Source organism: Adelges cooleyi, unplaced genomic scaffold (assembly GCF_023614345.1).
Source record: "Adelges cooleyi isolate 19-005CV unplaced genomic scaffold, UGA_ACOO_1.1 ACOO_flye_CR_arks_rails_tigmint_CR_PRNA_9, whole genome shotgun sequence".
Classification (NCBI taxonomy): domain Eukaryota; kingdom Metazoa; phylum Arthropoda; class Insecta; order Hemiptera; family Adelgidae; genus Adelges; species Adelges cooleyi.
In genome coordinates, this window is record NW_026096579.1 from 3195413 (window position 1) to 3769106 (window position 573694).

General features: G+C 32.0%; 26 protein-coding genes and 2 long non-coding RNA genes across 44 annotated transcripts; 12 read left to right on the plus strand and 16 right to left on the minus strand.

Moving 5' to 3' along the window:
• Nucleotides 1-117182: 117182 nt before the first annotated feature.
• LOC126846670 (uncharacterized) lies at nucleotides 117183-120591 on the minus strand. 3 transcript variants are annotated; one of them, XM_050586383.1, is made up of 4 exons: nucleotides 120496-120591; nucleotides 119418-119679; nucleotides 118842-119013; nucleotides 117183-117518 (listed from the first exon to the last, which is right to left on the minus strand). In XM_050586383.1, the coding sequence occupies exons 1-4, from the start codon at nucleotides 120547-120549 to the stop codon at nucleotides 117509-117511; spliced, it is 498 nt and encodes a 165-aa protein (XP_050442340.1). In that variant the 5' UTR covers nucleotides 120550-120591; the 3' UTR covers nucleotides 117183-117508. The 3 variants fall into 3 exon arrangements, with proteins under 3 accessions (XP_050442340.1, XP_050442341.1, XP_050442342.1); XM_050586384.1 differs by having other exon boundaries at nucleotides 117184-117518; nucleotides 118832-119013; XM_050586385.1 differs by having other exon boundaries at nucleotides 117185-117518; nucleotides 120403-120523.
• Nucleotides 120592-122320: 1729 nt separating this feature from the next.
• Nucleotides 122321-124571, minus strand: LOC126846745 (uncharacterized). Its single transcript, XR_007686925.1, has 3 exons — nucleotides 123758-124571; nucleotides 123312-123359; nucleotides 122321-122576 (listed from the first exon to the last, which is right to left on the minus strand). It is a non-coding gene; the product is annotated as an uncharacterized LOC126846745 (long non-coding RNA).
• Nucleotides 124572-124640: 69 nt separating this feature from the next.
• On the minus strand, nucleotides 124641-125845 carry LOC126846744 (uncharacterized). Its single transcript, XM_050586529.1, has 3 exons — nucleotides 125658-125845; nucleotides 125155-125229; nucleotides 124641-125051 (listed from the first exon to the last, which is right to left on the minus strand). Exons 1-3 carry the CDS (start codon nucleotides 125709-125711, stop codon nucleotides 124821-124823), a joined length of 360 nt encoding a protein of 119 aa, XP_050442486.1. The 5' UTR covers nucleotides 125712-125845; the 3' UTR covers nucleotides 124641-124820.
• Nucleotides 125846-126894: 1049 nt separating this feature from the next.
• On the minus strand, nucleotides 126895-284113 carry LOC126846931 (neurobeachin). 6 transcript variants are annotated; one of them, XM_050586829.1, is made up of 54 exons: nucleotides 269636-269854; nucleotides 258839-259350; nucleotides 224499-224603; nucleotides 197870-197996; nucleotides 196465-196565; nucleotides 190521-190616; nucleotides 190329-190450; nucleotides 190125-190251; nucleotides 189928-190047; nucleotides 189670-189816; nucleotides 188957-189100; nucleotides 187318-187458; nucleotides 187010-187143; nucleotides 186414-186627; nucleotides 185682-185904; nucleotides 185452-185586; nucleotides 185164-185362; nucleotides 183967-184075; nucleotides 183589-183670; nucleotides 183366-183517; nucleotides 183122-183286; nucleotides 182876-183052; nucleotides 181532-182789; nucleotides 181090-181158; nucleotides 180827-181025; nucleotides 180612-180765; nucleotides 180236-180550; nucleotides 180058-180156; nucleotides 179835-179997; nucleotides 179183-179338; nucleotides 178326-178405; nucleotides 177450-177630; nucleotides 177097-177393; nucleotides 176539-176665; nucleotides 176367-176475; nucleotides 176119-176297; nucleotides 175774-176054; nucleotides 174992-175128; nucleotides 137797-137914; nucleotides 133655-133757; nucleotides 133371-133486; nucleotides 132022-132134; nucleotides 131663-131803; nucleotides 131457-131576; nucleotides 131218-131370; nucleotides 131084-131156; nucleotides 130822-131006; nucleotides 130554-130731; nucleotides 130398-130478; nucleotides 130127-130294; nucleotides 129622-129885; nucleotides 129148-129344; nucleotides 128870-129021; nucleotides 126895-128800 (listed from the first exon to the last, which is right to left on the minus strand). In XM_050586829.1, exons 2-54 carry the CDS (start codon nucleotides 259079-259081, stop codon nucleotides 128710-128712), a joined length of 9120 nt encoding a protein of 3039 aa, XP_050442786.1. In that variant the 5' UTR covers nucleotides 259082-259350; nucleotides 269636-269854; the 3' UTR covers nucleotides 126895-128709. The 6 variants fall into 6 exon arrangements, with proteins under 6 accessions (XP_050442786.1, XP_050442790.1, XP_050442787.1 ...); XM_050586833.1 differs by lacking the exons at nucleotides 258839-259350; nucleotides 269636-269854 and adding an exon at nucleotides 283709-284113 and having other exon boundaries at nucleotides 189044-189100; XM_050586830.1 differs by lacking the exons at nucleotides 258839-259350; nucleotides 269636-269854 and adding an exon at nucleotides 283709-284113.
• Nucleotides 144655-146279, plus strand: LOC126846934 (protein mab-21-like). The gene has a single exon (XM_050586837.1). It carries the CDS (start codon nucleotides 144800-144802, stop codon nucleotides 145895-145897), a length of 1098 nt encoding a protein of 365 aa, XP_050442794.1. The 5' UTR covers nucleotides 144655-144799; the 3' UTR covers nucleotides 145898-146279.
• LOC126846933 (protein mab-21-like) lies at nucleotides 148595-150536 on the plus strand. Its single transcript, XM_050586835.1, has one exon. It carries the CDS (start codon nucleotides 148836-148838, stop codon nucleotides 149952-149954), a length of 1119 nt encoding a protein of 372 aa, XP_050442792.1. The 5' UTR covers nucleotides 148595-148835; the 3' UTR covers nucleotides 149955-150536.
• LOC126846935 (troponin C, isoallergen Bla g 6.0101-like) lies at nucleotides 276423-280727 on the plus strand. 2 transcript variants are annotated; one of them, XM_050586838.1, is made up of 6 exons: nucleotides 276423-276568; nucleotides 276640-276667; nucleotides 276820-276960; nucleotides 277755-277883; nucleotides 277978-278109; nucleotides 280601-280727. In XM_050586838.1, the coding sequence occupies exons 1-6, from the start codon at nucleotides 276557-276559 to the stop codon at nucleotides 280633-280635; spliced, it is 477 nt and encodes a 158-aa protein (XP_050442795.1). In that variant the 5' UTR covers nucleotides 276423-276556; the 3' UTR covers nucleotides 280636-280727. The 2 variants fall into 2 exon arrangements, with proteins under 2 accessions (XP_050442795.1, XP_050442796.1); XM_050586839.1 differs by having other exon boundaries at nucleotides 276424-276559.
• Nucleotides 284114-285683: 1570 nt separating the features above from the next.
• On the minus strand, nucleotides 285684-287846 carry LOC126846464 (AP-1 complex subunit mu-1). The gene is made up of 2 exons (XM_050585879.1): nucleotides 286817-287846; nucleotides 285684-286373 (listed from the first exon to the last, which is right to left on the minus strand). Exons 1-2 carry the CDS (start codon nucleotides 287614-287616, stop codon nucleotides 285905-285907), a joined length of 1269 nt encoding a protein of 422 aa, XP_050441836.1. The 5' UTR covers nucleotides 287617-287846; the 3' UTR covers nucleotides 285684-285904.
• Nucleotides 287847-288052: 206 nt separating this feature from the next.
• Nucleotides 288053-291267, plus strand: LOC126847183 (protein MEMO1). The gene is made up of 8 exons (XM_050587288.1): nucleotides 288053-288120; nucleotides 288200-288313; nucleotides 288376-288457; nucleotides 289814-289882; nucleotides 289935-290047; nucleotides 290111-290222; nucleotides 290285-290609; nucleotides 290799-291267. The coding sequence occupies exons 2-8, from the start codon at nucleotides 288265-288267 to the stop codon at nucleotides 290937-290939; spliced, it is 891 nt and encodes a 296-aa protein (XP_050443245.1). The 5' UTR covers nucleotides 288053-288120; nucleotides 288200-288264; the 3' UTR covers nucleotides 290940-291267.
• LOC126847182 (DNA repair protein XRCC3) lies at nucleotides 291104-293545 on the minus strand. Of its 3 annotated transcripts, none has more exons than XM_050587286.1 (6): nucleotides 293179-293545; nucleotides 292308-292437; nucleotides 292038-292222; nucleotides 291817-291980; nucleotides 291519-291731; nucleotides 291104-291451 (listed from the first exon to the last, which is right to left on the minus strand). In XM_050587286.1, exons 1-6 carry the CDS (start codon nucleotides 293231-293233, stop codon nucleotides 291251-291253), a joined length of 948 nt encoding a protein of 315 aa, XP_050443243.1. In that variant the 5' UTR covers nucleotides 293234-293545; the 3' UTR covers nucleotides 291104-291250. The 3 variants fall into 3 exon arrangements, with proteins under 3 accessions (XP_050443243.1, XP_050443244.1, XP_050443241.1); XM_050587287.1 differs by lacking the exon at nucleotides 293179-293545 and adding an exon at nucleotides 292724-292843 and having other exon boundaries at nucleotides 291106-291451; nucleotides 292038-292225; XM_050587284.1 differs by having other exon boundaries at nucleotides 291107-291451; nucleotides 292038-292225; nucleotides 293179-293544.
• An 83-nt stretch (nucleotides 293546-293628) lies between these two features.
• Nucleotides 293629-300061, plus strand: LOC126847181 (apoptosis-inducing factor 3-like). 2 transcript variants are annotated; one of them, XM_050587282.1, is made up of 11 exons: nucleotides 293629-294197; nucleotides 296869-296976; nucleotides 297115-297172; nucleotides 297244-297422; nucleotides 297504-297677; nucleotides 297767-297933; nucleotides 298288-298412; nucleotides 298646-298776; nucleotides 298856-299187; nucleotides 299247-299460; nucleotides 299638-300061. In XM_050587282.1, the coding sequence occupies exons 2-11, from the start codon at nucleotides 296901-296903 to the stop codon at nucleotides 299874-299876; spliced, it is 1695 nt and encodes a 564-aa protein (XP_050443239.1). In that variant the 5' UTR covers nucleotides 293629-294197; nucleotides 296869-296900; the 3' UTR covers nucleotides 299877-300061. The 2 variants fall into 2 exon arrangements, with proteins under 2 accessions (XP_050443239.1, XP_050443240.1); XM_050587283.1 differs by lacking the exon at nucleotides 296869-296976 and having other exon boundaries at nucleotides 293630-294197.
• On the minus strand, nucleotides 299857-301364 carry LOC126847184 (uncharacterized). The gene is made up of 3 exons (XM_050587289.1): nucleotides 301155-301364; nucleotides 300291-300402; nucleotides 299857-300222 (listed from the first exon to the last, which is right to left on the minus strand). The coding sequence occupies exons 1-3, from the start codon at nucleotides 301208-301210 to the stop codon at nucleotides 300070-300072; spliced, it is 321 nt and encodes a 106-aa protein (XP_050443246.1). The 5' UTR covers nucleotides 301211-301364; the 3' UTR covers nucleotides 299857-300069.
• Nucleotides 301365-301381: 17 nt separating this feature from the next.
• LOC126847179 (dnaJ homolog subfamily C member 21) lies at nucleotides 301382-303808 on the plus strand. Of its 2 annotated transcripts, none has more exons than XM_050587281.1 (2): nucleotides 301382-301486; nucleotides 301948-303808. In XM_050587281.1, exon 2 carries the CDS (start codon nucleotides 301967-301969, stop codon nucleotides 303767-303769), a length of 1803 nt encoding a protein of 600 aa, XP_050443238.1. In that variant the 5' UTR covers nucleotides 301382-301486; nucleotides 301948-301966; the 3' UTR covers nucleotides 303770-303808. The 2 variants fall into 2 exon arrangements, with proteins under 2 accessions (XP_050443238.1, XP_050443237.1); XM_050587280.1 differs by lacking the exon at nucleotides 301382-301486 and adding an exon at nucleotides 301559-301817.
• A 1310-nt stretch (nucleotides 303809-305118) lies between these two features.
• On the plus strand, nucleotides 305119-313004 carry LOC126846885 (tubulin beta chain-like). Its single transcript, XM_050586730.1, has 8 exons — nucleotides 305119-305381; nucleotides 309905-310016; nucleotides 310100-310225; nucleotides 310364-310761; nucleotides 311076-311261; nucleotides 311326-311465; nucleotides 311569-311830; nucleotides 312735-313004. The coding sequence occupies exons 1-8, from the start codon at nucleotides 305325-305327 to the stop codon at nucleotides 312810-312812; spliced, it is 1359 nt and encodes a 452-aa protein (XP_050442687.1). The 5' UTR covers nucleotides 305119-305324; the 3' UTR covers nucleotides 312813-313004.
• Nucleotides 313005-313706: 702 nt separating this feature from the next.
• LOC126846861 (uncharacterized) lies at nucleotides 313707-316193 on the minus strand. Its single transcript, XR_007686941.1, has 3 exons — nucleotides 316162-316193; nucleotides 314719-314841; nucleotides 313707-314657 (listed from the first exon to the last, which is right to left on the minus strand). It is a non-coding gene; the product is annotated as an uncharacterized LOC126846861 (long non-coding RNA).
• A 2380-nt stretch (nucleotides 316194-318573) lies between these two features.
• On the minus strand, nucleotides 318574-322797 carry LOC126846357 (mitochondrial import receptor subunit TOM70-like). 2 transcript variants are annotated; one of them, XM_050585691.1, is made up of 11 exons: nucleotides 322633-322797; nucleotides 322246-322529; nucleotides 321996-322169; nucleotides 321527-321734; nucleotides 320766-320907; nucleotides 320384-320600; nucleotides 320085-320219; nucleotides 319344-319568; nucleotides 319175-319274; nucleotides 318973-319096; nucleotides 318574-318819 (listed from the first exon to the last, which is right to left on the minus strand). In XM_050585691.1, the coding sequence occupies exons 2-11, from the start codon at nucleotides 322459-322461 to the stop codon at nucleotides 318669-318671; spliced, it is 1692 nt and encodes a 563-aa protein (XP_050441648.1). In that variant the 5' UTR covers nucleotides 322462-322529; nucleotides 322633-322797; the 3' UTR covers nucleotides 318574-318668. The 2 variants fall into 2 exon arrangements, with proteins under 2 accessions (XP_050441648.1, XP_050441649.1); XM_050585692.1 differs by having other exon boundaries at nucleotides 322246-322556.
• Nucleotides 322798-323619: 822 nt separating this feature from the next.
• LOC126846771 (nocturnin-like) lies at nucleotides 323620-325795 on the minus strand. Its single transcript, XM_050586560.1, has 2 exons — nucleotides 325582-325795; nucleotides 323620-324935 (listed from the first exon to the last, which is right to left on the minus strand). The coding sequence occupies exons 1-2, from the start codon at nucleotides 325646-325648 to the stop codon at nucleotides 323923-323925; spliced, it is 1080 nt and encodes a 359-aa protein (XP_050442517.1). The 5' UTR covers nucleotides 325649-325795; the 3' UTR covers nucleotides 323620-323922.
• Nucleotides 325796-328145: 2350 nt separating this feature from the next.
• Nucleotides 328146-340072, minus strand: LOC126846752 (short-chain specific acyl-CoA dehydrogenase, mitochondrial-like). The gene is made up of 10 exons (XM_050586539.1): nucleotides 339976-340072; nucleotides 334889-335007; nucleotides 331035-331231; nucleotides 330858-330967; nucleotides 330514-330662; nucleotides 330250-330438; nucleotides 329360-329503; nucleotides 329115-329242; nucleotides 328946-329041; nucleotides 328146-328744 (listed from the first exon to the last, which is right to left on the minus strand). The coding sequence occupies exons 2-10, from the start codon at nucleotides 334902-334904 to the stop codon at nucleotides 328535-328537; spliced, it is 1239 nt and encodes a 412-aa protein (XP_050442496.1). The 5' UTR covers nucleotides 334905-335007; nucleotides 339976-340072; the 3' UTR covers nucleotides 328146-328534.
• Nucleotides 332123-340790, plus strand: LOC126846751 (coiled-coil domain-containing protein 63-like). The gene is made up of 7 exons (XM_050586538.1): nucleotides 332123-332304; nucleotides 332403-332721; nucleotides 332835-333016; nucleotides 333491-333627; nucleotides 333693-333913; nucleotides 334133-334391; nucleotides 340559-340790. The coding sequence occupies exons 1-7, from the start codon at nucleotides 332156-332158 to the stop codon at nucleotides 340654-340656; spliced, it is 1365 nt and encodes a 454-aa protein (XP_050442495.1). The 5' UTR covers nucleotides 332123-332155; the 3' UTR covers nucleotides 340657-340790.
• Nucleotides 340791-341724: 934 nt separating this feature from the next.
• On the minus strand, nucleotides 341725-344953 carry LOC126846641 (coiled-coil domain-containing protein 42 homolog). Its single transcript, XM_050586336.1, has 6 exons — nucleotides 344705-344953; nucleotides 343475-343685; nucleotides 342972-343136; nucleotides 342699-342866; nucleotides 342119-342268; nucleotides 341725-341948 (listed from the first exon to the last, which is right to left on the minus strand). Exons 1-6 carry the CDS (start codon nucleotides 344812-344814, stop codon nucleotides 341757-341759), a joined length of 996 nt encoding a protein of 331 aa, XP_050442293.1. The 5' UTR covers nucleotides 344815-344953; the 3' UTR covers nucleotides 341725-341756.
• Nucleotides 344954-345875: 922 nt separating this feature from the next.
• LOC126846474 (39S ribosomal protein L39, mitochondrial) lies at nucleotides 345876-348339 on the minus strand. Its single transcript, XM_050585895.1, has 8 exons — nucleotides 348162-348339; nucleotides 347873-348082; nucleotides 347490-347735; nucleotides 347201-347422; nucleotides 346948-347048; nucleotides 346794-346865; nucleotides 346593-346640; nucleotides 345876-346042 (listed from the first exon to the last, which is right to left on the minus strand). The coding sequence occupies exons 1-8, from the start codon at nucleotides 348208-348210 to the stop codon at nucleotides 345968-345970; spliced, it is 1023 nt and encodes a 340-aa protein (XP_050441852.1). The 5' UTR covers nucleotides 348211-348339; the 3' UTR covers nucleotides 345876-345967.
• A 9341-nt stretch (nucleotides 348340-357680) lies between these two features.
• On the minus strand, nucleotides 357681-360443 carry LOC126846981 (protein farnesyltransferase subunit beta). Its single transcript, XM_050586901.1, has 3 exons — nucleotides 360036-360443; nucleotides 359144-359477; nucleotides 357681-359081 (listed from the first exon to the last, which is right to left on the minus strand). The coding sequence occupies exons 2-3, from the start codon at nucleotides 359473-359475 to the stop codon at nucleotides 358223-358225; spliced, it is 1191 nt and encodes a 396-aa protein (XP_050442858.1). The 5' UTR covers nucleotides 359476-359477; nucleotides 360036-360443; the 3' UTR covers nucleotides 357681-358222.
• LOC126846980 (GPI transamidase component PIG-T) lies at nucleotides 360379-363126 on the plus strand. Its single transcript, XM_050586900.1, has one exon. It carries the CDS (start codon nucleotides 360925-360927, stop codon nucleotides 362653-362655), a length of 1731 nt encoding a protein of 576 aa, XP_050442857.1. The 5' UTR covers nucleotides 360379-360924; the 3' UTR covers nucleotides 362656-363126.
• A 905-nt stretch (nucleotides 363127-364031) lies between these two features.
• LOC126846979 (fat-like cadherin-related tumor suppressor homolog) lies at nucleotides 364032-521320 on the minus strand. 4 transcript variants are annotated; one of them, XM_050586898.1, is made up of 45 exons: nucleotides 520990-521320; nucleotides 498353-498386; nucleotides 478857-478905; nucleotides 460942-460995; nucleotides 433456-433624; nucleotides 416945-420373; nucleotides 386190-386296; nucleotides 384787-384991; nucleotides 381527-381588; nucleotides 380738-381007; nucleotides 380047-380202; nucleotides 378299-378512; nucleotides 377175-377553; nucleotides 376614-377045; nucleotides 376320-376548; nucleotides 375981-376233; nucleotides 375509-375923; nucleotides 375094-375361; nucleotides 374865-375020; nucleotides 374575-374758; nucleotides 374258-374482; nucleotides 374059-374079; nucleotides 373463-373699; nucleotides 373185-373385; nucleotides 372915-373109; nucleotides 372533-372838; nucleotides 372246-372454; nucleotides 372034-372178; nucleotides 371809-371970; nucleotides 371426-371743; nucleotides 371071-371346; nucleotides 370744-371004; nucleotides 370491-370661; nucleotides 369966-370205; nucleotides 369661-369892; nucleotides 369029-369536; nucleotides 368821-368964; nucleotides 368499-368750; nucleotides 368106-368437; nucleotides 367804-367954; nucleotides 367269-367744; nucleotides 367073-367178; nucleotides 366771-366957; nucleotides 366222-366443; nucleotides 364032-365364 (listed from the first exon to the last, which is right to left on the minus strand). In XM_050586898.1, exons 6-45 carry the CDS (start codon nucleotides 420297-420299, stop codon nucleotides 365192-365194), a joined length of 12435 nt encoding a protein of 4144 aa, XP_050442855.1. In that variant the 5' UTR covers nucleotides 420300-420373; nucleotides 433456-433624; nucleotides 460942-460995; nucleotides 478857-478905; nucleotides 498353-498386; nucleotides 520990-521320; the 3' UTR covers nucleotides 364032-365191. The 4 variants fall into 4 exon arrangements, with proteins under 4 accessions (XP_050442855.1, XP_050442853.1, XP_050442854.1 ...); XM_050586896.1 differs by having other exon boundaries at nucleotides 374059-374082; XM_050586897.1 differs by lacking the exon at nucleotides 478857-478905 and having other exon boundaries at nucleotides 374059-374082.
• Nucleotides 501475-506393, plus strand: LOC126846173 (uncharacterized). Its single transcript, XM_050585396.1, has 4 exons — nucleotides 501475-501546; nucleotides 503754-505110; nucleotides 505233-505882; nucleotides 506004-506393. Exons 1-4 carry the CDS (start codon nucleotides 501475-501477, stop codon nucleotides 506391-506393), a joined length of 2469 nt encoding a protein of 822 aa, XP_050441353.1.
• Nucleotides 521321-538435: 17115 nt separating the features above from the next.
• Nucleotides 538436-538956, minus strand: LOC126846174 (mitochondrial import inner membrane translocase subunit Tim17-B-like). The gene is made up of 2 exons (XM_050585397.1): nucleotides 538810-538956; nucleotides 538436-538741 (listed from the first exon to the last, which is right to left on the minus strand). Exons 1-2 carry the CDS (start codon nucleotides 538954-538956, stop codon nucleotides 538436-538438), a joined length of 453 nt encoding a protein of 150 aa, XP_050441354.1.
• Nucleotides 538957-556595: 17639 nt separating this feature from the next.
• On the plus strand, nucleotides 556596-557730 carry LOC126846741 (histidine-rich glycoprotein-like). Its single transcript, XM_050586527.1, has one exon. It carries the CDS (start codon nucleotides 556749-556751, stop codon nucleotides 557631-557633), a length of 885 nt encoding a protein of 294 aa, XP_050442484.1. The 5' UTR covers nucleotides 556596-556748; the 3' UTR covers nucleotides 557634-557730.
• A 3623-nt stretch (nucleotides 557731-561353) lies between these two features.
• On the plus strand, nucleotides 561354-562301 carry LOC126846175 (probable zinc transporter protein DDB_G0282067). Its single transcript, XM_050585398.1, has one exon. It carries the CDS (start codon nucleotides 561354-561356, stop codon nucleotides 562209-562211), a length of 858 nt encoding a protein of 285 aa, XP_050441355.1. The 3' UTR covers nucleotides 562212-562301.
• Nucleotides 562302-573694: the final 11393 nt, after the last annotated feature.

Genomic DNA, 573694 nt, shown 5'->3' on the forward strand with positions numbered 1-573694 from the left:
CAAGTCTCAACTGTTAAAAGAAATTAAAGACTAGTTTAAGAAGTAGTACATATAGTTTTAAAATTTACTAATGTACACTATATAGTGTACTTTTCCTAACCTGCAAACTTTTTTAGATTTAATTTTTTTACACCTAACAGCTTACATTGGAGATAAGTAACACAACGACCATAATAATTATAGAATTTTATATAGCATAAAATAATGAGGATTATTAATTTACCTAAAAAAACCCTAGTTAGGATTGTTAAAATTAACTTAAAACTACAATTATATAAATCTAGTTTACTATATTATGAAAATATGAGTTAAAACCTAATCGCTAATCATTCTATTACTCATCTAAATATTTTTTCTGCAGACTTCTAGTTTTTTATTTAAATTTTAGGATAAAAGTGTCTATTATTTAGTTACATTATTGTTTTAAATAAATAATTTGAAGTAAATATTATGGTTACACTTTTAGTTAATATTTGATAATTAAAGTACCTAAATTAAAAAATCCACCATCTATTTTTGGTTGTCAATTTACTATCTAGTTATCTATTCATTTAAATAGCAAAGTAATATAGTATTAAAATTATATATATAAAATTAAAAATATTTTATTACATCAAACTTTTAAACTACAAATAATTTACAGGAAATTTTGACTAGTCAATATGCAGTTTTAAATAATTATATTTAAAGTTTAAAATTTAAGACTGCAAGTGGAGTGGGGTTAATGAACGCGCACAGATAAAACAAATACTACAGTCCACCATTCCTCCCGTCATAAATTTTAGTTATTATACTAGTTACTGTTTTAAGTCATACATATGCTGATTCATTACACCATTGATTTTAAAATGTACTTATCTATTCTTCAGTATAGTTAAAATCAATGATACATCTACCACAGTGTATATTACCGAACTTTATTTAATCTGTAGTAAACTCGCTGTCTATATGATTTACGAATCATTGGTAACATAACAGTTCAATAGAATAGCAGTTGGTAATTTTTAATTATGCCTGATTTAACCCACGATATTAAAAAAAAAGAAAACAATTTTAGATGACTGACTCGAATGCTCTCTCCGTTCTAGTACGCTTTTTTATAGTGAGTTTTCATATTTTTTTTAAAAAAAAATCTATATTAGAAACAAAGATTTTTATAGTTTCTTGGCTTTTATACTTCGAATAAAGACTAAAGTACTAAAGGTACTCTGGATTTGACCAAATCTGACATTTAGCCACTTTTGGCAAAATAGCAAAGATATTTCATTTTTCATACAGGGGCGGGTTCGCGTGCACCGTTAACGAGCATTGCTCAAAACAAACTTTTAGAGAAAGAGATGTTTTTTTTCCTACGGGGTAAAAATCGTTATAACATAGCGCAAATAATACCAAATTTGTGATTTATTTTTGGGTGACACTCGTTTTCGATAAAACCGATAACAACGGATCCCTCATTTGGCCAAATACATTTAACATTTTTTTTTCTAATAATCACTTATAAAGTTATTGAAGTTTAAAGTCGAGGACAAGAGGAAGGCCATAAGGGTGAAGTGTAGTATTAGTTTATCAGTGCGCATTACTCAACTGTACTCCATCTCTTGTCGTAAATTATTATGAAGCGGTCCGACGCTTTTCTGACGGGAAATTATTGCTTTAAAAAAAATTACCGAAATAAATACAACGAAAGATCGCCGTTTAATTGAGTGTTTGCACAATAATTTCACGGCTGCAGAACTCGATATAATATTCTATTAAATTTCAAATTAAGTCGGCGAATATTGACATTGTGCCGACAGCCAATGTATACCTTATACTTTTGCCATGAAGATAACGCAATATTTGATTTTATACCAGTTTGTGCGAAAATTTATATCGGCCGTTATACATAATTCGACGGCCAAGTAAATACATAATTAAGTACTGTAATATAGACTAGCGATTATTAAATTATTATTATCGTTAACGTTAGTTCATTAGACATTAATGCATTCATAAATGCACCTGGTCAATGCTAAACTGTGTTCGTGACGGCCATAACAATGTTATAATACTATGTAAAAATATACTGGTACACTACTGAATATCGTTTCATCAATATAAAAACCGGTATTGATTGAATAATATTCAAGGGTAAGTACGTTATCTCATAGAAATTCGATGTTATAACAGTTTTTCAACTTGAACAAGTTTTTTTTTTCGTTTTTGTTGTTGTTCAAGAAGAGCTCCGTTAAAAACATTTTAGCTCGAATGAATGTGATATGGCCTGTCGCGGGCACGACCGACGACACAACATTAATTAAACTCGATTAATACGGTTCAGTTATCTTTCGTTTTAATTACTATTTCAATGGAGACATAGCAACGAAATATTGTGCCTAAATGGTTAAAAAAAGGAGAATAAAAAAAAAAGAAAAACACAGTGGAACAAAATCATTTAGAAGGAATACAAATCGGACGTCGGGCAACAATTTATTTAATTTGTATTAACGATTACGGGGGAAAAAACATAAAAGCCGTTTTACTTGATTGATAACGGCGCTACACACACGTGTGTGCATTATGTATTATCTAAATTGCCGTTGTGTGCCCTATATAAATCGTATTAGAGATAACTGCAGCTATTGAGAAGCTGGAGGAGTCCGCTGTGTTTGATTTATATATGAACAACACACAACGACAAACAAATCGATATATACATTATACTTGTATCCAGAGAAAAAACACGTACGAGCGAGAAAAAATAATATAATAGACCTATAAAAAATCACCTATCCGACTGAAGTCGGATCCGGGTCGTTTATAAAACTGAAACTAGACGAATTTGCAAAAAAATACCGATACAAATACAGTCTAAAAATACGGTAATTTTTTATAACAATGTATGCAATTTAATTCGTTATAAATTATAAAAATAATATTAGGTTTTAACTTTTAAATAGTAAAAAAACTGGAACGTTAATTTTTGGGAATCTGGTCCGGCCGACGTTATCAATAATGAAACTTCACCTGTGTATTATACTTTTTTAGCTTGCATGTCGCTTTCCGGTTCAGACGCGGTAAATAGGTAAACTCTATTTTATTTTATTTAGTAAATGGGTTTACCAGTTACAACATTTTTTTTTAACTTGCATCTAAATAGACGGATTGGCCTTGTTTTTGTTAATAAAAAATGACCATTAAACGTCAAATAGCCGACGGACACTCAATACATTTTATCAGCTAATTACGATGGTCTTTTATTTAACCGAGTAGATTAAATTAATGCGCATATTGTATCGGAAATGTAAGTACACAGCTTATTCTTTTTGGCGCAACACATCTAAAAATATACATCAACGCATGTACTTACATTAAAAATATGAAAAATTAAGAAATATCTTTGATCTGTAATGTAGATCAAGTTGTATCCTCTTATAAGTAAGTAATAGGTATTATCCTTAAGATTATTAATTATTAATTATTTCAATACAAGAACATACGCCATATTAACTTAATTTATATATATAAATATTTATATAAAAAAATAATAACAATGGTTTGTGAAGAATTACTTATACCAAACCTATGTATTAAATTGTACAGTCTAACGAGGCCCAGAGCTACCAAGTTTTATTATTTTTAAGTGTTGAAACGTCGATAACGTCATTCTAACGTTGTCTGTTGAAAATAATAACTTTTTTATTCCACAAAATATATAAACGCTAAAGTGTTTTTATAGTACATGATTAACCCTTGTGTGTAATAATTGTGTAAGTGAGTAATTATTTGTATGACGTTTTTACATGCGTAGTATAACTACGTTATATAATCTTTTAAAATACATACTTGATTATTCGTCAACATGTATACTTAACATGATATTATATGATGTTGATGTATAACTATTTAATTATACACAATATGTGCTGCAGATGTATACTACTAACCTTGTTTGGAGCTATTTTTGAGTTATAGGCAGTTCTGAAGATGTAGTCTGCAATTATTCTTACATAACACTATATGTGTTAAGTATTAATAGTAGCTTACCTCTATATCAGACAGCGTTTATGAAATGTTTTGCTGTATACAACAATTGTTGATATCAGTGATTTTTATAAAGAGAAAAAGTATAGCGGCATAGTGTACTTGTCTACCGAGTTTTGAAATGAATAAAAAAAAAAAATAAAGCCATGTCTGGTAGCTTAGACATTTTCAGATGGTAACAATAGACACAGACGCACAAGGCACAAAGCGTGGCGAGAACCGTGTAAGATGTGTATGAAGTCGTGACGACGGACGTAGCACACACCGATATATGAAAATATTATACGTAGTGTGAGTTAAGGGTCAGGATTTACCTGAGAAATTGTAGTGGAGGATCTATATTCTATAGCATTGGATGCGACAGCGTAGGAGGTATGCGTTTGAGACTTGTCTCGAGGATGAATTAGGAAAAAATGTGAATAATGTAGAAATATATATAGAAGACGGATATGTATAATAATATATTGTATAGGAATAAAAAGGTCTGACTGTTATATAGTGTCACCGGCCATCGTCAAAATCCTATATACATACCAAACGTGGGCTCGAAACAGGCGGAGGACTTATTGATCCGTCCTAAACTGTAATATTATTCTATCGATTTGCGTTTGAAAAGAATATTGAAAAACAAGTGGAAACGATAAACTATACACGTATATTACATTGAAAACGCTTAAATCGTGTACACATAATATGGAAATATATCTTTTGGATTTCGAATTTATTGCGTTCCATTCCGATTTGTGGTATTTTATTTAACCAAAATAGTCAGTTTTCTAAACTTTAAAACCACTGTTCTTCAATGATCTCGTATACTTCAATTAATTGTACTTCGATGCCTTAATTTACCTACACCGATCGAAACATGTTTTTAAAATTGTACAATCATTAGTTTTACACACATTTTAAATATGTAAATATAATATTTTTAGTTAAGTTCATTTGGTCTTTTTCACGTTGGACACGATGACATGACAAGGGTATAAAAAATATTTCTTGTTTATGACAAAAACTTACCCTTTACCATTCCCTTTAACGAGTCATTGACCATTTTGATTAATGGAGGCGCATGCCAATTGCCAAGGCTATCGTCGGGCTTATATAATATTTTATATTAATATTGATACAAAGTATATTTATGTAAATAGGTTTTTTATTCTGTTGTAACTTTTAATTATTGTAATAATTGGGTTATGGTTTAATCCTTTTTAAATACAAATGTTCAGTAAGAAAGTCAGAAAAAGAATAAGAAAAGTGCCTAATATGTTTTGATAAAATATTTATTTTTTGGTAACCGTTTTTTGGTACTTTTTTCAAAATCGGATTTAAACAAAACATCATTCATTTATTTTATTTGAACTCTTCAATCTTTTTTTTTAATGGTGAAAGAATTTTGGCTTTTTTGCAAAGGGTTTTATTAATATTATACTAACGCGTTATTAGATTTATTAAGTTTCAATTTTAGATCATATAACTTATGGCTTCTGCCGTCTTGCCTTTTTTTTTCTTTATTTAATTAACTTTTACACTGAGGAAATGTGTTTTCTATGTCAATTCATGAACTATTATATTTTTAAGGAATGTATGCTAGCGGATTTTTTGATAAATTGAAAGGGTTTCAAATATTTAATGAACAAAAACCATATCTATAAAAAATATTCTTAATTAAAAAAATGATTACAAAATTCATTTAACCAGTTTATAACTAAGGGATTCCAAACATATTCTGAAAAAATGTACTAATTGTATCCTATTCGCCAGGATCACTCTTGAAATACAAAATAACGACCACTATTGGTAAGTACATATTATAATAGGACATTAAGGTGAAATTAGGTTTTAAAACAATTGAAAATGTAACCTTTAGTGATAAATTAAATATTTTATTTAAATCGTCTGTATTATGTCATATGTGTTTATGTATTTGAGCGCCCTCGTTAATAGCGGTATCGTATAAACTTAGTCGATATGGAAATGGACCTAGCGTGGCAAGTGGTTAGTGGTGTGTACAGAATTAATTAATTTTCAAAAATTCTAATTAGAATTGATTAGTTACACCCCATGAGTATAATGTAGTATGATGCCGTTTCGTCCGCCAAACCCTTTGGGCTGTACGTGCATTTGTATGAAAGGGCCATAATAACAATACTAATAATAATAATAAAAAATAATAAAACTATTAATTTTCGTTGGTGAAACACATGAACGACAAACAACATGTTATGAGTATTGCGCGTTGTTCCGAACTGTTTCCCATAACCAATTGGACATAAGGGAAAAATATAAACGTCAACATTATGCAGTAGGTACGGCTCTGCATAATAAAAAATTGGCAGCAATGCAATGATTATTATCGCCTGTAATACTAAAGTATTTACAATATAGTTTAACTGTAAACATATGAAAAATAGGTATCACTAAAGAAACAAGAAAAACATTATTATTATAACAGTTTTGTTATACCTGAAACAATTTTCCATATTTATAGTTTGTCAAATATTAAATTCCATTGTGAATTTTAAACCGTCTTAATTTGTTCAACATCTCTATAGCCAAATTGTGTTAAATAGTTAAAAATAAGAATGTACAAAGACTTTTAAAAATATTAAACACTAGCAGACAAATATAATGGTAGAAATTTATTACAGATATTGTGAGTGTTTTGCACTTGGTAATTAACCATTATTTATTAGAAATACTAAACTTAACTTTGCAATATAATTCTTATAGTTGTATTGAAAAGCCTTTTTACACCCTAATATGTTTTCTAATATAATATTGTTTTATTTGGGCCTTATTGACATTTCCTAACCATATTTTGATTGAATTTGTCATTATTAAAGTTATTTAAAAGTAATCTTATTATTTTTATTTGTATTTTACCTATACCAAAAAAACCTAAAATAAAAATGTTGACTACTTAGGATGGCCCGATTTAAAATCTGTAAAGATATACGAGTTCTTTGATTACACTTTACTAAGTTCTGTTGGAAATGGACTTTTTTTATGTAAAAAAATTGCGTTTTAATATTAAATAATTTTTGCAATTACATAAAAAAAAACTGAATTTCTGAAATCGGTTTCCAATATAACCCAACAAAAAGTCAGACAAAATCTTGTCTTTTTACAGAATTGAAATTTGACTAGCCGAAGTCTCACAATTCTTTTAAAACTTCTCAAAACCGCCCGATTTCAATACCCGTAAGAAATATAACAGGTTTTTCCTTTCTCTCGTTCTCTCTCTTCTGCCATTTTTTCACTTGAGTTTTAGAGATCCTATTTACTTCACTTAGCTACCTTTTTTTATTAGAATGTTATGATATTTTCAAGACACGGTATTGTTTCGTTATTGCTGTCTTCGAACAGAATTCCACGTCGAAAACCCCAGCTGTGAAATATCCGCTATCAACTATATTATCTAAGCATATAATAACAAATAAAATAGCGAATACACGCTGCTATTCTAAAATAATGTATTTCCCTTGGAAAGCCCCATAACATTCTTTATTAAATTTAAAAATCTTCCATTTTTTAGGATTTATGTTAAGTGGTATACTTAGTATTATTCTTTATTTTAGTTGCATAATAATACTTAACAATAATTCACGATAATTTTGACGACTCGCATTTTACATATACATCTAATCCGAGCTAATGTATTTCAAAGAAATTTGGCAGCTTTGTCACTTTAGGACAGCGTTAGAATTCACAAAATCCTTATAGGTAAATCATCATTGATTATTCGTATTTGTTCAAACCGGTGCGACGTGGAATATATTCTAAGCGGAATACCGCTTAAAAGCTTTGTCCATGAATATTATTATTAGGTATTACAATAAAATGAAAAACGTCGACTATTACAATGAATATAAAATAAGAGGTTTTCATTTTTGTTATTGCTCCATAAGGCGGGGCAATAAAATTTTCATCGGACATAACTTTCCAGAAGTACCTACCGAGGGTAAAATTCATATATAATAGCAATAATAAACGTTTATTTCAATTAAATACCGAGTTTAAAGACAATAGCTAGGCGCTGGTCTATGCATGCGAAAGTTTTTCATCGACCATAGTAAAAAAATTTAATCGCATATTTTATTTAGTCGGGTCCTCTGTAGAGAACTTTGTGTGATCCTTTTAGCAACACACGTTGTCATCGAGTAGTGTAATTTGTCGGTTTCGGAATACCTTTAAAAGAGATGTTCAATACATTTGTGCCCGCCAAGCCTTGGTATTGCACTTGCGTTGTGTGTCTTAAGATTTCCTTATGTTCTCTACGGTTTTCTCGACGACCTCATAGACTCGAGAAAGCATATAAAACGTATAATAAATGCACGCGGGGTAGCTCATTTAATTAACTCGCATCGACGTAAAATCCGCGAAATGAGTGAAATTATAATACATTCTTTAGACATAAAATATAATGCGTTCAAGCGGAGCACATTCTCACTGTTAATTTAACTGCATTACCAGTCGGGACGCTTTGGATGATGGCATATCTGGAGTGGAATAGATTAGGTTTAAGTTTTTCTGACGTTACTTAAGTAATACCACGCAAAGAACCCGAATGCCAAGTAAATTATTTACACGTGATAAATAAATAACCATTTATAAGCCTCCGCAGTTGTTAAAAATATAATTTATAATTACTGTTAACTGAAATTTTATTATCTTTTCGTATTTCATATTATTTATTGTAAATTTATGGTCATATTTTTATATCCATTAAAAGGAAAATTAAATGATTGTTTTTAAAAATGTTCTTGAAGAAAACTAAAATTAAAAAGGAACGATAAGAGTAACTATGAAAATAAGTTTGTTCGGCTATTGTTGACTTTTCGTTATTCTACACGCATAAATAAACAAATATTTATAAAAAATAGTCCGCAAAAAGCCTTAAATTTGTATATTATAGTTAGATAACAATTAAAAGATAAAAGACAATTCCAGAAATAAAGAGAAAATGTATATTTTTCAGTCTTTAATTTTTGTATAATATATTATTGATATATAATTGATAAAATATTTTTCATTTAATAAATAAACCACGATAGCTTTTTATTATAATCTTTTGAAATTTAAGTAGTCCAACGACTAAACTGTGGTTTTAATTATAACCGTTTATTTTTATTCAATAAATTATGATTAATTTATCGAAGATAATAAAAAGCATCCGTTAAACATTAATTTAAAAGCAGTAAGTCAATTAATGTTTCCCAGTGGATTTCCTTAGTTCTCATTCAGTGTAATGCTAAGTTATTAATTATAAAATCCTATCAGTTCTTTTAGCAAGAGTTCTGTTGTAGATATTTTCGACGCTCAATTAGTTACAGTAGTTTATTACAATTTTAATTGACTTTTTGTAATGATTGTTTTACGCAAATTCTAAACTACCTACTTTCCACTTCCCAGTTATATTATTATTATTACCATTGGTTATTAAATGTATTGATAATCCAATGCTTAAATTTACAACTCAATAGGATGTATTTCTGTAAAATATGGCAACAGCTAGTGACCAATGACATTAAAAAGAGGTAAATGTAGCAAGTTATGTAGCAATACCTACATATTTTACCCATTTTTAACGACAGTGTTATTTGTTAATATTTGTTTTTATCTTTAAATCAATAATATACTAATGAACAACACTAATTTCGCTTTACTAATAACACAATACTACCACAATAGTATAGGGTAGTAAATGGAGACAAGGGCAAGTAATATGTCTTACAAATACAGGCACATCATGATTCAGTATATTTTAGTAAAAAAATAATACCAGTCTGTTACTTTAAATGTTACAGAGATCTGCTTATTGTCAATATATTTCTCTTCGACGGCTTTTTCTATTGTATTATTGTAGTATTATTCTTAATATTTCTGTGTATAGAACACCCTGTGTATTACCCTCTTAGTGTGTATCTTTTGTGATATACACTGATGACTGTAAACTGAAAACTTTAGTTCGATGTTGAACATTAGTCGCGTTTTTTCCGGCTGTGATTTATACCTTTATAACAAAAACTTCAATACGAAACTGTTGGATTTTTTCCCTTAGTGTGGATCCGCGGCAATTAAATTATTTTACGGTTAAAGTGCTTCTATTTAAACAGGTCACACGCAAATAGTAAAATATTTTAAACTCGTATTTGTAAAACCTTTTTGTTTCAATAAAAGCGTTTCCAACACGCCGAGATTAAGCGATAGGATAAGCATATTTATTACTACACGTTAATCCAACGGCGCATAGGTATACTATTGCTGTACTACGAATAATTTAATTTGTTCAATGTTTGTCTGTACGCTAGTTTAGCACCGAATGTTATTAAAAAATACATGTATGGGCTATGGCAAAAAGTCGCCTGGCGAAATGGACAGATAATTGAAATTGGATTAAAGCGTTATTATAATGCAATACACGATGAGCGTTGCGTGATAATGGCGCGCGAATGTGTTTCATAGTTTAGATTGATTTCAAATGCTTTATTTTTTTCGCCGCAATATTTTCGTGTCGTGTGACTTAACGCGATCCATTTCCCTATCCGCCGCCGTTCGCTATTAACGTTAATATGTACAACATACGTTTTAACACTATCGACCGACCTTTTGCAGATTGTTTAAACGGACAGCGGTTAAAAAAAAAAAAAAACCAGTACAGTGGGGTCGGGGCATAGTGGGGACGGAGCATAGTGGGGACGGGGAGGTCACAGGTTTATAGGAATTTTTAAATCTGAAAGTGATAAAATCACTTTCGAAAAAACGCTTCGATGCAAATCGGTAGTTAGTATTTTCAAGGCAGTACAATCTAAACCAAGCACAGTGTAAGCTAGCAAAGTTAGAAAGTATTAAATTGAATCGGCCATTTCAAAAACGACTTAGGTCACCGATTTTTCAAAACTGTCTTTTTATCAAATGTAATAATTATATACTTAGCTACGTATTCTGTGTGAAAACTCAATTTGTCAGACTCATATTTAATACAAATGTTGAGTACAAGAAATTTTAATCACTGCAAAATATATTTATGAAGTTTCTTGTGGCTAGTGTAATATTTCAAATTTGTGACTTGTGTCGTTTTTTAAATGACCGATAAAATTACAAAATAGAAGCATCAAAGCGTTTATTTGAAAGTGATTTTATTTAATTTTATCACTTTTATTTGTAATAATTTCTGTAGACCTGTGACCACTCCGTCGCCGCGTTGCTTTGATTCCATTATGCATAGTCATAATGGATAAAAAATATTAGAATAAAGATTCTACTGTACTAGGCCTCTTGGGTAAAATATGTTAATAAAATATATACGTTACCATTTAAGTTTCAAAAGTTGCTATCAAAAAAAAATAAGTTGGGAGAGGGGTAAAAACCAAAAAAAATGTGAAAAATTGAGATCACATTGTAAAAAAACAATATGAAAAAAAATATATTGTAATTTCTTATTAAACCCTATGAGATATGAGATATTGAGTGGCTCGTTATAAAAAAATCACCCTGTATTTTAATAATAATTAAAAGTCATGAATGATAATTCTTTATTTTATGACTGGATCAAATCTCGTGAACATTTTACTTTATGATACTGCTCCTATACTATTATTAAAAAAACACAATTTTTAAAATCTCCATAAAAGGTTTTCAACCCACATAAATATAAAGAACACAGCTAATAATGATGAATTTTGCTTTTGTGATTTTTTTTTTTTAACTCCTTACTATTAAAAATACTATATAGTTATATAGTAGCTATAGTTGCTCTTAAATGTGAGTTTCGGACCCTTAATAAACACATAACAGCGAAATAAAAATAACATTATTAAGATACATTTTTTATATGCATATTAATTGCATATTTTGGTCAACAAATATCTGATTTACTATCTGTCGAATGGCGAGTTAATGGAAAACAGAACCTGATCAATAAACGAAAAAGAGTAGTTCTTGTTAATCACCAGGATTTTATTGATGCACTAGGTGAATATTATATAAGCATATTACTTATTAATTTACATCATGATTCTTCATCATCTTCTGCCTCCCCTTCTCTTCACGAAGTTTCATTTTTTTTTTTTAGGCGGTATCCCACGGCACGTATTAGGCGCTTTATTTCTCTACGATTCAATGCACAAATAAGTCCGTATTTTTTTCCGTTCCGCCGGGTTTCCGGATTACATTTCTCGATTTGCTCAACAATAAAATTCAATGTTTGCCCTCGATCGTAAATGTTTGGGACAAACATGTGAACATTTTCTACAGTAATTACATTCCAATCTGCACTCATGGCCGGTTGAGGGGCGGTTCCAGAATCCGTTGCCGTAGTCTTATCCGGTTGAGAAGTTCCGGAATACGTGGCCGTACTCTTAGCCGGTTGAGGGGCGGTTCCAGAATCCGTTGCCGTAGTCTCATCCGGTTGAGAAGTCCCGGAATACGTGGCCGTACTCTTAGCCGGTTGAGGGGCGGTCCAGAATCCGTTGCCGTAGTCTTATCCGGTTGAGGGCGGTCCCAGAATCCGTTGCCGTAGTCTTATCCGGTTGAGAAGTCCCGGAATACGTGGCCGTACTCTTAGCCGGTTGAGGGGCGGTCCCAGAATCCGTTGCCGTAGTCTTATCCGGTTGAGGGGCGGTCCTAGAATGCATTGCCGGAGTCTTATCCGGTTGAGAAGTCCCGGAATACGTGGCCGTACTCTTAGCCGGTTTAGGGGCGGTTCCAGAATCCGTTGCCGTAGTCTCATCCGGTTGAGGGCGGTCCTAGAATGCATTGCCGTAGTCTTATCCGGTTGAGAAGTCCCGGAATACGTGGCCGTACTCTTAGCCGGTTGAGGGGCGGTTCCAGAATCCGTTGCCGTAGTCTCATCCGGTTGAGAAGTCCCGGAATACGTGGCCGTACTCTTAGCCGGTTGAGGGGCGGTCCTAGAATCCGTTGCCGTAGTCTTATCCGGTTTAGGGGCGGTTCCAGAATCCGTTGCCGTAGTCTCATCCGGTTGAGGGCGGTCCTAGAATGCATTGCCGTTCTCATGCCGGTTGAGGGGCGGTCCTAGAATCCGTGGCCGTAGTCTTATCCGGTTGAGGGGCGGTTCCAGAATCCGTTGCCGTAGTCTCATCCGGTTGAGAAGTCCCGGAATACGTGGCCGTACTCTTAGCCGGTTGAGGGGCGGTCCAGAATCCGTTGCCGTAGTCTTATCCGGTTTAGGGGCGGTTCCAGAATCCATTGCCGTAGTCTCATCCGGTTGAGGGTCGGTCCCAGAATGCATTGCCGTTCTCATGGCCGGTTGAGGGGCGGTCCCAGAATCCATGGCCGTAGTCTTATCCGGTTGAGGGGCGGTCCCAGAATCCGTTGCCGTAGTCTTATCCGGTTGAGAAGTCCCGAATACGTGGCCGTACTCTTAGCCGGTTGAGGGGCGGTTCCAGAATCCGTTGCCATAGTCTTATCCAGTTGAGAAGTCCCGGAATACGTGGCCGTACTCTTAGCCGGTTGAGGGGCGGTCCTAGAATCCGTTGCCGTAGTCTTATCCGGTTTAGGGGCGGTTCCAGAATCCATTGCCGTAGTCTCATCCGGTTGAGGGTCGGTCCTAGAATGCATTGCCGTTCTCATGGCCGGTTGAGGGGCGGTCTTAGAATCCGTGGCCGTAGTCTTATCCGGTTGAGGGGCGGTTCCAGAATCCGTTGCCGTAGTCTCATCCGGTTGAGAAGTTCCGGAATACGTGGCCGTACTCTTAGCCGGTTGAGGGGCGGTTCCAGAATCCGTTGCCATAGTCTTATCCAGTTGAGAAGTCCCGGAATACGTGGCCGTACTCTTAGCCGGTTGAGGGGCGGTCCTAGAATCCGTTGCCGTAGTCTTATCCGGTTTAGGGGCGGTTCCAGAATCCATTGCCGTAGTCTCATCCGGTTGAGGGTCGGTCCTAGAATGCATTGCCGTTCTCATGGCCGGTTGAGGGGCGGTCCCAGAATCCTTTGCCGTACTTATGGCCGGTTGAGGGGTGGTACCAGAATCCTTTGCCGTACTCATGGCCGGTTGAGGGGCGGTACCAGAACCCGTTGCCGTAGTCTTAGCTGGTTGAGAAGTCCCGGCATGCGTGGCCGTACTCTTGGCCGGTTGAGGGGCAGGTGCGGAGGTCGATGTCACTGCCGACTGTTTTGGAAAAAAAAACATTATTATACTTACATTTTTATGTCTTATTTCTGGCACATAACCGATAAGAGATTAGAGATAAATGATGAGGGATAGGGTAGGGGTGGGGGTGTGAATGGATTTGGGGTTAGGGGTAGGGGTTGGAATGGGAGTGGGGGTAGTATATTACTTTGGCAAATAAATCGAAAAAAACTGTCACAAAAACACATAGGTATTACATATTATATGTTAACAGCTTGCGTACTTTTCCGCAACACCACGTGATACATTTTTAATAACCAAACATATTCGTCTGCGAATCGTAAGGGAAGCATTTCATTTTATGATAATGGCCTAACAAATTATATTTTAAAACAAATTATTGACCACATAATAAATCTTTGGAACATATATTTAACTTATCAATTACTTCTGGAATTTTCCCACACGTGTTTTCCATGAAACCAAAACTCAAAACAAATTTATTTTTATTTTCTTAAGTAGTATTAAGTACATTTATAGCATATGGTTAAAAAAAAAAAGTATGCAGTGAAGGGTTAAGTTATATAAAAAATATGTCATCTATAAATTACGAGTGTCAACATTTTGAAAATGTATGCTTACACGCTAACTTACTTACTAACTATTACAATCTACTTCTTTTTGTTTTTTATTTGTTCTTATAATATTGGTATATTATACTGTTATTTTTCATTTGTAAATTATCTAAATATTGAAAACAGAAAAATGTATAAATTTAAGACATGAGATATGAACTCTTGTCTCCTCCACAAGCATCAGGCTTTTGGAGACAAACTTTTTCCTTTATTACTCATGTATTGTAAACTATGTATGTTCTGTTTGGAAATAATAAATAAATCATCATCAAATCTTAATTGCTAAAAAAAAAATAAAAAAGATAAATAACTGAAATTAACATATATAAAATTATAAATTATTAAATAGACATATAAATAGAAAAAAGTGCCTGCAACACACGTATCTAGCTCTAAAGGTGAGCTTCCAGGCTACTTAGCCAATCTTGGGCCTCACTGTTAGGGGGCATACCTCTGCAACGTGTTTGATGTTTTGTACCTGTCCACACTCGCAGAGTGGTGTATCTACAATTTTCGAATTATTGTAAACGAAATTACAATTTCCCTGTTCTGTTCTGATCCGGTTTTGAGCGGTCCACAACACGAGTTCAAATCCTGGGCCTCTCTGATTCGGACCATTGACGATGAGGCCATTAACCACGTTTTCATCTCTCCAAATTTTCTTCCACAAATCCTCCGGATTATCTGTTGTGCTGTCGATAGACCAAATAGTGCGAAAGTCATTTGTCCTACACTACCAGCTTGTTCCGGCTAGCTTACTGATTATATTGCTTCTTGTTTTTATTTTGTTTTTTACTCCTTCTAAATGTTGTTTGAAGGTCAAAGTCCTGTCTAACTTTAATTCCAGGTATTTCGGAGAGCCTTCTCATTGTATATTAACTCCCTGAGCCTCTAAGTTCAGTTTTCGTTAGGTCGAGGAAACCCGCCTCTGATTTTATTTTCTTCTGAAATCCGTTTTCTACATGCGTGACAAAACTTGCTCACAACAACTTTTTCCTGATCTGAAACCTGCTTGTTCCTTCGGTAGATTCTCTTCGGTTTGTGTTTTGAACTCTTGTTAACAGTACTCTTTCAAACAATTTATATACCACTGATAATAATGACATCGGTTTATAATTCTTTGGGTCATTAGTAACAATCTATATAATATATAAAATTCTCGTGTCACAGTGTTTGTAACAAAACTTCTCCGAAATGGCTTGACCGATTCTTATGAATTTTTGTGTGTATATTCAGTAGATCTGACAATAGGACGTTAACTATTTTTCATACCCCTAAGTGATAAGGGTGGTCCACCCCAATTTTTTTTTATTTAATATGATTATCGATAGTATCAATAGTTATGAAAAATTACACCGTAGATCTATCTACGGTGCCATTTTTCATACCACAGGGATACAGCTAATTGTTTGTCTAATACATGACCATGTCTAATACATATATACCCGGGAAACGCCGGGTCGGGACAGCTTGCATAATTTGCCACCCTCCATTAATTACGAATTTTTAAGCGGCATTCGTTTTGAGAAAATCGCAACTTTCAGAGACAGAGACAACTTTTTAATAGATCAAAATTGTATAAAGCCGGTGTCAGATGCTGTTTAATTTGTACTTACCGAATACCATCGGTGGTAATACCACCCGCCTATTGCGCCGGCTCCAAACACCGCCGCTCCTCCAGCCACCATCTTCCAGTTCACATATTTTAACATTGTACTGAAAAGTTATAGAATTATACTGACGTCAAATATTAGATAAAAATCAAAATCACACAAAATGATTAATCATAATCAATATTTACCTTAACGACAATTTGATGCCACAGTAACATCATACAAGTTTTTTCAGTCAGAAGTAAAAATTAAAGGGGATATCTTATGAAACTAAAAAAGAACCGTATACATTTAACTAGTTTTTCAAATTAAATATAATCCCATGTACGTCCAAATACGAAAATGAAAAAAGTTTATAGCACACATTAAATCCTTACAGACAAGATAGCTTACCATATGGAAAGAAAACGACGAAGCTACGCAGGGCCGTATTTAGGAGGGGACAACAGGGGGCTGTTGCCCCGGGCGCTGATTATTAGAGGGCGGCTAAATTTTATTATATTGCATTAAATTTGTATTATATTATAATAAAGCGTTTTTTTTTGTTGCCCCAGGGTGACAAATTCCTAAATACGGCCCTGAACCTACGACTGTACTTGAATATTGGTAAACACTATAGATGTAAAAATAAGTGAAAATTATGATTCAAAGGCTGGTTTCACAAAGACAAAATACCAACGACACAATATTACAACTAGAAAATTACCTAGAATCCTACCAATAGTATCAAGATTTGTCAAAAACATATCAAGACTCTCAAAAACTAACTTTGGGCTTAATTATCCACGCATACTGGTTAGGCATTAACCAAACATCATTAAAAGAAAATTACAAATTGGTACTTTTTATAACTATAGAGTAAATTGTCTGTTTTTAGATTACTTGCGTAACAAATAGATTTTAGAGATCCGTATGAAAAAAATCGATGCTATACAAAAATCGTTTGATGACAATAAATCAATTTTATTGGAAATGCGCTTAATTTCGTTGAAAGATCTAAGCAAAATATTCCACAGAAGGCTGTGGAAACCACGACAAGAGATCATGTAAATCTCAACGGTATAATAAATTCCAAGTAAGTTGAAACGTTACTGAACAGTGTACATTGCAAATTAAATGCATAATATTGTTGTACAAAATTTGTGTACATATTTAAACAGTTTTACAAATATTGTGTTGTAAAAAAATAGACTAAAGAGCAATTCAATTTTATCACTTTTTTTATAATAATTCCTCTAGACCTGTGACCTCTCCGTCCCCTCGTTGCTTTGATTCCATTATACCTATACTCTACTGTACTAGTCCTCTTGTATAAAATCACTTTCAAATAAACGCTTTGATGCTTATTTGTAAATACAGAACGTCAATTTAATACTTTCTAACTTTGCTGGTTTATACTGTGTTTGGTTTGGACTGTACTGGCTTGAAAATACTAACTATCGATTTGCATCGAAGCGTTTTTTCGAAAGTGATGTTATCACTTTCAGATTTAAAAATTCCTGTAAACCTGTGACCTCCCCGTCTCTACTATGCCCCGACCCCACTGTACTGTTTTTTTTGGGTCGGTGGTTATGAATTTAATATCAGTTCTCAATTTTAATCATCCGGAAAGAACTTAAGTAAAAAAAAAAAAAAAAGTTGAATTTGTGTAAACTTAAAGTCAAAAGTGGTAATTGGGCACAAAACTTAATAGTATCATTCTGCATAGATATACATAAAATTGTTTTAATGATTTGATAAATTTTTTTTAAAGATTTTAGGTGTTTTTGTTAAAATATACGCAATGTGCGAAAACACGGTTTTCCGGCAATTAAAAAAAATTGTAGTGCCGAATTTTTCACCCGCTTAATATGTTATGGATACATATGAGTTCCAACTACTGGCAAATTTTCAACCAAAAGTTTTAAAATTACGGCTAAAAACCCCCAAAAACACCCCTAGGGGGGTGGGAAATGGGTATAGTTTAAATTTGACACAACTGTCGTGTGCGGGCATACCAAATAATTTTTTCTTATACGTTTCAACTCGATCCGACTCTTTTTCTCGAAATTATAGCCAATAAAAGTTCTAACTTAAAAACTCGTACGGTTTTTTTTTTGTTTTTTCAAATTTCGTCTGTGAAGACTTAAACTTTTTCAACTTTTACCCCCCCCCCCCCAAAGTACAAACTAGATAAAATTTGTGATTTATAGAATTGCTATTCGAAGGAATTGGTCTAGTATTAAAAAAGTTACAGTGTATACAGCGAAAAAAAAAGCCCACATCAGAGTAAAACCAATACCTTCTCGCTTTGCATCGAAGCTAAAAGTACACGAAATTTACATGCCATAGATATATTATAACAAAATTAGTATTAATCTCAAGCAAATTATTTTGACAGATAATTATGTAAAACTTGAAATAAAACGCGCCAAAACGATTAACATACTTAGCGCCTTAGCGGTTTATTAATATATATACATATATGTTTGCTATATATGTCGCATTTAAAAAATAAAATTTCATTCCAGCCGACTCTTGTACTGGTAAGTATTTTTTACTTCTTAAAATGTCACGTGAATTGGTAGTTAACCTAATAAACGTATTTAATTAATGGATTTTAAAAATTAACGAATTTAGTTTAAACTAAACACTAGAGAAATTCACATAACTAGAGTTGCAGTCGAACATAAATTTAATTTAATTTTTTACCTAATCTAGGATTTGAAAAGTTTTGAATAATGTTAATTTGGTAAATTAATTTAAAATTGCATTGAATTATATACATATTTTTGAAATTAAACCAGTTACCAAAATTAAATAAGTTTTTACAAGTTTCATTTGTTGAAATAAAATGTATGCGATAATACAAAATAAATAACTAATAATAATAATTTTGCAAAATACGACTGTCAGGGAAATTATTTAAGTTTTTTTTTTGGTATATTAAAGTTATTATATTAATTTGCACAAGCACCTTCATTTATACATTTTGATTTATTTTATAGGTAGAACGTCGTCTATTTAATATAATAATCGCATGAATATTCAAGTTGAAAATTAGACGTTAAGACTTGTTATGCCCGAAGTGTTAAATAGTTCATACACTCTAATCTATCTAAGAGCCTGTAACTTCCCTTGTAAGTCTCTAGGGAATGACTTTTTTCTTAAAACTTTCTCACATGTTTACAACTTGTAGAACTAAACTGTATGACGTTGAGACCAAACTTAAACAAAAAACTAATATTTTCAGTAATTTCATGATAAGGCAACAATATAATATTAATGATAAATAAATAAAGATTTTACTAATTTACAAATTATAAACAAAATAGAATAAATTAAGAATTTTCAAAGTATACTCACATTGTTTTATTTATTTTTCTGTAATTAGATATTTTAGTCGATTATAAAATTTGCTCAAAATAATTATAATAATAACATACTATACTTTTGTGGAAAAATATATATTTAAGTTTTGTATATTATATGTATTGATATTTTAAATAAAGTTCCAAGTTTATGTTGAACATTCAGTTTTTTTTATAATTATTTTAAATTAAAACTTAAAACTAATAATGTAGAACAAGGTAAATTTGTATTCTCTGTGAACTCATCACAAAACTCTTCTTTCCATTATTTCTAACTGTTTTTTTTTTTTTATCAACGAGGTTCGCTGTGGTTCACATTTTAATCGAATTGTGTGCCAGTGCATACTCTGCGGTAAGGTATTAAGGACCACAGGGCCACCTATTGGGTAAAACACCGAAAAGTTTTTACTGTTTTAGTCTACAAAGACCGCCATGAAGGTTAGGTTGGTAATTAAGTGAAAAAGTTACAACACAACTACATTCGTTGTTTGTTATTAGAATTACTATATAATATACTATTGAATACAAATTGTATAATATATTTAAATTGTACTAATGTGGGTATTAGTATAACGGCACATCAAAAACTAAATTCACTATGTTGTTGTTGTATAGAAAAACTTTCAATTCCTTTAATCTTTGAATGACTACACAGCTCCACATCGGTGCTAAAAAATTGGAAGTCTTAATTATGAAGTGCTTCTTGACAGAATAACATAGTAATTACAAAGATATCATTTTTTTAGAATTCTACAGTATGTTTTTACCGAAATCCGATTTAAAAAATATGCATTGATAATATTTAAAACGAATAACATAATTTGTGATCTACATTACAAATTATGCTTAAGTACTTCTGCTTAAAAATAGCTTATAACTATTAAAATAGTTTGACTAAAAATAAAAGTTATAAATACATAATATATATTGTAGTTATAATGTATAATTTATTAATAGTTATATTTTTTGAGATGACTAATCTGAGTATTTTCTACACCTCAAACGGTGTTAAAATATTATATTTTTATTTGATTCGTACAAGTTTTAGTTAAAATGCAACGGTATTTCAGCAATACTGTTAAAGTTTCTTGTATTTTTTATAGAGTTATTACAACCGGCCGTCAAACGTACATACAAATTATTAATACGTATAGTCTTCAGAAAATATTAAAAGTCATTGATTTTATAAAACTCTTTTATAAAGCTAGGGTAAATGTAAAAGGACGCTATTACCTTATTATGCACACATTTTTCTTGGAAATACGTTAGTTTTCCAACAGCTGACTATTATGTCTATTGTATAATCTACTATTATGGGTAATCTGTGTATTATAAAATCAATGAATGGGCGTTTTTTTTCGTTTCGTTATGCTTTGTCGCCAGTAAACGGTATGATATGTAAGACTTCCATTTCCATGTATTTATTAAGGTTAACTTTATATTATTACATTTTCTGTGTTATTTATGGAACAATCTACTCAACGTTTAAACTTATAAGTTATTTAAACGCATTAAGCCTATATAATATATTATGTATATATGTATATAAAATTCATATTGTTTCAATATCGATAAATATTTGTCGTACGATTGCTTTTTGTATGAACACTGCGCTTAGATTTCTTACTATAAAAACTTTTTTATATGTATGAATGTTTTTTATTTTATATGCTTATGTTTTTTAATGCTGGTCAAAATATCCTTTGATGTAGTCTATAAATTTAATTATCCTTTAATTACTGTTGAGTATAACAAAGTGTCCACGAGTTTCTAAAACTAAATCTGAAATGTCACGTGTTGAACATTCTTACTCGAGTGGTGCAAAGAACGAGTGGAAAAAACAAATTAATATTTATAATTATTTTGAAATTGGGTTACGCCTTTGACGACGTCAACTTGAAAAAATGATTGAGATTTTCAAAAGTTACACTTAATATTGTTTAAAGGATATTTCAAAGCCTTTGCAAACACAATATCGTAGGCATAATCGAGAACGAGCAAAAATTAAAAAAACAAGTCTAAAGAAATTATTCATTTAAGTTGAACGACTTAACTATACTACCGTGTTACAACACTAAGGGCAGCTATTTTGACATTATTAAACAAAAATACAGTATGTATACTTAGGTTTCAAGTACCGCGATAATAATATTATTTTTTGGACTTATGCAAATGTAGTCGGTCAGTTAAAACTATCACACTTAATAAATCTCTATCCTACATATCTCCCGGTATTAATTTAAAACAACCATTCTTATCTAGAAGCGCTACATGACATCAACTTATACTATGTACACATAGGTATTATGTTTGAAATATTAACTTTGAAAACAACTTTCAGTGACACGCATTTTAAAAGCAATGTATTATATATGAAAATTTAATCTGTAAACTTTTGCCTTGTGTAATGGATGGCTTAGAAGCTCAAGCCTAAAATAAAAACAAAATCCACATGATACAAAATTAAAACGCGACAACAACTCTAATTTGCTTTCTCAAATAACACTGTATAATGAAATCCTGCAGCATGTTAATAAAGTATAAGCACAACTCTCTAGTAAATGAGATAGCAAATGACAGACGGATATGCATACGGTAAATAAATAATAAGCCCGACAAAATGCACTTTCAACAAAAAAGAAAAAAACTGTCTGCACAAAAAAAAACATTGGCGTCATAAACAAAAATATAATTGTTTACTGAAAAATTATGTCTGATGTTTTGTAAAAAAAAGAGACAGCTACTGATTAATATTACAACGGTGCATCAGTAATATTTAGGAAAAACTGTTTCTAATCGATAATATATATTACAATAATACTTTATTACGGTCAAAGTAAATTATTTTAATAAAAAAAATCAATTCTGTACAGTATACAGTTTTTATAGTTTTGTTATTTAGTCGTGCGTTCAGTTTCTACGTATAATTTAGTATATTATTAAATAGATTGTCTGCTTTCAGCGTTACACCGAAGCCGTGCCGTTTACTTAAGGTACTTTTCGGTATAGTCGTTTAGGAATAATGTTCATGAGCAATGTTCATTGGTCGTTACATAGCATATTATACTTGAGCGGTTTCGATTTTTATTGCTTATACCACGGCATTCAATTTCCCAGTAAGCACTCGTCGTTGTCACGTTCTCGGGCAGTACGTTGCTATGTTTAGATGATTGTATTGTTTAGCCGTGTGTGTATGCTTTTTTTTTTCTGAGTCTAGCCATTTAGCTCTAAGTGTGACTTGAGGTTTACGTGTGCATTGGGAAAATTTCATGACAATTTTACAAACTCCATTTGACCACGTCCTACTGAGATTGCGTCATAGCACCGGCCCAGTCGATACCGATAAAACATAACCATATAAATATTGTACAGGGCGTTTGCTTAACTATGGCCCAATCAAAAAAAAAATATTAGACTTTTGAAAACAATTCTTTTTTTCTATGCTTTTAATGATAGTTCGTCAAATTTTGATACATAATTTCAAAATACAATCTCATCCCTTATGTGTTTAAACGTTAAGAACTTAGTCCGGCAAAATAAAATTGTATTATATTTTTTATACCTCTCGAAGACAACAGTTTTATAGGTTTGCTAAAAAAAACCTGTAAGGATTAAGCTCTTTAAACGATAACATTTATATTTTATTATATTTTTTTAGTTAAGAAAAATTTGCTGAAAATGTTTACTGTTGGATAACCGCAGTTAAAATACTTACAAAGTTAAAAATTTAAGACGGGTGCAGCACTGCAGTATTATTTTTAACTGCAAGCGTTACTCAACTACACAGTCTCTCATGTCCTAAATTTTAAACTTTAATAACTTATAATAAGGAAAAAAACCTAAAGTTATTAACTAATATTGTTAAAAATTGTATCAAATTTTGGGACTAATAACTATGAAAGTATGAAAAAGATTATTAAAAAAAGGCCATATCTTTTAGGATAGCAATATCAGCCTGTACAATATAATGTACATTCATATATAATATTTCCATAGTAAATAAACAGGGCCACCTAAGTACCTACCTACCTCGTATTATTTATGCAAATATTGAACAGTTAATTTTTTTTTGCTCCGTCCGAATTTCTTTCGACTTAACGACTTCATACGTTGTTAAACATATTATTGTAACAACTCTGTTTTTAGTTTTGTAACACATATATTTATCAAAAAGATTTTTACGATTGCGCTTTCTTCGTTTTGTCCAATGCTAAAAAATATAAATACGTACACAAAGTGTCTGCGGCCGATTTTATCGTTATATTTTATTGCAAATGAGAAGGCGCATTAAAGCGTCTGTGGTTTTATGCTCTTCCTGTGCCATACTAAGGGCATGGCACATAAACCGAAATGGCATATACCCCAGTCGCGTTTAAAACGGAAGTCCACAATCTGCATATCGCTCGCCTTCAGACGGACGTAGATTATCTATTCAAAAACCTCAATTTAAAATAAAAAATAAAAAAATATTATATTTGGTGTAGAAAAACTTGTAATGTGTTAATGATCGGGTTTATTCAAAAACGTAGAACGCTATTTCAAACTAGAATATTTTATAATCAAGATTAACATAATTATTATACATTAACATTTATTACGGTAAATGATGTATTTTAATTAAATTTATTACATCGTAATAAAAAAACAAAATGCACTGTTGGAACGGAGCTTAGGGCAAGGACAAGGTGGCCAAAGGTTTTAAGGGATTGTTACATATTATGACCGAGAGAAAACTGAGATCTTAAGATAAAAAAACGTACTTACGCAGTATAGTTGATGATAAAATCATATAATACTTAAGAAATACATATATTGCAACGCTAAAATAACAGAACTAATGAATTCAGAGTCCTGATTATACAGAACAAGGTAAGAAGTTACAAACATTCGATAACTTGTGTTTTTTTTTCATACGTAACCAACGAGGGAGAACTGTTTGGTACATGACTTTCCCTCAGATACTGGTGTTAAGTTTTGGCGATTGTAATCTTAATCTCAAATTTCAAATTTTTATCTTAACTGAATATTACTTTGGTCAGGTCATAAACATAGGTAAATGACGGTTGGATTGTACATAAAAAAAAATCATATATCAATGAAAAATAAATTTATCTCTTTGTAAAAGAAAAATCTTTATAAAAAAGTATACATCGACGTGCGTCCATCGGGTATTAATTATGATGTTTTACAACATTTCTTTATTTGAGTCGCATATTTCTTAAAATTGAGCAGTGTGTATTTAAAAAAAAAATAAAATTGTATTTACTTAAAAGGTTTTTGGTCGCCGAAATTACAGTGACATTAATGTCATATTATCTGATCAATGTTGTCACTGGATATATATTATGAAATTTAGACTAATTTAAAACAATTATAATAATAACACTAATACTCACGTTTCGAAGGCGTGATGAAAACCAGAGGGTACCTACATTATTAAAAACGAGTAGTGTTGTCTTTTACTGTAAGGACTATTTTCGTCTGGAAATCCGAATCCATCCGTTAATTTTAGAACAACGGGTTAATGCTTATGCAATTTAAGCCTGTGCACGTAATGAGAAAAGTATCATGAGATGTCTAATCTATAACCGATTATTCAATATGGGATGTAAAGTAGGTAGACAATGCCATATTATTATTATTATGAACAAGTACTGGTATTATAGTTCACTATAATATACGGTTTACCTACTTAACATCCTATATTGAAAACTCGGGTATGTAATAAGCCCATTGGCTTATTCTTATTATTGTTCTTATTACTATATTATATATTATACAATGTTACATGTAGCATATGTAACATATGTATCACACATGTTTATACCCTAACCGGCGAACTACAGGTACAAAATATGTTACATTGTAGAAAACAATAATAGTTATGCAGAGTGGCTTAAGTCATTCGTATGATTTGAAATGAAAGCATACTACAACGCACAACGTTGTAGAAAAATATCATTTTTAAGCTCTTTGCGGTGTATTTCACTCTCTAGTGGTGTACAATTACAATATATAATATTTGCTAGTACCTACCGACCTTGTCATACGATCCTAAGCAATGAATGTACGTTGTGCGTGCATTGTCTTCATTCGTGTTTGTGTGTAGTCTAAACAGGATCGTAACACATTTTCGGTAAATCTCATTGAAAAAAAAAAAATCAATATCAAGTGATTCAGTCAGCGTGGCCGACCTGGCTCAGGGAAACCTGTGAACTCCGGTAAGTAACACAATAACTGTATACAGTGTCGTTGTCATACGATAACAAACCACAAAACAAATACAACACCATCGCATTTGTGTACCGACAACTTGAAACTTCAAATATTTTACTTTAGAAAATATACTGTGACAAACGCAGTAAAAAGATATAGCTACTATTATATTATTGCAGCATCGACATACGTCACACGATTTTATGAAAATCAAATAAACGAATGGAGTGTACTATAAAACGCATAATACGGTTATAGGTTAGTTTTGTGCTCCATACAGTGTGGAAGTATCGTTGAACTTACTGTCATATTTAAACAGTTTTCAAACCGGATTTCAATGAATTATGGAAAAACAAGAAAAATAATTGATATATTTTAGGAATCTTTAGATTAGCCATGCAGATGTGATGGAAAATGTAGATTTATTCCAAAATATATACTCATAGATAGATAGTAGGTGAAATATAACACACATAGTTCCAGTTGAATAACTAGAGAAATAGTCCAACGTACATAAACGTGGGCCACGCACTGACACGCAATACACTAAGTATACAAAGCATATTTCAAGGGAGTAAAGAAACTAACTATGGATTTAATCGGGTTTGGTCACGCGAACATTATGCAAATGGCACGATGCATCTTACACACACTGAAGAGTAATTAGATCTCACATGACAACGTCTACGCCGTTATTAAATATCTAATATATAAAATGTCAATTCAAATAGCCGACTCCCGCCAGTCGCCTAATCGTCTCTTCCATGGGATCCATGTAATACATCTCGCTCATAGACAAGCATCTGAGGCGGCTTAGGCAGCGCGTTTTTATCATGTCACAACGTTATCGTATCAAATAATAACGGTGACGGCGTGTGTTGTTTTTTTTGCCGAGTTTGTACTTTCCTTAAAGTAAACGTAAAATTATTATTATTATTAATTACACTGTTGTTCATTGTCATACGTGGTTTTTTATTCAATAGTGTTTCCCGGTGTGTCAAACGTTATCATATATATAATAATAAAAATTAAAAACGGCGAACGGCGTGTTTTGTTTATTTTGGTGAATTTTTGTCTTTGTAGTTTGTTATATTATATACATACAATTATATGCTAAACGTATAATAGTTATTATTAATTACATATTTTTCAACTCATAAAATTAAGCGGGATGACGCCGGCCTATATTGATGACGTGGTCTATAATATAACAACTTTTACCAAAGACAATTTCCATTGTACACTTTTTCCCAATGGCCAGCTTCTTATCAAGCCTCTTTAACTTTTTAAAATTTTAATTTAAACTTAATTTTAAACCTGTTACCTCCTCATAGACTGTAGCCTACAAACCTAGGATATTTTTAGTTGGCGGAGCGAGTGAATGCCAAAACACTCGGAGACCTGCCGTCCTTATCAGTTTTCAATACGAATTCCGCCCGCTGATAAGGAACTGGACATTGTTAGTTCATAAAAATTGGTAAAAGTGGTAGCAACCCAAGTAAGCAACAACGGACACTTGATATTTATTAAGCGTCTAACTTCTAGACTATTCTTTTCAATTTAAAATTTAAAAAAATTACAGATACATAGCTAGACTTACCCTACACTTAATCAGTACTTAGCTTGCAAATATTTGTCCATAACTAGGTATGAATTCTGATTACTAGATACAGCCTATAGGTACCATGAATTATAACGTCATTCCTTTAAGACGTATTGCGATGGCTCGACACCGTGGCCGGCGCAGCCGGGCACCCCCCTAGGAACCGCTGTGCACTGACTTCCACATACCGTGGCCGGCGCAGCCGGGCACCCCCCTCGGAATCTGTGACCTCCCTGAAAATAGTTTGCAGCGAGGGGACGTGAGCGTGCTCGGCGTAGCCGGGTACAGTACCAGGAATCTGTGACCTACCCGCCCGACTCGGGAGCCTGGGGGCGGAGCCCCCAGCTAGAGCGAAGCTCTAGTAAAATAGATAAAGTAGTAAAATAGCGACTTGGTTTTTAAAGCCCTTGTGTCGATAAACTTATTTCGAGTAAGTACATAATATTTTAGCTTAAGTGTTTCGACACCAGGGCAATTGCCCCGAGTTCCCTAACATATTAAACAACAACATCCGTATTAACACAGTACATATTTATTAGGTGATCATTAATTAAGTGTATTAGTATCACTAAGGTTTTCACGAGAAAGGGAATAAACAGGACTGCGACATAAACTTAAATAACTATTAAATTACAAAACTTAGTCGACGGCCAACCACATGAATGCGACCACAGGGATGACAGCTTGAATAGATAGAGAGAAAAAACCACGTGATGGGTTCAAACACGGCGGCCGTAGACAACTAATAATTGTAGTGGTCTCCAACAAGATAGAACGGCCGTTTTTCCACACCTGAAAGTCTGTAGATATGAGTTCAGTAGAGTCAAACAAGTTAAATATACCTGGGTTCAATATTAACAGAGAGAAAAAAAAAGGAGTCTGACAAAGAAATATTATCAACGCGTTGCAGTATGTTGCTTTTTGTGGAAACTAATGAATGTGTTACCTCAGTGTATGGCCCTAAAGCCACACGGGGCTCGGCAGTTCACCGCCTCCGGACCGAACCGTCGATGGTATATGCAGTATGGTACGGGCTCCCCTATGCCGTACTCCTGCACTCCTGCAAATCCACATGGCAGTATGCAGTTTACTGCATCCGCGCCGTATCGCCTGTGGTACACACACGGTGGCTCCGGCTGTCCTGCCTCAGTTGGCCTGTAGCCGCACGGAGGACGACATCTGTGCGCCGCCGACCCGTATCTGTCGTGGTAGTAACACGCAGGTACTACCGGTGCAAGTTCTACCGGAGCGGGCTCTACCGGTGCGGGTTCTACCGGTGCCGCGTCCCACCATTTCTTTTTGGCCTTGAACACGAGAACAATTTTTATTTAAACTAATAACTATTGTGCTGACACTGACAAAACAGCGAGCCCTGGTCGAAGGTGTGTCGTTGAACATGTCATCAAACAATATGTATGTTCATACGCGTACCTTATAGAGCAGGTAACCGCCGCCAGTTACCGTTAGAACGGCGCCGCCGGCCCACAAAATCTTCTCCATAGTAGAGCACATATTTCAGAATATTAGATATAATACTTGAAACGCAAAAACTGTATTTCCAACAAAAATGTCGTTTGCTCGTGAAAAGCTGAAAAACAACTGAAGTCTGAGACGGTTGTTATCGCAGCCGTTTCAGCATAGTAACACACATTTCAGCCAGCAACCAACGTACTCACGACTGGTAAGCACAGTAGTGGTAATTTATTCAATTCAATTGAATTCTAGTTATAATATAAAGCTCTTAATTCGAGACAGATTCTAGACTAGGTAGATTGGTCAAAGTACAAATCGGTTCAAGTATCCGACATTTGGAAAGGGCACATTTTTTTAATAACCATGAACCAAAAAACATATCTGGAACTCGGTCGAGATAATTAATTACAATTGAAATATACAACTATACAAATTTGATTTGTTGTATTTTTTTACACGAGTACAGAATAAAATTGTATTATACTTATAGACATTCCATTGTGGTTATTTCAATAAAATTATAGGTATACAATAAAATGTAATATAATAAAAACTAATAAAGTTTAGTGAAGATAAATAATAGTCTGTACTTCGTTACACATTACTATTATTATTTTGACCTACCTATTTATACATTTTGTGTAAACGTTATTCGAAATACTCGGAAACGTTTTACTTTTTGTTCCACTCTGAAAACTTCACCATTACAGGAAAGGTCAATAGTAGTAGTGTACGACGCGACGGTAGAAAACATTTTTTTAAAGCTCCTCATCAAAGAAGATTATATTTCACGTCTGTTTCAAGTTAAATATTAATATACCACCCCCCCCCCCACCCCCACCCGCTTCTCATCACTCTCTTGTTTTATTTTTTTTATTTTTAATTTCAAAAGTATCCTGGTAGTACCCAACGAGACAACGGCGGTGGACGGGAAAAATCGCATTTACCACCTGTCAAAATACAGTCAGAAAACAAAATACAATGGTAAGGCAAGCGCGTTCGCAGTAATTAGGCCAATAAATCCTTCGGGTACTTAGGACGCCCACGGGAATGTGAAAATGCCGAAACGGCCAACTAACTTATTTATTCTTGGTACACCCTTCCATCCTCTCCGTCTTTCCGTCGTACTGCACAATTCAGATGTGTAATATTGTTTATATAAATATATTTTTATGTTACAAAAATTGCAAAAGGACTTTTGTACCGTTTGTTTATCGAATAACTAGAACAATCGTTTGAGTAATTGTTAAATTCAGAATGATTACTGTATTAGGTTAGAACAATACATTTGTTTTATAGTATTTTAATTAAAAAAGGTTATCCTATTGTTAAAGAGAAATATTATTGTGTTATTTTAACACCATACACATGTAGGTGTATGTGTTGTGGTAATGTTTCAAAAAATCCATTTACAAATGAAATTTCATTTAAGAACTAATTGAATTTTTAGGTTGCCATGTGCACAATAGAAACGTTTTTCTGGTCGCCGTTTTTTGTTGTCATTTACATTGAACAAACAGAAAATGATTTTCTTTGTACGCTTTGATTTTCGTATGTCTCTCGGTCTCCTTTTCCATTCGCGGTTGTTAACCACGTTAATTATAGTGTAATCATGATATGATGTCTGATTCTATAGAACTCATTGTAAATCCCTTATTGTATAATACTCTGCACGCAGCACACAAAACGATCCAACTATAAAGAAAAAAATTATCGCCATTTCGAATCCCACTATTTTATTTTTGTGTATGTAGGTCCACTGTATTTTGAGAAATGGAATGTATTTTAAAAGAACAATACAACGGTTATAACCGGTTAAAAATAATCTATAGTTTCGAGCAATGTAACCAAATTAATTAGGTCAGCAAAATTATGTAAAATTTCAATTTTTTAAGAAGCGAGATAAGGTTTTAGATTAAAAATACACTTAGAGCCAAAATTACAAAACTACTTCGGAATCAATAAATATAATTTTTTTATATAATAAACAAAATGTAATTGTAAACAAATTAAATAAAAAAATATGAATAATACTAGGTAGATCTGTTTAAAATATATGTATAACATAATAATACTAAATGTACTTACTAATGATGTTTTAGTGTTTTAAGTATTTGAGATAATAACTAAGTAGGTATGAAGTAGGCTGTAGGTATTAACTATCAAATATTAATATTCGTTTGATTAGAATATGTTTTCTATTAATCGACCTTAGTCGTTTATCCCTTTATTATAATTATCTATTTGTTCGTTGTTATTCTGTTATATTTCATAAGACTAAAGAAGGTCCAGATAGTTTCTTACAAGCATACATTATTCCTTGGCTTCTATCTCGACAGAACTCGCGTAGTCGGTAAAATTAGATCACTTCAAATTAGGTAGAGACAATTTGCTTATGTACATAATACATATATTTTTTTTCTACAAAATAATGTTAAGGACTTGCTATTTTGTGAATGTTGCCGCCATTAGGATTCTAGCCGTTTACTTATGTACGCTAGGATTTTTTTTTTTTTAAATTACTATTTACTTTTTATATAAAAATCAAAAACCTGTAACTGTACAGTTTCAGTCGTTTGCACGTATTCGATTGACGTTGATTTTTTTATTTATGCCATCGGCGAAATCCAAAACCGATAAATGAATAATCTCCGAGCAAATATTAATAACACGCGTAATTCAATGTTTTCGAAAATTCCGAAAATTTACGAGCAAACAAAAATCGCGAACATTCAGAAATTATTATTATTATTAAAAAAACGAGTGCGGTGTCCCTTGATCAAATATTTCGCCCGGGAAAAATCGCTGGTTAAGCAATTATTGTTTTTTTTTTCGTCTGCTACCCCTCCCTCCTCCATTTCTTGTGTCCCGCCCGCCGTGCTTCGTTAACAGCGAAAATAAAAAAAGTTTGTTTTGTAAATTACTTGGCCAGAGAGGATTTCCGCGTTTACCTTTTGCTTCTCGGCTGCAAGTTTGTCTTTGCATAATCACGATGCACAAACGGTTGTTGTACAGCCGGAAATGGCTTCTTTAATGCGCCAATGCCGGCCTATTTCTCTCTGTATCTCTATGACCTACGTCACTATCTTGTCTGTCTGCAACGAACGTTTACCTTGTAATGTCTAAACCGAAATGTATTTCTCGGCCATTAGTCTGTAGCAACAACTCTGTTCCGCGGCAGCTATTAGACCGTGTGGTTTACAAAGCGAGAACAGTAACGTTGCAAAACGGTGAGAGTTAACGACAGCTAGCTTTACGGCGGCGTAACAACGGTCGAAAGCCATTTGGGGTGTAGGGCAAATGACATTTACCGGGTTTATGCGATGTAGAGACAGTTTTCACTGGTAAGTGCAACTCCAACATGACGGTAATATAAGTATATTACCTTATTGAGTATTCAGAATACCGTATTCTTCGTACACTGCTCAGACATGCTAATTGATACTTGTTTATATAGTATATATTATACGTATTATGAATTAATTATCATTATGTATTCAGAATTACACTGCGCACGTTATATTTTGGTTGGCAGCACTTAATCGAATTAAGCACTAAATAAGCGATTTTCATGTATGTATAATGTACATTGGAAATTAAACAAAAATGTAAGCTACTGATTACCAGAGCTAACAAAAATAATAATATAAAACCCTATTATAAATTTGTAATACTTCGTGAATTAAAGCAAAATCTTCATACTACACAACTTCATATGATCAAAGATAATTGCACCTAAGTTGTTTTTATTGCACGCGCTGTGTTAAAGCAGCTGTTAAAATGTCATAGGTTTTCTTTTATGGTCTGGAAAAAGACAATTTAATATTCTCACAAGATAAAGAAATTTCTCTACTAATAAAATATAAACGTAGCGCAAAGGTTTATTTTTCCGACTTCTCCGTGGGCTTAAAACCATTTGATATTCTCTTCGTACAGTTGAACTCGAGTGTGTTTCGAGCGTCGTTAATGCTCACAAGGGAAATTATCTGACAGACCTTTAAAAGCTCAATTTGTACTTAATTTGTTTATCCAAAGGGTTTTACGGGCATATAAACCGAATATTTTTTATTCTCCGTGGAAAGTTAAAATATGACCTATGTAGCCACTACAGTTATTATATTACAATAAGCTCAAAACATCATCTTTTATCTTGAAATTGCAAAAACATATTGTAATATGTAATTTTATTATTGTGTTAGTATGTTACATCATATTTAATTAATTTGAACGCTGAGTTGTTGAAATTGAATTTTGAAGATCTGTAACATCAATTATCTTCTTAAATTCTAAAGTCTATAGATATTGACAGTCTAATAATTAAGACTTATTTTTTAAACCGCATATTATAATATTTTCAATTCATGTAATTTACGAAGAAGTATTAGTTTAAAACAACCTTAGCTAATATTTCTACGGAGTCTATTAGATGAATGGAACGAGGTATCGCGTGAGTTGAAACTAATAAAACGTAGAGTTTAATGGTTTTTTTTTTATATAGATTTGTATGTGATTGTTTCCATGTGATTCGAGTTAGCGCGAAAACCATCGCGCTTCTCCTTGTACAACTTCTAGTATAAAATTAGAGTAGATCTACTTATACTTACTACTTACAATTAATAGTGTGTAGGTAATGAGCATTATTTAGCATTGCAATTTTCAAAATACTTCTTCTGAACTACACACCATTATAAAACGAATACCTTCGCATCGAAGCTAAAAATAAATACATATAAATCATATTATTGTGTAATTTGAAAAATGAAAATCCAAATTAACTCAAAATAATTTTGTTTTGTTTTTAATGAAATACCAATTACGTGAGTATTTTTAGAATAATAACTATACTATAAGACTTATGTGTAATGAAAATAAGCACGTGCTCATTTTGTTAACCTTGTTCTGTAACAGACGTTTCAATTTATTCACGTGGAGCCATAAAGAAAAATATATTTTATACTAAATGAAAAAAATAATATTATGTTGGATATAATTAATATATTAATATAATTAATAATAGATATAATGAGAAGTTCACAATTTATTTAATTTCTATTTATTTAATTACGTTAATTATTTATACATAATATATTACATTTTTTTTTAAAAAAAAATCAATTTGATCAACATATTCTATTGGTGTGTTCTCTTGCTGTATTATAAGAACATATTTTCTATAAATATTTGTATCAACATCCAAATGGATATAATTATTTGTAATTATATGTCAAATTATTATTATTTTTCTTTTTCTAAACAGACGTTTGTCCATTTACAGAGAGAGCTACGCATAGCCTAGTCGTGTCAAACCAGCAACAGTGAGCCTTAATTATTAATAGAAAAGTTAAAATATGATAAAGGTTTTACTTGTTACTAACATCTGCATTAATTAGCGAATTATTCAGTCAATAACAAAATCAAGTAAGTAATGTCATAATGTGTTTTATTTATTAAAGAAATTAAACAAAATCTAACCATTATGTCCCAAAGAGACAGTTATTGTATACTATTTAAATAGCTAAGCGTTTGATTTGTGAAAAAAAGTTATTTGATACTCTAAAATGTGATGGAGTTAAAGTGTACAAGATTGTAGTATTACAAGTTTTAGAAGAAATATTGTAGACTGTTGTTTAATGTTCGACTACAGAATTTGTTTTCAACTGTATTTTTTTTTAAATGTATAATACTGTAGGCTTATACATCTTGGCCCCGGTATAAATATTTTTTCAATTTGTATTTATTAATTTATTTTTTTGTTTGTCAAATTATTTTGTTAACCTGTATCGGGTTTAAACAAATGTGCCAAACAATGAATTACACAACGACAGGCCGGTGTGAATATCAAGTTACAATATCAATTAGACTTGTGCAGTTATCGAAATTTAAGTTACACGTTAAATTTATTTTATTGGCCGTCATTAGTTAAAATATATTATTTTCTACTCGAGTTATCTGAAACCGGCGTGGCGTTCATTCTGTGAATCTTTTGTTCAGCTTTCATACCCCTGTATAGGATGGCATTTAATAAATGTCTAGACTTTGAATATTAATTGAGATACATAATAGAATTACTCGAAGGTTAAAGGGATTATGTCCATTTCTGTCGAAAATGAGGTTATTGCACTATGAAAATAGTATTTAAATTCTATATAAACGGGTAAAATGGGTTAGCTCATATCATTATTTATGCGATATAATAATAATGATATTTATATATATATATTTTTTTTTTATCTCGACTGTTAAGTTTAAGTGTATTTTTTAGTTAAATAGAATATCATTTAAAAATAGTTTGTACTTATCTACGGTGTATAAACGTAGGTTTCTCAAGTACATGTCATATCTTTAGTATAGACAGAAAATCGTACTACTACGATACGACGTTTGAAGTACTAAAATGGTTTTAGCTAATATTTGTATGCTAAATAATGATTGGGGGCCCAAATATGAACATCACCGGGGCCGAAAATTGTATACGGGGGTCTACGTGGGAGTGCCTAACGATGCTCGATTATGTTCTGTGTGCTGTGAAGTTGCATTTAAAAGAATTAACGCATTAAAAATATCTGTAAAAATGGTGCACGAATTGCACCGTACTAACAGTTTTGTCGTTGTATGGCCTGTTCGACTGGAACGTTGACAAACGCAGATGTTATCAGTGTTATACAATGGCGCAGAAATGGCTTTGGTTGTTGTATACGCCTGAGAGTGTACGGGATAGCATATATTTCACGTCGAACAGCGACGAAGTCGTTGAAATATAATGTTTTACCGATTTTGTACTTCTATACTGTACACCGATATCAGGAATTCCATCGTAGTTTGTTCCACTATTTGCTCGGATCGTATAGTTAACTTGGACGTCACGGACTTATGTACTTGTAACATACATGTCGACCAAACAAGAGCTGCGCCTTTCCACAGTCATTTACTGTCGTGCAAACCATTTGGGACTAGAACAGAGAAGGACGTATGAAAAGAGTGATCACCGCAGGCTCGTCAACGTGTGTGCACAGACACGCCGTTCTACAATACAAAATGTACCACAGTCCGCATAAGTACGTCATGAAGAAGTTCAATTGTCGTCTATAGGCGGATATCGATGCTTCAAGCGATCAAGTGTTGAAAGGGTCAGATTTTTACATCTCCACGACGATGAGTACATTAAAGTGCTGAAAACAATGTTACGCGAAATCAACGAAGTCGGCTTATTGTCGTCGGTGTACCCGAAATGCCTCCCAAATTAAGTGAATTGTCAATTAAGTTGAAAACTATGTTTGAATTCAGCTAACTAATATTAACTTCAGTATACTCCACCTCGTTTATCTCGCAGTATGTATTGTGTATTATTATTTGCTAAAATTATATATAATCATAAAAGCGCAATTTGGGTCAACAAATTATAGAAGCACCTTGGGAAGAAATAGCTTTTATCTCGAAAAAAAAAAAAAATATTAACATTCGGATAATTACCCAGTAAATAGTTATATATTAATAGCTATTTATCATTAAACAAGTGGATATCTTATGTAAATACTAGTTAATAATAATTGTGTATAACGTATTATTTTATGAAAAATTGTTTAAACTGTATTATTGTATTTCTGTATTTGTACCAAAAAAAAAGCGTTTATTAGCTACCTGATTTTCATTAAAATGTTTTAGTAAACATACTATTTAGTGAATTCTATAACATGATCTGTCCAAAGTTGCCCATATAATTTATACAATTTTTTTTATAAATAATATTACATACCGTGATTTATTCAATGCGTTGAGAGATTTGCAACAAGTCGATTTTCTCTCACTATGGGGCGCTAGATTTTTAACAACCCCAAAGGCCATAGGTATTTATTTCAAATATTTTGTACAGATTTTATTACAATGAGAATTAGTTTTTCAAATTTCTGAACTCGCAGACCATTCACGTAGTCATGATTTAAAAAAAAGAAAAACGTTCGGTTCGGGTGCGACCGTCGCGTCGTTTTATAAGGATTTCAAAATTAAAGATGTAGAATTTCAAAAAAAGATTTTCTCTAACCATATACCGTTCAACAGTGTGGTAACAATAATAGTATGCACCGTGCAGCATATGCCGCGCCGTTTTAGGACATACCTACATGGGACTCACGCTGCTATAATATTAATTATCTACAATCGTAGAAGGGGAAACTCTCGGTGTTTATGGTCGTTTTCCCGGCGTCTAATTACGGCCAGTAAGTTTTAGTTTTATTGTTAACGTCCCTCGTATGGGCAGAAAGATGTGAGTACAGAATAGAGAGGAGGGGGTGACATCATACACGCACATACAGGGTGATCAATTTAACGTATGACACTCATTTTCTGGGAAAATAATTACAATTTCATTGTTTTTGCTCAAGCGTTATCAACTTTAAAAACTTAATCGAAAACGTCTATATTTACTATATCTTAAACTTTAAAAAATAATAATAACCAGAAGTAAATGTTAATTAAATATTGTACGTTACTATTTCAGTTTCAAAAGTCTATGGCGCTCTGGAAAATACTAAAAAAGGTAAATATTTGGTAATCTTATAATATTTTACAATAACATAGAAAATAAATAAAAAAGAAGAACTGTACAATTGTAATTTAATATTCCAGAAAAAGAGTCTTCTATTGGGGTCTATCGGCCATTAGGACCATTCCGTCACCATCCTCCAATTGTCCCTGTCAGCTGCTTTCTAGTTTGGTCCTCCAACAGGGATTTCATGTCTTTGTTAACTATGTCTTTCCATCTCAAACGGGGTCTCCCAAGAGGTTTTTATTCCATTACCATGCGTAAAAGTGGGTTTTGACTTCGCCACGCGTGCCTAACGCACTGCAATCTTCTGCTCCTGGTTGTGTCCAATATGTTTTGTTGTTGGAAGAGTCTCTCCAACCACGTCTCCGCACCGTAAGAAATTTACTGGACGTAACGGTGTATAATTGTTTCTACGTTCTTTCGCCAGAGAACGCGACCCGACAGAATTCTTGATGGTACTTCTTTGTCAATCTCATTTTTCCCACCTAAGTATTTTTTAAACTGTTTGGCTCTGCTGAGCTTGTAGTTGCCTGCTTTTGAGTGAGTAAAATAAGAAAACGAGTGTGTCACGTTGAACTGATCACCCTGTACACCGAACAGAGCCGGGTACGGTGCACGTGGTTTGGCGCGCGCTGACTAACGAGCATTTGCCGGCAGGGCGCATCATCATCAAATTAAGTGCGGCACGTCGGAAACGCGGTTAAAACCTCACAACACACACACACACATAATATATAAATGTGTGTGTATATATATATATTGTATAAACGACGACGAACCAAGGCGACATTCGACACCTGGTACCGCGGTCGTGTGTGTGTGTATAATAATAATATTTCAGAGTTCATCGTTAGAATAAATTAATTACTCGTCGTTGTTCCGCGCACAGCCCCTTCCGCGACTTCTTCAAAAACCTTAAAAATAGATATCGCCACCGCCAACGCCACCATTGTTGCCCACATTGTTGTTCAAATCAAGAATTAAAACAAGGTTAAAATACAACACAGTGGAAGTGCACGCGTTGCTTTGATTCAGCTCAGTTGCCGTTAGAGAATAGTTTTGCGCTGAACCAATTATCATATTAATGTAAAAATAATATGAATACATTTTTTAGTTTCGATGCAGAGCTGAGAAGCTATTGTTTTAACAATGAAGTGTTTTATTATTATTTTATTTTATGGCCCACGATAAATTTCACACCGCTAAACCGATTTTTTTATGTAGCAATAATTCTGTAGATCAGAAATCATATCTGGAAGGTACTTTGTTGGGCTATAAATGAAAAAAATTCACTCCTTCGAGAAAAACACCAAAAATATATATATATAAATAGATATGAATTAGTTCCAAATTTGAATAGCATTATCAATAAACGATGACAAACCAATAGAATATCAAAAACCATTTCTCCCAGAAAGAATGAAAGGTTTTCGCTTATTTAAGGTAGTTTTAGGGCTAAAGGTCTGAAAATTAGACTGAAGGTAGATCTAGGGTGGAACTATAAGATATATGAAATTCTAAAAAATCTGTTGTCAAACTTATTTCTTATTAAGTAAAACTAAAAAATGGGGGAAAATTACGCTTTGATCGTAGTAAATTTTTAGGTAGCTATGTGAAAGTCAATCTACAGGTATGTGCCAATCTGAGTAATAGTTGTATTATGTGTTTAACTACCATACACGGGAAACAATGGTAACAAATTATTATAGACAGATCCTAAGCGATACTTTAACCGTAAACGAACCCTAGTTTATCCGATATAGTGGCGTGGTATCTTTAAAACGTTTCAAGTTCCCAGTTAATATATATTAATCTGATAAACGTATATTTATGTACACATAAATAAACCCAAGGTTCATTTAATATAAGACACTCATTTCCCCGGAAATAGTTACACTTTAATAATTTTTTTAAAGTTATTGTACATCATTACAAACAGTTACAAAACATTTTCCTTATTTGAGTGTTTTCTAGTGGGCTTTCAACGTTTGAAACTTGGATGGGAAAGCATACACAGGGTGATTAATTAAGATCACTCATTTCCTCTTAAAATAATTGTAATTTTGTAGTTTTTCTTTTTTAAATATTAGACAATTTTTAAAAATGTCCAGTTATTTTAATATGTACGTTATCATTAAAGTTCTAAAGTCGATAGCGTTCTGGAAAACTCTCAACAAAAGTAAATTCAGCTAATTCTATAACATTTTACAATAAAATAAATCAAATGTTTTAAATAAGGAAAACTATAATATTGTAACAATTCCCGAAGAAAATTAGTGTCTTACGTTAAATTGTTCAACCGGTATATATGTACAGAAGATTAATCAACAGCTGCGAGCCATACTATGTTTATTGTTTATCACAGTAATCACAGCCCTTGAACGTTTGTTTAATAAACATTCATTAGTTCTAACTGTTTACTCTTGTCGCATCTTAGATTACAAAATTATATTAGTTATGTATCCAATATAATATTACCTTCCTTACACCTTTTCTCGTCGTATTGATCATTCGAATAACAATATTATTGATAATTATTACTCAGGTTACATTCGCGTTTAAAAATACAACGGTGTCATACCCAAAACTAATACTGTACATCTGTACGTACACATATACTGATCAGTAGCTCAAAGACTTTTATATTAACGATAACGTACTTTTGTTCTAGGCACATTATTTAAAGGTTTACGTTTATATTTAGGAAAAGTACACTAATTAGTTTAAATATCGATTAATATTCTATAAAATGTGTCATTTTACTTGTTTTTTTATCATATAAGAGTTATATTATATAACTTACACGTATATATGTTATTTAATAGTTTCTATTACAATCCTGGAAACCTTCCTCGCCGCTTAAAATATCCTGGTGTAGAATAACCTTCTACTATTATTATAAATAATTTACAAGATACTACTGGATGGTTTCTCTACGAATTATTTTTAAGTAATATGTACACCCTAATGTTTGTAACATATTGTAAACTTAACTACTTATTGTATATTTATGAAAATAGAATTTTGTTTTACTACTAAGTAAAAATAAAAAAAAACAATTGAAGTAACTTATTAGAATTAATATATTATAATAGTATTGTGTAAGTCCAACGAATTAAATACTAAAAATTATCATAGAAAATTATTAGATTCCGAACAGAATGATTATGCGATAAAAATAATGGGAATTCAATTCAACGGTGTTAAGATGTTTTGGTATTTTCGTAATTGTTTTGGAACTTCGAGCGGCGCCTTCTTCTTTATTATTTGTAAAACCATGAAATGCTAACGCGATACGCTAAAAAATACTATACCGATTTCCGGCTCCGAAAACGACGTCACCGAGTACTTTCCAACGCATTGCCGTCAATGGCAGGCAAACGCACCATTGCTAGTAAATCAAAATTATTGTGGGTATGTATTAGTGCACTTGTAGTGCCCGTCACCCTCGCCGGTCGTTATAATCCGAATTATTGCCAACTGTAGTGTAGAACGGGCACGTGTGTGCGGTGTGCTATGTATACATTTCACGGTTTTTTTTTAAAACTTAATCATTGCTATTTGAATTCGGCCTTTTGTCCGCAACGAGTTGGTCTCCCCCGGAGGTTCGTTGCTGGCCGCATGGTCGCGCCGAGATGAAGAAAACGCGACCGAAAAATATTGCTAATGAAAAGGAAACGGAAATGATCAATGACCGTTGAAGAGAGGGAAAAAAATATAATAACGCGGCCGGGAAAAACATCAGGAGGCGTTTCGCTAAGTCGTCGCAGAGGGAAAAAAATTAAAGTGCTGGATTAAATGCGCGGTCAAAAAGGTTTTCGTTCTGTCTGCGCCCAAAAGCATTCGACATGTAGACTGCTCACCCGCCCGTTGGCCGTAAGCCATTGCACCCTTTTCCCAATTCATTGCGGTTAATCCCCGTCAGGCATGTCTAAGCGGACCGCACCGCTCAGAAATTGTAAGGTTCGAATTTCATATTCATAATTATCTGGTGTTTGCACAAGACTCGACTGTATTCCTTATGCCTGTAATACCTACAATAAATAATACCCTCAATAAAAGTCACACGAACCAACACCGAATACCAATCAATGGTAGTCATCATCGGCGCTTAACGGGCCTTTGAGTTCTTCATAACATTTACAGGGCGTCGATTGTGGTACAATTTTAAAACTATTTTTAGTTAATTAATTATCGCTGTTTAAAAAACTGCAAGTTTTGCAAGTTTTTTAACCAGTTTTATTATAATATTAAAAAGGAAAATCGAGTGAGTGTTAAAAAATCTCTAAATTTTTTTCAAAATGATTGCCAGGTTAGGCCTTTTGCAGTACAGTAAAAATTAGAATGAGTTATTTTCTATCAAAACTACGCCGATGTAGAGGCCCCTTAAACTATAAAATTATATGTAAATGTTTGAATATTCTTACAAATTTCACTAAAAATAAAAATAATACTATGTTGACTGAATCATTTCTTTATGACCTAATAGGGAGTCAAATGGTTTTATTTTAATTCTGCATAAGTTCCAGATGGTGTAACTCTGTAAAAAGCTTTGAAGTTACAAAATAATATATGAAACACTTGGTAAAATATACTTCCATGGTTAATTTGGATTTCGTATATTTTCAAGTTTTTTATACCTGGACCAATTATTTCCCTACGGATTTTGTCAGTCAAAAATCGTTTGTAAGAAATAATTTTTACATTAAAATATCAGCATTAAAAAAAAAGTCAAACTTCTTCGTCAACATAGATTTCCTTGTTACGACATTGATGAAGTATAATACTTCACAGTCATAGATGACTAGAACGATTGCATTTTTTTTTTGTCAAGCGTTAATAGGGTATGTTTCTATCAAATACAGTCTATAAACTAGATAAGAGAACTTATATTGTCCCTTCGGAGAAGAGAGGAATTGTTGTAACGAAAATGCTATAAATTAAGCTTGTCCTTGACGTTGCGGAGTTCAATTTCCTTTCTTAGTTTATACGTTTTTGTTCTCGAGTGTCTATAGAAGAGGGGAAAGAGCTTTTGAGGTTAATCCGTACAAAGTATAATACGGTTTATCGACATATTATGCTTTATTGTGTGTTTACAATATGACTTAGGGAATTTTTTTCTCTTCATTTCGCGTGCTCTTGATTTTTTTCTATAAAGCAAAGTGTATTGATTGTTTTCAGTCTTGTTAAGAAAGCCGCTGTACAGAAGAAAACGACCGGAATAATTCGACTTATGGGTATTCCCAGACTTGAAAACCCTTCAACGATTCAAACTATTTTTAAACGGAAAACAATAAAGTTTCTTTGACGATTAGCGTTTTTTCTAAGGTTTTCCTTGCGCGTCAACCTATCGTCGTTATACTATTTTAATTTATTTAATTTTTCCACATTACAAATAAATATTAATTGATAAAAAAAATAATTTAAATGCTCAACAAAATCCAGTTTTTAAATAATAAAAAAAATGTAATTAAAAATTGAACTCTACATGACGTCCGCAGTTGGTAAAATCATGGGCGACCCAATATTATCTAATTGTATTACACCTAAAACTTGGGCCAAAACGGTTATTTTTCAAAAACTGTTTTTGTCTACCATCTGAATACTTTAAACATATGTTGTAATTTCAAAATTATGGACATTTTGTACGAAAACAAATTCTCAAAATTTACTAAAGGTTAAGCTTTGTAAACCAGGTACCTCCTTAATAGCATAAATCATAACACATGTCTTGTACACCAACGTATAGGCAACTTAATATGCTTTATAGCAGCATGGTTTGCTGGGGCTTAAAAGCAGGCTCGTTGTTTTTGACAAATCGTTCGAACAAGCAAAAGGCGTGTCCTTTATTAAAACTGAAACCGCTCTGAGTAATCATATTATTAAATTTCAGGAAATCTGCATCGAGAAATTATTTAAACGCGGTTAAAACTTTTGAATAATAAAACAATTTTGTTGTTTATATTATTATAATATATATTATATTATAATATATTATAATATATTATATTATATTATTATTATTATGCGATTACAAAAGTATAATAGTTCGATATTAAAATATAATGATATTTATTCATCAATGTATTGTTTACATACAACTAAATATGTACACATCTATAATATACGTATCAAATAATATGTAGGTATAGGAAATTCGTAATTTACCTATTTGTTTGGAATCATAAATTAAATAAATTGTATTGTACAAATATTTTAATTGAAATTGTTAACAATAAGTTGGCAAATAATAAAAAAATAGATGACCCGTACAATAATTTTGCGCAATGACAAGATATAAGTATACCTATACTTATTTAAAAAATTGCACTTCGAGGCAAATTAAATCGAGTATTAATTAATGTAACCATATTATAATATACTAAAATATATATAATATTAGTGTATGAGATGAGTCCCTAGAGATTAAGCGCAATACAATGACGTGTCGTTACTTTTTAAATTATTTTTAACCCCTCTCCGACTCGGATGGGTTAAAACATAATATTATGAGACAAAAAAAAACTACCAACAAAAAAGGATTTTAATTTTTTTTTTTTGTTCAGGTTAGGATTATGTTCAGTTTAATTTGGATTCCCGTAGGCTTATACACATATTGTACAACTCTCTATAGACATTTCAAACAAAAAAACGTTGCGGTTACCGTAAATAAACACACGCCATCGTAATAGAATTACCTACTGAACAATAACAAAATTTTTTACATAGTAAAAACAAAAACAAACATTTCGTTTGCTATGGTATTATAATATATTTTGTTTTACTAAATTAACACAAAAAATAAAATAGAACCATGAACTATTCTCGTTTTTTGACGATAATCTTATAATTTTGCTTTACAATATTATTATCAATATTAGTTTGTGTTATAAATCGTATTTATATAACAAATTATTATTGTTATGTAGTATGTTTATATTTTATCATATTGATAATCTTATCATTGTGCTAATATTCCAAAATTATACATTATCGTCACAGAGACATAGGCGGACTTCGGGGTTGATTTTTGGGGGGGCTTTAGTCCCAGACAATATTTAGACACTAATATAGCCTACAATATCTTTATTTTTCGTAAATTTTCCACTTAACGTATGTGTTCTCCAAATTCATTGTAAATGTTAGTCATAATAAGCATTATATCAAATGTAACAAAAAGTCAATTTATAGATGCTTAATTAAATGAATTATAAATTATCACGATTTTGTATCTTATTCTATCAATGCACACTACTAGTTATTATTAATTTGCCGTATGACATTCTTCTCTCCTAGTTGCAATATTGTAATTTAACTTTTTCGAAAAAATTTAAGTTATACAATTTTCTAGTACCTTCTTACAACGGGTTAGACTAGGTTTGTCGACACCGGTTCATAAAGTGTTAGAAAAAATCCCACTTCATCAACATCCCTTTATCTGACATTTTATAGAGCGTGACAAACATCATACGCTGTAAACCAGTCGCGGATCACGGAATAATTTTTTGAATGGGCCTAATCAATTTCTTGCTAACCGACAAATATTGTACATGCCTTTAAGGTCCACAGCCAGTTTCGGCGTGTAACAGTAACCAAATAGGTACCTTAAACGATAATACCGGAAAATCGGCGTAAACTAGTTCATGAGATTGAATTATCGTTATTCTACATAATATGAAAATATAGTGTACATGAAATAGGGTTATCATAATGTGGCTACACCGCTCTTGCCGTTTTATACATAGATCTATCAAGAAACGGACTGCGCCTTCCAAACACATCGCCTATACTGCCGCGAGGTCAATATCGTCAGAAAAAGATAGATAGATAGATTTGTTAGGTTTCCCATGGAATTAAAATTGAAAACACGTGGAATAATCAAGTTATGTATAAATTGATAATCTTTCACTTTCCCCGGCAAAATGGGCAAAACGGTTGGCAGTGCTGCATAAATGTAACTGGCATAGCTGGTGTTGTTACATTATGGCGTCCCGGGTCACGCGGAATTTTATTTGTATAGACACCGAGGCAAAGGAGTTCAATTAAATTTTTCCTCGACAGCCAGCGTTAAAATCGAATTTATATATATATATATATATATATTATAATATGAAATTACTTTTTGGGCATTCGGGCGATACGTCTTGCCTCTTGGTCCTTTGTTTACATTGCTTTCGTCGCGCGAGTCAAAAGCGGATAAAGTCAAAACGATTTTCCACGAGTAATCTTTTCCGCCTCCGCCACCATTTTACTTTCCTCACGTACTTACGCTCGTTTTCTTTATATTTTCTTCTTTCATTTTCCACACACAACGTCAACGACAATATTTGACGCTCCGCAGCCACAGCGAACGTATTAGACTTGATCAATACGGCAGACGTATAAATTTCCGTTTTCTTTTCCTTTATTTGTTTTTTTTCTTTAACTAAAACTTATGTAGTGTATACATATTAAAACGGGCGATTTTCGATTACACTAACGATTCAAATTAACGTTCAAGTATTAATTATCGAAATGATGTCCATTGGAGTAATATCTATCAAAAACCCTTATCCCCAGAAGGATTAGAAGCGTTTTCTTAATTTCACTTCTTCTAGTGTAGTTTTAGGACTAGAGTTCTAAAAATTAGACTGAACATGTATCTAGAGATGGGTTATAACATAATATAGTATTTGCTGATTTGTTAAAAATCTGTGTGCTTAGAGCAAAAAAAAAAAAAAATCATGGGGAATTACTTGGGAGTTGGCTGAGGAACTGACATCTTAGGAATGTATTATTTGAATAGACTATACTATCGCTTATAAGAGTAAGCTGTAGGAAAAACAAAAAACGCAATCTAATATATGTAGGTATTTAATTTTATGTAAAAATTCAGATAGGATTCATCTTGCAGGTTCGCTGTGAAGCTCATAAGAAATAGGTTGTTAAAAATGGAAATTATTGAATTTTACATTGTAATTTTTCCTTCAATGATGTGCGTGCCGGTTTGTATCGGTATACTTGTCTTTCCTTCAGTTAACGAACGTATTATACCGAACATTTTGTTACAGGTAGTAAACTGTAAAGGCATTAACGCAGGCGACTGACGCTGTATTCGATTACCGGTAGCGTAGAAACCCCTCAGTCAGTGCATAAATTCGAAAATTAAATTTTCTCTCGACATCATCCCCGGGGAGAATCCAATACTTAAACGTAGGTATAGTTGTTATAATTTTACTTTACACGCATTTTTGAACAAAGAATTATCCCAGCACTCGAATAATAATTCAATTTACGGAGACAATATTAAGAGATCGTCGTAGATAGGTGGTATAATATTCACACCGGGTGAAGAACAAAACCAGGAAGTCCAATGGGCGCTTCCAGCCCCTTTTCAATGAATATTTAAGTGACAGTAAGGTTAATAGTCCTTACAGAATGACTATTACGACAATTTGCGGATAGATGCATTTTGCTGCATACCCTTAGACGTATGAGGTATATCGAAAAATGACGACAGAGAACCTAGATATTATTATTATTATTTCACTCATTAATTACATTTTTTATGATTATTGCATAGCCAAAAGATGCTGCCAATCACAATGCTGCCCGCGCCTGTTGGTTAAACATTATAATATTCGGACCGCTTATCAACTATTAACATTGATTATTTTGATAACAATTGGACCAATAACTATACAGGGTTAAAGAGTTCAAAAGTCTTCTTTGTCTTCTTCCCTCTCAGTTCCCCCCCCCCGCGTTTCTTCGTCCGGTGTCTGTTTTTGAAACCAATAAAAAATTATTCGATTTAAAAAAAAACTAATTATCATTACTACAGACTACTGTTAACGGTATAGTTTTGTGCTATGATAAACTATTATAGGATCATCCTCGATTGTCTCGACAACTTTTGTTACGTTCGCATCCATCTTCGTGACATTTTACATACTTTTTCAATTCACTCGCATATTGACTCGTCCCCATAAAAAAAAAGTTTGTAAATTCAAAATCTATTAAATATTTTTTTCATTTATATGTATGTAGTGGTTTAAAAAAAAATCCTTTAATTTATCATTTTGTTTGCAGCACCAACCCTGTATTTTCTATGATATAAAAAAATAATTTTGTGAAAATGTCGGTTCGATTACTCAACCCCTTTACGTGCAGCATCTGTTTGAAGTTTAGTCAAAGAGGGTAGTTTTTATTTTTTGCGTTTATTTAAGAACCTAAAGTAATTAACATACAAAGTGTTCAAACAACATTTTTAGAACTAACCAAATCCAATAACTTTATTAAATATAAACATTTTAAGTACAGCCATTATTTTTCACGTAATAAGGCAAGTACGTTTATTTTAGTCTAGCAAAAACATTTTTTTTCCATACGTTGAACATAACATCTTGTTTTTGTTATGTGTAAAGGATTTAATTATAGATTTTCGTGGTGTTTTTTTGCTATTTAAATAAGCAATTAAATTTGTATTTTCACTATTTATTTTAAAATATAATGTATATAAGAGGCCACATTATTCTATACCATTAATAAAGCTAATTAATTCCATCGACTTATTTTATGAAATAAAAAGAGGATGATTTTTGGAGGAAAAACCAAATATCATGTTTAATATTTTTAAAACATTGCTTAGAAATTATATTATTACGGTTTTATAAAAGTAAGAGGTGTAATTTGTTTTTAACATAAATTATCAATTTAAGGAAAATGTGTTTAGTTTACAACCAAACTTAAAAATGTTTATCATGTGGTATTTTTTTGTCAATATTAAGGTGTGAATCATAAAAACATATTCTGTTTTTAGCTTTGATGCGGAGCATAAAAGGTTGGTACCTACACATATTGATGTACTATATTTTGTTTATTTGTTTTGTATCAGTACTCTAGTTAAACTGGCTTAGAATTTCGTAGTAGTAGTAGCATTTTATACCATCGTAAAATAAAATAAACACAAAAAGGAATTTCACAGCCAAATCCAACATGATATGGTAATTCGTTTAAATAAATTTAGTTGTACATTTCTATAATACATAATTTCTTGTAGCTAACACGCATAGCTATTGTAAATAGTATGTGCGTTTTAATATTCCACTCCACCTTTCCTCCTGCCCTAAACTTCAAACTCTGATAACTTAAAAAAAAATCGAAAGCTGGTTATTGACCATTCAAAATTATTTTTAGTACATTATTCTTAATTTAAAAATGTACGCGTTACCATTTAAGTTTCAAAAGTTGCTATCAAAAAAATTAAGTTGGGATGGGGTAAAAAACTTTATAGAAAAAATAAATTAAATTAGTTGTTAAACCCTATGAGATATTGAGTGGTTCGCGATAAAATGATCATCCTGTATTTTGGACAAAAAGGGTATCTTTTTTTTGATGACTTGTTAAGTGGGCGTCGCACTGGCGATTTTCAGTGGTAAAAACATGTTTAAGCAGACTGAAAATAACTCGCTTAATTTCGGTTTTAGAGTAAAAGCACACACTATAAAATTAAAAGAAAACAATATTCTGGAGGGCAGAACGGTGCGTTTAAAAAATCATTTTTTGAAAAGTTACAGTCATTTAAAAATGTTAAAACAGTCGTTATTTCTAAACTTTGTATTGAGCGTTATACTTGGAATAATGAAAAAAACGCACCGTTTTGCCCTCCGGAATATTGTTTTCTTTTAATTTTATAATGAGTGCTTTTACTCTAAAACCAAAATTAAGCGAGTTATTTTCAGTCTGCTTAAACACGTAGAGATGAAAAAACATTTTTAAATCGCTTTCAAGGATGCTGTGATAGTCCAAAGAATAAATTAACTACCAAAATAGAGTCTTAGTTATTGAACTAATAATTACACATCACAGTTTAACATTTAAATTAAGATTTTGTAAAAAAATTGCCTATACTTTACTCCTTAACAATGGGCGGTGCGACGCCCTCTTAGTAAAATATAAATTCTCGACATTCACTGTAAACGGGCTATGCCCATGTATTTATCACGGCCGGCTAAGCACAGCCTTGATTCTGAATATTAGTTTATGAAAATAAGCGTACACAAATTGTTTGCCTAAATCATTTTATTTATCGATTTATTCAAAGGAAATTCAAAACTTAAAATTATTCTCCTACAATGTTTGGTAGACAAGTATAAAAATAATAAATAAGCATGGTTTTCGGCCTAAAGGTCAGTAGATATAACTAGTGAAAATGTATTATTTTCTATTGAAATTGTTTTTTTTTTAGTGTATATTACTGTACTACATTTCATTTTTATTTATTTAGACGCACAAGTTTTGTACGTTTTTTTTTTTCAATGTCAATTTTGTTCGAGCTCGTGCGTTTCACCGACCGAGTGAAAAATACTACAAATCATGTGAGGTACTATTTGAATTGTTTTTTCGTTTTATCATAGACATACAACGCAGAAGTCTACGCTTTTCGTACACCAGTTGTGGTACACACAAGTGTTTTTAAATAAAGTATCGACCTAGCAGTAAACAATAGTACCTATCAACAATCTACGGTGGTTCGTATAGTACAACGTATAGTCCGGCAGCAGTTTGATTTTTCCAAATATGAATTTGTGTTCATCGCACTTTGTTTTGGTATTGATTTGGTGGTGGCCGTCCACTTTGGCGACGGAACCAATAGGAAACATTTGCGACGCCATGCGTTCCATTGAGTTGAAGAACGGACTGGATAACCAGACGGACGACGTCAAGCAACTGCTCAAGTCTATAAAATCCTCAAAGCGCGCTTGTGATATGTCCATTTGGACTGTGAAAGGCCTCAAGGAGACTGTGGCTGAGGGAATGGTCGCGTTTGAAGTGATCACCGGTTGCGTGTGCGCCGGTCACGTGCTCGAGTGTTTGGTGGCGTTTGACGCGCTAGCCAACGACCTGCCAGATCGACTGCAAACGCGGGAAGACGAAAGTGACGTCGGATTCGTTGAACGGAGTAACGAATTATGGGAGACGTGGCGGTTCGAAACAAAGCCTCTGGCGCTTACCATGCTTTCGACAGTGATCAAGTGGACCAGCTTTCTACGGAATCTGAAAATGGCGTACGGAATGGTGCTGCCGGAAAGTGCCGACCTGCAGAACTTGTTGAACGCGGTCGAATCGTTGAACCTGTACCTTAACGGTGAATCGCTGGAGCCCACGGAACGGTACACCAGCGCGCACGAAGCTTACACCAGGGTCGAGCTCGTACACGCTCATTTGTATCGAACGGTGTACGGGTACTTTAACGGCCACGGGTGCTCGCGGCAGAACTGGACGGGGTCACCGTGGCGGCCGGTCAACGTCGAGGCCTCTGCCTCGACTAGAACGTTGGTCGAGCAACGGGTGAACAAGGCCGTCGACGCACTGAATGTTTTCTACGCAAAAACGGGACTGCGTGAAATCTCAAAGATCAGTAACGGCCTGCTCGATGTCTCGCAAGCGGACGTGGCCGAACCCATCTTACGTCCGAACTTCTTCGTCTGGCCCGGCAACACAGTCGTGTGGAGGTGGAACGGAGTCAAAACGAACGTGTACCACGTGTACGCGGACATACAAACTGGTTTCCGGAACGCCAAGCTGTACAACTCGTTGGCGGAAAAGACTATAGTGGCTACGTTTTTCACGTATCTACACTTGTACTTACAGTTGTACGTCAAATACTACATGGAAGAGGGAACGGAGCGGTTCGGCGAGAACGCCCAAAAAGACCCGGTGGTGTTGATGTCCGTCCGGGAATTGATCTCAAAAATGGCATCTTTCACTAACAATAATTCGTTTCACCCAATAATAAGATTACACAACCGCATTAACGCGCCCCCCGGACACTCCAATACGCTATCGGTGTACGACTTACAGCTCATAATCAGAAGCTATTTAAGGGTTATAGAACACACATTGGAAGTGCACACCAACCCGATACCTGACGACCGTGACAACGTTAAGCGGGCGATGGTCGAGTATAAAGAAGCCATGTTGTTTGGTTTGAAATAGCAAGTATAACGACTAGCTATTATCTAAAACTATTGTTGACATTTAGTAGAAATATGTATATTTTTTTAAATATTTTATTGTCCGGCGATACAGCTTGCTATTATTAATTTATAACATATTGTGGATTTGTTTGATTTCTTGTTATTTCTATGATAATGAATAAACCGTATTTTTCTCGATACACGAGTTTTTCTGTCTTTGTTTTACCATACAAAATTATAATTTAAAATACTTGAGAAAAAATAAATGTTGCAAATGACAACTCAGTATAAACTACAAGCGCAGTCTAAAACAGTGTATCATAAAACTATACTCTAAGCAAAGTATGATTAACAGAGTATAACTAAATTTTTTTAAATTTTATTTTAGTAAGTCAATGAGCTTTTATCTCGAAATCAGTTTTAACGGGTTGTAACTTGATTAACAATTGCGTTTGTAAGTGATTTTCAAGTGTTCTTTTAAGATTTTTTAGTGGCTTAAATAGGGTTTTTTAAGTACCTAATATTTTTATTTTAAATTGTGCGCATACAAGAATATTATCATTGTTTTAATAATGGAAAACTTGTCTATTTATGTTACTATTTTTCATTTATTAACAAAATTTTTTTTCCTTGGTATCTTTTTTTGTCTTTTATATATTCTAGGTGTGAATTATGAAAACACAGTTGGGGTCAGACCATAGTAGTGACGAAGAGGGGGAGGTCACAAGTCTATAATACGATTTATTACAACTAATCGTGATAAAATAAATGTTCTGGTGCAATATGTAAGGTATACTTAGAGAGTAGGAATAAAATATTGTGTGAATTCCACAGAAACTTCCAAATGTGTCATTAGCTATTTTTTTTTCTACTAACCTTTTTTGCACTCTTGACTAAAATGGATCTACACCAAGTATAATGTCATTATGTAAAAGTAAAAAACAAAAAAATACGTTATCTCACGGCGCGGTGCAGCCCGTGTGCGTTTGATTAGTGTCAACCATAGCAGAGTAGTTCTCGGTAGTAAAAACAAATTATGTTCCATCTGTTATGGTGTTTACACGATAAAGACTATACAACAACCGTGCAGCGACAAGCGCAAGTTTTTGTAAAATATGAACAAAAACGGTAAATAATTTTTAGAAACACCCAACTTGAAGAATATTCAAATTTATTTAAAACAAGAAACAACACTTACAAATGTAAAATTTGTTTATTTTATATAATTCCATAAGTTACTATATACTTACATTACTTACTTATACTTCTCCTCATTATAACGGTTAATGCGCAAGTCCTGCACTGCCTTACCCTTTGTGGGGATTTTTTTTGCTTCTTTCTTGATAGGGTGATACTATGACAATAGTATATTTTATAGTCTTTCAAAATGATAACTTCAAATTGACCAACAACTAAATTTTTCAGGAGTCGGGACAACAAATAAAAATTTTAATAATATTATTTAAATGAAAATTGCAACATTCGAAGGTGATATTGTCAGTGTGTTTTAAGTAAAGTCAAATTACTTTTTAATAAATGCAATTTAGTTGTTAAAAATAATGTACCAAACTAGTTAGGTCCAAATTTTACTGAAAAAAATTGAGCTATGTAACACATAACGATCATTTAAGTTGTGTTTTCATAGAGAAGACAGATCAGTTAATCCATCACGTTATTCACGTTAATACTGGTTAACGCCGTTAACTTTATGGGTATAACTATCGGCAATTTTCGTGCTCAAAGCTGCTGATACAAGCAAACTAATATAATGCATTCAATGTAATGTGTTATTATCTATTTAAAGATATTTACAGTATTTGCTTGATGAAATCCTTTATAACCCTCCAAACCGTTATTTAATCACGAATATCTGAGTTACGCTTATCGTTCACTAAATCGCTCACGTTAATGGATGGTGAAACTTGTCAATCTAAATGTATATAATATTAATTTTAGTTGTTAGAGTGAGTTTCACTTGTTAAATGATAAGTCACTTGAGTAGAGACGTTAAGAAATTACCTTTTAATTGTACAAATATCGTATACTAAAATTAAGCCCGTTTGTCTTTGGAAGTGTTTGTTTGTTTTAAAATATTTTGGAATTTCATCCGGACGTTAGGAATGCGAAATGCAGTCGTGTCTTACTGAAGAAATTCCGTAGATGAGTTTGTTAAGCATGGTTTTGTTTATTATGAAAATTGGCCAAATTAGCAAATCATTATAAATGCATTTGTACATTTGACGTGGTGGTTGATTGTGTAATTATACAAATTAATTATTTATACACAAAATTGAGAATTCAAAAATGTATAATGGTTCATTAAAACAAAAACAATAATAAATAATCCTTCGAAATATACTTATAATTTAATTTAATTTCCGGCAAAAAAACTTCAACGCCTTTTACATGATTCAATGTAAATAAGAATTCTTAGAATTATGTTTTACAAAAACCTACTTTGAATGTTATTTTTAGGGAGTTGTCTTATTAAAAAAATAACACTTTTAATAACTCTTGTAAAATGTATCAAACTAAAAAAAGAAACACCAATTTAAAATAACAGAAAACTGACATTCTTTTCGTCAGTCCAGTGTTCTTATTGAAATTTGTCTTCTTTCTTTTAGTTTTAAAGTTATAGTTTTATAATATCGAATATATTCACTTGTATAGGAAAAATAAAAACTCTTTTATTTCTTTTCAATTTATTTGAGTTGATTTAATATTTTTAATAATTTGAAAAAAAACGTTTTGAGCGGCCAACAGAAGGTTTGTGCGAATTCTAATGTTTCTTAGATTGTTATATTATTATTTTGTTTTGTCAATTTGCAATTTTCACAAAGAGGAAACGACTTACAACCGTTCAAAACCAACCGTTTAATTGTGTGTGTCTATTGATTTTACCAGACCACGCAGATACACCATAAGTATACACTCATAAACTCAGCTTTCAATAACTTGATAATGATTCTATCCTTTTTTCACTTTTGATGTTTCCGTTTTCTTACCAAACTGGCTCGGACAATAGTTGTTGGAGGTTCGAATTACAACAAGTACTTAGTTGTGAACCTATGCAATAGTGAGCAAACTATTTTCGGAATAGGTATTTGAAACTCGTATAGTATACCACTGTAGACTTTATACTTGTTTGTGTATATATTTGTTGTAATATCTGTAAAAAAAAAAACCCGGCTCATATCACTATAACGCTTATACCGTGTTCTAACGTCGTTATTACTATAAAAAAAACCAAGTAAAAAATGGTTTTCTCGTGGTTTATGTTTGTATTTGTGACTTATAAGTGCGAGAAGTATGAAATAAAATATTACGTTTAAAATAGTCTTCAACCACGCACCACCGGATGTATGGCCTACGTAGCTTTCAGAAACACAGGTTCGGTTACATTTTTAATCGGAACATCCATTCGATTCTTGTTGTAAAACGGTTTAAAGCCCATAGGACTCGGCAAACAAAAAAAAAAACCCGATACTTCCGCCTAAAAAACAACCGTTTCCAGCAGAAGTGCACGCCTGTACATTTAACGATTGTAGAAGTTTCTGTGGAACACAGTATAAAACTCGAATGTATTTATGACTTGATAGTTTTCCTTGGGACTTTTCTCTCTCTCTCATATTTCGCCCCGTTTAACATTATCTCATGTTAAAGCCGTTCAACTGAATCCCAATGATGTAGGCTCGAAAATGTACGTTTGCCGCTAGCTACAAATTGGTTCTATTGGTAATGTGTAATTTGGTACCTCGCGTAAATAGGGGCAAATAGTCTAAGACATTAAATGTTTCACACTTTGTAAGAGTACAGCAGCGTCTAAGTCTAAATATTAATGTAGATATAACTGAATCGTCGAGGAAATCAAATTTCATTAAACCTCTACTCTTAAATTAATACTATTTTTATCTTAGAGTTTATTTTGTAAGATATTGTACACGGTAAGACTGGGGTACCATAAACAGCCAAAGTTATTTTTTTAAATTGCATTTCTCTCGAGAAAAACGTTGAAATGTTTTCAATGTATACATATTTCAATTAAAAAATATGACTCCGGCTTTAAAATCAATTGAATAAAATACGACGTTAAAGAATCATGTCGCATAACTGCATGGTTTTTTTATACTTCAAAAAGTATTCGTATTCATCACAAAAATGATTTATCGCCTATCTTTTAGATTTTCTAATTATTGGGTCTGGTGGATGAATGTTTTATGGCGGTTGATGCATGATGCATTTTTTATAATTATAAAATATTAATAATCGTTAATAAATTATGAAAACTAAAAACAATTTCTTCATTTAAGTTTCTAACTCCGTGGAAAATAATATCATATTTGATAAATAGGCTATACGCATTTTTTACTTAGCGACCAGATTCTTAAGATCAGATTACAACATTTTAAGCCAAAGATTCCATCCTTTCATTGCTGTACATTTTTTTGTCTTCATAGGTCAAAACCTCCATTATTATAAAATTGATAAAAGTTTCACTTTGTTTGCTTTTCGGTCATTTCCTTTCAGAAAAACTGTTTCTTATTTCAAAGGATCAGATACGGATTATTTTTTCTTATCTCAAAGAAGGTACATCATGTTTCTACACGACCTTCTCGGTAATATTAAATATCGCAATTTCTATTTCTATTTTAATAATAGTTCTTGATAAAAAAAATATATAAAGAAGTATCAAATGATTTTCTTATAAGTATATATTGTGATATATAATCATTAAAATATGTGTTACTTAATTTTAAGAAAAAGCAACGCTACTCATAAAAAATGAAAGTATTTTATTTTATATTTAGATAATAATATGTAAGAAATATTACAAATAATATTTAAAGCAGAAACTCTGTAGCTTTTAAATATAATTTTATTTAAAACATTTTAAATTAGAAAAATTGAAAAAGTAGATAAAAACTAAGTAAATGATTAAATTTCCGTTCTACGAAAAATAACCTTACTTACGTCCCTTATACTAGAGCAGTATAAAGCCACACAGTATTACATCTTATGTTTTTTATGGAAACAATTATTTATTATCACCCAAACCATTGGCTGGCCAGGAACACCTCATTATGCTGTCTTTCCTATGTTCATTGTGGTCGTCGTTACTAAACGGATTATTAAAATGATAAAAAAACAATCCATCACGAATATCTGGGGCGAAATTGTGTATGTTTATTACTTATGCGTATCAAGGGCTAATAGAATCGAATCAATCTAGTCTAAACAGGATATAATGCCTGTGCGGATAAAAGGGGATTTTGTTGATCATAGCAAAGGGAATAAAGACATAGACGGGCCATAACACTTTATCACGGCTTTTCGAACCGTTTGGAGGTGCTGGGAGAATTTAATAATATTATTGTCCCATGTCTTTATGGTTAGGTTGTAGTTCCATCGGTTTTATCACACACGTTTCGGTCCCATGTGCGTTGTGTTACTGAAACGATTCGGTTTATTAATGTGTTTATTTTCAATACATACGTTTGGAATAACATCTCCGGTATAGACAAAGCTTACAATTTATCATACAAAATACATTTACGGTCTGTATACAACAGAAACTACGAGTAGAATCACGATAGAAAGTCAAGTCCAGAGATGATTTAACGATGAATATAAAATATATCACGGACGAACAGAAAAAAATCGCCCATGTGCTAAAACCTTGAAATAGTAAATTTGGCACATAGGAAAAGGAATAAAATTTATATCCTCGAGCCTCATTAAAAATATAAATTAAAGAATTTATAAAAAATCAAAATCAAAAAAAGCACAGACCGACTTTTATTCGATTAAATACTTAGACATATTTGCTGACACGAAATGGTACGGTACTTTTTTGGTTTTTATATGAAATTAAGAACGAATGTTGTTTTCGTTAATTGAACGCATCAACAACAAAGATTAGTAGTAACATTTTTATTATTAATTATACAATTAATTATAAGCTTACAGTATTACTTACTATATAATAGTTACATAGGTAGCGTTGTAATTAATAATACGTTGATATGCTTATAACGTACATTAAATATTAAGCGAAAGCACAAGCCAATTTTGAGGAGTGGTCGTTACCCCCCGAAAACCCTAGTGGACACCACTGACTAAACTGTATTACAATAACAAAATATTAATACGTATTTATGAAGTTTACATAACATAAAACAAACCACATAAGCGCCGTTTTGAAATATTGTGCTACATTATCTAACGTCATCGTATATTACTCTCAGCGATGCCGCGTCCGTTTGTGCACTTTCGACATTTTTTTTTTTTCTTAAGAGTATACTATGTCAAAGCCAGAGTATTGAGTAATGTTCTGAACATTATGTTTTTCCAACGAATTTTATCGAATTTATTTTTATGTCAAAAGCTGCAACATAAGAACGTATAGGTATAAAAGACAGTATGTGTGTTATAAAGTATCGATAGAAAAGAACGAATACTGTAACCGCTAGAATCTAACGAGTGACGTCACATTTAATGTAAGAACAAGAAATCAATAAACATTTACTATGTATTGTGCTTTACAGAAACAAAAACATTTCTAATGTTTGTAAAAATATAACAACGTACAATAGTTGTGTTATAGAATCATGTTTTGTCCACTGTATACATCACGTTCTTTTTTTAAAAAAAAGAGTTGTCTTAAAAAAAATGTTTTATTTCTTCAGAAATGAGTATAATGTATTGTGATATTCAAAATTATATCCAGTTAATTTTATAATTACTTTAATTTTTGTTTTTTTAAATGACGGTTTATATTTTATCGGTGATTTACCTAATCGAATTTAAGCGGAACAGAATGGAACTTCACCATCGCCATAAAAAACGCGTATCTCGTATCGACGAAATCAATAATAACATTAAAAATGGTGTTGTTATAAACAACTTTCGTTAAAATTGGATAACAAAATATAAAGGTTGTCCTTTGAAATTGAAATTGGTGACAACAACAATTTTAGACAGACTATGAAAATGCAAATTGTTATTGAAACGTCAAGACGAGTTTACGCGTTTAAAAGTTACCAAAACAATGTCTTGAATTTAATTAAACATTAGAAAATATCAATTGGATCGCTTTAACTTGATCTTCCTATTGAGTAAACACAATGTTTGTAAAAATCACGGTTTAAAGTGTATAATAAAGTGCAAGTATTAATTTTTAATATTTTTTTTTAAGGTGAATTTACCTATATGATAAAAATTATAGTAAATTTTACTATCGTTTACAATGTAATATAAGAAAACCAACTGAAAATAAAACGTTTACTATAGAGGATTGTATAGTATAGTTTTCCCTATATTATTGTAAGTGTAGGTAATATAAACGATGAAAAAGACATAAACATTTATGACAACATTATAGTTAAAATACTTTTAACAGTCTTCATTGAAGTTTTCATATCTATTCAAATACTGGAGGTTAAGTAGCTAGCAGCAGTGATATTAATGTACATTTGTGTTATATAAAACTATTTAAATGTAAATCTTGAGAATTGCGTGCTATCATAGCCGCCAAAAGTTTTCTCAGTAAAATAATAATTATTATTTACTTTTGGGCTCCTTCATGTTGAATAATAACAATGTGATTTAAGAAGCGGCAAAGTAGGATTTGACGGTATAAATGAAACCAAAGTAAAATTGGCCATTCCGAGATTTGTTCTTTACAATTTTGATAAACTGAAGATAATCGAAAAGGGCAAGTTAAATAGGCGAAAAAACCCGTTTTTATAAGGAAATATTGAAAACAATAATTACACATAAAATTGAAAGCTATAAATAATTTAAATTATGTGTTCAAATGTCTATAACAAATTACTCAATAGGTACTAAATTCTCTTGAACGTAGCCTTGAATATAATTCAAGTGATCTAATCATGAAATAGTTTACTCTTACAGCGCTTTAAACAATTTAGTTGGGCTTTCAACCGAAAGAAACATGTTCTTGTAAGATACTTACAAGCTGTTTAACAAATAATCTATTCGTTTTAATTTATAAACCATTATTATAATTACAGTTTATATAGCAGGTAATATATCAATACCAAATTGCTTTAATAACCACGGTTAATAATAATTAAGATTACAAATTTAGATTTATGTAATGCGCATTTAAGCTTTAGCTAATTCATTTTTACATTCAGGTTTTTATGTAATTTTTAATTCGGATAGTTTAATTTGATTGAGGGATTAAACAAAATATTTAATTCGCATTAATTTAATGAACATTAGACACTGTTTATATTTACAATAATCACCGATTAACATAATAATAACCAATTTTAATCCGAATTGATAACTGCACGTAAACATTGTTAACGACTACTTATGTAATCGTGATGTATTAGAATCGAGTTAAACAATTAATTTGAGTTAAGTTAACGGCTGCATGTAAACGTGAAATAAAACGTCTTAATTCGAATTATTAATTTATGTTTGTATGATTAATTAATTTAGACATTTTCAATAATTGTACAGTCATCACCAGAGCATGCAGATCAATTAATTTGTATTAAGGGTTCGGCATTAGCCTAATGCGAATTAATTATTTGATTACATGCGTAGACTGGTTAAAACTCAAAACCGATTTGGCTTAATCTGAAAAAGAAAACAATTCCGAGAGTTATAAAATTGTGTAAACGTAGTACATCATTTTGAGTTACGGAATTTGTATTTTATTAAATTAACCCGTGTATTATTAAATATGAAAATGGGTAAGTCGATTGCACGTACGTTAAAAAAATAAAATAAAATAAACCGCTATATTTTAAAATATACCGCTATATTTTATAAAATATAGCGGTCATATGTCTTTTTAAGTTCCTAAAAATACAGCTGTATTGAACTAAAGGCTATAATATGATGTTATCATAATATGTATCGGGTGTACACAAATATATAATACTAGATTGCTAACTAGTGACAATAATGGAAGTCCGAACCTAACCGTTTTGGTGGGATTCGTGTGTGTATGAAATAATATATTTATATGTATTTGTGTATTTATATCTGTGATTCTGCGTTATCAACTTAACTTGTAATATTGTTATAAGTATATTTTCACGTGATAAGATTCTAATTCCCACAAAGATGGCGGGAAACGGTAACTTCAATTATCTCTGTTGGCGGCATGTACACGTGTTGGAAATTTAGTTTGTTATACATCTGTGCGGGTGTATTATGCGAGTAGAGGCCATGAAATCGAGTGACTTGAAATAGTTGTCGCACCTATGCCGCGGCGTGCAACATATTTTTTTGTAGTTAGTAACACGTGAACGTTACATAACAAAGCGGGTTCTGTGTAATTATATAAAAACATTGGACCGTGCGCATTTACTAAAGGCTCAATTATTATAAGGCTCAGTACATGTTTTTTTGTTTTTTTTATCATGGGTTGCCTATGTATAATATACGATTGAATAAAATAAAGTAAACGCGAAAAAGTTATTAACGAACTCCGTCAAAAAACGTAGCAGTTCCGTTGGCTTAATGTTCCAATTGAATAATAATATACCACGTCACTTCCCTGTATCGCCAACAATCAATTTCCCTTTATGCCTGTGTAAACCTTTAAACCGTGTATATATATATATATATTTATTACCGGGTTTCCTTTGGGAGATTGTCGACAGAATCACTGATTCGCTCATTAAATTCCAGTCGCATGGCCTCCGTGATTGGTAAAAATGTATCAAACCTTAGCGATTCTGCCAGCGCGCTTAAAAAGCGAATGTACCTATATATTATTATGTTTTTTTCCCCCATTCAAATACTTTACGGGGTTTAACTGTTAAATTCACATTGTTTGCGTTGTATACGTATAATAATATGTGCTGTATGAAGCGGTTAAATTGTTATAGCTATAGGTACACACAAGGACACGCGTTAGGAAACCCGCATCCACGTACATAATAATATAATGTCGTTGAGGGAAATAAAATGGTGTTGGAAAAAATAAAATATGTAAAATATACCGTCTGTCGGTGTGTTTGCAGAGTGTTATAATTCGGAACGAGGACGTGATGGATTTCTATAATAATGTTTGACGCCTTCGGTAATGTCGTGGTGGAGGTAAAACGCGTGCTGATGCCGCATTTGTAAGTGGGTCGTCAAATCATAGTATTTTAAATGGAAGTCGTGGTGCTAGACAAGGCTGACAGTTGACATTCTAATGTTATTATCCCTTTAGTCGCCAGTCGGTTTCTATTGACACTTGCGGTTCGGAAAAACACTTACTATATTTCACACAACGAAAGGGAATAAGTCAAACACCCACGCGAGTTCCACTGTCCTACCCTTTCTTCGGAGTTACGATAAACTGTATGAGCTTGTTCATAACGCCCTGGCGCTAACATTTTGATATTTTATTGGTTTGTCCACGTATACGTAACTGTCTTAAGATTGTTCAATACAAATTTGGAACTAATTAGACTATTTTTCAAAAAGTTATAACGCGACGTAATTTTAAGTTGATATAGACGTGTACATTATTTGGGCGTTTTTCTCGATTTTGAAAGTAAAATGTTTTTTTTTTAAATTTGTATATCTTGTTTTATATATAATATATGTTACAATTGAAGTTTCCAAGCCCTAGCAAGTACTAAAAAAAAAATACAAATTTTAATATTGTCTAATACATTGTACTATAACATAAATGAAATTGTTAAAAAAAAAATTAAAAGTTAACTGTGTAAGGGGTTAATAAAATCACTTGGTATTATAATATCAGCTTAGCGGTAAACAAGTCATCCGGTCTATCGACACAAAAACAAAATTGCCCTCGTTGTAAAATCAATATTACTTTAGTATGGCATCGATACTAAAATGTCTTATATATTGCCATTATCTATATGTTACTATGCATATTTTGAGATACATCATACATAGTATATATTTGTATTAACTAACCCGTATATATATGTATATATTTACGATGTGTGTGTAAAACGTAACAGTTTGTTTATCTAAATTGTTTACAAATTCAATTGTACAAAATGTATTTTGTATCAATTTTTGCTTAAAAAAAAAAACGTGTTTGTGAGTTGAAAAAAATCATTACAACTTACGTTGCTAAAGTCTTACTATAGAGTTTTCTATTTAACAAATATTTTATTGATAATATATATTTATAAAATAAATACATCTCTGGGGGGTGATCAATCACCCTGATCGTCCCCTGTAAAATTAAAAAACAGGATATTATATAAATGGGTTTTGCGCATAGTGTTTGATTAATATGTCGGCAGGGTATACTGGGGACTTGTGGCACTCGGCAGCAATGGTCATTGTTTATTGTCGTTTGCCGGGCCCGGCAAGTCAGGTAATTTAACATTTTACATAATTGGTCGATCCACGAGTTGTATGTGCAGCGTAAAATTGAATAATGTGTAACAAAGACATGACTTGAGCTCTCCCCTATGTATATTATTACCCTGCCACCAGGGAGACTACTGTGTAAAACGGCCCGGTTTACGTGTCATGTTATTATAACACGTTTAGTTTGATTAACTGCCACGTATAAACGACACTTCTAAACTTTAACTGAAAACCCATTTATATGTATGTAGGTATAGTAAATAGTGACCGAGCAGCAAACCTCCAAGGAAGACGCAATCTCTACAGGGTGATTTATTAAGGATAAAAAGCTCATTTTTCTTAAAATAATTGCGATTTTGCAATAAACTGTTTTTATTTGAAAATATTTTTTTATGTTATTTTACAATGTTATAGAATTCCTTAACATTAATACTATACTTCCAGAGCTCTATGAAGTTTTTAAACTTAAACGGTAACTTATATATTTAATTAATTTTTAAATAAGACTAATTTGCCGATAATTTTGGGTGATCGATAACCAGTTTTGGATAACTATTTTTATCATAAGTTCAAAATTTAGCACAGGCGGAAGGATGGAGTGTAGTAATACTTTTATCTGTACGCATAACTCCACCTCCCATCTTAAATTTTAAACTTTGGTAACTTTAAAAGTAATTTTTATCAAAAAATTAGGTTATGTCAGGTTAACATTAAATATATTTTTATTAAAACCTAATCCACAAAAATTATATACTTAACGCAACAACATTAAATAATTATTCTTAATTTAAAAATGTAAACTAAATATATAAATTACCACGTACGTTTCATAAGCTCTGAAAAAAATAAAACAGATACAAACTTGAGTTTTGTAAAACGACATAACTAAAGGGTCTCCAGAAAGAAAAACTACAAAATTACAATTATTTTGAGAAGAAATAAGTGTCTTATTACCAACACTTAGGACAATTTCCCAACACATAACATTTAGTTGAAGCATTTATTTTATTTTTTTATGAATTACTCCTTCAATTTTCGAGCAATTAACTTTGTACAAGTATCATTGAAAAGCTGATGATTCTAGCTTGAAATACTATATTTGAGCAAAGTGGGTTCCTGGGACAAAATATACCCTCTAAATAAAAAATGTCTAAAAACTATGATAACTTTTAGAAGGTTCGCTTTGCCCCGCCCTCTCTTTATAATAATATAATAACTTCTAACCATTTGGTATCGTTTTTATTCAGCATATAATAATAATAATATTCGTTTGAAAAATTCAAATTGGTTTGGGATACTCTTTGTAACCATAATATGCTCAAGCATGGACAGCGCGAAAAACAAATTATAGAAACAGGCTAATACATATAATGTGTATACTGCAAACTTTCTTCTTTATGTTTTTATTGGAAAATAAACTTCCAAGTTCCACAAATATACGGAGCACAGGGGCTAGTCATACATAATACATATACATGAATCGTTACCATCCGGATATTTTCAGTGACGTATATGTCACTGGAAACATCCGGACCACGTGTAGGAAGACAGTAATCACAAGTTTTTGAATCACTTATAAACTAAAATTAACTTAACATTTCCTAGGGAAAAAACTAAAAAGTATTCTAACAGTTCCCGACTCCTGTAAAAAACTTCTATGACATTGATATAGGTACTTTAAATTAACAGTATCCGCGTTGGCCGTGACTGATAATCAAATATCATATTTTATCGTGCGATTTAGTTTCTACAAATAAAATTAAACCGCGTGCCTTCGAGCTCGTTCATCACCGTATTGTTTAGATAAACCATCCATAAACGTGTACAATGTTATTATGATTTGTGTATAACACACAGAGCGCATGCTATGCACGATGAAACATGGCTTAGGGCTGTTCATAAATATTTATCGAGAGCAGGAATTGGGCTACGGAGATCGTGTGGCTCTTTGTTTAAATCATGCAATATTCACGTTGACCCGGTGAAAAAACTAACAGAAGGTACGGTGCCCAAAGCGGTCCGGCTGATGAATGGAATTTCTCGCCATGTATTTTTCTCTCTTTCCCGGCGATAAAGAAGTACCCAGTTCCAATTCTACAGGGAAATAAAGTTATACGGTAGTAACTATTGTCGACGAAAAACAATGTAATGCCTTTTGCTTTGGCCGCCGCCGTGGTGGCAATATGAGAGAGTACAGATAGTATTAAAAAACTTTATTTTTTATTTTATTGCTTTAAATAAAAAAATGTATACAATTTTACCTGGGACCGTAATAAAAAAAAAAATTAAATATTCTATGGTAATCCAAAAACTCGTAATATATTATATTTCATTTAACAGAAAACATTAACAAGACCACGACATTATCAGTATGTATTCTAAGATGTTAAATGACATTTTTACACAGTAAGTAACATCAAATATTGTACATATTATCGGGATTGAAAAAATAAGTAGTTACATACATTTAACTGCATCAGTAGTATAAACGTTCCGTAAAGAAAAGCGGATATCTGTGATTCTAAACAATTCCAATCGTACCTATCCAGAAACACCTAGGAAATTACTACAATAATAATTATAGCCTAAATTGTGTACCGACAATAATGTACGTACATCAAACAATTTCCATAATACATATTATTATGCTCGTCGTTCATGAATATGCAACCCGCTAGGCGCTATAATATATCATCTCGTTGTATAATTTATCATTATTTCAGTAGTCAATAATATTATATATAAATATATATATATATATATCCACAATCCACAATCAATTATTCGACTACACCTAAACCACCCCTTAACGCAAATCTTAATCATCGTTTCAATTATCACGTTAGCTAATATAAATGTAGATGACCATCATGACTGATTCACACTATCGCCGGTTCGACACTCGTCTACGGGTTGGTATCTCTATTTGGGCAGACAATATTCCAGCGAGATAGAGACTACTATCTTCCTCAAAAGCGATCGAACTAGATCTTAAAAAACCTACTCGACATAACCAAACGCAATAAAAATGTGGACGAAGGATACACGATAACAGAGATAGAGCTGGAGGGATTGAACGTTTGAAACTCCCGTCTTAGACTATTCACTATTGTTGGTAATTAAAATCTCGTTTTAACAAAACTTCGAACTACGTTACAAGTTAGCTAAAACCTTTCTCCGGACCGTGTAAGACGTAATGGATAGTACATAAAAAATATTATTTGTGGTATTGGTGCTATTATTATTGCCAACGTAACTCGTACGAGAGGGCAATAATGCACGTACAATAAAAGAGGGAAGCACCATATTTTCGTCTAAGACTTTTGAAATGATGTCCGGGGTTAGCTGGTGACATGGACGGTAGATTGGAAACCATTACCGGGGTCAGAATATGTACCACGTTTTCTTTATCGCCGACCACAGAACAAACGTCCATGCATACCTGTCGGACGTGAGTGCATTGTTGCCTAGGCGACATGTACATCAGAGATTGGTTGAAGGTGACCCGAAAAAATATATCTGTCAAAAGCGTGCGACATTAGAATATATTCTAGCACACAGCCAGTCGGGCACTTATAAACATGTCTACGGGTTTCGATTTAAACGAAAATAATCTCACAAATATAATATTATTTGGTCGCGATATGAAAATACTGAATAATATAAACAGCGTGACGGGTTTCGATAAAAATTCAAAATATCACACCTCCTTCATAATGTACAATAGAACAACTCGTCTGTTGACAGAAAGCAGAAATATATTTTTTGCAGTGTTCCGTATATTATTCGAGTGTCAATAAAAAATATTATACGAAAAAAAATATATATATTTTATCTAAAAATTCATAAATAGGTCCCATAAGTAATTATATACAAAACAATTTTCGTACATTACAAAATATGCATCTTTGTAATTAATGCGCAGCATATTAAACATAAAAACGGCAAACTAAAAACCGTTACAATAATAATAACTGTACGCCTAAATAGTTAAAATTATTACTATTAATCAATCAAAAACCAATATTACATTGTATAGTAATTTTATTTGTAAAATTCATAACAATTATTATTACTAATTGATAAAATGGTACTGGTCGATAATCACGTTTAAAAATACTAGTCTCGAATTGAGATGTTAAAACGAGAAGTAGTATCTAATGCAGGCAAATAAGAGTAAATGAGACGTGCGCGCACTAAACGTATTAGTCTATACTTATTATTTGTAAGACAATTATTAAAATACAACTAATCGACCAGTCATTATTTTTAGTAAATAAAAAGATCATGGTTTTGTTTTAGTACAGAGTTGTGCATTAATGATATATTTCTTTTACGACTTTTTTCCTAAGTAATAATATACATGTGTTATGCAGAATGTTTACGCATTTTGTGTCAATATTCTGTAAGTTATAATAAATTAAGACTACCTACTTTTTAGAAAAACATGTCATTCGTTGTTCGTATTTAGTGCTTGCACAACTTTTTAGGTATTTTTCCAAAGCGATAAGAAGCAACAGAACATCGTTTTAGATGGATTTCTTTGAAATCATTTTACTTCTGTTAAATATCAGTTTAGCTTATCAGTCACCTTCGTCAGAGGTAATTATCATTTAAAATATTGACATTTAATCCAATTTCGTGTAAAACGATAAAAAGAATATTAGATTAAGTAGGCATTCCCTAAATCTGGCTAGTTACTCATATAGACGGAAGTACATAAATCATAGCATAAGTTGGACTATCAAAAATCGTTCTTCAACTGATTAACCATTAACTTTGTAATGTTTTTTATAAGTGGAGAGTATTTTTAATTTCACAACATGTTAATCTTATAACACGATACAATAATGTGTTTGGTGATCAATTTTGTTCACCAAACAATTCTTAGCAGTTTAAGACATTTAATGTTACTCCGCGACAATTTATAATACTCCACTAAGTGGCGCTTCTATTTCCAGCCCTACACCGATACCGAAAAATAGTGACTTATCTACTTGTTTTGGTTTTATAAAATATTGTATGCGAAAAAAAATAAATAAAAGCACACACAATTTGCGTTTTATATGATTTCAGTTACAATACGATTATAATAATTATTGGAAGCAATTCCCAGTTGGACGACAGATATTCAATGTTCGGTTTGTAGAGCAGTTGAATAAAACCAAAACGCTACAAGAAATCAATCCACCAGTAAGTTTTAACGCTGACGACGTGCGCGTGTTAACCACATCCGATGTTGAACTTGTAAGTAAAATAGTGACATCGATAAATAAATATAGGAAAAAAATGGAATCATTGCTATGTTTAGCCGCTCTAATTATTTTTCACGACATAACGTATTTCGAGGATACATGGTTCGGTTTTGCTAAAGGTATCGATATGAAAAAAATCGACATGTTCGTTACCCGAATGATTACAGTGTTTTACGTTGGGAAAGTATTTGTACCGAACTGGTTTTGGATTACTTGCATAAAGCTGAAAGCTCTTTTGGCCGATAAGGCAGACGGACAAGCCGCTACGGATTTTTTCGACGATTCGGAGCACCTGTTCGACGTGTGGTCTTATTGTAAACTATGCCAACGTCAGTTGTACTTGCCTAATACAGATAAGTACAATGTCCTGAAGTTTACGCAGAACACCAAGAGTACAGATGTATTTATACAGAGTCACGCCGACCGGTTGTATAATATTTTCGAATTGGATGTGATAAAAGAGAAAGAAGAACTTTTTACGTTGGATAACTTCCGATTATACCATTTCAAAGCTAAACACTTATGGTTTCTCGATTCTAGTATTAAGTTCAACTGGAATCGGGCAAAAATTGTTTTACTTAACGAATGGAACAAAATTAAGATCAGCGTATCGTCGTGGGTAGTGTGTCCATACGATTCGGTTGGATACCAGGAATCCATGATGAGAGTTATCAACTTACACGTGTTCTATTACACGTGGTTGCATTTGACGGTTTATTCGATACACATCCTACGATTCACCGACAAAACTCATAATAACAAGTATGTGATCAACTTGACTGACGACGCCAAATCTAAATTCAAAGAACTTTGGTTACAGCTTGACAAACCTCTTAATTCAGCCATTGAACTTCTAAATATTTCCAATGGTCCTCTATGGCATTTGACGTGGCTCATGGACCCTAACAAACTTATTGGCTACAAGGATTTAAAAAATATCTACATAGACGTCAACACTAAAATCTCTGAAGAACTAAAATATTTTGATATCGAGGCCTCCGACGTTTTAAAAGATTTATTCGAGTCAAAACAAGTGTTTAAATATCCACACATTATGTCATCGGACAACGTAAAAAATATGGAAAACTATATAGCGAAAATTAAGTACATTCTCAAGCCATTTGACTATTATTTCCTTAAATTTTACTCAATGGGTAAACTAAACAAAAAACCTATATACATATTTTAAATTATTTGATATTTTATTACTTATTTATATGTCCGTAAAGCTTAACTAATAGTATTATACATTTTATTACATATAAACCACACACATAATAAGTTTCAAATGTCTCTTTCATATTGAATGAATGATATTATATATGATGCGGTGAAAGTTGTTGGAGTGTAATGTATAATGTCTTAATTGTAAAGGGTTCGTTGCAAAGTTCACAGACTGGTCTTTGTTATTGTTTCAAGAAAATTGTTAAGTTAAAAACAAGTAATTTTAGAGTATAGTTTTTACTTGTAACTTAATAGTAGTGTACAAGTCTGATAATATAGCATTTATGTAGACAGAAATTGCTGTTTCAACTATTTTATATTCTAAATTCTTACTCTGTTCTAGTAATAAATACCACCTATCATAAATTTCGTCCTGAGCCATGTCTGTTCTACATAATAATAACGATTATTATTATTTAGCGTTAATTTTGTAATTAGCATAAATTTACACTCCGTACTTAACTTTTATTTTAACGAACACGTTTGATATTTTTATTGCAACCTTCGTAGCTATTATTTATTATTAGATTAATTCGATTGTATCTTTTATGTCAGTCGCGAATTTGATTTGAAACAATTTGACGGCTTATCGTTATCGTCTAAATAAAAATTCCTATTTAAAAAAAAAATACTAATATTTATGTACATTACTTCATAGTTTATAGGTTAAAAATATATAATTCTATTTTCTATTAGAGCAACATTGCTATATTAACAAAATACGATGCCCGTTCATTCTAACTCATCTGGGACTTGCTTGGCAAAATATTGCTCAATTTTGGTCTAAAATTCAATACAGAGGTTCGTAATTTAGCTCATAGACCATTTTATGGCTTCAATACAATTTGCGCAACTGTATCGAATGTACATATATACCGGTATGGTTATAACGATAATTTTGAGCTCTTTATGTGATAACATCAATGTACATTTCAGTGATTCCGTTAGGTACTTACGTAAATGAACAATTTTCCTGAAACGGGATCTTATAAATTCTCTTTCTAATTTACTTAGTCTTCCACAAGCTCCCGACACGTATCGTAAGATAACTGAATTAATGGTATTTTGGAGTTTCAAGAACAATATGACTATTGAAAGTGATGGAGAAAGCAATCATTAATATTTCACTGTTGATATTAATCCTACGAAGAGTTTGCCGTTCAAATTGTAGAACTAGTTAATTAATTATACTTGACACTACACAACTTGTGTGTAAACTTATCGAATATCTCAGCGCATGGTGTACTCACAATAATAAGTGATTAGTTTATCATAGGCCATCCATATAATGTAATTTATACTTGTACAAATAGTATATGCGTTTTCTATAGTTTATTCTCATTTAAAGTCCAAATTTATTAAAAAAAATAAACAAGTGAAGTACTGTAGGTGTTAAATTGATTACTCGATTATTCGGTTCGATTCTTTCACATTACAAAACAGACAGTTGAATTTTCCACGAAAACGTAGTTATATTATCCAGAATTATTAAAACTACTAGTAGGTAATTATATAGGTATCAGGGTGGACCAAAACAATTTTTTTTTTGTTCTTCTCTTGACATTATGTTCCTTGGGGTAAAATTATATTTCTCTATTTTTTCTGGATTTTTAAAAAAACTACTTTAAAAACTAATTTTAAAAATCTGGAAAAAATAGAGAAATATTATTTTACCCTAAGGAACATAATGTCAAAAGAAGAACAGAAAAAAACAAAAAAAAAAATTTTTTTGGTACACCCTAATGGGTATAAATGATTTTTCATTTTTACGGTTAATATTGAATTGAATTCATTGAATACAAATTACATTGTTTTTTTATTTCCTTCCTCCTTTAAAGCTTGTGTTGGTGGTAGAAAGCTGATTTACAATAGGTGAAATACTTTGTTTAAAATAACAGACAACAGTAAATTAGAAAATACCGTAGTGAATATAAATTTCGAAAAAACAGGCAATAACGTTAATATGAATATACAACAAAGGCGATTTAAGATAAAGCTATATTAAAAATGTCTAATTTTTGGTAATTATTTTTTTCTATTTTTGGCTGAAAACACTATACCTTCTTAGTACTTTTAATTCCTCGCATATTACTTATTAGTATAACTTATTTAATAGTTTGAAATTAACGATTATTTATATTTGTTTTTTTTAAATCTTTTTAGTTATTTTCACAAGCCGTGATATTAAAAAATATAATATCGTATCATAAATGTTCTTTAAAACGTATGAAATATATTAAAGTATTTAAAGTCCAAGCGAGTTTCGAAAATGCCTTTTGCGATATACTTTTTAAATGTTTAAATTGGAACGTTGCTTTCGCGCATCGGTGTCAATGAGGGCGCTGAAAAAATATTACTTATATTTTATTTTTCAAGGAAATACTAATCTTGTTTTTTTAAAGGGACTTTATAATCTTACCTTTTAAGGAGTCACGCTCTTTGGGACTCCTCTGAGAACGAACGAATTCCACTTATAGTAGCATCGATCGATGTTGAAAGTACACTCGAATTGCTATTAAATCAACATAACGAACACCTATAGGTAATACAGTAACGCGTAAATACAATATACATTATTTAAGCCACACTTATGACGTAGAAGAAATGTTCAAATAAAATGGGTACTTATAAAATATTAAAATATACATAATGTAATCGATTTTAAAATTGCTTAAGTAACGAATAATTAGTCTACTACTAAAAAAATTAAAAATGCATTTGCTTACCATTAGTGTGCTAAAAAACGGATTTAATAATTTATATTTTTTCCTAAGTTTCATTAATATTATACTATATTAATATGTACTAGATAGGTTTTTCTTTTTAAATTTAAATACATCTTTTAAATGCAAATTTTACAATTGTTCTTTTAATAATTAAAATAGTATTGTTGCCTATTTGACAAAAAAAACGTAGAAATATTTTTTTATAAACAAAAACAATTTTAGAAGCATCAAATTTCAAAAATATCTAAACTATTGAAGTAATTTTTAAAATTTAACTATATAAATATAAACAATTTAACTTATTGCTACGATCTATTAATGGTTATTATGTAAAATTAATTTAGGCTATTTATGACCAAAAATAAAACTTAACGATAGTGTTAATAGCTCTATATTACTGAAATATATTATTTATATCCTTTAACAAAACTTAATGTAACATTAAAAAATATGTTTTTTATTTATTTTGAAAAATAAATAAATTTGAATAAAATAATTGTTCAATAATAACTATTACAAATTGTTTAGTTTTTTTATCCATTTGTCTACAGATTTGTTATTCTATGAGAACACAAAAAAAAATTATTTGTACAAAAAGTAAACTAAAAAATTCTGATTTTCGGTCATAGTATCAAGTAATTCTAACGGCGAAAACGCGTAAATGTGCATAATGTGCTATTTAATGTAGGTATTCCAATTAGTAGACCGTAGACATGACGTAATGGCACTTGCGGGGTAAACGCGTACAACTTTTCAGGTATTGTAAAAAATGTTACTATCAGAATTTTCGCTGGCGATTATAAAAAAAAAACGACGGGTTGACAATGGTTACCCGCAACTATGATAAACGATGAAAATGGAAAACAGAGCGTTATTTTTTCCCCCATAACAATATCATGATTTATTATAAAACATCAGTCGTCTATCTGAAAACGGAAGAGTCGTGCGTCATTACCGGGGCTTATATCCTTCCCGGTGTGAGGTTTTATCAGCGCATGTGTGTTACATACCTACTCTACAAACGGTATTCCGGAGTATTCCGAACGACAGATAAGTGTACTCACACTACACCAAGTACCTAATTCCCGTGCGTCGCAACACCAGAATGTTTAATACTGATACATAATGCGTGTAATTAACAGACTACCGAAATCTGTCTTCTTCCTTCTAGTCATCGTTGTAGAGAGAAATAATTGTAAAGATAATATTAGAGAATCTTACAGTGCACACGAACTGCGCCCAATATAGCAAGCAGAGTTGGGCATTATTTAGATAATTTTTTATCTAAAAAATTGTTTAATTAATTTTTTTATTCGAATACCCGAAGAATAATATTTTTATTTGAATAATTTATTCGAATAAATCATCTTAGATTTGGTCGAGTAAAAAGATTATTCGAATAAGGTCTCCCAAACCATCTTGTGTGTACCGTACAAAACGCCTTGTTGCCTGGAATCAAACTTATTTATTATACTACCTATATTATGTTATTGTTTAGATTAGGTATATATTATAAATTATAATGTTACGTTCTACCGAAATTTATACACATCAATTAATTTAGAGTGTTTTGCCTCTTTGGCTATACATGTACATTGACGATGCCTCCATAATAATAAATAGTTAATATAGTTAACACTTAACTTAATTAAATTAAAATGAATAATTGTAAGCTATTACGAACTTGCGGTTGACACTTGCAATATTATCACATTACAGTGAAATGTATATAAAATAAAATAGTTAAAGCAGGGAGAGGCTGTATAAACTTGGTTTTCTTTTTTCTTTTTTACATATTCGCGCGTTAATTAATTTCAAAATGTTACCGTACTTAAAATAAATTAAATATTTTTTTTAGCCGCCGAATTTATTTTGCTGATAAAATTTTCATCTAAGTATAATAAAATATGAAATTATATTGTACAATACAATATAATGTATAATAATCGATCGAATATAAATATATAATATAAAATAGGTATTTGCTTACATAACAATAAAAAATATTATTACAACAATATTTGACTTTTTTTCTTTTTTTTTTGTTGTCGTTATGTAACACAATATATTAATTTTTATTTGTTTTAGTGTATACAGGGCGAGCCTTAAAAACTAAATTATAGATAATAATGTGCAATTCTCAGGATTTGTTTTCCCTTTAGACTTTTAAATGATTCTCCGAATTCGCTGTGTATAACACAATATTATTTGTGCAAGAGCTCGCTGGCCGTGTCTTCTGTACAACCCGTGTGCAAGATTTCTTAATATCGCAGCAGGGTTCACGACAAACTTTTAAATTACCAAATTATATTTTACTTAGATCCGCGTGTGGTGTACAAGCCATACTTGCGTGCGCTTTTCTTCTTAGTACATGTGAATTTAATTAAAAACTTTGTTATATCCTGCCACTAAATTTGACTCATAATCCATTTACAAGTCTCCCGCGCAATTTACACGCCGAAAAACAAAATTTGTAATTTAATTTAATGTTTCGCGACAGGAAATAATAGGTACCGCAAGTATTATTAAAATCTAAATAAAACGTAGAGTTCGTAAGTTCCCTCTGCCTAAAGTTGTCCATTAAATAAGTTGCCGCGGCACATTCAAGTTAGCGAAGAAAGTAAGTAAATTGTATTATTTTATGCTACAATAGTTTTATAACACTTGTTCTCTCGCGTTATTTTTTTTTATTCTCTACTTTCTCTCTCTCTAATATAATATATTTATTGAAAATAATAAAAATGGTATGTATACCTATAACAATATGTAATCTAAATATGTTATTTTTCTAGGATTAATAATTAATGTTAAAACATTTTTTTTAAATTTATAATAAAATATGTTTTTAGTATAAATAAGATATAAATAACTTGCTTAGCCAACAGAACTGTCTGATCTATACTCCGGTCCACGGGAGAAGGAACCCGCGCAGAAACCAAAACCCCTTCTTTTGGCTGCGAAAGCGCATACGAGACTAATGAGTTTCAGTTTCTGTACAGGTCTCTTCTTTCGTGGGCCGGTGTATAGTGTCGAATAGCCATTTGTCCTCTTAAAATTATAAAATTTAAACACATTTTTGTGTACCTGAACGTTTTACATAAGTAGGCTACTATCATGGCATTTTATTTTTAGTTTTGACTATTCCTCTTAGTGTACAATCTGCCAATAATACAGATTTAGTTAACTAGCTAACCATGAACTTTTTCTTATTATACCTATTGATTTTCAGAAACAATTTGGTTTGTCAAATCACCTTTTTCATTTACAAGAAATTAATTTTTTACTTGTTGTAATATGGATCTGTAATTCTGCGTGATGTCAAATAATAACCTACAATATGAACTTCAGGTATATCGTATCAAATAACAAATAGTAGGTATTCATCTTATATGCTGACGGCCTTAGAAATAACAAATTTCCATTATTAAGAAAAAGTAAGAAATCGTAATAGAATTTGTCTTGAACATACGAAATTTTCCATTCAACAGTAACAAAAGTATAATAGTCACCTGATACAAATAGTAATTACTTAGAAAACTTTTGCTATTCCCGGGGTTCACTCCACGAAAATTACCACCATCTCTATAAGTTTTCATAAGAACATATCTTAACGTGCTGTGCTACTGTGCTAGTAGTTAGTACCCATTCTACGAATAAAACTTTATACGCCATAATATACTAAAGGGGTAGTTTTAATGATAAAATCTAGAACGAACAATTGTAGTGCAAGAATTTTAAGGTTTTTTAGCTTCGGTGCGATGATGGCAAGGTTTTGGTTTTATAATTTTGTTTTTATTTTTTATCGTTATTGAAGTAGGAATAGAGTATTGAATTTTTTAATTTTTAAGTCATGTTGTTATTTTTTTAAAAAAATAATCTCAGTTTTTCTTAAAAACACAATATTGTAGAAACGGCTGTCCATTTTTATCACACACACATCATTTCGTTTCACACGTGATGTTTGTAGAAATTCCAGCAGTGATTATTTATGTGGCATGTACTTGTAATATTGTTTTCAGTTCGAACACGGTTCTGCATGAAAGCACTCTGGCGTTCTTATCCCGAAGTGTAAAATATTGATTCTCAAAGCATATAGATAATATACATTGACGTAAAATGAGCGTAAACGCCAAAATGGATGATCTCACGGTGTTGTGTGACATTAACGTAGTAACAGCGGCTAAATATCGATTGACGACTACAGTGGAAGCCCCAATTGGGTCGAGTATATAAAGTTGATAAACCGTTTTTGTCACTTCGCTGAGTGCACGCAAAATATTAGGTTTGTATTTTGAAAGCTCAACGACTAATATTTTACCGCCCGTCGGATTGACCGGAGAACTGAATAAAAATATCATAATTATTGCGAACACAACAAGGCACAAGCACAGCCCCCCTAGTGTCGTTAAATTTTATTGCACTATTATACAATTTCTCGTGGCCCGAACTTTATGTATAAAGCTGACCGCACATTTTATACAGTTATTAACATCTACCCGCTCTCAATTTCCCCTTGCTTACCCCCCCCCCTCTCTCTATATATATATATATACATCGTTCAGACTTCAGTAACTGTTTTGATACACGATGAACATTGGACGTGCACTCACCCGATTCCACCATCGATAAATTAACGCCAAACGCAGGCAACGCAACACATCCTACTTTTTCATGTAGATATTATTCGACATGATTGTTAATAATCGACTTCAACGATTATTGGGTTATAACGAATAATATGATCCGGATAAATAATAATAATACAATAAAAAAAAAAATGTTGTTATTAATAAAATAATACCGGTGAAAAGTAAAAGTTATAATTTTTTAACTGAAAATGTCACACCGAACATTTTGTGTTAAAGTTTCGAGTAAAAACCTCGTAGGAATTATTTGTTTTTATAATAAATTATGCTTACAGGAATAAATTGTTTGATATTCCATGCAAAATACAACACAATTTGTGGTACACAAAAACTAAAATGTTTTGCATAAATCGCTACTTATAAGAGTAGGTACAATTGTTTTCACTATGGCTAATTTTTTGTCCCCATACATTTTGTTAAACGGATTTAAGTATTTCTTTATTAAATTTTTAGAATGTGAATTTATTAGTCGATAGAAAAAAAAGAGATAATATTATATTATGTATTTGTAATTATTATTATTTAACAAACGTCGTTTTATTTAATTTTCGGTTATACAAATATGTATTTTTTAAATATTATTTATTTTATTATGTATTATAAATTATAATTATATAAAATACAATTATAATAAAATACTTTATTAGTGAAATTACTGATTAAATTACGTTATTAATAAATGATTAAAATGAATAGTTAAATTATGTGAAGTATTATTTATTAATGCGACGTTTAATTAACCAACTCATGTAATATTAAAATTTTAAATTGACAATTTTGGCAAAAACATTTGGGCTAAGAAATTTACACTAATGTATTTTTGTGGAAATTTGTTTATTTTCGTCTTAGAAGCAGATGTTTGGTCGCTGAAGGATCTAGAATTGACACCCAAAAATTGGGAACTATTTAACATCATCGTGGTGACAACTTTATTATTACTTAAATGAACGATCAAGTTTAAATTAGTAGGTATATGAAAATATACTACTGATTAGTGATTAACATCATCTGTATTATTTAACGTAGCATGGAATACTCGTATTTTGCCAAAATTCGCGTTTCAATTGTGACAAATAAAAATGCGTCTAGTTCTATTTAAATATACTTACAGCAAATCAATATTCGATTATTTAATTAAGAAATTCATAAACTGGAAAATAACTTGTTAATAGACACACCGAGAAATGTTTTCTAGCATCATTGACTAGAGGAGATTAAGCATTAAGATTTAAGCTGTCAGTACATTATTATATAAGCAGACGTCGGATTTGACGTAGAAAGGGATTAAGCATTGACATAGACACCGCGGTTATGTACAGTATAGTGGGTTTAACGCTTAATTTGTATGCGTCTCCTCGAAATGTTTTAAAGAATATTCTTCTTGATATACAATATGCAAATTTTTATTTTTATTCCACTTGCGAAAATTAGAAAGTTGTTGTACACGCTTAGGTTTGTTTGGTACAATAACTTCAGTAAAATAATTAATTAATAAACAATAACACAATATAACAAACACCTTATTGTTTGAATAATTAATTGACGTTTCTGTGAAAAAACGAATATTGAAATTATAAGTAAAGAGTGGGTAGTATATTATTCGACTATACTAGAGCTGGTGAAATACTAATTATTATAACGTAAGGGAATTCGCTCAGAAACTATTCGCATATGACTTTTTCGAAAGATTATAAATTAAAGTGAAACTAATGGTGCGTCAAAACTTAAAGATAGCAAGAAACAAAAAAGTGTCATAACTAAAATTTACACCGCAAAAAAATCATAAGACATGTCGTTTAACGATTTAGATGAGAATAAGTGTCGGGTTTGCTTATAGTATTACGATAAGAGATAGTAAAACAAATTTATGTTACTAATGAGTGAATGCTAAAAAATCCATACTCACTTATTACCTTAAAATCGTAATCATAATTGTTTGCTATTTTCATGTATAATGTTTTATTAGGTTCAAAATCTATGAACAACTTACAATGTGATTTGGAAGTTATGAAGTCCAAAATTTGGATTTTGGAATAAAATAATTATGTTTGGCAAGCGCTAACTTACACTTCTGGCCGAACCGGTAACGATGCAATGCAGGCAGGTAGAGGTACCGGGAGCAATTTATAAAATTATAAATACCCACAAATGCTAAAATCCATCTACTAAAGAATATATTTTTTTCTCTGATTGAGTAATCTTCAACCCAGTCGAATCACGTACCGGTCTATAGTCTTTCACTGCATCATTATAATAACGATACATTGACATAATAATATAATAGTCATAGCACGTTTTGGTCCAGGTGTAGGGTTTAATACGTTTCTTTATATATTTATTATAAGGGCGGTCCTTTAATTTTAAGGACCTCTTTTTGATTACCACATTTTAACCAACAAAAGGGTCGTCCTATTGAAATTCTATCAAATTAAAAATAAGGACCACCCTTATGTACCTATGTATAAATAAACGTTGCAATTATGCTGCTGAGCGTACTTAAACATAATTTATTTGACTGGTAGACCAACGTTTGGTCCCAAATGAACTTATATAGCATGCTATTAAATACTAATAATGTTATTGACTTGGAACGATGTGTGATGTATACAATTCGAGAGTTTAAGCAAAAATTAGAATTAAAATTTACCGAGGAACGGTTGGTAAAAAAAAGAATTATGGCATATTCATAATAAATGTGTTTATTGTACATGTATTATATACATGATAATATGACGAAAGTTTTCTTTTATGCTCACAAATACACGTCACAGAGATAATATTATTATGGCCGGGCAGCGGAGAGCCCAAAAAGCGGAAAACATAAATTGCACATTGTGTATGACGGCGGTGGCGTTACCGGTGTATGGCCGGTTGGGAAACGGCGAATCGGCGAAAATTCCAGTCGCATCATGTTATATACCCGTTTCGGGCAACTTCCAAATGAATAATGGGCTTTAGACACAGACGACACAGAGTGAGATAGAGAGAGACATTTACCGGACACTTCTGCTCTCGATACATATATTGTGGGGTACTGTTCTTTTCGCGCACCCGTTGGACGAAGAAAACGAACGTTTTATGATAATTCTCAGTCATTTGGACTTGACGCCGTTATTGACCGCTGAAAAACGCACGGTGCAAATGACAAATAGACTCGGCCGAGAATAATGTGTTACAACTTACGTTTAATATAAAAGTGTATTTTTATAATACGACACGAACAGATCGCATACATATGTATGTATAGTTGTCTGCTTGAACATTTGTTATTTTATCTGGTAACGGCGTCCTAGCAAATCCATTGAAGCGGTAATGATAAGATATCCAATTTGTGCGAACAACGGTGTAAAATTTAACGCACAGAAAAAACCGTATCGACGTGTGAAGTTCCAACAAGTTTTGGTTAGCAAAAGCAGTGGTGGATTTAAAGCCTAGTCCGCAAAACATTCCATGCGTGTTTAAGGAATTAAAAAAACTAATTATGGTAACTAAAAGTATGTTATGGTTATCGAAAATTCCTTTAAAAATAATTTTGGAATGCATGTTCGAGAAAAATTAGTACTTATTTATATAACTATTGTATTATATATTTTTAAGTTCATTATGAAATTGGCTGCAATGGATAAAATTGGATAATGCACTATATTAAAATATTTCATTTTGCATACTAAAATGTTGTTCGATTAAAATTATGAATTAAAATATTTAAGTCGGATTGTTCTAGTTTTTAATATTATTCGCTTCCTAAACTTATAACATATTCATATTCACTATTAAATAATATAATAATACTACAATGTTCTATTTACATTTATGTTATGCATGTATGAGAACAGCATTCATACAAATATATTATAATATTTGTATGTGCCGTGATGGTATGGTTACTGTTAGAGTTAAGTTAAATAAATACCGTTTATGTAACAACGTGTGTTATCTCATTATATCTAATGACCTATTCTAAACGGTAAACAGACGTCTCGGTGTACAAGTCTTATAATTTAATAGTAATTCTACGAAACATAATTAATTTAATTTGAAAATTATAAGGACAATATAAAGAATTTTGAGAAACATTCCTAAATTTGTTTTATAGAAAGTATAAATTAAAGTTACATCAAACTGATAAGCAAAACTACATATTATATTGTAATAAATTGTACACAACTTATTTGTTTGTTCTAATTTATTTAGTGTAATTCTCCTGAGATTAATAATTAATCTTGAATAGAATATTCTATAGATATAGCTTTACAGATTTAAAGCTCTATCCCAAAAAAATAGCATTACATATTTTTACCCACAAAGGGCTTAAACTTTTTATCTGTTTCGCTTTTTATAGTAGTTTTATAACTTGGAGTTTTCAACGTTCAATTTTTTCTATTCAAATGTTCAATCATTATAAAAAAAAAAAGTTTACTACATTACCGTATTAACACCATGATTGTATTACAAATCTATTACAAATACATTTCGCTAGTCTGACGTTAATATGATACTATGAACACCTTCAAATGAAATAATTAATTTGTGTTATTTATATGTTATTAAATAAAAGTAGGTAATACAGAAATTAGGAAATACCATTAAAATAAAATATTTTTATCTGATATTGGTAGTATTATTTTTTTATATTTTAAATCAGAAATGCGTAATTGAGAATCGTTTTAGTCATACCATTATCAGCCTTCTATGTTATATTAAAATAAAATGTTAGGCACTGTATTATTAACACGAGTATACAATTACCATAGTAATAACATTAGTATCTACATTCTACACTATGATCAAGTTAAAATAGAATGACATTATTTTTGTAGTGATGATTTGACATAGATAATAAAATAAAGAAAAAATAAAAGACGAAAAGGTACTTAACTGGTGTCACACTGACCACAATTATTGTGACACATTAATGCGGTTTTTTAACTGTTAACTAGTCATTTAAAATTTCAGCCATATTTAGCAATATAGGATTTTTTAATTAGGTAACACGATAAGTTTGTTTAACTGTTATTTAAGTTCATATTCAAATAAAACCAGTCATTACTATAGTAAAAACTATTTAAGCTTAGGGAAAAAAAAATATGGTGATCTTCGTTTTAGTCTGTTTTTTTTTAAATTAACGACCGATACAATTACCATGTAAATCATCGATTAAATTCGATTTACTTATTTTATTGTTCATCGACTTGAGAATTTTAACTATTTATTTTTTGTTTTCGCCGAAAAGACAATAATATTTTTATATTCTTATACGCACATGAACGTTTAATCGACGATTAGTCACCCCCTTCCATTCATCTGCTCCTCAGTTAACACTATACAGTCCAAGAGATATACCGCATGAACATTCACTCGTAACATCTGCGGCGAACGTTTTACCCGGGAGAGCATAAATATTTTAGACTTCACTACAACTGCTATACTACCATTGGGCGTATTTCTTTACCTTTTTAGACTTGTGTAGGTTTTATAGCAATCGGTATAAGTAGCAGCCGTTGTACATATATATACACGGTCGTATACTCGAATTTGGTTAAAGTAAACGGTAGAACAGCCTGCAGGAATTAAGCGGCTGTTTTATTTCAGACGAATACAACTGTATGTATACTAGCATCCGAATTTAGTAGGCAACCATAAATTTTTAGAGGCATTACGCTGCACGTATATATGTGGGTACTCAATTCGGATGTACATAAGAGAAATTTAAATCCCTTCTTTCCCAATATCAGTAAACATATACAATATAAATCCACCTTCTAATTTGTTCACATATTATGCGCCGGTTGTTAAAAATATATAAAAAAATTGCAGTATCACAAAAATAGTATTACTTAATATGTATGGTAAAAAATAATATATTTTGACAAAAATTGTAGTTTATAGACACTTTTAAAGGAATGAATAAAATAGTGCCTAAGGAGTAAGTATACCTAGTATCCACAAATGATGCTGTTAATATGTATACATTTTTTATGTAATTATTGGTGACACTGCATATTATTTGTTGTTCTTTCCAAGCAAATGGTCAGATTTTTGTTTATTTCGTGTTGCTTATGTAATATAAAAGTTTATAGAATAAAATTGCATTGTACCTAGTATAAATTGTACTATTGCAATCGAATCGTTTATCTTTAGGCGATCTTGCGAATGAAATAAAAGCACACGCTGTCAGCTTTACATAGCCGATACAATAACAATAAGCGAAAATATTTCTCCTCCCCATTTTTACACCCTGAAGTATTATTGCACACGTTTCCGGTTCATCGGGCAGAAAATTCAAACTTTACCACCGATAGATTTCGTTTTCGATAAAATGAAATCATAGTAATAATAAATAATATTATATAATACTCGCGTGATTTTTTTCGCTTAGGTTGTTTTGGACAAAAGACCATATTTCATAAATAAATATATTCCGCCGTGGATTACAAATGCTCTTGTCGCCTTTGATGGCACGACGTCAACTTAAAGATGTTTCATCCAACGAGGTATTACACGTTGTTGTAAAATATGCGACCTTTTTTTTTTCTTGTAAAAGGAATTTGTGTGAGAACTAAACAATTTTAAAACCGCGACTACTATAAACGCACATGATTGAATGTATCTCCATTGGTACGGTTGGTTGAATCGTAACCACTATACATCTTCAAACCAGAGACGAAATACAGTTATTCATTTCAATATAAGGCGAATACTAAAAAAAAAAAGTTAATAAGTGTTAAATAAAACTAATTATGTGTTATAGTTTCGTCAGTGAACTTCCTATATATTACCTAATCTGTTATAAAAAGTATCAAGCTATCATTATTCTGTTTAAATAAATTATACATTTAATTTAATAAAAACCAATACCAATAAATGGTATTAGTAATTGTATTATTTAAGTAATACTCGTTCGCTTACCACCGTGTACAAAAGAGTTCTATTTATTTATTTTTTAAAACACAATCACTTTGAACGTGTATTATACAATCACTTCAACTTGTGTTCTTTGTGTTATTGAGTTGTTTGCTACGAATACTTTTTACCATAGGCTAACTGTAGAAATTCAAATCACTAAACCCATTCAACCTCATTAGTCATTTTGTTTTTACCATCACATAATAATTATAGTTATTGATTTATATTATATCCGTTAAAACTTTTACCAATATGTGTGGCACTTACGAATGTACAATCGTAAAAATAAATATTTAACGATTTTTTTTAGTATTTCATAGTGCAAACATATTGTATATAAAAAAAATTGCTTTTAGTTTTAATTAAAATTATCTTTAGGAGAAAAGATGTGAATAATGATAAACCATTATAACTATATAGCTATAATACAATGTATTATTCCTACTAGACAGATGGATTGTATGAAAAAAACTTAACTTAATATATTGTGCATTATATAAAATGTAACTACTAACTGTATTGATTTATCATTTTTCATTTCTATATGAAATGAATTTCTACAAATAACAGTTTTTACTTCAATAGATCATGGTTGCTTGTATCTTAAGGCGGACCAATCTAACGACGTTTTGTTAATTTATTTTCTAAACATCGAATTTCATCAATACCACTTAATACAATTACATAATTAAAAAAAATAAAAATACTTTATTGTAACCGAACTTATTATTTTAATAAATAATGAACAGATATATTATTTAATGAATTATATGTATATTAGTTGTTAAAATAATTTGATATTCGAGTATCGTCCACCTTTTCATATATGTGCTATGCTTCTTGAATAGGTTCAAATTAATTAAATAACTATCACAAAGTATAGTTTTATATTGTTATCTGTGAGTCATTTGTTCTTATAAAATTATAAGTTTGCCGCTTTAAAATTTGTGTGTAATAATGATGTTTGAATGAAAAAAAAAAATGTTTCCATCGACCGATTCAAAAGTAATAGGCAAGTGAACTTGACCTAAAAATAACTTTTCATTATCAATGTTAGATATATTAATATATTCCATTTTGATGCTTTTGACCAAAAGTTATTGATAACTGATTAAGTAATAACATATTTTTTTACCAACAACTTAAAAGTTAAAACTTTCCCAATCGACCAGTCCAAACGACAAGTGAATTATTCTCTACTTCAAAATTTTACAAATAATTAGAATCCTAAAAATAAAATAACCTGATTGTTAAGACAATTACTGTCTAAAAATTGATTTATACTCATATTTATTTGTTTTTACAATCTGCGGACATGCATCAAAATGTTTATTTGAACTTGGCTGTAATACTTTCAGTTGTGACCTCCTCATCCCCAATATGCTCCGTTCTTACTATGCCCTGAACCTACTGTGCTGGCTTTTTTTGTTTACATTAAATATACAAATTGTTTCTTCCAGTATACAAATAGTGTTTCCGTGAACATTGAAAATGCACGATTAACATACTTGTGAACATTGGTGTTTGACATTTATGAGAATATAATTATGATTTATTAAAAACAACGCGTGCAAATGGTTTTTAATTAATTAAGTCATTTGCGCAAAACTTTTCTCTCCATTAGCCTAAAAATTGTACGTATTATATATTTTATGCAAATGAATGCCTACAGTAGTTTGTTTATCGTTTAATTATTCGACATGTAGATGTAAATTAACTCGAGTGCCTATCATCATTATATTATAGTTTGGAAAGCCACATTAATTGCATTTGTAAAACTATTGCGATTTCCCATTTCTAATTGACAAAACGAAACCTTTTTAACCGTTCTAGGATAATAATTTATCATTACCTAACAAGCCTTGAAGCTTTCTAAGTTGTTATTATAATTACACTTTGTGATTATACTCAGTCGTACTGCACTTATATTAGGTATTTTACTTAAAACAATGTTTAACATTAAACATGGAAATAAGAATTATATATCCACTATAAAATATTTGTGTGCCTGTAAGTCTGTACTATTCTAATTTGTTTTAAATAACAAAGCACAATTCTTTGATCTTTAGATTATTAGCGCCAAACGCTAAGGTTTTCATCACTGAACACGTTAACCTAATAAAAACTTACATAATCACATTTCAACGGCAAATTATTGAAGAGGTTTTATCTAAGTACCTTATGCTTATTCTAAAAGTTTAATAAAGTAATTTTTAACGGGATGAAAAAATTATTAAATTTAAGAGCGTAGTTTAAAAAATTAGCTTATGGGTAAAATTTAAATTAAACCAAGTTAATTCTTGTTTATCTTAATTGAATGTTAAAATATAATAAATATTATATTATTCAATCTATTATGAAATGTAACAATGTGCATTGTGTGTTATAGTTCAAAAACAGGCATAAAAAAACATAGACAAACTAAAGATCGTTATGTCTTATGAAGTTTTTGAAAAATTATTGTTTCTTTGGAACTATGATCGTATCTTCTTTAACTTGATTCTCCACATAAGTACCCGTAAAGTATAAACAATCACCATATAAAACAGCTCAGAAAAAAATCGCATGTAATCTATACAACACAATAAACTATAAAAAGTTTAAGAATGTGGTTCAAAGCAGTCACTATTAAGTTATTCGATTTCCGATGTTCAAATTCCGATACTATTTTGTTATAGTTATCTGATTATCATCGAAACTTTTGTTTTAAAGGCAAATCTATTATAATATAGTCTATACCACTTTTAAAACTATGATCTCACTAACCTCATACTGTAGTGTTGGGTTTGAATGTTATTACATGGAGTTTAATGCAAATTTCTATTCTGATTATTTTTTTGTGAAACTATATTGTATAAATTATGACATTTTTATAATCGGTAATTTTTTTTTTGAGTAGTAGTGAACTCAAAAGTAATATAACTTTTCATCCGCTAAACTAATCTTTCAAATACGATTTGCTCGAGTAAATCGGTTCCAAAATTAGGGTTAATATTGACTGCACAAACAATAGGATGTTGTTGTAAAATCAATAGCTTCTCAGATTCGTCTATAAAATATCATGAATCGGTTACATTATAAGGTTAAATCTCTGCCGAAAAAAAAAAAATATATATATATATATATTTGAAAGGTTTTTTTTTTTACTATAAATGGGGTTTAAGAAATAATTCTGCCTCCGGAACGGACGGAAAAACACTAAACCGTATAAAACGGCGAGTAGTAACTTTTATATCGTATTTATTTTTTAATAAATTGTTGTTATTCGATTTTGTCAGCGCGTTGATATATTATAATAATATTGCTGGTCACTGTATTGGAAGTCGAGAAACTCTTCAAGAAACTCAATATATTATGTTCGTCTTCTACACGTATAAACTCGTCTACACAATAATTATTGTCGTCGCCGTGACAGCAGCTATTTGGGCTGTGTTCGATGTGCGAGAAATATTAACTTGCTCGAGTTGCCGCTGATTTATCAAACGAAACTTCACTTCAGTGTCTCCGGTCACGACCCTTTGTCCAGTTCTACCGATGCACAGACAATGATTTATTATTTTAACGCTTTCTGGCTTGGAAACACCTGTCATTCTTGTGGGGCCCGTCTGCAAAACGTATCAATTACGGAGGTGCTGACAATTTACTACGTATGTGCGGTGGTTTATAAGAATTTTAAGTAGCAATTCTCTTATTTCAACACACACAGTCAAGTGATGTACTTACATAAACCGCGCGAGCCTCGTGAAAGAACTCAATAATATTATGTGCGATGAAAAACCAACATAATGCTATTATGCCAACGGATTTTACAAGTGCACTTTAAACCAGTGTCAAAGCCAACAATGACTAAATTCACTTTTATTTCGAGTTGTTTAAATTTCATAGTATCCCATTTATCTATCTGTTGCGCAGTAATAACAATTATTACTGTACTCACTGTTCACTGTTACAAAATATAGTTTTACCTATAACAATATGTGAGCCCAAGACGACGGTGTAGGAACATTGTAAAATAACATATAATAATTAATAATGATTATTTTTTTTAGAAATTAGCGAAAATGCCGCTGCATTTAATTACCGCGCGAATTATCTTCTGTATCTGTCGCCCTCTCTTTCTCTGCACTCTTTATCGCACTCTCCCGCCCTTTCTTGCCCCTTGTCATCATTGCTGACGTTTTTTTGCTGAAGCGTTTTTACAATAACGACCATATATTATGTAACATATAACATATTGCTAATTATAATTATTATTTTCCATTTGGAATGGATTCAATTTTAACGGATTAATACTTTTTTTTTTAATTTTTATGGGGACCTGTTGGTAAAATGGCTTACCTGCGATGTATATTTCTCAACTGGGCGTCGACCTATTAAATCTATCACTGGCTCTATACTGTTCTACAAATGACTCGGTCGCTAGTCAACGTTAGACAACAATTACTCACACTTATTGTTAGCAATTGACAAACTACTTTTTAGTTTTTCACAGTTTTTGTATACGTTCAATTGCCACAGAATGTTTAACGTACTATGGATCGTCGACCCCTCTCGGCCTGGCATGTGTAACGTGTTATATCTACTATGATAATAACCGTCGGAAGAAGAAGGCGTTCAAGGAGGAACAGCGGAGGAAAGAGGAGGCGGTCATGATATGCAAATCGGTCTGGATGGAGATGCTTGTCTAGCAAAAGCAGTGTTTGGAGACCTGTCCGGGCTCTTGGTATTATTTTTCCATCATCACGAACTCCACTTACTCCAGTATGTATCTCCTATTATTGTCCCTGTTCTCCAGCATCTTCCACCCAGGTTCTCGGGGAACAGCTCTATCTTCTCTTCCTCTGAACTCAGGCAGGTGAGCCACCTACACCTCATCTCTCAGTTGTTTAAATGTTGTTATTATAATAAACCATGTCTTGTAAAAATATTCTGTTCTCTTTTAACCAATTTTTATTTGTGTGTTCACAAGACACGACATGTTGCGTTACACCATTAAAAATATTGGCTAGGCTGCCTACTAAAGTTTTGTGTATTTTGACTATTGCGATTGTTCGCATTTTGGAAATTAATTATACATTTTTGTCGCTAAATTTTTGGTAGCATTAGATAACTATATAAACATGCGTGACGGGACGTGAATGGTGGCATCTAAGCAATTATAATATAATGGTTGTAGGCATAATCTACACATAGGTATAAAAACTTGCTGTTCGAGGACATCGTGTGCATTAATGCGTTATAATGGGAGTAAAGTGAAGTTCTCATTGTTATAGAATATAGTTCTATCGTACATTCGGAGATCCTTTCATGTGTTTAATCGTATTCAAGTAGTTATGAAAGACTTATTGTAATTTATCCATTTATAAAATGTATAGGCACATCCACACGTGTGCACTACTGAGGTCTATAATCATATTATATAGATCATAATAATTAATATGACAATTATAACGGAAATAAATATGAATAAAATAATAAACATTAAATGTTTACTTATACATATTAAACTATTATAATAATTATTAGGTATTAATCATTATTAAATTAATTGTATTATCAAGTATGTTCGATCGACTACTACTACATCAACGACAGCGATATAAAAATAATAAACACTAACACGAATTTGATACCTATCCATATAAAAAAAAACTGCTATTGACTAAAATGCATTTATTCGTTAAATTTATGGGCGAAAAAAAGAGAAATATACAATTACTTTTTAAATTTTGGGAATAATACAATTAAAAAAAAAAAAAACAATAGGTTTATACATTTTAAATTTAGTGTTAAAAACAATTATATTACATAATAAATAAATATGATATAGTTCGAGTTGGTGGATAAATTTGTATTATTTGTAAAGTTAAGAATTTTTAAGCAAAAACACAGCTCAACAAACAACAAAGGGTGTATTGGCGTATTTGACTATAGACTTTCTGTAAGTTTATTGGCCTCTATGGGATTTCCGGGCGATAAATTAATCCTCGGTCACCTCTAAGACGCACGATAAATTCACTAGTATGTGGTCACTGCACGTTTTATGTCGGACTCACTAACACCACCGACACCCGAGACGGTCTTATTGAAATTTAAACGTTGCCCTGGCATAGAAACAATGTTAACTTCATCCCCCATACAATATAAATTGCGTGCCAATACTTGAATGATTCGCTAGGGACTAAAGATTTATATGAATTTGATTTCGACGTGTGGGGTCATTTTAAAAAACGGTAAAATATAATTAGTTTTCCTATAACAATAAATAATAGTAAAATGTATAAATCAACTAAAACTGTATCAAGTATTTAAATTTTTTTATTCATAAACCCTAAGCCAAGCATGCAATTTTAATCCTACGAAAGCTTAGGCCGTTGATATACTATCAGACAATAGAAATGTTGAATATAGGTCGGGAGGTCACTCTTGTTGTGTAACAATGCATAACGATAATAATAATTATTAAACGGCTACCTTTATATTAACTGCATTCTACAGATAGGCGAAGCTAATACAGGTTTCTCGGTGTCCAGTGTTTAATTAAATGAGCGAATTATTATTATTAACGAACGGGCCTTTATCTATTTGCAGCCAGCGCAGCCCACAAAAATAAAATACATTTATCAAAGCCGTAGTGTATGGTATGGGAAGCGAAGATGTGATAGTGTGTTGAAAATTTACATTTCATACTGATTTTCATTTTACGGACCAATGAAAGACCCGTTGAATGAAGGTAATAGGATTAATAATTCGCATTGTTATTACTTATTACTATCGGCAAAGTTCTAACCGAAACAAAAGAGCCCCCGCCACTGTTCAATTCCATTGTATTGAAAGCCGCTATACTTCACACCGATAGCTTTGCTCGGGGCTAAAACAAAGACGGCCAAATGTCCAGCCTTAATCCTTTTTTGGAACGGTTTTGATAAAAAGGCCAAGCTCGGTGGTGAAAACTGGAAAGACTATGACAAAGCAATGGGAAATTGTTGGCTTCGTTTCCGTTTTTAATTACTTTTGATGCATTTCTCTCAGCCCACCGTCCTCGCTTTCAATTCTATTAATTTGCAGCTGGCCCCGAAAAGGCCGATGAAAAACGAGTGATTAATTATATTGCTTGTAGATATCATAAATTATATTTTAGTCGCGATTATTCGTGAGTAATTATTGTAATATGTTTTTTTTTTGTCTATACTTTGTTAAACAATGCGCAGCAACGTAAGATTTTTAATTGAATCCCGAAATACTCATTAGTATGTTTTTATAATGGCAACTAAAATAGTCATAACTTATACTATTTTTGAGCTAAAAGGCCGAAATGTTTAACACACCATATCGATTTCACATAAGCAGTGGACATTTCAGAACTGTAGCTTCTTCTTTGAGTAAACCAAAAAAACAAATTTTACTTTTTATGTTACCCTGCTTTTTTTTAAACAAAGAAAACCCTTCGCATTCGCTGTAGGCAAAACTAATTGACCGGGGTTTGTACATTATGTTCACTATATTTATTAAACTGTATTTGATTCGACAAAATAACAAATACTAAACAAATGTTTAAAAAAAAAAAATCCTATTAAAAATAAGTTTTAAAGATAAATAAATCATATCGCTTGTATAAACTGAACATTTCAACAAGAAAAAATATATTTTTAAGGACTACTAATATTTTACATTAAATTCTAATAATATTTTCAAGTATTATATTAACCTTTATTAGATCTCAGTTTGCTGTTACCGTCTTACTGCTAAATGGTATCAAGTTTAAATTTTTAATCAAAAACAATATACCTACCTAAAACTATTTTATTATTACGGTAGTTTTCTCTTTTAAGAAGTGTTTAATTTGGTTTCTGAACTAGTAATCTAAAAAGTTTTATAACGATACATTTTGTGTGTGATTTTTTTTTTTAGGCTTAATTTTGTGTAATACACACGCGAAAACTTTTTACTTTTCTCACAATTTCAATTTGTTTAAGTTTTTTGTCCAATACTGAAACAAGTTTTTTTTTATCTTTTCATTACTGTTGTAATATTTATAATATTTATTTGATACATTCTAGCTCAGTTACACAGAAAGAAGAAATTGTATTGATCCATAAATCGCGTTTGGAACAATTCCGTATTTGAATGCAAACCATTGCAAATTACGACTATTATAATTTACATGTATTCTGATCATTAACTGCACCACTTATATTATTTTTTTTGTTGGAGCAGGCGAAAGTAACTGAAGACTTTTCGTTTGGGATAGGTACATAAAAAACTAAATTCTATTTGATTGAGTTTGATCATCGTATAGAAACGTTTGATATTTTTATGGGATATCCTAGTCATTTCAAAGTTAGCGTACTACACAAAGTTCAAAACGCATTTTACTCTGGACGTGACTTCATATACACTTTCTATGTCTAAGATAATATATGTAAAAATATAAAATATCAACTCGGCATGTTTTCAGACCAAGCGTTTATTGTAGTTTTGCTGACACTAAAACTGTAAAATAATTTTTGGGGGATACGTACGATTTTTTAAAAAGTAAACTATATCGACAACATAAAAATAAACATTTTAAGTTTTAACATTGAACTCATATCGTAAAGGTCAAGAATTGTCACACTAATAACTAACGGTACATACCAGAAGATAACAGTACGTACAATATTATTAGAGAACAATGTACTTTCCATTATAAGATGAAAAGTTAATAACACTAAATTACAAATTAAAAACCTAATCTATATCGTAGTACCCCCATTGTTAATTATTATTTAAAATTCAGATTTAATTTTTAGTTTCTGTTGAAACACAAGTAGGTACAGTAATATTTTATTTTGTTTCAACCTTTTGCGCTTCTCAATTACCTAGATCATTTTGCGGTTTCCATGATCTTTAATTTTTATGCATCGTAATATTAATTTTTTTATGGAAAACAACAAACATGAAAAATGATTACGAATAACAAAAGGGTAAGTAGGTATTAGAAAATTACTTTTTTTACGTTACCTACATTAAAAAATATTTTGAAAAAATATAGACCCGAAAGATTAGATTAAACTATGCAAGGTGAAGATAGGATGAGGATGGAAAATTTCTTAAGATATATTTTACACATTCAACATCGCGTTTTAATAGCAGATTTCAAAATTAAAAGTATGCACAGCTGTTTTTGCGACGAATATAGTGCACATTAAAAATGAAATATTCTAGTAATCATCAAAATTCTTTGAATTTTTTTTCTGCTTGCCGTCGGTATTTTACCACATACGATTTACAAACCGTTCTGCATTTTCTGTGTCCAACTGAAAATATTAAATAATGCATCCCCTTGTTCATGACCCGTTCGTGTTGAAGAGCAGTGTTGGAAATTGAAATGATAAAAGCCCCTTAAAAATACATTAAACCTATTATTTCATGCTGCAGCACTAGGTACGATGTCTTTCAGACGGATTATTTTGTATGCCTAAACTAGGTTGATTCGTTATTTCTTTTTTACTGTCGATAAAGGAAGAACCATACTATGAGTTAAACGGGCTAACAGATTACACAGTTTGGAACCTATAACGTTGAGCATTCAAACATAATTCTAATTTGCTTTCTCCTGTTGTAATAACTATTGCATGTATAAATAATAACATTTTTTTAGATCTACTCCCACCAATTTCTAGCGACGCCATTGCCATAAAGTGTTTTGTCTTTACAAATGTAATTTGAAGTAAATGTTATTGTTATCGGCTTTGACTACCTGCTTCTTAATATAATGTGAATATGAATGAGTAGCTTTATACTTTATTCACGAAGAAAACTATAATTATCGTTTTATTCTTAAACATTGACGACATTAACAAAAAAAAAAAAAAGAGGGAGCTTTGTGTTATTAGTTTTTTTTTTGCAGAGCAAGATTATTTTTGTTAACTTTCCTGAGGCGGTCAAACACCGGGAAGCGATGCGAAAAAATCATTTATTATGTGCATAAAAACATACGGGAGAAAAATAACACAAAAAAACCATTGTCGTTTAAGCGGTAGTGTGATGATAGATTGCACACGAATAGACGTCCGGTTGAAGTTGCCTTTATTCACATTGACCTGACGTAGTATATTATTTTTATCGTTAAACCAGAGATAAGCTTCGGGGTGGTTTAACAAATCAACATTAAAGAATAACACGGCGATTGCTATACGAAAGGGGTTGTTTTGAATATTACATAATATTATGAAACGAGGTCTGAGGTTTAGTGGAAAAACATGTTATGCCCGTTTACATAAGTTCTATAGTAAAAATATATGTAAATACATTTCTATTTAAATGTACAAACAAAAACACCGATTACAAATCCTTTTACAACACATCGATTAGTTATTGTTTATTTGGTCATTATGCCAGTATTATATTATGTTGGAGCGGCCTTGCTGGTGTAGCTGTACGACTAAATAATCAAATCAATTATAGAATTCCGTCCAGTAGGTACCTATTGTTTTTTTTTGTTTATTACATTGTTGTTGTTTTTTAAATTATATTTCATTTACTATAGCAATTAGTTTTCAGGCACAAAATTAAGTTGAAAAGCCAATTGAATTTTTGACAAATTAGTAGAATTTCTAAAAACGTTGTAGGTAATTAATTTTTTTTTGCGTGGAAACTGTTACGCAACTGACAGAGGTATTCCTGGTGGTTTTATTTCTTGTAGAGGAGCTACAACATTAAATTATCATTTTACTCTTGAAAAACGTTTATTGTTTGTTAAAATTCACTTCGTGACAATAATTATTTGATCACAATTAGAACAAACTATTGCGAAGACACCGCATGTATCGATACGACGAAATCACTGTTGTGAATTAGATTCAGCAACTTTTCAGGCTTTGCCAATTGAAAAATAAAAAAAATATACATATTATGTTGGCATGGGCAGATGCGATTACAATGTAGGTTGCCGTATAAAAATATTGTTGTAACCGTAAAAAGAGTAATAAGTAAAAAAAACAAGGTCAACCGAATAAACGAGGGAAAAAAGTTAAAGTTGTGCCTGTAAAACGGCTGCGACGGAAACAACGAAATGACTTTTTACGCTAATAAAAAATTATTATTTTATTATTATAACGGGACCGAGTCCAGAAGAAATGTGAAAGTAAAAAGTGAAATGTGAAAAGTGCCGTGCCTTTTTCAAGACTCATGAATTATGTAAAAGTACCGCGACAGCTGTGAAACTCCGGCACCGAGAGGACCCGAAATCTCGGACACGGTCAGGTCTCTTGTATCTAACAAGTTACTAGACTCATTAAATACAAAACAAAATATAAGAATTTCCGAGGGCACACGTCAAACGATCAACGAGTCGAACAGTAATAATATTGTTTTCCCCTGGCTGAACGGTAAACCGTAAACGTCACCAACGGCCATCAAAAACGCCAGTTAAACCCATTGAAAGTCATCGAGTGCCGAGATCTGGAATGGCAAGGGGTAGGAAGGGTTAAGGAAACGGAAAGTGTCAAATTTTATCATATACTTATTAAGAAGTCACTTCCTGAAGGGCCCTTTAGCCTTTATAGAGAAAATAGTAAGCTTCAAATAAAAAAAGAAAAAGAAAAGAATTTGAGTTCCATCCAACAATAGATACGCCGGAAAATTACTTAGTAATTTGTTACATAACTTTCGCAATAACTAAGAGAAAATTTATTTTAAAAGTTTCATAACTAGAAAAACATTTTTTTTACATTAAAATTAGTCGGCATACTTAGAATGGTTACTAAATACATTTTTGTAAATTATTGCCTAACTATTGCTCCTTATATTTCCTGTTCCCACTTCCCCTTAATACAATTTTCATTCTTCCCTAGCTGTTGTTTCTTTTGTAGTCAGCTTAAAGTCGTTCTTGCATTGTGTCTGTCAATGTACATTAGACCGGTTGAGTATGAAACGCGTGTGATACTACTATTATAATATACGTCACGTATATAATATGTTCGTCAAAGCTTCTTTGTATAATAATACCACCGAAATCAATACAATTTATTGATATTCCTAATATGTTTGTAGAACATTTCATTCAAATTTAGAACTAATTAGACTATATTTTGAAAAAACGCGCTGTAATGTTATGCTAAAAAATATGTAAATTAGTCGGGTATTTTTCTCAATATGGAAGAAGAAGAGATGAATTTTCAAAATTTTCTCACCCAATATAAAGTATCTTTCAGGAACGATTTATAATATTTTGAGTAGCTACATGAAAAAATCGTTTCAGCGGATTAACAGATATCGTGGGTTCAGACATAAAAATCAAAACACATCATTGTAAACACAATACCTTCTCAGCTCCGCATCCAACAGCTTTAAACATCGTAACAGTTTTAAAATAGAAAAATATTTATTCAATACAATAACATAACAAAATTATTAATTTTTTTATTGTTTTAACGTGTATAGCTACATATATTGCGTTTGTGTTTGTCGTTAAATATAATATGATAAATTGTTAATTTTACAATGGCTATACATCCTACCGTTTAATTATTAAAATAACAATGTGATAATTTATAAAAGTGCCGCTTGCACGGATGCCGTCAGGCTCATCGCTTTCATATATTTTTACAAGGAATAATAAATATCCATCAACACATGACGTTTAGCAGTTGTGTAATTAAGACAGATATAGCAGGAAAAATGGTAAAAACATAACATTTAAAATAAAAACCGAAAAGTTACAACTCGACAGATACTAATTAAATTATAACCGCTTAGTTGTATCCTCGTCATTTATAACAAAAAATAGTATTTTGTTGTTGAAAGTAATTTAAAACATCGAAGCTAAAAAAATGCAATTGGAAAATTCGTTTTAACAATATTTTATATCAATAAAAATAATTCATTATAATTATTTAGTTCCAGTTATAAGATTTTTGTTTTGTTCTTTTTTTCATCGTTTAGTCAACATACCATTAACCATGGTTAATCGAATTAAAGTATTTGAAAATTTCATTAAAAATGACACAGGATTAATAAATAAATGAACTTGTTATGATAACATTGTATTTTAACTCAATATGCATTGCAGTTGACGTACAAACAATTATCGGTAGTAATATTATTGTCAAGGTAATGTAAATAATTAAAAAATTCAAATACAACCGTTCGATAAAAACAAGAATAGAATTCCTGGAAATCTAAAATGTCACATTGTTTTTCCACCGCAAACCTTGCTAATCGTTTTCTGCCACACAATAACTTTGTCACTTTTCGTGACATTGTACCAGAATGGTTTCACTGGCTGAACATAACTTGGCATTTCTAGAGAACTGGTAAAGCTACAACGTACGTCATTACTTGTTAAGTTCTATCGATTATTACATAGCGAGCGACTAAAAACTTGTTTTTACTTGTTCTATGTTACTGTTTTTTAATGCAAACAAATTTTATTAAAATGTCTAAAAATGATGAAATTATTCTTAAAAAAAACCTTATGGTGCATCATGTGAATTTATAGATGATGAAAAAACTAAACTTTATTTATTATTTATACATAAGTGTCAATACAAATTTTACACACATAAATAATAAAGATTTTTACAAAGGACACTAGTCTTAATTTCAGAACTTATATCATTTCGTTGAATTATAGTCATAACGGTAAATCATAGTTAATTATTATATAGTATAATTATAAATCAATAAAAAAAATGTATACATGTTGATTTTTTAAAAAAGATCATTAACCAATAAAAAAAAAAGTCGTTAAATATTTTTCAGTTTTATGCCTTATTTCCAGTAAAGACTATTACTGGGTTATAATTTATTTAATTTATTTGGCTCCGGCTCAATTATTGTAATTAATGGATAAATAACCTAACTCTTCTGCAGATTTGTGTTGGCTCTTATTCATATAAACATAGATATGTTTTTGGGCTGGGGTCACTCTGAAATTCGTGTTACGATTTCGTTTAATCGACATAAAGACCGTCATCGATATAAAGATCAAGATATTTTAATAAATATGGGTAAAGGGGTCTAGAACTTATAATTTGTGTGCGGGGCACTCTCGCGGCTGCTAGGACCCTACACACATTTTCATGTGTTGCTTGGTTTATTTTTAATAATATATACAGGATGATTCTTTTTTCATGAATCAGTCACTGGGTTTAATTAATAATTAATTATTTTTGTGCGGTTAGGAAATGCGCAAAACTTGAACTTCAATAACTTCAAAAATAATGATTAAAAACTGGTTATCGACCAGTCAAAAATGCAAGTACATTATTCTCAATTTAAAAAATTATTGAAAATACTGCATTACCATTTAAGTTTCACAAGTTGCTATCAAAAAAACTAAGTTGGGAGGGGAGTAAAAATAAAAAAAATTGTGAGAAAATGAGATCACTTAGTATAAAAACATTATGGAAAAAAATTCAATTATTAATTAAACCCAGTAAGAAAGAATCACTCTTAACAAAATAACATCCTAGCCAAGATTTAAAAAGAATTATCTTATGACAATTACAGAAACCGTACATTTTATTATTAATACAATACAATACATAAATTATTATACAATGAATATAATACAATACATATTTATAATAATAATTTGCAGTATTCATAATAATGTTTTTAACATCAATAATTAATACTAAAAAAATGCTTTTATGGATTAGTGTAATAATAATTTGCTCTAATGTTAAAATCTAACATAGGACAATAGTTTGCGTCTTTGTTTCCCGGGGCTTATCTAAATACACGGTTCTATTAATTTAACGTTTCCCTCATTACATAGGTACCTATGGGTAAACATAACCAAGCTGTACTGCCCACTCAATGGAGGTTTGTGTGTAACTGCGGTCACAGTTAGTGATTATGTTGCGGAATCGTTTAGACAGTCCATTTTGCCCGTGTTCTCCTCTGTTATCCGTTATTCTCACAATCTCACACGATGCTACACCGGTAGTCGAATTTGCGAATCAAGACAAAGACATTTTCTCGCCGAATAGTTTCTGTAATTAAATCAACTAAAACTTTCAACAACAAACAAAACCGGAATAACCTTTAATTAATTAAAACATTTGTTTTGGGTATTTTTTTCTCATTGTTTCCGGCTTAACAATCCCATTTTCTCGACACTCCCTTACAACACCCCCCCAACCACAACCCTGTACGGAATCTCTATTATAAAACATTTATTTATGCACCAATGGATAATACAACAACTCCCGTAATTACAAAAGTGAGTTTTTTTTCTCGAAGGAGATATATTTGTTTTACAACGATACACAGACAGAATTGGACATTTTTTATTCGAATAACGAATAATAAATAATTTATTCGAATAATCTTTTTATTCGAACAAATATAAGATGATTTCTTTAAATAAAAAAAAAATATTCGACGGTCTTTAAAATAAATTATTTGAATAAAAATATTATTTGACAGGTAATAAGTATTCGATTAAATTATTTAAATAATTGTTTAGATAAAACATAATCTAAATAATGCCCAACTCTGTATATATAGGGTAATTGGTTACCAGTACTGAGTCAATTCTGTGTCACTGTGTTTTCTTACCCATTGCCACTAAACGCAACGTAATTTTTTTTTTTTGTTTATCAAACTACATCATTAAAATAGGGTTGTTCTATTAAAATTTCCTAAATTCTGTCATGATTTAATACCTTTTTAATGATACGTAACCGTCAAATATTATTTGATTCACAATAAATCCCTTTTTCCCGTGTTTACAAATTTTAACTCTATGTTAAGTTTTAGTGACAAATTGCAGATACAATGCTAATTAATAAATGCTAATCTAGAGACATCTTAACTTTTAATTTTTTATTTTGTGCACTGTGCCGAATGCAGCATAACGGTTGTTTTTACTGAGCATAATATTTTTATAACCTTATGTAAGTTTGACAAATTTTGTTACGGAAAAAGTTTTGTGCAGTTATTTTCTACATCAGCCCCATTTATACATTTGAATTTTACGATGGAACATTTCACTAATGCATTTTTAAACATCTTTTGTAACACATATTTTGCATTCTTAATTGCATTCATTTAAAATGTATAAGTACTCTGTGTTAAACCATTCAATTTTTAGGTATGTTCATTTATTCATATCATACTGATAAATAAACACTGCGGAACGGCGACCCACTATGAATAATGTAGTATAAATAGTTTTGGGCTTACAAATATTATTTTCCATGCAAAAAAGCATTAGGTAAATTTATAAACATTTACTTTGGTTATCAGTCATTAAGCATTTATTGTAATGTATTATGTTGGAGAAATGTAAAGACTAATGTAGATTTTCTAAAATCTTAAAATAATTTAGGTGCATGTTCATATGTATACAGCGTTGACCACTAATTTTAATAATCGTAAAGCAATATCTGGATTAAGTTCTAGGAATTTAAAAATCAGATGAATGAGGTGTATTCGAAGATAATGTCTTTGTATCTTAACAAGTGTTAAACCCGTTGACATTTTTTTCTAGTCTATGCGTTTTACAAAATTGAATGAGTACTTGAATATTTTTAAAATGTTTAATTATTAAACAGTTGTTATAAATTAATTGGACGTGTTTTGTACAGCAACATTACTTAGCCAAAACTTGCTTATCGCTTAATTATTATGTTTTAGAAATACTTCATTGTCAAGCTACATTGTAATTTTTGGCTTCATCTCAAATTGCACAATTTATTTATTTATTAGAATATATACGGGCATGCGCCCTTTGATTACAGAAAAATATAGATTATAATTAGACAGTTAGATACACTAAAAAACAATACACGTAAAAGTCACATAACAGCCAAATCGATTTAACAGTTATGAAAATTAGAAAGCAACAATTAGTTAATTAATTAAGATTTTATTACAATATGCATTATTCTATATTCGTACGTCCTAAAGCAACAAACGTATCAATTAGCTCTTCATTATAACTTTACATTCTTAACTTTATTTGTCTTTATTGTTCAAGTTGGTTCATACATAACGTGTCATACATTCGTCAGTCATTATTGTCATTATGTAACAGCTGTAATTCATAATCATGCATAACGTGTTATGTAAATAGTAAATACAATAATTGCCATAGAGCTGTAAAAAGTTATAGTACAGCCTAAATCGGCTGGGAATTCCAGTCTGAAATTCCTTATAATACATTAGGAAAAATGAACTCAACTTTCTACCTATTCGAATAAATGGGTTTTATGAATAGATAGTCAAAAAAAGCTTGTTAAACGATTTTGATTTAACACGTTAATTACATTTTACTTACATTTTTCATCATCATTTGAATAGTGAGCTGTGAGAGGTTAGGTTTTACGCAGACGGTACATTATTATTTGACGAGGGTAAAAACACTGTGGCGCGTAAAAGTGTCTACTACTAATGATGAAATCCGGGTTAATGAAGTGAAAGTTTAGTGGAAAATCTTCGATAACATCCATTAAAAGAATTCAGATAGGAATAAAAAAATAAAACGAAATAAAAAATAAGAACAAAATACGGTTAACGGTGAAACAAAATTAATCCTCATCCTATCGCATTATTTGTAACGTTCCCCTCCCCCTCCTATTATTTTCAATCGATTCATCCAGTATACACTATGGAGTGTATCGAATTGACGGACATTGATTAATGCTAGTCCTTTTATTATTATTTCATTTTGTCTAATTAAACTTAAACAAACGAATTAGACGCTACATTTAACGCGTAGACGTTTTAAGACATTAAACTAGTTACTATTGATGTTGTATCAGCAACTATCTTGGATAAACAATTACTTACCTAATCAAAAAAAAAAGTCCATATCAATGATAATATGTTTTATTATTAACTATAATTATAGTATTATAGCCACTCGAGAGTAAGTAAATCGAGAAAAACTTGATTTGTGTTTTGTTTTTTAGTACTAAATATTTTTTACAAATTATTCTTACATTAGATTGTATTTTTGAAAAGTAGGAATAACTATTTTCTGCTTAAGCCTGAGTAGTAAGAATAGGATTTTTCAGTTTAAAGCGGCAGTACGCATACGCGTTACATTTGAATAGCTTGTTGGTTTAAATCTGTCTAAAGTAAATGAGAAAGGTTTTTAGACTTTTGTGGAAAAACTTTAGGTTATACTATTTAATTTGAATCCTATGACTGTTTGACACTTGTTAACTGATTTTTAAAAATAACTCAAATGTTTTTGGGATTTTCTTATTGGCCATTTTTATTTAGTTGTGTTCTCCAGCACATGTCACATACCGACTACCGATGTTTGAAAAAATTGCTAAACTTTTTTTTGATAATACCGTCGTCATTCAGTATTAATTCCAAAAATTTTAATATTGTTGCTAAGGTATTTGAATACTATTTTAATATGTTGTAACTTGTATTCAATTAAATACTTGTACAACAAGTTGGCCTTTTATTTGGAAATAACAAAACTATGGACATTTTATTGAAACTTTTTCGTTGAACCCAAATGTGGTCTCAGAATTTATTCTTCTCAATTTATTTTTTATATCGCGTGCAAAGTTGTAAGCCACTTGAAAAACTAAAATCAGGATTTGTTTTTTTTTCATTCGTGTAAAAAAAGACTAGTTGGAATAGAATAAAAACATTTTATTTGAAATACCTACATTTTAGAAAAGCATTCAAATGTACAAAACACGCTGAAAATACCACACTACGGGGATTTTTTTATAACTTGCTTACAACGTGCTAAGAACAAATCCAGATTTAATAAAACTAATAATAAAAAATATACATGTAATTTGGTTTTTATTCCAAAATTGTGTTGTGCAATGGTATTATTATAATATATTATATTATATTTGATTATAGAATTGCCTCTGGCTATTATTTTTTATAAGTTGCAATCCGCATGAAAGTTTTGGTCAGGAAAAAACATCAAAAAGCAATGATTTATAGGAACGGTACATTTTTTTTTAATGTCATTAAAATGTTTTACTTACATAATATTTAAAAGAAAAATACTAAACTATTAGCATTTTAAGATATTTAACCTAACTTAACCTGTTTTGTATACTTACTGTACAGGATAAAAGTTATTTACGGTTATATTAATTATTGCAATAAACCCAACAGTAATATGCTGGTTTATTATAGCGTTTTGATGGTCATATGGTGTTTTAATGAAGAATTCTTACATGAATGTTGTATATAACTTACGAAAAGCTCTCGCAAAAATGGGAGCTAAAATAGCCAATTCAAAATAGTGTATGTAAAAACGGCGTGAAAACTGCAGAAAAAAGCAACACGAAAATAATTTATTATTATAAAAATATATTTTGATTTGATGACCAGCACAGGCACGCAACAAAAGGAATTGAAATTATTTAAAATACAAGTAAAATTTTTGAAGTATGTATTTGAAATACTTTTTATTACTTTTATTAAGTCGAAATATACTCTATTTTTCTCATTACATTAATATAGAATGTCCATTAGACAACTTTTTTAATTATGCATTAATCTTAACTCTTGATAGGTAAAAGGTACTTTTTATAGTACACACACTATAGTATAGTTCTGAGTTATAAGTCATAACTCATAAATACAAATATTGTATTATACTGCAATACGGTATTGCTTCTATTTTCTATCTAACCTATAGGCAATTGAATACTATAATCTTAACATAAAATAGTCATCCCAAAACGAATAATTTTATTAAAAAAATAATAAAATGAAATTATCTTAATCATTAAGGACACGTACAAACCATATCTAAATAGAACATTTTTATTTTCTGTGTTTATATAGTGAAGTTATAAAATAATTGACACTTGCTTGAAGGCGATCCGCTGAACTTTGTGTTATTTTTTGGCTTAAATTATTTTACTTGATCAATTTCTACAACGTTAAACATTCTCATATATTGTATGAAGCATATTAATTTTAATACAAATATGTGTGATCAAACAGCAACGGAAAGTGCGCAAGTAGTTTCTATTTGTTTTAACAAGACAAACGATAATAGTTTTAATCAACATAGGTATTTCCCAAAGTGGAAAATACACTATTATGTCGTATAATACAATATAATATATTGTACAGTGTTTCAGGATTGAGGGTGGTTTCCATTTCATATAGTTATTAATCAAACCTTGGAAGCGCAATCAGTATAACTTGGCGTATCTGCGTAAAGTATTATTTGTCTCGGATTTTTATAACTTACACGTGAAATGCTATTTTTTTTTTGAAAGCATTAAGTACAGCATGAACTTTTTGAGTTGCTGTAATTTTTTACTTTGCTTATGTAAATTTGTACGTTTAAATCAAGATTTATTCGCAGTGAACATTGTACACATTTGATAATGCACAACAATTTCCGCTATGTCCGCAAATGATAAACTATCGTATTATGTTACTACAATCTACATTCACAATATACAATGCCATTTATTAACACTGATGTTATATTATACAACATAATATCATTATACTGCATATAATATTTCGGTATTACATAGCGTATATACCGTTTCATACTTCAACAGCTGTATTAAACAAAACAAAAAAAACAAATTACCTTTAACTACATTTAAAGCTGTAAAATTATATTCAAGAGTCATTGGAGACATTTATTGAATAGATTACAGAATAAAGAAAACAACTGCTCTTAATATTTTATTGAAATACCCATTTGTGGAGAACTTAAGATCATTTTTAAGATTAGTTATAACTCTGCCTAAAAATGTCAATATAATAAAATATTAAGTAGAACGTAGATGTTATTCGGTTAGGTTTTATTAAGCCATATAAGAAACTGGTATAGCTCATTAAAATATATGTACATTATACATATTCTAGTGAATACGGTTACAGTTAAGTGTAATAGAAATATAATTTTTTTTTTTACTACTGAACTATAGTTTACGATCGAAAATGAACTGCCGAAATTATTAATTAACTTTTTTATCGTAATCGGAATACTTACTACCACAATAAATGTCTAAATTATATCCATAAAATAATTGAAATAATGTTTATCTTAATTGTTCTTTCGGTAATTTTAACTACAGCATATTATATCTATTATGTTACATTCTCTCACGGTTTATAGTTTCATATAGATGATGTAAAGTTAGGAAGTATAGTTTCAGTGTCAAATTGGTGTTCGAGGGAAATAAAAGCCTTCGAAATTGCTTCCTATAAACTTTCAAAATATATGAAGTAAATGTAGGTACCATTATATTATACAACCGGCAATATAGTCTGTTATTTCATTTTTGTTTTGTTTTGAAACTCGATAGTTATAAACTTTTGGAGTACCTTGATATCGAAATCGATATTTATTATTAATAAACAAAAAAAATCATTATTTTTATGAAACACAAGCTGTCCGGACCCGGCTTTGCCCGGGATTTAGTCTGCCAGGGTTGAGTAAAATAATTCCCATTTCCCCATTCCCATCCCCATCCCTCCTCTCTAATCTCTAATCTCTTATCTCTTATCAGATAACAGCGTGACAGCGTTTTTGTGACATTTTTTTCGGTTATTATATCCTCTTACTCAAGGTCTCAGTCCCGGTCCCAGTCTCAGTCCCAGATCCCGTTCCAACAGTTAAAAGCTTGCCCAGAATCGTGGTACATAGAATCGGCCTGTTCCTTTAATCATCACCTACCATTTGCTTGAGTACCGTGGTTACCATGGTGACAAACCAAATATTTATTTTGGGTTACCATGGTTACAAACATTTAATTTATTTACATTTCGTATTTAAAGTACAAAGTTCATGTTTGAGGCCATCCTTAGGGGTAAAATTTTCGAAAAGTACTATGCCAGTTGGGTTCGCGGGAGTGTACTCAACAACTTCCCAAAGTTTCATGGCGATCGGATGAATGGTGCACTAATGCATAAAGGACAAACAAACAAACAGACATTCATTTTTATATATATATAGATTATTTATTAACGCAAAAGCATTTCCGAGAATAATACGTTTCTATAAATTATCACTGTCATTTGAAATAGAATATTTTGTTAGACTTGGAACAATTTATATTCTGCTACTAAACTTGTTTTAATTCGGTAGAACTGCGTTTTATTACAAAACAAATAAAAATTAATTAAATTTCTAATAACAAATCTAGAAAACAAAACTCAACTGTTCCAAGTCAGACACAGTACTATACTATCAGAGGCGTTGGTGGTACTTTATATTATAACAGAATGCAATAATTTTTATCAATTTTGATATTTCTTATTATGTATGCGACTATTACTGTTTTGTATGGATAATAATTAAAAATAAAAAACATGAATATTCATTTCAATCAGAAATAACTAGTAATTTTATTAAATTTTTTTGGACTATAAATGTACAAACATAGATATCATTTATCAAAATTATATACAATGTATACAAAATACAAAAATGACTCCTACTAAATTAGTAAAAGAAACCATTACACGTTTAAATTTGTTTTTTATGAACATATGATTACACTTTACGTCAAAATTTTAGCTTTTATGGCCAGGGCAACATTTTTCTATTTTTTAAAAAGTTTTTATGATAAATGTTTATAAAAAATATCAAGATCAGATTTTCATTAAATTTCAATTTTTAATATTAATTTTGAAATTAATAATTATTATTTTTAAAAAAAATTATAGAATACAAATTACATTTTTTTAATAAAAAAAATACAAAAAAGAGGGCAACTATGATTATTTACATAAATGTGTTTTTTTATTTAACCCTAAATAATACAATCTGTAAATATTGTTTTACATTAGGTGATACTCCATATCATGAAAAAAAGTGTTGCAAATTTGTTTTTACAAAACTAGCCATTTGGAAGTTAAACTCAATGGTAAAAAAACAATAATACAGTTTTATTTGAAACGCAAGAGGATAAAGTAAAAATATATGGTTTTGTCGGCGTTTAACTTACACGCAAAGACAAGGTTCGCGTGTTTCATGGCAAAGTTTTATTGGATATATACATACCTGTACCAACTGGCACCACAGGCTAGGATTTCAATTTCACTTATACCCGTAGTTTTTGCATGAATGATTTGATTTAAATTTTTTCCCAAAACGTAATTTTCCTATAAACAACTGACATTTACTCGTTATTTATTTGAGAAACGATTGGAATAAAATTTTATTTTTTCCAAGTACAATATATACTTCCAAAAACATTCACAAGTGATTTGTAGCCTTTAAGAATTTTACTAGAGAATTATTGTGATATTAATCCATTGCGCAAGAGTTATAAACATGTTACTCGAGTATAATTATTATATACAGGCATATACAGCCCGGGTAAAATGATATTTTTTAAAAGCATTTGTATATTTTATAAAATTGTTTTTATTAAAATCGTCATAACTAGTTCGGAAATAACTCTTCATACTATAAATGTAGAAAATTATAATAATAAACGAATAGACGATTGAGCTATAGTTATATTAAGTTATACTTGTGTAAGTCATCAAAGTTAATTTAGACATTTTTAACTAATAACTGTAATTATAAATTTCAAGGATGCAAATCTCACTGCTAATATTTCACACCAATTCTACGGTACAGTGATTTTTTCAATGAAATGTTATATAAGTTAAAAAGGTTCTAATAAAATCCTTATTATATCTTTGATTTTTAACGATTTACATGTATTAGTTATTAAAAAAATAATCTCTTAAAGGTTAATTTTAGAGAGTAATTTTTAAACTTTAAATAGAAATATATGTATTTAGTTTGCTTGCCCCTCGATTGCAAGGCTAATTTTTTGTGACGATCCTATACTTCTGTGCCCACTGTTCGATAAACGTAATGTTTATCTGTTTCAAGTTTAGGCGAGAAAGAAAATGTGGGCAGTAATGTGTGTAGGTATAATGTATGTGTGTAGCTAAATAATATTACACCCACAATATTATCTTAAAATACTAATAACTCGAGAATTATTTACTCAAAACTGACCAGAACTGTCGACCGGACATTATTTTCAATCCATTATTTTGATTCTGATTGGTAAATCTAATATAAATATATATATTATAGTCACCATTTAAATATAATTTTTTTTTACTTGAATATTTAATATAATTTTTGATCGTTAAACATAATATTACATTTATTTGAAACTTTTTTACCTAAAATAATCATTAGGTTAGGTTCAGGAAAAATGTCTGTAACGTGAAATTTTAATAACCATGTACACTGTATAGCCTTTAAGCTTACAAAAGATTAATCATTTATCTCATTTTGCGAAAAGGGCATTAATTTGGTATTTAATGCATAAGCCTTGATTTCCTGTTCATAATAAAGGCGTTTCTGACAGCAGATCCCAAAATGTATCATAATTATATAATATAAGCGGAATATTGATATTATCTCCAGGAATCTAAATTTAAGGTCCATTTAAATTATTCATTTACAACGTTTCGTGGCCGAGTGGATGTACACTAGCCGTGGTTCGGATCTAAATGCTGGCCGTTTCTCTCGTTGGATGAGGCAACCTACTAAAGAATGAAATGGTCATCCGACTGTAAGGTTATTTATGAAAAAAAAAGTTTAAATTAAACACCAACTATTGGATAATGATAATTGTTTAGATGTTAAATTTTATAGTGAAAATTTATTAATGTAATACACCGCTTAAAACAGTAATATGTTCAGAAATTAAATTAAAGAAACGAATGACGAAAATCAGAAATACATAAATTCAAATTCAATAATGAGTATTCTTCGTAATACCACAATTTGAAAAATAGAATATTATTTAAAAGACAATACAAAATATTACCATATAATACATTTTTTTTTTTAAATTATAAAAAAAGGGATTAGATAGTTTACTTTACAGCTAATAGAAACTCTACTTAGGCTATAATGGTTAAGTGAAATTTGAGACCGAGCGAAAAATTGCATTAAGAAACCACCATTGTTTGGAATCGAAAAAGTTTTTCATTACAAAAGTTGGACCGTAACTACTATATACGTTTAGGGTTCAGTTATTGATTTTCCCAGATAAAAAAATTGTTGTAGTGTGAATGTGTTTATACTTTTGAATATAATAAAACCGTAATTCGAATTATAATATTAAAAAAAATCGAATCATTTCAATACATACAATCGTTGGCCGGATAAATTTGACTGAAAATAATATTGTCTTCTAAAACGTTTTTCTAAAACAATGTTATAAATAATAATTCCAGATATATGGTCATTACAAAATAAGATTAATTAATACAAACAATACGCTTGTTCATTAAATAGCTATAGCTAACATTAATGTTTTATTTACCGACATAGCAGAAGCCAGAAGAAAAGTGTGTAACATATTATGCTCTACTAATTGCTAACTAAAAATTAATCAGACATTAAACAACAGTGCAAGACTGTAACACTGTAATGTTTATACATCACAATTTATAATTATAAGAAATTTAATTTTAAAAACTAGTAGGTTTATAAAATATAAAATAAATATAGTGGACACTTCTGTTTTGATTATTTGCTGGCCTAATACAATTATTTGAAAAATAAAACGTATATATCAACATATATAGGTATGTTAAAGAACTAACAATAAGGTTAAAGTGATGCACTTAATTTTTGATTGTTGGAAATCACCTAGTTTGAATTTAATAAAACTCAATATAAAATTGAACGCTGTTAACATAATTGGAGTGGATTTTCATGTACAGTCGAGGATATTTCACATGATTAAATGCCTAGCAAAGCGTGCGATGTAATCAAATACGAATACAAAATCATTTAATGGTTATGAGATTTAAAAAAAAAGACTACGTTGGTATAATTTTTCAGACTGAACTTGCCAATAAAACTTCACGTTTTTGCAAATTATTATATCTTATGTAGGTACGGTGTTTAAAAAATTACCGTCGAATTTTACTCAACAAAACCTCATGTAGAGAATAATCCAAACTCAAAAGATAGGGACGAGGAAATCATCTTGGATGGATTTTTTATTTACGTTTATAAAATTGTTATTCATTGCAAAAAATACCATGTTAAATTATTAAAAGTATCATAATATTAATAATATATCAAGTTAAATCCAAAATAGTCCTAAATTCGAAGAATTGACTTTATTTAATGAGAACTATATTGTTACGAGCTGGACGACATGAGATGCACGCTTCAAAATTTAGTTCTTACTGTTTACTTGAACAATTTTTATTAAAATATTTTTTAAATTAATACATTTTTATTAACTTGTAGAAGTTGAATATTAGAAATTCTTTCAATTGATATGTAATTTTATAAATTAATAAACAGACCCAATGTTCTGTGGTGAAAACCCGAGTTGAAATACAGAAATCGTTTTCGGTTGTTTTAATTTTCCTAATTCACAGGGGACGTATTAAAATTAAAAACTCGAGGCTGTATACTCTATCTTTTTTAATTATACAACTAAATTCCATTTGTTAAATTTAAGTTGAAAAGTAAGCATTTATATAGTTTTTATTTTCTTCAGTAGTATACGTTTGATGACTAAACACAAATGAAAACCAAGTTGTATAAATGTTTATTCCATCCTTGTTACTTAAGTACCTAATTAAATTTCTAAAAATTCGCTCTCACTGTTTGAACCATATCTGGATTCGCTACTGGTATAAATTTTATTTCTGTTGCAGTTGGCGCATATTATACTTGATTATCTTTAACGTTGACGTCTTCATCGTATTTATTTTAATAAAAAAATGCTTGGTTTAATTTTTTGTAAATATACATATTTTTCTACTTCCGAAAACCAATTGACCAAATGTTTCTACATAAATCAGAATAATTTCATAAAATATTTTATAATGTTATATGAACGACAAAACAAAACTGCAATTACCCAATGTCATTTTCTATTTCTTACCCGCAAGGATAGATGGCTTCGTTAAAGGTGGACTTACAAAAATGTCGACAGCGGCCAAATTGTATAAAAACTTGGTTTAACCAGATTACATCCAATTACCTTAATGTGGGACAAAACGAGACGAAAAGAAAAATAAGAAAACTTTTTTCAGACACCTTAAGCTTTGTTGTGATAACTTGATTAACATTTTTTCCATTAGTACGTCGAGTATTTTTCTATTAAATTTCCTAGTTTTCAGTTAAGTATAATTGCATTAAATTGTTCTGCCCTGCTGGCCCTTGCTGTCAGATACGACATAACGACGGACAAGCATTTATACCTGACGGAAATGTAAATAATTATTTAAAAAAAAAACGGTTGTCAAATAGAGTCGACATGTTGACTTTGATAACTTTTAATTTTACTTTTACAATCGACCGGATGACTGAAGTGTAGTTAAGGTTAATAATATTTTATGCGTGTATAGTATGTAAGTACGCTGTCGAATGTAGCATACATATTTCATTATGAATTTTGTATTCATGTTAATGCGTTTCTAGTATTGAAAACGTTTCATACTATCATTATTGGTCGATGATGTGATTTCTATATAATTTTGTTAGCGCGCCCACACGTTTCCAATGGATTTTTATGGGATAATAATGTTCATAATGTTATGATCGATGGCTACAGATAGTGCGAAATGATAACATGGTGACGGCAATGCGTAATTTTAATCGCTTTAACGTTTTCGCATAACACGGGTGCTGACATCACATTGACGAGCATACCTATATATTATTATTAGGTGTTATTACATCAAAAGGCGCACAACAAAACACGTCGGTATGTGAGCATGTCGTTGTTGGTCATCCATCACACGATTTTTCCAACAAAAGTATCATGCTTAGGTACATAGACACACTCTCATCAAGACAGACTCACTCCAAACATTCACTGATGATAATAACCATTCATCATCATACGTTCTGTCTATGTGACACCCTTTGAAATAATTCTTTCGGTAATCAGTAAAAATATGTTTGCCTTTTTGTATTAAACACAAATATTACCTATTTATAATGTTTAATATACAGTAGCAAGCATAAATACATTTGTATGATATTTATTATTCTATGAAAATGTAATTAAAACTTACCAGTGATATTATTATGTATAAATAGGTATATCAATAGCTTCGTGTCTCATGTTAATGGCCAACTGTAAATAACCGATGCAATAATGGCAAGCTCTAAAAGTTAAAACTTCTAGGGAAATCTGCATTTTGATGAATGTAAGTTTTGTAGTACTTGTCAATAGAAGTAAATTTATTATTGTGTATTTTTTTACACGCTTGGACCTCCGAAATTTGTTAACATATTATGAATGACTAATTGAAGTTATTTCCTAATTTAAAAAAAAACGAAGTGAAAATTTTCTTTCTGAGGCTATAAATAAAATAATGTATTTTAGAATTCTATTGTTATTTAAAATATATTATATATTTTTTTAAGTTATCATATTTTAGTTTTTATATAGATAGGTATAATATCTATGTTTAAGTTTTTGAATTTAATCGTTTATTATTTAAATAAAAATATTGCCATCTATGCCTGGCAACATTTAATTTTAAATACTCAATATTGGTTGTGTGAATAAAAGTCATATTATTTAATATAATATGAATCAGATAAAGTACGTATAATTTATATAATAATATAAAGACTTATATTATTATACGTATTTCACTTTATATTAGCATTACTTATTAGTTGTTAAAAGCCGTATTCTACTGAGCGTTAATCAAATTAGAGCCAGATATGCTTAAAAAAATGGAAGATGTATCTAACTCGATTTTTGTGTTATATTTAAACTACGTACAATTGTATTAGTACAATTATATTAGTAGATCTCCGATTTCGAGTTACTTGGTGTTCATTCATTCATACTTAATACTTCTACATAATACAAAATATTTAAAAATGGTTTATATTACATATTATATAGGTAGTATAGCAATCTATAATTAAGCGCCAGTTAAAAATTAGGTTAATAGTATGTAACCCTAAACGTTATATCGATGTGAAGCAACAGCTGTGACCTAGGGACAGTTGTCTCTTTACCATTTCTCTACCTAGGTAGTAGATAGGAAAGGGTTAACACAGGGGAGAATTCGGATGTAAAATTTTAATAGTTTAAAAGAGCAGGAACGGAGGCAATGACATAACCAAAAAAAAAAAATGAATAATGTATAGATTTAATTTTTATTTGAATTAGTTTTATTGTTCAGTTGTTTGTTTTAACACCTACACATGATACATGTCTATATTATATTTCCCTTATAGTTCCAATCTAAATATAATTCATAATAACCTAAAGTTCTAGTATGTTAGTAACCATACAAGTAGACGTCACGTGTGGTCTACATCAATTTTACAAGTATTAATCCAATCTAGATCAACGTGATTGTTGTATGGTTAACTTTCTGTCGATGTCAATAAATTTGTAAGCACGGTTCGGGAATCCGAAATTTCTCTTCTAATATAATATTATGTACTAAGTGTGAAAACCACAGCTGTTGTAATTCCAACTATCCTGTCAATAAGCATTTGGTGCCAACAATGATGAGTCCGATTTCTAAGGGTACTTATTTTGAAGTCAAATTGGCTTAATATTTTATGACAAATTAAAAACTCACCAAGCTCAAAACACTCTCATTCAGCCATAAACAAATATCCAAATCCTGCCCTCGGTTATTTTAGCTCTCACAAGATATCGAGCCTAAAACAATAAGGGCACCTGTACCTACTTCGGGCTCTATTTTTGTTTCCAAGATTGAATCAAAAGTCTAGGCTAAAATACATCACTTACAAACTGAGGAAAACTAATAATGACTTTTTTTTTTAGCTTATTTAAAACTATGGTACATGATTAATATAAAAAAAAAATATCCTTTTCAGTTTTTATTTAATTTAATGAGATTTTATTTATTTAACATTATACCAAACTCTTTTTTCGTTATACATATATAAATATATATATTTTTTTTTAATTAGGCCCTAGGTAAAATTTCGTGTGGAGGTTAGGTTCACCTTGTTCGCATGTATAGGAGTTAATTGTATTAAATATTTATAAGATGTTAACTCAAATGATTTATTACATTTATATTTACATAAATTGTAATGTAATTTATACTGCTGCTGCGGAATACAATTTTAACAAATGTAATTATAATATATACTGTTTTACAAATGAAGGGCTGCGGCGAAAAAAGATCAATGTCAATTTTTGTTCATTCTGAGAAAATCATGTTTTTATTTTCAATACATTTTGCCTGTATGCCTAAACTTCCGGCGGTCGTTACTCTCGACTAATCTGTTTTCCCTGGTTCGAGCGCATAAAAAATACAATACGTCAATACAAATAATTTGATACCAAAGTCTCATTTTCAAAAAAAATTGACATTGATCTTTTTTCCCCGCAGCCCTTCAAATGTAATACCTACCCGATGGTCATTATACAGAAATGCACAACTAAAGGGTTCTTATTGTGTAATTAAAGAGCAAACCTTACCTTTCTAGTTTCTGTTTGTTAAAATCCAAATAAAAAGTCTTCATTATTCGTCATCCGTAATACTCTAATATTGCTCTAACCTTATTCTTCACATCAACCACCCCAATTCCTCACCACGACCACAACAACAGATGATGAGGTCGTGGTAAGGAGTTGGGGTGGTTAAAGTTGAAAATAAGATTACAGCGATTAAAGTATCACGGTTGACTACATTATTAATTCAAAGTGACAGTACAAGACAAACTAATAATAAGTAGGTCCGTGTGTCCATGAAAACGGAAATAAAAGTCTGCCAACAAGTTTTGTCCGTTGAAAAAAAAAACCGTACACGGTATGAATACAAACATTCGACTACCTTCAGGGAGATTTTTAGCTCTTAGATCTCAAAACCTGCGTTCAAATGGAAATAAAAAATACTTTGTTTTTTTTACATTTTGGTTTTTGTACTGTAAACAGGTTAGATTTAATTTCAAGTTCCTTCCAGTATATTTTGTTGTTGTATGTGCTTCGGTTTTAACCGATGACCAAGGCCATAATATATCCATTGTTCGCATACACCCAACATTGTTGAATTTATGATTCTTAAAAAATAATACTTGTATTTTTATATTTACCCATATTTACCACATAGTTTTGGCGTAGTATGAAAATAAACGTAACAAATATTACTTAAAAAGTATAACAGTTGAGTGCAATAAAAACGTGGGTTTTATAGCGCAAATGAGTAGAAATTAATTTAGAAAAAAAAAATCCTAAAAATATTTTTTAGACAAGTTATTTAATTTGTCACTTTAGCGATAGGCAACCAGACGTATTAATTTTATAAGCAACAAACCGGATAAAACGTCTCTGAACCTTTTCAATTTTAACAAGAAGACCTTTCGGGTTTACATAGGTCGTAATGTACACTTACCGAGAATAAAAAATGGAATATTGTATAGAATTAGGTATACAGGAATGAAATGTCTGACCGATTAATCGATAAAATTGTAAAGAGTAAACTTATCTATATAAAAATTGTAATTGGAAATATATATCAGGTTCAATTTGATTCCCATTACAGACAGTTTGCTGCATGTGATATTTTATGTTATTGGTTCTAAAATATGGTATAATAGAAATTGTGGATAACACTGTAATGTTAAAAAGATGTTTGCATTCTGGTATTATTTTCATGATACATCACTGTAAAGATAAATGCTAACGTTCGACTCGAGAGTACGTTAACGATAAGGGATGTGGCGCCTTTTATTCTATTTGTTTAGTAAATTGGATACGTTGTTATTTGCGTTTATAGAAGAAATAAGTGGAGTATTGGTATCATTAAAAAAACGATGAGTCATACACTAGGTGATGTTTTTAACGCCCTACAGGCTACACTAGTTTAATCTTAAAATAATTGCATTTTGCGAGTTTTCCTTTTTGCAGTATAAAGTACAGTGCTTTTGACACAATAATGTTTACAAGGGTTAACGATTTTGATTCAATAAACTGCTTTGTTTCTACCAAATTGTATTATTGTATTCGACATACGTTTTATTACTGTTTTTTAAGTGTGCCTATTTACTATATTCATAATATTTTATTTATTCTTAATGCACTGGCTGAATAACATGACAAAATATCGCCGTATCATTATACATTTTACTAGAGATATCATCAAAATATGTTAAGTATATAAGTTAAATTCCCATAAATAATAAAACATTGTCTGGAGTAATATCAAATATAGCGGTTAATCTTCTTGAACTCTTGAAGTGTACTTAAAAACTGAGAGTAAGTCAAGCGAGAGTCCCACATTTATGAAAATATATTAGGTCGAAAAAGTGACAAGTTAAACGTATACCTTATAGTTCGTAGGATAATTTAACGAAAAAAAATAAAACACAAAATCGTATTAATCATGAGTAAACGATAAGCTTACTGAACAATAAAAAAATAAACTACTCCATTATCACAATATATAAAATATCCAAAAAACTATAGGTATAACAAATAAATTAAACAGTATTTTATTCGCGTCTCGTTTTACTCAGACCTGCCATGTCTCGACTTTTCTAAAACTGATTAACAATTGCCATCCGACGCTCCACTTCACTTCTTACTCTCCGATTTTCACTCTGTCTTGTATAAAACTTTTTGGCGAAAAAATGCGACTGTAACCATTGGGTTAGAGGGTTTTAAAACTTTTCTACCCATTCGCCAAAAGCATTTTCGAATTTTGTTTTTTTTTTATCTTTTACCGATGTCACATTAAGTACAACTTGGAAGGGATATATGAAGTGACAACCGGTAATATAAAACCATAAGCTACCTATTTATTTACTTTCGAAAGATTTATTAAAATAACATTATTCCATTGAGAAAATACTTTGCATTAGTATTGTAAGTTATCAGATGGTTTCAGAACAGCTTAGCGTCTGATTAAATAAAAAAATCTGCTCAACAAAACTCAATAAAAACTGGGGTTGTATCAATGTTTTTAATAATAATATTACATCGCTTCTGCTTACTAAAACTTAAACATTTAACGGAAATTGAATAGTGTTACTATCAAAACGGGTTATTAACGCGACCGGACAAAGGAATATTTTATTGGAGAAACGTGGAAATTGCAATGGGATGTGTTCCTTAGACCTTAGGGAATTCAAAGTGGGTTTTTGGTATGACGGCCTTCCGAATTTCCGGACATAGCGGTAAATGTGCCTTTACAGTTTGCATGCCAAAGCATAGAAGTGAATTTCCTTTAGTCTTTACCTACTAATTTCTAGCCACTAACCTTTACCGTATATCTTATTGTAATGTACAGTAGCAAGAGCTCTTCACGAATAAATATGTTATTACCAACGTAAATACTTAAAATATGCTGAAAAGCAAAGAATTAATAAACAAATTAGCTATGGAAATCCTATCCCCCTGAAGAGGTGGCAATTTTTTCTTTATTTCACTTTCTCGAGTGTAATATTGAGCTGTAAGGTCTAAAAATTAGACTGAAGGTAGATCATGTATAGAGTTATAACATTTGCAACTTTTTTCAAAAATCTGTTGTCAAACATTTTTTTTTATTAAAGAATACCCAAAAAATTATAACGAAAAAAAAATCACACTGACCATATTACATATTCAGGTTGCTATGTGTGAACAGTCAAAATGTATTCGAAAAACATTTTTATAATATTGTTGATTACGATAAATGAATAAAATCGACAACAAATTATCATTGAATACCACAATTGCAACGAGCTGGTAGCTTCTTTTTTCAATAGTTGTTTTATGAGTGTGTTGGTTACTATTTATTATCAGGCAGCGGAAAACACTTGAATACCAGAGATATGGTAAATAAATATTTGTATTTACTTGTGCATATAGAAGTAGAATAATAAAGTGTTGTAAACTTTTAACAAATTATTGAACAAAAAAACAATATATCCAAGTATGCTTAAACTAATATAACTATTCTACGTCACCATAATTTAGACTTGCTGCATTTCTATTTAGCTGTAAGCATCTATTTATCTCTGAAACAATAAATTGTTTATTAAAAATAGCATAATATGTATGTATGTCGACGAACAGAGTTACTAATGTAATTTCCTAATAAACTGTCGAGGTTAGTATTTTAGTTGAATTTGTTCAATTAGGTGAGTAAATAAAAATGCGTCTTAAATTATTACTCTTGTATTTGGTGAAATACAATACATTTATATTTAACTCTTCTTTAAAATTGAAGCAAATAAAATGTAACCGCGACACGCTGTGTGCAAACAATTTCAAAACTATTTATTCTACACTCGACTACTGACTCGTCGTTTGGATAGTCAATATCATTATAATATACAGTTGTTAAATGGCCTCATTTTGTATAACATGTAACGCAATATGACGAGCAATAGTTTTTTCTGGGTAAATATATTGCAAATTGCTTCGGTCACCGTGCCTATAAATACTTGCAGAGTGTATAAATTGTTTCACACTAATAACAATGCACGCATGTTGCTGAATTGCCCGCCTACATCGCCGTATTAGTAGTACTTAGTATATCTATCCAAATTTGTATTATAATTGAATGGCGTTATGCAAAAAGCAACCAACCCGCAAAAATAAAATAAAAATCGAGACCTAATTTATTTACAAGTTACCTATGATACTAACCAACAATATTTCATTATTATGGTGGTTAGCATAGGATAGTTATATGACTTATGATGTACTGAAAAGTATGTTTTTAGACTAATTTAGCTGTTTATCATATGCACTACGAGCCATGTTTTTGGATCGGTTTTTTTTTTTATTGTATTACAAGGTTGATTGGCTGAAATAATAATAATTATTATTTCTAAACCTTTATAAAAAAAAAGTTGCTTGTAAACTGTATGTACATAATGATATGTATGTTACGTTAAGTTGTTATATGCTAAAACAGGTGTTCTAATTATTAGAATACATATGTTCACACACGCGACTGCATAAACTTGTACCTATATCTACTGTGCAGCATATTATTAATTACAATATTAATAAACATACGAAATTATTAAACACTACAATCGTTGTTAAAACTTCTGAAGTGTAGAATTATGTCTATAAATAACAATCGTTTATTTTTTTAATTGATTTAACATGGTTAAAATTAAATATTTTTTCTATTACTTTGAAAAATTTAACATTCACCTCTAAATGTATAATACTTAAATTTCCATCGAAAACCAAAAATTCATTACTCATTTCACGATGCAGAAAAAAGGCATGCAGATGAAATAAAAATTATTTACATTGTGGCTTCATTAAAATATGTATACTGTATGTTATTTTTAAACGAATTATGTCCTACTTTTATTTACTTTTCCATTTTCTTATGATAGTCTTTTTCATTTTCTTTTCTTTGGATAGTTGCTTTTCTCTTTTCCAAATATTGTCGCACCTCTTCTTTTAGACGTGGGTCATCGAATTGTGAAGCCTCCCAATTTTTGTATAATTCCTGAAGCTTAACTAGCCTGTTGTTAATTTGATCAACTGTGAAATTAGAAAATAACTATTGTTCACAACGGTATTTATAACTCTCAAGCATTTGTATTGTTTCTATAATATTGTTAATACATTATAATATTAAAAAATATACGTTTAACGTGTCAAACCTTGATGTAACTTTTATTGTGAAAACACAACGCGGTCTAGTTGTGGGGTTAGGTTATAACTAAAATCTTGCATTCAAACATTTGTCTGTAAAATTGTTTTGAACAGAACAACGCCTTTAAATAGCTTTCATAAATTCTACATCATTGATTAAAAAAATCATATAAAAGCACATAATGCATGAATGTTTAGAAACTCCAAACACCTCTACTAAAATTATAAAATGTTCATAAGGCTATTCCATAATATATAATGTTTATTAGATGCAGAACATTTTTAATTACCTGCATATTGTTCAAGCGTAGAAAATGTTTGTTTTAAAAACCCATCAAAGTATTTGTCATCTATAATGTGTTTGATTACAACTTCCGAAACGTGTTTTAATTCTTGAATAGATTCCTTTGTTAATGCACCATTGTACAACTTTTCTTTAAGAATATGTTCTGCCTTTGTTCCTCTGATCTTGTCTTGATGAATTTCGGCACGTTTTTCTAGATTTTCATTTCGGTAGTTTGAGTCTCTGCCGGCTTTGACTAATAAACTATTCTATAAAGTGCAAAATAAATTGTATCATATGAATATATTGATGTTTTACTATAATTCATACAATGTATTAGTATATCCTATAGTATTATAGGTATGGGATCAGAAAATTCAGGATTTTTACTGGACGTTACAATTTTTAACATGCTTTTTGAATGTTTAATATAAGTATACATATAATTATAAAAAATGTATTGGAAATCTTTAAAAAAACAAAAACTTAAAAATAAATTAGTAGTAACAAACCAAAAAAAATCCAGATAATTCAGATAAATTAATTCATTTGTTCGGGTTTGTTTTAAAATATTTATTTGTCACACATTTGTTTAAGAACTAAAACGGAAACGGGCAATTATTTTGTTTTATAAGCTGCATTTTTAAAATCGTAATGCTTCTAGTTTATACACATAAGTTTTAACAATACCATTTTTATAAACTCTAGGTCCAAATAACGGTTAAAGCTAGTATATTTTAAAACTAATATTTATGTTAAATTGTATTATTTTATGAAATGTATATGTATAATATATAGTATAATACGAGTTAATACTACCAAACCTTGTAAATAAATTAATATTGTTTTGTTGAAAATCTTATGTCATAATTTCTTAGACAAAATACTTTAAACACTCGGGGGAGGGGGGGGGGGTCACCGACAATATATTCTATGCATGTTTAGATTCTAGATCAAATATATGTTATATAAACAAATATTGAAAACGTTACCAGAAATACAATGAAAAAAAATAATAAAATCATTTCGTTTCCCTTATTAATTTGGTAACGGTATTATTTCCTTACAAAATAAGTATAACTCACTTGAAAAGAACAAAAAGTTATAAACACACTAAATATATATTGAAAATATAACATTTTTAAATTTGTATATAGGTACTCACTAATGATTTTGTTTAAACCATGTTTTATTCTATTTTTTTTGCAACAAATTTAATTATATTTTTAAAAACTTAGCCCATCAGGTAACAAACAATTAAACAACAGTAAAATCCAATCATAATAAATGGCGTGTAGGTAATTGTTAACATAATATTATTTTAACAATACATAATAACATAGTATAGGTATTACCTCTTTCCTTGTATATTAAATAATAATAGTAAATATGAGCAATTTCACGTCTGTACTTTATAATTACTCGATAATTATATTGTTGATGATTATCTATTGTTTCAATTTTGACTCGAGAGTCGAGTAAGTTGTACGAAATTTAAACTGAAATTATTTATGATTTAGTATAGGTAATATTATATCTATTGCATAACGGAATAGAAAATGAAACCGTTATTATTTAGTAGTTGTCAAATATAAAATATTATTAATTATTAATTTTACAGACTTATGTTCGAATATTTTTTCTTTTTTTTTATTGTTTATATGGGCTCATGAGGGTTTTAAAATGAGTTAATACCTTGTTGAGATAAACTTCTTAGTGTTTTGAATATATACAATTTATATCTTCCCTATAGAGTTTAGGTAGTATTTTTGTTGTTCTTTGTAAGATAATTTTTTAATTAATTCGGTTTTTTTCATTTATTCATTACACTTGTACAATGAATATGTAATATTATCAGAACGTAGACACCAGACAATGCGTCGGCTTGTATATTATCTTTTATAGTTTTATATAAATCAATTGATAAATATATACATTTACAATTTTAATTACCACAGCTCAAAATGTTTGACATGGTACAAAAATATAATATTTATGTTATGTGGGACTAACTATATTGATAAATGCCTGTACATTTTAAACTGCTTTTTGTATGACAATACTATTCGTTAAAATTATAAGTGCAGTGTTCTTGTCATTAATATATCATGTGAGCTAATGTTTGCCTTGCATGTTGTGAAATGAAACCGAATAGATGAGCAGTTTTGCTCATTATTCACAGCAATTCGTTTTAAATAGTATTTTATGTTTGATCGCGAGTATCTGATTAAAACCGTAAATAATACTTCGGTTATAACTATAAACAACAGTAATGTCTTTTAGTGTAACTTTTGTAAAATACAGCTTAAAACATCAAAATTGTTTGTTTTCTATACATTTTATAGTGTTCTCGTTGCAAACAAAATGTATCTTCCAAAAGTCTACGGGCTATAGTTTATTATACAGGCGATTCATTAAGGATAACACACTCGTTTCTCTTAAAATAGTTGCAACTATGTAGTTTTTATTTTTGGAGGCACTTTAGTTGATGTTTTTTACATTGTTTTAAAATTACTAAATATTTACTTATTTTAATATTTTTTAGAGGTCTAACAACATAAATGGTAGTTATATATTTTAAATTAACTACCTATTAAAATTAAGAATAATTTTCTGAAGATTTTGACTATAGTCAATATCGAGTTTTGGATAATCACTTTTAAGTTATTAAAGTTAATTAAATATAAACATTACCATTTAAGTTTAAAAAGTTGATAGAGCTCTGGAAAAAAATAAGAATGTTAAAAATTATCTAATATTATAAGATAACATAAACCAACGTTTCTCCAAAAATAAAAACTACAAAATTGCTATTATTTTAAGCGAAAATCAATATATTATTCTTAAGGAATTACCCTGTAGTCCTTAATATATTTTTTTTTAAATAAAAAATCATCCACTTCAACAAAGTACATAAAATGTATATTGCTTTTATTCGATTAATAATTGTATTGTACTATCAATGTTCTTTGTACAAGTTATAATATTACAAGATACAATGCATAATTTTTTCCACTGCCAACTTTGTGTTATGTACCATCCGTTTCATTACATCTATGGTCCTAGTTAAAAGTCCGCCGTTTAGTAAAGAATGTTTATTTGCTGACTCTCCATGATGTTCTATATTACCCGTGTTGTTTTCATTTCCTTGAACGATATTATGTTCCTAACAAAGATATAGAAAAAAGATCAATGATATAAATTATTACTTCTTAGCTTCCAAGACAATCTTACAGAGTAATACCTATCTAATTAACGCAATTGAATGGGTTGGAAAAGGGAACATGTTTCAAACTTTTTTGGAATTATCTTATTTGAATCTAAAATTGTTTAGCATTAAAACGAAACATACTTAGAATTCATGTACCTAGTAAGTCGTAACAGCATGCATATAATTGTTACACGTTTTTATAAATGTTAGTTATATTAGTTCTTTGTCTTTTCGATAAAATTTTAATTTCTGGTCATGTTCCTTTTTCCAAATAACCGATTCAATTGTTTTTATAGGATTAATCTTACTAGACCCAGGTTTAATTTGTTAAATTAGTACTATTTGTTTACTGTGTATATTAATTACACCCAATTCATAATATGTTAATTAAAAAATTAAATTTTGGATAATTATCATATATTAGGTATATTCAAATTATATACATCGTTAATACTAAGAATATTAAGAAACCATTCCTTCAAGCTTTTACTATATTGATACTATTGTTTATAAAGTACATATGTATTAGTATAACATAAGTCATAACCCTAGAGTTTAAATCCGGGTAGTTTGTATTATGAAAACAATCATTACTAATATCAAAATATTGTAATAATATCTTAATATTATAATAATAATACATTTTTTAAATAATAAAGACAATTTTTTATTGCTAAAACAATAATTTACCTTTTGATCGTTTTCTTTCGGTTTTTCTTGTTCACTTCCATTAACTCTCTAAAAATGAATAAGTTATTAATTCAAACCCATTAAACCGACATCTAGGTATACACTATAATAAATAGTTTAATTTCTATGTAAAGCAATTTTTTCTTAAAGATTTCAACCAAATGCCACTAAGTATCGAGTAACATTGTTGAACTTGTATCAATCATTAGAAGTGACGACTGGGAAAAATTAAGCCTATTTAATTTATTTTTAAATAATATTTGGGTAAGAAAATAGGATATAATATTTTAGAAACTGCTAGTGACAGATAAAGAAAGGCTTTTTTAGTGTTAAAGGTAATTATATATGTTAGGCCTTAATATAATTTATTATAATTATCACTTAATTAATATAATAATATTTTATAAATTATATACAATAATATTTAAAAATGTCTATACACTCACTTGTAATGTATAAAACACTGAAATCAAAACGGTTAAAAGCCAAATATATTTCATGTTAAACATTTTATTTTTTATTTAGTTATAACAAATAATCGAACAATAATAATATATCATAAAATATTTTACCTGTATACTATAGTGGTAATAGAATATGTCACTAAACGAAGTTTTCCATGGACTTAAAAGGTAAATTATAATACTATTCTTTAATATTATGAACATTTAATGTGTGTGACAAATTAAATTATAAACATGTATATATTTTTGAACAAAGGTAATTGCGTTACATTAAGTCGGTTTACTTGTTTACAAGCAATTATGCGCTGTACAGTATGTGTGAAGCTATTGTTTATCATTTACAATAATAATTACAGCTCAAGTTGGTTCTTAAATTACTATCATAGGTGTAATAAAATAAAAACATGTCTTCAATTCATTTTACGTTAATGGAAATCAGAGATTAAAAACTCAAAATTTACATAATTTTTTTAAAAACTAGGTAATAAATATTGATACAAATGAAAATTATAATAGTACGAGTGCGGTAACTTAACTGGGTTTGTACTTGTTATGCCTTTTTAGAACGTTATAACCGTTTCGTTCTAGGAACAATATTTTTAAATCGTTATAAAAGACATAACATTAAAATGCATACTAATAGTTATATTAACATTATCATTTATAATAACATTTGTTGTAGATGTAACAAAATAATTTACACTTCGACGAAGTATTTAATTGATTTTAAAACGAAAATAAAAGCATTATTAATTATAGGTTATGACATTAAATACTCTTTTTTACTTCTACGCAATGTAATTTTGTAATACGTTTTTCAAACTTGACTAATTGTAAAATCAGATTTAAAAAAAAAAACAATTTGGTTCATTTACACGTGTTAGATATAATATCTAAGTACAAAAATAATACCGTTGATATATGGTACGAAGCTGAGTAATTTTATTATTAAAAAAGTTTTACATATTTTATTCCAGTATAAATTAACTTTGTAACTATTTTCATATTTTATTTAACTGTAATGATATTATGTCAGAATAAATAGTTAATAATTATCTTCATAGTCATCTTCGCTTTCAGGTTTCTTCCTGCAGAAACGCGATGCAAACTTTCGTATTGAATGTTTTGTGTTTCCCCAGTAATTTTTCAGTCCATAAATCATAAGCGTGTAGGGGACAGTAAAATATAATTTTATCAAGTTTAGATCAAGCGCTCGTGTATTTCGTTTTGCTATAACTTTGTCGCCTCCACCAACAGTAGCTCTGGCAGCAATTTTCTGTATACAGTTTTTAAAAAAACATATGTTACAACTATTAACCTTTTCAATTTTTATAATATATAACGTAGATAATCGAATCATTGGAAGTAAACGGAATTACTTTTGTCGGGACGGCCGGATCTGTAATAGATTTTGGGCTTTGTACCGGTGATGATTTTACAGGACAATGAATCATCTAACGTAACAAAATAAATAAAAACGTTCATGTAAACGAGATTAAAATAATTGTATTTCTCCAATTAATACATATTTATATTTGGGGAGGGACTTTTAAAATATTTACAAATAAATCATAAATGGTGTTTTCGTCGAAGATTATTTCTAACTTATTGATGAAACCCAATACTACTAAACAAACGTTTCAAAAGAAATATAGTACTTACAAATTAAAGACATTTTATAGGCTTTCTCGTTTAGTTTTTACTTTTTAATGACTTGTTTAGTATACATATTTTTATGGTATATACTTCTTTATTTTTCAGAAACATATGTTTAGTAAAAATTGGTGTTAATGTCAATACTTAAGAAATTTTATGCAAACAGGTATCTTAGCTAATATTATTAATTCAACATAATATAATATTGGGCAAACCGAAAACTCACATGGCTCAATGAAAATACTACCATAAAGGCAAAAACCGTCTGCACCACAACCATATTGAGGAACTTCCTGACTTCTTTGTACAATAATGAATTCCTGGCATGGAATAATATTTGCTCATTAGGCACTACGTTTATTATGAACTTTTTCGCAGAAGATTATTACCAATTTAATTACAATGAAAATGATATTCATTGCTACACAGTAATATTGCCGTGTGCTCGTTATAATAAGCTATAATATATTATCCATAAAATATAATTATCCGTAAAAATAACAATGCACCAGGTACCGGTGTATGTATTATAATATAATTGTTAACAAATTAACATAACTAAAAGTGCGTAAACGTTTGAACTCAATTTTGAATAACCAAAGGCAATGAGTTTCGAACAAACATTGACAATACTCATGTCTATTGAAGTTCGTAATTTAAAAAATAACTACGTAAGGTGTTACATTACCATGGAAAAAAGCAAAACAACTTGTGTCCTATAGTTACCAATATGTTTACTTCTCTAGATCACTTTTTCTATATTTATATGAACAGAGTAACAAATAACACCTCATTTATTTGATTTATATTTTTTTAAAGTAAAATAAACTTGTGAATTGAAAACTTTACCTAAAACATTAACTAGGAGTTTGGACTGGAACATTGATTAATAAAAAATTGTCTAACTTTTATTTTTTAGTAATAAGCTAAATAAAAATAATTAGAAGCATCAAGGTAGTACAGAGTACGGCAAAAATGTTATCCTATAGTATGGGTACCATAAAACCATTGTATGATTATAAGATAATTGTTGTCATTCAGCAATAAATTGCCAAAATGAGCATAATAATTAATGGAAACTATATTATTTATATTTTATTGAATTAACAAAATCGTAATTAAGTACATCATAAAATGTTTATTAAATAGTTACACAATGAGTAATTTTATGAATAATTATAAATGCGGTCATACAAACAAAATACATTGGCGGTGTTTTTGAAATTGTACAACTATTTTTTTAAATTAGGAAACATAAATTTCAAAGTATATAAACAAAAATGGATGGATAATTATTATAATTTAATTCTAATAAATTATGACTAAAACTCAAATCAATATTGGTATAATTTTTAATAAATTAATATAAACGAAATTTGAAAATAAAGTTCTAAAAGCTATTACATAAAATATAATATAATATCTCCATTATTGGTAAACTAATAATAATCAAAAATGCTAATATATTGCACGTAAATTGTAGTAATTGTTTATAGTTATTAATATAATTAATAAAGTAATGAATAATAAATAAATCAAATACAAATAAATTCTCTCAAAAGCGTAACACATAAGAAAACAAATGCTATGTCACGTTTTGTAATAGCTATCTCTTCGAAAACAATTCAAAAATTGATAATGTTAAAAATGCATTGAACCGATATAACAATAAATTATCATCCATATAAGTGCCATTTCAATTTCAAACCATGAAATCAAATTTATTTAAATACCTAAAAAGTTTTGATTGATTTAACAAACTTAATAATAATAATAATAATAAGTACTTAATTGTTATAAAGAAATTGACAAAATATCTAACAACACTATTTATGGCCAAAAGTTTTTTTTTTTTAAAGGTTTTTATTTTTTTTTAATTTGAATAACAAACAGGCCACAACCTCGGTTACTTGCAATAAACGTACAAATTATTATGATCAAAATATGTAACACAAAACAGACTTGTTATTGATGAGCATGAATGAGTCTAAAATAAATTCCTCGTAGGGCGGACTAATGTGACTGGCATAACTTTACATAGCACATTTCATTGCTATCTTATTAATCGTAATTTCTATAATAATTATATGTGGACAAAATACAAATGTATTTTTGTTATATCACAATAATTCAATTAACTTACTGTATTTATAATAATAATTTATAAATATAAAATATTATACAAATTTTTTTCAATTTTAAGAAAGGTAAATACTGATGATAAGCAATTAATACTTTTGAAAAATACTACTTGTTATAATATTAAACTAACATATTTATATACCAAAAATTTACCAATTTAAATGTGAACAATAAAACACATTTATTTTAAACACTGGTTTTTTAATACTCATACATTATCGAATCACAATAACTGCATAATTAATAGCACAAGCAAACACCCAATATACATTTATTGCATATACAATATTTGTATACTGAAAATGCAAGAAATAATTGGCTTTCTATTAATTAGCTTGGAATTTGTTGAAAATTTATCACAATAACAATTGTTAATATATGTAAAATATACATAATTTCTAAAGGAATGGATTAGAGTGTTTAAAAGGGAATGTCTTGACAAATTTGAAGAATCACTTTATTAGTTATTATTAATTAAGATTAAAAATTGCCCATTCTATATGCTTATTTCATATTATCTAAACATGTAAAACTAAGTTTTATAAATCACTATTCAGACAACACAATGAGATTTTGATGCATAAGCACGCTAAATTCAATAACAGAAATACAATATTTTATATATAAAAGAAAAAAAAATAATAAGAAATTGTATTGTATTTTAAAATTTGTGTAGTCACTACCCAGCACCCAGTATACACTAGGCATGATTACTATTACCAAAGAAAAAAACTCACGAATATAATTTATTTTATGCGTAATAATGAACCGTTTTATCAATTGTTTTTATAAATACTGGAACAAAAATATAGATATCGCAAAATGAATAGTTCTTAGAATAAGTACTGTATAAATCATTTACAGTTAATTACACAAAAGAAAGTGGTAACGTCAAAATCTTGTTTTAAAATAATTATTACTATTAACAACCATTAATGAGCATATACATGTCAAACTATATATTGAATGCCACGTTAAATAATTTCCCCCGGCTAGCAATGAGCTATGGGAGTGACAAGTTATTGCATGTCCCTACCTAACTTTATTATTCATTGAGCTCTGACTTAATAAAAAAAAAAAAGTTAGTTATTGAATAAAATAATTAAAAATAAATCTGAAACAATCAATATTGGTATTCAATATCTCTGTTGGAATTCATGATGCCATCTATTATAGTCAATATGGAATATCACAATAGATCCTGTTGACAATCCGGCTAATAAGAACCTAAAAAAAACATTGTAAGTACAATCATTATTATTGTTACTAACTGTAATTTATTTATTGGAGTTTTACTTTTGGTCGTGCGTGAGTCCTAATGATCGTACACTACTGTCACAAGCTGGAAAAGCATACAAAAGGGACAAATTGAACGTTCTCCATACTTCAACGATGCCTTTATCGCCGCCTGTCATTAAATATTCTCCGTCTCTGCTCAGCAACATGCACTACAAATGACAATATAGATACACATCAAACATTGTTTTCCTAACCATATTATCTATTATGAATTATAAGGAAACAAGATGAAATATATTTGTAAAACGTTTCTGAACATAAATTAGAAAACATACTCTAATATTATCATTGTGTGTAGCATGTCTTAGTCGTTTTCCGTTTATTGTATACGCTGCTATACTTCCGTGTTCGTAATTCACGACTATAATACCTTCTCGAGACATAACAGCACATTCGGGATTTTCGAATCCGTTGGGCGGATCCAACGATCGTAATAAATCACCAAATGTCGTGTGAATCAAAACTGGGCCACCTTTTGGAAAAACACAAAAATATACTATTAGGTAATTTTTCATCCGTTAACACTGTAAAAATGGGCATTACTACAGTTTATAAAAACGATGTTCACACCAAACGAACATTTGTTTATTTCAGAACAAGCATGAATAAATTATAAAATATGTATGAATGATTTGAACTGTCAATCACCCTAATTATTGATTTTTACATCAATAGTTAATAATGACAATAATCATCTCTTTGTCGGCTAAATTATAATAATTGTAAGCACAGAAAAATTGTAAACATACTCGATGATGCGGAAACCACTAATCCTAGTTCAGCAGATATAGCCACTGAAGTTACAGGTTGCTCGTGACCTGTCAGCGTAGCCCTTGGAGTGGGATTGTCGCCTTCGCCGACTATAGTCTGACTTCTGGCGTTCCAGTGCCACAGCAATATCGTACAATCGGTAGACCCGCTAGCAATATAACAATCTGATGTTATGTTACATTCACTACGGCTCAAGCAAGTCACAACGCCGTAATGACCGAATACAATTTGGATGATTTTTGCTGCAACACAAACGGTGAAATGTGTAGATGGTTAGTATGTAAAACACCACTGTGGTAAAATATAAGTTTCAAATAATAAGTCACTTTACGTGTTATTTGTTTTAATTAGTATACGTTTTAATAAAATGTATAAATTAGTATAACACATAGATAAGACATTTTTAGATAATGAACAAAAATGCAACATATCGACTTTTAACTGGTACTGGGAATTAAAATGGAAAACAATAATAATACTTACCAGTTTCTGTTGAAAAAACCCTAAAACTATTATCCCAAAATCCACAAACAATTAGAAAACGACTGTCGACGGTCGTGACAAAACAGTTCCATTTGATTTTCAACATTTGACTGAAATTGTCGCCAAGATGACGTCTTAATGTCACGCTGGAATTGTTATTTGATTGAGCTACAGAAAAAAAAAAACCAACTCGTCATAATACATGTTATATACAACTTTGTACAGGTACCTTCAATGTGATTAAAAATAATTTATTACATTGAAAACTTACTTAAAATCTGGTCCATGACGAGCGGTAGGTTAACATTAGGTTGTTGAGGACTATCCGCATAGCTAGGCGATTGAATAGTCACTAAAATAGAATTCAAATCAATAAATGACCACACAAACATAATAAACGGCAATAATTGTTACAATATATACGAACCCGAATAATTTGTGTTCCATCGGTTTATGGCAAATTGCATGTTAGTGGTAACTGTAACAACGGCAGGCATTGGTAATTGAGGGAATGTGTTGGCCGAAATGTGACATATTGGAGAGTTGGACGGGAACTTCATGGTCATGCACACATCATCGGGAATACTTGTGAACATCATTGGCGACTACAAAGAGTACACGGTATAAAACAGTTATAGTTAAGGTAAAATAGTCATATTAGAATATGAGGAGTAGACCATTGACGGTAAACTCACAATGTGCATGGCTGAGCTTCGAGGCAAATGCGGTTCCATCAACAGCTGCGATGGCGTTTGCCCGAAACAGCGTATCTGGTTCTCGATAGCTTCTCTCATTATAGGATCAGTAATAGTATCCATGTCTACACTGCCCTCGTATGTCAAATAATAAAAAACATTTGACGCTCTTACGGCTTCCGGTCCTTAAAGAGTAACACCACCACAACACGGTTAAAATCTAAAAGTGTTCAATAGTTTTTTAAAATAATATTCGACAAACCTCTCTGCTTGTATCCAAAAATCAAATCGATCCACTGATGAAGTTGACAGGATACAAATTCAGATTCCAGAGCCTGTTAAAGCGATAATATATGGATGAAATAATGTTGACAAACTTGTTAACAAAACAATTACCATTCTGTTGATTCTAATGAATTCTTCTGGAGACGTGGCCCAAGGTGGAAGATCGACGTTGCCGACGGGCGTGCCATCTTCTTGATGGCCCAGTTTGTATTCATTGTCATTGGATAGCATTTCGGGCAAGAAGAATAACTCGGGAATCAATTCCTAGACGACGAATATAATCCGGTTTAAATTTAATCAATTGCATTGCGCTACCGCTACAGATTTTGAAAAAATAATCAAATGTTTACCTTAACGTCAGAAGTGTCCCTTTGACAATTCTTCCAAGACAGAGCTACGGACGAAAACAACCGATTGGGATGGTCGAATTTTCCACCTTGTAAAGCCAAAAACATTGTTGTAAACGGTTCCTGTAATGTAACAAAGTATATCAGGTTAAAATAAAACATAGTAATAAATAATATTTATCCAACTAAGCACCCGTCAGTTTACTTACAATTCGAATCAGCCAATTTAACACAAATGCTGCGGTAGAGTAGTGGGTACCGTAATGGAATGGTGGAATGGATTCGTTTTCCCATGAGCTAAATCGTTCTTCGAAGTATGCTTTTCTACTCGGATTTAACGCACCAATCGGCTAAACACAAAATTAATGAAAATCATGTACACCAAGAACATATAGAATCAACGTTTAGAAAATCTATCCGTTCAACGTGGCTGAAAACATCAGTCAAAAATTGTATAGAACATTTTTTTATTGTTTGACATTTCCACATTTGTTACACCCGAATAAAATTATCAAACAACAAATAGTTTTGAACAAAAGTGAGTAAGTACGAAGAGATATAGACATACTTTAGACAGGTCACGGTAGTTGGACGGAAGACCCAAATCCAACTCGGTTGATTCGTAATTTGTCAACACCCAAGGAAATACCGGATATTGATTTAAATCGTTGTATGTTCTTCCTGTAATATAAAACGTTCAATTTTCAAGTTAAAAAAAATGTACACATATTAGGTATATTATACAGACATTATATTTTTTTAAATGTAATAATTAATATTTTTATAATAATTTAAAAAAATGTAATTTTTAAACTCCGTGTCTGTATCTCCAGATTCCACACCCACTAAGCGTGTAGCTATAGTGGAAAAGAAAAGATCTATGTTGCAGTTTAAAATTAGAAGAAGAGCAATAATGTTAGTTCAGGAAATGAGTGGTTTGGGGTTTCAACGGGCGTGACATTAACACTAATTGGCGCTGTCAGTGATTTGGAGGACAAACCCGTTGTGGCGACGTTAAGCAATTAGATAGACCGAGAGTGTTGTGTTTCTTATGCATATAATACATTATATTATAATGTACGCTAGAAAATGCCTGCACAATAACCGTCAACGTTAATATCCTGCTAGTTCTTCCTTGGCACACAAATGTAACCCCTGTCCTCCGCTGTCAACTATTGTAGTGTCTATTTTGTACTACACATATACATATACATATACTTTGTGTTATCGAATGAGAGTGCAAGCATCTGCAGACATGTTATAAATTATAATCACATATCCGTTTTAGAGTCGAGCGTAGTAATCGGGGCGAAAACTTACTGATATAATATTTGGAATTTTAATATCTAAATTTGAAAATACGCGTACACTGTTCAGGATGAACCCAGTCAATATCATAAAAGTTATTAGACTATACTTTAAGATTATTCTTTTTCATCCTTTTATAGTTATTAGTTGGCTCAAATGTAATACATTTTTCAACGATATAACACCATTTCACATGTGTCCAAGTTCAATGTTTAGGACAGTTGATGGAACGCGGTAGAGTATTATGCGCAGAAAAAAAATAATACTACACTCCTTCCTCCTATCTCATCCTAAATTAAAAAATGTTATTACTTCATAAGTTGTTATTCAAAACTGATTATCGATCAGGGATGGGTTATATCCTTGAAAAAATATACCAAAATCGGGCGAGCTAATAACTATAAAAGTATAAAAAAAAAAAATGTTAAAAAGGTCTAATAACTTCTAAGGTATTGACTGAGTCGTAGTTACTCTATAAACCACCCTATACATATAAATAAATATACTTCGTAATATGGCTCTAATACAAGAGTACACAGACACAAGTGAAATTCAAGTTTCGGTTATATTATTTGATTCATTAAAGAGTTAACTTATAATTTATCTGACCTGCAATGGTGTTCAGGAACATCAGGTATTCGAAATTTGATATCTCTCTGCGCTGCCATTTTTGAGTCATGTTCGAATTTCTCATCAGCTGTCTTGGGGACATCATAGATGCTCGTCTACGAAAAAATTCATACACATTTTTTTTTTACAAGAATACAATAATATTAACTATAATAATAATACATCAATTAATTCGAAGTAATGTAATATAATTATTTATAAAAGTATGTGGTATATATTTCCACACTGTCATATTGTAGTAGTTAGAAGCTTTTTAAATTTACCTAGTTTGCGGTAAGCCATATTTGATACCGACTCCCACTCTTGGCAATGCTTTTATAACTCTCTTCACTGTGTTCTGATCAGGGAATGAAAACATGACCGATGCTAAAAAAATACAAAAATGATTTTTATATTTACAATGTAAGTATAGTAGTTCCTAAAAACATTTTCTGCGATTACAATTTGCTTCGTCAAAACATAAATAAAACGTAACTTGTTTGTTTTTACATAGCAAAAAACATATAACAATGATATTTTTCATTTTACTGTTAGTGACTACTAATAATAATGAGTGCGTTCACAGTTAGCTGTTTTTACCGCATAAATGCCAAAGTTCTAGTTATTAGTATAACACTTAAAATAGTTAATGAGTTTAGAATATAATTCTGTCCCGTTGTAGTGAGTAGGTATACAACTGTAATATAGTAAGTATTGTTCATTCAGTGGGTCTAATGCATTTATATAGCTGTTATAAATAAGAGCTACAGCATGACGACGGGAGGAATGGGGATGATATTGTATAATTCGGTTTCCGCGACCCTCTACCGCCGGCACAGCAATGAGTGTTGTTATATTATACATTGTATACACCAGTGGAGGCTGAGGGTGCGGCGATCGAATGAGTTTGCCGCCCCCGTCGTCCTTTAAAATCGAATTAGCATTGATCCAGTATATGCCCGCCTTAAACAACACCAACAACAACACGCATACAATATATATATATATATACAAACACCACCAGCAGCAGTACCAGACGAGGGGTTGTGCGAAGATATAATTTCTCGTCGACCCCTAAGTACTTCCGGAACATTAACAAAACGTTTGGTATCCTGTTTTCAAAAGTAAACCCCGAAATACACTGGTACCGTATATATATATATATATATAATAATACGAGTATGTGTAAATAATACAATAAATCAGACTGTATACCTACCCACACGCAGACACATAATAAGTATAGGTATAAAGTGCATATAATAATGTACATAAGTATAGGTATCGTTAGCTTCGCGGGCATGATACTCGTAATACCAATAACTCGTATACCAATCCGGTCACAAATATAAAAACGGGGTAATACCATTGAATTTGTTTTATTCAACATGTATTTGAGTGAAACAATAGAAGGTCGAGAATCGAGGCACCGAAAAATTCTAGACACCGAATAAATAAAAACCAAAATGTCATTATACCAACTATGACAGACATGTTAAATATCATAAACACAAAATTAATATATATATATTTTTTTTCGATTAATATTATTTCGTTTTATAATAAAAATACTTGTAGTTTATAATATTTTTTTTTTAAGTGGCATTTATCAAGTGGTGGTCATTAATAGATTGATAAGGGACTTTAGCATAGGGAAATGGAAAGTTTTTAAGATTTTTATTCTCCGGAATACCTTATTTGTAATATAATTGTTGACAACACCATCATTTCTTGTAGCTATAGTTTCTTTTTCACTTCAATTCATTTCTGGAATAACTCAGATGGTAAAACTTAAAAGTTTCTCTAAATCATAATATTTGTATAATTTTTAAAGCGTTGCATAATACTCGATTTTATCCTACAGACGCGATATTAGGTTTCCGAATAGAGTTAAGATAAGATAAGATCTAAATACGTGAATTTATACTACAAAACATATTGTTTCATTTTTAAAGATTATAAGACACTTTTGCATCGCACTACACCGAAACTACTTCGGTGATATTTGGATGGTTTAATAATAGGCGTTTTCAGTGGCCGTGAATGTCTTAATCGTCAACGGCCGACCTCTTGATTTATTACTCTATCCCGTTTAGAACAGTCTTCATAAAATATACCGTGTCGTCTGAACCGGGCGAAGGCCTAAAATAAAAATCTCGGCACCGAGTGTGGTATGAAAAAAAAACCTCAAATAAATGGTACTATAGGTTTGTGTAATGTATGTATTAAAATATTATAAACACTAGACGGCGGCTGAAAAAACGCAACACTGTATTGAATCGAGTGTCAAGAATCAACTCGGATCGGCCGTGAGATTTCGAGAGCCGATTGTGCTCGCGTCCAGTTTGGATTCCAACGGCCGGCTTTGGATATCAGAGACAAAAGCCGCCGGTGTGGCTAGTATGAAAAAAATTAATAAAAAAAAAAAAAATAAAAAGAAAGAAAGACCACATATATATTATTTTATCGTCTAAAGAAGAAAAAAAACAAAGTGGAATGTCGTCGTAAGAAATGGCAGTGGGCTGGACGTGGCGAGGTTCGACGTAGGCGAGAGGTAAAGAAAAAACACGAAGCTAAAAAAAATGTCTGTCCAATGTTAAACGCAAGGTGCAATTTTATATTCACACGAGTGTGTCATCCAAAAATCTAATAAAATTTAGCGGTTAAAAAAAAAAAAAACGCGATTAACCGCGTTTGTTATTTATTAGGCCCAGAGATTTTCTCACACCTCGATTTATTTTTAAGGGTATTTCTTACAATAAAAAGGGATTAGATTGTATTGATTTTTTATTTTTTATTTCTCCGAATTTCTGTTTTTGTGTTCATAAATAAGTAGACATTATTTAAAATATCTCACATAAAAGATAAATATTTTCAAATATTTGCTTTATTCGTTTGCCCTTTAATGATTTCCATCCGGTGTTTCGGTTTCAAATAAAAAATAATATAATTAAATACAATAAAATAATTAACATCATAACTGGTGTAATGTTATTTCTCTCAGTTATAATATAAGTGTGCTTTTTACTCTCTTGTAAGGGTTCTTTAGGAATGTTAATATTTTACAAATTTAAGAGTTTACAATACGACGTTATTAGGTATTTTATTTTTGTAGATACCATTCTATAGTTTATAAGCATGCTTAGAAGAGCTAAACAACAAAATACCTATAATGTTTTTATTTTAGTTTATATAAAAATAGCGATGTATTTACTAACTAAACACATGCTCACAAACACAGTTAAACTAAGTTATACCTTAATTACAAAACGTTGTTTATATAGAGTTGTGGAATTTATTAATGAATTAGATACTTGTTAACTAGTACCACATGACTTAAAGTATTTTTTAAATAAAAGCCTTTTATTTGAAAATATGTTTTTAAACTAACATTTTAAATAGAACGTTTTAAACAAAGTTATAACGAATCGTTTATTAAGAAGGAAAACATGAACAGCTCAAGGACGATTTTTAAAGGCTCACGTCCAGTAAAAATAGTTTCAGTAACAGGTTCAGCTTTACAACAATATTAGTTAAATGCGACACGTAGATAAATTTGTTTTGTCGTCTAAACCGTGTAATAATAATTAACGATGACGTCGGTATCGCGTTAAATAACTGCATATCCGTTATGCTTTAAAATTAATGGGATTAGGTACTATAAAAATATTTTTTTATCTTTATTTTTTTCTTTATTTTTAAAAGATAAACGGCTATGTCTTAACAACCGCGTTGAACGGGCGTGGTGACGGGACGGTGGCACGTTAATCGCATGGGAATATAATCCCTCTTCTAATCCGGACCATATGGAATACGGATAAATTCTGCATCTATATATATATATATATATATATATATATATAATATATATCAGTACTATTATAATGTTTCATTTGATACGGTTTATGAGGAACTTAACGCGAGACACGTGCTAACACCGGGCTTCAATAAGACCGTACTACAATTATTATTCTAATGATATCTCTATCATTACTAACTTGCAATTCTATCATCTCATTCGAAATTCGATAATATCGACATTATATATTAGTTTGAAGCATTATGACATTATGGTATAATTAGATACTTTCTTTGCATAAAAAAAAATGTATACATCATTAAATAATACCACCGTCAACTACTAAGCGAAATTAAAGCTATACCGGAGATGAGCCTTCCCCGTTCAAGTCAACCATAATTTTAGTTCATCAGTTGTTGGATCAGTTATGATTTTTTTCCGTGTATAGTTATAATGAATATAAATGAAACCTATTACACAACTAATAATAGTAATCGAGTGAACTGTATACTTTTAAATAATTTTATAACAGTCTAACTAATTATTGGGTAATAATTTACAACTAACATTATTCTAAAAATAAAAATATACAACTTATACGAATGATGTATTGAAAATAAAACTTACTTCGACTTGCCATGAATATTTCAATAGCTATGTTCTGCAACAAGTAACGCCTTGAAAATATTGCTCTGATCTCGGAAAAGTACCATTTTCCATGCAAGTGGTCGCAATATTTCAGCACCTGTAAACAATAAGTGAAAATGTATATTAACAACGTTATATAAAAGGAATAGAATACAACGACCTAAAATATTTTTGTACGATAAAAATCAAAAAGGGTTGACATGGGTAATAAAAAAATCAGGCGGACCATGCAATTCTGAATACCCTGAGCGTTTGATTTTTAATTTATTCAAAAATCAAAACCACATCCTCCGCGGTAGGTAATTTTTTTATCGACGTTTAATCGAATTTACACAGTTTGTGGCATTTCCCGTCGTGTGCAAAACAAGGGTAAACGACCACTAGGCCGAAGGAGTTTTTCTTTATTGTTTGTACAACGAAAACGCGGGGGTTGTTGCCTGTTGGATCAATTTATCAATACGTCCCTTGTTGCATGGTCGGGGTTCATTATTGTGCGTGCAACGCGTTGACCGAGATAAGTGATGTACGCGACCCATGTCCCGGACTCCAATTCGAGTATTAAGTAAGTATACCGGCAGCAGGAAGAATCTTTACACGGGTTTATAATAATATACGATATTATACATTATACTTTTCCAACAGCAGCCCCCTTCTCTCTTTCCTTCGCCGCCACTCGACACCGGATTTTTTTTTTCACGACCCCTTATCGTATCTCAACGCGCACGCGACCGCTTTGTGCTCGACAAATTAGTTATCGCCTATAATTATTATTATCATTATTATTACCCGGCACACTCCGTCTTAACATTTCAAAGACAACCGTGAACCGTACGATCAACGGACGGCACGGCGTGAGCGATCGAATAATAATGAAAACCACTTATTGTTGTTGCAGTAATTATTATGAACTATGTTCACAAATTACACACAAACGCCATACCGGCCGAGTTATATAGTAGCGGTACCATTTTCATCGGTGCTAAAACATAAATGGGCTCAACAACGCAGATAGAACAAAAATGATTGCTGCAACACGGTAAAGGTATCTGCGAATTACGGTCATTATATTATATTTCTTCGTCATTATCGTTACACAACGCAATAAAGCGGTTTAACGACATGTTTATAATGATAAAAACAATTCCAACCGGAAAATTATCATTCCGGAATCGAGGCGAGGCGCATAACATAATATTATTATAATTTAAACCGTTTCACGTTGTAATAAAATACTAACACGACAAACGTTCTTCAAACCGCCACAGACAACTGCAGTAGAAGGATCATATCATACAAAGCATATACAAACAACGTTATATTAATGAAATGACTGGCATAATTTATGGAAAAGCAACCATCGGGTAGTCATCGATGTCTGCTTTAACTAAGGTGTAGGTTAGACAAGATTGACATAAATATAATAATAATATGAATATAATAAATAAAATATTAAAAAACAAACAGTCAATCGTTTTTATGACTCTAATGCGACCGTCCGAAATTGTATACCAAAATCGGAGGTCCGCTATGCATAATATGAACTTCTATATTATTTTTGTTTTTTTTTTAAACATTGGTTTAAATGACATGAAATGCGGAACGTGAAAAGAGACCTCTTGTCGGCATTTTCCAAAATTGAGATAGAGCTATTTTCTACAAAACTAACTTTGTAGTCGACCGACAACAGGCCCCTTCTCGCAAGATCAATTTATTCTAGTTTAGGTTATTATTACTTATAGCCTAATCTTAAAGACTTCAATGTACAATTATTGGTCATTAGTAAGAAATATTGATACATTCGACCTTAATGGATGTTTTGGCGTTTTTCTTGAAATCTACTTTGTCGAAAAGAGGTCCTACTCCCTTTTGGCATCGCATATATAATAAATACCGGATAGAATAAAATGCACATCATTTATATTTTTTAGTGAAATCCACAGAGACAGCGCAAACGTACGGACCCCTGCGCCCCTGCAATAGCGCAGTAATATGTTCACATATTTTTCCATGTGAAATATTATAGGCGTCCCGCACGTGTTTTTAATAGGGCCAACCTCCCTGGTAATTTATTAGGGATGTGCGGCGTCTAGGCGATGACAATTCCCCGGTGGCCTTATTCCCACGTATTAAAATGTATAAATATGACAATAATAACCGAGTAGGCACCAAAATCGGGTAGTTACGTTCTTCTTTTACAGTCCTTGTTCCAAGTGAAGGATTCGTTTTATAAAAATTGTTTCAAATCTACAATAGATCAACTTTTAAATGCTAGTTGCGATATCTCCGTTACGAATCATCCGTACGCAACCAGCACGTGTCATTTAGTCAGGCTAAGGACCTAACCGCACGGTCGGTTTTAAATAAGCATAATAATTCTTAAGTGTCTGTAAACATATCGTGTAAATACATTGACGTTCATTTGGCTGCATACCGAACGTTCAGCCAACTCAACAAAAACTATCGTTCCATAAAGAGTAAAATCTTCATTATTATGTAATTCTTATTATGGGTATATGACTGTTCATTATTATCGATTAATGAACACGCCCATGGTATTTCATGAATTTTCAACTATTGAAAAATTCAAGAAATAATAGTACAATAATTGTGTACAGGAAAGTCAAAACAAAATTTTACTGTTTACGCTTTCTGTTATCGACATAATAATATATACTAGCGAACAGCTGTTTTGAGTGGAGAAATACGATCTATTCTCGGGTCTATTGAAATATGAAAACTAATTTAAGATGAACGAGTTTTACACGATTGGAAGACTTAGTCGTCTGTGTATGTTTCCCGTATGCCCTACGATAACGTATCATATCATACAGGGGTTTTAAAGTCTAGACACGTGACTCGTTATATTATCATCACGAACGCGTAAAACCGAAACTGTATATTCCTAGCAAATATAGTGGCGTTAACACTCGAGATTGTTTTCCGTTTCGGTAGATTTATTTTCCGTCCAACACCACCACGGTTGTTTTGTAAACGGCGATGGCGATGATAATAATAGTAAAAACATTTTGACTGTATTTGGTATGGGGCGGTGATGCGGTCGTGTGAAAATCAACCGGAGTTCCGCGTAGGCGCCACCACAACAGACAGCAGCACCGAAGGAGAGACTGGAGAGTTCAAAAATAAAACGCACCACCGGCTGAGTCGCTAATGCGGGTGGTGTCCTCCCCACGTTTATTCGGAAACAAATGATTTATAATATGCGACCGTCGACGTAGATGATGGTCCGAAGTGGTGGTGGCCTTTCGTCGTCATTACGCACGCAAGCAAGCAAAAGAAAAAACAAATATATATATATTATTTTCGTTATTATTGTTTTCCTCGTTAAAAACGCATCCCTTCGGGGCGGCAACGTGTGTTTTTCGGACACACAAATCCGCGTGCACGAAACAAAGATATTTCTTATCATTGTGTATCGAATTTCGCCCTATCCGCACTCCTACGCAAACTTCAGCCACCGCCGCCGACAAATTGCTCCCGTAATCCAAAGTGACGTTCATCCCCCCCGGGAGAGCCCTTCAGGAGTAGCAGAGTAGCTAGCCGGGATTAGACCGCACCCGCCGTTCTCGTCGTAGAACATGCCAGAGTAGTCCCGAAATAATAGAAATAATAATGTTTATGTACAAGATCAGCAAGGAGCAACAAGATCACAAATAATGGGAGCGCTGAAATTTTGTAATGCTTACAGACCGGCGAGAGCTTTCAGGTACGGCCCCCTCCACCCCCAAGTACCATACCTTGATTTAGTAAACACAATAACCATTGTTATATGTACACTAAAAACACATACGCCACTAATTCAATACAGCAAGAACGGTAAATTATTTATTTTTAATATCTATATAATATGTAGATCATAGAGTAGTAAAAACAGTAATATGATATACATATATTATTTGATAACTACTCCTGTTAGAATATTTTTCCAATTTTCAACTATTTCATGTATGGGATTCATTTTAAATTAATTGAATCATCGCTAAACAAGCTCAGTGGAAAAAGGATAAAATTCCAAAAATAAGAAAAACAAACTAAAATTACAATTTTGTAGCTGAAAGGTACACTCATATTATGTCGAGTGTATAAAGGGTACTATTTCATTAAAACTTATTTATATAATTCCTATAAAGACTATATAGGAAATAAACAGTTTTTTTTTATACTCCGAAAGTTGGATTTTGAGGAATATTATACCTTTTCCACTCATTCAGACAAGTAAAGAAATTGTCTTTTCCAACATAGTCATACATTAAATATTTGAATTACTTAGATACATTTATGTAATATTATTAATATTAATAATATTAGTAATATTATCATTACATAATATTACAATTTCTAGTAGAATACTTCTTCAGTATTTTTATACATTATATAGTCGAAATTTAACGCGTTAACTATTTCAATAGGGTTAATAAATTATTTCCCAAGCAAAACTAGATATCATTCACGAATATAAATTATACATAAAATAATATAATCGATGCAATCTAATTGGGTCCCCAGTTACAATTTATATACTAGATGGATGCTACAAAAAAATGGGTTCAAACAAATAAAAACGTTTCCCTTTCCACGTAGGAGATAAAGTTTAAAAAAATATTAAACTGACTGTCGTTAACTAATACAAAATCTTCGTCGCGATTTGTTTTAATACCTAAATATTATTTCTCCATAAGTAACTATGCTAAGTAAAAACATCGTTTAGATATTTGGTGAGATTTCCTTGCATTATGGATATTTTTTTCTATCAAAATCATATTGTGTTAATTTCTATTACATTTTTTAGTTAAATAATTTGAATAATCTCTCGCAAATAACGCTTGTGTTTTACTTTTTTTAAGCAATCGCTGAACATTTGTCTATTTAATTATATTACACTGAATGTCAATTAATCAATATTGTATTAAAAAATAAACCAAATGAGTGATATTTCACATTACCATAAAAAAAAAAATATTGAAACATTTTTGAAACCATTAGTGAGATTATGTTAAAATAAACATATTTTTGAATATAGTATTTTGTTTTACATAATATATGTATATGTACGGTGTTGCTATATATGAAGGTATATATATATTCTATACAATGATAATAGGTACATAAATTATTAAACAGTAAAATATATTATTATATTAAAACTTGAACAGGTTTAAATATATTTTAAACAACGAGATGACAAATTGTAATATTGTGTTTGAGATAATATTAAAGTAAATTTTGTATAGTTTTAAAGCAATATTGATTGTCTGTGCAAATTTAACACGTGTGATCGAATAAAAAATACAGGAGATAATATTTTTATACTTCTAAAACAAAAATGTTTCTACTATATACATACTACAATATTATATATAGGCGACTATTTTGTCTCCACTGGCAAACGACCTTGAGACAAACGGCATTAATCCATTATTACTAATATATACATGAGCGATTAAAAAGTCGACGATCTAACAAATTCACAATGGACAGTAACAACGTACCTATAGGTGCACAACTAATTATAGAATTGTTCAAATGTCACAGAAATTGATCACAAGTAAGAGTTTTAATTAAAATACAAATTAATACAACGTTGTGCTTTAATCAATTGTAACTGGTTATACTATACATTCCTTTCTGACATTATATAGTTATAGTATACATTTAGTAGGTATTGAGTATAATATATTTTATTACAATATATACTCAATAGTATTAGGTACAGACATCGTTATTAATGAGGCATTAGCATTTACATAATACATATATATACACACACACATATATATATATATATATATATATATGTATATACACTCATACTGAGTGTAATAATAAATATCCAGTAAATTAGGAATAAGAAAACGACGTGTGAATATGCATTTATTTAACACAACGTTTATGACCATCATTTATGTAGAGATAAATATAAGTCTATAACAAAACATTACAATTTAAATGGATGATTTGATTAGCATATATTGTAATTCTTAGTTGTCTGGCTATTGAAACACGACCTCGTCGAATGACCATATTATATAAATTCATTTCGGTGGCAGTCTACTAAACATAAAATATGTCCATTGCTAATCAACTAATTTGATCAGGTTAATTATAGGATGGATTGTTTACCCTATTTTTCAAAAAATAATATTTTTTATTGAATTGGCTCGACGAGATGTATTCGTGGTAATGCGAGCAGAGGTTGGCATTGATACAAAATACAAAATTGTCATGTGTTTATAAATCAAAATGCACCTGTACATTTTTATTTTGGTACCACTTGATGTATTTATAAATTATATATTTTATAGTAAGAGCGATTTTTAATAGATAATAATATGGATAACATGAATATATGGATAATAATATTAATAATATGGATAATCCGACTGATGTAACGTAATTAAGACTTAATAATACTTTGATGATTTTTGCTTATCTGCGATTGCGAGTAGATATAAGCGGTAGAGGAGAAAAACCAATCGTCGCGTCCTACCATAAAATGTCAATCGTCGGGGCTCGCATTCTTTGAGGTTTTTCTTCGTACGATTTACACCTTTGTGCGAAGTCGGCCCGACGTGGACGTTATTATAAGACATACAACAGAGATGCAGAAAAAAACCATTTGGGTGACAAACGCGCCGTGACGAAGGCGAGGTGCGGCGCGTAATGTATTCGGGCGAGATATCGATCGGTGAGGCGCGCGCGCCCGTACGGGCTTTGTATTGGTCGTGTGGGCGTGACCGGGGCCCGGCAGCGAGTCGCCCGGTGGGACGAGACCCCCAGCCCGAGCCGCGTCGGCCAGGGCCCCGGCAGTTCGATCGTCGTTCGTGTAACCGCAACAACACTATGCTATCGCAAACAGCATCACACAGCCGCCTCGATTTCGGGGTGTTAAAACAATAACGACGCGGGATTGTATGTACATAGTGTAACGGCCAAAGCGACAACGGTCTAGTACGAGCAGCCGGTCATGCTGTTGCCCTCGGACATGTTGGCCACGCAATCGAAAATGTTGTATCAGCTTAACAAGTACTACGTGGAACGAGTGGAGACCAGGAAGGCGAGCACGACCAAAGCCATACGAGAGGTGTGTAAAGTCGTGCAGACGGTACTGCACGAGGTAGAGGCACAGGAGCCCAGGTTCATATCGTCGTTGGCCGAGTGCAACGGTCGGTACGAAGGCTTAGAAGTGGTTTCGCCGACGGAATTCGAAATAGTGCTCTACCTGAACCAGATGGGCGTGTTCAACTTCGTGGACGACGGGTCGCTACCGGGTTGCGCCGTGTTGAAGCTCAGCGACGGACGCAAGAGAAGCATGAGCCTCTGGGTGGAGTTCATCACCGCTTCGGGATACTTGTCGGCCCGGAAGATCCGATCCAGGTTCCAGACGCTGGTGGCCCAAGCGTGCGACAAGTGCGTGTACCGGGACATGGTGAAAATGATGTCGGACACGGGCGAAGTGAAGCTCCGGATACGGGACAGGTATGTGGTGCAGATCACGCCGTCTTTCAAGTGTGCAGGCGTGTGGCCCAGGTCGGCTGCTCACTGGCCGGTGCCACAGCTCACGTGGCCGCATCCCAACTTGATTGTCGAGGTCAAAACCGAGGGGTTCGACTTGCTGTCCAAAGACAGTGTGATCATGCACGGCAAGCAGAACTCGATGGAAGGCGACGCGTGGGTCATGTCGTTTACGGACGTGGAGAACCGGCTGCTGTACGGCGGGTGCCGGAAACGCTGCCTCAGCATCCTGAAAACCCTCCGGGACCGACATCTGGATCTGCCGGGCAACCCGATAACCAATTATCACATAAAGACGTTGTTGCTGTACGAGTGCGAGAAGCATCCGAGAGACGTGGAATGGGAGGAGACCAGCATCGCCGACAGGATCAACGGGATACTGCTGCAGCTGATCTCGTGCCTGCAATGTCGTCGATGTCCCCACTACTTTATCCCGCACTTGGACTTGTTCAAAGGCAAGACGCCGGCTTCTTTGGAAAGCGCGTCAAAACACGTGTGGAGACTCAGCCGGGAGATAATTACCAATTCGAGGGCATTCGATAAACTCTGAACAGGTTTTATGTTTCGGCCAAATCGTGGTATACTACTATATATACTAGTCAACTTTTCGATATAAATTATAATAAGCTTTAACCCTTTTTGTCGACGATACCTAAAATATGGTCCCAGTGATTTTTTTTAATTCGTTGTTTTCTTTCGTCTCATAGTTATGTCATACTTAAATTGTATACACAAGTTTTGATTATATAATTATAATTGTTTACTGATTATGAGCATTTTTTTTATTTGCTAGTAGATTATAAAAGTATATAGTTTATAGGTACTGTAATACTTGACGTGCAATATTAGTTTGTAGAAAGTGTATGTTTAGTTCATATTTTGTTACCTTTATAACCTACCTATATTATTTAATATTTTCTCTTTTGTAAGTCATCTATATTTATTCATACGTGTATGTAAGTTGTATTGTAAATATAATTTATGATAACGATAATCAAAATATTTTTATATATACACATTACATATACTTAAAATAATAACTACTATATAGTCCCGTTGTTATATTTATTTGAAAAAACACTTGATTCTACGGTGGTTTACTAAACTAATTTGTAAAATGAATATATTAGTATAATAATTGTGAAATTTAACTGAACAGAATATACTATTATTATCTCTTATTAGTAACTAATAATGTTAGTTGTACAAAACGGTACAAGGAACAACTTTTGGTTGTACCTATCTAAAAAAATGTGTTAAATAATTGAGACAAGCAAATATATTTAACAGTTTATTCTACCGAATATCGAGTGAACTAACATGATAACATATCATATCGAGTGAAACAACATGATAACTTAGTTACAAGTGACTTAAATAAATTGTTAGTCAAAACTATAATATTTATTAAAAAGAATTATAATATTGCCAGATTTTGAAGAAAATAATGATTAAAGAAAATATGTATACGTTTATTATTTTATAGTGAACAATTAGGAAAGTATATACCTATTTTTTAGATAACATTGTTTTAAATACTGCCAAAATATGATTTGTTGCAATAAAGGATGAATGAACTTAAAATACATTTAGGTACTATTTGCCATACACAAATGTTACACCGGTAAAAATACGGCATGGTAGTAAAAAAATAAGTTGCTGTCGATTAAATTAATTCTCATTTTTTTTTTTAGAATTACCTTGTTATAAATAAAATAATTAAGTATATACCTATTACGTGGGTTATTAATTTAAAAAAATTATAATAATATCATCAATTTAACAAAAAAATATTATCAATAATAAAATAGGGGACAGTAAAATTACAAATTTAGTAGGTAAGTACATTATAGAAATAACACCAATCATTATTTGAACCCTCAGACCCTGCAAAAATCACTGATATTTATTGATTTAGTGGCGGAAATTATTATCGATTATTATAATATCGTTAGTAATATATTAGAGAAATTTATCTATAAACAACCCGAGCAAAAAATTTAAGAAATTTTAAAGGATAATTAGAATTGGTGAAATTATTTTTTTTGAAATATTCGATTTTCAATATCCTTATATTTGAATTCAAATCACACAACACTTATAGGCAAAATGACTTTTAGTTTATCAAGTTTTAAAAATTAAAAAAAGTCATAATATTATAGAATCAATACTTTTATTATCTACGAATCGAAGCTAAATATTGTCAATACGACATTTAAATTTTGAACTCCTATTTATATTGAGCACAAAAATTCACATACCATAATAAGAAAGTGATGACTAAAATTGTATCGACGAATTTTCAATTTACTGAGCGATTTTTGATTGTCAATTTTAATTTAACCAATTTTAATTTAGTTGACTTAATGGTAGGTACTACAGACTGTATAAATTTTTTGGTTTTCACTGATTCAACCAATTTTTTTTCGTGTAAGACCATAACCACCAGTTTTGGCTTAACATTTAAGAAAAGTTTACCTGTAATTTTAGTATTGTGAAGGTACACTTAATTTTCAAACTAAACCTATGAGAACAGCTAATATTTAGTGTATTTAGTAAAACTATTTCAGTAGGTATGATACATTAAGTTGACGACTAATATTATCAAATATGGTTTATTCACTCTGTAAGAGATTTACCTACTACTAGGGCAGAAGAAATTAAGTCCATTGGTTAAGTGGTCCATTTGCGTGTATACAATGCAAATGGATAATGTACAAATATAGCACCCATTTTATTCACATATTATTTACCGGGGATGGTTTTTCTTAATCTCTATATAGACGACGGTGGACGATAGCAACACCTCCGATCAAGAAACTAACATCAGTTTTTTTGGTTTATAATAAATTATGGAAACGCAACGCGTTTCGAATGGTATCGAATTCCCTGCATGCTTACAATGTACATATACGTGCGTCGTATGGGAGAGAGAGAGGGGTATTAGTAAAAAAGTATATAAGCCTATATATGTGTATATATATAAGGGCAAAAAATTGTGTAGTGTTCGGAGGATAAGGAGAATTATTTTTATTACTATGGGCAAAAAGGGGGAAAGAACGACAGATACAAAACGCGTTGCTCGAAAATGCTAAAGAAGTATAGCCGATTCCGATGCGGCGCGGCGGCCACAAGCAGATATGGAGACCGCCCCGGATCGATAGCCGTTAAATGGGCGGCTCTTAGAGTCACGCCTACCTCCTCAACGGTACCCCACCGACGGCGGCCGCGTTCCACCCGACACGAGGACCCGCGCCGCCGTCGACCAGTGCGGCAGTACACCACGTCTTCTCCGTCTAACGTCGTCGCGCGCGTCTACCTCAACTCATATCAGTTGTTCCATTTGATTCGCTGCCGAAACCCAAACACAACAACACACTAGACTTAAGCAGCGTCTTCGTTTAACATGTTCCGATGACACAGTGTAAACGCTTACACGCAGTGTAAACTAATAGAACCGTAACAAATTATTTAGTGCGCCCGGTGACATGCGATACGGCGAAAAAAACATGTTGGTCCCGCAGGATATGCTGTCCGCCCAGACCAAGCTGTCGTATCAGTTGGGCAAATTCTGGGCAGAGAGGGTGATGCCGCGCAAGATGGCCACGGTCAAGACTATCCGGGAAGTGTGCAAAGTGGTCCAGGACGTATTGCGCGAAGTCGAAGCCCAGGAGCCCAGGTTCATATCCTCTCTGGTCGAGTGCAACGGTCGGTACGAAGGACTGGACGTGGTGTCGCCTACCGAGTTCGAGATAGTGCTCTACCTGAACCAGATGGGCGTGCTCAACTTCGTGGACGACGGGTCGCTACCGGGCTGCGCCGTGCTGAAGCTCAGCGACGGACGCAAGAGAAGCATGAGCCTCTGGGTGGAGTTCATCACCGCTTCGGGTTACTTGTCGGCCCGGAAGATCCGATCCAGGTTCCAGACGCTGGTGGCCCAAGCGTGCGACAAGTGCGTGTACCGGGACTCTGTAAAAATGATCGCCGACACCAGTGAGGTGAAACTACGAATCCGGGAAAGGTATGTGGTGCAGATCACGCCTTCGTTTAAGTGTGCGGGGATATGGCCGCGGTCGTCCGCGCACTGGCCCTTGCCTCAGATCCCTTGGCCTCATCCCAATTTGGTGGCCGAAGTAAAGACCGAAGGGTTCGATCTGCTCTCAAAAGAGTGTGTGTCCCTACACGGAAAGCAATCGGCCCTCGAAGGCGACGCCTGGGTCATGTCATTTGTCGAAGCCGAGAACAGGCTCATGTACGGCGGGTGCCGCAAGAAGTGTCTGAGCACTTTGAAGACACTCAGAGACCGGCATCTCGATTTGCCTGGTAACCCGGTAACCAATTACCACATCAAAACGTTGCTGCTGTACGAGTGCGAAAAACATCCCTTGGACGTGGAATGGGACGAGTCGTGTCTGGGTGACAGGATCAACGGAATTTTGTTGCAGTTGATCTCGTGTCTGCAATGTCGTAGGTGCCCTCATTACTTCCTACCGCACGTGGATCTGTTCAAAGGCAAAACCCCGCAGAGTCTAGAAAACGCAGCTAAACAAACGTGGAGGCTAACCAGAGAGATATTGACGAACTCCAGAGCTTTCGACAAACTGTGACGTTGGTAATAGTGTTGTTGTTTTCTTGTTAAAATAATATTATTATAAAATCCTGTATTTATAAATTTCATGTTCCTTGAAGATGATCGACTATTGCTATTATTATTTGTTATTGTTACCATCACTAAAAATGTATATGTATAATGTATCGCAAATGTTTTCAATTCAATTTTGTATTATTGCGAACGCGCCATTTTCGATCGTTAAAATATTATGTCGTTGATTATTATTTCTAATTTTTTTTTTTACAAAATCCTTTGTTTATCCCATATTTATGGACGTCGTGTTTGTTCTTTTATAATTTGACGACACTATTACTGTGTGAGTTTACTGACTCATTTACTTTTATTTATATTATAATTTTAAAAAGCCACACAATACACCACACAATGAAACAATTTGTTTACTTTCGATCTTGGGTTTACAATGATATGTTTTATTTAAATCGAATTTTCATTAAATAACAATATTATTCATTTCTATGCATTTAATTAGTACTAAGAAACAAAGATGCAAAGTTTAAAAATGTATTTGTTGTAAAAAATGTCACGTTGTTTTTTTGGAATTGCCTATATTAGGTTTGACGGTTAATATATTATATATAAATTTTAGAAAAATTGAATTATTATTATTTTATTTTGTTTCTTTATTAGTACATTAGTAACTTTATCGTTTTTACGCTTTATACGATTGCATTAATAAATTTTAAATAAACAACGTAACTAACAATAACTATACTCCATTGCAAGTTATTAAATCTAATATTAAATAGCTGTTGTAGTTATGTTTTACTTTAGATTTTTAAACGATGATTAAATAATTGATATCCGATATCTATAATAAGTGTCAACACAATATATAAACAACTAATGTAATTATGTAATTGCTATTAGGGACAAAGCTATAAAAATAAAGCATACGACTGTACCAATCTGGTATAATCCGATATTAGAGGATAATTATTAATTTAGCACACGCATAAGCTCTAAAACCATGTTTTAGTGTAGATAATTTGTCAAAGGTTATTGACTTAAGCTATTAAGTTATTTTAAATTAGAACGAATATTCAAATAATATTATTACAATAATGTAAATACTTTAAAAGACAAGAAAAAACATGAGCAAAACAAGTGGTTATGTAATTTGGTTAAGTAATAAAACAATAAAATATTAAAAAATACTCTTCATCGCAAAACGCTTTTCAGTATTTCGATAAAAACACTACCATTATCAGCGCAACAGACTGAACACAGCTATTATACTTTATATATACATAGCTGGACCAAAAAAACTCATAAAACCAAGACCGTTACACGCTAAACTAGTGCTTGAAGAGGAAAACGGCCAAATTGAATTTTAGGGAGAGTGCTTCTTGGCATAACTTTGAAAAATTATACTTCATGTAAAGAAAATCGGTCGGTTGTTACGGGATAACGGTAAGTGGTGCACGGTGGTGTTTTACACCGTAGACTGCGCATCCGAGCTGTGTTCGGTGTATGATAAATGAAGAGAAGTGCATTAAAGATGAAAACACCAGTGGGCCCCAGGAGTGTTGTAAAAACGGAAAGAGACACACGGTCACCGTAAGAAAGAAGGGTGGTTAATTGTGTTAAGTGCTCACTCGCGGAAGTGGTCTGGTATCACTTAAACGTTTACTCCTAAAGGGTATATATATATAGAGAGAGAGAATGTAACAGTTTTTGAGTTAATGATGTTTCTCACCCCGGTAATTGCTTTTAATAATAATTATATTAAAAAACATTAATGAAATATATCATCTCGTTTTAATTTTTAGACAAATAATATTACATAATATAATTATCCGGGTAGGTACAGCATATAATGTGGATTTGATAATTCACTAAATTCAGTAATTTAAAATAAAGGTAAATTTTTTTTACACACGAATAACTACGATTATAATGATAATTGTGATTCAATAAACGATGACCAAAAACAATAATCTGCAAGGCCAAACACATAGTTATTAACTTATCATAAAATTATAATTAATTTTTGTGTTTATAAAACAGTTTTTGTAACTTTAATTCGTGGGGAAAAATACACAATTGGATAAACTATGAATTGTTTTCTGTGTTATTGTGATAACTTTAAAACAAATATACTTAATAAATTGAAGAAATCCAACTTATAACCGTAGTTGTAATATTATCGAAATCCGAGTTATTGCTATACATGTAACATCGTAATGAAGTTTTGTGGCGTTAAGGTCAAAAACTATATTCAATTTTTAATTAACCTAACTTGGCCACAATACGCTCAAAATGCGATTTATCATCAACCAATATGATAATCTCAAAAACGGTAACATCACTTTTTTGGTCACAACACGCCACATAATTTAACAGAAAGTGATGCGAAATAAAAATAAAAATAACACCGCTACACCCTAATTTTATAAATTAAACAGCGGCATTAAACCTCTTCTATGTATGTGTATACACGGGTAGTTAATCAGAAAAGGTCGCCCGTATTTTTTGTATACATATAAATATATTTTTGGTGGAGTTTAGCCGATATTGTGACCCTTTGCCGTTATAATTTTTCCATTCTTAGCGATACCTATACACACACGCACCCTTTTTGGGATTGCTCATCCCGCCTTGATGTATACATACAACACATCCATTACACAGTGCGTCTCCCGGGGGAACACCATCTTGGACAAAGTGATTACATTTTTATAAATCACCACGCCGTGTCTTAATCATCCCCTCAAAAGCATTTCGTTCACGCGCCGCTGCTCGTCGCCCTCGTCCTCTACCGCACACCCCCGTTCATCGCACCCGTTGCATTGGTACCGGGTGGTCTGTACAATAACAACAACAAGAGTATATAGTAAAATATATATATATATATGCGTGAGCTTGGTTTTGCGCAAAGGTATAAAACACTCAGTCCAATATATACGTGCACAGCCGGATTAAGCGCCGTCCCACTCAAAACATTGGCACATACAATAGACACGAGCACAATGTAAAAAAAATTATATTTTACCATTGCCAGTGAATTGTATATTATTACACATATATTGCGTTCATTTCGAGTGTTCGGACACGTGTTAGTACACATTTCGAAGATCAATACACAATTACATCGAACGGTGTGGATGTATTTCTAGGTTTAAAAAATACATCATTTATGGTCGGAATAAATAGAAATTCGGGTAAAGTAACATTTGTGTCATAATTATAATTATATACACATCAAACATGAGGATGGTATAACAGGATTTTCGTCAAGGCGTCCCAAGTTAAATTTATTTTTTTTTGTTCCAAACGTGAACACAACGATCTCGTTATACCTGGTAGGTACTATCCCTATAGTAACCCCATAGTAATTTGGTACGTTGAACCAACAGTTTTGAATAAAATGTTAACAATAAGTATTGTATTATACAGAGTATGCGTTGAACACTGTTTATGACGTTACAAAAAAAACTTAGTTCGCCTATAGAAGCTAAAAATATTAGTTTAAGTCATTTTTTTTTACTTATTTTAAAAATAGTTAATTAATATCGATTGAAATTGAAGTTAATTGTAAAACAGAATCTTCATTTAACGAAAACAAAAACAATTAAATAACAAATATGCTTACCAAGCCGATAACTAATTGTTTATACCATTGGCGAAACTCAAAATACAAACGATGAATTACATTTATTTAAATGTATTACACGTGAGTAATAGATGAGAATATATTAAATATTAGTATTTACAAAGACGTATTGGGATAATATAGATAGTAATAATGTGTCAAAAAACAAGTATAATAAGTATAAGTATAAACAAAAAATGTTTATACTTATATCCGTCAGTTCAATGACAAAATATATCCTGCCCATTAATAATAATTTACACGAATGTTTGTTGAAACTGTGATGGACAAAAAACGATTTTTAACGTTTTAAAAACAATACACGCCAATAATATCAACACATTCTACACTTGCATATTATATTAATTGTATTGTAATTATTTTTAAATTATATTTCGACTATAATATTGTTTACACGACTGTAATGTAATAGACCAACAGTCGCGAGCATACACATTGGCAATAAAAACATAATATTATACACGTTGCTGCTGGTTTATATAAGGCACCCCACGACGCTATTCGCTTTCGCACAGGAACTTAATCGGATGTCAAAAAGCGGCCAAATCGGACAGACGAGGAGGGGCTCAAACAGAACGTCGGCCCATAAATTCGAGTTAGTCGCCGGGCAAACGCATACATACACATTGAAAACCCTCTGCGCGGGCGCGCTTGCAGTAATCTAATTTGTATCCGAGTTTAATGTGCCGGCTCGCGCCAAAACCGACCGAGGACTTCGGTCGGGCGCGACGGCTGAGGAGGGTTAAGGGTTGTTTTTATTTATTTTGTCCAGAAAAAAAATTACAAGTCTAATGGATGTTCATAATCGGGTTTGGCTTTTAATGCGCACCCGGATTAATCGAATATCCGAGGAGTGAAAATTATTATTCAATAATAAATATTGTCACCGCCGCCGTCGCCGCCAAAGAATTGTATTTAAAAACTAGTTACGATGCCGGCCGAGACGCAATGGAGTTTTCGAGTGGTGCGTAAACGGTTTTTTTGTGATCGGTCGGCTGTACCTGTATGATATGTTTGAGTACCGGTCATGCGTACAACAGTAAATACCTACCGTACCTTAACTGAAAACGCATCTGATACTGTGCGTGTAAACGGGGGAAAAAAAATAAGATATTAATTTTCATAAGAGATAAAACCAAAACGAAACGGACAGTATCCAAAAGAATCGTTATTCGAGATCGACCAGGCGTATGTACATCTTTCTATACCACGCTGGATCCATCCAGGCGAAAAGGCCGAATTAGGCTAGAAACGACCGCCGCCATGCCACCACGACGACGGTCTTGAAATTAATTTCTATACATAGGTACACATATTTATATTATATATTTACGGTAGTAATTTTTGTTAGACACAAAAACATTTGACAAAAACGAAAAATGAGCACACACAAGCATAACGAAATTCATCCCGGACGACATCTGTATTTACTGCAAAACGGCAAAGAAATTGCGCCGCCGGTTCTGTATTTAATAAATGTAAACACACCAGTTATAAACAAATTATAACAATAGCCAATAGGTATCATTATCGCCAGCAAAAGATAATACTAACATCCTATATTTACAATAAGAGTAACTACAGTAGGTGCATATTATGTAGATCAGTGTATGTGTGTTGATTTAATTACCACAATGAAAATACTAATACGTTATTATAGCAATATATTACTCTTCAAAACGAGTATGTAAATAACTTATTTTTGGGCAAATATACAACATTGACTATTCGTGGCTACTCTCTGTTACAAATAACATTTAAAAAATTCATAATCCTTTTAAACATAATATTGACCGTTTATTTTGATATTTTATGTTATTTCCAATCGTTTTTGATGCGCACACATAAATATTGTTTTGACGAGGCGTTAAACCTATATTCTTAAAATTACTTATTTAGTGCATCAACAATGGTAGTTTTTTTTATACTTTTTGTCAGTCGTGCGTGGTATACAACTATATTGTTCAGGCTTTTAGTGTTCAAATTACAAGAGTTTCATGTCCGCCAGTGTAACTAAATAATAAAACTGACCAAATCCCATCGAAAATCATAACTCTACCTGTTTGGTTAGCAGTAAATTCGTTCGTACGATAAGATTTATTTGTCTGAGCGAATCGAAAATTTCACAATAAACAAAGCAACGCTCACTATGGCGACCATTGAACAATGAGTTGTTTTACATATTATAATATGCGTAAACCGGCCGAATGGCCTCCTTGTTAGTATTTTATAAGCGTTTTTTCTTCATTCGAAATAAAACAAAAAATTGTTTAAAAAAAGACAGGAAACGAAAATGTCGGAAAGGATTGGATTTCTCTGTATATTATTCTACGTGCATTGGCGTGTGATCGAGATAAAATAAAAAACAATAGAGCTTAAACAACAAAAGTAAACAAATTGTCTAATAAAATGACATGAATTAATAAAGGCCATTCCGTATACTAGTTTCCTAGTTAAACGATATTAAACCAAAACACATTCATTCATACATATATTTGAATAGTAATATTAATTATTTTACACTATAAAGTTATAAATGGTTGAATAAACGAACCTTACTGTAGACACATTTTAACTATTTATCAGAAAAATAGTATTTACAACGAGGCTTGCCAAATTTAAAATGTATAATTCGTTGAAATGTTCATAGAGTTAAATCAGATATACTTAATCATTACTTAATGGAGTTACTAATTAAATTATACGACTAGACTTTAATCGTTTAAAATAAATTTAAAAAAAAGATAATACCTATTAACTTATCAATATAGCTTAAGAATGACATTTTTTTGTAAAGGATAGTTTCGCAAATTGGTAACGGATTACATGTTGCTTTGAAGTTTTAAAATTTATAAATTGAAGGGTGACAATCCAAAATGCGGTAATGTCAAAATTCTTGACTCTGCGGCAAAGCCGTTAAGCAAAAGTGATTTTATTTCTAGTGTCAAACTATGTATTTGAAAGTATTCACAAACAAATGTAAAATATTAATAAATAGAAACTTTGGCAGTATAACTTTTTGGTATTTCGTGATTTATTAATTGCGGTAAGTGCCTAATTGAGACGAGACTGAGTCATAGTAATTGTAGCCGACTAAATTATGCATTACATTGTACACATTTATAAGTGTATTTTTTTTGTTATGTTATGACCAAACGATGACGTAGATTCAACGGCTTATGATTTGGGTGTCAAGTCGTGCGACAGAGATTTCCATCCAAGTGGAAAACAAAGAAGAACCGACATTTTTCACGCAATACAGCTCTTGTCGAGTACAGACTGTGCGTAAGCAACGGGTAACCAGTTTCCTTACACGATATAGATGGTTGGTATATTTTCTACACTGATACACGGACTTGTGTTAGAAAACTGGATATCAATAAAGAACGGCGCCGGTGTCAAAAGGTACCGCCACGTCGCCGGTCAAAAACCACACATCACGCGAACGTTTGTTGTAAAAACCGCTATTGCCTTGTACTTTAGCCCGTGTAAGTACCGTAATTGGTACGATAAATTCAAGAATGGATAGATTTTCATTCGTTTGCTCGTGTCGGTTATTATTTGTTTGCACGATCGAAGCAATATAGTGTGTATATCTATTAAATAAAGCGAGCGCCGTTTGCCTTCAAAGAAAATTCCGAAGACGTCCGTCGCCTGCGGTTCGTGTAATATCTATCGGTGTAACGAGATAAAAACATATTGACAAGATATAATATACGCAGCGCGTTTAGTAGAAACAAAAAATAGAAATAATAATTTACTTATGTAACTCATAAGTTAAGGCCACCTCCTTGGCAACGATGGCGCCTGGCGGTACATATAAAATATGCAAAAGTATATAGAATTGTTTCACATATTATATAAAAGTCTTTAAGGGGACGAAAACGTCAAAAAGCAGACTGATGATCGATTGATGTATCTTCAATATATAATAATTTAAATGTGTATTACATAATTATGATTTTTTGTCAATATATTACAATAATAAAAATTAATTAACAATCATAGATATTACTGGCGTTGAAATAATTAAATAATAATAATAATACTTTTATATAATTAGCTTCTATAAACAAAGGTTTTATTTTATTATACACATCAAACGATGGACAGTTTTCAAAGTTATAAAATTAATTTAATTTTCCCCTTCCAGCGGGCGTGCTATTTGCGATAACATTAGTAGTCGCGCTTTGCATAATTTACAACAGTACTAATAGGTAATGGTAACCGATTAATTTTTGTCAAATATTAATGCATTTACTGTACCTTAAACCTTATTTAATAATAAAGCTGATAAGTACAAAGCTATTGTTTACAACAGCGAGCGCGCTGGAAAGTTAAGATACTAACAATTAATTAATTAAAAAAAAATATGTTTTATAACGTTTCATGCTGATCACGAGTTACACGCTATAATGTGTAAAAAATAAGTAACAATATGCTACTAAAAAGTAAAAACAAACCATATTTGGAAAACTTGAAAACTTTGATCGTATAATATACAAACATTGTACTTTTTTATTCAAATGAAAACCACATATCTCAATAAGTATATTTTATTTTCTTCGACGAATATTAACGATAAGTTACAGGCTCAGATGGAATAAAGGATCAGCTGACTAGGTGAGTTCATATCTTTAGTCATTGTACCTGTACATAAATAGATATTGTTTCTCTGACTTGCAATCCTTTCCTCTAAATGGGGGAGTATTGGCGACATCATAATATGTAGCGTATTATTTTGTTGGCTTCAACCGCCAAGTCTAAACTTCAGCCAGTTTTTCTTTTTACCATACTTTAAAACTCAATTACAAAAAAAATATATATATGTATATATAGGTAGGTATATGATTGCGATGCGACTTTTTATGCCGTCATACACTGAACGCGCACCGAGTTCATCCAATCACCGTATAATATATTATTTTGTGCGCACACAAAAACAGATATAGTCATCGTCACTGGAGACAGCCGATTTTAATGTCCCGACACAATTGGATTCGATACACCGGGCGACTTTAGCGTGGTCACCATCTCCGCGTTTCCCTCCTCTATACGAAAAATGTCATTTTCCAGTTCGGCGGAGCAAAACCGCCGGTGGGCCTAACCCTCGTGCGCCAACTAACACTGAACCATCACGCGTACCACCACTAACAAGATGACCCTCGACGAAAACGAAATTTTCAACAAAAAAAATGTTTACTTTAAAAGTATCGTTTTCTTGTTTTTATTTTACACATGTGCCGGAAAAAAAATTACTACAATACTCGGTACTGTACAAAAGTAATGATCACTAAGATGTTTTTTTTTTTTTTGGGGGGGGGGGGCGATATCACGTTGTAACTGGCACGATACAAGACGCCCAATGCGTGTATAGGTTTCACTGTTTTGTGTACGGGACGACGGCCAAGCCCACGTGTAAAACGACACTGGTGTCTTTGTGTATTGCCGCCGAGTTCTTTCATTTTTGATTGACAGCAACCACCGCCGCTGCAGTTTAAGGGCAGAGTACTTGGCGTTATCTGATATTGTATTTTTGTGTATACCATCGCCGCCGCCGCCGCACACAATGATGTTTCGGGAGCTGCACTCAGCACACGCATATTATAACCGCCGGACAAAACAAAACGAGGAGGGTACAACACGAATCGCACAATGAGAAAACGAAATTTATATAATAGAGAGCGTATATTTATAATGTGAGCCCTCGCACATAGGTACACTGTATAGTGTATAATATAGTGTTGAAATACAACAAATTTGAAGGGAAAAAAAGAACACGAGAAAACATGGTTCTACTCTAAACGGTAACAGCGCAACGTGCGAGACAAGAGGAATCCGCTCGGAAAAAGTTATCAGAGATACTAGATTGGTATTGTTTTCACTAAAATTATTTAAAACGATGTCACATTGATTGTAAAGCTTAAATATTTTAGTTATGAATATCTATAAAAACACTGTTTTACCTTAAAGGGTAAAGATTCGAATTTTTTACCGAACGTCACGGTACCAACTTGTCGGAACTTGGTGGCGCTACCACGTTTGAAAACCTTAATTTAATTTTTAATTTTTTTATGGTGGCACGACCATAATGGCCCCGTATGAAACGGGCCTAAGAAGAGAAGTCATAAACTCAAACAGTCGCTAAGTGTTGTACAAGGGTGATTCATTAGGGATAAAACAAGTATTTTTGTATAAAATAATTGTAATTTTGTAGTTTTTCGTTTGAAAACATTATTCTTTGTGCTATTTTAAAATACAATAAAATTACTAAATATTTACTTCTTAATATTTTCCAGAACTTATTAACATTTAAAACTAAAATCGTAACGTGGGAATATCAGTATAATATGTTGAATTAAATTTTTAAAATAAGAATGGTTTGCTGAAAATATTAACTTGTCGATAAACAGTTTGTATAATTACTTTTTAAGTTATTTAAGTTTAAAATTCAGGACTGGAAGAAGGGTGAAGTTTATTTTTATCTGCGCGCATTACCATTTATATTTTAAAAGTTGATAGAGCTCTAGAAAAAATAAAAAAAGATAACAATTTGAATGTTATCTGATATTGTAAAATAACATAAACAAAAATGTCACCAAAAATAAAAACTACAAAATTGTAATTATTGAGACAATGAATCATCCTGTATATGTTCGCAAATACCAAGTAGGCGACGATTTAATAGCGGCCTGCACGCGCGTGACGCATAAATGTCCTCAAATAACAATAATACACCAATAATTAATAAACCGGTTAAGAATGAATTGTTTATGAAATTTATAATATTTACATAATAAAATAAGTCGTTGAGAGAGTCAGAGAGAGAGAGATAGAGAGATTGGAATATAAGTTGGATCGCCCTACGACGGCGAAATGTCAACCAAAATACAGAAATATATTTTAAAAAGATGTCGGGCTCAGATAAAAAAGGTAGTATACAATAAACCTATAGTAAAACATGTCCTATTGAAAGACGTAAATTTTACACCCAGCTCAGTGTATGTACGTTTTTTTATTATTATTACAAACCAGCGATTTTTTAAGGGGTTTTTTTTATTATTTTAATTTATAGTCGTTTTATTTTTATTTTATAGCGTCTCACCAGAAGAACACAGCAATCGTGTTTTTGGTTTTTTAATTTATTAGACCGATAATACACACATATACACATTGTGAATAAAATAATATAATAAAATGTGCTAAATGTATAACATAAGCATGTATATTTATAGTCCTAATTTTTTAAAAAATTATTCATAGTAACTTATTGCCGGTATAGCACCAGTTAAGTTTGGTATAACATTATTACAAAACCACAAGCTAGCATTCAATTTATAACGTTGTATAGACTTAAACGATTAAACACTTTCGAGATTCGTTTAAACGGGTTTTAAACAATATACGTTTTTTAGCTGGAAAATTATACCAATTCCCCCCCCCCCCTTCCGCATTTTACAATATAATCGATGTTTGAAAATGATTAAGTAAGAGGACACTATAAACAAGAAACACAGAAAATACTTTACGTGAGGACTGGGGACACTTAACGAAGGTAAGTACAGGTATTTGTTTTATGTGTTCACTGTTGTCCAATGATGGATGCGGATCGCGCACTCGTTGCTTGTGGGTATAGACCGTATAGCATAGAAGGTACTCGTGTAGTTTTCGAGATATCAATCTCCGGTTGTGTATATTGTGTATTTTACGGTTTACCTAATGAAATTCGGTTGTTAAAAGCAAACGGACGACAACGATAAAAACCCGATGGATCGTTGGAACATGGTCATAGTGTGGTGGAAAGATACATAAAAACGATAGGATTCGCAACGTCGTCGTTTTTGAGTTACACGTTTCACGAATTGCATAATATATTGTCTTATTTTTATTATTATTAGAATTTCTCAACTCGATCACTGTATGTTTGGCGACACATATTATTATATAAATAAACTAACTCGAATTGTGACTGTACCTATAGTAAACCAAACTATTGTAGTTTTGTTAATTGTTCTACAACAATTCAGTTCAAATTAAATTACAAATTAAAATGTATCATAGGTAGGTAATATAAAATATAACCAACAGAATCATTTTTTTGGTGATTTTGACCCATGTTTGCAAGTTAACATTTTTCAAAAACGTCTCCTGAAGTTTGTAAAAATATTATAAGCACATAGTTTACTACAATACTGTTTAACTTGTTTTCAAACATGTTAAAAATAAGAATTGGTATATTACTTATTTATTATAGTGAAGTGCTATTATAAGAATAGTGTTTGTACATTCAATAACAACGACAATCTACATATATTTATTTGAGTAGGTACTTTTGGGGATTAGTTCTCTAATAATCTCTCTAAACTATCCCTATGATATTAATTAAGTACATTTTGATGACTTTTTTTAAAAAGAAGAATGGTAAAATTTAAAAAAATGGGCTCATTGTGAGCCACTGCGAACCATTTTTTGTATTATATATTATATAAAGGTTTTTAACGGTTTTTAATGCTGCGATGACGTGTACACTAATGGAGGCTTTACGCTATAATAACAAAAAAAGTCAACGTGCTAACGGAGTATGCAAATGTTTAGGTATTATAATATGTTGACTTAATAATAGTTATTAAAATGCAGTTTGTTTATCAAAGTGGGACGGACCCGTCAACAGAGGACAGGTCATGGAGCGGCTACACGCTATTCACACTAAAATTAATGACCCGTTTTCGATTAAATGTTCTTAATTTCCACACACGAGCAGAAGTACAAATTCGTGCAATTGTGTAAAATATGGAAATTTTCATTAATTACTATCCCCTATATTATGCATTTCCAACGTTTATTAATTTGATTATAATAATACTAATATCATACAATTATATTTATAGTTATTATAACACAATAATAATAAACATAATACCTTTAATCGAGTAAGAGTTAATAATTTTTTAAAACACTTTATTAATGTCAATTGCTGGTCCGACTTAATTATTTTAAAACTATAACACTCCATGTTATAAAACAGCAAAAAATTGGTTTTTCGTTTTTAACTAGTTCTAATAAAAATAACGTTGTTTTGGTAGTTTTCATAGAATTATTTATCTAGTTTGGGTTTTCAAATTACTTATTGATTTTATATCCAAGTTTGACATAATTTATTTTTTTACTCTTCTCCAAAGTAGCTAAGACAAATTGATCGTACAACATTGAAACGTTATTTGAAGTAGGTATGTCTGTATCTATGCGCGACACTTATTTGGTGACGCAATTATAACATAATTATTATTTATTATACACGGTATACCTTTAACTAAGGTGGTAGATAGGTATTTCGTGTATGATTTATTACATCGGTGTTCAAGTTAACGCAAGTTTCGTTATACTTCTAATCGAAAAAAGGGTTGCTGAAAGGTCCTATTTAATCTAGTTATTAAATCAGTTTTAATAGTCAGTCAACCGGCCGATTTATCATTTTTAACACGCAAGGGGCGGTATGATACGATATTATAGAATGGCTAGGCATATTATACCAAACAAAATATAAAAAATTACCAAGGAAATAAATACGCAAATGTTAATCGGACCTCGTGGTTTTTTTTTTTTTTGTATAATAAATTAATAAACAATTTTTGACTATATTTTTCCTTTGGCGCGCGTGCGGCTGACCGCCCTTATATAATATTTTTTTTTATAATTCAACACGATAATCATCTGGCACATGAAAATATTGTTTGTAAGGAAAAAAAACAGAATCAGGTTTTTGTATGCAAAAATATGTATACGTTTTGCCGGGAATAAAATAATTGTCTTCTTTTTCGAAGCAGATGGTCAAAACAAACAAGTTTCCTGTAAACCGGGCCCGTGGTGTAGATAAACGATGTTTATCTTATTCGGAATACCACCGACCGCTCGGTATTCTTTGTTTCTCGATCCGTCTATCCTTTTTTCCCCCTTTCCGTGTGTATGTGTCGAAGTTAAGGAACATGTTGACAGGCCTTGTGTATAATAATATGCGCGATGCTTGCACAGGCTCAACTGTCAAATGTTGTAATTACCCGCCCGTCTGTTTCATTGGAAGTGCGCGCACACTGGCGATTTTATTTTTTAATTACCGAGAACGAAATACACACATGTAATATAATACAAAAGTATACATATGCACTGCAGTCTGCAGAGGAGACGTGTGCGTGGTACGATTGTACGAACAAGGACTTCGCGAAGACCTACAGCGCATTTTTGCTTCGGGCAAAAACATGCAACCCAAGACGTTGGAATACAATAAAACAGATTTAGTACAAGGTACTATGTAGGTAAATCGATTACTTTATTAATTATATTCTATATTAATATTTTATTATATTTCTTTATAATTATATCTATGTACTAAAGTTATTACTTATCAGTAACTAATATTATACAATTTTACAACCGTTAACCTATAAAATAAACCCTGTTGGGTTCTATCACTAAATTGGCCATCCTCCTCATATTATTATATCACCGTTTTATTTTGTTTATATATATATATATTAATATTACTACTGGCTTATTATGCTATGTAGCATAGATTGTAAATATTCTTTAAATAAATAATAAAAAAAACCTATAAAAGGTTTATTCAGAATAACATACATATTGTGGACAAATTTTGATTGCGCTATAAAATATATACTTTATTAAGAAACCAATGCGTCAGTTGTGGTAATAATTGATAACTATTAATTTCAAAAACGCATCCTATGCGGTAATCGGTGTACGCTATAAAGTATACGTAACCCTACCAATGCAGTTTACACAAGAAAGTACATGGCATCGCTTAAGTATACGTTTATTTTTTTAAAAACACCATCCTCTTGATAAGACTTGTAGATAATGTACCCAATAGATAATAATTATAATATAAATAATTATATTTTGAGAACCAGATTTATCTATTGCGAAGTTATAACAAATTAATAAAAAATATATATTCCCAACACGTCGTTAATTTAATTAACGCACCGAGAAAAATGCTTATTGTTTAAAAGTTACATTACTGCTTCTATAAAGTAAAAAAAATTCTACCGTTTTTTTTTTTTTTTACATTTTTGTGAACGAGTACTTATTACGAGACACCTGTGCGACTGCGGTGAAGAACTACCATATAAAAATATAATAATATAAAAGCAATCCCACAACTCATTTATTGGATGACCGCTTGTGTCTATGTGTGTGTAGATATCATGAGAGTACACATGAATGGCTCGAAGGCTATTTATTTATTTATATATTATATTTTTTTCATTAATCTTTCAACGACGTGTTTGCCGACTATATATACTTGTATATAATAATATGAGTGTGTGTATTTTTTTTTATGTTTTTCCACTAGCCGAGCCAATTATTCTCATTCACTCCTCTGGGCTCTGGCGCGCGATGGCACCAGAAATCCTGTAGACCGGTTCGGCGAGCATCGGGCGACCTGCGAGAGGGAAAAATACCACCGTCCATCTATAGATGTATAATTCCATGCAGACGACAGTCGTGAAGAGATGAGTGTGTGTGTATTTATTTTCCCCACCATTTGAGTGTGGTTTTTTTGTCTTAATATCGACTCCCCGCAGTGGTCTGGACCCCCCGCCGCATCTAACCCACATTTGATATATTGATGTATATTACACAGAGACACTTTCCTCGGACCATTGACGTCTTAAGTATGTACACAATATACACATAGAGACAAAATATGTTCCAAAGGTACGTGTTGCCGGAATGCTCGAACGGAAAATGAGAATTTTATAAAGAAAAAAATTTTTAAATTTTTTTTCAGCCCTTGTTTAATTTGTGTTCTTTTACATGGCTATAACAACTATATAAAATTATTTGGAATTTCAGTATCTATAGTATAAAAGTCTGAAGTCATAATATGTGACGTTTGAATTCATACATGTTTCTGACACAATTATCATACATGCATTTGGAAATGGATATGTTACCATTTGTAGAACACAATCGTTTATCGACGCGCTTCTCGTTTGAACGTGCTGCGGCAAGGAACAAAAATAAAACTTCACCGTTACCCTAATATTATTTTCTGATTCGAAACATATGTGACATTACCATCGGAATGACTATCTTGGTTGACTTTAAAATAAACAAAAGCCACGTCGCCAAGAACAAAATTAGTGTCACCAAGAACGTCATTCTATTGAATATTTTTTTTTTTAAAACTTTTTTACACCATGTGTAGTTATAAAATTATCATTTAACAAAGTTAGACCTCGCAATGCTCATAAGATTTGTATACGTTAGAGCCTGTATAAGTTTCTACGGCCGAGAATTGTTCTAGGCGTTTTAATTATCGAAACAGATATGGGTGGTCATCAAATCATTATTCGTTAATTACAGTGTTGCGGTGCAACCCATGTCGTTACCATCGCCCCCAGGCGTACGACTTACACACGACCTAATGTTGATTTATAGGTCTGGAGCACTATAATCAAGTTCATAACTATTTTAACACACAATAATTCTTAAACACATATTTGATAGGTGCGCGATAACGATCCAGAAAAATGGTTCAGTCGCACTATAATGAAAATTATATTAAAAACAAACAAACGTGATCACATTCATATTGCGCAATATTGGAAAATTACTGTTGTTTAGCTCTTAGGTCGTTTAAATTTATATCGCAATCTTCAGGCTAGTCTTCGTAAAGGAAATCGTTTATCTATAATCTAGGCTCAAGCACCAGATTGAGACTAGAGGATGTCCGAACAGTTAAATTCTAATTTTCTTTACCGGATGGATGATTAATGCCTACTTTAGTTAGTTTTATGTGTTATTTGATTTTCAATATATCAATAACTAAAACCTAATGTGGTACATAAATACATGTTAGGTTAAGTCGGTAAGTTTTAAGACCTTAAAGTATACAATAGTGAACATAGTGAATGTTAAATATTTTATTGCTAAATTGAGTTATTCGTTGCATGTCTACAGTTATAAAAAAAAATGCTTACAGTTGTTTAGGTATTTGAGCAATAGCTTTACTAACAAGTAACAAGTGGACCTAGAGCAATTGAAACTTTACTCTCGCGTGGAATTTTTAAATGGACACTTAGTGCACTTTTTAGTTGAATACATAGTGCACTACAATGTTTATGAAAACTGAAGCTACAAACAGTTAACCAGGTTGATCAGAACGGAAAGATAGCTTTATGTATTTATATACGGTTGTGTATGTCACAACTGGCCTAACCGCAATCGCTGTATAATTATTTCGATAAAATAAAATTATTATACAAATAACGTGGTAATAAATCAGATATCATACACAACTTCAAACGCACCGACGACGTTTTCTATTTTTATAAAAGAGCTGGTACACCAAGTATGTTCTCTAAAAGTGTATTCTATAAACCGACAAAAACCTTGTTTGACCGGTTAAATGCGCGGTGGATGTCCAGTTGAGATCTAATCCTATTTTGTTTTTGAATCACGGGAAAATGATGACAATGTTCATTTATAGAAAACATACATGAGAGTAGTATGAGAATCAGGGACGGGTTGCAGTGGCAATGCCAGAGATACATTATAAAAAATCCATAAACTAACAGAATCAATTTTTTTTTTTATTAAGAATAAAACAATTTTCAGACGAGAGGCCTATAATATTTGTAACCATGGGTTTAAGTCACGTGCCCGATTATATAGCTGGAACTTCTGTGAAATATGAAAAAAAAAATCGGTTGTATTTCTTAACTACATGCACTCAATAATACTGATTTTATACGATTTGTCTCTTAATAGAAACGTATAACCACGTAGAAGTCTCAAGTCCTAACCCAGCCGTGTACCTGAAGCAATTAAAGTTGTGTGTTTTATATGGTAGATTTAACAAATACCCAAATAATAATAATAATAATAATAAATGTGTATTTCCGTGTGGTTAACGAAGACGGCTGGGGCGGCGTCAAGCCCCCAGCTATATCACTTTAAAAGATCTCGATAGGTGGGCGATGTCCCGCGTAATATGCATAATGAATAGCCGGACTCTTGTGATGACGGCCACAGTTACAGAACAAAAAAAAATAATAATGAAATATCATATGAACATATTATACATGTTTAGGTATCGTATTTTTTTTTTTTTTTAATAAAAACTACCCGCAGCGTTAAGATTTTTCGACTGTATAGATGCCATAATTAATTTGAAATATTAACATACACGCCCATCGGTCATACGTGGACCGGCTATGGTGAAGGGGAGGGTTACAGAGTAGTTTTCGAGCTTGTCCGATTGTTTGTTTTTTAATTTCACAAAACGGACGACGATGCTCATAAGGCACACAAACACAGCAGTGATTTATGTGCTCGGTTTGCTTTTATAGGATTGTCGACGAACACCCGTTGAGAAACGTACAGAGGACATTCGGTCCGGGTCCACCGGTCAACTAAATTAGAGAAGTCATCCTGACCACACAGATAACATTATAATATGTATTTATAGCTATAGTCTCTAGCTTGTAAATTATTATGCACGGCCAATTAGACGTTTCCTGCGTAAAACACACACACACACACATGACACAACATAATATGAGAATTCCTACAAAATCCAAGTCGTTACAGGTAAAACAAACGCGTTTTATTGTTGTTTATTGTAATATAGTCGTACATGTATATAATATTACATTGGGATCGCAGTTCAAAAACTGGTAAACGGCTCCGAAACAGCTTTGGCATTTAGTAATTATTATTATAGTGATCACTCAGTGTGGTCACGATCATAAGTTTTAATTATAAACGCAAAACGAACTGAGCCAAGACGGTTGTACTATATAACATATAAGTAGGTATACGAAGGTGTATCTATATTGTAGTGGACGGCGTCTGAAGTCGTTAAACGGGTGTGTGTAGGGCCATTGAACACCGCCATTATTATAATTTACTATACGGTTCGCGAGTGTTTATATAGATTCCAGGCGACGCCGGATTGCACGAGACAACGTTAATATTATAATTGGCCGGTTATAATCGCCGGCAAACAACAACGGTCACGATACGCTAATTCTCACCATTAAAAATTAAAATCGACGATATTGGGATGCTTGTCAACACAACACGGTATAAACAGCTGCTATCGGTTAGTTACTTGTTTTATCCGGCTATAGTCGAAGCTTTGGCGAAGAAGTTATTATAAAATAAATAGCATCCTGCGAATGTACGCCACACACACTATCGCACTTTTGTCCGTATACCAAACGATCAACATTTAGCCAACTCAAGTTGTCAAAGTTCAAGCAACATTTCCAATACCCACCGAATTTAACTTGGATATCACTTCATATTTAACATTTATTAGGGTGGAATCTGGGGGGATAAGGTTGTGCACGTGTTATGGGTTTCTGGGCGGCGGGTGGAGCCGGTTAGTCGAGAGGTGACGACGGCACTAACCGCTCGCTTGAATGGATCGCGTCCGAAGACTAATATAACGTCAAGGCGATACCTGAAGTACCTCTATATAGGTACTACGAAACGACGTTAAATTGAAAAAAAATATATATATTTAAAATATACGACTATCCTCGCTACCACCGAGGGGGTTCGTGTTCACGATCATCCGTGTGGTTGTTTCGCAACCATACACAACAGTCTAAGCGGCGAACCGTTGGCTCGTAAATAATTATCTTTAGCGTACGGACACACACACACTGACTGTAGAATCTGTATGGCGAATACAAGATCAAAGTAGGATATTATAATACGCATAGGATGGCTCGTCGGCGATAGTGCAGGAGGTGGGTCGTCGAATGGATAGTTTTACGCCCTCGTCTTGTTTGTTTTTTATTTTTTATTTGACCGGTTAATAATTTAATGGCACAAGACCGCGTGTGTGTATCTAAACAGAGGTACGTAAGAAGCACGCGGGGTCTCGACGTTGATTATTATTATAATAAAAATAACAGTAATAATAATAAATGGTTTCTGAACGTCTGGCCTCTGGGCGCTGGACATGAGACTAGGGCTCTCTTACGCTCTAATGACGCCACTCGAGACCATTCATCATCCAATTCGGCGGCCGTCGACGTCGTTGGCCACGATATTATTATCATTTTAAATTATTATTATGTATTCATCCAATACTCATTGATTTATAAACGCTGCACGATATTTTTTCTCGTTTCTCATATAATTTCAATTTTCCTGGTTGTTATAAATAATAAAATAACACGCCGTAAAGATCAGGATTTTTGCCACGTCCCGTTAAACGTATTTTTTAATCACTTAAATTTGTATTTGTTGTTTGTATAAAATTAACACGACAATATATTATTATAAATGTGAACTGGAAAGAAACTGTAATGCGCGTGTACGTTTTATAAAAGTCTAAAAACATTTATAATATTTTAGTAGGTATTTTTTTGTCTTACAAAATTATCGGTAGATTTTAAAACAAATTATTTCTCATTTAGATACATCAATAATAATTAATTGTTGAATCAAAATAAATTAAAAATTTGGTAATAAGAAAATATTATATATATTTTATTATTATTTTCAATTTAATATTATATTATAGCGTTGCACGCGCCCATTAATCACTCCAACTCCAATAAGTTTATAACCAAATGGAGATTTACGACGTGTCAATGTGTTCTATCCATAAGTTATATTAATGAAATTCAAAATTCTTGCAATTTTCATATTGCATATAAATTATTCGAAGTTTTCAAAATCAATTTTATATAAATAATTTACAAATTATAAAATGTTAGTTTACATGTAGATATTCCGTATAATACAAATTAATAATATAATTTAAAAAAACCCGTGTAGCTGGTGCAGGGAATGAGAACAAGTTGAAAACAGGCTAATAAAATATACTGTAATGAGGACCGACAAGAGCAATATCCAATATTTAATTAAATTCCAACATAATATCATTGCGCATAAGCATATTAGTCCCTCCGAAGAAGCTTTCGACTTGTTGACAACCTTGTCGGATACTTTAAATTTTTAACAATTATTATTAGGTACTATTGTTTTTTTTTTTTTAGTGCATCATGTTTTGTAAATGTATTATTAGTTGTTATATCCATTTGTTTAATGTGTTGTTACACTACGACAGTGTAATAACACGCTGCTGTCAGATGCGTCTCACCTGTCTGCCGTTTTTTATTGAAATAAAATAAATAATAGCCGAAAATTTAGTAAAACGCTCCTACGCTCAGTATGTGGTCCGGGTAACTCATAAATCAAATAATGTTTCAACTACTTGAGTATCTGTAGTGTAAACACGGACCACACGAATTGCATTCGTTTATCATACTTTATTATTATTATTGTTTAGGAAACGATTGGTAGTAATATAAATATTGATATTGATATTGATTAAAAATGACCATCATCAAAGCCACACACACACATGACAAAATGATTAATAACAAAAGAAGCCAGCTTCAAAAAAATTTACTTTACATCAAATACAAAATGTATAAACCGTTCGGTTACGTAACTAATAATAATTGTTTTATCACATAACAACTGCAATAATTTCAGTGTGAGGTAATATTGTATCTTGCTAAATGGCGAAATGAAGAGGCATCAGTTATTACCACAAACGGTCATTATATTGTTGAGGGGTGCTTAAGTGCCTGTTTTGAATTTTTAGAATTTGAAGACTTTTTTTTACGAAGATTGTGATTGGCTTTTAACAAGATGACCACCAGAACATTTTAGTATGTATTAAGAAGTAACATATTTAGTACTATAGTCAAAGCACTCAATTTTGTTAAAGTTATGGCGGTCCAGTATACCTACTAATCAAAATCGTACACATTCACGTTCGCCATTGAGTATTACCGTAGCATCAATTAATATATTTTAATACAACTGCGCCGTGGTATTACGTCATATTTACGGCGAGCTGAGTGTGTACTATAATATATTTATATTTAATTTTCCATCTGAGATATTACAAGAGAGGAACCAGAGAGAGAGAAAGGAGAAAACAAATATAATTTTGTAGCCGCACCACGCTGCTGGAGTATACAACTAAATGGCGCCTCTCGACGGGGTACATGGCGTTTAGTGCTTTGGGAGCCATGCAGGACTTATACTTGCAGCAACAACCTGTTTTCGATTCGGCAGTGCCCCTTGATCGAGTACTGTTCGTAGGAAGATACGATTAGGTATGGAAATAATACGACTCGTATGCAATAACAATATTATAGTCATTATTTCATTTTTGTTTTGACAATTCATAATTTTATCCGTTCGAACGATATAATATTATGTATGGGTAATATAATGTATTGTAAAATATAAATCTTGAATACCGCAATCCAAACAATTTAGGGCCTTCTTCGATAATATTTTGTTAGTATATCAATGTCTTATGCGCCACGCGCGAGCTATACCAGACGCTATAGTACCTATTGGTAAATCATTTCTCAGCTGGCCACTCAAGTTCTTGTTGCTTCATTTATGATAGGAGTGGACCAAGGAAAATATTACAAGGACGATATTATAGCCTTAAAGGTACTAAAACCAAGTTTGGGGGTGGGAGGTTGATAAGTTTAGCCTTTGTTTTACTTAAAATTATAAGACTCGGCGCCACTGCTAATGAGTAATGATATATTTTTTTAAATACTTTTAAAAAAGTTGTCTTTGTAGAACTAGATGTGGAGGAAACGAATTTATAAAAACTAAGTAGGTACTTAATCAAAGAGGAAAATAATTATCTCTAAGTTTATGATAACTATTTTGTCTTATGCGATTTGTTATTTAACTGCTATTTTTTGCTCTATAGGGAACTCCGCCTAAGGAAAACCTAACCCTTTAGCCCCTACCTCAAACCTGTCCCTGAATTTTGGTATGTTTGGGTAAAAAGTCTTGTTTAATTGGTACTGCAAACCTATTTGTCTCATAGTAAAAAATATTATTGGGGGGGTTTGTGAACAAATTATTTCGAAATACATGTCACCCGATAGAATACCGTGAATTACTATCCAAACAGTTACCTTGTTTGGGATTGAAATTTTGTTGAATAACTAACTCTATCTTATAAATAAGATTTGAATTTTTTATCATAACATCACAGAATCATCGCAGCTTTACGGTCAAGTGGATACGGACTTCAACGTTTTTGTATAGAATGTGCGAGATGCTTTACCGACAAAATTAATAATGTAAATACCTTTTTGCGCTCATTAGACGAAATCGTTATGAACGCAACACGGTTAGAGGACTAAGGAGTAAAATTATTAATTATATGATAGACTTTTTTTAAGGAGGGCCTCGCCGCGCACACTGACATTATATTGCTCCAAGTGTCCCTCCGACGTACATAATATTATATTATGTACGGCGCAAGCAAAATCGTTGACTAATGGTCTGGAGGCGGTATGTCGTTTACGGTAATTGATTCCGTCCAAATATTTCATACCTCTCTATATAATATAATATACTAGTTAATAACCATATATATGTATTTATACTATGCGCGTGTGTGGTGCCCAAACAGTAGTGTTTGACAGTAGGTATATTCTACATACAGCAGCCGGTGCTGCGGTGGCTCCGAATCATATTTATAATATGTTGTTATGATAATAACGTGACCCCCCCATCAACCGGCGGCGGTGCCCCGTGTCCGCTACACTGTATTACAATAATTTTACTATACATCATCTACCGACGGCGCGCGTACATCTCTGGACCAGCGGACCTGAGACCAAGTCCGGCCGGTATAGGTAGTGCACAAGCAATGAGTTATGGTTTTCGAATTTATACACCACACACACACACACACACGTCGATATTGAACGCCATTTGAAGTTATTTATGTTTACTAACGGTTTTAAATACACCCGGCAGTAGTCACCGCAGGACAACACGGTAAATTATACAGCGTCCGTAGACCCGCAGCAGCACCGTGATTGCCTTTTACCGGGAAAATCATTCTTAACCGAAACACGCTACACTTATTACCTAGTGTGGGTTGTTGGCAATTTTTCAAAGTGTTTGAACGGCCGTGCAGATTTTTAAAACTTTCCGTTTAGAAAAATTCAAATCGAGAATGCTAGGTTATACCTAACCTGTGTGAACGTTCAAAATTATTATGCATTTTCTATAATTTCGATACATTTTTAAGAGTGGTTTGCCATGTATATCTCGTGTGTTATTAAAATGGAAAATTAAGAATACCTTTTTGACTAGCCCAACAAAATCGGAAAATCTCTTCTTTTTACCAGATATTTTTTTTACCGACCATTTTTCGTTGTGGGAGCGAAAAAAAAATGTATTTTTGAACCAGTCTATTAGAAATATCATATAAGTGCATATTTTTTACTCCCTCCCTTATCTTTTCATTTCTATCTTTAATTCACCTGTCTTCATAGGGTTCAAAATATAATGCTATTTTAAAGAGAAACTGGCAAACGGTAATTATTACTAATTACTAGGGTTTACAATATACCATATCAACTGTCGTTACATAATCATTCCACAATTATCTCAGTATTAATTATCAGTATGGAATATTACAGTATTTCAAAATGGTTAGATTTTTGATTTTCAACGTACGGAATTATTACTTTTATGCATATTAAAATTAAAGTTATAAATAATTAGACATAACATAATAATAGATATGGAACTAAATAAATTGTATAAAGTATAAACTATTAAAGACTAGAAGCGTCTTAGAAATAAATGTTTAGATACCAGAACTTAAAAATGCGGTCGAACCAATAGTATGTGAAATTGTGAATGATACAATCCTATACAGTAGTTTTATACATATATATATATATATATATACATACATTCATATGTATTATTATTCTATATAGTATACCTATGGATAATCAAATGATAAATCTTTCCCATGACAACGACCGCTAAACGAACGGGTCATAAAATGAAAACGGTCGCTCGTTATTTTAATTGTGTACGTTGATAAGCAAAATGAACAATGCACAGCTTGTATATCTTCAACATGGTTAAATAATACCTACAGACTACACGATCAGTTAGTTATTCATTCGTTTTCCATCAATGCAACAATGATCATTCAGCATAGGCCGTTTGACATAGATACTCGTAGATTGATTTATTCGACATTGGCAAAATTGTATTTAAATTTTAAGTCGCATTACTATAGGCCATAATTCAATTTAAATGAGACGGATTCTTTCTATCGATTATTCACAAATGTTTTGCTTTAAAAACAAAACAGAAGAAGCATTGCTACCGATCTGTAAATGGAAATTCACAATCGAAGATTTATAATCTTATTTCGTTAAGGCGAATACGATTTTTGCTTATCTCAATCGTCGTGCAAAATTAATCGTAAAAAAAAATCGCCTTTAGCTAAACTAATAATATATACAACTACAAAACGCTCTTACCTCGGGATCGAGTTTTTTGAATTCTGGATCGTCTTCGTCCACTTCAAAATAGAGTTCTGCCGACGTTATGCTAACAATCCCAGGTGCAACGACTCCGGCCGAGATCAACGAAGCTCTGGTGCTGATATTCACAGGGCCTACCGCAACAAAATACATGCAAACTTTAATATCTAATAACTATTTTTATTACGTGTATTAGTTATGTACAACTTGTAACATTAATGAAGGATAAAACATTCGTATTCGGTATTGGTATTTCTCACAAAAATGTGATCACAATTTTTCGACGTCATTAACATTTTTTTGGGATAAACAAAAAACATTTTTATTGCGGATGAAACATTTTTTGACGACATTCTCAACAAAAACTAGTACCAATACACACTATATTATCAAGAAAAAAAAATGTGAACGAAAGAGTAAAATTGTTTTTTGAAGAAGTAATCAGAAAGTCAAATGATCTACTGTTGCAATTATTCAACAAAATTCCCACCAAAGTTCCTAAAAGATACATTGTTTACTCTTTTTTACAACAAATCCAACAGTGTTCTTCCCGATCAATAACTTTTTATCTAATAAATATTTTTTTAATTAGTTATTTCTAAATAACTTATTAGATTACAGCCTATAAATATTATTATTTTTGAAGTAAAAAAAGCAAGAGATATTTTAAAGAGTAAAGAAGGTTTCTTGAAATTTAGACAAGTCGATAACAAGTTTAGAACAAATACTTTTGGACATATAAAACAGGGTTAGTGAAAACATGAGTACGGTTTACTCACCCGTTAGGTCAACGTCCAGTTCTCTGTCATCAGTCATAAGTTCTGAATCGTCAAGCAAATCAGACGACTGACCACCCGGCCCACTTTGTGTGCTCATGGCTACTAACTGTGCATGGAAAACTTCTTCTCTAGCCTGAAGTATAGCATCTTGAGGAGCGCCGTGTTCCAAAGCCGCTTTTAACGTAGCTTCTGGATGAGTTGTTCCTTTTGGATTGGGAACAAACCGTTTGCGGCGTCTGGCATCATCTTCCCAAACATCCAATTTCCAAAATTGAGACATTCTGAAATGTCCAAAACAAAAACCGTGTTTAAGACAAAATTGAATCCACAGGAAAACAGCCTTACCTCGTGGGAACGTTTTCGCGTAAATAACCCCAAGCACCATGCTTGTTTGAGAGAATATTACAGATTTTATCCAAGATACGACTTGCAACAACACTGTCGCGTCGCCTGGCAGCTGTTATCAAATGGTCACACATTTTTTCTTCCTCTCGGCGTTCTAATGTAGTTTGAGCACATTGAGCCTAAGAAACGGAAATATATTTTAAATTTTCTGTGAACAATTTTTGTTTTAATTTATAATTTGTATTTACTTCAAAATCTGCATGTTTAAGTACATCGTCCGCTCTCATCCTGTTCAATATAAATTCGGCTTCATTGGCTACGCGAACAATATGATCCTTCATAGCATGTGACAGTAATCTAATAATAAAAAAAAAAATTACAGTAACTGTTATTTATCTTTAAAATTTGTATAAAACTTACCGCCCTTCATTTATAAGTTCTATAAAAGCGAGACCGGCGTGTTTCTGTAATGAATTTTGCCATTCTTGAGAACACAGCAACATTACAAGTTCCACCACTGATTGACTATTTTTAAAAGTTGTCAAACCTAATAACAATATTATAATAGTTTAAATACCATAAACGAAGCTTAAAGGAGTCAATATCATTTTTTGAAAACAAAGTTCAGGAGAAGAAGCATATACAAGTGAAAAACTTAAAAACATTATTACTATTATATCAATAATAACAATATATAATTACATTTTTTTTTACCGTCTATACTGTTTTTTATAGTAGAGAGGATTACTTTTGTTAAAAAAAGTAATAGCATTGGATTAACCTTCATAGGGGTTGCCTATAGTAATGAAATTCGTACACTATGTAATAATTTAACCAGATTATGAAATATAAACATTTAAAATTAAATATACTAAATTAAAATAGACATTACTTTTTTTCCTGATTCTAAAACTACTTTTGTGGTGGGTTATGTTTTTAAAATTTTACTGCATTCCCAGATTAAATACTAATAGTTACCTTTTCCTTCCATTAGTAATTCTTGACCGTGGGACCCAACCAATGTTTTCGATAAAAATGGAGCAAAATCCACCATGATCTCACGTAACAATGGACACACAGACCCGAGTGCAGCTTCCAACTTATTTGTCAATGATGCTTCTCTATTAGGAACGTGTGTTTGATGTGGTAAATTAACATTCTTTAAACTAAAATCTTCAACATTATGTCCGGGATTTTGCACATTAACATTCTGAGTAGTAGGTGCAGGAACATTTACAACAGATATTTCACTTAACGGCTTATCTCCTCTTACATCTAAATGAACAATATTGCCATTAAAGACTGGTATTAAGCAATCAAACAACAAATACCTCTGTGAATTCGTCTGCCATCTTCGTTGTTTGATTGAGAATCTTCATTGAGATTAACGTCAGTCCACGCTTCTTCATTTTGAGCTGACACTATTGTACTGGCTTTGTTATCAGTATCATTACTGTCGGCATCACTACATGCTTGCGAGCTAGTAGATGCTAGTTCTTCCGAACAAACACTCTGGAAAAAAAAAACAAAATTAATTACAAAATCTGTTATAAAGATAAATCACATAACATTAATGACTAAAAGAAATCCTAATTTTAAGTGTGCCAGACACAAAATAATCATTCACAGTGATACTATAAATAAAATATTACAAATTTAAAAATCATGAATGCATGTAAAGTGTGCGTGAAAATTGTATTTTCAGTGTTCATAAACGGTGTGTCTTGTTGGTTGGCATTGAAGCCAGTACCTTTTTAAGAGACGATACGGTTTTATCTATAACCTTACGCTTGTAGCGAAAGTAATAACCGTCCAATGACGATTCCGGTACTCGAAGCAGTTGCTATAAATATATATGGACAAAAATAACAGAATAGAAAGGTATTCTATAAAATATAAATATTAAAATATTCACTTTTTGATTTGACTAAAAAATAACATAATGATTACATATTGTTTAGACTTAAATATTTAAGTAAACTGGACCTATAAGCTTTCTATGGATTATTCCAAATAACAGAATTCAACGTCAAGTTTTCTAGAAAAACACCAAGCAAATTAATTAAACTAAAGTAATACTGAAATCTCAGTTTATTATTTTAACAAATACTTATTATAATTAAGTTATAATGTTTTTATGATATATAAGAAAAACGTTTTATCGTTGAATTTCACTATTATTTATAACACCCTCTCTCAGTATTTACCTTATTACAAGCGTTATTTGACGGCTGTGAAGAATGATCTATATTATCCATTGACGCCATTACAGTGTAATCTTCCTCATCTGCTAAAACAAATGTGTGTGAATTAGGCATTAAATATAAAAACTTTTTTCTTATCATGCAATTTTATTTCTTAATATTATTAAAAGCATAAAAATGCTTTAATACTATGCAACATGATCAAATTTCTAATTTTACCTATATATTCTATTTACGAATAACTACTTACTACATGCAAGCCACACATAATACATAATACAGTTCATTTATTTTTAAATGCTAGGTGAAAAATGTTTGTTATACTAAACAATTAATATGATATATGTCAAATGTATATCCGATTTTGACACCTATGTTTAGATCGACTAGATTAGTTTATAATATTTCCATACTTGTATTCTAGTCAACGACTAATTTAATTTTGATTAGGAAATGCTGCAGAGATCTTCAAATAAATTGTTTTATTATGACTTATTAACTTTTTAAATGTCCTTTGTAGTAATATATAATAGTAAAGTATTTTGGTTAATATTAAAGATACTTCATAATGTGAATGTATTATAATAAAAATTATGCTTTATTTTATTTTAATTAAAAACACAATTTTGTAAACAATTCAAAAACATATTTTTTAGTTGCCTAATAATGGACAAATGATTTTTAATATCTTATACAACAAAACTACTATAATACTACTTAGATAAAAAAATTGTGCTTTGAGCAACTATCAAAACTATAACATAAAAGAAAATGCTTGTACTCGAGTAGCTAATGCTGGTAAATGAAAAATGATAAAGAAAACCAAACAGAAACACAATATGTGCAAATCACAATCTGACCTTGATGTCCTAACGAGGGCGCAGCGTAATGTGACATTATGTTGCGATGGCTGAAGTTACGGGGCATTTGTGGATCTATTGAATGCGACGGAGGTAAGAATTGGGGATATACATGATGAGACCATTGAGGGAACAATGGTCTTGTACCATGACAATCTGGGTACAATAAGATTATCATTAAAATCCATTAAACAAAATATGGGACACAACATTTAAGTGCCACTAAACTATGTTTAAAGTGGGTTATTGTTACAGAACGACATTGTTAAATGTACCTGTTAAGATGATGGAGTTTTAATAGTAAAATGTGTTGTCTGTCACACATAGGATACATGAAAACCGTGTACCGGACTTTTGATAGCATAACGTAATGGTCGGATTTAGAGCAAAATTTTATATTACAAAAAAAAAAAAAAATTGCTTGATCTACACGCAATAGATAGAGACATTTTCGAAATTATAATTTTTAAGGTAGATATTTAAAGTTAAATATATAAAACAAATAATTTTTATTTGCTTGTTTTAAAATTATAAATTTGAATATTAAGCTTTACTATATTGGAAGTGCAGTACACGTTTTTTTATACATTTCGTTTGCGGCGGACAAAGACAGCAAATTTTACATGACATTCTCTTAAGTTAAATGCCTTACTTGTTGGGCTTTCGGTTGGCGCTTGGTTGTTGGCCGGCGTGCTTCCGTGCACCTGCATTGAAGTTGTTGGAGGTTCAAGTATATCTCTATATTTCGATACCATCAGAACTGATACAAAATACACAATAGCTAGTGACAGAAACTGAGCTTGTTTGGTTTCCTCCTAAAATAACGAAATGGTTAAATTACGCTGAACAAGTAGTATACACAATTATAGAAGTACCACATCTCTATAAATAACTGCACGTAGACGATTAATATCCATTTCCTGTAGTAATTTCTCTGGATCACGTATCGGATTAGTTGATCCATCAATCAAACTCTGAAAAAGTAAACACATCAAGTAAAATGTCATTTCACACAGGATTACACCAGATTCAATATAATGGCATAATGTATACTTTTGGCGAAGACTGGCCAGCTCGTATGAGAGATTGTAGGTGCAGTTGTTTTGGATTATTTGGCTGTGACGGTAAAACTAAAAGGCGGCTGCGCTCTTTGCATTCTAAACAGTTACGTACTGCATTTGTGCAAACCAAACGTAGACATTGTCTAAGTATTCCACCACTGGACATGTTTTTTTCAGTTTCCAATTCGGAAAAATTCAGTGAACTAGCAAATACTAGTACGTCAGCCATGTTCACAAGTCGTTGTAACAACGATGCAGCTACTTCAACAGTCATTCCTTGGGTAGGTTCCATAATGTCTAATTCACTCTAAAATAATAAAAACAAATACAATTTCCGTAAACCTTACAGTGTATTTTGTGATGCTTACATTGGGTGATGTGGCCGACGCAAGTAATGGTAACAGCCCGCCACATGCAATGATTAGATTATCTGATAGCTGAGAGATCAAATGAACAGTATTGACAACAAATATTGCGTTTTCAGAACCATTAACAAAATCCAGTACAGATTTTGTAGAATGACTAGAACAAGAATGAAACGGTCAAAACATTGTAGATAATAAATAGATTATATGAATCTTACCCTCTCCAAATTTGTATGTTGGATTCGAGGGAATACAGAACGTCAGATAATAGTCTTTGATGAATGTAAGACCATTTGAATTCCGGTATTCTAAACGGGGGTCTCGAAGGACCTGGATTGAACATAGGTCGTGAATCCACACTTGGGGCGGCTGGCTTCTTTTTAGTCTTCTCATCTGTTTCTCCTTCCACGGTATTAACTGGAAATTTAATAGGATACTTAGGATGTTTAAAATTATATATCTTTTGTACCTGGAACTTTACCTTCAGCTGATTTTATATCACTAACAACTTTGTCTGAAATTTTAGTCAGTTCAATATTTTTTTCTGAAACTGAAAAGGAAAATACATTTTTTTAAACTAAATTATTATAAAGTGATGAATTAAAAAAAAGACATTTAGTTTTATTTATTTTCATTCACTGTTTTGTAATGGGGGAAATGCATTTTCAATTTATTTTAATTGAATTTATCAGTAATAATTCACTACTTATTAAACATTTAACAACTTGAAAATTGAAAACACAGTATAACAGGCATGCTCTAAAGTATTTATGGCACATTATATAATTGTCAGAGTATTGGGAGAATAAATGTAATATTTATATAAAATAGTTATTAACGTGGCTATAGATAATATGTTTCCTTATATAAAAAAAATATCAAATAACAGAAAAAATAAATTACAATAAAATAGCATACAATACCTTCTGAAACATTTTCTTTGTGGGTTTGAAGATCAATTTGTTCGTTATTTTCATTACTCACAATTGTACTTTTATTTTCAACTATTTCGATGTTTGTAACACACTCAACTATATCTGTGTTATCTAAATTTGTATCGATAGGGTTCACGGACGAGGTTTCAAGATTGCTATTATGCTCTATGGGCATATTTGAATCGTCTGCATGAATAATACTGATTGGACCAGTTTGGGTAAAATTTTTCTCATTCATTTTTTTTGGTGTGTCGTTTAGGTCACTTGGCGTCAAATATGCTTCTGAACAGTCACTGTCGACATTATCACAAGTTTGTATAGTAAATACAGATATTGATTGGTCGACATCTCGTTCTTCATTAGTTCTATCGTTAAGTACTTTGTTTGGTGAAGATTCTGTAATTGGTGTGGTTTCACTATCACTGCTGTTACTAATACTGTCTTGATTAGCTACTTTGCCGTTGAACTTGTTATTTATTTCTTTATTATTTTCAGAGCTACTGGAAACTATAGAAATGTCATTGTCAGTTCCGTTCTCAATAATGGCAGATTCTTCATTTTCATTTAACATTGTGTTGATACTATTCAACAATTGTTCAGTAGAAGTAATTGCAGCAAGTGCATTTGGTTGTAGGTCATTTTCTAATTTACTTGCAACAATTTGCTCGTTGTCCAAACTAGATATGGAAGATATTTTACTATTTATAAGTACAGGTTCTTCAACAGATTCTTCATCTTGATGAACTTTTTCATCTATTGCTGTTTCACCCTTTTCAGTCACTTCTACTGTTAGTTCATTTTGTTGTGTACAACAACCATTCAATGTTTCTACTTCATTATTTTCTCTATCTTTTTCTATTTGTAGATCTATATTCTCGTTTTGGTTAAGATTATTTTTAACATCAATTTCTGTTTCTTCTAATGTGTTATGAGAGTTGTCAATGTTTTCTTCTGAGTCATTTTTATTGTTAATGTCTTGTTTTGTTTCTATATTCTCGATGAAAATTTCTTTCACCGACTTGTCTTCTTTGTGGTCTTTCTTATTAGAAATCTCATCTAATTTTCCATCATTTTCGGTAGATTCTTCATGGCGTTTTATATCTGTTTCTACTTCTAATTTTTGGTCTTTCCCATCACATTCCATTAAACGAATATCATTATTTGGTAACTCTGGTAACTCTAATATATTTTTATCGCCATTTATCAGTGTTTGTGTATCTTTCACTGGAGTACTCGCAACTGATTCCTAAATGAGGACAATTAAATTGTAGTTAACATTTGTAAGTACAAAGATAAAATTAAATGACAAAAAAAAAAAAATACAAGTCTTACTGGACTTTCGGACGGAGAATGATTAATGGGCGGCGCTGGAGGCTGATTTTCCCAACCAGATATAGTACTAATTGGACGTTGTTGTCGCAACCGAGGATCAGTTATGTTATCGCTGCGTTGACGTTCGTAATGTTCATACATTAAAGCAAACTGAAGTTTAAACTCTTCAAAAGAAACCTGGAACAGTAAAATAAGCAATTGAACACAATTAATAAAACATTTTGTAAAACTACTAATAAATACTACCTTTGAATGAACAATTGCCAGTGTATCGACCCATACTCGCCATCCACCGTACTCGTGTTTAATAGCATGATGAAGAAGCATGGTAAATAAATTGTAAACCATGTCGGAAACTTTTTGTTCTTCACACGTTCTTGGGTGGATGTATGCCATTGCAATAAGCCATTCCTAAAAAAAAAAAAAAAAAAATTAAAATTAAATGACGAAGTCAATTATACAGAATACATTTTGAAGTCTTATGTCTTACCTGCCAAACAGACATTTGCAGTACGGTTCTTCTATTTTCACGATTGTTACTACAAAGGATAGTCATATCAGATAAAAATATCTTTTTCACTTCTAACAGTTGTTCTGATGGTTTTGCTTGACGGATTAAAGTGGCTACGACTTTGAGAATCACTGAAAACATTCAAATTATAATATGAAATAGAGCACCAATGATAAAACATTGTAGTTTAGTTGTGACATACTAGGATTTTCCATTCTGCAGTTACTGTCGGGCTCCGGATGTCTTGTGTAGAGAATCTGCTGGCTGATACGTTCTGTTAAAATCTACAAAAAAACAATAACACAATAATTACAAGAAAATATTGTACACGTTTTAATCCGTTTCAAATAATATTGTCCAATTTGAGATTTACAAACTATAGTTTGGATATATAATAATGTTATAAAAAATATTAAACACACAATTTTTACAGGAATGAGCAAAATATATGTAAACTGTATACTTGAGGAGAGAGGAGGAAATGTTCGAGACATACATTTTATTATCTCTTTTAAGCTGAAGTATTTTTAACGATCTCTACTTTTCGATATATTGGAGTTTTAATAATAAATATACTAACTTCGTAGAGTACATTATATGTCGGTAGCGTTATAGTTTCTTCATGTAGCATCAATCGCTCTGCTAAAAGGGTGTATAAATTAAATGGACTCATCACGTCATATTTTCTCCTGAAAATTAAGTAGTTATTAATTACAAAAAAAAAAAAAGATTTTAACTCAATTTAATATTAACTTAACACATTATTAAATAAAATACAGTAAACAAGTTACCATACAGTGAAAATGCCGCTGGCGTTCTACACACTAACTAATACCATACTTAGTTTTACGTTAAGCGGATATTCCGTAAAATGTATTCAAAATACAGCAAGTATGTAAATTGCAAATTATTTAATAATTAGTCTATTTTAATAAAAGTATTACAACTCAAAGTTAAACGTATGAACCCTCGTTATGAGCTACGTGGACATGTGGTAAAGATGTAAAGTAGTAGATATAGTGTAATAATTATAGTAGCTATATATTATTATCAGCTGAGAAGGTATTTTTTAAATTTAACACTTTCAGATATAATTCTTAAAAGCCTGTGACCTACCCGATCCAAAATGCTGCGTCACCGCTATGTTTTGACCCTACTGTGCTGGCCTTTTATTATTGTTACTTATATTTGAATAGTTTGTCTTTAGAAAACTACGTCAGAAATATTAATTACGTGTTTCAACGAAAAAAGTGTTATTGAAGTTAACGTTTCAAAAAAAGTTATTAGGACGCGCACATATTATTAAAGTTTCCAAAACAAAAAGCGTCACTTCGTTAAACCATTTATTTGCGGTTTCAAGCTAGGTAGTAATAACAATTATTATTACTAATACGTCTTGCACCGTCGTTTTCATGGCAAACCCGAATGAGAACAGAAATAAAAACGTACCACTCTAAACACGTTTGACAGAGTAGTAACTTTAGAATTGTGAAAAACGTACGACAATGATGAACTCTTCCGCAACGTTGAATACATATAACGATAAAGACCGACTGATAATAAATTGTACACGAATATTCAGACGGCGGCGGAACAAAATTAAACTCCAAACAATACACACCGCAGTGGCGCATGCAGAGAACAGAGTAGGTACATTATAACTATTACTGAACACGTTAAACGTATGCAAACGTCAAAAGGTTCAAAATATCTACATAACTATGTGTGAAAACTTTTTTACATCCCTCCGGCGAAAAGTAAAACGCGTGTGCCTTACTTGTGCGTGCTGCGGCTCAGGAAGAATCCCAAAAGTTTCAACGCTTGAAGTCGAATTAATTGACTTTCGGATGCGACTAATTTGAAAACGCACCGAACACCGTGTTTGACGTCGAAAGCCGGTATCATTGACGCGGGCTGTTCCGACATGAGCGACATGAGCGTTTGGAGAACGTCGTGTAAGTTTTCGTCTTCGCAAACTAAAAACCGTTCAACCGTTTTCAAAAGGTCCCAGTTGTTTTATGTTTTGCAAGCAAGAGGATAGTCGAGTACTGAAATATACACGTACCGGTAGTCAAGTAGTTTATAATGCTCTGGAGCTCGTCTTCTTTCGTACCGACCCCCAGCATCATCAGTTGCTTGAGGAACAACAGTATGTATCCGCGGATGATGAGAATGTCTTTTTGAGCTGGCCTCGGTCCGTCTGAAAACCAAAACGCGCATCGAATCGTTTTTTTTTTTTTTTTTTAATGCGACCACCAACAACCACCGTTCGTGTTGTTCGCGATCCTCAATTACCTAATCCTTTCGGCACGATACCGCTTTTGTTCCGAGGGTTTACCACCCAATAGTAATACTTCAGGGTGTGTACGGTTTGCAGCACGGTGGATACCCGCCGCACGTTGGAGTAGATCTGAGTGTCCGAGAGGAACTCCGTCGCCAAATAAGTGTATAGTCTGGTCTGTACGTGAGTGGGCGTGTATATCCATAGACCGGGGTTGAATAGTATGTGGTCTAGAAGCTGTGCAAACAAACGCGGAAACGTTAAGTCCATACGCATAGTTTGACAAGCGAGCGATTTAATCCAGAAAAAAAAACCCCAAGAACAGAGGAGTAGAGCGTACGGATATAGTACGGTCGAGTGGGCGTCCGAGAAAATCATGGATTGACAAAAACCTACAAGGTTTTATAAGTGGAAAACGAAGAACAACTAACAAAGGATTAACGGAGGGGAGGTGTTTGGTAGATAGGCCTATAAACGGATATTGGATCGTAAATAGCTAAAAAATAATATGTAAACAATTCAGGGATTGAAATGGTTATAGAACTTTTTTTAAAAAGTTTTATTTTAACAGTTATTTGTAATAAATAATTTCAATTACGAAAAGTTGATTTTCCAAAAAACTGTTATACTAAGAAGTTTTATCTCGGTTCTGGGAACGATTTACATCATTGTAACGCATCGACGGGCCATAAGCCGGAATTAAAGAGTATTATAATAGATATTCAGATACTAAGATTAAAGGTTACCTGTTTAAGTAATAACTCGTTGTTGGGTGTGAGGCAAGTGACTAGATGTTTGGTGAGCCGTAAGAACGAGCCCAACACTTCTAAAGTCAGATGTTCACGGGACGACCTCTGAAGCATGTAGCTGATAACGAGGAAGCCTCGGTTTTGAATCATATGCTGTTGAACGGTCTGTGAGGTTTCCACCATGTCGCAGATAAACCCTAGTAGTTTCCAGCTAAACATGAAAATAGCCGAGTTAATGACAACGGAAACAACCCCTAGGCAAATAATATCATCAAACGCGTTCACTGTAAGTGGAAAATCGAATAATCGAAACCAATAACAAGTTATTTCGCGGTATTTAATAAACACTGCGGTGTTGACACTTTAATGTTATGGATATACAAATATTTAAATTGATTTCACTATGAAAAACGTCGTAAGACGGTTGGGATTACATCGAGTTTAAATTATGCCGGAAGTAAATACGAATGATTTTCGAACGCTCAACAGTCGCGCAAGATTAATGTGTACTTTATTCGATCAATACACAAGTTTTGAGTCGGTCCTACTACGCGTAAACATTTATTTGTCGTCGCATAAATTAATTTGCATACCATATGGAGGCGTCCTTTTTATCCAGCGGTTCGGCAGACAAATCAAGTTGAGCAAATAACGGGAACAGTACCTGTATGCCGCCGACGGAATTCAGAGTACTGTGAATGGAATGAGTGATGACAGCTTTAACGTCCTGTGGAACACACAATCATAAATCGTAAGACGACCCCTTAGAAGAGTGTACATTATTGTTGTAACACAGTCGACTACACCGACAACTCGTTTCGTTCTGTTAAGGATGGCTAACGGACTCGAGCTGTGCACTTAATGTAACGGTTTATCATATAGTATATTTTCAGATACTTACTTGCAACATTAGCGCGTGTGGTGTGTGTACGAAATATGAAGCATTTCCTTTCGGCGTCGATTGCAAACACAGCTGACTGTCGGTCGCTACCGGATTGTACATGAACACTATAGCGTTCGATAATTTTCCGTCATAAAGAACCTACGAGGGTATAGTAATACGGTTAAATATACTCTGTCGTGTTAACTCTGGTAAGTCCCAAGCGTAAGGTCGAATGAAAAATCCAGCGTTCAGTCGAAAAACAAAATAATGCCAGAGTTGGGCAAAATTTAATTAAAATGAAAATAATTTTTTTTTTTTAATAATCAATCATTTTTTGCAATCGAATATTCTATTCAAATAACATTATATTTTGGTAAAAAAAAAAAACCATTCGAACATCGCCCAACTCCGATTAAATACATAATTATTTAGCAATATTAAGATGCCAATAAATATAAATGGTATATATATATATATATATTGAAAATGCCTATTTCAAAAAGCACACGACTTTAAAATTAAATTCTAGCTAGAAGCGCATTTGATTAAATAAATACATGGATAACCAAAACGATAGCTAATAAAGCGAACCCGTTCAATCATTACAAATTGTATATTATGCTTTGTATAACAGAACAAAATATCTAACTGTCAATAATAATACTTTGTTAGCGTACCAATGAGCAACAAATTTATAATAATATGTTTTATGTTAAGCCGAGTAAAAGGACACATATTTTCGTATTGTATATTTTGAAAACGGTCACCCGTCGACTCAAATATGCCATTTTATGTTTTATACTACAATTTAAAAATATATATATGACAAATTAAACAACAGCTAGACCATAAATTAGTTGAAAATGTTAAAACAATTATGCTTATTTGTTTAATCATTTTTGAGGAAAATATTTGTAAGCCGCAAGTAAAATTCTTAATAGTCTTTATTCATTGAAAAACGGCAAAGCAGTTCCGAAAATATTATATATATACTATGCACTTAATATTATATAAGTACCCTGGTAAAAAAAATTAAGAATAAAACGTAGACACACTATTACAACATAACAGCTGCACATGAAAGCTAAAATAATTGTCATTTTTACCTTATATAATATAGGAACTGTCATAAAGTATATAAATTTCTGTAAGACATTACTGTAAATGTTTGTGTCACAAAGAAAATTAAACTTTCAAATAAATAAAAATAATTTGAATAAATTAAAAATGAAAACCAAATGACCGCGTCTTGTGAAATTATGATCAAGAAAACGTGGCTATGAATCGCAAACTAATTAAAGTTAATTTTATTAAATCGACTAGAATTAAAATACAAAGTTAAAAAGCAGCAGTGTTCATTCGGAAAAACTAAGATGTTTAATATAAAAAAAAACACTTTTAGTGGATTGTTTTATCGATATCTTATAAGATCAAAGTTCAAATTAATAGATTAGTCGTACCATCGGGTTATTTGAATGATTTTAAATTAAAAAAATAATAAAAGGATGCGTTTCAGAATTAAACGATACCTCGCAAATATAGTATTAAAACTTAACAAAGGGTAGATTATTTCACGATATCGGTCTTGAATCTAGAGTTAGTTTAAATGTAAAAAAAAGTATTAGTCAAAGTGCGTAAAAAACAAACAAAATCTTACAGAACGATCAACAGCGTGCTGAGACATGCTAGAATTGTCTGCATTCTGGCTTTGGGCGGTTTGGCTCAAGCTCTTAAATTCACTCACCCTTTTGTGGTTTTCTGGTAAACTCAAATGGCACTCGTTGTCAAAGCGGAACTGACACTGTAAAAATAAATAACATTTTTTCACGAAATTAATAGAATGAATTACAACAATGTATTTTAATCTAATAATCTTATTAAGTTACATGGTTAAAAAATATACAACTAAAACTTATTATAAAAAGTTGTAAAACAATCTAACTACTCTTATTCATGCAACATACAAAGTATGATTGGGTTTTCAACAATTATTTTTTTTCTAGTAAAATGTTGAAATGCAATATTGTGATTATGAATTTTTAATAATTTTAAACCCATTTAACAACATTGCAATAAGCAATATTCTTGGATATCAAACACTAACTAGCCTTGAAAAAATTATGGGTAAGTTAAACTAAAATATTATAATAGGGTAGGTGTACCCCGGGGATCCGGATAAAGTTCAACGAAAAATTTATATTTTACTTTCAAACTTACATTAACTGAATATGATTGCAAAAATCTTAAAGCTTGCAAAACATATACATGATTAAACAATATTTCTTATAAAGTTTAAGAATATATGTAAACGATGCACAGAACTCCAACCGGATCCCTAGTATACTTAACATGTGTTCAAGGTGTACATACTTTATATCCGGGCCCTAATCTGTGAATGGCACAAATCTGTTGGGTGGTCAATGCTTCGCTGAATAAATAGATGGCCGACATTTGGCCGCAAAACACGCGGTCTTCGTCCAGTTCCGGTGTCGCACCAATATAACACTTATCAAACGGCTGTAAACAGATCATGGTAATAATTTTAATTGTATCAAGTGCCACACATTTCATCCAGTGTCCAACTGTGCAACGCACAGCTGTTAGATACGTCGGTGTTTTAATATTTACCTCATTTGCGGAAACGAACCACGCCATTTCCGTGCTAGACGCCAACTGCCCGTTGACCACACATTTAATTTCGCTTTTGGTCCACCGGTTATAAATGTACACTATGGCTATCATATACCACTACGAGGACACGAAAAACAATAGTTATTACAGCGACTTGTTCGTTTGTTATCAAATATTATAAACGGGATTAGTACCTTTCGAGGCTGAAATTCGTACTTAACACAATGTTGGAAACCCTTTCCTTTAATCTTCATCGAGGTTAACACTAAACAGTTTCCGACGAAATGAGCGGAATACCCGACGCCCTTGCTCGTTTTAAAACTGTTTTAGGGCAGAAAAAAAAAATTTAATTTTTGAAATGGGTAAACAATAATTTTAATAGCATATTGCACACATACCAGTACAAGTAAGGTTTTTCGCGTTCTATGTTCACCGAGTTAATCGGGTCCAATCGAAACCACGTGCAAAAAGTAAAACCGTTTTCGTGCGGCCATTTCGCCAGCGGAGGTAAAACGATAGCCTAAAACAAAAACAAAAGCCATCACGCATACAGAAAAAAAATACTTGAGAAAGTAAAAAACTCCTCGTACTGATCCTTTTTTGCCGGGAAAACTAAAGAAGACGTCAGGTCCGTTTCTCTGAGGCATTTGTCGCAAAACGTTCAAAAGCTTCGTCGAGTGTTTCGGCTGTAACAAAGAAAATCTAAACGTTAATTAGAGCAATGCAATTGATGATCCTTTAACTTTAGAGTGCTTAATCACAGTATTCTCCGGTTAAAATGTCTCGTATGCCCAATGAACTTTTATAGGTGTTTAAAATCAAAATTATTTGATTTATTCCTTTTAAGTATTGCGCCTATAGTAAAATATATATAATTTACGAAACATTAGGGGCATTTAATATTGTGTGATTTAATTGGCAAATGCAATCCCGTTCGGTTAATAACGTTGATTTATACGATGTAAAATATTTTATACTTAATTGATATTGAATATTCTATATAAGTATCAATGTAAGTAAGTTTACTTAGTAATAACATACAGGCAGTGTTAATAACCAAAAAATGTTTTTTTTAGTAAAGGCAACACAAAGTCGGTGTCAATTAAAAAATAAATGAACTATTATTTGCAAGTCTCTTTGATAATTAGTTAACAATAAAGGAAGGGCGAGACCCGGTATTTACAATTAAATAAACAAAATATGTGCAAATACAGTTCGTTTTACGTTTGTATGCAAACACTTGAATTGATTTACAAAACATTTTGTTTGTATACAACTAATTTACGCATAAATGAAGTACATAGTATTAATTAAGTTAACTCGTTTAATATACGAATTAAAAACACGTATGCCAAGTATACTTGTTTTTACATTGTACCCTTAACACAACAACCGCAGGACCAGCCCTGTATAGTATCAGTGTTAAGATAAACATAGAGAAAAAAAAAAGGAACAATTAATATTGCACAACTGTGTAAAAAAAAGGCCTAAAAAGTTTTGAAAAACAATACTCTAATAATAATAAACCTCAAATATTTGAAAAGTGATTATTGAATTGCTCTTGATGAATTTAAGTTTTAAGTTTTTTTTCTGTAGGCTAATTATAGGCTATTTAGGCCTTTCCTCGCGAACAGCCATTTCTCTCTATTGTTTCTTCCTAACATGTTAAAGTCGCTCTGTACTCTATCCGCCCATCTCTGCCTTGGGCGGCCTAAACGATCTTTTCTCTCCACCATCCATTTTGTGACTTCTCTGATTAATTGGGATTGTCCCCGCCATACACATGACTTGCCCAACTTATCCTCCTACTTTTCATTGTTGCAACTCAGTCCACGTCTTCTAGGATATCTCTTACTTCCTGGTTAGTCCCTTTTTCATATTCTCCCGTGTTCTGGTCTCTCTTAAATCCAACATTCGCCGTGAGATTTTCTTTCAAATATTGCGAGTTTTAACTTTGTAATTAAAATTAACATAGTTAATATACATGCATTATATTTGTTATAATAGTTAAATGTTTTTCAAAAGAATATACTACATCATTCTGTATTTATTATCATATCTTTCACTTCTATATATATATATATATATATATGTACTATATTCTTTTGAAAACATTTAAGTACTTGACACTACTACATTATTTTTGTGATATTATTGTACATTCGATGACGGAACAAACGAGACCATCGCATAATATCATTATTGAAAAAATATGAATACAGCGTTATGAAAAATGAAACGTTTGTAAACTTAATTTTTAAATCGACAACCCCATCTTGCGAAATAAACCGTATTGTATTTTTAATACACCTAGAAATAAAAGTCAGAGAAAAGATATCTGCAGACAAAAGATATAAAAATAAATGCTGTTAAGTAACCTAACTTATATTTACGGCGATGTCACGCAAAGGACTGTTGTGGTGGTTTTTTTGCTTTTAAGTAACACGACAGTGCAAGTGTTTTGTAAAAATCATTCGTCGACATAAAAAATAAATACTCTATAATACCTACTATAATTATGACAACATAATTTTTTTTTAATACTGCCTAAATAATCGAGAATTGCCATATAATATTTTTTTTCGGCAGTTTACGTAAATAAAGGATATATTTATCATAAAGAAATCGTGTAAACAATAATAGATAGGCAACGTCTTAATTTCAGAGCACACATGTACGTATTTTGCATACACTACACCCCTTAAAAGTATATAACTTTTAATTAATCAATTATTATTTATTAGCAACAATGTACTCATTTAAACATTTTTCTAATTAGATTCATTGATGAGATACAACAATCGCATGTATATTATAACATAGGACATAGTTTTGTAGTGTACTTTAGAGACAACAGCTACCTAGACAAAGGCTAACTGTAAAATTAAAAATTAAAATTTATGAGCTTATAGTTTGTCAACTTTGATGTCATAAATAAACTATGACACGACATTCACATTCTAGTCATAAAAGTTTATTTTAGGAAAATGTGTATAATCAATTAATAACATAAAACAAAATGTGTCCTGTGTAATATCGGCCAGTTAAAACCTTCAGTAATGTTTACTTTTGATGTACATTATAACAAGTAATACAAATTAATTATACTCGCCAATAATATAAAAAAATACAAAAGTGAAATTTGATGGGGGGTTTTGCAAGTATGTGTAAAAGCACGATTTGGTCCTAATCAAATTTTGATAAATAGATAACACAATTTGTTTAATTATCAATTTTGTTTGGATTTTGATTTTCATGACTTTTATGATAAATATTGTATTAAAAATTTTAAATAAAAGCCATCGTATCAAGACTTCTAGTCGGTATTTACGACGGATATAAAGCCTTTCACGCAGTTATTTACAATTCTAGTTTGAAATTGAATAAAACAACAGTGTTAAGACTTATCGGCATACCCTTACCGACAATTAATATGAGAATTACACGTACAAACTGTTGTTGAGCACATACATATATCACATTGTGAGGATGAACGCCGTTAATGTATCGCTAGTGCAAGTTGGAACTGAGTGATTTATAGTACATAGTGAAGAACAACCGGCAAACTGTTTATTCGGAAATTAGGTAATTTTAATTTAGTGACACACTTTGGCGAGATAAACTTTTTACATATTGTATTGAGTTTCAATATAATATTGTTTTGTGATAGAACGAACGAATGAAATATATTCTTTTATAAAAAAATATTTTTGTTTATAAATTACATATTTTTTACATTTTATTTTGTGCGCACGCGTATTATGTACATTTTACAATATTAAATATGTGTTGTGCTATATTTTTGTCGATGTTTTATTTTAAAGTAACATGAAAAAAAATAACCGTCAAATACTAAACAACATAAAATATTGATAATATAATTTTATTGGGTTCAATATTTTTTTTTTCTTCATAAAAAGTTGAAATTCGGCAAAATAAATCCACAAAAAAAACACAAATATCAAAACGTAGGAGGTAAATATTTTCACCCGAACGAAACAAGCCTTTAAATTGATTAAATAATTTCAATCAATCGTAATGAGTTTGTGATTTATTTCTTTTGAAGCATTTAATTTAACAACATGAGGTAGATTCCTCACGAGAAGCATGTGCGAAATTTGAACAAGAGATAAGATGTAGTAAGAAAATTGTATAATAATATTAAATCGTATGCGACAACCATTGAAAACTTTTGACACACACGCTGTTTCTGAAACATCTATCAAACTTCCGTCTCGCTAATGCCTGAGTCTACATGTATATAACACACACACACATATATATATATATATATATATATATATATATATATATATATATATATATGTAGCTACAACTGTGATGCTGTAGAAGATATTTTATTTCCGAATACTTCATATAGATTACCGAGTTGTTCGGGTTTAGTACATGTACAATGTATAGCATGTATAAGTGTATACTGTATACTTGAAATGTGCTCACACAACAACGCTCGGTAGCCCGTCAGTAGAACGTTCTTTTTCATTATTGATAAGTATTTTTATTTTGGTAGGTATAGATGAATAATTGAAAATCGGATCTGAATAAACACTCGAATGATTTGCTTACATTACTTTACACTAGCGCACAATAAAATGAACGAAAGCGTGACCAAACAGCAACTCAGGGGTGGTACACGTGCGTATAGTATTAAGTATTGTATTGGCAAATGGTAACAGGGCTACTATTGTAAGTTGTAATGTTTACTTTTGGGGTTCGCGTGTTCGAATAATCGAGGCGGATAAATCTGTCCTAGGTTCTTGTCAAATCAGCCAGACACGTAAACACCAAAGCGGTAGTCTCGAAATTAAAAACTATAAAACAAGGTTTTAATAAACGCCATTCGAACTTAGTGTTATAGTACATACAGGGTGGTCTATTTAAAGTAAGACCGAAACATTGGGAAATAATTATAATTTTATATGTTTTTTTTTTTGAAACAATTTTTATTTATGTTATTATTCAATACAAATAAAATTACCAAATACTTGATATAGTTTACATTTTTTTTTATTTTTCCAGAGCGCTGTAGATTTTTGAAACTTAAATGGGAACATATGAATTAGTTAACTTTTTAAAAGCAGAATAATTTGCTGATATGTTGACTAATCGACTTCCAGTTGTAAACAATTTAGATCAGAAAAATATTTTATTTATTTTAAATACGACTACGTTTTACAAAAATAGCTATAAAATTGGTTAAAAGCTATTAAAAAAAAAAAACAAATTATTACAACTTTACTAATCTTTGTAGTTATTATGGCAAGTGTAGTGCGCAGTATATAAATAATATTACACGTTCACTGTAAAGTTATAATATCGATTTTTTAAATAAGTGATAGTAATATGATCATAATCATGAAAATCGATTAGTGCACAAATACGAATTGTCAACAACTTCATAGTTTTCTTAAAAGAAAATCAGTGGAAACTGATAGATAATCCAAGACACATAATCTAGACCATAACATAACATACTATATAAAATTAAGTTTGACTTGATATCCGTATAGTTTGAGAGACCTTGATCATTTTTTTAGTTACCCAAATTTGATTTCTAAGCGCACTTCGTGTAAATATTTTAGCTACCTGCCATTTGGGGCGCAGTTCGTGTGCACCGAAACGAACCACCCGGTATTGTATTGAACCCTCGTTAAGCCGGTCGGCCGTGTGCTAGTAAGGCCTGAAAATCGGTAATGACTGGAGGTATACGGACAAAGTTGGTATTTAAGTTACCGTGCCAATGGGATTTCCGTTTCGTTTTGTAATCGAGACGTATAAACCATAAACCCGGCGAGATATAAACAAATTAAAGTGACAACAAGTCGGTGTAAGTCGTAACCTCGCCCCGTTAGGGCGACCACCATGCTCGACGAACGGTTACGGACTATGAAGGCAACAACGGAGGAGTCATTACCGCAACGAATCTACGACAAAGTTCGTTTAAAGGTACACACACAGTAGGAAATTAATCCGTTCGAAAACCTTGTCGTTTCTGAAAGGGGAACGCTTGCATACGCGAACAGCAAACAAGTATTGAATGACAAAATCGAATTACATTAATTGTCCTACAGATAATCGTTTACGGAATCTTTTGGCCAACTCGACAAAATCAAAAAACGATTTTACTTTGTAGTGTATATATCATGGGTCGCGATTAATATTGGTGAAATGCGCAATGTATTTTATACCGCTTTAATCTTTTAAAATGATTGAGCTCAAAGTTTAGGACGAAAGGTGAAGTGCGGTAGAGTAACGCGCACAGATAAAATAGAAATACTACACTCCACCCTCCAACAGTCTTAAAATTTAAGCTTTAGTAACTTAATAGTAATTAAACTATATAAATATTAAGAGTTGATAGTTTTGTAAAATAATACAAAAAATAAAAACTGGAGTATTGTCTTATACTGTGAAAAAACATAAACTAAAGTGAATTTTATACAACCTGAAGCACGCGCATTTCTGAAAATAATTGATACAAATTTAAGATTAAATATATTACTGTTTACTTACCCATTTTCCGTTTATAGCCTTCATAGAACCCAATAATAGTTTTAATTCTTTTACTGTAATACTGAAACTGGCCAGTACTCCAAGCATGTCGATTAAAAGATCTGAAAACATAATGTATTATTTATAACTAATTGTTACATATACACATTTTGAAATGTTAAAAAACATTTTCATACGTTTTATTTCAAAACAAGGAAGCAACTATTCAAACTTCATAGGTTTTTTTTAAAGGCTAACCTCTATTGAACATTGTGGTCTAGATACTTTATGGGAAGAATCAAAATAATAAATGTAAGTACAAAACAAAACGTTGAACGATCAATTAGGGTTTACTATACATAAGTTATTAAAATAAAAATAATGATTAAGTCTGGAGATGGTTGACAATTTATTATTGTTCTTTATTTTTAAAACTTCATCTCCCACGTCAAATACGAAATCAATGACAGCATGTTGTTATAATGTTCTCGAGTTTTTCTCGATTTCTAAAAGGACTTGTTTACCAATGGAAAACAAGAAAAAATCTTAGATTGTAAATACTGTCAAAAGGTATAATTGGCCCGTCTTTGTTAAAAGCTTCGTATATCAATATCATAGTATAATGGAAACGTCAATAAAAATATAATTGTACGAAGACATAAAAGCTTATATTATTTAAATACAAATCTGATGCTACAAGTTTAAGCTTAAAAGATGCAATGTTCAAATCAGCAGCTAAAAATAAACTTATGACATGACAATATTAATTACTGGCAAATGCAAGTCCGGATAAGATTTACTTAACTGAAATCATACTCTAATCACATGTTAAAAAATTTTAACTAGAGAGTTTATAAAGTGCCAACCTTCAGCTTGACAAACTTAGTCGGTTGCACAGAAATATACTAATGTGCATCTTCTTTAGTATTTATTAGATCAACTTGACATTAAGGATTAACTTGATAATCTAATAAACTTGACCAGAAACGATAACGAAGGGAAATTGTCCCTTCGAATTGGCGACTCGTTACCTAGGTGGTAAACTATATAAATCAAACAAAGTACCCGCTAACTAAGTATACCTACTATATATTTAAAAAACAAATCGTTAATTATCATTGCAACAGATTAGTCTTTAAAAAATAAAAATGAAGTTATAAATGTTAGGTTTAGCGTTAAGTTAAAGACCATAGTGACAATAATAAAACTCTTAATAAATTATACTTTGAAAACTATAAAATTAAATTGGATAAAATACATTTTTTATATTTTTGAAAGACTTTGGAAAATAGAGAAACTTTATAAACTAACACGAGATGTCTCCATACATTGGAGTTTCAATAGGTAGAAAATATTACTGTTATACAGAAATTGATATTAATGATCTTTTAATTAATATAAAATAGCAAACTTTTTTTTACATTACCTGCTACTACGGTGTCGGCATTTGCCAGCCTGTTCACTACTAGCTCGATTAATCTGACATCGGTGCAGGCCTGCAGGTTTCTCACAGATTTCCTTAGGATGGCGATAAAAACGCTCCATATTTCCGCCTGAAAGTACAAAAAAAAAAACATATAATGTCTGCATGATTACACAAACTGCAAATATACTTAAATATGTACCGGGTGAATCATTTAACGCAAGACACTCACTTTCTAAGAAAATAATTACATTCTTACAATACTATAAAATCACTAAATATTTATCTTTATGAGTATTTCCCAGAGCGCTATCAACTTTTGAAACTTTAATAAGAAAGTGTATATTTTATTAATTGTTTAAAAGAAAAATTATTTGCTCAAAAACCCTAAAGTTTTAAAGTTTAGGACGAGAAGTAGAGTCGAATGAAGTATTATTTTTTTATGCGCGCATTTCTGAATCGCACTCCACTTCAGTCCTAAATTATTAAAAACTGTTATCGACCAGTCAACATTTTCAGCAAATTATTCTTTTTTACATACGTTTCCATTTGAATTTCAAAAGTGAATACGAAAAATACCAAAATAAAAAATATTTGGTAATTTTAAATAATTGTACAACATAAATGCACATATTTTAACAACCAACTAAACAATTTTAATTATTTTCCTAGAAAATAGAGTGTCTTGCGTTAAATGGGTCACTTAATATAATATAGTAATTTACATGCCGCCGACAACAATGTATGCACAAAATATAATATATACGGATCGGCACAAGAAGTAGGTATTTATAATTCAGGTATATATATTTTGCGATTACACTCAGGGATAGGTTTAATCAGTCGAATGTAAAAAGGCCACACGAGAAAAGAAGTTGTACAAACGTATATAACGAGTGTATATATATATTATATTTTTCAAAGAACACATTCCGCGAGAATATCCCGACACGCATATTATAGATACCGTTTGAATAAGAAATATCAATTCATTTTATCTTTACTTTTTTTTATTATTATTCATGCAAATGTAAGCGAGGGTCTGCGGGTCGATTACTATTTTCAATATTTCGCTTCTATTCTACAACCACGGGCGTCGGATATATGTAAATAACAACATGTACACGTATATATTATACATACAGGAGCTGCTTTTTTTACGGTTCGGTATTTTATTTGTATACATTTTTTTTCTGTGTGTGTGTGTGTGTGTGTGTTGTTTTGTGCTGGGCGAAGGGAAATATTAATTTCGAGCTTTGCGTTTTTACAAGCAAAAAATAAAATAAATAAATAAAAAGGGGAAAAACACATACAATGCCGAGTTTAAGTATGTGTACACACACACACACATACATATACACGCCCAGGCTCTTTGGGGATAGGGTCGCAGCTCGCACACAGACGGCGGCAACGACCACCGCCTATTGAAAAACGTGTCAACTTATCCTTGTCTCATTTAAATAATATGACCGGAAAATGGCGACCGTGGTGGTCCGTTTCGTGTAAACGTGTGATGAGTTGTGTACAAACGCTCAGAAACCCCAACATTGGATTGTGCAACACCTGTTCCCGAGATTTCGAATAATTACCATTGGCGCATTTTTGTTTCTTTAAACATACCGTCCAATACACACCCGTAAAATATACATACTGTAGTAGTAATATTAAAGTATCTTCAGAGATGGTCAAAAACTATAATCGTACCAAATGTATAAAAATATCAATATCGTCAAAATGATAATGATAGTGAAACCATAACATTGTTCAGATGTGAGATTTGTTTACCCGTTTTTACAATTTGTTATTTATTAAAAACACGCATTAGTTTTGTACGTATTTAACGGAGAATCCCCGAGGTATAGCACATAGCACACAGAAAGAAACAGACAAGAGCGGTTGTGAATTACACTGTGGGAGTCGGTTTAATAAAATATTGTACTCGTATTAGTGTAATTTTTTTCTAGTTTTAGCTCAGTATTTTACAACTACCACGGTTTCAAGAGTTTTGTAGCCTGAACCATTCCACTAGGAAAAATTACTCCAACGAAATGTGTTTTATTTTTTTTTTTTTTTTTAAAGAAAAAAACCCACACGAATGTATGCTTCTTTAGAAGTATAGAACGAAATAGACTAGCCTAATGTAATCAAAAGTTTTACATACCTCTCTATACTTCTGAGCTTATTATGTCATTGTGAGTATAATCAGCCCATTTTATACAGACCTAAATCAGAACCTTGAAATTGAAAAAAAAGTTTAAAAATTACAAGCGGGATGTCCCTATGGATTTCCGGTTTATGAGACGCGTTTTCGACAAAAATATTTTAAAAAATTATTTATTATGGCGGAATTCACGAACATCGAAATTCGCATCGTAGATATGAAATGGAAAACACGCGATCCAGGCACGCCACGATTTCCCCCAGCAAATACTAATTTAATTTATAAAGCGTATACATGACGTTGGTAGAACTGAATTTCATATTTTATTTCTTGATTATGTTATTCAAATGATTTGGATAAAGTTTGCTCAGCAACATCATTTTAAAAGATTTGTCGAACAATAACGCTAATAAAATCTAATTAGTTGTTTCTTGGACAAATAAAAATGGGTACATAGAAAAATGGGTTCAGAAGTAAAATAATTTATCGTACATTAAAATAGTACACAGCTCCGTTTTTTTTACAAAAAAATATAGTACATTGTAAGTAGTTTTTTATTAGAATTCCAACGTATTTTAATGAGGATTTTTTTTTTAAATCAAAGTTTACATTCAACTATTGTCAAATAGTTTTTGACAACCAAACGACCGGCCATTTCTTCGTCAATCCATCGTAAATTTAAGTTAAAAAAGTTTCTGTTCGCGATTGACAGATCAAGGATTATCCATAGCTCGAGTAAAATAAATGATCATCCGTGATATAATCTAATAAGTCTTAGAGTAATATAACTTAGTCGGTCCACGACAGAAGGCGATATCGATTATCGACAAATTTTTGATCGAACCGTAACTTGTCTTTTGTAAAAACTACAGAATAAAACAAAACAGAATTCCTGTTGAGCGATACAGTTAAACAATACGTTTCAAACACCCAAATTAATATAACTGAATTTAATAACAAAAGGTTAGGAGATAAATTTTTAATTTGGCGTAAATATAATAGAATGTTGGGTAAGTGCAAAGGCGTACATCTGTATTGCATTACTGTAGCAAATTGGAAAACTGCTTTCCGTATCTCGTTTTGTTATTGCCTCTTCGAAATAAAAGAAGAAGCAAATACGGTAAACGCTCGAGCGTTAAAGATAATATATTGCCTTCGTTTGTGAAATATACAACTATTACTAATGCAACCGTTGCTCGTGCAGATTTATTTTTCATTGTCGACGTCGTCAGAAATTCCATTGGAAAGTGTAATATATTATAGTTACTAATATTGCGAATATTAAATTATTTATCATCCAAAGGCTGTCAAAGAAGGAATATGTATGCTCTGTTATGTCTCGTTTAACAGCACTTGCATGTTAACACAGTTATTAACTTTTGGCATAATTTTAAACTTCTCAACGGTAATAAACATTTGTCGGTAATGAATTACAAAATAAATATCCGCTTGTTTGATATCTTTATAGAAATGTATAATGCATTTAAAACAAATGTTTGGTAGTTTATTAGGTGTAAATGTACCGGCAGTTGAGCAGACGATAGTTTTAATTATGCTACTATACACGGTTTGTAAACATTCCCAGAGGGTTTATGAAATTGGCGGTGACGGCGAAATTGGTTTTGCTATGGTCGACCCCCGTAGCTATTGATTGCATCAATGTGCTGTTAGCGTTTTCTTATAAAAGACACGTTTTTCATTTATTTCTTTCGATCCACACGCCCATAGAAATGCACACACGTTATGGCAATTGGCGCTAAGGATTGCTAGATTTCCGCTCGGAGACCAAATAACGCCATTTCGAGAAAATAGAACGAAATAAATAAAATATCGTGGTTAGGAAAACTATCGTGGAACAAGAAGGCGGAGCGGAGGTGGCTTAATGTATAAATAAACGTTATATAACGCTTTTAGTGTCCCATGAGTGTGTCAACAACGTCGTGCCAATATTTTTTTTTTTTACATCCTCACTCTGCACCTTCGTACTAAAACCCAGATCGATGAGACGTGGAAGACGATGCCACATCCGGTATAAATATAACTTCCGCGTAGTTTAGCAGTAAATCATACCACGTCCACCGGAAACGCCTCCGGTACGTACGTTTCCGATCGGATAGCTCCCAAGTCCGGTCGTTTTATATACGTTTATAAAATTTACTACAGAAACTCGAAAGGAAACAGACAGTATATAACAGTTATCTGTTGTATATTGCATCAAAAATCTCCCCACACTAGTCGCGTATCGTCAAAAAAGGTAAAATATTATTTTGTTCTCGATTTGAAAAAACATTTTAGTATAACACCTATTTACTCTTTAGCGGACTTCGCTATATTAAAAGTAGACCAACAATGATATGCGTGTCGTCAACTATAAACGTGTTAGCTACCACAAATGTGAGGTACAGTTTTAAAAAATCATATTAAATTATAACCACCAGGTAATAATTGAAAATAAAATAAAAAATGTTTAATTCACATTATTGGACGTTCAATTATTAAGTATTGTCGAGAAGCCAAGTCTTTGACAAAAATTACCAATTCAAATGTTCTTATTGTAAATGCAGGTACTCTTAAGTAACAATACCGATTCACTATGATTTTAAGCAGACTATAGATAAAGAAAATCAGTCTAATAAGAACATATTTGCTTAACTCTGAAATCCCACGTATAGTAATTTAGCTTTGATACGGTACTGCGAGGGAACTGTTTTTACAATAATGTTTTTTTGATTATAATTTGTTTTTTTCTGTCTGCACCCACGTAATCTTTTAAGCCTATTAACCGATTTCTTCATATAGCAAGTCCATAGATCAGAAATCGTACCTGAAAAAATATTATTGGGAAACAAATTTAAAAAGTTCACCTTTTTCCATTTAGAATCGAATAACACCAAACAGATTTACATTTTTTAAACTAAAAATACGACGCTCTTAACTTTTTTAAAAATAGTCTTATTAGTATCGATCGACAGATTCGCATCGAAGAGTTTATTTGAAAGTGATTTTATCATTTTCAGTTATAATCATTTCCGTAGACCTGTGACCTCCCCGCCTCGATATGCATCGTCCCCACTTTGACCCAAACACACTATATTGGCTTTTTTTTTATTTTTTTTTTATAGATTTTTTACAGTTATAAAATTGTTGAGGGTAACCGATTTTTTTTTTTTATTTGCGTTTACGACACGACGTTTTTGGTATGCGATTCAACGGCACGCCCGTACATGGAACCGTTTACCCGGCATTGTACACAATGGAAATCATTATTGTCAAGAGCTACACTAGTCGTTGAATACGGGACGACGGTCGGTGGTTATGCCTGGCGCTCGGTTCAGTAGACGTCTGGAGGAGACAACAACATTATCGCATACTCGAGCATAATCGTCGTTCGGCGTTAAAGTGTTAATGCATTATATAGTCATGTAAGTGCAAATTCGTTCCGTATTAGATGTCAGTAGGTTTTCGCGGAAAACCGTTAGACAAACCGACGAGCACACGCGGTAAAAGGGTTTCAACATTTTTTTATGTTCGCCAACTTAAATGCCACCACCGAATTCCTCGTCGCCCGCGCGTTAACGCCTTCCACCAGCAAAAGAGTGACACTATATCCGAAGACCGACGAATGTTTTAGACAAAAATATATATATTTCGAACACACATACGCGTTGCGTTGAACCAAAAATGTATATCATGGGTTATGTGTGGTGCACGGGAGACGTCGGTCGGAAAAGCAATACTTTGTCTTAACGATGTCGTAAACAACCCGTAGCCGAAACAAAGTCGACGAGGAAAAAAAATAAACACATTGTATCGGCGACTTCAAAAATACACGTAAAAATGAGAGCTGCATGCGAACTGGGAAGAAATATTTGACATTTTTTTTTTTTTAAACCGCTAGCGGTTATTAAATTAAAGCAGGTAAATTATTCCGGATTACCCTGGGCTTTTTTAGTAAAAATATAAGCTAAAGTTTAGTAAACTCGGTCAAGTAGAAAGTTTATGTACCTTAACAATAAAACTAGAATTGATTAATTAATTAATTAAATTAATACTTTAGATTGTTAATAGTTGGAGGATGCGGTAATATGAACAGGCCCGAATGAATCAACCAACAAATACATAATAAACGGTAGTAAATAATAATCAATTATGCCAAGTGGATTTGCCATAACTGATTATGGCTTAACATTAATCATATTATACAATAAATTAGCCAACCCAGGTCGTAAGTGGTCGAATGATAAGAAACATGATCAATTTTGGTTGACTGGGTCACGATTCGACTTTCGGATGGCCACGAGATTTTTCTCGACGATAAAATTACTCTTAGTCACATTTTGACATAACACTTCTAACAAATTTTTATGTCAAAAATGATTTCAGCAGTAAACATTTAAATAGCGTCATAGATTTTTTTTTCAGTCACATAATAATTTATTAATAAACATAGCTGGAGCGTAAGAGTACACGACTACTATTTAAAATATCACAATTCAAACATTTCTAAAGTAAAATGAGTTAAGCGAACCACCGCTGTGGAACATTATCTATTGTGTATGTGCTTCGTTCGACGAATGAAGAATTATGGGACAGACGGTATATAAATCTATATAATATTGAGAAACGTGAACAGCAGAACAAATGGAATCGCGGGATAATCCAAAAGGTTGATATCAGCAAAAACATAATCATGATCATAAAAATCTAAGTACGTGTCTTCGGGTTTGTTCAGTGGTAGGAATATAAAAGACCAAGTCTGCTAAAAAAAAACTTTTAATGCCGGAAAAATGTATTTGTCGTTACGGAAACTTCTGCGTTGCCTCAAAATAACGTTTTTCAGAAACATGAGACGCAAAGATCTCGGCTAAATAATTTTGAAACAAATTTCTACTCTATAATTTGAATGTTACTACGTTAAATTCACATATATACCATTGTATATAGTAATACCATTTTAAACAATTTTGCAAGTAGATCAAAATTAAAAGTAACAATATAAGACTTCAAATAAGAGTATACCATAAATAAAATACATAACGCGTATCCTTGTGAACATATTAGCCGATGAAAACCCATTTAAATAAAATAATACTAGCAAATTATAATTTGCCAATCAGACGCACAAATAGAATGTTTGGTAAAAAAATAACCAGTAAATAGAACTAATTGTGACTTGATATTTATTTATTAATTAGTTAGTTATAGTGGCTAATGAATATATTTATACGTTTATATAATAATGAATTTATCAACAAAATCAGTGTTGTTATATTATGATACTAGATTAAAATGTTATAAGATACTTTAATTATTAATTGGTATTTGTTGAAAGTAGTTGTTTTAAATTTAATTTTGATTAACCTGAATAATTATTTATTAAGTACGTAGGCTTATTAATTTATATTCTAGAGAGTGCATCGAAAATTGCTATAGACCCCACGCAGAAAACCGCAGCTCAATTTGTAAGCTGATGAGTATAATAATATAGCCTTTGACATCCATTTTGTTTAATCAATTCCCCTAATTGAATGAGTAATCTAAATGAATTGTTTTTGAATCCTGAATGAATCACAGAGATACATTCCTGCAAAATAATATATAAATTTATAATACCATAAATCACATATAAATGAAAAATGATCCACTTTTAAAGATGATCCAAGCTATCTTTGGGCTTGCCTAAATATTCCATGTTTTTGTAAGTAGCAAAACTTTAATGATGAATGTATTGCCTACTTATTCCCAAATTTCTTTTTACAGTTTACAATTAACACTAAATATTTCAATAATACGACGTATTATACTATTATTATACTTGTGATATAATGTTGGGTATTAAACATATTTTGATGTATTTATTTGGAATTTAGCAAACCATTTGATATTTTGATATTAAACGAAAAGCAAGAATTAAGTTTAAATAACGAACTTGATTTTAATGAAAATATAGGCAATTCGAAAACAAACGATTAAGTTGGATTAAGTATATTTTTCGTAGCTTAACGGGATATGAAGGCCCAATACTGCCATCATGAGATGGTTTCTTGACGAATTCGCTATCCAGGAAGGGTCGTCAGTCCGTCGCCGGAGAAGGGGGTGGCGGCTACTTTTCACGGGACGATTGCTTGTCCAGCAAACGCAGGGCTCTTAACCGAGTGTCGAACCAGCGACAGTGAGCGCTAACACACTGCCACCTTACTCACTCGGCCACTCCTCCTCCGTTATTTTTAAAATATATAATAATTGATGTTTGAAAGACCAAAAATAGAATAAATATAAGTTTCAATAGTAAGCTCATTTGTTTTGAAACTTTTTAACGGTTTAAATGACAACCATCTTAACTGCATTTTTCAAAACTATAAAAAAAAAAAATTACATTGGTTATATTTGAATGGAGTTAAAACGAAAATGTTAAGTATATGTACTATAAATTAATTATTAAAATTTTCAAATAAGTACTTAGTGAGAGCAATCTCTATTTACATAAAGCAAGCTGTTCTTTTGAATTAGAAAACAATTATTCAAATTAAAAAATATATATTTTTATCTTAATTTTTTTTTTACAATATGTTGCGTCGGTTGCACAACTATTGCTCTACTAGAGACAGGAGTTGCCATCCTGGGGAAGTGGTTATATCTATAATCAAATTTAATGATATCATCGTGAGAACAAACTGAATAATCCAGACAAATGTGTATGTAATTATTATTTTAGTTATTTGGGGTGTAAACATTGTGTTCTCGATGGGATTGAATTCAAATAACCTCCTTAAACCATCGGCTAGAACTATAATAATTAAATATACCTACTACAGATTAAACACCAACAGGATCTTATGTAGTACTATAGGTACTAAAACTAATTTATACACTCTGGACCTGGCATATGATTATTGTAATCCGTTTTACATACTATAATTTGCCTTTGCTCGTGAATAAATTAAACAATACTTATCAACCAAAACATGCATATTAACGTCAACATAAATATTATAAAATGGTTATTAATATGAAGGAAATTGAATGAAAAGTATAATTTTAATTAGTTATTAAAATAACATCAAAAGCAAATACAATAAATAAAACATATATACAGTATGAAACCTATAAATATTTAAAATCACACTTTTTTCTTCATAGTATTATACTAAATTTAAAAAATCAGTATTTCATAAAAATGTATGTATTAACAGTACAATATATTTTTAATACTTCAAAAAACTTTTGTAAAGTAAGCGGTTTCAAGTTTCCAACAATATTTACACAGTTAATTATTTGTCCTCTCTTTATAAACTTACGATATTGATATCAACTCATAATTATTAATAGTTACTCAACAACTTTATTAATAATTCATCAAGTTTGTTAAACAATATTTAATATAAACAAAGCATCAGTTTCTAATATGGTTCTTACACTAAATATAAAAGGCTAATTTTTATTTTATAGACATTCAAACAAGCGAACAAACACTGCACAAATATTGAAAGCAAAATCAGTCTCAGGTCTTTAATAACTAATTAATTAACTAATGTTTCAAAATATTATATATATTTCCACAATAAACTATGATAAGTCTTTGGTTAAAATAACCAATGTTAAAAAAAAGTTAATCTATATTAAACACGTTAATAATAATGATAACATCTTGATTAAATAGCCAATTAAATAAACCTTTTTAAAATTATAATTATTTTTTCCTTTATTATAAAGGTATTGTTGTTACATACATTTCATTAAATATAACCAAACTGGCAAACAAATATTCCGCCACAAAAAAAAAAACTTAAAATGAATGTCAAACCAATGATATGAAATTAATTAAATTTTGAACGACATGTACATTTTCATCACTTTTTTAGGCACATCAATATTTAAATTTTGTACCAGCTGTACAGAAAAAAATGAATTGGTAACCATTCTGCAACACTCTAAAATATATTGAGTAATGTTTTAAAAAATTAATCAATAATATTAATTCAAACATACTTGACAACATTTTAGTTTTTCCGTTGAAGTTTTACGAATAAACCATATTTATAATCTGCACAATAGTATCTGCTGCAAGATATGACTTACCACGTGTGCATGGTATTTCATATACACCCGCCACCTGGTGTTAGCATTTCTGGTATTTTATCTTTCTTAATTATTTGCGTTACTGATATATGGAGCACTAAAGAATAGTAGTCCATGAACAAGTATGTAATACCTGATACAAATTATATCACATGTACTACAGGTGTATTTGTACATTTTTCTATCAAACTTTTAATTAACGCTCGATCAAAAATTGATAGTGATCGATGTGTACAACTAGAAGTCGATAAGAAATAAAAACGATAAACGTAACTCGAGGAAAATCGGTGTTAAAAAACGTGAAAAAAAAAACCAAAGACTTCAGCACTTACGAGAGGGGCCGCAATGGAAAACAAATCGTTAAGCGGTCAGTTCTATCGCCCTTGACCACCACACCTCGTCCATAGAAAGCATGTGAACTCGACGGGGTATTTCGGAAAACGTTTTGTGAACATCTCGACGGCGGGGCGACCTTTTAAATTGAATGCCCGTCTCGTGCAGCACTCGGTATTGGCCAAGGCTTATTTCCCCGTTTCTATCCTTCTTTACTAACCCTACACTTTTCATTACTGTTTATGTATTATCAACACGACACTCTACCATAGAGTAATGTAGAGGAGCCGTTTCTCATATTATTGACTGCATCTCGTTCGGGATCGAAAAGTGCTTCCTTTTTGTAATTAACTAAATTAAGCGCGACTTAAGATTATATATTCTTATTTTAGTAAAATTAAACAATAACACAACACGTAGTGTCACCACGATTATTGACCAATTGTTACTGTATTAAAATTGGGTTTATCTAATCTGGCAGCACTGTAAAAAAGAGTAAGGCTCTTCTATATTACTCTTATCTAATACATAACGAAAGCGCAGATTTTAATTGTTTTGCAATCTACAATTAAGTCAACGCAAAAAAGAAACGATGGGGAAAAAAATATTCTCTGAAAGTGAATTAAATGCATTTTATATAATATCAATTTGATTAAACGATAATGAAAATGGTTAAATAATAATTTTATTTCTAAAAATCAATTGCAACTTTGAAAAAGTACGAAGCAGAAACAAATATTTCTACGAATTATGAACAACCGAAAAACATCAGCTAAGTTAGTTTGAACATTTTAAGGTTATCAAAGTTTGTTCCACAAAAAGTACGAGCTTGTAGTATGTTCTACAACATACATGCTTATATTTTCAACTTGTTATTGTTAATTATTACATAAAACCAAATTACAACAAAGGTAACGGCTTCAAAACGTAGTCTTATATTGTTTTAATTTTCATAAACTTGAATAAACTTTGTATTAGTTTAAATAGCAATACACTGCAAACTTTGCATAATTATCGTATAAGTGATTTCTGATCAAATGTTAAGTGATTAAAACAAAGTAAAGTGATATTAAAAAGGAGTGAACCGCATTTAGCACGGTACCTACTATAGCTGAATTTGAATTACATATAAGAAATGTACAGCTCGTACAATGAATGTAGTGGCAAATAAAAGTTTTGTATAATACAATACTTTTTGACAGATATATCGTAGGGACGGAAAAAATTATAAGTTAAATTAAAATAAAATAAAAACATATTCAAGAATTCAATCCCGTTAATATAAACGGGATTATTTGTTGGAAATATTAAAAAAAAAAAAGGTTAAGAATTTATATATGTTACAGGTAACTATATATATGTTACTTTATTTGAGTAATAAAATTTTCGGTGGTCGGTGTTGCAAAAAAATATAAAACGTAGCGAATTGTATTTATATTCTCAATAAACTTGAATGGTAAAAAATGCATAAAGAGTTATATTCTTCTGTCAACCGGCAAAGACAGTAAAATCAATTTTCTTTGTATCCTCTGTCAAAGCCGCTGTCGACGCTAGATGAACTGTAAAAAAGATGTAAACAAAAAAAGAGAGGCAGGTACCCGAATCTTCTTCTTATTTTTTTTTTTTTCTTAAGTGACAAAGAGTAGGAGGGTCTCGATTTTTCCGACAATCCTTCCAAAACCCGTCTCTCCCATTCTACTCAGCCGTTTACCACTCTAGGCTATTATATTGGCACGAGGTCGTGATTGATTGTACTTGTCACATCTGTACCAAACCATTTTGGTTTACCTCCAACAGATCTCCGACCACAAACAACTGTGGGGGGTGGAGGTTCCACAATATTCGACACACAAGACGAATACCTTCATGGGGTAAAATCGATTGATTTGATTGAATCGCACGGAAATTCACGTTAGAAAAAGCACACTGCAGACAAAAATTGACACAAACTCGCCAAATCTACATTTTTCATGTTAGTACGGCCGTGGCACTGCCGTCGTTTCGAGAGAAATAAGTAGGACGCAAGACCGAAAAAAAAAAATACACTCATGTAAGAGGAGTGGAGGAAAATGTAAGAGGAAAAGTGCGTGATTGATTATTGAGCAAAGTGCCAACGATTGGGAAGGAAAAAAAAAGACCAAAAATTGATATCTGATTTCTTTTGGGTTTTAAATTATTGACTCCATTAACTCTTTGTTATAAAAGACACGCAATATTTATCTACTTCGCCTTATCTACATCACGTATTTATATTTGACTTTTCCCGAGATAAACCACTGCCATTTTTGTCAGATACACGCTCGACTAAACTTTTTACTCTAACCAATAGATGCCAACGAATAACCTTACTGCATGTAGAACATAAAAATTCAAAACAAGTATGTTTTGAACACTTGGTAACTTCCTAGGAAAAAGTTCTACATACTTTACACGTACATATAAAAGTACTTGTACGATTCATATTTAGCCGTTTTATTCGTACACCGATTCATTTGTACCACATTTATTTATTTTACAATTTTATAACACAGAAATATTGGTTTTGAAATGGCGCAGTTGTCAGTTATAAGTTTTCTTGAAAATTAGAATATTTTTTGCAAATAACCGATTTCTGGTTAAAGAATAACATTCAATTATAAGGAATATAACAAGAAAAAAAAACAAAACCATTTAAATTAATTTGTAAGTAGGAGTTCAATGAATTTGTATATCAAACGAATACATTGAAACCGCAAATAAACGCTTTTAGAATCTCATTAAGTTTTCATTAAAGTAACCATTCAACATGAAATTATATGCATTCACTAAAGTATTCCTATAGAGGGTATTTATGTGTAACACCTTATAAGATTGGTCCTTACGCCTAACAATTTGTTTTGGAGAACAAGATTTAAAAGTGGCCTCTGATTAAATAGGTTTGCGGTATAATTTAAGAGCTCGGTATATTTCAAATGACTGGAGTTCACCTAACGGTCTTTTTTAATAAAATTACTTTCGAATACATCAAAACAAATCACCGATGTTTAATTTATAATGAAAACTAATACAAACGTAATAAATTAATAAAAAAAAGTTAGGAAAATATGCTGAGCGAAAATGAGTTGTAAAATTATAAGCGAAGTTTGTAATGAAATTAAATTTGCTATACACTTATATTTAAAATATTAAACATGTAAAATGTTAGTTATCCGTAATAAAATCAATTCACAATATCACATAAAATTTACTGTGCTATTACAAACCCAAAATAATGTATGTAATATATAATTCCCCATTTATAACCACACAATTATGTTTAATAAATACACAACAGAGCATTTTTTTATGTCCGTAAAGACTTTTATAAAATGGTATGTAAATGTTTACAAAGTATGTTAAAGGTAGTCATATTATTAAAAGCTTTTATGAACTAAATAATTATGAATGAATTTCAATTGTTCAAGCGTTATATTGTATATCAATTGTTTGTGCAAGAAATAAAATAAGCCACAGTCAAATATTATGGTCAAATACGTTAAAACCAAAATATTTAATTTAATTTCATGTTTAAGCTGCGGTTGCATATTCCATTTGTGCGTAAAAGGAAAAGCCTTTAACACCGAACGGACATATTTATTGAGGTGGTCATAAACTCATAACTACTATTCAGATTTAATAACAACTTAGTTTTTTGAGAGAAAGAGCTAGTCCGTGGATGAGTAAAAACGGCAACGCTCACTTGGATAGTTACAACATAACATGTCCTAACACTACAATTGTTTTTCTATACTTTTTATAACTGTTAGGCGTAAATTATTACTTTACGATTAAACGTCATAACTCATAAATTTACGATTAAATTACATAACCGATTACAAAAAAAAATAATTCATATTTATTTAATCATTAAAAACAAATCAGTAACCAAGATTATATTTGTAATCGTTAATCGTTTAGTAATCATCGAATTGTAATCATGATTACTCTTTTTTTTAGCAGCCCTAAGGCCTTGATACAATATATATATATATATATATATATTAGGGTGGTCGTTATTTTACGAATTTTGGATTTCAACCGAGACGCCGCGCCACCTAGATAGGTTACAAATACATAAAAATGAAGCACCGAAAGGTCTTGATTTTGGTGTTAACACGTTCCCTGTAGTCACTAACTTTGTAATAGACTGGAGTAGAGCGAGCGTACGCTTGAGCGGTCACGAGTTTTAGTATGTTAATAAGTACCCTAAGGTGAACAGTTGTGCCAAATATCAAAACTATGGGAATTTTTTCTAGCACGGAGTAAATTTTAAAGTTTTATTCTTGGACTATGAGTCTACTTCTGTATAGTTTACTACTAAACGTTTACTATAGATATAAAAATATAAATTGTCAGTCAGCATGAAACAGATTATCGGATTACAATTTCCCAACATTGCGTTTTAGACCGTTATCCCGAATAAAAAGACAAGAGGCGGACGGCTTCGCAATACGCTTGTTTGTATTTGAATACGATCACCATATAATTTTTTTTTTTAATAATAGTCAAACCAATCGAAAGAAGATACAACATATTGTAGTTATATTATATTTGCATGACATCTGGGAGTGTTGCTAGAACCTAGAAAACCGCCTATGCGCAAACAAACGTGACAACTGCGTTTAAATTGTCATCATGGTGGAAAATCTGAATACCGGGAAACGCGGCGGTCCGAGATAAAGCTTTTAGTTTGAGTTAACCGTTTTTCCGGGCGACTGGACAGCAACCGGCAACGCGGCGGCAGATGGTGTACGCAGATCGTTCCCACGGCACACGGAGCTGATTACACTCCGGATTGAAAACCGGGAACAAATACAACCGCAGGCCATTGTAGTCGACACCAATCTGCATTTGTTTTTCGCACGGCCGCATTTTAAACTCGTACAAAGTTAAAGGATTAAACAGGTTTTTCGTTCGAGTGACAGGTCTACGCGTAATTAATTATCGTATTCGTCATCAATTAACCGTCGTGTCTACGCTCCTCTGTTCATATTATACACGAGACCATCATCAACCCCACACTCCTCTCCATATGAAGGCCACAGCATTGAAATCACTCGTAATCCATTTGTAAAACATCTTAGTTAGTATTACTACGGACGCAATAATGTAATGTATGTTGAAATTAGGTACAACAATTCCGTTGTATTGTAAATTGTAATGTACTCAGAATATTAGACAAGACGTAGTGAACATTTTCTTTTTTGTGGTCAAAACATAATAATATAATATCGTGATTTGTATTAACCAATCCAAAGAGCTTACGTAAATCGTGTGTTGATTGAATATTGAACAATATATTTTCATTCTAGAATATTCTAGGGACATAAATAAATATGTGCGAATTGTACAGTTCTCTGCTATCTTTTAACTGTGTAAGGCGTGCGCAGTCAGATTAACATGTCGGCTTAATTGCTCCTAATTGGTGTAGCCAATCATATATAGTTGTACTGACAATCTATCAGACATTTGTTCAAATTAAATCGGCGTTGAAGCGGTTTGGAGAAACTCGAATAACCTTAAACCGCATATTGGTTCGATTCCCAATCGCGACTGAAAGATATTTGATTTCAGATAAATTCCGCAAGCTACTAACAGGGCTACTACTACTATCGGTTCAGTTGGACGCGATCTAATCTATAGACAGCAATGCCGCTGACCGAAGAATAATTGCCTACTGGAGTATTTAAAAGACCGGCTACCGACAAAAAATAACAACAAACCGTCTCATCCGTCGCAGTAAATGAACTGTGAATGATAATAATATACATGTTAGCATTTTGCCCCTACATCGACTACGGTAGACAGTCTGCGCGCTAATATCACGTGGTGGATGCCGTATATTGTACAATATTACACCACTAAGTCTCATCTGGGAGCCTAACAATATCACGACATTGTGTACCACAGGAGCCGACAATTCCACCGCAACATAAGGCGACACCCGCAATAATAAATAACTCTGCCGTCCTCCGTGTTTCGATAGATAATAACGCTTTTATAGTGTACACAGAGGCGGCGAGGTCTCCTGGGGTCGTATATTTATCGTGATTGCCCCCAAACCGCATGATATGCTTATATTATACGCTGGTTAGCACCGTTGTCGCTATAATATGTTCTCTTATTATTGATGGCGTACCATCGTATACAGATTCAGCTTAATGTCTCGATAGAACGACCTGCCCTAGATTATTTTTACTGTCAAAACATATGTACGAAAAATTTGTTTTGTTCTCAACGATGGTTGAAGAGAAAATGAATTAGCCATTGACAAATCAAAAAAATAATGATACATTATTGCGTATTATATTATATACGCTTGATACATAACCTTTCTTTGTACGGGTCGTATATCAAAGAAAACACTTTTGGATATTAATAATAAGTTATTCGTTCGGAATTTTGTTTAAAAATAATGAAATTGAAATTATATAACACATAACAAATTAAAATTGTCAAACAAGAATTTAATTAATTAGTTTTCGATTGCTGTAAACTAAACTAGAAACATGGATATATCATGAAGAGAGAGTATTAAACCATAAGAACAGCAATGGAATGGAAACCCCAGAGAGAAAAACATTATGTTAGTCTCAAAAATAGGTGAGGATTGACATAGTTCATCACTCACACGCACACTCTAGTGACACCAGAAGAAGAAAATAAGGCTCTAAGGAAAATAGTTCCAGAGATTCTTATTTAGCATTAGCATTTTTTTTATTTCATTGTTTAAAAAACTAGGAGTGATCATGAAATGGAAAAAAAGGCAGATGACATGTTTTATGAATATTAACGTTCTATTGACCATTTCATATTATCAAAACATAACACGTCTAACGAAGGAGTTTCTACAAGATACTAACGGATATAAGCGTAAAGGTTGATGCGGCGGAAGCGCTAGAAACTTGGTTAGAATATTTTATTTGGTTGTTGGTATTGTCGTCTGACATAACAGCACATAATTTAGTTGTCGCTGAAACAACCAAGTTAGGTATTTACTTATATTATAATGATTTCTTGTTATCAAAAAAATATGAAAATTAATCATTCGAGTATTTAATCATTTTCTGAATTCATTTCTGAACAAAAAAAACTGACTGACTGTTTTACTTTATTCAATGTTTTAAATCCAAGAAATAAAAAATTATGCAAAAATAAGTTAGTTAGCCTGAACGCTGAATAAGATAGAGAGTGTGAGAGAGAGAGAGAGGAACTAACAAAATTATTTAATTACTAAACAAAATAATTTGCCTTTGTACATTAGGAGATTAATTGATTGGAAATATTTAACTTGTTGTATCGTCTAGAATTAAGCAACATTGGACACGGTTGGATATGAGGACAAAATAATACTATTTTCTTTTTTAATATTAAATATAAGAACAATAAAGTTAAATTAAATTTAACAGTAAAATTAAATGGATAATATTAATTAATAATGAATTTATCTCTTTGTAGTTAAACTTTCAATGATACCACCCTAGGCTATAGGGAAATGAGTAAAGTTAATTTTAATCCTACAAACAAATCTACGTTATTATGGTATAATAATTATTTTAAAACAAATTATGAGCTTTTATAGTACTTTTTAGTAATGAAGTTGGAACATATTACATTTGTAAATAATAAATAACCCAAGGGAACACGGATGTGATCGATGTGAAAATAATTTTTAAAATAACTTACGGCTACCCATAAACATGGTGTATTATATTATACCATACGCTATTCGTGTAAAACTATTTTCGGAAATACTGATGCCTCTGGCGGAAAAACAAAATATTATAATAGAAACCCAGAGGTTGGAATTTTCAATAAACGAGAACGATATTTACAAAAAAAGATATACACACAATATGCTCAATAGATGTTTATTTATCATTCGTTGAAAAACGAATTGAGCTAAGTGCATAGGTTTTGAAACCTTACGTTTAGACAGAACATATTATATGGTGTTACTGGAATCTCGAGCAGCAGCAAAAGCCTACTCGAGTGCTAATATTATTCTCTTTGTAAACGTCAAAAAAAAAAAAAAAAGCCGATACGTATCGGTATTTTATAAATTCTCCGTCCAAAATAGAAGACAAAAGTTTTCTACTGCAGTTTTAAACTTATGCAAATGTAAGTAAGTTTCGGCGACGTTTCCGAGAGGACCCAGCGCAACGAACACGTACCATAAGTAATGGTACGTAGGCGTGCGAGTGCGTGTACATATAGACCAGCGGTGTACAGGCAACTTTACGAGAGGTTTCGATAAATCGATGGGTGTGTACACAATGTTTATTACTGCTTGGGGAGACGCGGGGAAATGAACATAAATATGTGTGATACCGGATACAGACGCGAAAGAAACGGAGAAAACGGTAAACTTCAAGTCAGGAAAGTAGTATCCGGTCATTCCGGTCCACCGGTTTTGTCGGGGTAAAATCCCTCAGCCGTCTCTACTCGAGCACCCACTTACGGGTCTACCACTCCACCGGAGAACCGACAATTTTTAACCCTATCCATTGAGCCAGTGCCGGTGGCGGCGAAGGCGAGAGAAGGCGGCCCTTTATTTTCGTTTTACACCGTTTTCGAAGGATCGTTCCGGACGAAAAATGTCAAGAACTCAATCCGCCAAAAATACACGTTCCACGAAAACAGCTTTTCCGCATTTAATTCTAACAAAATCATACGCCCACGTCATCATATTTGCGCTTGGCGCAAAAGAAATAGCACAAATTTTAATTAAACCGTTCGTCGAATCACAACTGGAATTCCCAAGTACAATTGTACATTGTGTTTTCATAACCCCCCTCCCCCCCCCAAGACAATAAAAATATAAATACGCGTCAACAATATTTATCCAACGACATTGTTCGAAAGCCATCCTACTGATTGTGTTGAATATATATTCAACTTGTTGTAGCTTTGTGTAGGTGTTCAAGTTTTAACGAAAAAAATATAGTATTATTCTACAATGTATAACTTCGGTATGATATTTTTAACAACGAAAGGCGTATAAATAAACATGAACAACAGACGGACAGAGTGATGCCGATCACTAGACACGAGAAAAAACTACATTAAGGTTCAATTCCCTTAATCTATTGTATTTAAAGCAGTCTGATTTTAGACGTTTATTAGTACCAAAAAACCTGACAAAATGTTGTTGTGTAGGATGGTCCTATTTATATTTTGTAAAGGTATGCGAGTTTATTTGATACTTTACTAAGTTATGTTAAAAAATTGATTTCTTGCTTTTTAATGTAAAAAAATTGCGTTTTAATATTGAAAAGTTTTCAAATTTAACTTATTTAATTAATTAGGAATAATTGAATCTAAATAAAATTTGGTTTCCAATATAACCCAGGAAAGAAGCCAACAAATTATTTTCATTTTCAAAATTAAAATTGGACCAGTCAGGATCTCACAATTTGGTTACATCGAAAGGCATTTTTTTACCACCAAAATGGGTTTTACTCATAGAAAAAAATACATTAATTAAAACTAATACCTTATATATGTTTATACAAATTAACGTAAAAATAAACTGACATTGTTGAAATTTATTAAAATCACGTTTTCTTTAAATATTACCGAAGGCGTCGCACAACCCATTAAAGTAAAGTAGAAGTAAAATATAGGCATTTTTTCGAAAAATCTTAATTTAGAGCTTAATTGTAAAGTTTAGTTATTTATTAATTATTAATAAAATTATGAAGATTCTTTTTGGTTGTTAATTTTTTTTATCTGACTATCACAGTCATTTCTGTTGGAAAAATTACAATTTTTTTTTCTATCACAATAGATTTACCAATAAGCAAATGTTTACAATACATAAAAGAGAACATTATCTACATCGTAGCGCTTTTAAAATTAAAAATTAAATAATAATACTCTTTACGAATAAATAATTGTTGATTGTGCTTTAAAAAAAAAACGCTACAGGTAAAGTTTTTCTCTGTGTACCGTGAACATTTTGTAGTTCTACCACGAACAAGTACAACTCGAAAAACTTTGTTCTCGACGGCCAAAATACGGGTGGTGTTAAAATTTAAAAATTCTTTCTGTCAATTTTACTTATAGAAATAGTTGATAAATCATAACGCAATGAAAACTACCAAGTACATAATAAGGGTCATCTAAATCGAGTAACCGTGGCATTTATTTCGGGCTATCCGTTTTTATTTCGCGCATAGATATATGAAACACTTATGTCATACGACACTGCCCTTAAGGTTTTGGATTTGTTCCTCTGAGTCGTAAAACGATATTGATATGCATGACCATTGGGATACACGGCGGATATACGTAAAAGACGATTGAATTGTTCAACGGATAAGATAAATTTTATTGCGAAAACTCCATGTGACTATGAAACGTTATCCAATAAACTATTTTAGGATTGTAAAACGATTTCGACGACGGTATTGAGCGCGAAACCGATTGAAAAATAACGTCCATGGTCGAACCGACTAAACGATAAATGTATTATATAAGTATATCATCTCACACAGCACTTAAATAATTATAAAATACTTACCAATATTGTCAAAATGTTTATAATTGTTAATGTTTGAAGATTAAATATTGAAACACTTGTGTTTGAAAAAATTATATTTTTGATTTCTCGTCAAAAACATGCGATGTAAAAATTATTTTGACAATTTCAAAAATGCCGTAACAACAATTATTATTAAACAATTACAAGAGCTTATTTATAATTTAAAAATGCAATTATTATTTAGATAAAACACTGACTTTCTACATTTTTATTTATAAAACATGTTTAGACGACTATGTTGTCACTTAAATGACCGTAGTTTTATGGCATCAAAGACAACACCGCCTATACCTACCTTCGTAGTGTTACTAAGGATTCAGATAATTCTCTACTAAAGTAGTCTGTAAAATGCGCTTATTTTTTTTTTCATCAAAAAGTACAAACTTTACCAAACTCCAACGTAAAAAACGTAAGTTTAGAATGATTATTTTTTAATTAATCAAAATGATTAAACAAATTAAAATTTAGAAATGTAAAACAAATCTGGTGTTATCGAAAGCATGGAATTATTGATCTGAGTATTCTGCGATAATGAGGAAAACTGCCGCCAGACGTAAAACTAAGACAGTCGATGGTGACGATGTAAAAAATAAACTTTTATCTTTCATATAGGGTACCTACATTTTTTTTTTCCAAACAGTAACAAAGTTTTATCGGCCAAGACGTACTTTATCAAAGTGCAGATTTAGAAAGTAGAGAGTAATTAAGTTTGTCTTATTTAAAAACTGTTCTCTTTTTTGCTTTTTTTTTTTTTGTCTGAAAAAAAAGTTAAATTAATATAGTGTCTGCCGCTTTTATTAATAAAAACAAAAACGCAGCAAAATCTTTTTTTTATCGTTTAACAGGGTGAGCAGCTTGATTACAAAATTACGAAACAAGGCCTTGGCTACTTACGGACATTATCCAATCTTGAAAAAAGTGTTACTAAATTAAAACAAAACTTTTATCTCAATTTTATACCAAACATCGGCTACTGCGTTCAACAGTTCAACAGTATTCTCAGTATAATTATGGTGTCCAATCTACGTGAATTTGTTTAGTTTATAAAAGAATAATTCATAAAGAAAGTAACCAACTTGTTTTTGTTTTAGCTATTGTTCAGCTAAGCTAAGCTAATAAGCGAAAACGAATAAAATAAGATTAGGTACTTTTACTGCTAAAAAAATAAATACATTGCACATGTGTTCGCGTGTCTTATACTTATTAGCGTAACTCAATGAGATTTAACAACAATGGTCGTTAACATTTGGATTTTATTATGAAGACCATTTGTACAAGTGTAGTAGAACGTGACTATAGTATAAAAAATTTTAATTAGTCTTATTGACGCTTAACTAGCACGAGTGTAATATCGTGGAGATTTTCAAGAGGAACAAAAATACAATGAACAAACAAACCAACTCAATCTTGGAGCCGTGCACTTGTTAACCGGCTGGCCGCCTGTTTATAGCCTGGTACTAATACGTGTGTACCGCTGGCATAAAGTGAAATAAATTACTCGCGGTGGGAGTGGAACGCAATAAATTGTAGCAGACAAAATAACAGATATTTTAGCTTCGTGAAAAACCTTTAAGGGTAGGACGGCGGAACGGCCAGGGCGAAATGAGAACGGTCGGGTAAACCAGTGAAGACTAGAAATGTTTTATATCTCTCAGCGGTGGTCGCATTCTAAACGCGGAGAGGAAAAATATAAATCCTTTTTACGCGTCAAAAACGTTTAACACGTACCCACTATTATTCTACACGAAATAATCACGGTCGCGATGAATTCATTAGCGGCAACAAAATAAAAGTTGAGAGAAAATATTTTTGGAAAAATTATCAAAATAATAATAATAAAAAAAAATACAAGTTACTGACAATACGGTTTTATCTTAGTCCCCCTAGTAGGACCACGATTCAATTCAGTATAGTCTCACGCATAAATATGAGTAATTTTTTTTTATTGTTTTCATTTTTTACTTGGCCACTGCACGACGTTTGGGTCATGAAAATACATTTCGCACATAGCACAAAGGCCCAAGCGAAATTCCTCAAGAGTTTGCAGAAATTGCAGTATAATATGCGATGACGTTCATATTATATAGACTACAAGTTTACACAATTCATAAAGTTTAATCTCAAAACAAAACTAAAATTACAAGAAATCGCAAAGTCAAAGTTTAATTAATTTAAACCGTCTTTCAAAACATTCAACCGAACCATTACCACCACAGTCAGAATATTTAATTTAATTAAAACACGTTGGACCATATATGGCGATATTATAAAACAGAGAAACGCCGTATAATGACTTATTTACGGAATCTTGGATAATTTGTTTTTCTTTTGTCTACACTTATAGTTTATAACCCCTGTTAAACGCTTAAGGTTTTACGAGCACACGTACGTACATATAATGCATTACTTAATATACATTACTTAGTTATATGTGAAAGTTTGGCTACTACTTTTCTGATTAGCTGTTAAATTGTTTAGGTCGTAAAATTTAAAGAGAAATTCAAACATTTTCTACATTGACCTTTTTGCACAAACGTTTTTATCGTAATTGTGTTATTTTCATTCAATTTGATTATATTTTTAAATTCGGGGCGATGTGGACACCTCAGCTGCCGCGTGACACTTGAGGTTAAGCTGTGTCCGTTGCTGCTTGATCCCGGATGGGTGACCACCCGGGATTTATTTAGCGGCGACCCATACCATTAACCCCCGATATGCATGGCAGACATGCCATGCGTCCTTGTCGACCGAACTGACACAAAAAAATATATATATTTTTGTTAATTATTTTAATCATCCATCTATCCAATCGCTACATAAATATAAATATATAAAATTTGTTTTCAATTTGAACTACATTTTGTAAACTGTTAAAATATATAATCCGATCAAAATGAAAAGTTATTGATTATTTCTACAAACGAAAATGCTATCGCATATTTTTCAATAATTAATTTACAATAACCGAATCTGGTCCTAAATAAATATTTATTATAATTTTAAATTTCCAAATTATTGTTTTACCAACCTACGACGTAGTATAACGGAAATTCGATTTCGGATAAATAAACAATATAGGTAGATTAGAAATTATAAAAGTGGACTACAAAGTACAAACGATTGCTGTGCGGCTGAATACTTTGTGAGTATTCATTAAGAAGTAGGCGTAAGTGTGAGCATAATATTATAGGAAGCAATATTATATTATATGATACTACCATAGTAATGAAAGTATAATGTAAGAGTACCTTGCAGTATTCAATGTTACATGAAACTAATGTACTAATGTACATATATATAAACAATTGTATAGGTGAGAATATTACAAGGAATAGTGGCATACCTGAAAAAGATGAAGTCCAACAATAAGGAAAACCGCGTGATGTGAACACTAACGACTAGCCGAAAATCATTCAATGTGTAGCGAACAAAAACTACGGCTGCAGCCAGGAGATAATTGTTTCGCGAGGAACTCATCAAATATTAATACGCATCTAAGGTGGTTTGTTTGAGTGCAAAGATACACAAGTGGTGCGGCGATTTCATGATAATTGTATTTTCCATTCGAATTGTACACATATGGTAATGGTATTCGATAAAAGATAAACCACCACTGTTGATGACGTCGCGTCGAGTCAAAAAATATAGTCTGGAAAATTATTTCCATTCCCTCCCCTCCCCCACGATTAGTGATTATCTATCAATTTGAATAATAATTATTATTATTTTTGTATATTACATTTTTATAGATACTTTAAAGGTAACAACTCAGTTGGCTTACCACGCGAATTAACATTATTGGGTATTGTTTTTGAAACAGTCAGTTCATATCACACAACAATAATTACAAACACTGTCAGTTACGATGCACATATTTTATCATCGGCTAGCATGCGGATACGATGTGGGTAACATAAAAACAATAAATACCACAAGAATTCCGGTCGATATGGATTTCATTATATACTTGTTAATCAAGGAATCGGCACGTTTGACATTTTCTTATTAAGACTATTCTCTAATATAGAATTATTACTCGTCTAGCATAGAAATACACCTCACAGAAAACAATAAGTAAGTCGTCTTTTATTTTTACGCCGTAAACGTAAAATACAATTACTTTAAGACAACACAACGCAAGCTAGCTAAATTCTTCTTTCATCACGCATATCAAATTTCCAAAGACTTTGATGCGACTTATTTTTGCTTCCAAACTGGTAAGTTTTCGTGGAAGATGACAACATAAAATCTGGATAAAGTATAATTTAAAAACTATTTTTTTTTAAGTAACTAACTTATTTTTTGCAGCTTTTCATTGTAAATACGATCATTGTGCACCTAATCAAGTATGAGTTTACCCAATTATAATTTGATACTACTCTTACAAATTGTCACTCAGTAGAATAATAAAATATTTATCTTTTGGAAAGTCTTTGTCTTTATTCAATCTGAATAATGTTATTCAGTTAAATAAACTGATATTTTTTTACAGAATATATTTATACATACTAAATTTAATATTGATTGTGACTTAACTATTAAAACTTTTATGTACATTATCAAACAAGTATTATTCATGTTTATACATTTTCCATCACAATACAACAATAACAATTGGAAAAAACCTCGTACACGAGTTTATTTATTTTGTCTGAGAATTAATTCTTAAATAATTCATTTAAATCCGTGACAGCTTCTTATAAGATTTCGTCGACTGTGATTTTGTTTTTTATTTTTTTTTGGCGAACACGGCCATATTTGAGTTTTAGGCACAATTTATGTAAAATACTAAATTACCTGCTGTTCTGCAGGCAATTCGTGTTTATATTTTAGCTACCTGACATTTTAGGGGCATGCATATTGTGTGCACTGTATATATATAACGACTCGTTTGCGTGGGTTAGACCTTTTTTCCCCACATAATCGACTCATTTGCGTACACATCTATTACCTGAGTTTAGTTGGATGACAACGTCCGATTAGCACGACGATAATGTACTTAGCGGTTGTAATAAGTAACGATAATAAGAGAAAAAATTAGTGCGATTAAAAATAATTTAAAATATCACGAATTTAGAAATATCATAAAACGAGATAATCGGAAATATTGATTCACTAACCAAAGTTACAAAACTAATTTAAACCACGATAACTGTAAAATATGTGAATTTTAAATGAATCTAAAGCTTTGTTTCGCAATTTTTTTTAATGTGTTAATATACATTTATTTTTTTAAAAACACCATTTTCAAACAAAAGTCTTTTAACAGGCAAATACAAATATTGTATGAATTTAATGTGTATCGTTTTTGAAAGTTTTAAATCAGTCAATTATTTTAATTAATATGTTAGTGTAAGGTTCACCTGTAAATTATTACAAACAATGATATTTACTTGCAAATGTGTTGTCTATTATTCATTATTTTGTGCGTAAATGAGTTGTCATAGATAAATATGTGCAAAGTAGATGTAGCCTCATAGTAGTAGCAAGCTTACCTGTAAATTTGGAGGACAATGGTCCAGCAACTCTAGCATGTGTCTTATGTTTTGAGCGTCTTGAATGATAAAATTCAATTCCATGTCGAACTCGCCACCAACCAACTGTAACAAAATCGAATTATGTGATAAATTAACTTTGAATGTATACATTTTAAAAGAAGGCCAATAAACAAGTTCCATTGAGGACGGGGAAGTCTCAATTTTTGCAAAAAGATGACTTAGGAGATAGGAGATGAAAACTTACGTAATCAGGTTTTGAGGGAACTCATCGGTTTTAGCAGATATTATTTATCCATAAATAAAATTATAATTGATATCTTAATTGTGTTCATAAGTCAGGATAAAAAATCGAACTACTCAATTACTTGAAAACATGCATCCTAACTGCTTAGGATATTTGTATTTTATAATTTCCTACACGAACTTGTTTCAAGTATTAGTAGAAAACGTAATCAAGATTTTCTTCTAAATAGATTTTAATGCTCACATTTAAAAATAAAACTTTTGCCATCGACCAAATATTCTATTTTTAAAATATAAAAATGTTGTGTTTATAATTAAGTTTGAAACGTACACTTGTAGTTAAATATCTACAATCGAATAAGCTGTTGTTTGTGATAGTGTGCATTGTGTTTCAATATAATGAAGTGATGACAGTTATGACAATTAATCTAGGATTACTTGAATTAAGAATAATCCGTTATTCCAATACGTCGGACTAATGGATTACAAATAATCCAATACGGATTACAATAAATCCATCATGAATTACAAGTAATTCATTAATCCCGGATTATTGGACTATATTTGTATTAATCCACTTTTCCAATATGATGGATTAATGAATTACAAATATCTATTATTCTAATAGGTCAATTGGATTACAAATAAGAAAAACAGGAAAACTTTTTCTGTTGTTTCCCCTACCTATTTCTATTAATCCTGAATTAATAATGAATCCGTAAACTAGGGATTACTGGATTAATAATGCAATCCATAATCCGTTAACTAGGAATTACTGATAGAAATGTAATCCAATGTTTATTATCCTAGATTAATACCAATGCAATCCGTAATCCGTTAACTAGGAGTTAATAAATTAAATATTATCCTTAATCCAAATAATTAGGATCACTGGAATAAATGTAATGCAATTTTTTTTATTAATCGTGGGTTACGATTAATCCGTAATCCCTCTGTAATCGATTACGGATTGTAATCCATTTTGTCCATCACTGGTTACAAGTGATTTTTATAAAATTATACAGCAGAACTTATCCTCAAAACTTATCCTTAAAAATATTTGGCAGTTTGGAGTATAAATTAATTTTTGCAACAAAAAATGTAACAAAATGACAATTTAATTTAACGCACGAGTCATGCTGGAACCCGCTCAATATAGATAAAAGTTTCCCTCGTTATGCCAATCAACTTGTACGTCTATTAATACTAGAGTAATCGATATTACCTCACACGTACATTAAGTAATAAATTATCAGGTACACGAGTACAATCCATTTTGATGAGGGTACTTGCCATATTATAAACGTCAGTCAAGAGTGGTTTAACGAACCGAATGCGTTGTATATGATTATTACTTACTATACAATAATATAGCAAATCTAAACATATTATACTTCATGTTGAACGCAGTAAGAAGTTTAAGATTTAGTTAGACATATAGATCTAAATATAACATGAATTTACAGTGATAGAAATCCCCATATTTAATATTTTTTAAATACTTAACAAAACAAACGGAAAATGGCGAGTAAGATTAAATGCAAAAAATGTTATAATATTAACAATATAAATATAAATTGACTCGAGATACTTTTATAAAGTCCCATCCACTTTCGTACATCAAATGCGTAGGTAAGTTCAAAATGCTTTCAAGCAACATTTTGCAGTCACGCACGCTGCAAACTGTAACAGAATCGTATTAACTTATTATAGTTGCAGCCTGAAGAAATCCGTAAAAGTAAAATAAAGATTTTCGGAAGGATTAATATGGCAACGATATCGTCTAGACCTAAGTTTACAAGAAGGTTTTTGGCGAGAACCACGTTGTTGTTAAACTCAAATTAGATTCACCGTTGGAAAACTTTTTAACAACTTTCGCAACAAATAACACCTAATTTGGATCAAAATAATGTTGGCAGTGTTATTTTCGTTGTGCATTCATATATGTATACTTTATGCTTACAGCAGTCAGTATGTAATCAGAAATAAAATAAAAGTTTAAAATAACAATTATTTGTATTTTTTTTTTCATAATACGCATTTATTAACAATTAATTAAAAACGGCTGTGTGCGTCTTACACTACAAGAATCAGATAGAATAATTCAGACAGGAATATATTAAATTAATGATTCGCTAATAAGGTGGGAATGTTTTAAGCTTATTTTTCGGTCATAAACAAAGTTCATAAACATTTCAATACAATTATTGATATGTTTTAAAAGTATAAATATTTTTTATGTGTAGTGTGAGATAAACTATTATTTTAAAATCATATTTTTCATAACTTGAGTATATTTCATAACTACAAAAAAAATCTGATAATTAAAACACGAAGAACTATAAAACCCGTCAATCCCTGCGTAACACACATAATACAACAATAGAATAATTATAAAAACGCGATGATGACTTACATGTTTAGTAATTTTACGCGTGAGCACTGTAGTACATAGATAGTGTACAAAGTAAATTGGAAATAAATTGGCACAATAATAATCGCTTTCTCGACAGCAAAATACTAGGGACAACTTTCAGCACCATTCTTGAAATTATCACATGATCAATATGTCGCGTCGTGTTCTCGGGGAAATATGTCTATATACATACATGCTGGTCATATTTAAAGTTGGCATTTAATATAATGTGAGTGAAAGTACAGTGAACAAGTCGCGTGTAACTGAGTTAACTACGATGGGTTTGCAATGAACACACGTGTTACGCGTGGTAAATGAATCAGATGTTGATTGGCGTTACCAACACATAGTTTTTCCCCGTATGCCAAACACGAACAATGAATGTTCGTTAAGGCATGAGAAGTGATAAGTCGACACTTACATATTGTACACGGTCGCCGGTACTGAACAGTATAGAGATGGAGAAAAATCATGCTGAATCTTCAATTGTATATTATATACTTATTGACATGTTACTTGTTCATGTCATACGTGTAATGTCATACCATGTTTGCACATAACATAATGTGAAGTTTGACTACAAATAAAAAAAATATATCGCTTTTTACCAAGTATTAGAGGAGGATTGTATTGTCATAAGTTTAAACAAATTAATTTTTTCGAAAAAACGTTCGGAATCTAGATAATTTAAACTCCTCAATATTTTTAATCTACGGTGTCTGTTGTATTTTATTACAGTATTTACAGTAGTATTTTAACAGGAGATTTTTTTCTTAACGGAATTTGAAAACGATTGGAATGTTAACAACGCAGTTGACTATAGCGATAATAAAATATAATATTTGCGCACAACTATAGTAAAGTTTTTATAAATTGTTTTATTTTTTGTAACAGTGTAGTACCTTTTCCAACAACCCTTATGAATTGTCGACATGTTTACTACAACCCTCGACATATCTGTGGTTTTAATTAGCATGAGTTTTAAAGTTATATACCAGAAACTCCACCATTGTTTTCTTCAACGAATCAAGGCCAGAAAAATAGCAGTTAAGGGAAAACAATATAAAACGAATACAAAAGGTCCTTATACACGTGCCTCATGATAAATTCACTTAAAAAATGTTTTACTGCTATTCATTTATATTTTTAATTGGCATTCCGCATCAAAATTGTATTATTATTTCCTAGTTACATTTACGTATTTCTATAATACTAAACCTCATTAAAAGTTCAAACAACGTATTAAAATCATATAAATTTTTACTGAATGTCAATATTAAAATTGTTTAACATCGCATAGACCTGGCCAAAGAAGTATAAGGAAATTTGAACAGTAGGTGGGTACAATTAACATAATCGGTATGAGGCCTGAAGGACAGAGATGGACTCTATAGAAATCCTAAATCATTGATCTCAAAAAGTCCATTTTGCGGCGTAAGACTAGACCGAGATAGTGGTATCTTTACCACAATAGTTTTTAGTTTATCCTTCCCAACCAAACGGCTCAGTGCCGGCAATTAATCCTCTCAGGATGCAGACACTATCACGACGCATCCTATGAATGGTGCTCGATTTTTATAGGCTGTATTCGTGAAGAAATCGGCCTAGTTATATAATATAGCAGCTAAAGTTATTACGGGTATAAAAAAACAACAAATTGTGATACCAACACCTTTTCGGATTTGCATAGAAGCTGAACAGATATTATGGAAACATTGTGACAATGGCGCTTTTGGCTATTTCGAACATATCATAACCGCTCGACCATCAAAACGAACTTAGACGACCGCGGCGGTCATTTTTTATTAATGTGTCGTAAAAATCGAATCCATAAAATATTTTTCCACACACACACACATAACTTGAGTACCTTTAAAATCACGTAGCGTCGTCATAACGTCATCGTCGTTAATATTATATTGTTATGATTATTACCGTCACGTGATGCTCTTTTTTCCCCTCTCTATCTGTCTGTCTACCGTGAAGAGAGTGTGAGAGAGAAAAGCGACAGACGGAAAATGAGAGAGTTTTTGCGGTACGCAAAATGATATCATGTGCGAGGTTTGATGGTATAAAGTTTTAACGGGTAAACAACGAATGCGCAAACACATTGTTAAGAGAGAAGCGGAAGTGCGCACACTATATAGAGTAGTGCGCTATAAAGGTTTTCATACTGTTTGCAGCAATTAAGATGGAAGAAAAAAAGAATCGACAGTTTTCCAACACATCAACTTGGATCATAGACGACGTTGGACGAACTCTCATTAAGAACTTTAACTCAATGCCATTGCAATGCGATGACGACTATTCTTTCACAATGTTACGAAACGTGAGAAATGTTAACGTTTCCAAACTCAGACAAAATATTATTCATAACTCATAAGTATATCGTACGTTACCGCGATATAAGGTAACACGAATAATAAAATAAATATATGAATGTTTTTTGTTTATTTATAAAAAAAATCAAATTATACAATACAATTTATGTACAAACAAATGTCATTATTTAACGTAAATACAATTAGTAGTTGTTTAAATACTAGATGGCCGATTAATTAATAAATAACTATCAGAAGCTTAACAACAACGTGCAATTTTGTTTTCGTTAACTAATGGATATTAAAACATTTACAACAACTATGTAATTGAAAGTAAATACGTATCACCTTCGATTTTGGAATGATCATGATCATGATAAATGATAATGTTTAGTTTAAATTGTCAAATTGTACTTTCATATTATTTAGTTGTGTAATTAAATTGTATATCTTTAAAATATACTGTATTAGAGGATGTTATATTATTCAGAAGGTAAAAGATTAAAGTTGAAAGGTAAAAAAAACCCGAAACAAATAATAGTCATACTATTTTTTATTATAACAAGAATTTGTACGTTATTTTACTAAACGTTAAATTTAACGTAATAAAAGAGTATATTTATTTCATTATTTATACTAATAAAGATATTATACAATTTTAATGACTAAATTGTTTTCGTTTTAAATGTATTACATTTTTATTGATGCAGTTTTGTCTATTGATTTACTTACACGTCTATATGGTACGTCATAACTTCAAGGAACAAAAAAGTATATAAGTTAATATATTCTGAGCGGTGAAGCTAAAATGAATTTTCATAAAATAAATTATACACCCGAATGAACTAATTTTCTGAATTGACAAATTAGGATTAGGAACGGTAGACATTTAAATACATCTACTCGTATATATAATGTAACAGGCTGTCAGGGCAAGCAAGAGGGGCGCGGCATTCATTCCCATGACCGAAGCTAAAGCCGGACTAAAATAATGCTTACGCTACTGAATATACCGGATATAGTATTATCATAATAATCATTATCTTATGGAACCTAAATCCGAATCAATTCATGTAAACGTTGCTGCTTTTAGAAATGTCGTATTTCGGCTACATCACTTGTCTAAACTAGGTTCAAACCGTTTTTAAATATTATTCCAATGATAGAGCATAATACAATAGAATCGCGTCACCTACCATGGCCCAAAATCATTACTGATCCATCTATATCTCTCCCCCCTCTCTTTCTCTCTCTATATATATTATAATTAACTAAATTGTATTTTTACCTTTGTGTGGATATTAGTGACGGAGATAGGCATGTGAACATGTAAAATTCAGTATGACACATTTAAAAAACATACGCGCATAAGCGGCTCAAGTGTGTACACAACCCGACGGTTCATACTTGAATTGTTTACTGGGCGAATAAAACAGGTAATTAAACATTATCTGGTGCGGGCAGATAACGGCTTTCGGCAAGATAAAGTTTTTAATAGTACGGTAAACGGAATAAAGCAATAGATAATCCGGACAAACGTTACATTAAAGAAGTACTCAAATCAAAATAAATGATGGGGCCAAAACAACCAATAATGTGCCCGATTTTTTCCATTAATTTGGCGTTTACACGGGTAAAAAATCTATAAGGTTTGGCGATAATATCATCGAGTCGGAATTCGTTGTTAATGTAAACAATCCTTTGAATCCTACATTCACTTGTCGGCAAAAATATTTTTGTCATTAAAACTATACAGCGCCATAAAAACAAATTTAAATAAGAACCGTCTGCCCAGCAGTACGAATAACATCATCGAACGCAATAACTATTGTAAATAATAATCATCACAAGTAGTATTGTATAATTTATATTATTATATACAGTTAGGTATCGATCTGTCGGTTATACATAATTTATAGTAAGTCGCCGGCAACCGAATACCACTCCAGTGTGCTGTTTACATCCATAAATTGGTACTTGTTACGCCAATTATCATCATTCATAATAATAATAATACTCTGCAATGGTAACGCGTCCGATGGACGCGACGGTTGTATCATATACGGTTAACGCGAATATAAACGTTATAAATGAAAACGGTATAAAACCGAAAAGCCACGAGTACACTTAACGATAGGAATTCAAAGAAAGCTCCCTTATTTCTTATGTACAATGCAATATTACCGAAAATCCGCTGCCGTAAACCTCGAGCTCCGTTGAAATTATATTCGCATTATGGCTTAAGGCTTGTAAATAATTTTCTGTATCTTCGCAGGCGAAAAAATGGCTAAAGAACTATTTCGTGATTGTTCGACAAAGAAATCCCTATCGGATCATCCAAGGACTTTTCAAAAGCAACGAATGATAGTAAAGCTACAGAGTTGTACCTATACAGTGGATACAGTAATGATCTATACTCGGCGGCAATAGTCAAGCTAATTACACCGCATAAAAACTAAATAAAAATTTACATTTTTAGTTATGTATTTAGTTGTGTTCATTTTCAAAACGTATGTGGTGTACAAATTCATATCATTCGTATTGACAGAAATGTTGTAATCGATTCCTCAGCCTCTTAACATAAACAAAGTTGACTGCGACGTGTGACGAGAGATAGTTTATAGTGTCACAAGAAAATGACCGTCATAAAAGATCGTCAAGCAAAGTAAGACTATAGTAAAGGCGCGATACCCATACTTATTAAGTAGTTAGGTATAGACAATTTTTTGCAAAAATTCATTTTAAAGCTTAACTGTAATGTGTAATTATTAGTTTAGTAATTAAGACTCTTTGTTGATAGTTAAATTATTTTTCGGACTACCATCCTTGACTGCGGTTTTAAATATTTTTCATCTAAAAATAACTACGCGTAATAACGTGAAAAAAGTTTTATAGATAGGTATTTTAAAAAGTAAAAAAATGTGATTTTAAGCTTAATATTATGTTTATCAAAAAAGGACATAATTGTCACCTAAATCATCACGGGGTGGGTAGAACGCTTTTTGCGTTGGTAGTTTTAGTGCTGGAAAACAAAGTTTTCCGTGAACAAGTTAATCCGGGAATCAAATACATAAATGCGACGTTTATATACTGTCGTCGATGCTAATCGTTGATACTATCGTTAATGTTAAGTTAATCCGGGAGTTGCTGCCTATGAACCCATTGTTAATGCGTATTAGCTTTTTAATTAATTGTATTAAAAGTAACTCCACGATAAAAAAAAAATGCATTTAAAACCGAATACTAATGTGCATTACCGACGGCATAGAAACGTGTTATTGGACGAATCTAATTAAATAATTCACAATTATGTGCATTTATCTTAGGGGAAATTGTGTGTACCAAAACAATCGTACAGATGGGTTTTCACCTAACTAGATGAGTTTCCATGAACTTAATTAGCATTAAGTTAATGCGACTTAAACTTGGAAATTAACTATTTTCACATTACCGACTTACACGTTTTTTACTCTCTTATTCGATGTATTTTTAGGGGCGCGTTCACTTGCATATGCAATTAGAAACTAACACATTGATTCACTGTTAGTGCGAAAAAAAAAAAAAAAAAAGATGAAAGTCGGACTCCTGCTGGTTTCAGATTCACCTAATGGACTTTTCTAATGATGCACAAATGCGCATTTACATATCCTAGTAAAACGAGTTTGACAAATAGTCGTTACTATCTATGTATAGCCAATTATAATAATACACGTACCATTGTTATTGTCTAACGGTTAACTAACGACGACCAGATGAAACGATTTATTAAAGTTTAAACTACAAAATCGCCATTGATTAGCCCATTACGGTAAACGTATAGGTAAGTACAATTTACTATGTCCATATAAAACGTTCGTTAATAATTAACGTGGGTAAACGACGATTTGTTACAAAAACGGAAACTTTAAAACAATACCTAAGTTACAACTAGAATAAAAAATTCCTATATTATACTAACGACAAAACTTAGTTCTTTGAAATAACTCGTTTTCCATTTACGTTAACCCGACAAATCGTATTAGCCTTTTTGATGTATACAATATTCGTCTGCATTAAAAAATATAAAACGACCAAAGGTCGACATTGATTTGATTATAATATAATATAGTATAGTATAGGTATAGTATAGTATAGGTATACACATACACACACACACACAAACAGGTATTTTATTGATAATTTGAGTTGGCGTATTTTGCTCTTGTATGCGAAAAACATGAAGGGAAATGTCCCGAACAGGAAAAACTCATAAAGAGTAATGCGATTGCCTGCCGTACCTTTTGAGACCGAAACCTATACCAGTTCTATCCTTTATCCGCAAATAAGCATAAACTAATGGGTTAATGTCAAATCGCCGATGTTAAACTCTTACAAAGTTTGCTTCCCCTCACTATTATTGTACTATGTAATGTTAAAAAGAGTCATCGCGGGACCGTTTACATTTTATTTAAAAAAAAGGCACCCGTGTTGTTAGAATTGAAAAATCTATTTCAATTCTCACTTTAGTTCCGCAAAAAATAAAACGCCTAATGTCTAGTTTACACAGGGCGATCACTCGGCCATGAGCTTGTCCGATGTGACTAATAGCAATTAAAAGGAAACCGGCATGTCCAAGTTCCAACAGAGAAAGCCATAATCTTGATAACTAATACATTGCCTACATATATTTTCTCACCTTATAGGATGAAGGATACTAACATCGCATTCGTAGAACTTTGATTTTATAACATTACTTAAACGCTGAACTATTAACATTTATTTTTACCATTAAAGAAAGTGTTCAGAAATGAGTTTAAACTGTGCAAAGTTCGTCTATCGACGATGTGTAGCGTTAATGTGTGTAGTTACATTAGTTTATCGTCAAACTAAGCTTCAATAATAACATATAACATAATGGGTACAAGTTATAAAGGGTTGCAACCAATTACCGATAAATCTGTAAGCCTAACGTGCACGCTGTTAGCTAATTTATTGGTGCGTTTCAAAATATATACAATTTTTAGAATTTAGCATCAATCTATAATAACACTACAATAAGTAGGTATTTTTTCTTTGAATATTTCCTATAAAATACTCGCAACGGGTATTCTGATATACTCACATTTACACACATTGGCATTCCAATTTATTTACCGATCCATGTTAATATTTGTTTAGCCGTTAATGTGTAAACACATCCCCAAGGGCTAAGGAAAATAATTCTAAATTGGGTTACCGAGAAAAACAAAAGGGGCTTTTTCAAATCGAGCACTAAATCAAATAAGTACGATTAAAACATTATATCTGAACAAAATTTCGAATGTTTTAAACTTGTAATTAACAACATATTTTTTAAAAAAATTTCACCTGGGTTTTAAGTATTAACTATAAAAGCGTTTAAATAATTTAAAAATAAAATAAGACATTTAATTTTCCAAACGATAAGCTGTTATGGGAATTATAGTTGACTCTATCCTGAATGTTCTCGTTCAATCAAATACACAAATTATTGACATTTTTTAAAAAGCTCGTGAGGTTAGCGAAAACGTTCAAATTTTTAATTGCATTTATTATATTTTGTATTAAAAATAATGTAATCTCAAATACCGACGACTTAACATGAAGGCAATTGTTTAAGTAGAGTTAGATACATTAAAAATGTTCAAACCCATTTAACAAGGTATTACAAAATAAATTAAAGTGCAACAGACTATGGTCTAAGTCTGTAAGCTAAAAGTAATTAAATAATGGTAATATATTATATTGATCTGGATGAAAAATGTCATTAAAGTAATTCTATATCATTAAATTAAACCCAAAGCCTATTAATAAACGATCGTATAAACATAAATTATCTCATTTTTACTTCTGTCTCAGCTTTTGTTTGTTTTTATTGAATTACTAGTAGTTGAATAGGAAAAACGCAACGAGTTGTAATTAGATTTTTTATGCTTATATACAGAAATACAAATTGTAACATAGCTCACGTTCCAGTCGCTTTGTATATGCAAACCATACCTAACGATTAATAAGTGAATAAGATTACCGTCCGAAGTTTGATTGCACTAGCCATTATTAGCATTATGACAATACACAAAACCATTTTACTTTACATAATAGTTTAAGAATATGAAGAAAATATTAATAAAATATAATGGTAAATTCCTATCTAACCTGTTTTTGCGTACATGTGACATGTATTGCTTATACTGCTAAGTAAAGCAAACATTTGCTTGCGAATTTAGGAGATTACGAATTTTTTCATGTAAAATACTCATTTTTGATATAATGAAAGTTTCGTGCTTACGACGTTAATTTAACTAGTATTTATAATTATTATTTAGCCTTTAAGAAGAAAAACAAATGTACCGTGTTCTAAAAAATATATTTTATTTAAAAGGAAATACTAACAACATAGTTAAAACATAATTTTTGTAAGAATTAAAATATAAAACGCATGCTAAGTGATTTGGCGTACTAACAAAATTGTACTACTGTGATGGACAACGTTTTATCATCAAGTCAACGATGGAATTTAAAAAAAGACTGCTTGATGATAATTCACCTTGTTGCATTAGTTCGAGAGAGTTGGTTAAAATTAAACGCAGCAATATGATTTGAAAGCAAGCCAAGTACTGCGACATTCTAAGCAGTTTGTATTACGTTTAGCGCACCTAAAAATTATGCATAGCGACATATCAGAAATGCTCTGAAATACTTGTGTTATAACATTGGGATATTAATAATAATAGATTATATTTATTATAGCCTATAGTCAATCGATTCGAAAAGAACGCAAGGAAGTATAGCGTTGGTGAATGCTACGGCTGCGGCTACGGCTGCTCTAAGTAAAAAAATAGAATTCTACTACATTTTATAAAAACAGCGTGTAACAGAAAACATAAAAGAAAAGCCAGAGAGCACATACCTATTATAAGATAAATGTTACTAAACAAAACAGATAAAAAAACGATTCGGTGAGAGTATACAAAAGGCGCACCGACTTACGCAAGATTGCGGAATAGCAATCGAGTCAAACATTTTTAACAAAATTGTTGTACCTAGTAATGGTTTTTTATTAACTCATTTTTTAGTTACATTGCCAAATAGTAAAGTAATTTAAAACCATTTTTTCAGTTTATTATCTTTCATAGTTGCACTCTAAATGAACTCTAGGTATTTAATACATTATTATTTTCTAAAGAAAACATAAATACCACTTTCTACTTTGAGTTATACACAAAAACAATACTTGTATTATTAGAATTAATTTTAATTCAAACGACATCAGAAAACTTATAGAAAATTATTTTCTAATCAACATTGAATAAAAGTTTTAAAAAAAGTAAATCAAATTTTTGTATTGATATCAAAATTTAAACAAGTAAAACTGATTTCACAACAATATTGTAAATAAACTCTCAATTTTTTAATTTTAATACAAGCCACAATGTAAATTATAAAAGTAAGTGTATAGAGACTTCAAATTTTTCAAAATTAAAAAAATCTTGGATTGTTAAATAGAAATTTAAATCTAGTATACACACCGTTATTGTTTCTTTAAACTGGATTTTTTAAAATATACATATTTTTAAAAAGGCCAAATAAACATGGTCAATACTCAGAATATCCTTTATTCTAACATAAGTGGGCGATCTTGGTAGTTATTAAATTTAAGTTGAGCAAAAAGAACAAATGTTCAGTATTACCAAAGGTTTACATTTATTTTTTTCAATACAAATTACTAACATTGATTTAAAGAAACATTTTTAAGTTCATTTTAAATAATATATTATAGAAAACATGATATTGTGTAAAATAAAAAGATTGTGACACTGAATAATTATCTAATATTATGATTTATATGGTGTTTTGTTCAGTTATTTGAATATAAATTAAATTTATCGTTAGTTTTAAGACACAGAATTAATAAGCATTCAAATTCAGGGCTGGAATTCAATAAACAATATTTTGAACGAGTTTGAGAGTTTTCCCCTGCACTTAATTAATTTAAGACAAAAACATATTGAAGGCATGAAAATAGAATTCAACTCGGTATACTATTGTTGGTTGCTTTTGAAAGCCAATTGTAATCTCAAAGTGGTGTAGGACGGCAAAGAGCGTTTATATGTTTTGCAAAATACAGCTGGGCGTTTGCCAGTAACAGGAGCATTGTTTTACTTCTGGCGAAATGCATACGTTCGAGAAGTAAAGTTTTACTTAAATGTCTGTCAACTTAAAAGCATATTTTTGAAAATAATTCATTAAATATTCAACGTTAAAAAATAATAATTTAAGTTATTGCAAATGGTATTTTAAAAGAATAAGCGTATACTTATTCGGAAATAATGTTAAAGCGATACCAAAATTAGCTCATAGTTATAACTAATAATGCAATAAATTTAAAACGATTCAAAATATAGTAAATACCCTATTAGTTTACTCAGTCTTTTTACTTTAAAACAACATTACACTTAAGTCAACTTAAATGTTTTGTAGGTGAAACTGTAAAAAGTTTATAGACATGATAACATTACAGTTCAGGCATCTTGTGTGTGGACAATTTTATTTCTCATTTGATATTTATACTAGTTTAGTAACATAGAATCAAGAAATTTGGATTTTGTTAGAGGCATACATGCGCATAATAAAAAAAAAACTAAACGTAACATTTTAACTTAAATAGAAGGCAAACTGTTTTAAGCATATATTTCCAGTTCGTGCAAAGCAGTCTGCCAGTAGAAAAGGGATGCTAATGATGTTACAATAATGGCAGCAGTTAACATGCAATAAGGACACATCGGTCGCACCTCGCCATTAACGTTTGAAACAATTAAACACGGCAATTTCTCGAATCCCGAGTAGAGTACCACATTAGGGTAACATCTGTGCCTTTATGACATATATTTTGTCTGCGTCCAAACTAAAAAGCATACAACCGTCGTCAATAGTAGGTAATCGGCACTGAGCTGCCTAATAATATATTATTATGATTCGGAATTTAATTTGAATTTTAACGCGTTTCAATCGTGCCCCTTCCAAATGTGTCAATTAAGTTACGTATCCATTTCCCTTTAAATAACTTGACGAGTTTTATTGAGTTTTAAAAGTTTCTCACACGTCGAACGTGGACAAAATTTAAAACAATATTAATTTTACAACGAAGAGAAATGTAGACAAATACCTTCTCGACTTCGCATCAAAGTCGAAGAAAACAATAAAAATAACCATATGCTAAAGTTTTAAAACACATTAGTAAATAATATAAGGTCATAGCAGGTGTGCGGGACACAGGGTCTCCAGCCTACAATTTGTATGGTTTCATAAGCTATACAAATATATAGTTAGTGTTTAACTTTATTCTCTAGGCAGACAATGCTACTAGACATGTTTGTTATAATAACTAGAGCAACTATTTCTTATTTCAATTCACAAGGTGAAAACTACGAAACTGTAATTAAATATGAATGTCTTCCGTTAAATTGATCATCCTGTATATATAAAATGTATTTATATTGAACCTATTTGTTTACAAATGCCCTGCTTTACCCTAACATGTTGTATACTACAACAGTATCGTGTATTAAATTATCTATTAAGGTTAAATACCTTTTTAGCTTCGCATCGAAGACAAAAAACCTTTTTGTACACTACAAGAAACATTTCTGGGAATTCATTTAAGACAATTGGTACGTGTTGGTTTGTTCATTTACATTTCTAATGTCATTACACGACTATTTTTAACTGTGAAATTGTTATTTGAATAATATAAGAAATAAGCATTACTTTAAATAATTTTCTATTCCAAAGAAAATATTATGTGTTAACAACAATACAAAATTTAAACTGAAAATCCGCCGAAATCCACCAAACATATTTTGAATAATCACCGAATATTTTATTTATTTATTTAATGCAAAATTGGTATTAAACTGATCTCGCAAATATTGATACCGTTTCATAATATAGACCACGCTTCGTCTAGTAGTCTGTTGGTGTATTGTAAACTCTGCTCTGATGTTTAACAATGAACAGTCGGCGGAAAGGGTAAAATTGTACTACCGGTATGTGCACCGAGTCGAGAACATTGCAATTTCCATGACCACAATTTGCGTCTACGTATACGTGATGTGAAATTTCGATAACTGAACTAATTTTGCTATAACTATAACGTGATCCAACGCAATATCGCTACTATGACAACGGCATGCCACTAACGTTTTTTAGCCCTTCGTTAGGAAACACACTAGTTAACGATGTCTAACAATGTCCAACGCATTATGATACCAAGATGTTTTTCAATTTATAATACAAATTACGAATACATTACGATGGCTAAGTAAATGAATGCAATAGTATGTGCCAAAGCGAACATAAAATAATATACAAAAGCAACTCGCATGATGAATTTACCGTACTATTAAGTATCGAACATCGTTTTTTCAATAATTAGTAATGGTAAATTCCGATAATAATAGAATTGCTACCGAAGTACTCATATAAGTTAATACTCCACAAGTTTTTCTAGTTTAATATAAGTATTCATGATTAGTTACATAGTTTACATTTTAACATACATTTTACAGTAGATAACATAATATATTGTCTTGTGAATATATAAAATGACTACTATGTTTAAATGAGCCAATTGAAGTGTATGATATAAACAAATTTTCCAGAGCTTAACAATCAATACATTTGAGAGTAATATTTATAAAAAGAAATCAATTAGCTGTACGAAATCCTTAACTTTTTTTTTTTGGCAACAAACTAACAGAACACAATATCATGAAAATCGCAAAAATGGAACTACAATTGTACCAAACATATTTGAAGCAAAAAATATTTTATGTTATTTACTAACATCATGCTACGATTAGAAGAATTAGATGGGTATAAATGTTAAATGCCATACTTATTACTCGCTGCACTGACACGTGTTCGACAATCGTCGACTATTAATATTTAATAAAACCAAATTATAGCAAAATTATAATACCAAAGGGACCGAGCAAAATCAATAGCCAACTACGGAGCAAAAAATAAGGGAATAAAAGCAATGTAATTAACATTATTGACTTTGACAATAACCCTTTTGACTCAGGTCTGATTACAGCGAAAGGCCTCTTTGGATCGCAGCTTTAATTAGATTCTGGTTAAACGTGGATTCCTGCGGGATATGTCATGCCCTCGTCAGCTCAGTTGATTGTTGAGGGAATCCATATAACCCCGGGGAACGGTCGCTGTACTTGTCAGGGTTACTTAAGTATATTTTACAGAGTTGAAATTTTACATTTAAAAATGTTTAAAGTTAATATAAGTTAATCGCTATTACATATTTAATTTTCATTGCATTCTCAACGTTTTTCAAAAATAATTTTACTGTAGACATTTTAGAATATAACTTAAGACTTAAATATTATTATATACATACAATATACGATACACGTTAAAATCATAGAATAATAGCAATTTTAATCAAATATATCTTTATAGCTTTTAATGTGCCAACGTTCAGAAATCAATTTTTTTACAAGATTTGAAGTCTGAAGAATTTAACATAATGTATACAAAATAATAATAATACCACAAAACTTCTATACAAAAAAAAAAAATAATAAGGAATTGTCACAATTTACAAAAGCGACTATACAGGCTTGATTTAAATGTATACTGTACATACATATTTTCATTTGTACGAAATTGTAATTACATTCTTTAAAATGTTGAACATTTTTCCGGCTTGAAAATACAAAAAGAATGTTTTCCATTCATACAAACACAATGTATCTTTTGTACACGCTCATTTGTTTTATTTCTATTTCACCACCGGCTGAGAGTAGTTGTGAGTATGCTAATGAAACACGGTGTCAGAAACTCACCCTGCCGGGGGCCGACGGTATGACATGGAATGTCATCCATCATCGTATATAAAATACACAGATAGTTGGAGACGAAGCTTCGCCACCATTTCAACGCGAAATATACTAGGTAGCGGCAACTGAGACAAGAAAGCGAACAAACATCTGCAACGGTAGTTATCAAATTTTGACAGCCTATCGTGAGCACACAACGGCAAGGCATACCATCGTCGCCAGCACATAGTCATTGTCAACAATCAATAACATTTTAGTACGCCGGGATATTCCTTATCACTATTGTGGGGTAGAACAATTCTGTTTTCCCTAATACAAGTTTGCGTAACAATTATCTAATTTGATTACAAAACGATGTTTGACATTAACATGCCAACTTCAACACAAACAAAGTAAATTACATTAAATTTAATTTAAAAATAAACAGATGCTGCTGGGATCCCCGCCGTTATGGTGTATAGCACCGCTTATCTGCATACTTTTACCAAAACCGATCAAGTTAATATTATTTTTGTAATTTTAAGAAAAATAATAGTAAATTGATTATAATTTTCTTTTTAAGTAAAATTTGAAAAATTTTATAAAAGTATGATACGAAATGACAAATATTCGTACTTGAAATATTATGATTATATTGTAATGTCTCATTATACAAAAATGATACTGTTAAACAAAATATTGTAAATCTAATTGGCAATATATGTCGATTTATAATTGTTTTTTTTTTTTGTAAATTTAATTACTAAATAATAAATACTTATCTTCAAAGTATGTACCAAAAATCTAAGTACTGTTTTTACTAAAGAAAAATCAAAATAGAAAAATATAATACATCGTTATCTGTGATTTAAATTAAGAAATCTTTATGTTCAATAAAAAATGTATTTTGTCAAAGAAATGACATTTTAAAATACATCTAAAATTATAAATATAATACAGCAAATATTATTTTTCATCCTGTCAATTTATGAAATGGATAGTAGAAATTAAATACAGATTTAACCAAAATTACTAACGACGAAAAAGTACAAAATTTTACTTAATTTGGTTTTATATAAACAATAGCTATATAATATTTACAGTTGGGTAGTAGGTAGTGTAGTACATTTTTTGTCAATGTCAATACATTTTTCTGTAATTCCAGAATAAGACATTTGTATTATTCTGGAATTACACATTTAGTAACCGGAAGATTGGTAGAATTAAATAAAATCCCAGAAGAATACAATTTTATAGCTTACAATACATAAAAAAGTAATTTCTGAAAATACTGATCTTTCGACGATATGGATTATTAAGACATAAGATATTGTATATCCTCTTACAATATAGTTATTACTAAAGGCTTTTAAAAAATAATGTTATACCTACTTTCATTGTAATCATTTTCTACGTTTAAAACGTACAGTCGTGTAACACGGTGTAATATTACATTTATAGTCATTGTGATAGTTTTTTTTTATATTAAGTATTAACAATAAATACAACATAAGTACGTGGTTAGTTTAAAAAAAAAAATTTAACATTTGTATTTTAATAACTGTTATATTTGTATTGACAATTTTAAGACGCACAATATAATCACCACGCACCGTTGACTGTTTAATAGTATTACTAGTTCTTGCAAATTATAGTTATTACTCAATTAATTTATATTGAATAACCAAATACTCTATCTTATTTATATAATTTTAAAAAACAAATATTGAAATCTTTGAATTAAATACGTTTATTTGTAGAGATAATTAAACAGTGAATACACAAGAGCTTACACGTCTGAATAGAGGATGACAATAATAGCTAGTTCAGCATTTTGTAAAATAAATGATCAATAAATATCCAGATAATTCCAACAGTATAATAATGCATCAGCCGCGGTTAATAATAAATTATATTATAGTACTCATAATTTTCCACAGTAAAACTGTGCGTGCAGTCGAAAATTATTGATTCGTTTAACGGGAAAAGTTATACCTGCTGCCTATGTGTATTACATTGATGTACGTTGTACGACATAAAAAGCCCATCGGATGAAGCCAACAATATAATATAGATACCACCTCGTCGTAGAACTTCCCGGTAAACGATAATTAATTATTGCGTGGTTGCGCGAGATAAAATCAAACGAGACACGGGGAGTAAGCCCTCGACTTCCCCGCTAATACGCCTGTGGCAATTATTGTCATGGCCGTATTACAGCTATTCAAATATTTCAGACAAGCCAATCTAAACGGTGACGAAACACGAGCCTCTGGTTTTCTTGATCGCATTAATCTTTAGTCACAAGTCCTCCGTTATATATATATTTAATAGCGTTATCACTGTCGTTGCACCGCGGATCGGATTACCGTGTGATGAAAATTTCAAAAAAATGTAAATAGAAAAAGGACAAGGTTGATGGATGAGATAAGGGAGTCGACTTCGGCACCAAGGGAAAAACAATGTGATCGATGTGGCCGCGGGAGTTCGCACAAAGTAATAAAATAAAATTGAGAGAAAAATCTACACACGCAGACGACTCAATAACGAGTAGACGGCAAGTATGAAAATCCTTTTTTAACTTCTTATCTCGCGCTCAGTCACCGCCGTTGGGAAAATACCACGGAGTGTCTTCGCCAATACTAGTATTCTATAAAATGCGATTTGTTTTCATGCGCACCGTCACACAGTGGTCTAGAATCCGAAAAAAATGGATCGAATATGGTTTTTTAAAAATGGTCGAAGAGCCCAAATTTGTTTACTAAATAAGATAGGTATATAAAAATACAATTTTTTTTTGCTACTCCAACTGCTGTTATGTACATTCGATTGTAGTATACTGCCCAGTGTTTACTTGCAGCATATTGTTACCCCACCACCTTTTTTTTTCATTTCTAAAAAAAAACAATTAAAGCAAGAACGATTAACTATGTTTATTGTATACAACTTAACAGTACAAAGCAAGAGAACTCACGAGTCCAACATTAAAACATGCAATAAGGTGTGAATAAATGAGAAAAAACTATTCAGCTGCAATTACTTGCAATCAAAGTAATGAAGCACAACACAAAGCCATATAAATCAGTGTATAACATGACACTTCTGCCTTTTCCAAATTCTAGACCACTGTGCGTAATGAATATGAGGAAATTATCTACTAAACAGTGTTTTTCTATAACAGACGGAAAGAGTATAAAAAAAAACAAAAACACAGTGCATTTTCGACGGCAACTTTCTTGTTTTGTTTTTATACACATACGGATCAACTCGAAAAATATCCCCAAGACGACAAGGCTGACGTGACGAATAATTCATCATCTCCAACCCAAACGTGCATTACAACGTCATAACACAGCATGGCGCTGTCTGTTCACGCTTCTCGGCTGCACGAAAAAAATCCGGTAATTGTTTTTTGTTTCAAAAAAAAAACGTCATTTTTTTATATAATCTAGCACAGATCAACAGACGTGGATTTGTATAATACACTACCGTACGAAAAACATCGCAAAAAATAAACTGTTTTTCGGGCGTTAGTAGATTTAATACACATCTAGAGTGTTAAAACACATGACATGACAGTATGATTACATTCGTACAACGAACGGCACGGCGGGAGATGTAATAGTTATTTTATTTCCGTTTGGTCCAGACGCGGTGTTTACTTTTTCGAGTGATATAACGAAGTAGTTGTCTCGATCAACAGTATTCAAAAGACAACACCGAGCAGAGTCATCACACACTCGTCTGAAGTATCTAACATAAATTTCAAAATAAATTCAATTCGAAAACGTCGGCCGACAAAATCAATATTGACAACTCAATAGTTAAGAAAACAAGACAATTAATGACAAATTATAAAAACTAATTTCAAATGAGCATTAAAGAATTTTACACTCCTTAAGGCCCTGCGTTAATTTTTTGTTTACAACTATCTTCATTGTTTTTAAAGTTTTTATTCTGGTTGAGAGTCTTTTTCTTTTTAAGACTATTAAGGGTGTTTCAATTAAACGTTTATTTAACTTGTTTTTACAAAACGGTGATATTATAACTCATCTTAACCTAAACCATAGATTTGTCTAAAATAATTATTTTACTAACTCAATAGGATACAGTCTGACAATTACCTGTTATAATTCTACTTATTATTATAACTGTTCTCAAAATAAATGCCCACAAAATTCAAACTCAGCCGTTTATTTATTATATATATATATATATATATATAATTATATATTTTAAATGGGAGTATCAAATTGTATGCAATATTTTACATCAAAACGTTTTAAATTTTAATGATTTGTTTAAGTTTTAATGAATTCTAAGAATATTTTTAGTATAGTACATCGTTTATAAAATAAAAAACACATATTTCCTTAAATAATTTTAAGGGATCAATAATTATTAAATATTATATCTCATTGAGCATAATAAATTTGCAGCTCATTATAATCATGTTATATTTCAATATAAATAAAAATAATAATATATGTATACATACTCCTAAATTTAAAAAATAATCAATTTGAATTGCTATAATTTTTAAAAATAATCCTTTTGATTAACTCGTAAACGTTGAAAAGTTGTATAATGCCAAATAGCGAATGTGGAATATATTCCATAATGTATATTTATTTCATAGTATCCCCCATCCGACTGTTATTTTGGAATAAAAAAAACAAATCATGTTGTAACCGAGTAGGGATTAAAATGGCTAATAAATTTTCTTACTATGATGTTTTATTCCCGCGTGAACCATAAACTTTAATAACTAGCAACTGTTTATTGAATTTTGTATTAGCTTATATAATGATCTATATTCTAAGTCAAGACTTAAATTGTATTTGAAGATTTTAAAATAAGAAGGATTATGTTTTTTTTTATAATTTAAATATTTTTCGTGGTTTTACTATATTTTATTTTATCTCTCGAAATTTTATTTTAACTACCAACAATGCAATTAGAATAATAATAAGAATGATTTTTGACACGATTAACATCTTAAACATTTTAAATAAACCCAAAGTAAAATTTTTACTTTATTGTTAAAATATCTAGCGTAATTAAGTGATAAATAGAAGTGTTTAATAAGTTCTAAAAAAAAGTAAAATAGATACAAATTCGAACACTGTCTAATGTTGTAAAATAAGTAATAACATAAATTAAGGTGGCTCCAAAATTAAACTTCAAAATTGCAATTATTGTAAGAGAAAATGAGTGTCTTATGATGAAAAACTCTGTATACACGATGTTTATTCTTTATTAAGACGTCAGGGTGCATTAGCTTCGGTTGCATGATAGTAAAATTGTCATTCACCCTGAACGTCAATAGTCTGCCCTAACACATCGTCCTCTGGTCCCGGCCACCAGTATTTTGCTTCCCAGTCTCAAGTTATATATAATGTGATTTATTACGGACCGTCAGATTATCTGTAAACTGCACCAGATTATGTTTCGCCTGCGGCAAATTGGAAATTCTGCAAATCGATTTATGTATACACACATTCCCTCGGTATTACTCCTATGTACCATACAGTTACACGAGTTGGCTGTGTACCTCTCCTACCCTCGCGATTCTACATCACACTACTTTGTTTCTAATTTAAAGTCTAATATATATTGTATATATTCATTTTTTGGTCGAGTGAGATATCTAGCAATAAGCATTCACCACCGTACATTTTTTTATTCATATTTAGATTCGTAAAAATAGTGTGGTTTGTAACATTTGTCGATAGTGTATTTTAATATTAAAAAAAACAATATAACTTTACAAGACGATTTGAAATTCTTAAAAAAGTTTTCTAACGGATACAAACTACTGAGCATTTCTGTGTATAATAACAATATTGTGTATACATTCTTAATTAATCATACTTTGATAATTTGTCTCTAGCAATTTAAGACTTAATTGTAGTCTGTCTACCTAATATAAGATGTACTAGTCTGTACATATGTTTTTTAAGACAATATCATTTCCTGTTGTGTTTTGTATTTTAGTGTGTATTTTGGTGTTAAGTTATGAAATAAAAAAAAATAAACTAGGTATTATTAATTTAGCTTGGATGTACATAATTAAATATATATTTTAATTTTGTAGATTAAGCTATTATAGATCTATGCGCTTCATTTATCAAAAGTAAGTTTGCCATTTAACACTTTTTTTTAGTGTTAGCAATTTATTTTTCTAATGATTATAAAATCCTTAAATTTAATTTTAGAACCTACAGGTATCGACTTATTAATTAATTATAATTAATTATTAATAATCATCTCAAAACATAACCAATAGTAGAGGCTAATTACTAATTTGATAATAGTATGAATACGTTGTTTTATTCTAATCTGTAAATAATCAATTATTATAGAGATTAGAGATATATTACTTGTTTTATATGTGTTACCCTTAAGTATGCATCTAAATAATACAACATAATCTTCTTGGTCATGTAGTTGTAAAAATTTCACTCACCTGAAACAAACAAAATTAAATTATATGTAAAACAATTGAAATTATAATCAATATAGTATTCAATTATAATACCTAATTTTTGGCATTTGATAAACCAATTTATGCATTGTAAAGATAAAATCTGTTATACCATTGTACAAGATTATATAATCTTATTTTAATTATACACAAGTCATCTTAACTCATTTAATTATTTATGGCATTTTAGAGTAATAGTATATTACATTATCAAGTTAAAGCTTGTTGTTAAGTTTTGTTTTGTTTTTGTTTGATAAATTAAAAATATCCATTTTTAAATGAACTCTTACTGTAATTTCTTGCGAGATACCAAAGTCGAAGTTTGATTGTTAACTTATAAGTACATGAGTTTCCGTTATAAAAAGTTTCACGATAAGATGTCTGTCACGCTCAAAATAAACTCAGACGACTTGACTTGATTGCTCATAGATTAATTTCTCACCATATACATTATTCATTTGAACGTAGTATTCTTGTCTTGGCAGAAACTATGTTTCATGTAAACTTTTATTGATGAATAAAATAACGGAGCCCAGGAAAAATGTACAAACTTTTTGCAACACGATTAAATACAAAATACGTACATTTCTATTACTCCCCTTCTTGTATGATAGAAACATATAATATAGGCTAAACTCCGTAGTCAAAAAAATTAATTGGCCTTATTTTCATCCAAACCGACGGATGATAATGATTTAAAACATTACGGATGGAGTGGCGTTAATATGTTCATTGCACCGACCGCCGTTCTTGTTTGCTGTGTTCTGCAAGTAATTAGGACTCTCGGAGCAAAATATTACTTCCCTTCTACTCTCCCAATCGACGATTATCGTAACTAAAATGAAACTTTATACCGGATATGAAAACGTTGGCCCGACTCTACAAACTGTTTTCTTGCCCTGCAATATATTAAAGCGATATACATTTTTGGAAAATTCATAGTTTACACGATGATTTAAGATAACATATTCGTCAATCGTGTGATACAAATAACATTTGAGATAAAATAGGTTTATCAAAAAGAAAACAAGCTTACAGAAACTACAAAAAAAAAAAAAAAATAGGTATCAGCACTTATTTTTCAGCAGTTTACTCTCAATTCATATTGTCAACGATTTTATAAAAAAAACTAACAGGTATCTCATGTTTTGGATTTTTATTTATTTTTGATTTTTCGACTTTTTCCATTAGTTCGTGTTAAATAATGAAACCATTCGTATAACTCGTACACAGATGACGATAGAATCATAAAATATGACAATAAATAAAAACCAAAAGTTAGTTTGGCAAAAAAAGTACATAATTTAAAAATTAGTAAATTGTGTATAATATGTTTGTATTTTTAATTTAACACAGCTTAATAACATAAAACAGCTGTGTTGTTACGCACAGCCGCTGGTTCGACTTACTGCCTCTGTTATAGTGTTTTTCACTGAGAAGGCAACTGTCTCAAGGAAGAAAAACCGTCCCTACTCTACTCAGGTCTTATACTTGTTTGATCAGCGTGATGTTGACAGCCGGCTGTAATCCCAACCCGGTAAATCAAAACCACCCTCCGAGCTCGTTTTGTAAAAGAATATAAAGGTACGTTAAACGTGAAAAGGGGAACTTTATTTTCAACAACTTAAAATTATTGAGTTCACCTAAAGATAAAATTGTTTTATATGAACATCACATACATCGTATACCTTTAAAAGATTATTTACGACTAGTGATTTCACGTCTAAACAGCTGTTGACATTATGAAAACCATATTGGAAGGTTATTCGAATAGTAGTCGAGTTATATTATTGGGTGAAGTTACATTTAACATTTGATTTTTATCATTGTAGTGTAATAAAGGTCCTTTCACACACACACATGCGTTCCATGTTCTGTCTGACTCAAAAATCGGTCATTGACAATACTTTCCGATCCGACGGACTCGAATCGGATGTGTTAACGGATATCCGTGTTTACATACAAAATGATGTTTTCTAATAACGATAAAGCAATATTGGTTGAATCTTATAATATAGTTGACACACTCAATTGATAAATAACACTCAGTAATATCAAGTTCACAGACATGGTACGTTTATCGAGTTATAAACTATAACCCAAAGAAAGGATAGCGCGCACTAAGTCTAAGGTAGACTTGTGAAATATATTCGATAATCGTTATCAAACATGTATGATGACGGTTCAAGCACTCTAAAGGAACAGTATGTGATAAATTGTCGACATGAAAGCGTTGCCAAGTCTTTCCACAAAACGAGCAATGATAAAACGACTCCTTCGGCCTTTTAATACTAAGGCCAAAGCGATAAATGGCCTCGGAAGACATAAACAATGTGCGTCACCACAACACACGAGACACACCTCCTTACATTTACAAGAAACCCAAATAACTGATGTGAAATATCTTTCAAGCATAGGTTTTTAATGAGTTCTGTTTTACCTTAATATAATCCATGGTTAAAAAAGTAATCGTAAAATTGACAAAAAAATTAAAATACATTTTTCTTAATAAAATATCTTTATTAGTTATAACAACATAAAGCCTATTTTTAAAAAGCATATTTTATCTTAAATTAGTAAGTTACTTAATTAAAATACTCGCGCTTAACTTTGAAATCAAATTTTGTAAATTAATTTCCTTTTAAAACATTTTTTTATATAAAAACTTTCAATGTAAACTAATTGCACTGATCAAAGATGTGTAATAATTTTAAACTACAAATTAAATATATTATAAAAGATAATATTTTAATCTTAAACTTAAAAAAATGTTTATTCTATTCAGTATCAAATAAATACATTCTCTACTATATTGTTCTATAAGTTAACACATAAGCCAATTAGTATGTTATGTTTTTTAGATCTGACTGGTTTCTATTAATTAATTAAATTATAAGGTAACCACTGGTTTTGAATAATATGGCATTTAAATTAAACGATTTAAGTGTTACACGAAAAAAAATATTATACCATACATTATCAGTGTATTAAGGAATCAAATAATTGCATATTTTGTTTTGAGAAATTTAAAATTTTAATAAATTATCTGTAAATGCGATAACAGTTAACGGTTTTTTTTAATTTAGTTCAATTTAAATTTTAAAAAAACAACTTCTCAATTCGAATAAACAGGATGTTTCGGGAAATGAAGAAGGAAGAAGCAAAGTGTAAATAATGGATTATACTTGTTCCATATTGGATGTCTTGCGTTAAGCCTAGGAGCATTTTGTCTTCATTTGTAACCCGTCTCAAAGTTTTTGGCCGAATCCACAGTCGACTTTTATTTAATACTATTTATCACCAGCAAGACAGACCATGGTTTTAGAAACCACATCTCATTTATTTTCTTTCTGTGATAACCATGAATTAATACTATCACCTACTATAAAATGTTTAAACATTACACAACACACACAGTGGCGTAGACACGGGGGGGGGGGGGTTCAACCCTCTACCCCCCCTTACACTTTATTTAGCTTAATACTTAAATTTTATAATACCGTTAGTTGTTTTAATTGTTATCACATATCAGTTATCAATATAAAAATTACAATTGTTCAAAAAGAGTAAAAACATACCTTAGAAATACTATGAAAGAGGTAAATTGTAATCATATACAATTTTTAATTGTATTTTAATCATCTAACTTATTTTAAACAGGATCGTCTAAATGGCTTAGTTCTTCTAAGCTATTATCGAGATGAATTTGCCAAAAAGCCAAGAAAAATAGATATTTTGTTATAACTTAAAAATGTTAAAAAGTGAAATAAACTTAGTATTTTTTTTTTGCAATACCTGAAAAAGTATTGGACGAACTAACAAGTAAGCCAAGAAAAATACAAATTTTGTTATAAGTGAAATTATTTTAATAAGTTTTTTTTCCAACCATGAACCCCCCCCCCCCCATAAAAAATTCCTGTCTACGCCACTGAACACACATATAGATAAATCATAAATTTTTAAATTAAAATAACTAAAATTATAAAATAAACAACTATATTAATTAATATATACCCATTACTATTGTACAACTTACAGATTTACAGTAAGTACTTAATTAAATGATGTAGGCTGTCGCATTATCTAGTTTTCACATATAATCGACCGTTTATCAAAAGATAAAATAAGGTGTTTCTCTGACAATATTGTTTAAAATAATATTATTAAAATGAAAATAGTTTGAGAATATTTTATAAAATCTGACTAGACGATTTTTTTTGTTTTGACTTGAAGGACTAACGTTAAATATAATACATATTATACTTTTCAATACTCCATTATGAAAAAATATTTTATACAAGCAGGTGGGTGGATAAATCAGTAGCAAAATACCATTGATACAAGAGTTATCTTACCATTGGTAAACTATTTTAATAGTAAACTTTAATTGTAATTAACCTGATTATTATACATAAGAGAAATAAAATTAAAGGCCATCTTGTGTCAACTACCAATGGCCATTTCTATTTGTACGCTTTTAATTATATTTATAGATCCATGTTTATATACATTTCTATGCAAGTTAATTTAATATTACTTAAATCGTTTATTAATAAAAAAAGACAGAGAATTCAATTTAATTTCAAAGTAAATACATAATACTGTATAATAGCCGGCAAAGACCAGTGCATATCAACAATATTCAAAGTCGGACGTCGCGGTGCTGTTCCTGATCGGAAAACAATTATGAGGTGGGTCAATAGTTTTCGAACAACGGGGATAGTTAATAAAAAAAAACCCTGGTCTCAAACGTACTGCAACAACTCCCGAGAGGGTTAGGTTAGGTTGAAGTGAAGGCTGAATGCACGCTGCACTTTAACTATCGATTCATTGTTTTTCACAAACGCGTAGTACACAAACACACGGGTGAACAACACTCCACTGAGCCATAGTGATAACTAAATGACATTATCTGGCAGATCGAATGAGCTTATCTAGACCTTCCTACTCCCATTCAATGTTGAAAAAATTCCATCTATCTTTGTCCCTATTCCCGTGGCCCACCCTGTATATTATGCGTTCTACTATTATTACAGTTTTTGTTTTTCAGTCTGAAACCTAATGATTACTAATAAATGTTGAATTTATTGATCTCTGATTAAAATTTGTGTTGAAATCTTTAGTTCGATTAACTTGAGCATTTAACAATAACGATCAGGCGGGAAATTGATTTGGAATAATTAAAGCTGACTCAACCTACTTGACGCTGACCAAACAAACAAGTTTGGGATCCAGTGAACGAAAATTAATTCGCTGCTGTGCAAAACAATTACCAGCATTGCTGTTTTATCAAACTTGCAGTCACAGAGAGATAAAAAAAATACGTACTGTTCGCAATAAAAAGTTTATTTAATCAATACAAGTATATATAATTTTTTTTTTTTTGTGTTAAATAAATATTCGGATTTTATTTATTTACGATTCAAGTATTTTAGTTTCGATGCGGAACTGAGAGGGTATTATTACAATAATGGGTTTTTTTGTGTCTGGACCCACGATATCTCTAAAACCGCTGAGCCGATTTCTTCTTAATCAAAAATCGTACTTGAAAGGCAACACATTTAAAAAATTCGACCCTTCCCCTTTAAAATGAAGAATAACACCCAAAAGTTTTATATATTTTTCAACTTAAGACTACGGCAATCTACAACTTTTACAGTCTACCGATAGAATTTGACAAACCAAAATAATATCATAAGTCTTTTCTACTAAAAGACGGACAATCAATCATCCCTAATCGAATCCCCCCGATACTAAACATATTATTTGAAGCCCATTATTGTCATTAAAATGCTTTTATCATCAAAATTATTTTTAAATCTACTATCTACAGACTAGCTCGAAGCGTTTAATTTAAAGTGATTATTATAGTTACTGTAAACCTGTGACTTCTCCCGCTCCAATATGCTCCGTCACCACTATACCCCGCTACTGCACTAGCTTATTTTTTGTTCCAAACATTTTTTTACATAATCAAATAAAGTTATTTATTTAAATTTCAAACCGATCAACAAAAATTGTACACTCAATAAAATAAATGTTTATTGCTTAATATTATCGACCATTTTGTTAAATACAATATTACTTGCTTAGAAAAAAAAGCCGATTATTTGAACTGTACGAAATACGTATACTATACGACCAAACATAAAATATCAATATACTCAAACTATTTGACAACGGATCACAGAGAGCATAACAACTTGCCTCAACTATTCCTCAGCCGAATATATACACCAAGAGAATGTAAATACGCCTCTGCACCCTCGAACAAAGCTCACCACTACGTTGTACTCATCCGAAACCAGCGACTCAAAATAAATAAACTTCAATTTCGATCAAATTAATTGCTGTTGGAGAGTCACATCTGAGCGCTGAAATTAATAAAATAAGAGAAAAGTAATGAACTCGAGGAGTTATTTTGTAAAACGGGGAACAATATAAAAAAAAATATATTTCTTAATAAAAAACTTATAACATCAAGTGTTTACGTTACGGACGTTAATCCGCCTACTTAATTTACAAATAAAAGACAACCTACAGGTAATTCTCATATATATATACATAGAATATACTACACTAAAGTCATTACCTAAATTATAAAAACGGATATTAAAACAGTTTTAAGTACAAAAAGGAAATTAAAAAAATAATTCGATAACAATGGTGTAATTTTTTATACTATTAAATATTGATTATTGAAAGAATACTTCCATCTCCAATCCTTACAAATAATAAGATAGAATATTATATCTTATAATCAATTATTATAAAATATGTAATAGGACCAAAAAAAACAAACAACATAAAAATACAAGCCGCATAGATGAAATAAAAAAATAATATTCAAAGGGACATGATAGTCTCATCAATAAACAATATCTCTGTATCAGTTGTCCATGATGACAGAAATAAAAAAAAAGTTTCAACGACCAAATGTTGATTTAATTTAAATTGTAAGTAAAATATCCACATTATATAACAATACAATAATGTATACATAATTAATACTATTTTAAGATAAGCTTTCACCGAATGATTCTATGTAGTTCAAAAATTGTTCTGACAATGGACTTTATACACAATGCTAACATAGTAATACAGTTAGCTTTTTATAGTAAATTAGATTGGTCATTATGAAATAACTGAAGGGAAAACAGAAGTAACAAAAAGTAAACACAAAGTAACTTACGACAGTTGTTCACTGACGTACTGGGTCAAAGATCCAACGTTAGCTTGTTACTATTATAAGCATATTTTATGTGATACAAAATATACATTTAACTGTGAGTGTACCGCATGTAGAGAAACAAGTATAATATGATTAAAACGATTTATTATTTTTAAAAATTAAGAAAAACACACGTAAGTTTTTAGCGGGTTCAGTAAGCAAACATAGAAGTTAAGGGACATCTATAAAAATGGCAGCTAAGCAGTTTTAATTTTTGAAGAACCATAATTTGGTACATTTTAAGATCATTACAAATTTTAAAAAGCAATCATGTCTACTTTTAAGAACTAAAAAAAAAAAAAACATGTCTACCCATGCTTAACAAAGTATTAATTTTATATATTTCTACAATGTTAAGACTTCGCATCGAATCTAAAAAGAAAATTACACTTTCTTGTTATTAATCGAATTAATCGAAAAAACTAAAGCAACACTTGTGGTTGTATATTTAAAAATAATTAAATATTTAAAAAAACCCTCAACCACAAATATTATACTCTATAGCGTCAACTCAAATTTACTCAACAGCCCAATCTTAGCCTTCCATAATAACGCAATTACGCGCTAAACATTTTACTTCCGTTGTTTAACTAGAGATTATTTTTTTATGCATCCGAAAATGAAGTATTTTTTTTTTTAACGAATAAACTGATTTATTTGAAAGTCGAGGCGTTTTATCAATCTTATATGAATCCCACCCTCCGCTATTATCAGAGTGTACGTTTCCGGAAAATTGAACAACAGTTTTTAGGGTTAAAAAGGGATACTCATTAACCTTAGATCCCTTCGTAATATTTTACACGTTGTCCGAATATAGCCCAACGGTCGGCAACTAAAACATCCAAATCACCGCCGGTGGCTTAATAGAGAGTTATAATAATACCTCGGTAATTCGGTGGATATTTATTATATGGAAACCCTCCTCCGGTCATGTTAAATGATGATCGCTATCCAAATTGTCGTTGTTTTTTATACCGAACACGTCAATTATCTGCACTTGTTTTTAGCTTACAGCCGGCGGCAATCAATTCATTTTTTACCGACATACACTGAAGTGCTTACGAGCCAATTAAATAGGCAAATCGTTTCTGAGAAAATCGCTTCTTACCCACGTCTTACGAGGGGGGAAAAGTCAACCGTTCATAACCGTTTATCGTTATTATAATTTTATTTCGCACAACGCAGCATTGATATAACAATAATGTCAGCGAATTTAAAATGACAATTTCTCACAAAACGTTAAAAAAATATATGTAAAATAATAGTAATAATAATAATAATCACGTGCCGTTTCAGCACTATTAAATCACGTCCACGTCCGTCCATAATATTTTTTATACCTATATATTTCCATAGGAATTATAATATTATAATAAATGTATTTCGCAGTTTTGTGAAACGAACTATAAATTTAATCGTACATTTCAATGAACAATAATAGAAGATTAAATGTGTGGTAGGGCAGCATAAGCTATATATATATTTAAAAAATAGTAACAAAATATTGTATAGCTTGATGTTTTTAACAAGGTTAACTTTAATGATATTTTCCTATAAGTTGGGTAGTATAAATTTGAAAATTACATTTTGGTTATCGGATATTGGATATTTGTTAATATATTCAATGCAAAATACATTTAAAATACATGATTTTTGAGACACAATGGTATATTTAACCACAATTTGGTATAATAACTTTAAAGGTACACCGGAAATTTGTAATGAAAATTATTGTTTAAAAAGAGTTCAATTTTTTAATATTAACTGGCGAGTTTACGTTTTGACGGAATTGTTTGAATTTATTTTCATAAGTTACTGTTTTTTCGAGAAATACGTTTTTAGAAACTGGTACATAAATAAAGCTTTGTGGACCCGAAAAACAGATGAAAAAATGGTATGGAAAACAGCCAGCACGGTCGCAGAAAAGCAGATTTACAAAGTTAGTTGCGCCACTTTCCCGGTTAACGCGGACGTTTTCCGCCCCTACTGACAATCATTTGGCCGTGGCTTTCGTGCGAGTTAGAGGGCGGGAAACAACGTCCATCAAAACGGTAGATTACACTGTTTGTTGATAAACCCACAAGAGGCCAATTCGATTTGAAAGACGGCAAATATTACAAAAAGGAAAAACTACCGAGACAAAAAACCTTTGCAATCGGTAAAAATAAAGCGAGATACGACCTGTATGATTTTGCCTGACTGACATACTTTTTTAAAGATAACCTTAAACTGCAACTCTTTTATTCGTAGTGTACTTATAACGAAATGTTGATAACCGCCGAACAGTGATTGTTTAAAACCATTGAAAATTGTACTTTATAGGTATTTACACTCAAATGAAAATTTCAAAACCGTTTAAAGTTGAATTATTTATTTTTTCATTTACGATAGGTTTGCAACGCTCGAGCATCAACGTTGCGTGTATACACAAGGACCGCTCTAAAACACTGACAAATTATATTATTATGCAAAGGGTTCATTTCAATATATATCATGATGCATAATGATTCATGCAACAATATTAGATTACAAAAGCACCATCAAATAGACAAGTATAGATAGTATTACTACATGGAACAGCTGTTGTATAATATCCCGAATGAACTTATATAGTAATAGTTTTATTTATTCTAGAAGAAAATAAAATAAAAATGAGCAACGGTTTTATTTTTTTTTTAATGCATATGAGTATACATATATAATATTTAAAACGATAAATTACCAACTTAAATGCTAGCGGGAGTAAAATAATTTACCAAAAGTTCTGTAAAAACGAAAAATTATACCCGAAACTTTTACTTCAATATGGCACAGGAAAAACTTTTTTGTCATAAAAGTTTTTGTATAATAAATCGGTACCTTATTAAATGTTGTTCCCACATGAAAAATGAACAGACTTCCACATGAACATGATTTTAGAGATTTATTGCGATCAATTTCAACGCAATTATTATTACGGCATTACACAAACAATAAACAGAACAAAACACATGGCATAAAAACAGACCATTAAAGATTTTTCAATTTTTTTTTCTAGCAACAAGAACAGAATTTTTATCAATAAAAAAATGAATTTACATGTTTAAGTTTTAAAATGATAATTGACATACTAACATACATAATTACATAATCAGGCAATAGTAATTGTTATATGTAATAGTAATTGCTAAAAAAAAAACGTTTTATCCTTATTTGTATAATAAATTAAACATGATAATCTTAGTAACAGTTATTAGTACTTTAATACAGTAAGAGTACTTTAATTACAATAATAGTCTTTCTCTTTCACTTTAATTGCAACCTTTATTATTGTTTTAAAACTCGGTGAACTGTAACTATCTGAGCGTGCCGCGCATTTATAAAAGTCTTTTTTATTTATTTCTAATACGCTATACTACGTATAATATAACAATTAATAAAGTGTTTTTATTTTAAGTGGTTCAATTAAATTAGAAATAAAATAAAAAATAAACATAGTAAGTTATGAGACGGGGGCGCCACGGACTTATCTTAATAATGATTCGCAACATCCACCAACCTACCGTCCTCAATATTACCAACCACCTTGTATAGCTTGAAAACGACGACTTTACACATTTTCTTAAGTCGTCAGTCGCTAATCGGTCACGGGTAGGTTAACGGTAACTAGTTATTACCAGCAATTAGGTGCAGACGTACATTCTACGCTAACAACAACAAATAAATTACCGGCCGCGTACTTATGCTAGATAATACAACAAACTCATCATCGCAAAAAAGCCATATTAATATTAGGTATTATTATAATGTATCACGGGTGACATACCGAGAAGGCCTTGAGGAAGACGAGGCACTGAATAATTCCTTCCATGGTGTCGCCGGACAGGCAAAAAGTGGCGCTCAGATGGCGCCGACCTTTGCGTACGAGCGCTGCGACACCGGGCGGCGGCAAGGCGGCGGCGGTCAACGTTGGCGCCTGGCCGACGGCGGCACCGGCAGCGACCACCTCACCATTCCTCGGGGTCGGAGCGCCACCGCTTACCCTCATCCATCGCTCCAGCGACTCCATCAGCGCACAGACGACAGCGGCGACGACAATATCATTCCGACGTTCTGCCGCGACTTAACGTTAACATGATAAAATCGATGCACAAACAATCGCGGTTATTGTTTTTATTGGGATTTCCTGTGGCCGCGACTAAGATGATATAACTCTTAGTTGTACACCACAACACATCCGTATAGTCTATTTCCACGCCGTAACTACACTAGCATTATTGTAGTAACAGATGAATTATTGTAAGGCACGTCATTATACTTCGAGACGACAGCACGCATCTATATATGACGAAAGTCAATATTACCATTTAAAATACACTATACACGCTAAAACGTCAAAAATTAATCGACACGAAATTGCTTTTATTCCACCAAAAAAAAAATTTCGACATCCAAACCTCGTCTATACCACGGTCACTCGCCAGTCAGGTGTAACAAACAAATGTTATCAACTAACCGTAAGTGGTCGAACCGTTTTGTTTAAAATTGTTAGTATAACATTGTTTAATGTCACTTCTTTCCGATTTGTTAAACTTATACTTTTGTTTATTATCAAAAAAACACATCACTATATTTTTAAATGATATGTACATCCCATTAAGTTATATAGGATTTTAGTTTATTTGATTAACTAATTGTTATTATCCTCATTCCTACACTTCGAGCATATAATATATTATATTATAGGTATAATAAACGTGAGGAAGCTAATGTCTGACACACGTCAGTAGAAAAAGTTAAATTATCTTGAATTCACTATATGGTTCTAAATACGCTGTGTACTCAAAGCTTTTACTAAAATTACACATTTAAAGAGATTAATGTAAATACTAAGAAAAAATTGAAGTAAGGGGAAACAACGTAGGTAATTTGTACGTCGTCATTTTTCTATCGGTTTCTGTTACAACGCTGCCTAGTGTTCATAGGCAACGAATCTGATAGTGACTGGATCGTTTTAAAACTTTTCAACTAAACATTTCTAGTGATTACGGTCAGATTGTTCCTAAGCTCTGACGCAAAGCAACTATAAAATGTCTCACTGAACAGAGGGTACCCGGACTAAGAACCTTGTGCAACATCCGACGGCTCTTTCACATATTACAATTCACAGTGTTTTAAATAGCCTAGAGCGCCATAGTTAAAAATCGAAAAACCGGCAACCTTTCTTTTCCAGTTTTTGAAGGTGATGGAATTACCTTTAAAAACTTCACGCCCCCTCTTCGCCCACATATTAACTAGATACGATTTATAACTAATTAATGTGCTATGAGTATAGGTCGATCCAGTAATTCCGAAGTATATAAAAAAACATCTTTGTAAAATCAATTATTTATTATTTTTTTTTTTTATTTTGGAAATTGTATTTGACTGCTTTTCATTAAAAAAAAATGTTTATAAAGATAATAGCAACAAAAACTGATACTTAAATATTTATTATAAGATTATAATATTTGAAGTTCTCTTCTTTGAGGTGTGGTAAACAAAGGATCTTTTGTTAAAAGGACATGAACCATGTTTATTAAACACAATTTCGAGTTGTTTATTTAAATTTTAATTCTGTTGACTGTTAGTATACTTGGATCAAACACACAATTGAATTTTTTTTATAATATGGGTTTTTCACTCGCTGTATCACTTATAAAATCAAAATATTTTATTGTGTTATGCATGCGACCCTTTCTCGTACAATAGTACAATTGCAAAACCGAAAACGGATACTTTTATAGACCATAGCCCACGAGGTAAAGTGAATTGGAAAACACTATGCGTAAGGGGTTCAGAGGTATGGCAAACGGGTGTACTGTATAGCAGTGGTAATGGATGAAAGAACGATAAGCAACGACGAAATTGAACGTGGAAAATCGCATTCGGAATATTATAACAATGGCACAAAAACGTGTCGAACGAATATCTATCTCTCTTTAGTAGGATGTAGGAGGAAAAATGTGATATTAAAATTTTGTTCAGCATGCTACCACATCACATGAAAGAATAACTTTCCTGGAACTTTAATCTAACTCGAGTTTTTGAGTCATGTACGTAGCATGTTGAATACATATAAATAAAGTTATTTTTACATCATAGCTTTGAGACGAATGTCTTAGTTTGAAATATATAAATTCCCTATAACATGCTAACTAGCTTTGAAAATATAATAATGACGTGGCCACCGAGGCTTATTTATGTAATAAAAATGGGCAACTGACATTTTTTATGAAAATTTGTTATACCCACCTTCGGGCCTAAAAATAAAACACTTTAATTAAAATAAATATAATTATTACTATAGTTTTTATTTTAAAATATTAGTCTAGATGAAAACATAAATATATTTACATGTATTTTTAATAAAAATAAAACTAAATAATCTCTAAAAAAACTTAAATCTATAATGAGTGAACATGAAAATTAACAACTTTAGCGAGAGGAAAATTCGATTTGCTTGCTCGTTACTTTCTATGGAAATGGAACATAATCTGTTAAACGAAAAGTAGGTGATGATATTCTAAAGAAATTCCTAACTAATGAAATATGAGTCGCAAAAAGCGTCAAGTTATTAAAACAAGTATGGCATGAGAATGAAGCTCATTAATCATTACCATGAATAAAACTAAAAACAAAAGCCCGTCAAAATAGTGTTTGAATAGGTTCAAAAAAAAAAGCCACGATTAATTTTAATCGTAATATATTGTTCTCAGCTATCCACAATTAAGTTATGATTAAGTCGTCTTGCTTTGATCCTATTTCAAAAACTCTGTTTCTTATTTTTTAATAAAGGTAGCATTAGTAGCAGATCCTACTAATCCAACTATACAATTATACTAACTCTATTAATTTTAACAATACTAAAAAATATCACTGATATAAAATTAGTAAAACATATTTTTAGTTTTTAAGTATTCATTATAGATGATATTTATATATATATATATATATATATATATATATATATCATCAATATAATGAAAGAGAAATGTTAAATCGCCAATTATAAGCTCATTCCTGAATTTTTTTTTAAATTGTCAACACTACCCATATCATCAGTATAGCATGTAGTAAAATAAATGCATGACATTAAGCGATACCGTCAAAGAACATTAATTAACTAACTTTTTTCAAACCTAGTAAACATTATTTAATTTTGTTATTTAGTAAAAAAGGTTCTCTAAAGTTGTGCATAAAATACAGGTCTTTTTATTGTTTAAAGATTTATATATATCGCGCTAATTTTATAATTATATTAATTATAACTTTTTGGTTTTAAGTAATAAAACGGAAATAAAAGCGTATTGTATCCCCTGTCACGTGCAGTAAATAAAATTAAGCAAAACAGCAGACACTTCAAAATTTTTTTTAAAAAAAGGTTATGAATTACGACTGAGATGACTTTCTTTTAACTTAAAAAGGACATCTGACAAAATATATATTACTTTGAACTTTTCATAATAATCAAAGTTGTAGGGCATAACATAAATCATGCAAATGTACACAATTCTTTATGTTAACTCCAACTTCGGTGCGGGTATTATAGAATTGTATTATTTGATTAGCTAAAATATGAATATTGTTTTAAAATCAAGACAAACGAAACAAAAAAGTAATTTAAAAACTAAATTTGGACAAATATCTATATATAAAACAAGATATATAAAAGTAAAAATATGCTAAAAAAAATATTATATTTCAACGTAAGATGGGTGAGAATAATTAACAGGCAAGTACATATTTTTCCACGGTGTTATTTCAAACCATTAACGATAAAAATAAAACACTTGCCAATGTTTCGCGGCATGTAGTCATAATTGAATCATAACTTTTTAAACCTAATCTAATGAATTAAGTAAGTATAGAAAACCTGAATTATAACAATAATATTGAAACTAAAATTTAACCCTTCATAATGCCCTTACAATACTATACAAATCAATTTCTATAAAAAAAGGGTTTAACTATTTATCATTCTTGGAAAATAAATACAAATCAAAACCAATTCAGAGTGTATTCTTCTTTCTATAAAAAAAAAGAGATATCAATATTTGAGCATTATATTTTAGCGTCAGTTATTTTCTCGTATATTTTTTTACTGTCAAGATCATAGAGTATAGAACAACTATATCCCATGGAATAGTAAATAATATAAAGCTAATATACTCAGTCTGTCGTTAGCGCTGAACAAGACAACATTGTTGCCAAAATACGTATACGCTGTACGCTGAGTGTATTATTTTATGTTTAAGGGTTTTAAATATTAATTATTTTAAGCTAATATAAATTAAACTAACATTAAGTTGAAATAAGTAATCAAAATCGATTTATTCATATCATAAAAATTAGCACAAATCCTATTGGTGACCAAACATTTTTTAAGGTACCTAAATTAACATCAATAACCTCAATTCAATGTTGCCAAAAAACACATTTTTCATTCGGCGTACATAAAAACGATAGAAAGAAAAAGTTTCACGTGAAATTTTTGGTATGGATTTACACAAGGGAAATTATTATTATTATTTTATGTAAAGAATGAAGAGTTATTCTTTGTCTATTTATCACCTATTTACGATCCCCTAGAGGCTATAAAAATCGCTGGAGACAAGCTCCCAGCAAGCTTGCGAAGTATCCAGATTTCTGAGTTAGTCGCAGTAAAATTATAAAAGATTTGTTTGCCAAGAGGTACTGACCCAATATAAAAAACAGTTGTATAAATGTTTTTTTTCTCTGTAATATTGTTTTTTTCTAGAAACATTGAATTATTCATACAATCATCGCAATATACAAACTAAATCCGCCAGTCATTAGAGCCAATTCAGCGAGGCGGCTCTTGACAGAATAATTATCAACTCTTGAGTTTTACAAAATAAAAAATTTTAAAAAAAATCACAAACGTAAAATAATAAATCATTATTAAGCTGCTCTCTTGTTAACATATCATTTCTGTTGGTTACAAGTATGGTATGGACATTTGAAAATTTTCAAACAAATAAAATGTATTATTAATTATTCATCAGCATAATATACATACAAATATTATTGCTGGTCATTATACAAGTTAACTGTATAAATGCGAGATTAAGTAGTAAAATGAAATGTAACAGAGATCATTTGAAATGTTATAGTGGAATTTAGAATCATAAAAATGTGACACCTACCTAATTAATAAATTAATTGATTATGCACATCCCACACGTTTTTTTTCACAGATAACCCAATAATGGTCTATTATAATTAAGTGTTAATTTCTGAGCTATTATTTAGTTTCTTTACACTAACAGTTTTGCTAACATTAATTGTTTGCACCTAATTTGTGTCAGTTTATTTTGCACATCCCAGTCATTTATAAAGGAGAACGCTAAACTAGTGTTCGCCAAAGCTAACAGTTATAATAATTATTCATTATGGTCCGGTTGACTCGAATCTCGGATTTACAACTATCTGTCATCTAATTTTGTCTTAGTTTGGCCAACTCATCGACAATTCAGCTGGCGTCGCGAAAAATAAATGTCGCGTTTCGCCTCGGCGTTTTGGGCGTGTAATCTATTTAAAGAAGTACAGAAGAGGTCAGGTTTTTCCTAAGAAAGTTCTGAAGTTCAAGAAATAAAATATTGTTCAAATAAATTGAGTTACGGACGTAATCAACAACTTTAGAAAAAAAACCTATTTGCTTTTCTCGTAAACCGTATAGATTGTTTTGAACATATTTTTTTTGGCAAGAAACTAATTTTTTTGTCATCAAAAAATATTTTTGTTGAGAATTTTTCAAGTGTATTGGTTGAAAGCTCACAATGTGAGTCATTCGGCACTCACTTCTATACAATATGCATGCGCCATCCAATACAAACTTGTCACCCGCCAAGCATATTATTGTATTTTATAATTGAACAGCTATAGAGCTCGTTATCCGATTATATCCCGGTCAACGTGACGTACAATCGATAAAATATGCTAACGCCACACAATTTTTAATGAAAACGACTGATCTCCAGCAGACAGCGTTGATTTCTCCGTTAAAAGAGTAGGAATTATTATTAGTAGATTGCAGACTTTCATTTGTTTTTTTTATAGTTGTACAAGAAGACTTATCACACATAGAAAACAAACCATCATACTATTTACCATATAATTACCTAATAAAAAAGGAACACAAGGCGAAGTAGAGCTTTTGTATTTATAAGTGATCATTAAGTTTTAAATGGTGGATACGGAAGGAGACAAGCGCTCAGCGGAAAACATTTTTAATTACTTCAGATCGTTACCCGACCTGGCTTGAGGCAGGTTCGGTATACATGTTATCAGGTTGTAGATTGTTAAACAAAATACCAACTCTTATAGTATACTTAAAACCAAAAAAAAGACACATTTGTTAATAAAAACAGTACTTGTTTTATAATCTCCATTAACACCTTACTTAATAATTAACTATCAAAAGAATCGTATAAAGTTACTTGGTGTGAATTTCGAAACAATATAATAACAGGGCGCCTCGTCGAGTTAATCTCAAAATATAAGTATTCAAGTTATTCACACGTGGATATCTTAAATACACAGTGATGTAAGCAACTTGTCATATGTTTTTCTGTTTTCTTCTGGAATAACGTATTATAAATAAATAGCGCTGTACAATATTTCAGTTAATAATCAGAGACTATGTCGACAACATAATTTTGAAGTGTTTACTTCATTCTAAAGCGAACAACGAAATAATTTGAACCTATAAGCGTGAAGAACAATACAGCTCAGTTCGCCGGAAGCTACCCGGACTTTGTAATTGTCCTTGCACTCGGGATATCCGAACGAATAGAACAACGAGTGCGTGTAGTGCGGTTGCATTTTCAACGAGTCGTTTAAATGCCCCGCAAGAAATTGGGAGAACACAAAAGACAGATATTCAATGTTGGAAAGGAATAGAATTTAGCAATTTAGCAGTTACGGCCATACAAGTTGCTAACGATATACGTGAAGATATTTGATAATAGGCCACATTAAGATATCTGTACGTACATAGACACTATCGTGCATCACTGAAGATTTTAAATAGAAATGGGTTGTCTATACGCAATCCAAATGGCCAATTAAACTACACCGGTAAATAGTCGATAAAAAAATTAAGTATATTCTGTAATTTTAATCATAACTATTTTCTGTGCAAACGTTTAAATAATATCACAAACCATATAAATTAATAAAGTTATAAGTTATTATTAAGTTTAAAGTTCAAGTTTTAAAATTACTCATGCGAGATAGACAAAATATTATAACATTTCATACACATAGAAGCGAAGCAAATTACTTATCAATTGTTTGAGTTTTTTTTAAATAAATTATGACAGTTAATTATAACGAGTTGCATACATTTTTTCAATCATTATTCGGTACGCTAAAAGATATTTCGAAAATTGAGAAAAAATTAAAGATGTACGGTTACTAAAAAGAAAGCGGTACATTCAATCTGTTAAATTAACCGCAATCCGTTGCGTTTAACGTAGCCGACTTATTCAAGATGTTAAAATATCTGACACCGACAGTCTCTCTGGTAATTAAAACACATTACGACCATTTAATTAATTTTATTTTGCCTCCTTTAAAAAAAAAAAAAAATATTTTTATCTCTCGGATAAAAAATAAATACATTTATTAAAACCATTTTCTTAAGTTCTTTATACCGTCTGTTTCCCCTTATAAAAAAATATAAATCTATGCAAATTATATTCAGCATTACACAATATCTCCGAAATTTGCGCCTAATAATAAACGAACAAATGCTAAAATCAATAACGAAATGAGCGGGAATATAAATACCGTCGTATTTATTTCAAACAAATTTTTAAAATCTATGAAACTTGCCCAGAATAAACGTTCATTAAGGATGGATGCATGCGAAAACTTGTAATTACCAAAGTACTATATGACTAAATATTATTATTTTTATTTTTAATCTTGTTGGTATTAAATAATATTCTAGAAGTATTTTCATTTTAATCATAAAATGCATAAATTACAGTGATCTTAAATCAGGAAAATAAACTATCATAAAGATATCCGTTGTAGATGATTTTAACATCCTATATATATATATATATATATGTATAATATTATTTCTATTGCAGAGAATATGAGTAAAACGTAAAATATATTTCCTAAGGAGTGATGTAATGGCAAATTTTCGTAAAATCTTAATTTAGAGCTTGAACTATTGTGTACACTTATTAATATAATAATATAGATTCTTTACTGATTGCCATTTTTTTTGTCAGACTACCACAGTCATTTCTATAGGATAGATTACATTTTTTTTTCAACAGTACTTTTTTACGCTGGACAAGTATGTGAGGCCAGTATTGACAGTTGATTTTTTATAAATTAAAAAAAGAAATATTACAAATGAATAATTTTGTATGTGTTTAAGTTATCAAAAACCTAAAAACGCTAAGGCATAGATAAAGTTTTTCTCCATTGTAAAAATTGTGTACGGTTACTGTAAATACCGTATACTTGTCCCCTGCAAAACCATTTTTGGCAGATAAATAACGGGTGTGTAGCATCCTCTTTAAGTAAAATGTTTTGTAGTATCCAGTAAATCAAAGTGGTGCGTACATTCCATGCACAAAAGATAATATAAAACAAGGACACACGGTTAAAATGAAACGAATCTTATAAAAATAAGAAAGAATATTATACTGTAACGCCTTTAACCTTCAAAAGCTTATGTGCTGTTGCACAATTCCCTTTACAGAAAAATTACACTTGGAAACTGGATAATTTTACAGTATGATCATAAAAAAAACATTTATTCAGACGACGCTTGGATCTTAACCGAACAACTATATTCGTTTTTATTGTGCTCAAAACCCACCACCAAATGCCTTTATCCCTCTTCAAAGTCTCAATTTTGATAGCAAGGTATATGTATATAAACGTCTAGAATAATACGCTTCGTTTTTTTTTTACAGACTTTAAAACGAAAATCATAAAAATAACACTTAAAAATTTAATTAAAATATTTATTGTACATACAAATGGATTAAGCAAATACGATTTAATATCCATTAAACACTAATAAATTGATATAGATAATTTTTTAAATAACCATAAAATACGAAGACAAAAGTGTGTGTAGTTATCATATTCCCACACAAAATTGTACATTTAATTTACAAATTAAAGCGTATACAGATATACTAAAAATAAAAACAACTCCTCTGTTGATTATAGACATCTAACTAGATTGCTCAGCAGATAATTATTTTTTAATTTTTCCACTTTCCTTGAATTAAATTTAATGAAATTGCCAATTAAATATACAATATTCTAACCAGTTAACATTTTAAGAAGATCCATTTAGGTACAGCAAGAAAAATTAATGCATACAATTAACATTTGGGGTTTATGATTTTACATAGTCCTAAATATAGAAATAGAAAATTTTTAGTTGACTAACGATGGAAAATTCCCATGAAGTATTAGATAAATGTTTGTTCACGAATCATGCAAACAGTCTAAGAGCCTAAAGTATACTCTCCCGACTGAATTGCACGAAGTTAAATGTAGGCTTTGGTTAAATTGTATTGAATTATCATATACCAATTACTTTTTAAAGAATAAAAATTTAAAAAAAAAATGACATTCCTATTTGTTATTATACGTCGTTGTATAAACATTTACATAAATTATGCAAACGTATAATTTACAATACTATAGCTATATTTTCTGAAACAAGAACTGTATTGGTAATAAAACATTTGTTAAATAACTTTCAACTCGAAAATGCAGTCAACGTTCATAAATTTCTAAAAATTAAATTAAATCTAGAAAGTATAGATGATTAGACAAGTATAGATGATTTTAGTTTTAACAACAACGATTTTTTAGGAACTCTGGAATTTCCCGTCACCCTACTGAGATTTTACACAAAACTTCCTTTAGGCAATATCACGCATCCATTCACAACCTCATCCTGTCATTTCGACATTTTTAGACACCTCGGTTTTAGTTTTTCGCTACGACAGCATTTACTAAGAGCACAAACGTAGCAACATTGCCTATACGGAACGCCGTCCAACCATCACACAAAAAATGTTCTAGAGACGATGATTTTTGTTTATTGGTTGAACGATTTAAAGAAAACGTTGACATTACTCGAATGACCATTTCGTGATATTGCTTTTCGATATGTTTCACCTAACCGAAATATGAAATACTTCCACCCGTCAATACACATGCATAACGTGTCCACAAAATGACAGTTACGATAAAATTTAAACAATCGTTCGTTAAAATTATAAACTTTTTGACATTACAATTATTCTCTAAAAATTGTTTGTGTGGTTTTAATAAAACAAAAAGATTTCAATTAATCACTAGCAAATGAGTATTTTCAGTTATGTAACTGTCATCCTGAGACACAATGCTTAATATACATATATGATAATTATAAATAAAAACGCGTTTCTATACGGCCATTATTTTATAGAAACTCGATATTAATTGTTAACTATAAACAATTACGTGACATATCGGAGAAAGCAATTTCGTGTCATTAACCCGACGATTAGAACAAAAATAAAACCTATATAAGCAGCGGTGGTTCTACTGGACGACCCTTGACTACGGTGGCGGCGGATAAGCGAGTTATCAGGCAGCGGCGGCATAGGGTTGTTGCCGCCGAGTTCAACCGTACGAAATTTCCGACAGCAAAAATACTAGACAGACGTGTAGTGCACTTAAAAAAAAAAAAAAATCCACTCGAGTGGTCTTATAAAAAATAACACACGCGGATATACTACCGTAACTAGTACTTGACGACGGCGTCCAAGTCGAAACGGAGAGAAAACACCCGAAGACCGCCGACCCGTGTGCGAAAAACCGACGACTGCGGCGAGAGTGGCGGCACAGCAGACAGCCTCCCCCGAATCAACGAACGCCGGCAGAGGGTAGTGCAACCGCCGTTTGCCCGGCGGATAACCGGAACACGGTGCTGCCATCTTTAAGCGATAAATGACATCTCTTATATACTCATCATCGTATGTACTTATATTATAGTAGTCATAATCCGATGATCGCACCCGACGTTTGACGAATATCTCAATTTCTTTCACACGCGCACTACAAAGAAAATCGTACCAACACAATCTACTAGGCACTACCATAGGACGTTTTTTACTGCCCTTACACTAGGTCGTTATGCTATTATCTATTGTTTAAAAACATACATAAAAAAGCAAACATAATATTAACAAATAGCAATACAAATCCTAAAATTGTACAAAACAGTGCCGTGTTTATAATTATTTCACCCAAGGGTTTTTAGTAAAAAAAGGCTAATTCATTAGTAAAAACTGTTTAAAAAAAATCTCTTAAAACCCGGTCATTGCTTGTATAGTTTTCGGTATACTTTTGATGTTATCTAAATTTAAGGACTTTAAATGACTTTTGAAATGTATGATTTCATTCAGAAATAATTTTTCTAAATCATTTGAAAACATGTTTTGAAGTATTTCAGCAATTATTTTCCCCTTAGTCACTGAAATGGTAGCTAATTGAAGGAAACAAATATATTTTTCGAAAATTCATCGTAGGCGTTTTTTTTTTCTAAGTTTACATAGAATTTATACTTGAAGAAAAATAGTAATTTAATTTAAATTAAAAAATGTATTTCCCTGTAGTTGTATAAATATTTTTAAGGCAATTACTCCTTTTGAACCCCAAAAATGCATTTTTGATAATACCCTGGATTCAATAAATACAAATATAAACTGTTAGAGTTGTATGCCGAGGTGTGTCATAATAGCACCGTTATCGTGTTATTGCTAACAATAACCATTCCTTGTTATGAGTATATAAATTAAAAATCTTGTTTGGGCATTTCATACACTATTCTGGAGACGTTTATAATGAAATACGTGTTTACCATTGTTTATATACATGAATTATTTATTAATTTATTTCATTTGTTAATAAATAATGTACATTTATTAACTACCAGTAATATGCGCTTTAAATAATTTATTTCGATTATAAAATCGTGACACAAGCCTGTCAAAGGTAATGCATAGCTCTAACAGTAAACATTTTCATCAAAAGTCAACAGAGATAGATAAAAAATGAAATAAGTACACGTTTACCGTTATAACAAGAGAAAATAACTAAAGGCTGTTATATATATATATATATATATAACCAAAAACGATAAAAAATAATAGATATTTGTCTCAGCAACGACAACTATTAAAAGCCTATAAATTGCTGTCAGGTTCAAAGATTTTGCTGAGTTTAGCGAAGCGGACTAAAGGAAAAATTTATACGGTTGCGTTTTATTAATACAGCTCATGAATTACACGAGCTCAGTCCTATAATTTACAACGAGCTGCTGTCATGTCACAAAAATCCATTTAAAATGAACTTAAAATATCTAGAAAACAAAATACGTTATACGACTTCCTTATAATTATTATTTCTAAATGTTTATTTTATTTTTAGAATTGACAGCAGACATCAAGTTATATTACAGAAAAATATTATTTTTTTATCAACTACTGTACCGAGAGGGGAGTTAGGGAGTTTTAATAACTCCTACAATTAAGCTAGATATTATTAAAAGGATCGTTTTTTGTACATAAAAAACACCTGTCAACGTAACGTAAAGTTGATCAACGTTTCATAATATTTTTCTTATTTTTTTTTTACCTTACTTAAAAAGCATTTTTGAATAGACGCTATTGACAGCGTTAACGTTATAAATACGTATTTATATTACCCCATAAGGGGGCGCACGTGGAATTCAAGGAATGCAACTCCAAAGTCTGTTGCTTTAGAAAGGGTTCATAAAATTCTTTAAAAGTGTTACAGTGCAGTGCAGTGAATGGATCACACTCAATGTGGTTAAATAAAGCTCCATATATTTCAATAAATGGCCCTCTTTTGTTTAATTTTAAAATATTAAATCATCTATAATGCGACTATATTTTTTAGTTATATAGATCAAATGTAATTTATCTTTTGTGAACCATAACTAACTAACAAGGGTCCAATTATTGTTACAGAGCCGATTTTAATTGGCTATATACCCTGCGATTTATGGTCATGCAACCTAGTATGAATTAACCAGACCAGTCTCTGGTAAAAAATATAAGAGCAATTTTCGATAATATTAATTGGGATGTCAGGACTATGAGAATCATAAAACCAACACGTATAGTTTAAAATATCCAAAATATCAACTTTAAAAAAATTATTGATTAACATTTTAGCATAACAACGTCCAACGTAATGGAAATGAGTAAGCAATTGACGAGATTTTTATTATTAATTGCAATTAAAACTTTCTTTGTTATTGTTTTAAGTTTGTTTTTTTAACAATCAGTTATAACAAAGACATTTATGATCATTAAAACAAAACCAAAAAAATCATATCAAGGAAGAAATAACATTTTATGTTTAACAAAACAAACGAGAATAGTATTGCAAATGTATACTTTAGAGAATCGACAAATGCAAACACTAAGGAGTAGTAATTGGATTTTAATTATTAAAGCAATGTCAAATACACTAAAATAATTATATTATTAATATTGTTTATAATCGCATTTCAGCAGCAATTCATATATTCATTAAAACGAATTCCGCTTAAGAAGAACCCTTTTCTTATTAGGAACACTTCTTAGTTTAATAAGTTCATGTAATATTAATATTATTAATTAAAATATTCCATTCGCTAATTGCAAAATAAATTAAAACGGTAAAACAAGCAAATTGTGATACCAGATTTGTATACAGATATTAAATTAGTAGATATACTGTTTATTTTGTTATCAATTGTGATGCTCATTTAAACAGTAAATAGAGAATTTTCATTTACACAGTTGCAAAATACACTTCCAAGCAGGGATGCATTAACCGTTAATTTTGTGTTACGTTTGCTAACATTAAAAGTCACGAACAATATAAAATGATTCGTTGAACTGTTCCAAATAAATGTTATAGATTTGTTCATTTAAATAAAAAATGTTGAACTTATTTTCCAATTGTACTTAAATTCAACAAGTAACACATTTTTCAATACAAGGAAAAGTTATATTTTTACTTTAATTTTACAAAATCAAATTTTCTGTTAAAAACTTTTATATATTACCTTGAAATTCTTATTTTAAAACATAAGTTCATATTATGAAGATATTATATAGTAGGCGTGGAAAATATTTTAATTTCTATTACTTATACAAAAATAATTGTAGATAATGAACACTGGGATAAAAAGCTAGAAAATAAAAAAAAAAATTAAAAGAATAATATAAAATTAATACTCTGTTCTATTCCAAAGTACATTATTCCGGTTGGATTTTAACTCAGTCCAAATTTGGTTGGGTTGGGTTCGAACCTTCGACTGTAAACGAGAAGGTAAACCGGGCTTATTAACAAATTACATTTATTGAGTATGGTTCAATCAAGCCGCGAAACCAATTTATAATATTATGCTTAATGTAGCCGGCGATAAAGGTTGGAAGGGTTGTGATGAGGTTTCATGAGATGCAAAAATTAGTACATTAGCTAGAAAAATTTGCCTACGTGTAATGTAAGCATTTTTCTAAAATAAGTTAAAGACTGATAAATTATAATTAACCAAATAATTGAACTTTTATTTTAAAAGTTTTAAAAATAACTTTTTTAATTCCATGAAACTGTTTTAAAAAAAATATATGTAACAGTTTTAAATAAAAATTATTATTTTGTATAATAAGTTTAAAATATAAATTTTTTTTTTAATGTTTTAATCATAAATGTGTTTCATTTAAGTACAGGAAGTTAATGAGTAAGTTGTATGAACAAAGGTTAAACTTAAAAATGTACGTACAGTTGTTAAACAAATATTATGTTTAGCTCGTTATTTACTGATGAACTGAACGTTGTAATTTTATTTAACTGTTCATACTCATAATGTAACGGAACTCTACTTCCAAGTATAATGTAAAAACATTTTTTAAAAAAATACTGATTTGTAACAATGTTAGTTATACTACTAACATACTACTAATTACATAGATTTACTTAATTAACTTTTACAGAAACCCGCGTTCGCCCACTAATTCTCTAATGCAAAACTATGCTACAAACTCGACAGGTAAATATGTTTACCTTTTTGTTAGTTGTAAATTCCCTCAGTTTCACTAAACGTAACAACTATAAATCGTCAATAGAAAAAATAATATATGATTTGAATCATTCGTCTTAAGATACTTAGATAAACTTGAGTTATAACAATATAAATATATATATATATATATATATATATATATATATATATATATATAAAAAAACCAGAAAAATATGTTTAGAATATTAATATAACAAAATTGAAATACAATAAGATACAGTCGAACAATATGAAATAATGTTAAAAAATTAAAATTAATTGTTTTTTCTTTCCTCTGCAAAAATGGGCTCTTTTAATACAGAACAAGACCACAAAAACCAAAGACCAATTATCACTGATTAGCACGAATAGCAAAGGCAGACATATTAAAGACAACGCTGTTGGAAAAGTAAGCTAATTGTTTTTCTTTTCTTAAATACACATAGGTTACAGAAACAAATTGAAAAAACTTCTGTAGGTAATCTATTATTACTAGAGCTCGAAACGACTTTTGTAATATTGATTTAAGTAATGTTGTGTGTATGCATCAATAAATAGTTAAAAACGTAATCAAGAAATACATTTTTGCCCCCCAATAGCTCAAAGCAGAAAAACATTTAATATACAACCGAAATAATGATACAAATATTAGCTGGTAAAACCCGTATCTCGTATTGTTATTACATTGTTGGTAGTTTTGCATAGTATGGATGAAATAGTAGTAAGTACAATAAATAATTTGCGAACGGCGAGAGGAGTGAAACAAGGGGTACGAGCGAGAGAATTTTGAAATAGGTACAGCAGGAAAGCCTGTTTAACTTCACGTTGCAAAATACACCGTACAACTTGTGTATAAGCCACACTGCCAGTCGACTACCGGGAGCTATTACCTGCTGGGGAGAATCGGCCGGAATTATAAAACAATTATTTAAGACTAAATATTAAGTTTTGCAACTTAAACGTGTCACTCTCACTCACACACACACACATACACGTGTATGATGATAAATGAAATATTTTTTTCATAAACACAATTAAATATAATAATTCATAGAACAGTAAATCAAAAAACATGTAGCAATAATACAGCTACGAACGAGTACGATATAAGCATATTACAATATTAGTAAATAATGCGATGTGGTTGCTGACATTCGCTAAGCGACCATAGCACTAGAGTAAGAAGAAGAATATTTAAAAAATAGCATAGTGTACACAGTACACTGTACGTTATGGTTGCCCGGCGCTTGACTCCTTTTTTGGTCACTGCCAAGACCATTATTACTTTGATTTTTATTTATAATATTTAATAATATTATGTTATACTATTATTTTTTAATATTTAACAATTAAGAAAGTTGTGTAAAAATTGCCTTGCAACGTTCATGAGATCATCTGAAAAAATCACTCTTATAAAGTAGTTCCACTTTTATTTGTACTACCAAAAAGGCAATTTAAAAACGTTTTTAACGTCACAAACTAATGAACCCCATACAATGCCCCTGATCAAAACTGTAAATTGTAACACTCATAAGTTGTACAATCTCTCTTCTTCATACAAATTTAAAGGTTTAGGTTTGTAAAACGTTATTTTATAAATATTTTAATTTTGTGATGATACAGTCTACGGAAATACAAAAGTTTAACGTTTAATTTTTACTACAATAAACGTTGGTTTGTCGTACTTTTGAACTAGGACGTCGATATAGAGTCTTGTAAGTAAAAATTGATTTGCACGAACGCCAAATGACATTTAAATTTAAACTCAACAAAACCATAATCGAATGCCAAAATAGTGTCCAATGCACCACTTATTTATAAAAATTTCTTTTAACCATATGACTTCTAAAAAACCGATAAAATAGCTAAAACAAGTTAAAAATAGCAATATTTCTTTAAGATATAGAGAGAACAGTATACAATACGATTAATAATTTAATGCTTATCTACCAAAAATATCGGTTAATTAACTCGCAAAACAAAATACAATTTTACTAACAATATGATTTGTTAGAATATTACTGCTACAGACGTTCTAGAAGATCGTTGCTTTGACGAAATAAAGAGAACAATTTCTCTGATAATAAACACCATAAATATTCTATACTTTTAACCAGGGAATTTCTACACAAATAGTTCACGGAATAGACAGTCCGTATAGGCGAAATAATAACTTGAACACCAGCCGGTAGAGAGACAATCGGTACTTGGCTTCAGACCATTTAATTATTTGACGTTTGTCAGTCGGCTGTCTTAAGTGCTATAGTAGACACCTTTAAATTTAATTCTTGGATATAGTATTCGTCGGCGAGAGCGACGCGATTTTTATAGTTGTTTTTCGTATTTTATAGACGTAACAAAATGGTATCAAAAGTAAATTGTCTTTAATTAAATAATGAAATATACTATAGGCAACCTTGTAATACTATGTATTTAATTTTCAGGACGACCTCGATAAAGATCAAATAGCCCGTGAGTATATTATATTTTTCTATTTAACTTTGTTATTTACATCATACGTTTTTAGTATGTACTCATTGATTATACCGATTATAAGAAAATAATTTTATTTTGAATCAATATGTATAAAATAGTTATTAATCTGTACATTTATTTGACAATAGTCTTAAAACGGGCATTTGACGCATTCGCCCAGGACAAAGGTCACATAGAAACAAATATGGTGGGCACAATCCTCCAAATGCTGGGTCATGAGGTGTCTGAAGATAGATTACAAGAAATTATAGCTGAAGTTGACGCAGACGGTAAGTCATACAAAGTTAGATAGGGAAACCATAACTTATTTAAGGGGCCCGGTCCCAAAATTGTATTGCTTACAGAAAAAACAATAACGCCTCATAAAGTAATCGGATTTTAATAATTTTTCTTTTGTTTTCGACAGTACGCATAAATCTCATATTTTTTATTCAACTAACAAAAAAAAAATCGTATAGTTAAGTTAAACATTTTAAGACATAAACATATATTATAGCTATAGAAATATTATACATGAAAATCGGAACTCTATGCGAACTGTAAAAAGTTTTCCAAATCTATCAAAATTCGAACTTATTATGAGGCATCGCCATTTTTCCCGTTAAGCAATTTTAACCATCAAAATCACTATAACTTAAAGAGAAATGTCTATAGTTAAAACTATACCTTAAAGCTAATACTAGTTACAAACTTGAAAATTATTTAACATAATACAAATTTATTAAAACAACATTTTTGTCAAATAATGCCTATATTTATCCCATAATACAAAGAAAGGTTAATAAACGTTATTTTTCTACTTAAAATTCTGGTAATATACATTAAAAGTACTATTAAGCTTAAAAGATGAAATTCTTAAAAAACCTATATCCTTATTTTTGCCATGATCAAGTTATGCTCGTTGAGTAATATTTATACTATTTTTTATTTAATAAGAATTTAATTATTAGAATAATAATATTACTTATTTAATAACAGTTAGCTCTTATTGTTAATCTATAACTTAATTATAGTATAGTGTTAAACCAATCATAAAGTGAAAATATTAATACATTATTAACAGGTTCTGGAGAATTGGAATTCGAAGAATTTGTTGCGTTAGCAGCTGGATTTTTAACAGAAGATGAACCGGAAGATGCAGAAGCCATGCAAGCTGAATTAAAAGAAGCTTTCAGATTATATGACAAAGAAGGTTGTTATACTAATAAATGGTTAAACTATAGCTTAGTATAAGATTATTATTGAAGATAAGTATTATAACGTCAAGTTTTTTTTCTTTTGTTTAGGCAACGGTTATATAACTACAGATGTCTTACGAGAGATTCTAAAAGAATTAGATGATAAAATTACCAACGAAGATTTGGACATGATGATAGAAGAAATCGATTCAGACGGTTCTGGAACTGTGGATTTTGATGGTTCGTATTTTTGTACAATTGATTTACAATAATTATGCTTTTTAGATACAGGTACAAGACCTTGCGGACTGGGAATGTAGTTTTAGAAGCATTGCATCATCCATTTCCTAAAATGTGGTACTAAGTAACTTCTAGTAATTCTGTTCATATATGAACACGTAAATGTAAAAAAAATTAGGTATTTTTGGGTGATCGCGACTACCTAAATATGCAGTGGACTACCGCACTGATGGTCACAAACCCGTTAGGTATTCGCGATAAACCAAAAGTACCAAAAATGAATACAAATTAAGCCAAAATATATGACTATATGACTTAATTATTAAATTTAAAATCAGCTGTGTGATATTTTGTTTAATCTTAAAAATATCTAGTTAATTTGACACGTAATTTTAAAATACAATAACTAATAGCTTAATAGAATATATTATAAGTAAAAATGTTTGACAATCCATATAAACCTTAATGCCTAACGTATCAGAAGCTCTCAGTAATATTAATACAATTATTATGGACATTTACTGATCATATCATCAGTCAATTCAAACACTAAATGTCAAAATTTACTACTTTATTTAGTGGCATCAACACATTGTTTGTACAGCTGTTGAGTAAACAGAGCGGGCTATTGATTATAGTCCCATGTGCATGAGGTCAAACTCATAGTTAAAAGCATTCGTTAACACAGTATATTGCTAGAAAATGAATAATAACATGTCTAGTTACTTTTTAAACTAATAAATGCTTTCAACCTTATGCAAAACTGAGACTTCATTTATTGTTTGATAAATAGCTTCACGAATACCTATCATAATAAATAAGCGAATCAATTAAATAATAAATTTAATTAGTTTTTATAACTATATTTGACCCGACAAAATAAAATCGCGAACACTGTAAAACAAATTCTATTGTTTACATACAGATTTATATATATATATATATACATACTTATATGTAAAAGTAAATAAAGTAAAGGAACGAAAAATATTGAATCGTTGAACTCAGCGTTTAAGTCTAAATTATAACGCTTTATAAGATACCACACGTGTATTATATTTTAATACACCCATCATAAATTTATTGAATAAATTCGGAGATGTGATTGCCTTTATTATAAAACTTGTATTTTTATAACAAAAAAAAAAGAACATTAAAAATATATTGAGTGGAACGATATGCTTATCTGGTTAAACGCCAACATTCTTTTCTTGGCGACCGAGCAGCTTAGCTCTCCAATACGACCCAAATAATTTTTTATTATAAAAAAAAACTAGAAATAAACTATTTAAAATTACTTTTAAGTATTATATATAAACAAAACACTTGGATAAAATAATGCTGCATCCTGCATGAAAAACGTCAACATAAACATAATGACATCTAGCAGTATTTATTAACCATCAAAAATCTGACTTGATTAAAATGACGATTTAATTTGGTAATTTCCGACGTAAGACTGTATTATGATCTCTTTAATGACTTGGCTATACTCAAGATTTTATCAAATACCAAATTATACCTAGGTACTCCTTTTGTGTGGTGCCAAACAATTAAAGTGTGAAAAGAATTTGTATTCTAATAATACATTAAGATAAAATAACGTTTTTGCCATTATTAGCTGAATATGCTATCCCTGGATTACGGGTATAGACGATGTCCTTGAAGACCGCTACAGGATTAATCTTATTTATTTAATAGAATATTTATATTACATTAACCGGGATGCACAAATATTGATACTGAGTATAATAATATAGAGTTCATTAATGATAACTAAACCGATGGCTAGATTCGTATAAAACAGTTAAGTGTAACTTAAAATGAACGAAGAAAAAAATATTAATCTAATGCTGTTTATACATCATTTTATGGGCAATATTTGACAAACATTTATTTAGTAACCATTTTAAGTATGCCGACTAATTTAAATGTAAAAAAATATTAAGTTAAGTTATTTTTCTCCGAGTTATGGCGAAATTTTGATATAAAATGACTTTCGTAGAAGTTATTTTCCGGCGTGTCTATTGGACGGAATTAAATTTTTATTTTTTTTATGTGAAGCTTACTATTTTCTTTATAGGGGATTAGAGACCAATTTTTGATTTAGCAATCAGAAAATTAGTTAGATTTATTAAAAAATATCATAAGAAAAAGTAAAAATATAAACGCTTATAATAAAACGTTGAAAAGAGAAATATAAAAAAATCGTCTTTTTAGCCTCCATAGAGGTGTTATACTTAATAAAAATAAAAAAATGTAATCTGTTTAGTTAACAATACAGAATGTGACTTCTTGTTTTAGTCTTTATTTGAATACGATTTGGCGCTTTCCGTTCCCCTTAATAAGGAACCAAAACTTAATCATTGTATGCGAATGACATGCCAACATTTTAAGAAAAACACAAGTTATAAAATTACAAGACAAAATACAGACACGTCAGGAAAATGTTAATACCACGAATTTAATTACAAATTTTTATCGGTTACAGAATTCATGGAAGTAATGACTGGCGGAGATGACTAAACATCATAAAATTAATTAATTTGAATGTTGTGGTTTGTATATGTTTCGTTTTAATAGACCGTTTGTTTGAATTAAACACATTTTGAGCTGAATACCTAGTAGTATTGTTTGAACACATATTGTTAGCTAGACACATAGCTCGCACAACAATAACCTGAATATACTATATCGAATTAACAATAACCATTTTACGAGCTCGAAGAAGTAGAATTCAAGTATAAGCTCGTATGTTACATTTTTTTTAGTTTCTATTAACTGTAAGTGTACAAGAATTCGTTTTTTTTTTTAAATTATAAAATAATAATAAAATTACAGTTAATGATTACCACGTTTCTTAATAATGTGAATTTTTTATATATGTTACATTTTTTATATATAATACTTAACCACGGTTAAATATTGCCGATACACCACAGAATAATTTTTTATGGGCGGGATTTAAGGGTAAGCAACTTCAACAAAAATGTACCAACACAAAAGACAAAACATAGTTTTTAAAAACTAAATGTTTTTCAGAATTAAACAACCATTTTACAATATAAAAAAAAAAAAAAGTTAAAAACAAATTTGTTTTGTCCGAGTTATTCTCTCCAAGACAAATAAAATCTACTGGTCTGGAAAAATAACTCTATTAAAAAAAAACTTATTTTAACCTTTTTTTTTAACTTCTGTAATTGTTGTCCAATAAATCAGATATTATGTTTTGGAAAAATTGTTTATTTAAGTAAGCCAGTAATATGTGATTTTTGCTTGGAACTTCATTTCGACCCTAATGATTTTTAAAACTAAGTACTATCAATATACAGTCAAAAACATAAAAATACTAACAATAGTATAATTAAATAGTGAATTGGAAAATTTACGAATGGGGAAAAAAGCTGTCTTTTATACTTCGTATAAGTAAAAAGCATACTCCTTTATTATTTAGAGCAAGTAGCACCAGTAATAATGCCTCAGGCTTTAATCTAGATTTAGAAAAATATTGATTTTTGTAATGATCATTAAAAATAAATTATATTATGAGTCAGATCATGACAAATTAATAAGGTATGCCTTTTCTTACCTATTATTAAAGTATTTCGTTCTAAATAGGTAACATTTTTTTAAAAAAATAGCGCAAAGCAATATTTAGCAGGTCAATCTTGTTAATTTTTTTTTTTCAATTATAGATGGGTAATTTTTAACAATATTGTTAAATTATGCATTCAATGTAAAAAAAAATAGGAGCACAATTAATTTTTACTATTTTAAAACTTAATTTACCATTAATTGATCAAATATTACTTTTTCAAAGGAACTTCAAGTTTCTAAAAATTAAAAAATCGTTTGAGGCGTTTTTTTTTGTATATGCCTTTGGGATTTTTGTAGTACATTAAAAACAATATTGTCAGCCTATTTAGCAAAGGACGTAATTCCAAAGAAAATCAATTTTCAGTATATATTACCATTTAAAAAAAAATTGTGTGTTGGCTAGTATAATAATGGTTATATTTCAGTGATTATACCCACATTGATGCATTACGTAAATATTTAAAACCTTACATACCTACTACAATTTAGGTTTATAGTTAATTATTATAATGTTTTGATAAGTGTAATAGAATTTTAAATACTAAATTTGATTATACTTAATACACCTTAGTTGGTTAATTATTTTAGTTAATAATTGGAATTAATAAATTATTGTAAATGAGTCACACGGTAAATTTTAGTTAAGCACATTAGTAATTATCAAAAATACTGACTATTTTTAAAATACCTACTATTACCGATAATGCCTGAATAATAAGTATAGCTATTAAAAACGTCAAATTCCAATAGACCTAGACTAAAATATACCATAGATAGGCAATTTAATGTGACACTCCCCAACATATACATAATACACTTGCATTTTTTAATAAATTGTCTATCTATACTACAATTAGTCTAAAATTACTAATAGCTGTCTATAATTACTCTATGATAAAAGATATAACAAAATACTAAATAGTGTTAGTATATTATATCACTAGTGTTACACACACAAAATGTATGTAGCACAAAAATGAAGTTGTGTTTTGTATGATGTATACATAAATAATAATACTAATAATTAAAAACAGAAAATTATGTGTTAACAAAATAGTTTTTAATTAAAATTTAATAACACCGAGTGTGAATTAGAGCTAAATTACTCTACACAATGTGTTGCAAACATTGGCAATTCAAGAAAAAAATGAATATTGTTTTACTAAACAGTGTAAAATGTTTGTAAACATTAATAATGCTGAGATAAGATTTTAGTTATGTTACTTTACATGTTACTATACTATTCTAAAAACGCATCTTTAATTTTGTTAGTTTTTCTTTTCTTTACTCAATGTTTTTTAACTTATAGCGCAATACAGGGTGATCATTTTATCGTGAACCACTCAATAACTCATAGGGTTTAATAAGAAATTAAATTTTTGTTTTTACTCCCCTCCCAATTTAGTGTTTTTGATAGAAGTTTTTGAAACTTAAATGGTAATACATACATTTTATTAACTTTTTAAGTTTAGAATAATGTACTACAAATTTTGACTGATTGATAACCAGTTTTGAACAACTAATACTGGTTATCGACCAGTCAATGAAGATATTGAGTGGTTAACGATAAAATGATCACCCTGTATAAATAATATGTTACACAATATTCGAAAACAGCAAAATATGACAAAAAAAGACTAAGGTAAATGGTTAGGAACCGCCGAGTAGTACAATCTAAGTTAAGTACGTATTCGACTAACTTTTAATAGCAATTCTTTAGAAACTACACTGAGTACAAATACTAATTTTAGTATTTCAGTATGATCAATTATTCAAATTCATAACACATAATTCAAATATATTTATACATACATATTTCTTTTTTTCAAATCTGATTCCTCTTTATTAAATATTAATTTTGGACACGAGCAATAAATAAGCACACGTCTTAGGGAATTGCAGTTTTGCATATTTTACAACAGCTCATTTGAAATGAATTCAAATAGAGAGCAAGACTAATGTATCATTGTTATCACTTGACAATAGCAACTAATTGGCTTACCAGGTGTAAAACGGTGTTCACCACCTCCTTGTTGGTAACTTGGCCCACTTCGACGAGCCCAATGAGCACGCCAAATTTCAAATTGTCAGCAGTGGCCATTGTCACGACTTGATCAGGTCTTTTGATGTCATCAAGTTCAATAGGAATGGCCGGATCCTCCATCGGTGCAAGAGTCCGCGCACCCAGTTTCCACGATAAAAAAAAAAAGATCCCTACCACATTTACAACAAACACATAGATGTACACGACCAGTAAATGACGGCCTATCCCGAAAACATTTCACATAATTTCAGAACGAAACGATTTCATTCAAAAAACGTTCGACCAATGCATATTACTGCATTTATCAATAATAGTACGAGCTGTATATCTCTGGAAATTGTTTACACTTTACACCGCAGATAAGTATATTGACAAGTCGGCAGTCGATTGGGCCGTAAACTTTAGTTGATAAGACAAACGATTTGATAACACGCGCATGCAGTGCGACCAAATATCTAAATATGTTAATATTTTCCAACACAACAACAGCGTACCAAGTTCGTACTACGAATTCATTCATCATACTGTTAGTCTTATAATATATTTTTTAGTATAGGTAGTAAATTTTTTTAGTATATTTTCATTACCTACTGTAACCAGAATTAGTCTCATAATTTATGTAGAATATTTGTAATTTTTTCATACACACACGAATCGTTTTACAGTACGGAAAAGTAATTAAATGTTTTATTTAATTTTCTGTTACTATATTACAAAATTGTTTAACCTCCAACAATAAACATTTAAATTTCACATAAAAATAATAAGTGAATCAGTTAAATGTGACTATCAAGTATTTATTAGTACTTACTATGTATTCTTCTATTGTTTAAATAATCATCTATATTATTACAAATAACGGGGGTTCAAAAAAAGTTCTAGAACTTTTTCAAAAAAACTACAATTTTAACAATAAGATAAAAATAGTCAATCTAAAAAATTTTTATAAAAAAAAACAATAATTTTGAAACAAAAATGAAAGTCCATACTAACAGCTATTTAAAAAATTCTTTTAGAACAGTTATACAGAAAGTTTTGTAAAAAAGTTGCAAAAAAAAAATAAAAACTTATTCATAAAAGTTTTTAGTTATTTAGCGTAAAAAAAATGGTCTACTTCCATAATTGTTTTTAAATAAAATATATTTTTTTTAATTCGATTACTGTAAATAACATAAAATACCTATACCATTAATACTATTAATTTGTTTTTTAAAGGAGATATTTATACTGTAGAAGTATTATTATTTATTTTGTAAAACCTGTTTATTAAATTATGTTTAATTTTTGAAGTGTATACTCTACAGATCTGTATGTAATCAAATATACCCATTCGTTTACAATAAAAAAAATTCACAATACATTCATATAATGTTTCAGTTTTATGTATGATACTAATCTACACTGTTGTGTACTCATTTGTAAACAAAATTACAGTTTTTTGCATGATCAGAAAAATAAAAACCAGCATATCAAGGTTAGGGTATAGTGGAGATATAGAAAATTGGGTTATAGAAGTCACAGGTCTTCAGGAGTTGCTATAGCTAAAAATAATAAAAATATAATACATATCATTGTAACACCAAAACCGTCCACTATTATTAGTTTATTCATGGTATTAAAACAATTATTCCATAAAATTATTTTTTAAGAAAATGAATTAAAAACACGAATATGACTATAGTTTTATTATAAGTAAAACAGTTATACAGTTATACTTACTATACAGTTTTTTAAATATATATAAACAGTAAACACAATATTTTGACAAAATCAAAAAAAAATTGCAAAAAAAGGCTTATTTTAACTAAATTAAATATTTGTATGGTAAATGAATATTAACAATAATAATGTTACATAAAATAATTGTTTAAAATGTAAAAAAATCTTTACTATACAACTATTATGCTCATTCATCATAACTTTTTTGTATATTACTCAAAATTACATTAGTAAAATAAAATTAACGTGAAGTTTAAATGACAAAATGATTAATACAACAATTAGGACGGAACAATAAGTTGTAATCGTAAGACTAAAACTAATTTCATATTATTAATATTAGCAAAAAAAAAAATTCTTTATATAATTATATTTTTAAATATATAAAACTAATTCATAATGGAATTAACTTAGTACTACATCAAAATACAGGTTTTAGTTAGTTCTTAATTGATAATCTCCATTTTGAGTAATATATCGCACCCACGGTAATGCTTGATAGCCGCTTTTCTCAATAATTTTTAAGTACCTAACCTGTATTCCTGAAGTTGTAAAGTACGGTATTTCAAATCTCACCTGAATGGGCGGTCTTCCTTCAGTTTCTTCACATTCGACACTTGGCAAACCAAAATGCGCCCTCATCAAGTACTCTTTGCCTCCAGGGAATGACTTTATCGACCACACTAGAGCATTTTGCTCCGGCATGTACTTAACTGAGCCGACTGTAGTTTTAAACTTCGGAGAGTCAGCGTCCATCGGAACTTGAATAACTACCTCAACATTATTAGCTGTAGAGCGTCTTTTGAACTGTGATTTCGCTTTCACTATGTATTCAACACGGCTATGGGCATGCCTTTCAATGACACTCTCAATCCAAATTAAAGGTTTAATATGTGTACTCAACCTGTGAAAATAAAAACAAATTTGCTAATATAATTAAATTAATACTCAAATCTTATTTATACGTCACATTTTACAAATAAAAATTATATTATACTATTTGAATCCAAATATTTTTTCAAAACTTAAATCGGATTATTTTTAAGAACATGAAAGCTTATACATAAGAACTGTTCAAAATAAAAATATATGTTTTTAAAACAAATTAAGCCTGCATGTGTTATAAAAATTGAAAAACAAATTAAATATCAAAATAGATCCTTCTTTCCTGTGTTAATATATGTTTATAAATTTTAGCTTAATGTTAAGTTTAGTGAAAAATTACCTATACGAACGCTCCTAAAAATTCTAGTTTATAGTTCACTGTTCCAGTAATAAACTTTTAATTGCCAATACAGTACACACTGGTTTTAATTTTATAAATGTTAAACTCAATGTAATAATTACCGGTATGTCATAAGATCAAATTCGCCGTCTGGTGGAATAAATGATATGGTTCTGTCATTTTCGAATCTTGAGAGACGTACACACTGGTGAAATTTAACATCTTCTAGCTCTACGGATTTAGATTTACCTCTTCCAGTACTTTCAAAAAGAACTTTATCATTAAGCCCTAATCTCAACTCGGGCATACCAGACAAATACACTCTCATTTTAATTGAGCCCACAATTTCACTTCTCAAAACATTACCATTGACACTAGCTAATAAATTTACAGATTCTATCACATCTAAGAACACTTCATTTTTCCTGTATTTAAGCCCTTCAGAACGCCAGGACACAGCGTTAGTGACAGCCATTGGAATTCTCGGTTGTATTTCGAGTTTGTGTCCATCTTGAGTGATATACTCTTGTAAAATTTTGCTATCGGTTGTTTGTGGGTAACCAAAATCTAAAAGTTCGTCGAGCAATTCATAAATAACAACAAAATTATCACGTATGCTTTCCTCTTCAATTTCTTTGAAATATTCATTCATCACACGTACAATTTTGTGCAGGAAAACAAATACTAGCATAATATTAGCATTTTTCTTAGTCGTTGATACAACATACAGATTGTTACATTTTATATATGTAAATGTACACTCATCCGTTTGTAATAAAGGCGTTAGTGAACCTTCTTCTTCTTTCTCCATCAACAGTGGCATGAACTTTTCAATGACATTAGGTGCGATATCTCCTCGATAGTTCTTCGATATCAACACCTTACCTTTGACATCCAGTATATAAATCGCTGAAGCAGACATAACAGCCGAATTAGTGATCCAAATATGTATAAATATGTATTAATTCATGGAACTGCGTACGCAGTCGCAGGTCGTCCGGGACTGATAACTTTGGTCCAAATTGAAATGCCAAAATAATTTGGATTCTCAAGAATGCAACAATATAATACTCGAAGTGAATCGAATTTAATTCCACGTCCGACTACAGTCTACACCCTACACCATTTATAACGTCTTATCAGCACCATATAATTTTAGAAGACTGCTTAGTGCTTATCTACGCTTATCTGATAACATTTCTCAAAGTCAAAAAACACGGCTACCAACCATTAAACATATGTAAAAAAAAAGGTACAAATCAATAATGGCATTGGTTACACTGTATATATTATCAAATTAATTTTATCACTTCATTGTAAAAAGGTGTAATCCTATTGGTTATTTCACAGTTCACTTCCAAGTACCAGTAGTATCGCTATTCGCTTGTAAAGTACTGTTATAGACTATAGTCAATAGTAGTATCAAGTATGTAAATTGTAAAAAATTCCAATCTTTAAACTATTTAAGTTATTTTTAACTAGGTATAATTCGTTTTTTCTTAAAGTTTGTATAGTGATTATATCATTTTGCTACATTTTTTTAAAAAAATTCTATCCAATATTGGAAGAAATGGCGGTACGCAGAGCAAGTCATGCTGGAAGCTGGTATTCTGACTCCGGTAAAATAATTGTTATGTCATTTGAATTTAGCGAAACCCAAGTTCTTTGTTCTTATTTACAGCAAAAGAACTTAACAATCAACTAGAGAATTGGTTAGGAGCAGCCGATCTTACACATGGACCTGCCAGAGCCATTATAGCTCCGTATGTAAACCCCTTTTAAATCAATTTGTTTTTATTGTATACTCTAACCTTTTTTTGATCATATTAGTTAATTAAAAAATAGTCAGAATTTTAGAATACTGAATACTATTATTAAGGCGTATAACATAATTGGGACCTATCAGGAAAATAGAACTAAAAAATTGTAATGTGTGTTGGTTATTAAAATTAACAAACGTAAATAAAGAATACTGGATAATAAGGCCTGGTGGCATACAAAAAATTAATAAAGAAATCATAATTATAAAAGCTATAGATGTTAGTCCAGTTTGGCGCTCACTATTGCCGGTTCTACATTCAGTCGCAGGCTCTCAGTTTTCTGGACGTAAAATCGTCATCCTCCTCTCAAGCGACGGACTGGTGAACCATCCCGGATAGCAAATTTATCTAGAAACCATCAAATGATGGTAGCATTGGACCCTCAAGGCCCGTTAAGCTACATAATAATGATAAGTTTAAAATAATGTAACAATATCATTTTGTCCCTTTTTTTTTAAAAAAAAAAATCCATCTTTTAAAAGTAAATACTTGTAGGTTACTACTATACACAATGTACTAAAATACATATATAACATATATATGTTATATCAACAGACTTCACTTAAAAATTAAACAAAGGTACAATTAAATAATTTTTAATACATACATTTTTCAACTAGGATTAATAAAATATTACTTTTTTTTTTTGTATGATAAAATAATATCCAGGCCTTTTATCAGACTTTTTTTCTCCCAGACTTTTGTACCGTTGACCTTAAAAAAGGAATTCACGGTCTTAAATTTTTAGAGTACCTACTAGTTTATATATTTTTTTTATTATATCAGTACAGGGTGATTCATTTTGGGTAATTTTCTCGGAAAATATGAATATTTAAAATATTTCCATCGATAGTTTTTGGGATGAAAAAAAATTGAACTAGATGTGGTTGAATAAGGCTTTTTTTTTTTTATTAAACTAAAGATTATGTTGTATGGAAGAATTGTTGTTCATAAAACATAATACTGCCCTTCAGTATTAAGAAATGTTAAACCCACATTTAAATGTACTAATTAGTTATTACATATAGCTGTGGCTTAACCTGTATTTAAGGTATGTGGAGTGAATATTGAATTGGCGATGGCAGGAGATAAAAGATTTATGCCGGGTTGCATAAACCTTTAATAGTCCCTTAAACATAATTTAGTGGGCCGTGATTGGTCCATTAAATTTATTAATTCTTTATGCAGCCCAGCATTAATGAGAAATTGGGTTTTTATTTGCAAATTTTATTTAAAGCACTGCAACTTGTAAAACTTACACAATTTTTAATGTTTATTTTGTTTACTTAACTATTATAGTCACGCTGGTTATCAATATTGTGGAGCATGTGCAGCATTTGCTTATCGTCAAATAAGTCCATTTGTGGTGTAAGTAATTCTATTTGTAGACCTATTGGAAAATGATTCTTGTTGTTTTTAGCCAACGAATTTTTATATTGGGTCCTTCTCACAATGTTCGTCTCTCTGGGTGTGCTTTGTCAAGTGCTGTAAAATACAGAACACCGTTCTATGATTTACAAATAGATAGTGAAGGTATTAATAATAACAGATTTTTTTGATTTTTTTTTGTAAATCGTGTTATTTATAATTTTTCAGTTTATGAAGAACTTGAATCAACTGGGAAATTTGAGCGAATGAGCTTGAAAGTAGATGAAGACGAACACAGCATGGAAATGCAATTACCATATATTGCCAAAGTGATGCAAGAGTAATAAGTTAAATATATTTAAGTAACTAATCATAAAATAATGTTATGCTTGAATGTTTTAGTTACAAGGATAAATTCACCATTGTGCCAGTAATGGTTGGCTCATTAAGCACAGACAAAGAAGCACTGTATGGACAAATTTTTTCAAAATATTTGGCAGACCCGACTAATTTATTTGTGATTTCCTCTGACTTTTGCCATTGGGGTCAACGTTTTCGTTACACTTTTTACGAACGTTCTTGGGGCGAGATTCATCGATGTATTGAAACATTAGATCACAAGGGCATGGAAATTATTGAAACTTTAAAGCCAGCAGCATTTGTCGAATATTTGAAGACTTATTCAAACACTATATGTGGCAGACATCCCATTAGCGTTTTATTACAGGTATACATATCTAATTTATATTCTCATTTTACTATCTATGCATATTGTATAATTTAATATTGTTGATCCGGTTTTTAAAATGAAAAATATTACTTATATATAGTTAACAAAATAAGTAACTAATTTTTTTATTGTAACTATGTACAACTGCCATGAATTGATGATAATTTAACTATAATATTCTTGTAGGCTGCCAGCCATCTACAAAAGTCTTCATCTAATCAGCAAAATATGATACTCAAATTTCTCAAGTACGCCCAATCAAGTCAATGCTACAACATGAGTGATTCTTCTGTGAGTTACGCATCTGCTTCGCTCATATTTGAATAGCAATATTCAATTATTAACTTGTGATGCAATTTTAGATTCATAAAATAAATGTATATAAGTTTTTAATAATCATTTACGGTGAAAAAACAAATGTATTTTAATCGTTGTAAAAAATGATTTAAGTATCACTTTACAAATGTTTTTCATGGTAAAATCTAAAAATCAATATTTTTTTTACTTAAAAATTTGTATTTGTTTATATAACTACTATAAAACAATGGGAAAAGGTATTATGACTGATCATTAGGTAAAATATATATATATATAATATAAATTAAGAAACAATAATTATAAATAAACTCATTAAAAGCTCAATTTTCTGTTTCAATTCCTCGTTGTGTTACTGTAAATGGAATACGTTTGGGACCTGCATGTGGACTAAACATCAATTCTATGTACCTAAAATTTACTGTTTTGGACATCATTAGTCGCGTTGTTACTAAATTAGCCCATGATAATCCTAAAGAAGGAACCAAATTTCTGCCATCGTTTTCTGATAACGAGGATGTCACCTGTTCAAGTCAATGATTATTTGGATAAGTTATAAATTGAAATCACAACATCATAATTATGTTTCACCTGATTGACACACAGGATCCATAACCCAAATTTTACTGATAAATTATTTAACCAAAATGCAACATCTCTTAAATCTTTAGATCTGCGCTGAGCTTCATTCTGTGCATATTCTCCTCGGAATACAGCAGTTATACTATCTATGACTATGAGTTTTATCGATTTATGATTCAGCACTTTGGGAAGCATACTATGAACACATTTCTTCAAATCTTCCTAAAAAAAAAAAAAAATTGTTTTATCACATTCAAATACTTTTATCCATTAATCACACAGAACAATAAACATTGCCATAATTTACCACTGTGGCGACATGATTAATTAAGATATTGTCTCCATAATTTATTTGTGACATTTCTAAGCTATCGCTTCTGTTGTTACTCTGATACTTAGAATATATGTTACTAATCATTTGTTGGATTCTACTCGAAGGAAACCGATCTTCTGTACAAATGTAGGCAGCTCCTATTCGAAACGAAAGTAAATTTAAAAGATGAAACTATATGAGAATTAACGTCTAACCAGATTTTGCTCCTCCTAGAGATAATGGTAACTGAACGGTAAGTGCGACTTGTAGACAAAATTGTGTTTTTCCACAACCACTCTCTCCCGATATCTCTGTAATGCCACACTGGAAAAGACCACCGCCTAACATGTCATCTATATCTTTGGATCCCGTCGTAATAATTTCATCGTTGAATTTTAGTCTACTTTGGTTTGTATATTATTATTTAAATGTTTAAATAAAACATGCCACATTAATAAAATGTATAAATTATATACAATGTTTACTTGTATTTTAGTAGACCAATTTTAGATGCTTCAATAAATACTCTTCTTGCAGCAGACGCCGTTAAATTGGCTTTATTTCTGAGTTCAACTTCTGTGTAACTGAATACACTTTTTGCTGTCAATATCGACTCTATAATTATAAACAGTAGTTATTGGATACAATTGGAAAAAAAAATTAATATTATGTCAATTCAATTAAATAACTAATTGGTTATGCATAACCAATTTAATTTATGCTTTTAACAAGGTTAAATTAAGTTTTTATTTCTTTAATTTAATCTAATGCTATAATAATTGAGGTAAAAATACAAACAGAAAATTTTGAATTTATAAAAAATATATAAGTAAAACAATTTTATGTAAACTGCTACAATTCATTCAAATAATGTTCTAATAAGAAAGCAAAATAATTTTACCAAACGAAATAGTGTAATTTCTTTTCACTACTATGATTTTCTCCATACGACATTTTTTACATGTTTAAGTATAAAGCAGTAAATATGTATGTGTTTGGTTATATCATATACTCTTCATTATCAGAATCAATACTGTTTTTTTATTCTTACAGGCACTGAACAAGTCAAACGTGTTATACTGTTGTATAACTAGTTCATATTTTAGTAGCTTCTACAAAACTTTTTTTTTACTGATAACTAAGTCAAATAATCAAACTAAGTCAATTCCCCAATGAATAATTTTCAAACACCAGTTATAACATTATCATAAGTATGGTAATTTTGTATTTGTGAATTTTTAAATCAAATCTTAAATTCGTAATATAATAATACACTTTAATAAAAAGTTTTATGAAAAAACAAATTGTTTTTTATTAATATTTGGCAAATAAGATTTTAATTATACCCTGATTTACCTCTCATCAACGATGACTGTGTGTAGTCGTCAAACACGCTCAGGTCCAAAGCCATTATTATAATTTAGATAGAAAACAATTATTATTTATTAGTATTCAGTATTAAAATATTTTCTTGTCACTATAGTTAATTGCAGTCAATCAAGAAGTCGGGTGACTCAAACCCATATATTACACCATTTTTGGTGTTGGATCATTAACGACCGAGAAAGACAGCTAAGACAACATGGATTTTTTTTTCATACATCACAGCCTTTAGGGCATAAACTATAATATTGAATGCTATTACATATTGGTCCAAGTCGAAACTTCCTCGGCTTTCCAATTTCCATTGCGATTTGCAACTTATTGGCGGGAATCAATCTATAGAAGTTGCGAGCTGTGATAAGCAATCCTAATTCCGAATTTAAGTGATAACAGCAGTACATGCATGTTGTTACATAATATTACATTATTTTAAACTATTTGCCCTCTCCAGTCTCCAGTCCTAGTCATAGCGATGAAAGAATAATAATATTTCTGCTTATGTTATTATCAGTCATCGATATTTGATAGTCAGATATTAAATATTGAACTGCGGGCTTTGCTAATTGCTGCTAGGTAACCGGACAAGACTTAACAGTGTTTGTACCTAAATTCCTATACATATTTTGTTACCGTTGTGCGTCTTTCGACTGTGCTGCGACTTTGCTAATGTTTAGGCGTTACATTCAAGGTCTTATATTAACTCGTTATTGACATTTCACTTTTTTCTACCGAAAGATCACTACATAATATTTCCGTTCACCGTCGTCATTGTTGAAGTATCATTTGCGCTGAACTACACTCTCTAGCAAAATTCCAGTGACGTTGAACCAATTATGTAAAAATCTACATTGCGTTCTTACCAATAAGCCATACACAATTCTTCAATATAAGTTTATACAATCTGCATCGTTCACGTATACTACACAGTATACTTTTCATCAAAAGAAGAATAGTTCATCAAATGGGATCAATAGCATCAAAAAGTTCTGAAAGTAAGTGGCATTATCTTGCAGCTTACTTAGTGAAAAACATTTATTGGCCAATCACAATTTTTTATCATTATATATATAAATCATGGTGATGCAAAGTATAATTTATACAGGATATGCCATTAAAGCTTGGAGATGTGCATTTAAAAGTTGTTCTTTTGACACATTGTGCGACATATCTGATCATTTCGAGAATTTAATTACCTACAGTATTTTTAGATAATCTACATATTCAGTTTTTAAATGATGTTCTAAGCCCATTACAAATTCAGTCTTTTAAAGAAACAACTATAAAAGCAATTACTATACAGTCTACTTCATAGAAATTTGCTAATTATGACAAGTCACAGCATCCATTGGGTTTTGCGCTTCGACAAATAAATGAACATGTGAATAAATCTAAAAATATTGAAGACAGTATTAAAATCTATGAAAGCTTTAACTCATTCATTATAATTTATAGGAATTTGTTTTTTTTTGTGCTTTGTGTGTTTTGTGTAAAGCTTTTGGGATTTATTTTTAAGATAATATATTTATTTTATTGAATATTATCAATAGATATAGGTAATATAATATTTAAATAAATATAATGCAATATTTTTTTTTATATAATTTAGATAATATTCTCAATATATAATAATTCAACTGTAGTCTAATTGTAGCGGTACTTTTGTTTAATTCAAACATTTTAAGTTTAAATCCTTTTAGTGACATATTTAGGCCAAGATTTATTGGATATAATACATTACTGAAATTAAATATTAAGAAGTAATTAACATAAATTATTAATAAAAAATAATTTATAGTTATCTCCATTATGTGAATATTATGTATATCTTTTCATTACATTTTATAATTATCATTGTGATCATTATTTTAAAAAATAATTAGATAATGCAAATATAAGTAAGCCTGTAGGAAACTACATTATAAACATGGTTGGTAGTTCAGAATTCATTAGCTACACCTTTTGTTCTTTAAACAGGTCAAATAATGGTCATATTTTATTGTAATTGTATTTAATATATTCAAAATGTTGTTATACAGAACTATTACTTAATATGTATTATTAGGGTTTGCTTTTATAATTTAGCATAACAATATATTATACTACTTAACCACTACTTTTTTTAACATATAATTAAAAGTAGTATTTTGTGAAATATCAGTGCCTACATAAGTTTAACATATAAATCGGGAAAATCACTAAAGATTTAAAATTTAAAAAACATTTTTTTATTTAATTTTAAATTTTAAATTTAAAAAATTTAAATTTAAAAAATTAATTGTTATACAAAAATGTTAAAAATCATTGCAAAATTTTACAATACTTCATAAAAACCCGACATCATTAAAGGTATATTAAAAATGTACTGAAAAACAAATACCATTTTAAAAAAACATTATGTGCATAATAGACCTACAGGTCTGAGTGAATGGTTACTTCTTGGGCCCACCTACTAACCAACTAAATTAAACATTAAAATATAATATTTAAGAAATAATAATTGTTTTTAATTAATTTGTGTATATTTTAATGATTAGTGCAAGGTTTTTTCTTATCATGATAACTTTTCATAAGTTTATATCTTATAATATATTTTAGCTTCAATGGTTTTATCACCTTTTATGTAATAAAATAATCAGTTTTTAATTTGCCAACTACGACTAAAAAAAAAATACCAATTATGTAACAGATCATAGTTTAAAGATACAATAATTGCCTGCATAAATTTATTTTAATGTAATTTGTTAAGCTCTTTGTATAATACCTATTTTATAATACAATTCAACAGCTAGCTAGGTTCAACAGCTAGAATAATATAATAATAAATAATTAACTTTTATTAATAAATAATCTCTTTTTATGATATAAATAAAAATGTTTTGCCCAAATAGGAAAAAAAGGAATAAACAATATTTTAATAAAATATTTGTTTAGAATTTAGTATTCTAATAATAATATCTTACGTTGATAATTCAAACTTTCATCTGGATTTTCAAATAATGTTATACAGATTCTATGTACTATTTTAAAATCTTCAAAAAGATGTCCAAATCGAAATATTTTACAAAAATAACAACTGTTTCAAAGTAATACCAAGATAATAGTACCATATAAAATGCAGATTTTATCATTTTCGATTATTGTTGGGCATTGCATTAAGTGGCGTAACAAGAGATTAAATCGCCGGGTATCAATACATTTTTTTTGTATCCTATAATACATGTTAAAGTGTATAGTAAACTGTAAATGCCCTAAATTTAAATGCGCCCTACGGATATCCACAGGGCTACGCTGCTACTGATTGCATCCCATTCTTTGTGTGTTATGTCTGTGTTGCGCAACCTGGGATCACGAAATTTTAATGGGGCTCACCATAAAATTTAACACCAAATGAAAAAGTAACATATGTATACTTATAAAATGTTGGTAGAGGTCACCTCATCGAAATAAATAAATTTGGGGGTCATGGAACAAAAAAGGTTACGCACCATTGTGTTATTTGACTATTTATAGTTTATGAAGTAATAATTTTGTGTTTATTCCCTGTACCGCTACGAATAACATTCAATTTTATTTTTTAAGGAAATTTTAAAATTTATTGTACATTTAATATAGTTCATATTTTTTTAAGTTTTGTATAATTTTTAAATATGTGCATGGTTTCAGGCTATTAACCCGGTATTCCCTGCAGTCATTGAATGTTATTTAGTCGGAGACTAGTATTTAGAAGTAGTATATGTCCCCAATTGCGTGTGTTTTGCAGAACAATGTCGGGTGTGTGTTTTTGTTATAAATAAATAATAATTTACGTGTGAAATGGCATAACTGCTGTGGCTGCAAAATAATGTATCATCATTTAGAACAGACCTTATTAAATATTATTTTTTAACTGATCTACTGATGATTCAATAGGTTCTTGCGATGACGTTGAGTACACCGTTTGTCGTGAAAATGACATACCTGAAAATGGGTAGGTGTTTATTAAAACATGTAATAAACTTAACTAGCATATTCATTTTTGTTTTTATTTGATCTTAAAAGAATGCGAGAATTTGAAGTTGGAAACAATGGAAGCAAAGTTTTAGTTGTAAAGCAGAAAAACCAAATTTTCGCTGTTGGTTCAAAATGTTCCCATTATGGAGCTCCTTTAGTAAATGGCGCACTAGGCAACGGCAGAGTACGATGTCCTTGGCATGGTGCATGTTTTAATTTGAAGTCAGGTAAAATACGAATATTATATAATGTATTAAACATATTTATTTTAATTTCACATGCTCTACATTTGGTTTTAATATTTTCAGGCGATATTGAAGATTTTCCCGGTTTGGATAATATTCCATCTTATAAGGTAACTGTAACAAATGGTGATGTTAAGGTGTCAACTAAAAAGAGTGCACTCGAAAATGGCAAATTTGAAAAACCACTGATCAAGCGTAATCCATGTGATAAACGAACATTTATTGTTGTTGGCGGCGGTAATTATGTATACATTTAAAAAGTTTTAATTATGTTTCAATATAAAATCTTGCAATTTGATTTAACATAACTGTGTAATGTATTACAGGACCTGCTGGAACTTGTTGTGTACAAACACTTAGGCAGGAAGGCTTTGATGGTCGTTTAATACTTATTACCAAAGACAATTATTTACCATATGACCGTACAAAGCTGAGTAAAGCGCTAAATACTGACATCAACTCAATATTGTTACGTTCCCAGGAATATTACGATGTAAATATTTGGTTTTTTTTTTAATATATTATTTTGTCTACTAATATGCCAATTATGTAATAATAATATTATTGAGTATTGAATAAAATGTGCTTTGGTTGGATTTTGATTAGTTGTAAAAGCAAGCAAATATTTCAATTTTATTTCATTTAAATATCTTTTTGATTTTTTATGCTATTCTTCACAAATACCTAAATAAAATAATTGAAAAAACCAAGAAGCACCAACAATGTTTTCATTTTAAAGTCATAACATATTATCTGCAAATTGGTATTTTGGACAGAACAACGATTATTATAAATATAAGATAATATGTATATCTAATAAATGATTAAAATTGTATTTTTATTTTAGAATGGTGATATTGAAGTCTTAACAAAAACCAGTTTGGAATCTATTGACTCAGATAAAAAAATCGTCAAACTATCTAATAATGATCAAATAGCTTTTGATTCAATGTTTATTGCCACTGGAATGACGTAAATATATTATCATATTTATTCATTTTTATTAACAGTAATTGGTATCACTTACAGAAAAGAAATAGCAATGATTTTTTTAGTAGTGATGGAAATTGTTCGAAAATGAAGGTTCAGTACTACTTTTTAAATTTTGTGTATTTGAATAATACCAAAACTGTTTTCAAGTTCAAATACTTTAATTGGCGTTTTTAAATATTGACCAGTTAATAATTGTTGTTAAACATTTTTAGACCACGTACAATCCCTGATGCTTCAAAATTCAGCAACGTATTTACATTACGCACAGCAGATGATGCTGCTAAAATATCTCAAAGTCTATTCCCCGATTGTCATGTGGTTATCATCGGATCATCATTCATTGGTATTAATTGGACACTTATACCTTTCAATAATACACAAATGCATTTAAGTTCATTCGTATTAATATTTGTGATATTTAGGTATGGAAGTGGCTGCATCAGCTATTTCCAGAGTGAAATCTGTAAACGTAATTGGACGAAGTAATGTTCCTTTTATGGAGAGCTTAGGCAAAGATTTGGGTGAACGTGTTCAAGAATTGTTTGAATCAAAAGGAGTTGTGTTCAAAATGAAAACGAGCGTGAAAAATTTTATTAGTTTTAATCATAAATTATCTGAAGTAGAACTAGCTGATGGCCAAAAGCTCAAGGCCGATGTTTGTGTAATAGCAACAGGGGCTAAAGCCAATTCAGAGTTTTTAGCTTGTTCTTCTATTATAGTAAACTCTGCTAATGGTACAATCGAAGTCGATGAGGTTAGTTGGTTAGCTTTTTAACCAAGCCAGAGTAATGATTACTAACATTTGTTTTTTAGAATCTAGAAACTAATGTTAAGGGAATTTTTGCCGGTGGAGATGTCGCCAACGCCCCGGTTTATCCTTTTAACACTAAAGCGTCGATCGGTCACTGGCAATTAGCTACTTACCACGGTAAAACAGCTGCACTTCAAATGCTTGGAAAAATAAACCCTATTCATTCAGTGCCGTTTTTCTGGACTATGCTGTTTGGAACTGGCATTCGATATGCCGGTAATTAGACTGGTTTTTTATTTTATCTTTAGAATATTTAGTGGCGTAGTGCCTGGGTACTCCTACTTTGCGTGTATTCATAACAAAAAGTAGGAGGCGAGTACAAACAGTTTTTATACCTACGCCACTGAAATTATTCAATTTAATCAACTATTAATATGCTATTGTGTTCCATAGGTTATGGTTATGGTTATAACGACATTTTAATTAATGGCGATTTAGAGAACTTCAAAGCAGTTATATACTATTGCAAGGATAACGATGTCTTAGCAGTGGCAACAGTTGGGAGCGATCCCGTTGCAGCGAAATTTGCCGAGCTTTTGGCAAGTGGTAAGACATTGAAAAAAGATCAAGCCATTAATAACAAATGGTTGAATGATGAAGATGATGATGAAGTCGTTTGTACTAGATTATGATTATTGTAACACATGAATTTGTTTTATCTTATATACACCACAACAAACATTGTCATTCTACAAGTGTACTTTAAAATATTTATATGAAATCCTTATAATTTATTGTTTTTTTTTCATGTAATCACAAAAGTAAAGTTGGTATATACTAGTTATTAAATAATCTAATTTATTTGTTGCATTAACAATCCTGTTTTTAATAACTTTCCCAGCCATCTGAAGATCGTAGATGCATTAAATGATCAGCCATTGGCTTATGTTTTGCAAATTTTTCTGCTTGCATAACCTTCCATTTTCTCATCCATTTCTCAAAGCGTCCTTGTTCCTTTGAATGTTTAAACGACTCTTCCTGTAATATATAATACATTATTTATAGTCTTGTATTGTTATTATTTATAAAAGTAGTTTAATTTATACCTTTGTTAAATAAGGATATCTCAAGTAAAACATATTTTGTTCTTCTTGTTCAAAATCTCTAATTTTTGCAGCTATATCTAGTCCAGTTACAGGCTTAACAAGACGATTTTTCCTAAAATAGTCACAGTATAAATTTAAAAAATGTTATAGTTATATTAACTGTTTGAAAATTAATCAATATCGATTCAGGCTGTTTTTGTTATCTTAAGAAAATTTGATTTACAAAACTACAAAGTTTATATTACCTACTATTATTGTTAGATCATCATCCTATTTTGTTTAAAAATCATATATGTTCAAGAAAATGAAGAGGTCATAAATTTAAAAGAAATGGGTACTGTTGTTTGTTATATGTCAAATATAAATAACTAACAAGTAGAGTTAGAAAGAGATTTCATCAAAATATATTTACTGTCATTAATATTTTTTATACAAATATTTGACTTAATGGACATTATAGTATATGTTTACTTAGAATGTAATTGGATCCGACCTCGGACTTTGTATTTTAATAACATAAAAAAAAATGTTACTTAACGGTATCAAATAAATATTTTTTAATTACAATATACATTTTTATTTACTGTCAAATAAGCGGGGGTTCTTAGTAATTTTTTTTAACACTAATTTATTGAATTTAATGATTTAAACTTAAGTAGTTATTTAAACATTTTCAGCTTCGAGGTTAAAGTTTAAAATATATATAAATCTTTTTTTGTTTTTAATACATAGGTGGTAATTGAATTCTTTTTTTTTTTTAAATCTGTTCGGTAAGCATCTTAGAAAGTGTACAGCATTATTTTTATACAAAGCACTTAAATGTTAATTTTTTATAAACAATAACATATAATTATTTCTTCTTACCCTCTAAAAATGTGTCCTCTAGGAAGTTTTTTCCATAGTACGTCAGTTACCCTCATATTGTAACAAACTCCTAGAAAATATGAAGGCAAAATAAAGGTATGAAATTTAAACTTGAAATATTAAAAAACAGTTAAGAATTAATTAAAATCTAATTCTACAATTTTTCCGCTTAAGCAATAAGCATATGCCCGATGCCGTATAGTTATCACTTATCAGTTTATCACTAAAAAACTTTTCCTAACACCACTTTATGCACCACACTACAGTATGGCCACAATATTACAGAATAAACCAGCAATAATCCAACAGCATACTGCATAAACCTATTACAGGTGTATGTATAATAATTATTACTGTTGTACATATTATTCTATATTTTAGCATAGATTAAATAAATAGGTATGACACTATTTAAGATAATCGCAAATTTGCCGTGTATTTCTTATGAAAGAAAACCAGCAGCCATATTTAAAAAACGATAACACAAATTGCTGATCTACCTGTTTACACTTTGTCATGTTTTAACCTTATCATTATTAATTCTTATTGCTGAAACTCTTTTATTTTACACTTGTCAAATAAATAAATAAAATATTACTTATTAGACGGTAGACTAATTTTAAGTAAAATTGTATCTGCTTATAGAAAATGAATAATCGTTAAGTAAGTCAGATTTTAAATATCTAATATTATACTTCATAAGTGTAATCAAATTACTTCTCTGTACCTATTATAATAATATTTAGTATCCAGTGGTTTTAGATTAAGACTAAACATTTAATATAATTGGCAGGTAATCAATAAGACTCACAATGAAATGTTTTTATGAAGTACTGGAGGTATCCAGAGATGTTGAAGTAGAAGATCTGAAAAAGTCATACAAAAAGTTGGCATTACGGTGGCATCCAGATAAAAATCCAAACAATATTGAAGAGGCTAAAGAGCAGTTTCAACTGATTCAACAAGCCTACGAAGTGCTAAGTGATCCTCGTGAACGCAAGTGGTATGACAATCATCGCGAGTATATTATCAATAGCAACTCTGATACCCCCGTTGACGAGATCAATTTATTTAAGTATTTCTCTCCGTCATGTTACAAAGGATTTGCTGATGACGAAAAAGGATTTTATACTGTGTACCGTGAGGTATTTAGTAATATTTTAATAGAAGAAAATAGTTACTTTGAAATAGATTCCGATGAAATACCTACATTTGGACAATCTAATAGTGATTATTCAGAAATCGTTAGGCCATTCTACAATTTTTGGTGTAATTTCAGCACGCACAAACCATTTGGTTGGTTAGACGAGTATGACATTCGGCAAGCCCCTAATAGACGAGTTGCTAAATTAATGGAAAAAGAAAATAAAAAGATTCGTGACAAGGCAAAAAAAGAACGTAATGATGAAATCCAAGCTTTAGTGGAATTTGTTCGCAAACGTGATAAACGAGTTAAAGCGTACGCAGAAACAGTTAAACAAAAATCAGCTGAAAATGTTAAACGAATGGAAGAAGCCAGACGGAAAAGAATTAAAGAGAAACAAATAGAATTATCAAATTACAAAGAATCAGAATGGACAAAATTTTCAAATGTTGAAGAAGAATTGAAAGTAATTGAAGAAAGTTTGATTGCTGAATATGGAGAAAGTGACTATGAAGAGTCTAATGACGAAACTGTTGATTGCCTATATTGTGTGGCTTGTAACAAAGTTTTCAAGACAGAAAAAGCTTTTCAGAATCATGAGAATTCAAAGAAACATAAAGAAAATATTGAAATTATTAAAGCTGAGATGTTGAACGATGAACTCATAATTAACAGTGATTCAAATGAAGGCAAAAAATCTTCGGATATTAATGATGTAAGTCATTCTAGTGATGATGATCAACATCATTCGAATGCAGAAAGCAGTAGCAAGTCAAACGCAGAAAATAGTTGTGATGATGAAAATTGTGATAATTTCAGTAGTTCTGATGATTCAGAAAACAGCGTAGAAAGTGAAAATAATAAGGTTGAATTTAACAAAAAAAAATCAAAGAAAAATGTCCATTTAAATGTACCCGTTGATGTAGATTCAGATGTACTAGAAGCAGATTTGAGTAGTGAAGATGATAATATTGCCGACAGTAAAAGAAAAGTGTGCAAAAAGAAAAAAAAACAGTCATCTAATGTTAAAGAGTTTAATGTTCTTTACTGCTTGTCTTGTGATCAATCTTTCAAAACTGAAAAAGCTCTTTTCAATCATCGCACATCTAAAAAACATCAAGAAAATGTTGTATTAATTAGTGCAAAGCAGACTAATGGAGATGATCAAGAATCTGTTTGTGATAATATTGTTAATAATAATGCTGAAACCGAAAAAGAGGATGTAGTTACAACCCATGAAGACCCATCTGTAGATGGACCTTCACGTGTATCGGAAAAATTGGTGAAGAATAAAAAGAAATTAAAACTAGTAGATAATACCAAAGTAAAACGTTCAAACCACGCTTGTGGTGTATGTGCATCAGTATTTTCGTCTAAAAACAAACTGCATCAACACTTGAAAGATTCAAATCATGCAGTGCTCAAAGTTGTGAATGAACATAAGAGTAAAAGAAAAGGAAAAAACAATTAAACAATTGTCTGTTTATATGTTTAAAGGTATTAATAAGGTGTATTAGTTTAAATAAATAATTACTTTGTTTTATAATTTGGTGTTATTTATATTTTTTTACCTAAGAAAACAACAAATTTGCCTAATTAGATAAAATATGATTATAGGTGATTGCGCAGCTGTACCTCTTGCTTATTATTTTCAAAAAGAAGTCGGCCTACTGGCCATATTTTGAACTTTTATCTGTAATTTAACAATAAAACAGCTTCGGATCAAAGCTAAAATGTAAAAATGTAGAATAAGAGGTTAGATAAATATTACCAAAACAAAAAACTTTAAATTATTTTTTAATTTATTTCTCTGTTAAATTTTAATAATTTGATTTTGTTATTTTTCTGAGAAAGCTTACATTTTGGGGGTTAAAAGTTAAAACGCTGTTTTAAAAAACTCTTTAGATGCTATAAAATTAAATTTTATACCTAATATTATGTTATAAAACAAGTAAAAACATAAAAGTTAACGCAATTCTAAAATCAAATGCATATTTTTGCTTCCATAGAGAAGTTCAGCAACAAGCTTTGCGAAAAGAAATAATGATTTGAAATGCATTTGTTAGAAATTATAAAAAGTGACTTAATGTTTTACAGGATCTGTATAAACTATAACATTTTTCTCCTTCCGTTCCCCTTAATCAGTTAATATCTGTTATTACTGTCCTGGTAATTTACCTCCTTCTATTTTACATACTATTATATTGACGCTGGTTCGAATTTTAGCACACTACAACAATAATAATTGTCGAGTCATATTATAATTTAATGTTTTATCAAAGTAATGCGTTTTATTTGTCAAAAATCTAGAAATGCGCGTCACATTGATTATTCTGTGAAATCCAATTACTACCAAGTATTACTAAGTACCAATTAATATTATTAAAAACTAAAAAATTAGAATTTAATCATAATATTATATTTGACGTATCAAATTTTTTTTTTAGGGGGAATATACACGTACAAAAAATACATTAATACGAGTGGAACGAGGAATCGCGTTTTACGAGTTATTTTCATCGCTTTATAATATGATTCTTGTCTAAATTAAAACATGTTTACTGTATAAAATCACGGCATATACGTCCTGTGCGGTATACCAACACAATGCTAAAAAAAAAGTTAAAAAACGTACAAAACAGTGATACTGTTATAATATGTAATTTTTATTACAAGTGCAGAGTGGTGGTAAAGAACACAGACTATGAGTATGATGGCACGTTATACTTTTTAATACACTCTCCCCCCCCCCCCACTTGTTTAACGCATATCCGTTGCGTACGTCATACACAGTCACGGCGACCAACGGTGGAGACGGCCGACTCAACATCTCGGCATAGTACAACAATCAGCATATTATAATTTAGGTGTGTGTGTGTGTGTAATTTGAACGAGTTCTCTGTTCTGGTCCGTCGCCGTAGCGCGCATTTGAGCCAAACACTTCGGCCGAGCGCGACCACAAAATATCCGACCGTGTTCTTAATATTCTGTATTTCAGTAACCGGGCATACCTATAAATCTACAACATGAGGGAAATACTTCATCTGCAAGCCGGACAGTGTGGAAATCAAATCGGAGCCAAAGTGAGAACACAAAAATAAATACGCCTAATATAATATAGCAATGATTACCTATACCTACGTATTTAAATTATTATGGTTGTTGGTCGATCTCATATAGATCTCGAGCCCACCTCTGGCCGTAGACAATAATTAACAGTCATAGTTGATTTAATACACTGAGTAAAATATATTATGTAAATTATTATGCAGCGGTATGATTTCAGTGAAAATTTAAGTAGGGAATTCGAATTGAAGCAGCCTAACTTTTTTTTTACCATCTTCGCACGGTTTACAAAAATACAGACAACTAATATTTTACCTTACATTTTTATAATATTACGAATTATTAATAATACAACATAACCCGCTAATATACATTACATATTAATAATAAACCATTTTGTATATCGTACAAACCGACGATTTTACAAGAGATCATTTAAAAATGTTTATGTCCTTTACATATTTTGTTTACAGTAATTGACGAATTTTTTTTACGCTTTTTAGAGGTTAAAATATACAAATTTATTTACCACGTTTAAAAAAAAAAATCTCTATCCTGCCTTACTGTATTTTGCCCAAAAATGTACTAACATAACTTTTTAATTAAGCCATTGATATGTAATTTAAGTAATAAATTATTACTTAGCTCATATCGATTTTGAATCGAAAAGGAATTTCCTCCCCTCAATAACTTGCGGTCACTCCTTTAAACGTTGTTCATTCCTATATCTATGTCCTTCTTACAAGCATACCCAAATAAAGGGGAATGGCGGGTGATAGCCTTACCCCCTCGACTGGATCATTTGTTTTACTGTAAGCTATGCATTTTTTTATAAAGTTATAACATAAACTATTTATACCTATTGTAAATCATTTTGTCCCTCCTTCAATTACGATTTGGGGACGCCATTGGTCCTTCTGCTGCGCAACCACCGAAAACCAAGTGCTTAATCAGTTGTGTTTTGTTGATTTTCAAACAAATAGGTATAAAATAAAAATAGAACGCCGCGCGATCTTACCAACAGATTATAGTGTCTTTTTGCATACACAGGTAAAAGGAATAGCGCATAGCAAGTATCCATTTTATTGCTAAGAAATAGGTAGTATATTTAAACTAGGTATCCATAATCCCTAGACTAGCAGTAAATACCAGTCAATTGTCGAATATTATTTTTACTTAAAACGGAAATAAACTTGATTTTTTCGAATTTACAATTGTGTATTTTTTGTTTGTTTTTTTGATAACATGCACTTCTTGACTCGTACCGAAATTAAAGATTATCTGTATAGGTAGTATTTATTTTACAATCTATTATAATACAATTATTTAGTCGATTCGTTCATGCCCTTTGCATCTGATCGTGCGTTGTAGTAATGTCATCACATTGTTTTTTTTCAGTCGACCGCACGTGTGTTGCACTAGTCGTTTCGTCGATATTGTGCTCACAAAATTACCATAATGTGTACCTAATGAGTCAAAATCGACCGGTTTACATTAACATCCAACCAGAGACAGTTTGAATGTTTACAGATGGTAGGAACGAACTAAAAACCTAATTACAATACAGCCCCATCGACAAAAAAGAAAACCAAATCTTCAATATAATTTAACTTTTATTGGGGTAGTGACCCCATGTAACGAGTGATAATACTATATTATACACCTAAAAGCCGCTCCTGTTTTCAACTATATAATGATTTTTTTCCTGGTGCCTACCAAATTGTTGACAAAATTTCTATTTATCAGTATTTTTTCCCCTTTTTTTTTTGTTGAAAACTGATCCTCAATCCGGTCTTCGGTAATTGTTTGGCAGCGTCCCATTAAAGCTCTAAAATATATATTTAGACGTTTCAGCCTACACCGGGTATACGACCATAGTCCACATAGACCATAATGTCGTGACATTCCCATGTGTCCATTTTTCTTGGATATCCCGTTTGATTACGAATCCTGGTGTGATGGCACTATTCCAGAAACAAAATACCGACCGTTCTTTGCCGCAACAACACGACGATTTTACACACTTCTGACCACGTGGAAACAGTAAACGTTTAAAATACAGCCCGATAGCATTCGAAACGGAGATGAGCAAAACAACATTAAAGTATCAATTACCATTGAGTTTAAATTCTATTAGATTGGTCAATTATCGAGATTATTATTATATTATATTATACTTGTCGGTAATGTAATTAAAAAATAAATTGTGCGTTATGATTTATGGACCTATCACATGATTTTGTATGTAGTATCTTGTCTACAAGTGATGATATATGATATACTATGACATATATTATGTATATTTTGGAAAATTCTTCATTTTATCTACTCAGAGTTTGTATGCAGTCTATGCTTCTAAAATAAACGTATACAAGAACCGCACTTGAACACAGATGAAAATAATGAATATGTTCAATGCTATTTTTGTCTGTTAAATACTACACACACTACAGTACCTACACATGTGTATACACATGCTGTTGTTGTATATTATATATACTACGTATCACATACAAGGCATATATACAAAGTAATTAAATAGTGTCGGAAAACAAATATACAGGGTGATTCATTTACCCTCACGTAACTCAGTATCTGGGAAATTCATTGAAATATTGTTTTTCTTTTAAAAAAATGTTGACGTATTTTAATTTAGTATAATTTTTAAATATTTTCAGTTTTTATTACTTTTCAGAACTTTACTTATTAATTTTTGAACCTTAAATAGTAACAACCATATATTTCGAGAATAACCTAGCAATTAAAAATGTTACGTGGTCTCGATAATCTGATATGGTTTTAAGTTAACAACAAATAATATATTATACTTAAAAAATGTATTATGATGTAGAATAAATCACCACTTTAATTTAAACTCACTTGAATTACAAACTTTGTCAAAATTACAGACTACAAAATTGCAATTGTTCCTAAGAAAATGCGTGACTTATATTAAATGGAATCGTTGCAGTTTCAAATTTTAACACTTTCCAAAGATCTATTCATTTAAAAATAGGCTTACAGATATTGCTTTTTATTTTTGCTGAACGAGTAATTTGATTTTACATTTTGGATTCGAAATATGCCATTAAAACTTTTTATTTAGTTGATTTATCTAGTTAATTAGATGCTAAGATTAAAAATAAAAATTTCGCTTTTTTTATACCTCGAATAAACCCATAAACGTATTTTATAATATCTATCTACCTTTCATAAGTCACACAAATGACCCAATAGCTCCGAACATGTTCACTTTCGGAAGAGTTTTCAACGCTCCTATAATTTTAATTAATATTCTATAGAACACGTTTTTCCGTCTTCAACAGTTGTACAATGTACCTACATTAATTTCTTAGTAAAACTCCTGTAGCTATGTAGTATGTAAATGATATAGTAATTCATGCGTGCAACGGTTTTACATATTTTAATTCATAGCTTATGGTAAAAACCGGAATCATTATACAACTATAAAAAATCTAGTTAATTTCAACTATTCGAAATCGATCGATAGATTACTGTAACGTTTTTTATTATAATAAGGAAAGTATTGCAAAAAAATTGTTTTTTTTTTAATTAAGTCGTGCAGGGTACTATTAATAATATTTAATAGAGTATCTGCCGGTTTCTAATGTGACTCGTACCATTTACTAGACATGTGTAAATTATTACTTAAAAATACTATGTACGGAAATGTCAACTTAAAACAAGAATAATTTTTTTCAATTAGTACTTGCTTATGTCATTGAACCGGACTTAACGTGCGTCTTTTAATAATATGCACGTGTTAATACAGATATCTGTTAAAAGCCCAATTACAAGCCATAACTGATGTCAGATGTAATATTAAAGTGTTTAGAACAAGACAAATATATCATATTTTATAACTGAGATATGAGATCAATACAATATTAGGTATATTCGTGATGATTTTGATTCTTGTTATGATTTCCTTTAAAACTTAAAAATTGTATTTTTTAAGTTGTATATTTAATCACTGTAGTTTTACTGCTTAAGGATGTCACAATTAAACAAATAACCAGTATTGTAATAATATTGAAATGACAATATCTTGTTTCTGTTTGCCGCATTGATTATTTTTCATACTATTTATCACAATGGTTTTCAAATGAAATCTTAAAAGTCTGTTCGATATCATGATATAAATAATTAAGTAAAACTGATTTATTAGAAAGCATTATTTTTTTAATGAAATGAGACAAGTAACAGCAGGTACCAGAGAATATTATACCTACACTTACAAAGTACGGCATACCTCTTCGGCAAGTGTTTATTTGATTAAACATCGAACCGTAATATAACACCAACCAACCCTTAAAGAAAACGTATCGTTAGGGGGCGTTAAACTGAAAGAGCTGTGAAGTCTTATAAGTTATGGAACATTTGAAGGGATTCACATTTTTTTTTATATTAAAATCATTACTCTACGACACTCAAATGTCAATATAATTATAGAAATTATGTTTTCCGTTGGTATAAACCATAGTAATTCAGTTTCGTCGGCGGCTTTACTCTGTTTCAGTTTTGGGAGATCATTTCTGACGAGCACGGTATCGATCCAACGGGAACCTATCACGGCGACAACGATTTACAAATCGAAAGGATCAACGTGTACTACAATGAAGCAAGCACCCGTAAGAAAACAACAAATTATTTTAGAATTGAACCGATTTCCTTTTTTCTTTTTTTTTGTTAATAACTAATAATCCATTTTTAGAAGGGAAATACGTACCAAGAGCGATTTTGGTCGACCTCGAACCCGGTACCATGGATTCTGTGCGCTCTGGTCCTTTTGGACAGCTCTTTCGTCCAGACAACTACGTTTTCGGCCAAAGCGGAGCTGGTATATCATTAAATATTATCAATATTATTATTTTTTTTTTTAACCTATCGGTGTAAAGTAATGGAAATTAGCGGCATTGTATTGTAATAATTATCGATCTACGATATAATAACAATAAAAATCAAATGACGGTTGCAGGTAACAACTGGGCTAAAGGCCATTATACAGAAGGCGCCGAACTGGTGGACTCGGTTATGGACGTCGTAAGGCGCGAGGCCGAAAACTGCGACTGTCTTCAAGGCTTTCAGTTGGCTCATTCCTTGGGCGGAGGTACCGGCTCGGGCATGGGTACTCTGTTGATATCAAAAATAAGGGAAGAGTATCCCGACAGGATAATGAACACTTTCAGTGTCGTTCCGTCGCCCAAAGTCTCGGATACAGTGGTCGAGCCCTACAACGCCACTCTGTCTGTTCATCAGCTAGTCGAAAACACGGACGAAACTTTTTGCATCGACAACGAGGCGTTGTACGACATTTGTTTCAGGACTTTGAAACTTACTTCTCCGACGTACGGCGATCTCAACCATTTGGTTTCGGTAAGGTTCTCATAATCACATAATGTGTCGAAATTCCGAAATGATAAATCGCGAAAGAGAAAATCGGCATGGCACGAGACAGATAAGAAACTGTCAGAGCATTAGGCGTTGTCATACAATTTAATCAATGGTATAAGAATAAAGGAACTGAAATTAAGTGTGATAGGTATAAGGACGGCTATCGTTGAAGCATAGATGTAAAAGACTAGTCCGAGTGGAAGAGTTGAGGATTGAGGTGGCCGCCACTGTTAAAAATATGTGATTCTTCAGCTTATTTTATTGTGCAATTCTAACATAGTTATTAAACTGTATAGATAACCATGTCTGGCGTGACCACGTGTCTTCGATTTCCCGGTCAGCTAAACGCCGATTTGAGAAAGTTGGCGGTTAACATGGTTCCCTTCCCTCGGTTGCATTTCTTCATGCCGGGATTTGCACCGTTAACGGCTAGGGGTAGCCAATCGTACCGAGCTTTGTCGGTACCAGAACTCACTCAGCAAGTGAGTGTATAATGAAAACAGTGTTTATTTATAATATTTATCTAATACGACAAACGCATCGCAGATGTTTGACGCCAAAAACATGATGACCGCATGCGATCCCAGGCACGGTCGTTATCTAACTGTAGCCGCCATTTTCAGAGGTATCATGTCCATGAAAGAAGTCGATGAACAAATGCTGAACATTCAAAACAAGAATTCAGGGTATTTTATTTTTCATATCAGCGGACTTGCCCGCGGAATCCAGAATTAAAATGTGCCGAGCTTATCGGCTGTGTTAATCATAAATCTTATTTTCTTTGGTTAGATACTTCGTGGAATGGATACCCAGCAACGTGAAAGTCGCTGTGTGTGATATACCCCCGAGAGGTCTGAAAATGTCGGCCACTTTTATCGGCAACACGACTGCCATCCAAGAGATCTTCAAACGGATATCCGAACAATTCACTGCCATGTTCAGACGCAAAGCTTTCCTCCATTGGTACACGGGCGAAGGTATGGACGAGATGGAGTTCACTGAAGCCGAATCCAACATGAACGACTTGGTTTCCGAATATCAACAATACCAGGTAATTATAGAGATTTACAAGATTAATACTACGTGCTCACGATTGGAATAAAGATGCAAAAGCAAGCGATAGTGGGCCTTCTGACATTTTATGGAGTGTTCTATCTCCTATATGGTATTATGAGTGAAAAACTCTGTTTATCTATTGTATAGCGTGAAAATATTGTTTGACGTAATAAAGCGCTTTGCAGACAAAATCCGTACAACCTTTCCCTTGAAAGAAAAACATTTGGATCATGAACATGTCTGTCAGCTGTCTACTAGATTAGGATTACCTGGCACAGATGATTAACTGAATTTCTGTCTACTATTAATCATCTCTTATCAGCTGATACTATTATCAGTTGATTCAATAATATCTAATTAGTTATTCAGGGTTTATCGATTTCCCTTTATTGCCATCCCCTCCCAATTCCTTAGAGAGATAATCCGCTCCTGGTGGCGAAAGCGTCACCCAAATTTTCTACAGATCCCTATGCTATATGGGGTATGTTCATGTAAAAAAAGTTTTGACAATCAATGGTTTAGAGAGTAACATACTATATTGAAACAATCCTATTAGTTTTTAATTTTAAAACCAATAACTTGAACAAATGTCTCAATCAGTGGCGTATTGACAAAGGGGGGGGGGATATGAGAGATAGACCCCCCCCTCTTGAGCTGCTGTCTTATAAAGTTTTGCGTATTTTCAATGTATTATTACTTTAAAGCCCACTTGTTTTCTAATTTCGGACATTCTAGTATTTTATATTGGAAGAATGTTGAGTCTTTTACTAATTGTTTGGCTGTAGGACAGAATATATATGCAAATGCTTAATAATTGTTTAAGTTGTTTAGTATTACGATGTACTTCAGTATAACATAACATAATACATTTCCTGACCGATTTTCTTTGATATTGACAGGAAGCTACAGCTGAAGAAGTGGACTTCGATGACGAAGAAATGGCCCCCGAAGACATTGAAGAAAGTAAAGATTACTGAGACCGTATAAATACTTTTTAGCTTTGTCAATCACTCGAAAGAATTATTCGTGAATTTTGTGTTGTATATTTATTATAATGCTGTTATGTTCGTGTTTTTGTTGTGTTTAAACATCATTCTTGTTTGTTATTAATTATGGCTATTCTATAGTATTATTAAAACACATGATTTAAACACTATACTTAGTTCTGATTGACTTGTTGTAATTTGCAAAACTATCCTATAGCTTTTATTTTAAAAGCAGTTATGTAATATTGATTGAAATAATAATAACTAGTGATGGCACAAAAAAAACGAAATAATATAATGCGTATTTGACAAATGATTCGTAAAATTTCTGGTTAATAAATGGTTTGAATGTAAAAATATAATAATGTGTAGACTGAAGAGAGCGCAATTGTGTGCCTTGGACACATAGACAGTGTCTAAGGTGGTAACTGGTAATATAAATAGGCCCTGAACATTTTTTCTAATATGATAATAAAAATGTTTGAATTTGAAAATAATATAATAATAATCACGAATACCTAAAATAATCATGTGCGAAATGTACATCAGATCAGATCACATCAGTTTTAATAATAATCGAATTATTATAAATATATATCTTGCATACTTCTAATGTACAGTTTTTAAGTGTCAATTTATAATCGTGTATAAGCTCTAAATAATATTCCCATGTTTTACTTAATGATAGACACGATTTATTATATTAACTGAATTAATAATATGCTGAATAATACATTGATTTTATTAAAATTTATAATTTGTATGTTACACATATAATATACAAATTACAAAAACAAACAATAATTATTAATCAAAACTATTATATTTACAAATTTATTTTTTAATTTTTATAAATTTTCATATTATACAAAATGTGTACCTACATATTATTACAAATTAGAAAACATGAATAATAATAATTAAACAAAACAATGTTACAAACATTATAAATTCTCCAAGTGGGTGGTTTACAGCATTTGTGCTTTCGCACCACTCCGTGTGCGGCCCGTATACGGAGTGCGTTAAGTGGCAGTTACGCTCAAAAACCCCGCTAGGGGGCGCACCGCAACAAATTGGACGTGTGAGGTGTCTACGCAAACGGGAGACCGAGCCGGGATCAGTGGCAAAGACCGCGTTCGATTCGGACCAAAAGCCTGCCCACGGAGGGGGGTTTGAAATTCGAAAAAACTGTTTTCAGATACCAGGGTCCCAGAATGCCAAAATCCAAAAGTCGTCCGATCAGGCCGTGTGAGGTGTCCACGGCACCGGAAAGGCAAGCGGAGCCGATCGGCGAAGGCCCCGAGCCGATCGGAACAAAGGCCTGCCGAGGAGGGCCCACCAAAGGCCTATTACAACATCACTATCTCGGCAGCGGGAAGTGTGAGGCCTATCGGAGAGCGAAGAAGACGGAAAAACCTGCAGGGGTCTGAGACCACCCAATAGTATTTGGCCCGGCGGCGTCCGTGACGCGGGTGAGAAGACATGATGGGAAAAAAAGCATGGATGTATTTAAATAATATACTTAAAGAATTTATAACATTGTAATATGATTACTATTAGTACAAAACATTATTCCGAAGACATTTTTTCAATTCATGATTTGTAGGGGTACGTCAGATAATGAACTTGTCGACTTAAACTCATAATCGGTAATCAAACCAATTCGACACTCTAATATTTGTGTGACCACGTCCGACATATCAGTACAATTGACCAGTCTATGACGATGGTCGTTATTGCTCATGGTCAACTCAATATTATTATCCGATCCATTTTCAATTTCGGCAACCAATTTTTTCACCCGATTTCCCAGCGGAAGTTGTTTGACATTTCGCTCTGTGTAAGGTTTTTTTTTATACTTTTTTCCATAAATTACAACGAAAATTGAATATCTTACCATAGTTATTTGTGCTGTAATTTTTCCAAAAATTAAATCTAGAACGGATTTCGAATTCACCCGCCCGCAAGCTTTCCAAAACGGGATCCATTGTGTTGTTACTTGTGCGATTTATCTAAACAACTTAATAATCAATAAATTAAACAATACAATATATTGGCTACAATGAATAATAATGTTCGACGGTCAAATGACCAAAGCTGAAATTATTGAACTGTGAACAACAAGGCAAAACAAGAGTGAGTGAAGCTGTTGTTGTATTGTGTATACAGTCAAACCTAAAAATGTACTTGTTTTTGATTTTCAAATACAGCACTTGTTATTTTCCTGAACATTTACGGGGTTTTGAACCCGATTTAGTAAAAAAAAAAAATTCCAATCCAAAATATAACCCTCTCGAAAAAAATATTGTCTATTTTCGGGTTCCTTAAACGACGTCCTAAATCGAAAATCAATTCTATTTTAAAAAGGTTTTAGTATAAAAATGATATTTTGCTGGAATTACTTAATTAAATAAAGTTATATTCATCACTTATTTCTGAAATCGCTTACCTAAATTTTATGTAAAACACGTCGTGTGGGCGCAGATCAGTGTTGCATTGAATTTCGAAAAGTTTTACTGTAAAAAACACCTAATATTAAATCTAAACACTACAATTATTTTTAAGGGCTGTCGTTAGCGAATTTTCGAAATTGTATTTAGTTATAGCTATTTAAAAATATGTAAATAATAAATATAGTAGGTTTTTGGTCATATATATATATATATATATATATATATATTATACAATATACTATTACTTTATTAAAAATCAACAAAACTAAATCTCTCAGAAAATGTGTATTCTTTAAATTCAATAGTGCATGTTTTTCGTATAAAACTTTTATATAGACCAAACAAAATGGATTCAGCGGAGCTATATATTTAGGATAGAAAAAGCTGTATACAGTTGGTAGCTCTAGGAATAATAATAATATAATACAATAATGTGTATGGAATATAATTCCTTTTTGAAATTCCACCGAACCCAAAAATAAGGTCTACCCTAATATATGCTATCGCACACCTAGATCAAAACTGTAACAACTCAAAAAGTGGGCATTTTTAGTTATTTGTGTATTCGGATTTTACAAACTAAGTTGAACGAACCAACAAAACAAATTTAAATTTATCTCGATCACCTCCAAAATATGGCGCTGTAGGGACCTTTTGTCAAAATGACTAATCCCACAGTTCTAAGTACCAAAACCGTTTAAAACTTTAGTTTCTGCCCGGAGTGCACGTACGTTGATTGTACAAACCCGTTTTATTAACGTAATTTAACTTGAAAATACATTTTTTGGGATTTCTGCAAAAAGGTGTTTTTTGAGTTGCTACAGTTTTGATCTAGGTGTGCGATACATAGGGTGTAATATGTATTATCAAATTATAACCGTACTTACATACAAACTGGACGCGTACAGTTGCAACGACAATGAAGGTAACGAATAAACTGTAACCGTAAACTGTTATTTTAGCAAACAATATAGTTTTCAAATATTTGGATAGCAACGCGACAATCAGCTGCTTATGTACTCAATTTTTTACACAAATATTTAAAAACGGTATGGCCGCTGTGATAATCTGGTAAAAAAATTATATTACCAAAAAAGAATTGCCATTGCCGCACTAATAAATACACACTATAGTTTTACGTTAAAACTAAAATTTTGCAAAAAAAATTGCCTATCCCGGACCCTTAAATAAATATGCGGGTGTAGCCCCCTCTCAAGTATGTGTCTCAGTGTGTTTAGAGATTAAATAGGGAATTCAGTTTGTTTGAATCCAAAATGCTTCTATATTCACCTCGCAAATTAATTTATATTGTAGTTTGTTGTGTATCACGCAGATCTATATTTATGTCTAAATATAAGTTAAATTGTTTATAACCGAGAAAGAGAAAATATTTATATAAAATAATTAATAAAATATAAAAGTTTTAAACCTAGAATAACTTAATATTTTTAAATTTTCCAACATAAAAAGAGTCGGCATATTTAAAATAGCTACTAGATAATGTTTTGCCAAATATTACCTATCCTTTGCTCCTTAATAAATATACGAATGAGCGAACGCCATTTTGGTAATATTTCAGACCTAAAGGCCTTACAAATTTATACCATATTAAGTAGCCAAAGCACTCATAACACTACAAAATTTAAGTCGGACCATCTTTTTTTTATTAGTGCTTTTTTAATGAAACATTCTTATTTATATTTTTTTAATATGTTGTAGCATTGATGCATAATAAATGGGTGTGTCTTCAGTGAACCTTTTAATAATAATAAGAAGAAGACGAATTGTTTATTTGCGCCCTTTAGGGCAATAGAGTGTAATTATAATTATAAATATCAAATTTTGCAATCATTTAAAAACAAAATTGATAAATTACTCGACAACTTTAATTATGATTTTTCAATCCAACTTCCCTTTAGAACAAAATTAATGTTTAACACTATGTATTAATATGTGCCAATTGGGTTTTTTTTGTATGCGTACTTTTAAAATGTTGAAGATCGCTATACAGACTAGGCCAGTATAGTTTTGTAATTTCAAACTCAATAAAACAAATATCGCATTCAGTATATTCACACATCTTATATCTAGAATATACACACACAATAAATGATAAATACATACAACAATTAGTCGGTAAAATAATCATTGTTAAATTTATAAATCAGCGCCCGGCGGCACCTAGAACTATATATTCTATATTATAACTATATAATTGTTTCAAAAGTGTTGAGTATAGTTGTTGGGAATTTTATTTTTTAACTAATATACATTTTAAATAAATAGCACAAAAACTAATAGGTTTATAATAACCTACTATATTTTTTCTATTTTAATTTTAATTTTTAGAATCATATGGTTTGTCGAAATTTGTGATAAGTTCACGAGACACACAGCAGACGCAACGAAACAGCCTGTCAATTTTGAAAATAAATGCTAATATAATTTTCACTACAACACTTTAGTTTTCAATTCCGAGTCATTGACTTTTTGGAATTTCTTGTTTCCTTGGTTGTTGACTTAGCGCCAAAAACAACGCAAATAAGAAAAGACCAAAGAATCTATTAAATCTATTAAAGAAAATTTTACTGTTCATTTACTGTCAAACCTGATTATTTTTTATTTAACTAACAAATAAAAAATAGCTCTTCAATAAAAATTTAATTTAATTTTTTAAACTTTTATTAAAAAAAAATCATTTTTTTAAACTTTTAGTTCCATTTTTATTTGTTATTTAAATTCGTTAAAATAAAAATACAATTTTATTTATTATTTAAGTAATACCTAATTTAAATGCATTTTTATTTTTATTAATTATTTTACTTTTTAATCAAAATGTATTTATATTATGCCTAGGCTTGATTCTGACTAATAATAGTGAAACAAAATCCATTTGGATAGTCAAGTTATTTTTACTTCAGCTTATTAAAACATACACATTAAAGACAAATTTGTTTTTTTGTTTTCTTAATAAGAAAAAGAACTTTATGAAAAATAGTGGCATGTCGCATATTTTGTGTCTTGCAGTTGAGGTCTTTGTCTTAAAATGCTGCAAGCCGATTGAGGAAAAAAAAAGTTAAAATAATTTTATTATTATTTGAATTATGCCTATCTTTTAAACAGCTTTTTTTTTAAATGCTTAAACTATAAATGTAGTATTACAAAAAAATATAAAATACTCGTATACTATATTTTATTTAAAATACTAATAAAAGTATAGTTTTTTTATTTTTTTTAAATTATTTTTAAAAACAAATTTTCTATTTAAAATGTAAAAATAAATAACAAAATATTATATGCAATTTTAGAATTATTGTAAAAATACTTTAATCATTCATTTAAAATGTTTGGATACAACAGATAAGAATATTTTAATTGGCTTGATTTTGAACAACTATACTTGTGGTGTCAAACCTAGCCGTTCGACAACTGCTAACTGCGCTCTAGCTGAATCTCTCAATGAAAACACATGCAATAATTCTTTTTCCGATTTTGCTAAATTTATGGCTTTTTCCAAACAGGCGACAGCTTCATTTAATTTACCACTGAAATATAAACATTAGTATTATAAACATACTTTATTCACATTTCTATCAGATTTATTTTTAAATTTTCTTTATTTACATAATTTTATGTTAAATATACATGTATAATAAATATAGTATGTTTAAAACTTTATAGCAATAATAATTTCTCACGTTTGCATGTATAGTGTTCCCAGGGTTTCGTAAGCGTAATCACATTTAGGGTCAATTTTAAGCGCCTGATCTAGAAAACTGAACGCATCCTCAAACGAGTTTTTCCATGATAGAGCGATCAATGCTGTGAATATTAGTATCCATTTATTTAATAACTGCGATGCAACACATTATATTAGTATAAATATATCTAAGTGAATACCTCTGTGAACTAGGAATGTAGCGTTTTCGGGATAGATTTCATGTACTTTCTTAAACAATGAATCTGCCTCTTCAAATGCCCCTTCTTTATCAGTTAATGCCTACATTACAAAATAACAGCCAATATTAGATATTTTATTGGATATTAAAAATGAATTCTATACAATTACTTGAGCATAAAGTGTATAACTTTCAGCGTTATCTGGATGTTTAATTACAAATTCTTTTAATTTTCTCAGGTATTTTTCAACATCCATCTCGTTAGACATTTGTTTTGCGTGCATGTATTGAGCATAACACGATTGAACACTTGACAATACAAATTTAGGATTGAGTTCAACAGCTTTTCGAAAATCTTCAACTGCCTTTTCACTATTCATTTGTAACAGGTAAATCTATGAATTTTTAAGAAACATATTACTAGCATATGAATAAAATTATGTACATAAATATTAATAATAATTTATGATAATTTAAACAAACAAAAACAGCACACTGTTGGTGAATTATCACTATGCTTGGAAAACAAAGTTTGGAGTTTTTTACTTACAATATATGTCCGGAGTACAGAAATAGTTATAAAAAATGAATAAAACGAACCAATAGATAATAATATCAGAAAAATCACTAATAAAAGAATATAAAGCAAGGAAGGTTGTAAGTATGAAACTGAAAACACCAAAGACAGAAGAGGACTAGGACCACGGTTGTTAGCCCAAGGCTAAAAACACCGCAGAGGGGAAAAAAAGAGCAGTTGTTGGCTTAGCGTAAAAACACCGCAAACAAGGAAAGACCAAAGAATCTAGGAAGAGTTGAAAACAGTTGGTACACTGATGGTACAATCACCGTTGGGCTGCTAAAATTCTATTATCTATATATCAATATACCTATTATAAAAAAACATATATTACTTGAGCCCTATGGTGATACACTACTGAGCTATTAGGATCAATTTCCTCTGCTTTTTTTAAATCTTCAAATGACTTTTCCACTTGTTCTTGTTGATGGTATACGGATGCTCGTTTAATTAACGAATTTATAATCAACTGAAAAATCAATTTTTAATTACAAAACAGAACACAACAATGTAAACAAACTTGATGAAAAAAAGGCTAGGTTTACTATACTACTATAATACTATATTGTTCCAAATGATAATAAAACAAATTTATGTGTAATATTATAGAATACAAATTACTTAACATCATACCTTATTAGGAACTCCTGGGGTTTCAATTACAGCTGTAAGATTTTTAATTCCTTCATGATAATCACCTCGTAATATAGTGAATGTAGCGAGTAAATTTAAAGCTAAAGTTCTACGGACTAAACTATTATCAGTCTTCTCCAACTCTTCTTTACAAGCTTCTTCAACGATATCATAGTTTTTGTCTCTAATACATTTCAAAGCCAACTCGAGTCCGGAACTAAAAATATTTAAACATTTTATTTAACTTAAAAAACAACACAAAAACTACTTAATTAAAACATCATTATTTTATAGCATAGCTTAAATGTATTTAATTTATAGTTTGTAACATTTTAAAATACATTTATGTCACTTTTTATAAAATTTATATTATATGACTTACTTCACATCGGATTGCAACAAAGCTTGAGAAAATTCATCGTTAAATGGATCATCACAGAATGACTTCATGTAACTGTCAATAAATGTCTTAGTAGGCAAATTAAAAACATGATTCTTGGTATAATCTGCCAAATTTTGTTGCCCTGTAATAATTATTTGTAATTATAAAATTAAAAAAGTATGAGTAGAATATTCAACAAAATTGATATAAAGGCACAAGTCACAAAAGGTTAGTTTATATTTGATTAAATCATTAAAAAAATTCAGTCTCAACTATTTACTTTATCAATTTTTTATACGACATGTAGAAAAACTAAAAGTGTTAGTACATCTACACATTTTTATGTAAAAATCATGGCCACATAGCTCACAAACTTGAGTTAAACGCCTATTAACAAACCTAAAGAATATAATATTTATAAGGGTTGTATATTGGTAGATTTTCAACATTTACAAAGGTACACAAATTTATAAAAACAGGGTTAGCAACCTTTGTAAAACATTATATTTTATGAGTTTGATAACGGATGTTTATCCTATAAAACAATCATAAATATTGGTTCTGCGTGGCCATGTTAAAGTTAAGACTAATTTTTTAAAATGTTATTATGACTGCTAAAATAATATGAATCAAAACTAAATAACCAGTAAAGAATCATCATTGCCGTACTTACTAATTAACATACACTAGTCCCATAACAAATAATTAAGGGTGTAGTGTATAAAACTATATTAATTAATAAAAACTATTAATCATTTTACCTAAATTCTTTATTACACTATCTGCAAACAATAAATCTGTTTGATTTTGAAATTGATCCAACATGATAACAGCAGTGATATCTTCTAATGCTAGTTTAAAATTTTTCAATTCTGAAAGCGCCCTGGCTCTTCGAGATAATGCCTTTTTATAATTTGGAACTAGTTCCAATGCTTTAGTACAGTCACTGGCACAGTTTTCATTGTTGTTCTATAACATAATAGAATAATTATTGAATAATTTACAGTTGAATTATAAAAAAAATTTTTTTAATAACTTTACATCTATAAACTTATTTACATTATAATTATAGATTATACAGAATTTATTTTAAATTGCTTATATGCCAGTTAACAATTTAAAAATATAATATATTGATTATCTAATGTATGTGGTATAACCACTAGGTATCAAGATTATAATCCAGTGTATTGTAATATTAATTTACACGATTATATTTAATATCTTTACCAATTTACTGTAAGCAGCTGCTCGATTCTGATATACAACAGACAATAATCCTTTTTCATTATCCGGACACATAGATATTGCTTGGGTATAGAATGTGATAGCTGCGTCATAGCTGCCCTTAGAAAATTCAGCATTGCCTTGCTTTTTAAATTCTTCTATTTGATCAACTAACACCTATTATATAATAATATGTGTATTATACATAAATACCATAATAATATAGCTTTAAAAATAATATCTTATCATTAACCTTTTTAGAATCCTTTACATTTGGGACAACACCATTGCTCTCGGTTTTTTTGACAACATCAGTATTGATGTCACTGGATGTCTTGGAACTGACAGGTTTTTTAGAATATAGGAAGTATGTAACTCCAAGACCAACGGCAAGACAAGGTACCGATACAGCAAGGCACAATTTCCAATTGGATAAAAAACTGATCCCGGATTCCGTTGAATCAGACATTATACAAATACAAGATTGTAACTTTTACACAATACTTTTCAAGCCGACCGCATGCTTAACAGTTAACGCTGGAAATATTTCACAAACACACTTAACTGTAAAATTAAGTTATAATAAAGTAAAGTAAGAGTTAAAATACAAATAATTATTACTACTATGTAGGCTAACTACCTTGCACAATGTATCACGAACTATAGGTATGTCAAATATTTTTAAATGCTTTTAATTAAAATAAAGACAAAACTTAATAAATAATATGCCGTGAAAATTTAATACGGTTACGGGTGTATTCGCCGAATGGTACAGTGCGGTATGATGGCTGATGGAGCCATGGAGGACATGAGGTATCAGGTAAACTGTTATCATTCTTGTTATCAGACGTCAGTTGATAAGAATCGGTTTCTTTGGTCACAGTTTTTCAGCTACCACTATGGTTATAATATGAATAACATATTTTTTCAACTGAAATCATCTTGGTTTTTAATTTGACTTGCTGATTTCAGCGAGTTAGACCTAGTTCAAAGATGATCTGCAATTTTATTGGTCGTTCTGTTATATACTTACTCACATAAGGTCTTTATTCAATTTAATTTTCAGACCTTAAGCAATAAGCTCTCATATTTTTTTGGTTTTTCAACGTATTTTGATAACACCGTATCTAAAGAAAATCTAAAAGTTTTAGTAGCCCATAATTTTAATCGGACAAATATATAAAACGGTTTAGCTGTAAATCTCGATATTGAAGGGGAAAAGGTTGACTATTTAAATATATACAAATTAGTAAAAATAATAATGTTATAAGAAATGGAACGAAATTTGTTTAGCGTCATGGTCTTGATGGCCTGAAAAACCAAAGAAGAAGAAACATTTCATAACTTATAATTTTTTTTTAAACTTTTCATTTCATATTTGCACTTATTTTTGGGTACTTATTAGAATGTGTTTAACACAATTTCTAGTCCAATAACACATGATAAGATCAAAAAAAGACTCAGCAAACAAGTTGACCTTGTGATATCTAGTGGTTTAAAAAAGAAGGAGAAAATGCATTATTTTATAATTACGAAAATATTGAAGTGTTTAATAAAAAACACTATAAATAATAGCCTTTACATTATTTTAATTTATAATTATTATTAAATAAAACAAAGAGTTATTTTTACAATAAGTTAAACTACTATTTTTTATTACTTACTAATATGTAACACTAACAATTACGAACATCTGTTGACAAGGCGATTAAATTACAAAAATGTAAATAAAAACCAATACAGTGGGGTCGGGGCACAGTGAGGATGGAGCATATTGGGGCTGAGGAAGTTAGAGCCTAGAGGTAGTAATACTAATATTACTAAGTTGTGTGTCGGAATTTCAAAACCAAATTCAATGTCATGTACAAGAATATTTAATAGTTCTATTTTTTTTTTATAATTTTTTCTTTAACAAAATATAAGGAAATCCTTATGGTTTGTTAAAGAATAAATCAGCAACCAAAGAGAAGTGGTCGGAAGGATAGGTAAACGAGGGAATTCTATTTTTGCCAATTGATTTTTTACGGGGCATGGCAACTATGCCACTAACAGTTAGGTATTTTGTAGTGTAAAATATGTAATCAATAGTTCTTTTTATTTCGCGTCCATTCCTAATTTTCAATGTTGTAAATTCTGGTTCCTTATTGAATGTATTGTATGCACTTTTTAAGTTTAATTGAGGGTCACTGATCATAGTTGTATATACGGCTTCAGTAGGTTCACCGTTGAAATCACCGATTATAACAGTCGGGCAGTCACTGGTATATTGGGTGACAAAATTCAAAAGCTCTTCGCCTTGTTGGTTTCTTAAAAATGCCATCTTATCACTTTTCTCGGCTTTGAGATGAGTGGTGGCTACACATAACTTGTTCAACGAACTTTTATTTTTTAGTACAACTAACAATGCCACATGTCGACTACTCGAATTTTCTGCTGAATGGAAATAGACCAACTCATGTTTTCCTAAGAGCTGATACTTTTGATGATTGTAAAATATTGCACACCCATCTGGTCCATTATTTAATTTTTTAAAAATACAAGGTGAAAATATCTTGGGTAAAAATACACCACTATATGACTGAGTGGCCAAGGCTCTGCTAAAGAAATCAAAATGATCAACTTCTTGAAAGCACATAACATCTGATTTAAATGCCAGGATCTCATCGAGTATTTGACATCGTCGGTTAACCCATAGCAATGCTTCAGTAGGACAACTACTAAAATCACCATTAGTTAAAGTTTGCGACAAAACGTTCCATTGTAACACCCTTACTGTATCTTCCGAATTTTGAGAAGAATTGTATAGTAAAGACTGCCTTGGGATAAGTTTCGTTCTACGAAATGTGCTATGACTATAACAATAATTCAACAAATCTTTACTCGTCATGTCAAGTTTGAACTCCAAATCTAAATCTTGGTGATCACCAAGATCTATTGCATCACCTGTAATGAAAAAAGTATATTGGGTTCATTTTACAAGGAATCGGAGTAATCGTTCCGGAGCATTCCTCAATATTTTTCTAAATCAAAGTTAAATGAATACTAAATAATACAGTTATAATTATTTAACAAATTAGCTTTTCAATTTTCTCAAAACAACACAGAAATGAATATATAATTCTAGATGTAATACTATCGTAATAGTTGTAATAAAACATAATAGGTAATGATGATTATAAAATAATATATAATTTTTGATATTGTAATTATCATTTTTTAAATGTAGATAATTCCCTACAACCTTTAAATAGTGATTATAATAACCAATAATTATTATTAAATCTGTCACATAACACGATTGCCTTTTTTAACTTCCTAGTTCTACAAATCTTTCAATTATTGTTCTCGTAGAGTTAATATCAACAAAACACGTTGAATCATACTATAAGCTGTTGCCTGTTATAAGATTCATTGAAGATCTATATAAACCATTTGATAATATATTCGGAGTAATGATTATTCCATGATTACTTCAAGCAAGGTTTTGGACATTATATTCCTGAACAATCATTGCTTCGGTACCTTGATTAAGTTAGCATACAACCTATACATGTATAATTTATATAATATAAATAGATAAATATAATACTTGAATCTGTTGCTTGAACGAAGACTAATTTTGCAGTAAGAAAAAACACGATTAATCGTAAAAACATGATTAGCACAAAATAAATTATAGTTGAAAAATATAAAAATTGGTGCAAGAGTATCAGTTTAATATTGTGTGCGAACAATAGTCGAAAATATGTTTTAAAACTCAAATTGAAAATATTTAAAAGCTTTACTACTAGTCAAATGATATACTATAGGTACTAAACCCCAACAATTTGTCTAATATATTAAAAAAAAATACTGTGTTGTTTTGTACTGTCATGTATTGACTTTTTAAAAACATACGTGGTATTTATTCGTACGACTGCCACTACTACAAATTTCGTTTTGTTTTTAGTTAAGGCTACAATTCTATTGCTATCATATTTATCTACAAAATGGTCTCATGTCGTAACTCAACCAACGTTTCTATACATACATTCTTAATACATGTGTATTCGCATTGAATTTTTTTTCAATTTTGCAGTTAAAGAAAAAATAATACTGCCACATTTTTAGATTTTGCATAGTTTGGATGTTTTTATAGCTAAAATTAAGAAATCAAGACTGATTCTCTATTCGATTTTAGGCGTTTTGACGTAATAATTATATTAACCAGATGGCACCCGTGAAACAATAATGAACTGCCACATTTTGTATAATGTAGCATTAAATAAGTTTAACAAAAAAAACTGCCACATTTCTCACTATAGCGTTCATAATATTATGTGGTTTGAAATGATAAAATTGCCACAAAAACCAAATGTGGCAGTTTACATTTCTGAAAACCTTTTTGCTAAATCACAATAACCTAAATTTCTGGTGTCTGGTGAAAATTTAATTAAGTAGCCTGATATTAAAATAACAAGCATTGGATAACATAAGTAATTTCAAAGTATTGAAATTAAAGCTTTAAAACTAATTTGGGAGCAGTTTCAATCTTAAAATTTAATTTCTTCAAAACTATGTTTTTTTAAGTTGTGGCAATCCTACACAATAGGCCTGTTCTTTGCCGACTATGTTATTTTAAATATTTATATAACACATTTCCATTTTTTGTATTTGACACCGATGCGTGGTACTTTGACTTTTTTATGTACGCAATACTTAGCTATAAATATAATACTTATACAGTGTGTATATTACATTGTATCGACTACTATTTCTCATGGTTGTATAAACCATGTAGGGTAAATACATTTTTTTCTTAAGTTTTGTTCACAACGAAATATTTTTTAAAACTTTCGAAAGTAAGTATAGTATAATGTTACCTGGTTCTATTTTAGCTAAGATTCTTGTAGGTTGCAATATAGAAAACCATGTTCTAATTTTTTTTGTATAGGTACTTTTATCGTCGAAGAAATCGTGGTGTTTAATAAAGGTTTATCCAGTAGAATTAGTATTGATACAGGTGTGCTCTGAAGAATTACTACGAGTAAAGGCATTGATTCGAAATAACAATTTTAAAGAAGTAATAACGTAAGTACATTTTTTTAAACTATCAAAATAGTAAGTAAATTAAAGATAAAATTATGTTCTATTAGAAATAATTAGAAATGTATTCACAATAAAATTCACCAGCTTTAAACATATGTTTAAACGAGTTTAAAGTATTAATCATTTGTTGCAGTTATTATTTAGTTTTTATGTACAATATTTGGCTCAAGTGTACTATTGAAAGCCAACTCGAAATACAATAATATTTGTTCACTTATTTCGTTTTTGATCGGTTACTATTAACTAATAAAAAATCATGTTTAAACAAATTTCAAATGGATAGTCTACTATACTTAAGGAACTATACCTTTTTATGTACAATTTTTAGCATACAATGACATTATAGTTGATGAACTCATAATTAACCTGTTTAGAAAAGTTGGAAAGAATTGCTCTTGCTATACAAAAAAAATTATAATAACATAATTGATATGTATTATAATGTTTTGCAGAAAATTAAAATCTTGAGCCAGTTACATTTGAACGACTATTAAATAATTTTAACACAAAAGTTCCAACTATAGATGTTGTTATAAGTGTTCAACAGAAAACGTTTAAATGAAAAATTTTGTACAAGGAAGCTTTTGTTTAATGTCAGGGCCGATTTACTCGATATTTAATGATAATAACCGGATGATTGGGAAGTGGGAACCCTAACAGCGCAACAAAATAAAAATTTTTTACTATTGAAATATAATAATAATATATTGTACTATTTTATTATAAATAAAGTTTTAAATACTTAAAATACCTGAAACAATTGCATATTTGAATAGTAGATGTGTAAATCACTATATGGTGCAAATATTTAAATATACACTTAAATACTTTATAAACGTTTTTTTACAACTTTCAAATATTTGATCATTTTCGTAAGATTCATACACATGGAAATACGTTAAGTGCAAAATATTTAAAATTAAAAAAACAATCTCAAATTTTTTTTTCCATTTTTTATCTGTGTTTATATAATACATAATATAATATATTTATTAGTTTATATTATACTTTTAAACAAGAATAGGCGAAACAAAATTATCTTTTATTATAGCTAGATATACCATAGACGATAAAATTGCCGTTTATTTCTTGAAGTTTTTTTTTTTGTTTTTATTATTAGTAGGTACAATTGGTTTATGGGTAAATTTTAACGAGAACATGTAAAAACTAAAACGTAGAGCTTATATATATATATATATATATATATTAAATTATAAAGAAAAAAAAGTGTGAATAGTATATGATTACTTTAGTTAAGGGAACTCATCCAGGGGATGTTTTAACCCCATCCCTCTCCAGACTACTTTCGAAAATTCAGCGACTAATTTGGCATAAGAATGCTTTTTATTAATAATATGGTAGTTCGTAAATTGTGTATTTGTCGTTAACCGTCAGTCTTAACTGGTACAAAATTAATAAAAATACAACCCATGTTATATAGCCTAAAAAATGTCCTACAATTCGTATTCTCTTAGGATGTTAGCCGCGATCACAACTCTTTGAATTTCAGACGTTCCTTCGTATATTTCCGTTATCCTCGCGTCTCTGTAATATCTTTCGGCTGGCATATCTGTCACATATCCCATTCCACCCAATATCTGAATACACTGATGTGCGTTGAACGTGGCCGTTTCCGATGCCGCTAACTTTGCCATAGCTGCCTCCTGTAAAGCCAACCAATTTAAATAATTATTACATAATATTTAAAAACGTGGCTTAGTGCACTGTTGTTTTAAGTCACAACAACTGAAATTGTTCAGGAGAGCAAATTACAATTTTTTACACTTAATAGGTTTGCACTTCATATTGTTATAGATTCATGATGACTATCGGTAATTAGTTGTTGATAATAAAAATAAGTATACTTTTGTGTAAGGTTTGTCCATGTCCTTTAACGAAGCGGCTCGCCATGTCAGCAGTCTCGCGCTTTCTAATCTGAGCGCCATGTCGGCAATTTTGTTCTAAAACAATTGTTTTTCGTGTTAAGCACTCTTAATTCCGTCGAAGATTATGTACCGGGGAAATACCGAATACCTGTATCGATTGCATTTTGGAAATCGGTGCTCCAAACGCTGATCTTTTCTTGGCGTAATCGACGGCGAGTTCAAGAGATGCCTGAGCAATACCACACGCTTGGGCCGCAATGCCGATACGTCCGCTGTCTGTTGAAATAACAAAACCCAATTAATAGTCACATTAGTATAGCCTAAAGCTGGTGCAGGGTGCTTGATGGAGTGAAGCTATACATTTTTGAGCTTATTTATTAAAGTGTAACTCGCCCAAAATCATCATTGCGTAGTTGAATCCTTTTCCTAGTTCACCAAGAACGTTTTCTTCGTGCACGGGACAGTCTTCAAATATAAAATTGCACGTCGACGACCCTCGAATGCCTAGTTTGTTTTCTCTTTTCCCCACTACAAACCCTGTTGAAATATTTTTAAACAGAATTTTAATTACACATACACATATATAGATAATTAGGTAGTAAGATACCTACGTAATTTCCCCATTAGTATGTGGAGTAAACACATAGTAGTAACTTACATAAACCTAAATGAGACTTTAAAAACCTTAAAAAAAACTAAAACTTAAAATAAGTGCTACACTTATTTTTATTTCAACAAATCTCTCACTAAAAAATAAATATAGAGACTTTGAAAAGCACTAATTTTAACACTTTCGTTTCTGGGATTTTTTTTTTCAAAACAGTTTTTTTACTTATCCGGCTGATATTGATTATCAATATATCTGTGTCGATTTTTTTTATCACCAATCTATACTAGAACTTGTGTTTAAAGTCATTTTTGATAATGATAGTACGTTGTTAATATTTTATTCGATTTTTAAAGTTAAATCCTCGTACGAGGAAGCCAGTAGCGAAAGGGTTAAGTTTTGTGGTTTTTAGTATTCCAAGATCCCCCCCCCCCCCGATCACCGCCAATGGACTCTTAAGTCAATTGAGTACGATATAAATAAAAGTTAAAATGAAAAATTGATATAAATGAAAATATGTTTAAATGGTCTAAATTGTAAAATCGAATATAATATTAGACACCAATTTACTATATTTTACACATGTAATTTCAAAGTTTTTATTTATCTGAAGTTGGCGCTAATCACTATCTTGCCGCTCAAGGTAAAAAATACATTACGTCTCATTGCGTCTTACCTGGAAAACTTTTTTTCACCAAAAACGCGCTTATTCCTTTGTGTTTTTTCGACGGTTCCGTTGACGCAAATACAACGGCGGCTTTCGATTCCAAGCCATTGGTCGTCCAGGATTTTGTTCCGCTTAAATAATAAAGGGAATCTTTTTTTATAGCTTTCGTCGTAACAGAACCCGCATCACTGCCCAAACCTATAAGCTTAATTAAACAGCTAATAAGTATAGGTTACTTTCTTCCGGAGAGTTATGCTATTGAATTTTTCATACCGGGTTCGCTTAATGAAAATGAACCTATATTTTCACCGCTGGTGAAAGGCCTGATAAACTCTTCTTTCTGTTTTTTATTACCGAAATTATTAATAGCATTCAGATAAATATTGTGCACGGCCATTATGGTACCCGTCGCGGCACAGCATCTATCAACAGTCAAAATAATAGTAGACATTTTTATATCTGATGCGCAACGGCTATATTTCTTTCAAATTTTTTTTAAGTTTAAAGAAAAAGAGTCAGGGGCTAAAATAAATGTTCGGGTACTTAGCCTTTTTTTCTATTTACGCCTATCAGTTAGGATGGTTATTAATGTGTGTAGTTTCGTTGAACTAGCTTACCTAGAAATTTCTTCTGCAGCTAAAGCGTAGGACATACAGTCAAGGCCGGTACCTCCAACCTCTTCTGGAATACAAACTGCCATGAGACCCAACTCTCCCATTTGTTTGATCTATAAGCATGAAAAACTGTTTACATTTCCAAATCTAATTCTACGCACCACGCAACTCGTATAATACTTGTTTTTTGGGAAATAGATGTTCTTGGTCAGTTTTGGTCGCTATAGGTTTTAATTCTCCTTCTGCGAAATCCCTACAAGTTCGTTGAAGCATCTGATGTGTTTCAGATAACGAGGACAGGGATACTATAGTTTTTCTCTGCTCTCTTAAGTAAACCCAATTAAATAATGTTTCTGGCCATATTTTTTTACTTAGTCCTGCAAAGTGCATTTTGAGTTAAAACGAACATAAAAAAACTAAACGTTAAAGCCACACAAAAATGATAAAATAAAAATAATTTGATATCCACACCAAGTAGCAAAAAAACCTACGCATACTTCAGCAAATTCATCTTAAAGTTGTTATTTTAAAGCCCCCATCCCTCCCGGATTCCAATGTTATTTTTGAATTCTATAGTAATTTATGTCAAAAACCCAAACAAACGTCAAGACACAGCAAAAGTTAATGAATAATTTCTGGTCAGTACTTTGAGCTAACTTGGAATTATTACCTAGTTAGAATTATTCAATTTCTACTTCTATTTTCTATTTAATAGGTTCTATTAAAAATTACTAGATATTACTAGGATTTCTATTTAAAACAAAAATAATTATTATAAAAATTAATTTTTTATATTTTACATATGCAATTATACTTCATTAACCCAATGGCCTTTGCTGTCGAGGGTAATAATAATAAAAAAAATATATAATTCATTATTTTTTGTTTAAATCGTGGGATCAGCGGAATATGTTTTACCAATTTTATTTTAATATTTTCGGCATACTCGCGTTTTTAAAAATAACAAAAAATTGAAGTAGTGCCAGTTACAAAATTACAAAAAATGAAAATTTTAACCACCCTCATATATATATTATTCATTTTTATATGGCTCTTTTAAATGTAAGCTAAACTAATTTAATTATTAAATTATCTATAAAAATAATTTATATATTTCGTCTTTACTGTATTATCTTCATTTTTGTTTGCTGTACATGGAGGAAATCTGTTCCTTCAATTATGCCGGTATCCTAGTTACAACTGGATTTTAGCTTTTTCAATAACGTGATTACCCATGACGTCGGTATATTAAACGCTCATTCTCTGTTTTTTTTTGTGAGGTATACACAGCTGTATTTGAAATGGATGGAAATTTAAATATTGATATTGAAGAAAATGGAGCCGATATTTTGGCTGAAGAATTGGCCAGACTCCAGCGACAATACATGCTCATGGAAAGTAACAAAAAAGCTTACACCGAAGAAATGGGCAGTTACTTAACCAAACAGAGGTACCTACTTTTATTTTAGACAACCGGATTTAATAGCTATTGATTATTAAGCATTGTTATTTTATAATACTGTGCAAACATTTGAATGTTAACTGCAGGAAAATAGTATCAACACTAGAACAAGAAAAACAGACCCTATATGAAGACATAAACATTTGTACAGGCAAACGGAAAGAGTCGGATAACACACATCTAAAAGAATGCTTAGTTGACAAATGGAATGAGTTCATTTCTGCAAACGATGAATTAGAAGAACAAAAAAAATGTCACGATGAAATCGATAAAGAAGTATTGAAAATACAAAACGAACTGGATACTACACTCAAACAGCAAAGAGAACCTTCGGCTAGTAAACTAAATAAAGTCGAACGCAACACTTGCAAACACGAGGAATTGTTAGAAAATAAATTGCACGTGGTACGACTGAAATCAATAATAAAATACTAATTAAATATTAATTATTATTTATATCAACATATATAAATTTTTTTCTGTGTATCTAATGTGTTGATAATTTTTTTTAAAAATAGAAAACCGTAAAGTTCAATAAGGTTTTAACGGAAAATTCGCACCTCAGGAAAGAAATCGATAATCTACTTGTGCAACGGTCACAGTTCAATGAAGCGTATAGAATTTTAACAGCGCGTTTAGATGATAACAAACGTTTAATGATGGACTTAATTGAACAAGCGACCACTGCTTATGAACAAAGGTAAAAAAACCAGTTCAGTTGGGACGGGGAAGTCAGGGTCTACAGGAATTATTATAACTTAAAGTGAAAAAATCACTTATAATCGCCTCGATGCGAATCTGTAAACAGTAGATTCAAACTAGTATAGTCCAAACTAACGCCCAAATACAGTATTGCACTTTAAAGTATGCGAACCGTCAAGAGGTTAATTTTTCTGTGATAGATTTTTACTAATTTAGGCTATTATTCCATTAAATTCGATGATTTGACCTACATACAAATCCTAGAGACTCCAAGGTACAATTATTGATACTTGGTAAGAAATGGATACATTGACCTAAATCGAAATTTTGTCGTTTTTCTCAAAATAACTTAAAGACAAGAGGACCCTTTTCGCTTTCCGCATCACATGTATAGTACTACACTAATTCTTAGCATGTTTTTAAAAATATAATTTGTCTAATTGTGACATAATCATTTTTGTTTTGTTCACAGAGAAGATGCACAGAGCAAATTAAAAGTCATGAGCAGTGAAGACAAACAACATGTAGCTGTATACAAAGCAGAAGTGAAAGAACTGCAAAGACAACACGAACGCGATTTGAAACTACAAGATTTCTTATCCGTTAAAGGTACACGCATGCAAATTTTCGATTTTAAATTCATTTTTTTATATGTAACGAAACACGTTGAACAGGACAACATCGATTACTTATGGATTACGAACGAAAGGAAAAGGAAAGAAAACAATCAGAACTGAGCAACCGCAAAGAGCAGTCGGAAAAATGGTCTGATCTATTGAATTGGCTGCAGCTTTATGTTGGCGAACGAAACGTGGACCGAATCGTGGATTTGTTTGCCCGTCAAGAAGAAGAGAACTTTGCTTTGTTTACATACATCAACGAACTCAACAGTGAAGTAAGCCTATTAACATCTTATCCCGTACAAACGGGGCCCACCTTAATAATAATGGTACTCTTAACTACAAAGCGGTTTCTTGAACGATCGTTCCAAAATAATAGCGAATGACGTTGGATTAGATAGATAAGAATACAAATCTCAGAGGAAATGTAATAATGTTGATCTATAGTAGGTACTATGTGCTGTTTTATAATAGGTTTGATCGATGTTCATTAGGTGGATGACTTGCACAAAGATACTTCGGCGCTTGAAAACCGCGTAGAAGACCAAAGGATGGTCAACGAGGCTAGAGCATCGAAACAAGAGGAAAATATGAACACTTTGAGAATGGAGCTTCAAGAACTTAAAGATAACGTCCACACGGAAAACGTTAAAATTAACTCGATACATGCTGAATTAACAAAACTATTGGGGTCCGCCGAGAAACTATTTTTGTCCATACAATGCAACATTTCGCCAGTGTACAAAATCCTCGGTAAGATATTTCCCATTTTAATTTTTAATACATTTGCTTAGCTACGAAATTTAGGAAAACGTTACTGTTGGAAATTCGGTTTTTGTTGTGGAAACTAAGTTATAATTTTTAAATAATCAACCATACCACACAATATAATAATAATGTGTTCTTACAAATTTGAAAAAAATTCCGGATTGTTTTTAATTCCATTTTGGAAAGATTGAATAGTTACGAGAGTAACCTAAAGTAATACATTTAAAATGATGAAGTAGTCAAAGTTTTTAGTTAGTATTTCTAAACAATAATATAATTTGGGAATTTGGGCTAAATATTAAAAAGGCGTGGGGTGGATAAGCTAACACGCTCCAAAGCCAATCCACGTGGCTATATCCAATAATATGATATTAACTATAAATATCTACATAAATTATTCCGAAAATATAATAATAGTTATTTGGATAAAAATTATTCAATATATTATTTTTCATTAAAAAAAATGATTTCTTAGTACTTACTGGGTATGGAAAACATGATGTAAATTTAATAAATTCCGACAGGCGACAAGGCAGGTGTTGTATTACGTACACCACTTCATTTGCAACACACGTTATCCAATAGCTCAAACGTGCAATACCTAAATAAGGCAGCAAAATAAATTATACCATAGTTTGACCTATGACTTAGTTTATTAATTATACATGTAGGTAAAATAAACAAAGACTAACGGTGATGGAATACGTTTGTATTTCTAATCTATGGTTATATAATGTAATGTGTATTTCAGTCCTTGATTCTAATTAACACGATGTGTTAGCGATTAAGGAGATTGTAATCAGCTATCTACACTTTTCTGTATTGGCCGTGAATTTATGCCATATTGTAGTGCATTAGTTTGACGTAATTTATGAATTCCAACTTATTGATCAATCTAGTGACGCAACGAGAAATCATTGGAACTTTTAATTCACCATAAAGTCTACTTAAAACAAATTTTTCTACATTTTCTATTTTGTCTTCTCTTTCTAAGGCCACTAAAGTTCATTTAAAATTACACAATTTCTCACAATAAAATATTCATTAGTTACCCGTTGTGTGTATGATCATAGAATAAATATACTTAACCTATGTATGTTTAATTAATGGTGTGATATACAGGAACAAAGAATTACAAACACACGTCATATTATTTCGAAAAGTACATTTTTTTTCAACCGATACCTTATCAATCACGAATTGAAGACAACAAATTAGTAAATCACCATTTACTTATAACTCGACCTTTTAATCTATTTTTTTGTTTGCTTTAATTAAATTACTAAGTATTTCGCAATCGTACATCAAAATTGAGTTAGTACGCGTTATATTCTTACCTATAAACCCAATTCCGACAATAATATGATTATGATAGTTCTACAAACAAAAGGAGATAATGTGATTTCTGGGTCATCCCGCTTTGAAGTACAATAACTGTACTCAATTTGTATTCTTTTACATTCATACAAAACAAATTCAAATTGATTTATAGTTTGTTATTACTTAAAATCCCAGATACGTACGTCTATTTACTAGATAAACTTAAGTATATTATAGTAATCAGATCCGTGTATATAGCTTTAATCTGATTTTATACACTAACACTGCATAACTTATATACTACAAAAATTGAGAGCAGTGCTAAAGCTATTTATAAATTATACCTACAGGTTGTGCGTGGTGGTGTGATATGATAGAATGTCTTTTTTTTTTTTTTTATTATTTATTAAAGAATATTTACAATCTATGCTGCAAGGCATAATAAGCAAATAGTTACATTGTTATATATACAGAGAGAGGAAAAAAAATAAACAAATAGAAACGGTGATTTGGTATGAGGAGGGAGGCTATCCAGTGATAGAACCCAACGTGATTTTTGTTCTAATTATTTTTAATTAGATTAATTTAAATTATTGTATTAACAGATCTCGACACCAATGTCTTCGAAGTCGGCGAGATGGATTTCCGGGGAGTGAATTAGAAGCAAGTTGAGATATTAAAGGGTTAGAATGAGTGTGTAATTTGGAATGAAATTTTTTGTAGTGTTTTATGGCTAATTGGTTTATTGATTCTATTTTAAAGTCATTTTGAAGTTTGCAGTTTGATACATACCATGGGGCGGAAGAGATAATACGTAGAGTGATAGATTGGAAAGCTTGTAAGGTACGAAGTTGGGATGGTTTTGCACATCCCCAAATTTGGATTGCATATGCCCAAATAGGCCTTAATAGGGATTTGTATATAATGATTTTTGTATGGAAAGGTAATTTTGATTTGAGGATTGGACGTAGTAAATGGAGTCTGCTGTTGAGAATTTTCCTTTTAGATTTAATGTGGGAGCCCCAAGTTAATCGTTCGTCGAGTGTGACACCAAGATATTTGACTTCCGAGGATATTGGGATAAGTATTCCTTGGTATTGGAGAGGGTGTGGAACAGATTTTTTTAGTGTGAAGGGAACGTAGACAGATTTATCTGGATTAATTTTAATTCTCCAATTAGTTGACCAGAAATCAATTAGATTTAAGTGAGTTTAAAGGAAATTGGAAGTAACTTCTGGATCATTTCCTGGGGAGAGTATTGCAGTGTCATCTGCATAAGTAGCCATAATGGTATTTGGTGTTTTTGGAATGTCAGCCGTAAAAACATTAAATAGATTAGGGGAGAGGTCACTGCCCTGGGGCACTCCTGCTTTAATTTGGTGGTATGATGAAAAGGAATTACCATATCTGATTCTATAACTTCTATTTTCTAAATAAGAACGAATTATTAAGTAATATGGGGCAGGTAGAAATAATTTGAGTTTAAAGAGTAGGCCTTCATGCCATACACGGTCAAAAGCCTGGGCTACATCCAAAAATACCCCTGGACAATATTGTTTTTTTTTCAAAAGAAGAACAAATTTGATCTGTTAGTCTGTGAATTTGGTGAACAGTCGAGTGATTGGATCTAAAGCCAAATTGGGAATTAGGAATTATGTTGTGGGCATGTAATATTGGTCTTATCCTTATGAGTATAATTTTCTCAAACAATTTGGCGAGAGTTGGGAGTAAGCTGATAGGTCTATAGGAAGTAATCTCATTTTTTGATTTGTTGGGTTTGGGGATAACAATTATTGTGGATATTTTCCATATTAATGGAAAATAAGAAATTCGCAGCATGGAGTTAAAAATATAAGTTATTAGAACAATTGTTTTTTTTGGCAAATTTTTGAGGATTTTGTTAGTTATGAGGTCATGTCCTGGTGATTTCCCTTCTTTTAATTTATTTATTAAAAATTTGATTTCACTTGGTGAGGTATGTTTTGCAGGTAATGACATTGGAAGATGACTATTGATAAAAATATTAACCTTTTCTAAGTGTTCGGGGTTGGGAAATACGTCAGTATGTGGTTTGAAAATGTTGGAAAAATGCTCTCCGAAAAGGTTGGCTTTTTCTTTGTCAGAGATGGCCAAGGATCCATTTGGGCCAGTTATAGGTGGAAGTTGTTGTTTTATGTTAAGTAAGCTTTTGGTAGTTTTTCAGAGTGAGCCATCTTTTGAGTTTAAGGACTGGTATTTTCTTTCGAAGTACTCAGTTTTGTGTTTTATTATTAATTTTTTAATAGTGTTCGTTAAGTGATTAAATATTTGTTTGTCGGAAGGATATCGATATTTCTGCCATCTGGAGCGTGCACGTCGTTTATCGGAAATCAACGTTCTAATATATAAAGGCAAAGAATGATTATTTGAATGATGTTTACTGGTTGGATATGACGCATTGTGTACGGTAGATAGTATAGAAGTTACGAGGTCTTGGGCAGCGTTTTCTATATCTATTTTTGATTTAAGGGAGATATTTAGACTAGTAGTGTTTTGCATAATTTCAGAGAATTCTTTCCAATTTACTGGGCCTTGCGATAAAGAAGGATGTATAGGATTAAGTTCTGGACTTTCATTTAATTTTAGAAGGACAGGAGTGTGGTCTGAGCTAAAGTCATTTAGGTTATTAATAGAGAATTTCATAGTTCTAGGTAGTGTTGAAAGAAAGAAATCTAATATATCAGGGTGTCTATTTTCGTGTTGGGGCCAGTAGGTGGGACCATTTGGCGATATGGATGTGTAATTGTTGTTGTTAATGATTTTTTGGAGTATTTTTCCTCTCGAGTTGTCGGATATGCAACCCCATTGGGAATGTTTGGCATTAAAATCGCCCTCAGCCAAGAAGTTTGGCCCTAGGGATTTTAAAAAATCTTTTAGTTGTGTCGAAGTAATAGCAGGATGAGGGGGAAGGTAAACTGAAGATATTTCGATCGGTGTGTGATTTAATGTGATTTGGATATTAGGTGCCTGTATAATAGAGGTTTGGTTAATAGGGAGTAACTGATGCTGGATTTTAGAGAAAAAAATAATAGCAGATCCTGCATGAGCAGTATTGTCGGGGTGATCAGCTCTATAAACCTTAAAACCAGGGAAAAATAGTTTAGTGTTTGGTTTACAGTGGGCTTCAGAAATAAGTGCCAGATCGATTTGTTTTTCTGATAGTAAGTTTAACAGTTCAGAATCATGTTGTTTTAACCCGTTAGCATTCCAAAGCAATATCTTTAGTACGTTTATGGTTCTTATGTTCGTATGGTTCTTCGATCTTTATTTTGGTATTTAGTAGGGAGTTAATATGAAAGACGTCCCTGTTGATTTCAGCGGGTTCCAAATCAATGAAAAATATTGGGAGTTTATTTTTTGTAGTTTTGTTTAAAACATTGGAGACATTTCGGACTGTATATCCCCCAATTTCTTTAAGCGCTGAGCCTATTTCGGATGTTGGAGTGGAAGGGTGGAGATTACGAATGACTATTCGGAAGGGTTTGTCTTCTTGAGCTTGGTAGGTATGAAACTCAGCCTTATTTTCTTTTAGATATTTGATGACTGATCCTTATGAGTCGGAGTTGGTAGTTTGGACTTTTAAGTTCTTGGTCGTTGCTTTAACAACAAAGTTATTGGCGCCGATTAGATCGATTAAACATGTTCGAAGTGTGTGAAAATCTAATACTCCACGGATGAAAATAGGTGGAGGAGGTTTGATTTTTGTTTGTTCAATTTCCTCATTTAGGTCGTTGCCCGTCTGATCTATTTCGATATTTTCGTCTTCAACATTATCGATGTCAAGTGGAGCAAATCTATTAGAGGAAGCAAAAACAGTTATGTGTTTTTTCCTGCTAATGATTCAGTTGATATCGGTTTAGATTTGTATTTAACCGTTTGAAATTTAGAGTCGTTTTTTGTTGATTTATTTTGATTTTTTTGATGTTTATTATTATTGGGCGATAGGCCCCGGAGAGCCGAGTCGCTTAGTGCTATTAGGAGTAATAAGTCCATCAGTATGATCGGATAGATCTGAAGAAAGCGAAAGTCGATTTGGCACGCTCTGTATACGTGACGCTTTTATTGTTAACGGAGGTACTGTTTTATTATTTTCATTCATGGTGACAGGTAAATTTATCGCGCGATAGCAATAACTGGTTTAAGCGGACCGTCCGAGCGCGGCCGCGATGACAGTATTAGTAATTAATAATATATTAATTAAATAAATTACCAAAAAGACAATGATGAGGCTCAGAGGTGATGTAGAAATGAGATGTTCAACTCGTTGGAAAGCTGGCACTTTTTCAAAAAGATTACTTTTTAATACGAGAAAAACGGGGGAAAATGTAACGAGATGTTTGATAATAACTAGATGAAATAACGGAGCACGGTGTTGCATGGTCAACGATGCCGTCGATTGTGATAGAAGGTCTAACGATTAATCGCGGAATATGGAGTAGAATAAGATCAAGGAGTGGGGCACAAGAAGTAAAGCAATTAATGAGTTTGTAAATAAAAGATGTATCTGCAAATTTCCTACGAGTCGCAAGAGATTTCAGTAGTTGATTTTGTATATTGGTAATAGGAAAATTGGTGGCTACGCCAAAATAAATTCTTTTGTATCCAACGTAGCGGAAAAATCTTTTTGACACTCGCTCTTAATTTATTATGCATAAACTTATATTTTATAGTATTAGTATTAGTACTATTAAAAATGTCATTGTTGTAAATATCATACATACACATACACAAGTTATGAAAAACTTGTTTACTTGTGAGGCGCTAATCGTGTAATTATTATATTCATATTTCAGGAGACGATCTGCATGCCAACATGTACAATATGACGTTCTACGTAGATCTTATCGAATCTAAGATATTGAATGCTGTTAAAAATTATAGTAAAAAATAACACATATATGTGTATAAGAAATATATTATTCTAGTATTAATTTAAATTTAAATGTTGTAGGTATAAAATGTAAACTTCAGAGACTTTACTAATTTTTAGCATTTATTATTATTATTATGTTGTATTATATATATATATATTATGTACTTAACGATAAATTATGGACTACATATTTTAGATTATAGTATCACTTCGTTAAGTAGGTAAAACAATAAGCCCGATTATTTAAAACATACAATTTTTTTATTTACGATTTTATACAGAATGGTGAGTTAAATGCATAGGTTCACAACATTTTAAATAGACAAGCATTTTAGCTAGAAAATAAATCTGTCGACAATAAACGGAAGATCTTCTCTACATCGTGATTCTATAGTTACTTTAATGCAATGGTTCTCACTTACTTGAAACGCGTCGTCCTTTTCGGCTAAGCTGTCTTAGGTTCCCACGGTAAGAGGTTTCTAGCCTGCAAAAATGCAGTATTACTCTTTAAACTTCGTTAACCCCGGAAAAAAAAGATTAACCAATGACCGAACCACTCTATGTTGAACTAAGGTTTTCTCAAGGCGCCCTTTCCTAGAAATAACAATGCATGAATTAACCATGTCAAAATATGAATTCAATTTGTTTTTACACCAGATAATATTTCGTGGCAGCGCCCCGGTAAAGGTAACATGTGGAAACCGTTACTTTAAAGTCTAACTAGTTAAACTAGTTAAATTAGTTAAACGACTAGGTAACTAGTTAAACGACATATATTTTGCGTGTAAACCAAACAAATAATTTTTTTTTTTAAAGTACCTAGCTAAATACTTATAACACTTTTTGTAATTAGGCCAAATGTTTAATAGTTTATAACACTGCACAATGTTCCATATTTGGTACAATTCTTTAATTAGCGTTTTCCATGAAACCAAAACTAAAAAAAAAATTTATTTTTATTATTTTAAGTAGTATTGAGTATATTTATAGCATATGGTAAAAAAAAAAATCATACAGTGAAGGGTTAAAATATGTGCACAAAGTTAAAAAAAAAAATGTTATATAATAATAATAATTTGTAACTATAACTTTAAAAAAGGACATTCTGTGAAATCTTTTTAACTTTTATGGATCAATTTTTTGTTGGTTCTCTCCTTAATTTTCTCTGCCATGTGTAATACTTTGGTTAATTCTTGATACTTGTCCGCTACGAAATCCAATTGAGTTTCTACGTTTACTCTTTTGTGCGGCACTGGATGTTTAACACGTTTGCACATTTGTTTGTAAATATTCCACACTGAAGCGGCCACCTAAAATTATATAGGCCAAATCTTATTAAATAAAAATCAAATATCGTTACACACATATATATATATATATATATATATCTCAATTTATAAAAAAATTACGACAGACTAAAAAAAAAATGTAATTGGTAATGCCTATTGATATTGGAATTTTAATAACGATATTACTGTACCAGCGGATATTCAATTTTCTTTTCTTTAGCTACGTTTTCGAGTTTTCGGAAAGCCAAATCCGTTTTGATCATTTCTTCCCTTGTTTTGACCCACAGCTCTGTTACTTCTGCAATTTCCACTGAAATATTTTCAGCTTCTTCGTTTTTTTCCTCGGTAAAAATTATAACAAAAAATAATAAAATTAAAATATATATTGAAAATGTACGCGAAAAAATGTCTTTTCAAACTACATATCTTATTATTTAGCAACAATAGTAGAAGATATAGAAATGCTCCAAAGTCCAATGTGGTTTATTATAATTGGTATACCTAATACGAATTTATACGAAATTATACAGTGAACAACTTAGTAGTGTATAATATATCCAGTTGGTTTCTACATGGTTTAAGTTTAGTATTTTTGCTAGTTATATATAAAAAATAAATTAAAAATATTATGTCGTCGCATATGGTCGATAGACAAATAAGCTGTGGTCTAAGCCTTTTTTGAACATATCGTCTGGACATTGGGCACCGGATAGTAGATATAAATTATAGCTGAAATTATATTAGTAACTAGGTAGGAACAATATGTTTTACTTTGGAATGTTTAAACAAATCAGTCTTCAGTCGGCTCAGTTCTGATGATTTTGTTTCATACTTTAGAATCAACTCATTCCTCATGTTCGTCAAGTTTTCATATCTCTTTATCAGGTCGTCGATGCTTTTGTATTCGTTTGATTCGCTCACGACTTTCTCTAAAAAATTCTAAAATCCACGAAGAAAACATTTTCAAACGTTTATTATTAATTCAATTACCAACACTAGTAAAATATATTATTTATCATTATTATCGTTTTTATGTCGTCATACTTCAAATGGTTTTAGTTCATCAACGCTATGTTGCATTTTGTCTGCTGTTTCTTCCAACTGCGTTATTGACTCTTGCATCGGTATCATTTGCATCTCCAATCGTTTCTTTTCTTCATTTTCTTCCTTTATCTTCCCCGCTAGCATCTCACATTTTGATCTACAATCCTATAAAATATGATAACCGTGCTTAATTAGCACAGTAACGATTTCCATTATAAGATACAATTATTGAAGATAGGTAACAGGCATCATTGATGCCGCATCAATACCAAGTAGCTATTAATATTTTTTATGAAACAAACATCAATAGACTTATGCTGTAGTTTTTCGACTAAAAAAAAAAAATAGCTAACGTTCTGCAAACATCTCTGAACATATTTATCATATATTTACATGATTTCGATATTAATAAAAAAACCGAGACTTAAACTATGTTCTCTCGAAGATTTGTATGACTATTTTTGGATTTAAGTGTACAATATACAACACAATTGATACTATACCGATGAAAACATATCATGCATCTCCTCGGCTTTTGTCAAATCTTTTTGTTTTTGTTCCAAGTCTTTCCACTTTTTGTCCATTATTCTATCAAATGTTTTTTTCTCTTTCCGCTTGGTTTCCAATCGAGATTTAGCGGCATCTCGTTCGCGGAGAGCAGTCACAATTTCGATTTCCAGAGACTTAGGCAAATACTCCCATTCAGGGAATTTCCTGAAATTTATAAACATATATATGATATTATATAGACTAGCAATTTATGAAAAGCTATTATATTTGAAATGTGATCAATTGAAAATGATTTTATATAGTACTACTTTTATTATACTTAGGCTGTTGATGGCAATGGGATCAATAATTGTAGTAAATTTGCCTTTGGTCTAGAGGTCAAGTCATACTATGAGTATTAGATGTCTCTGAATCACTGTTATACGTGGGAACGTCTGCCTTTATTTTTCTTCATTTTTATAATATCGAAAAAAAGTTAATAAATGAAGAAATTATTGATATTATCAACCATACTGTTATTTAATATTGTACCTAATATTTAATAATTTCTTAAAAATCGGTGAGGTCTCTATACAGCTCACCCACCCACAAACTAAAATTGTATACATTTATACATTTTTTACAATATTATTTAAATCATGTCCGATTTTTTTAATTTGGTCAGTCTTTAAATTAGAAATTGTTCACCAAACGTACTTTAGAGAGTCAGAAGTTGAAAAAGTCCAGCCCTTTCTCAGTTTCCCTTTCAAAAACGAGTAAATCTTTTGAATAATTTTCAATTTTAAAATACACGCTTTAAAGTTCAGAAAAATAAGCAAACTATTAGTACAATACCTAATACAATATTCAGTAATCTTTATTTATTGTGGTTTTGACTTCTTAAGATAGTTTGCAAACGTGCTAAGATGAATGTTTGTAGTGTTATATTTATGGGGTCAAAAATTAACGAAAACTGTTTTTATAATGTATTCAAAGCAGAAAGCTTGGAAAATACAAAGCAATTCACTGGGATTTTTAAATTTCAGATAAAAAGCTTAGAAAAGTTATTTGATAAGCTTTTACATGTTCAGCAATTTGTTTTTGTCATTACATCATAGCGAGTTTCGTTATGAGATACCTAATGAAACTTAAAATATGATAATAAAAAATGTAGGTACCTATCCCGTTTGTACCCTCAACTACACCTACAGGCTACATTGTAAATTTATTTAATAGTTACTGACTTGATAAAATCTTTTGAATTTGATTTGATTTGCATGTATGAACGCACAATTTCGACATCATTGCGTTTTAAATCAATGATTTTTGTTGGTCGTAATTTTGAATCTTGCATTTTACATAAAACACATACGGCACTTGGCTAATTTATTCTAATTAGCTGAATGTTTTATAGTTAAAATTGAATATTTCTAGTAATGCAACAATAGAAAATAGTAATAATGATGACTTTAGCCAAATCTCAAAAGAAACTCTGTAGTTACCCAAGGAGAAATATTTAATAATACTTTTAACGGGGTGTGAAACTCACGTAGCAACTACTGTCTACCTAACAAATCGTTTTATCAATAGGTACTACCAGTAAAAACAGCGGGTATAGTGTCAAGAACCGAATGGTGAAGATAGACTTCTATACAATATGAATATTTTTTAAAAATATAAAAAAGGAATAGAAAATTCAAAAGCCCAAATTTGGCGAGACTTAAATTTCGGGTATCTAAACATAACTATGAGCTAAAAAATCAGTTTTAATGTATACAATTTACGCCAACCGTTATTTATCACTTTAATTTTGTTATTGCTGACCACAGCAACGAACCTAATATAGCGTGTCGTTAAATAGTGTCTAAAATATGTATAAATACAAAAAAATATTCAATATTTTAATTAGATTTAGTCGTAGTTGTAAGCGATTTCATTTTTTTGTATTATTCAAAACAGCTGTCAAAAAGCTAAAATAATGTGTTTATGCCTTTTAATGAAGGCCCAATAGCCAATTTTTCATTGAAATTTACAAAAAGCTAAACATTTAACCTAACTGCATGTTAACCTAGCAAAACTAAATCTATTGGTAATCATTATTATTTTTTTTTACAACGCAATTATGTCAAATGTATCAATTTTTGTATAAAAACATGTCTAAGAAAATTTTTTGGTTGAAATAATATCACAAAGCATAAAAACAAATAATTGATAAAATAAGTAAGGATAAGGTAAGAATAAATAAGGAAAAGTTAAAAAATAATAAGTCAACGGGGCTGGGGGAGATCCTAGCTTTAGCTTTGCCACTACAAGGTATGTCGTATGGCGTACATGATACTTTAATTCTCACATAAATATTCAGATTTAGATTTGATAAAACCTACAGTCCTCCAATATAGATAAAATAAAATAAAATTAACAAGAATACAATATTCAAGTATATTTATAATTTATAAAAAACATTAATAGTAACCAATATCTACATAAAATGCAAATTTTAACTTAAACTATACAGTTTCAACTGGAGAAAAATGTGGCTGGTACATTTCACCGTGAACCTGATCAGGTAACCTTGCAGCATTCTGTAAGAAAACAATAATAAATGTTATAATTGTTAAATTTTATTATTTTTTAATTAATTTATCCACCCACTCAAGCTGTTACAATGACATGTTTAAGAAGATATATGTTTATCGAGAAAGTTATTTTATAATTTAAATATTGGAAGAAATGTCTGTAATGTTAATATTTTGCTGTCTACTGCAATCTATATCCACAAATTTATTTTATCTAGCGACTGTGTCTAATGTCTATTACAGTTTGGTGTAAGTTGAAAATTTATTTATGTAATGTTAAAAAAGTGATAAAAATTAAAATATTAGTGTGTTTTTTTATTTTAAATTACATTTTGTAATTATGAAGTACAACTTTTTAGAGGTACAGAGAAAGCAGATAACCTCAACCAGTCATCCTTGCTACTCTGGTACATTTTTGTATTTCTACTAATATTGAGTATAATATACTAAATCAGTAAATTAATAAATGGTTTTACTACATAAACCTATATTTATTACATTGCATGCTTGATTCATAAGTTAACGATAAATTAATACACTTAAGCATAGCACATACCAATTTTTTAGCTCTTTGTTCCAATAATGAGTAGGCAAAATGGTTTAACTAGAAAAATATGTTATAAAAATTAGTAAATTAATTGGTGTAAAACATTATTTTTAATATAAAAAATCATATTTAAAACATGTTTTATTAATTGTTTAAAATTATACTAATTTTGTACCTCATAAGTATATTTATATTTAAATATTATAATACCATTATTCCTTTAGGTAAAGAGACCCCTTGAAATCTATACAAATGACCATCTTTTGTGTCCATTTTGTGTACCTAAATTAAAATTAATTATATTATATGCAAGCAATTTCAAATTTATGATATGAAATATTAGTAAATAAAATTCATAACTTACCGCTGCTAAGGTACAGCGTCCTAAAAGATCCGTATTTCCAATCATCGGTCCTTTACTAATATCAATATGGTCTCCAATCCTATACAGCGTTACTTTTTTATCTGGAAATAAACATTAACAATAAAACTATTTTTTTTTTAAATTTATTAATATGACAATATTACGTTGTATAATAAAATAATAGGCTTAATATATAAATAATATGATAGTATGTTTAATTTAATAAAATAATCATTTAATGAATAATATTTACCTATTGACTGTTGAGAAATATTTGGGACTTGTTCTTTTTTAAACTTGTTTTCTTGAAATATTTCTAAAGCAAGCTCTTCAGAGACCGTGAGCCTTTCAAAATGAAACGATTTTTGGGCCAATTTAACCATGCTAGCTGACAGGATTCGCAATTCGTTGTCTGTAGGTTTCCAGTCTGGTAGATTATCCAATTCAACATCATATACAAAGCTTCCACTTTTCACTATTATATTAAATATACATAAGCAATTTAGTAATGATCCTAGTGATTTTAATTAATTTATATTTACCGTTTGGTGAAGGAAAGCTATGTAAAGTTGGCCTATTGTCATTCTTAAATGCTTTGGCAATAACTGCTCCAAGTATAAACGAACAGCTACGCCAGTAAGCTCTGTTAAAATGGTATGGATCTGGAAGATATTGAGCATGCATAAAGCGGAGTTCACAATCAGATTCAAGGGGTCTGTGCATATCCCACAAATAGGTATCGTTTATCAAAGCCAATCCACTTCTTTTGACTAACATTTCAGATATATCTGAGAGCGAGAAATAATTATACAAAATCAGAAAGATAATGTAGGAATTAACCAAGCGTAACTTGCACTATTCTTTACTAAATAATGTGTTACAATTTATGATAAAATATAGGTATTGTCAAAAATGTATTTATTACGTTTAGCACAGTGGAAAGGTGTGGAAATATTTTTGTTCATGGATAATGTGACATCTTCCGGTACACCAATGTGTTTGACTTTAATTTTTTCAATACGACCAACTGCCTCGCGCTGTTTTTGTTGTTCTTTATCGAACAAACTATTTTGATATAATATGATTTCATCGCTTTTTGTATTTACTTCTTTTAGTGTCGAAGTATATCTTCTGACTAGTTGGTATATAAAAATATAATAAGTTACCGTAACAATAGAGGCAATATCATTATAATTTAATTAACTAATACTTACTAATTGTGGAATTACACTTTTGGTACAAATTGACAGTAAAACGCTTCATTTTAAAATAAAAATGCCAAGGTGATGAATATTTGAACGTGTTTTAAATCTTAAAATTGAAGTTATTTGGATTTTAAAACGATTTGAGATGTACGACGCACGTTTCGCTCGTCTATGGCGAATTTTTTTATCAGTGGACGGAATTTAAACTGATAAGGACGCAGGTCTGTCTGTAGTATTACAGATTTTATGGGTTATGTAACATTTATTTCTTATCAAGCGTTATCATTTTTTGGAAGAACTACCCCCAACTCCTATAATGCTACCAAAAATTGGCGACAAAAATGTATAATTAATTGGTTTCCAAAATGCGAACAATCGCAATAGTCAAACTACATGTCGTGTCTTGTTAACACACAAATAAAAATTGGTTAAAATGGAACAGAATATCTTTTCCGGGTTACTTCGGTCCATTACGGCCGTTTACTCCATTTTGCGGAAACTTCACCAGTCCATTGGGGCCTTCATAATCAATGCAGCAGACCGTGTGTCTTGGTCAGACTTGCAACATTGATTAAGACTTTTGGCAGCGGGATCTTCCTCATTGGACCAAAAATCCGCAGCACACTCGGGTACAACTCTATACAGAAACCCTATTAATTTTTTCGCTTTTAAGCGTTAAATACCACAAATTTGTAATTTTTTTGAGAAAAAACTCTCTTACGGTGGGAACCTAGACTAACCTCAAGGTCCAGCTAAGCTAACTTCGTTAGAATTAAGGGGCTGCAGAAAAAAAAAAATATATATATTATATAAATTTCCTTAGGTCCTGAAAATACCGACTGCACCAAATGTTGAAATCGTGATAGACAAAAAGGGTAATTGTTGTGAAAATAAAATATACGCCGGGTTTAAGTATCACGGTTGCTCTTTATTATTTACACAAATGGTTAAAAACAAGGTATATCCATAAAAATGTCCGTGTATCCATCTACAATGGAAGTGTCCGGTTGAGCGGCGAGCGTGGCCTGTCGGACGAGAAGAGGGGAAAGCGGGCTCGGGTGTGATTAGTACTCGGCCACCACCGGGTCGCGATGCGACCGCGTCAACGTCATAGCAAGTGACATGCACAAAGTGCACGGACAGGTGTTCCTTGGCCTTTAGCGGTCTCAAGAAGAAGTGACCTGTCAGAAGCTTGCGTCAGTTGCGACCGAGGAAGTCTTCTCTCTCGGCTCGTAGGCGATTCCAGAGGGCCAGCAGGAGCAGATCCATCGCCGATGCTTGCCTTCATCTCGAGCCTGAAGCTGTCTGACGCCAAACGGTACCGTTGTAAAAGCTAAAAAACTCCGCAATAGATGATTAAACACAATTAGTTAACGTCATAGCGAATGTCATGCACAAAGTGCACGGACAGGTGTTCCTTGGCCTTTAGCGGTCTCAAGAAGAAGTGACCTGTCAGAAGCTTGCGTCAGTTGCGACCGAGGAAGTCTTCTCTCTCGGCTCGTAGGCGATTCCAGAGGGCCAGCAGGAGCAGATCCATCGCCGATGCTTGCCTTCATCTCGAGCCTGAAGCTGTCTGACGCCAAACGGTACCGTTGTAAAAGCTAAAAAACTCCGCAATAGATGATTAAACACAATTGATTAACGTCATAGCGAATGCCATGCACTAAGTGCATGGGACAGGTGTTCCTTGGCTTCAGTGGTTCACCCCGAAGGGATCCCCTACGACTGCGACCCGCCTAGTAGCACTGGGGGGGCAGATTCTCGAATGTTTGTCGCTTTCGACGAAGATTTTGTCGCCATATTAAACCAATGGCGACAAAATCTTGTCAAATTCGATATACATTCGAGAATCGGCGCCCTGGGTGTTAATTGCGGGCCGCAGAAGGTGTGTCACAAGAAGAAGTGACCTGTCAGAAGGCCACATTACGTTGGGCTCGACGTCGCTTTAGTCGCCTTTTACGACAGGCGCGAGAACCTTGGAAGTATTCTTTCTCCCCTGTCCACAGGGATAAAATGAGGGCGTGGGGGAATGAGGGCGCTAGGGTGTGAGGGCGTTCAGCGGAGGTTGGACAGGTCTTGGAGACCAGGGAGCCGATTGTAGAATGTTTGTCCATTTCGACAACATTTTGTTGCCATTTTAAACCAATGGTTACAAAATCTTGTTCAATTCAATATACATTCCAAAATCGCCCCTCAGGATTAACTACGGTGGATCACGGATGCTGTATGACTGGGGAAAAGTTACTTGTCACCTCCGAGTAGATCGTTGTACGCGTTGCCGCCGAACGGCGTCGGTAATAGTTTTAAATTTGTTCGCTTTTTGTCCACCATTTTGTCGAAAACCCGCAATCCGACCGGTCCCATTTGGTGAAGAATAGGCTGAAACAATAGCCTCGTTTCTTGTGTTACCTCGTTATCCGGGAATGCTAATATCCCAGACAGTAGGTCGAAGAACTCGGAGTAGTGACCAGGTTCGCGAACCATTTGCCGGGCTAGTACCCGGCAGGTTTGTAACATCTCTCTTTGTTTGTTCAACATTTTCGTCTTAGATATTTCATTCCACACCTGTTCATCCTGTCGCATCCTCTCCTGCCGCTCCTCTTCCTGCGCCTCTTCCTGTCGCTCCTTTTCCTGCCGAACCTCTTCCTGTTGCTCCTCTTCCTGCCACTCCTGCTCTTCGTCTCCTTTGGCATAGCACTTGTACGAGTAGTACGTCACTACAGCTAAGGCCAGAGGGGCAACAATCCACAACGGGTTGATCATACTGTAACAATAATTAACAATAATTGTTATAACAAGTAACAATAACTGTTGTCCAGCGTTGACTAGCGACCATAGTGGTTTGTAGAATAGTATAGAGCCAGTGTATAGATTTAATAAGTCGACGCCCAGCTGAGAAATACATATACATCAAAAGGCAAGCCATATGTTACCAACAGGTCTCCATAAAAATTTTAAAAAAAAGTATTAATCCATTAAAATTGAATCCACTCAAAATGGAAAATAATAATTATAATTAGCAATAAATAAATATTATTCTCGGAATAATTGTCTTTTTAGCTATGATATATTATATATTTTAATTTGAACTTTTAAAAAAAAAAAAACTGGTTCGTGTCGCGGGACACGAGTTTGGAACGAAGTCCCTTTCGTATGTAGGTTTCGTATAGGTATTGCTATTTAAACTATATGTGGTGCGGTCGAGCGTGATCGGTTTCCAGGAGTGAGTTGTGTACAGGGTTCAAATCCGGCCACCTCTTTACACTTTTTGCGTTTTTTTACAACTTTTTTTTCAACTTTTATGGTAATTTATATTGCAAAAAGTCTATAAACTTATAAAATATTTATATTTTATTACTACAGAATACATTTTTACCCTTAAAAGTACTTGATAACCTACACTGCATTCGGTTTTTCTTTATTTATTATACTTGGCAGGAGATTTTAATATTAATTTTCAAATACAAGAATCTTAAGTTACGTTCCTTATTACGCGATAAATATAAGTGGTATACGATTTTTAGAGTTACATTATGCTAATTTAGAAATCTAATCATGTCGTCGGTCTTAAAAATTATAGACCCATTTCGAAGCTAAGCACCCTTCTCCTAAATTGTTCGAACGTCTTTTGCTACCCCGTTTCTCCGAAGCTTTTACATCCCTAGCTCGCTAATGAGCCACATGGTTTTAGACATAAAAGGTCTAAGGATACCGACCTGTTGGTTTATTACACTAACATTGTTGATATCGTCTCAGCCGGTGGTCAAGTAGATGTCATATACACAGATGTAAAAATTAAAAGTTTAAGTGTTACGTATCAGCAGTTTATATAAATATATATGGTGGGAATTGTCTACCATACGCGAGTGCTACATCGGCATAACTTATCATTCGTGTAATTTGAGTTTCATAATAAACATCAGCGAATATTATCATTTATATTAATCTAATTGTGTTTTACTTTCATACTGTAGTATAGTTCTTAAAGACCAATGTATTTTAGCAAATAAGCAATTAAATGTAGGCCAAACAATCAAAACAAAACTATACAAAATTGTCTACACAGTAGACAATAATGTTTATTATTTAAGGCCGCCCAAATTACTTTGTCCGGGATGCACTCTCCCGTAAGCGACCGTTCTGTTACGAGGAGGGTATTGTCGCGTGCATTATTGTTTTTCCATTGTTTTTACGAATATTATAATTGTGTGTGTGTTTATTAACTGTTGAGTTACTTTTCTTTTACTTAATTTAAAAGTGTTACTTTTTCTCCCGTCGGTTTTAAGTGTGTGTGTGTGTTTAACGGTTCGTGTACCAAAGTGCGTATACGACAATACACTAAGGTATAACAAATTGGCGACTGGGAAAACTCTTTATTTCTCACATAGACCATACTGTCTATTAAAAGTAAATTAAAATTATTTACGTGTCTAAAAAGTTCAGTGAATTTGTAAAAAAAAAAAAATGTATAGTAAATTAAAATTATTTACGTGTCTAAAAATGTTGGACTTATAAACCAAACACCATATTATATTACATAGTTAGTAGGTCGATATAATTCTTAGTAAGCATATTTTGTACTTCGTGTACACCGGGTATTTAATTATTGTTATTGGGAGACAGTCGTCGTTTTTACTTATACGTGTACACATATCGATAATAAACATTTTATTTGTTATACTTATTCAACCTTTTATTATTTGATACGCTTCTGAATAAGGATTTTATTCCAACAGTTTATGGGACCCAGAGCTTAAATAATAAATTGTATTTGTTTAAGTAATAACAAGTAACCGTGTGTTGGCAGTATATGGCCATAGTATCATTACGTTTGTTTTGTGAAGTGATCTTTAATTTTCGCGTGTTCGCGGAAAGTTAGTGTACCTATAGTGCTATTTTATTTGTGTGCAGACAGTGCAACGCATTCGTGTAAAATGGAAAACGAAGTTGTTAAAATTAACAAGCTCGAAAACGCTCTCAATGGGACTTGTGGAAATTTCAAATGAAAGTTATAATGAATGCAGTTGAAGTACTCGATGTAGTGACAGGCAAGTCGAAGAAACCAGTTTTAACAAATATCGGCGGTGAATCTGAAGATGACGCTAGAAAAGGGTACAATATAGATTATTCCATATGAAAGAGAGTGGACAATACGGCTCAAAAGTATATTGTTACGTCTGTGGGAGAACAGTCCCTGCAATATATAATGAATTGTGACACGTCAAAGGCCATGTGGGACAAGTTACTCAGCGTTTATGAGCAGAAGTCAGACACAAGCATAACGTTAGTACAACAATAATTCTATAGTTATATAATGGACCCAAAAGATAATATAGCAGGTCACATATCAAAACTAGGCAACTGAAACAGCTTGGTGAGCCCAAAAAAGTGCCCTGACCGATCATAAGTAAACTCAAATGGTGAATTCAAATCTGTTTTTAGATTTCTTATTGGATCACTGGTTCGGTCTGTGCAATGGAATAATACAATGGTACGACTTACTTTTCTGTTGACTGTAGGTATTCAATCTGTGTACAATATACAATTGCTATCTGCCGTTTTTCCTGAAATAATAAAGCGTGTTTCAACTAATACCATTATCAAAGCAAGATTATAATAATTGGTACGACATACCTTTACGTTTTGAGTCCTCTAACTTATTATACAAGTGCTTGTCTGCCTGTTTTTGGGAAATAAAACTCGGTAGACAAAAAACTTAGAATAACATATAGTATATTATTATAATAATAATACCTACTTACTATAGAAACCTTATGACGTCAAATAAATATACATTGACAAATAATGGCCAATAAATCTCACGTCCCTGGTACGTTGTTGATGGACGGCTGAGACCAGCCCACTCTTTCCCTAATGCGTGTCTATTAAATATACTAAGTATGAAACTTTTTAATTAATTATTTAATTTTTTATTTTATAAAATTTAATTGCCTACAAAATAGGTTATAAGAAAACATTTCATACGATCTTCCATTTTTTACTAATAGATCGCTAAAAAAATATATTATAGAAATCGTCAAACTGGGAACCCAATTAAACCAAAATTTATCACGACTGTCTGTTTAAGAAACAATTTTTTTTTAAATTTTGAATAAAATATTATAATTACATATTAATTATTAGCTCCACCTTGTGCTTTGGTTTAGGTATTTATTAAGTATTTTAATTTTATAATATATCAATAATTTTAATAATTTAAAAAACAAATTCAAAATTGTATACATTTTATTTTATTTGTATACTAACTCAATGTTTCAAAATGTTTTTTTTATTCTTACACATAAAACTACCTACTATTTTGGTTTATAACTTTTAAAACTATTTAAACCTTTTTTTTTAATGATGTAAAGTAACTTCAAAGTTTTGCTAAATTTGACTAAGAAGTGCTATATTCAAGAGCTTATTACTTAAGCCATAATATTTAAACTAAAAATTTTAAAATTTGTATAGTAATATAGCACTTACTTATATGTATATAAAACATCTGGTAAAAGTTTGGTAATGAAGACTTATTTTTACTAGAAGTTGTAAGTATAACATTTTTTTCAAATTCCGTTTTTTAAAACTAGCAACTACGTATAACATCTTTTTATTCAAGTTCTTACAACTTCAAGTAAAAATAAGTCTCCGTTATAAAACTATTATACCAGATGTTCTGTATACATAAAAGTAAGTGTTGTAGAAATTTCAGAATATTTTGTTCAAGCCCTAAAAATGTATAGGCTCTTAAATATTACACTTTTTAGTAAAATACCAAACATTGAAGTTACTTATAAATTTAAAAAAATATATATATATATGAATAAAAAGTGTGATTACAAGTGTGTCAGAATTAAACAAACATTTATTTTTTAGTGTGTCAGAATTAAACAAAAATTTTTTTTTTAATTCGACTTCAAGTCGGCATACAAATTTAATTTTGTTTTTCAATTTTTAGCTACTGAAGAGGGCGTCGCACCGATGATTTTCAGTGGTAAAAACATGTTTAAGCAGACTAAAAATAACTCGCTTAATTTTGGTTTTAGAGAGAGTAAAAGCACCCATTATAAAATTAAAAGAAAACAATATTCCGGAGAGCAAGACGGTTTTTTTTTAAAAAAAAAAATTAATTTTTTGAAAAGTTACAGTTATTTAAAAATGTTAAAAAGGTGATAATTAACTTACCTTTTAAATTAATTAGTAGTTTGTACTACTCAGCACTACCAGTGTGTTCAGTGATCAGCGTCGTATAATTCAGATTTCGAAGGCAATGCATTAAAGGAAAAAAATAATTCCTGCTCCATCCGTGTATACTATACTGTTGATAAAAATATTTTGGTTTATATGTAAAACTACTGTCAGCTAAATATTCATCGCAATGATTACATAAAATTTCAATATTTTACCTATTTACACATAGGTCATTTTTTCGTTTTGGCAGTTTGAAATATCGCAATTTAAAACAAAATTTAGAGCATATTCCAAAGTTTTCAGTTGTAACTCTTTTTACCCAATATAAGTGTGCGGTTTTTGTCTACCGACCTTATTAGGGTTGAAATCATAAGTGTGCAGTTATTGGCTGCAACCATTTTTATTAAGTGCAAAAGCCTCATCAGTCACGAGTACAAATGGTTGTGGTACGCCTTGATTATCCCTAGGTAGACATTGTTCTGGAGGTAAATTTACCTTGTCTGCATACAACTTTTTACCAAACGCTGACATTTAAAAAAAAATTACAGTCACTCTCTTTACCGTATGATCCCACATTAAACTGTTACAAATTAGCGCGAACACTAAATTGGCGCGAAATATTTTATAAATAATAAAAACCGCATTAATAAACCGCGTTTGATTCGCTCTGTGTGTAAGTATATGTATAGCGGTTGCGGTCGCGGATAAAAAACCGATACTTTACTTCCTTTGTTTTATTGTATTTTGATGTAATTATATGAAGTGTGATTGAAGGAAAGCATGTTTTTTTTTGGTTCTACTTCCTTAAGACATTTAACTAAAACAATAGAATCACGAAGAGACTTTAATAAACATTTTTAAAGATGTAGTAATTATAAGAAAAAACGAAACAATAAATAACAACACAAATTTGTTTAGACGTGTCTTAAAAAGATAAATAAAATCCCCAAGCTGTTATGTACTAAAATATTCAGGATACTTTTGTGTGGTATTAAAACTTTAACTTCATTGTAGAGATTTGATTATCTCTAAGTAAATGGCCATATTAAATGAATAAGTACTTAGATTAACAAAATATGGGCTATGCAATCTTCTATCAAATATGGATCAAATATATTTTGAAATCAAGAGATAATTGTAAATTTGCAAATTTATATTGACCAAAAATTTAATCATATTTTTTAATCATTTGAATAACTATTACTGAACAAATTCATATTGTTTAGTTTGGTTTATTTAATAAAAATATATTTCCCACAAGTTGAGAAGTATTTGGACTTTGGTTTGGAGCTCGGGGTACAGCCTCAGGATTCTTAAAATCATTCTTCCGATCATATAACCTCGCTACAGATGACCTTATCCAAATATGCTTATCTATTTTGAAAGACACGTTATACATGATAAATTAACACTTGTATTCATGGCAACAAGTTAGTTTTACTGTGTATGAACTTTTTATAAGTATTTTATTGATTGTTAAATTTGTCATTTAGATATGTATTTGTACTATAAATTTAATAGTGTTTATTTGTACTGTGAAATTGAAATTGCTCTATGTATTTGTTTATTGAGTAGTATGCTGTGTCATTTGGCAACCCGCATAGTGGGCAGCTCGCTTTGTATTTTAATTAAATAAAATTTGTTTCTCTCTCTCTCTGTAAAATATTAAGTGAATAATAATTATTTTAAAAACTTACTAATAGATTTTAAATAACATATCAGTCTCGCAAGGTATTTTAATACCGACATTTAAATACATTATTTGGTATTGAATACTATTTTTGATAATTCGTTATATTTATAATATGATTATTCAGATAACACTAATTAATGTGTACGCAGTGGGGACTGTTCACGGAGTACGCTAATATTGAAAATAATTACTTGTCATTGCTGTTATAGCGTTTCATAATTAACATCTTTTATTAATCCTAAAGTTGAGTTGTATTCTTCAACAATTAAGTATACAACAAATTGGCGACGAAGATTTAATAATTTTTTTTTTGTTTGTTGCTAGTATATAACATATTTTATATACATATTGTTAGTAAAAAAAAATTAAAAAAAAAAAAAACCGAACTCGTTTAACATGACACAAACATCACGCAACGACGGAGCACCATCAACGTCAGTAAGGACCATCTACTCGCAAGTCATCGGCACTCCGGGAATTCTCAATCAAGAGACATCAATGAAGTATCAAGATACTCATCACACAAAAACGCGGCGGCCATCTTCTTAAATCTACACTCTAAATTTCTATATAAATAGGCAAGTTCCGTATTCTTCATACGAGGAAATGGAAATAGTTATAATAACTGAATACCACGTATCAAAAAATTTACAAATATTATAACAATTTTATTGAAACATATTTTTCCACTTTCTTAATAAAATTACTTTAAAAAATATTTATTAATATAATATTAATTAACTCAAAAATTGTATTACATTTTCCCAAAATGTCCATGATTTCTTTTTAAAAATTAAAATTATTTAAAAAAGACAATACAATAAAAATGTATATTCTATACTGCGGCCCACGAGAGAATGACCATGGGCAGAAACTAAAATGCATTACTACTGTTTGCACAGGTGTTCACAGGAGTGATGCATTTTAGTTTCAGCGCATGGTCGTTCATTCGAGGGCCACAGAATACTATTAAATCTACTTATTTTGTTAGGAATTTATTTATAGATTTTAGTTTTACCGTTGTTAATTACATTTTTTTGAGAATAAAATATAATTATTATAATTACTATTGTGTTGATTATAAAGTTTTGCTTGTATGCTAAATAATTTCAAGTAGTATTTGTTTGAACTTTACAGCTTAGGTTACTCACTCTACTCTTAGCGGTCAATACAAAGCTTATCAATATTAGTTTATTGGTGTTGTGGATTTAAAATAATCTAATGCTTTTTTTAAACACGTGAGCTCCATATTATAAATAGGATTGTTACTGTTCAATATGTTTTTATGGCTCCCAACAGTACTAGTTTCGTTTTTTACAGCATGTTGAGCTAACGCTAGGCCGCTTAACACGTAACACGTATGGTACACGTCGGGAGGTTTTTCGGGTTTATCAATAAGACCGCCACTGTATCTATTTTGACAACATATTAACACATATTCTTGGAGAGCTTTGTAATCGTACAATGGCCACAAAGTACAATTCCCTTCACTTTCCAAAAGGTTTGTCAATACTGGAAAAATACCAGCCTGCCAAAATGAATAACATCCATCTACGAGTTTATTTGTTCGTCCTTGAAATCCGCCTTCAAATGACATTTGTTTATTGACTACCCAACGCAAAAGGGCTTTTGTATCACACATGTGAATAGATTTAAGTAAAATTAGAGATGAAAATCCACAAAATGTATATCCTCCATGAGCTTCCACTCCAGGTACACCCCCAAATCCACCTTCATATGTTTGGCATCGAATTACCCATCGATTGGTACTTTCAAACATATCGGCGGTGTATACATTAGTTAATTGAGCCACAGTTACTGCACAGTATACAGCACGAATGTCAGATTCACCATACTTGGTCATGCAAAACGAGCCATTTGGCATTCGTAAAGACATCAAAAATGAATGTAATTTTTTTCTATTAATTGTATTGAAGGCTTCTTCTGTACCAATCAAACACAGAGCACTGACAGCAGCATATGTTGGTGCTAAATGTGGCATTTGGTTCGGACCTCCACTAAAACCGCCTGTTTCGTGCTGACATCTAAAATGTAAAATAAGAAATAAATAAGCTGATATTTTCAATAGTTAAGAATAAATACATACTTTGATAGAAAAGAAACGACATTGGACTTTTCTTCCGATGTGAGTTCATAGTTTAGGAGTGCTAGGGACTGGCACAACCAATAGCATAACCATGGACGACTCGAATCTAAACACTCATAATTTTGAGGCAGCTTGAACAAATGGCTTCTTATATATGACAAGTGAATAGGTTTATATAAAACTGGAACATCTGGATCACATTCTACTTTAGAACAATATAATTCAAATAATGATGAAATTTTTCTTTCCACTTCTGATTGACTAGATGATGTATCTGTTTCAAGTGTTTCATTGTCAAATTTAATTCGCGGTACTGATAACACTTTGTTCATTTCTAAAAAGATATAATTGGATAAGATTTTTCTTTTTAATAAAAATGTTTATAAAAGCCAAATATCAAGACATTAAATTTAACTGTAGCGTGAGTTCTATTGTAGTCTGGATTTAGTAATCCACACACATTTAAATTTAAGATTGAACCATTGATCAACAATTCATAACATTGTGTTTATGAAATAAATAATTATAATGTAATTTTACTCTAAGTTATAAACAAATTGCAAATATTAACTTAACATAATGATAGTAAAGGGTCAAACTAAATCATCCAGTTAGTAACAAACAAGTATTAGTTATTGAGGGACAATAAATTATTAAATAAGACTGGGCAGTGGGCACGTAATTTAATTGAATATGGAACTAAATAGTAAGTATATTATATCCATGTCCAGAATTTTTTTTTTATGTTTATTAGATTTATTTTTCGAAGATACATGCATATTTAACAATAAAAAAATGTGTACACACTTCATTTAAACATTTCTCTTAAAATTATTTAATTAACATAATGAATAAATGAGGTATTTTCTACGGAATACTAAAAATTGATTACCGGCACAGGAGTAAGACAAGAACAATTGAAATGGCCTTTCAACAGCTATGTGCAGATTCTTCTTATTTTAACTTAACAGTCGACAAATAATAAATAAAATAAACTGTGGTTTAAATTAAATTGAGTTTGTACAAAATACCATGAAGTATTTAAGTGTTTTACTTTAAGCGACCGTCACATATATCATTAACTGTACAACTATTAACTATACTAATTACATTATTAAAATTTTCAACTTTTCACATGTCCATGCAAAATGTAAATTCCCATTTCTGAAATCTAATCACACTATCACAGTAACTGTTTTGAATGATAAAAATACATGGTTTAGTGTTTTCATATTTTGGCTTGTTGCAAAGGGATAACACCACTTTTCCCAAATTGCATAGGTTACTGAGGACCATTTCTTCTATTGTATACTTTTTCATATCTTTCAATATCATTTAAATATTCATTTGATTACTATTGTTATTATCTGCATTCTGCTATTATCTATGTTAGTTCTTTGTATATTAAGGTGAAAATGTTTCTTGTTTGTCAACAGTGCAAGATATTTGTTGGTTCACAAATACAGTTGATACTTTAAAAACAATTAAATTATATAAACTTTGTTTATTGACTATATTTATACCGATTAAGTATAATACAATTTATTGAGTTATATGTGTTGTAAACAAGGCAATAACAGCTAAAAGTCAAAAGTAATCGTCAGGCATTACATCTTTGGAACTTTTAAAAAAGAAGAATATCTATAAAAACGGTAAATCAATATTTATATGCTATTATCATTGCTTACTGACAACAGCCTCGTGCCGCCGCCCATATTATGTCGTTGATTTTTTAAACTCGCAAGTTGTAAATTATTTATTTAATTTGTCAAACTTTAATTATGACCAACATTTTTAAAATAGTACTATTGTTGTTTTCAACGTTTTACCGTCAAGTTTCAGTGACTGCCGAATCTTATAACGAAGAGTTGTTTATTAGACCATTACCTACTGGTTACGTGTATTCGTTTTTCCAATTTACCATTGTCCGCGAAGATAACTTGTTTAACCACACCCATTTGTTTCCTCACTCGCTGGGTGACATCATTAATCGTTTCAATGTGGATGAACTCAACATTGACCTGACGTCTGGTTTGTGGAGACACAAAGCATGGGGCTATCCAGCTATAGATGCTCCGTCAGGCGCAGAGATATCTGCACGTTTTCACAGCAATACAGAAGACGTTAACAAAAATTGGTTTGGTTTGACAAATGCCCTATCAGGTTTATTGTGCACGTCTCTTAACTTTATCAATAAGGCAAATACTTTTGAATCATCCGAAGACAGAGTTTATCGCTATTCCAATTTGCCACGAGAGAATGTGTGCACTGAAAATTTAACACCATGGAAAAAACTGTTGCCTTGTGATTCTTCCAGAGGACTGTCTAGCCTTTTAAATTCAGGTCGAGTACACAATGCTAATTATCATTCATTGGGTATTCACTTCCGGCCTATATGTGATGGCGATAACTGTGTATATGAACTTCGCCAAACTGTATCATTGGTGTACGATTCAACTTTTATAAGTTTTAATAATAATTACGATTGGTCACTACGTAGGATGTTTGGTACGGGTTTATTCAAAACTTGCCCTTTAGCAGATAGCAGTAAAATCTATGTAGACACATCTTCTAATTCTAGTGTACCTTACGCAATTTCACAAGAGCCAGATTACTTTATTAATGGAAAAATTGGTGTGTATAATCTTAAAGACGTTTTTCATTTAGCTGCATCTGTCCCAAAGCCCAAAATGGTTGTCTCTGAACTTCGCCCTATATTGTATACGGATCGATTTATTACAGGTTTTGGACAAGAGTATGGTGGATTAGTCACACGTATTTATAATGAGCATACATCTCCAATTGTAGTAACTGTGATTGAAAACATTCCTTGGTTTTTGCCAATTTACTACCATACATTAAAAGTGAAGTGTAATGGTGTTCAACTCTCACCAAAATCGTTGGTTTATAAGCCTGGAAAAGGAAGAACACGCATTTATTATTTAAAAATGGTTTTGGAATTAGCAGCACGTTCAACAACAGAAATATCCATACAATTTGATTATGTATTTTTAAAGTGGCAAGAATACCCACCAGATGCTAATCATGGGTTTTACATAGGATCTTCAACAGTAATAGCAACTATTCCTAGACATTTGACGCCTTTGACATTTGACAAATCGTTGATAGTCGATAACTTAAATTCATCAGATTTTAATTATGTTATAAGTTTAAAAACGGAAAATTTCATCATAACGTTGCCGACTCCAGATTTCAGTATGCCATACAATGTCATTTGTTTAGCTTGTACTGTTGTTGCATTGGCGTTTGGGCCTATTCATAATATTACTACAAAAAGACTGAAATTAACAACTGCTAAATATGTTCCTGGATTAGCCTCAGTTATTAAAAAAATGTACAAATGGATGAAAAATTTGATACTTCGTAGAAAGTTTCAGAAAATCGGTGCTGCTACAGTTAAAGTTTTATCCCCTAATGAGTTGAGTTATCATTCTACACTGGGGCATGTATCAGAAGAATTTATGAAAAATCAAATTGTTAACGACACTTAATTTTTGTATACTTTTACTAAATATAATTTTCACTTTTCTATGATTTTTCTGTATATATCTTTTTATCTACTATTGTTTGTAATAAAACCATGCAAAAAGTTGTAAATTACATGGTAATTAAAAATCAGTGTAATTTATTATTGTTGTTTTATAATTTTGTAAAATATGTTTCCCTACAAGCTTGCATTTCTTAAACAGATAGTGTATTAGTTAAATACTATTACTAAAAAAATTCAAGTATTACACGATACTATGCATGTAAATTGATTGGTTTTTTTTTAGTCAAACCGAAATAGACAGTATTTGTTGTAACTGTAAAATATATTTTGAGTAGCACAGAAATACCATTATAATTTATTAATAAATAATAATATGTTTTGTCAAACTATATTTATAATTTAATTGTTTTATAAAAAGTATCAAATGTTTTATAAACTATTATGTGCCATATTTTGTTTTACCCTTTAATTGTTAGACATAGGAATCATTTTTACGACTTAATATTTATAAATAAAACTACCTATTTACTAATTTTTATATTTATATTTAACATTTAAAAAAATTATTTAAATATTATTTAATTTTATTTTGTGGTAAAAAAAGAGAGTATTAAAATGTGTTATTATTATATTGTCAATAATATATAATGAAAAGTTTTTTTTTTAAAATTAAAACAATAAAATGAGTTAATGTTCTATAAATAAATCATTCCACAAGCATTAAATATGCACAAATTATGGTTAAAGTAAATGTGTAATAATGATATCCCCAAATTTTAATAAACCCTGTTATATACACAAATTTTGGTATTTATTTTAATTTCAACGCCTCTCCATCCACGCAGTATTATTAAAAAACAATTACAGTATTTTCGGTCAGTCAAACTGATCTGAAACTCTTACACACCTTCCATCTGTATTTCTTTCAAACTGTAATACTCATAACTTGTCTGTCTTGACTTTGGTATCTTTCTTTTTTAATTTTTAATATAATACTATTAGTACTAAGACTTTGTTCATTAAAGTAAAAAATACAAATAAAGGTTAATTACTGTTTACTTATGTATATTTAATATTAAAATTTTTAAATTTCCTGTTAAAAAAATTTGTTGGTAGGCAGCAGTAAAACAATTTAGGCTCTAGAAATAAGGTATTACACTTATAATTGAGTAAACATAAGTGTGTTATCGAAGTAATTGTTTATTACAAAAATAATTTACATTTGTCATTACAAAAATACATATTAAACTCTTATTACATAACTCAAAAGCTAACAATAAATCAACTGATTTATAACATTATAAAATACAATATACATCATTGATAAAAAAAAGTTCATAAAGACTGTTATAAAATTACTATTTTTAAGTTTATAATTTGTGTCATTAATTTGCTCGAGTTATAAATAGAAGGAAAAAAATATGTATAAATTAACTATAGGAGGCCTGTTACAAAAAAGTAGTTCTCTGAAAAAAACAATAAGTAATAACTCATAATTGTATATGTTATTATCAATAGTAGTATAATATAGAAGTAATTCGCTTTTAGAAAAAAATTAATACTTTAAAGTCAATTAGGCACTTTTGGTCGACACTGTATAAGAATTAATTAACAATTTATACAAGATTAATAATAATTATTTACAATAAGAAAATTGTTTTAATATATATATATAAAAATGAACATTTGATATTAGATTTTCACCATTAAAAGTTTCAAATATTTTATTACTTGTAATGGAATGATACTGCAGTTAATAATACACACACACACACACACATAGAGTATTACATATTAGGCGTTCAACTATATAATATGTAATACGTATATTTATAAATAGTTGGGTACAATGCTCATAATAAAAATTACAAAGCTAATAAATAATCATTTTTATTTTTTATTGCCCAAGTCCCTTATCTCAGTTTTCAGGATAAACTAAATGCATTATTTTTGTTATTTAAATCAATATGAAATTGATGAACATGTGAGTAGCACCTAAGGGTATATTATTAGCATAGAGATGCATTATACAATTTTTAAGACTAGGTTAGTTTAGGTAAACTACTACACATTAAATTATCTATATTAAATAATAATTTTAAATAAACAAATAATTAAACTGGCATTGGATATGGTGCGAGATCATATTTTCTAAAGGGAAATGTAAGAAAAATACAAGTATAAAAATAAAAAATAAATTGTCAACATACAATGAAGATAAAGTTGACAATAAATGAACACTATATTATTTATTTTTAGTATATTTATTTCAAAGGGCATTAATTTGTATGAATAAAAAAAAAAAAAAATTATTCAACTATCACAGAAGTATATTTTTTATATACATACAAATACTTAGAAATGAATCTTTCAGTCTTTTGAAAAAAAAAATAATAATAATGAAAGGGACAAAACTAGTCAAAAACAAACATATACAAATTGCATATAATAATAATTGTCAATTATCAATTGTTAGGCTGCATCCTACATAACAGCAAATAATATTTTTAAACGGAATGTTTGAACAACACAACAGCTTACACAGCAGTCGACATTGGCATATCTGGATCTTCAATTTCACAAACATTTGTTGACAGCTCACTTTGGCTTGGATATCTCTGAGGAAATCCATACGTTACCACATCGTCATCTTCACTGCGATATGAGAGGTACAATTCTTCATCGAGAGTTTCTAAATCTCTAGCTGGATCTAAAATATCATAATAAATGGTTATTTACACTCATATGATTATTCAAAGATATGTACTAGGCAGTGGCGTTTTCTGATTTGGGGTGCTATGTGTTATAGATTAAGAAAAACCCTTTTTATGGGGGAAAAAAAAAATCTAAACATTATAAGTGTATTTATCATATAATTAGTGACAATTTAGTAGTATACACGGCATGAATATAATAACAATAATATTTAAACACCAACAGTCGATCGTAGTGTCCAGTGTCTACAAGAGAACAAAACCGGATCCAATGCAAGCACTTATGAATATTTCTTTTGTGTGATTGATGTAAACGATCAGCACTGGCGACAGGCAACCACTATTGGCTAATTGTTAATTCTATTTTCAAAGCCTTAGTCTAGTAATTTACAGATTTTGTAAATAAAATGATTTAAAATACATTACAGTATTACATACATAAATTATGTAGGGCGTTAACATATAACTTGCACACCAAGAGAAAACGCCACTGGTACTTAAATTAATAAATTTGTTGTTTTAAATTCGCTAAAACTTGACTTTGGCAAGTTTTGCTGTTTAAACAGAAGGGAAACTTTTTTTATTTTTATTATTACCATTTTAAATACAATTCTAATTAAATTAATTTGTTTTATCGAAAATATGTAATGTATACAATTTTAAGTTATAAATTAACTGTTGTAAAAAAATAATATAATGAAAATAATTGTTTTCTATTGCTTGCTTTGCATCACTAATCTTTTCGTAGATTTAGAAAAAGTAAAATTATCTTTAAATGAATATTAATATAATAGTACATAATAGCTAGAGGTTTCCCCTGATAAAAACTATAAATTGATTATTTAGTATTTACCAATAATTGGGTGGTGGACTTCGTCATTGCTGTCACTATGAAAATCTGAAGAATCAGGTACTTCGCTGCCAGGAACTTCGCTGATGTTGGGCAATGGATTTTGACTTCGGCGTACCCAGTCCGAGCAATCCCAATGGTAACCACCAAGTATTCTAGTGTCTTCCTCGGCACAACTGACTGATCGACGCGGAATTCTAGTCACATCTGGAATGGTTTTGAGATCTAAAATAAAAGTAAGTTATTATAATAATTAGTTTATATTTAGTTATGTAAAAAATGCTTATTTAGTATTTGAATTAAAATTTAATATTTTACAAAAGTACATTAAAAACTACCCATTTTTTTAGACACCTCGAAAAGGGTTTGATCTGTTAGAAAAGGTATAAGAAATTTGGATCCATAAAACTATACAAGTATATAACTAATATATATACTTATACCTACATACATTTATTTGATTATTATTGAGGGGGTTAATTATTACGTTTTAGCACAATTAGTTGGTTTAGACATTAACACATAAAAAAATATGATAATGAAGTAGTTTACCATTCATTATTTTATTATTGCTGCCCCTGTTTAAATTGCGCAAATAATCTAGAGGAACATTTTCTAATTCGTCGCCGGCAGAACCATAACTCCTCAGTGTATCCAAGTTGTTAAGTTGATTTGAAGCTACGGCGGCCATGTAAGCAGTTTCTGGGTTGGTGGCTACAGCAGTATATGACGCAGGGCGCTAAAAAAAAACAGGCTATATTATCTTCCCAACAACTAATGACTTGTAAATTATTTTGAAAAATGATCAGAATATATTTTATCTATATTAAACTACAGTTCAATAATTTCCATACTTGAGAAACTTCCAAGTTGCTTATTTTCGAACTCCTCTTAAATTCGGTGTTCAACATTGTAATATTTTTGTTCCGACGAGCATTTCGACGTTTTACTCGACACTTCCTGTATGTGTAAAAAATAAATTAAGTGATTAAAAATCACATTAGTTTAAAATTATTTTAATACTTAATAAATTTTATGTTTTGAACAAACCTGCAAATAATCAATATACAAATAACCATTATGATGAAAATTACAGCTGCTGAAGCGGCTATGAGTTGTATCCAGGTGATGTGCAAATTCGAGAATATTGGTGGCAGACATGCTGTTTCGTTACCGGCCAAACAACGGTCACCAACACCTCGAGGCCTGTCGCATTTAAACTTTCCATCTACTTCATTGTCGGGAATGCATATCTCATCTTCCTCACACAAACACTCTGTTGTCATTTTGCTCTCGCACTGTTTACCAATGAAGCCTAGGCGGCATGAACAATATGGTTGGTGGGTATGTGCAGGAGCCACAAATGATATCATGTCGGTCACTATTGTTTGAACTTGATCAGGTAACCAAGCGATACGTTGGCTGCATACACCGTGTCCCGGAGTACAGTTGCATGGGTGAACATTATTTGATATGATTAAGCCAGCCTTTTGAAGAGCATTATGCATAGTACTCAAGTCGATTCCCTAAAATTTGTTTTTAAGATTAGGAAAATCATCATGGTTACAATTGCAAATAAACTAACCCCTCTGATGTATAACAAAATATCTAAATTTCCTTGAGGAGCATCTTGGACACTAATCAAGCTCACTTCTTTGGCTAAATTCGATTTTAGTGAACGCATTAGCATTTTCTTTTGGGTCGATAAGAAATGTTGTGGAGTGACAGACTTCAATCTGGAACAGATGATACACTTATATATTTAAAACGTCATTGAGATCATTATATTTTCATACGTAACATAATAAATTAAACAAAAATAAAATCTTCTTTTAAAAGCTCAGCGTACATAACTGGTAATGTTACATAAACACATTATTTTTATACCTTATGCTCACAGCTTCAGATAACATATCATCAGTTAGTGATTCGACAACAACGTTGGCTGTTGAAAATGAAGTAAATTTGCCATCGCTAACTGAAATATTTATAGAATAAATCCCAGCGTCTAGCCCTTGAGGTGCTCTGAGCTCTCCTGAACGTTCTTCTACTTTGAAAAGTTCTTTTTGACTCATTACATAATAGACTAGCGTATCATATTCATCTTGATCGGTGGCATGTATTTGCCCAACAGTTCCACCTTCCCATCGATCTTGCCATGATCCCACCCAAATTTCAAGAGGTGTTATTATTGGGGGGAACTGCGATTCTTCAATTACCTATACAAAAATATTATGGGATTTATATAAATACGCAAAGATCACTTTTTTAATAATTTACTTTAATGTTAAGCCATGTATCTGAGTGCAAGACAGGTTTTCCGTTATCAAACACACGTATTTCTAGTTCATAGTTTTGCTGGTAACGATGGTCAAGACGTGAAGCAGTTCTAACAGTACCATCTGGGTCTATGCTAAAAGCACTGCCATCTTCATTGTTGCGTATGTCAAAAATGAACGGCCCACCATTCGGTTCCATGTCTGCATCAGTCACAGAGAGTTGGCAAACAATCCAACCAGGTTTTTTATCTTCCTAATAGGTAAATAAAATACAATTACGATCCAGAATCATTGTAAAACAGTAAATGCTAGAGAAAACTCACATGAACAAATGCTGAGTAGTTGTGTTGGGAAAATAGTGGAGGATTGTCATTGACGTCAGTCACTTGTATGTTGACCAACGCAAAACTGATCAGTTCTGGAGTGCCAGAGTCTGTCGCTCGGATTTGTAAATTATAACTTGACACCTAAATAGATTGTTGAAAAAAAAAAATTTAATAAAATAACATAATCAATTAAGGAGGTACTTACAAATTCACGGTCTAGAGGCTTGGTAATAGTTATGTTGCCAGTGTACGGATCTATGGAGAATTGTTGATGATGATCTCCTTTGACAAGAGCATAACGGATTTTTCCGTTAATCTCACTGTCCAAGTCAGTAGCAGACACTTTGATAGCCACTTCACCTATGTGTATGTCTTCGCTGACTTGAGTGGTGTAAGCTAGTTGTCCGAATATCGGTGCATTATCGTTGGCGTCCAATACAGTTATGTTTACAGTAGCTTGATTGCTAAGAGGAGGTTCACCAAGATCGGTTGCTTGGACTGTTAATAAATAATCACGCACGCGTTCGTAGTCTAATATTTCGAAAACACTGATTATGCCGGTCTCGGGATTTATCGAGAATTTGTTGTGTTCATTGCCTCCAACAATAGAGTAAACCACTTGAGCGTTTATACCCGAATCTAATGATGTAGCCAAGACTCTTGTAACTTCGGTGTCAATGGAAGCTATTTCCGAAACAGTGGCATAGTACATTCTATAATACCATACAAACATTTAGTTAAATATTGTTTAAACTATATATATATATATAGTTGTGAAATGTATAACATATATATATATATATATTATGGTTTGTCTATTAAATTCCAATTAAATACCTTTGGACGAATATTGGAGGATTGTCATTAACATCCAACACAATTACAGTTAATTGGGCAAGTCCTGAAAGCGGCGGTGTACCATGATCGACGGCTTTGACGCTTATGTTATACATTTCACATGTCTCTCGGTCCAATTTCTTAGCAAGAGTCACTATACCACTGTCTGGTGATATAATAAAGCGATTATCAGCTGAATCTTGCAACGAGTACTTTAATTTTCGGTTTAAGCCTAAATCAATGGAAATACTGTTAATAAATATTTTTTGTACACAATAGCATGTTAATCGATTAATTCAATTTACCTATGTCAGCATCATTAGCGTGCATTTTAATTACAATGGTGCCGATTTGTGCATCTTCGGATAAAGAAGCCGTATTGTTGTTAGATACAAACACAGGAGCGTTGTCGTTAATGTCTACCATTATGATTTCAACTTTACTTATACACTCCCAGTCATTTTTTTCTCGATCTTGAACATGCGCTTCTAAATTGTATCGAGATTGTCTTTCTCGATCTAGTTGCACTGCAGTCTTAAATAGGCCTGAAACAATAAACTCATTGTTAAAGAACATTGGGGTCAGGACACAGGGTGATCGAAGAGGTAACATAAGTCTTCAGGAATTATTAAAACTAAAAATCATATTTTAACAAACAATGTAGACACTTTAGATAGTCAAAACTATTAGATATAACTATAAATTATTTTATAGACAAAAAATGTGTTCGTAATCATGTTATTTGATTTTTTGGTTTTTCCGTAGTAAAAAAAAATTGTTTTGACTAAAAAGTCCCATCAATGTTAAAACCTTACCTAACCAAGACTTACCAGTATCAATATCTAAGCTAAAATGCTCCGCTCCATTACCAGTCAGATAATATCTTAATTTTGGATTTAAATCTGCGTCTCTGGCATCAACAGTTAAAATTACACTCCCAATGGGAGCTCCCTCGGATACCATGCGTCTGTAGCTATGGCGCAAGCATATCGGCTTTTCGTCTAAAATTCAATAAATATTTTGCTGAGTTAACTTGTAACGGATATGATTCTTTTTTCTTTTTTTAAATTAAGTATTATGTACCATTGACATCAATAACAGTGATATGAAGTTGCGTAGTAGAGACATATTTCCCATCCGTAACCAAGATGGTAAGTTGGTATTTGTCTATTGTTTCTCTGTCTAGCATGTTTGTCACATAAACTTCACCTGTTGATCGAATCGCAAAGTTGGAGTGTACATCACCATCATAGATGTGATACATGAGAGTAGATGGGAGCTCGTTGTCTTCATCTATTAAGGTCAATTGTACTACAACGGTTCCAGGTAATGAGTCTTCTTCCACTGTAATAAAATGTGGCATAAGAACAACTATGTGGTACAAGACATAACAAAAAAAAAAAAACGCACCTGATGCTGAGTACACGGTTTGTGAGAAACGGGACGGATTGTCGTTGTAGTCAACTAAAGCAATATGTATTTTCACAGTAGAATTCAGAGATGGTGTACCACTATCAAAAGCTATGACATCAAACGTATACGATGATTTAATTTCTCGGTCCAAATTTGACACAGACACACTAATAGATCCCGAATATTGATCTATCACAAATGGTACATTCATATTGGAATTTATCACGTATTTAAGTTCACTGTTTTTTCCTTCGTCTAAGTCAGTTGCACGAGCTGCAATTGAAAAAAAAAAAATTGTTTATTGTAAAAAAAACTCCACTGTAAATTTAAATAAAATTAAACAACTAATTACTTTTGACAACTGGTGTTCCTTCGGCTATTATTTCTGATATTTTAATATTATAATAGTCATTATCAAACTCTGGTATGTTATCATTCTCGTCCAACACTTTCACATGGACTTCGGTCAGAGCTGTTAGCGGTGGTGAAGACTCTGTGTAAGCGACTATGCCTAGTATGTGTAACGCTTGCTTTTCTCGGTCTAATAAACCGGTTGTTGTTATTTCACCTTTATTGTTAATTGTAAATAATTTTGCTGTATTTTCAGACGCCGTTACCCTATATTTAGCATCCACTTCGGACACTAATTTCACAGTAGTGACAATTGTGCCTGTAATACAACAATGTTTATTATCTATGTACATTATTGCTATTATTATAATATATTTATATTACCAATCGGAGCGCTTTCCGTCAGGTTGAATTTCTGGTCTTGTTGAAGGAAAACGGGAGGTAAATCTTCAGGTGATCGTATAAATAATTCAACTGGAACGTCCGATTGCCTAGGAGGCGTTCCACTGTCAGTTGCACGCAAGAAAAACTGGTACACATTGTTTTCTACACGAAAAAAAAAAATTAATTAAAACACACTGTTATGTATTTAATATTTAACAAACTTACTTAAATTTTCAACAGATTTCAAAAGTACAAGAGCACCTGTATATTTATTTACAGTCATTAATTTTGTGATGTCGCTGGGTTCGATATCATTAATTGAGTATGTTATTTGACCAGTTGTTTCTTGATCATCATCTACGGCTTTTACCTGTTTTGATAGAATACAAATGTATAAAAATAATGTTTGAAAAAACTTTTATTGATAATAATATTACTGTGAGAAATCCTGTGTTAATTGGTAACAAGCTATCAATGCAAGTTTTGTACTCTGGCAATTGAAATCTGGGCGAGTTATCATTTTCATCACTCACGCGAACTCTTACTAATGTGAATCCACATCTAGCGCCTTGGTCACAAGCCAACACGCTGATTTCATACATTGGTGTTTCTTCTCGGTCCAATGTCATTCTTGATTGTATGACACCTAGTTTTTTTGTAATAAAATTGATCATCGTCAAATAGGATATTTATTAATATACTATAGGATATACTAAATGCATACCAGTAACATTGTCGATATGAAATATTTTCGATAATTTTTTCGACTGTATTGAGTAATTCACTTCACCGTAAGGACCAGTGTCATTGTCAATTGCCTGAACCCGTATGATTTCTGTGCCGGCTATCTGATTTTCCATAATGCGTGCATCGTATTGAAGCTTCTCAAATACCGGACAATGCTTGTTTGTTGATACCATTTCAATCCTTACCCTTGAGAAACTTGTATACACTCCATCACTGACAGATATGTTAAGTACGTGCTCATTTTCTGAAGCCAATTTGTTTAAGTTCGAAACAATAACAACCCCTAGATACGTAAAACAATTTATTTTACCGAATCATTTCATTTATAACATTCATTTATTTTTTAAGCACTGATTTACCTGAAGTGGAATTAATATCAAACATCTGTTGCATATTTCCTCCTGTTATACCGTAAATCAGACGAGAATGATCAACAATATCGGGATCAGTAGCAGACACCATTGTGACAAACTGACCTCTTTCCACGTCTTTGGACAACCAACAGGAATAAGAAGATTGCTCAAACTTTGGTGCATTATCATTCACATCAACAACTAAAAAATTCAAAAATAGTGATGAGTTGATAAACGCGGCTGCTTCAAGTAAAGGTATTAAATGACTGTACTCACCAGTTACCCAAAGATGAGCAGTACTTCTAAGAGGCGGTACACCCGAGTCGGTTGCTTCTAGTACTAAATGATGGGACGGGCGTGTTTCATGGTCTAGAGATTGTTTCAGATAAATTGATCCATCTTTATCGTCTATGTGAAAATAGTCGGTAGAGTTCTCGCTGTCTTTTTTTATTGAATATTTAACCACACGATTTATATCTAAAACATGACAAATATATTAAGTTGTAGGTATATAAATACATAAAGGAACAAAATGCATAGACCAATACACCTACCAGTATCGTTGTCAGTGGCCGTGACTTTGAGTATGAATGAGCCAAATGATGAAGATTCTGATACGGAGACGTTGTAGGATTCCTGAAGAAATTCAGGTGCACAATCGTTGACATCTGTTACCATTATGCTGACCAACACGTCAGCTGAAACACCGGATACACTATCGGTCGCCCGAACAGTTAGTGTGTAATGTTGTACTTGTTCAAAATCCAAATTATCCACAGCATACAATAAACCTAATTAGTAAAAAAAATCATATTAATTTGATTTAAAAATAAAATCAGTGTAATTGGCCCATTATACAAAAACAAAAAATATGAAGTACAAAAATAATTCCATTTTAATTGAGCAAATATGTGTTATTAAATATTACATAATTGAATATTTCCAAGAAAAAAAGCTCATTAAAAAATTGAAAGGATTATTAATGATGGTAATAGTTTGTTTAAGAGATGTATATTAATAAAAGGATGCTTTAACATGCTGTGAAATAATAATAATACTATGTTAATAATAATACTAATATTAATGGTCAAATGCATCTGGTCTAAAATGCAAAAAACCCACATAAAAACTAATTTTAATGTGTACTCACTAGTACTACCAAAACCATCAGCTGCTAAGTCACCAAAAAAAATAAAAACAAATTATAAATGTTATATTTTATTATATGTACATATATATTATATACATATATACATAAGTATCAAAGCACCATCCTTCACCATTAAATAAAAGAAATACTGAAGAATAGTTAAAATATTAATTGTAAACGGTAACGAAGTAAAACTCACCCGTATTGAAGTCGATGGCAAATTCTTCAAAAGTATTTCCACCAACAATACTGTATATTAATTTTCTGGCGAGTGGTGAATCAGCTCTGATTGTTAAGGGTAGAGGAGTGTAGAGGTCGATGTTTTCAGGAACAGACACTGAATAAAACTGTTTGTCAAACACTGGCATTGATCGATCCATGACTTTTACATTGACTTCTACTTCAGTTGAATATGATGTTAATCCTAAATAGCATTATAATATTGTTGATTGTAGTTGTGCACAATTTAGTTGTATTTTTAATTATTTTGTTTTTTTTAATTTTTCGATAGCTTACCTCCATCAAATGCTGCTATGGTTAGTTTGTATTCATTGCTACGACCATTGTTTTGACTTTCAAGGTTATGTCTTAAAAATATCTCTCCCGTACTTCTCGAAACTCTAAAAAGCTCACCAGGTCCTTTTGTTAATTCGTATCGCACAGCTGCATTTTCTCCTTGGTCCAAATCTACAGCGTGTACCTAAAGTTAATAACAATCGATTATAATACCGTATAATGAACACAGGGTGGTAAATTAAATAGATCCAAAATAATTAATAATATTAGCATAATATTCCAATAATTACCTTAGTAACTAAATCATCTTTTTTGGCATCAATTGATACGACCGCATAATATGGTAAATTCACAAACATAGGAGCATTGTCGTTAATGTCTAAAATAGTAACGTTGACAGGGACGTGGGCAATTCTTAATTCATTATCGGCATCCATACTCTTAGCCTATGCAAAAAAAAAAAATAATAATTTCAAATTGTGAATACCTATAGGTATATTTTTATTTATTTTTACAAACCTGTACAATAATTTGATACATTTCTCTGACTTCACGATCGAAAGCAATTCCGGCGGTGCTTACTATTCCAGTAGTGGGACCTATTTGGAAGTATTTACTGGGATTGGATATTGAAAACAAAAGATGTTCATTGAGATGCGCTCCGACTACAGTGACGGCACACAGGAATCTGACTTTAGTGTCATTTTCTGTGGCAGTGGCGTAATAAACTGACTTTTGGAATTTGAGACTGGAGTCCTCACTTCGGTACCAGATAATGTTAACGGTGCTAAAACAATATTTTGTGCGTATATTAAAAATTTAATTGATGTAAAGGGAATATTATATTTAAATAATTGCAACAGTTGACAAGGCAAAAAAAAAAAAAAAAAATAAAGCAAAAAAAAACTAGGAAACTTTGTTGTCGAATACTCACGATTGACTGGAGTATTTTCCATCGGTTACAGACACCATTAGGCTATGAGGGCTAGATTTAATTCCAGAACTAGGTTCCCGGACGGTTATAAGACCTCTATCGGGATCGATGGCGTACACGTTTGCTTCGTTTCCACCGGCAATGGAGTAGGTGAGCTTCGTCAGTTTCTCGGAATCGCCGTCAGTGGCTTTAAGCTGAACGACTGCGACGTTAGCGTAAGTCGGTACCAATACCGAAGCGTTGTACTCGTAGCTGGTGAATACCGGCGGGCAGTCGTTAACGTCCAAAATCGAGATCAACACCGTGGCTAGCACTTCGGACGTCTGTCTGGGGTTGCCCTGATCGATGACTCTCACGCGGAACGTTATGTTCGGACTCGTTTCGTAGTCAAGCAGAGTAGTGGTTCTTATGGCGCCTACGGGACAACGGTAATCAATCGATTGTCCACTATGTTATCGGGCCGGGGACTTACCGGTGTTGGAAACCACGTGGAACATTCTGCTCTGGGCGAACTCAACGATTTCGTATTGCAACAGCCCGTTGGAACCGGAGTCGGCGTCCGTGGCACGTATCAACAACGGTAGTGTATCGTTCAACAGCACCAGCGAACCGATGGGGGCGGCTTCGCTGATCATGCCTTTGTAGCTGGCGTTGAGCAACACTGGCGGGTTGTCGTTTCGGTCGAGCACGTGCACCGAAACGTGGCAAGTGGCTTTTGAACCGGCCTTTAAACAAAAAAAAAAAAAGGCCACCATCGATCGGTATTAGCGGGGCACCATTACGCACTGAATCAAAGCCAAGACAGACTTACCATGTTCGTAGCGGTCACGCTGAGGTTGTACACGTGGCGGGTTTCGTAGTCTAGGGGCCTCTTGGTGGTCAACACGCCGGTGCTGGGATTGACGGCGAACACGTCGTAGGTGTCGCCCCGGACGAGTTCGAAGAGCAGCGACGACGTGCTCCGGGCCTGCAACCGTTTCACGACGGTGCCGGACGGTTCGTTCTCGTACAGCTCGGCGGATTCCACGGCGTTGTCGAACCTTAAACGGAATCGAGTTACACGGCGAACCGTACAAAAAAAAAACACGGTGGAAAATATACATACTTGGGCGACGCGTTGTCGGCCATCACGACCACGATGTAAACGTGCACGGTAGAGTACAGGGGAGGCGATCCCGAGTCGATGGCCTTAACCATGAGCACGTACTCGGTGGCAACGGACATGTCCAATTCTTTCATGACGCGCAGTGTGCCCAGTTTGCTGTCCAGGCCGAACGCGTTACCGACGTTGCCCGACATTATCTGGTACGACACGGCCGCGTTCTCGCCGTGATCTTTGTCCGTGGCCATCAGTCGAAGCACGCTGGTGCCGACGGCGGCCGTCTCGAACACCCGGCATTGTATGATCTTGGAACTGAACTCGGGCGCGTGGTCGTTGACGTCGACCACCGTGATGATGACTCGGGCGAAGTTCTTCTTGGACGGCGTGCTCTGGTCTTTCACGACCACGGTCAGCTCGTGTCTGGCTATGCTTTCCCTAAAACACACGGTTGCACGTTAGCGAAAGAACTCGGGTCGTGATCATCAAGACTCGCTCCGGTCAAAACCCCAGCCCGTGTAGATAATTATTGCTATAAAAAAAAAAAGAAAAGAAAAAAGCGTTTACCGGTCCAATGGTTGCAGAACGGACACGATGCCCGACAGGTAGTCGACGGCGAAGGATTTGATCGAGTTGACGTGCTGAGCACTGTGTATGCCGTACAGCAGTTTCGTGTCCTGGTCGTCGTCGGTAGCCGAAAGCCTGACGACCGGCGATCCGGTTTCCGCGTTTTCCGTCACGTTCACCTCGTACACGTGTTGCGAGAACTTGGGTCGGTACTCGTTGATGTCTTTGACGCTGACAAACAGTTGGGTGGTTGTCGTGTACACGCCGTCCGTCACGGATATGGTCAAGTTGTACTCTTTCACGGACTCCCAGTTCAACTGCCGGGCGAGCAGCACGTTGCCGTCGTCTTCGATCATGAATTCCGAGTCGGGGTCACCGCCTGTGAGCACAGAAACAACAGTTGTATTTGAAGAAAAAAATGTCGGCTTTAAGACCACGCATATTATATTGTAGTGTAAAAATTGGAATTGTTTCGGTCTAAAAAAATTCCAAAATTATTCGTTAAATAATTCTTAAATAAAACTAGAAATAACACATTTGTAGTGTAAGGACAAACGTAGAATGGCAGAGGTTAGAAAAAGGATAAAAAAAAGTTGTTTTAGGTAATTAAAATTATGCATGGACCGCGGCTGGTGTAAGCGCGGGAGTCGCGAGAGATCGTTTTGGGCGGAGGTTGAGGGCTAAGGTGGCCGACCCCAAATATTTTGCGAGTAGAGGCGAGAGAGAAGATATTTTTCTGTCACACTTTCATCAATATTCGTTTACATTAATAATAAAAAAATATTCCGGCAAGCTGAAAATTCAGTTAAAATATAAACTACCTACATTTGTTTCAATGGCGATTTGGTAAAGTAGTTCACGAAGTATACAATTATTGAATAATTTTTTCCTAGCGAAAATACAATTTGGAAAAATGATTAGTTATGTTGATGCTTTTTTTTTAGACTCGCCGGTTTTTTGCAATTTTCTCAAAACATTATTTTTTGTCGTGTCAAAAATGAAACACATGTGCGATATTATTTATTTGAAGTTTTTTTTCAAAAGGAAAACCTAATTCAATTGGGTTCTACCATACAAAATATTTTCACTAGTTTCAATTTTATTCAAACTTCGAATACACTCACTTTCTATCTTGTACCACAGATAGTCTTGGTCCTTGTCTACGGCCATGATCAGAGCTACTGTGTAACCGACGGTGTCGATCTCTGTGATGTCCACCTTGAGGTTGGGGTTTTGTATTTCCGGAGGGTATTTGGAGTTTTCTGGGATTTTCAACACTTCGACGTTGACTTTGGCCATGGAGCTCATGTTCGGCGATCCGTTGTCCGTCGCTCTTACCTGCGGATATCGTCCAAAACATTAGTTTTTCTTTTGGCGTTAAAATTAAAGAATAGGACAAGCGGGGCACATGGGACAGCGTTGCCCTTGTGCATGCGTCGTTACTCTGAATTTTGTGTTTTGTTAAGTAGGGGGTAATGCGAATATGATGTTCTTTGAGAGGATTTTAATCAAACGTTAACAAAAAAAACTTAAACTAGGTTTTCAATCGAACTCTTAATCCCTCCAACGAGCTGTATTGCCCGTTTTTTACTAGTTCATTTCCCACAACTCCGAATGTTTAATATTGTATAATAAAAATGGATACCAGGTTTTCTTTCAAAATAATGATACTAATAATGAAATACGGCTTTGAGCGTACAAAGGGCGTGCTTTAAATTATCACGGTTTACGTCGCCGGGCCCGAGCACCAAACTTCTGGTCGCGTTCGGTTCAAAATTGAAAAAGTTGTTATAAACAAACACTCGCTTTTTAACTTGCGATCACGGAAGTTTTTATCACGTTATTCTTCTTTAACCAGGACCGCATGCTTGATTGACGTACCCGGTATTGAACCAAGTCCGGCAATAATTGCAAAGTCATATTAATGTCCCCCCCCCCTCATTTCTAACAAATAATATTATTTACGCGTTCGGGTCGGCCGTCCACGTAGAAATGATCGTTGCCGTAATAATAATAATAGCGAGGGCGTTTAACAATCCAAGTTCTACACCATTAGCCTTCCCCTCTCTCACGTTTGATTTGAAATTTGAGTAGTGTTGTTTAGGAGGGATTTGGCGATGAAAACCGAAGAGGACAATTTGATTTGTACGTTGGCTTAGAGACCTCACGTCGCCCCGTATACAGCTGAACATAATAACTGGAGTGGGTTTACATTATTTTCATCGCCAGCGAAATGTACTAAAGCCTTTGTACACCCAAATCACGAATAGCGAATAAAATAAAACCGACAAGAGCGTTATGAAATGCGTTTATGCTTGGCGCGCTTTCAACAGAAATGCCATTCTAAGCGTGTATGGACAGATTTGAACAGTAAGTGAATAGTGCAACGGGTGGCTCGGCGCACGTGAATCAAATGAAAACGGCGAGGTTTAGTTCATTTTGTTCTTGTTTTTTATAACTGCTGTGGCTGAGGAAAAAATACGTTATAAAGACTCGAGTTTATGGGTAGTTTTGAAAGTGGAAAATAAATTTGACTTTGATATTGTAACGACGGCGCGCCATGCGTTAAATTAGAAGTAAAAAAAAAAACATATACACACGCATAAACAAAATAAGGAAACTTTAAACACGAGAGCTATAAAAAAAAAAAACCTTTTTAATCGTTGTTACTACAGACTATCCCGACGGAAAACAAAAGAGCTCGTTCAGATAGGTACGACGACGGGGCTTTAATGTTTTGCCGAATCCCCTCGCAGAGAAAAGCACGGCATGTGTATGCAAAACACAGGTACGTTGTTTTTATTTCATAATTATAGCATTTTTTTTTTTTTTTTATGTTCAAAGCAGTTAATGAAACACGGGCAAAACTCACGTAAAATGAATAATCTTGGTTGCCTCTGAAACTATGGTCCGAGTGTACGAAACCGGTTTCGGGTTCCACGGCAAAGATGTCGTCGTATCCAGGAGCAGCTTTCAACGTGTAAGTGGGTTTGGCGTTGTCGCCGAAGTCGCGGTCTTTGGCCAAGATCTGAAAAAATTAAAAATAAAATATAATATAATATTTAAATTAATCTAATTACGAGTAGGGGCGTTGATATGAAACGCATTGACAAAGCAGCGGTTCAAATGTCATGTGCATTATTGATTTGACGTTTCGTCAAAATAACATAATATTACGAAAACTCGCCCAACTCTGGTTATAACTGTTTGAACGGTCGACCAACGGGTTCTAGATGAGAAGTTGTCAACATCCGGGGGCGTACCACTTTGGGACGTAATCTGTCCACGATTATTTATATATAAGACGGAAAGACGGCTAGTATTTATAATTCAAGACTTGTACAAACGTAATGGAAAATAACCAGCCACAAAATTAAAGTCTAAATTGAGACCTCCTAAACCACGAACAAAATCCGGAACATTGTATACTGTACCGGTTAAACGCACAATACGTGCAAATAAACGGTTACCAGCTACACGGTTATTATTTTCAAGTATATTGCTAGTTCTCAATTATTCGGAAATTTGTGTTATTCTGTCGCAATGTAAACATATACACTCACTCTAAAAAGTATAGGACCGACAATGTCGTTGGGTCCGAACAGAGTCCACGGTTTGCTGTCCAACAGCTGTTGGTCGACTTCGGAAAGTTCCCCGAGGGCAGCCGTACCATTTTCTTGGGTGAGCGGTTCTTGCACTGGTTGAGTTTCGGGTATTTTGAACCGATACGCTTTCTTCAACAGCTCGGGGGCATTGTCGTTGACATCGTCCACCGATATTATCACACTGGTAGTCGACGTCAACACCGGTATTCCATCATCGATGACCGTCACCTTTGGGGAAAAATCAAATACAAACGTATTAAGAAACGAACCGATAAAATAATAATTGTCAATGGCAAACACAAGGTCATTGTATTTTAGATTATTGTTTGGATTAGGAATAGCAACGAAATCGATCAGATGGATATTGGGATATGTATTTAACGATTGGAAGGAAATAATCAAGCGTGACATGTATGCAAGAACTGTAAAAGATACACGGTGAGATAAAGTAGAGAAAGATCTCTCAATAATGAGTGTAAACCGAATTGGAGGCATACAGTCCATTACCGGGATGAGCGGAGACAAATTGTGATAGAAGCCAAGGGTTACTATGGTTTGTGGTGCTGCTAAAGAAAAGAATAACCTCTGTACTGCCGATAACTGAAGGTGTGCTGCAGTCAAGACTCCTAACGTGAGGTAAGAACTGCTCGATAAGGTTAGGATTGATCAATGTATTCTTCGAGCGTCTACTACGATCTTTGAGTTGCATTTAAAATGTTTAATTACTTAAAATTATTTTCCAATTACCTCTAATATGTGTTCGCTTTCGGTTTCACGGTCTAGTTTCCGTCCGGTAGTGGTGATAAGACCTGTTGACAAAAAAATCACAGATAACCGTTAACATAAGTAATTTAAGAAGTTACAACACACACAACCTAAACATATTTAGTACCGCCAACTCGATTACCGATGCCGACTGATGAAATTATTATAATATAGCACAACGGATAACGCCAGTGTTATGACGTTGGCGTTATCCGTTTTCGACGTTTATACCTTTGGGTCACGATCTGCCGAAAGTAGTCCTATTGTGCTCTGCTAACCCATACGTACCACTCCGGCGAGGCGGTATCTTTTTTCCCCCTTTTACACACATTTGGTTTTCCATAACTGTGTATATTATTATATGTATAAAGCGCGTTATCACCCGCCAAAGTAATACATGCGTTCTCGGTATAAATAATATATTTATGATATCATAACCATAGTATTAGTATTTGTAGATACAAAACTTACACAAATCATACTCGGTAGAGAGTATGTAACCTGCATACATACACGCATGTTGTTTTTGTTGGCATTATTAAAGTATTTGCTAGTTAATATTATAAATTTTCCGGGATCAAATCTACTTGTAAAAGTTTTTAATAGGGTCTCGCCATCCCCCCCCCCCTTGTAAAAGCAAACGACCAGAGGATTTGTGCCGAAACCTGCTGCGATTGATCTCTGGTTCATAGTATATAATCCCCCTGGATGCATAACGTCACGTGCTGCGGTTACCATATTAAGTATACATAGTGATCGCAGGAAAGCTAACTATCTCTTATTAAAGGTGTCGAAAATCGCACGTGACTTCGAACGATAAGTACGAACGCGTTAATTTGATTCCCTACCCTTTTAGTGATCATATTATTATCTCACATATCTGACATAAAATAAATTATATTAACGTTAATACATACATAATGCACTATTGACGCTCGTCGCCCGAGGGATGACTTTATCATCTATCCCGGTCGTGTGCACGGCATAATATTATGTATTTATATTATACATTATACAATATACACATGTAATTTATAGTGACTGTTGTATATATATATATAGGACACATATTGGACACGAACAGTACACCATTGGCAGTGTGTCTTTTCTGGCTAATAAAGTACGTCCACATAGAGCATTGCTGCCAAGTGTACCGCCACGGCCGTATTGCACATACATAAATTATTATTATTATAACATACATCAGACATTATTATTACTTTGCTTGCTATATGTCAGGTTTAGTTTAAAACATATGCTGCGTTATATGTATTTTTTATTGTTAGATTAGAATAGTTGTGCCATAATTATTATCGTTGTACTGATAAAGTTGGGGAAAATAATCCTACTAACAAATAGTAAAGACACAGTCATATTGCCCCGATTAAATAACATACTTGCCCGGGCCAAATTGTCCCCAACACTACATTACACACCGGGGTTAGTGGCATAAGTTCAAATGTTGTCCGAGCCAAGAATCCCACCCTCAATAAGGTTAGTTTGTCATAGAAACGAAGAAAAAATACTATACAACTACTACTAGAATAATATAATTCTGAACTGTGTTCACGAAAAAAGGTTTAACGCCGAAATCAATACTACCATTGGTTTAAAAAAAATACTTTAAAACGCCACTATCAACTTCTTCGTGTATACTCTTTCCTTTTTTTGTCTAACATAGTCTCCACACATCCAAATCAACGTTCACATTTCGGTGCATCGTCTCGTATGTCCTTTGTAAGTTCGTCAGAGAAAACCTAATGGGCTTTATTAAGCTGACCATTATTTGTCGCGTTAAACGGATACGTTTTAATTTTGAATTCAATTGTTGCTGACACGCGGTTTTGTCTGGACAACAACTATAAAAACGACGCGTTGATACTAAACAGTTAGTCGTGCAATATTATTTTATGTTCACCGGGCAAAAGAAAGACGGCGGTTAAGTTTGGTGTTTTCGTTAGCACGTGGCTTTCAATAGTATAAACAATAACATACTATACATCATATATGTATAAATATATATTATTTATATATATAATATATAGGCTAGCGCTGAACTGTTCTTGGCGACGTTACGGTAGCTGTTGTAAAAACGCGTTTCTATATTCATGTAGTGAAAAATCGTGTTTAAAGAGGTGCAACGAGCGCAAACATACATAATATGTGACAAGACATTTGTTTTCAGACATTATTACAACTACAGTAAGTTTACAGTTTGACGAAATATTTATCGTTTTTTTTTTTTGCTCATGTATAAAAAATGTTTTTGCCCGAACAGCAGCTGTACGTCATGACTCATGTATAGTGGTAATAATTTATGATTTGGCATTAGACGGCGATCCGATAAGAAAACGTCAACTAATAAGTATAAGGCCACGAAGAAGTGAGAGTAAATGAATTTGTGAGCAAATAGCGTCATAAAAACCAAGCTGAGCCTTTAATTAAAAAACTTTCAGCTGAAAATAAAAAAATGAAATGGACCCAACTTTACGCTGCCCCACCTCTTTAATCTCGCAGACGTCGCGTCGCCGTTATTATATTATATATATAAATATTATATCTATATCATAACTGGGAAATACTTCCTTTTTACCATACAATAAACTACTTTTAGTTGAGCTGTATATATGTCAGTTTTAAAAGAAGTTTTTATTTTTTTATTTTATTATAAAGTAATAATACACCGACCTTTTCTAATACGTAATAATAGTGCATAGTAAAGCAATTTGTGTAAAATTCTTATCATGCATAAAATAATAACAATATATTTTTAAGATGATATTAATAATTAACCTATTGTTTTATTTCCAATATTATTGCGCAATAATATAAATTGATTAAATTTTAGAAGTTTTTCTTCAATTGTTTAAAAGAAAAGTTTACCTTTTCAACTATATTGAGTATACTAAATATTATACTCTATTTGTAATATTTTCGAGTAAATGGATCGAGATAAAATTGTTATAATTTACTTTCTATAAATAGAAATTAGAATAGAAGGGATTATATAGATTGATGTCGGCGGTAAAGGGGTTTTTTTCTTGAGTTAATTGAGTAATAAATGGGATGACGTAATATGATTTTTATTTTTTTTATCAGGGGTTTAAACCTTTACGCTATATTTATTGGCGCTTGCTTTCTGGATGTTTTAAGTTTACACAAACATTTATGTTCTCTCCTCAAAAGGCACAATTAGCCCTATCGTAGTTATTAATAAATATTATATATTATAATATACAAACCGGTAGTGGGCTCTATGAAAAACAACACTCCCGGGTTGCCGGAGGTAATTTTGTATGTTATTCTGGTGGCTGACAAATCACCGTCGGTGGCTTCCAGCTGTATGACCGCCGTGTTAGGTGCTGCATTCTCCATTATCCGTGGATAATATACAGGTGCATTGGTCAACGGAACGTTGTCGTTAACATTTTTCACTTCAACGTACACCTGCGTTTGAAAGACAAAGTATTAACACACGAATAGTGAGCGCCGATCCGGCCAGACCAGCCTGACTTTGGATTATTCAAAATGGCCACGAAGGTCTAATGATCAAGTTAAAATTTAATTCAGATTTGATTTCTTAAGCACGTTCACGGCAGAGCTGGACAAGTTGCTCCATTTAATTAACTAATTATGTCTGTATAGTAAGTACCGGAAGTCATAGTCATACATTTAGGGATATTTGTAAAACGTTTATATACTCGTTAATTATAATAATAATAAAACTAGTATTGGTCCACGGTACAATATTTATGTATATTAATTCTATAAGTCAAAACTGGAGCGCAGCACATGGAAAATAGACAGTCCGGAGGACGAGGGGTAAAATGACCCCGCGATAAGAATCCCCGGACTATTCCGCATGAGTGACCTGCTGCTTTTCATTAATATTTTGTTTCCTCGATTCTCGCTAAGACCCAAGAGCCCGGTAGGGTTTTTCAATGGGAATAATATATATTTTGCACATACGCTTTTTTGGTCGGAAATCCGTCCCAATTACGTGGCTCGGGGGGTTTTTTTTTGTTCACTTTTCATTGTGGGTTAGTCCGAATTAGCTTGTAATTACGATAGAATAAGAATTTTAAATACAAAAATATAGGTCAGTAAATAAGCGACCCAAATTTTTTAGTATTCAATTTGAATAATGTATACATTTCCAATCTGTCTCGGTCTAAATGAGATAAAATAGACTGAGGTGGTTTGGTGAGAGCGGAGTCAGAAACAGTAAGTATGGTCATGATTTGTTGTTGTTGGATGCGATTGACAATGATACGAGGACAGCTGGTGTATGCGAGAATGACGCGTGAGATCGTGTTAAGTGGAAGTTTAGGACAAGGGTGGGCGACCACAAATAGTTGGGATATAGACGAAAGAGAAGAATAAGGATAAAATAGAGAAGAGTAAAAAATTGGACTCCATCCGTGAACGGTATTGAATTCCTAAGCACCCAAGGTATATAAGCCGACGGTTTTAGAATTTGTGTGACGTGCAATGCATACAATTTGCAGGTGTATGGACGTCCACAGTGCCTTTGCTTGTGGAACGAGGGTTCCTTTAAACGCATTAGTCATATAAATAATCTATTAATGCAAATGAGCGACTACTGCTCAGAGCAATATAGGTATATAATATGTTTAGAGTTTACCTCGATGCGAGAGTGCAGTGGAACGGTGGCGTGGTCGAATGCCATCACAGTCAGCCAGTACGACGATTTCGTTTCCGCGTCCAACACCACCATCGTCCTGATGTTTCCTGAAAAAATTTAATTAAATTCACTCGATGAGAAATAGTCATAATGTCATTATAACTAATGTCGGCGAGCACACCGCGATTTGCGGCTTCTACCTTAATTCGAGTTAAAGCTAATCATAAGACACGAGTGGTCCGGATGAAACGACACCGGATTAAGAAATATATATAATAGGATATATAAGTAGCAGTGGTAAATGGTAATAGAGGCCGTTAAAGCGGAACCGTATTTGCATAATATTATAATATACATATTAAAACGCTTAGTATTTATAATTACTAAGGCTACTCCGGAGTAGCCGAGGTAACCATCTTTGTGCGCCTTTATCGTAGTTTTGCCAGAACTTGAGGTAACAACAGCAACATGTTGTCGCTACTACAGGGCACGATTAGGGCGAAATAATACAAGCTACCGGTAACAAACGATGTCTCTGTCCTACCCGGTCGTCTCCGAATGCCGGAGGGTCATTACACGAACACGGTCACGGTGACCTCCGAACGCAATACCACTTTACTCTGAACTAATAGTCGAAGGGTTTACACCACGGGAGCGCCCGAAGAGTCATAATTATAATAACACAGTCGTTATACTGTACGGCGATCGTGCGGACAAATTCAAAGTCCAAGAGTCGACCCTTAACAGGAATAAGTAACGCGCTTTCAGACAACTTCCAATCCCTGTGTTCCCGCAGCGAGAGAACGATCGTTATTGTTAGTTTACCGACACCGTGTTTCCCCCAGACCGAAGTCCGGGCTAAGTGCGATTTTTACCACCGCGCTAACTACCGGGACACACTCGACTTACTATACATAGTGAGTCGAGTGTGTCGTGGGTACACGCGAAAACGACGGAAAGAACTAAAGGGTATTTTAATCAAACGTGAAATCCTGATCGACAATAACATTATAGTTTTGTTCGTTCTCATTTTCTTTTGTTACCTCCGGTGCAGTCTTTGTGAGAAAAAAAAACGAATACTTCACTATATTTTTCCCTTTGACACGATTTATACGGTAACAAACATCGTATGATTGTTAAATAATACAATTACCGGAGTTGCAAACACTTTAGTCGTAAAACAGAAAAAAAAGTAACTTTGATCCTCCATATAGAACGAGCCAATAAAAATACATTTACAAACAATAATATAAAACGTCATTTCTTTATCCGATTTACATTTTATTGAATCCAGTCGACGACTTTTCCATTTGTTGCCCTATCAACAGAAAGGGCTTAATAAGTGATTGGCAATCGTCTTTTTACATTCTTAGGCGCATTTTTATTTATTGTGTTTTCATTTTATGTATTGTCAGCGTTGATTTAAATAGATAGATAAACTATAATTGATCCAACGAGAAACTGCCTCTTGGCGGTAACAGCTATAATACTCACACAATGCACACCATAGGTCCTTTCCGTTCGCTAATAATTTTGTTCCGGTCTCTCTCTCTCTCTCTCTCGCTCTTTCCAATCACGTTGTACAAATACGACTGGCCGTAAACCCCTAAATCCCAAACCGGTAAACTAATTTGAACGCCAAGTAACAAATTATTATTGTTATTGTACAGCGATAGAGTTATGGAACGGGATGGATACGCGAGTAACCGGACGAAGGTATGCGTTTTTTGATGGAGCACTACCTCACCCCTACACCGTGTTCAGATTAATTCCTATAATTGGCCGAGGGATTCCTCATCCGCTTTCGCGTAATGGGTTTTGGATATCCATAATGATTTACCGCCGTTCAATGTTGTTGTAGTTGTGGTTGTATAGCGCTCGCTTTGCCCTCGTCGGCTCAACTTTAATAATAATATCGTGTCGGCGTGTTTAGATAACGGCGGAAAAAATACTTTTGATTGTACAAAATCGAAACACCGGAAACAGGTCGACAACTAAGAAACTATTCTCTATAATATTCGATAAACTTGACCGTTAACGACGGTAAAAAAACGCATTATTTTACCCACATTTGGGGGTGAAAAAAAAATTGTAATACAACAAAATAAGGGTATGCGTTGAACGCCTGAATTTTCACGTTGTTCTTCTCGTGTTCATAACTACTTAGACTAAACTAATTTTACGTATACAATATTCATACTAAATGTATTCTCCATAGACACCATAATTAGTCATTAAAAAAAAAGTACAACAATTATTCTAAGTGTTTCTTAATTACGTTGCATTGAATTTGTATAGGTACGGTAATATACTATGATGGCATAAAACCGCTTCTGTCGGTGGAATAATTTTAACAACGCACTTATAGTATACTAAGACTTGGGAGTTTCGCAAAATAAGACGAACTATTCATAAATAATAATGTATTACAAGAGCTTTACCGTATATACATACGGCATAAACTAGTACGGTATGACCTACGGATGGGTAGTGAAATATAGATTATGTGACCTAGTAATCACTATAAGAGGATTGAGGGTTAGTTATTATTACGACACAACGGTTAATAATTAGATACTAATAAAAATTAATAAAAAAAAAGAATAGTAAAAACCCTTTTTATTCTAAATTTTAAACATCTAAGGTCATCAATAATTGTTTAGTTAAAGCCGAAAATATTGAAGCCTGAATATGTTGTTATCTTATTACTAGTCTCTTGTCAGCTAACCTTGAGTCAATGACGTCAGCGCGGTGTCGTTTTTGCGTTTATGTCAAATTTCACGGATCGGGCACAAACTAAAAACACACTCATTTTATTGATATGATTTAACCGTTCATTATTTTACTGTTACACAATTATGTAAATTAACTACGTATCGATGGAATTTGGCGTCAGCAAATAATAAGTAATAATTACTACATTGTTTAATTTAAAATGCTAAAAAAGGTCCGACTGAATATAATTATCCCTCCGACAAGGCTATATATGCGCCGCATGGTAATCGTTACACGGCGCTAAAGGAGGTTGTATGCCCAGCTATCAAGCACTCCATTGTATATATTATGACCTTCGATCACAGAACGAGGCGCACACGAGACGACGACACTGCCGCCGAACACGCCACGTTATGAGACCTACCTGAGGTAATTTGATCGGTTATTATACAACACCCGGGTCGAGTATATTTAAAATTAAAATCGCATCGAAAGGGATGTTTTACATGTGCACATTATGAGTTTTCCGAATTGTCTCCGTAAACCGGACCGAACACGGTCCCAACACGAAATGCACGAGTCGACAACGCTATACAGACTTTAGAAGTCATTGTGATTATTACCAAATTAGAGCGCACACAGTGATTCACCAGGGTGTGAGTCCCGCAAAATATCCTTCATGTGGACTTATGCAAATAAACAATATTGTCGATAACCTACAAAAGGCGAACTCGGATGATCGATAGCAATAATATTAAATTACAATAGAAATATTAATTGTTATCAAAAACATGACATCGCGTGTTCACCGAGGCGGTAGCGTTTCTCTCGACACGAACGCATTGAAATTGCCTAAGCAACTCGCCGTGCCGTATAGGAGGCGATTATTCCGTTTGGAGCGTGAGAAATGACACGAAATGAATTTGTAAACCTTTTTTTTTTTTTGGTCATTACTATTTCCTTCAAGGGGGTGTTTTTTTTATTTATAGTTTTGCGTTTACGCATTTCGGACAACGTTATTACAAGTAAAATACTTTACCGTAGTCGGGTAAAAAAAAAAAAAACACCCAGTACGGATAAAACAAAACAAATATTAAGTGTAGTAAATGTATATTGTATTATATAAAGATAAAATAATAACAATAGTAATAATAACTGCAATAAAAACAATTGGCTAGCATAATGTAACGTCTGTTAAATGGCCACAAGAGAGCGAGGAATGTGACAGAAAACAATTGCCTGAAGCAACGGGATTTTCTTTTTGTTGTTTTTATCCTTTTTTTTTTTTTACTAGCGTTCTTCGCAAACTCACTTAAAGCAAACGCCACGAATACGACAACCGACAGCGATATCCCGATGAAAGTTTTTTCCCAAGTATTCGGTTGTCGTTTTTTTTTTATTTCTTCAAAAATTACGTACAGTATGCTTTAAGTTGAGTAGGCAAACGAGACTTTCAAATAGGTACGCGACAGAGGGCAAACACAAAACAGTAAAAAAAAAAAAAAACATTCCACACAATACGGGCCACCAGAAATATGTCAAAAACACACACGAACACAGCGTGGCCGATTTATATCGTTATAAAAGTTATTAAACACCGTCGGCGTACAATTTATAATTATTTATTATATAATATATGTATATATATATATATATATATGTAATTGGCGAACCATGTTGAGAGAATATGTATCTTACAGATTTACTGTATGTCATTTTTTTTTTTTTTTTATCGAATTGGTAGCAAATTTATAAATACCGTTAATTATTGATTTGGATGGTGTGTGCATAGTGTACCTTTATCCAGCATAAGCCGCGTCGGGTCGCGGTTGTTGTTAACCTAAGCCGATTTAACGACTTTATAGTTTATACATATAAATATATATCATAACTGCTCATTCGTATATGTCCAATAAATATAATAATACCACCTTGCATGACCGTCCCGCAGGACTCGTGCATCGCTGTATACACGTGATACGACCTATAAGGCTTAACGCGCGAGTCGTTAATTAATCGCTGTCGTCATTAATGAGGGGAGAATATTTGTACTTATATGTAAACAAGGTGTACCGCAATTCTCTGTGGCGTGGGTCAGGAAGGGTCTGTAAAATCTCACTTTTGGCAAATAAACCACATTATAAGTTGTTATTTTCCACATGAAATCACAGTTTTAATGTTAATAAAACTTTTAATAACTTAAATCAATTTTCGCCTGCGAATGAAATTTTTGTTGTAACGCAATTAAAAAAAAATGTGTTTAATTTACAAGTTTAATTGTCAATCTCATTTTTGTCAAAAACAAAAAAACTGAAATATTGTTTCACCTTTCTTGACCAAAGCTACAGGTTGTAACTTGTATAATATAATATACTGAACCACTAGAAAAAATCCAAAAAAAATATATCAAAATCCAACGCTGGTGGATCTTGTGGGTAGTATACATTCAAGACCAATTCTAAAGTTATGGATGAGAGAATATTTTTATTTGTTCAAAAAATCCTAGTATTAACCAGAAAGTAATAAAAAACGCAAATAATTACCAAACTATAATAACCTTCGTGTTTGAAAAAGTAGGAACATGAAAAGTTTTAATAATACTAAAAAAAAGAATATTCTTTTGTCTGATCTTGATCAAAGGGAACGCCGCAATCTGTCGACACACAACAAGGCAGTCTGAAACAACCAAGCCGAACGAGATTGTAAATATTTGATAGGCTGTACGTTAGACGTGCAGTTTAGTTGAGCTTCGATTTGGTAAAATGGTTCACCGAAGACAACGCGAGGAAAGAGTAGTCGAAACACACTTAAGTAAATGTGGTGAGGAAATTCGAACAACGTGACCAGGTTTTTTGACTCTACTGCCAATCGTCACGCGTTTCAATAACTGTAGTCTTCTACCTCCAATGAAAATCTACTGTCCCAAGGGAATCCGCTTTTTCTCGTAACTCACTCCTTCTCCGTTATTAGTTATATCACTATAAATCCCTCTTCTCTTTTAATTATGCCGCCCTAAAAAACCTTTTCTATTTCTTCCCTCTTAGATCGGTCTTGACTTCAGTCATCGTCGTTTCGCTTTAATCATCTCTACTGTAGTGTGGTAATTTTGAAGACTAAAAAAAAATGTAATTATTGTTGCGCTCTTATGTTAAGAAGGCATTAGTTCCAATTAAGAGCAATTTTCATATAAATGTAATCCACCATACTATGAAAATCCGTTAATATTTTAGAATAATTGACATCAAAAAGTATGTATATCTTAGATTTTGTAGTCTACGATCTGGGGTGTTGGCTGATATACCGTCGTGGGTAGGAACGACTAAGAATTAATTATTTCGACAGTCCAAAAGCTACGGGCCGTACAGTTTTAGGTACGTGGGATAATAGTAGAACTAAACGAGTAATTAGTAAAGCAAGCAACGGAAGAATCGGAGGGGAAGAAAAATCCAAAGAAAAAAACACAATAAATAAAAAAGACAATTAAAAAAAAAAGAAATGAAAATGAGGGGGAAAAAATGCACTTAAGTTATGCGAGAGAATAATCCTTATAAAACGATTGGTGATGGCGAAGGGGAGGAAACGAGCCCAGAAGCTTTGCTTAGATTTATTCGCAAAAAAGGATACGACCGAGTTCCGGTCTTTTTTTTTTCAGTGCTTTACTTCCCTCGAAAAGCCTTACAAATGCTGCAAATCCAATAATAAGGTCCGTCGTCGTCGATGGACATGAAAGCAAACTACTGCGAAAACTTTAGTTCATACGTTTTTATACTCGGAAAACATAATATATGATAGTATAAATCGGTTAAAATTGATTTCTATGCCGCCGCCATCAAGGATTTCTAGAATCTAGACATCTATTGCAATCGAATATATTGGATCCAATCGGATACAGTGCTTATTTTGTTGAATTCAAATGAATCACTTAGCTTAGAATCCACAATTTGCTCTACAATGGCAGTTTACCTAACTGGTAACATATTAAAACAATTCTGACCACAGTGTAATTAATTTCTGAATACTTGTTCATGCACCCGTCGTCTATTTTTTCATTGAGAAAAACTAAATACCCAGTCGAGGGCCAGAATTTCACTAACGATTCAAGTACTACATTGAAGCAAGAAACTCTAATAACGGTGGCATTTTTTATCAAACTTGTCATATTTTTTTTTCTTCAAAATTTAATAATATGCTAAATGTTGTGTTAAATTGTAACAGATTGTGCGAAATAAATTAAATATGGTTTTATATAAATTCAGTACTCGACGGTGGAAACTTCGAGGGGACTTTATCGTCGTTTATCGCTCACCAAAACGATATCAAGTTACGGATAAATTACTGTACTTACACCGCAGCAGTTTAGTATGTTACTGCTGGTTGTGCACATGTCGCCGACACAGTGTTCCTCCGCCGGGTTTGGGTCACACAGTCCCGAGCACAGTTAAACAATCCCATTAAACATATAAAATATAAAATAGCATAATATATATATATATATATATATATAAAATATACGGTATACGGACTATTGTTACGCAAATGTCGGCAAGTAAATAATAAATTATTATAAAATTGAGTCGCCGGGTCTCGGTTCACATTGTACATAATGAAAATCAATATACCAACGCTATAAAGCACACAATAGCATATTATAGTTCAATGCGAATTATGAGTGAAAACGGTCGGTAAAATAAAAATAAAAAACAATGACTCCTGAATATTATTCGCCCCTACACATTCAGTATCCTAAAAAAAAAAAAAATGATTAATCGTCGACGTTAAATAATAATTCTTTGTACCGTAAACCTTTTGGATCCCAAAGAGTCCTATAGCATTATTATATAACACACACAACCTTCAACTTGAAAGCGCGCCAACTAGTTGTCGGCAGTAATATCTGTACATTGGGTCTAAACGGGACAATCTCACATTCAGCGACTTTTGGCAAATGAGCATTTTAAGATTTACAATTTTCACAAGTGCCCATGATATCGCACTTACAGTTGTAATATGCATACAAGGTCAAGCGAGATAACTATATGAACAAATGGGACAATTGTACAAGACTTTAAAAAAAAATATATATTATCCATAATTTTATATTTAAATTTAAAGCTATTATAAGTATATAAGATTATTACTTATATTACACAATTGTATAGAACAAAATTCAATACCTTTATGGTTAAAAAAAATGGCAGTACTTTTGTCCCACTTTATTTTACATAAGTTAAAGTATATAGCATTGTTTACTGTTAATATTCTATTATTTTCTTTTATAATTGCCATTATGGCGTAAGTAATTTATATGATTAAGTTTTCTGATTGAATTTGTCAAAAAAAGCTATTTTACAAAGTAGGTACAGTTATAATATGGAACTGCACGCAGGTTCAATAGTTTATTAAAAAAAAAACTTTACTCGCCAACGGACACGTGTTTATTTGCTGTATTTAAGTACTTTGCTGCATTATTGTTTGGACTTTGAATACTACATGTAGCATGAGAATAAGTGTTTTATACAAGTCAAAATAAATACAGCTATTTTAGAGGTATGTTTTCTGTATTATGTCTTGACGTTAAATTATTTTATATACATATGATAACGTAGGCGCCACCCGGCTGTAAAGATACCGGGCGCGGGTCGGCGAGGTAAGGGTCGGTCAAAATTATTAATCCGGATTGAAAAAAGACCAGGCGGGACTGGGATGGCGCATTGAATAATTATACTAAGTCGGTTTCGCAGACCGGATATTATGTTCCGGTTAAGCTCTTCTTCCTGACCGGGCGGCACTACCTGTGCGCCATTGTCACCGTCGTTTTGTGTACCCAAAGCGCAAACAAGAGCAGCACCCAGATGAATACGCGATAACAATTATTGTGTTTGAATGGCGGACATTGCTGTACAGACAGGTTACTCAGAGAGGAGGGGGACTCGACAATTGCCATCATGGAAACGACGAAGTCGTTCGCAAATTCTCCGACCTTCCGCCGCCACTATTTTCCACACACATTCATTCCCAGGCGGGTCTTTGTTCCATCAGACGGCCGATTTAATACAGCAACAACAGCGAGCCAATAACAAGCGGTAACCACCACCACAATAAGATCAGCTAACGATTTCGGTTTGTATCTGAATCGGCGTTTGACACACGCCGATCCTTATCGACATAAATATGACATCCGTACATATAATATCATATTATACCGAATTGTACGCGGTTGTACACGTCGTAGTACAGTTTATATGAACCGTATTCGTCGTCGGTTGTTTGTGGAATTTGTATTCGCTCGATTATGATTTAAACGTATAATGTTCTCCAGAAAAAAAAACCGTAGATTCATAAAAGCTATATGAACGACGCACGGCCGCAAACGGTTGTACGGAAACCGAGTGACAACGTGATTGCGTACAAAAAGCGGATGGGCGTGTATACAACATCATAAATTATATAATACTCCCAGTGTTTACATACACACTCACAACCAAGTCGTCGAAAATATGCGTTTATTTATTTTTTTTAAAACGAACCGAAAAAAGTCCAACGTTTGTGTGACTTTTGCGGTGGTTGGTAATTCGAAGCGCTCACGTTGGGATACGCGAAAAAGAACAGTGCAAACAGAACCCGGCTAGAGCGCGAACCGGAAGAACAAGGACGCCTAATCATATTTGTTTTGAATTAGCAACGAAACGGACTCGGTAACGGGATTTTAATATAAAATTAAAATTTTCGATTTTATTCGAGTATAGCTCGAATCGTATTTTATAAAATACATCAACATCAACAACAGTTCAAAAATACCTATGATTATTATTTTGCATTTTTTGTTGACGTCTGATAAAAATATTATAAGTAGGTACTAAAATACTTGTTTGGTGTTTTAAAATATTTGTTTGTACTATATGAATATTGTAACAATCTACATATTATAATTAAAATATATTTCATTACCCCTAAGAAAAACGTTAAGAAAATAAAAATACCACCAAATGCTGCGTGGGTAGTATTTTGCATAAAGGACCCAAGACTAAAAAAAACAGTTGGTTGTTTATGTTTTAGCCCATAAAAATGTTTGATATTTACCATAAAATTTGGGTGTCTACTTAATAAAACTTTACTAAGTTAAAACATAATTAACTGGGGATTTGCTATTTCTGCCAAGGAAATATCCTTTAAAATTTAAATAATAAAATGGTACTCACGACAGAAATTGAAAAGTTATAAATTGATTTGTAAATCAATTTTACGCGGAGACTTATAGAAAGTTAAAACTTTAAAGCTCTTTTGTCAAAAGTTACAAAAGTAAGATTAGCTCCTGTTTAGACGCAAGGTCCAAAAGATATTATTGCTGTGTTGGAATTGTGTTATTTCTCGATTCACGACGTTTACACATATTTATACATGAAATAACTTCAATAACAGATTGAACTTAATAATTGATTAGGTATTTTCATCAGTTCTAAGTAAAGGTAATTAATAATTTTTTTCGGTATAATAACATTATACAGCACTAAAACCGTCTTCCAAGTATAATGCATTTATATAATATCATGTTGCTAAATTTACACCGAGAGCTACACCCGTTCAATGCTATTTGGGAACAACACCTGAAACAAATACCTAATTTTATAATTCAGTTCTTAATATCATCTGGATAGAAATCAGGTATTGTACCAAAAAACTATGTTTTCTCGAAATGTCTATTATACCGTCAACAAGAAAAAAATCGTTTCGAGTTCTACCTATTGAGATAAAAAAATGATTCTAATAATACATATATTTGTAATGTTTTACGACTTAGCTTGATAAGATTAAAGTATTAGGTATTTTCGCCAGGGGGCGTGCCGTCGATACTATTAGTATTGGCGCCTAAGCATCCCACGCAGTGACATTATTGTTGAGTAATTCATCAAATGGCGATTTTCGGTATTCGAAAATTGTTGCCCATAACGCGGACCGGGTGATTGACTTTTTGCGAGGGCAATGTAGTCTATAGTCCTATTTAATGTATAATAATATACATGTTATATAGTGATGTATAGCTTTTAGGATGGCTTTTAAATTGTGGGCGGACATTGTGTGTAGCGTTGCCTTATAGTAGAGATTTTAAATGTTTTCACCAGACCGCTGATTGTTGCTATTGTTTTTTATTTATCGGAAACGGGGTCGACCGACATGTCGCTCGAGTAATATATTAAAAAAAAAAAAATCGGTAGTACTATTAATTAAGCTATTAAACGCGGTAATTAGTTACTACGTTCTGTGAGAAAAAACAGAAAAAAAATGCTCGACGGACAACAAAAATGTCCGAGACCCAACACACAGTGTGTTTAATTACAATCGTTAGTATATCATTTATACACCTGCAAATTATACTGTTTGCGGGCGGATCGGGGTGGGGGAGGGGAAGAGAATTGGACGTATTAATTATAGCATTACCCCCTTTATCTCTTTGGCGTCCGCGGACGGGGTACGATTTATTATCATCAACCCTTAGAGCAAGCCGCGTTACGCCTCGGCCGGGTCCAACTATTCTCGTTTGCGCTAAATCGCCGAACAATTATTATTGCCGCGTTAACGTGATTTAGGTAAAGTCCCAGGGCTGCATAAAATCGTCGCCTACGATCACCTAACCGTGATGTCATTCCGAGAGGATAATTTTACACACGTTTAGTGCATTTGTTTCGGTAAATACGCGACAATTCGGGGGGGATATGCTAATTTGTTTGCTAAACTCAATCCATAACCATACCGAGTAAACATACATACACACACACACACACACACATATATATATATATATATAGAGCATTATCCAAATTTTACGTTACAGTAATTTTTTTGAAACAATTGTGCAAGCTAAAAAAATGTTCAAACAAAATAATCCTTATTATATTTAATGTTAAATAAACATATTTTTCAAGGGGTAATTTTTAACAGTCAATAGCACCCTACAATTTTAATTACCTAATATCAGCAAAATTGTGTGATAAAAATAACAGTTACGACTAGTAAACATACTTTTTAGAGTTATCAGCGTTTAAATTACAGTCAACCCCAGACTATACATATATAATTAAATTCTAATAACCTAAGAACTGTTTCTTAAAAACTGATATCGACCATTCGTTACTTTTTTTCTATCATTCTGTTTGTATTAAGTGTATCAAATATTGAGTATTTTTTCATTTGGTTTTTAAAAGTCATTCATTAATATTACCCTGTTAAATATAGTTTTTATAACGTTTTTATGAACTCACAATCTTGTTATCTTGTATATTTAAAACTATTTTTAAACATTCAATTCATAGGAATGATTTTAATCAACATTTTTTTAGCTAAAACTAATGATTGACCGGGGGCGATGAAGCATTGGGCGGTTAATAATTTAAAATTAATACTTATGTAGGTATATATTAAACGATATGCTTTTGGACTTTACATTGATTAATTTTAAATGAGTTTATTCAGTATGCACTACGCATACACTAAAATATGGCCTATCGTTATTAGGTATATTATTATTTAAAGGTTAAACCTATTACCCGAATTCGGTCACACACGTTAACTTAATACGCTGTTAACGTAACCGAGCGAAACCCGCAGCTGTATATATTAAGCATCGATTTCCTTCTGAGGTCGATTATAACAACATTATTACTATTATTATTATTATTATTATCACCGTCGTCGTTATGGGTAGAAACGTGCATTGAACGGTACGTAATTCTTGTAGACAATTTCAGCGAGCGCATGTATAGAAGAAAACTTTAGCCGGACTGCCGTATAATTGAGTTCGTCAAACTACTAAATTATTACCTAACTAACTACAAAACGTTATCGTGGAGCACCGAGCTCTAAAGAAAATTCTCATAGTCTTACTTGCCGGGGCGGGGCTTGGCCTGTGCAAAAAACAATGTTGTTCACATGGCGAGTTATGAACAACAAACTGTTCACCGTCTAGACATGATGTTCGCTTCGCTTGTTTTTAATTTACACAAATCGTTGATTTTTGAAAAAAAAAAAAAATAATAAAAAGATTTGACTTAATGACAATCCTGGTTTTAGCAATGTGATAGCGAACAGTGATGACAGCGATTATGGAACTGTCTACAAATTATTCTTTTTCTGAATGTAACACAACGGTGTATATTTTGTATTGGCACTTCAATTTGCTGGTTATTTGTAATGCGTTGGTTCTTGCAACCACTAAACTTTGCCAGATTCGAGCTGATTCAAGTCAGTCTGGATGACTTCAACTGTTCGTGTATTTTTATGTAAAGTACTCGTAATTTGTCAAATACATGCAAAATTGAAACAAATTTTTTTGCACAATTAAGTTGTTTTATTATATATACCTACCGTTTGTTTTTATTCGTCCGTTGAAGGATTTTTTTTTTTTTTTATAAAACTAGACTCATTAACTTTGTACATAATGCTAAATTGTTGTGCATACGCCCTTACGTATTAGGTATAATCGCATTGTTGTCGTATAAAATAGTAATTATAAAAAGTACTAAAATAAAAAAACAAACAAACACTTTTGTCGTACACAATGGCTCCATTGAAATTAACAGCAATAAAAAAGAAACAGCCATTTAACAGTTGAATGTAATGCACATTATAGGTAGAAATAATAATAACAGCAGTAATGTAACTAAATATAAATGACTTGTGCTATTATTTTTTTTAAATTTGGCGGAAACCAAAAGTTTTTGCTGACTTATTGTGAATTTCGCTCTGTTTTCTCTTTGTCTTTTTTTTTTAACACAACCATATGGCGGGTTTGCGGCAAGGGTGTTAATAACATATATTATTTAAAAATGTTATATTACTTCAGGTATGTACGAAAACAGTCTATAGATCGAAAGAAACGATTCATTTCAATGAAATTACTTGATAAATGTACACAACTATTACTGCTAATGACAACGAGTTAGTTGTGTCTTCTAAGCGAATCTTTAATTTTTTAAAATCCACCCCTTTAGACCGGATCAGTCCTCCGTTACGTGTTGCGGCGATATACTGGAAACGAAAATAGGGCTGCCCGTGTATAGCATTAAAAAATTGTTAAGACATATAATAAATAAAAAAAAAAATTTGCGAGTAAAACCGATCGAAAAAAAAATAACCATTAATACTCGGTCGACACTTGCACGTCGTCATTTCAAGAGACAAATATCCCTTTGTCGAGGGATTTACCACGTCACCGTGGCTGGCGCGAACCGCACAGCTGCCTCTGCCCATATATATATATATATATATATATAATACTATATACTCAGTCTGAACCTTATCCGCGAAGCGAATAAGTGCAAAACTACTATCTGCGGCGGAGTGTGTCTTAGCCCTCCGTAGGCTCCCTCTTCCCCCGACACACCCGAGGCTTGAGCCCCATATATTAATAATGCAATAATAATATTATATTGAACGTTGTACCTAATTATAATCCGACGCCTGCCCGCGAATTCAATACACATATTAATAACAATAATGGGGCGTGTGTATAGATTATAAACACGTACAGGGAAATTGACAATTACGAGGGTCCGAGCGATATCCGTCTGGGCTTGGATCGGCCGACAGTGTGTCTCCTACCCTCTTCCCCTTTTAGTGCACCACAATATAGCCCGGGCAAGCTAATTAATACATAATAATATATTAGGAAAGTACCGCAAAACGGGACGCGGAGTCGATTAATTAGGCCAATTTCGCCGTTGTCGGTTTACTGATAAAACGACCGTACGACGGCGCTAATACTACACCACACAAAAATAAAGGGGCAGGTTGTAAAAAATAACTTTTGTTGAGCTTTTAAGTGCGGTTACCGGTGCGAATAGCGTAATTATGGTTGGAAATTAAACCGCGCAAAGGCCGAAGGTTTCAACTTAACATGGGCGGCGGTCTACACGTGAGTCTTTCACGGCACAAATTATTCTGTTGTCTAATTACAACCTGGTGCCTTAATTCCTTGCTCTGACATACTTGGCCTATGCGCACGTTTGTACCTACGTTATAAGCTCTGTCCAAAGGGACATTACTTATACACTTAAACTTGCCGTTAAAACCGTATAGTTACACTTTCCACTAATCCCACTCGATTCAAAATATTCTCGCCGATGTCGTTTACAGTACAAAGACATCTGCTTACAAAAGTGCATTCAGAACACACACACTTTGTCTTTTCCTGGTTTGCGAATTGTCGAAACGATCAACTGCTTTGTTTAGGCGTGAAGTATATAATATAACACTCTTAAGCTGCTTAATTTTTTCTAGTTTAATAATGGCTAACTTAAACCGTTAATTATTGTCCTAATATATAATATGTTGTAGTTGAAGTTTTAAGACACGTTTGTTACATTTTAATTTCAGCAAAGTACGATAATACGAGTAATGGCATTTTAATTATGAGCATTTAAATAATGTAATCTATTTTAAAATAGAAAAAATAACGACGACCATAACCATATTATTATTTTTAAAAATACAGCAATTAGACGCTCCTAATTGTTTTCTGTCCGTGTCTCCTTATGCTTTTTACACATAAATATCAAATTTTGGCGATAGAAAGGATTACCTAATACGATTTCAAAACATACAACCAATTTTGTTAAGTGCCATTTACTAATTATGTTATTATACAATAGTATACAAATATTAAGGCTTTAGTTCTAGAGTTGTATTCAATTTTGAAACGTATATATCTAAATAAAAGTATTTATTTTCAACAGATATTGTATTTATAACACACATTTACGGAAAAAACATTTTTTTTTATCCTAACTATATACATATTAAAACAAATAAAATTGTTACAAAGAGAAGCCAAAATATGTTTTGATCGCACATTTATTTTGGTTAGGTTGAGAACTTGTGTACAATAGTTATTTTCGACGACTTTCAATTAGTTGCATTTGGGTTATAAATTATAATATATTTTAATAGCGAACCAAATATTTTATTTGGACAATGTCCAGACAAATGGACAGGCACTCAGACGACACATGGACTCGACTCGCATGATCAATTGACATTGTGGACCATAAGGTTTATTACTTAAGCGCGTAATTTCCAGTAAGTATTATGGCGTCACAAATAAATGAAATTGCTGGAAAAATATATAACGGAAACGGAAGAGAATGCCGACTCGGCGGTAGATGACGGGAAAACGGTTTAAAGAAAAAAAAGACAATTTTATTGATTGGTGGCGGATAGAGTAAAGTAGGACATTAAGCGATATGATCGATCGCAATAATAATAGTTAAATAGCGAAAAAGTTGATAAACATAAACGTAATCGAATGGGTTTAAACGCAATACAAATTAATATCATATTGAACCGAGGGCGGTGAATTATGGAAAATAATTTCCGTGTCGTTATGTAATGGTTTATTGGATCGTCGTCAAATGCGATAAATGAAATTATTTAATATTCGGCCCTCGTTTTAAATTACTACAGGACATTAAAACAAAAACCGATCGTTAAGAACATATCATTAAGTATGTGTTGAATGTGGTTTTTTTCCTCTTTTAGTGGGTTTTTTTTTTTTTAAACCTCATCCGGTTTCGTTTTTTTTATGTTGTTTTTATTTTGTACAATAAATGTAATAAAATATGCTATTGTTATTTGCCAGTAGTAGAAAATGGGATGATCATATTATTGAAACGAATCTATCCATTAAGTTTCCAATGGCGAATTGCGACGCTTTTTTTCGCCCCAGCACCGATTGCCGTTGTGCGGATCTGTATCAAAGTTTAAACGCTAATTACAATTAATGGAAACCCGAAGCCGAACGAGCCTATTAATTTGTACACGGCGTGTCGACACACTAACCGACCTAGTAACACTTTCAACGGACGAATTTAACCAACAAATAACCATTAACCGGTATACTTTACTAATCTCAGATTTACATAGACGCCATCAACAGCCGATTGCTTACATTGAAACTACAAAATCTTCATCAATGAGATATCATCCCCGCAGAGAGATTCATTTTACATCAAATCGAATGTCGGTTATTCTTTGGCAAACAAAAACTACAATATGCCTTCAGACTAAAGTATACATATTTTGTCATCCGCTTAGCATAAATAAAAAGTACATAAATTTGTCATATATCTCGTTTTTTTCTTCTCGTAACTCGCAATATTTGAGTTATAAATATTCAGTTTACTAATGAAACGTATCGAGTGATGGTCGACAAAGCGACTGAAAAGCAACGGATTTCACTTTATCGTTATGTATATGTTTTCTGACTTTTAAAATTCAGACTTTTCTGAATTCAGTGCTATAATATATATAAGTATTTTATTTTTTATTAGTCAGTTTTTTAAAAAATCCTTGTTTTTTCTTAATAGTTGTAGCCAAGTGAAGTATAAATTTTCAACAAATTTATTACTACGCAAGTGTGAGCCCGAAATCGTACTTGGACATAACTAATTCTTTTATTATAATAATTTAAAAATTATTAATGAAACATTTGTTTTTTTTAAGCCATTCAACATATTTTAAAAATGTATATAAAGCTGTGAAAATTAGACTTTTTTGAGCGATATTCGAGTCTAAAATTGTATAGTTACCGTTTTAATCACTTTAAATGTAGTAAACCTAATAATTACTGTTGTTTCTGTTATTTTCGAACCATAGTTGTAATATACTAATAGGTTCTAAAAAAAGCTTGTTAATGGTCATGTAGCGTACAAATATCTCTAAAACTTAAACAGACTGCTGTTATTTTAATTTTCAAATTAAAACCCTAATGTTCTCAAAGAATTAAGTCCAATGTCAAGGCAATATATATATTTTTAGATTTTAATTTTAAATGTGATTGGTCTAATTGCAATTGTGTATAAAATGTTGTCAGAACAATGATATAGGTTCTTTAAGCTTAAAAAGGGTAAAAAACATCGAGTTATAGTTTCCTAACGACTGCTTGTGTGATAATTGAATTGACGAATATTTATACAACCAATGGAAGTAATTAAACAAATGGAATTTGTTTGATAATTTGATTAAAGCCATTATTTGAATTGAAACCACGATTTCGGTAGTTCAGGCGATTTCAAAAGTGTATGCCATTTAATACTAAGGTATCAAAGTATATGTACTTTCCGCCGTATACAAAAATACAATGTACAAAATACAATCTCATATATATATATATATATATATATATATATTGTAGCAGGCAACGCGACGTGTAAAAAAAGGATAGAAAAGAAACTGCGATAAGAGATCACATTATACGTGTTACTACTTTAGGGAGAGTAAAGAGGGTGAAGATTTTCACTTGCATAAAAACCATTATTATTTATTCTCGGCCTTCAAAAAATAAAAATAAATGTATGAAAAAAATCTTTTGCCAAGCGAAAAAGCTTAACAACGACGTCGGCCAGAGTAACTACACTCTTATTCGGCGACGCCCTTTGTATATTTAACACACACCTGGGGTTGTTTCGTTGACAGGGATAATAATTCTCGTTGGAACAACTAGGCAAAATTTCCAAAAAAAAAAAAAATAACACGTGTAACTTACCCGCGGTAGGTATATGAATTTTCAATCTATAATTATACTACTTATTATTAATTACTTAAATTGCAATTATTCGTGCCATCTAAAAATCGATTGAGTACGACTGAACGAAAAAAAAATGTTTACCAAAAAACAATCATCTATAACCTTTTTTTACATTAAGTTTTCATATATTGTTTGTTTTTGCGGCTATTGATTAATAAAGGCTATTAATATAGGCCCCAGGGACGCCAAATCCTAAAGTTCAAATTTGGATTTTCCAACCCGAATTTGAAGGATTATCCAGCTTCTTAGTTAGACATTTTTTTTCTTTTTAGTTAAATAATACTAGACACGTAGACGATTTATATCAGTAGTTTTATCAATTTATTGATCCTGTATTATTTATATACAAATTACTATAGTCTGTTTTTACTATACATTCTGTTTACTAAATCTGAAAGATAATGATATTTTGGAAGGAATGTCAAATAAAATGTTTCAATGTTTTCAATATTTAGCTAATTGTTTAATGTTGATAAATAGCATTTTTTACTTTTTAAAAACGGTAATAACTTTTTTCCATGGCATATTAAAAAAAATATATATATCACATTCTCACTAAAATGTCATCCACTTTTTGATTGTATAGTAGATGTGTTTGCTCTAAAACCATCTTAGAACGAGTAAAACGCATTCTGCGATAAGGGTATCTATAGAACCCCTGTATAATATAGTGTGTATACTGTGTACACACGAAATACTCAGAACTTATGAATCGTTGAAAGACCCCAATGCCGTTTTATCATAGGGTGGTCGAAAAAAGGACTTTTTAGATAATGATGGATGAGACGAGGAGGAAAATATAATGAGAGCCGGGATCCATTATTATGTATATGAGGCCACTTGCACACATATGAACCCCAACCACTTGAGTTCAATGTAAAAAAAAAAAAAATATCTTAGTTTGCGTTTTTAGTTTACATTATTATTTCTATTGAGAAAATAGAAATAATATCCGTTCCGTATATCTCCAATGGAATACCAAAAGAACTAGTTATAACAATTATTATTCTCTTTTACTATGACTGACGAAAACAAATCGGGGGTAGAGGTAAACCTTTTTAAAAATACATATGCTTTTTTGGTTCTATTTATGAATAATATATTAAGAAGTAAGGATTGGACTAAAATCTAGTGTTTAAAAGTAACCAGGATAGCTGGATATTCAAATCCGTATTTGAATGGATTATCTGAGTTATACGGATTCAATTTTTTTTCAATACAGGTTAAGTAATAAAACTACTGTTGTAAATCGTCAATATAACTAGTTATATAACGTTTATTTAAATTAATAGTTGTATTATTTAACCAAGGTGAAAACAATTCCAAACTAAGAAGCTGGATAATCCAAATTTGGGGACCTAGGACCCAAAAAATAAGTAATATATGTTTGACAGTAGGAAATAGATGACCCGCGTCCCGACAAAAACATTTTCAATAATACACAATTAGTTTTCGTTTTAGATAACTATGTGCTATGTGATTTTCTATTTTTAGAATTATCCGGTTAAGTTAGCTCTAACTTATCGTAACCTATCCTATTTTGTCTATCCAAGTCGAGACGATACTCTTTCTCCAAGTCTGCACAGAGTAAGAGCTCAAGGTTTTTGTTTTTCGATCGTCTCCACGTTGCAATAGCACAACAAAAGCATCGGGAGGGAATGAAAAGCCGAGACGTTTTATTAAGAAAATAAATGCACCAGTAGAAGACCTTTGATTCCATTATGACGCATACAATCTCGTTAATTGAAATGTTCGGTTGACCGATTTCTAGCATGAGAAGAACACAATAAAATATAATATTATTGTCGGCATTTTCTTTCTTTCTCCGAGATGTCTCCAGAACAAAGAACAACAATGAAGGGCTGTTATTATACTTAATTCTTTATTATTATTTTCTGTTATTTCTCAGTTCGACACTCCGCGAGAGACAGTCATAATATGACGAGTATACCATGATATATAACGCACCAAAAAACTTATCCGATAGCTTTATTTTTCAGTATTTTCTAGCCCATTCGGTTCAATGATTTAAAAAAAAGCTTAGACGACAAAAAAAGTAAATAAAATAAAATATATTGACTCATGTTGTTGGATTACAGATTGAGAGTATATTTTAGAAAAATACACTACAAATAGTACAAATTTTTGAATAAAATACAAAGTTAATTTATCGATATATTTTCAAGCAATGGGGTTTCTGATGTTGACTGATGTTTCTAATGTTGACTGGTTCGTAAGTGTGTTAGCATAAGTATTTTTAAAGCTGTTAGCTGTTGTTTAAATGTGTAGGCGGAATGTAAACGGTATTGCAGGCATAGAACTACATCTTTGCCGCCAGCTACACTTTTCAAAGCTGTCTAACGCGACGAATATTCAACATTTTTATTAGGCAGTCATATATTTTTTTTTTTAAAACCTCTCTAATATTTAAATTTCTTTTAATTAAAAAAAAATATTTAGCTATTATATTAGTTAATTCACTATGTATATGAATAAGAAATGCGCAGTCTGAAATCTAATAAATTTTTTTTAGTAAAAAAAAAAGGTTAAAAATGTAATTTTACTTTTTTCATTAGGTATGTAAAATAATCATGGTGTAAAATGTATTTCAATGAAAATACAATTTTTTCTACCAAATGTAATTGTCGAAGGAAAAAATATTTGGTACTGAATTTTTATACTTACACGCTAAAGTTAACATTCTATTAGTTTTGGTTCTATTTCAAACACGTTACAAGTCGTTCATACAGAAAAAAAAAATAATAATAATAAAAATAAAAATCAATAACATAATATAGTAACGCAAAAAGATGGCGGCTGCTCGAGAAAGAATCGTCGTATTTTATTTGTCTTATTCCAAACAAAGTAGAGAAGTTAGTTAAGCTGACCGATATGGTTAAGTATTAACGATAAATGTTATACAATTGAAAAGTCACGATAAATGTTTAATCTTACTTAATTCCCAAATCCTAAAATAAGTCTTTGAAAATCTGATTATTTAGTTTTTAATGTTTGTACGTTTTAATGGCATATGGAACGAGCGAAGGATTTAACTTCAAAGATCTCGACGGTGCTTCATTATTTTTTCAAACGGCCTAAGTAGGTGTAATTCATGTTAATACAACAATTGTCATGCAACTACCTGGAGAATATTAATTTTGGCGCTTATTATTATTTTTTTTTTTACCTCTTTCGTTTTCTCTTTTAAACACAGGAAACCCTCCCTCGTGTCTTGTTCAAACTCAACATATCATTATACCATCATATTTTTCCCGAACAAATATAATTTCAATATAATTGAAGATGGTTCAAAAGATTTCACTCGACTTCTACACTTGATGGTGTTTATTCATTGTACATGCTTATAAAATGTCGTTCCATTGCAAAGTATCGCATAATTATTCGCGAAACATTATATATGTATTAAAAACTAACGCGGCGGCGAAATAACAACTACAATATAAATAAAAAAAAAACACCACATTGCTTTTACTTTGCATGTTTGCGGGCACACGAGGCGAGGCGTTCGATGAAAAATATGAAAGCTAATGAAAACCTCGAATGACTGAAACGAGTTCTCTTATGTGTACAAAAAAAGAGACCTATAAAAAGTGTAATCAAAAGAAAACCGTCTAAAAATTAAATAAGATTTCCTTTTGTGAAATCGTTTTTAGTTAAATGTATGTTTCGTTAAAAATTAAAATGGGTAAATTATTTTGACGAAATTCGTCGCTGGGTTGGGTCAAAACTCTGAAAGTTATTAAAATGAAGTGTTTTGCATTGAAAAAAATCGATTGTCCAAGATGAAATAAAAACACAAAGAAACCTGCAATTTCTGTTCTCTTATGTACCGCCGATTTGGTAATAAAACTACGGTGAATTAAAACGCGTAGAAATAATATATTTTCCTGATTTCACGCAAGACTGAAGGATGTTATTACATTCCCACTCTAAAAACGGTTTCGTCTGTGCATATTACATTTTTTATTACATTTTATATTATTGTACCTAGAGTTTTATACATTAATATCTTGGAAATTTCATTCTTCTCCGTTATTTAATCTCATACTAACCACCGTAATCCTGTGTTTATGTACTCTACCCCACTCGTTCCCAGCTATTTCTGTCCACTTCTTTAACTTCTTATGTCTCCTCGTTTAATAACAACTATTACACGCTTACTTCTATGATGTCTACATCCCTTTAAGTCCTATCTCGATCAATACTCTAATACATTAGTTTTATTAATTCACATATTTGTTTGTACGTTTTTAAAACAATCCAAAAACACCTCAGTTTAATAAGATAACATAACCCTTAATATTAGTGCTATCTGCATGCGGTTTCATATGTAATGTGTAATTTAAACACAAGTCTTGACACAACAACGAACAATAATTATGTGCGCAATTCGTAAAAGAACGATTAAAAATTCAACGAGTTTTGATTGAAAAAACAGCTGACGTATTGTATATTGAACATCATCAAAACAAAAATAAATTTCCATCGCTTGCGCTATCTCCGGGTTATTTTTTTAGCTGATCATTAGAAGATATAACCATCATTATTTTAAAATCTGTCAGAATTACACATATGTATGTATATATAAATTAAAAAAAACGAAAAGAGTTATTACACACAGATATGGTCTAAAAAACTGACAGTAGTGGACGACGCGACGCGACGGTTGATGAAATGGACACGGGCGTGTGCTGATAATAACAATACCGTTGACACGTCCGTGTCGATCAAACGCATTGCAGTATAAAATATGACTTGACCGCCCGCTAAATAATAATAATAATTTACGTTCATTAAGGAACCTCCCCGATCCGCGTACACGGTGACCGATTTTTTTGACTTTCGGAAATCGTTAGTGGACCCACCGAAAACTCATAAGTCATCCGGGCCAAATATCGCCGCGCCCTCGTTCACTGGGACACACGCCCCCACAACGGTACAGACACACGGGACAGCAACAGCAGGTGCCCGAGATTAACATAATAATAACCATAATACGTGTAATGTTATGTGATGTGTATACGAATTTATTGCTAGACATTATTATTTTGTGTGCGCGCGTTAGTCGTTTAGAATACATTTCAAACGACCGTCACCATAAAGTATGGACACACGAGCAGAGTAGGTATCAACGGCCAAACGTAAATCATGTACTGCAGGGATAACGCGGCCAGGTAGGCAGAGGCACTACAACACGATGTGGACTAGGAATATTAAAATAAAAAATACAATGTTAATGTCGACCGAAAACAAATGTTATTCGGATGGAGTGATTTATGTAACGGTGGTAGATAACAGTGTTTGTGGGGCGAGGGCTGGCGTGCAATTTTAAGTGTACACGGTGACGGATACCGCGGATGGGGTTAACCTAACCCCGTCATCCCTTGTATCCGGGTTGCCACGCATAGAATGGATGACGGAGTTTCCTCACATTGCTGCTGGACTATCGCCATCCATCCATCATACTTTTACGCACATTTATATATATATATATATACATGCAATGCTGCCGACTCGGTAGTATTCTATTTTGGCTTTTGTGTGTGCGGTGCATACGTACACAGAGTTTCCGTGGAAAAAGTTTTATCCGCCAACGACGACGGTATAGAAATTTAATAAACATCAACCGGAGCGGCGGTCCTTCAAAGAATTATTGCTAGTTTGAAGAGACTATAAGTTCGACGACAAAACTTCGGATCCGCTGTCCGCATACATACAATTAAAACGTATTAGACACGGTATAGCTGTTGCAAAATTTAGTTAACTATAAACGCGGGTAATTACAATATGACGATTTCGGACTTACCCGTAATTCTTGTCATTGTAATGACGGATACTTGTTTTATAGTAAACTAAGTTGAAAATCTAACGGCCGTAAGCGTCAGTCGTGTGTAGATTATTCCCGGGAGCATTTCTTTAACAACAAGCAAGAAGAACTTTTCAATTGAAAGATTCCTAGAAAACTTGAAAAACGGGTGCGTGATTTAAATCGCGAGGCATAAAGTCTCAAAGTAAAGTAATCACTTTCGAGAAAACGGTTGTTTAACCAGTGTTTTTACTGTAGACCAAAAGGACGTATTATCTAGAAAACACTTCATTATAAAAATAAATAAATAAAATACTTTCACTTACAAAGTTCAAGTTTATCATGAAAACTGAAGATATACCAAATTTGTTTTTCATGGAAAAAGAGTGAATCATTTGAACGTTTAGCCTCGTAAAATTCCACTGACAAAGGATTTCTGATGTACAGGCTCAATGTCGGTTAAAACCCGATGTCTATGCGTATCAATGACGGATTGGAGCTAAGAGAAAGTTGTTGGGGTTTGAAATTTTGTTTGTTTAAAATGCATTATTATGGACCAACCGGGCTGGATGAAAGCTTAGAGAGGTGGTCGGTTTTCTAATTGTGTGTACACACACGGATACTTTACATTGTGGGATGCGTTGTTGACGGAATCGACGTCGACCTGAAGAAAATTATATTCAATTGCTGTTGCCATTGTTCAGACAAAACTTGGGACGGGGATTCCAAGCGAAATTCAGAGAGTAGGTAAATGCGTGTCGTTCCCAAAGGAAAAACATAATCGACTCGACAGCGGTGACGGCCATCAATTTAATATTCATCTAACATCCCGGACGGCGGCAGGCAGGTACCCGCTTGTTTCATTCACTTAAGGCCCTCGTGCTTTAGGGTTAGGACAAGTGGGTGTGTAATTGCATACAACGTTGGGAGAGCCGTTGTTTTCCCTCGTACGAAATAATATATAAACCAAAACGAGTATACGTACACACACGCGCGATAAAGGACAAAGGCCTAGCGCGTGCATAATAAGTATACCAAAACCGAATTGCGAGGAGAGAAGAATAGGCGAGGGTGATATCTACATAACCTAACACAACATTAGGAACACGGTAAAGCGTATGAGAAATTGCGTTTAATGAATTTTCACTACGAGTTTACAGTGAAAATATAAAATGACCTTACGGCTTTAAATTGTGAAAAAATATTCTTCTAACTGTTTTGGAATCTAATCTTTCACTCTATTTTAACAAGAAGCCTTTATTGGGTTCATCGCCGTAGGTAAAAACTTTTTAATTTATGAGATAATCAAAACTTCTTTAGCATTTGGTTATAGGAGTATTTTACGAGGAATATTTTGAAATGTTGGTGCCAATCCGCTAGAAGATACCGTCGGCGGCCATACCTCAGGGTAAAGGCTTCTCTATAAAATATAACGAAAATTAACTTATGTTCGAGTCGAAAATAGTTCTTTGGTAACTAGAACAAGTCCGTCTATTTGGCGGTCAAAACGATTTTATTAAAACAATTAGTTTTGAACTAACTAATTTGAAATTTGGTCGGATATGCCATAATTGTTTTTTTAGCTGAAACCATCAAAATGTTGGAACATAAGAAATTTAAGAGATCTTGTATATTTTTCGTAACGGTTCGATTATACAAATAAAAACGAAGAATGGGCACGTGTAATCGTTGAGGAGTGCAAAAGTTGTGGATATAACGGGCCCCTAAGCGGGATGATCCGAGCAAGCAATAAATTCGATTTCGGTTTCAATTACATCAATTAGTCTAAACTTCAGTGTTTACGTTTAAAATAATTAATTTAAATCAAGACGATTAAATAAATAATGTGCTATTATACTTCGTGTGCCTATAAAGATATTTGTATTTATTAATTTATAAAAATTTGTTTGTTCTGCACTTAATTGCCCTAAAGGGCGTGAACAAACTATTAACCTATATGAAGCCGAGAAAAAAAGTTCGGCGAAAACACTAAAAGCAAGCAACCTTTAATGTTTTAACAGGCCATTTTTCAGCAAACGCCACTCGGTTTTGCTCTGTTTTTCGCGGCGCCCTCTCGTTCATGGCCTAACGCGATGCTCCATTTGCCCACGTCTGTCTTATATTAGGTCCTATTTTATTATTCCCAACCGTCTCTGCTCACCTGAACTCTACCACTTTGCGACGATCGCGCGGTATATCTTTTGCGGCATCGCTGATTGCCAACTATAAATTTACCGCGCGCATCGCGTTCATGTACACTTCCATTCACATCTACTTTCACGGAGTTTTTAATAAGCGCCACGTCGCACCGCAGCGGCCACAAGCAAAAGAAATCGAAATCCCTCGGAATGAAAGTCAGTTAAAGAATAATAAGGGAAGAAAAAAAACGGAGAATCCTCTGGAAAATTGCATTTTGATAAATCATTGAAACGATGGACGATTTATATTGTGCGAATAGAGCACGGCGGCAGGAAGGGGGTGTTTAATGGAAATAATGGCCGCGAGACGTTAGCCACTGAAAATAAAATATATTGTGCTTTTTGCCATTCGTCGGTCACAAAAAAAAAAAAAACCATTCTAATCGAACGCTTAATTTTAATTTTAATTGGTCGCACTTTGTGCAAAAAAAAAAAAAAAAAATATTCATTAAAAGTTTCAAATAGAAATACTAAAAAAAAAATTAAATGAGCGTAACGGCTATAAGTAATTTAAAGATTTAAATTTTTATGTGTTAAATTGTTGTTTAATTAAAATCTTATGTTTTTTAAAACAATCCGACCGTAATAATGTCGTTATTGTAATAAAATAAGCGTTAAGAAATTATAATATCTCAAGCTAATTTACCACTTGGTATCACTTAATAAGTTAGTTTGAACATTGCCGTTGCTAGTTTTAAAAAGCAATATTAACATAATTCAACGATTAGTGATTTATCTTTTTAAGTATCACTGTTTTTTTTTTTATAAATTACTATCAAAAAATGACTATAAAATCAGAGTAAAAAAAATGTATTTCACAATCGAGAAGTCGTCGTGATACAACGTTAAAAACGGAACATAAATTACAGAGATAGGCCGACGGTATTGTGCAATAACTAATATGGGTAATTTGTGAAGTTTTTTATGGTCATCACGTTTTGGTTAAAAATGGGCTGGAGGACAATTTTTGGGATCTACGGCGAACAAAAGTCGGATTGATAGACGCATAAAAGGAATTTAAATATAATAATAATAAAAAGATCCGAAAGCACAACAGGATATTTCATAGGTTTTTTTTTTTTTTAAAGAGGGGTTTTGAGCGAAATTTAAATGACACTCGCCAAAACGGAGCCCCATTAATCATTGGTAAAAGGTGCTCCACTCACCTGTCGACTGGCAAACAATTCAATGGAAAGAATATCACTAATGAGATCTTTTTTGTTTCGTTAAAAAAAAAACCGTTTAAAAAACAAGAGCACTGACGGTTATTTTTACATTAATCCTTTACGAACCGAACAGCGAGTGGGCCACAGTTAGATAAAAGTGTACACGATTAAAATGTCCTAATTTTTTAATGGCACTACCTTTGCGGTGTAAAAAACAACAACAATGCAGTATTTCTAATTTGCATGTAAAAAGCTGCTCGCAGTACATAATAATAGGAAAATAATTAAATATTTTTTAATAATAGTAATAGAAAACGAAAATGCATAAATTATCCATACCTCGTGCATAACCTAATCTTAAATGCATTGCACAGTATTACTTGTGTTCACCACCGTTGGTCTTAAATTAGGCCGTGTTTATTTAAATACAGCTTACAAATTTAAACACCGCGATAAAAAAAAATATAATTTAAAAGTTACTGTGACCTTTAAAGTTATTTTTGTTATAAAAACAGTATACGAAATACAGCAGCGGAAATGAGAAAACTTACATTTTCGAAAACTTTAATAAGAACGGCTTTTTCATTTAATTATTGTATAGTTTTTGCGATGATAAAAATAGTACTAATTTCTATACTAATTTGAAGGTATTCTTCTAAAATTTTGTTAAGTTTATTATAAACCTGTGTGCATGTAATATTTTTCACTGGCGTTGGAAAAATAACGTGTTTGGAATGCGAATGAGTTGACTGATTTTGTTTTGTTTGTATATCATACGCTACGGTTCACGTTTAATTAAAGAAATGTTGTGGACACTGGACGTAGAGTTTAAGAATTTAATTTATAACATGATAGTAAATATAATTGTATTTTGTTGACGTCCAACAAATACGGTCTATAACTACTTCTAAAGTGTAAGTAAACAATTTGTATTTTTAAATTGTAGGATAAAAAAATATGCGTCTTCGGATATTGTACGGATAGTTTTTGTTATTTTAATATTTTAATCCGAGTTCTACATTGCGCCTACTAGTGGCTCCGGGGGGACCTATTAGAAACTGCCGCCGTTACAGTGGAGATTTTAATCAAAATTTCCATATTTTTTTATTCATATATTTTTACACCACAGAATAATTGTATATAAGACAAAACAAATGTTTAGCAATCAACACTCCGTTGATTTGATGACATATAGATTGAGGTCCAACCAATATATTATTATAGTTTGGTTTATAGGAGATAAGAAAAATGGTATACGAAATTAACACGTTAGACGCGTCCAATGGAATATTGTTATCAAAGGTAAAAAATTATTAATTACCATAGGAATTACCATAATATATATATATGAATGATGTTTTGTATACAAGGGGTTGTATGAAAACAAGAGAGCGGGGGGAAAAGAGAAATAGTTTTCCACGCGATTACTTTTGAATTTTTTAGCTCCGGCTATCTTAATGCCTGCTTTTGCTGTTTATTTATGTACGTGCCTCGGTAAGAAATTAGAGGGAAGAAAGAAATAATAAAAACGAAATAGCCGAGCAAGAATATATAGGTGAGGTCGACAAAGAAGTTAAGAGGTATTGCGATGATAAGCAATCAAGTGTGTAGAAGGAACACGGAAACTGGCAAAAGGCCCAGTCAATTTTCAGCAAAAGGTAAAAGGCGCCGCCCGAATCATTTGTATGACATAAAAGGAAGAAATGAGAATGAAAAAAAAAAAAAAAAATACGGAGGAACAGAATAGTAAATAACTGTTTTTTTTCCGTTTCTTCAACGCGGAAACGCGCCAATATTGTTTGCCAGCGGGTGTGCTCAGGTGCTTATGAGTTACAGAACAACGTTGTTTCTAGATCCTTTTCCTAATTAAAGTTAATTACGACAAACTAGGTCAAACAAAGTTAACACTCATCTGACCAACACATATAATCGCTATTTACATTTAAAGCGGGTTTTTTGTGATAAATTCATTATGAAATAAAATTATTCCAAGCCGTGCTTTTTGACTGTGATTTTCATGTCCTTAATAAGATTTCAAAAAACGGATAACCTCCGAGAGAAAAAATATTTTTTACAGAAATGTAATTCTTGAATTTCACTTCGCATTTGTTGGCCAAGTATGGCACTTCGTATTTGTTATTCCAAGCGATACACATGAATCGAATAATGTCGGTAGACATATAATTAACTACTATAATAGCGGATATTTCATAACTCCCTAGTAGTTGTATTGTATTTTATTCTGGATATATATATATATATATATATATATATATACATAAAAAAAATCAACGACGATGGAAATGAAAAGTGTCCCACTGATATCTTTCACCCGGCGATGAAAAACGAGTCCCGCGGGAAATGCTCAGCGGGTATTAATTCGGGAACTAATGAAAAACACCGAAAACCTGAGAGGCGTCGGGAATAGCTACACCGAAAACTTTTTGCACAACAGCCGGGCTTAATTTCTTACACCGAGTTCTGGTGTCCCGTTATTTATTTTCGAGGACGTTTTTGGGGAGGAGGGCCAGCCGACGTGATTGTCGTTTTTAGTAGTTACTAGTCAGCGATATACCATTTACCATCAGTGTCTGTAAGTCTCAGACGTAAACGACCCAGTGCGAGAGGACGTGCATGCATGTGATGTATGCATAAACTTTGGTCACTAACTTTTGTAGGCCGTGTGGACACGGACAAACGCTGCGCTGTTGCGTTGTTTATCATCAAAACGAGGAATGCAAACCTCAAGGAGTTAGCAAAGCTAGTGAAATCACTGTTTTAATTTAAATTTTAGCATACTACATACAATATTATTTTATAGACATATTATGTACAGTACACAATGTCGTTGTGGAAATAAAGACGGATAGATATGAGAGTTATCGATTTAGAGACAACATCATAGGAACGCCTGTTCTTCAAACCAGTATTGTTGCAAAGTCGAAGTGAGTTGTAAAAAAAAATATTTCTATAACTCGGAATGCGCGAGGGTTGACGAGGGTCACTGTTAATTCAAGGTTTTGAACATGATTAATGATTTCGACAAAAACGCACTGGCCATTACGCGTTAATATTATTTGCCTCAATTAAAATATAAGATGTCATTTTCATGATATTTCGACAAAAATAACAATTTACCATCGCTATAATACTTGATATGAAAAAAAAAGTCTTTCTATCATATCAGTCACCAAGACTCGCTGCTGATTTATCGAATAAGCTCTGCAATCGTCAATAATAGCTATACATACATATTTTATTTATTTTCTTACCTTCGCTATCAATAGAGAAGTATCCAAGACCATCGCCGTCCACTATGGAGTAGCCGACCCTAGACGCGTCACCCGGGGGATCGCCGTCCGTGGCTGTAACCGTTGTCACTAGAGTACCGGGCGGCTCGTTTTCATCGACGAATGCTGTAGCATAAAAACTGCTGAACTCGGGCGTGTAAACGTTTTCGTTGACGTCGACTATTTCTACCGTCAACAAGGTCTCCGAAGACAAATACGGTAAACCACCATCGACCGCCTTGACGATCAAAGTGTGCACCTGTCTCTGTTCGTAATCCAATTTGGTTACCGTCCGGACGGTTCCAGATAACGGATCGATTTCAAATATCTTTTCATCGGCTTCTGAAGATGACGTTTCCGTTTCCAACGAATAAGTTATCCGTCCGCCTGAACCCAAATCGGGATCGACCGCAGTCACTATTGCCACTACACTTCCTACCGGTAAATCTTCCAACGCTTTGACAGTGTAATTTTGTACGAGAAATTGGGGCGCGTTATCGTTTACGTCACCGACAATAATTCGTATTAGCGCTTCAGTGTGCAACGTCAAAGGCTCTGGAGCTGAATCCGACGCCCTGACGGTCAGCTCGTACAGTTCTTGTCGTTCACGATCCAAACGTCCGGAGATATAAAGATTACCAGACGTTCTGTCGACAGAAAATTGCATGGTATCCGTCATCAACGAGTATACTACTTTACCGTTTTCACCCAAGTCCGGGTCTTTGGCGTTTATTTTAAATATTACAGTTCCGTTCCGAGCGTTTTCGCTCACTCGAAAACTCGACACTCTCTTGTCCACTTTGGGCGCGTTGTCGTTGACATCCAAAATGATCACTTTCAGCAACTTCCAGGTGGACCTCTGTGGTTTTCCCAAGTCGGAAACGGTGATGTTTAAAGTATACTCGTCCCTGGCCTCTCTGTCCAGATAACTGACTACGTTTAGATCGCCCGTGTCTGGTTCGATCCTAAATAGGGAGTCATCATCACCATCCGATACACCGTATACAAGCTTACCGTTATAACCGAGATCCCGATCTCTTGCTCGGATAGCCAGAACGGTGTAGCCTAGAGACACTGATTCGTTGACTTGTACGGCGGCCGGCAAGTGTATGAATTCGGGTTTGTGTACATTTTCTCCATACCGGCTGGGCATCATGGCGAATGCATCATCTTCACCGACGTTGTTCTTCTTGGCTGTCTCGATAGCTTCGTTCATCCTACGAACCACGCCAGTCTCTCGACATTCAGTGTTGATAGAGTCGTCTGTAGCTTGTGTCTTCTTAGTGTTCACCAATGAGATATGCAGGCTTGTCAAGTCCGAATAATGGAAACCATCAGTGGCAGTTACTTTTAACACACGTTCTTCGCTTCGCACATCGGTCAAGTCGCATGTTACCGATAGTATGCCCGACGCAGTGTCTATAGCAAAACAGTTGTCTTCATTGCCGGACTCTACCCGGTAGTTGATTATGTCACCGTCGTCGAAATCCACCGCTGACATTGTCATTATATCTTTGCCGATAGCGGTAAATCTAGGGAGTTGAATTTTGCAGTCGATTTTCTCAAACTGAGGCCGGTTGTCGTTGACGTCTTTTACTTTGATAACTAGTTTCATTTCCGTTTGTCTTCTGTACGGGTAACCCCAGTCCGAGGCTCTGATGTGTAGCACATACTCACGCCTCATCGTCTCGTAGTCCAAGAGTTGAGTGGTTTTTATGATGCCGGTGAAATGATCAATGTCGAATGGCACTGGCTTTAAATTGGCTATACTATAAGATATATAACCGTTTTCACCTGAATCTTTATCACGCGCTCCGATTTTAGTCACAAAGGTACCGGCCGTTTCGTTTTCATTTATTGTCACCTCCATTTGATATTTTTCAAATAGAGGGTCATTGTCGTTGGCGTCGACAACGAATATTTTCACCTTTGCAGCCGATTGCTTCCTGCTGCCGACATTACCTTGATCGATTGCACTTACTGTTAAGGTGTAAGACGACTTGTGCTCTGCGTCTAATGTCACAGCAGTATACAACATACCCGTCCGTTTGTTCATCCGAAACTCACCGCCTTCGTTACCGCCGACAATTTCTAAAAACACTTGAGCGTTTTTGCCTTCATCTTTGTCAGTAACTTTCAACTTGATTACTGGCGAATTGATCGGTGCAGTTTCAGCGATGTTCACCTCGTACAGTTCACGTTCAAATACGGGAGCATTGTCGTTGATGTCGGCGAGTTCAATGTGAATCGACTCGTACGTATCTCGCTCTGGTGTCCCGGAATCGACGGCCCTCAAAGATAAATTGTATCCTTTGGGAGCCGTTTCTCTATCCAACATGTTTAGCACGACAATGTTATATTCTCCATTGCGACCCGTCTCTCGGATTCTGAAATGACCGTCGGGATCACCGTCGACGATTTCCAAACTGCGAATAACACCGTGTAACCCTGAATCTCTATCCGTCACTTTAATGATTGCATATATGTCACAGTTAGACTCTTCTACCACGTGAGATAAATGCTGTACGTATATTTCTGGGCTAAACAGATTAGCTTGCAAAATATGGAATTTTACTGTCGCCGTACTCGGTCTAGAGAGTCGTTTGACACCTCGATCTTCGGCTTCAACGATAAAATCGTAAGACCTTCTCTCTTCGAACTTCAACGGTCTAGTGATTGTAACGATACCAGACCTCGGGTGTATGGCAAACTGGTCTGTCCTCTTTTTAAAACTATAGTAAACCTCGCCATTCACTCCAATGTCAGCGTCTTCGGCGGACACCTTAAGCACGCTAGAATGGAGCGGCGTGTCTTCTGGAATATTTTGTTCGTACACATCGGGATAGAAAATTGGACTCAGGTCGTTTAGGTCTAACACCGTCACGACTACATTGGTGTGCAATTCTAAGGAAAAGTTGTTTCTTTTTTTGTCTTTCGATTTGTCGGCCGATGTTGTGATTGTGGCTTTGACCTCCAAATTGTGCTTGTCTTGGCGCTCTCTGTTTAGAAACTCGTAGTCAGTCTTCGTCCGGATCAAAAGGAACCAAAAATTGCCCACTTTCTTTTCCTCGGCTTTGAAAAATTTTACTTTTTGTTGAGACGCTAACTTGTACCGTACAACAACATCTTCGTCCGAACAATATATGCCCATTTTTTCTTCCGTACGGACATAAGTTTTAACGATGGCATTTTCTGGTATCGTCGCATTATACAAATCGCGAGTGAACCGTAAATCTGCTAAGCTGCCATTTCTTAACGAGCAGCAACAACTCGATATTAAGAATACAAAAATCAATGCTAGAGGATTGATTAACAGTGTTTTGTACCCTGTTTCCATGTTAGCCTTTCTGACGGAACGCCTTCTGTCACCTCATTGCTGTATTATGTTCATGTAAAGGCCCGCACATTCTTCTGCAAACAAATAAAACAAAGTTCACCATTAAAACAGTCGACAGATTTCCGATTTCTAAGGTAATAAACTAAATTGTTATCTTATATTGTAGACCTAGTTTGTCAATATTATATATTAAAACATTATTATTATATATCAAAACAAAGATTCATTAGATTCCTAATATACACGTGATAATACTATTTTATGTAAATAGCGAGAATAATGGTGGCAGTTAACGCATACCGACATAAGATAATAATCGAATGATTACTAGAGGGGTTAGTTCAAATTGCTGAGAAACACGATAAACACATTACGACTCAAGAAAGCCTGAGGAGTGCGACAATAAACATAACTTAAAACTAGCTTACAGCTGTAAGCGTAAGATAAGAGCTAGATGAATCCTTTAATATAAATTTAATAAAAAAAGGGTAATAAGATAAAAAACAAAGGTTTTTAAATAAAATAAGCTCTTGGTTTATAGTAATTGTGTTCATTTTGCTCAGAGGGGTTATCTGGTTAGGTGTGCATGTTAATATTAACATATTATATGAAGAGATACCCACGAACACGAAAACAATGTTATCATTCATAAATATACTTGTAATTCCTGCTTCTCGAGCAGCTGTAGTTGAAGAGAGTAAATGCAAATTTAAATGACCTCAGCAACCGTGTTAATTAGAGAGTCTGCCATTGTAAAGTTTTTTCGGTGTGTGGTTAAAAACCATTAACTTGTATTTATTCAACGTAATAGAGTGCTAGCATAAATATTGCCAAAAATTGCACCGAATACCTTCGTTAATACGTTCCAAATTAACAGTACATTTTTACGCCTACATTAGTTATGTACGCAAATAAGCATCAGCACAAACATGAAAATTACAATCGCTATTATACTGTAGTTATATTAGAGATATTTTTTTATAGTAATTGTATGCTATCATATTTTATGATCTTAATATTTCAATGAAGTTTTCTAAGTAAAAAATTTTAATTATTCGAAACGAATCCAGGGAAGGAACAAAATAATTAGTATTGTGCGTCAGAATTTTTAATAGCTTTGATAAAATAAATCTTTATTAATAATTTAGTCAGTTTCTAGAGAGATGAGTTGCACGAAAGTATTTATAGTAAAATAAACATGCGTTTACTCTTAAAAAATGTACAAGTTTTTTCCATATTATTATAATTTATGTGACTACTTTCATTCTTTTGGACCTCAACACACATACGGGGTAGTATGTGTGTTGAGGTTTTGAATAATATGTATTATTATGACCGGGGTAGGTCATAATAATACATATATCATTGCTGTACAGGGAATTACTTCCCAGTGCGCCGGTGGAAAGAAGCGAGTGAAACTTGCGCTCTTCATACTTGGTCAGGCTGCCCAATAGTCGATCATTTTTAAACTGCACATGAGTAGTCCCAGTGGAGCCATGGAAGTAACAAAAGTTTCATATTGCGTAGGTAATACAATACTGGCGTTAGATAAACGTTTGATCTGAATATACACGTTAATGCGAAATGTACCTGTATATTTTACATTTTTAAAAAACTTAATAATAATTGCTAAACTGTACGTGAATGTGGATGCATAATTATGATGCTCTTATCAAAAGTTGTTTTAAAATTATTATTGTTGTCGAATTATTATTAATACAAAAAGACGGCGGCAATAAATGGAAAATATTTCCTTCTGATAGCGATTCAAAATACGACAGTCTACTGACGATATCTTTTCGCTGCAGCATATGGTTTGAAAGAGGCAACTCGAAACTATATTAATCTGATTAGAATACGATTTCTTGGTATGTGCGGAATTCGGTAAAGAGGATTTTACAATATTATTGGTCTCCAGCATAGTTTCTGCGAAATATCAATATTCATCTCATAACATTACGAAATTGTTTGCATTAAATTCGACTTATTGAGATATATACAATTTAAAAATAAATCTATAAACTGAAACGATTTTTGAAGAAAAAAAATAGTTACAATAACGACTTAAATTTTTACATTTCAAATATGACTTTGTTAAACATTACGTATACTATATATTACTATATACAATAATATTGTTGTAATAATACATATCAAAAAGTTATGAAATGTTTATTATGATTTCCTCGATGTACCTACTATGGAAATACATATGATATCAGTTAACTATCTTGAATATAATCGGAAATCGGCAATGTAATCAACCGCTGGCCATAGGATATAGACCAAAAGTGTAAACCATGTCGGATACTGCGAAACTCTTTAATAGCTACTAGTTTAAGTACATGTACTGACAATTTGGGCGATATTCGGAACGAGATGTAATGGTATAACGATTTACTCGCAAACACGTATACCTACTATTTGTCCGGCCGGGTTTGCCGTTAATGAACTATAGGGGTATAGTTATCCCTATCCATATCGTATCCGTTTTACTTGCCGGTAGACCGTAAGTTTCTCGTCGATAAACTTATGTTATTAAATCGCGAAACAGATATCGGAATACCCTTTATGTTGTTTGTGTGTGGCAGCGTTTCTCTTATAAGCGTAGATTATGTTTTAATTAAAATTCAGCCACCGAATAAATATTATATTTGTGTAGGACCGACCACTCTCAATAACTTCAAAAAAAGTTATCCGAAACTGGTTATCGATCAGTCAACATTTTTAGTACATTATTTTCAATTTAAAAAGTTAATAATATATATATATACGTTACCGTTTAAGTTTCACTTTTACACTTACACGTTGTTTTTTATTTTTTCAGACAAAATATTATGTATGATGTGCAGTAGGTTTATGCGCCTTGGCAAATAAACCAATATATTACAGTGAATTGCAGAGAATTTTAACAAAAAAAAAATATAAATAAGTATTCACTTGACATATGTATTGCCTACGGCGTTATTGTACGGTGTTTTAATCAAAATGCGATGTAATTCGGGTGTGCTGTTGAGTGTACGAAATAAGTAAAGAAGATTTTGGCTTTTCGCACAATTACTCGATTAAATACAATTATGATTTTCCCGGAAACGCGGTTAAAACGTGTGTTAATTCCAAGTAGCAACTCGTTATCTCTTACTTTTGGGCCATACTCGCGAGCGCCTACCGTGTGTCTTCCAAGCAGCTTTTTCATTACATTAAACGACAATAATAATACACGAATAAAACGGTAATAGCTACCAAACACAGTACACAACACCGTTTCAGAAGTTTGGCGGACTAAGTCATTACTTACTACAACGGCCCTGTTTAATCGTGCTTTTGTGCGTCTGTTCGAATACTCGATGACGAGAAATGCACATTCAGCACTAGCCGTTTTATAAAAATATAGTTTTAGTTTATCTATAAATTCAACAGGAGTCAAAGTTTTATCATTAGAAAAAAAACGCACGAAAAAACCCGGTAGTTTAAACACGAGAATCGATAATATAATCACACTTGAGCGTTCTTAGTATTTGTCTAAAACAATATTTTGTTTCACATAATAGCCTATTATGGTTATTACCACTTGAAATCTACCTTATATCTGTAGTTAATATGATAACTTATTTTATAAGCTTATCTGTTATGCATATAATTGCATAGAGCAGATTTTTTTATGCATGTACATAAAAAAAAAAATACTGGTAACATGAAACGTATGTTGAAGACTACTTGGTGTCGCAAATTGAATTTTGTAGTAAATTCGTTTGCTATCGTTTTTAGATTTAAAACAACAGCGTTTGTATTATGGTACCGTATCGTTGAAGTGTTAAGTCTATTTAGGGGGAAAACTTATCGGTCGAGTAACATAAAGTTTATAATATTATAATGAGGGTATAGCAGTCCGCAGTATTCCAGATAAACAGTGATTCCACAGAAGGTTTTGAACTAGAGTTCTCGGTAAGGTTGTAAGTATCAAAATTGTTCAATATACTCGCCTTCGCCTCTTCATGTAAAACGGATAACTCATTTATGTATTTAGTAATAAACATCAAACATTGAAACTATGAAGCGCATTTCGCCTACACGTCTTCAAAAAAGTTTTGCATCGTTGCGTGGTGTGCTTTTCCAAAACGGGTACATTGTAAAATCATATTTAATAAAGCCCATATTAACTTTCAAATTAAACAACAAATAAAGTAGTTTTTAATTAAAACACTTAGTAATAACTCAACAAAATAGAAAATTTATTAAATAGTTTTTAAATTAATATTGTCCAAGTGGCCCAGTCATTTTATAGTTATGAAAATTAAGTTCAGCCAACCAAATCATCTTTCTCCAGTCGCTGTACGGTGTACCTCTACTTCTAAACCCCTTTTAAAATCTAAATATTTCAATTTCTTCCCTTCTATTCGAATCGCTCAAACCTTAAATCTCGACGTTCTCATTTCAGCTACTTCCATTTTCCTTTCATCTCTTTTGTGGCCGACATTCACTTCGACGCACCATTGCTGGCACAATCACATCCAGATCATACTAAATACGTAAATTTCTCTGTTCTAAATAACTATATACTAATATAAATAGCAACAACAATAACAATAACCAATTCATATTTTCTACAATTTACAATAAGTACTTTATTTTTATTTGCGAAGGTATTTCAATGAAATTGCGGGTATTACGATCATATAATGGATATTATACTTGGTGTTCCATCATATTATAGAAGTCTTGTTGGGCATACGGCCGACGTGCGCGTGTCGATGCGCGAAGGTAAGTGTAATTGGGCGAAATCGTATTTTACAGCGGGCCGTAACTTTGGCGGATTATAAAAACAAACAAAAAGGTCGCGCCCAACTTAAGTTCGGTAAAGCTATTAATCGGAATCTCGCTTTGATGTCGTAATTACAAAACTTAAATAAAACACGGGAAAGGTTTTCTCTGTGTTCTGTCGCCGCCAAAGTGCGCAGCGATCATCTAATAAACGGGATGGGTTCTGTTGAAAAGAAAAAAAAAAAACGTCTCGTTTACAATATGATATCATTATTGTAGGTACTCGGGGCGCCGTTAAGAAGCGCAGGCTATAATGCCCGAGTGAGACTGTATTATTTTTTATTATTATTATTATTATAGTTTATTGTGTGTACAGCCCGGGTTCGTACACAAACCGGAACGGTAAAACAATAAAATTCGATTTTGATCCCGGCGCTTGTATAAACGTTAAAACGCGCCCGGCATTTCAATCGGACAATATTGCACATGAATGCCGTGAAAAGCCAATGGCGTTTTCGATAAACGACAAAAGGCCTTCTTCCCCAGTCGCCTTACCTACCAAACACCGTTGTTGGTCGGGTCTAGAATGTGTCGACGACGTCCAATGACAAATTATGCGTCAGCAATGGAAATATATACTACTATTCGCCGTTATAGTTTTTTTTTTTTTGTCATACGCATTTACCTATACAAATTGTATAAGCTAGCTGTTGTCGCCGGCGAAATATCGACAATAAAGGTCAACAAACGCGGTCACCGGCAGAAATGAAACACGTGCAATACCTATATAATATCTGCACTGTACTAGGGTAAAGCTAGAAAACGATTAGTAGGTGCACATTCAAAAGCAGAACGAAACAACCAAACCACGTGCGCCAGCAGGAGGTATATGGGAGGAGCGTTTTAAGTTTTTGGCGAAAAAGTAATCGAAAACAATTGTTTTCACTTAAAAAGCGGTTTCGTATGAGAAAAAAATATTGCTACGGCGAAAACAAAAATGAGAAGTTGAAAAAAAACTCATTATTTTTTCTCTTTATACTTCCGTACTTCCGCTTCAGTTATAATTTGTGTTTTGGAATCGGTAAAAAGTCGGCAAGTTTTAGGAAACGCATTGCTCCGCTGAAAGCCAACAAGTGCTCGGCACACAATATATAATATATTATTTCTGGAACTCAAAGCTAGAAGGTACCATGTAGGATAATAGTCTTCGCCGTTTAATCTTTATCCGGGAACGGAAATAAAACGAAGTCACTAGGTTTACGCCAATATATATATAATAATTATTATAATACTATAATATGTATATTCAATTGCCCTTCTGGCTCTGGCCGTTGTCGAGAACTTGTTTTCTTCTGTCGGAGCTCTGTATAAGACATAATCGAATTAAACGTGTTAAAAAGGTATTAATAAATTGTTTATTTCGTTTTAACTGCAATCACTTTAAATTGATTTGAAAAATATCATAAAACCGTATTAAAACGGTTGTTAAATAAAAGAACAACGTTGTTAGGAACTATATTTAATGGCGAGAATTATTGGAATGAGTTAAATGAACAATAAAAAATGAACAAACAATAAAATAATTTACTAAAAACAATACGACCAGTCGGTATGTTTCTAAGAATTAATTTGTACAGCCCAATACAAACGCGCGTATTCCCTTGATTTTATCAATAACTGACAAAGTAACAATAATTAGAATTTTCCTTTATTAAAAAAAAAAAATTTCATGTAAATATTAAAGGTACCATTTATCTTAAAGTACACATTTTGTTTATTCCCTCAACGGCAATAGTATCTGTTCATTAAGCGAAGAACAATACAAATATTTGAATTAATCGTTTATTAAAAAAAAAAAAGTGTTATACTGACAGTACATGCTATGGGGCCTAATGAATAAAACTTGTGAGATAAAACTCTTGAGAACTATAAGTTTATTACAACTTATTTAATATAGTAAATATTTAGTATTCTTATTCAATATAATATAAACGTTTTACACGCAGACTGATTACTCAAACGAGTAACTTCATTTTTAGAGCGTTAATTTTTTTTTCAATTTAAAAAACCATAGGGAACAACAAACAATTTCCAGAGAGTTAAAATCACACATGAGAACCAAATGAAATGAAGGGAGTGATAGACAGCCAGCGGGCCGAGTTTTTGTGTATGTTGTACTCACAGTGAACGTCGGGTAAAATGCACCTGGCAGTCCTTTGTCGGCCGCCACGGTCTACCATGGCCGGCAGCGTTGTTAATTTTAAAAACTATAACGCAAAAACGGTTACAACTATAAACACGTAAGTACCCACGCCGAAATCATATTTGTAAATAAATAATAATTAATAAAGCCACCGGAAATGCAATAACATTACTTTTTTCTCACTTCCCAACCGTGGTATTGTAGTCGATACACAGCCTTGTTAATTTGTTTGAATGTCGACGAGCAGCAGCATCATTACAGCACTCGAATAATAACAATAGCGATTTTTAAATAGAAATTCCTGGCGCGTTTCAGACGGTTTAAAAAAACCATGTGTTGATGAAAAACCAAAATAACCGTACCGATATTTTTCGAAACATTCCCAGGACTAACCTCGGTGTTGCCTCTTCTGCCCGAGGCGAACACATGGACTGAATGATCAAACTCTCCGCTGAACCGTTGATCCCTTGTCCCTACTCCCTTAGTGTAGCCACAATAGGTTGGGTTACCTGCTCGACCCGGGGTCGCCCGCCATCGTTTCACGAACGCTGTAGGGTAGTTTTCAGAACAATATTTTTCATAATAATGCACTCCAGAATTCATCAGAACGAACTAAACCCACATTTATTTTCTAATAAATAGATACGAACAATTAGCACGAGTATTTTAATGTAGACTGAACAATGCGTTCTAGAAAAACTATACATGGCCAATTATTGAAACCTTAAAAAATTTAGCATTAATTTATATCAATATTTTGTTCAGTAGCTACAGTCGTTGTACGCTGTATTTATTTATTATTATAAAATGATCTTGCGCAAAATGAGGTAATTGAGTTAAGAAATTATATTAATCAACTACCATCAAAAAACCAATTAAAACTCCATATTATTTCTCGTAGAATAAATTAGATGGTATTTCATGTATTACAAATGTAATACAAACATAACATAATTTATGTAGTTTATGTTCATGAAAATAGATTGTCTACATTATGTTGGTATCTACTTTTTATAAACATAATAGTTTTATTATAATTGTGATGATAATTTGTATCAAGATACAAATTATTAAAGATTGGAGTTCACTTGTTTGTAATTTGTAAAATAACTGTTCTGAGCCCAATTTTTGGGCGTATATAAAAATAATAATAATAATATGTGTTCCCAAGGCGATTATAAATAATACTACATTTCTTTTTGTTGGTAACAATGATATATCATAAAAAAATGTAAGAATCCAAAAACCAAGTAAGTATCACATTTATCATAATAAAAACACCCATGACCCAACTCTAATGGTATTTGTCATAGTTTGATTTAAAAAAAAATTCTCAGCTATAATCAAATAAAAAAAAATGAATATTTAATAAACAATTTACAACAATTATTATTGAAATTTGAAATCTACTTATGAGTTCGGGATCAGTGATTTTCTGTAGGCGTCCAGGCCTTAAAACGTTTTTGTTACTTAAGGATGATTCGTTTGCAGCTCAATAAACCTTTACAAGTGCGTATTGGCTAATTTACTAGGTTTTTGTCGGTTAACCGAATTTTAATTATTTGGAATTTTGAGAGAAAAGTACTTTTTCAAATTAAAAAAAATAGTTTCATTAAAATACAAAAAAACTGAATTATTTAAATAAACTCCGGTTTCCGACCAAGTCTACTAAGTAACCAACGCATTTGTTTTTACAGAATTGAAATTGGATCATCTATAATATGTTGCTTGTGTGATAGACAGATCACATAGGAAGTCACCGTTCTCATTCCACATAAGTATACTGAAAGTTTAAAATAAATATTTTTATTTTATACTAAGGAGCTTTATTCTTCATAAAGAAGTTCTACAGTACAGACTTAAGTTTAGCATTCACCTGTATTGTCACCTATAATACGTTCAGACAATACAATGCGACACTCAACATCAATTATCGTTAAATTGCGTTTTGGCGCGTCTCGTCATAATTGGCTTTTTCAATTTTCATTTTAGCTCATACGATTATTATAACTTATAGACATCAAACAGTGTATTAGCGCCTCACGCGTGCATTAGTCAATTTTGTTTACGACCTTTGCCGCTGTAAGAGTATAAAATTAATTTTACATCGTGCACATAAGTGTAAAAGCTGCAAAGACCGTAAAAGGCAGCTATTGCATTATCGTTGTTGTTGGCGTTTTACAACTATGTGCATGGTAAAATTTAGTGTATGGACAGCTCTTTTGTGTCTCCGAAACCGCGAAAGCCTATTACTATTGTTATTATAATGTAGTGGCTCGACGACGTTTGATATTCTAAATAGCCGCATCATCCGGGCCACGTCTACAACCTTCTCCGCGAAACAACCCTATATAGCCGGCTATTGCGAAGGTATATGATATTTTTACTGTTATTATTATCTCTACCTATGTCTCGGTCCTGTATATTATATATAATTTTATAGACCGTTCAATACGGGCGTGGGTACCTCTACGATATTATTACATAAAAGCGAAGCACGGACCACTGCCTTGCGATTATCATGGTGATGATGACGATAACGACGACCACCGTGATAACGGACGTAATGGGCCGAAAGAGTTTTCGAGAGGTTTAATGCCGGGAAAGGGACGAAAATTCGGTAAGCGCCCATAAGTGCTAGAATGAATAACGTACGTTCCAAACTAGAAACATTTCAAAATATCCTACTTGTTGGGTTATTGAAGAAAAAAACGGGAGTTTGCTAAATCATACGAATTTTATTAAAACTTAATTTGTATTTAATATATTAATAAAAAGTAAAAATAGACATATTAAAAAAAAGTGCAGAGGTGTAAAGTGAATAGGTGAAAATAACATTTAACTGTTTTCCCTACGCTTTAATAAAACGTTAATAACTCCAATATTAATTATTATTCAAAACTGGTTTCTTTGATTTAATTTTTTTTTTAATGTATAGGCACATTAAAGAATCTACCTTTTAAATGTTAATACTTTGTTAAAGAAAACAATTAAGTATCTATATAGTTTTCAAAATAATACAGCAAGAAATTGAGTGTCTTAATTAGGTGTGTTCATTAAAAAACTTCACGTTGTTTAAGATATACATTTATATAATATTAATTCCTGAAGTTAACGATCGATTCAGGTAGAAGTTTTTTTTTAGAGGTTTTCAAGTGTATTTAAGATTTTTTATAGTAGAACGCCACGCCATTTGTCTATTAGGGGGTATACTAGTATGAGGAATTTCATATATATATATATATATATACCGTTCTCCTGTTACACACTAGTCTTACATACACTTCAAAGTTTATAGGTGTGTGTACCTACCTAATTGGAGCAGAAGTGGTAAAAATTAATTGTTTTATTGATAATAAACCTTCTATCAGTCGCGTGGTTTCCAGCCACACTTGAATTGAATTCGGTGGTAAAAATTGTGATTCTGCAACTAACTATAATATAGAACATACCGCGACTAAACTTGGACGTTCGTTATTCATTTCATAAGTTTAACGATTTCGCATGAAGTTTATAAACTAATAGGTAGTAGGAGAAACGCTGTCCAGTGTTAGATAAAATACCCCGTAAATCTTGAAACATTTCGACATTTTGGCCAGGTAAAATAGTCCCTCGAGTGCACCTAAGAATGGAAACTAAGGGGTTTAGACTTTAGCACGTGCAACCCTATCACAATGATTCGATTCGTGTAGATTTTCATACACCGGCGAACGAAAACCAATCCCGATCAGTTGTAGTGAGCGAATTAACAGTTACATTTTTATTATAATTATTATAACGTTTTTATGAACTCACAATCTTGTTTGTCGTTCCGGGTGGAATCTTGCAACTCAAATTTCGAGCACTTCCCGATTAGCTATCCGGCTGAAACTTTCAGGGTAGCTCACAATTCGGTGACAATGCATTATTAATCCACAAGAGGTTTAAAATTCCACTCCTAAGGGGGTTAAAATGGGGTCGATTTCTTGTCCGTCGTTCCGGGTGGAATCTTGCAATTCAAAAAGACTTATTTCTCACCCGCCAGCAAAAATAATGCGTGGTGCGTTTGGGCGTGAACGGTGCTCAGATATGAGCGGTACCGGGTTCAAACCTTAAGTAGCAATTTATACTGTAAGAAATCTAAAAGTTTACAGAATTTTTGCATTTTAATACCACAGAATACATGTTTACCATGTATATTCATTATATAACATTGTACATTTAAATATATAGATACGTACATACGAAAACGAAAAAGAACAAAATAACTAAAGTAGATTAAAAAATTAACCTAAAAATAACGTTTTTATGCGCCTTAAAAATTATAAAATAACCCTCCGGGGTCTTGATAACCAAATAGGACAAGTGAACTAGAAAAACGTGGAGCGCATCTTTACTACTTCACACGTCTGAATATATAATAACATTCTCTTCTCATTAATAACTACCTTAACTCATAATTCGTGCACAATCTTTTTTTCTCTTCTAAATAAATAATACTTAATGGCATGTCGTGTAAAATTGAGCACCACATTACTTTAAATGTTAAGCAAGTAGATAGTTAACAAAAAAATTCACTTTCTGATCCGTTCGGTTAGAGAGACAGCATTATGAGAGACAACTTAATGCATTATCATGAAAGCTTAGGTTTTAATATCTAATTAGAAAGATGCGCCCCACGTTTTTCTAGTTCACCTGTCCTATTTGGTTATCAAGACCCCGGGGGGTTATTTTATAAATTTTAAGGCGCATAAAAACTTTATTTTTAGATTAACTTTTTAATTTCGGTTTGATTCGCCAAAAATGCAACGGCGGTTTTGAATTGCTATTATTTCGACCTGTCATAAGAGTCACGGTAACCTGGATAGAAAAACGTTTTTAGAAAATTATTAATTCTGAAGTGATTTGAGTTCAAAAAACACTTTCATTCAAAATGGGTGTTTGAGAAAGCGATTTTATTCAAACTGGGTTTTTTTCTATTTCCTCGGGCCGTATAATATCATACCCGAAAGGATTATTAAATAAAAACAAATAAAGAGATACATTTCAAAACAGATTTGATTTGTTCAATTTTGAAAATTATAGAATTTCGCAACGAACGCAAACAGATGTTTGCTGTACCGCAATCGAATGGCACAAAGAGAAACGTTGATTAATAATTTTTTTGTCTTACCTTCAGTTACTCTAAAGTCTAAACGCGTTAGATAAAGCGCCGTGTGGCAGAGGCGGTATTATTTCGCTACTTTATACGACAAAGTTTCTGAGGAAAATGAGAGATAATATATTATTAGCCGTGAGCATGATTGATGGGAATCCAATTACACGGATATGGATAAGTTTTGTCGGTTAAATCTTCTTCAGTAATAGTTTGTCTACATCGATTATGAATTTTTCACAGAAACAACAAAAATAAAACTTTTTTATTTCCATAAAAAATGATATTCTACGGGGGTTGGGCGTGCGCCATATATAATAAATGACTCTGTCAAAAGCAATTTCGAACAGACTCGAAGATCAATGATAATTAGGCGTTTTAATGTGACTTTCTGTGTAAAATGAAAATATAGTAAAATTTTTGTTTTCACAAAATTATCATACGCACGTTTACGTTTAAGCTTTAGCGCATGTAATGTAATATAATATGAATTTACTAAACGATTGTAAAAATATAGAAAAAATATAAACAAATAAATTGATTGTTCATAAATTTAGAAAGACCGAAATGGTTTTCTTCTTGTTTAACACTTTTGGGTAAATTAAATAACGAAAACCTATTTTTTTAGGCGAATGAGTGTTTTTTTCTACTAAATTCTCTATAGAAATAGAAAATATATATTTTTTAACAAAATGATTTTAACATTTTCATTTTGTATAGTTTCAATAGGTTTATAAAATTATACATACAAGGTTCATGATTTATATTAGTATAAATTAACATGTATTTTGTACACGTCTGTCGATAGAGCATGATGTAACTAAAAATCTAGCAGACTATAGTGACTTGTAAACAGAGCATTGATAATTCAATATATTTTTTTAGGGCCAAATTATTGTGAAAAATAGTTACAATCATATTATGCAATTACCGTAGAATGCCTTGTTGTATTTTAAATGAGAACACGTTAGACTACAGTATTTTATTTTTATCTATTCATTTCGTGACTACAAAAACTAGTGTTAGTTAAGTTTTTTATCGTTTTAAAGAAATATTACCTGTAACGGAGTTGTGGGCCTGTATCCAACTAGGACATGGATAATGGTATAGTGGGCGAGTACTTTTTGAAAAAAATAGCTCGGTCAACAGTAATTTGGCGGAAGATCTCGAATTTTTCTTCTTTAATAGCAGGAGGATGTGCAATCTGCGAATGGTTCCCCTGTAAATCTGAAAAAAATATATATATATATTAACATCATTTGGACGAAACAAATACCGTCTTCGGGGAATTCCTTTAGGCAAAACAAGATTTTTATACTCTTTAAATTCGACCATATCTCTAAAATGAATCAGAAAAAAAACTACAAGCCAATAACAAACGATAGACATAGTTAATACTTTCGACTACCGTTTGGTTTACACGATAGTGGTCAGAAAAAGATAAACGGCTTAAAAAGAGCCATATTATTTGTTCTGTCCTTAGACCAAAGATTTTTTCGGTCATTATATTTTTCGGTCAAGTACGTAGCGGGTCGGAGACTTTGTTGCGGAGAAAGTAAAAAACTCAAATCGAATTTCGGTAAAAGAGAAGAAGAAATTTCTTACTCATTAATTATTCAAAGGATTTCAAAGGACCCGTGCGAAAATATATTTTTTTTTATATCAACCCACCCTACCGTTGTTTAATACTCTTCGCGTTTCGTTGTTATTATTATTATTATTATTCGTACTTATGAACACAGACACCCCCTCCCCTTCTGTTAGTTTTTTTTTTTTTACTCAAAATAAATTGTTTTTCGTGAACGCAAAACCGTACTGAATTAACGTTGACCTGTTACGAAGACGAACGGACGACTCGAAAGTAATGGTTAGGACTTAAGTATAAACAAGCACGATACAAACACAAAGACAAATGGCAAGAAAAAAAAAGTTATAAAAATACATAAATTAAGTAAAACGGTCCACCGCAATAATAGCATACACCTTCGACAAGTGTTAAATCCTTACGGTGCAACGAGACAAGCGCTCTTACGCATTTGTCACTGTCCGGATTAACGTTTATTTGTCGAGGACTAAAATAATTTCAAGTGTTTATTAATCGTCTCTAATTAGGGTCAGACACGAAACGGCATTTAATTGTCTGACCGGTGGCTAAACCACACACGTTGGAATGCTGCGGAGTTTATCCGTTAAGTACACTCGTGTATAATATGTTCTTATTAACAAATCATTGCCGGAAAATACGTTTAAAAATCATTTTTGCCAATTATTAATTATTATAGTATTATCACTACTGACAAGTGACGACAGTTATTTCTCACCGTCACTTAACGTGGTCGGTTCGGTTTAAAACCGAAAAATTCTCAGTAATAAAGAGAGGCCGTTTCGTAAAACTATCAAAACACAGTTACGGGGCAGTCATATATTAAAAAATATACCGTTTGCCAGGTGTTTGGTTAATGATTTTAGTGAATTCGTTATCATAACTTAAAACACTTATCGTTCGCAAACAAGCAGGTTGCCAACATTACATGTTTTTACAATTTTTCGATAGTCCACTTGGACTGTCTTAGTTTAGTCAGTATACAGATATATATATAAACTAGATTGCCATTTTCTGCCATTTTTGTGGGAATTATAACTTTATCACGTGTTTATAAGTGTCATCACTGATTATAACAATTATAAGTTAAGTTGATAGCACTGTACCATAGATTTATACATATTATTTTATGCACACAGCTGTAAGTCAGTAGGACTTTGTAGAAGAGCGCTTTACTATGGAATACAGATGATTATAATATTATATCTTCTGCCGTTAATTTATCTAAAATAGCACGGTAACAAGCCCTCCAACAAAATGGCCGAGCCAACACTTCAGTGTCCGTTTTTATTGTTTTTTTTAGCTTCTATTCCTTAGAAAGGAGAGGAAATAGCGGCGGCTAATTTTTCAATATCGCCGAGGATCATAAGAGGATCGAGAGTCAAATACGCTTATACCTGTATGTATAGGTGTTTTGTTTTACGACAAGGATGGGGGATACCGTTAAATTTTACAACTCCGGATTGGGCAACACAACGGGCGACGGCAACGTTTCAATATATAAATTTTGCATTGTAAAAGACGACACGAGCACAGACCGAGATCAATTTTATGATCGTACGACCACAGACAGCGGATGAATGGGGAAGGTGGTTTGCAGGTCCGAGTAAAAGAATAAAAATAAATACTAGGCACCGCGCAGTAAGTCGGCCTCGGACTTCGGTATAAATTTTTAAATTAAAAGACACCAAACGACGTTGCGTTCGGTCGAACGGGAAAATCGCATTTTTGCAGCAATTTCATAGCCGAGCTTTGTGTTTATTTTTTAAAGAACGTTACAAAAAATAGCCGACTGCCGCCATGCCATATATGCCGTCGTGGTATTAATAATGCACGTTTAGCGGTTTAAGGGCAATACGGCGGAGGAGGATCTTTTAACCGTCGACAGTGTCGGCCAGCATAAAACTTTACGACACTGCGGATTATAAACAAACGCACAAAAGCATTCACGACGTAACGTGGCTACGATTTCTGCGTACACGAGCCACACCTTTATAAAAATACATGTCTCTATCTCGGCACCTGACGGTTTGCGGGCACTCTCATCCACGCCAAGTTGACAGAAGTTGTTTTGTTTGGTTGTTAAATGAGTACAAAAAAAACACACACACACACACACATATAGTTTTGGAATCTTTTATCCACTTATTCCAGTGTATTCAATTCAGTGTTTCCAAATATTCAATCGGACTGGACTCATACAGGTTTCGGTTTTGGTCAGAAAAATGATGAAATTCACGTTAAAATAGTAAAATATTTATTGTATAGATATCGTCGGATTGGAGAACGCGATTAACTTTTCTGTTAAACAATCTTAATTAAAAAAAAAAAAAAAACTAGTACGACTTTTGATCCACTCGAAAAAAATCGTTTGACGAGCATAGAATTATTGTCAAAAAAACCTGATGACATAAAATACAATTTCGAGTGTTCATGTCGCGGACAGACGGTTTGAAGTAAGATTACACGTTGACGTGGGTATTCGATACGAACGGTGAAGAAATAAATTCTCAGTTATTATATACTGACTCTTATTTATAATAATCTATTTACCCGTCGCCTAAACGAGAAAAACTCTCGTGGTTAGCATATTTGGTCATTTTATAAATATAAATGTTATTTAAAGTAATCATTTGGATTACAATTTTTTATTTTATTGTTACTCATTTATTTCAGATTAATCACAATGAAAATACTTATTTAATATAACACAAAAATACAATTGAGTCGGTACAAATACCAACTCGAACCAAAATATTATTACTCGAATAAAGTTTCAGTAATTCGAATTATTAAAATATGCACAATTTATTTCAGTGATTTTAACACTCACAGATGTTATTACCGGAAAAAAAAAAATTACAACTACTGGTCTCCGTTGGGTGTCTGTTGAACAACGTTATGTCGTTCGGTATACCCAAAAAAAGGTCTTTTTATCATTTTATACATACAACCGGGGAGGTCTGCAAACCGGTTGCGGATGAGTTGGCCGGGTGTTCTCGGAAATACAATAATAATAATATGCTTATTATACGAGTAATAGTCGCTGCTGAAGTATATTTTTTTTTGCAAACTAGACTGAAGTTTTCACTTGTCGCACTATCGTCAAAATATCATATTATATTAGTTTACTGACCTAACAACGAACGCGGTAAACTACAACAGTGTACATCGGAAAAAATTGAAATTTATTCATATGTTTAAATAAGAACTCTTGGTCGCTAAAAAAAATGTCAGCACAATTTTTCTTAAGTAAATTCGTTGAGACACAGCTTGTGAACGCGGATGACTTTACAATTAAAAACGACCCGTTTATTTTATTGAGGTAATAAAAGAAAATAATTGTTACTTTTTGTTTCTTATTTTTTATCGGATAAGTTGTGGCGACCACTATATCCATCTACCTACTACTTCATACAAACTGTGTGTTTTCCTACGGAGCAATTAAAAAAAAAACGGTAATAAAAACATTAGTAATTGATAAGCCTACGATGTAACGACGCTAACTGCGAAAGCGGCATAAAAAAGTCATTAAGATTTTACAAGCTAAAACGCGATGCAATACGTAATTTATTTTGTATATTATGCCCTCCTTGCGCTTTTAAAAAGATAAAAAGAAAATATTTATGAGAAACGATCTCCGATTAACACGAGAAGCCGCTGTAGTAAAATATGTTTTGTTCTCCTATAGTGCATACCTTAATAATAGTAATTAAATATTTAGGAAATATTACTTATACATTTGTATAATAAATAGTTGATTAACTGCGAAAATATGATTTTAAAATGTTAAAAAATATTATAAATTTAAAACAGGTTGCCTCGGGGGAATACCAGAACCCTGTAAACCTCGTACTTTTTGGGAGAACACTAAATATTTGCTTGGCTTCAAAAAAAAAAAAAAAACAAACTCTTGGGACACTTGCCTTATTTCCTCCATTTCCCCCCGCCGCAGCATGGCTACGCCAGCTACTAAATAATCATCTTAGTTACACAACTGAGAGTGCATGTAAAATCGACGTTATTATTATTAAATGGTTTTTAATGCTGTACGTTAACGGCTTACAAAAGTAAAACTCGAACTCCTAGTGCGGCGTTTGCGCTGGATGCTGGAGAAACAGAACATGCAATGGGCCACATAGTAAATCCAGTGTTATATTTTATTCTTTCGTGCCCGGGGCAGACGGAATTGGACAGAGAGGTCGGAAACATCCGGAGGAATACATAAGCGAAATAATAAAAAAAAAAAGATTGCCTAATTGGACTAAACGGGCAAGCCGGGCGTGCATATAAGAGCTCTCGGGAGAGAGATTTTGTCAGTGGCGCTCATTGCGCGCGTTAGAAATGATACGTGCAAGCCCGTGTACATAAACCAAGGGCGATGATATTCAGGGCCGGAACCCCACGAGCGTAATTGTGTTGTAATTTTTTTTTTTACCAGTCAATTTGCAGGATTTATAACACCGCCGTACTACGTTAGCGCCGTTTTTTCATGGTATTCGTAGAAAAATATTCAAAACGAAAGAAACGTATAAACATAATTCGCATATTCTGCAAAGAAAAATTTACCTACGTCGAATAAAACCTAACAAAAGCAGTTTTATTGTATAAACGATAAATTAAATTTAAAAAAACGTGCTTGGACAGTGTTAAGATTGTCTTAAGGTCTAGAACAATATTATTTTTTAATTTTATCCCGTCTCTTGAATGTTTTTTTAGTAAAGACTTAAGACATGAAATGTACAAAACAATAAACGGTAGAACAATCATTTAAATTTACCAATTTAAAACTACAAAGTAATTTTGGAAGGATTTTTGTTCGTCAGATTTTATTTGATTGCAAGTATTTGGAGGAAATACATTTTTATGGATTGTTTATAAGCTTAGACTAGAAAAAAGTGTAGTGTAAGTAATTCGAATTTTATTTAAGCACACGACAGCAAGTCCACTTCTTCTGTGTAAGACTTATTATGCTAATACCAAAAATACCCAAAATGTATTTATCATTATTATTATTAATTTTTGCTTAATACCTAAATATAATTTACGTATACATTATGGGATCGTTTACATTTTTAAGTTACCCTGCAAAACTACTCAATAAAATAAACCATTTTAGCTTGACAGTTTTTAATTATTTTTTAAATTCATTTAGTCTAAAAATTGAAATCCTAAAATATTTTGAAAACATAATTTTGTAAAAAAGAAACATTATAATTATATGTAATATAAAATAAAGTGAGAATAATTTCTTTGTGAACTTTAATACATGCGAGATAATATTTGTACATATTATATTATATAATATTAGGTATACATATATTATAATATAATATATGATTTTTTTTCTAACAATTATTCTACTTTGGACACGTCACGTTTTTATTTTAAATTATTAATTGGAGACATTATTTAAACAAGGAAAAGTAGAGAACGAAAACGTTAAATACACTTTTCAAACTTTGAGAAGAAAAATCAGCTGTGCATAAGTTTCATTACTAAAAAAATGTTTTTTTAATACAATTTGACGTCTTTACTCCTGTACCAGATATACGTAGAGACATAACCAAAACTTTGCTGAACTCTTTTGACGAAGTAAATGATTTACAACTAAGGCACAATAAATATTATACTTTGAATTTCCGGGAAATCGTTCCCGGATAATTGAGACGCGATATTCTATAGCTATGGAAGAGAAAACTTTTAGAAGTTTTTACTATTTTTTATAGTAAATAAATAAATAAATAAATAAAAAGATTTGAACTTGGCTAACATTTAATTTGAATAACATAAAAACGTAACTTTTGTTCGGTCAACATTTTGACAGACGTGTCTTGGCCCACGCATGACCGTGTAGTAGCTGCTAATTATACCACCCAATGTGAAGTTGTTACTAGGCAATGTAATTTTGATTCAACGCATAATACTAATTTATTTTTTCAAAACATACATTTTTATTTTATCGATTTTTTCTTCTTAGATTTAGACAAATCTATCAATTGGCCTTACCATAAATAGTAATAACTCTAAGATTATGTTGTTTTGTGACATAAACGCACCATTGCGTGTTTATAACCTAGTTATTTGTTATTAAGGTGTTTTCTAAAATCTACGACTAGAAAAACGAAATATTCCATGCCTTGGAGGGGAAAAATTTATATGATATTTATGTCTACGTTAAGTATACCTGAGACAAATTCGAAATTATTTTTGCTAAGTTTTAGTTTACGCCAATAATTAAGTTGAAAAACATGATAACATTTAGAGTATTCTTGCGGTTAGGAAAAAGGGCCAACTTTTTCAACTTGATGAATTTGAGTCCTACATCATCGAAAACTTACTTAACCTTCTTATAGTTCGGCACGGGACGTCTTTTAAGAGACTAAAGTATTCTATGAGATTTTTTGAAGCACTGAAACCCGTTTCCCGTCTTAAACGTCGAAGCGGAATCAGACTAAGGTGTGTAATTAATGGTCGAACAAGTTTATAAAGTTTGAGAAACGATGGAGCGACAAGTTTTACGTTTCGACATAAACGAGAAGATCGCATCTAACATATGTAAGGTGGTTCAAAGACTTGTTCGTCACAAATACACATGTGGGTTCGTGTTGGGAAGTAGATTACTTATATATTATACGTACTGTTTAGTAAGAACTATTAGATCAGACCAGACACAATTTGTTTTCAGTACTAAAGCACGTATACCAATTGCACTTAAGCAAGTTTTATCATGTAACGTAGTAACGCAAAAAATGATAGTATTAGTAAAATAAGTAATTATAAATTACGCCGTGCCGTTCCGTAACCGACTTGACCACTCGAACGATTTGTCAATTTAATTTATGGTCATCGACTGTGATATTTAATTACCCAAAGAGATACTTCTTAGAATAAGCATTATAGCCGTCAGGCGGCGGCGGCTGTCATCTGTTAATAAAAATAAAAAGTAATCGACAAAAATAATTGCCGAGTGATTTAAGTGGATATTTCAAGGCTAACCGATGCATATTTTATTATTATTACAAACGCATTAGCACATCGGCGGATTTGGATAATTTTGGCATCAACAAGCACGATTCCTGCGCCATACTTGTAATAGATAATTCTAGTAAAAATACGTCTCGATTATCAACCGGAATGACGGCCTTAATGCTAGCAGAAATCATGTTTGAAATAGAAATATGTGAAATTAATAACAAATTTATAATTAATATAATCAGTTATTATAAAATATGTAAACGCCAGCTAAAAGTCATGCAACTGTCTTGAACCAACGACCATGGTACTGTCGTGTAGTTGCTTGATGACTCTATAAACTTTTTAATCCTTTTTGTTCTACAGTGTTTAATATTGCAAAATCTCATTTTCCGTAAAAATATAAAACTGATAGAGCAACCGCTAAATGGTAGGGGGAGTGGAGTTTATTTCTTATTTACAAAGTTCTCTTTTTAATAAAGTTTCGGATTTGCCTTATTTTCTTCGGCGTTATTATTAATACATAGTAGACAAGCCTTCAAAAGAAATGTTTATATTTTTTTGACATAAATCACTAAAAAATATTGATCATTTTTAGAATATTAAATGTATGCAGGAACTTTTTATATTTATTTTTTAATATCGACCAACTTATTTGATAGAGTATAGTCTATTCAGTTTAAGTTTGCCCACTAAAACGGTCGCGTTTATAGTAAATATTTGAAAAATGTAGTAACTAAAACGCATAATAGCTATTAGCTATGAAGCCAAATACATATTTGTACCTAATATATTAAAACAAGCTGTTTGCTATGCAAGGCGACTGAAGAAGAATTGGCTGTATCTGTAATCTTTAGCCACATAGACATTCATTAAATCATAATGTTTTTTCAACATAATAATATAAACTATCATGTTTTTTTTTTAAGTAATCATTTTTATACAAATACTTATTAGTTTTCTACAATCTAATACTTAGGTACACGGGTATTTTCGGCTGATTGTAGTGTTTTGAAAGTATATATGTATTTACAGAAAGTTAACAAAATAAACATTATAAAACAAAGTGTACTTATTTTCTCGGAGCAATCATACTGTTATACTTTATTTATCAGCTGCAAACATTACAGAAACAAAGACCAAACATGTATTTTAATAATATTAAAACACTGAATGCATGGTATATTATTTGATTGTATAAAAAGAAATAATTTTATTTGCCCTTACTTTTATCTCCTACATAGTTGCGAATAACATAAATATTTAATTTTTTTCTTCAGAAACACGATGTTGTTTCAAGTACATAATATGTATCGTCAAAATGATCATAAAGATATTCATATTATGTTTTTTACAGTAAGGGGAAAAAACATTTATACAAATAAGAAGTAACTTTCTGGGACACGTCTTATCAAGGACGCAAAATTCGTTTTGTTTTCAGTGGAATTTCGACGTCGACTTAATGTTTTATCGTGGCACAATTTGTACATAATAATAATATTATTAATGTCGTTTTGTTATTACCCATAGGCCACAGCCACAGACCGAACATAAAACGGTAAACGGACTATCTCGAATTGAGACTTATAATTTCTGGTGGCGATTAAGATAACACTCATCGAGAGACTTACTATTGGAACATAATGTAACGACAGACGACGAATGGCCGCGTGGGCATTATCCATGCTAAAGCTACAACCGACGTCCTCATTAAACACACCTACATATGTTTCTTTCTAAGTACAGCAAAAAGGATGTAAAGCCATCATGTCGATGACCGCGTGGGTGCGAGCATAATTTTACTTTGTGAATAAAATAATATCAGCAGTTTTAACATGATTTAATAAGTGTTATCCACGTACAATTACGGTTTAGTGGCCAAAGAGCCAAGACCAGATTTCCTGTGCAGACGGTCTATCTACCTAAATGGGCACAATGATTTGTTGTAATTTGTACACATATATGTAATATACTGGGAGAGCGGGGATGCTTGGTTGTACGAAGTTTTACAAAATCTAGCTTAAAGGTGGTTTTGCAGTATCGAAAACCGAATCTGCTTACCGAACAGACTAGAAAGTTAGTGCGCTCGGCAAAAGCCTTTAAGCCAGCCTACTTGTACCTGTATACCGAATACTGTGGAAATTCCAATCGTTTGAAAATGTATTGCACGTCGACCGCAGACGACCGATTTTTGGAGGCAAAAAAAAAATGTCATATAGATTTCGTCATCGAGTATATAATATAGGTTTTCGAACGGACCTTAATGGGTTAGGAAATGGTTTGCTAATAATATGTTTAGCGCCTCCGCTTTAATGCATTAGATGGTACAGTGTACGTATGGATTTTGAAAATACCTGTACAAAAGTTATGGTAAAATTACAAACGTAGCTTGATGATGATCGATGGGTAGTATCGTCGCTTGGGCAATTTTAACTTATATGTGCGTGTACGTTGTTTGCTCTTGGTGGAAATTCTGAACGGCGAATAATTCAATTGTCGCACAACAAAGTGTAACTATACACCACATCATATACATAGAACGCGTACCGAAAGTATTCCATCAATCTTTATTGAAGCTGTCGTCTGTTGTGTATTCTATGGCTGATAAATTTACTCGGGAATATCTTTTAAAGGCGCGCCGAATGAGCACGTGACGTCCGTAAGAAAATCGTATATAATGTCATTTTACAGTGTCCACGTGGAAACAACATGCTTTTTGTTCACACAACACCACCGACAGAAATTTTAGTTCAATAAGTTGTGGCGGCGGTCAATAAAAACAACGTCTACAATAACGACAACGGTGAGTGGTCATGATTTTTTCTTTATGCGTTTCAACAACCGTTTGTGTACGAGATAACTAAATTATCGACGACCATTGATGACTGAACTCAATATATGGAACGCATATTCAGATTGAACAATGTCCCCACGTGGGAGGCAACCCCGTTTTGTGTACCAATTTCATAGAAAATAAAAATACTACGTCACTTTTCCATGATATGTGTATTAAAATGTTAGGTTAGGTGATAATAACACAGACTATTATCACATAGTCTGTGGTGATATATTTGATAAATCATAAAAAAAAAAACTATAAATATCACGGACAAAACAATAACTGTCCGCAAAAGGGCAGTCTCCTTACCAGTGGACATGTTCATAAGCAGTCGACTACAGGCAATACGCGTTCCATGTTATATTGAGTTCAGTGTCGACGATTCAAGTGACTCGCCAGCGTTTTCCGAGGAAAACCGTTAACAGCAGTCATAACCGAGACGACTCCGGTTTGATATTCGTGCACACTTAAAGTCAAGTCCAAGCAATCGTCCCGTCATAAGCACGGTATTCGGATTTAACGACGAACGGAGACGTATAGAACATTATAATTTGATTTGGCAAAGGGAGACGGGGGGGGGGGCAAATATTTCGGATTAAACCCGTGGTGCATGGTATAGTATGTTTTCGGATGGCGGGGGCGGGTTGCTGCTGTTTTTGCTTCCCCGTAAAGCAAAACTACGCAACTAATTCAGGAATGCTAATGTCAGTCGGCGGTTAATATTGTGTGTCCCGTGCACGTACGCATAATAATACAACCACTAGCGCGGCACTTGCAGTGTTAGTTTAAACGTGCAGAAAAACAAATCGGCGACACCGTAGCAAATAGAAGTAGGTACACGTGTATCTAACACCGTTTGCAAACGAATTCGAAAAGATACATCTCTCATTTTATTACACGTCGTGTATTCCTAACCCAATCATAAAGTTATTGGGCAGCATAGTCGTAGAAAAAGGGAGGGGGACACAAAGCAAGAAATTCAGACCTTTATGTATCACAAAAAATGTCATCAATCAAACTGGCATGGAACCAATTGTTTTTTAAGTCAAATTCTGTGAGAGTGAAATGTTTTGAATAGTCTCGATTTCCCCTCTATGTCACATACTTCCAACCGTGTCGGGGAGACTTTTATGATGTTTACTTGTGAGACGCAGTATATCATATATACTGTACAAGTATCGACTTTAATTAATGATCCATTTTAGATTTGTTCATTCTTAATCTATTTTCTCGAAATCTTTCTTCTATTTTCGTAGTTACTCGTAATACTTATGCGTTCTCATTCACCAAAATGAAAAAAAAAAACCATCAGGATGCTTAATTTTTAAAATTTCTTTAAGCTATATTCTCTTTACGATTCGTTCTTCTGTTTCGCTAAACACGTTTATAACGTTCATTATTTTTCTTTTTTATATTTACTTCTGGAAAACTTTGATAATGAGGATTTGTATTCCTACTTAACAAAAGAATATTCACGAGTTCCCGAATACTCAGGTTATTAAATTAATTCGGTTACATAACAACAGCCGCAGCTACAAATGATCAAACAAGGAAATAAGATAATACATTAATTATAATTATTGTTTGACACGATAAGATTTTGCTAACCGAGTTACGACAAATATTAACACGCGTAATCAGAATTAACGTTAAAAAAAAGTTGCCATACATTAATGTTAAAATCAAATTTTAAGGGCATGCGCTGCCTTTTGATGTCCCACGAGGGCAAATTAACGAATGTGCCTTTCGACAAACATATTTGCTTGTCACGATTTTCCAAAATCTTAAACCCGACAAACTTACTGAACTTCGCCCCTTTTCCACTTGCAAACTGGGGTGCCGGTCTCACCGCCACCGCTTAGCACGCGCCTAATGAGCTATAAAAGTCGAACAAAGAGGAAAGTACATAAGAGAAAGACGTGCATATGGCGGTAGAGTACACACGAGGGTGTTTTGCGCCTAAAAGTGCACTTTCAAAATACTAAAACAAAAACGTTTCATGTTACGACCGTATTTTGGCAAATCGGCGCCGTCGCTGCGCCCGTCCCCTCCATTGTCGGTGCCCTTTTTTAATTGCCAATAACTTAACAACACCCCAAGTGTCCATTTTATGTATAAGCCGTAACGATACCGCCTTACTTGCTCTCCGCCGTCGTAAATAAGGCACACAGATTGTTTACGACGTAGACACGAGCCATTTTAGAATATTCCTCTTCTTGTCCATCGGCCGTGCACACCGTTAATTAATGAAAAACCTTTCAACATTATCGTTTCCGATCAACCCATGGCAGTTTTACAACGGGCTCCGATATCGGTTTAATTAACATGCCCGCCAAAGATTCACACGGTCAAGGTAAACGTAAATTATGGTTTTAAGGCAAACGGCAAACGATTGAGCGATGGTAAATGTACAAAAGCTTTAAGATTACTGCACTCGGCGGACTCGGGTAAATCGCAGCGTCTACAATACACCAGAGAATCATTTCCGATGGAGCATTTAAACTAGTAGATTAAACACAGCTGTACCGTACCCGTTGTTCGTCCAGCGAGTTTCAAGTGGCTTATGTTGATAGTGTTCTAAGAGTGTTTGCCAGCGTCTTCAAAGATAATGCCGGCAACAATGCGATGCGTACAGAAACAAATAATATAACCGACGATCTGTTTGAAAATTCCAATCCGCAAACCGGTGAACCGTAAAGATAAATAAACGATTTAAATTACAACTAAACTCCCAAATAACTATCTTCTAGACAAAATAACGCAATCTATAACTAATATTCTAAATAATATTTTGATATTCGCATTTACTTTTTGTTGATCTAAAAATATTTACCTTAGGTTTCAAGTATTTAGTTTTGTTATGTTAGTAGATATTAGTATCGTTCAAATATTTTCTAACATAACATAGAAAGCTGACCTTTTGTACAGGGCATATAGGACATCAGAGACTGAAGAAGAGTAAATAAGACTAAAGATTACTCCTCCGTGAGTATTTAAAAATTATCATACTTCATTGTAAATCTATGTATCAGTGTACGATATAAACGTATGTTTCTTACTGTTACACGAGTAATATTCATTTTTTACTTTCACCATAAGACTTCACTCACGAAAACGGTATGGTTTATATTTGAAGTGTGTAAAGAATATCCGGTCAGGGGAAAACGGGAATATATAACCTGCACAAAGGGTCTCTTCACAAATTGATCGTGCGTAGAACACATATAGGGAAAGATGCAAAAAAAATGTTCGGATTTGGGATCCGTTATAAAATTTATATCTCTTTGCAAAACAATTCACCGTGAAATTATCGAGATTGAAAAACGCACCAGTGATTTCATTTATGCATATTATTTTTCTCGGACACTTAAAGAGAACTCTGGATATAATATAATACGTAGACAAATATATAATAAATACACTTAAGTACTCCAGTCTGTATGAAAGCGGCAGTGTGTTTTTTTCCCGAGTACAAAGAAAAAGAAAAAGCTTTTAAAAAATAGTTTAAACAAGAAAATTGTATACATGATCCATAATACTTTTCTTCTCTAGAAAATTAATTTAAAACCAATTTAGACTACTCGGGTTTGTCAGTATTTTAAACGTTTACTGCGAAAACACATGTTTTTTGCACGACCACTTTCATAGCTCTCTCAATTTTGAAGAGAAAAAAGTTTGAAAAATGAAAAAGTTTAACGAGCATGTGTATTATGTATACTTTTTAAAATAAATTTCAGGAATTTATTCTGCATATTTTGTTGAAAATAGGAACTCAATATTCCTCCAACCGGCAGATGTGAGTCGCGGTAAACATTTGGTTTCAATATTGGAGTCTTTAAAGAAATCCCTCGCGCCTCCGAAATATGTGCACACAACATCTGTTACGTGTAGCCAGATAGTCTAATATTAGACAGCACAAAACAATAAGTCCTCCTCCCTAGTTTGAACAAAAGTCGTACCTGATGTAGTACTTTAGACATATATTATACGCCACAGACATCAACATACATAATATGCATAATATAGACGGACAGCAAACGCGATTGATACTGTTATTTTTTTGAGTCAACATTGAAATGGAGATGTGGTCACGGTATGATCGACGTCGAGACTTAATTTTTATTAGTTTCCAGCTAACCATATTACCAGTGCAATAATTATCCACTTGTTTTTTTTTTTTTTAACGGTCAATACAATATGCAAATCGTAATAACAATAACAGCTTGCTAAACGTTTATTTAATCGGGTTATTGATGACCGGGCACTCTTTACTGAGAGTCCCATCAGGAGGTTCCATACAGCGCTGATAATAATAAACAATGCCATTTCCGCAGTAAAAACACATATTATAAATTATGGTACATTTTCCAGACGATTCGCGCGGCAAATGGTGGATTTCAATGTACGCAGAGTTTGGCAATTCTTCAACATTCCGGAGAAAAAAAAATATATATAATGAAATTGAAAACACACAAAGTCGTTGGAGGGTGACGAAGACGCCGGACCGCAATAGCTCAGACGATCCGATATAAATTTGTTTGCATTGGCTGGCACGTTCTTTCCGTTATTCGCTCCTCCAGTCAAATCCCTACAAATGCGTTACATTCTCTTTTTTTTATACGACTCGAATCTATGTATGTGGTTACATATTTCAGAAAACTTTTCAACAATAAATGGTCGCAAAATAGAATTTCATAAAAAAAAAAAATAATAAACACCATAACCAATATGTAAAAACCGTCGTAACAACGTTAACACGTCTTTGTTTTCCAAGACTAATAGTTTATTAAAAAAAAACCGGACTGCGGTCTTCTAAGGGATTTTAATTTTCAAAAACTCAAGTTCGGTAATAAATAAAGGAACGGTATACATTTTTAATTAATGAGTTTGTTTGCTTTCATTCAACACTTTTGAAAATCCAAGCTCAATAGGAGGAAGTGAACGAGTGTCCCCTCTACCTTTAAATTCGTCATTGTAAACAATAGGGCATTATTAATACGACTGTTTTACATAATAATAATATGTGGCTTTGTTTTGGAATGTTTTCACAAACCGCAAAAAAAAAATGTGAAAAAAGATGAATTATCATCATTGACGAATAAAAAACGAAATGCGTGAAATTCGAATTATTTACCTAAGCCGGCATTGCAAAATAGAATAAATATTATTAGAAGGTAAATGTGTAATTTAGACAATTATCATTTCCTGGACACCGGAAAAACAGTGCCGTAGTTTCAGGGGTGTTTTTTGTCTGTGAAAATATAAATAACTATAATAACGTTTGAAGGATATGGCGCTGTTGCCTTAACCCGAAATCCAGTGACTTTTATTATTTTTTTATTTATGAACACGACTATTTTTTACAGCTGTAGGTGAAAAAAAAACATAGCATATATCACCTTTTTTGGGGTCAATTCAACTGCACGGGACATAAAAGTCGACCTCGCGAACGTTAGATTAATATTATATGCGTACAAAGTCTGTTTGTGTATTTAGCAAAGGGCGCGCGTGCACTTTAATAATTTAATTCGAGAAGATTAAAATTTCCATAATGGACAGTACGATAAATCTCGATGACAAAATGTTAAATAAAATCCGTTATCTTGTCTTTGGCATGAGATAATTGTAAAAAATTAATCACACGAAACGGCGTTAGCTCTAGTATTAATTAAATAAAACTCCCTGTTCCCTTCCCTTTCCCGTTTATGCACTGCCGAGAGACAAAAAGATAATAGTGTAAAGTTATCTTCCGCAAAAACCGCCTAAATCGCCTTTTTACCAACTCGTAAGCGGTATTAAAAAAAAAAAAGGATATAGATATTTTTTAGCGCGTTGTGTAATTTGTTTCTAATATTGGACATTAAATGTGTAAACACAACTATTTATTGTCAATTGTTTTTACTCCAGTAAGTTTGTTATCATCGTTGATGGCAAGTCTAAACCACCTATCGAACCAATTACTTCCATTACTTAAAATTTTTAAAACATGTTTAAAATGATTGGTATGGAAATCTTTTTTTTTTTTTTAAAGATATGAAGCATAATCAACACTCGAATCTGAAAAGATGGTCGAGTGGCAATTCAGGAAAAACGAGACGGTCGATCGACGAGAATTCTGAGGGAGTTGTCTTGTGTTTTCTGATGACAAAAGAGGTCCCTGTGTAGAGCAATGGTAACGACCACTGTAGGGGTGAAGTTCGGCTGACTGTGCGAGCATATATAAAATTAGTCACACCCCAACCCCGTTGCTTTTCACCGCTACACCGTGACTCTCTGTTTTGCCACATCCGGACGGCATCAATCACGACGACGGCGTCAGCGTCAGTAGAGAACGGCCTACAATTTGTGTTTTATTTTAAATCTAATTTATTTAGTAGATTGGCTATCGTCCGGCCGGCCCACTCAGCGCTTGTATCCTCTCTGATGGCGATTGGAAGAGAAATGCCTAACAGCGGTATCCCGTCGCACACATATACGGTGTGTCAGAAAATGTGAAAAGGAAATTCTGCAAATCGTAGTATTCGAGGGCGAGCTAGACAGCTACTAAATTAGTAACGATAACTGTTATTATGTTAAATATAGAGTTGAACAAAAAAATGATTTGACGTCTAAGCACGAAAATAATAAATTATAGCCAGGTGTAATCGTTGCAAGTACAATTTAGATTAATGAATTCGACGGAAAGAGAAAAAAATGGTCAAGAACGATTTTTGTACAAACACCGGTTGTCTTCGAATAATATTGGGACATTACTGTATTGTGAGTGGGTTAAAGGGTCAATGGTGACGGTAGCCATAATATCCCCTAAGATGGTAAATATAAAATACAATAAATTTAAACGACCGCACATAACAATTTTAGAACCGACAATGAGTCATGTTACGATTATTTCTTAAACAATAAAACAAACTATAAGGAAGGCAACACAATTTGTTAGTTGTTGAACAACCCAATGCCGAACCGATGACTATGCATTAATATAAAATTATAGATCAAAAATGCATATTATGCATGCATATCGAGTATTAACGACATTGTTGATACTATAATCACGATTAGACCTAACCGTGTACACTCCTGTAATTAGTAATTAGACGTTTCTTGGTCCACGCATTCGTTTAGATGCATTTATTGCTGTTGGACAGAAAACAAAAACATCAACTAAAATCACATGCACAACAACCACGCTATCCGTGATGTATTTACAATGAAACAGAAGTAACCAAAATAGTGAAATACAAAAACATCTACATTATGTTATAACATTGTGCCTGTAACATAGAAGAGAGGAACGTTCCAAAATTTTAAATCGTTTATTTTGAAAAACGAACACATTTTATTTTAATAATGTTATAAAATATAATATAATATGTAAAATGTTTAATTTAATATTTAAAATTAAATTATAATACATAATTTTACATTTTAATTTATTTAGATTAAAATAACATTTATAATTTAAATAACATTATTTGAACCTAATTGTTATGCATCGGTACTAATTAAAGCTATTGTCATAATTTATTAAAGTAAACCACTGATCAGTATCTTATCGTACCCTTTTTCAATCCAATTGTAATTATTTGTCCAAAGTAGTTGACATTTTGTTCATTTTTTACACCAAGTTCAATTAATAATTGTATTGAGTCTTTATCACTTGTCACAACACATTTGGTTGTAAAAATTGTTCGTTGCGTTATTTTCTCATACTCGACCTATTGTTCTCGTTAAAGCCGCAGGCAATTGAATAATTTTCAACTTAGGTCAAAAACTCGTAAGGGACAATACACAACGTATCTTAAATATTTGGCGATATCGGTAAAAGTCTTCAGGTCGATACATTTGCCATGTACGCTTGTAAGTCGTGCGTGCTAGTGTTTGATTTTCAGGTTTTTTCCTGTTCAAGCTATTTATCATACACAGAAACTTATTGATCACGATTTGGCTCGGACCCGGCCTAGACGATTTTGTACTTGCCAATGCACACACACACACACACATTCAATGCCGACATAGTCTGCTACAAAACGTACATGCATTTACCGTGTGCTCGTGTCAAGTCGATCGGGTGCAGTACTTAGGCGTGCGTGTCACGAGATTATCGCAGTGAAATAACAATATTATTATTGTTGTTATAATATATTCGTCGCGTTTAACACTAATGTCGTATAAGACGTATGATTACAAAATATAAACAACATTATTAACATCATTCGGATACGTGGAATTCGACAGTTTAAATAAAAGCACATAAAACACCATAAGTGCAACGACTGTACGCAATTCTGACGTCAGTAGATGTATTATATTTGGACGAAAAGTAAGTAAATGGCGCGAGAATAAGTTACAAATCGATTACGACGGCGTTCAGTCAGGGCCTAATATGTTTTCAATTTGCTCACCAAAACCGTAGTGTCCGGCGAAATCCGATCTACGGTACCGCCTCCTAAATGGTAAACGAAAAACCGGATAAAACGCTAAAAATGTAAATCGAGCAAGTGCTGCGGAGAGCGACTGCAACGGTATTTCCTATGCGGTAGCGTTAAAACAATAGACCGCGGTATAAACAGTTTATACAGTGCACATAACAAAAGGACCGGAGGCCACTGTGGGCTACACATTGGTTGGATGTGTTCCAAAATTGATACACGCTAACATAATAAAACACATAAACACACATCGGTAATACGAATAATACACTGACAGACGGGCTTGCCTCGCAGTTGATTTACCGTACAAGTTAACTACAATTTATTATATTGTACGCATACCGACTGGAATACCCAAAAGGACAGACAAATAGTCCGAACAATGTCGATATTCGTCGGACGAGCCCAAAATTCTAAAAAACCGCCACAACGAATCCGAGCAACATCATAAACGAACTGAACTGATATTGTAGTATTGCGAATTGTTTTACTCGCGAAACGCTGCGCAGAGCTTTGTTTGGCTCTGTTCGACTGTTTCCTATATATTGTGTCTACTATATTATGCGGACGCTTGTAATAGTTAATTACCGTACGAGCAGATAGTGTAATCCACTACAACCGTGTATAACTGCCGCCGATTTAATAATTTATTATTAATAATCGACCCGAGAGATAGCTATCGCCACCGTAGCTATTAGTTAATTACTGTTGTAATTAGAGCGACTCTCCGTGTCTGTATCTCGAGACGGATCTCCGACCGTCACAAGGGCGAATTCTGCACCACTCGAGTAAAATATTAGGTCTCTTTGCCGTTATCATGTAATTCCGGTACGACGGGTTAAGTCACCACATCAACTGCAATGTCGGCGATGATAAAAATTACAGCAGGTTCGCTCGTCAGCTAATTTCTATGTAGGTAGTAGGTAGATGCGTCGGATATCATCTCCAGCAAGACTAAAACAAACTTAAAGATTCATAGCCAAAAGTCCTCAATACTTTCAAATAATATACGACATCATTTTAATTTTAGATTCGTTTTCGTGAAAAATCGCCTATACAAAAAACAAAAAGGATGTGTGGCGGTATACACGCTGAACTGATTATACTCATTTCAGTAGGCATTCGCCGACAACAAGGAACGAATGAGGATGAGCGAAGGGTGTACGCCAGCATAATGATTATTGATTAGGTATCCAACTATACATAATAAAACCTCGGTCGGTACGTAGAAACACAAATAACTTGGCTTTAACGTTATTCCTAGAACCATGCCACTTCGGTGTTATGACAGCTACCGTTGTGAATCCGTGACGCAGAGGTTATAAAACAATTTGGAATTTGATTGCTTCTCGGTTGCCGAGACTACACGTCACAAACTTACTGCAAAGACAACATATTCAGTCGTGCTCAAGATTCCAAAAAGACAGATGGAATAATTTATCAAAAATCGAGTACCTATGGTAAAAACGTTGACGATTTTTTTTTTAGATGAAACAGCCGTCGTTAACAGATCTACCAAAGCGAGACTACCTACAAATATGGTTGAAGCTCTTCCTGTACAAACACCATAAAAGTTTTAAAGGAGAAGTCTAAAGTAAGTACCGTGAAAATATTTAACATTTAACTTAATTATATTGAAAGTTTAACAAGTAAAATAATCAATGGACTTAATTAGATAAAATATTCAAATTAAAATCACAATTCACAGCATATAATTTTGCATTGTTGTCGCAGTAAAAATGTAATTTAACGAAATGTTGATTGATGAACTTTTGTATCTCGTACACAATGCCCGTCTTTGTTTTTACGACTACGCGACTTGCAGCAACGGTAAGAGTAATGTTGGCAGGCAATATTTAAGAGCACTATACAACATGTAAACAGACACTAGTTTGTTGTAACCGCGGTTGGTTTGACGGAAAAAAAATCATTGACGAACGTCAAGAGACAATGGATTCGAAGTGGCTCGGTGATATGCACTTGAAGGCAGCTAGTGTTTTGGGGTCACGACCAAAGTGCAAATTCGTAGTGCGCTCGGCGGGAAGCCAATTACCGCTGTCCCCTAACTCCATTGGATTCATTTAGAGGAGGTTCAAAAAGCAATCCCCGCCAGACCTCGTCCGTAGCACGTTAGGGATACACGGCAATTAACGGTGGCGAGGGCGCTCGTATACCGGCAATAGCCGCTGTTGTTTTTCAGACGGCCAAAAAGGCGTTTCCGACCCTGTCCGCAAAAAGGGTAATCATCGAGTCCGTTTTTAATTTGTAAAATGCTTCTGTGTGTCGGCACATTATCGTTAGTTAATGCACTAACTTCCCATCTCCCCCTCTGCCCTCCCCCCCCCCATCGTGCTCTACCGAGGTTATATATGTACAGCGTTTGCTCGTTCGAACTAATTTTTGAACGGAACAGAACGAAACGGTCGGATAATGAAATCGTAGTTGCCGGTTTTTAATCCGGAAAATGGCCAAAGTTATCAATTAGATTGCACGTGACGTAAGCAAGGCAAATGTTGTTACTTATAAATACAGCACAGCTAATAGGTTAAAGCAGATGGGGGCCATCCAGACTATACGACGAAAACGTGGCGGCCATCTTTTGTATATTCGTGTTTTATAAATTATATACAACGTAGAAATATCAATGTATGTATAGGTATCTCCCTGCTATCAGACATTACGCCGAATAAGAGCATTGTAGTTTTCATCAATGCCCGTCCCGCGTCCGCACCACACTTCCCTGATCTACGCGGTCGCTGGAGTCCGTAAGTCATGTACTATTCGTGTACTCGGCCAGAGTAGAAAAATATTATGTTAAGCGACGGCTTTACGACGGTGGACACGTACGTTTACCGAATACACACACACACACAATTTGTTTTACTGCGTTCGGCGACCGTGTGGTGTGTCGCTATATTCTTCACCCCGAGCCAGCCCCGCCGCTACCCACGGGGTACGGTGTACGAGCCCGTAATGACCTAAACAATAGTAGTCGTCGAAAATCGTGTATTCACCGTCGTACACGATCTGGTAATAATATTATTCCTGTGATACGGCCGTGGGAACGGCACTCGGTCGGCGATAATTGAGAAAAACTAATAAAAAGTAATATCCGACGACCCGGCGACGGTTTCGGATGCAACGGGCGCTTGTATTATGCACCGCGGGGGATAGTTACACACAGTATAATAATAAGTAATAACAATAATGTATTGTAATGTTGTCAAACTGATCCGGGCGCACGCACTGTACGGTATATTTTACATGTTGATCAGCGATGGCGGTAGGTAAAAAACATGTCCCGATGGTTGTAGATAACAGTTATAAGGATATTTGAATAAAACAAAAAACAACGAGCCGGGAATATAAAAAAAAAACCAACGAATTGCATCATTAGTTGAGTGCAACAATGTACAACATATATATAGGCACAAAAAATGTTCTTTAATTAGTTAAAAGCCAAAACAAGAGATAACTCGGGTTGAACTGATTTAGATCTAACGACTAAAAAAAAACATGTAAAACCAATACCTTTTCAGATAAGTATCGAAGCGTAAAATCATATTGAATCAAACGTGAATATTAAACGATGTAAACATAACAAACCATTTATTATATTAATTTTATCCTTCATTTCATGATCACTGTTGGTTATCTGTTTTTTAAGAAGGCATAATATTTGAGTTTTTTTAATTATACACAATTTTCGGTCTAAAATTAAGCACATTAATACAACTGGACGATAACTTACAAAAAAAAAAAACAAATGTATATTATTCGTATAGATCAAGTACACACTACCATTCTCACATTTTTCATTAAGAGAACACACAATTTCATCCGCATTCGATTTTGATCATAATATCTTTTATTTATATTTTGTATAATTTTTTAATTTTGCACAAATGTTTTTATACTGCCAATAAAACACAATTATTTTTTTCCGTTGTACTATAGTAATATAGCCGTATATGTACTAATAATTTCTACCCGTTTTCTGTTAAATAGCATTGGTACATTTTATAGCTAATGCATTTCTAACCGAAGTTCATTTTGACGATAAAAAAAACGGGCAATTTCATTTGTTCGATTTACGAAAATCAACCATTATTGTTGTGTTCGTAATAGCTTTAACGCAGGCTCGATTTGAAATCCATTAAATGCATACAAATAATTTATTGGAAATCGAATAGGAGGTCCGTAAATAAATAAACGTATGAACATAAACGTGTAGATTGTCCTATTTGGCCAGACTTCAAAAAGCGTATATAATGCTCTATTATGGATTTAACGAATTATACGGAGGGAGAGAGAAAAAGGGAGACGTTAAAGACAAACGCTATGCAGAATAAACAGTGCAGAATAGTTTTTAGGCGGGGCTTATGTTGCATTTCCGCCGCAAAATGCATCCAAGTGCATCCAACAACATTTGTTTAACAGGATCAGACAGACGGATTAAAAGTATAGCGTAACAACCCGCGGCTTAATAATCCAATAATATATGGAACCCGGATTAAGGAAATTATATATGACTAATGAGCGGTACCGATTAGTAGCAGCAAAAGTGGATACAATTTAAAAAAAAACTCAATAGCAATTATTGCTTTGTGCCGTTGCCAAGTATTTGATGGACAGATAGTTGTTTTTGGGAAAACGACACTAGAATTATATTCGTTTCCGCCATGTGACCGGAGTACAAGTGTCACGTCTACTGACTTTTCTCACCGGTTATTAGCAAAACAATTTATTTTAAGTACCTAAAACATATATAGTTTAATAGTATTAAGTATAAAACTGGAAAGAGTGATGTAAAACGTAGGAGGAGATCGCAAAGTAACATAAGGAACATAGAAATGAGCTGTAATATTCCAGGACAATAAATTTGGTTATATTTATTAATTTATAAATCCAGACGACATCAAGAGTACGACTACAATGAGTGAGACTATTCAATCCTATTTCAGCAACAACTGTACCATGTTCGACTTTTCCAGTTTTAAAAACTACCATTCGCACAAAACGTCTCTAAAGACTTTCAATCTTATCTGCTTGACCAAAATAATGAAACCATATTCAATAATCGAACGAACTGAGGCTTATGTTTATATAACGTCACGTTTTACATACAATCTCGATTCGCACAGTTGTGCTTTGGGCGAGTCACGAGTGTCGCGAGACAAATGATTCGTCAAAGTATTGGACCGTTGGCTGCCTTGTCGGTCGATGATCGATAAAAAAAAAGAAAAAGGATAACGAGGAAAGAATGAACCTAACCACCACATGGTATTATGACATAGCAGAGGATAGTTATGCCGGGACGAGAGATTAAATGCCGAGTGCGTTTTATTGCGTGGACGGTAATTCGAGACGAAATCTACTTGCTCGGCTTTATTGAGCGTAATGCGTGTGACGCCGGCCAGTTTTTCATCATATTATATTGTTCTGTTCTATGCCTCTATAATACAAACAACGGCTAGTCGTACAGGTCCAAAACAAACAGACACAACGTGGCAACTGTAATCTTGTTTGTCCTGCACGATACCACAGCTACACGGAGGCGGTCGACGAGCGCAGAGTACTTAAATCCGTCGGCGAAACGGCGAACGCAATTAAAACGTACAACTTTAAAATTATCCCATATGGACTGTATTTTCTTTCCTCACCATAAGTTATATCGATTTCCACATAAAAACGTGTGTATTCTTTTGTTTTTCGTCAGTAATAAAATATTTAGAATTTTTGTTAATATAAGCACAGAATATAAGATAAAAGCAGAAGGGTCACTTAAATGTAAACAAAAAAGTGACGGCCATTTTTTAACGACCTTACTTGCCTTTTTCTTATCTATTTAGTACAATCAGTTCAAAACAATGATACTACGGTTTGTATTTTATATTGGGTATTTGTTTAAAATTAGTTATAATATTTTGTATAAATACATATATATATAATATTTTACATTTAGTTTTTTGAAAACGTTCACACTGCGACGTCGTAAGACCATGGCCGGAGCGTTTTTGTGTGATAAGTATCTTCTCTGTGTTAATTTATTATGTTTGACTTTATTAAACATTTTTTATTACAAAATTAGAAAACATTGAATTAATTTAATGATTTAGTTCCATAATCTAGCTCGAATCAGAGCAGACTACCGAAAACGAATGAATATTGTTGGCCGATGCTGTACAGCTGACAGCACACAAAATCAAAAAATAATAATTAATCGAAAAAAATAGAACATAATATATTCATTTGGAATTAAAATAAAAATAGTTTTATACAATTTTTTTACATCATTGATTCCCAAGTATTTTATTATTGGTTTAGTGTTTAAATCGAAGTGGCCGAAAAGGGAATTGGATGTAATCAGTTTTGACCGAATAGATTTCCTCCCAAATTAGAGAATGAGTCAGAAGGGTGTGTGGGTAATACACACGTGCCGAATATACGCCGCTATGCGCTTATTTGTACATGTCCAATCTATAATAACCGATCAACTCCCGTTACAAATGCGACTTAGGCTACCGTTGATTATAAATACATTGTTTTGCAATATCGCCATAATCGTCGAGACGCGAGAAGAGGAACCGATATCGTTCGAACCCATAAATAAGTAGATTTCGGATATACTTGAGCTCACTTTCGAACCAATAGACCATTTCTTTTGTAACTATTTGTTTTCGTTACTATAATAATATATTATATTATATTTTTTTATGCGTAAACGCTCAACGGACATCAAACTACACTCAGTAAACCATATTATTATTAAATTTATAATGATTCACATTAAAACATTCAAAATCCAGATTGACAAAAAAAAGATAGGTACATAGTACATACTAATAAATTATGTACATATATATAATATTATTTTATTTCTGATAAAATATTCAATAATAATAATAATAAAGAAATGTTTAAATAGAAATACAGTACAAAATAAATTTCTTTGAAAATAACAACGAACGACAAAATCAACAAAGTTTAAAATTTAGACATATTTTTCTCGTTTGGATTTGCATATCATATTATCTCTTGACGACTTATTCTCTTTTATTTTTTTTTCTGGTTACCAATTTTTTTTTATGTTTCCCTGGCAAAAGATATAGATGAGCTAAAGTGTAATAAATAAAATATGTATTTAATTTGAAAAACTACAATTTAGATTTAGGGGTAGGTAATCATTAAAATTCAAAACTCTATCTAATTGATTATATAATAATTTAATTGTACTTAATTAGTTAAAATGAGCACCGAACATGAAAAAAAACGTATACATAACGGTAAATATTCAAGGGGGGATTATCCCTTATTCCGCCCATGCGAGGAAGGAGTATAGTATACCGAAGTAGGTGAATATATTATTGTCCGTACACAAATCATTTAGCTATTATTACAGTGTGCCGCGCCCACGTCGCGTCGTCGGAAACGGCGACAGGCAATAAAATATGTAAAAAAAAAAAAACACACACACACAATATATTATAGAAGGATAATATTTTGCATTATAACGCGTTACGGCGACGACGCATGCGAAAAACTATTCATTTTAATTTTTATATTTAACTTTGTAGTACGACAAGCAGTTTGGACAGCCACACATTGGCGCAATTCGCCGATCGTCACGTACTCCTCGGGCACAGACATATGATTTAAATACAGAGTCTCGGGATTTCTTATTTTTTTTTATTTCGCCTTACCGATTGTATTTTTTTTCTTCTTAAGTACCTACCTACTTGTCTGTGTACGCGACGGTTTCTCGTGCATTTACATAAACGGCGGCGAACCGACACGAGGGATAGAAGCGCAAACTCAAACTCCACGACAACCGCATTAACGTTTAACCGATTCCGGTGTCTCGAGACGGATATACTCGTAGAGGGGGGGGGGTGATAGGAGTTTATTGGAGATTTTAATTAAACAATAATCTCGACTCGGAGATCGTTGTGTCATGTATAAACGTTTCGTTCGTACGGTTGGCATTTATCAACGGCAGCGGATAAAGAGAGAAACGTATTCCGTCCCAGAGACGTCCACCGAGACTAAATGACGATTCGACGATAACAAACACAGCTCAGCACGGACGGGCTTAGGAAACGGAGTACTGGTGGAAAACAATGTGCAAAGCGTCGTTAGGTTTTAAAAGGAATCGGCTCGGAAAATGTGTTTACCCGGCCAACCGTATTACAAACATGTATGTACAGTTTACCAACAACATTACTGGAGACTCTTCAATTTACAAAACAAAAGACAGACAACGGATGGAGTTATCTTGGAATTAAATGGTATTCAAAGGTCTTTAGAGAATACAATTTGTTTACACTGAAACGGGAAACCGTATCCCGACAAGTGTGTAACATGGTAGTAATATACAAAAGCACACACAAACGCGTGGATTTGCTGCTAGCGGATAAAAATGTAATATGAGAATTTGAGAAACACATTGTATTATTGTGATATATTTTAATGAAATACGAGAATATGTTCTTTTATTTATGTGTTAACTCGTTATGCTGGGTTATTCGATAAATTCAATTTAAATAAAAAAGTTTTAAAACTAAGCAAAATTACATAAAACTACTTAAATCAAATTAACGATTATTATAGTTGTTTCATAGCGTAATTTTTCGTTCAATTTATTGGAAGTTAAATAATTATAAGAAATAAAATGATTTAGTGTATTTTAGTATCATACCTAAACATGCAGTAGACTGAACTTGAAAAATGCCACCAACTATTCTTTTCTGGCCTGAAACAAAAACATAACATAAATATTAAACTCGTTAGTATTATTATCATACTAATAATAATCGTACAATAAAAACAGAGTATACTATTAATAAATTCAAATTGTAAATTTTACAAATACATATATATATATATATATATATATTATATTATAAGTTTGTGTTAGCTTCCATGGGATACTTTGCAGTCCGTCGACTATAAAATATACTGTAAAGATGTTTTGGTACGCCGCTACTTCTTAAATAACTTTAGTAAAATCGCAATAAAAAGTTTAATGTATTCAGCCTCGGAGTAAAATTTTTATTATTGGCACTTGAAAGTTTTTATTCATTTTAAAACGGAAGACAAAAAAACAACTCTGAAGACGGAAATGGATTAACTAATGCGCTACACGAGTTTTTTTTAATTTATTCAAACTTTTTTCAAATCATATTTGCTATAATTAAAATATACGCATTCTATTTTCAGTAGACATCCATTATGAAATCAAAATAACCGGTTGGCGATGATCGTTTTACTCGGCTAGCTGTAACACAACACCTTCAGCCGCCAACGGGGCAGCTCCGAGTGGCGTTAATTGATACAGACTTCTGTAACGCCTTCGAAGAAAGAAAAAACACTCCCATTGACGATTTTTACATACTGTCCAACCGGTTTTGTAATAGTTAAAAGATGGTACACGGGTCGCGGTTACATCAATCGATTTACAGTAGATCTTATATATATATAAAAAAAAAAAAAATAATGATCATTACGAGGACGAATTTTGATACGGCCGTTTCGCTAAAAAATGAAAATGTTTGCTATCCGTGTCTGTAAGCGCAATTCGGGTAAGCACTAGGTTGACATCATCACGCTTCCCGGGGATAAAACGATTTTTATTACCCCCCTTTTTTTTGTCACGACCCTAACACAGGCGTTTCTATTCAATTAGTAAATGCAATAACAATTAAAATACGACTAAAAAGGGTACATTATAATTCATTACATGTTTTTGTAACGAAAATTCCCTTAAGTCACGTCGCCGATGTTGCCACGTGTCGACACAAGAAAATTCACTTAACTCGGGTGAATTTCAATGAGACTGACAAAATATAACTTATAGTGTTATTATTATTATTAACATGTATTGTAACTTTTTTTTCAATCGATACGTCTTACAAGTCCACTTCGGTAAAACAGGGAAAAATCTAGGGAGACTAAATGCTGTGGAGGCCTCCTAATAGCACTTATTTTCAATTACATAAAAATTCATATCATATTAGATTAGTAGTTAAACTGCTATTCTGTGGTGCTACGCATAGTAACTCCAGCATGCGATAATTATTAGAAAATCACGTTACAGCTTTGTTGAATACATAATAATAATACAACATATTTTATATAATAAGTACATTTCTAGGCATAACACCAGCATAAATGATTTATTATGATGAAAAATGTAAAGTAATAATCATTCGTAACATGTGGTAGAGTATATAAAGATAATAACAACATAAATTAGTTATTATCAAAAATAATTAGAAAAAAAATCACGTCGGATAGCCTCCCTCCTCATACAACATCACCGTTTTTATTTGTTTATTTTTTTTTTCTCTCTCTCTGTACATATAACAATGTAACTATTTGCTTATTATGCCTTGCAGCATAGATTGTAAATATTCGTTAATAAATAAAAAAAGTAAAAAACATAAAAAAAAATGTTGTTATTAAAAACTAACAACTATTAAGTGTATTATAAATATTTTTCATTTTAAAGTATAAAAAAAATATACCTACCCTGTATTTTTACCGTTTTAAATGTAATTTTTGCATTGCTTACATTGCTAACGTTCAAATATTATATGAAATATTGAAGAATTAAATATTTTATGAACTATATACATTTTGAACAACACATAAATCCGCTTTGCTGTATTCGTTTCATAGTTTTAAACAATTAACGGTTTTATCGAGAGCAATCGGTTTTGTTCGCAGTTTTGTACTTAAACATCGGAGCGTGTGCTTTCTAAATAATTATAGCGATCCACTTCAATTGTTTCGACATTAAAGTTGAGTTGGTAGCACAACAATGACTGAGTAGGAAAGTTTATAGGGAAGAAGTGAGTTAGCGGATTACTAAATAATTTGATTTCAAACAATAGTAGTAGCCTGCTATCGTCGCCATCGCAGTTACCCCGGAAGACTAAAGCAAAAGTGGTTTATCATAGCAAACATACCCGTTCCGTTAACTTGCACTAGACAACAGTGGCATAATTTAGAATTTACATCCGTATTTATGTATTCCCCAAGCAATTACTGCATGGCAGCCGATAATGAACACACATGCATAATATAGGTATATTACTGTTGTGCTTGCACACACACATAACAATATAATGTAATATCTCATTCCACGCATTAGCCCCTCATTAGTCGCCTGGAAGCACTTCGACGCCTTCGAATTTTGCAGGGACCCACACACACACCACAATAATAATATGCTGTAACGAAACACTCACAAACGTCAGTCATGCACACACAAACATACAATACAAACTGCTGAGCATCAATCAAACAAAGGCGCTTACCGTACCACACAATTCTAAACAACTGTCATGGATAATAAACACACACACACACGCATCATGTCATTACGTCGTTTAAAAGTTTAACTTCGAACCGTGTGCATACAAAATGTACATCGTTAGTCATAACTAAGGTCAGTAGTAGTCTTACAAGGTCTCCTGCGTTATTCGTGAAAATACCACGACAGCGTCAGGGTGAGACTGGTTCAAAAACGCCCACGGAAAAAAAAAAAGAAGCAAACATATCAAACTAAAATTCTTAAAACAATATGGAGTCGATGCATTTTTAGTAGTTCTCGCATGCTATTATCGTTTGAAATTGTGAGTTGAAAATGTTTAAAATGTTCATAATATCTACCTAAGAAACCTAGAAAATTTGTCAACAAATGCATACATATTTTAAAAATTAATATCCCACATTGGGAAGTATGTATAATTTAGCCCCGCTTATCTGTCTAAAACGCATGAAAATTAGTTGTGCTCCGACCCCCTTAAGGAGTAAATTTACCAAATTCTCACAATGTATAGAGAAAAACTTTTTCAATGGGGTGGCGTTTTTATTTTTTTGATACCTCAACTCAATATTTTTTTGTAAAAACCATGCTTAATTCAAATATTTTGTATGTTATTAACAGTAGGTACAATGTTAAGTTAGGCGTCTAATAACATACGTTGTGTCTTTTGGCCGTGTTCTGTTTGCATAGACACGGTCAAAATAAAGTTTTGTACACATACAACGGTATTAAATATACACCTTATAAGGTCTCGCAAAGCCGAATCACGGAAAACGAACGTCTTCCTTGATTTGCAATAGTCAGTATGTCAAGCATTGAAAACATACTATTATTATGACCATAAACACACGTTACGACTTGTGCACGCACTACCTACGCAAAACATCTATACAAATTTGTATAAAAACACAAACGCAATATTGCACGGGAAGTTACTTATTTATATACTAGTTACATAACGGCGCCGTACATGAACGTTTACGGTGAGTTGTCAAATGTCAACTATAATAATTTAAGAGTTAAGCGTGTTTCAATTCAAACTCAACGACGATGAAACGAAAATATGACGTTGAATTATTAATTCGATCTGAACGACTCAAATAATTTATATTGATTTCCATACGTCAAGAAACACAGTACAACGCAACCGGGTTGAGCATAAATAAGTACAACGGTTTGTCGGAATTAAAAATAATATATATACTATGTATCGCTGAACAGAACATAATTTAAGAAGCGTGCGTTTTAAATTAAAAAACTCATCATGTTATTTTATGTAGGCTGCCTTTTTGTTTACCATTACATAACACAGTTCTGTTCTCATCGTCACGACCGTGGATGCTGGATGTATATTATAACACGGCTATCGGTATGTTTATTCGGGATGAGAGCAAACTGGAATAAAAACACGGTAGATGCTACTTGGCGCAATAAAAAAGTAAATAAAAAAAAGACAGAAATAATATAAAGTTAAAATGGACTTTTTGGGTGATATTTATTTACGGGCATTCCATGTTTACACGGCATCAAACTGCCTAGCCGGCGTTTCACCCCGGGGACGCGAAAACAATTTGCTAAGTATAACTGACAGCTTATGGGAAAGTTTTAAAACACCTAATCCAATAATCTCATAATTTAGCACACTTATACCTACACACCGAGAGAGTGCTTAATATAATATCATATATAGTCTTCGTACCACGTGCGATCACCTACATTTTCCAAAATATTATAAAATTATTATTCAGCGATTAAGCTGAGCACAGGATAGACGTTGATAAAAACGAACACGGTTAAGCGATATTTCTACGAGCAAGTCCATCGGCCATGGTAAACCTTTACATTATACGGATAATAATTAATAAATAAATAGATAGGCAGAAGCAGCTTATTATGCGAGAACGAATATAACTTATATTTTTCAGGTTACGCGAGCGTATTATCCTCATGAAAATGAACCCAGTGAAAGAGATACGTGGTTAGGAAAAAAACGTCTTTTTTTCTTCCTGAATTAAGAAAGACCGCAATCCTATACAGTCTTGATATAGAAACGGCCTAGTTTGTGTGTGCATGTTAAAGTTACACGAAAATACAAAATGAGAAAACGTCTGCCGCGACTTGTTTAAAATAGATGTGTTCATTTCGATTTAATCATCAATTATGCGCGCTGGGAGTGTTTGTATTTCAGACCAATGGAAAAATAAGATATACTAATTCATATTTTCGGGTTTTTCGCCAATAATGGGAGTTGGTAATGTACACAGGTACGCATGATAATAGCGCACTTGCCTTTAAAATGGAAAATCCATACAAAAATACCGTTTGATGGATTTATTTAAAAAACAAAACAACTCGGGAATATAACATTATACAATATCAATAATAATAATAACACACGGATTCAGTCGACTACGGGGGTGCGCACCAGTATAAGAATTAGAAAGGGTGAGAAAAAAAAAGTTGTGCAAAAAAGAGAACGGGTGTGTATTTTACTGGCAAATTATTCCGCAACACCGGCGATGGCGTAAAGGCGGTCTCGAAAACGTGTGTGGTATCCTTTAAAGTATTTTTGTCACGTGCAAACACATTTACTGGATACAAAAGTATAAACGTCTTTTGCCCGTGCAATATTACCGAAATTCCGCACCCGTTGCCACGGTCATTACACTATCCACATAACGCCATCGTATTGCCGTCGTCGAACGACACTCAACCTGTGCGTTCTGTCACATCCCAAACGACAGTTAACGCACAAATTAAATAAGTACACCATCCCATCCACCGCGGGCGCCGGATTGATTCTACCAAAACTTAATCGAATTACTTTTATCGTCGCCCGCCGCTTACCAATCGGAACTTTTTCTCGGCAATAAATCCTTGACAAACAATTGGACCCAAAAAAGTACGCAGAAACGAGTTCAAAGGTAAACCCTCCCCCCCCCTCAGTTTTGTCAAGTCCTCAAATCAGTTATAACCCCCTCCCTTGACCTCAGTCAATTCGGGTATGGTTACACTCGTTAGAAATTTTAACTAAGTTGATTTTATCGGTGCACACATGGACAGAAAAATTAGCTACCAGATTTTTAATCAAATTGTGGTTTTCCATTCTGTTTTGCTGTGTACATAACGGATTCGACTATCAACGTGTAGTGTTCAACACCTCTGCGGGAGTATCTTGACATTATAATACAAGAAATCAACATCATAATATTATATACATTAGTTTTTAACCAATTACTGACAGTAAATTCTGATTTGTTGAATTATCGGACTCGTTCTAGAGTGTAAAGCATAGCTAAGCGAAAACTCGAATGTTTGTCTATTACATTTAATTATAAGACAGAACTGGTTTGATCGACGCTCGGCGATTTTTAGATACAAAATATCGATTGATATCAACCGGTGTGGTTCAGAACATTTTTTTTTTTTTACTTTTGACAAGACAATATTCACCATCTCCGGCTGCTGACATACAATCGCGTTTAGTTTTTATCACTATAATAATATTACAACAATATTATAACGTCAACGCCGTCGTCTGTTATAGGAATACGGTGAAGTGGCAGTAATTTAAAACGAGTTGGCGGTCCGTGGCATTCGTGTTGAGATTCTACAGACGTTCCGTATTATATAGTTTGTGTCGTGAGTAGTTGCGACAGTGTGCTACACAGTTTCGTATCCAGATGACGAGGGTAAACCGCTGGCACGCGATCGCCGGTCTAGGGTCGAGGGAGTGTCATCGTGGTGGCTTACGCACTGTAATTACTGTATACGTTATAATTATCATTACTCCTCTTACACACGCAGCAAGCAAAGGTCTGAGAATCGTACAGCTTGCCGAAAGAATTAACCGGAATCCCGAAAACCCGAAACGTTTTTCAGGAGATTCATGCCAATATTTCTTACCATCCAAAACACGTCCGAGTGCAAAGTACACAAAAATAAATAATATTGTAATTGCAGTGGTCCAAGCCACGGTTTAAGATAATACGGTTACCCAATCAGTGACCACCGAAGTTAATTCCATACAAATTACAAACTCGCTCGAGTAGGGACTATAACAAAGGTGTTTCGAGCAGATAACATTTTTAACTTTACACAAATTGTGATTATATAACCACGATTTAAAATAATATAATAACTTATTACGATTGGTTGGTAGCTTGAATCACGGATAAGAGCGCTAGTAGTTAAACGAAACAGATGGTTATTGGACGGATTAACTTCGTGGCCGTGAAATGAGAGTAGGGCCGTCGGGCAACCATATTATCTTACACGAGGAACCCAAAAGGTATGTTTTTCGGCAAGTTGACCTTCTATAGAGACATTTTTAAGGCAGATTTGTGTTCCTCGCTGAAAAATCTGTCAGATAGTGGCAGCTTCGTCTTTTAAACAAAACCCGCACGGCTTTTGTAGAACCGTGTTATTACTACACTCGCGCGCCTTTAATATAATCGACCTATGCAAATTATCATCATTAGCATAATTACAATAAAAGCGTGTACCTATGTATATTGTATAAAACGCGGCAACTGATAATATAAAGGACTCGGTACAATATTTCGGCGAAAAGGCGTGAATTTCCTGTTGCGGTCGCCAAGCACAATGGATATGGCACAGAAGCGACTGACGTCTATTGATGGCGGGAAAAGTTCAGATCCGATAAGGAGAACTTAACGGCAACGGCGGCACCGGAAAAACGGGGGCAGGGCCAACCGTTTTGACGCCTCGAGGGCGGAAGCAAGAACGGCGCTTAATTTCTGTTCATACTATTGAATTTATGACCCGAGGGAATTTATTTTGAACGCCGAGGAGGCACGAAAAAAATAAGCCTAAAAAAACGTATCGCCATGTTATACACAACACGTCTATTCTGACACTATCCCCTTCCCATCTCACCCTAGATGGTCACTAACACAGATTACATTAAAGTGTAGAATTATTTCACCGAGAAAAAAACCTCAGCCCAACGACTTAACCGGTCGATACGACTTTTTTCTCTCACCACACCGGCATAGGGTTTTATTCAATAAAACAATTTTAAAATAACTAACTGGACGGTATTTTAATTCCGAATAAAACAACTTTGCCGCAATGAGACCTGATATGGGCGTCTAATTAAGGAGATACGGTGATATTAATGTCATCAAAGATATACGGTCGAGATTACCGCATGTAAATAAACATGCGCTGTGAATTAATGCGTCTGTAAAATAAGGGGTTGAATGGCGTTACACCTTTTTTTTTTGCATAATATAGTAATCAAGCACGCAATATTGTCATTTCGACATCCTATTAAAGCAAACATAATAAACACTTTTATACTGCAGTACATTCCGCATTGTTATTATCGCGTTAACAATTAATACAAACATTGAATACAAACAGTATTACACGTAGCGAATCGGTGTATGTGTATTAACTGCGATGAAATGTTTTGTTGAAATTAATTCTACATGACAATATGACCGCTGAAAAACACTTGGAACGAATTAAAAATCCAATACCTATATTATAACCATATGAACGGATCCAAAATGTGAAAAATAACATACACATGCCCATGAACGTTGTTTAACCATCGAAATTGTACACAAGTCAAATAGCGATTGTAATAAAATATAATTAATCATCATTTTGTTTATTATAATGGCAAAAAAACCGGATCTTTACCGGAAACGAATACAATTTGCCTGAACAATAAACTTTTAATTCATATTTTTGTAGGTACATTAAAGTTCAATACACATTTTTAATGCTTCGGTGTGGAGCTTATAGAAGGTATTATATTTACATTGTAATAAGACAAAAATACAGCAAAAATATTGATGAATTTTCTTGTCTTTTGACACTAGCTTGACTTAATATTTTAATTAATTTTAAGACGCATTTGTATGATAACTATTGTATAAACTGTTCCATCTGTTAAATACAAAATCGAGGACGTTGTTTGCGTTTGCGAAACCCAAATCTAAATAGTAGTAGTTGTTGATGACTTTGTGATGAGCGCTTAAATTTCGCTTTGATGTGATATATTACGATTATGTTTTGTTTTGCTGGAAGTTGAAATTGTTATATTTAGGATGATTCAGCGGGTATTAGAATGGTAGTCTTCGGAAATAGCCGTTTTTAACGGAACCAAGTATTTACTCGCCTGGTTGTTGATCTATTTGAATAGTGCCCGGGCGGATTCGCCAATACTTAGTCTGGTTGATTCGCCATTTCTATGAACACAAGTGGGTATTTCTCGTTTCACATATATAAGTCGTTGTATATATGTTGCGTTGGTATCTTAATAGTGACCCATATAGACAAAGCAATGCACCAATCACGAGGTCGAAACATTAGGCCGACAATGTCGTTTTTAAACTGACACACAGCTAGACCAAAAACGACTTAGTGCTTTTTAGACGCGTACTATACGTTTTTCCTTTTTGCACCGTTACATATAGTTTACATTGTTCACAGTTTTTGATCAAAGTCGACAATTTTATAGTCAAGTACTCGTACACACATCCCAGCGTATAGACGGCCGTGTAGTATTTTGAGTAGACGTTATCAACCGTGAATAGGTTGATTTCGTCTTCCAACGGGTATGAAAATCGGTCAAGCGGCTACAATAGGTGTAGACAAGCAAAAAAGAAACACACCATTATAAAACGTATGCCTACATCGCCTTAGCGTGGAAACTCTATAACGATACGATCTTATGTAAAATATGACTACATAACATTTTCCAACAGCGATGGGCACTTTACATTTTACTTAAGCCTCGCAATACATAGAATAGTACCAAGTTGTTTTTTTGAAAAATATTCTGCAAGCATTTTATTTTCCTCGTCTTGCTATACAAATATTTCAAATAATAATATATTTCGAAAACTGGAACATTTTTTTTTTTTTTTTAGTTATTTGATTACTAGTACATGTATAGTCACAAAACAGAAATAATAAAAATATTTGAATGGCTATTTAGATATATGTATATACATTTGTTATTGTACACGCATACTCGTTAAGTAACAGATTATTTTGAGACCCCACTCTGAGTGAATTATTACTTTTTCTCTGTTATAGCTGTAACCTAGAATACAATAGAGAGAGAGTATTATTGTGACTTACTCAACTCTGGAAAAAAATAACATGCATAGAACATCTAGAGAAAATATACGGAACGATATAGCTATATAATATGGTTTGTATTAAAAAAATATGCATACTTTGCCTTCTTTGAGGAACGGAATATATTATGCTATTAACTATAGTCAATTTATCTTAACGTATCTAAGAGAAGATCTCTTAGAGAGAGATCTATTCAATCCTTCTCAATTAGGCTGGCCTAGGGAAATTCATACAGGTTCTATAATATGGCCAACAATCAATTAGGCACACCCTCAGTACCTTTTTAAATTCTTACTCAAATACTGTGAAAGCTTTAAATTACAGCAATGCTGTTATATGTTACTAAAGTCATCAGAAACCACAGCGTGAGTTGTGCAATACATGTTAATTAATCTAATATGCAAAATAGCTTAATTTTTATGGAATACAAAAATGTGTACTTACTTTTTGTTATTGAAAATACAAAACATACGTTGTTAAAATAAAAACAATAGACTATAGTACAATAGACTTAAAAAAATCGTCGATTATAAGTTCGATAACTCTTCCGATTTTTGAAATATACAATAATGGCTTATGCTTTACGTATTGGTTCAATTCCCCAACGATGTTTTATTCGTATATGATATAATACACCATACTCACTGGCTAAGTAGTATATATGTATATATATATATATACACAAACAGTACGCTTAATATCAAATTACATGGTAGATTGTAAAGCAAAATAAGATGTGTTAGACAATTCATTTTCAAATATTTCAAATATTAACCTAAAATAAATACAACAGAATGGCCTATATATTAAAGGGTAAGAGATAATTGAGACAAAAAATGTTGTAGTCAACTATTTAGCAACAGCGTGTGCTAAAAATTGTAAGAGTAAATTACTGTTTACTTTAATGTACAATTTGGGTGAACCACCGATCAAAAATCAATAATTTATCAATATTAACTATTAATCATTTTTGGTAAACAAATAATTTTCTGATGCATTACTGTACAAGATCAATTAGTGTATGATTAGCATTGGAAAGCTTAAAATACTCTTTCTGGTAGCTAAAAGACCCATTATCGGTTAAATTATTACAATTGTTAGTTCAATCTTTTATAAAAAATTAGAAAAAAAGTACTTTAATTAAAAAAAAAAAACTGTAAACCTGGTTTAAAAAAAAACTAAGCTTTACAACAAACATAACTTGTTTATTTTTTATGGTTCTTTTAGAAAGTTAAATGTTCGAAATTATGTCTTTATTTTTACGGGTTAAAAGACATTAGCGAGACGGCGTAAGACCAATTGTATTTAAAATTTACAAAAAAAAATCATGTAAATTAGAGAGAGACTTAACGCTTTCGACCCCAGTAATTTTATGAGTCTATTAAAGGCCAAGCGAACGGAGTTTTTGTTGTTGTTTTATTTCAGAGTTAATGGCCGATTCTCGTAAAACTAACGAGAAAAAAGTAGCCATTACTTTCGTCGTTAAAATGCGATTAAAATCATTTTCATCTAAAATATGAGTTAATTACTAACAGCACACCGTCGATAAACAATTGCCAAATTAAACAATAACAAACTCAATTAATTTATAATGACGAAACAACATCAAATATTATACCCGTCCAGAAACTAATACAACCTCCTAACTTCCAAGAAGAACAACTGCTATCACATGCTAAAATTTAAAAAAAAGGGTCAACCCACAATATTTTGGAGCTGTTGTTGTTTACACAGCAATACCCAAACAACAGATAATAAATAATAAATACTCTACCCGACAAATCGTTATTTAAACATATCTTAATCACTATTTTTTATATTGCTATTTTTACAACATTGAGTTGCCGGCGAGATTTTGTCAAAGCCCATAAACAAGTTTCACTTTTAGTAAATTACCATTTAGCGTGTATTATCTGAGCCACTATTGAGAATAACGTTAATGTTGTACATATATATATATATATATACACATGCAAAGCTTTGATGTACAAATAATAATAATGACTTTTGTTATTTTCACATCAAAGATGTTAAATATACAAGCGTTAATAAAATAGAGCTTATGTATTTGTTGACAAAAGGCTTTTGAGCGTTTTTAATATTGGCTTATTCAAATATACACAGAGCGGAAGAAGGATGTGGTACGATTTTGTTGTTTGCTCACTTGACAATATATCTTTTGCATATAATATCATCGAAACAGCAAAACTCTGCACCGTGTAGTAAACACGGTAAAAATAGCTTAAACCGTTTGTAGTACAGGCGGCTACAACGATTGCAATAGCTTTAAATAAACTACCGGGACTGGAATCGTTTACACGACTGCTTTGCGTGACGACATTATAATATCGATTCGGCTAAGACACATACCTGTAGTGAAATGTGTACCTAACCTACAACTGTATCTATTAAAACAGACGTAGCGTTCGCTGTGTTTGATTCAATATAAAGGTAGTCAAATAGTAAGAGTGTAACTAAACAAACGTAACTATAATAGGGTTGATAAACATATTGATAACCATTTGATTAATATTGATCGCGTATTCGTTTGTAGTGTGTTCGCTTTAGATAAACGAAAAATTAATTACATCCATCCGTCTTCCGAGAATCGGTAGAATTCGAAAGAGGATGTACAACGATCAAGTCAAAAGACAAACGGTAATCGCGATGAGACTTTTTTTTCGACAATATTATATACGGTATGTGAAAAATGCTACGGATTTTCGATTTCGAGGCAAACACGAAAAGTGAATCTTCACACCGGAAACCGTAAGCGAGTGCGAATTGACCGGAACCAAATACAATATAGCCATGTTCCAAGAAAGAGCAACCAGAAAAATCGTTCCGATCGGAATTATACAGAGCCTATTTACTAAGAGGACAAACATGGGCAATATTTGAGAAAAAGTGGTTTCATTAAATTTCGACCGTGTCAATTTGTTTCAAGGTTAATTCGTAAAAGCTTCAGGATATTTTTTTTAACGTACACAATTTTTCGTAACGCTATAATTGTGTGGTTAAAAATGATGTAAAATCCGATTACAAAAATGTATTTGTTGTTGGAAAGAGGAAGACTTCCCACAGGATGCATCGGACTTCCATTTTGAAAATCGGTCATTAACTCTTGTGATAGTTTTTTTTTTTTAAACCGTCTAGTTATTAAATCTTAATAACACTAGACCAGAAGCTACGATCGATGGCAATGACTAGAAGATAATCTAAGCTGAAATAGTGCGCCCGGCAGACACACTTTTCAATAAGGGTTCCGATCGTATAAGTATGGAATGTATACATATATATATATGGGCGGAAGACTAAAAGTTATTTTTTATGGGTTCTACAGTCTTCTAGTGTTTCCCGTGCGTCTGCGGTGACAGGTGATTGAGTTTTTTTTTCTACAGTATATATTCGAGGCACTTAATAAAACGTTGTCGCAGTGGCGACGTTGTTGGTGTAACAAGATTGAATTTCCCCCTTAATAAATCCGGAAAAAAAAATATATATATATATACTTTTTCACCACCTAAGCGCCGTTTCGCCACCGATACACACACATGCCTACCTTTGTACGGGCGATCCGTGTAAGACACGGAGAACGATTCACCGGGCACAAGAATACGTTTTCATCATTATTCCACCGCATTTGTCTTTATCGGTTGCACGCAAAAGCTCACACACGCACACAAAAAAAAAAGTAAAAACATTCTACCTATTGGCGTCGGCGGCCGGCGACTAATTGTCGGCTATTATTCACGCACGTCGTAAAGGTCTCCCCCCAGCCTTTGAAAAAAGGGCACCGGTTTGATTAAAAGCCATCGTTGCGATGTTGAAAAATAGTTCACAGGACATGCGAGTTGCGTGTGTGTGTTGAAAAAATGGTCAGTCTCGGAAGCAATCGATATAGCCAATACTATGCACGTTAGTGTCAGTGTATAGAATAATAAGAAATGTTGTTGTTCACCACGGCACCGAGAACTTTTAAGTGATCAATGGAGGACCAAAGTATAAAGTCGAGACATGGGTGCACAGGAATTATTTCTGGAGGCTGCGCATGTGAAAAAACGCGTTAGATACCTCATGGCAATCACACTCTTAAAAAAAAAAAATATATATATATACATACTAATACTAATAAAAATGCTAATAAAATACTAATACTGCGTTTTATTAATGTAACATTTATAGTAATATTTTCTTAATGAGGTAAAAGTTAAATCACAAATAAATAATTGTATTTCTCGAATTTTAACGATATCAGTTTTCTTATGATCATTAATTATGGGTAATTTTTCAAGAATGGAATTTAGGACAAATTCTCTGTTTTTTTAACAGGCATATTTTTAGTCTCAGTCATCACAGCTACAATTCATGATAATTTATATTCCGTCTATAACATACATATGCAATTCTAATAATATATTATTAATACCGGACCACTATTATCATCAAACGGACGACTGTGGAAAGAATACCAAAATATAATAATAACAGTGTACTATAATATCATATCATTTCATTTCCTATACTAAGTGAACCGCATCTAAAATGTTTTGACTGAAGTCGCCTCTCCCTAATTTGGTGCTCTCTACCCAACATTGTAATGTCACCGTAACGGCTGACAAAATAAAATACTATAACGTACAGTGTACATTCAATTAGTTAAATAATTTAACTAAAATTGTATTTTTAAGTTTTATTCAATTATAAATATGTTTAGGTGTGTTTGGTTACAATATCAAAACATATTTATTATTGTCACCAAACATTGGTCGAGGGCTTTTACAGAGCGCTATGTTATTATTATAGAATACACACTGTGCCTTGTTAATTAAAACAATTTTCATATTATCACAAACATGCCTATAATATTTTCGGAACACTCCAGTCAATTTTATCACAAATAACACGAGCTCCATAATATGTTAAAATTATAATTGACGAATTCGATTTTACTATGCGTCATACCTAAACTAATAGAACAACATTACAACGAAAAATTAAAATACAAATAATTTAATAAAAAAAATGGCAAAATATCAGTTTGGTTTGGTTAAATCTAAAATCTGCATGCACTAATAAAAAGACGAAAATTTACCGTTGAACGATAACGGGGTAATATTGGACATGTCGCTTCTATGTAAAGCTCAATTGAAACTCTTTTTTTTTTTTGTGAACGAAAAAACTGAATCTATAAAAATATAATAAATCGCTAAAATAATGAAAAAGGCCGGAGGTAAATTTGACATGTTCCTAGAACAACCTAGCTATTAAAAAAGACGGGTGGCTGCCCCAACCGTCGATGGAAGAGAAAGTAAAAAGATCAATGTAAAGGAAAATACTAGGAGTACAAGTAGACAAAGAGGAATGGGTAGCATAAAAGTGCGCGGAGTAAACCCAACGGTCTATAAGTATGCGAGGAGATGATTTAAAGCGTTGGAATCAACTAGAGTGGAAAAAGGCGACTAAGAAAAAAGGAAAAAAAACATTTATTAAAAAGAAATCTAAAAAAAAAGTTTTTTTTAGTACCAACATTCAACTCACTATTTGTGTTTCAAATCGATGCAATCAAAATCCATACACGGTGTTCTAAGTACAAAGTAGAGTTAAAAAGGCAGGCGATTGTAAGGATTTTTTTCAGCGAACTTAGAGCCTCGAGAACGTCATGTTTTTTAGAACTTAAGAAACGTCACACTTACATTTTATGCAATATTATTGTTTTAGATGTTCAGTTTTTAATCAATGTGTACATCGATACTGTCATCTGACAGGCAGCGGCTTTGGCTTATAAACCACAAATTTTTCAAAACGTCAACGTCATATCGCCATATCAATTTATATATATATATATATGTATATAAATATATATATATATATAATATCGTGACGTTGGTGGTGGAACTTGCGAAATCCGATAAAGTATGACATTGTGGGGCGGCGTATTCTATTACGGTCCAAACGGCGAAGGCCACATAAACTGATTTTTCATTCGGAAATGAAAACAGTGACGGAGGAGGGCGACAACGGAGCCGAACGGAATAGGGTCTACACTTTGACACATTTTTAACTTGACAAAATGTTCGAGGCTTATTTAAGGGGAAAAAAAGAACAGCTAAGTCGTCACTCCCGTTATTCTGACAACAACGTCGTAAATACAATAGTAGCTTTAAAAGTAATTTTTTTTTATCTATTTTAATGTTTACTACATCTATCTATCCTTGTTTCTTTCTAGCCCCAACTCTATTTCCAGGGTGATACTACTCCACGGCATACATTCAGATTTTAATCTTTCAGGTCAAATTTCATCGAATATCCCTTCTTATTCTTCGTTTAATATTATAACGCCACATTTTGTTCGCAATGTCAATTTCGTCAAGATGACGTTGTTGGTGGCAATCTGCTTGAAGGCGGGGGATCTTTTATATCGACACAAATATAGAGAAAAGGGGTGTGACATTATATTGAGTATATCTATATTGACTATATCCTATACAACTGAGGATATGGCCGGGAGAATTGCGAAATCATTCGAGTGCCAATTCTTTGCCCTATATCCATTTATTTAATACCAATGACGAACTCACAAGTAAAATAAACTAGAGCTCAGTTTCTACAAGTATCATTGACCGTTTAAATAAAATATAATGCCGCTTTCCAATCTTTATCTAATGCAATTTATTTGGCTGTGTTATTTCGATTTACGAAGTAACATGGAACTCTATATGACATTAATTACAGATTAAAAAGAATATATGGTATACGGGTCTTCGCCGTCCGTCTTGCGCGTGAATCTTTACTGTTATACTTAAGCGTATTCCCGGCACGTTTTCTATCTGCAATACTCATCTCCAAATTGTACCACAATAAAATTACCATTGCCGCATGCCGTAAAGGTCAGATACTCATATCATTTTCCCCGTCAGCGGTTTCAACGACCTTGTTCTTGTTGTTATTATTTGGATGATGTATCCCGTCGTTCCTGCCGCTATAATATTAAATACCTACTTTTACAATCCAAACACAAAATACATTTCTTAGCATTTTACGACAATTAAAATAGCAGTGAAAACTAATCAACTGGCAATTTGAGACGGTCGTGGCACAGAGAAAAAAAATTACTAGTTGAATGGGTATACCATTACTTTTAGTAGAAATATTTGTACTGTTTATAGAAAAGCATAAAATAATAAATTAATGTTTAATAACTGTGATGAATATTGGAGTTAACAGTTTAAACACGTAATCACAAGTAGCATAAAATGTCGGGCATTTTTATTGGTTTCCACAACTATTAATAAATCAAATATTTCGTCCATAAAAAATAAACTAAAACACAAACATTCAAAGCCGTAGAATCAGTTGCTTTGGTATGTTAATTTGCATTCCAGAATTATTTCTAATAAAAATGAACTAATGAACTAATTTTTAATATTTATAAAAAAAAACCTATTTAAGATAAATGTAAAGAATATATTATTATAATAGGGAAGAGAATGGCATAGAATTGGATGAAAAGTATATTATTATGTTTTATAATTTTATTTTGGGAATTTCTTATATAATGGTGTACATAAATACATTGCCGGATGACGGTCATTGGGCACGTGGCTGTCAACGTGTTAAGACGAAATTTAGTGATTGGTTCGTATACTTAATTGGGTTATTCATTTTAATACTACGGTCTACTGGTATTTATTTGGGTTATTCGGTCATTTCCCGATTGAGCGCAGTTAATCATCGTGAAGTTTATGCAAATAAAGTATTTGCAATCACACTTCCCTCTAGTACAATAACGCCACGTACGGATTTTATAAGTATAATAAATTGCTTTATACGCCCACGCCCGAGCACTGAGCAGCCGTGGCGGATAACTTGCTGAACGAGAGACACTGTCGTTTGTTCCTTAAATAAATGTCTTGCAAGTTTTCCATTCATGTTACAGTACACGAGGCTTCGAAAACCCTTGAAATTAAACGTTCCAGAATATTAAATTGTACAACTGAAACTGTGCAACGATTCTAAATAGAATAACAAATAAATACTAAAAAAAAATATATATATATATTTATTAAAATGAAATAATAGCATCACTATCACTATATCCAATAAAAATAAATATTGTTGTATTCAACAAAATGTATAAAATGTAAAATGAAACTCACCTGATGATTGTTAAATACTGACTAGCTTAAAGCATCACACAGCCAAAATCTAAAAATAAAGTAATTAGGTAATTAATGGAGGGAATATATTTAATTAAGGAGTAACCCATATTTGATCTGAGATCAAAGATATAATTTATTACATGCATAGTTATGTATTATGCAATCCGCAAATATATTTTTGCAAGATTATAATTGTTGACAAATAAATACATTGTTGTTTTCCTCAAACTAAAACGACAGAAAATGTACCAAGTTCAAATGGATAAAGGTTAGTGATTTAAGTTGGCGCGATTGTGTGACAAGTGAGAATTATAAATATTTGTTAAAATAATTAACTTTATTGTGTTATTTAATTTACAACATAACAAACTGATTTATTCTTGAATCGATTTTCAACAACACGCCTTGACTAGTATAGGAGGAGTATTAAATATAAAATACCAAACAACAACAATTTACATAATATCGCAATAAATAAAACTTTTAAGATATCTCCCACCAGACTTATACTATAGCATAACAGCGACAAATTTCTCTAATTTGATAACATGCTGCTAACGTCTAACAGCACAAATGTATTTCCTAAGAAAATTAATTTATGCGCATACTTTTTTATTGCGGAAACGTAAAAACTGAAGTTATATTTTAATAAAACTATGAATATCTAGTGTATCATTCCGTTTACATAAATGATTATATTTAAAGAACATTTGTTGGTCGAAAAACAAATGTCAAGTAATAAACATGGCTAGCGCTACTTACTGCAATACACAGAAAACCTGTTTGATTAAATCACCCAGACGTCTGCAGTAATAACACGTAGGACGCAATATTTTTTAACCAAGTGTAATTTTTACAAATAAGGACACCACAGCAATAGTGTAGTTTCATCACAGTTTCTTTTGAATAAAAGCATACCCAAAAATTTACCTAAGGAGACAGGTCAAAATTCTTAAGTATATGCCGCATATAAATAATTAGAAAAACAAATGTAATTAAAATTTATAATAAAAACTTTTGTCGCAATTAATATATAATAATTTCTGGCTTTTACCATTCAAGTCCTTCGCCAAAACCACAAGTTTCCTCCATCTCATTCGTATATTTCATAGTAGGTAATATTAATATTATAACACCGCGACCTGAAAACGATTGAGCGGTTTATTCGTACACCGAAATTGCTTTTCTTTATTTTATTTAACCGTCGTCTGACTCAAAGACATCTGATGATTAAATGGCTTTGACTGTATTGTCTTGGTCGGCAATCAATTTTGGTCGTACGACTGGTCGCAAAACTAAATGAAACTGTACACGAAAAAAATCACAACTTGCTGGAAGTAAGTAGTGCTGGAAGAGCTGCAATGATTTTCACACGAAACTCAATTTGATATTTTAACCAAGAAATACGTTAAAAAAAGTAAGATGAAAATAATCATATTTGTCATTCCGTGAATGGTATTTGAATTATTACTCGAGCCTAGTGAGATTAAACGATATTATCATATTATATTATTAAAATTATACACCTACGTCGAATATCCATTCAATATTTTTCTCCGTTACTACACGTTGTAACAACGTGCTACGACCGGACACACTTTCATTCATAATAATAATAATAATAAAACATAACAGTATGAGAATCGTGTGTCGGTTGATAAACGGCGTACAGCTGGTGTGCGTAGGACAAACCAGTTCCGCCCTTCAATGTGATCGCCAGTTTATATACTTTATAGGATTGGAAAAAAACATATTACCGAGATTTGCCCACAACCTACGTGTGCACGAATGAAAAACCAATCTTTGAAAACTCCGTTGTACCATTTCATGAAAACCGCAAGACGAAAATGACTAGATAAGTTCAAAGTTCACTTTCTGAAATCCACCTGACCCAAAATGGTTTTAAACAAAAATAATATGAACTGTACACATAATATATAATCAAATACATTCTAGTAGGTATAGCAGATGTTAGTAAAAATAAGCATATTTTATGTTATACAATTTGTTTTTCACAAGAAAAATTAACTGTCTAAATGAAGGTCGCGTTCACGAGTAAGTCGATTTTAAAATGTTGTGCGCGCTTTGTCTGATGACGTTTCAGATGTTTACCCAGATGTAATTAAAACAATAAAGAAATTAATATTTAAAAACGATTAACCATAAAAATAATACACTGCCCTGAGCGCTAACGGCAGAATGTCTGAAATGATAATGTGGACAATATCCAAATAGTAACAACGTCAGTTCCATTCATTTTTAACAAATTTAATGAAACATATAAAAAGATACACCGACAAAGGTTTAATACATCTAATAATACAGTAGATAGGATAGTGTACACTTATCTTGGTGCCGTTGCAGCATTACACGCAATAAAATAAGTAAAATAGTAGTGGTAATAGTCGGGCAAACCGTCTGTCTACTAATAAATTGCAATATAGTACAACGGTAATTGTGTTTTCCAGTAAGTATTAATATGTTGTTATTCAATGGATAAGAGCGGCGATTTCAATTAAAACAATTATTACAGGTGTTTTCAGTGAAATTGAAAAGTTTTCGTCAAATTTTACTAATAACTATCAAAGTCAAGTTTTATTTAATTAAATAATGAAATATCCGCATACCTAACATGTAATGAGTTTTTCTAACCAAGTTTTAAGCCATACAGCGTAGGGCGAAGGAAATGTATGAAAATTCCATATAGACCAAAACAACATTATGATAAAGATTACATATTTTATATACGAGGCTACTATATAATATTTCTCCATAATAAAACTTGGGCGTTTGTTACACACCAAACGGTTGATTAAAATGCAAGAGGTGTCGCCAGGCTCTCGACACATAAATATGCCTACATAGCCACCCAAGAAGGGAAATTCAAATTCAAGTTGAAAAACGTATTTTAAAAACCAAATTCTTTGAAAATACGTGATCTGCCAACTGCTCTGGAGATATGTCTTCAATATTCGTGTTTACTTGATAGACGCTGGAAAGTATTAAAAAAAGGTACTCCACCCATTGATAGTCTAGACAGGTTATTATTTTGTTTAATTTTAAGAAGAATGACGACAATTCCAGCAATTGTAATATAAAGTATATAAAATATAATAAATATATATACATATAAAATAAAATCAAACGCTTTTACAATAAAAATATCTCGCTACCAATTCATTAGAATCAAAATCCGAATCCTTTGAACCATCATGTATTTGCAAGGTATAGTCCCTAACCTAAAAAATACCTTTTAAAACATATTTCTTGTATTTTTGATCAAACAAAATATTATGTTTAAAATGGTTCATAAAAGACAAGATCTTATAAATCAAATTAATTGCATAATAGGCCGACTTATAGTAGAAAAGATTATTAATTGTTACATTGAAAAACGTTTAGTCTAATAACATCGGTTCGCATCTACTACATGATTTGAAAGTAATAATTATATACAGTTAATTAATTTGTACTTAATTGCCCTTACCTCTTAATAAGAAAAATAAACAATATAAATAACATATTTATACAGCACAGCGTAGATGTAAACAGAAATCTTAAAAAGTAAAGACAAATCCTGCTCGAAGAATAAAACTGCGGTACTAGTGCGGTTGAGAACCTTTTTGGTTGTTGACTCCTTCGGGACTTAAGTAGTGAAAAATTATTTGTTTGTAGGGGAAACTCCCAAGACGCAAAATTACAATTTCATCTATGTAAAATAATTTATTGTCAACAAAAAAAAAATGGGGAAAATGTTTTTATTTTGTACAAACGTTTACAGAATTGCTCCAAAACATTTATGCAGTACAAAGCGTTCTTAACATTCTATTGTTTATTCCCCTAAGACTTTGGCATATTCAGGTGGGTAAACCGTCCTCGAAAAGTTTTATTTGAATTGATTTGACACGTGGATAAAGTAACAAAATGAACAAACAAAATCTATCTTTTTTGTGAAAGGAAAGCCAAATCGAACTTAAAACGAAATAAGTCCAACCATTTCACAGTTTCCAAAACTAATTTCATTAAGTGGAAATATCTTTTTAAAATCATAAAACGTCTTTAAACCGTCTAGCGTATTTTGTGAGTTACTTTTTAATTTATTAACATTTTTATCCATAAATCAACTACATTCATAGTATATTACTAGGTTTAATTTCACCCCGTCGCATAGAGGTATGGTGGAGACTCATGGTTTGGTCCAGTTTAAAGTTAAAATTATGTAAATTTTGTTTACAACCTAGTAATGACATTCACATAGTATTTACTTATTTACTCGTTTAACACCAGAGGTGTTTAAAACATTTTGGTATCTTTGAACTATATTATCACCCGACAGAACGTTAACGATCCTTTTAAGTTAATTGAACAAATGAACGATACGTTATGCGAGAACCCAACCGAATAAGCGCAGTAAATGATGTGGCAGTCAAGGTGATAATTATTATTTAGTAACAACCCCATCGTTAAAACCGTTGTCCCTGAAGACAAATACAACGCTAGTTTCACGACGGTGACGATTTCCATTTGAAGTGATGGTTAATTAATGACATTACATCAGTTGTTGTTCTTAAACGAGGGATTACGCGAAACGTGTCATCTCTGTCAGAATATATATACTATATATATATTACATACATATAGTGAGGTGGTGACAGTCGGGATACTAGTATAATATATGCATACTATAGTACTCTGTGTGTAGACACTATATAATAATACATTATACATGGATGGAGTGTCGACCAACGACAATAATAAAATTCAACACAAGTGTCTACTTACCGATCTAGATTAATATTTAAATAACATACATTTAAACACTGTTTACTAGCATTGTATCGTGCTCTTTACCCAGCAGGTTTACACCGACCTTAGTTTTTTGCGGGAACATACTCTCTAGACAAGGTTTACAGTTTGCCGGAATTTTCCTTTTGAGTAGTTACAATAATCTGACAGATGTGTTGAGAGATACTTTTCGAAGAAAACAATAAATTTCAAGCCCACGCATAGTGGTCCGGAAATTAAAAAAAAATAGTGGACAAAAATGAAAAAAAGACAAATATCCATAAAACAACAATTGTTTCTAAAAATAAACATGTTTGGTAAGGTATTACATCAATTCTATGCACAAATAGCGTTATCTGAGTATTGATTCAATTAATTTAGGTATACAATAAGTCTAGTCACTGTACGAAGAAAACTAAAGTAAAACTAGCAATATATTATATCAAATTAAAGCTTAGAAGGTAAGCTGCTTTAAATATAAAATTATAATTAATTATAACACTTTGTGTTACAATTTTTATTCCTAAGTTGTAGAATCAGAAAGGGTAAATATGACTAAGAAAAAACACAATAAATTTTCATAAAATTCTTATATTAGGAGTTTGACCCCATATAATATCAAATATGAACTCATCGACCTCAAAAACATATACATAAATTGATGTATGTCATGAAAATAAAATAATCCTCTTTTTAACTCCTAAAACAATGGGGGCAAATTTTAAGAATGAAATGAATTTTGAATTTAGGATAGATTAGGTTAGAATTGACCTTAAATTTAGGTCAAAATTTTTTTCCACATACTGCAATGCTTTTTGGTCAAAGAATACAAAAAATGTTTAACCTTTAGAATTTTGTTCACTTCTTTTTCTTCCTTGACCAAAAATAACAAACCATAACGATCGGGCAAAATCAGTGGAATCTTCTGACTTATCGGTCAAAGTAAATACGGTCTTTTACAGGGCGTGTATATCGTATCTACTGACCAACCGTTCGGTATGATTGATATAAATATTTGTTAAAGAATAAACTAAGCGATTTTTAAATCGAAATCGAATTTTCCCAGAAGTTCGGTCGGGTGTTTTAATCTCTGCTGCAAAGGTCGTTTGTCAAACTGTTTGTTCACGTCGTCTCCACACCACACTTCTCCACTCTACACTACCGCGTACATAAAATTACATAATGTTGTTATTATCCATTGAAATTTCGGAATCCAGCCGGTATAGTAGAGCCAGACAGACCTATCATTTTGACGGGTGCCCGCTCCTATAACGTCAAACCCTTTGGCTCGTGGACCCCTTTACCGGGCATATCTCCACCGCCGAAGAGCAGCAGAGAGAGGCGTAGCTCGCATCACACAACTCCCACAATACCACTCATTCCGCAACAATGGAAACGACGTAGGTCATCACGATGATGAAAGCTTATTGTGCCTGTCGACTTTTTGGCGTACAAGCGTCCCTTGCATACAATATTTAATGCTTCGCAGTATTCATTACACACACTGACATTTATATATATATATTGTTATTACTATGCTTTATAAAACGGTGACCCGGCCAAACACAATAACCGCTCCGGTGCACAGAGTTCCACCCCTTTACATTGGTCTGAAAACTGAGGCCCCCCCTCGTCATTACCATTATAGTTGGTACCCCTTGATGTACACAAGCAGGGTTGTAAAAAAATTGTTTTTTTTTATACACAAATAGAACATTGTTTTAAACGTTTCAAACTGTTATAAACAATAAAAAATCCAATGTGTTGTTTTTTTTTTTCGTTAAATACAGTCTAATCAGACGTTAGAATTCGCTACGTAAATTGAAAATGACTAGGTATCGAATTACCGATAATGGAATCAATAACATCTAAGCTATTTGCTACATTTTGGAAGAAAGATCGAAAACGTTATTTATATAATCACTCTCAGAATACGCTTCGATGCGAATCTATATAGGCGGTATAAATATTAAATATCGATAAAAATCATTAGGTAAAGGCATTTATGTACCTACAACTACTATGTACCTACATTAAGAGGGAAACGATAAGGTATAATCGTGTTTCTATAGGTACTAATTTGTGGCTATTTTTATTTACCTATACACATACATCCTAGACGTGCTAAATGAAAAAAATCGGCTCAGTGGTTTAGGAAATATAATATAATGTATAAAAACACATCACGGTAAAAACAATACTTCCTTCCTCAGCTTCGCATTCGAAGCTAAAACGTTTTTGTTTTTTTTAAATAATATCGGTATACCCATTGTATTTGCTAATCGAGAACTAGTTGAACGTATCATCATAAAAAGTATAATTATGATTTTATGATAGTGACATTTTAATGAAAACGGCGAGTGATTTGCATGATTGCACGCTTTACACTGCTTTACCACTCGCACAAGTCACAAACCGACGCGTTAACTCTTCCATAAAACGTTTAATTGAAAAGCACACGGGTCACGGACGGTTTTTAATAGCGGTTCACAACGTTATTACGGTCGTCCATAACTCACATTATACCACTATAAAATGTATTTGTTATTTTAACGCTCGCGAAATTAACCAAGAATCTAGATTATTTTAACACCAAAGTTTATGTTGATTAAAGATTTAATACAATTTATCGTATTACACATAGATTTTGATGTTTTAAGATTAAACACTCACGGGCAAGTATATAGTCTTTAGGCTACACGGTACACATTATTAGTTATACCTATATTACACATTGGATAAGAAAATATATCCTTCTCTCGGTTGTCGCACGCAATCGTTTTGGACGATTGTACCATTAAATCGGTACGTTGACAAAGGATACGATTTATAGAGAACTTAACAATTTCAGAAAAACTAGATGTTTTTTTTTTTCACTCCACGTACTTACTTACTTTACTACAGCTTGTATATAAATACACAGTCGAGCGACAAAACACTCATAAATATGAACCCGAATACCTACACAGAAGAATACGGCAGTTTATGATTAGATGAGATTCTTCGAGTGGTAGTTAAACTGAACCGCGATGGAGGCCAAACAATGGTGAGTTTACCGTCCAAGAACAATACTGAGCAATTAGTCGTGGTTTCAGCGTTTGAATTTTATGCACGATCCGTTTCCGTGCAAAACACAAGTAAAATATATACATATTCAGGTTGAAACTCTCAAGATGCAGATGAAACAATCCCAACGTTAAATATTTGTTTTTTGTTAAAGAATATCCTTTTAGACAACGGCCGACCTAGAAGGATGCACATCAAGCCCAGCGCAAGTATAGGCTTTCAGTCTGATAAGCCTGACACTACACAAATGAGCTATAATGAAAATAAAAGCACAAATGTCAGTTTTATTAGATAATATTTTGAAATTCAGCAATGGCAATAGGAAGAATTTCTCGAAAACTACTGTACTAAACGACAATATTTTCCAAGCTGCACCTGTATAGCTTCAAACTTCAATCAGGTTCGCCTTTTTTGCGTTATAATACTATACTCAGAACAATACTACAACCTTAAATTACAAGTAAACGTCGTCCTTGCAACAAATGCCTTCGATTTGTTTTCTATTACTGAACTGACTCTTTCGCATATGGGTAAGTATAATTCTACAGTCCTTTATGCATTGTAAACAAACATAATTAATTAACATTATTAGTTGTATTATTTTTGGGTTTGTTCAATGTTATGCTTTCAACATATAATATTTTTTTACAGCAAAACAAAACGACTCTATCTTAATGTCAACGGTCGTAGGATGTGAATAGGACCGCATGTAGGACTCGCCTACAAAGAAAGAAATCGTACAACTTGCCTTACGATAAAGATTATTATTTGTAGTATTGTCCTCCTATTGTAGCGTCTAAGACGGTGTGCCATCAGGACAGGTGTATGTGTATATTGTTGCATTTTATATTCCTCTCCACTACCGACCCGTCGCTCTATTTCATACTTCGCTGCCCCAGGCGAAGAGGGTGTTTTTTTATAAATCCATTAAATTTAGTATATATATAATAATATATACATTATTTTTTTAGGTATATTTTCCAGTATATACCGCCGTTGTACATCTGGTAAATAATGCGAGTTTCATGGTTCGCCCGAGCTATTGGCCGTAATTCGGTGACGGTGGGGTCGGTTAACAAAAGATTTTTTCGATTGGTTATTTCTGCCAACACACACCGTGAGAACACAGATTTCGTCAATATTATATGGTCCCCGCGTACACAGGAGGAAATCGCTCTAATTTCACAGCCCCACGATCGAACCTTTTGGGAGAAATTCTCATTTATTTTGTCCATTACAATCGGTTGCGTTTTATGAATGACACACGGAAAATCGTATAGCATAAAACCTAGATTCGTACTAGACACATTAAGAATAACACCAGAAATAGGTGTAAATAAAAATGATTTAGGGTAAAATATGAAGCAAACGCGATATTTAAATCAATGGTACTTTGATACAGACATAACCAATGTGTGTTTGGCTATGAAGACAATATCGCGAATATGGTATTTAATGAATTCCATCACGCATGCATTATCTATAGGTAAATAATGGGAGCGAGTAAAGAAAACATGAACGTGAGGAAAAGCATTCTGTTAGAACAATTCTGTTAAGTGTACTCATTGTCAGCTTCTTCCAGTATTAATGGAGGTCGAAAACGGACAGGTCCAAATCCTTTATAATCTTAGACGCACAGCCACTGTAATAGCCGTGAGCTTTAAAAGGAAGTGTGCTACATAAACATAGAGCAAATCTGTTTTGTGGTAGTTACACGTGTCACATTGTAATAACACGAGAATGCTTGAGTGATAAAAAAATATAGATAATATATATATATATATACATATATATAACTGTCCTTTCCATCAAAAAAATAGTCAAGAATTTTGAATAATAAGTGATGTAAAACAAAGACTTAACACAATGTATTTAAAGATAACAATTTAAATTAATCATGATAATGGTTATAAGTCATAACGTAGTAAAAGTCCAGTAGGTCACTTAAAGATTTTGGCAACTCAACGATGTGTTAAAATGTCAAACAATAGTCTGAGTAATTGCCCGTCTAACTAGATAAAACCAACTAACTAATAACTAGATTCTAGTTAGACACACAGGGTGGAATTTTTATTTTAAAAGAAGGTAACATTGTTTTTAAGAGTTTTAAGGCCTAATAGATAAATAAACAATAAGATGTTGTAGGACCAAGGAATTTACACGTGCCAAAGTACATCATCATCCTTCCATTCGAAATTCTTAAATGTGTGTCATTCTTTCAGTCATTCAGACATTGTTTGCCTTACCACGAATAAGTTAAATTATTGACGTAAAAGGCATATTAAACGAATACCTCAAAACAACATCCATTTGGACATATTTGAAATGTGCTCTGTAAGATGATGCAGAGCAGAAAACAAAATTGTACGTCTACTATAGGCTGTAAAGAATGCTAAAGATGACAACTGGATACTATGAGGTTTTATATTATAATGAAAATGTAAAATATTATTAATTAAAATATAAATACCTCCGATGTTTTCTTATTACCCACATGCCTTCGGCAAATATTTTAACTGATTTTATGTTTTTAGTTTAAACGAGTTAATTTTGAGAAATAACCTAGTAAAAAAATCGAATATTGCAGCTTTTTCCCCGAACCGTGTACAATTATGCACGACGGTGCATAATTTTAAACTCATATTAATAGTAGCAAATCATGGTTCATACATGTTGGTCGCATACATTCCTAAATTCACTATGCGAACCACTTTTTGCTGCTGTTATCATATCACAATATTATGCACGTTAAGGAAAATTCCTCTAGACGACGTTCGTTTTTAATAACTACTATGTCAGATCAAAGTCTAGACTAGATACCTAATTAAGTTTTATTGACTGAGCGCTCTCATTATAATTAATGTTATAATTAACATCACTCGTGTAACACTCTCGAATCTCGAAAATGCGAACAGACACAAACTTACATTATATATAGGTAGTGCGTTATTACACGCTTCACGCTTTTACCGAAATACAATGTTTTACTTCAAAGCCAATATTCAAGTTAAAGATGAGAATTCGAAAAAAATGGATTTTCACAAAAAAAATATGCTATTTTAGCCATTTAAAAATTGTATAAATACTAAATAAGTATATAATATAAAACTGTGTATACATCGAAGTAATTTTTGTTTTTTAATGTAAAAAAACAAAAACAAATACAAAAAGATATGTTTTCATCAAAAACTTTTTACTTGGGTACACAACTTAATACTGTATTGATATTAAGTATTAATACGATTAGAAGACTAAAATAGTGTTACGTTAAGTTACTCCACTATTTCGAGTATATCAGTATTGCATTACCTATAATTTTCATTTAATGTTATTCAATTTCAAACGATAATACTAATTAGTAATTCACAAGAACATCGAAATAATCTTGTTAATGTTAGATAACAACATCTTAGCTAACATCCGGCTAAACCGAACACAAAACACCATAACAAGACCAAACGACCGTGAACTTTTAGGTCACGAATTCCGATTCGTGAAAACGTACACAGCCAGAAACATGTACACGTACACTGTACTTGCCTCTTATGACGGCAGACATAGAATCCGTTTTACCAGAACGACACCCTGTAAGTGTAATATAAATAAATCACACAAACAGTGGCGTATTTACGGGAGGGTTGAGTACCAAAAAGTTAAACACAAAAATAAAAGTAATTATAAAGTTTGATACAGAAACACAAGTGTTTATTTGTTACTTACTGTATTTCTGTTATAATTCGGGTTTCCATAGATTTTTTGATAATAAAAATAAATGTTAAAAACACAATTGGGGTGTAATACATAAGCATGTAACACCGGAGAAACCAAAGGATTTGTTAAACATTAATCATCCGCCGTAACATCCTTTAAAGGATGTTTATGTACACGTGCATAGCTAATTGAAATTAATTAACTATCCGTATTGATTAACAACGCGAGCTAAATTCTATCCGAGTGCTTAATGCGAACTGCGCTCTCATTAGTATAGTAAATGTTTTCTTTTTTTAAATAATTAATTTGACAAAATTAAAATGGACATTCATGCTGTTTAAATCAAACAAGTGTCATTATATGTTTTGTGTTTTATAAGTTTACGCGTTAAAATAATAACAAGATGGTATCGCGTTACTTAACAGTATACGATTATGTTAGACAGACGATTTCTTTAAAACCCAATAATATTATACTTATCGCCAACGCTAACTTCCGTCAAACAAACACCATGTTGAAATATATTAACTCATTTATGTTATTTCATTTGTACAATTTCGGTGTTATCGCTGACTGTAGTATAGATCCTGTAGATTACCATAAATGCATTTATAATTATATAATGGTATGTTTTATGGACGTTTTGTGTCAGGAGTGACGTAAAAAAGTATTATGAATACCCGTGTCCATTAACGCCGTTCCTTATATTTATCTTTTTGATTGGAATAGCAAAACAATCTTTCTCTTGGTTTTTTTTTTAAGTCTCAAATATAATGTGAGGGTCATCAATGTTTCCGGTACTTTTGCAGTTCGATAAAATATGATCAAATCGAATAAAATACAGGCAGAATGTCCTATAATTTATGAGCTGAATGACTCAATATTTATCATTCGTATCATCGTATCAATGATCAAACACACCGCCGCCGGCCGTTTATGTCACGTTTTCGGTTTTCTACAACGGGTAAATTTTATTCCAATCATAATACTAATTAAACCACAACGTTTTGCTAAACACAGAAGGTTCTCGATGTGATTATAAAAAAAAGTTATCTATCGTTGTAGACTGTAGTACTATCATAATAGCATTGAGCTTAAAAATCTATAACATTGTGAATAATGTTTTGATGAATATTGTTGGAATAATTTAAATTAAAAACAACTAGTGTAAGATAAATACATAAAAAAAATTACAATAATATTGACTCGTTGTCAGAAAAAATACATAAGTCATCTGTCATATATTATATAATTTATCAATGTTATTTTGAACCAACCAACTGAATTTAGCCATTTAAAAGTGTCATGTTTAACGTTGATCAAGGTTGAAAAACTATTACGATTTATGAACAAATTTAATACTTGTTAATCATTTCATCTGTTTTGTAAAAAAATATATTTTCTTAACGCTGCATTTAAGCTGCAGTAATCACGCACATAATATATTATGCATTTATCTGATATCCGTATTTGTACATGGAGGTTATCTCTGCCTTTGGTGATTACACTAATTTGTACGTACAGCAATCGCATAGAGTACACCACGTTTACCAAGCCTAGGTTGTCCATTTTTAGCCTGAAATAAATTATATAAATAAAATCATAATCTACATCATAATGTAAATACCAAATTATAAATAAAGTTGTATCAAATTCCATGCTTGACAAGTAGTTCTTTATTTAATAAAATATTAATTCAGAATAACAATATAATTAATAAATCGAACCGTATTCAAAATTCAAATTTTACCTTATAAGCATAATAATTGAGTTGTAGGAAAGGGCTATCTTCAATATCGAGCGAGTGATGCGAGTCAGTAAAATGTAATTTGTTGAAAACTAATTAACAAAATATAGCGTTGTTGCATTAATAACACAACGGTACCTAATGACTCCAAAATATGGCATTTTGTTTATAACCTAAAGGGTAAATATTTTGTTTACGCCAAATTTATTTTGTAATACTGCTCATTTCCATGCTCGTTTATTTTATACAGTTTTTTAAACGATTATATATACATATAAAATATGTAGATGTAAAAGTTTGGACGGATAAATGTAATTATAAAAACAATACCAACTACCTTTTCTAACCTTTTTAAGGTTTATTACCAAGAATAATGCCTAAGAACGTATTTTTAAAACAATATTATCGAAAATATATTGAACACATTCACAACAAACACCAACGTAAGGTATCTTTCGCGTTGTTATGGAATAATGGCAGACGGAGAATCCACTGATACGGCACCTACATATATATTATATAATATTATTATTATGCTATACGTTGTATATTTAAGTCTCCAGAGGATAACTTACCAAACTGCTGTCTTTTATTTCCGCACCTTACGCGCTGATCATGGGTATCTTATACAGCAAGGTTTAAGAAAAGAGAGCTTTTTTTTATACGTGTCACTTTCATATAAAAATTCAGGGAACACTATACACACCAGTGGAAACAAAATAAAAGACAATATCATTAGAGCGGAACCAGATACATACATACATATAAATGTTTCGAAATAGTAACGAAGAAAACAGCATCACCAGCGGAAACGTATATAAAACTCAGAAAAGAAATAGGATCGAAGTACAAGACTGGATGATTTTGTTTTTGAAAAATATCGAATTTTATTACTTGTTGTGTAGTGTATCGATATCAGGACTGTTACAACAATGAATACAATCCTTAGGTTTATCAAGATTTCTATAAATAAAAAAAGGATGCATCCTGCATACGACACATGAAGTTGAAGTGAACTCAATTTCACTATATACGTTCTTCCGAGAACCTTTTTATACGTCGAATAACGCCGAGTTCCATTTTATTTAAGTTATAGTAATACATTACTATGGAATAGCCATAAACGCTAAAAACTCTTTCTAACTGATATATATATCAGATACTACTGTATTTAATATAGATTCTGTACAGTTAGTGTATACGTAATAATTGTTACTCATGCTTTAAACATGATTAATTGAACTAAGTCATTTCAATAACACAGTATAGTCCCGTGACATTCAATGTAAGTGAACATGAAATCTGAATTTAAAGGTTTTACTTTATCATTGGCAGAGAGTAATTTTTGGAAAATGTAATCTCTTCAGATTGTCTTAGCGAGAAAATGGGTTATTAAAAATGCTTTATTGTAGTTGAATAATTGGACTTTTAACGGGAATTTTATTTTGCAATAGGTACACTGTACCTAATATATAAGACAGAATGGTAAAATAACATTTTGGTTATATTATAGACAACTAACTAATTAATTTGAAAACTTCAAAATTAAACACTAAACTTGCCGAGTTAACAAGGCCCGTTTTTATTACATAAAACAAAAACGGAATACATGCCGTGTAAGTAAACAACGGATTTCTAAGTATACAATAAAATGATACAATTTTGTAATTTTTTTTTACAAGCCACCCACCCACTTCGACCTCGAGAGTACTTCTTTCTTATGTTATTATCCGAGCCGCTGGTGCATGCGACTTATTTTTATGTAAAAATAACCACATGTGACGTCGTTAGTACCAAACATTATTTATGCGATAGCGTCTGTCCCTTTTTTTGTCTGATGCCTCTTATTCTGACGTTTTATTTTTAAATTTCTAAACACCGCCAGATCAAAATACAAAGCCATAAAGTGTTCACGACACTTTTTAACAGTGTTAGAATAGATATCCATTGATTATTATTGTACAAGGAACACAATGCCAGTTAACATATTATGTGATTGCATAAATTTACACAACGAATAATTTCGATGGCTATAAGACACTATAAAATCAATATTTTAGCTATATATTAACTGTTATTTTATATAAATTATTAATAAACTTTTATTTATTCGGTGTTTAAAGTTTACAACCAAGATCAACAAAGTTCTTCTGTATTTATTTGCTATATATATACAGAAGATCTTTGTTGATTTTGGTTGTAAACTTTAAACACCGAATAAATAAGTTTATTTTTAATCGAAGTTTTCGATGAAGGAGTCGGTTTTCGAAAAAACCACTTTTAGCAAAAACAACTTTAAGTATTTTAAAAAGCTGTATTCTACGACAAAAACGAAAAGTGTATCAAAACTAAAAAAACATAATGCTTATGTTTTTGTTATTAGGTCAAATTTAAAAAGAATAACCTAATTTTATAATCATCATCGTATGATTATTAAATATCTAAAATACAGCGCTAAAATAATTATATTATGTTAGTAGACGTAATATTCTAAAGAAAATATATATTGATAATATAAAATCTTAAGTTAATTTGTAAACCCTACACGGTACGAAAAAGTACTAACAGAGTATTATACATATTTTATATTTAACGTTTATTAACCAAAAAACGTAAAATAAAGTATAATTATTTGGGCTTTCGAAAACCATACGTGGTGAAAAAAAGAGATACATAACATATGTATGAAACGTATGCCATAATATTTGCGGTTATTGATCAATTAATAAGTTTAGTATAAATTTTACACAGGGAGGGAGCGTCGATTTACCGCTCAGGGTTCTTTTTTTTCTTCTTCTTTTCTTTGGCATCATTCATTATTCATGTGTTAAACCGAGACGGGATATGTAGAAAGGGAAGCGAACGGATGTGGAAACAACCAAAAGAGATCTCACGACGATATTTTACGGCTCACGCAGCGGCAGCAAACTGCAGCAGCAGCCTTCGGTCGACCTGGAGCTCGGGGCATTTACATAAAACACAACTTTTCAATGCAAAACACCAGCATGGGGTCATCCGAGTTGCCCGTGCAATAACCATAGCACGCGTTTACAGGTGATTTTCCAATTAAAATGTATTTCCGCGGTAGAGCCTTTAACGAAAAACAAACACAATACTAATTGAATTTCCTCGCAGCGAGCGAGCTCACTACGGTTAAAATTGGTTTTCGCCGAATTTTTTTTTAAACAAAATCTTTGTGACGACGTTTTAACATTGCCTTGGACACAAAAGACCTTATTACGAAAGGATTATATTACTTATAATTATAATTCGTTGCACAGACAACCTTGGGTAACAACAATAACAATAACGCCAACAACAGAGCCGCAGTCTAGTCGACAATGTTTTTAAGACGACCGAGGGATTTAATGTCCTGTTCGAATGATAAACAAACAACAACACCACATTATGTAGGACGCGATTTACAACGGTTTTCTTCGAACCATATGTTATCGTTGATGATCTGGCAAGTTTACACAGGCCCCGGACAATGATAAAAATTAACACGGGGAAGATAGTTATCACAAAATAACGCGGGCGGCCATCTTCTCAAGGCTACACCACTATTATGTTATATCTATACATAACACATATATTAATATACTAAATAGGTCTTTACAAAATGGTCGTAATTTTTTTGTTTACATTGGAAGTGACCCTTCTGCCTTTATCTATTTAGTGGTTTACAATGAATCATTCACGATGGTTTACAAAATTCGTCGAATTAAAAGTTTTGTCGTGTCGTACACACTGTACTATTATCTACATAATACTTAGTACTATTATGTATAATAACTAGCAAGTGGGGGAAAAAAAGTAGTCCAAACAGTTCCAAAACTGCATCCTTTCATTATATTTTAGATATAGAATAATTTGTGTTTACCGCTGATGTCCTTAGAGTTAACTCTTATCCGGAAATAATCATTCAACGGTAATAATTGGCAATTACAGTTTTATATATTTATAAAATTAAAAGTATAAAAACCCTATTGGAATTGAATCCAATTGCAATTGCAGTACACCATATGTTTAATTAACGTTTAATTTAAAAAAAAAAACCTACTTAACAACCACTTTTATTCCTCATTAAGCGTTTAATTAGATACAAACATGCGAGCGAAACCTATTGGTGTAATAGCATTTAAAAACCAAACATTGTAGTTCGTGTAAGTGGTTAAAATAAAACTTACATATACCGAAAGACTTAAGAAACTCATAACTTCCGTAAACAAATCCAAAATTCAAAACCCAACCCATCACTTCTTATTACTACATTATGGGTCATGTAAATGAAAACCGTCAACAATTTTCAACAACAATCTAGCAATGAAGTTATTAATCAAGTACATCAGTCGTGTCGAATTAACTCATCAACATACTGATTCCCAATAAAATATGATGCCGCAGTATTCTCTCGTTTACACGTATCACGGACTTAGGAGCTTTATACTTCATTGAGGTTGAAAGTTAATCAAAATATTAAGCGTCAAACATGTAACATACAAATTTACAAGTATAACACTACACATATATTTATTATGGGAAAATTATAGATTAAAAAACAACCCAAATGAAGAATACCTGTTTAATTTTTAAATTATAATTAATTAGTACATTTTGTAGGTTGGAACCAAAAATGGGCAATCTCATTTTTTGTAACTTTTAGCTTTTAAGTTTCCATTTCCATTTTTTTTTTTAATTTTTACTAATTTTTTAATTTTTTTGTGGTAGGAGAGAGAGAGAGAAGAGCTTATTTTTACACAAATATTATTTATGAAATTTTAATCTACATGCTTTGTGAACATACTCATTTTCGCCAAACATTGACATTGACCCTTTTGGACCCGAAAACATAAATAATCGTAATAGCTACTGAAAAATTGTTATTTCATACGTCTAACAATACACTTCTAATTATAGTAAAGTGCTAAACGTGCCGATAAATAACGTTGACGTGGAACACTGTAAGGACAAAGGCAAATTAGAAGCAGTCAATTCCATAGAAGAAATATATTATTATTATAAATAATGGGTTATTGATATGGAGTAGGTATAATATATTTTTCGCACAATTAATGACCTAATTGTATTGTTAATGTTTAAATTGTGCTATTGACCACCATAGTCCGTACATGCCGTTGTTAGCTTCAGGCGCATTAAATATTATACTGACTGTGAAGTACTAATACATTGTTTAATATTTTATCTATTCCTTCCACTACAGTTTATTCAGATTTCAAAGTAATAATATGTTAAGTTAGAATTATTAGATATTATAATCATTTTTACGCGAATTATTTTATACATAAAAATAACACATCATTATAATATTCAGATCACATTTAATAATGTAGTTTTGGCTAACTTGTGGTAAATATATCAGCATTCTTACTATTTTTAATCATTGCAACCACATCAAAAAACGTCTTTTTTGTTTGTTTTTAATAGAGCCAACGCTTCAGAAAAAAACATTAAAAATTAAAATAAACTATCATCCTAACAATCTACTCGTTATATTTTAATATAATATGTATGCCGTGGAAATCTATACCTCTTCGGTAAGACAAATTAAATATATAGTTGTATTATTCTCTACTGTAGGAAATAAGGTTCAGTTTTATGTTAATTTTAACATACTAACAATTTAAAACTTCAAAATAGTTTATTTAAAAAAAAACTAAAACTTATATTATAATTTATTTACAAGTTTCAGAGTATTGCAAAGTTGTATTTTTACATCATTGTAATATTCAGAAGATGCAGATTAAATTTTAGGTATTTATTTTTTATTTTGCATCTATTTTTTACAATTCAATTTATATTCACATCTTAATGTGAAGAGGTAACATCTAATCAACACATTTTTTGTTACGGTGAAATACATACATATTGTTTTTATCAATTATAAGTAATCACTCAAAAGTATTTGTCTGAGTTGTTGCAGTGGCTCATATCGTGTTCGCGCCAGCCAGTCTAAGACATACAACATGTGTTATTGATTAAATAACACCCTATACGAGTAAACGGCTTAGGGTTGTAATCTATTTTTATGCCAGACCAAATGGGCCGATAACACTTAAAATGAAATGCTCAAAATATAATACGAACGTACGTGTCCTTATGAATTATTTCTACGGATGTGCGGGTCTATTGTTTAATCTAATATCATTATGACTGTACTCACAGTTATCGGCAGTTATCAGCAGAGTTCTTATGTCCTGAAAGCAAAAACAATCAACATTAATTATACATTATTATAATATACCATAATACAATTCCCGCTATTGAAAAGGCTGTTGCTTTGTAAAACCATATATATATATACACCGGTAAACATCAACATCCGAGACTGGGTGTAGCTCGTATTCACTTTTGACTCGGCACGTGTGTTTTTTTATTTATTTATTTTTTTTAGTGCAATTCATATTCTTTCATGCGGCTTATTGCCGTCCTACGATGGCGTAGGCGGTCATAACAAAATCAACGGATATTCGACTGCACGACAAACCGGACACTCGGGTTTCCTACGGGCTCGACTCTGCCCAGTCATCAGTACCTAATTACATAAACGACGGGAGCGAAGCTCGGTCGGTCACGTAAAGGCACGAGAAAATCTATACAATAAATTTAATCAATTCACAAGCAAATACCGTGGAATTAACTAATTGAAGACTTAAAAACATCCAATGTGGCTGCCGCGCCGGTCCGCAGTGGAATACCAATCGAAAAGGTCGTTACGTTAATTAAAAAACTGTTGTTTTTGTTTTACAGGAATTGAATAGTTCCGCTTACAGGCCATACCAGGGTAAAATTATAGCAACTCTGTTATATTATTGAAGTAAGCGTTCAGTCTGTGTAGATTGAAAACTGACTCAATTATCCAAGTATGGAATGTCATTTTTTTTTATTTATTTCAAACACGTAACGGGTCTCGATGATAGTTTAGAAACGGTGAGAAAATATAAATGTCGAGAAACATTATCTACTAACTATGATTAATACTATGAAGTATAATAGATCTACGACGAGATATAAGAATATTTATTAATTGTGATCTCATTTTAGCTTCGATGCAAAGCGAGAAGGTATTGGTTTTACTCTGATGTGGGCTTTTTTTTTCGCTGTATACACTGTAACTTTTTTAATACTAGACCAATTCCTTCGAATAGCAACTCTATAAATCACAAATTTTGTCTAGTTTGTACTTGGGGGGGGGGGGGGTAAAAGTTAAAAAAGTTTAAGTCTTCACAGACGAAAGTTGAAAAAACAAAAAAAAAACCGTACGAGTTTTTAAGTTAGAAATTTTACTGGCTATAGTATCGAGAAAAAGAGTCGGATCGAGTTGAAATGTATAAGAAATATTTATTTGGTATGCCCGCGCACGTCAGTTTTGTCAAATTAAAAATATACCCATTTCCCGCCCCCCTAGGGGGGGTACAAGTTTTTTTGTTTTTCGGGGTTTTTAGCCGTAATTTTAAAACTTTTGGGTTGAAAATTTGCCAGTAGTTGGAACTCATATGTATCCATAACATATTAAGCGGGTGAAAAATTCGGCACTACAGTTTTTTTTTAATTGCCGGAAAACCGTGTTTTCGCACATTGCGTATATTTTAACAAAAACACCTAAAATCTTTAAAAAAAATGTATCAAATCATTAAAACAATTTTATGTATATCTATGCAGAAGATACTATTAAGTTTTGTGCCCAATTACCACTTTTGACTTTAAGTTTACACAAATTCAACTTTTTTTTTTTTTACTTAAATTCTTTCCGGATGATTGAAATTGAGAACTGATATTAAATTCGTAATCACCGACCCAAAAAAAACAGTACAGTGGGGTCGGGGCATAGTGGAGACGGGGAAGTCACAGGTTTACAGGAACTTTTAAATCTGAAAGTGATAAAATCACTTTCGAAAAAAACGCTTCGATGCAAATCGATAGTTAGTATTTTCAAGCCAGTACAGTCCAAACCAAGCACAGTATAAACCAGCAAAGTTAGAAAGTATTAAATTGACGTTCTGTATTTACAAATAAGCATCAAAGCGTTTATTTGAAAGTGATTTTATACAAGAGGACTAGTACAGTAGAGTATAGGTATAATGGAATCAAAGCAACGAGGGGACGGAGAGGTCACAGGTCTAGAGGAATTATTATAAAAAAAGTGATAAAATTGAATATGCTCTTTAGTCTATTTTTTTACAACACAATATTTGTAAAACTGTTTAAATATGTACACAAATTTTGTACAACAATATTATGCATTTAATTTGCAATGTACACTGTTCAGTAACGTTTCAACTTACTTGGAATTTATTATACCGTTGAGATTTACATGATCTCTTGTCGTGGTTTCCACAGCCTTCTGTGGAATATTTTGCTTAGATCTTTCAACGAAATTAAGCGCATTTCCAAAAAAATTTATTTATTGTCATCAAACGATTTTTGTATAGCATCGATTTTTTTCATACAGATCTCTAAAATCTATTTGTTGCGCAAGTAATCTAAAAACAGACAATTTACTCTATAGTTATAAAAAGTACCAATTTGTGATTTTCTTTTAATGATGTTTGGCTAATGCCTAACCAGTATGCGTGGATAATTAAGCCCAAAGTTAGTTTTTGAGAGTCTTGATATGTTTTTGACAAATCTTGATACTGTTGGTAGGATTCTAGGTAATTTTCTAGTTGTAATATTGTGTCGTTGGTATTTTGTCTTTGTGAAACCAGCCTTTGAATCATAATTTTCACTTATTTTTACATCTATAGTGTTTAACCAATATTCAAGTACAGTCGTAGGTTCAGGGCCGTATTTAGGAATTTGTCACCCTGGGGCAACAAAAAAAACGCCTTATTATAATATAATACAAATTTAATGCAATATAATAAAATTTAGCCGCCCTCTAATAATCAGCGCCCGGGCCAACAGCCCCCTGTTGTCCCCTCCTAAATACGGCCCTGCGTAGCTTCGTCGTTTTCTTTCCATATGGTAAGCTATCTTGTCTGTAAGGATTTAATGTGTGCTATAAACTTTTTTCATTTTCGTATTTGGACGTACATGGGATTATATTTAATTTGAAAAACTAGTTAAATGTATACGGTTCTTTTTTAGTTTCATAAGATATCCTCTTTAATTTTTACTTCTGACTGAAAAAACTTGTATGATGTTACTGTGGCATCAAATTGTCGTTAAGGTAAATATTGATTATGATTAATCATTTTGTGTGATTTTGATTTTTATCTAATATTTGACGTCAGTATAATTCTATAACTTTTCAGTACAATGTTAAAATATGTGAACTGGAAGATGGTGGCTGGAGGAGCGGCGGTGTTTGGAGCCGGCGCAATAGGCGGGTGGTATTACCACCGATGGTATTCGGTAAGTACAAATTAAACAGCATCTGACACCGGCTTTATACAATTTTGATCTATTAAAAATTTGTCTCTGTCTCTGAAAGTTGCGATTTTCTCAAAACGAATGCCGCTTAAAAATTCGAAATTAATGGAGGGTGGCAAATTATGCAAGCTGTCCCGACCCGGCGTTTCCCGGGTATATATGTATTAGACATGGTCATGTAGTAGACAAACAATCAGCTGTATCCCTGTGGTATGAAAAATGGCACCGTAGATAGATCTACGGTGTAATTTTTCATAACTATTGATACTATCGATAATCATATTAAATAAAAAAAAATTGGGGTGGACCACCCTTATCACTTAGGGGTATGAAAAATAGTTAACGTCCTATTGTCAGATCTACTGAATATACACACAAAAATTCATAAGAATCGGTCAAGCCGTTTCGGAGAAGTTTTGTTACAAACACTGTGACACGAGAATTTTTTATATTATATAGATTGTTACTAATGACCCAAAGAATTATAAACCGATGTCATTATTATCAGTGGTATATAAATTGTTTGAAAGAGTACTGTTAACAAGAGTTCAAAACACAAACCGAAGAGAATCTACCGAAGGAACAAGCAGGTTTCAGATCAGGAAAAAGTTGTTGTGAGCAAGTTTTGTCACGCATGTAGAAAACGGATTTCAGAAGAAAATAAAATCAGAGGCGGGTTTCCTCGACCTAACGAAAACTGAACTTAGAGGCTCAGGGAGTTAATATACAATGAGAAGGCTCTCCGAAATACCTGGAATTAAAGTTAGACAGGACTTTGACCTTCAAACAACATTTAGAAGGAGTAAAAAACAAAATAAAAACAAGAAGCAATACAATCAGTAAGCTAGCCGGAACAAGCTGGTAGTGTAGGGCAAATGACTTTCGCACTATTTGGTCTATCGACAGCACAACAGATAATCCGGAGGATTTGTGGAAGAAAATTTGGAGAGATGAAAATGTGGTTAATGGCCTCATCGTCAATGATCCGAATCAGAGAGGCCCAGGATTTGAACTCGTGTTGTGGACCGCTCAAAACCGGATCAGAACAGAACAGGGAAATTGTAATTTCGTTTACAATAATTGGAAAATTGTAGATACACCACTCTGCGAGTGTGGACAGGTACAAAACATCAAACACGTTGCAGAGGTATGCCCCCTAACAGTGAGGCCCAAGATTGGCTAAGTAGCCTGGAAGCTCACCTTTAGAGCTAGATACGTGTGTTGCAGGCACTTTTTTCTATTTATATTTCTATTTAATAATTTATAATTTTATATATGTTAATTTCAGTTATTTATCTTTTTTATTTTTTTTTTAGCAATTAAGATTTGATTTGATTTGATGATGATTTATTTATTATTTCCAAACAGAACATACATAGTTTACAATACATGAGTAATAAAGGAAAAAGTTTGTCTCCAAAAGCCTGATGCTTGTGGAGGAGACAAGAGTTCATATCTCATGTCTTAAATTTATACATTTTTCTGTTTTCAATATTTAGATAATTTACAAATGAAAAATAACAGTATAATATACCAATATTATAAGAACAAATAAAAAACAAAAAGAAGTAGATTGTAATAGTTAGTAAGTAAGTTAGCGTGTAAGCATACATTTTCAAAATGTTGACACTCGTAATTTATAGATGACATATTTTTTATATAACTTAACCCTTCACTGCATAATTTTTTTTTTTAACCATATGCGATAAATGTACTTAATACTACTTAAGAAAATAAAAATAAATTTGTTTTGAGTTTTGGTTTCATGGAAAACACGTGTGGGAAAATTCCAGAAGTAATTGATAAGTTAAATTTATGTTCCAAAGAGTTATTATGTGGTCAATAATTTGTTAGGCCATTATCATAAAATGAAATGCTTCCCTTACGATTCGCAGACGAATATGTTTGGTTATTAAAAATATATCACGTGGTGTTGCGGAAAAGTACGCAAGCTGTTAACATATAATATGTAATACCTATGTGTTTTTGTGACAGTTTTTTTCGATTTATTTGCCAAAGTAATATACTACCCCCACTCCCATTCCAACTCCTACCCCTAACTCCAAATCCATTCACACCCCCAACCCTAGCCCATCCCTCATCATTTATCTCTAATCTCTTATCGGTTATGTGCCAGAAATAAGACAAGAAAAAATGTAAGTATAATAATGTTTTTTTTTCCAAAACAGTCGGCAGTGACATCGACCTCCGCACCTGCCCCTCAACCGGCTAACAGTACGGCCACGTATTCCGGAACTTCTCAACCGGATAAGACTACGGCAACGGATTCTGGAACCGCCCCTCAACTGGATAAGACTACGGCCACGGATTCTGGGACCGCCCCTCAACCAGCCATTAGTACGGTAATGCATTCTGGGACCGCCCCTCAACCGTATAAGACTACGGCAATGGATTCTGGGACCGCCCCTCAACCGGATAAGACTACGGCAACGGATTCTGGGACCGCCCCTCAACCGGATAAGACTACGGCAACGGATTCTGGGACCTCCCCTCAACCGGCTAAGAGTACGGCCACGTATTCCGGGACTTCTCAACCGGATAAGACTACGGCAACGGAATCAGGAACCGCCCCTCAACCGGCTAAGAGTACGGCTACGTATTCCGGGACTGCTCAACCGGATAAGACTACAGCAACGGATTCTGGGACCGCCCCTCAACCGGCTAAGAGTACGGCCACGGATTCTGGGACCGCCCCTCAACCAGCTAAGAGTACAGCCACGTATTCCGGGACTGCTCAACCGGATAAGACTACGGCAACGGATTCTGGGACCGCCCCTAAACCGGATAAGTCTACGGCCACGGATTCTGGGACCACCCTTCAACCGGCTAAGAGTACGGCCACGTATTCCGGGACTTCTCAACCGGATGAGACTACGGCAACGGATTCTGGAACCGCCCCTAAACCGGCTAAGAGTACGGCCACGTATTCCGGGACTTCTCAACCGGATAAGACTCCGGCAATGCATTCTAGGACCGCCCCTCAACCGGATAAGACTACGGCAACGGATTCTGGGACCGCCCCTCAACCGGCTAAGAGTACGGCCACGTATTCCGGGACTTCTCAACCGGATGAGACTACGGCAACGGATTCTGGAACCGCCCCTAAACCGGCTAAGAGTACGGCCACGTATTCCGGGACTTCTCAACCGGATAAGACTCCGGCAATGCATTCTAGGACCGCCCCTCAACCGGATAAGACTACGGCAACGGATTCTGGGACCGCCCCTCAACCGGCTAAGAGTACGGCCACGTATTCCGGGACTTCTCAACCGGATGAGACTACGGCAACGGATTCTGGAACCGCCCCTAAACCGGCTAAGAGTACGGCCACGTATTCCGGGACTTCTCAACCGGATAAGACTCCGGCAATGCATTCTAGGACCGCCCCTCAACCGGATAAGACTACGGCAACGGATTCTGGGACCGCCCCTCAACCGGCTAAGAGTACGGCCACGTATTCCGGGACTTCTCAACCGGATGAGACTACGGCAACGGATTCTGGAACCGCCCCTAAACCGGCTAAGAGTACGGCCACGTATTTCGGGACTTCTCAACCGGATAAGACTCCGGCAATGCATTCTAGGACCGCCCCTCAACCGGATAAGACTACGGCAACGGATTCTGGGACCGCCCCTCAACCGGCTAAGAGTACGGCCACGTATTCGGGACTTCTCAACCGGATGAGACTACGGCAACGGATTCTGGAACCGCCCCTCAACCGGCTAAGAGTACGGCCACGTATTCCGGAACTTCTCAACCGGATAAGACTACGGCAACGGATTCTGGAACCGCCCCTCAACCGGCTAAGAGTACGGCCACGTATTCCGGGACTTCTCAACCGGATGAGACTACGGCAACGGATTCTGGAACCGCCCCTAAACCGGCTAAGAGTACGGCCACGTATTTCGGGACTTCTCAACCGGATAAGACTCCGGCAATGCATTCTAGGACCGCCCCTCAACCGGATAAGACTACGGCAACGGATTCTGGGACCGCCCCTCAACCGGCTAAGAGTACGGCCACGTATTCCGGGACTTCTCAACCGGATGAGACTACGGCAACGGATTCTGGAACCGCCCCTAAACCGGCTAAGAGTACGGCCACGTATTTCGGGACTTCTCAACCGGATAAGACTACGGCAATGCATTCTAGGACCGCCCCTCAACCGGATAAGACTACGGCAACGGATTCTGGGACCGCCCCTCAACCGGCTAAGAGTACGGCCACGTATTCCGGGACTTCCCAACCGGATAAGACTACGGCAACGGATTCTGGAACCGCCCTCAACCGGCTAAGAGTACGGCAACGCATTCTAGGACCGACCCTCAACCGGATAAGACTACGGCAACGGATTCTGGGACCGCCCCTCAACCGGCTAAGAGTACGGCCACGTATTCGGGACATCTCAACCGGATAAGACTACGGCAACGGATTCTGGAACCGCCCCTCAACCGGCTAAGAGTACGGCCACGTATTCCGGAACTTCTCAACCGGATAAGACTACGGCAACGGATTCTGGAACCGCCCCTCAACCGGCCATGAGTGCAGATTGGAATGTAATTACTGTAGAAAATGTTCACATGTTTGTCCCAAACATTTACGATCGAGGGCAAACATTGAATTTTATTGTTGAGCAAATCGAGAAATGTAATCCGGAAACCCGGCGGAACGGAAAAAAATACGGACTTATTTGTGCATTGAATCGTAGAGAAATAAAGCGCCTAATACGTGCCGTGGGATACCGCCTAAAAAAAAAAAATGAAACTTCGAGAAGAGAAGGGGAGGCAGAAGATGATGAAGAATCATGATGTAAATTTAATATCATTTATATAGAAGATTATCAAAATTTTGTGCAGCCTGACATAAATTAATAAGTAATATGCTAATATAATATTCACCTAGTGCATCAATAAAATCCTGGTGATTAACAAGAACTACTCTTCTTCGTTTATTGATCAGGTTCTGTTTTCCATTTACTCGCCATTCGACAGATAGTAAATCAGATATTTGTTGACCAAAATATGCAATTAATATGCATATAAAAAATTTATCTTAATAATGTTATTTTTATTTCGCTGTTATGTGTTTATTAAGGGTCCGAAACTCACATTTAAGAGCAACTATAGCTACTATATAATTATATAGTATTTTTAATAGTAAGGAGTTAAAAAAAAAAAATCACAAAAGCAAAATTCATCATTATTAGCTGTGTTCTTTATATTTATGTGGGTTGAAAACCTTTTATGGAGATTTTAAAAATTGTGTTTTTTTAATAATAGTATAGGAGCAGTATCATAAAGTAAAATGTTCACGAGATTTGATCCAGTCATAAAATAAAGAATTATCATTCATGACTTTTAATTATTATTAAAATACAGGGTGATTTTTTTATAACGAGCCACTCAATATCTCATATCTCATAGGGTTTAATAAGAAATTACAATATATTTTTTTTCATATTGTTTTTTTACAATGTGATCTCAATTTTTCACATTTTTTTTTGTTTTTACCCCTCTCCCAACTTATTTTTTTTGATAGCAACTTTTGAAACTTAAATGGTAACGTATATATTTTATCCAAGAGGCCTAGTACAGTAGAATCTTTATTCTAATATATTTTCCATTATGCCTATGCATAATGGAATCAAAGCAACGAGGCGACGGAGTGGTCACAGGTCTACAGAAATTATTACAAATAAAAGTGATAAAATTAAATAAAATAACTTTCAAATAAACGCTTTGATGCTTCTATTTTGTAATTTTATCGGTCATATAAAACGACACAAGTCACAAATTTGAAATATTACACTAGCCACAAGAAACTTCATAAATATATTTTGCAGTGATTCAAATTTCTTGTACTCAACATTTGTATTAAATATGAGTCTGACAAATTGAGTTTTCACACAGAATACGTAGCTAAGTATATGATTATTACATTTGATAAAAAGACAGTTTTGAAAAATCGGTGACCTAAGTCGTTTTTGAAATGGCCGATTCAATTTAATACTTTCTAACTTTGCTAGCTTACACTGTGCTTGGTTTAGATTGTACTGCCTTGAAAATACTAACTACCGATTTGCATCGAAGCGTTTTTTCGAAAGTGATTTTATCACTTTCAGATTTAAAAATTCCTATAAACCTGTGACCTCCCCGTCCCCACTATGCTCCGTCCCCACTATGCCCCGACCCCACTGTACTGGTTTTTTTTAAAATCTATACTCCACAAAATTGACTTCAAAATGAAAACGTTAGGCAAAAATATCGTTTTTAAACTTAAAAAATTATGATGTTCTATAAACCCTAAAACCAATTACACTAAGCAAATAGATAATATTAATTTTTTTAAGTACAAAAACCCTTAGGTAGACAATGAAAAAACATAGACATTTTAACAAAACATTTCACTTATTACTCTGGTAAAACTAGTAAAATATTTGCAGGTCAGCTGACCTGTTACAATTATTTGACGAAGTATGGTTAAAAATATACACCTAATAAAATAAAACCCTAAACCTTAACCATTAAACAAATTGGTTTTTTCGGAAGCAAATAGGACCTCGTCCAGTTTACACCCTATGTAGACTGAAATAACAAAACGTACGATTATATACTTATCGTTGTTGGAAAACAGCAAAAAGAAAACACCAAACAAAATAACTCGGAATAAAAGCCGACTTAAAATGAAAAATACAACGTATAAATTACTTAATATTTTTTTAAAAGAAAAAAAAACATTTCCAATTTTTTCACATTCAATTAAGTAATCTAACATTTAACAACAGGGTTTCTTACATTTTTTAATAAATCTGAGTCGCTATATTTTTAAAATGATGGAAATGTATTGCCTGCGTGGATATTAAATATTACTATTCTTTATATCAGTTCTTATATTTGTTTTATACGCATAAACCATCCCTATGTATAATATAAATATAATGATTGTATATTATTTTTAAAAAATGCCAGACCAAAATAAAAAAAAAACTGCATAATACTTGAGGGTTCTTATTATCTAAAATTATTTCTGGGACTTTATCAGTAGGTACTTTTTCGACTTATTATTTTGGCACAAAATCAAATTAAATATTTTTTCAATACATTCTGCTGTTGCATTCTTACTATTTTTATATTTGATTTTTAATTTATGGGTTTTAACTTGAAAGAAAGCGCACTAATCATTCAGCAATAACACTACCACATTAATTTTATAAGTCAAAATAATATTTATTGTATTAGTTGTACTTGAAAAAAAATCCGAATATTTTAGTATATTAATACACATTAGGTCAATACACTCGTATTGGTGGAATCATATACAAATTAACGCTCGACAACAAAATAACAGAATCGTTGACAAAAATTGATACATTCAAACTTAACGGGACTGTTGGAGAAAAAACATTATAGAAGCACTCACGTATCATTGAAGTTAAATCAACTTATTAGGGTTATACGAAAATGTTTTTAAAAGCTCAAGAGATAAAAAAAATATAATTATTAAATTGTATTTATACCCTATAAACAACAACAAAAATATTAACTACCTACTAGTGCTAGTAAAATAATTATTGTCCGTTAAAACATTAAACATATTCTTGTTTCTAAAACAAATTGAAAGTACTATTTTACGAGATCATTTTAGAATACATTTTCAAAACGAATTATGATATATTTAATGAACCAGTTTAAGAAAGGACATCCTTATATATTTTGTACCACGCTAAAGCTGCAAGAATAAAGTCATACAATAATTATATAATAAAAATGTACCTAGTTCTTAAAGGTTTCGCGATTAAATTTTTCTTTATTTTAATTTTAAATGCACAAAAGGGAAAACGTGGGATTATTCTACCTACCTACCCTATCCGGCCGAACCGTCCAACCCTGACCATTCCAGCGGATATGAAAACTCCACTGAAAAATATATAATACACGGGTATTCTGATCGAGAATACTAAGGTTTTTTTTTTTATAGCCTGATCGTTTCGGTTGAAATGACATTTCAAGTACCGTCCAATAGTGTTTCGTCGATGAGTTTTATTGCCCATATTATACTCAATTTTAATACGGTATAGCAATGCGCTATAAAACAACTTAAACAGACTTAGGCAGTAGTTTTCAATTGTTTTAATCCCCGAACAATATCGAGGTACAATAATTTCCTAGCTAGAATAGTTTCACAGCATACATTTAAAAAACCATAAAACGCCACAGACATTCTATAATATGTTCTATATTCTAAAGGAATATTTGATTATTAATATGCGATACGTTGCAGCTAAAAAATAACAAATTAATATTAAAATATTATTGTATTTAATTAATGTATGTATTTTGTGCCACAAAGCACTCAAAATACCACCAGAGTGCTCTAATTAGCTAATCAACAAAAAAATTAATATCGGAAAATTAAATTAAGATTTCATCACACATTGTTTTGTTAAACCCTAAAAAAAAAATGTTTTAAAATATTTCGCTGATTACACGATTCAAGCAAAAAATAATAAGGTAAACTAAACAAAAAAATATTAAAAATCGATTTCTATAATAATCTTTTTTATTTTAAATAGAAATAAAAATTGAGTAATTCTAACTAATAATTCTTAATTATGTAAAATTACTGAACAGGAATTATTAAAAAAACTATAAGTGCTGGGACCTTCACATTTGTCTAGGTTTTTGACATAAATTACCATTCAACGCAAAAATTACATTGAAATTCTTGAATTATATTGAAACAGACAAAAATATTATTCTTAATCCCAATTCATCGGGTTTTTTTTTCATTCTCCAAATTAATTATTTTCATTAGTTATCAAGTGCCTGTGTCTGGTACGATCGGTCACCAGACGTCGTCAACGGCCGCTATGTGGGAACCTGGCGCCCAGTGCTCACCAAGGGCCAATTTATTAATTTCAATTTAGGTCTATTATAGCTACAACCGCACATCGGACGTTGTTGTTATTATTCCCTATTGCAGTGTGTGTGACGAAACGTGAAACCAAGACTGAAGCTATCACGATCCCGAGGTCAGGAATTTAACTCATGAACAAATTCGGTTAGTAAAACGCTGACATTTTGCGCGTCACTAAGTAATTCGATTACTGAAAAAAGTGTAAGCTATAATCGTATTTCCTTTTTAATATTATTCAAGTATTCGAAAGTTTCTTAACTATGTTAAAGCAGCGAATGCAACAATTTATGCAACAGATTACCAACTTTTGTGTATATTTACATACAAAAGAACATAAGGTGACAAAATCAATTTGTTTGTAGTTTATAACTTTGTTCATTGTTGATGCGGTACAAAGACCTACCAAGCAACACGCATAACTATTAATTCCAACCTTTACATTTAAAACACATGGAATACGCGTTTACTGTTAAAACTTTTATTAATACCATAAAACAATTATTCAGAAATAATTTTAAACTTGCCGATTTAGCATTGTAAATTGTATAATATTTGTATTATAAATACATGTAATGTTCACCCCGTCTGACGTAACTACATAAATACGTACATACTACTTAGATATTTACAAATATATTAGATATACACATATAATTATTGTTTAGCGTAACCGGCTATTAATTGGTCAACTGCAATGACAAAATAAAAAAACAAAAATTACCTAAATTAACTGCAGAATTTGCTTAGACATATAAATGCAAGCCAATTACATTACACGTTGTCTGCAAAAAAAAACGTTATCTTATTATACAAAGACAATATTAATTGCTAGATAATGTCCCATATGACTATTAATTAATTACATTACTATAACGGTTGGTATCATTGATTTCTTTAATAACTAGTTTAAACATGCATAACTTTAAATAGAGATTACTCATTCAAACAAACTGTATTAAATATGTACGTAGGATATGCTCCAAAGAATTTCCACATTAAAATTGTACAACAAGTTTTGTACTTAGTCCTTAAACTATAAACACTACAAAGGGTAAATAAAAATCATTATATTTTTTACAACAAGATGATGAATTTTTCGCTATACTAACCCATAACGCATTCAACTACTAAATTATAATATTAATAGTGTATTGTACACATTAACTATAATCACAAATCACAAGAGTTTATTTATTCTTTTAAGCTTTATTTTACTCTCAACTATACTAAGACTTGCGAAATTAAAATTTTAAAAACATTTCTTGTGGACAAATTGTACATTAATAGTAATTACCTATTGATAATTGTGTAGGTAATAATATAAAGTATCTTATGCATATTAGGTATATTAAATACATACATTTCAATATAACAAACTCAACGCATCATCCCGCGTACGTCTTATTTTACTGCTCTATTCGCGTTTCGCTCGCTGGTCAATATACAACATCTGGTTTTAGAATTAAACCAACGCCCTGACATACATGTACTAACCCTTCTTTGACGAAGGTCTATAAAGGTTTTTGCCACAAAATTTACTAGGGTCATATAGACTGTCACCAACAATATGCATAAATCCAGCTGTGCATGGCTTCACTCTCGAAAAAGAAGACTGGCTTACGGTTTTTAGCCTAAAAAATGTCAATCAAAGTTTAATGCTTAATAATATGAAGAGTTTAATACATATATTGTTATACGGTTTATAAACGGATAAATACTTTTTTTATTTATATACGATTAAACAAATTAACTTACTGTCAAAATCATTGGTTGAAAATACGAACATATTTTACAAGCAACCGTTTTATTCCTTAAAACCCCTAATTTTTTTATTTAACATTGCATCTGTATATTTCATATAATTTAACTGGACTGATGCTATAGGTATATATATATTTGCAACGCAGGTCGTCATTATAACGTTTGTTTATTTATTTAAAATAATTTATGCCCAAAGAGCAATAAAGTACAGGCTAAATAATCTTGCGAAAATTAATTAAAAATAATTACAACGCCACTAAAATAAAAATGCTGTTTAAATCATTATACAACATTATTTAGAACATTTATGAATCTGGTTAAATAATCCCAATTATACCTAATTATTTATTGCCTTATTCGAAGCCATTAACCTTCATTAACACCATATTATACAGTATATAGTATTCCAATTGGCATTTAGCTAGAATAACTCAGTAGACAATATGATATTATCGTTATGAGAGATAACATATCAAATAAGGAACCTATATGGGTAAGGTTTCGGCCATTCAAGAACATGCGACAAATTACCGACGACGTTCACTTAACTGATTCGACGGTAAACAAAATTTTGGTTTTAAAAGTGTTAGAACTGCGATGGTTATCAAATTTAAAATCCATTAGAAGGCGGTTGTGTTTTGTGTTTGTTCTGTTAATGGACAATATCAGCATCGCGATGGACAGCAGCAACGGACACTCATTAAAAAAACGCTAACGGAATTTCAGTGTCGGTTTCTCTCTATGATGCCATTAAGCTATGCTATTAGTATTATCATTATTTAAGTTATACTCACAGCGGTAGAGTTTTAATGAGTTCAAGATACTTCATATAATAATATATATTATACAAACGACTCCTCGAGTAGAAATGTCACCGAAAATTATAAAAGAATTCTTAGATGAGGTATTTTATTATGACGGTAGATTATTATTACACAGTGCTTCACATTTAAAATAAATAGCCGTTTTTATCGTGCGTTCTGCACATATTTCCCACACTACAGTAAAAACAATGAAAAACACTCTAAAGCAGGATAAAAGGAAAAAATATAATTAGACGAGTATTTAAAAAATGGTCTTACACTGAAGTAAATGTAGGAAATTAAAAGCATCACTTAATTACTAGATAAACTGGAAACAACCGCAGAAAGTACAATCGCAGCATTTTTTTTTATTTTGGTACATTCTGTGAAATATTTTTTAATTCAATCTTCTATGCTTGGATTTTTTTTTTTATTAAAGTTAATATACATTAACAAAATTTGTATTATAAAAACTCCTATTGTAGTTTAATTTAGTTGAATTTTTTACCCTTGATATTTTCTCTATATCTATACTTACATAGAAACAAACTTCTATGGTAAATTGCTCGTTTTAAGTATTCAGTAATAATTATTTTTACAAAAAATAAATAACTACAACTACATGGAAGATGGAATTAATTATGATTGGCGAACGTGGAAAAATATCATGACCTATTCTGCTGTATTTATCGAGTGTATCTAGAATTTTCGCTCAACATCTTATTATATATAGGTATATATTTTTTTTTATAAAACAAGTATTTTCTATATAATATGAACGTATTTTTATTTAATAAAATATTTTATTCTAATCAAAATATAAATTATCTAGAATATTAATAATATAACAATTATTTGTATTGTATTTAATCACTATTAAACGTGAGAAAGATTTACAATTGGTTGAAGCAATAGATATTATTTAACATTCGATTAGCTACAAATGTAGGACACGCCAAAATAAGCATTATGTACAATAGGAAAAAGGACTTGCGTTTAATAAAAGTTAATAATTAAAGTTAAATTGTTGACGAATGTGGGCAAAGCTTTTAAACAGGCGTATTTTAACCGAACTCTCGCCGCCAAAGGATTAAAAAATATACCATAATAATGTATACATCCGGATGCTGACTAGCTCATTTTACACCTGCGTAGGGATAACGACCGTGACTCTTGAACGGTCGCCCATCAAACTACACTGGAAACATTTGTTAACCTTACATATTCGCCTTCAAACAAACAGATTCGTAATTTATCAGAAGTAGGTATAAGTAACCGAACGAATACAATATATGATTAATGACTGACAGAGCCCCCAAATGCGTGAAACTCTGACAGCAAGAGCGAATTAAAAGTGGCCGGAAAGTTTGCCCGAAAGAAAAGCAAAGACTTTTACTTTCGTTAAATTCGTTTTTTCGGGCGATTAACTTCTCAACCGCACATGGCGAACTCAAATTGAATCGGCTCAGTGTACAATTATTTTCCCTTAGGTATACCAGCACAACCCATGGGTTGTATGCAATTTCCATTCTTTCATTAAGGTGAGAAACGACAGTTGGTAGCACGTAAAACGGAATGAGATGTACTAAAGAGAAAGAGAAAAAACGACCGTGGTAGAAGGACAACAACGGCGGCAACAGCCTACACGGTGCACGCCTCCTCTTCATAAACTGAAGACTCCAGTATAATATTATGTATTATAGTATATATATATATATATAGTAAGGCGGTAGCGGGCAGAGAGACAAACAGACCCCGGCGGCAGATTTATACACACATGCGTGAACCGATTTCGTTGTTGTTTCCAGTGGTTCGACAAAAGCATCCGACGAGATAAAGGAAGAAATAGAAAAGTAATCATACAAAAGGGTTTATTCTTTACTATTTCAAATTCAGTAGGATTTGGGCACGATAAGGCAACGCATAGAAAGTGCAGTTCACCATCGATGGGTAAGAAATATAGTGTATGTCCAACCCGTACTCTTTGTTTTTTCCGTCGCAGTTCCACAAAAAGCCAAGACAATAATAATTTTATTGCGTAAATTAGGTTTTATAGCTATAATATAGGGAGATAACTGATATGATTACGTTTTTCGTTTTAATGCCTACCATTATAGAACAGAAAGTTTGGCTATAAACATACAACAGATGTACGATCACGCCACATTAGTTTAATTATTACATCCAAGTATTATTCATTTGTTTTCTTTTAAAATCAAATTATTGTTTTTAAACAATAAAGTTGATTGGTAACAACAAATACTTAATAAAAGTTTGAACTTTTCCAAGACGAGGTTATGACGTATTAAACGTTACCAGTAATATCATTATACAATAAACGAGTAAATTTTTTAAGATTTAAATTCAAATTTATCGTCACAAAAAAATCGATTCTCCTTTATTGTATTTTTTAGTTATTATTATCTATTTTCATAACTTAACACCTACTTTTTTCGTACAAAAGATATATTATTTCTCTAAAAATGATGTATTTTTTTAAATCACCAAACGAGTCTGAATCAATAAAAATGACAAAAATTAAGTTCGTTTTAGATAGCAAAAAATATAATAATTATATTTAAAACTTAAAATCGTTATAATATGTGAACATGGCAAATCGATAAATTATCGGTATGGCAAAACAAATTATTTCATATCTTGAACATCGAATCCAAGACGGTGGATTCAATTACCTATCGCATTATACCGTAAACCTTTAACAACAATGTGTATTGTAATCGTCGTGGTCATCGAAAAGATCCATTGAACTCTAACCGAAGACGGCCGTACTTCAGAGTGTATCTATACAGATATATCTATATAGTTTTTTTTTTATTTAACTCTGTTTCGTTTTATTAATCGAGAATAAATAACTATAGGCGGCGGCGAGGAGCACTCGAGGACAACGGCTATGAGATGGCATTATGGAACAGTGCCAACTGCAGTAGTAGTAGTAGTAGTAGTAGTAAAGGGAACCCAATTGGAGCCATTCATTATACATAATATTATAACGTAGGTATGCGCAGCTTGTACATATAGGTATACAAAATAATACAATATATTTATACGTTATACATGTAGGTATATTATACACGTTCAGGAACGACAATCGCCGCCGAGGTTTCACAGGACAAAAGTCACCACCGCCCGCGCTACCGCCATCATTTAATTGGACATCGACTGTTAAGCGAGACACATTGCTGCGGTTGTTAAAAAGTGTATACGCCTATAAATATATTATATGTAGTTATGTACATGCACACTGTACCCAAGTACATGCAACAAAACTATTATAATGCATAACGCTTGTACGCCATGTGGGGGAACGGGTTTTCGTAACAACAATTAACCCCTCGCCTCTCTATGAATAAAAAATGATACCAGACTTCATATACCTACATAATATTATTTACACCGAAACCTCAACGTTGAACGGTTTAAAATCGCTTATCGTTATATCTTTCAAACCTCCAAGTTGGCGAAAATTTGTGAATAATTTTAAATGTATTTCTGCTACTTACTTCTGTACATAGTATTATATTACAGACTATTTCCTGAGCACAGCACAAGTTTTTCGAATTTAACTAGTCTTTTTTTATTGGTAATTTTAGATTTAAAAAAATATCAAATATATATTATGTAATTTGAAATATATCAGGTTATTGTATATAATCTAGTTTGAGACCTGTTTTTATAAAAGAAATATTCATTAAACAAATTTTATGATAAATTCTCAAGATTACAAATATCGGATTATAATTAAGTCGTTGATAAAAATATCCATAGGAAAATGCATAATATCGTTACTAGAAAATATAGAGCAAGATTATTATTTATCAACTATACATAAGTATATATACATACATAAGATGTCTGTTGGAATTATAATCCAAACACCATATTATACATATTATGTAGTCAGTAGGTCGATATAATTCTTAGTAAGCATATTTTGTATTTTTTGTTGACCGAGTATTTATTAATAATTGTAATTAGGAGACAGTCGTCGTTTTTACTTATACGTGTACACGTATTGATATTACACATTTTATTTGTTATACTTATTCAACCCTTTTATTATCTGATACGCTTCTGAATAAGGACCGTTTTATTCCAACAATGTCTAACGTGAAAATCAAATTAATGTTGGAGATGAATTATTTTATTAAAAAAATGTTTTACATATTTCATATATCATAGCATGGTGAGCTTTTTTATATTTATGTATAACATCTATAACCATACACATTACATACAAATAAAATAATAAAACCCTTTGCCCGTTTTATTGTGAGCAGAAGGTAATAACGTCACCATTTTCTACTTAACAGAAAATTCTACCCAAAAAACCCGTAGTGAAGACAAAGCTGGAATCTGAACCCTATTTTATTAAAATTCAAAGACCTACTTGTCCATTTATCGACCGAATTTCCAATGACCGAAAGCGAAATTAAAATAATGTTTTAAAATTAAAACAGATATTTAAAAATAAAAATAAATATATATTATACAAGAGTAAAATCCTTAGACATTTTTTCAACCAATATTCTCTTGAGATGAATTATTGTAAGTGTATTGCAGTAAAAGCAAAATACTCATTCATAATGAATACTTTTTTGTTTGATATTCGTTGAAAAAATACATAAAAGACTATAAGAAAACGTCACGTTAAGGACTATAACCATTTGAAAATTCTGGATTACTGAGATCAATAAGGTTAACATTCTGTCAAGTATCATACTTATGTTATTGTTGTAGTTTTTTAAACGAAACAATATCCGAACATTGAGTACTTATAAATAAATTACCAGAGATTTTCTAAAAGTTAACGACTATTATTTATCATCCATTAATGAAAAAAAAAAAGATAACCCAAGCCATTAGGAAAAACTCCATATATTAAAAGAAACTATTCAGACACAAAAGTATAAATATAAAAATAAAACATTAAGTATTGCAAAAACAATACCTTCTTAGACCCGCACAGGGACAATGTAGCTAATCTGCTAATTTGCGATAAAAGAAAGTGTTATCTTAAAAAAGTATTTACATTTCGCATCCAAATCTCAGTATCCAAGACGGATGAAACACAATATTGCCTCTGTTACATTATTTTGTCGACGACTCATTTTCATTTAATTAATTTAACAAAAGTCATCCGAAGAAAATCTAGATTATTCTGTCTAACAAAGCGAAACGACAAGTGTACATTTTATAAGAGAATTTACAGGAATTGCGGTCCTATTTGATCGCGAATAAACATACTTAAGCAGTATATAGTACACAATAGCGCGGGTACCTACATAATATTATTATTATTATTTTGTTTGCGGATCACCCCAAAGGCATTCGCCGATTGTAATGAGAGTCTGCAAGAAACGTGACCGACTGCGATCAGTCATTTAACCGAATGCAATACAAAAAAAACCCTCTTTGTTTCGGTTTTTTTTTTTTTTTTTTGTAAAGGATCATCACCACTGCACTGTCCGTAACGATCAAGGGCACATTTTTCTCTTCGTCTAATCAAAAATGTAATTTACAAAAATAAAAAATCTACGATACACGTTTGGTCTTGGCAAAGACCGGAGCAGTTTCGGCGTTCGCTTTAAAAATAAAATTAAAAAGAAAACGTCCAGACAGAATGCGTCATGTCAAAATACTAAACGTACGTTTTATACGACAGTAGGATATCAATAAGGGCGGCAGTTCAAACAAAACTGCCACCGGGATAAAACAATTATCGCTATGATATTACTACAAAGGTATTTATTTTTTGAATTTAATTGGTGCAACGACAACGGCGAACGAGGATTTACGGATCCTGAAAACTATCAAAAGCAAAAACGAATAGACGGCCAAAGTTTTTGTTTTTAACGCAGATGGAATATTTGGTAGATTCCTATGAACAATACCTCTTGTTATTTGTGTACTAAGCGACACCAAAAATGTATTCAAACTTTGCTCCGACCGGACTGTTGCGAATGAAATAAATACACATAAATATTTCGCTTTGCCGGATTTACAATAATTCCAAATGATCATTCAAGGTAAACCCTCTGTTGAAAAAAAAGGTCATTCTGACGAGAAGAACATATTTTAGTAAAAAAAACTGCGAAAAAAAATGTAAACGACATTTTTTATCTTAATTGAAGGCTGTTAACGTGTTACGTCTACACAAAAACAAAACAACAAAATTGTAGTATTTAAATAAAACGAATTTACATATATATATATATATATATGTATTTACAGTGGGTTCGTTGAAATGTACCCCATCCGGCCCTACCTAAAAGCCCGTTAAGGTAAACATAAATAATTGAAGTAAACGCAATATATTATATCACCAAAATATTATTACCAAAACAAGTTTGCCGAAACACAAAATATCACATTTGACATGTCGCCAACAAACTTTGTGTTCGCACAACGACAGGCGTGCATATTTTGTAAATTAAATCAAACGAGCGTTTGACTAATTGCAGATTCACCGTTTCGGAAATACATTTATATGTATATTGTTATACCTAGTTATGGTTATTCGATAATTATTCTTGTTGAACGATTGTCGTCGTCACAACAGCAGCACAACACTACGTTTATTTCGCCGTTTGTGTTTCGGTCATACAATCATTATTATTATATTATAATCGGCTTAGACCGAATCATTGGACCATCGACGCCGTTTGGTAACCATTGAAAAACCTTCCTCGTACATAGCATAGTACACACAGCACAGCGGTTAGGTTAACACGAGTTATCAGGATAGCGCATCATGTTTTTATTACTATACAGGTTAGTCGTGCCGCGCACCAACGAATACGGTTATAAGAAGTACTTTTTTTTTTTTGTCTGTTAATAAACATAACAACAATTCCATCCAGCCGTTATCATAAATAATTATTACGATACGAATTCATTTGTTTGATTTCGTCCAGACTCTACTCGAAACGTCTCTACCGGATAAATACGGTCGTTAAGACTGCACGACGACGGTGATTTAATTACATAGAAATCGGTTATTAATAATTAGACAAACTGCGAACAATATAATAGATTTTATTATTCTTGGAACGTGCACGACCGTAAAAACATAGTTTCCCAAGACGGGACACCGTTTTTTTCTTCGTCGTTGTCCGCCGGAATTGATCAAACCCGAAAGGTCGCGCGTTTTGTACCGACAAATATTTTTCTAAAAGATAATCGAAAAAGGTCCCGGACGCGTGTCGACAGGCAGAAAATACCGAACGCGTTTTTGTCGAGATAAATATTTCCAACCGGACAATGATCGGAATAAAAGTCCGTTTTCAATAATCGCCGTTTGCCAGTAGTACCCGAATAGTACCTAGCCAGATAATATTCTCAAGTTATGCTACAATAACAGCAGGTATATTGCCGGTTATGCTAAAATTTTCAAATAACTCCAAATAGCCGTTATGCGAGCGGCGGTCTCCTTGGCTATCGGCGGCAAGTAAAAAAACAAAAAATCCTTTATCATGTTTATATTCACACAAACATAATGGTCTAAACTAAATTTCAATCCTATTTGAATTTTTTGCTTTTTTTTGTTCTGTTGGTCTCAAACACAGACGCAGACTGGGGCTGCGAACGCCGTCTGAAACGAACGACCGACGCGTTTAAACCGGTTTACCGCGTGTGTGAGTGTGTGTTTGTGTCGAGTTCCGCTAAAAAACATTACGATAACGCGTTCACGGTGCACGGCACTCGTTCATTACATACCTACTTCTCGCGAGACGCAAGTCACAACGATAGAAGATATACAATACTATAATATTATAGGTATATTATTCCGTCTGTGCGAGGGCTGTCGATGGGCGCCGATACGGCCATTGAAGCCGACTGGCGGGGACAAGACGTGTGTAAATGCGCCGAGTGTAATTTAATAATATTATGATATTTTACGTACTTGCAGAAACACCGAAGAAAAAGGCCGTAGATCGTTTATTCCTTTCTGATCGCGAAGGGTTTACCTACACACACACGCGAACGCACCGCGCCAAAACGGAAAGGAACGACACACGGTTGTTTGAATCGGAGATATTTTTTTTTTCGCGTCCACGACGATGGCAAACGATATAATATAACAACAGAAATACGCGCAGTTAACGGCGAAAATCGAACAGCACAACAAATCAAAATCGCAAATACACACAAATTTCAAAACGAACGGCACACAACGCGTACACGCGGCGCACGACGACGGTCACCCTAAGGCAGCGGAAACGGCACACGCTACGACCAAGCGCCGACTGTAACTGACTCGTGTTCGAACCGTTTCGACGGTGTGTGGCGGTCGCGCGCCGGCCGGTACCGCGGCGGCTGCTCGTGCACATGTGTTGTGTTGGGCCGGTTCGACGTTCGACCCGGTGTCGTCGGCCGCCGTCGTTTTGTACGAAAATCACGCGGTATTTATTATTGTACCTACCTACATAATGTATAGGCTACATTCAGAGTTGTGCAAATTCATATATTCGAAAACCACTATTCCATCTGTATGCCTACTAAAAAGAAGTCGCCAATTTCGTTTTGGGCTAATCAGTCGGTTTGTCCAATTTCGCCCCATTGGACATTTTCTGTTGCTGCGACACAGTGTCCCTCTTAAATAAGTTGTAAATACAAAAATATACGTATATGTATACATTTGGGTTGTATACGTACGTACAAGTCAATTGTTGTTATCGAAACACGGTGGTCAGTGGGACGACGTACACGGCCGGCAGAAAATATCCCACCCTCTCGTCATATTTTATTTGATGAGAAACAAACCAAGGGTGTGTGTGTGTGGAAGGTGCGGTCCATATAGTTAATAGACGTACGGGTTTCCCTATAAACATTGCGCACAACTGCACTTTTCGGTTATAAAAACGAGGGTCAAACGAGCAACGAGTTGCAACGACAATAGCAGCTGCCCCGGTCGTGCTATTGTGTAGTTAAAAACCAATATTTCGGTGGAATTTCAATGGAAAACACATGGCGTCGATATTCATCCGATTTCCACTTGTTCTCCGGTGCATGGACACAACGGAAACACGTCTGGTTTCGATTCTATTCATAATAAATAATAATAAAATGTACATTTTTATCTTACTCGCTATTAATAAATAATAAATAATAATATACTGTGAGCGATAGTCTAATAAAACGAGAACCAATATATAAACTTTTCCCCGAATCTGCCCTCAGATAGTTCTATTAGTAATGTAGATTTTTTTAAATCACCTCCAAAGTTGTAAATATCCAGAATCCCCAATTGGCAATTTATTTTTGTACAAAAAGACAAAAGTACTACAAATCCTATAATAATTCTGAGACCAGTTTAGAATTTAGAAAAAAAAATGAATTATAAATAATATAAAATTATAGTTAATATTTAGTAACTATAGTTAAATTATAGTACATTTTATAAAAGTATCCAAACGTACATAACATGCTAAACATACTACAAAACGGTATTTCTTACAACTTTCAAGATGATTTAAGAAATAACTAGTGTTCATAAAATCTAAAAAAAAAATTTGAATTATGGTTCTTATTCTAAAAAAAAATATTGGTATATAATGTTTTACAACAAAAATAATATTCAAATATCCGTTATTGATTTATAAGTAGCGTTTTAGAGATGTGACCATTTAATAACTTGTACATAAAAAAAACATCAAAATAACGACGTCTCTTTATTAAGGGATCTAAGTAAAAACTTTAATCATGCGAGTTAGGCTCTACGTTACTGTTGGTATTAAAATGTAATTTTTTAAAAGATAAGTAGCGGTAAAACCTACGTTGTACCCGCTCTAACAGTTCGATTGAACCAACCTGTAAAGGATTCCAAATAATGCTCCCATATTCTAAAATGGGTCTTACCAACGAGTAATATAAAGTTTTAAGACAGATTGTGTTATTGAACTCCTGGATATTATTACGTATAATAAAGCCTAGGGCTCTTAATCCTTTTGATCTTATGTGCTTGATGTGTGACGCAAATGATAAGTTTGATTCCATAATTATTCCTAAATCCTTGGTAGATGATTGCTCATCCAGAGATACCCCCAATGTTGTAAGTATAGTCAATTTTGTTTTTAGTCCTATAGTAGGATATTTTATGATATTTAAATACATTTAGGGACAAATTATTTACAGAACACCAACTACTATATCTATCTAATTTGTTTTGTAAATTAAGGCAGTCGTCTGTGGATTTTATAGTACAGTAAATTTTTAAGTCGTCAGCAAATAACTGATGCTTACTGAATTGGAAACAATTTTCTATATCCATTATAAGAATTAAAAATAGTAAAGGGGATAGGTACACCGGATGGAACATAGAAATGATTCGATAAATATCCATTAACTTTTACAACTTGCGATCTGTCCGTCAAGTAAGACTTTAACCACGACAAAAGAGAGTTTGAAACACAATAATTGGAAAGTTTATTAATAAGTAAGGAATGGTTAACCGTATCAAACGCCTTACTAAAGTCCGTATAAATTGTATCTGTTTGAAAACCTTGTTCGGCAGGACTCACTAATTTATTACAAAAACATAATAAGTTTGTTTCTGTAGATTTGCCTTTAACATAACCACGTTAGCTAGAATTAATGGCATTCCTAAAAGCAAACGAAAGGGATGGCACTAATAGTTTTTCAAAGAGTTTAAGAAGCGATGTTAATTTAGAAATGGGTCTATAATTGTTAAAAGTTAAAAGTCATTTAAGATAAAGTTGTTAATTTTACAGCTAAAAGTTTATTAAGGCATTTCTAATTTGTATTTTAAAATATAACAATTGTTTAACAAATAAATAATATAATATATGATATCACATTATTTATCATAAGTCAAACATAAATCTTAATAATAATAAATATGTCAAGGTGCAAAAATGTTTTAATCGCAGTTAATATCAAAAAACTTAATACTTACATTGTTAAATAGAAATGGGTATCAAAGAAAAAATTCAATTTTCAAAAAATATTAGTTATTAGAATAGTTTTTTATTATTAATCTGTGATAAGAATTAACACTTTTAACTGTGTTTTTTCGAAGAAGTAACTCGTTTGTCAAACTTTGGCAGCAGGCAAAGCTACATTTAAGTGAATTAATTTTTCATCCACATGACCTTGTTTATACATGGTTATTCAAATTTCAAATTACATTACATTTTATTATAATATTTTAAAATTTAAATAATCTTGTATACAATTTAATAGTTCATTTTTCTTGGTTTATAAGCAATTTATAGTGGAAAATAAGTAGGTAAGTATTTTTAATTTTTAATAACAGTATAATACATAAAAAAATAATTAATTATTCGAAGACATAATTTATTTGATCATAAATTGATCAAAGGGGATGAACATAGATAGAGCATAAAATAGCATAGTAAAAATAACAAAATTGCTAAAGTTAGGAAATAATGATGGAATAGTTGCAAAAATATAATACAAGTTATTGCAAATAAACACTTTTTAAAAATATCTCCTAGTGAATAATAACCTTAGATAAAAACAGTGTCTTTGAAGTATTTTAAGTTGCCTATTCAAGCTATGAAAGGTAGCGTTTTTGGTTATATTAATTTTTTCCCTACAAACAATGCATGTGTAAAACATTAGTTTTACATTGTAATGTGAATACCATACTTTACAATGTACGTCAGAAACATATTTTTAAGTTTGCCGATGCTCTGAAAACGCTTTTAAATTAGAAAAAGAGCTGAAACATTTAAAAAGAACCTAGCCTTAGGGTGGAAATATTAAAAACACCATAGTTATGATATAGATTTTGCATCCGATTAAACTTCAAAACAGTATAAAGTAACATAACATGAATCGATATTTGCCATACGGTGTTAAGCTTAATTATTAAACAATAAGTAATTAATTTGGCAACTCATTTATCTTTATTATATATTCATTCTAAAATAAATTCAGTATCATGTCGTTACAAAAGTAATCAATTTAACAATTTTAGCCTTGTGTAGTTTATCTGTTATTTTGAGAATGATATTTAAAATAACTTCTATTTTTGCGCATAATTTAAATTTACGGGTGCCAGTAATAACCACTAAACCCTATCCAACTCAACCATGAAGCAAACTTTATTTTTTCATATTAATATTTCAATCGCAATCACTGAATGAAAATTACTCTACTTAGCATAAAATTCAGAGAAAATGAGTGTCTTACGTTAGATGGATCACCCACGTTTTTGGGATCTAAAGATTTAAACCGTTTGTGCTCATAAAATATTTAATCTTCTTTGCGCGAATAGTTACATTGATAAATAACATACTGTTAAAAACTACAGAATATAACGATTTGAATGATATATAATTTAATAATTTTAATATACTATAACATTTTATAATCAGCAATTAAAAATACATTTTTTTCTCAATACTTCTTTTTGTATTTTTCTTGAATGCATAACTAGTGTAAAACAGAACACAATCGTTTATCAATAGTCTACCATCTATGTAAAATTTTATAAAGAATTATACTGTGTACATATTTGAATTGTTTTACTTAGTAAAAACCGACAAAGTCATAAAATCACTGAAATTAACATAAAACTTGAAATTATAACCACTTTTATGAATCAGTGGCACGTATAGAAGGCACTTTTGATAACCACGATTATAATATGGTTATAATATGGTCACGGTGGTTACATTGATAATATTTTATCGATATTGATAAACATACCCAAAAACAGATTAATTTTACACCTGTTTTTATACTGATAAAAAAGTGGCTACCATGTATGCCGCAGTTACGTAAAAGTAGAATGTTCAAATATATTAATGCGCGTTACAGTCTTTATAAATGGTGGCTTCTATCATCTATGGATGCCACAGTTGTCTTATTTATTAAATTTTAATTTTAGATCTGCGCGTTAAAGGGTTAACGACTTTATGCCTAGTTCTTAATTGACTAAAATGTTCATATTTTTGCCAACTGTTCTTTCATACATAATAACAAAAAAAAAACCTTTGTCGATTAAAGATATTATTTAATTTCATTTATCTCTCAAAACGGTTAGTATAATATGTGTGTATTTCAATAATATATAAACAATATAGATTTTACACGATATATGAACAAAAAAACATTTCGAATGTATTATATAGTAGTATTTTACTGACGAGAGTTTATAAATGCAGCAATGACTTCGAAGTTGATGTATCTCAACGCGTTGTGGCCCAATAGATATTGATGAAGTATTTTCATTTTTATTAAGTTAAGTTCGATCGGTCGTATTGGTTCATTGGGAAACGGTTTGTCAATTTTGATATTATGTTTATTGACAAACTTTTCCATATCAAACGTAACTAGTTTTCGCGAATCCTTGGACATAGAGTGGGTTTTTATGTTTTTAAATTGGGTCATAAGACTTTTCTCCTTATTTTTTACAAAACTTAGTATCTCTTGTAATCTACCTTGTACTTTGAATTTGAACGCTTTTTTTTCTATGGCGTCCAGGATTTCCCTCAGCTCGTCGTCTTGGGGAAGTTTGAGTAGATCTATGAAGTTTTTTAGAATCGTTTTGATGTCTGACGTGTAATCGGTGTATTTTTTTTTTCTACCCGCCGTCCAAACTATGCCGCCGAAACTGTCGTAGTAATTCTGGTACTTGAGGTGTTTCCGGGCCATTCGTATCACGAGCAGCTTAAGGAAGTTGTAGAACTTCAATTGGTACACTCTGACCATCGTCCACATGTTTTGTTTCAACACGTCCAAATCGTGCGCCAACCTGTTGGATTCTACCAGATCATACGACACGGATCCCCAATCCATTTGCACGTCGAATGTGTGAATCAGCTCGCCCATGAACTCGGCGGATTTGACCGCGTCGTTCAGGTACAGCCGTTCGATAAGAAACGCCGGATTCTTACTGGCCACCACGTCGTGGTTTTCGTTGTTTTTCATCAAATTACTTATGCTTTTGAAATTCTCGACGACCAGTTTCTTTACGTGGTTCATGCACGCTTCTCGCTTGACCGGGTCCGTAACGCCGCACTGGTCAAACTTGTATTCTTCTGTCGCGAAGATGTACACGTTGTTCCTACAGACGATGGTGTTCGCGTATGTAACAAACTCTTCGACGATCTTGACGTGGATAGATAATATGTTTGCTATGTCACGTTTGTACCTCATCGACCATTCGGTCGCAGCGATGACGGGGTCGTCGGGCTGGAGCTTCGACAGCTCATCAACGTACATGTAAAACATCCACAGCAAGTTGAGCTCTCTGACGCCCAAGTCGTACAGCGTCTCGATCATGTCGGGGGCCACGTTGTCTTTATACATGCTGATCAAATCTTTAATCTCGGTCCAGTCCGGCTGGTTGTAGACGAGCAGATTCCTGGTCAACCTCAGGTGCTGCAACGCGTTCAGCATGTACGTGCATCTCAGGTTTCTTACGTGCTCTTGTAATAAGAATTTCAAATAGTTGTCGGGCTTGTTGGAAATGTCGTTTTCTATCGCCACGGAGGTTGGCGTTTTCATGGTAGCCAATCTGATGTTTTGCAAGTTCGTCACAGCGTTTACCAGTTTATCGCGATCGTTGGGTACGATTACACCGACGGAAAGGTTGGCTCGACAACTTCCGAACAACACGATTATCACCACCGAAACACGCAAAACAATATCATCCGAAATCATATTTTTTTTTTTTTTACCTTGGCTTGAATTATTGACTTTTTAACGTTTTGCCTACTTGCGATTCACGTTAAGCATATTACGGGTAGAAGACTAACGGCAGTATTGAACAGACTAGGAAAACATTTTATTTTTAACATTGCACACATAAAAGATCTAGGTTCATTATCCCCGAATATATTGGTTGGCGTTACACATACAATAGTTGGCTTCACGGAAAATATGGTAATGATTATATATTATAGGTAAAGGTGTTTTTTTTTTGCACATAAAAATATTCCAACATAAAAAAATAACAATTGTACGCTATTATATTAACAGATGGTCAAATGTTGTTTCGCATTACCACAACAAGAACGCTTCGTCGAACGGTTGTATACCAAAAGCGTACGATGAAAGCAAAAAAATTGACAAACTAAAAAATATTTTTGTATGTTACTGTTATAAAAAAAAAATGTACCTCGAAGTTAAAGACATCAAAACATAAGGAGTTTTTTCGTAAACGACTTGTATTAGAAAAACAACATATTTTACTAATATTATTTAGATTTATGGTATATTATGTTGTCTTCGTAGAAATTTTAATCATTAGGTAATAATATGTAGTGTAAAACTATGACACATTTTTTTTGTAAATAATGACTTTTTATGATATTAATAGTTTTTTTAGTAACTCCGACAGATAGTCGGTTATTACTTGTGTACATTGCAACAGGCATTGTGAAAAAAATACGGTATTAAACGTAATCGAACGTTTTCTTTTACCCTTTGTTTTAATCTAAAAATGTCAGTATTACAATATTTTTGAAGAATTATACAAAATACGACTTTTTGTAGAGTCCGATCATCAATGTAATGATCGAATAGAATAGTTTTTATTTTTTGAAATAGAAGACTTTTTGATTACTTACAAGTAATGCAATATTAAATTTTATATAAAATTTGTTTCAGGGAATTTTTCCTTACTACTTTCAGTCGTCGAATATCAAATAGTTGATAATATATATTTATAACAAAAATTTTTTTATAAAGAAATTCCACCTTTGTCAAATATGAATACAAATAATAACAACGTTAGTATTAGTAAGTATCTGCTTTTATTTTAGAGCGAAACATTTATTTAAAAAAGCGTGCTTTTTTTGATTTCGGTACAAATAATACCCAATCCCGTGAGTAGCATAATAAACATCAAAGTTAAAATAGTTCATTTTAAGCAGATAGTACCTATCTTTAATGTTCATTATCATTTATCACTTACAACAAAATAGCATAACTGAAACAAAATATTTCCAATGTTCTAATTTAGTAGTGTTCTATTTACTATTATAAAAATAAGTTAAAACATTTAAAGTATTTTAACAGTTTTAAAACTTCTAACCTTCGTGGGAGGGGGGAGAAGGTGTATCAAGTTTTAGGATTGAGGGTATTTGTGGATGGAGGCATGCCCAATACTAATAATGATATTTTAATCATCAACATCAAGCTTAACGTGCCTTTAAGGCCCAACGCTGCCATCATGAGATGATGGTTTGAAATGGTATTTTAATAAAAATACAAATTCTCTATGAATTATTACTTTATTGTTTGTTGATCTTCTTTTTAATAAATTAATATCCATTACAACTTATAAAAGATTTATCGATGACCGTACTTCAATAAAAAAAAACTTTTATACGGCTAACAAGTTGTATTACAACTTCAAAGAAATCAATTTTAATGCAGAACGGTCATCCTTTTGCTTGGTCCTTTTTTATTTCCCCCATAAATGTCTCCGCTCACGTGTCCATTGCGGTTTATCACAAAATATAATACGGAGTCACATCAGCTACATCATCATCGTCAATTCATCATCTTATTATTTTATCATTTTCTCATCTACAATAATAATGAAAACGTGTTCTACATTTTTTATTAAATAACAAATCAACACAATTTAATGTAGCCGGTGCGTCACACGCTAATAAAATAAAATGGTTATTATCATTTTTTACCAACGGAATTCTAAAATTGTCGTGGTTTAATTTGCTTGTGTTTGTCCGCTTTTTAGAAAAGACGCACAGATTCATTGAACTTGCTGAAGTCAGTACCGTATTCAATGCAGGAATAAGTAGGAATACTTTTGTAACATAATATTTATAACCATATCTTATAACCATTACTACCTACATAAAGCATGTTTTCTAGTTAGAGAACAATATGATAACTCCATTATTTTATTTCAATATCGGTTGCATAATTTTTACTTATTTTAACTATGAAGTATCAAATATAGTGTCTTATTATATACTTCATTTTAGTTTGAAATGGCAAATGTGTAATCGCATTTAAGTCACTTTATCTTTTCGTTAATATATTTTTGTAGACCATTTGCTCTACGGCTGAAAAAATATAAGTACCTACATATAGTTTATATTATTGTACCAACTTATTACAAACAGAAGAATATTCCGAAAATTGGCTCACTTTTTGTAAGTCACCAATTTGCAAGTCCATTCTGGCAATTTGTAAGTACTTCCACAAGTTACAAGTAAAAATTGAAAAAATAATCCCACCCAGTCTTCTTGAGAGAGAAATAAAATATTTGTCATTGATTTAATGTTTTAATAAGTATTATATTTTTTTGTTTGTTTTTCAAACTCACAAAATTATCACATTGTATATTTTTTTATTGTTTTTGTTGTTATTGTTTTCCGACTTGTAGTCAGAGAACACGGTCTCCTTGTTTTACCACAGTCTGAAGCGGTAGCAATGTCTGTATACAGCACCAATTAATATAAAATTAATAATACTAAGTTGTACATTTATTTGTATAAATATTTGAATTTAACATAAACAACAATAATAATAATATTATTGTTACATTTGAACACATGTGGTTTTTCACACAAAAACATTTAAGAACGTTTTACCTTTTTGTTTTTGATCTAAATGTATGATGTTTTTCATAAGCGTTTATTATAATAATAATATGTTTGTAAAGAAATCCAAAACTGCTACAGTTTATAGATTTTTTAACTGAAATTATTATCATGGAAAGTATGGAAATATGATCGAACTTATTCCAACTTTATTTGCCAGCATAGGACGAGTAGGAGGTGAACGTCAAACGAATAGTCAATATAAATATTTCACTTTTAGATTACTCACAAAAAAATACATTTTCTCCGAATATTTGAATTTGCGTCATAAACACAATAGTTGACTTTTCAAAAATGATGGTTATGGTAAAGAACGTAGATATAGGTGTTTTGTTTGCGCATAAATAATATTCAAATGTCAATAATAGCTGTGTATATTATTTTAACAGATGAACTAATGTTTCGTACTAAAAAGAACGTTCCATAGACTTAAAACATACATAGTCGTATGTAGGAGAAAAAATAGTATACAAGAACAGGTAAATATTACATTAATTACTTATCAATATTTTCAATATTTTATATGCTTTAAAATAATAATTTTTGCACTCGTCTAGTGTCCACATTTAATCTTGTGGATATGATCTGCCTGAAACTTCCCAAGGTTATGTTTATGTTGTCTTGTGTCGTCTGAACACATATCGTGTCTTCTAGATATAATATTTTTCCTTTTTTAACATTTGAATATCCTTCTTTTTCTTATCGTATCCAAGGTGTAAAGCTACTTTCAAAAAAAGTATATTTACAATATTATAGTATACTATTTTGAAAAATACCCACCTCGAAACATAGTATATAATAAAGTTACGCACGCTAATTCTAGAGGATGTTTACTATATATTGTGTGGTAATTTTCATTTTCTTTATTTTAGGAACAGGATAAATTTTATCTAAAATTGGTGATCACTGATTACTGATCATAATATTATGTTGAATGTAATCTTTCCTTAATATATAATTTCCAATATTTAGCCAGGTCGTCTAAATTAATGTTGTCTTAACTAAAATTTTTAAATGAAAGAACTATTAAGTTGGTATAAGTTGTAAAGTTTAATTCCTATGATATAATATAATAGAAATAAAAATCAACAAATCCAGGAAAGTGAATTGTTTATGTAATTTTTCTCATTTCGGGTCGTATGATTTGATAGTTTTTTTATGGTTTGTGCAGTGAGAAACCCTTTAGAATTCTTGATCAACCGAAGTAACCATCATGTGAATAGATCTTTGTGTTTGTCAATCAATGAAATCGGTTCACGATACAAAAGTAATCGCGTTTAAACTGTTTACAGGTATAAAACGTTGCTGTAAAATCACTTTAGGTTCCGCATTGAAGATGAAATATTATTTTTTCATTGCAATAAAGATGTCCCATTGATCTTTAATGGTTTTGGATTTTTTTATCGTAGTGGAACTAAAAGTAATACTTAATTAATTTTTTTGTATCGGTTGATTGAAATATTTAAAGAAAAACAAAACGCAGTCATCAAGTTTAGATATGATGGCTCTCACCGGGAGGGGCAAATCAAGTAAGTCTCAGCGATCGTTTCAGGCCATGAACTGGACACCGACTAACATCAGTTATCCGACAGTGATTTTATTTTTATTTTAGCCCAATTAATAATAATAGTTAAGCCATTTTAACCTTCAGGGATCGATTTGTATCATATGTCTATAAAATATATATACAGGGTGAATAACAGGTACAACCGCACTTCCCTTCCTATCCTAACTTTTAAACTCTTATAACTTCAAAAATGGTTATTTAAAACTGGTTATCAACCAGTTAATATTTTTAGTAAAGTATTCTTAATTTAAAAAGTTAATAAAATATATAGGTACGTTACCGTTTAAGTTTCAAAAGTTGCTATTAAAATAACTAATTTAGGAGGAGGATAGGAACATAACATTGTGGAAATTTGAGATCACATTGTATAAAAATACTATGGGGGAAAAAATGTAATTTCTTATTACACCCTATGAGATATTGAGTAGTTTGCGATAAAATGATCACACTGTATACACATATTTAAGTACCGCAGTCCCGAGGCGTGCGAATAAAGGATTGTGTGCACACTTTTTATGGTTTCCTACAGTTTTTTAGTCGTTTCATTATTCACAACCGATGTTCAGTGTCAATGCGGTGTTCAATTCCCTTGGCCGCTTCTGCCGACACTAGCCATTACCACTCGTTCCACTGTCCGACAAGAAATAGATATCGACAAACCGTTGTTAATATTTGATTTCCACCTATTAAATAAAATAAAACCACGTCGAGTCTATAAAAGTAACCAATGGAATGCGACAGAAAAATCGATATACGTCGAAAACGATGTCCTTAAAAATAACTTGCCTGACGACAAAAGCTCATTTGTTTTAGCTTTGATGTTTTTATTTGATTTAGGTGCAGTCAGTCGTCGTCTCTGATGAATGATGTGGGTCAACTTATCGGCCAGGAAGCAATAAGATTATTCGAAGCAGTGATGTAGAGAACATACATCTCATCTGAAGAAAGGATTTCAGATGTCTGTTGATAAATGAAAATGCAATATTGTAACCAATTCTTATTCAGTGTATTTTAATAAACTGACTTAAAGTCTAGACTTTAGTTAAAAATGTAGCTACAATACAAACTTATCCACATTTTTGTTTTGATTCATTTAGTTCTTATGTGAAAGATTTTTTAAAAAAACCGCATTCATTATTGTAACACATTTGTTTTTTTTCGATGTATGTAATTATAATAATAAAGGAATTACATAAATAACGGTGTTTAAACAATACAATTACTATTATTAATATCATTTATTGTGTGATTTTATTACACAATTTTTTTAAATTTGCATTGATGCAACTTGTCAACAATTTTATTTTATTTTATACTATTTTACAATAAATAATGAGTACGTATAACTTTTTCAAAATACCATCTATCTCTATTAGTGTTGGCGATGAAAATCTAATTCATTTTGATCTTTTGACAGTTGAAATAAGTCTTTTTTTTGGCTTTATCTTGAATGGGACGCTATCCGAATCCTCGTACAAGTTAAGTGAGTGTAGTCTAATAACTCTATAATAAAAACTAATTATCCGCCAAAGTGATCTAGATTATTGTGTATGTTACATTTGTATCAGGTAAAGTCTATATAACATCTACCGTAATTGGTGTCGTTGTCACCGCATTTAATGACACACACACACACACACTATCCAGTCTTCACAACTAACAATAACATAGCCACTTGGGTTTTGGGATAAAAAAACTACTTACCATGCTGCGAGTAGATCATATTTTGCAGGAAGAATATTTTATAAAGGGCTTCGTCATGACATATTCAATCAGGTTATATCAATAATAGTGACAGACATATTTCAATAGCCGGCACTAACTTCTTCATAATAATAATTCGGCTAATATTACGGCAGCACCTATTTGTCTTTTTCCCAGACGAATTTGTTTAAATTAATTTAAGAGTTAGTAAAAAATAATTAATTACAAACAATAAGATACGTTTGGAATCAAAATACTAAATTCCATAATCAGCAAAAAAAATGTTTATGTTCAGAAAATTGTATAACTTTTGTAACATGAAAATATCAATGACTAAAAAATAATCAATTTTTATTACAATGAATTTTGACCGTTTTTAGAAACATGAATCAAAATTTGTCAAAATACATTCTTTTCACTGAATCTGTACTGGCCTCATATTTTTTTAAGCACATTATTCTATTTTTTAAATCGAAAAAATATCTACGCCGTTTTTAAATATTAGCGTATTCTGTAAGTTTATATTATTTTCTAATAAAGAGTTTTTTACCATAAGGTTTGCTGAACTCATAAATAGTCTGAATGAAATATGAATGTAGAGTTTGAATATTTTTTTTATAAAAAATAATATTGGACAATTCTGTTTTCGTTTTTAGAGTTGTTTGAAAAGTTCTGAAGCGATTTAAAAAAATTGAGGCGCTCAAAAAATTAAGACACAAGATTCGGATTTAGTGAAAAAATCCTATAACATTCGTAAAACTTTTTCTGTCTAATATTTTAGTTCCAAAAAAACCAAGGATCGAAGTATAATGTTTTTGATTATTATTAAATACATAAACCGTTTGCAACTTGACTGGTTACATATTATATTGTAAAAAAAAAAATGTCACCTTATGCTTGGAACAAAAAACAAAATCGATTGATCGATTACATTTAACAGAATTGCTTATAATAATAATTGTACCACAGGATTCGGATCTATGGATCGTGTACACAAAGACAATTATTTTACTAGCCTTATTCATATTAGCCCTTTCTATTTGGTCAGTATCAAACACTGTTTCTTTTAAATAAATCGTGGAAAACAAAGGTTCAATATATTTTAAACTTTCAACACACAGTAAGTTGGCCTTTCCATATATTATATATGTCCATTACCTACACGCACGAAAGAGAGTGGTTGTGGCCTTTTTTCTCGTTATGAAACTCGATCCCGGTTCATAATATAGTAAGGTCTATATGTGAATAGCAACTTACGAGTTTGTTGATACTCACCGGGACGTATCATATTTCCCACTCAGTTGACAGTTGTCGGTCAAACGTCTGTAGAAACATATTATTATGATGGCTAAAAAAACAAAAATTACTGCACCTGATATTATCGCGTATAAACAGTGTATAGTTGAACAGTGGTTAAAAGTCTTGTATTTGCCTTGTCGCCATCGCTCATATGAGATAATTCTTAGAAGCTTATTCGATGAAAAATTCGGTTCAACCTTTGGTTAAACAGTTCTACTGAATGTATTTGAACATTTTTTTAATAAATTTATTTGAATAAAACAATCTAATGCGCAGGTTGGTTGTGTACAGTAATTGGCCACTATAAAGTCACACAAGGCAATAAAAAAATCATTTTAAAACCGAATAATTCTTCCATCTGAGGAAGAACATTCAATCATGAATATGTTTTATTCTACGTATAGAGGAAGGGTTTTTGTTAATTTTCCTTCCCAATACAGTATATATTATGTATAATATGTAGCATACTACAATATTTTTATAAAATATATTCAATATCGCCGGAGTCTAATCTCGTGCGTCACATCTTCATCTCTAAACTTTCTAGTTTACCAAACTAAAACTGATTTCATTTATCAATTGCGCGATTTAGCGAAGTACCTATACGTGACTGTTGGTATTTATCACTGCCATTTTGTTGTACCCAAAGTACGTTATAACTTCTATAAAGTATGTTATACGACGAACCTCTTATTTTTCTACCGTCCAATATGTTCATTGAACTTGGCACCTACTTAGTTATATTACGAATAAAACTCAATCGTTTAAATAACGTTAATATTAATATTTTATAACTAATTACATTTTCTACGTGTATAATTTTCCGTCAAAAGTTTATAAAGCTTTACTCTGCTAAAATAATTAACGTTTTCCATTTACAATTATTCTAAAAAAAACTATTTGTTCGCAATGCCCGAGTAATAAAAATAAAACAAAAATCATGTATTATTTACCCAAATGTTTCAAATTACATTGTACTACACATAAGTCGAGTACGCTATTTTACATGATCCTGGTTTTATAATAAATCAACGTTGTTAATTAAAATACACAATCCCACAATGCAATCGCATATATTCCATTAGTGATGCAACTACTTCAACAATAGTTATAAATACATCGCTTAGCATTTAATTAATTAAATTAAACCCGATATAAAACGTTCTTTAGTCCTGGCGTTCTATTTTTTTATTTAATTGTTTAGACAGGAATAAAAACTTTAGACGCATAAATTAAATGCTAAAGTGGTTGCAATGTCTATGTGCTTTTAATTACAATCAACTTACAAGGATAATAGGAAAGAAGTGCATGAGAATGGAATATTAAATTATTTATACTGTAAACGAATAACAATTTCAAACTAACTAGATATTTTTTTGTTGGTAAACATTTTTTTTTCTTATACCAAATCGAATATAATCTTTTTATAATAATAGGAATTTTATATTTATACGTTTTTGATTATTAATTTTCATTTGTTTGACATAGAACTAATCGAACGGGAAACAATAAGAAAACATAATAAAAAACGATATCGTGCACGGTTTTTATAATTATAGTGTTTTATCTACAAACATTTATTAGATGTTCGACCAAACAAAAAAATATCATACTGTCGATTCCTATGAATACTAAGTTAAGTCGATTCGTTGCAATTTTATATAGCTAAAAGCTCAGTCGAAAAAACTATTTAATGACCTAGTAAAGTATTAAAGAGGGAAATATGTGGGCAGACGCCTCAACGAAGCACACTATTCTTTCATGTAGATAAATTGCCTACACTCGACGCCGTTTTTAAACCAGGTGTGTTTCTTGTCAAATTCAAATATTATTATGATGTAAAAATGTTCGATTTCAAGATTATAGTAAATACCATAGCTATAGCCTATACCTAGGTATATGAACGGCGTAGTTTAGCTACAGATGAAACCTGGGCATTATCTGGAATATTTTTGAACCAATTTCTTCATGCAGCATTTTTACAGATACAATACAATATTTAAAAAATGATAAGTACACAACAAATAATCATATTATATAATTCACGGTTTTATTTTCGAAAATAGACGCAATAATTAATGTCATGAAACCACTGCCAACGTAAACTTTACCCGTTCAGCCGACAAGTCTGGGCGAAAATGGATAAAGTACACAAAAATATTGTGGAAGAAAATTACCAAATAAGAAACAAATAACTAGCCCCGCGCTCTGGCTATATAGTGCAGCTTTTAAAGTGGCGGCGGAAATTATTGGCAAGACGACATCGACAAGACAGCCGCGGCTTTGACGCGGATTTTTTTAAACACAGCGCACAGTGGTCTAAAATCAAAAAAAGGTGGCCAAAAATCAAAAAAATCAAAATGGAAAAATGTATTTTTTTTTTTAGGTTGTTACAATACTATTTAAGTTCTCTGAAAATGAAAATTACAATTCAAAATATTGATTTGAAATTATACTTACGAGTTGTTGAAGTTGGGAGAATCGAAAATAACTTGGTTATGACTAATTGAGTACACCTCCGATTTCATGTGTACACCTAATTCAATTATGTCTTATCGACAGTAGGGCAGATATGGGCAGTTAATCTATGTATATTATTATTCTATATACCTTAAAGTATTATTATATGTGTATATCAGCGTGAAGCTCAGTGAATAAATGTAAAAAAAATGTAATCTTATCAACCTACCTGTTATGTTCTTGTACTGTGTTTAAATCAATGTTTATAAATACAGGCGTATACAACAAAAATAGATTCCAATTTTATTTATATAATGACTATGATACATATATAGTACATACATGAGAAAATTAGAACAATTTAACACATTAAAAATATGATTTGTGTTAAATATTAAAGATATATTATAAAAAAAATCTTGAATAAATTAGCAACCAAGTTATTTTTGATTCTTCCAACTTCAACAACTCTTAAGTATAATTTCAAATCAATATTTTGAATTCTAATTTTAATTTTCAGAGAACTTTAGGTAGTATTGTAACAACCTAGAAAAAAAAAAATACATTTTTCCATTTTGATTTTTTTGATTTTTGGCCACCTTTTTTTGATTTTAGACCACTGTGCAGCGGTCCAAAAACCCAAACGTGGTTGGCTATGATGTTTAGTTGCTGCTCTCAAAAAGGCAAACTATCGACCATAGTCAATAGTGTCATCCCGGGCATAATCGAGTCTCTGGGTGGGCGCGTTGTTAGTTGTCATATTTTGGCGCTCGCGGTCTAAATTTTTTGGCTGACCTGTACTCCGAGTACCAGCCGTAGGCTTCGAAAGCTGCCATACATGCGGCACTACCGAACGCGTTAAACGCCATCGACCGAAGCCCTTTTCTCGCGGCCAGTATGCCGCCGGCCAGAGCGCTGCTTGTAATCGTGTTCCATGGGTCTTCTTTCTTCCTGATGCCGACCATTGTGCATTCAATGGCGGCATACAAGCCACCCCAAGCAGCAAACGTTCCGCCCATGGCCGGAGCACGGGTGGTGGCCGATTGAAAAGCGCTCTGGAAATCAAATCCCAACATATTAAAAATTGTCTGATTTGGTGGTTACTTGTGATTTTCACACTCACGTTGCAACGCCTTCTGAACCCGGCCGGCCCGTTTCGGAAACCCTCAACCGCCTGGTATATTCCTCCACCGATGAGGCCTAAGGCAAACGCACTGCCGATATCATCCATAACTCGCATTGGGCACGGTTCTCTGTCGTAGGCATCCATCGTTAATGATTCCGAAAAACAGTGCGACACGATGCAAATCAAAATTATACCAACGCACAAAAATACGTTTGACAGTATTGTCGTTATGACGGTTACATTACCATAGTAAAATAATTCACATATAAACACAGTTTTGACATATTTATAATCTCACAAATAAAGGAAAATGTATATAAATAAAAAGAATCTCTTGACCTGCATTGTCAGAAGCCACAATTCACGCGCTTCGAATGCAGGGACTTATTTATGGGAGTGACTGAGTGGGCTCTCGCTAGCCCCCCCCCCCCAAAAAAAAAATTTTTTTTTAGTCTTACCTATGGGCCTATATGATGTGAATTGTAGAAGTTTAATATTGGCGAGTTTTTATAAGGAGTTAGTACCTCAGCGTCCGAATGCCGTGCAAAAAAAACCTCTATAATCTGTATAATATATCTATTTAATAACCACAACAAAATTCTCGGTACTATCCGCCTGCTAATAATATTAGGCGCACATTCAACTGTATCTTACATTTTGTGCATCTCGCATGAAATACGAGTTTTTTTATTACTAATTGCACAATTTTGCACATTAGTGCACAATACATCAATAATTGAAGTTCCTTCAATTAAAGAGGCTTAGTTTGTTGAACTCCTTGGTGCATGTTTGTGTAAGTATTTAACAACATATTTACGCTTGCCTACGAATTTCAAAATAAAAAATATTATCTTCATTCGGTGAATGACTCATAACTTTCAATTTATACCAAAATAAGTAATATAACAGTGATCAATCATTAACTGTAGTCTTATAAAAACAAATATATATATATATATATAATACATCATTTGACCGCTTATAGAAAACCTATTAAAACCTAGATTTAGATTTACATCTAAGTGTATTTCTAGATGGTTTGAATGTACTGAATAATATGTAAATAATGTACCATGTGACATTAACGCACAGTGCGTGTATAAAGGCTGCTGAACAATAAATTCATGTCTTTTAGCGCTCACTTTAAACTTGATTTTACCGTCAAACTTTTGTCTGTATATAAACGCATGGGAGCGTACGATGCCCAACTTTACATACTCGCGTGTTTGCAAATTTCAAGTAATTTCTGTCCAAAGATTTGTCACTTGTCAAATTAACGTTTGCCAGGTTCTCATAACTTCCAGACACGTACGCATGTAACAGAACTGTGCTCTATACATACTAGCCAATTGACAAGTCGTTGTCTTCCTGTATAGTTTGTTAATCTTAAGTCCTCAAGTTCGGTTTACCGAAATGATAATGATGTAATAATTGATGTTAGAACCTCGTCGGTGCTGCATACCAGGGTAGATTGATAGGATTATCTTGAATCTTCTATACACTTATAATATAATATATTAACCTATTAAGTTACGAAGTTTCCCGGTGGAAAACCGTACAAAATCGATTCATTGCCAAAGTTGAGACATAACTCATGAATTGTCAGGAAGCACTTTGCCGCCTGACGTCGAACGTTTAAATGGAAAAGCCAAAGAACAAAATTACTATTTACCATTAGACAACGTTTGCGATTAAAAGAACTATACGGCGAGACATCTTAACTCTCAAAATAACGATTTCAAATTTTAACTTTAATGAAAAAAAAAAAAAAGACTTGAACAATTCCACGGTAAGCGGCAAAAGACAATTTTCGATTTAAAATTTTCAACAAAATGTTATAGTTAACGGTTGGAAAAAAGGATTTTTTTTATAAAATAAATGTAATTCAAAAATAGGCTCAATAATAATTTTAAACAACATATTTGCCATAATAGCGACGAAACGATGTCGACAGTTAAAAATTTTAAATATAGTTACAAAAATATAAAAACGATTGGTAATACATTATCGCCATATTACATTGTATTCTCCTTAAATAGATACTTATAGAATGCGATAAATGATTTAGACTTTTTTTTATTTTGGGCTATTTAACATTTTCTTTCACTTTGATTTAGATTTAGATCTTTTATGCTCGCGTCGTCATGAACAACTTTTAATTTAGCATAAAATAACTCAAAAGCTCTGCTTGTTTTGTAGGTGCCATTATTCTAAAGTTTTTTTTATGTTTTTTTTTATAGTTTTACTGAAAAATCCTAAAAGCTCATTTTCATACAAAAACGTTATTCGAAATGGAATACAAAAAACACATTGTAATCGATTTAAGTAGAACCATTTACAGAGTCAATACAACACTAGTAAGTAACCGTTATTTTATATTTGATCAGATTACATTCAGATAGGAATAATAGTCGTTGAAGAAAAAACTAAAACGGCGTTTTTTATGATGTATTTTTCGTATGACGGCACAACGTATAGGCAACAAACCGGCACAAATATATAGAATCGAAATTGTACTTTGTGTGGGCTTACTATATAGGTAATACTATATACACAACATAACGCAACGCTTCAAGCCGTTTTTCCTCCTTGTGGATATCTAAATAGAATGACTTCTTTACTTGCAGTCTAGTTTAGGCTGGCCAGCTCAGTTTAAGTTAATATAAAATATGTTTAAAACTACACAATACTATTGAATAAAAACCTAGTTTTAAATTTAGAAAATTTGTTAAAACTCAAACTTCTTAAATAATCTAAAGTGCATTTCCCGAAAAGCGGCCCATGAAAGAAAGTTGTTGTACAATCTTCTTGTACGTTTACCGGATGGACTTAATTTCCTGGCGGCTAACGCATTTTATTTTTTCATTTTTTATTACTTTAGTTTTGCTGTAAGTTCTCGCACCGGAATCGACTGTAATAAAGAAAAAAAAAACAATATCAAGTTTTGCCGAACATATTTCCAAGTATGGATGACTTGGAGTCCAAAGACTACACCTATATTAATATATATATAATACACAACAAATATAAAAATGTATGCGCTATTTATAATTTTACGCTTAAGTCCTAATTTTGTTTTTTAATTATTTTTTTAAACTTTTCAATAACATTAAGCAAATTAGAATCAAAAGTAGTACAATAGTGACATTAAAAAAAAAAATCATACGGTTATAATGAATAAGAAATTTTTGTTAGTTTGTGTTTATTTTACAATTTATTAATATTCTTTAGTGTTTGAAAGAGGTACCTCCCTATTGAAGATAGTCAATAAAAATCCCATTGAAAATATAGTTTTTATTTTGCAAATCATTGAAATATTGTATTGCAACTAAGACTAGTGGATTTTATCTTTGTTCTACGTGCATTAAGATCAGGAATCGGAATTCCGGTAGGTAGTGGACCACGGTTGTTTGCCATTAACAATGGAGTCGTTACTTATTCAAGATTGTTAAGGCGTAAAATGCTGGCGCGCGCGCTGTTGAGAAAATATTAATCTTCTAATATTCTTTGGTCGGCCGGCACCTTTGTGCCACGGCATACAAATGTGTGTGATATCGATCGCCGTGTTGACTTGAATAAAATAATTATGTTAGGCGGTACGGCACACACCTGGGCAATTAAAAACCTATTTAGGGAGCGGCAAATTCGTCGGCGACAACATTAAGTGTTTGAATTATGTGCACGCCGACGACAAGATACCGCCGTAACGACTTTAAAACCCGGCGAAAAGTTTTGGAGAAACGAAAATCACTTAACTCGAGACGAAATTCGGTTTCCAAAAACAACATTGACCGATTTAATTATGTGTTATTCGCCACGAACTCGGCGCGTTCACGAGTCTGTTGAACACACGTTATTATTGTCAAATGTGTACACGTTTGTTTGGTTCCCTTTAATGACGCCCCGGTAAGGAGCTTCCCGAATAATACAAAAACTTCTTTATTTTTTTTCCATAAATTTAAATAAAAGAGTCGCACACGAGTTAGTCGAATAAAAAATCTTAATGGTTACTTAATTTAAGTTTTATTGAAACGGTGAAAATTAAAAACCAGACTAGTGAAGCCTTCGGGTATAAGTATCGGCAAATACTTTTTTTTTATTCTATACTATTTCACATGTATACATAATATGTAAATGATGACCAGAACGATTTGTTTTATTTTTGTAATTATTTCTTGTCGTTTTTCATATATTTTCCTGCGTACATAACATTACTTCCGGCAAAAAAATAAAATGTCAAACTACACGGGAAATGGTGAGTACAACGGGAAACCCGTAAACGCCAATAGGGTTCTGCTGCCGCAGATCAATATAGCGAAGAATAATATCCAAAAAGTGACGTGCAAATGGAAACGAAAAGGGTTGTGTCTGTCTTTGCTGTCTGCACGTCGAATGATAAGTCGGAAGAGTTACTATTTTTTTTTACTCAATGACATCAACGTCGTTTGCATATGGAACACACATATATTATTATTTCATATCACAACACAGACAAAATCGGATATCTGTGTAAAAAAAGTGCATATGAATATCGGTACGAAAATTGTAAAGTCACTGGTTGCATTTTAATCCGCGACGCATTTATTGAAATGTATTGAAAACAATTTATACATTCGACAGATACTAATAATTATATAAATAGTTAGTTTCGAAAGGTAAGGGCATGGAAAATCAATGGAATTACATTAGTTGTGTGAATCTTAAACTTAAATTTAATCTTTTTGAAATGAATATTGCGGAAAGCCTTACTTAAGCGGATCATTTTAATGATATGCAAATATAAACACAACGATATCGTTTACATAAGACCGTATAAGACAGTTTTACCGTCCATATGGTACGGCCGATAAAGTTTTCTGAGTAGTGTTCCAGAATAAAACGTTTCGCGAGCAACACAGAATGTTGTATTTCAAACTTGAAAATTTTGTTTTTTTTTTTGCCTTAATTGCTTTAACAATTTAATTAAAACTTTATATCATTTAAAATTTCAAGTTTTCTCGGGTGAAGGTTAGGTTAGAACTCGAATTTATAACATCATATTTCATGAATTCAGTAAAGCAAATACCATTGGACAGAAATAATGCTATTTTAATGTAATTTCATTGCGTATTTTCTTGCTAAAAATAATTTTTAAATAACTTTTTTTTTTACTTGGCTAATATTTAATAGGTTTTACTTTTTCAAAACCTATGTGAACTTGTGTGGCTGGACGATTAAAAAAACACACGGATATTTACTTATGGTCAAACGTCAAGTAAAAAACACGACTTTCTCTAGCTAACATTGTAACACTGTCCAATTATAAGAGCCCGTTTATAACAATATTATACTTAAGAAAAATGTCTGAGTGACTTTTGATAACATGTTTGATTGCGCACCTGCGGAAAATTCGTATTTCCAGACTAGCCTCTTCGCCACTAAAGTCCGGTTTTTCGGAAACTCGCCGGAAAAGTTGGCGTAGACATGGAAACTCGTTATTGCCGCGGTAAATTATCAACCGGTGCTATGGACAATTATTGTTGTACTATCGTTTAGCGTCGGATCACACACAACACGTAGGTAATATTCTAATCTCCGAAAAACCATGTTTAGTGTTTACCGTTCCGCGTTGAAACAAACGAAATAATTTCAACGTACGTATTGATCGCGCGTTTTGACGATACGGTCCATACAAAATGGCGTTTTGCAATAGGCCGGGACGGTTCAGCCGTGTGAATCGGCGCGTCGTCGAAGGCCTCTGTCGCCGTGGGCCGCTTACACCGAGTAAACGCGCAACGCACCGCGTGTCCGACAGATCCGGTCGGTAGCGATTAAACGGTCCCGTGCGGTCGTTTGCGACACTCGCCGCCGTCAACCTTGGGGACGTCCGTCAGCGACAAACAACGGCCACCGCGGCGGCACGACGGTCACCGCGGCCCGCCGGGGGTGGGGACCGATCGGGTACTATTTTAACGGCCGGCCGCGTCCACGGCCGCTCATTGACCGATCACGAACGCACCATGTCGCAGTACCGCCGTATCCACAACAACCGCACCAGCCGCCGACCGACCATGTTATCCGCTGCCGCAGCCGTAGCCGCCTTCGTGTACTGCATGGCCGTCGGAGCGTCGGCCGCTTCCACCGGCAAAGCGGACTCGGCCGTCGTCGAGTCCGTGGTCAAGCCGCAGACGATCGCCGCCCCGCAGCCGCTGGTCGCCACCGCTACCGCCACGCACGAACCGGCCGTCGCCGAATCGAAAAAAATGGTCGGCGGCCTCGGGCTGATGGACGGTTACCTCAAGACGCAGTCGAACAAGGGAGACCGCGGCTACGACGAGTCGGACGCGTTCGGTAACGGCGACTCGGACAGCTACGGGTACGGATCGCAAGTCGAGTACGGCAGCGGCAAAGCTGGCGACGGCGGCACTTCCGGCGCGTACCACGAATCGACCGCGTACGACGACAACGGCAAGTCCAACCCAAAGTACAAGGCGTGGCACTTCGAGGAAAAGGACGGCAAACCGACCAAAAGGTACATCTACGATTCGCGCAAGCCGCAGACCTTTTCCCGGAAGAAGGAGCCGCAAGTTGAGGCCACCGAGTACGACAGCGTGGAAGCGTACGACGACGGCGACGACGGCACCCACGCCGGTTACGAGGCGGAAGACCCGGAATACGGTAACCTATACGATTCCGCCGACGTCGACGTCGACACTTATTATTAGACAAATTATCCCGAAAAAATCATTCAACTATTGTTATTATTTTAACTATCCTTGTCAATACTGTCTCATTTCTGTTTGTTAATCGATTTTCGGTTTGCATTAACAATTTAACCAGCGAAACACACTATTTTTTACCACATAGCCGTTTTTATAATATAATATTATTATAATGTATTTTACAAAACTATATAATATTTTTGATATCATCTACTCGTCGTTATGGTTTTGTTATGGAAATAGTGATCCAATATTTTAACTTCGTTGTTATTTCGTTACTTGACGCTTCAAACATCCGGTGTATTGTGATTATAATATTTTTTTTATTACTAATATAAAATCATAAAAATAAGCAGCAATATTTCTAGATGTGCGATGTTTTTTTACTTTAAAATCAAATTTTGATTTTTAATCTTTATCGTATTCCTCGTCCATGTTTTAACTAACAAAAAATAAGCGCATTCATAAATTAATGTTTTAACGGGAACATAAAGTATTAATTATATATAATTTTTTTTTTGTTAGTCTTTTCAGTTATGTTTGATATATTTTTTTTGTGTTGTTTTTGTTATTATATTTGTGTACATTGTATTTACTGTTCTGTTATTTTATAAGTTTTTTTAATGATTAAATTAGACAATATTATTGTTATTATTTTGTCATTATGAATTCCTACCTTGTTCTTGTCTTTTTTTTTCAACAAAAATTCTGTTATATATTATTACAGCTGATACATGTGTTCTATTATAAATTAATAGTATCGAATATTGTCGATGGCGAAGTTGTTAAAACTTTGTTAGGACAGTAATAACAGTTCGCCATAGGCCATATGGGTATCGATATCGTTAACAAAATGTACTAAATATTAATTTGATGTTAATATTATGTACTATAGTTGTACATTGACTAATGCTAGTAAAGACTAGTTGCTGCCTATTATGGAAAGTGTACCTAGTATTATTTTCTTAATACGCCACAATCATTGTCGTTACGCTGCAGAAATTCCAATAATAATTAAAACGCAATTTACTTAATTTTTTTAAATTTAATTAATTTTAACGTTTCAACACAGTACATGTTCTTGCAAATGTATGATTTTGCACAATAATGTACACAATATGTATGCAGTAACGATTAACCGAAAAATATAAATACAATATTTTTATACAAAATGTACATTAATGCGAGAAATGCTATGAGAAAGTTTGTTGTTAATCATATATTTAGTGTGTGTTAGTTGAAGATATTTTATAATAATATGAAATATCATTAGCTCGTCTACCGGTTGAGTTCTATAAAATTTACCATTTATTATATATTATTTTTAAGACGTTTTACATAGATTTAAAAAATAATCTATAACGGTTTCTCGGTATTAAAGTGTGGATCCAAACGAATAGTATTAGTCACGAACACAATTGAATAGCGGACAACGGTATAAGATAGGCGGCTAAAATGTAAAAGTTATATTGTATGTAAAAGATGCAAAACTGGGCAATTAAGCCGAAATATCTAGGAACTAAGCACACCGATTAAAGTATGTAACCAATTGTATACTAGACTGTGTCTAAAAAAAATTCTTTTTACTTAACCTCCAATCGACAGTAGCTAACTAACTTTTTCATGAGCAAGTTATCAGTTATCATTGGCTGTACCAATTATGGGTATCGTCTTTCGATGCCGTACACTTAGTTTCGTTTACATTTTCATGAGATAATGCATTTTTCGCATGATCGGTTCGCGATCATCACATAACGCGTTAGGTTTTGTTTTCGGTGTCGTAAACGTTTCTTAATCGGCAATGAGGGCACCTGTTGACCGAAACCGGTGAACGACCCCGCCATTCACCGATACTTGCCCTTAACTGGGTAAGATGTACGGGAAAGCCAACTGTGCATTTTCATATTCATAATAATTGGGTTTACGACGAAAGTGTTATGTTTACATGCTTTGTAACCGAATTGGGCAAAATTACAGTTAGCTACTTAGTCAATTCTTACAGCTGTATTTCGATTGCAAAATTGTTCGCATATTACAAAAATAATTGAACATTGTATTTTTTTGCTCGAATTTGAGCTGGAATTTTTATTTTTCATCTCAACAAAATACAAATAAAAAAAATATATTGATACCTTGAAGCACACAAGTGCTTTGTCCACGTTATATCGTATGGACATAATACTTGTGTGCTTCAAGGTATCGATACGTGACTAACATTAAGTATTTTCAGTTTCGTAAAACTCACTGCTGATTTGAGCAAGTACTTTTGTTTCAAATTTGTTGAAAAGACGTACAAGTAAATTATTTAACAAGTTTTTTTTATTTAAAATTGAAATCGTGTTTTTTAAAAACAACTTATAAGTCAAAAGTAATAACTGAATTTCTTCGATTCTTTTGTAGACATACTATATTAAATTAATATTTTATCGCGATCAAACTGTTTTATTCTGTTTTGTTATGATTTTCGTTTAAAAATCATGTTATTTTATTTAACTCCTTAAAATCCTAGCTCAATTTCTATACTAAATTAAAATGTCGTTAGCACCGCTCGTGTGAACGCACGAGGAATTGTTTGATGAAACTCAACTTGGAATACGTAATCAGATTTGATTAGTTACTTGCCAATATTTTATTCCGTCAGTGAATACGATGAACGGTAGAGTTTATTGAGCTTGGCATTTTGGCTATCCTTTGCTCCCCACAACAGTAATTACCATGTAGATTTGTGTGTGTGTTGACACTTAACACTAGCCAAGTGCAATAACCCTGTGGGCTAACGTTATTGCAATGATTATAATATTTTGTGGTGCTATCACGTCATGCGATGCGACTCGGAACGGTCGTACTAACATCATCGATTCCGTTCAAATGCAGGTCATGGTTTTACAGCCGAATATTACACGGCAATCTTTAGATTTTCCATATCGCCGACCGTAGATATCATATTGTGTGTCGTGACAGAATTGTGTGCATTGACGTGTGGTTGACGTCACAATATGTAATTTATAAAAATATCTGAGTAAAAAGAATTGTAGATTCGTCCCAAATTGGGAAATCAAAAGTCAAGAACATAGCAATTTAGGCCATTTATTTTACATATACCAATATTAGGACTATAATACCATTTAGGAAAAGGCGAATTTCAATGTAAATCATTCAACGATTTAGTTAATATTGTTCATAACTAAACATTCAATTACACATAACTTAATAAAGTTAACATAAATCGGTACCTTGCCCAGTCGTAGAGATAAACGTCTGTCACTAATCGTCTTATCAAAATATGGTTTTCCGGAAAACATATTATTTGCTTTTAAAATATATGTGTTGGTACTACCGGAATAGCTAACATTAAAACAAAATTGTTGGTTGGCAAGTAATTTTTCTATTAATATATGCCATTAGACTGTGAAATCTTCATAGTATTTAACTATAAAAAAATAAAAATTGAGTCTTATCGATTATATTCTAGGCTCGTCTCGTTGAATGAACATCAGGACTAGACTTAAAATAAATGGCGTTTTTAAATTTATTTCGCGCACTATTTAAATTATTTTATCCTATTGTAAATACTCAATAGAGCGATTCGTTGTTTGTTCACTAGTGATATTATTTAATTCCAGAGGAAATATTTATTTATTACAAATGAATAGGTTTTCTTACTATTTTAACTTGCAATATATAATTTGTAAACATTAATAATGGCTGAATAATTAATATTATAAAATATTTAATAATATAATAAAATTATAGTAAACTAAATTCTGCGTATTAACTGTAAGAAGTTCGTTAAAATTAACGTAACATTATCGTTTTTGAAACAAATCGATAATTTTAGCTTCATCGGTTTTTAGGGTAAACCAGTGTTTACCATTGAGAAAAAAATGGTTTTATATATATGTTTATGTTAATCAGAATCACACAATCATGGCAAAAAAGTAAAAACCCGTTCAACAATCAGCTTGGAACAGTTTATTTAAAAATTATAAAAAAAAAACTCGAAACAATTGAACGGTGAAAACAAAATTACTTACCTCAGTAATTCTATAACGTGTTGTTCGGTAAAAATATATATACCAAATCGGTTTGCTGCATTTGGACATTAAATATAAATGTACATAATTATATAGGATGTTTCACTAACAGCTATGAACCAGTCAACACTTCATGAAATTCGATCATATATTAAAAATAAAACTATAAATTATAATAGTTTTAGATGCTTGTACGGCATCTATGATTAATATTAAACACATATTTTTGTCTCATCTTTATGGTGATAAAAAAATGTGTTCACTATAGCAGATGGTCTTGCCAATATTATAACTCCGACGGATTTAAATAATTTTAACAAATTTCTACCTATACTTAACGTCCAAAAAAAATGTTTGTCCGTCTTCAAAACTTAGACTATATTTTAAGTAAGGCAGTTTGTTGGAGTGTGTGTAAATGAACAAAGAAAAATCGATTTTTTTTTTTTATAACTTAACCGTATCAAAACTCATTACCGATTCACACGTGTTGGTCGTGATTTTTATAAAACGACAAAGGCGTGCTTTGTGCAAAAGTGTTTTGACAAAGTTTTCGTTGCCGGAAACACAAGAAACATTAATTATAAAACATATGCATCAACAATAAATGCGCTAAAATGATTTATTTTAGTCTCGTTTTATAGTGTTTTTGGGTTAATAAATTAAAAAAAAAAAAAATACAAAAATGTATGAGGAATACAAAAATGTACAAACGATAGTAAGTTTTATATCCATATAAATTGTGTTTAAATTGCAAGCGATTAACTTAGGGCTAGAAGGCCATTAGGATTTTCTTTTACCTAGTTTTTGATTTTAGTCTGGTGATGATTTAACAAAAATAGATTGTTATAATTTAACAAATACTCTCTCTCAAGTATAAAAAAAGATAATTTTTGTTATGATCGTACATTAAAAGTTATGAACTTGTTGGATGTACTAGATTAATTTTTTAGTTAGTAAAATGTATAGACTTATGTCTAAAACTTTTTAGTAGCTATTTACTTATGGCATAATTTCCTTTCGAGACACAGAATTACGTTCAAAATTATGTTTAGCTTATATTAGGCCGTAACCCACCTTATAGTCACGGTTCTAATTTATTCAGTATATTTTCCCTAATTACTCTCTATAGTAACTTTTTCTTATAGAAGCTGTTAGGGCTCATTTTACTTCAAAGTTTTCTCAATGTTCGGCCTATTTTCTTATAATAACGTATTAAACAACCCTTTCAAATACATATGTATGTATATATATGAATAAAGAAGGCCAGCACAGAGTGGTCGAATCATCACAGGTCTATGTGAGAGCTATTATAATTAAACATGTTAAAAACACAATCAATTTGATTATACAAAAATCAATGATATGATAGTTAGTAATACAACAATAAATATTATGTTCCAACTTGCAACGAAGAAATCCTCATGATACACTCGGTATGTAGACACATATTATTTTGATTACAATATTTTGACTTCTATCAGTACCCTATTTACGTTAAAGTATTATACTAATTAGGGAAAACGGACAGTATTGAGTGGACAAGAATTGAACCTGTTGATAGAAGTTCAACGTAAACAATTATTTGTGGACTAAAAATTATTTGAGTAAATCTATTTAAACGGTTAACAGTGAATGGCATTGAGTTACATTATAATATGTTTAAACATATCCATAAAATTCGAAATAATTGAATCCGCAACGCTCTTGGCGAATTAGTTGTATTATTAAATTCTTGACCCTATTCAAGAACCATTTCAATGGACATAGTATGTTGGCATTAGTGATATCGAGTCAGACAAATATAATACACCCGGTATTCAATTAAATAAGACTAATGTTAATTTATTGTTAAACAAAAATGTATGAATGAAATATTTAGGTTTTATGTATCGTTTTAAGTTTATATGTTCAACATCACTGTTTGCAGTATTAAATAATATTCAACGTACTGGTATTATAGTACAATACGCTTTAAGTATGGTATATATAAAATTAGATACTCTGTCATCGTCAGATAAGCACATCGTTGCGCAGAAATGAACTATTGTATTACCCAGTTTGGTAATATATACGACAATTATTATACATTCGCATGTGTTTGTGACATTAAATACACGTAGATGTAAATTTATAAAACGCTTGGAGAGTTGTTATAGTTTTCACAAAGAGAAAAAAAAAGGGTAAAATAAACTCCTTGGTAAAATATTTAAAAAAAACCGAATAAAATTAATGAAGTATCACTTTATTAACATTATTATTGATATATTAAATAAATAAAATGTATTTGTATTATATAGTGTATAAAAGGGCAGGGGGTGAGCTCCTCTAATTGTGAGTAAAACTTATGTCAATGGTGTTAGTGAAATTCAAAACCCCTCATTGATCTGTTCCCATCGTTGTTTTCAAATTTAAATATAAATATACATAATATATTATAATACGAGTGACTAATATGACGCTTAAGATCACAATACTATACACGTGCTTGCGGACTTCTCGTGGTCGCCATTAAGCACAACTCGAACTTGTAAGTACATTTTTGAATTTTTATCGCCATATCGCGTGTTTAAACCTTACCGGCCAAACGGAAATACTGATTGAATGTATATAAGTAATGGAAATAACGCTTTTATGAGAGGTTGCATGGCAATGGCTCCTTAAGACGTGTGACACACTCGCACACAGGGTTGTCGCCGTTAAGACACAGTTCACGAACTAACGGAAACAACGGTTATTATTATTATAATTTTGGTTTTTCTTTTGACGTTGGCCATTTAAGAATGCCGTAGCGGCGGCCGTCACCGAACACAAACAATAATAAATGTGCCCATTAAAGCATGTAATCGTTTCTTTTTGGGGACGCGAAGGCTACACCGGCAGTGCATGTTACGATGCGTTTGGATTTTGAACGCGCCAAAGACACAACAACTGGTATTGTGAAACTCCGTAGGTACCACGCATTTGACACGACGGAGACTTAGGGGTAGATAGGCCAATGGAAATCGCTGTGGAGGTCAACGATTATCATAAGTTTCCGATCCGATCATAAGCCAAACAGCACGTAACAGCGACACAGTTGATAGGCGTTGACATTGAAAAAATCCGCCAAAATCATATCCAGTCTGTAAAAAAAAAAAAAAAATGCCAGTGTAATGGGGACGGAGCACATTGGATCGGGAGAGATCACAGACGTATATGAATCATTATTTAACCGAAAGTGATAAAATCACTTTTAAATAAACGCTTCGATGCGAATCTGTAGATGGTACAAAAAGCTGTACAGTAACCGCTACGGTAGGCTTAAAGTTATATTTTGTGTATTTGGGATGTTACGGCAAGGGTCAGCTGTCTGTGTACAACAACTTGTTGCCGTTGTTTCCCACATAGAAACTATATTTTCGCAGATATATGTTGACTCACTCTCATATAAAACCTCTAAAAAATGGTTTAATTTTCTCTTTTATTTTGGTTTTCCCTTAATAAAAAAAAAATTTGACTACTTATTTTCGAGAACATTTTATACGTTATAGTCCCACTTTAGATCATTCTTGCAATTCCAGCCGGCCAAGAGGAGAATTAAGAAACAGCGAAAAATAAGCGGTGAGCATAAGTGTGGTAGAATGAAGTGGCAAGACCCAACGGGCGCCGTTTAGAGTGTAAGGACGTTTATAAGAAACGGGGTAGTTTAGAAGTAAATCAATAGTGCAACATTCGACAGCTTATTTATCGAAAAGTACCAAAACCTTTAATGTATGTAGGTGTAACGAACGGCGAGAATTGTGGCAAGAGAGGATTTGGTTGACTGACCTCATTTGTATGGGATAAGATGAAGATGAAAGAAAAGAAGAATTTATACAGCTTGTCCAGTAACGCTTGTTTTTAGTGTTTGCATGTCACGTTGTATTTTAGTAATACATATTTACAAATTTATTCATTAATCAATTTTTATTTAACATATTTTAATTGAATAAAAATCAAAAGTAATGCGATAAATGCGTTCTAGCAATAATGTATGCATATTACGTCTTAATATATTAAGTAAGGAAATAGTGTTTATACTTTAGCCTTTGGTAATATTATTAAATATAAAACAAATCTAATAAACGATACAACATCAAAACTGCAAAAAAAGTCGCAATAAATAAAATAAATTCAAAGCATTAAACATCAATTTGTCAATAATTGTTTACTTTTTTTAGAATAGACCACAAATCAACAAAAGTCTCAAAAAGTCAAGTATAAATTTCAAAAATAACCTAAAAACTTTTAAAAACGATTTTATAGAGCACTTTCGCCATAATTACAATTTAAAAAAATCGTTGAGCTTTATGGGAAATATATATAAATTTTTAAACTTGAATTATCGTTCTTTATTTTGTAGATTTTATATTGCATGTAACAAACATTCTTATTCGCTAACGTTAAAAATACACGAGTCCAAATTAAAAATAAAATACATATATATTATAGTAATAATAATGATGATATAAAAATGTCGATCAATAATAAATACATATTGCTGGTTGACATCCTGTTTCAATAGTATAAACTCATAATAGGTTGTTGTGTAATGGTCAAATAATTTACCATAGCTATATAATTAACGTAAACATGAACTATATGGATTTCTTAAAAATATACTAAAAGATTCGATGTATTTTCTTTTAACTAGATACTAGATAATAAACAAAATATTTTGTTTGGTTGGTAATTGGTTGTACAACGGTTATTTTTTTGGGAACAACGGTTTTTCTTAGTACAATTTTTTAGCCATTTACAGAATCGCATGAAAATAATGATTTGTTAAATCGATATTCGGTTTCTTAAAATAGATAAAATATTAAAAAGAAAACTAACTCCTTCTCCACTTCGACGGCGAATGTTGTAAAAACTGAACTACGTCTGAACTAGTTGAAAACATTTTAAGCAGTTGTGCATTATAAAATGTTATTAAATGTATCATATTGTAATATACAACGATATAATTGTACACTCTACCTAATAACCGATGTTCAAGTAAATCTCAATAGTTCTTAAACTAAATTGTAAATTAAGTCTTATCATTTTGCGAAAACCAGAATAGTTATTTAATTTGCGAATAGAACATGATATCGATGGAAACAATAGAGTGTGCATCAAGTGATTAAAAAACAAAATATATAAGCTTAAAATAATTTTACCAATTATTTTTACATTTCTAAAAAATGCGAAATTAAATAAAAAATAATGTGTTTTTTACATTTTCATTTAAATTGTTCTTTGTATTTTTATTCCATTTTGTTTGTATGTATGTAAATTAATATACACTAAGAAATCGTTTGATATTTTATTTCTCAGTAACGCTTTTTCACCAAGTTCAACAAGTCTGAATTTTCGCACAAATCAAAATTTCAATGCGGAAAACCAAAATAAAAATAAGTCAGATTTTGCGGAAGCTGAAGTTAATATTCTCTTTAGTAACTCACATCGAGTTTTTTCTTAAAAGAATGATTACCAGGAAAATATATCATGTTAACCTAATTGAATTCCATTTATAACAACTTCTAAGTATATAGCATCTGCTCTTTGCAAATAATATTAACCAATTTCTTCCTCTTACACTGACTCGGTTACTTTTTCTTAAATCTAACATTCTGTGTTTTAACTTAATACTTATTTACTCAATTAATTAAAATTAAACTTGGTTGTTAAAAAAAAAATCTTTAACACTTAAAATTAAAAACTAAAAAAGTTAACAAATATGTAATATTTTTACTAACAACAATTCGCATTAAAGAATTTTTGAGCATAATTCTATCTTCAAAAGTTCTTTTGGACTTAACTTAACCTTTCAGATAAGAAATCAGGACTTCTGGACGTCCTTTCTGTATTTTTTTATGATTTAGCATATTGTATTGTATTATGTATTTATAAATCAGTTCGCTCGGTGGTTTTTTATGGTAAAGCACTACCGTCGCATTTCAAACTTCAATAAGTCATTTAATTGATCATTACGAAATCGAAGTACTACGTTGTCTTCTCTTCTCATTCCTATTAAACGTCTGTTTATCTTTCAGACGGGCTGAGAGGAACTTATTTATTTTACTGTCTGTGTTTACAGCTGACCTAATCATTTCTAAGACCCGTTAAATGATGCGGTAGCTTTTAGGTATGCACCTTATTACCCTCACAACGTTGTAGTAAAATGTGGCTATTTCCTTCTCTGGTCGGCCGTTCGTTTCGGGAAAGCATAGCCGGAGTAAATTGACATTTCCTTTATTTTAAAATTACTTTGTTATAGAGTTTCTGATCATAAAATAAAAAATACATAACAATTGGTGTTGGTTTTAAGGCCAACACTTTCCTAGCTTCAAGTCAAAGCTTAAGCGAGGTGACCTCGTGAAGAAATCTATTTTGTTGTATATTATCAAGAAATGTTGACTGAACATTGTCCAAATACTCGAGGAGAAAAAACTGTCGTGTTAATCGAAACGCTCTGTATGCGTTTTACAGTATCGCACCCGTAAACAAAATGTCAAATAGACTGAAGATAAAAAAAAAAACAACAACGATTCGGTCCGTTAACTGAAGTAGAACAGCGTTGAGCGTTCGGGGCAGTGCGCGTGCAACGCCGACCAGAGACGGATGTTGGTTATTATTTTTTTTTTTTTTTGCCTAGACTTGGTCGTAGCTACCGCTTGTAGACGACGTTAATCCCGGATTAACATCTATTAATTCACATTGAGCTAATGCGAATCATGTAATTTACCGGTCTGCGGTGGGCTGTGTTTATTTTTCGTAATTATTTAATGCGGTCTTGCGGTCAACATTTGTATGGGCCCCGTCGTTACAATGATGATGTCGTGTTATTATTGTGTTATCACAGGGCGATACACATGGCAATATGGGCGTAAACGAGAAGCAATGGCTGATTGGCTCTGTCGACGGCCGCTCAACGAGCGTGAAAGCGTAACTGGCACACGTCGGTGGAGGTTGCTGCTGCCACCGTACCAAGTGTAAGCATCCGACTGAGATGTGTCGCAAGCGTTATAAAAATGAGCACCGTCGACGATTTTGCTGTCAGTAGTGATCGGGCCGCGGTCGATTAAACGTCACTCGAATTTATTCATGTATCTGGTGGTTTTCACGTCCTACACCGTCCGTACGTCGTTTTCCGCTTGTCTGTCGTCGACTTGACGGATCGCCGCGGATCCGGCCCATCATGGGGCCCACCAAGTTACTCGTGTACTTTGCGCTGTGCTTCGCGATATTCGCGAGGGCCGGGTATTCCCGGAAAATCCCGGCCGACTCCGTCGCGGAGCCTTTGACCGCGGCCGCCTCCGACAACGTGCAGGCCGTCTTGGCGGCAACCGACTCAAAGGCCCTGGCCTTGTCGACGGGTGCGACGGCCGGTGCGGGATTGGCGCAGCTCGACCAGGATACGGCGGCTTCGCACAAAAAGAAGAAAAAGAAAAAGAAAAAATCAGTCAAAGGCGGTGGATCTAAAAAGAAATCGGAACATCATTCGAAAAAAGGCCACAAGTCGGACAAGGGGTACAAGACGAAGCACCACCACGACCAGGGGAAAAAAGGTAAGCACGGGAAAGAGGAACACGAGGGACACTACAAAAAGGAGGGCGGCCACAAGAAGAAGAAGCACGACGAGGCCTCGAAGTACGGGCACCATCACAAAGGCGAAAAGGGTCATAAGGGCGCCAAGTACGGCGAAAAGAAGGGCCACAAGAAGGGACACAAAACCAAGGGCTATCACAATAAGTTCCACAAGGACGAGTACCACAAAGAGCACAAGTTTTACGACGACTTCCACAAGGGCGGCAAGCACAAGAAACACGGCGCCCACCATAAGAAGCACGCCAGCAAAGAAGGCAAGCACAAGAAGGGCGCTCACCACAAGTCCGCGCACCACGCCGACAAGTACGGTAAGAAGGGGCACAAGGAAGGAGGACATTACGACAAAGAGCACAAAGGACACCACGGCAAGAAGGGCCACGACCAACACCATTCGCACAAAGAAGACTACGGCAAGAAGGGAGGACACAAGCACTTCAAGAAGTACGGGTTCAGCAAGAAGAAGAAGCAAGGTTGAACTGTGAAAAATTGATTGCAATTTTCATTGTTTATTCCCTTTACCGACGCGACGTACTGAAACCCAAACAGTCTTTGATTTTGTATACCATTTTATCATTACCATTATTATTATGAATATTATTCAAATTCAATTATCTTATTTGTGTTTTTTATTATTTATTGTTTTCATATATTTATATAATTTAATATAGAATTATTATTATTTTATATAATAATTTAGATAAAAAAAAAGCTAGTGTTGTGTATTGTTCAGTTTCCCCCTTTTTGACGGCTGTAAAATGTTTTGACGATAACCGATTAGGCACACCGTTACATAATGTCTATACGGGACGCCACACTTATATTTTGAATATGCGGCGGTGCGTGCTCATGGATGAAAAGTAACTTGGTCACTACCGTAAAATCGTTTGACATCAAACTTCAAACAAAAATAACCAAGTTTTAAAAATATCAATGAGCTATCGGTCAATATTGGATTATTTTGCCCGATAAAGTTATAATTAAAATGCGTTCACGATCAATACTTTGTTCATTTAGGTCACCGACTTAAGAGTATGCAAGTTTATTTGGTTTACATTAACAAAAAAATACTCTAACAAGAATGATCTACAAATATTGTACAACGATCCTAATAATAATAGGCAATAATAGAAATAAAAAAAAAACTTAGATAAAGCGTACATAAATTAGCTCCGATACTGTTATTGAAACAATCATTAGTGTATTTATTGAGTTATAATAGTAAAACAAATACGTGATTTAGTATATAAGAGTATAATTCTGTGGCTTGGAGCAAGAAGGGCCAATGTCAATTTTGTGCATAAACGAGTTAGTCCGCTAATTGCAAAAACTGAATCATTCTTTATATACTGTGAAAAAATCACACTCTGAGGCCAAAAAATGAATTACTCATGAAGAGTTTGATAAAAAAATTAACATAGAGCCTATTGGAAAATAAAAACTTCAAAGCTCATTTTCCGAAAGTTGCAAAAAGTGACATTGGCCCTTCTTGCTCCAAACCACAGAATTGATTAAGTCATTTGAGAATTTGAATGAAGAAACTCCAAAATATATTCTCAACGTAAGCTAACTAGGTCATATATCCCTTAGCATTAATATAAGTGCACACTGAATGGATGTAAATTATAATTTATTTAATGAAAAAAAACCGGAGATAATATTTATGTACTTATTATTTGTGTTCAAAAAAAGAGATGTTCCTTTTTAAATCGACGAGCCATATAATATACCTTGGTTTAAACTTTAAAGTCAATGTACTTTTTTTTTTATTTTAAAGTATAAACTTAAAAAAACTTCTTATCAATTTTACCATAATTGCGAACCTTTATAATAGCGATATAAACTTTTAAGATATTATTTAATATTGTCTCTATTAACTAATACATTAAACACATGACCGGGAAATTAAAAAATAGATTGAAAGTACCAAGTATGAAATAAATTTAGTATTTGATATTTTAATAGATAAATTAGGACAAATTAACGGTTTCATTCAGACAATACAACCCAGTGACGCGTTTTGGCGTTAAAATTAAATTAAAAGTATAACTAAAGTAATAATATAACATTCACCAAGTTACTGAAGACACTTTAATATTACCAACATTTATTCAAACAAAAGTAATCGTTATTAATTAGTTTTAAAGTTGTATAAATAAAAAATGATAATTTTTTCCACTTTTTATTAAAAAACCCCAATTTATACAATTCTGTACGATCAATGTATAAAAATCAAGAGAACAAAACAATTATTAGCTAGACATAAAAAAAAGTGAAAAAGAGAGAGCAATCGATTGTCGATAATATAAAGTATTACAATACACCTAAGCCTAATAAAATAAGTCAGAACGCATCCAGAAAACTACGTCTCTATAATATCAGATCAACCTTCTCAGAACGCTGCTTTCAAAGCAGGTTAGGTTAATCTTTTATTACCCATAACCTAATAATGACCAACAAATTCGAAAGTATGAGTTAGCACAATGCATTATGAAAACTTGATGTTTAAACTAGGTAACAAGAAGGTTATACCTTTTTACTTTTATATTATGTCCCTTTAAAGAGCTATTAAAAAAATATGTTTTGTTGGTTAACATTAAGTAAAAGAAACTTCATTTTTTAAACATAATTATTAGTGCTTGTGATATGATTTAACTTACTTCAACGGCATTTTACATAGTTACATAAATAAATTGTAATCCTAACAAAATATAATATACTTTTTAGTTTTTACATCTATTTGTTTAATTTAATCGTGGATTTATTTTCACCAACAGTGCTGACAATATATCTGTAACAACTGTCAAAAGTGTGTAAGTCGAATTTTGGTCAAAATTGACCAAGTACGCTAGAATGTAGTCTAGCATACCTTGAATAAATGTCTAACTCGTTGGACCAACAAGAAAACCTTGACAGAGATGTAAGTTATTAGCTTAGTAGGGATTTATAGCAGTTGGTCAAAGTTTAAAATCGCTCCCCTGTAAAATCACTGAAATCGACTTACACACTTATTCACAGTTGTTGCAGATATGTTTAGTAATAAATAATTTTCAATCTTTCGATCGTATTTATGATATTACTTTTAAAAAGAGCGCGAATAAAACGTTTTAACAAATATTTATTTCAAGTAAAATTTGTTTCAATTGACAAATATTCAGTATTTATCAACATAATATTTTTATGAATTTACAACTGTTACAACAGTTTGAAACGTTTATAAGTTTGCATTAATATAATTCACTGTTTTTAAAGTGGGTAAAATATTTAAAATTCATTTATAGAGTTGTTTTACTTATTGAATAGCATTTAATTACAACAAAGAAATAACGATAAAATTGAAATACAATAACTATTATTTTTGTTTTTCCACACATTACTTATTTTTTTTTAAGTCCTATCATGCCAAACCCATCTGAATGTATTCCTATTTTAAGTTTGACTTAAGTTGTCAGAATTTATTTTTTTGCACTTTTTTGACTTCACAATGTTTATGTACACCCCTCCCCCTCTTTCCATTTGACCCTAATGTCATTCGTATGTTGTTACATAATTATGTAACAACACTCAGCCATTCATTAGTTTTAAGCAAATTTGTACAGATAGTTATATATTGTATAGGCGTAGTAAACCTAATTGTTATCGTAAGTTATTGTTTCGAATGTTTTGGAGCGAAAACTACATTCTTACCGGGCATCTTAAGTCATCAAAACAAAATTGCCTTTAAACACGGTTGAAAAAATGAAAATATCAAAATGTTATGTTCCAAATAAATTCGGTCAGCAATAGTGATACACGAGCAATTAGTTAAGCCCCGATGGACGGTTTTATGCGGAAAAATCCAAAGCGAACGAGTTGCTCAAATTGAGAATCGAGTAAAAGTGTCAGTCATATGCATAGGACACCTGTGAGTATCGTGTCATCTCTGTGTCCTGTGAATTGTCGCCAGCTCAACCCTCTTGTTGTTGACGAGAAACAACAACGCCGCAGAGGTCGGGTTGAAGACACACGGTCGTGGATGAGCAACCATGAATGTCGAGAAAACCAAAAGTGTTCCATCTGTGAAGGCTGAACGGATTTGGGCTGCCCCCGCGGATGGCGTCTTGTGCCGTCGCCCGGTGGGAGCAGTGTTATCGCATTTTGCACAGAAGGTATATATAGCAAAATCCCAAACACCGTTCGCGCACAACAATCACAAACCATGTACGAGACCACCGCGTTAAGATGCGTTCTAGTGTTTAGCCTGTGGTATCAGGTGCACGGCCACGTGGCCGCCATCGATCCAGGAGGACAGCAGCTGCTGGCCCAGGCGTCTCAGCTGCAACCGTTGAAGTCACCGCTGGCGTTCGGCGTAGTACCGAACACGGCGACCGCGTTGCCGGTGGAAGACCAGGTGGCGGCCGCGTCGCACAAAAAAAAGAAAAAGAAGAAAAAATCGAAAAAGTTCAAAAAGGGAGGTGGATCCAGTCACAAGGCGGACCACTTCAACAAGAAAGGTAAAAAGGCCGACAAGGGTTACAAGTCCAAGCACGAGGAGCACAAGGGAAAAAAGGGCCATCACAAGAAGGAGGACAAGAAAAAGCATTTCTCCGAAAAAGGCGGCCACAAGAAGAAGCACCACGACGAGGGCGGTTACTATGCGGACCATCACAAGGGAGAGAAGGGCGAAAAGGGACACAAGTACGAGGACAAAGGAGCGTACAAGAAGGGTCACAGCACCAAGGGCAAGCACGAGGTGCACAAGCTGGACGAGTACAAGAAAAACAAAAAGTTCTACGACGAACACCACGACAGTGGACACCACAAGAAGCACGGTGGCTACGAACACAAGCACGGACACAAAGAAGGCAAGAAGTACAAAAAGGGACACAAACACTCTGGACACCATCACGACCACAAGGGCAAAAAGGGCAAGCACAAGCACGGCAAACACTACAAGGAGAACAAAGGGCACAAAAAGGCGGCCGGACACGACGAGAAGTATGGACACAAAAAGAAGTACGGCAAGAAAGGATCGCACGACGAGCACAAAAAATGGAAATTTAGCAAGAAACAATAAGTTATTGCATGATTACTTTTATACTCTCAGTGAGTCGATTATTTTTTTTACTTTAATATCTTATACCAACTATAATAGTTTAAGACCTATTGCGACTGAATAATCGTTCATTTGTAACGTTTTAATTATATTTTCTACATAAATTATTGTATTCGTTTGTTGTTTAGAAACGTCGGTGTAAATTTACCGACAATCAAAATAAAATAAAAAAATATTTAATTTTATACTAATCAACGTGTGAAAACGAAACTTTTAAAAAACAAACCTAAAACTTCCTAAACATATTGCATTCCTTAGATAAACCACATATAAAATAATACCACTCAAAGTGTTTTTATACGCTGTGTTAATATCTATTTTGTATTTTTTTTAACTTTAATAGTCCCAATATGTATTTGTAAAATATTATTTAATTACTGTTATAATATATTATATAATATTATTTATTTATTTATTTCTCGAGTTTTATATTTTTTGTAGTTGACTATTTAACGTATTAGTAAAATATATATGATTTATATATATATTTTTTTCTGAAATTAAAATCTTAAGCGATTTTGTATTGCAGGCATAATCGCAACTGATTGCCGGTGGTTAATCACAAAGCGGCCTGTTGGCATTATTGTTATATCGATCGTGAAAGAACAAAAACAAAAATTGGTTAAACGCATCGTTGGATATTAATTGGGGTATTAACAAACAAACATGTTGACATAAAGCAGTATGATGTATATATTTATACATTTTAACTGACCTTTTAATGAGCATGAGCGAGTATCGATTATTCGATTGAATATTTGGTAAACCCAACGAACGGTTAACCACTGAACCGAAAAATCGTTACGGAAATCAGTTGTCTTTAGGTCATTTGTTGCTGTTGTTTTATGCCAACAATTAAAATGCGTTAACAATCGCATTATGCAATATTTGTACCAATCAAACGTGTAATACATATATATGTATGCTTAATATGTAAATATAATGTCAATAGTAATGATACGAATATAAGAATTTATGCACGGTTCAACTGAATCGACAAAATCACCATAAATTTGTTGGTAAACCAACTCAAGTTCACAATACACATTTCTCAACATTTAAAAACTTATAGCCGCGCCTCTACGTCGCATATAAGCTCAGATTTATTTGTAGGCAGTTGTTAATAGACATCAGACAGCAAAGTATAAAATTAATACTTTACAAAAAAAATATGGTGAAAATTTGTATTAAAAAATATTCATATAAATCGTTTGCATTGTGTTAGTGCGAATAAAACATAATATTATAATATTTACATATACATATTATGTGATAACATATTTTGTTTTTTTATTGTATCATTGCTACAACATTGTAAATAACAATGTACATATATATACATTGTATATATATAAGTTATTGCATACATTTATTATATGATTTCTTTTTTTTTATTGCATGTTCTCCAGTCTCCACAAAAACAAAATTAAAATATTTGTGTATAAGAAAACCCTCTGTTGTAGGTTGACATTTGTATAGGAGAAAAATCAGCAAAATAATAAATTTTTAATATCATAAGTACACTTAAGAAACATTATTATATAAAATCGATGTTGCAACTTTGAGAAAATGATTTAAAAATTGAAACATTTACTTAATTTTTTTAATTTGGTATGCTTTAACGTTGCTAAAAACAGAAAAACGACAACACCTCGTAATCTAATCGGATTTTGCAGCTTTTTTTATGTACAAAACTTTAAACAGTACAATAAATAAAAATGATTTCTATTTTCTGTGATTTTTATGTTATAGTTTTTGTTTTGTTTTTTACATTTAATTGTTGATAGTTAAATTTAAAATCTGATTACACTTACATGACGCCATCGTTTTTTCATTTTATCAGTTAATTGGAAAACCAATTGTATGATCGCAATTTATAGATAAAAGATAATTGTTTTGTCAATTATTGCCTATATTCTACCCCTTAATACATTCTAAGAAAACTTTTATGTGCAATACGCAAAATGTCAGAATAATTGTTATTTCACATTTTCCAAAAAACATCAATTTACTTACATACAAAATGATAACGACAAATTTTTAGGATGTCATATAAATACGCCATAAATAAATGATCTTAATTTTGTTAAGAGAAAAAAACTCTCTAGATCTCATCAATATATTGTTTTTTAGTAATAATTCAAAACTTATGTTATTGGCGTGAAAAAAACACTTACACGATTTAGAGTTATAACTTATAACTGAAAATATAGAGATAATTTATACTGCAGTTCATTAGTTACAATAAGACGTATTAAGTTATGTGTAATATACACAAAAATGCATATAGAGAGCCGAATATGTACCAATTTAATTTTCATAGTGTTTGTAATACATTTTTAAATTGTGTGTAAATAATTGTTGTATGTTTTGAAAGGAATGACCCACGCAAAGGCTATTTAAACAAAATATTAAAATTGGTTGTTATAAATGTTGCCAAATACATACAAAAAGTAAAAAAATACTCTATATGAATTGAAAAGGCAAACGTTAGTATAATTTGTTGGACAATTTTCAATTTGTTGGTACTTTGTCAAATCAACGCAATGCATACGATTTTAGGTTTTAACTCATAATTATGTTATTACTAAATAGTCGTCAATATAACGAATACATAAGACAAGCGGTCAAAAAAGAGAAAGAAGAAGAGGAAGACCGAAAAAGAGGTAGTTTGAGAATAATATGAGGCCACAATATGGTGTATGAGAAGATGATGTGGGAGATCGTGTCTAGTGGAAATTTAAGACAAGGGTGGTCGACCCCAAACAATTAGTATGAAAGCATAGAAGATAGAGAAGAACTAAATAATCAATATAAATTGAGATTACTCAATATGAATTATCAGTATTCAGTTCATCAAAGATATCCACTTAATGAAATTGTTATTTTTTTTTTTTTAAAGTGTGAAAAACTGTTTCTTCTTGTGAAATGTCAAATGGATGACGTTTTTAATGAAATCAACAATTCCACTGTTTGCATGTAGCATAAATTATACTGTACTACTGTTAAATAAATGTGACTAATGGCGAATTCTCCACAAGCCTCAGTAACTACGACGTTGTTAATACATTAAAGTAATTCTAAAACAAATAAACGTTGCTGTTCTGATCCGGCTTTGTACGGATTACGTTGGTTTTAGTTTTTATAAAAAGTCAAATACTTTGAATAAAATGGTTGACTTTAACTTTATTTACAAAATGAACACCATACCAATTATTTGAAGTAAAAACTGGTTGGTCTTTTACAACACACGTGAGATTTCCATTGAGGGGGCTCCATACAGATCATTTTTTCAGTCAAAACACATCATTTTTATTCTATCGCACAGGCCTAACCCGTGATCCGATAAGTAATATAAAAAAAGATTTGAATTTGTCTTGAAGTTTACTTAGGATCGGTCGAGGTACTTTTCCAATTTTAATTTTAACCCTTTCCAAATTTTATTTTAAAATGTTGAAATTTTATAAAATGTTCAAACGTGTTTTATACATAGTAGGAATAAGATATCAAAATAGTACGTTGACCGATCTCAAGTAAATTTTATGAAAAATTCAAATCTGTTTTCATATTACTTATCGGATCTCTGGTTGAGCCTGTGCGATGGAACAAAAAATATATGTTATATTGACTAAAATGGCTTTTGCTCATACACAAAATGATTTAAATTAAAAATAATACCTTGAAGCTTATACAAATTAATCGGTTAATTTATTGACATGGTCGAAATTTATTTAAGCCATTTTTTTCTTAAATATTGCCTATAAAAAACTCCTTAAAAATGGTCTGTATAGAGCCCCCTTAAAGCAACAAGTAATATGTTGCCAAAAGTATCAAATCACACTAATTATAATAATATAATAGTCTACTTTTATTAGTGTGCTAGCTAAAATTTATTAGCTGTTCTTCTAAAACATAATTGTAAAACTCAACATTATTTTTTTAATAAAAAAAAATTTGCTAACAAATAATTTAAATAATGCCCGTTCAATATTATTTTAGTTGTTGAATTTATTTTATACCGTTATTTTGATTAATTTCTTCAATTTATGTGCTATGTTCTAAGAAATTATATTATCAATTGTAAGGTTATAAAATTTCGAATTCTTTATATTAAAACGTTACGCCGTGGTGTATAATGTGATGAAACTTTGTAGACATTTATGTAATTTGATAATAAGGTTTGCCCCTGAGCTACTCCACAAACCCTCAAAAAAAAAAATCTGGAACATAATATTATTAAATTCAACTGAATTTATACTATATTAGGGTGATTTCAATAAAAAATTGTCAAGTTTAAATTAGATATAAATTTAATAAGTCGATGAAATTCCTATGAGAATTTAAAATCAGTTTTCAAAATCACAACCCAACAGTATTAGCTAAATCGATTTTTTTTTTGTTTCAATACTTGTATTACAAAACTACTTTTGTAAATGTAAAACAATTTTTAAGTGTTTAACAAAACATTTGTGTGATTATAATATTATGTTATGCCCTATAAAAATACGACCTCAAAACATGTTTATAATATTGAAAAAAAAATCTCTAATCTCTAGTTATTCAAATACACAATTATTACAGGAGGATTAAACTAGTCTCCAGAATCCTTATCGCCAAGTAATTTTGCATGTCGACAATATAGGTCCTTTTAGTGAGTAAATATAATTTAATATACAATTATAATGTCGTTGAACATGTGTGTTCAACACAAGTGTGTTTGCACGAGGAAAACGTGGTTGGAAGAAGAGTGTCTCTTGAGTCATACAAATACACAAACAATATTATGAGCATTGCAAATGGTTTGATTTAAAGGAGTTTTATATAGGCAATAATATAGTAAATGTTACAGGCAAGTTGTGAGAGTGTATGTGTCAACACTTATAGTTCGCCCTTGTGGAGAACTGTAGACTGTTTGGAGATGGCTGAAAATCTATAATATATTATTTAATTTGGTAATCCGATAATTGGCTTTAGAATCACAAGCGTGTTTTCATAGCCTAACAGAATTAATAATCGTACTAGATTGTCATAACGAGTCAGCCGTCACATGTGCGACAACAGATCAAATATGCCCCCTTTGCACACGCAATAATATAATGTTTTATGAGTGGTAATTATAAACCTGAACATAAGTCATAAAGGAATTCCTATTGAAACGGTACGGCGCGGCGCAACGTTATGTTTATAGATTTTAATTCCGAAAAAGCATTACATTTCTTCGTGTAACGAGAGAAAGTTTAAAATTTTCTTTACAACAAAACACCTACATAAAATCAAATGAAATATTTGAATTTATGCGATTGCGAATACGGGCCAAATGTTTTTTTCATAAATGTTGATAGGATCAAAATTTGAACTAGGTTAAAACAAAAGTAGAACATATTTAGCCAACTTCATCATACTTTTACTTATAGTATATTATTTAACATAATTTTAATAATAATCAAGTTCAAGTATAATATAATAAGCCGGCAATTAAACAAAAGCGTTATGTCGAAATGAGACTAAATAGTTTTTAACCTAATCCTATATAAAGTATAATTTTTATACTTTTTTACATTGGTACAAACATTGATTCTATAATATACAAAAGCTCTGTTTGCTTAAATGCTACACATTTCTATCAAAAAATTTACTTACAATTTACATACATTTGAAACATCACTACGTTACTACAACTCAAACAACTTCTAGGTATATAATAATATTTATTATAAGAACATACTGATGAGTGATGACCTATGCTGCTGTCATCGTGCGTGTATTCAAAAGGAGTTAATAACTTCGGGTTCATCTTTTTCTTACTTATACTTGATTTTTGATTATAAAGTTAGCAAACCGAGTTTTATTTACTTTTACTAACCTACCAAACAACCGATAGGTCTTCTAAACTAATAGTCAACATTTTGTGAATTAATTGTAAATTTGGTTTCAGAGTTTGTAAATCATTTTTTCGGCTTTATAACCAAAATACTCTTTCGGAGGACCAAATTCGTTGAGCCCTCGACGTACGTGAAGTTGGCCCCCCCACTTTGTCCGAACTCCTGATCTCCGCCAATATTTAGTAACCTATTTTCAACTAATTTCAACCAACTTGAAAACATTTGCAACCTAGTTCCAAACCAGGTATACATACGTGTTCACCGACTTATGCATGTGCTATAATTTCTTTGTATAAGAGGCACAGTAGGTATAATTATTAATCATATAAATAATATTATACAACATTTACACAACCATGCATTAAATACCATTTGTAACATTAAGCCTGATATATTTTGTACTATGTCATATCAGTACCACATGGTGGTACCGAGTCTATATTTTTTAAATTAAAAACAAATTCAGATTTTTATAGATACATTTTGTATAAAAGTAAATTAACATTTTTTTATTTTTTTATGTTTTATAATAATACTATGCTGTAAATATTTAAGAGTCACCATGTTTTTTTAGCTTTACCTACAATCATCGTCGGTAGCTCCATAAAATATAACCAAAAAAATAAAAATAAGAGAAGGAAAGTGTGCAATAAAAACAATCTAGTTCAATTTACTTTCCATAGAATTTATTAAATATTAAAACAACTATGCATATTGAATCAAAATTGTTTTAAAACGTTTGAAATTCTTAAATTCTTATTATCTACCTCTGTAGTTGAAAGAATCGACTGAATGGCTTCAAAATTGATGTTGTCCAATACATTAGACTTAAGCAGGTATTGGTAAAAAGTGTCCATGTGCATCAAACGCAACTTAATTGCGTTATCGGATTGGGGTTGAAGAATGACGGTCATATTATCAAAGAAGTTTTCTCGCTTGGCGAAATTTTGTAATCCGTCAAAACGATTGCTGCGTGAAGTTTTACAAGACTTTATTGACTTGTCAAAGTGTATCCACTCGCCGTACTTATTCTTAATAGATTTCTCTTTTATTTTAATCGCTCTGTGTAACGCACACCTACTGTAGTCTTGATCTTGGCGTACATCGTTCAAAAACTCTTCGGGCATTGCAAAGAAACGCATAATATTATTGAGCGACTGCATCATAGGTTTTTGGCATTTAGACACGGTAGAGATAGAGCCAAACCGACCCTTAAGGACGTGTCGAGCCATGCGTAAGACAATTACCGATATAACGTCGAGAAACATGGTCTGATAGGTTTTTAAATTTTCCCAAAAGTCGTCTCGCACGTCGGAGGCTTGTTTCAACTTGTTTGCCAGTTCGACGAAAACGCCATCCATCTGGATTCCTTCGGAAAAAAACCTCTTCATGTTGTCCACAAACGTGTCGTTCAACACGACCTCGTTCAGATACAACATATCTGCCGAATAGAAATGTTCCTTATTCGCCACGTTAAGACCGCAATCGGCGTTTCGGTAAATCAACGCACGGATAGACCCGCAGTTTTCGGCCACCAACCGTTGCACACGGTCAAAACACTCAAGTTGAGTTTCCGGCTTTTCGCATTCATCGAACATATAGTATTTCGGATCCTTTATTTCGTACTTGTTGCCACTGCCGCATTCGGCGGTCGCCGCCGATTCCGACAGTCTAAAAATTGCCAATTCGTGCGCATTGTAAATGTCTTCTACGATGTCGGCGCTGTCGCGGTTTTGCCTTTCGAAAGACAGAAAGCTACTCTCCAGTCGGTGTAGGTATAAATTCAGAAACCACATTGCATTTATGGACGTGTCGCCGCTCTCGGACAGAGTGCCCACCATGTGCACTGCAAAATTTTTATACATTTGAATAACGTCGATTGTCCGATTGTCAATTTTTCCGTGCAGCAAGTTTACCGTCAACTTCAAATGGTGCAACGCGCTATACGTGTAACCGCATTTCAGTAGCCTCACTTTGTCGCGTATCCTGTTTTGTAGTTCGTCCTTCGAAAGACCAATTACTTGGTCTTTCGTCCACAATGTCTTGGCGGGGTAACCCGTGATGGCGTACTGCATTTCCAGTAAAAGCTTTTGCAATGACGGCGTATTATCCGGCAAAGGTGCGCATTCAAATTGCTGATTAAAACTTATTGGAACACACAATGCGACTATAATTATTACAGTAGGTTCGTATGGAGTCATGTTCTCAACACACCCGTAGTGAGCTACAGAAAAATATCGACTTGTTTTTTCTTTGTACGTTGTTTACACATTAAAATGGTATACTCACAGTAATGTTCACAAATATTGCAAATACATTTTCAAACCTAGTGTTAGTATTGCACGCGAAAAAAATAATGTCAACACGGTTTTTTTTCAAGTAAACCTTCTTTGAAATAAACATAATAATTTTTTACTAAAGTATGTACAAGACAAAAACCATTTGTTCGTATTCAACAGTTAACTATATTCGAAAAATAAATCCATAGTCGTGTTTTAACAATCAGTCGGTAGTCAACACGAATAATGTTGTAACTGAAATTTTAATTAAAATCGAGATTCCGCTGAAATAATGTTCTAACATACTACGGCATAGAGAACCCCACTCAAGTTTTAATAATTTTTCAAAACTATTAATTAGTTACGCATTTAGATAAACAAGTGTAAACTTGTCACGTCTTGTTGGGAAAATTAAATACTCAAAATATGCGCAAGCGTTAGGGCTATATGTATGGTTTTTTTCAATTTTTTAATAAATAAACTTAAAAACAAAATTTAAGTTATAATATATTAATGAGATAACATTTTTTTTAGAAATGTGTTCGTCAATAACAACTTAACGGGAAATATGTGTGAATATTTTCAGATTTCTGTCTTTGTTTAGTTTCAAAATATTAATAATAAAGAAAATTTTGCGATTTAATCAAGGCCGAAATTGTGCACACCGATAGTGTAAAAGTTTAACCTGTCTTACAATGTATTGATGAATCACCCCCACATCCAAAAAAATAGTAATAAATAATCTAACAGATGCAATATTAAGTTTAAATGTTAGTTTAACGTTTGAAAATTTGGTTGTAGGCCTTTGTGTGGCTCACTATTTATATCAGTAAAAATTCTAATAGCTGTCAAACCAAGACGAAATACAATAGTTGCTTGTACATTTTATTTTTTGGAATAACGTGTTTTAAAGTATCAGGTACATTATTATGTATTAAACGTAAAATGTACGCTTAGAGTTCCAGAAACAGAGTCTATCTATACAAAAACCAACGTTGTTGAAGATTAAGAAACAAGAATATCTACAGCATAAAGTCTACACAAGTAATTTTATCCGTTGTATATGAGTAAAATGATTTCAGATAAACATTGTGTAATTCTATTCATGTTGACTATTGTTGTTCTTATAAATCAAATCAAATGCATGGGAAATGTTGATGACCAAAGATCATTAATAAGGAATTTAATGAAAGTGCGAAATGTCATAACAGGATATCCAGATGAACCTATGTATACAGAATATCAGTGCATGGGTCTTACAAAACTACATTTAGATAACAAGATAAGGCGACTTAAATGCGGATACACAATTAATGCAATGCATCATTTAAACTTGACTAGAAATTTGTTTCGTGGTACGTTGAATTCTCAGGCAATTAATGTTATTACAAAATACAAAGAGCATGTTGTGTACATGCTCGGTACATTACACGAAAGCGGTGATAAGTCTATAAATGTACTCTGGCAGGTCAATTTCTACCTAAACAAGTTAGAAAATATCATCGATTCTTTAAATGACGAAAATGCCACCGACACGAAAACAGACATTTTGGGTATCCAAGAAATAGCGATAGGGAGACTAATGAATTCGAAAAGATATTTGGCATGCGAAGAACACAATAAGTTTGAACAAACGGATTTGGCATTTTATAAATTGGCCGAATGCCATAGACCAGAATATGATGAACTCGAATGCCTCGCTCGTGTGGAACAGTTAGTCGATGAGAACTGCGAGGCCATCCAAGAGCTCCTGGACAAAAATACTAAATTTGGTTTCGCAATACAGACTAAGGAAATGTATTCAGTAGACCGTTTGTACCTCAACGAAGTGGTATTAGACAGTAAATTCACAAATAGCTTAGTGACCGTTTTCGATGCTGGCATTAAAATAAACGTAGTCTGCTCAAGTCTCCAGAAAATACTCATTAAAGCTCAAAGCAACCCGACGAGTATAAGGAAATTAGTACTTGTTTGGAATTCTATTAAAATGTATCAAAATATTTTTTTTGACACCATGACATTGATTATCTTACGCATGACAGGCAGGTGTCTCGTATACATGACACATCGATTCTTCAACAGGCAGTATGCATGTCCTTTAAATTTGAATAAAAATTACGAATACACACAAAGGACTCTGATACGGTTATTTCATAATATTATAAGTTTCTTTGAAATGCCTAATGTTGTTTTAAGGAAGATAAGTGCTAAAATGTATGATAAAAATTTGGATAGATCATTAACTACATTGATTAAAAAAGAAGAGATAAGAATTAAACAAAAATATATAGAGATTATACAATTTAAACCGTTAAAGTTTAACAAATATTCTCGCGCCGAACTTTTCAGTAAATTAGGCGATTTCGGCTTAGAAGAAAAGCTGCATTTAACAGTCATTCCTCGTTCCAAAACAAAAAGACCATCTAAAACCAAGTTGTGTTTGATGCAAATGGAAACTTTTTATCGGTACTTATGTAAATCTCATTTGTTTGACAACATCAGTTTTGCAGCCATTCATTCGTTTCTTTCAGCTTCTGATATGCAATAAGACAAACTACGTTTTCAATACTAAACGCGTTTTACAATTTTATCCATTATTATTTTATTATTATAAGAAAATTTAATAAATCTCTCATAAAAAACATATCTGAAAATAGAACAGCAAGAAGCACTGTTCTATACACTTAAGCAAAAACTTGTAAGCATATTCTTTTTTTCACTTCACAGCACAAATAACTGTATACCTGTGAATAACTGTATTGCCATAATAAATTGTATTTTGATTTATAAATAATAATTTGTATTCTTTATTTTAATAAATAAATTATTAGAGGTACGATGGTAGTCAGTGCCAACTTCACCGTAAGGTGAGAACATACGTTTAACGTGTATACCTCAACTTTGTAACTCTAATTGTGAAATCACTCTATTAAGTATAATGTAATGTCATACGGTAAACAAGTAAAGTATATTAGAAGATTACATTTATTATGCATGCAATTTGATTGTGTAATTCAGTTTCATAATTATACCTACTGACTTTTATTATGGTATATCTGTAAATTGTTTTATTAGACATGCGATTATTTATTACAGTGATTCAGGCATCATAAAATCATTTAAAAATTATATAAGCAAAAGAAATAATAAAATTCATTCAAAGCTCTATCGTAAAAAAGAAGATTCTACGTTAAAATAGACAATACTCTTTTTAGTCTCCAAACCACTAACAATGACTCCCACAAGGAAATATTATGGTTAATACAAGGACACAAAACACTTC

What these genes read in the sequence shown, in the direction of transcription:
- LOC126846751 (XM_050586538.1), top strand. Translation starts at nt 332,156, where the DNA reads ATGGATGGAAATTTAAATATTGATATTGAAGAAAATGGAGCCGATATT. An exon ending in ACCACTGCTTATGAACAAAG is followed by an intron (nt 333,017 to 333,490) that starts GTAAAAAAACCA and finishes TTTTGTTCACAG; the next exon opens with AGAAGATGCACAGAGCAAAT. An exon ending in TCAACGAACTCAACAGTGAA is followed by an intron (nt 333,914 to 334,132) that starts GTAAGCCTATTA and finishes GATGTTCATTAG; the next exon opens with GTGGATGACTTGCACAAAGA.
- LOC126846933 (XM_050586835.1), top strand. Translation starts at nt 148,836, where the DNA reads ATGCGATACGGCGAAAAAAACATGTTGGTCCCGCAGGATATGCTGTCC.
- LOC126847183 (XM_050587288.1), top strand. Translation starts at nt 288,265, where the DNA reads ATGGCGGTACGCAGAGCAAGTCATGCTGGAAGCTGGTATTCTGACTCC. An exon ending in GCCAGAGCCATTATAGCTCC is followed by an intron (nt 288,458 to 289,813) that starts GTATGTAAACCC and finishes TAACTATTATAG; the next exon opens with TCACGCTGGTTATCAATATT. An exon ending in ATTGCCAAAGTGATGCAAGA is followed by an intron (nt 290,223 to 290,284) that starts GTAATAAGTTAA and finishes TGAATGTTTTAG; the next exon opens with TTACAAGGATAAATTCACCA.
- LOC126846771 (XM_050586560.1), bottom strand. Translation starts at nt 325,648, where the DNA reads ATGTTTTTACGATTAATCGTGTTTTTTCTTACTGCAAAATTAGTCTTC. An exon ending in CGTTCAAGCAACAGATTCAA is followed by an intron (nt 324,936 to 325,581) that starts GTATTATATTTA and finishes TTTTCATTACAG; the next exon opens with GTGATGCAATAGATCTTGGT.
- LOC126846175 (XM_050585398.1), top strand. Translation starts at nt 561,354, where the DNA reads ATGTACGAGACCACCGCGTTAAGATGCGTTCTAGTGTTTAGCCTGTGG.
- LOC126846670 (XM_050586383.1), bottom strand. Translation starts at nt 120,549, where the DNA reads ATGTTATATTTTCAATATATATTTAGTGTGTTTATAACTTTTTGTTCT. An exon ending in TAACTTTTTGTTCTTTTCAA is followed by an intron (nt 119,680 to 120,495) that starts GTGAGTTATACT and finishes TGCACTTTATAG; the next exon opens with AATAGTTTATTAGTCAAAGC. An exon ending in TACGCTTGAACAATATGCAG is followed by an intron (nt 119,014 to 119,417) that starts GTAATTAAAAAT and finishes CTAATTTCACAG; the next exon opens with TTGATCAAATTAACAACAGG.
- LOC126846980 (XM_050586900.1), top strand. Translation starts at nt 360,925, where the DNA reads ATGACCAACATTTTTAAAATAGTACTATTGTTGTTTTCAACGTTTTAC.
- LOC126846752 (XM_050586539.1), bottom strand. An exon ending in ATCTATTTCCCAAAAAACAA is followed by an intron (nt 330,968 to 331,034) that starts GTATTATACGAG and finishes TCATGCTTATAG; the next exon opens with ATCAAACAAATGGGAGAGTT. An exon ending in CTACGCAATGATGATTTTGG is followed by an intron (nt 329,243 to 329,359) that starts GCGAGTTACACT and finishes TTATTTCAACAG; the next exon opens with ACAGCGGACGTATCGGCATT.
- LOC126847181 (XM_050587282.1), top strand. Translation starts at nt 296,901, where the DNA reads ATGTTATTTAGTCGGAGACTAGTATTTAGAAGTAGTATATGTCCCCAA. An exon ending in TTTATTGCCACTGGAATGAC is followed by an intron (nt 298,413 to 298,645) that starts GTAAATATATTA and finishes AAACATTTTTAG; the next exon opens with ACCACGTACAATCCCTGATG. An exon ending in AACTGGCATTCGATATGCCG is followed by an intron (nt 299,461 to 299,637) that starts GTAATTAGACTG and finishes TGTGTTCCATAG; the next exon opens with GTTATGGTTATGGTTATAAC.
- LOC126846464 (XM_050585879.1), bottom strand. Translation starts at nt 287,616, where the DNA reads ATGTCTGCTTCAGCGATTTATATACTGGATGTCAAAGGTAAGGTGTTG. An exon ending in TTTGATCTTATGACATACCG is followed by an intron (nt 286,374 to 286,816) that starts GTAATTATTACA and finishes TTATTTTCACAG; the next exon opens with GTTGAGTACACATATTAAAC.
- LOC126846981 (XM_050586901.1), bottom strand. Translation starts at nt 359,475, where the DNA reads ATGAACAAAGTGTTATCAGTACCGCGAATTAAATTTGACAATGAAACA. An exon ending in GTCGTTTCTTTTCTATCAAA is followed by an intron (nt 359,082 to 359,143) that starts GTATGTATTTAT and finishes TTTACATTTTAG; the next exon opens with ATGTCAGCACGAAACAGGCG.
- LOC126846357 (XM_050585691.1), bottom strand. Translation starts at nt 322,461, where the DNA reads ATGTCTGATTCAACGGAATCCGGGATCAGTTTTTTATCCAATTGGAAA. An exon ending in TACATTCCTAGTTCACAGAG is followed by an intron (nt 319,097 to 319,174) that starts GTATTCACTTAG and finishes TAATATTCACAG; the next exon opens with CATTGATCGCTCTATCATGG. An exon ending in GGAACACTATACATGCAAAC is followed by an intron (nt 318,820 to 318,972) that starts GTGAGAAATTAT and finishes TTTATATTTCAG; the next exon opens with TGGTAAATTAAATGAAGCTG.
- LOC126846931 (XM_050586829.1), bottom strand. Translation starts at nt 259,081, where the DNA reads ATGGAGTCGCTGGAGCGATGGATGAGGGTAAGCGGTGGCGCTCCGACC. An exon ending in TCTTCCTCAAGGCCTTCTCG is followed by an intron (nt 224,604 to 258,838) that starts GTATGTCACCCG and finishes ATTTTGTTACAG; the next exon opens with TTGGTTGGTGGCGAGTTCGA. An exon ending in AACATACAAATTTGGAGAGG is followed by an intron (nt 180,766 to 180,826) that starts GTAAGATTCATA and finishes TTCTTGTTCTAG; the next exon opens with TCATTCTACAAAATCTGTAC.
- LOC126846173 (XM_050585396.1), top strand. Translation starts at nt 501,475, where the DNA reads ATGGTGGCTGGAGGAGCGGCGGTGTTTGGAGCCGGCGCAATAGGCGGG. An exon ending in CGCCCCTAAACCGGCTAAGA is followed by an intron (nt 505,111 to 505,232) that starts GTACGGCCACGT and finishes CAACCGGCTAAG; the next exon opens with AGTACGGCCACGTATTCGGG. An exon ending in CCGCCCTCAACCGGCTAAGA is followed by an intron (nt 505,883 to 506,003) that starts GTACGGCAACGC and finishes CAACCGGATAAG; the next exon opens with ACTACGGCAACGGATTCTGG.
- LOC126846174 (XM_050585397.1), bottom strand. Translation starts at nt 538,956, where the DNA reads ATGGATGCCTACGACAGAGAACCGTGCCCAATGCGAGTTATGGATGAT. An exon ending in GGTTCAGAAGGCGTTGCAAC is followed by an intron (nt 538,742 to 538,809) that starts GTGAGTGTGAAA and finishes TTTGATTTCCAG; the next exon opens with AGCGCTTTTCAATCGGCCAC.
- LOC126847179 (XM_050587281.1), top strand. Translation starts at nt 301,967, where the DNA reads ATGAAATGTTTTTATGAAGTACTGGAGGTATCCAGAGATGTTGAAGTA.
- LOC126846744 (XM_050586529.1), bottom strand. Translation starts at nt 125,711, where the DNA reads ATGGTTGTGGTGCAGACGGTTTTTGCCTTTATGGTAGTATTTTCATTG. An exon ending in TAGTATTTTCATTGAGCCAT is followed by an intron (nt 125,230 to 125,657) that starts GTGAGTTTTCGG and finishes TTGTTACGTTAG; the next exon opens with ATGATTCATTGTCCTGTAAA. An exon ending in ATCCGGCCGTCCCGACAAAA is followed by an intron (nt 125,052 to 125,154) that starts GTAATTCCGTTT and finishes AACTGTATACAG; the next exon opens with AAAATTGCTGCCAGAGCTAC.
- LOC126846641 (XM_050586336.1), bottom strand. Translation starts at nt 344,814, where the DNA reads ATGCAAGATTCAAAATTACGACCAACAAAAATCATTGATTTAAAACGC. An exon ending in TGCATGATATGTTTTCATCG is followed by an intron (nt 343,137 to 343,474) that starts GTATAGTATCAA and finishes CATATTTTATAG; the next exon opens with GATTGTAGATCAAAATGTGA. An exon ending in ATGAACTAAAACCATTTGAA is followed by an intron (nt 342,867 to 342,971) that starts GTATGACGACAT and finishes CGTGGATTTTAG; the next exon opens with AATTTTTTAGAGAAAGTCGT.
- LOC126847184 (XM_050587289.1), bottom strand. Translation starts at nt 301,210, where the DNA reads ATGAGGGTAACTGACGTACTATGGAAAAAACTTCCTAGAGGACACATT. An exon ending in AGAGGACACATTTTTAGAGG is followed by an intron (nt 300,403 to 301,154) that starts GTAAGAAGAAAT and finishes TGACTATTTTAG; the next exon opens with GAAAAATCGTCTTGTTAAGC. An exon ending in GATATCCTTATTTAACAAAG is followed by an intron (nt 300,223 to 300,290) that starts GTATAAATTAAA and finishes TATATATTACAG; the next exon opens with GAAGAGTCGTTTAAACATTC.
- LOC126847182 (XM_050587284.1), bottom strand. Translation starts at nt 293,233, where the DNA reads ATGGCTTTGGACCTGAGCGTGTTTGACGACTACACACAGTCATCGTTG. An exon ending in TTAATCATGTCGCCACAGTG is followed by an intron (nt 291,732 to 291,816) that starts GTAAATTATGGC and finishes TTTTTTTTTTAG; the next exon opens with GAAGATTTGAAGAAATGTGT. An exon ending in GGATCCTGTGTGTCAATCAG is followed by an intron (nt 291,452 to 291,518) that starts GTGAAACATAAT and finishes TGACTTGAACAG; the next exon opens with GTGACATCCTCGTTATCAGA.
- LOC126846741 (XM_050586527.1), top strand. Translation starts at nt 556,749, where the DNA reads ATGGGGCCCACCAAGTTACTCGTGTACTTTGCGCTGTGCTTCGCGATA.
- LOC126846935 (XM_050586838.1), top strand. An exon ending in AGCTGAAGTTGACGCAGACG is followed by an intron (nt 276,961 to 277,754) that starts GTAAGTCATACA and finishes CATTATTAACAG; the next exon opens with GTTCTGGAGAATTGGAATTC. An exon ending in CAGATTATATGACAAAGAAG is followed by an intron (nt 277,884 to 277,977) that starts GTTGTTATACTA and finishes TCTTTTGTTTAG; the next exon opens with GCAACGGTTATATAACTACA.
- LOC126846934 (XM_050586837.1), top strand. Translation starts at nt 144,800, where the DNA reads ATGCTGTTGCCCTCGGACATGTTGGCCACGCAATCGAAAATGTTGTAT.
- LOC126846979 (XM_050586897.1), bottom strand. Translation starts at nt 420,299, where the DNA reads ATGGAAACAGGGTACAAAACACTGTTAATCAATCCTCTAGCATTGATT. An exon ending in AAAGCGAACACATATTAGAG is followed by an intron (nt 381,008 to 381,526) that starts GTAATTGGAAAA and finishes TTTTCCCCAAAG; the next exon opens with GTGACGGTCATCGATGATGG. An exon ending in AGGAACACCAGTTGTCAAAA is followed by an intron (nt 371,347 to 371,425) that starts GTAATTAGTTGT and finishes TTTCAATTGCAG; the next exon opens with CTCGTGCAACTGACTTAGAC.
- LOC126846885 (XM_050586730.1), top strand. Translation starts at nt 305,325, where the DNA reads ATGAGGGAAATACTTCATCTGCAAGCCGGACAGTGTGGAAATCAAATC. An exon ending in TTTCGGCCAAAGCGGAGCTG is followed by an intron (nt 310,226 to 310,363) that starts GTATATCATTAA and finishes TGACGGTTGCAG; the next exon opens with GTAACAACTGGGCTAAAGGC. An exon ending in CCGAATATCAACAATACCAG is followed by an intron (nt 311,831 to 312,734) that starts GTAATTATAGAG and finishes TGATATTGACAG; the next exon opens with GAAGCTACAGCTGAAGAAGT.
- LOC126846474 (XM_050585895.1), bottom strand. Translation starts at nt 348,210, where the DNA reads ATGAAGCGTTTTACTGTCAATTTGTACCAAAAGTGTAATTCCACAATT. An exon ending in TATTTCTCAACAGTCAATAG is followed by an intron (nt 347,049 to 347,200) that starts GTAAATATTATT and finishes GTTTATTTCCAG; the next exon opens with ATAAAAAAGTAACGCTGTAT. An exon ending in CTTTACCTAAAGGAATAATG is followed by an intron (nt 346,641 to 346,793) that starts GTATTATAATAT and finishes ATATTTTTCTAG; the next exon opens with TTAAACCATTTTGCCTACTC.